Genomic DNA, 576,716 nt, shown 5'->3' on the forward strand with positions numbered 1-576,716 from the left:
CCTCCCAGGCCCGGCAGCAGCGGCGGCGGCGGGACAGGGCTCCGGCCGTGGTGGAGGCGCCCGTGTGGCCCGCGCTGCAGGCGCCCGGCCTGGGGAGCCGGTGGCTCGGCCGAGGTCAGGCAGGGCCTCTGTGCCAGCCCCAGGCGGCTCCCAGCGCCACTCCGGAGGCCTGGGGGGCCGAGGGCGCTTCCGGAGGTGCGAGGTAGGAACGTGGAGCCCCAAGAGTCTCTCACTTACTCCTTCCCTGGGCCCAGGTCCAGGGGCCACTCAAGGCTGTCACCTGAGCCGGCCTCCCCGCGTCCCCCTTCTCCAGCAGTGTCTGCGGCCACGGCTTTGTTGTGTTCAGACCTTCATCCTCTGACGACCTGGTAGAAGTGCGGGCGTCTAATGGACACCTGGACCTTGTCTGAGGAAGAGGCCACACCGGCGGCCTCTGGGCACAAGGAACCCGCCTCGCTGCCACCATCTTTATAATTTTGAGCTGATGCTTCTATAACCAGGATGACCTCTTAGTTTTATTTCAGACCCTTCAAGTTAATTTAAACTTTTATTCCTAATTGTTTTGCACACCATTTCTTACACTCAATGTTAGGCTTTTTCCCGGTGAAGGCTTTTGCGTCTGTTCTGCGTGAGCTGAGTGGTGGCCTTTTTTCCTGTTCCCTAGCCGGTTGTTCCTGCTCGCCAGGAACCCTGCTGAGCCTTGTACGCAAATCTATTAGCCCCATTAGAGTTTCTTGTTAGTTTTATTGGTTTTCCGTGTAGATTCTGTTGGATTTTCTAAACAATTACATCAGTAAAGACAGGTTGTTTTTTTATTCCTTATCATTTAAACTTTCTCATTTCTTTTATCATCTCAGTGTCTCGTTGCTTTCTTGTGGCTTCGCCGGTGTAACGTCTGTTAGCATCGCTGGTAACCAGCGTCCTTGCCTTCTTCGTGGCCTTGCTACAATGCCTCCAAAGTTTTACTGTTACATTTGTTAGATAACCTCTATCCTCGTAAGGGAGTTCCTTTCTGTTCCTGATTTACTAAGAGAGTTTTATAAATAGTGAATAAGGATTCAATTTTATCAAATGCTTCTTTTCTGAATATGCTGTGATGATTTTACTGATTGTTTCCTTTTATTTGATCATCCTTCAATCCATGGGACCTTAACTAGTCAGGACATACTATCTCTTTTTAAAATTTAGTACTAAATTTGATTTTCTAGTTATTATTTTTACATGTTTATAAATGAGATTTCATAACCTTTTTAAAAATTGGCTTTGTCATTTAAAAACAATCCAGATTATATATTTAATAGCTTCAGAGCATTAGAGCACTTACCTTATTTTGTGCATCATTGAATCATCTGGTGTAAGAAAAGAATTAACTGTTCTTTGAAGTTTGGTAAAGCTCACTTGTAAAGCTCATGAAATTGAACTCCTTATTTTCTGGGGGGAGAGATGTTGATTATTGAATCAATTTTAACTATTAAATAAATGATTAGTGCTTTACTCTAATTCTATTTCTCCATTTCTTCTTGAGCTAAATTTGACAATTTATATTTTTATATATGTTTGAAGAACATTTTCCATTCAACTTAAGTGTTCAAATATATCGGTGTATAATTGTTTATAATATTTATTTATGATGACTTATTTTTATTTGTATTTTTTCTTTCTCTTCTAAAAATTTTAGTTAGCCTTGGTAGAGCTTCGTTTATTTTATTTTTTTTCAGAATAAAAATTGGTTTTAGTATTACTCTCTGTGGTTTTGCTTTTCTTTTTATGTATTTTCTCTCTTATATTTATTATGTTTTATCTTTGACTTCCTTTAGGTAGTCTCTGTTCTATTTCTACGTATTCTCTATTTTATCTTGAGTTAAATGTTTAATTTATTTATTTTCAGTCTTTTTGATTAGCGTGTGAACTTAGGACCATAAGATTCTCTTTATTATATCGCTTTCCTTCCATTCTACAAGCTTTGATATTGTTATGGGCTGAATGTTTGTGTCCCCCCCATCCCCCCACCCAAATTCAAATGTTGAAATCCTTTTCCTACCAATGTTAGGGCATTTAGAGGTGGGGCCTTTGGGAGGTGACTAGGATTAGATGAACCCCATCCCACCCTCCTGAATGGGATCAGTGCCTGTAAGCTCCTAGACTTCGTGCTTCTCTTTGCTCCCTCCCATGTGGGGCGCAAGGAATTGGCAGCCTACAGCTGGAAGCGAGCTCTCACCAGAACCGACCATGCTGGGACCCTGATCTCTGCATTCCAGCTTCCAGAATAAGAAATACATTTCTGTTGTTTATAAGCCACCCTTTTGGTGATAGCAGCCTCAGCCAACTAAGACAGATACGTAGCAGTTTTATTACTGATGAGTTTAAAATGTTTGCATTTCATTTTTTTTTTTTTTTTTTTGAGACAGAGTCTCGCTCTGTTGCCCGGGCTAGAGTGAGTGCCGTGGCGTCAGCCTAGCTCACAGCAACCTCAAACTCCTGAGCTCAAGCGATCCTCCTGTCTCAGCCTCCCGAGTAGCTGGGACTACAGGCATGCGCCACCATGTCCGGCTAATTTTTTTTTTTGTATATATATTTTAGTTGTCCATATAATTTCTTTCTATTTTTAGTAGAGACGGGGTCTCGCTCTTGCTCAGGCTGGTCTCGAACTCCTGACCTCAAGCGATCCACCCGCCTCGGCCTCCCAGAGTGCTAGGATTACAGGCGTGAGCCACCGCGCCCGGCCTGCATTTCATTTTTTTAAACTCGTGAATTATTTAGGAGTTTATATTTTCCTACCATAATTTAATAATTATTTTTGGTTATAGTCATTTGTTATTTAATTTAATATTGGTTTAAGAATATGTTAGTTAAGATGGGCTGGGCCATGCTTTGATAGCCCCCAAATTACTGTGGCTTAAAAGAACATTTCTATCTAACCTACACGATGTGACTGTGGACGTTGGCAGGGGTCTGCTTGCTGCAGCTACGCAGAGACCCAGGCTGAGGGAGCAGCCACACTTCAGAGAGTATCAGCTGCCAGTTGCAGTGTCAGGGGTTAAGAGAGAGAAAGCTCTGGAGAATTTCCCCAGGGGCAATTAATTATTTTCTCCGGCCAGCAGTGACACAAACTGCTTTTGGTCTTAACTCATTGGCCAGAACTCATCACACAGAGCCATGCGCCGTGGGGCGGAGGTGGGACAGGCAGTCATACTGTGTGCCTGGGAGGGGGGAGAACTGTGCCGGGTGAGCAGCACGGATCACATCAATTGTTAGCCGTTTCTTGAAAGTTTCTTTTCTTCTTGGCCAAGTTTTATAATTGTTCCATGCATCTTTGTAGAGTTAATATGTTTTCTATTTTGAGAAGGTTGAGATCTATAAATAACTGATGTGAAACTTCTGAGCTGAGTTATTCAACTCTTACTTGTTTTTATTCCTCGATCTGTGAGTTTCTGAGTGGGCTGTATCATAATCTGCCAGCGCGGCTGTGGTTTTGTCAATGTCTCCTTGCAGTTATGTTTCTGTACGTTTGAAGTCGACACGGTTAGGTCCCATGTGTTACTCTATGGGCGTTTGGTCTCTGTCTCTGTCCCTATTGAAAGTCATACAAATATTGATGAAGAGCGTACATAGTTTCTCTACTTGTTTCCATCTTTACTAATCGTCAGGGCTCGATGCTGGTAGTTATTTGTAGCCAGCCATGCACGATCCCGTTTAATCCTTTAACATTATTTATCCTTCAGGGTACGTGAGGCCACTGTGGGCTTGTTATTCCTGACTTACTGTTGAGCACACACGCTCAGGAAGACTGTGCAGCTGCCACAGCCCCAGACCACCAGGAAAGCTGCCTTTTACTTCCCTGTGTAGCCTTAATACCCAGCACGGAGGGGGAGCCAGGCCGCCCCGGGGCTGAGGGGAACGAGAAACACTACCCGTGTCTTGCAGAGGCTTCCCCAGTTTGTAAACTCCCTCCCTCTAATTCCTTCCCTAAAGCATGTGTCCCCTTTTCTGTAGCTCACTTTTATATTCATTTTCACGAGGAGTCCTATAAAGCAGCCCTTGGGTCTGATAATTTATGTTTATACTTCTTCTTGAATCTGTTGGTTCTATTCCCCTTTGGAGTTTCTAGGGGGCTGCTCTCTGCCCCAGACCATGGCTTGGGGAGGTGACTGCTGTCTGCAAGGGCCCTCGTGGCAGCCCCCAGTCTGCCCAGGCTGCAGAGGGCCCGTGCTCAGTGTAGGAAGTGATGCCAGAGGTCTTTTCCCTGTTTTCTGGGGTCCTCCCCTGATTTTCTCTTTCTCTTGTCTTTCTTGCTTGCTTTCTTGCCTGCTTTCTGGGTTTATTGTCCCAAGCACAACACAGAACAGAAACTGCTCATTATTAACCTGCTGTGGGGCTCGGAGCAACATGAACAGTGCGAGATGCGCTCATCTGTGGGGTTCATTACTATTTCCTGCTTTGCGTCCCCGCCACAAGGCAGCACATTCCTCACTTGGCACTGCTGGTTTGTACCCCCTGGGGCCTCGTGAGCCTGTTAGGAGGGCCTGGCCCCAGCAGCTCCCTGCACGTGTGCTGGTGGCCTCAGAGGTCAGACTCTGGTCAGCCCCTCCAGGCTGGGCGGGGAGAATGTGCGGCTTGGAGCAGCCGAGCTGAGCAGTCAGCCGGCCGAGGCTCCCGGAGTTGAGGGAGGCAACCCCACAGCTTCCCACGGCTTCATCTACCTCTGTTTTGCATACAGCCTTCCTACAAGGAGATGAAACAAAAATCATGAAAATAAAAATTTCCCAGAAAAAAAACCTTGCTGTGATTGAGATGGTACCAAAAATATCAAAAGATAAATGAATTATGAAAAATAGCTAGTAGATGAAAACCAGTTTTCTTTAGAAAGATTTTATACCCACGCTTGGGAACATATGTATTTATGACTTGGCTTTGGTTTAGACTTGGTAAAAAGACTTGATGGTCTCTAACTTCTGAGACTACTGCATCCTATGGACAAGTCAGGCCTGGCCCAAGGAGCAGAGCCACCTGCGTGGGTCCTGGCTCTGCGGGCGCCCTGCCAGGCGCTGTGCCTGCCCAGGTGGCTGCGGCATCCCCACTTGCACTTCTTCGTCTTTCTCACTCCTCTGCCTTCCGTGTGTTGAAACTGCCTCCCAGAGATGACCACCTGGCGCATACCTCCAAGGCGACGTGTTGTCTTCCCGGTAGTGTCTGCATTTAGGCACTGTCTCTAGTTAAGGACAGCAAATTTATTTCTTCTTTTCAAAATCCTTTCTGGTATAATGCAGTGGGAGGGAAATGATTTTGCGCGAGGTGTGAGAGATGTCTTAGGTTTCCTGAGTGGGTTCCAAGTAGGTGACTCACTGCCTCCTCCGGCCAGCTCAGAGGCCAGGCCTGGGGCCACCCATGTTGCCTCATTTATTATCATTTATTAATGAGGTCAACCAGACATTTCCAATTATTAGCTACTTGGCTCTAAACCGTCAGCCATCATTTTTTAACGGCTGCAGAAACTCTTTGCTTTTCTCAATAAACTTGACCTAATTTTCCCATTAGGCATTTGATTACACCCGAGAAAGTGTAAATGAGGAAGTGAATGCAAGAGAAGTAGACACGTTACCTTCCATGTCCGGAGCTTCAGCATCTCAGTGTGGTAAAGGTACCCCTCTTTGGGGGTGTTGAGAAGAAGACTTTGGGGTAGGCACGGGGGATGGCCATCTCGGCTGGGAGAGAGGCAGAACCAACCCTTACTGAGCACCTTCCACACGGTAGCATGACACGTTGGATCCAGAAAGATCTAGAAGGACGTGCTAGAGAGCAGTATTGGAGGGGTACCCTCCAACCTGGCTGATGTCAGAATCACCTGCACAGTTTAAATACATATAGATTCTTGGATCCTGACCCCCAAAGCCAGATTCTTGGGGGCACTGGGAAGCCAGCTGGCCTTTGATCCCCCAGCCCTGCAGGGCTCCGGGTAGATTTGGACGCTGTGCAGAGAGGCCAGGAGCCTTCACCGCTCGGTGCCTGACACGCTGCCGGGGCTGGGCCAGCGCGTTGCACTAGCGCACAGTCACAGCGATTGTGGACCGGCTGTTAGTGGTGCAAAGCCCGACTACAGTCAGGCATCTCTGCTGTCTTAGAAAAACGATACCCACTTTGTTTGTTCAGTGACCACATCCAATATGAACCTCAAACTTTCTCATTTTGGAACAATCACACAAAAAAATCAGATTCATTTGAAAGGTTCCTAAAATCTTGACCTACAAATTCTAGAGGTTTTACCCTTTTGATAGGACCGATTCCAGTGCACACAGCCTGTAAGATTTCACAGGTTCTAGTTACTAGACTGTAGACTAGTCGTCTGTGACTAGGCCGTAACTGTAAAGCTTTACGGCTTCTTGCAGGGGTGGTAAAGAGAAAGGCCTACAAATAAAAGCGAAGTGGTCTGGTGGGCACAGAAGGAGCACGTCCAGGCTGTCTGCTGTCTACAGTGACAATGGTCACTGCCATGTCCAAGTTCGTCACCACAGGGTCACATCCTCACACCGATGACTCACTGTCTCCCCCATGGGCCCCTCTGGTGGTGCGAGGCTCCCACACCTGATTGAAGGGCTGTGACTCAGAGGAGCAGCGTTTATGTCACCTCGTGGCTTTATTGATAATAGACGTTTGTCGAAATCATGACACTGTGTTGTCCAGATACCCACAAATTTCAGGTAAATTAATAGTCCCATGTGGACCAATAGCTCCTTTGTTGCAAACATTAAACCTACATGCAAAGACAAATGGGAAAGTAGGAATGGCCGACACAGTAAGGACAAGCATTTTTATTGTGATATTAATGAGTACTTTATTTCACCCCTAAAAAGTCACGTGATTTTGCCTGGTCTGCTGGTTGCTTTGCAGGGTGGTTCCCTGCCACGGGCAGCAAGGGTGGCTCAGCGCTGGCCGCACCCCAGCGGGCGGCACGTAAACTGTCAGTCCAGTTCCTCACACGTAAGATGAGAAAAATAGTACCTGCCCTCGGGTTTGCTGTGAGGCCGTCGTGAGCAGCACTTAGCAAGGGGCCTGCCCCACGGCCACTCCCAGGCATGTGGTTTCTGCAGGAGACACAGGAAGGAGGGGACGGCCAGAGGGCCACACGGCAGGAAGCGCCTCAGCCTCTCTGTCAAACGTTCTTCCCTGGCAACCCCATCACGGTCAGGGACAGAGAGATGACCTCCGTCCTAGAAGGTCACTGGCCCCCTTTTCTCTTTGCCTTCTGGCTGACCCCAGGGGCAGCCCTTCCCCAGAGGAGGCCGACGGTCTCGGTGGCTCGGGAAAGTGCTCCTCCTGCGTGGGGTTGACAGCCACGTGCCCACACCTCAGAGGCCCCCTGGGCTTGGCGTATGCAGGTGAGTGGACTGGCAGGTGTCTTCCCTTGGACAACAGAGGCTTTGCAGCACGTGGCTACTGTGAGAGCAGGTGGAATGGGGCAGCTGGTGAGGCCAAGGGAAGATTTCACCGACTGTCAGTGCCCAAAGATGCCCCCAAATCTCATTTTGATTGTGACAGAAGAAAACATAGAAACTGCATTTATTAAAGCACTGATCTTAATAGTAACATTTTTCCATAGTGCCCATATCTGTAAGCATTGGCCTATTCGTGTGATCTGTTGATGAGATTATCAAGGGATAAGGAAATACCAGGCTGCCAAGCACAAAAATCAGGTTCTCTGGTTGGGTGGAAACCTCAGAGATCCTAACTCTGTGGATGGTTGATCTGGGTGGCACTTAGACCCAGATGCCTCTCACTGTCCACCTGACCCTCTGCTCTGAGAGCCAAGTGTCCGGAGAGAGGGCTGGGTGGGGTGCCGAGGGACAGTCACCTCCATCACCCTGATTGCTTGAGAAATCCAGTGACACCTCATGTGGGAGAGAGCGTGTCTCATCCTCGTGCATTTCCCTGCCAGAAACTTGTTAGCCAGGGCAAGAAATATTGTGGGAGGCACAGAGATTGGCTAGATTAAAAATTGCTCACTGGTATCTAATCCCACACCAAGTACATGAAACAGGCCCTTGGGAATCCTGGTGCTAGGTGTGGTCTGACAAATGGGGGTGCTCACCGACAAGTGGGGGTGCTTCCTGACCAGGGCTCGGCTGGGCAGATGGAGCCAGGAGCCAGCAGGAGGGCTGGGCCCTCGGGGCAGGCAGCAGCTTCCCCAGAAACTGCACCGGGACTTCGGGCACGTCCCTAAACCTCCTTCTGTCTCTGACTTCTCATGCTTTTAGCACAGGGTTTGGCACATAACCATGAGAGCTAGTGCTGACTGAGCATTGTTTATATTATTATTGTCCTAGCAGCTCCCAAACCTGTCTCCAGCCGTCCTTCTCTGGCGCCGTGGAGGGAGGCAGGGTCTGGGTGGGAGAGGCAGGAGCTGTTCTATCTGGCTTTTCCTGAACACCTTGAACAAACTCCATCATGGGCCAGTCCCGGAGCGCTAGGATGGTTTCAGAGGTTCCTCTGTCTCTTTCCCGAACTTCCCTCCAGGACTCTGAGTGAGTACTTCTCACCCTTTTCCTCCCCCTCTGGCCCCTTCTGGTATCTACACTGGCCTGGCTTCTGGACTGCTGTGACCACCCTACCTGCCGAGCCTCTCTGGTATAGGACTTAGTTTTGCATAGAAGAAAACACAGGATCTCAAAAGTCTCACTGCAGGTGCAAACTGTAATGGTTTTAGAAGTATAAATACCACAAACTTAGAAAAGGCAACATCCTAAAGGATAATAAATTTAAAATTTAAGATACTGATATCTTTCCTATTGACATTCAAGATAACCACCGTCTTGTGCTGGCTGGCAGGGGCGGGGAACCTGCGGCTTTCTGATTTCAAGATTATTCTTTTTTAAATACCAAAGGAGGCAAGAAAAGCTTCATCTTTCTCTGCTGCACCCTTTTTAATAAAAGGATTTGTTCTGTAAAATTTGGATTCAGTCAAAAGACTGCAGTCAAGGATCCAGAAGGCCGTGGGCTCCCCACCCCTGCCGGGGGTGTGGTCGATTTTCAAATGCAAAAGCGGAGCAGCAGCGTGAGGAGGGTTGCATGTGAAGGGTCTTCAAAGAACATCCCACCATGAGAGGTCTCCGGTTCTTCAAAGAACATCCCACCGTGAGAGGTCCGACGGAGACTGGCTGGGGAGCGACAAAGCCTCTTTGCTACACCCTCAGGCTGCAGAGGCCGTCCGGACTGTCTCATGCAGAATAAAAACTAGAATGTAACATTCAAAGCCACATAGCTGAATAAGTGTGGAATATTTAAATAACTAAACTTTCAAATGAGGATTTCTATAAGTTTGCAGTATTTATACTTCTGATTTGGGATACCCTGTAGATAGACTCAAATGCCTATATCAGAAAGGAAAAATAATGAGTTACGTACCCAACCCAAGAAGTCAAAAAAAGAATGTAGAAAAACACAAGGAAACCAAAAAGAAAAAGAAAAAAAAAATGAGATATGAACAGAAATTTATAAACTAGAAAGCAAAGAAACAATAGGGAAAATCACCAACCACTCTTTGAAAATACTAACAAAAGAGATAATTAAAGGCCAATTTGATCAATAAACGTAAGTGGGAACATAATCACAGATGACTGTCTTAAAATAACACTTTAATTAATAATAATTTTTTTTCAAAAGTCTCTGACTCAAAGCCATGCAGCCTTTGGGAACCAGGCGTCTGTGCGGCTGACTGTGCGGAGGCAGGTTCGTGCCAAGAAATTAACTTGACCAGGGCAATGGAATCGCTAACCGCGAAATTCCGCGTAGTCTTCCCTCGTTAAATACTGTGTGTAGACTGCGGTTAGAGGCATTCTGTGCAGGTAACAGTGGTGGCCGCCTAGCATCGAGGCTTCCTCAGTCACTCCCTGTTTTCTCTCCCCACTAAAACAGCAACAAAACCCCAGACGAGAACTAGGCCAGCAAGAACAAGCCCCAGGCCCCACGGGATGGCAGGACGCGTGTGGCACGGCCCCCATGACAACAATGACCTCAGAAGGGCTATGTTGGAAGGACGCCAGGAGAATAACGCCACAGATGTGGCAAGGGAGGGTCGCCCACTGACGGGCTAACCGACCTGGGCTGTCGCTCTGCAGCGAGCGGGAAGAACGTGCTGGTGCTCGGGGGATCACTCCCTCCTGGGAGCTTGGAGTCCCGTCTGAGTGACAAAGAGGTGATGCTGCCGCTGCAGCGTGAAGACAGAAAGCCAGGACCTGAGACCCCTCAGGCTGAGGGTCCGGCTTGCCCACCAGGCAGGCTGCTGGGCCGGGCATGGAGGACGGGGGTAGGAGGCGAGTCTCGCATCTGGCTGCGAAGCTGAGATGTCCCAGGAACCCTCCGCACACCCACATGCCCGTGCTCCTGGGCCACGGCTGTGTCCCTCAAAAGCAGTCACCTCCAGCCTGCAGGGACTGTCCTCGTCGAAGCCTCCAGCTTGGCTGGGGCCAGCAGACAGCCACCCAGCTCCGGAGTTCCCGCCACGTAGGTGACGCTCAGTTGTGGCTGCATCTCGGGGCAGCTCCTCCCTTGGCCTGGCCCCGCCTTCCTCACTGACGGGGGAGGGGGGGGCACTCCCAGGGCCACTGCCCCAAAATGTGCGCCTGTGACTCCCCTTCTCAGAGTCGATGGCCAGAGAGCCCAATCTCAGGTAGCAGCAGGCCACTTTAGTTAAGGGAGCATCTACCTGGCTGGGTTGGGCACCCTTTGAGGCTTAGAATGGTCACAGTGGCTGGGCCAGGACCAGAAGCCGGGTTTCCACACTCTCTGTGTGATCTCCTTTCTAGCACACACCTTCCTTGGCCAGCAAGCTGTCCTTCAGTATCTTCCTCTCTTACACACCTGAACTTTTTTTCTTGAACCCTGGAAATTATTTTCTTGAGAATATTTCAGTTCTGGTACCCTTTGACCTTCACTCTTTCTTCTCATGGGCATTTTCCTATGCCTACTCTTTCCTAAATCTGCTTTCTGGAAATTCCTTGTTGATTCTTTTAAAAGAAAGAACTGGCTGGGCATGGTGGCTGACGCCTGTAATGCTAGCATTTTGGGAGGCTGAGGCAGGAGGATCGCTTGGGGCCAAAGGTTCCAGACCAGCCTGAGCAACATAGTGAGACCCCACCTCTACTAAAAATAGAAAAATTAGCCAGGCGTGGTGGCAGCACCTGTAGTCCCAGCTACTCGGGAGGCTGAGGCAGGAGGATCGCTTGAACCCAGGAGTTTGAGGTTGTAGTGAGCTATGATGACACCACTGCCCTCTAGCCAGGGCAACAGAGCAAGACTCTGTCTCAAAAAAAATTAAATAAAATAAAAAAAAAAGAAAAAGAACTCACAACCAAATGTACGCACCGTGATTCTTCCTGTTGTCGAGGAAGAAGCACTAAGTAGTTTGAGTTTATTGTCGCTATGACGGAAGAAGTTTCTCTCGGCAGGGTGGAAGCACGCTGGCTTTCACAGCATGAGAACAAATATGTACTAATTAATTCTCTAGAAGGCACTGAACAGCATTTGAACTCTGCTGTTTTTTTTTAAGCTCCATATTCATTATTGAAGTTTCTTCTTTGGCAATTACTTTGTAACCAGTTGTTTCCTGCTCATATAATTCATATGAGCACTCACATGAGAAAAGAAAACAAAACCAGTAAGAAGTGGACTGTACTGAAAACAGTCACTTTTCCTATTTTTTGCAAAAAGGCAGAATAAGGAGTATTCTTACAATGACTTTGCAAGATGTACTTTATTTTAACTCAGCCCTGAACCCAAACTACACAGGATCAATATTTTTTACATATTCTAGTCCAGTCGATGATTTGTCTCAGAAACTGTATTTTAATATGGAATGAAAACTACATTTCAATCATAAATTTTTCATGCTACATTGTTATTTAATGAAGAGGTTGTATTACTAATGATAATAATTTAAGAAAAGGCCATTTTTATTTCCCCAAGCTCAATATACATATTTCTTCCATAATTATGAACTTAAAAAAACCCGTCTCAAATGTAAAAATGTGAATTGGAATATGTAAACTCTTTGATATACCTGAAAAACAGGAAGGAAAATGTCATATACTGGAAAAACCATTGCCTTAAGTCATGGGAATGGGGGAAAGCACGTTGAAGGACCAGGAAGGCGGAAGAGTGATCCTGACCTCGGTTATTAAAGAGTTACAAAGTCAAAGTGTTCCAAATACAGCTGGGTTGGCCTTTTTTTGAACCTTTCTGTCTCATGTCCGTTTTCACGACAGCAGCCCTCTGAAGCTGGACGGTCGCTCTCACTGAAGCCAGTCACAACCCACCTCAGCAGAGCAGGCGTCCACATAATTTGTTTTGCTGCTTTATTTTTTTCCTGAGAAGTCACTGGTGTTTAATGGAAAGATTTCTTATTAGTCTTCAATTAAGATAAGGCAGTAAGAGTATCACTAATGTTATCTTTTTGCTTAGAATGAGGCTTATCCTTCCACTGGCGTGTCCATGAGTCCTTGGTTCCCTCTCTCTCGTGTCCCCCTCGAGACGCGTGCAGGAGCTGCCAGCCTCCTACTGCCGTTGCATATTTTAAGTGTGCTGAGGGCTCCCCCACCCTCACCACGGCGGCCGCCCCCGCGGCGCAGGAGAGCGTTGCAGCGTCTCCCTAGGAAGGGCGCTGTCCCCACAGAGGAAACACGTGCATCTTTCCTTCCGACTTCTCTTCTGTTTCTCTGAGGGAGGGGACCCAAGAATGATTCCTTCACATAGTCAATCAGAATGCAAGACACTGTTGACCAAAACATAAAGCAAGTAGCCCTGATTTCGGAGAATTGGAATTACAAATAAAGTCTTCAACAGCGCCCTAACTTGCAAGGTAGCTTTCACTGCAAAAGGAAGTCAGCTCCTTTTGGCCACCTGTCAGAAGAGAAACCATTTCCATTGAACTAGAAATGCTTAGCTCTTACGAGAATATTGTGCTTTTTTTAAAAAAAATTCAAATGTTAACTTTATTTGCAGTCTGTGTCCTTAGGCTTCAATTTGTTTTTTCTCTAGTCCACTTGATCATTGTTTCTGGAGAACGGTACAGGAATATTAACTTGGCATAGAGATCTTCTTCTAGTTCCAGCTCCCCTGTCTCTCGAACTAAAAAAATATCTGTGCACAACTTCAAAATCCGATCCACATTTGGAAGCTCTTCAAACATAATGGAGTGAGAAATCCCACTGAAGAATTCACGGACAAATTTCCCAATCACAAGGACAACGGAAGCGTATAATCCCATGATACTGAAAAAATCCAGTAAGTAGAAATTATATATACCAGTTAAATATGGTTAATAAAAAGCAAGTCTAAAAGAAAAAAATAATATCACTTTCCTTCAAACTCCATAGAAGATAGAAGCTCCTGAAAGCTTAAATTTTTTCCTTTGGTGAAAAAAATCTACTTTTTTTTCTGATTAAAAAGGTAAGTCATGTTCTTTGTAAAAGAACATAAGAACTATTTCACTGAAAGATGAAAGTCCTCTAAAATCTCACATTCTGGAAATAACCAATGGTAACAGTTTCACGTATGAACTTTAGACTGTTTACTGCATATATTAAATGCATAAACTATAATATATTATATATTATCTGTATAAACTATATAATATATCTGGTAGAAATGCAGTTATACTATATACACTCTTTTGCAGAAGGCTCTTTTGCCTTTATGAATATTGTCTTTCTCAGAGATTCATTTTCATAATAAAATTCTGAGTGAAAAGTAGTTTCTTACGAGGCTAACTCTGAGAAATTTAACAGTTTATACTTGTGTCGTATAGGAGACGTGTGTGTCTTAGGATTTAAGCATCAGAACATGATGGGATGGTTTGGAAGTATTCAAAACTGTGATGAATAGTGGATCTATAGGTCAGAAGACAATCTAAGCAGAAAAGTAATAACTCTATGCTAGTTTCTAAATGTCAACACTTAATTGCATCAAACCAGGCCATAGCAGGAAGACAGAGAGTAAAGAAGCCATATGCCTGGGTTGTGTGAGTCATGGTTGGCATTTTGATCTCTTTGGAACTCTGATTCCTTATTTTTTTGAAATGAAGTTGTCCCAGATGTGTGAATTTTAATATTGCAGCTATAAAATTGGAAAATTCTAAGAATGATAAAGGTTTACCATCCTCAACTTTATATGATACAGAAGTAGACTCTTAGAACTGTTAATTGTTGAATGAGTCCTTACCCATAGCCAGCCAGGAACCCCAGACTGGGAGGGCTGACTTTGTCATTGAAGACTACCAGTTCCAAGGCCTGAGAATGCTGATTGTATATTCTATTTCCAGTCAGGTTGAGAACCCACCACTCACTGCTAGATTTAGTTGTATTGTCTCTGGACAAAATGATGGTGATATCCATGAAATTATTTTCTAAAAGGGGAGAAAAATGAAATAAGTTACCATGACAATTTTAGGATTTAATGTACACCGACAGTCCTCAGACGGCAAGACTGGTTACTATCTACAATGTACGGCTCAGGGACGTATGCAAGAGTGGGCCCTCTGTGTGTGCGTGATTTTTCTTTCTCAGTTAAAGAGGTCAGTTGCTGGGAACATGGAGCCACAGGTAGACTGTGGAGGACCCACCACCTGAGCAGCTGTGCAGATAATTCCAAACAACCCAGTAGACATTTAAAACCCAAATCACCGACTATTGATTGAATTGACTGATTCACTCATCTGACCAGCATTTCTTGAATGTCTCCTAGGAGAAAGGCACTCAGTTAAGTGCTACGGGGTTTCAAAATCACATGTAACATTGTTCCTTATTTCCATGGGAAAAGAGCATGTACACAAGAGCCCAGTTGGGCATGTGGCAACCCCCGTAGACCAGCATTGGCAAGGTCTGTCAGCCTGGAGAGACCACTTCTGCTTGGAGGGATCCATGCTCGCTCCACGGGGGAGATGACTTTTGAGCTGAGTTTTGCTGAATGAGAACTTCAGTAGTTTGGAGATGGGGTGGGGAGAGGAGATCATTTCATGAAAGGCTGACAGCATGAAGCTCAGAAAAGTTCTGAAACCATAATGTAGGGTCAATGATTGCTTTAGTCGGAGCATGGAGTGAATGCCAAAGAGCAGTAACAGATGGGGCAAAAAAAAGCAAAAAAGCTTGGAGTTACATTGCATGGTCTTTCTAAGAAGGTCCCGCTCCCACCAAGGATAATAATATCCCCTCTGAGAAACACGTGGTGAAATATAAACTCTGGGAGGGTAAGAACCAGGACAGCATTACTTCATGCTAAATCCCTAGATCACAGGAATCCAGGACAGTGCTTGGCAAAAAATGTCTGCTGGATGGATAGATGGATGGAGGAAGAAGGTGAGGAGCGGGAGGATACTGGCTAAGCCAAGGTCCTTATCGAGGAAGAGTGTGAACCACTCGGAACACTTCGGAACAGGAAGAATGTTGGTTCTGAAGCCCCGAGACAGTTATAAGCAGAAAAACTGGGGCCTGGGCCCAGACAGGCTCAGGTTTGGATCCACTTGCTGTAGAGCCTCAGCTGAGTAATTCCTTCCCTGAGCCTCGGTTTCCTCATATGTCAACTGGTGATAACCATCAGCTTATGCCAAATGTACCTTGTGTGCAGGTTAGAGGGGACTAAGAGTGGCTCATCCTATGAGCTGCTGTTCTGGGCAGGATCTCGGAGGAGAAGGCTGCACAGTCTGGGGAAGAGGAACATCATAGGCTTGACCCCGAATCACTCACAGGCAGAGAAGCCGGCGTGGGGAGAGGGGCACAAGGTGTTAGAGAGGGAGGAACTCAATGCTGCTGCAGGAGGGGTGGGACGCAGCACACAGGGAGAGGCTGACCTTGGAAAGGAGGGAAGACACATCTTTCTTTGAGCCCGAAGAGGGGAGGAAGGGACTTGTGAAACTTGGCAGCAGACAAGAGCTTGCAGAGGACTGAATAATGTCCAGGAAGAGCTTGTGCAGGGACAGAATTATTTCATGGGGAATGACTGATTGTGGAGCAATTTGTACTCTCAGGCTGCCCATTTCTAGAACTATTCCTGACTGAAAGGGAAATACCAAACTTCTCAATGTATCTTGCAATTACCTTGCAAGACACCCATTCACTGTGGAAGAAGCAAAGTGTGTGGCTGTGGCGTCTGGCCCTGCGCTCATCCCCCGGGCCCTCCATTGTGCCTCTGCCGGGGCAACCTCCACGTGGCATTCTGGCTGTTTGCTGACATCTGCCTCTTCCCCGCTCAAGGTCAGCAGGAGCTGGCCCATTGCCTGGCTGGTGCACAGGGAAGTGACCCGTGCTGGCGAATGAGTGGATGTGCACTGGATAACGACATTGCATTTATGCCTTTACCAGATGTGTACATCTACTCCTGGGCCAGGTAATAAAGTCAAGCAATGCTTGATAATTAATAGAATTCAGAAACGTCAATTACTACCATCACTGTCATACTGGAAAAATACAATCACTAAAGCACCATTACTGAGACTTACTAACTTATCCTTGGGCTGAATCACGTACATTTCACGCTATCTTTTTACTGTTCTTATTGTCAGGGGGCTCATATTTAACAATGTATGAGAGAATTTTCTGTCAAAGATCTGGGTGCTAAATAGAAACAAGTCAACAGACTGATGAAACAGTACTGTGACTCACTCCCTGTGAATTTAAGTCAATCAGGTTCTACATCAATGAAAAAAAGAAAATGAAGAACGTGGCTCCCAGCTGTGGAGTGATTCCTTTGGGCCAGTGAAGGCAGGCAGGGGTTTTATGTTTCTTGTCATACGAGGAATGATAACTAGAAAGTAGCTTGATAAAGGCTGAAAATGCAAACTGTTGAAATTAATAAAAGTAGGATTTTAAAAAGTTCTAAGAGGATTTTTTTCATGCTTACCAGACAACAGTTGCTTTATAGGTTTTGAGTTAGAATCACTGGGTGCTTTCACATAATATGGATAGATCTTTTCTATTGTCCTGTGTGCATTAAGGAAAAAAAGATGTAATTAAGTTCAAGTTGTTTTACACACTGAAAATAGATTTTCATTGCTATTTTTGACCTCCTATCAAACAAATAATGATGAAAGCTTCATATAGCTGTACAATGAGTATACGTCATAATTTATGGGTTTCTATTATAGTCAGAACCCTCTGAAGTGGAACAGATTGACTGGGTTCCATCCAGGTCTGCACGTAACTTTGCACATAGCTAGGTAACAGCTTACAAACAGCTGCAGGCATTTCCTAGCGTCCGTGGCTTGTTTCTGAAGCCAAGGGCTTCTCCTTCTTGCTAGGATCCTCTAACTCTTATCAGTACTATTGAGCACTCTTCAAATTTTAATTTTTAGGATTTCAAAAATATCTGTAATCAAGCAGACTGTAGGAACTGATCCAGTGGAGGGTGGGGATGGGGAGAGCTGGTGGCCTGGACCTCAAGTGGCTTCTGCCTCTCATGAACCCAGTGACCATGAGCACCTGGGAAGTGACGGGGAGGGTGTGGTGCTCCGCAAGGGCCCTTCCTCTTTAGCCATTCACGACACGCATCTCAGCCAGGGAGCACTTGTAAGGCCTGCAGCGGGTGGTCCTGACATTCAACACATTAAAACAGGGCCCAGGCAGACTGGTGGATAAAACCAGGGGAACTGCTGGTGAACATCTGGACTATTTTATTTAGCAGTTTTGGACCAGTATCATTTTTTTTTTCTTGCTAGTTCTCATATTAGAATCTAAACATCACAGCTTATGTCTGTTTGGAAGGGAGTACGTATGTGGCAAGACAATATTCTGAGAGAGAGTTTTTTCTTCCAAATTTCCTTTTACTCCTTGTCTCCTCCTTGCCCCAGACCCCACCCTCACCCCCACTTTGTAACCAGGGGCAGGAGTAATGGTAGAAAAGGGTCTCAGAGTGTTTTTCCCTGGATTTGGTGATTACGGTCAGGTAAGAGCAGGGTTGGCCACTAGAGCTGAGACCCACACTCCCTGGGCTGGGTGGACAGAGCAGGAGGGGGAGGAGCAGGGCGGGACACTGGTGGCTCCCTGAGAAGGAGCCCCAAGCCCCGCCTCCTTCCCGTGAGGGTGGACGGGTGAAGTGGGCAGCCACGCTCAGGCGGCGGGCACGGCTGACAATAGACTGGAGTCGTTTCAGCGCAGAGTCGTGTCCCACCTCTGAGTAGGGCCCTGAGGCAGAAGGAGCCCAGTGTCCCCAAGGTGCAGGAGAAACGGAGCACCTCTGGCCACATATCACATCTGGACAGGTGGACCCAGGAGAATCTGCCGGAGCTCCCACACCTCCGAATGGCATGAGAATCAGCGCAGTGATTTCTATCTAGCGTGCTCAGGCATGGGACCCGACGGCTGAGGAGAGAGCTGTCCTGCAGCGTGGACTGCAGACTGAGACCTGGAAGAATAATGTCCCTCTCCATGGAAGCCCAGCTGGCCAGCGCTCTCCTACAGACAGACCAGCTCCTGGAGCCTGGCGCCTTACAAGCCGTCGTTGAGAATGTAGACATAACACGGGGAAAGTGGAGAGAAAACCCAAGGGCTAAGATTCCGTTTCTCACCCAGCAAAATGGGGCTCCAAATAGAAATTCACTTTGTGCTACTGAATAATGAAGGAAGTTGCATTTCTTGTACACATGCATTTGCACACAGAGATTTTGTATCAGCTGCATATAACTATTTAAGCTGTATTAACAGGAAAAATAAACTTACACTGGCGTTTTTGAACTTTCTGTGTTGTTGCCAGCTATCATTTTAGCGATACTTTCGCGTGTAATATTTTTAAGAGGAAAAGAAAGCTTATCTGTTGCTATTTCTGATTTTGCACCCAGACTTAAGTTTCTGTAAAGAAAAAAAAAAATAAACTTAATGTCAGTGATTATTCAGAAGTCTGGAAGAGAAATTTAAAAACTCATTTGACTCTTAATTTTATTAATTTCACCAAGTTTTCATCGGGCCCACACCCTTTTGGTCCACCTCACCTCTACAACCAGCTTCCTAGACAACCAAGTTAATAAAACCCAGGGAGGCCACAAACACCTTTAAAACAGAGGCGAAGGTGAGGAGGCGGAGTCTGCTGACCAAAAGAGAAACTATCCTGATAGTCTAATATGAATTTCTGAAACATTCTTATATTAATCTAATGATGTTAGTCTCCATGGTAACTAATAGAATCCATGTTTTAGACTATTTGATCAGAAGTTGATTTTTAATTTTGTTGTTCTTTTTTGGTAGCTCTTCAAAGAAAAGGCTAGGAAGTACATTTTTGGTAATTTGTACAGAATTGGATATGAGGAGTTCGGGACATTTAAAAGAAGAAAATAAGATTAAAGAAGTTCTTTAGATTCTGAACAGCCCCTTTTGAAATATTTCTTCATCATTTCCTTGTGAATTCATTTTAGACTCTAGAGGCTTTCTTCTGTGCCTGTCATTATTCTTAATTCTAACTAAGAAGCTGGTATCCTGGACCAAATGAACCTACTACCTGACTGCCCAAACAAGCTTGCTTCCAGTCCCCAATTATAAGACTGTGATGAAAGAAACTACGCTCATCAGCTAGTGTATTACTCTGAGGTCCCCAAAACTGTGTCATTACACTGTTGGGTTTTGGGATGCAATATTTGGATGTAAGAACTTTTACTAAGACATGCTTTGTCTAAACAAGCAAAGACAAAGCAGTGGCTGTGTGCTGGCCATGGGCTCAGGTTAGGTGGAAAGAGATGTTTGTGTCCTCTTCCTGGGACCGCCAAGCAGCCCTCACACCTCATGCCTGGAGAAAAGATCCGCTGTAACGGGCAGGGCTTCGCAGTGTTGAGGGATGCAGGCGATACTCTGGGCTCACAGAGGCTGCAATTTCTTTATCATTAAGACTGAACTTTAACCTTTCATGGAAATCTTACAATTCACACCCAGACTCTGTTTGATTTTATAAACCATCACTCTCTTTCTTTTTTTTTTTTTTTTCTCTCTCTTGCTCACAGAACTCATCGCCCCTTTTTAAAAGCTGAAGATAGCAAAACAAAAACAAACACACAAAAAAACACACAGGAAAACTAAGACGTTCTTAATTGGGTCAGTGATTCCCGGGCAAGTCATTATTTAATACTATCTTTAGCATTGAAAGAAAGTTCCCAAGGGTGTAATGATAAAGTAAGATGCTAATTAATCTAATGTTTATATCCTTCTATCCTCCCACCCCACCCGCAAGTTCACATTGGGGAAAGGGAGAAATTATGCACGGAAATACAGTAACTACCTCTGAATACTCCATGAAAAAACAACAGAGAAGCTACTATTGGGGTCCATGAGTTCGTGTATCATTTTCTGCTTACTGGGAGGGCTGATGGTCCACAAAGAATTTGAGTTTCCTTCCAGTTCTGCTACTGTTATGTCTTCTTTTTCATAATTTTCCAGAAATTGCATAGCACCCTATATGTGCACAAATACACATGCATAAATAGATTACATACATGATGCCGTACAAAGAAAGCGATTACTCTTCTTTTTAACTGATTGTATAGAGAAGATATTTCCCTGTGTAGGGAGTGTTTTTATGAGGGACAGTCTTGAGTGTCCACTGCACTACTTTGGTTCCCTGCTCATAGCAGTGGACAGTTCTCAGTCACACTGCCCACCCCCTGGGGTGGTGTCACTACCAACATTCCAGCTACATAGTCATTCCAATTAAACAATGAAGGAAAACCAGATAATTTGATGCTGTTTTGCCTCCCCACTAAGAAGGAAATTTATCAACTATGGGAGAACGTCTCTTTCACGAGAGAGACAAACTTTAATCCACCCAGGACATCCCAGCCCTGTCCATCAGTCAAGATTAGTTTTGTTGGTGTGCATTATAGGTGACAATTTTACAGAAGAGAGAAGCATTTCCTTGCCTAATCATTTTCTTAAATAACAAACATTATTTGTAAAATGAGTTGTTGTCATAAGAATCAAGTTTTCATATTACAAAAAGTTTGGAATATAGATAAAAGAATAACACCAGTCCAAACTGCCACCAGAACATTGGCATTGTTTTTTGTGGGAGGGGATATGTTTCTTGTTCTTTATCCTTTAAAAAAATAATAGTCCCCTTTTTCATTTATGTTTTAGCTTGAGAAATTGTCATGTCATTTATAGACTCTGTAATGAGTACTTTTTATTACAAAAGAAGTTGCTTGGAGAATCATCAGACAACATAGCACGTCAATAAAATAAAAAGTGAAAGCCCCTTCTCCCATTCTGACCACGCTAAGGTGACCAGTGCAATCAAATTCATCTAATACATCTGCCATAATTTCCTCAACCAGTCTCTGCTTGTTGAACCTTCAAATTGCTCCAGTTCCTTCTAATACAGAGAACGCACTCACAAGCGAGTGCCTACATACAGCTTTCCCACACTTTGGATGACTTCTTAAGAAAGATTCCCAGAGTGGACCTACTAGTCAAAAGTTCAATATGTACCACAATTTAAAAAGTTAAACAAATTTACAAATGGATCAATATCTGTTGAGCTTACGTTAAAATGTTCTAAATTAAAATTATCTGTATTACCACTTCTGTCCAATAACAGACATAACTTAGATGATCAAAGTAGCCAGTGGCCAGGAGTCTAACGTCTACCACGATAATCTATGAGAAGTCCTCCTCCTCCTCCCACCACTCCAGGCCACAGCAAACATACAATAAAATGACAACCAGTGAGCTCACCTAGGAGAAAGGTCTTCATAGAGATCTACTATAGGCATTTACTTACGGTGTCCCTAGAAAAATTTTTTATAAATGCATTGAACGTGGGCTGGTCCATAACTTTCAACTGGCTTTGCTGAGCACTCATTGTGAAAATAGGCTGGAAAACAAAGACACACAGTGTTGTCAATGTCCCGAGCTCTTCTCTGCACCCTGGCCTGAAAGCAAAACATTTACATAGTGTTTTATCACCCACTGATCACCATGATGGCAACCGGCCTAAGAGATCTCTGTTTGAAGTGATTATTCCTGTGCTCAAGACCACAACAGAATATTCTTCCAGGGTCTTTTGCACCTTATTTCACACATCATGTACAGTCAGGTACAGCTGAACAGTCAGAACGTAGATAGGACAGCTGGATGGGCAACACATAACCAAGCAGCCTCCAGGCGAAAGAGTGCTGCACTGGGCAAGGCTCAGGCAGGCAGGGGAGACCCGGAGGACGTGCCCAGGCATTACCTGGTACCCTCCCAGGGTGATTGTGACAGAGACGTCCAGGGGCTGGTTGATGACCCCAGCCACAGATTTGATCAAGGACATGAAGAGAAGAGGAAACCAGACGATGCAGATGAGCAGGACGATGATCATGCCTCCCATGCCATACTTCACCACCTTCTTCTTCTTCTGGCCCCGGGGCTGAGGGTATCTCTGCAACAGAAAGGTCAGACAGGGCTCAGGCAGCTGTCCCTGCAGGAAGCAGGGTGGGGAGAGGGCGAGAGCTCTTCCCACGGTGTCGGGGAACGTGCATTTAGCCCGGATTCTTTTCTGCTCTGATATGGGGATAGCAACCTTGTCCCAACTGTGGGACGAAGTTAGGTAGTGACGTGAAGCTGTCCTGAGCTCCCTACATGTCCCCACAGTGGTACCATAGGGGACCAACATGAGCTGAGTGACTTTCTCCCTTTCAAAATTGTGGAGTGGGTTTTGCTGGTGATGAACCGACAGATCAAATTTCCTGCTGAATAAACCTCTGGTTTTAAGGAATTGTGCAGGAGAAAGATATTTTACTTTAAATTCCTAAATATTCAAAATCTGTGCCTTTCAACTGACCCTTCCCTGCCTTTGAAGGATGGAAAAACATTATTTTTAGTTTAATTCATGAGATGTGTTGTCAAGGACAGTGTTGTTCAAGTCCTAAGATAAGCTTTGTATGATTAGAGGAGCCACTCTGGGCACCAGTGGGTGTGGGCGCGAGGCTGGGCGCAGGCTGCGTCACAGGGGCCTTGCTCTCCTACAGGAGCCGGCGCACGGGTAAGGCTGGGCTCACTGCTGGGTGCTTTAATACAGGTTTATTAAGGATCCACTATGCACTGTGCTTGGAGGCCACGGGTGGGCGGCGGGGAGGCTTTGCTGTCTGGCATTACACCTGCTTCTGCCCTAGATGTGTGGTCCTTGCTTCAGGGTTGCTCCTTCATGACCTTCTGTCCTTTCAGGGTCTCCCTTGAGGTGAGGCTCCGGGCCTCATCCCTACTCCCCGACCTGGCAGTGTGACTTATCCTTGGGAGGGATCCATTCATTTCAACAGGGGAAGATCAGGAAGAATAATCCACAATCCATCTGTAGGCACCGGCACTAGGCTGCAAACCAGGAGAGAGGCCGGGTTGTCATTCAGGACTCGGCTAAGGTGGCTGTACCAGTCTTCCACTGACGGCCAGAGATGGTCCTGAAGACACGAGAATGGCGCTTGATTGGACGGTGGGGCCGGGCCAGAGTGGGGCTCGCTCCTCACTCGGTGCAGGGGTAACACTGGACATGATTCTGCACTGTGGGGGCTGCATGAAGTTCCCATGGCGGCAGTGTATTGCGATATCTTAGCATTGGAATTTGGTACTGTTGACTATGTTTTCTATATTGAAAAAAAAACTAGAGTCCAATGTTGAAAATTTGAAATATATATATATATATATATTCACATACACACAGGCACAGGCTTCCACACACATATGTGCAAACACAAACACACATGTATAGATTTTCTGTTTCAGTATTTCCTCAATGAGGCAGGTTTTGACAACTGGCCTCTCCTTCTGGCCAACGGCACCCACGTCACAACATCACATCGTGAAGGGTTCTGTGAGTTAAAGAAGATTCCTCTTATCTCCGCCCAGAACAGCGCTGGTCTGTTCTGCCTGAAGGGGGAGCGCGCCAGTTCCTCTCCTGAAGGCCTGGCCCCTTCAGGCTGTTCTGGAAAATTCCTGGAGCCCCTGCTGCCACCCTCCCCTCTCCTCCTGTCTAGCCCTCTGTGCATCTCTGGGCAGAACAGGCCAAAACCTCTTGACCTGTCTCGAATTATGGGCTGCGTTTCCCCTCCCTGTTGCCTTCTTGACCTGGGCTGTCACCCCTTTCCTGGGTCACTCAGTCTGTGTTCCTGTTACACTGCACTTGCAGTCTGCCTCCCCCAGAGTTCTGGGGCACGGCTGCGTGGAAGTCATTGTAAAATCTGAGCAGCAGTGACAGGGCTGCATGGTGTGTGCTCATGCCAACATTTTGCCTGTCAGGCCATTGTTCTTGGTTCACAAAGTGTGTTCATGAAGCCCCTGCAGCACGCGACATCCAGTGTGGCGTGACACCCAAGGAGAGCTGCTTTGGAAGGAACCTACTCTTCTGCTTCACACTAGACAGCGATCGCTGCTGGTAACGTCCCAGACTCTGCTGGGTGGGGTATCAACTCGTGCCAGGTTCATTCTGACCCCCACCCAAATTTCTCAGGAAGTTTTACCATGAGTGATTTAAAAGGCTAATTTTCTGAAAAGGCCATCAGCTTGGCATAAAATAGAAGTATATATTGAAGTAAAGGTGATCCATTAAAATGAGGCTTTTTATTTCTTAAAAATAAAATAGCAAGGCAACTGCAGGTCTTGGTTTGGCAGGAATGCCTGGTGTTGAGGCCAGAGCCTCCTTCCTAGGCAGGCAGAGCAGTAGCTGTGACAGCCTCACTGACAGTGGGAAGAATGTCCCCATCTGGTGGCTCAAAGGCACCGAGAGGTGGACATGAGCCAATGAACGGGCGGCTGCAGCTTCTCATGTGCATCCACGCGGGACATCACACCAGACGGGGCCATTCAGGGGCCCTTTCTGATTCAGAGGCCTCCCTCTTGAGAGCCACCTATTCACCCCAGTGAACCGGCATCTCACAGTCAGGGCGTGGGCCCCGTGGGTAGGCTCTCGTCCTTAAACTGTCACCTCTCCTCATGCTCACAGCAGACAGACGCTCGTTCTCCAGCTGTCCACTAACTGGTCCCCCCGTGCCTCTAATTCCACACTCTCCAGGCCCCCATCTGGACCTTTCTCCCATGCTCCGATACTAGAATTTTTACTTTTCTCTTTTCTCCTGGTCTTTTTCTTACCATCTACAGAGAGGTTCAAATCCTCTCCAATTTGAAATTACCTCTGGGCTTGCCTCTCTCTTGAATTCTCTCTCTCTCCTTCCCTGCCCTTGCCGAGGCTTGGTGCCTTCAGGACGTTGCCTCCCACGCGCTCCTAAGTCCCTGCAATCGGAGTCAGCACCCACCCTCCCTTTGCAACTGCCTGTCAAAGGTCCCCAGCGACCCAGTGAACACAAGATCCATCTATTCCCAGCGTTCATGTATCGCCAACTCTGCATATTTGGCTTCTTGAATTTATTTTCTCTCTCTGGGTCTAAAAAATATGGAAGGAATGAAGGATAGAAGAGCAGGGCAGGAGAGAACCAGCAGCTTTAGCTGCAGAGAGCCAGAGACAGGGCAGGATGGGGGGGCTATGTCAGGTAGCCACGATGGGACAGAGAGGCACTGAGATACGACATACTTTTGTAAATCCCCAGCTGATTTTATTTTGCTGTTGGTGGTGGTATTCAATAAATATTCACTGCGTGCTGGGCTCCGGGTATTAAGTAATACTGACCCCGTATATTGATAAACACCGAGCTTGTCATCACAGAGCTTATGATAGAGAAAAAGAGAGAGACGACTGACTCACAGTGTGGCAAGTACTAAATGGGCTGAATATAGAGGGCTGCTGGGGCCCACAGGAAAGACGGGGCCCAGCCGTAAGGAGCCAGGGAGGCCCATGGAAAAAGAGGTGTCTAGGTTGACACCTGGAGGTTGGGAAGGAGGTGGGCAAGAGGATCTAGACAGTGAGAAGATGTGTCAGGCCTTTTCTGGGGAAGAAAGAGGTAAAACATCCACTGAAGAGTCCCTGTCAGAGCGCAGGAGAAGGGACAAGGATCACGGCAAAGGGCCCAGGAACAAACAGAAATGTGACGTTCCCTGTGCACCAGGTCAACCTACTCTGCCGTTAGCGCTCGGCTCCAGACTCACTCCCTACCTCCCGGGTGCTCTTGGACTACTGTGTGTCTCTCTGGCAAAGCCTTTGTAGTATACTGTGTTTGATAATATTTGTGTGAGTATTTTATCAATCTTTGTGTCTCCCCATGTCTGGTTCACTACTCTATTCTCATGCTTAGCCGAGTGCTGGGCACTTGGGACGTGCTTAGTAAATGTTTATGGTAGATGGCAAATAAAAGACCTCCAATTCTTCTCATTCCTGTATGCATGCCCCTTTGCAACACGCCCTTGCCAATCCCATCAGTTTCTCCATGCCCTTGATCTAGGCTGGCCTTTGAACTTGCTTGGACTCGCAGAAGTAATGGTGCGGGAACTCCCGGCCTCGGCCTCACAGGGCTTTGCAGCCGTCCCTCGCACTCCCCAGAATGTGCTGTCACCAGGGGCAGAAGCCTGGGCTCACCTCCATGAGGATGAGAGAATACACGGGGAGGGGCCCGACAGAGAGCCAGGCCCAATCCGCAGGTGTCTGAGCGACACCGTCAAATAACATCGGCCCCAACTGGGCCACCAGAGGATAGAAGACACAGGACCAACCCCAGGCAGGACTGTCCAGTGGAGCCCAGCCCAAATGGCCGACCTGTGCACAATGAAATGGTTGTTGTTTTTAAACCACTATATTTTGAGACAGTTTGTTAGCAGCAATAAACTGTCGAATGAATGACTCCAGGAGCTGAAGGCAGAGCGGTGCTTTCTAGGCCAGAGGTTTCATGATGTGAACTCTCTGATCCTGTGCGTGGACCTGGACGTTTCTTGGCAATGGAGTAGCTTTGATTTTCAAAAATTTCTTTATAGTCCGTAGAAACTTACTAGAGTTTTGCCTACTTGTCTTACTAATTCTGTTTTTCTTGAGTCTCACAAATTAATTTCAATTTCTCATCTCTTTCTAACATTTCAGATTGTTGAAAAGAGCTATTATTTCTGCACACACACCCCCCACTTTTTTTCTTAGACCAAACAATCCTCGGTTCTTCCAACTTTTCCTCGGGTCTCATGATTTCTAGACCCTATTTGACCCTCCTTGCTGCCCTCAATGTCCCTTTGGTGGAGTGGCTCTCATATTCCGTCATCCTATCCACTCTTCTGCTCCTTAAAAACCAGAACAAGCCAGTATGATTCTAAGCATACAGCCAGGCCCGTCTTCCTCACTCCTACAGCCCCGTAAACATAGAGGCCGCAGCACAGCGGCCCCAAGGCGCTAAAGCTGAAATTCCCAGGGGAAGCTGCAGAACATACTAGAAATTATCTAGAGGAGAATTTTTCAAGGAGGCTCTTTTCTAGATGAGAAAAAAAGACATTTCATACCACCCCAGCTAGTCTTTGTCAGGTATTGTTATTGCTCTTATGCAAGAACCTCTTCTTTCATATGTTAAACTTTTAAAAAATCCAGTCAATAATAGTAACCTATCCACATCTAAATCTTAACATGCAACCCAGCAGATATTTGCACTTCAATTTCCTTTGCACAAAGAGTAAATCAGAGGTGAGCTGGAGTCCAAGCCACTGGCCCCACCTTTCTCTCCCATGCCCCATCCCTCCTCCTCCCAAATGAGCCATTCAAGTTATTGGGATATATTGAGCAGTATGTTATTCCTTTCGTTTAAAAATAACTACAATACAGAGTTGCCAAAAGAAAAAAACATCTGGATGCTATTGCTGACTAAGGCGGCAGTAAGTCTAAAATTCCCAGCTCTAGCAGCTGGAAATCAATGAGACATTCACAGGTCGTGGTGGTTTTTGCTCCCTGCCACAACAGTTGCAGGAGTTCACGTGAATCTTACCACCAGCCTGTATCTAAGAGAAACAAACAGAAATAAGGCACTTTTATTGGCTTCTTACCTTTTCCGACTCCCGCCAGCACTTGAGGATGAATATGTGGGCGTAGATGTCCTCCACACAGATCCAGCTGGAGAGGCTCAAGGTCGTGTCTGTCCACACCCAGTCCATCACTGCCCTCAGCTCAGTCAGGAACGGAACGAGGCGGAAGCTGGCAGGAACCACGTCTTGTCAGAGGGACATTGGTGGGAGGGTCCCCACTCCCCCTAACCCCAGGAGCCCCTTGTAGCTCCTTACTGTGTTAACCCTCGTGACTTAGAAAAATTCTCAAGGTGACCCTTACAGTAAAACCCAACGGGGAATACAACCACTTTTCATTATGAGTGTAAAATATGGATTCATATTTTTCACTCCTTTTCTTTGCCCTGGTGGTCTTAACTAACTGGGAATCCCCCTTTTAGATACGTTTGAAGGTGAGTCAGTTGCTCTCACATCTGTTTGTTCACATTATGAGACTGTTGGCCGTAGGGCTATTGAATCACTGTGGCTTTGCTGCCGGATGAGTTAGTAAAGACAATACACCTGACAAGGAAAAGTTGCGTGCAGATGGGAGCAGGCGGTGTCATGGAGAGCTGGGGCGGGAGCCCCGCTGTGGGCGGACTTCTTGCGGCGCAAAGGCCAGGATCTCAGCTCAGCCTCTGCCGTTCAGCTGCATTTCAGAAGGGATTGGCCTGGGGGGCTCTAGGCTCTGAGGAATGTTCCTACTTCTTGACTAACACAGAGATTCTCCCAGGGTAGGGAACCTCGGCTCCTCCCAGGGCCCTCAAAGCGGTTTGTCACTCCGAAATTCTCCCCTGGGCTGCCCAGCTCTGTTGAGTGAACACTAATCCAAGCCCTGCAAGAAGTATTAGGTTCAGACACAGGCCTAGCACTGAATGATACACTGTTCAACACATGGTGCTTCACAACATCTGGATATACCCAACCCCTCTTCTATCTGGTGCTATCGAGGAGCCGGCAGTGCCACCAACAGCTTCACCTTTTACGCAGAAAGATGCTACCACTGAAATTATCACACAAAAGAACAAACATGCTTTGTTTGAGTAGCTAACTTACTATCAGGAACAAGCAAGTCATAGGGCATTCAGGTTGGTATTAGGTGGAATAAATGCCCTTCTTCAACAGATGAACTTAACTGTACATAAAAAATCCTAAAGGTATTGTGGAATTCCAAAGGTATTTGGAATCATCCAGACTCCAAATATTCTGTGCTGCTGTGCCCAGAAGGACATTAATACTTAGGAATCAGGTATCCCCATTTTTTATCCCCAAATATTATCACAGTAATTATGCAGGATACTAACATAGAAAATTAACCCAAGTGAATGATCTAGACCAACATCCTGGATAGGTGTGTGGCAATCACACACAGAAAGGTGCTCAAAAAGCCATATTTGTTCTTTTGCCAACATTGCCATGTTCTTCCCGGACCCCTTCCTTCCCAGGTGGCAACCAAGATGCCCTTCAATGGCCAGCTTCCCCCCATAAGTGACTGTGACTATACAGAGTGTCCTTACCCTTGAAACAAGAAGAGGTTGACGTAATTGTAGCTCTTCGTGAGGAAATTTCCGAGGACTCGTGTTGGGTAGCCGCAGCGGATTTGGTAGGCAGACAATCCAAAGTAAACACATTTCACAAAATACCAAAGCTGGGCAACTAGGTTCTGGCTGAATTTCCTACAGTGTAAATACACAGAAAGTGAAGGAATGGAATACTCTTCTGAAACAAGAGAACACCAGTTTAGAATCAAGACAACAACAAACCAACCTAATTTTCCTTTTGGCACTTAATTCTAAGGAAGTCTCTATACATACTAGATCACTACAAAGGCAAAAGGTGGGATAAGAAAATATGATAATTAAAAAAATAATAATTCCTGTGAATGGCACCTCCAATGTGTATTATTCCACTATTTAGGCCATAATTAAAATAAATTAAGTGAATTTACTAATAAACATTTTCTTACTGTGTGGATGATGCAGTTACCACAGTAGAAATTAAAGCTCATGAAGGAAAAAAAAACAAAATAAAATTTTTTTGCTTAAAAGGGTCCATTATTTTGAATATGTATGAAAAAGATTTCTGATAAGCAGACCCCCATTTTTTAAAATTATGTATCTACAGAAACATCTAATGGATTCACAAACTCTGGAAACACCTGGATGTGGTTCCAGTTCTGTCTATGTGCTATGGGTTTTGTTCCTCAAGCCATTTCTCAAGGCATCTCAAGTGTTTGTACTTGAAAATCCTTCCCATCTCTGAAAATCTATGACTCCATGAGTTAATCTTCTTTCTTTTAATGATGTCCTCAACAGTAGAGATGGTAGTCTTTTCTCCAGGTGAATGGTTAGTGAAGAGACCCATAGTGTTGTACAGTTCATGACTACCAGTTTGGAAAAATAAATTTAGCGGAATTAAGTTTCACCCTAGAAAAAAATTTAGAATATAATTTCAAAGAATGATGAGCAATTAGACCATTTTTATCTTTAGATAAATGCAGCATCTTGCTAGTGTCTTAAATATGGTCAGTACAAAAAACAAAAACGAATTTTAAAATGGAAATAAAACAAAACTTTTTACTTGGTGAGATCTTAGTATAATCTTCTCTGTCCTTACAATTAAGAGCAATACCTGAAGTCTTTTATACAAGCAGCATATTACTTTTTGTGCTGTATTTTGGATTTTCCTTATTAAATTTTTATTTTGTTATTAGAAGAAGATGTCATTTTTTAACTGAAAATCACTATTCTTTGGTTGAAAGGTCCAAGAGCAAGCCAGAGCAGGGGGGGGCCTGTGTGTCTGGAGAGCCCGGGGATCTTTGGTGGATCTCAGAAATACTCCTTTTGAGTGTCTCCCTGCAGAGAAATCAGCTTTGTCTCTTTTTGTGCATAGAAAATTTCCTAGTTGTTCTATCTTTTATGTTTCCAAGAGCTCTGATAATCCTAAATCCATACAACCTCCAGGTGGGGCCCAAAGGACAGTGGGTTCAGTAGCTTCTTGGTTGTCATTGCAGTTAACTGGCTCCTCTGTCTGCTCGACCCTCTACTTATTTTATTTATTTTCTTTTTGAGAAGATAAGTCCCCAAAGGTTGTGCTTTTATCATCAGTGAATCGTTCTCCCTTCTGTGCTTCCACAATTTAAATGGGCACTCGGAGTACTTGCGGTGCACACAACTACTAAAACTTCCTGACTTCCCTCATTATTGCTAAATTTTAACCGAACTTGGTGATTTTAGGAGAAAAATAGGTGATTATAAAATGTGTATTTCCCAAAACAGTTTGGACACCTGGAAGATACTTTGTTTCACTCCAATTGTCTTGGGGAAAAGACTTTTAAAGACAGAGTGAACCTCTCTTTGATTGAACCATGTCTGGGTAATTAGGGGGAAGCTTATTTCTTAGTTTAATAAAAATTCATGGAGTGCTAAAAAATAGCAAATTAAGAGTGCCCATACTGGTAATATGCCTCTGAGCAACTTATTTATTCTTTTTAGATCTTGTTTCCTCATGCTAAAGGGAGAAAAAAAAATATAGCTAACTTTCTTCTTTAAAATGAAGATGATCATGAAAATTAAATAACACATATAAGTTGCCTAGTATAGTTCCTGACACACTGTGGATGTCATTAACTGTTATTAACTGTCATTTAACTTCCCACAGTTAAATGAAATTCAGAAAAAAAATCACATACAAACTCAGGTTTAAAAAATGGTGAATTCCTTTCTTTTAACAGCTTTATTGAGGTGTAATTGGTATGCCATAAATTATAGGCACAGATTTAAGGTGTATAATTTGATAAGTTCTGACCTATGCACAGACCCATAAAACCAGTGAGATGATCAAGATAATTAATATACTCATCCCCCTCAAGCTTCCTCACCCCTAAATGCTGCCTCATGCCCTCAGTAACCCTCTCTGCCTTCCCTTCCACACACCTCCAATCACTGATCCTCATTCTCTCACTGCAGATCAGCTGGCATTTTCTAAAATTTTATATAAATGCAACCATAGGGGGAAAACACACACACATGCACGCACTCTTTTCTTATCTGGCTTCTTCACTCAGCATACTGTTTTGAGCCTCACCATATAGTTGTGTGTATCAACGACCCTTTCCCTTCTGTTGCTGGGTCACAGTCCATTGTGTGTATCTACTTGCTTAGCTATTCACCTGCTGATGGGCATTTGGCTTGTTTTTAGTGACTGGCTGTTCCACACAAAGCTGCTATGAATGTGTACATTCAAGCCTTTGGATGGTGTGGACATATGCTTACATTTCCACACAAGAAGGGAACTGTTGATCACAAGGTAGGTAAATATTCAACTTTTATGAAAACACCAAACTTTTGGTTTCCCAAAGTGGTTATAACCATTTCACAGCCTTTCCATCAACATGTGAGGGTTCCAGCTAGTCTACACCCTTGCCAACACTCAGTCTTTAATTTCAGCCATTCTAATGAACGTGTACTGGCATCTCATCGTGGTTTTAATTTGCATTTCCCTAATGACTACTAATCTTGAGCATCTTTTCATGTGGTATGGGACATCTGTGTATCTTCTTTGCTGCAGTGTCTGTACAGATATTCTGCCCATTTTTTCCTATTATTGAGTTTTGAGAGTTCTTTATATTATATATTCCTAGATACCTAAAGTTACAAAGATTTTCTCCTATGTTTTCTTCTAGAAAGCATCGTTCTAGCTTTTAGGTTTCAAATTTAGGCATTTGATCCATGTTGAGTTAACTTTTGTATATCATATGAAGTTAGGGATCAACAGTGCTTTTTTCCTCTTCCTCCCCTGCTCCCACTTTTCTTCCTTCCCTCCTTCCTTCCTTCCTTCCTTCCCCTCTCTTTCATGGAAATATCTAATTGTTCCAGTGCCATTTGCATTTGTTGAAAACACTACCCTGTCTTCACTAAATTTCCTTCGAACTTTCTATTTGGGATTGTAAATCTATTTCTGGACTCTCTGTTCTGTTGATCGATCCGTCCAGATCTTGATGCTATACCTTACTACTTGATTATGGTAGCTTTATGATAATTCTAGAGGTCAGATACTGTAAGTGTTCCAACTTTGCTCTTTTTCAAACTTATTTCAGTTCTTCTAGGTCTTTTACATTTCCATATGAATTTTAATCAGCTTGTCAAATTCTACCAAAAAATCTTGCTGGAATTTTGATTTGGATTGCATAGAATCTATAGATCAATTTGGGGAGAAATATCTTAGATATTGAGTATTCTGATGCATGATCTTAGGCCTTCTCCATTTATTTAGGTCTTCTTTGATTTCCCTCAGCCATGCCTTTTTAATTTTCGGTGTACAAGTCTTACACGTTTAATCATATTTACTGCCAAGTTTTTCACATTTTTAATGCCATTGTAAATGGTATATTTTAAAATTCCAAATTTTGAGTGTTTGCTGCTTGCATATAGAAACACAATTGAGTTTTGCATATTGATTTTGTATTCTGCAATCCTCCTAACTTTATTTATAATTTCTGGTAGCTTCTTTGTAGATTCCAGTAAATTTTCTATATACACAATCATATTCTTTGCAAATAAAGATAATTTTACTTCTTCCTTTCTAATCTGGATGCTTTTTATTTTATTTATTTTATTGGCTAGACTCTCCAGTATAATTTTGAATATAAGTGATGGAGAAAACATCTGTGCTTTGTTTTTTATCTTAGGGAGAAAGAATTCAGTCCTTCATCATTAGGAATGAAATTAACAGCATTTTTTCTCAAAGATGCCTTTCATAGAGTTAAGGAAGTACTCTTCTATTCCTAGTTGCTGAGTTTTTATCAATAATGAGTGTTGTATAGTGTTAAAATACTTTTTTGCATCTATTGAGGTGATCATAAGTAGTTGATAGTCATTAAATATTTTTGAATAAATGAATGAATCATAAATTGCATTTGACCCTAAACAATGGCTGCATTTCATGGTTAATTATTGCTGGGGATAAAAAGCATAAAACCTACTCTGGTTGTGTTTCACTTGGAAGCTTTTTTCAGGGTTGAACGGACTACCCTAAAAAATCTAATCCATTATATCAACTCATTCAATGGCTTTGGACTTGTTTTGTGGTCTGTTTATCCCAGGGACCCAAAAGATCTGTAGGAGAAGATCTCTTACTTCATAAGCACAACACACAGTTGGGAAGTTGTTAAAAATGCAGATTCTGGAAGCCAGCCCTTACCCTAGACCCTGCTCAATAGGGTGAAGTAGACTTGTATTCCTATTTTTGACTGGCATTCTAGATTATTCTAGGATATAGAAACAATACTGAAGATCATTTATAATTGAAGTAACATGTTCAAAAATATTTAAGTACTTATTTTTCATGTGTTATGGCCAAAAACATGTGTCATACAAATACCTGTCAAAGTATAAAGAGCTTTAAAGCTTTTTTTTGAAGACCATTTTCCTAATCTTGAAATTTACTGATGCATAACCACTTACAAGGTAACTGAAAGTTATATTTATACATTTTTATAATTTTACTTTTGTGAAAGTGCTTGGCATATATAATGTGCTCAGTAAGTGTCTGCGGAATCTCAATTTATACATTATCACTCATATGTCTTCATGTGTCTTTACTCAATAGAAGCAAATGTTGGTATTTCAGGATCTAATGGGTTAATTTAATTACATTGGACCATGATCCAGCCCTTGACAGATTATCAATACAAATATCAGATACTTTACAGAGTGCCTAGTTAACCATCCATTCCCTTATCCTTTCTAGGAACTGTCTATATTGGGAGAACATTAGGAAAGTACATTCTTTTAGCTTTCCTGGTAAATGTCCTTAGATTTTATAAATAATTCGATGAATGTTGAATGGGAAAGAATTGTATATCTATCAAAATTATAGTCAAAGACACAAAACTGTATTGCCTACTGTCCTTTCTAAAAGTACCAATCATGTTTTACCCATAAAAATATAAAACATAAACATTTTTCTTCTTGCAATCTTTAAGTGTGTCAACCTAGAATATGTAATAGTAATCTATAGTTCCTCAAGTTACCATGTTAAATCTAATTAGTGACATCAAGATTGTCCCGTGCTGGGAGACTTTTTTTTTTTTTTTTTTTTTTTTTTGAGACAGAGTCTCACTCTGTTGCCTGGGCTAGAGTGCTGTAGCTCACAGCAACCTCAAATCCTGGGCTTGAGCAATCCTACTGCCTCAGTCTCTCAAGTAGCTGGGACTATAGGCATGTGCCAACATACCTGGCTAATTTTTTTCCAAATATTTTTAGTTGTCCAGCTAATTTCTTTCTATTTTTTTTTTTAGTAGAGATGGAGTCTCGCTCTTGCTCAGGCTGGTCTCAAACTCCTGAGCTCAAACGATCCACCTGCCTTGGCCTCCGAGAGTGCTAGGATTACAAGCCTGAGCCACAGTGCTCGGCCCAACACTTCTTTGATGGTCTCTGCATATTTTATTTCTAGAGGTTGGGGTCATGCATGCTCATTTCTGTGTCCCCCACAAATCTGTGACACAGTACTGACAAACTGGAGGCAACCACTGAATAGTTATTGACTGAATGATGTGCATATACACAGAAAAGGCCATTTATCAGATTAATTATTCAAGATACTAGAGTTTCTTGATGCTCAATGTTATGACTGGTAACCATAATTTTCTTCTGTCTAGCTTAAAAGATTCCTAATCTATTTCTTCTTTTAATCTTTTCTTATTGTGAAAAGGTTTTGGTCAATTATTACTATTAATAAATGTCTTCTCTTTGCACAATGATGAATTAAATTTTCAGGAACAATATTTGGAGGGGAAAAATAAATTTTGGATGTTAACAAGTAATGGCATCATGGTTTCAAATGACATGAAATTAAATTATCAGTGACATGCTGGCAATGAAGACAGAAAGAGGGCTCACTAATCCTAATATATTTTGCATTAAATATCCAAAAACAAAGATAGGATAACTGCTTGCACTAGAAATGGCCATTTGGTGAGGCTCAAACATGATATTCAAGGAGACAGAAATGATCTCTGTGGCCATGGTTACGGTGTTTACCAGAGGGCCTGGAACCCACCATAGTGCCTGGGGCGCCCAAGGGCAGGGCCTTCAGCAAAGTACAACTGAATAAAATATGCAGGACTGCAAGTCCCAACAGGAGAAACTTCATTCATTCAATCACCAATAAACATTTATCGAGTATCTAATATGAGCTAGGCAAGTGCTTCTCAAACTCTCTGATAAAAGAACAGTTATTTCATTTTATGTTTTAAATTTCTCACCTATGGTGAATCAATACTTTTGTAAAATATATTAAGCATGAATAACTAAAAAACAAAAAAGACAAAGACAAAAAGATACAATCCCATCCCATTTTTAAATTATTCGATTCAACAGAGAAAAATTTGGTCTGTCAAAAATTACTAGCAAGGTTTCTCAACACTTACTCTCTATTTCTGAATGTATCTCATCACACACCAGTTACAAACATCTCACAGACCGCTGCTTGTCTGCAGACCACACTCAGAATAACCCTGTGCCAGACCATGCACTCCGTGCCAGGAATAGACGGATGAAAAATAACGCCTGGTCAGCAGTTGTTCACAGATTATTACAAGAGATAGATAACTAACCTGGCAATTTTAATAGAGTGAATTAAGTTCTCTGACAGAAATGACATACAGAACACCGAGAAAGGACCTCTAACTTAAGACTGTGATGCCAGAGGAGGCTTCCTGAAAGAGGTGGTCTTGAAGGCATGATATAGGAGGCCAATTAGAGTTAGCCACAGAGAGAAGGATAGGGTGTTCCAAGCAAAGCTCAGAGATGCGGAAGAAACAGCTAAATTGGACATAGCAAATAGTTAAAAGAAATAATTCCAGCTTTTAAAAGAGAGTATACAGGTCTGCTTTTTACAGTAAGTTATGAATTTAGCACCTGGTAGACAATGTAGGAATAACTTTTTGGGTTATATAATGAAGGCACTCAATCAATAAAATTAACTGAAGAGTATATGGGGGACTTTTACAGGAGGGACTCACTTTAAAACACTGCCATTATATTATAGCAAACATTCCAGCTATATTTGGTTTGGAAGGTGTTGCTATGTTATTGGTCTCTTCAAAAGCCTGGAAAGAGCAGTGGCGGGGAGAACAATGCCCCGACCCCCAACCAAGATGCACACGTATTAATTCCAGAACCTGTGAGTATGTTACCGTACATGGCAAAGCAGGCTTTACAGATGTGATTAAGGTTAAAGACCTAGAGATGGGGAACTTATCCTGGATTATCTAGGTGGGCTCAGTCTGATCACAAAGAGCTGTTAAAAAGGGAGAATCTTTCCTGGCTGTGGTCAGAGGGAGAAGTGACCACAGAAGAAGAATCAGAAAGATGCAATGTGAAAAGGACTCGACCCATCCCTGCTGACTTTGAAGATGAGGAAGGGGCCACAAGCCAAGGAATGTGGGCAGCTTTTAGAAGATGGAAAAGGGAAAGAACCATCTCCCCTGGAGCTCTGGGGTGGAGCACATCCGGGCCGACTCCTTGATTTTAGCCCAGTGAGACTCACTGCGGACTCCTGACCTATAGAACTATAAGATGATAAATTTGTGTTGCTTTAAGTCACTGAATTTTTGGTAATTGGTACAGCAGCAATAGGAAACTTATACATGCATGAACAACCAAAGCATCTGGTGACTCCAGCCTGCTAAAGTGACCCCCCATAGCTTTGTCTTTGCATATTCTGGAAGCACTGCTGTTGGTGGCCTTCCCTGCCAGGACTTGGCAGACAGCCAGGCTCTGGGAGCCATGTTGTCTTCTGGGATTGGAATAAGCAAGCCCTTTCACACTTCACAATGAACAGCAGGCTGTGTTACTTTAAAAAGTCTGCTTGGAAGCAAGGACACTCTGGGGAGAGAATCCTGTAGAGTAGGTAATGTACCTGCCCAAGGGCCCGGAGGCCTGGGATTGGGAGCTGGTATCACCATTCACTGCCGAATGACTTTGGGGAAATCACTTTTCTTTATGGGATTCACTTATCTGCAAAATTAGATAGTAGGTTTAGAAAGTTTTTTAAAGTCTTTTTCTTCTCTGAAATTAAGAGTTTCTATGAGGGCTAGCAGAGAATGCTTATTTGAAGCTTTAAATATCAGGGAAAACATCTAAATTCATCATTCAGCTACTTTGAGTGTTGAATTTGGTTTATTTTTCTGATTTATAGGGTATAATTAAATATTTGTAGAGAAAATTATATTTATTCTATTTTAAAGACCAAGATATAAGATTCACAACGTTCTCAAGAACAAATCTTAATATTTCTACAGACAACTGCCTTCATCTGGATTATTCTTATAATCTGAGCTATATTTACTCTCCCAACATGTGATGTGGAATGGGGAATTTACTGGGCTATTGGGTGTCTTCTGGGTAACAATCCTTTATTTATTTAGTTCTACTTTAGACTCAGGAAAGAAGTATTCTAATTCTACTTTCTTTTTCAAATACTTGCATTGTCACCATTATTGTTATAAAGCAATAATTCCTATACCAAAATCAAAAGATCAGAGTCTAAACATTCAATCAAAAAGCAGCCATTGGGCCGGGCACGGTGGCTCACGCCTGTAATCCTAGCACTCTGGGAGGCCGAGGTGGGCGGATCGTTTGAGCTCAGGAGTTCGAGACCAGCCTGAGCAAGAGCGAGACCCCATCTCTACTAAAAATAGAAAGAAATTATAGGGACAGCTAAAAATATATATAGAAAAAATTAGCCGGGCATGGTGGTGCATGCCTGTAGTCCCAGCTACTCGGGAGGCTGAGACAGGAGGATCGCTTGAGCTCAGGAGTGTGAGGTTGCTGTGAGCTAGGCTGACGCCACGGCACTCACTTCTAGCCTGGGCAACAGAGTGAGACTCTGTCTCAAAAAAAAAAAAAAAAAAAAAAAAAGCAGCCATTTAGCTCCAGCCACTATTAGAAAAAATTTATATTTTTCTCATGAGACATTACATTTGAATCAGTTTATTTATAAGCCACATAAGTAAAATTCATTTTTCATTACTTTCTATTCACACTTCCCAAAATGGTATTCACCTGCTTGGCTGATACAGTATTAATGAGACTTGGCTGCAAAGGACTCTGAGGTATGATCAAAAGATCAAATTCAGTAGGAAGACTCCTCAGTGCTGCCTGAGGACGTTTGAGATAGTACCCCACAGTCTGGGAAGGCAATTCCAAAGGAAGGATTTCAGGGCCGTAACAATGGCAGCTTCACTGGATGAGCGGTCTGGCTCCCTCAAGCCCATGACAGAGAATTATGGTTTGCTTGTGTACAGAAATTCAGATGAATTTATTAAAAATTCCCATCATATTATGTGGACACTTCCATATTTACCTTCTGTGGGGACCCTTTTCTTTCAGAAGTAACAGAGCTGATACTTCTCATTTACGGCAATCTACTCTGTTTTCTTTATGGATTGACCCATTCATTTGTTCATGCATTATGCACCAACTTGGCGACAAGTGCTGTTTTGGGTGGAGCTGTGGGGTGGGGAGACCACCTAGGAGGAGTGACACCTGGAGCGGGACATGAAGAGTGAGGAGGACGCAGAACGATGGGCTGGAGGCAAGAGAAAGGAGAGCAAGGGAGGGAGCAGAGCTTTGAGACATGAGGGGACCTGGCACACTGGGGTCCTGGGCAACACCCCTAGTGCTTAGAGTTCCAGAAAAGAGAGGGAGAGACAGCAGCCACCTTCAGAGATCTTGCCAGTCCTTTCCCTACTGCTCTTTTTAAATCTCACCTAGCCTGAGCCTCCACTCACTTTAGCCAGCGGTTCTGGCGGTATTACAGCAGCATCTTGGCACGCTGGGTCTGCCCACTCCTCTTATCGTGTGTCCAGACCTTGTCAGGTGCTTCCAACCTGCTACCTCTAACCCCACCACTCACCACTAGCCTGCGTGGCAGATACCTCCATTATCTGCCCCGCCCTTCCTCTATGTTTTCTTCAACCACTTAAACAGCCTCCATCCTGCTCATCCATTTCTCACAGGACAGAGTCTCATGGCCAACCTCCTCTTAAAAATGCTCCTAAGACCATGCTCCTCTTTGTCTGCATGTCTAGTAAGGTGGATAGAGAAACACAACACAAGGACCCTAGGTTTGCTCTGGTCATTAAGGCTGTCACCCTCTTATTCTGAAAATTGGATAAAATCCAATTAATATATTTTTTGAGGAATCCATTCACACTTAGGATTGGCACTGAATTTAATATTGATTCAAACCTTTCACTTTTGCCGCCTGTGATGCTGCTCTGCCACGCCTCTGCCTGTGACTGGCGCCTGAGTGCAAATGCATATCCAGTGACAACCGTATGCAACGTATTTGCATTCCTCCAGCTTCTGAACGCCTTACCTCTCAGTCACACCAGGTAAGATGAAGAACATCCAGAAGTGAATTCCAAACACAAGGATGACCTGGAAAATGACCTTTCCCAATACAGTCTTCCTGAGGTAGAGGGCACGGTCCACCACCATGGTTCCAAACTGAATGAGGACCATCACCAAAAATGGCCCTGGGACCTGGTCCTCTGACAGCGAAGAGGTGATGTCTGCAGCTGCTGAGTGTTTCTGGGGAAGAGACAACAGGTTCAAGCGCAAGTGGCACTTCCCAGGAAGGAGAGCCATCACCCTGTGTCACTGAGTATGCTGTGGCCTTTGTCCCCAACCTACCCCAAAGGCCCAAAAGCCAAAGACAATGATGATGAAGTCCACAGTGTCAGCCAGGAACATGAGCACATACACGTCGGTCACGGCGCTGTACTCCGGGTGGATGAGGTTGTAAAAGAACTGCCTGATGGGCACGTATATTTGCAGAGTCCTGCAAAACAGAGACCCCCACCCGCTTGTTTCAAGAGGAGCAGGATGGCAGAAACCACCAGACACTGCAGTCATGCCACTCCTCTGCACTCCCCTTGCTAGCCAGGCTCTACCTTCCTCTCTTAGTCTCAGGATAGCCTGCTGGGGCAAAGAGTATATACAGTTTATCGCCAAGGTAGGTACTACAACCCTCTCTGCTGGTGACACCTCAAGCCTCTCTTCTTGCTCAAAGTGAATAGAGAGGTATAAAACTCCTGAGATTAGGTGCTGGGTTTGTAGCCTGATTCAATTGCTCACTACCTGTGGGACCTTGAGCATGCTATGTAACTGTATCTTGGCTTATTCTTCTGTAAAACTGGGGTAATAATAAGACCTGATGCCTGGGCTAAGATGATAATTAAATGAGGGAATATGTGAGGGTGGTCAGACTTGGAACACCTGGTCTGAGCACGCTGGAATGTTAGGTGCCCTCTGCTCCTCAGGTGTAGGGTCCTGAGCCCACTCTGGCTTCAAGTACTGCCCTGGGTTTTCACCTCCACCTTGCTCTGTGCTTTGTCACAGCGTCCTGCTGGCTGTGGCTTATCTGTCTACCCTCTGACCCGTCTTCGCTGCATTCTGGGATCTGCCTTCAATTCAAGGCCATGTTCAGGTATGGCCAGCTCTCCTGGGCTCAGAGCCTTATTCAGCTACCCCAGCCTGCTGCACCGCATCCATCCCCAGCAGGTGGGAGGGACCTGTGCAGTCTGCTGGGGACCAGGTGTATGACACTGGACAAACCGTTTCCCCATCATGCACCTCTATCCCCCTCAGGATGAGAGTGCATCTCCACAGCCCTTCCAGCTGTGACGTCACGTTCCTCTCTGTTTGGCTGGACTCTATCATGATAATGCCTAGAAATAGAAACCTTGAGCCCTTGAAATGACTCATTTATTTGGTTCAAATAGGAAGAAAATGTGTGTATAAATGCAATGGATATAAAAATGAATCATGCTTATTGAAAAATGATTTTAAAAAATAATACAAGGAGCCAATTTACCCGCCTTATACAGATGTCGTTTATGATATAGGAAGTGACTTCTCTGCTCCTCCCCTGGTTTATAGGAAATAATGGATACCAGTTCCCCAGCCCTCAAATAAACAGATGACCCAAATGTTTTCATGGACTCACTTCTTGATGGTAAAAGCTTTTGCTTTGATTAAATGTTCTTGAAGCTTTTCCATATAAAATTCCCTTTTGCTTTTTTGCTTAATGCTCAGAACACTGCTTCCTTTTTGACTGCTGTTTCGAGTGCTTGTGCTGCCTAGAAAGGAAAATAAATCGTATGATGTATGGAAAAGAATGGGGTTTATTAGCATGTATATCTCAGAAGCCCCCAGAGCCCACACAGCAGAGGGATGGCTTGAAACTGGTCTCAGAGCCTTTATTCAGGTGTTGAGAGTATGCCTCAGAGGATGAGGATGAGCTGGAGGATGAGTATGCACAGATGCCTTTAAGAATGATTACTCAGCAGTTTGGGATCTGTCCTCTCAACTCTGCTTCTACAGTAAGATAGATCTGGGGAGTGTCACACCCAGTGGTGGCTCTTTCCTGGATTGTTTTATAATCTTTGTCCCAGGAAGAAATAAACTGGAATAGCAGTTTTTACAGAGCTAAATAGGGTCTTAGGTTACAGATTTTCTAGATGATATCCACGACCCATGTCTGTTTTCATATCCTAATTTATCTAACTGTAAAACGGATATGACATGATCTTTTGAGGCCAGTGTCTGCCTCAAAAGCAGGTTCTGAAGTTGAATATACACAGGTGTTTGGAAGCTTTAGCCATGAGCACTGTAAGTACAAACGCCCAATTTACTCCAAGAATGACAACTGTAAGGCATATCTACTTTCTGATTGTACCTGCTGGTTAGTAAGACATTAATAACTAGCTTAGAAAGTAAGTAGATAGTTTGGGTAAAAGTTCCTATCAATTAAATCTAAATACATTATCAAAATAAACTGTGATTTATAGCACTCTGGTAATGCACAACAGAATTTTTGCATACAATTTAAAGTTATCCTGAGCCTGACACTTGCCAGGTGCCAGGCAATGTGCTGGCCACTTTTCCCAACTATCTCAAGTCCCTGTCTTGGAGGGAATCAGATGCTTTGAGCGATGAGGTCACACAGCTGAGGCAGGAATTGAACTCGAGTCTGTCTGATTTCAAAGCATTTTCTTTTCACATCACATTATCTGTTTCTTGATAGAACCCAATAAACTCCCCTGCCCTAGACCCACAGGCACCAGAAAAACTAGACAATTGGGGGCTTATTCCAGGCTAGAGATACCGTGTTGAAAGATACCTCTTTTGGATCTATTTGAAGAAAAGCTGGATCTCGGGGACATCTGGGAGCTGCTGCCGGAGCGTTTCCTGTGCACGGCTGTGTGCTGCTCGGGGAAGGTCACGTGCACTGACTCCACGGACGTGGCCAGGTTAATGGACTTGAGGGAGTCGGAGGAGTCTCTTCTGCCGCGGGCGAGGGAGAGCTCATCATCAGAGTCTTCCTTGTCTGAGCCACTCTCAACAATGTCATCTTCATCCCACAAGCCGTGGCACTGGAAACCAGGGAAAGGGACAACTGAGCCAGTGTTTCAGGTGGGACCATTGGCGTCCTGTCCTACAAAATCTAATCCAACAAACTGTCCCATAAGATTAGAAAAACAAGAGAAGAAAGCGTATTATCTAGAACTTTATGAGCATCCCGGTACAGTGGAAATGGTGGATGTAGATGATTGGAGTTTGGCTGATCACCTGAGATGGAGACAGATAATGTTTGGCAGATGGATAAAGAGGAGATTATAATCACTTGACTTGTTCCTTGAGTGAAACCATTTTTCAGAGCAGGTCTTTGTGCTCACAACCAGCATTTGAAGTATCAGCTGATGAGTCAGGCCCCACCACCCGTGCTCACCAAATGCATTCAATTGAAGAATGCTACAGTTCCTCCCCAGCCTGCAGAACAAGATCTGAATCCTCCATTCGCCCAGGGATGACTTAAAAACAAAGCCGAAGTGTTCTACTCAAAACATGTTGGCCTACATGTTAGGCAAAGATTGTGATGCCTTCTGCAGAGTCTGTTTTTTTCTTCAAGGAAACAGAATGAAAGGGCAGGCAAACAGAGAAGGAATGAGTACAGAGAAGGAGGCTGGGAAACCAGAGGTCTTGCCAGAGCAAGATGCTGCCTGGACTGCAAGTCATCCTTAGGACGACCTTGCTGCTGTCAGACGGGGCTCTCCAATGCGCTCACTGTCTGCTGAGTGCTCCATGGTCAGGCTGTGCCTTTGCTCCCCAAGACTTTGCCCAGTCCTCCCTCTGACTTCGACTCTAGAGCAGTGGTTCCCCAACCTTTGTGGCACCAGGGCATGGCTTCATGGAAGACAATTTCTCCACAGACCTGGGGGGCCAGGGAAGGTTCCAGGATGATTCAAGGGCATTACATTTACTGTGCAGTCAAACCTCTCTGCCAGTGATAATCTGTATTTGCAGCTGCTCCCCAGCACTAGCATCACCACCTCAGCTCCACCTCAGATTCTCATAAGGAGCCACAACCTAGATCTCTCCCATGTGCAGTTTACGGTAGGGTTCATACTCCTAGAAGAATCTAATGCCACCACTGATCTGACAGGAGGCGGATGTTATGCAGTGATGTGAGCTACAGGGAGCAGCTGTAAATACAGATGAAGCTTTGCTAGTTCGCGTGCCTCTCACCTCCTGCTGTGTTGCCGGTTCTTAAGAGGCCACAGACTGGTACTGGTCCATGGCCCGGGGGTTGGGGACCCCAGCGCTAGAGAATAAGAGCTCCAGGCTAATTTGTCAAAAATCAGTCGGTTAAAAACCAACGCAGAGGATGATCAATTATCAAATAAATATTTAAGAATAATTTGTCAGTTGGCAAAGTCATTCAATTGACAGTGTTCTTAAATATTTATTTATAAATATATTATTTTTTAAACATTCAATGAATGTATTCTTACACATTATAAACATAACAAACATTTCAGCTTTCTATAACGGGATTTTTCCATTTATATGGATTTCTTTCAATTTATTTTAAAAGTTGTTTTTTTTTTCAACATTAACATATTTAGATTGTTTCACAACTTTCTCAGTAGCATATTTGTATTAATGTAACTATTTATAAAATTTACAGCAAGCAATTCATACTGTATAGGATAATTTGAAGCACTTTTGAAATTTCTACATAGTTTTAATTTGATATTTATGGCAACATTGTATAAAAGCTATGGGGTAGTTTTGTCTTCTTATGAAAGATTTATCATTTCAAAAAGTATTTTTCACATTATTAGTTAAAATTTCAGCATACCATTACCTCAAATTTCATATACACTCATCATATATATGAAATTTTCATGTGTAAGTACACCAATAAGAAACACCGAAATTTTGTTTACTGTATGCTTTAAATATAAAATTACAGCTGTTAAGCCATTTGAAAATTGATGAAAAGATTGTAAAAATGCCTAAAGGCTTATAAAAAATTTTAAATGATACGCAAAAGGATGCAAAAATTGCAAAAGAATTCTGAAGTGGTCAAAATTATACCATCATGCATTAAATGCTGAAATTTAAAAATTTAATTTTCTAGAACTAAAAAAATTAGCACATTTATTAATATGTTCCTAGCAAGAATCAGTATACTGGATAAATTCACATAGTTAACATATTTATCAGAAATTTGCAAAATTTAGGCAAATTCAATTTTGGCTAATTGGTTTCCTTAGGTGACACACCTTTCATAAACCTGCCATGCCCCAGTGACCCAGGAAAGGCTCCCGCAGGATGGAAGGCTAGGGGCTTGGGCACTTTGCAAGATAGAGTGAGAATTTTGACCAGCGTATATGCAGATGAAACCTAGTTTGAAATAGCTCACTGAGCTAGGATAGAAGTTAAACACACTGATACATACCTATGTGTGCAGGTATGTGTATGCATGTGTGTACATTAACAATGCCAAGCCTCGTTCTAAAAAGGGACCAAGAAAGATACTACTTGATGTTCTGCCTTAAACTAGGGGTAGAATTTAGTGCATCAGGCATTAAGGTACTGCACATCATTCAAGCATGTAATAATCCACAAATGTGTATTAATTATGTGTTCAACCTGGGATAGAAATATGGGGAAATCTTCTCCCAGACTTATTGTAAGTTCCATTTTTGAGCACCACAAGTGTTGAAAAAAAAATGTCCACTAAATGAACATAACCTTTTTCTTAATAAAAAAAAAAAAAGCCCATAAAAGTAGACACCACCCACTTGCCCCCTGGCCCTAAGGCCAACCCTAGTGTTCCGGCTCTCCAGGAGCAGGACAGGGCTGCAGTCATCCGTGCCAGGTGGTTAGCTGTTAGCGTGCACTACCTTCAGAATCGACCGGTGGAAGAAGAGAGCCAGGAGCTGAATGAGGTCGTAGAGAACATAACCTTCCTTCTTTTCCACTCCTATGATATTTGGGGCGTGGTAAGGTTTATCTTTGTATAATTCCACGTGCTTATTCCAGGGAAAGAATCCAAATTGGAAGAAATACTTGACTACAATTGCCACCTACACACAGATGGTAGAAATTGAAAAAAAAAAAAATTACTCCTTGTCTTAGAAATAGATTTACCTGTATAAGAGAAACAGTGATATAAAAATTAAGAAAAGAATGCTCACTTCACAGTTTTGATGGTAGGAATGCACACAATGATGTGGAATAGCAACGTGAGCATCCTCACAGACTGCTGACTTACAGCCAGAGCAAAGCTCACTGTGGGAAGTGTCTTCGACTGCACGTCTAGAAAGGCCAGATTCCTCATGGTGCCACAGGATTGGTCACTTCCCCTACTTGGCATTTATGCTAATTTAGTTATGTATTTGTATAATTATTCAGCTGCTAAAATATGGTAGTTAGGACAAACCTGAATAGAAACATATTTATATCTTTATATTTTATTTCTTTAATTTGTAATCTTTAGGAGCATATGATGTGGTTTGGATGTATACAGTTTTCACTTTCCTCCCTCATATCTGTGTGCTACATCAGTCTGTCAGCGACTAAAAAACAGAAACATCTATTTTATTTTCTACTTATCTTTGTATTCTTGTGCATGGTTCTCAGCTTTTGGCACACAGTACAAATTGTAGAGTGAATTAACATCAACTTAATTTCCCATTTACTTCACTCCTTAACGTGAGAGAAAATGGAGAGCCCCAACTTAACCAGGAACATTTTATTTTTGAGGTGAAAACTCTACGAGTAGCTCTTGGTCCCCTTTCCGCATTCTTGGTTCCTCCTTTTACCTCACTCCTAGGTAAGACAAGGGATCTGACAGCCGTGCGCACACAGCCGTGTGACACACTGGTGCCATTCCCTAAACCCAGCAGTCATTTGTGTCCCGGAGTGATCTAATCGAAGTAATGCTTAGGAACAATTATTTTGGACAGGACAGTTAAAGTAATAGATATATATTTGGCTTTATAGCTTTTATTTTCATTATGGAAATACGATACATGCTGTCCATACTTTGAATACTTTTGATATGATTTGCCGTATAACTTTGTTTTAATTTTACTGTCGAATTACTTATAAACCTACAAAACTTCTAAGCTCTAAATGTACATCTGTCACCAGCAGTGTCACTGAAGAGGCAATTACAGTGCTGTAGAAAGTGAAAACCTTTCTGTGTGAGTCAAGGCAGAAAACCGCCATCTTCGCAAACCTAAGAACAGAAAGAGCCGTGGCAGTCCCGGGCTCGAAGCCCACCGAGCTTCTTTTACTCCAGTGGTTTCCATGGGAATTTGTGACTTCTCTCTGTTTACTAGGGCTGCACATGAAAGCAGGTCCATGTCACTGGGCAAGCTGCACATGTTCCCCTCACTTATGATGAAAACAGGCTGCTGAGCCACACTTTGTGTTGTGATTTTAAGCAGGTGCTTGTAGCATTTTGTATTGTGATGTATGAAAACTGACTTTTAGGTTTAAAAAGGGCAAATACGTATGCTGCATCACACTGTATTCAAAGTGCTTTACTGTATCCCTGAACTCAGTGGCCATTCACTGGACATCCCGTGGTGCCAGGCACTAGGCTCAGCTCTGCATGAATAAGACTGTTCTTGTCTTGGTGGTTAATATTCTAGGTCAGGCAACCGGGCTTCCAGAGCCATCCTACCACTTGCCAGTTGGGTGGGTAACTTTGGGTCAATTACTTAATCTCACTGAAGATGTTTCCTTATGTGTTAAATGGGAATGGTACTAGCACCTACCTGGTGTGAGGTGTGAAATGTGCAAAGATACATGAAATTGTGAGGGCCAGAAAACTGTCAGTGCTGATCATTGGTACATCTAAGAATGTCTGTGGGACTGAGTGTTCCGTGTGAAATCGTCTGGGGGTCAGGGCAGGGCCATCTGGAGAGAAGGCACAGGGGTGGGAGGTGCGCTTTCTGCACGGCGCCTAGAGTCATTCACGAGGGGGTTGTGCCCGAGGCCTACCTCAGTGTAGACAATGGCCATCATCCAGAAACGGCGGCTGGGCCTGGGCACAGACAGCATGGCCCAGAGGAAGATGAGGATGGGGAGCAGGAGGGTGATCATGGAGGCCGAGACCATGTGGTTGAGGATGATCACGAAGTAGCACACCATCTCTGAGCGGGCCACGAGAGTGTTGTACATGGCATAGAAGAGCAGCAAGAACCGGGGCTGTCCCACGTAGAATTTCTCTGATTCTTCAAGCTCATCGTCGTGAAACATTCTGTTCAAATAAACAGCACGGCAAACATACGTTTGTCTTTAATTTCTCCAAATGACTGATTTTAACTTAGCATGATCCCTCTTGCTGCACCCCCACCCCGCTTCTTATGTGCCTGTATTTCTTCTGGAGACAACCTAATATCAGACTTTATTATAGGAAGCGATGTCAACACAAGGGTCTATTGGCAGTTTCTGCTGGTTCCATAATTCAGCCATGGGAGGACTGAAGTTAGTTTTGTACTTTCAGTGCAAGAGGTCCTCAAATTGCATGTTTGCTCTACATGTCTAGGTGAACTTTTTTAAAACTACATGAATTTTTCTCCATATAAAACTAGAGTGTACACGTAAGTGGTGACCTCTGGGTAAAGCGCAGGGTCCCTGCCCGACTCTCCTTACTTGTTCAGCAGCAGTTCGCTGGCTGTCAGCTCGTGCGTCAGCGGAGGTAAGATGCTGGACTCCAGCTTGTCCGTGCGGCTGTCGTCGGGGCTGACCACCATGTGGTTCTTGCCTGTGGAGTCGTCCTGTGAGCCGAAGGACAGGTGCTCGAAGCTGACGGCCTTGCTGTAGGAGGGTGGCACCTCCACGTCCCCATCCGCAGTGGAGAACTGCGCCAACTCCTCCTCGGGGGTCAGGCCCGCCTCCTCCGCGCCCGGGGCTCCCGCCTCGTACTCGGCCTGGTACTCGGCCTCAGACTCGGCGTCGGCCTCCGCGGGCTCAGGAACCGGGCCCCTCGCCTCCTCCTCCTGCTCAGCCTCGACTTCCTCAATGGTCTCAGTGGTCCCCTGGCGCGAGTACAGCATGGTGCACTGAGTGGGCTCGCTGTGGGGAGAGGGGGAGGGCGCGGAGCCCGCGTCTCAGCATCCACAAGCCTGGGAACCTGTCTAGATTCTCAGGAGACCCCATCAGAGCTCCCAAGTGAAAATATCAAGGCACAAGAGCAAATGAAATACCCCATTTTCTCCTGCATTCCATTTATTCTCTCCCTTCAGGATATGGACAAACAGCAGCCTCTCCCATGCAAACGTCGAGGGAGCGCGTGCGCTCAGTTTAGAACCAGAGCGGTCCCGTGGCTCTCAAGGAGCACAACCCGCCTGTGCACAGAGGCTTTTAAAGTAGTGTCAGGATTCACAGCCATGGGTTCCAGTGTTTACTTCTAAATCAACACATACTTAGCATTGCACACCTGCCACTCTGTCTGCTTTAAAGAAGAGCACATCTGTAGGTTTGACCAAGATGTTTCTACTTTCCTTCCTATGCAATGGACCCACCCAGATCCATGAGGGAATGACTTTTTTCATTGAATATTGGCTAAACAACTGCCTGCTTGACAAAAAATGTCACCCTTCTCTAACGTTTGTTTTTCCATCTTTTGCCTTTTTCTCATTGGTGTGCATCACATCTGAGTCCCCACCGTGGCCCCAGCTCCCAGCCACTGCCCACTTCCCCTTGCCCTGGAATGAACCAGCCTCTGTCTCCGCACCAGCGGGAGCCCTCCCAGGGCCCTTCTCCCTTTCAGCTGCTCGTTCCACCCAGGGTGTAGCCCTGTTCTCTCTGCTCCCAACGACTTCACTGATTTTCTCCTACCCATTCCTCTTCGAATGTCCCTTTTTCAGAAGCTTCTCTAGTCTTACCGTCACTCCCTACTTTTGGCATCCTGTTCTTCTCTTGTGTGCCCTTCCTCTCCTCCTTTTATTCCTTCATCTTCTAAGTTTCCCTATCAGGTCACGCAGAAAGGCTGGACATGAAAACAGCACAGCCACACCAGTGACACTTACAGCCTGCCTTTTGTTATCGTCTGCCCCAGACACGCCCAGCCACCAGAGGGAAGAGGGGCAGAGTTACCTGGGAATTTGAAATCTGGTCAATGTAGGACTATAATTTGTTAGGTTCTGAATCATGTACTATTGTCTGAATGGCATATGTGAACATCTGGGTTCCATAATCACTGAGATTCCCAAATACACAGGATGTACCCACTTTTCTTGTCATGGATGCCAGTGTAGGCGTGTGAATGAATAAATGGGGCTTGGCAGAGCACTTCATGGCATCTCGTGACTGAAGAACCATGTTTGCATGAGTCCTTGATACCCGCTCTGGGGTAGATATTCCGGGGGCTTTGGTCCTGACGGTGTACATCGTGGAATGCCAGGCCAAACCAGATTTTTTTTTTTTTTGTTGAGACAGAGTCTCACTTTGTTTCCCAGGCTAGAGTGAGTGCCGTGGCGTCAGCTTAGCTCACAGCAACCTCAGTCTCCTCGGCTTAAGCGATCCTACTGCCTCAGCCTCCCAAGTAGCTGGGACTACAGGCATGCGCCACTATGCCCGGCTAATTTTTTCTATATAGATTTTTAGTTGTCCATATAATGTCTTTCTATTTTTAGTAGAGACGGGGTCTCGCTCAGGCTGGTCTCGAACTCCTGACCTTGAGCAATCCACCCGCCTCGGCCTCCCAGAGTGCTAGGATTACAGGCGTGAGCCACCACGCCCGGCCCAGATTTTTGTTAAGACTTACCTCAATTACATACGGCCTCCTAGGAAGGTCATGCAACTGACCCACCACCCAGGGATTTTCAGATCACTGTAGCCAACCCCATACCAGGTCTAACTTCCAGTGTGACTGCAACCAATTAGAAGCACACTCCCTATTGTTTAGGATCCCTTCTGGCCCCCAGGAGCAGAGGATACCTTCAAGACTCAGCAGAGAGGACTGGCACAGCAAGCATGAGCCAGCCAGGGCCAATGGCCAAGGCCTTCTCGTCAATGCCAGGCTCCAGTGTACCGCAGCACTGTGTCAAGATATACAGCTGCCGGCAAAAAGAAGATAGCACCCCTCTGATTTGCCACTATGAGTAATCAAAACCTGCTCTGGTTTGGGCCATTTTCATAAGCACAACAGTAGTTGATGCTTCTATGTGTCTACTGACCACTCTAAGGCAATTCAAAAAACGAGTTTTGGATCATATGTCAATAATTTCATTTCCAAATGATTACTGTTTTAGGGTAGGACTTAATGACAGAACTTAAACCAAAGTAATTTTTCCAAACAAAACTAGTTATAAACTACAAAGATGATACATTCTTTTGCATAATAGTATTCTTTTAAAAAAATCAAGGGTATAATATATTCTGACTTTATGTCAATTATGTACATACTATGTGGACAGATTTATTATGTATCAACTAAAAGTGACCACAGGTGGCATCATTTTAGATTTTTTTTCTGCTGCATGTATCTTTGGATGAAATGATGAGAAAAAGTTTTCTACCTTTCCTGATAGATTTCCCCCTTCGAGGACTGCCCACATGAGCTCTAAATTATGGAGAAAACAATTATGTCTTTAAAAATGGAAAGTATAAAATACTTTAAAAATGGAGAACAATTTTTATAACAAGGATTTTAAGAAACTCCTAACCAACAAAAACTAAAGAGTGATTAGTTTAATATGCTGTCTTGAGAACAATTATGTCTCAGAAAGGGAGGTGGTTGTGCTTTTGTTAGTCATGCAGATTGTTAAAATAAAAATGAAATAAAAACATACATCACAAGAACTTATATTTGCAAAGATATAAAGGGGGAAATGGTGATAAAATTATGGAACAAAGCATGCACAAGTTAAGCACCTTGATGCTAAACTGCCACTGTCAGCTGATGAGGAGGACATATCCATGCTGAACATTTTACGGAGCCTAGGCCGAGCACGCTCACTTGTTTTAGGAACAGTTTCTGGTCCATCTAAATCATCAAGGGTAGACTGCCTTGAGAACAGCATGGTTGCTTCAGTGTAGCAGCTAGCAGCGCAAACAGTTACAGAAACAGAGTGTTAAAACACCAGTGGTACATCAGGTTATACACGGATCAATTGACTAACACACTGCCATGCAGCAAACCACACACAACACCAACACCACCAACAAAGACCACCACAGCGGGGCTCCAGGACAGGGAAGGACCTGTTTGGCAGGACAAGGAAACACACGAGTACTAGATTTTTAAAAACATATTGGCTAGTGATAAATTATGAAATGGCATTCTCTGGCTGGGACTGGGAAATAGAATTATGACAAGTCCCAATATTTCTCTCACAAAGCAGAATTTATATAATTGTAACTTTGTAACAGAGTTTTTTTTTTTTTTTTTAATTAAAGAAGATAGGCTTTATTTGGAGCTCGCAATCCTGAGTTCACTGAGAGCATTTATTAATCAAATTGCTTAAGCAGAAATAACTGCTCATGTAAAATTTATATAAAAGATTTCAATCTTGTCTTTTTGGTTTTTTGAACACAGTCTCCAAAATGAGAGAGGGAAACTCAGGAATGACCACAGCAAACTGAATTTTCCACCTCATTTTTTGAGTGATACTCAGTGATACTCAGTTAAGCCAAACTAGATGCTTGCATGTAGTTGAGATGCTGGTTTGATATGCAACTGGATATAAACCAACATCAAAAATAAAATAAAATGCTGTAAAGAAAAAAACAAAAGAACTCCAGCAACGGCAGGGGCATTTTGTCCATTAATTTTTTGTTTTGCCTGATTTTTCTTCTGGATAATGTTTTGGGTCTTGGTGGATGCCACAAGGGAGAGAACCCATTGGGTAAAGTCCTCATCTCCTGGTACCCAACAGAGCAATGACTGGGGAGGGAGCATGGCAGGGCCAGGACTCAGCTGCTGCTGGGTGAAGACACTAATGGGAAGAAGCAAATAGAGCTATGGCACAGGCATGATTTCAGTTCAGACGTGGCTTAACTTCCCCAAGAGGGACAAATGACCCAAAGAGTCTCTGCGGGAGACAACTGGAATCTTCCAACTTGAGTGCGACTGTCCTGGCTGACCCAGGTGCACAGGCCCTGGGAGGTGCAGGCTGGCTGGTGTCCAGGCTGATCTTGTTGGGCTGAGCATGATCATCACGTGAGCTCACTTGGAGCCTCCTGGCTGCCTGGCCTGCAGAGCCACATGCTGTCAGCGGGGGTCCTGAGACCCACATGGAAGCTATTCAGAATGGAACGACCTTTGGGAGTCTAGGGGAGGGAACTGGAGTCATCCACGCAGGGAATCAGTTACAGGGCTTTTCAGGTCCCAGGTGCTGGAGCACAGTCTCACGGCTGCTCCACCGAGGCCGTGCTGCTGTGCAGGTCACAGATATGTGGCCAAGACAGGTGGAGGTGGGCATGAGAGCAGTCACTCTCTGATAAGGACATAGAGGTTGGTTTTTGTTTAGTTTTGTTTTTTATTAAAGGCCCTAACTCCTTTAAATGTCACCAAGTCCTGGACAAAATGAGGAGACGATGACAAGATAAACTGGAAACTCATTGGACAAGCACAGCTAGGATTGGGCTTCAGTCCCCATGTTGATGTTAACTGGCTCTTGGGCATTAGATAAATCAATTCCTCTTTCTGGGGCCCCAGTTTTGTATTTCTGAGAGGAGGGAACTTTGAGTTTCTATATTTCATTTCATATTTGTAGAGATGCAACCCTGTAGCCTTGTGAGAATCTGCAGGCAGAAAGATACTGTACCGGCTCCTGCAGCTCTGCTCATATTTCCTTCGTGGGAACTGATGATTCTAATTCAAAAATCCTGTTTGTCTTGTTAATTCCTGGGTAGAGTTCTGCCGTTACTTCTTCCCACCTTCAGAACATACACGATCCCACACAATTGGGTTCTCTGTGAGGTGACCAACTTGCCATCCAATTCAGGACAGTTGTAAAGTGAGTAGGAAGGGGTCTGCTGTCATCCCCTGCCTGTGGGCCACACACCTCGAGCTCCCGCAGGAGAACACAGCAACCTCTTAGGTGACATATTTCAAATGATAACCGCCCCTTCCTATCTGGGAATGCTCTTCAGACTGTAACTAATGTTTCTTGCAGCAATTTAAACTAAAGCTAATTTATTTTCTGGGAAAGTAGATGTCATCTGATTTCATAAAGCAACCATTAAAAAATAAGTTTGGCATTTTGCACCTGGATTTGAGGAAATCGTGACTATTCCAGAAAGTCAAAGGGAATACAAATTCATTTGTTAGATTCTCACCCAGACCCCATCTACATCTTTGGGCATGTACTGTATGTCCAAAGGTCAAAATTTGTGACACAAATCCTAGAGCAGGAGCCCTAAAGGGGACTGGCTGCTGGGCGATCATGTCCTCGCTGGGAGGTGGCAACTGGTGGCCATCTCAATGACACAGGTGTCTGAGCACTAGCTTCTACAGCACAATCTCCTCTAGGGAATGTTACTACCTTCCCCAGCAATCAGCATGGCTTCCTGGAGACTCTAATGTAGACAAATTATTGCTCTTGGAGATTTAAAAGTTTCCAAAGTCGAGAAACCAGATGTGTGGCTCAGTCAAGAAGGGCACTTATGTAAACTCATTTTCTGGCAACAAAATGGACCCTACTATGCCTTCCGTTTCTTTAGGTTGGAAATAAAAGTAAAAATATCAATTAAAACTTAATTTTTTTGTGTGTGTGTGTTAAGGATTTAATATTCTGTCCAGAATGTTAGCTTTCTTTTTGCCTGTTTCAGTCCTTTTTTTTACTATTATTTATTTCAGCTTATTATGGGGGTAAAAAGTTCAGGTTATATATATGTTGTCCATGTCCCGCCCATCCCCCCGAGTCAGAGCTTCAAAGGTGCTTATTTTCTATTGTACTAGTAATGCATTTATTGATTGACATTTTTATAATTTGGGGCATACTGTGACAGTCTTTGTTAAAAATCAATCAATGAATTTAAATATCTCCTACCTCACAATTTTTGGTCATGGGTATGATTTTATATTTGTAATTTTCGGGCAGTTATTTGATTTTATTTTAACCAGTCTTTCAACTTCTTCTTCCTTTTTCTTCCTTAATTGTAATTTATAATACTTAATTTTTTAATTGGACATATTTTCAATTGTTATTCAGTTTAAAGTCATTAAAAGAGGACTCATATATGTTCATTTTACAAAAACTTTATTTTCAATTCACTTTCAAATATTCTCTTTGATTTTGTTGCTGCAGAGTTTGGTTCTGGAGCCTCTATTCTCAAGCCAGGCTCACGTATGATGTTTAGGAGACCTATAAAACCCTTGAGATTTTATGAAATAATTTTGTATTTATGTGTTTTTCCTCTGTGAGAGAATATATGGCTTTATGAAATTTCAAAAGAGGTTCACTGAAAAATGTTACCATTCACTGTTTGTGTTATCACAAATTAATGGAAAAAGGCTATTGCATTTATTGCCCTTTGCTTGCCAAGTTCAGAATTCTAGGTAACAAAAAAAATCTCTATGTTATGCAATGAGGCAAGAAGGGAGGGAGGTTTAAATAAATGCATTTGAAAAATATTAAAAATCACATGATGGGGCAACATATTTTCTTGAAGAAAGATGCAAAGGTGCAATGGCTAAACTATATACTATATATGTATATAATTGTATTTTTCACTATGTGGGAGGAAATAATTCCAGTTGAATATGAACATGACTTTCAGTAAAGTTCACCAGAGCTATCTGAATCCTTTTATTTTGAAAATCAGAAAAAAATGAAAACATAATTTGAATCAGACTCAGTCCATATTTCATACACGCAGAGTGGCACTCTCTAAAGCTGATGGTAGTGGAACATTTGTAAATGTTGTGCAAAAATAAATATATAAATGAAAGAAAGAAACATCATTTGGAAAATGTATATGTAGAGAATCTCAGCATTTTTTTCATCTTACCATTCCTTTGGTTTTTGAAAAATAGTTGTTTGGTCATGAAAAGTTCCTAAAGTGAACTAATAAACTTTTAGATTTCCCAATTCACCTTCATTCACCCTGCAACTAGGAAGCAGCATTAGTCAGCATCTCCCATGCCCACTATATTCTGACAAATCTTGGCCCCCAACTGCCCTGCCACACACACTTGTATAATTTTGCACACCTGCCCATGCAGTCTCCATATATTATTGAGGAAAGAGCTACATGAGATAAGCTGGAATGCATGAGGCTTAGGTAGAAGGGGGTAAAAATGTATTTTAAGTTTTAGCACTAAAATGAATTAAAGAGAGAACAGTTCAGTTTAAATACATTGATCTATATATATATGGAGAGAACTGTTACGAGAAGAACAAATTTATGAAGGTTAGCAGGTTCTAAATAGGACAGTTCTTATGGTTTTCAAAAAATAAAAATAAAATACAAAATAAATAATGACTTTTGTTTTAATGATGTCTGTCAAAGGAAAAGACAGAAGCTTCTCTTTCAAAATGTAGATTATGGGATGTTTTCAGGAAGACATACAATGAGGCTCTGTTAACATTCACCAATCAAAGGATATGATATTAAATTTTCTCTTTGTAAGTTTTCATATTACTAATGGTTTCAGAAATTAATGATTGAAAAATGTACATGTGCTTGGGTAGAAAAATACTGAAAAAGAAAGTTTTATTACCATGACACATTTTTCTAATAACCAATTATTTTATTCTAGGAATTAAAAACATATTAAACAGAATCTCAATTGGAAAATAAATGTTTGACCTTGAAATCATGAAAGGTTTCTGTCCTAAATGTTTCTTCTTCTCATAAAAATATATAATAGCTGAAACGTCTGTGTTTTGGGAACTTATAAATAAACTTATAAATAAGCAAAGATTATTGTCAAATTAAAGGAAAAATATAATCTCCTTATTTTTCTCAAAGGACTTTAAAAGAATCAGTACCTATTTTGGAGAGATAGAAAGGGATGTATCAATGCACAGTTTTATCTGTACAAATACTACATTTAAATTGATATATGTATGAATACATTTATTTTTTAAAAATAAAATGAGGCTTTGGCATAGATACTATTTTAAGACTTGAGATTTTACTAAATGTGTATATATTTACTATATATATATTGAAAATATCTTTCCATACCAATAAATATGGATCTGAATCAATAATTACTATTGGGTACTGAAAGATGGGCACAGTTAGAGAAGCCCGAATACGGCAATTCAGCGACAGTTAAATAGCACTTCAAGGTAAAACATTTTTTTCCCCACCTCTCCCTCTCAGGTTGCAATTTCAATTTCAGTTGTCTATATTGGGTTTGGTGTTGATAAAATGGCCTCAGCACCCTCCCCTATTTCATCTGGAAATACATTCCATATTTGTGAAGGACAAACAGTTCTTCAGGCTGTGAGTGCCTTGCTCAGTCTATGAGCTGTGACTCTAAAGCCACCAGGGACTTTCTACACCAGCAGTCAGTGACGGCCAATCTCTACCGTCTTCCCCATGGCAGGTGTTTTGGGAGGGAACGGCTTTATCTCAGAGATTCCTCCCAGGCTCAGACCACTTAGGGGACTACTCTTTACGTGTCTGTCCCCAAATTAGGCCTGGGGCCTAGCACAGAATAGATGCTTTTTAACATGTTTAATGAAAAAAATAAATACATGAATATTCTCCTTGATACAATTCTTTACCTATGAAGATGGCTACAGGTATAATTCATTCAGTCTAGTTAATCACCCTAGGCAAGGTAATTTTTCCTCCTAAGACAGGGAGGGACTTCTGATTTAACTCAGAAGTTAGCTCTGTATAATTGACAGCAGCTATCTAGAACACCATGATGCAAAGAATTCTCAGGTATTTGTGGCACAGGCAGTACATTGGCCCGTGGTACGGGAAGAGGCAGTGAGAGAGCCTTCCCCTGTAGTTGAGGGCTTGGGTTCTGAGCTGAATCACATGATTTTGGATCCTGGATCTGCTTTTTTATACTTCCTAGCTGTGCAACTTTGGATATGTTCTTAATCTCTCTGTAACTAATTTTGTCTTTGCAATATAGGGATAATAACAGCATGCATCTCATAGGGTCTTAAAGGATAAGATGAGGTAACCCATGTACAGCGCTTAGTGCTGGCCCATGGCTAATGCTCAATGCATGACCACTATTAGCATTGCGTCACCTGCCAATCCTGCTGTGAAACAATGCATAGGATCATAAAACTCAGAGAACATGGAAGGTACAAGAATCTTTCTGGAATTTTTATTATGAACCTTAAAAAGTAACAGTTCTGAAAGGAAAATATCAAGGATAGCAACAGGAGGTAGACTTTGTGGATCAGCTATTTCAAAAGGCACTACAGGTGCAACCCTTGACACAAATAGTAATTTTGGGGTCAGAAGGGATCATTCTTACTTGCCTCCAGCTTGAAATCTCTAGATTGTGCCTATGAACCATATATGTATTTCTAACGGTTTATTGTTGATACCTGCTTTTATCTGGCTCAGGCTAGGTGAGGACAGCGTTCTTAGGCTTTACTGTACAGAAGGGGGTAGCCCAAAGAGGGTGGGGACCCAGGCAAGTTTCTGATTAACTTTCACCTCATATATTCCTTTCTCATATTTGATGACGTCCACCTCATTTACCTTTGTCAAAAGCAAACCCATTGTTTAGAAAGTGAAATACCTGGAGATACTGTCATGTGAATCTAAACTATCCATCCTGTGGGCTGTCTGTGCACCGGAAGCAGCTCCAGGACGCTCGTCAATTGTGTCCAGTCCTGACTCTCTGGAAAGGTTCATGATGTGGTTCTGATAGTACATGTGGATGCTCTCCCGAGTCGGAACATTGCCCTGCGGAGAAGGAGACATTGCCACAGTTCTTATGGAGGCACTTGGCATTTCTCAACACAGACAACTCTCTGCGCTCACGCATGCCTGGAAGAGGGATTAAAACCAGGCTAGTCAAGTTGGAGATTGATGTTGACTCATCTAACAAATGGTTCCCAATATTAGTAGGTAATTCTAAATAAGAAATCTCTTCTTACGTAGATAATGTTGCTAAATCATGGTGACTTTTCCAGAAATGAACTATTATTTTTAAATACAACCATAACCATATATGGCTATCTTTGGCTGCTCTGCATACATCCTAATTTTTCTTATGAGAGGTTTCAGATCAAACTTCCAAACTACAACTATAATCCTTTACAGGACAGTGCCAAGTCTGTATACCTGCAACTGCTGAGGGGAGGGGACAGAATGCACAAAATAGCCATTATCCCAGGACCATGTGTGTGTGTATAGTGTAATAGTGTTTGATTATTTTAATTCTGAGTGTGTAATAGATTTAATAGATAGAAAGCGAAAGGGTTATGCAATGACTGCCTGGAAAGAAAGGATTTTGTCCGATCCTACTTGGAGTTTTAGATAGTGATTCTTAAAGTCTTTTTTTAATGGAGGAGGAAGCAAAAAGAATTATACCAACAGTGTTACCTTCTTAATTTCTCTGGTCAGCATGCATCTTTCAATTCTCAGAACTGTAGAGATATCAATATGCTCCCTTGAAATGGAGTTAAGCCAAGTGGTGAAACTGTCCACTGTTGCCAGAAAAAGGACCCAGGTAAATTTCAAAATATTAAATATCCTCTTGATGATATTATCTAGGAGGAAGAAAAGCAACAAGATTTCAAAGGAACAAAATGCCATTAATTCTGCTGTCCTGTAGTGCAGTGAGGTTTTACCAAAGCCAGGCCTGGCCTTTGCCCTGTGTGCCTACGGAGGAGTAGGGTGCCTGACTCAGCAAGCCATGGCGGAAGCTCTCTGCAGGGCTGTGCACACGGGCGCGGGCAGAACCCAGACCAAGCCAGGAGGGAATTTGTAATCTTTGGCCAAAATGTAAATCAGAAAGGGTCCACATACAGCTGACCCTTGAACAAAACAGGTTTGAGCAATGTGGCTCCACTTATATGCGGCTTTTTTTCAATAAAAGTTACCCTGAGTGTGCCTGCCTCTCCTGCCTCCCCTTCCACTTCCTCTACTTCTTCCGCCTCTGCCACCCCCGAGACAGCAAGATCAGCCCTCCTCTTCCTCCTCCTCCTCAGCCTCCTGAGCATGAAGATGACAAGGATAAAGACCTTTATGACGATCCACTTCCCCTTAGTAAATAGTAAATACATTCTTTCTTCCTTATGATTTTCTTGATAACATTTGCTTTTCTCCAGCTTTATTATGAGAATGCAGTATACAATACATATAATGCACACAATATATGTTGATGTTGAGTGACCGTTTATGTTATCAGTAAGGCTTCCAGTCAATAATAGGCTATTAGTAGTTAAGATTTTGCGAGTCAAAAGTTATATGTGGATTTTCAATTGTGTGTCAGAGGTGTCAGCACCCCCAACCCCCCAATGTTGTTTAGGGGTCAGCTGTAATAAGTTTGACGAAAAGTAGAGATTGCATTCAGAGTACGTCTGTTATTGACACAGGGATAGAAACTGTCAATATCTAGCCAACTGGATCCTTTAATAACTTTCTGCTGGTTTCTTTTTTTCTGAAGTAAGAATTGTTGGAAACAATTTGGTTGATTCAGTCAGACTTTGATGCTTCCCACTGCATTTGCATTTCAACTAAATCACCTGAAAGCTATTTTGTTAAGAGCTCAATGCACAGACTGAGTATGTCTCCCTACACCAGTGTCTTCATCACACCTATTATACTGAGCTGTGCTAACTACAGCATTCTGGGGATCACTCCTACCCAGTCAGCACAAGCCCTAAAGGTCCTGATGGATTTGGGTTCTCTTCCTTCACTGTGGCTGTGACTCAGCGAACCTGGGAGAGTGGTGGCGTGGAGCTCAGCTCTGATCACCATCATGTACATAGTGTGGACCCAATGCAGCCCACACTTCTCTCTAGCACCCTCCAAGATTTAAACATGAGCTCCCAATCCCTGAGAAAGGACTGAGGACTTTCCACAGCTGTGCCCTCACTTTCTAAAATACTATTTAGCCTTGAAAAAAAAGGAAATCTTGTTATTGCAACATAATGAACATAGAGAATATTATGTTAAATGAATAAACCAGGCACAGAGACAAATATTGCATGATCTCACTTATATGTGGGCTCTAAAATAGTCAAACTCATAGAAGTAGAGAGTAGAATGGTGGTTACCAGGGCTGGGGGTGGGGGCAGAGGGGAAAGAAATGGGGAGAAGTTTAGGTCCAAGGTACAAACTTGCAGTTATGTGGGGATAAATAACTCTAGAAATCTAATATGCAGCATGAGGACTATAGCCAATAATATAGTATGATATACTGGAAATTTGCTGGGAGAGTAGACTTCGCTCTAACCACACACACAAAAAGGGAAGGTGATGGATAGGTTAATTTGCTTGAGTGTATTAGTCATTTCACTATGTGTATATATATCAAAACAGCATATCGTATACCTTAAATATAGGCAATTAAAAAAAGAATCAAAATAAAAGGGATGATACCACAGTAACTGTCCTATACATTTGTGTAAGCCAATGGTTTCTCAGCCGGTATACAAGGAACACTTCAAGACATCACACCAAATTTCGATCAATGTAAAGTTTTCTTTATCTATCATTTAAAAAATTTAGTTTTATTAACTATTTCAAACACTGACTGCAATAAAGTGAATACTTAGTGAACACGATAATGACTTAAAAACTGCCTTACTGTTTATTAAAAAAAATCCACCAATACCAACATGAAAGACAATTCATATTCTTTCCCCTTCCCCCGCCTCAAAAAAAGAAAAAGAAAAAGAAAGAAAAAGAAAACCAGATTCAAATGTCATAGCGAAATCTTAGTAAATTTTTAATTAATGATTATTGGTTGGAATTGTTAGTTTAAAATCATTAATATAGCACATAGAAAAGGGGACAATTTGGTAGCTAAGCCTTTATGATCTTGTGCAGGGGACAACAGACTTTTTCCGCACAGGCCCGACAGTAAACATTTTTGGCTTTGCAGGCCGTACTGTCTCTGCGGTAATTAATTGACTCTGCTGTTGCAGGGTGAAAGCGCCACAGACAGTGAATGAATTGTCTCTGAATGGTCAGAGCCAGATTTCCAATAAAACTTTATTTATGGACACTGAAATTTGAATTTCATAATTTTCATATGCCATGAAATACTCTTCTTCTTTTGATTTTTTCAATCATTAAAAAAAATCATCCATAGCTAACAAGTCATATAAAAACAGGTGGCAGGTCAGACTTGGCCCATGGGCTGTAGTTTGCTGACCCCTAATCTAAGGTAATCAGATGTGACCTCTGAATGACTCATTCTTGCTCTCCACTAATCCTCTCTCTCTCCACTTTATACCAGTGTGAAGAAGAGTTTGGTTTTGTAATAGCAAAAAAAAAAAAAAAAAAAAAAGTTATTTTTGAACTGGGTGGCCTAGGAGGAAGGCAGAACTTCTTTCAGGAGAAGGTTGCTTTTTTTTTTTTTTTTAAGAGACAGGGTCTCACACTGTTGCCCAGGTTGGAGTGCAGTGGTGTGGTTGTAGCTCACTGCAGCCTTGAACTCCTGGGCTCAAGTGATCCTCCTGCCTCAGCCTCTGGAGTAGCTGGGACTACAAGTGCACTATCATGCTGGCTAATCTCTTTTCAAAAGGAAAAGCATCAGAGGGAAGTTTAGCTACAGAGTCCAGATGGGCCTGGTAGAGACAAAGAAGAGTTAAATGGCTCTACCTAGTAAAGTATCAGGAATCCTGGAGATTAGCTGGTGTCTGGGGAGGGAAGTGGGTAATCTAGAAAAGGAGATGGGAGAATGATCTGGTGAGAGGGGCCTTGAGCCGCCTGGTGGCCAATCAGGCCCCTAGGAATAGCAGAGGCCAGAAGAGTGACGTCTGATGTTCTGCGTGAAGGTGTTTCCTGCCTACGCTGTCATTATCCCTGCCAGCCCCCGGACCTCTGTAGAACTGTGTCACTCCTAACGGTCTTAACATGATGTGTGTTTGGGAAGTAAGGAAAAGAGAGTATCCTTGGTTGAGCAAAGAAGCACAAGAAGAGAACAGCTGCTGCTTGAAGATGCATGAAGTGAGGTGCTGTCAACTCCATAGAAGAGCAGCTCTGAGCAAGAGATGCCATGGTCACCTAAACCTCTCTCTCCATCCCTGCTCTCTTCATAAAAATCTTGAGCAAGGTACGTATTTCTCCAACTAGTCTGGATAGAACCTCTAGCTGTTTTGTGTCGACGTAAGTGGGAAGCTTGAACCCTGGAGGCTGAAGGACTTGGGGTTACACCCATTAATACACTTCAGCAGCTCCTTATATTTTTGACAACTTATTTTTTCTCACATTCACAATTATTTTCTCAGAAGTGGTGAAGGTAAACACCATTTTTCATAGTTTTGCTATGGTAGAGTGATAATGAAGCTGAAATTGCTGCATTGGGGACAGGAACAGCATGCACTTTATTAACTTGGATGATCACAAATTAATATGGAAAATTAGGATTTGAGTTTTGACTTTATGCAACCATAGGGGTAGAAGGGCACACTGGTTAGGACACAGGCTTTGGATTCAGACTCCTTGGTTTCAAATCACAACTCTTAGTGGGTGTATAGACTTGGAAAACTTAGTTAATATCTCCTGCCTCAGTTCCCTTATCTGATAAATGGGAAAGAGGGTTTTTGAAGGGGTTAAACAAGTGAATATGCCTAACGCTCTTGGAAAAGTGCCTGGCAAACAAGACGTGTGAGCTGAAGTGTTGGCTACTGTCATTGTTTGAAGCTTTGCAGCAAGAGTAGAATATGCAGCTCCACATATATGTGTGTCTCGTTATCTGGAAATGGAAATCCGGTTTGAGCACTGGTCCTGCAGAGGGCCTTCAGTAAGTCTCATTTTGTGCCAGAAGATGGCATTCTTGGGAGCATTTGTGTCCTGAGTCAAAGAGGCCCAGTGCCCAAGACTTCCAAAGCAGGAGATGGAGGAAAATGGCACGTTTATAGAGTTACAAAGCCACTGAGTTCATTTCACAGGGAGGCTTTTGTTTTGCCTTTTTTTCTTCTTGTATGGAGAAACCTTTCTCCAAATCACATACTATAAGAAGCCAAAATAGCACCAGGACTGGGCCAGGAGGTAGAAGACAAATGTTCCATTTCTGGCTCTGTCACTTAGTAGCTGTGGAATCCTGGGCAAGTCACAAACTCACTGTGACTTGGTTTCCCCTTCCTAAAATGAGGAGGTTGGCCCCAACATTCTAGGGTACCTCTCATTTCCCCAGTTCTACTTACCTCCCATTTAACTCCTTATGTCTGTGTTCTTTAAAATTAATTGCCAGTATTTTTTGTGCTTTCATTCTGAGGGCTTCTATCGGACATTAGAATTTGCTCCCTAAAACCCTCTTTCATAGGTACTTGCAGAAAGGAATCTACAAACCAATACTAATCCAGCATTTCATCAAACATAAAGGCCAGATCTGCTTTTTGGACCACTTTGCAATTTCAGTAGAGATGAGATTTGAAGGGACCCTGACATTCAGCCATAGTCCATACTTTGATTCATTACTTTTCAGGCAGGCTTCCATTATGTACCATCTGGGCAGGCATCACTTTCATAGTTCCCACGGCTCATATTTGCCTGTATTTCGTTACCTGGTCCATCAGATTTCTTTTTGACGCGTTCCTCCTCTCGGTCGTCCCATTCCACGGCCCCTGCCAAAGGTGTGCAATAAACATGAGTTACATTCCTTTTAGGTAAATTAAATGCCACTATTACTCTTCCAGATTAAAATGGATTTTAAAATTAAATCTAGGACATTCTACCTATTGTAAGAGTTCCTGGAGAAAAGGTGTAAGAACTTGTAGCTTTTAGATTCTCTTTACTACACTCCAGACTCAGAGGAGCCAAGGGTGGGTCAACCATCCCCCACAGGCCAGGTCCGGCCTCCTGACTGTTATCAGATGGCCTGTGAGTTCAGAATGGTTCTGTATCTTTAGAGGCTGAAAACAATGTAAAGGAGAATAATATTTTGTACATGTGACAAGTATATGAAATTCAAATTTTAATGGAACGGAGCTGCGCCCATTTGTCTGCGTATTGTCCGCGGCTGCTTTGGCTCTGCAAGGGCAGATCTGAGTTGTATCCAAGACTTCATGGAAGGCACAACTGAAAATATTTACGGCCAGGCCCTTTATAGGAGTCGGCAAACCTTGGGATGATGTTACAAATTTCAGTTTGTCATATGTTAAAATAGCATCATAGGATTTCATTGTAGTTTTTATTCTCTTATTAGTTTTTTATCCTCTTATTGGTTTTTATCATCTTAGCCTGACAATCAAGGCTAAGATTGTCAGATTTAGGAAATAAAAATACAGGACACCCAATTCAATTTGAATTTAAGGTAAACAAAAATTTTTTTTTAGTATAAGTGTGTTCCATGACATATGTCCAAATTATACTTAACCTAAACATTATTTGTTGTTTATCTGAAAGATTCTAATTTAACTCGGCTTCTTATACTTTATCTGGTAACCCTATCTAAAGCATTCATGATCTGACTCCAGCACATTTTCTCAAGCTTATTTTCTACTAGACTCTTTTCTGCTGCTGTTCCACCTCTTGTCTTTACCAGCTATGCTGAACTGCTCCTTACTTGTTGTACATGGCCTTGCTTTCTTCTACAAGATTGCCCACAAAGCATTCCCTGGCACACTTGGCTGTTGTCAATCCTCCCTCCCTCTGGACCCGCACTGTTAATCTATACTTGTTTTTTTTTTATGGAACTTTGCACTTTCTATGTCATTAGGATTTTTTTCTCCTTCTATACTTATCTTTCCCACTGTTTATGATAGGAATTCCAGTGGCTCACGCCTGTAATTCTAGCATTCTGGGAGGCCGAGGCGGGAGGATTGCTTGAGGTCAGGAGTTCGAGACCAGCCTGAGCAAGAGTGAGACCCCGTCTCTACTAAAAACAGAAATTAGCCGGACAACTAAAAATATATAGAAAATATTAGACAGGCATGGTGGCACATGCCTGTAGTCCCAGCTACCTGGGAGGCTGAGGCAGGAGGATCACTTGAGCCCAGGAGTTTTAGGTTGCCGTGAGCTAGGCTGACGCCATGGCACTCACTCTAGCCTGGGCAACAAAGCAAGATTTTGTCTCAAAAAAAAAATAAATAAATAAAACAATAAAAAATAAATAAATAAAACAACAGGAATTCCAGACCCACTACTCATTGGCTGTGTGACCTCAGGCAAGTTGCTTCACTCCCTGGGACCTTATTTCCTCATCTGTACAGCAAGCATAATAAAATGCCCCTGGGCTGTTGTAAGGCTCGAATGAGCTACTAGGGTACACACAAAGCATTTGCAACGGCACCTGTTACTTCAGAAGGATGGATTCTAAGTGCTTCCTCAGGAAGAAACCTAGAAGAAATGATGCCTTGTACTAAGAAGGTGCTGAATAACTATTTATCAAAAGAATATCTTTAAGTTATTTCTGTCTTTGATTTGTAGGTAAACAGTGGTACATCTGCACATGAAATAATCGTCATGCCATAGACCAAAGGACAACTTCTTATAACTGGTCAAAAAATTTTTGAAGAACAAATGTCTGAGGACGGCAAAAATAATATTGGAAAAAAAAAAGTAGTGAGGGAAGTTTAGCTCACTAAATACTGAAACTAACTCTATGGCAACTGGACTCAAATGGTATGTGGCAGTGACCCAGAGCGTGACAATAGGGGAGCAGACCAGAATACAGTCAGAAAACATACCTGACAACAGATGGGAGCCTAATATTGACAAAAGAAATACTAAAATCCAACAGAAAAAGGAGGAATCATTTAATAAACAGGGACAGCATGATTGTCTATTCATCTAAAAGTAAACAAATTAGAACTCTACTTTATAGAATGATAAAAAATTCAAGATGTGAACAAAATTAGTAGGAAATATAAGAAAACATTTGCATAATATTTGGGAGGAGAGACTTTCTTAAGCAAGATGGAAACCTAGAAACTGCAGGGAGAAATTTAGACCCATTTGACGTGAGAAATAATAAAAAATTTCTTAGATAACATGTACCATAAATGAAATCAAAAGATAGCATTGGACTGGAAAAAATATTTGTGACACATGAAAAAAGGATAATAAGCCTAACATGTAAACAGCTCCAATTAATAAGAAAAAAACAGGCCGGGCTCGGTGGCTCACGCCTGTAATCCTAGCACTCTGGGAGGCCGAGGTGGGTGGATCGCTTGAGGTCAGGAGTTCGAGACCAGCCTGAGCAAGAGTGAGACCCCATCTCTACTAAAAATAGAAAGAAATGATTTGGACAGCTAAAAATATATATACATAAAAAAAATTAGCCGGGCATAGTGGCACATGCCTGTAGTCCCAGCTACTCGGGAGGCTGAGGCAGAAGGATTGCTTAAGCCCAGGAATCTGAGGTTGCTGTGAGCTAGGCTAACGCCATGGCACTCTAGCCAGGGCAAAAGAGCAAGACTCTGTCTCAAAAAAAAAAAAAAAAAAAAAGAAAAGAAAAAAGAAAGAAAAAAAACAAATAACTCAACAGAATGATGTAGAAAAATGATAAAAGTGTTTCAATCTTAGCCTTAGAAGTACAAATTACCAACAAAATGTGAGAGAAAAAATGTTTAGTTTTATTAGTTAGGAATTCAACCACATTCAAATGAAAATAAAAGCCATTTGTCATCCTGCAGAAAGATAAATGATAAAAAGATCAGTAGTATCCTGTGGGTTTTTTTTTTTTTTTTTTTTGAGGTTAAAGGAAAATGAACGATCCTGTACCTTACACATAGGAGTGTAAATTACTAAAACCTTTTGGAAAAATGTTTATTAAAATAAAAAGGGGCACACCCTTTAACTTCAGCAATCCCACTTCCGAGAATTTTTCTCTGGAAAGTGCACATTCTTCCTAACCTTTGTTATGCTATTTATTTATTTATTTATTAAATAAAAATAGTCAAGTGAAGCAGTGGGCATGGAGAAAGAACAAAGAAATCCGTAAGTGGTTGTGATCAATTAGTTGTAAACACCATTGCACTGGGACCAGCCTGCTGCTATGCATTTAAATACACACATGAATACTACATACAAATTCTGTGCAAGGCTACTACAGCGTGGTTCATTATGGCAAATCTGGAAGCAATCTTCATGTCCATTAAGGATAAGAATAGTTGAATAAATTATGCATCTCTGTACTATGGAATATTTTACAGTTATTAAGAAAGAATGATATGGTTTTATAAATTAGAGAAATCTTCATGATATATTAATGAAAATATAAGAGTACTTTGTAGAGCATGAATTTATTTTTGAAAACAAAAACAAAGGTGCATATGTGTGCGCCTACATGTATGTAAACACATAAAAAAAGGAGTGAAAGTAAATACAACATATGTTAGGGTTTGTAACCTTAAGAGGACAGGTTTTGAAGGGACTGGGTTGAGGCAGAACTCTTTACTGCTTGACTCCTTTCAGTAGGTGTGTATTAATTTTATGTTTTTAAAGTTGTAAACTAAAAATAAAATCCTAACCCTCCACCCCCCAACTGAATGGACCACCTCTTGGCCAAGGGGACCTCAAGAAAAACCCTAGACTGAGTTCCTGGCCATGACAGAAGGGGAGGTCAGACACACCTTGTTACACCCCCTCCCTTTTGAAGTTTAGACACAACATACGACAAACATTAACGTTAAAATAGAGATCATAAGACTGACCAAACAGACTCTTTGTGGCAATAAGATATCAAATTATAAATGAGACCTAAGGCCATGCGAAGCAACAGTTAAGTCATACCTTGCAAGCCATAAAATCTAGTTAAACAAGTTTTCTTTTGCTGGCATGGTGTATCTCATGACAGATAACAGACACCACTTAACTTAAGCATTTCTTCCTACTGACTCCAAATTTTTAAACAAAGATTAGTTCTCTCAATTACTAATTAAAGAATCTCTAAACCCACCTATGACTCAGAATGTCCTGCCTTTACTGGCCGAACCAATTTTTACCTGCCGTGTATTGCTTTGTGATTTTACCTGCAATTCCTGTCTCCCTAAAATGTATAAAACCAAACTGTAACCTGGCTGCCTCGGGCACACTTTCTCAGTAACTCTTGAGATTTTGTCTCCCAGGCTGTGGTCCCTCACATTTGGGTCAGAATAAAACTCTTTAAATTATTTTACAGAGTTTGGTTTTTCCATTAACAAAGTAATAAAGTAAAACAAAGTTAAAGTTACCAGGAGGTATAAAGAAAGAAAGGTCAAAAAGAAGAAAGATTGTGGAGTTAGAGTTCCATTAGAAATTATGTTTTCCATTTGTTTTCTGAATGCCTATTTAATTTCACAAGGAATTTATGAATACATTTTCTTCGTAAAGAATCGGAATACAATAGATAAGCCTAAAGTTTTCTTCAATTATACCACTTAATCTCCATTCTTTCAAAAAGCAACCACTGTTATTAATAAGCGAAGTATTCTTCCTGATCTTTCTCTTGCCTTTATAAACTATTATATGAACCCATTAAAAATGCAAAATATTGTCTTGAGGTACTTAGGTTTTCTTTGTCTCATGAGTGGTTTCATAATGTACGTGCCATTTTGCAATGTGTTGTTTTTCACTTAATATGTCAGAAATTGTTCTCTATGACAGTTCAAAGCTACCCATCTTGTTTTTAAATTACTGAATAATATTTCATAATATAATGGTAACATAATTTATTTGACTCTTCTTTACACAGACATTTAGGATGTTTCCAAATTTTTGTTATTAACAAATACTGTGCACATGTGAAAGTATTGCTTCGGGTTAAGCCACACACCTAGAAGTGGGATTGATCTGTACTATGATATGTACATTTAAAGTTTTAACAGATATTTACACATGGCTCTTCAAAGTGCATCTACTACAACATCCGTACTTTACAACACCACTCACGGTATGTGCAAGTATTTATCTTACCCCCAGCTCTCAAACAGTAATATTATCAAATGCATAGGTTATTGCCAGTCCAATAGCTAAAAAATACAGTATGTAAAAATATTTAGTTTATATTTCTTGTATCACTAGTGCGGCTGAGCACCTTTAGGCCACTTTTGTTTACCGGTCTGTGAACTGTTTTTCATATCCTTTCATTTGCTGGGTTGAACTTTTCTTTTATTGATTTTTAGGAGTTCTGAACATATCCAGAATACTAATCTTTAGTCTTATATATAGATATAGATAAAATATATTTAAAAACATTATTCCTGAGTGTACCAATTGCACTTCAACTTTGTGTTTGGTGTTTTTTTGTTGTAGTTTAGAATATTTTTTCCCCTTAGAAATGCATTTATATCATCTGTTTCCAAATATATTGGTATAATGTTGAATATAGTGTTGGTAGTTCCATTTCCATTTTTTGTTTGTTTCTAGGTATTGTTTCAGCATGCTTTCCCTTTATTCCTTGATCAAATTGCCAGTTTCACCTTTCTGATAAGCTTTTTCCAAGAACAGCTTTTAACTTAATGATCAGGTCTTGTCTTGTATTTCTTTTTTATTACTTAGTATCTGCCTTAAAGGCTTTTCCTTCTGTTTTTTTTTGGGGGGGGTTAGTTTGCATCTCTCTCCTTTTCCCACTTTAAAATACATATCTTAACTTAAATTCATGCTTTAATTTGTTCCACTTATAAGATAGGAGCAATTAAGGACAAATAAAACTCCTTGCGCTCTTTAGAATTTAAAATTTTATCCCTCTGAAGCTTCTGTCCTCCCTCCCATGGCAAAACTCACCCTCCTCAGATCCTTTTCGCTTTCGTTTCTGCTCTTCTCTTGCAGATCTTTTTTTCTCTTTGCGTCTCTGTCGGAGTGCTGTTTTAGGATCAGTAATCCAGGCTTGATAAACAAACTAAAGGGAGAAATTTCAATTTATTTTCTGGCCTTTTAATAATTTGAAATTAAAAGAACAGGGACCTACACCAAGCTTTTCTGACTTTTGGAAATATTTCTTTCTCCCAACACAAGCCAAATATCCCTGTGCTATTTTCATTACCATGAGATAAAATATGAAAACAGATGTTGTAGGAATATATTTCAGTTGGTATCACAGATATCATCAGATAAACTTTGGGTTTACTATACAAACCATGTTTCTCCCAAATTCTGAAATACTTCCACCATTTGTGATATTTAGTTACTGATTCTTTTGCACTACACACAAGAGGAATGAGCTGGAAGCCTCACTAACTATAATCAGAGTAGTTTCTCCCACCACAAATAAACTTTGAGTCAAATGCAAAACAACATCTTTAATAGTCTTATTTACTTTGGGAAAATAGTTTTGCGCATTCAATACTCTCCCTTCTGAGTAACAGCTATTACCAGCAACTTGAGGAAGGGATTTGTAGACTGATTAGTATTTTGAGAGAAAAAATAACGTGATATTAAGGTTAAAGGCATTATTCCAGAATAGTATGGAAAGAAGACTGTGGTGCTTTTTGTCATTTTCATTCAAGAGCTGAAAATAGTTGCATTAATATTTTACAACTGATAAACAGGAGAGAGTAATTTTGAACAGCCCACCTACCAAAAGTCACCCAAATCATGCAGAAAGAACAAAAAGAAAACCTCAGTACACAAAGTCAGCCATCCAGAGTCACAAAGCCGAGCAGGCATGCTCCTCATGCACCGCAGACACACCTGGGTCTCAGGGAAGCTGGGTTTTCCATTATGATGATTAAGTGAAATAAATGTTTTCTGGGGGCTCTTGTAAACCCAGATATTTTCACTTTATTCTGTATTATTTTCAGATTTCTGAAATCTTTGGAGAACATAGCATAAGCAAACCGGTGGCATTGTGATATCAGTAAAAATAAAGAGGGTTCAATTTTTCCTTATGTGGAAATGTAAGGGTCACAGGTTTCTAAGAAAAAAACATTTTGTTTTCTTTCTCACTGGCAGAAATCTGAGTTTTATGGGCAATTAACACAAATGCAACATCTGTATATCTCTGAATAACAAATCCAGGAGGTAAAAAAAATTATTCTATTTTATGCCAAAAACTTATTTTAAACAATGAGAAGATGAACTGGAATTTGAAGGAGAAGGACTGAATACAAGAATTTATGGTAGATGTTTATTGAGCATGTTAATTGGGAATTTTATCAAGAATATCTCTGAGGTTTAGTACATTAATATGAAAACTTGTTTCAGCACAATACTAGTTTAAAGGAATCTGAACTAAGAAATGTAAGAAATTTTCAGGTTTCAGAGCAACATATGGTGACACATTCCGTTTTTAAAAGGTGTCATTACAATATTGCTTTAGGTAATGCAAGAATTCCCAAAATAGAAAAATAAAAAAGTAATTCAGAATTTGCGAATGTAACAGGCGCACAAGTTGGAGGAATTCTTTCGCTCTGAAGAAAAAGGAAACTGGGAGGAATAAGGAGAGAGGAAAGGGGGTGTTAAGGGTGGAACTGAAGATGTCTTGTGGAAAGGGTGGGCACCCTTCACTTTCTCACGTGTTAAAGGGGATCTCCTGGTTCTACAGCATCCCCATGTGAGGAGGCCTATGGGCACCATCTCACTGAGATGAGAATCTAGATAATGCACATAAGGGGACACCAGGGTGGGGAGGGAGCCATCCGGTAATTCCTTATTTTGTAGGTAAATATCTTAACACTGATGTCTTGAAACACAAGCATTTTATAGTTCTGGGAACATTTGTTTGATAGAGGGTCAGTTTTGCTGGATCTGACTATTTTTAAAAAATGTTGATAACGAAAGAGAAGGAGGAATTGTCCCAATCCCTATTGAGTCAAAAAATGGAAGATTCTTACTGAACTTCTTACTTTGTAGCTGTAACTATCATCCCTTTGATGTGTCTCTCTGGGGAATCAGATACCGGCACCACTGACCATAAGTAAAAAAATACATAGCAAGGTACACAAAAGACCTTTGGGTTCTCCAAATGGACGACTGCTGCTAGCATGTGTTCCTGACTTTATCTTCAATCTTATCAGATATATTAGGGGAAAATGGGATTCAGTTTACTAAAAGATTATTATGCAAAAATGCATTTAATCTTTAAAACAGGGAGAGCTTTTTTGAAGTGGAGACCTTTAACTGAAATTGGTGACGTTTCATAATCTGTCCTTTAATTCAGGTGATCCAGCACCTTCTTTATATTGTCTGTAACAAGATGATTTTTTTTTAAAACAGTAAGATGGGGAATGGTTACATTGTAATCTTTCATTTAAATAAATTCTTAAATGTGAATTGAGAGGGTCGTATGGTATTCGCATAAGAGAAAAAAAAGAATCTTAGGGAATCAGCAACGGTAAATATGAAACTAAAACCCAGGATCCTGGCATTTTAATAATGAAAGGAACCTGGAGGTCTGGACTTTCCTAAGCAAGGTAGACTAGCAGCTGTGCTTCCCCCGGGAGCCTGAGGGAATTGCAGAGTTTCAGGTGGCAAAGGACCTGCTAAATCAGAGTCTGCATGTAAATAACATCCCCAGGTGAAATTCAAGAAGCACTGGTCTCTGTCACTATCCAAACTATTTGCTTAATACCTGAGGGACATAAAGACCAAAAAGTTTTAAGGGCCTGCCCCTGGCTGAGTTCAGGAGAAAGAGCTTTCTATAAAATACAAGAATAGTAATTAGTTATTTCTGGGTTTCCATAATTAAGGGACTGTAGCACAGGTAGCTGAATAACTGCGATTGTGCATTAGGTTAATCAAGAAATAATTTTTTAACACTTTACTCAAAAGCACCATTGTGTATCCTGTGGGAGTGAGAGGCTACCAGACTGTGCCTGGCAGCGCAGCCTGCAGAGGAGGCAGCTGTACTGAATTCAGAAACTGGAAGGCAGAGACTAACAGGGACCCAAAAAGGAGAGGGAGCAAAGGAGTCTTGTCTTTGCTTATCCAGAATTTGACCAGCTTTCTGAGAGAAATGATCATACTTTTACTCATTATAACTGATGCATGCAACCAGATGTGACCCTTTTGAAATGAGATGTGACTTAGGCAAAACTATGAGGACAGAAAATATATACATATCTGCATTTTCTCTTTCTATTTTTCGATAGTCTCTGCTGTCAGCTTAAAAACAAGAGTCAAATAATAAGAAATTTGGCTTGCAAGAACTCTTTTTGGAAAACTTGTCATAATATCTTACATTTGTATGATCCCTTCATGGTACAATCTATAGAACCGAGAAAATGCAGAGAAAGGGCAACAGGGGATATGTTTGTCTAAAGTTCTACGGAGAAGAGAGTCACACACTACACATCAGTAAAACATCAAATACCTTTGCAGCTCTGATTAAATACTGAAGAATAGTTTTGGGAAGTTTAATGACAGACTTTGGCAAGGCTAAAATGGCTGACGCAAACTTCCCAATAGCTCTCTACAAAGAAGGACAAAGCAAGAGTAATTAGTAGAAAAAAACCAAAAACTAGTAATTTCATACATGACGTCGGTATGAGTGTCTCTCTACAATTACATCAACTATGTTAAAACGTGCCAGTCACTGAAGCTAGAATAAAATGTACTCTGCCTGTAAGTTAGGAATAAAGAAAATAGTCAATCATTGCGTGTAATCCACCCAACATGGTGAAGACGGTCATGTTCTCTCCTTTGCTGGATGATGAGTGGTAGTTAGAATAAAACTCATTAGAATAAAAATAAACAAGTTAAGTCATTAGTATTTGACAAGCCAGCTGCACACATGCACACAAACACAGTCATCAAGAGACATACACGGAGAGCAACTGGGGCCAGTAAGAAAGCATCAGACCAAGGTATCTCCATGAATAATTTCGTTCTTCAGTGTCACTGGAAAGACAGGGGTGGATGGAACCTGTCCTCTTGAGAAGGCTTGGCCAGCTAACCGACAATGGCCTTATCACGGCACATGCTGTGCCCTGATGGATGTCATTCTACATGCCCGTAGGATAACAAGGGAAAATAACTGTCCCAGTATGTGATTCACTGGTACAAGAAGTATATGCCAAGTTTTCATCCCATGTGTAACATCCCATGTGCCTCATCTTTAACAAGCATTGATTACATATTTGCTGGATATACTAGATTAGGCTGGTGAGCTACGGCTGAGAATGAGATAGCAGGTTCTGAAACAGAAAGGTAGTGAAGCTGAAAAAAATCAGAACTGTGCCAGATATTTTAATTATTACTTCAATATATTCTCAAATCTTTAGCAATACAAATGAACTGATTTTGAAAATTTGGGGCAACATTTAAATGATCATTTGCTTCAAAACTAAGCAAGTATTTTATTTTCATAATCAACTATTTCACATATCAAAATAGAAGTGTACTCACTCAAGCAAACCAAAGCAATGCCAGAGAAATCTTTTTTACCTCCTACTTGCAACTAAAAAATGAAGTTCACCAAATGAAGCTTTAGTTTTTGTTTATAGCACCTGTGAACTAAGATAAAATCTTAAGCCCCCTAGCTCAGTGAATGGATCTCCTCTTGGCCAAGGGGACCCCAGAAAAACTCAAAGCTGAGTTGCTGGCATGAGGAGAAAGGAGATCAGACACACCTCATCATGCCCTTTCCCTTTTAGAGTTACTCTTTTTAACAATAAGATATTAAATCATTAACAGGACCTAAGGCCATGCAAGGTAAAGCTTAAACCACACCTTCAGGCCATCAATTTACTTATCGGATCAATGGAGTTTCAGCAAATGTCCTGTGGCTTGTCTCTGATTAACAGATATCCTTAACTTAAAATAGTCCAAGTCTTTAGACAAAGCTTCATTTCTTTAACCAATTACAAATCAAAGAATCTTTAAACCCACCTCCTCCCCCTCCTGCCTTTTTGGGCCAAACCAATATATACCTTCCATGTATTGATTTATGATTTCACGTGCAATTCCTGTCTCCATCAATGTATAAAACCAAGCAGTAACTCGGCCTCCTTGGGCACATTTTCTCAGGACCTCTTGAGGCCATGTGGTCCAGACCGTGGTCACACACATTCGGCTCAAAATAAACTTTAAATTATCTTACAGAGTTTGTTTTTTTTCTGTTAACACATCAGAAAATGTTGGCATTGCTGACAGCGAGCAGCATTACAGTTTAATTAGCAATAAACAATCTCAGATGTAAATCAAAAGCTTCTGGGAGCTCTGACATAGGAATATGGCAGGAGTCTAGGCTTGCAATCAAGGTCTATCAATAAGAAGAGTTCTTTCAACTAGCAAAGGACATGACATTCTCCAATCCCATAATTACCTGGAAAGCTGACCTTCGTGGGGGTTCTTCATCTTCCTTCTTTAATTCTTCCTCTTCCTCCTCTTCACTATCCGTTTCAAACAAATAATAATCGCCACTCCTGACCACTAAGCAAAACAAAATATTTACTTATTGCTTGAAAGAGATATGAGATAATTGGGAGCTTATTAATGAAATGCCCCCTAAAGATATACAAATTGTCCATAAAAGGACCACAGCAAGAGATGTTGGCAGGTAGGAAAAGACGAGAGATGAACAGAACTCATCTTAGGCTGATGCTACGTTGTGTTGGCATGATTGGGTCCACAGAGTATGAGGCCTTGTCTGTGCTGTATAAGGGAATTGGCCATTACAGGGTTGACCTGTATTTTCTCCCTTCTTTATTGTAAATTTTACATAGATGAATCAGATCAACTCTGCAGCAACCAGTTTTGTTACCAAGATGACCAAAATAACTGAAAACTATGATTTCACAATTCAGCAATTTTGGTTCTTTAGACAAGGCTAAAGTGAAGTGCAGGGTCTGGCACTGTCTGAACAGGCCCAAACCATTGCAGATAAGCCAATCAGAGTATTCAGGACCAAGGTCAGTGTCACCAACCTTCCACTTCACTTTATACTGTGCAGACCTGGCTTCTCCACATGTAACACGAGGGACAAAACATACATGGCAAGACATTTGAAAGAGTTTGAAACACACACACACACATTGCCATAAGGAGGAAATGGGCAGGTAACATTAAAAACAAAACAATACAAAACAAAACACAACAACAACGCTCTGGCTGCTTCTACATGTAGTAGCCCTGGGACAGACTGAGAACGGCAGACACAGTCCATATGGTTTGGCACTATTAGGCTTCTGGTCAACAAAGAACTCCCCTATAGCTTACTGAAATTTGAGGAGAACTATACTGACCACAAGACACCAAGTACAAACAGTATGGATTGTCTTGGCTTTGTCTGATACTTTCCCTGAAAGAACATAATACCTGTGTCAAGAAGTGGGAGCAGAGAAACTAAAACGTCCAGAGATTTGGAGACATTTAAGACATTAAATCTTTATCAGTTTGATAATTATTTTAAGTCTACTAGAGAAAAGAGACCCAGCATCTACATTTCTGATGCTACATGAAATGCACCATCATTGCAGGAAAACATATTCATATTTGCAAATTACATTCAGGTTTTCAAATGCTGAGGCATCTTTTGGATGACATATCTTGATGTCTTAAGTTATCTTTTGGACTTATATATTGTAAGGTAATGGAAAACCTTGGCTTGTTTAAAACTAGTTGCTTGAATGTCACAAAACATGGTCAAAACTTAAGTAATTTTGCCCGTGATTTCAGACGAATCTGAAGCCTCCATTCATGAAGATACAGAGTGAATGAATTGGGCCTTATATCCTTGAACAGAAGCACTATAATTTGTTGTTCTTATTTTGAAGAAAGAACCAGGCCCAGAGTCCTGGGTCCAGGCCTGAGGAAATAAATGCAATATAACATAAGGTAAGAATAAGCAAGAACAAACCAAAGTTACAGCATTACATTTGATAGTGAGGAAGACCATTAAAGTAATGCCTTCACATAAGCTGAGAGATTTGCGGGAAAGTTACATGGACTCTATGTCACATGGCCACTTGGGTAAAACACAGAGTATTGTAAAATTGAACATTTTACCCTCATTATAGGTACTAAAATCAACCATAGCTTAAATTGTATTCAATCATACCTTCTATAACTTTTATTCATATGGATGAGCCCAAACTCTTTTCATATCAAGCAGTTATGACATTGATTTTATCATTAGAAACTTCATTAATTTTTATGTGACCAAGTGAAATTAACACAACAAAAAAAAGAAAATGTAAAAAAAAAGACTCTCATTTTTTAAATGAAATGTTATTGAAACAAAACTAGGAAAACAGAGAATACTTTCTTTAATGCTATCTGGTAATAATTAGAAAAGCTCTTACACATGTTTGTTAGCTCAGATGGAGATCCTGCCTCCAGCCTGTGTGCACATACATATCATGGATGTTGATGCTATTGTTGAGTTACTGAGTACAAAATAAACTTTTAAAATCCCATCACTTGTACCTAAGAACTTAGCCCTTTATTTCAGATATTTATCAATAAACTGAGACTTGGTATTATTGATTTAGGCAGTATAGAATTGGTATCGAGACTTACAACACTGGAATGGAAGGTATCATTGAACGGCAATAATGCAATCCCATGTGTGTACATAGGTATGGAAGTAGAAGATTTGTCACCCCGTAGACCATGCGATCTTCACTGCTTACCAATCATAGCGATACCATTACAACATTTTTATACTTTGAATAGATTTACACAGGGTATTCCAACTACACTTACCCTCATATTCAGCATCTCTAAGAAATATCTATTCGAAAGCCCAATAACTTAAGAGATCAAAATAAGGGCTTTTAATAAAGCACTTCCAGATCTAAAGATAACTTCTGGAACTCATCATAGACTAAAGAATAAAACATACATTCTTTCTCTTTCGTTCTTCATGAGTTTGTAAAAAGAAATATGTTTTGCAGAAAAAAATTAACACCACAGTCAGAATATGATTCCAAACTATGAATTACACACATTCCTGCATTATTGCATCACAAGGTATTTAACAAGGCACATTTAGTTTAATACCCATCTTCCAAAACTTGATATAATGAGGGTGAAATGAATCAGAAAATCTAAAGTCAAAAACCTTCATAGAAAGTTCTTTAAATTATTACCAACTTGTAAAATGATTATCAAAGACCATATCCAATTCCTTCAAAAATGCAATGTTTAGATGAGAAAAGGAAAGACCACCACATTGATTGCAATGGGAATTTACCCCAGGTGAAGTGACAAAACATTCAATATGACACCATTTTGAAATGGATAGGTCTCTCTAAACTAGCAAAGGCCCTTTAGAAACAGAAAGATAGGCACAGTTTTCTTGTGACTTGATAGAAATAGGCATCTAGTGTACTGCATTATCAGATTGTTAGCACAACTAACATGCCCAGGGCAGTAAATAGAAGAGCCACACTGGATTTCAACCAGAATCTTTGTTTTCTGAACTGGGCAGAACATTAAATAACATTCTTTATAACTCATGGTTTTTTTTTTTTTTTTTCATTTTTGCCATAATCCTGAAATTCAATACTTGGGATTAAATTTAATTACATCCAGATATACTGAGAAAATTTCAAATGTTGCTTTATTAAACTAGCTTGCTGATATTAAGAAATTATTTTTTGGGGTGAGAGAGGCCAATACCAGATATACATAAAACTAAGAATTCAGTATGGGAAAAAATTCTGATTTATTTGATTTTCTATTTATGTGATTTTAAATATCGTCCTAGTAGAGTCCCTCCTATCACTGCATGACATTATGCACCTTAGGGATATTCCTTGTCTGATTGAGTTCACTATTGGTATGGAAACACAGTATAAGATAAAAAAAAACTAAAGACATTACAGGTAATTTGCAAAATAATAATTATTCAATATTCTAACAAATTTAAAGATGACTAGATTGAAACGGGTCCTTCTATTACAATGCCATTGGCCCATCGTGACATTTCCTTTGCTAAGAAGAACAAATACAGCCACTGAGTTCCATAATTCCTCATTCATTTTTATGATCAGGAGGGAAATATACTACATTCTATGTGGCTATCAATATCTGCTTTTCAAAAACGTCTGATTTTTGCTGTTAATTGGTATCTCTGAGCAACAGGTGGCTCTGAGGCTGTGTCACCTGCAGGGCATTGGAATCTGGAGTGCAGTTTTAGGGCCTTTTTGAAATGGGGGAGGAGACAAAGAGAGAAAGTAAATGCATTTTAAGTTATCCCTCATCTTTATATTTAATGTTGCCAAAAAACCATAAATGCAAATAAAATCAAAGCTATGGGAATGAGGGGAAGGGAGGCTCAGTGGCATCCACGCCCAGGGCCTTACAAAGAGGGTCACCAACACTGTGAACATAACAATCACTCTTAAATCTGTGTCCAACGGGGAGCCCCAACTCATTTTTAAAAAGGGTTTTTAGCCATAAAGCAAATAAATATCAGCAGAGCTCTAATTTTCAGAATTGGGTAATACAATAATCAATTCTTCTTCCCTTTCTGAGCCCACAAATTGTGCTCAGGAGTTTGTGAGCCACGTGTTTGGCTTTCTTCAGCCAGCACAGTAATCAGAGGATGTCTCTGAAGAACCAGTCCTCAGCTCAGAGACCCACTGACATCACAATTAATCTACACTCCGACCCCCTATCAAGTCACAAGGATCCAACCATGCATGGGACACATGGGTCATGGGAACGCCTGAATTCTGGTCAAGGATATAAGGGTTAGAGTCGATGAGGTTGTAAGAGGATCAAGAAAACCTACTGGAAGCATGATCAACCCAAGGCCGCCACCACTGCTTTTTTTTGCCCTTGGCTTTCTGTTTGTCTGCTTCTCCTAAAATAAAATATGTCCAAATATTAATTCTTATAAAGTGAGAAAACAAATTTTGAAAACCACGCTTTAACAACTCAATTGTCAAATCTAGATAAATTGCAAAAGTACATCAGAGGTCAGGAAAAGGAACTATACCGAAAAATATACATGTAGTAACAGTCAATTCCACAACATAAATACTAATTGTTCTTTTAACAGAATGCTACATTTTCACTTTCTTCTTAGTAACTGAGGGCTTATAAAGAAATATAAAAAAGGGATTATCTGTCAAAAATGCATCTCACAAAACTGAATTAACAGAAAGGAAGCATCAATTAAATTTTATAGAAACGTCTAGTGGCAAATAACTTGTTAAAAACATATAAATTGCAATAACTAGAATTTTTTCTCATTATTATTTTAATGCATGGTTGGAAAATATAAATTTACTATTAATAGTAATGAATAGTACTATGTTCTGGAAAAACATCATGCATTATCTCTCCATTACCTTCAAATAAAGAAGCATGCAAGCCTCTATAAAAAGATCTTTTAAACTTCAATTGGATATAATAAATCTATAATTAGATATCATAAACATATATTTCATGTTATGTTTCATTGGAACAAGTAATAATTGAATGATATTTTAACTACTAATATTCAGATATTTAACTACTAATATTCAGATATTTAACTACTAAAATATGCACACATATTTCATTTTATATAAAATTTACAGACATCAAAGACAACAGTAGAATGCATATCTGAAATATATTCTCTAAAAGAATTAGTTAAGCAAAATTATGCCAATTTTCTTTAGAAACAGGTGTTTGTGAAACAAAAGCTAAACTATATGTTTATTAAAGCTATCTTGCTCAAGAGTAGATACTCATAAAGTCATTGCTTCATCAAATACGCACTTAGTAAACAAATGAACTTATCCCATTCAAAATGGGAAAATAAAACTTGCTGAGTTAGAAAAATACATTGATAATACTAGCAGAATGAAAAGTAACATTATTTTACATCCCTACCCAATATCATGCTATTATCCAATGTAAAGGTACTTGAATGAAAGGAAAATGTCTTGACATACTTTCATCATCCTCTTCAGAGAGTTTTCGGGTGTCCTGGCCTTCCCCTGGCTCCTGGGTCAAGCTCAGCATCCTCTCCTTACCCTTTTTGTATTTCTGCTGCCTGGCCTTGATGCGATCCATCCTGGAAAGTAAGATAGCATTAGTCGTGCTAAGAATACATTCATGGTTATCATGCGGTCAGTACTTTGGACTTACACTGTTACTTATACAGCTAAAATCATGGACAAAGTAGTCATTTACTTTGGGAAACTTGGGAATTGTAAAATGGTTGCTTATCAGCAACAAGTCTCCTTGCTTTTACATACATCCTGGTGCATGTGTGTGTACATATCCACTTTATTTTGCACTGCATAGATACTAGTCTTAATAATATAATCCGTAATAATTATGCTAGGGCTAAGTAAGCCATACATCATGTCCCCTCACATCTTGTATCATAGCCAATTTTGAACATAGCATATTACGAATACAAGTCCTTTATTCTCCCAAGTTTTGCATTCTTAAACAAATGAAAAATTCAGCAAAGTGAATTACAGTAATAGGCCTAATTTCCTAACAGGGAAATTAGGAACACATTCTAAAGTGTGGGTCCAAGTTTGTTATTCCTCTAGACCTGACGTAGACATCTAGAAACAACACTTGTACCATATTGCATTTTGCTTTATATTTTTATATATAACATGTCTTTGTGAAAATAACCATGTTAAGAAAACAACCATGTTTCCTAATTTATACATGGAAATATTTCTGCTTGGGGAAAAAAGCTGGAAAATGAGGTCAGAATGGAATGAAGCTGCCCTAGGAAACTCACGGAACTTTCCTGGTGGGCTGCAATTGTCTCCATTTTCTTGGGGACAGTGTTCAGGTTTTGAATTCTATGACTATCACCTTTTAAACATTATCCCCAAATTATGAAGTGCTACCAGTCTTTAGAGGTTCCATTCACTGCTGGAAATTTTCCTCAAAGAAAGTTCTTTTCAATAGAATATTCAAATCTCCTGAGTGGAGTCAGTCTATCCCTTAACCATCCAGGAGGGTACGGTGGGAAAGCTCTGAGCTGGGTACAGGGAAATATGGGTTATGTTTCTAGTGCTGCCTCTACGTCGTGTGGACTATAGGTCATCTAATATCAGGGGCTGTCGTCAGTTTCTTCCTGAAGAGATTGGATTATATTACCGTAAAAGATGCTTCCAGAGCTGATTCCTCATTTATTCCCTTAACCCAAAGATGTAATGAACACTTACTTAAAGTTCTTGGCACTGGGCAAGACCCTGCCTCATTCATTAACTAGTTTGATCTTTATAAAAAATCCTCGAAAGTAGAATTGAGTGAATTCTACCTTGGGTGAATTAGGTGAGCCATAATTTAAAAACAGAAATCTGCAATTCAGAGAACTTAAATGACCTGCTCAAGGTTCTAAAGTAAGTAACTGAAGCAGGACTTGATTGACGATCCTTTCCATGAGAGCTCTGCTTTCTGCCACACTGGAGCTAGTTTCAGTGTCACAAGCATAAGCGATTGTCCTGACACTAGAGTTAATACCTGGGAAGTGGGAAAGTTGATGCAAATATTTTTTTCAGGGGTTTGAGGCTCCCCAAGAGAATAAGGTGATGCAATCAGAAAATACAAGGTAAGGAGAATGAGTGTAAACAAAGCATCCTTACTGTCGCTTCAGCTGATCCATGGACTTTTTCTCTTCCTCAATTCTTGCCTTTACAGCTTTCACAATTGTGGCCTGGAAAAGTTCAGCCCCTCTAAAGAAAAATTGGAAACACAGAACAAATTAGTATTCTTATCATTGTCGTTCACCTTCTCCTAAAAACGATTAGCAAGGGTGAGAAAACACAACATCCCTTTCTGGAAGCCAGTTCAAGTTTCCTGGCTGGGAGTGGGAGTCAGCAAGGCCCCTTCTAGAAGTCTTTTCCCAGTAGATGAACAAGACATGGCCTTCCATCCAGGAGGGAGGGGCTGCTTACAGCCCTAGCTGGTCAGCGAGGAGAAAGCAGTCTGTGTTGTCCAAGATATTAAAGGCCCTGAGCCTCTTCAAACCTGCTCCACCAAACGTTAGACTTCAGTAAAGTGTTACTCACCTGACCTTGTTATAGTTGTACCATGAGGGAGGAATTTGCAAGGAGTGAGTTCCAGAGCAGTTTTCCACTCAATGAGCAGAAAAGGGAGTGAAACTGGGGCTTCCTTCTGGGAATATAGTAATAGGAAGGTGAGTTCCTGCCCCAGCAGCGGGACTCGCAGTCTCTTGCCTCTTTGATTCTCTTCTCCTGTCCTTCCACTCCCTTCTGCTCTTTCTCACTTCTCAGGCCATCTTAAGCACCCCAATAAATATTCTTAACCCTCTCAACATCCTCAACTCTGTCCCATAGTCATGTACTTGGCAAATCCCAAATCCACGGGAACCCCATGGTGTGCCTGCCACTGTTAGCCATGGAGCACCACACTCCTCGGAAATTCTTCTGCTCCTCTACTGGCTGTTACAAACTCCTGTTACACTTTTCTCAAATCTCGAATTCTGTCCAGTAGCTTTTCACTCCTAGTAAATGACCTAGCTTTCTACTTCCCAAAGAGAACGTAAATCAGAAGATGATAAGCTTCCTGTGCCTGGCCTTCCCAGAGATGTCCTCCCTTGCGGTGACAGTGGGACAGGTGCCACCCTCCCACCATCAGCCTGCCCTGTGCTCCCGGTACCTTCCCACCACTGCCTGAGGGACGACACCATCTCCCGATTATTCCTCTCTCCCCGCATTTGCCACCTGCCATCACTGCTGGATTCTGCTCCTAAGCATGCAAACATGCTCAAGTCTTGCTAACCTTGAAAGATGAAAAAGAACCCACGTGCACCCGACATGTTCCTATGTAGACTTAGACCACTGACCCTCACTGTCAAATGCCTTGCAGCCACTGTCTCCAAGCCTTTACAACTTCAACCTCTGCTCCTTGCTGTTTGGCTTTGGCCGGTCAAGGTCACTGATTTCAATGTTCCATTGTCAGGCTTATCCTTACGTGACCTATCTGATGAACTTCCACTTGGAAACGATCTTCCTCAGGCTCCTAAGGCTACGTACTCTTCTAGTTTCCCTTTTTCCTCTGTTTGTCAGGCTTCTTGTTCCTCTTTGCAACCTCTCAGATATGAATGTTCCAGGGTCTTCTCATTCTTCATACTCTCTCTAGACAGCCCCAACTCCCTGCTCCAACACCTCTGTCCAGTGACGGCACTCAGTCTGCTCACATCTGCAGACCTGGGACCACTCAGCGGCCTGCTGGACCTCCCAACTGGTTGAGTTTCACGTGCCTGAGAGACCTAAAACTCCACACCATGGTCAGTCTTCTCTCCTGGTACAGCTTTTCAGGTCTTCTGCATTTGGGATCAGCACCGTCACTGTGCAAGCCAGAATCCTGGGCACATCGGACTCCTCTCTCTTTGCCATCTCCCTTCCTGCCACGTCACTTTCCAGTTGTGCCAATTTTACCTAATATATATCTTTCCAATTTGTCCCATCTTGGTCCCAGCTATTTTTATTTACTTTTCTTTTTATTTGTTTTTTATTTTTATACATTTTATAGATTTTATAGTGCAGTTTTGTTACATGGATATAGAGCATAGTGGTGAAGTCTGGGCTTTTAATGTAACTATCACCTGAATTGTGTGCATTGTACCCAGTAAGTAATTTTTCTTTTTTTTCCCCTTAACTACTGAGTTTTTACCCAAAGCATTAAGTAATTTTTCACCCTGTCTCTACCCTGGATCATCACAGCAGCTGCCACTTCACTGTCCCTCCGCCTACAGAGCTGTTTCTACTCTGTCTTTTCTGCACACCAGGAGCACAGTGAGCTTTCTGAAATGCAAACACTGTCGTGTCACTTCCTCAGCCTTTCTATGTCTGTGGGAGTTTTCCAAAGCCATACACATGGCTACAGTCCCCGCTGGCCGGGCTCCCCTGGCCGTGCCAGCTTGGTCCTCACCGCTCACCATCCTCCCCTTCAAACTTCAGTGCTTCAGCCACTCTGAGCTTCTTATGGCTGCTCAATGAGAGCTTCCCTCCATCACTTCCTCGGGCCGCTTCCCCTGCCTTCCTCCACCTTCCTCCTCTGACACCCCTTACCGCCCTTCAGACTGAAGCTGGGAAGGGAAGGCCACCCTGGTCCACGCCCCTGCAGTCGGCTACACTCCCTTGAAATGACCTCCCAGCTCCCTGGGTATCTCCCTCCAACACACTTGCTCAGGTCTGAATGTTTGTGTCCTCCCCAAATTCATATGCTGAAATCCTAACTCCCAAGGTGGCGGTATTAGGAGATGGGGCCTTTGGATCATGAGGGCAGAGAAAAATTACTTAATGGGTACAATGCACACAGCTCAGGTTGAATTACTGCCCTTATAAAAGAGGCCCAAGGGAGATCTCTTGCCCCTTCCACTATGACAGGAGACAGTGAGAAGTTGGCCATCTATGAGGAAATGGGCCCTCAGCAGACACAGAATCTGCCAGCACCTTGATCTTGGACTTCTCAGCCTAGAAATAAATTTATGTTGTTAAAAACCACCAGAATGAGACAATACTAGTTACACTGTATTGTGATTGACTGTGTATGTGCTCTCTTCCTGCTAGTCTGTAAGCTCTGGAGCAAGCATCCACCTCTTTGTATTAAATAACAGAGTAGGCAGTGAACAAAGGAAGTAATAAATGAATGTGTATTCTTTGCAAATGCTATTATAGTTCGTTTACTAAGTCATGGCTTTTCTTTGATAAGTGTGAGCTGTCCTCTGAACCAAAGCCATCACTCTTACTATAACATGAAGGACATGCTTTCTAAATAATTGTGACAACTTTGGAAAAAAGACACTGGCTTCTTATTATGTCCTGGACTTGTAAGGACCGAATGTTTTGGGAAAGGCAAAAACAAATACATTTACCTACAGAAACACCAGCTGCTACGTACAAGTAAATAAGGTTACTATTGGGATGACAGATTATACTCTGCTGTGAACATGATGCCCTGGGTATTAGAAAATGATTATAATGGTGAATTCCAGGGCCAACACTGTCCACCAAATGAAGTCACTGTTCATCTCCATAATGAGCACAAGGGTGCCGCAAGGCTCCTGGGACGAACTGCAGATCCCCTACTGCGGCCTCTTTCTGTTTGGCTCCCAGTCAGCTCACAAAGGCTGGCAACTGCCCTCGTATAAACGCACTTTTGAAATAAACATTTTGTGTATCCTGGCAGGGAATGAGAATAGGCTCTAGGGAAACTCATGGCATAAACACTGATGTATGAGTTTAAACCTTAAGTCAAATGATAGATATTGGTAATTTCATGTAACACAATCTGTTTATTGGATTATTAGCCCCAAGGATCTGATGGACATAGGCAAGGCCTGAGTCTCTAAGACAAGCACAGCACCCTGGGGCTGCACAGATGGCCATGAATACCTGCCCCACATCAAGGGGATTCCCTTTCTTACCTCTTCCCAGTCTTTTCCCCTAAACCTACAAGATCAGGGGCAAAAACAGGAAGAAGGATCAAGTCTAAGGGAGGAAAAGGCAGTAAATTGTGCTGGTGGCCCAGAGAAGAAATCAGGTGAATGGGGGAAGGAGACTAAAGAGAAGGGGAGGGTAAGGAGGGACACATCGGAGGGGTCAGAAGGGCTGCAGGAGCACACCACTTCTCCATTGAGGATCTGCAAAATGGTAGAGAATAGTGTTTCTTCCCCATTTTCAGGAGTTTCCTCTTAAAATAGAGGCAGGGAGGGTGAAGATGGACTAAACTCTAGACCAGCACAGCCTACGTTACTCTTTTGACTGAGGCCTAATGGAGCTACTTCTAGTGAGCTGGTTTGCACTGAGAGGGTCACACCGACCAGCATGTCTCTGACCTTCCGTAGCATCCCGGCTCCCTGCAGAGCATGACTTGGCTCTGTAGACAATTCTATTTCCTGTAACAATTCTATTTTAAGGGCCTTGTGCTAAATTCTTCCTGAACTGATTCTGCTGGAAGGAATTTCTTAATTTCTCGTGGGCTTTATAAGCAAGATTGGACAGAAAGCACAGTGCAGTGTGACTTTCAGGCAAGGTTCCTAAGAGAAACCAATGATGCCCTGGCCTGACCCACCTCGATGCCAGGATTTGTGAAGCTTTTATATCTGCCACAACATGTAGGAAATAATAGCTCATGAAAACTCTTCTTTGCAGCAGGAGGAAGGCAAAACATATGCTGTCCCAAATAATTCCTGCCTCACCACTGGGTAGTTTACAGGGTGAATCATCATCAGCTGTGGAAACAAAGTAGAAAAAAGAAAGCAAATTAAAATTAACATGTATTTCCATTGTTATTTTATAAAATCTAGGATACGATCAGGCTTGGGAAATCACAGGGAAAGAAGCAGCATTCTGATGCATAGACTTGCTTATGAGTTAATTTATTTACAAGGAGGCCACACACTTGAAATCCAATATCAACAGCAATTCCTAAGGTTGGCCACCCAGTGAACTCTTGATTCTGTGAGGGCCCCTTTGACCTGGAGGCCTCCTGAGTATTCCTCTCTCTTAGGGAAAAGGGGATCTCCAAAAAAGCCGTGGAGAAATAATGTCCAAATGCCAGAGGAAATGCTCTGATACAAAAGAAAACACTCACCAATGGACTCTACCCAGGGGCAACCAGCATAACAATGAACACCAAGTGGTCTATTATAACAGAAGTATCAAGAGCACTTCTTATCCTAAGTAAAAAACAAATTCCCAGTAATGCTTCATCCTTAGGAAAGTGTAGCCTGAATTAGAATCCACCATGGGGAGGGCACTGTGTCCAAGCAACTCCTATTGTGGGCCACTGGGGGATCATGTGTCATGTTGTCCTGGGTTCCCGTGCAAGAGGCAGGGTGGTGGCAATGGCACTTTTGCCTGTGCCCTAGCAGGAGTCAAATTCCAGAAACCCTGGGGCTTCTCCCATCTGTTTTCCTGGGTTTGATATTCCTTAAGCTTCCCAAGCACAGAAGGGCCTGGAAGTTACCTTGATGACTCAAGTTTCTGATGGGAGCAACAGCAGGTTTCAGTGGGCTTCTGGAATCCTTACTAATCGCAACTCAAAAAAGTCCGGGGAGTTACTACAGCACTGTACCCAACCCCCAGCCCCCAATTCCAAATCCTTAAGGTTTGGGAAGTTTCTAGAAGGTGATCAAAGATGCCCAGCGTAGTGACACCTCATGTTATGGACAACAGATTCACAATGCAGTACAGTTCTATGGCTTCCATCTACAGACAGAATTGACCTCTACTTTTATCTCTGTTCCTTATGTGCTTTGGCCCAAGTTTTAAATGAGAACAGCACAACTGTCCTTCCATTTCTGTCCTCTACTACCCAGATTCGCTCTTCATACTTACGCATTTTGTAGCCTTTGACTGTGCAGGCCAGGCTGAAAGCTTGGATCAACCAGCAGCTGTTTTTAACCAGTGTTGCAATGTATCCACACGCTCCTATCTGAAAAACAAAAGCGAGGGCAAATTCTAAAACTCTGCACCCAGAAAATAGTTTGATATCTTGTGATCCCAACATGTGCAAGAATTCACAAGGTCTCAGTGTTAATGATTACAGGAGGTACCTAAAAATTCAGTCACGTGTAGGAGTGCATTACTTTAGGAGCAATGTAAATTCATGGGGAAAATTAATCCCAATGAAAAAGGTAGAGTCTTTATTGGAATGCTTTCTGCACTTGGAAGCACCCCTCTCTTTTCAAAGAGGAAATCTTGTACTGTCATAGGGATAAGCCCCAATTCTGTGACAACATATGGCTGAGCATTGAACCCTAGGACTCTAATTTTGGTAGAGTTATTTTCTCAGAGGCCAGACAAATTAAACCTATGCTGTTCCCCAGGACCGCATCCCAGACATGGCTGCAGGCATAAGTCTTAGAATAGAAACAGAGTATGTGTTCTGAGGCTTGCCTGGCCAATTCTCTGGGTAAGGGAATCATCTCTGTTGATTGGCACGTGGTTGTTTCATAACAATGAATTTCTTGTTATAGTTACATTAACTTTAAATCCTGAGGGGGACAAAGTTTAAACACACATGAAACACTGCACACCAACCCATAAAGGACGGCTGCATTGTGTATATTTCCTGGAACAGGCGAGGTAGGAGAAAATCATTAGGGTTTGCTCCCACAGCAGTGGTTACTCAGCATGGGCTCCCTAGACCTGGGAGCACGCTTCCCAAACCAATATTCCAATCCTACACCACCATGCTTTTGTTCCACTTCTCTAGGCTGGGAATTCCCTCCCCTTTTTTCTCCCTGGAAACCCTTCAATCTATTTATGACTCTGATGTGTTCAAATGGCATCGCCTCCAAGAAGGCTCTTCCCAAATTATGTAGGCCAGATATTAGGCATTCTTTTCTTCTTTTGTTTTGCTACCCTAAAATGTTGAAATAATTATCATGAACAAATTGTATTATAATTCTTTATATAATAAGAAGATTTATCTTCCCTTTTAGAACATGAGTTCCTTGAGGTTAAAACCTGAGTACTATTTATCTCTAATTCTTCAAGATATAAAATGCCTTAGCAAAGAATAGCTCTACAGTATAGGTTTACAGAATGAATGAATGAACTTTGTACCCACACATTTTCCAGGAATGGTGGTGAGGTCAGCCTTCAGCAGCGGGTCCCTTACCATTAGACTGGTTTCAGAATGAACTGGTGTTCTGTCATCCTGTCTCTTACTCTCAACAACTCTCAGTACTACTCCAAATATGAGTTAACATCAGTGAGGTGAAAGTGCAGCATTAAAGTCACTTTCACTATCAACTAGAAAATTAACCTTTCAATGGGCAGACAAAATAGATTCTCCAAATACCTATTCAAGGCTACATAGACTTGGCTTTCCAAGACTTTTAAACACAGCGATGCACACGCAAAAAAAATAATAAATAAAAAATAAATAAAATAAATAAATAAATAAATAAATAAATCAAAAAAAATAAATAAATAAATAATAAAATAAAAGCGCTTTCACAGCTGAAACACCTGGTGAGCTCTCATCCTTAAGAGCTAGGAAGGGAAGCAGCAGGGAATCATTACATCTTACCTCGCTGCCCTTCCAGCCCACTATCATTCACACCTGTGAGAAGAAGGCACAGGGATGAACTTTAATTTGGGGCCAACTAGAGCCCTGTTAACTCCTCCAGCTACTGTTTAATTTCCTGCAGCACTAAATAACTGAAATGGTGTCCCTGTGGCCTGATTGATCTGACTCTGGACTCACTGGGGGGCAGTTTGAGTTACCTGTCATGTCAGGGGTAGAGCCCTGCCCTGGAATGTTGCTGTTTAGTAGCAGGGCAGCCAGACATGGTAGGAGAGGGAGGGGTGTGTTCCCTCAGCCCTACGTTGTCCCAGCTGTGTCCTGATCTGGACGTCCACGTTCAGAGGCAACCAGGAAGCTACCTTTTCTCTCATATCTACCCACATCTTAGGGGTACATAAAACATTCTTGCCTGCAGTAGCCTGTTTCACCTCCTTTCCCCATTCCCCGCAGTGTTAAAAATAAACTATGCTCATTTTATTTTCCATTTCTACAATTTTTCTCTAGGTAAGAGAGCTGCTTTTGGCCAACATAGTATGACTTTTGAAAAGATTCAATGATTTTAGTTTGGCTCATAACAAGGCCACTTCATAACACACACCAGGAGTGATGACAAATTGTTCCTTAGAAGAGGTGGAATTTTAATTAATAAAACGCATTTTAGAATTTGTTCTTATAAATGCATATCCTTTAGTCATGGTACCTTGAAATGGTGGAAATGAGCAAAAAGGATCTTGTTTAACACGGCAAAACAAACAGTAACAAATGGTCATTCAAATTCTGAATTTTGCAGCATCTTATTTGGGGCTTTGAAGAGAGCAACATGGCAGGCTCTGGGCTTTTAATAACCACCGAGTGGATTGTTTACTCTTACATTGAAACCACAAATGTGTTACATAGTGGGAGCCACTTACCGACAGGATATTTTTCATCGTAATCACAAAAACGTTGTATGCAATCAGCCAGTCCCAATAGCGCAGGATGCTCTTGATGGGTTTTAATAGCAAATCGCCTCCAAATAGCAGGAAATAGAAACAGGCCACCAAGTAACCCATGCAAAATATGCTGATCCTGGTTGTCCCAGTGATGAAGATGATGGTGAGAACAAACCAGAAAAGGTAGCTGAAGATGATCACTTTGGACATGTCCAAGTAAGATCTGGAAAACAAAGCCGAGCAATCAAAGGACAACAACAAAATAAACAAAAAGACAAAATCGGGAGATTTTACTTTAATAAGGGAAAAGTTCATACTCTGCATTCGACTGTGTGTGAAAGCCGTACCGTGAGCGCTTACTCATCTTTCATTTAAAACTGCCTGGTACAGAGGGAGCCTCACATAAACAGTCGTGAACGAATAGGGAAGTCGTGGGAACACTGAGTGTGCTTGTCATCGTCTCCTCCAGGCCACAGGCTCACAAACAGCAACGGTTCCTGCCCACTCGGTACTCAAAACTCCTCTTTATCTTCCTACAGGAGGCATGAGTGCATGTAGGGCAAAAGAAACTCTGAGATACAGATGCCTCCGGGCTAGCGAGAGAAAAGTTAAGAGTGGGTTCCTTTTGATGAATTATAAGTTAATAGATTAAAACAAATCCACACCACATACAAAGGTTTTATTAGCGATGAAGATCTCCCCTTGCAGGTGGGAAGCAATTCTGACGAGGCAGACACAGCCACTGAGGGGCTTTTGGGCTCTTTCCAGTACTCTGTTTTTGGCTGTCCCTGGGCCGAGTCAGGATCCCTTTTGGGGCCCATCCTCCCCTGCAGCCTTCTTGATGGAAGGTGAGGCTGGTGTTCGGGTCTCAGTTGTCTTCAATAAACAGAGCTCCAGAGTGTGATCACTGTCATCTGACAGAAGATACACTACAGGCCAACTCCCCTCTGTGTTTGATGGATTATAGCTTCTCTGTTTTGGGGGTTTTGCTTTGGTTGTTTCTCTTGCCATGTTGGGGAGAAACATAGGAGAACCAATTCTGGATTAGTTCTTTCATTAATGGGTTATTTTGTAGGATGTTAATGAGTTATCTCAATAAAATTTGCACTGCGCTTGACCTATCCAGCATTATCAGGCAATGAGTCTGAGTTGTGCCTTAATGGTACATTTTTCAGACACATGAACTCTTGACCTTTACTCTTGATGTTAGGTTTTTTGTGAGTGTATTATAAAATACTTATAGTTTCCCTTTGCAATAGGGAAAAGGATGAGCTGGACTGATTTTTTTCTTAGCCTCACAGGGGAGAGGTAAAAAAGGGGAGTCCTACCTTAGATTAGCGTTTAGCAGGATACTTGATTTACAAATAGAATCTTTACGTCTATACAGCATATCAGTTTTTTTGCAAGTTAACTTGTCGATTGTACATATTGAAGCATTAAAGTGCTTCAGCATTCAGACTCAGGAGCTAGTTTGATTGGGTTCAAATCCTTGTTCTGCTGTTGCCAACGTCTGATCTGTTTGCTGCAGTTTCGTCATCTACTGAGTGGGGATAATAATACTACCTACTCACAGGTGGTCATTGGGGTGACATGGTTCAACGCACATAAAGCCTGGAGCAGAGCCTGGCGCACGGTGAGCACGCAGCAACCGCCGTCACGTGCACTGTGGGCCAACAACTGTACGGGTAGGGAAGGGGGACAGGTATAGAAAATCAGTTAGAAGTGGTCTTTGGCTAAGGTGCTTTCACCTTAGAGGCGGGGATAAGAGAGGTTCTCAAAATAACAACTTCAGGCGGAGGGTGAGCCCACCACGTGGACAGGAATCTCCAGCGGGTCAGAAGCTGGCGAGCAGCTTCCGCAGGGGAGAGGCAGCTGGCCTGTGCGCCAACTGTGATCTCTCCCCATGTCGGGTGCACAGGCTGGGCCTGTGCGTGAGCCTGTTCCCACATCCTCGTGACAGCACGGGATGGTGACACGAGTCAGCGAGGAGCAGAGGTTAGGTTACCAGTCCCTAGTCACACAGAGAGTAAAGTGGCCATGAAAATTTACTGCAGCCTCCTCAGGCTACCACAGTGGTGGCTGAGTGGAGTCTCCAAGGACGGGAAGAGCCGAAGGCTGAGGAGGGTGAGCATGCCCTCCACGAAGCCGGTGTCCAGGGATAAAAGCTCAGTGTGAAAGCCCAGAGAATGCAGAGGGAAGGAATGCACGGTGAGAGATCGAGCATGGTTTAAACCCAAACACCACGAAAGGGACAACCAGGCCACCCAGATCAGCTGTCAGAGGCGGGAGGACAGCAGAGTGATGAAAAGGTACCAGGCAGGGAGCTGTTGCAGGGCCACAGAGGGAACACTGCTAACGGGGAGCACAAGCAAGGGTGGCTAGGGACCACCTCCCCAGCCCTCTGTGAATACAGGAAATGAGGATGAGGGACAGGGGATGGGGAGGAGGGATGAGGGATAAGGAGGAGGGATACAGGATGATGAGGAGGGACAGAGGATGAAGAGGAGAGATGAGGGATAAGGAGGAGGGATGGTGGGTAAGGGGCAGGGAATGAGGAGGAGGGATGAGGATGAGGATGAAGGACAGAGGATGAAGAGGAGAGATGAGGGATAAGGAGGAGGGATGGTGGATAGGGGGCAGGGAGTGAGGAGGAGGGATGAGGATGAGCATGAGGGATGGAAGGTGAGGATGAGGAGGAGGGATGGGGAGTGAGGAGGAGGGCTGTCTGCTGGAGAGCTTCTAACTGGTATTGGCACAAGTCAGTTTCTGTATGAAGAACAGACGGGAAACTGAGGCCATGAAAAGATGGTTCACACTGACAAAAGCAGAGGCACGGCTACAATTCAGAGGCCCAGCCTCCAGGCCACTGAGCCACACTGCCCGCATTTATTAGCTCCACTGTGTACAGCACAGCTGATCCATTTCCCAAGTATAGCAGAGAGAGAATTTCTGCAGTGGAGCGATCGAAGTGCACACAGTAAAGTGGCTTTTAACAAATGTGAAGCTCTTGTTACCTGCAGTGAATAAAGTCTGGTACAGGGTTATGTTGGCTGAACGAGGCCGCGTCAAGGTTCATGCAGATCTCGACATTGTCCCCTGCCATTATGCGCACCGCAGCTTTGTTCTCATCCTCAAAAATCTGCCGTTGTAGTGAGGCACACAGGAGCAGCATGAAGTCATCTGGCAAGACAAAGGTGAGGTCATCGGGCCACTCCTCCTCTCCTGGCTTACACAGTGCAGCGCTTCCTCACACAAGTGCTCCCCAGCCCTCAGCGAGTCATGTTCCCGTGGTTCATAGTAACATCCATCCTGGGTTCCAACGTTGAGACCAAGTCACACCTTCCCCACCTTGGGGGACACAGTGACCATGGACATTCCAGGGGCTCATAGTGGGGGAGTCTCTGGATTTCATTTGCGTGTTGGTGAGTCAAAATATTAAGTGCTAATTACTAGTCTTCATGAGTCTCTGATGGGACAATGTTTATTTGCATTTATCTCCTGCCAGTTTTGAGGTGATCATTTGAGCAATTTCCCCATCTTTATTTTTTACATGTGGCAGGTGCAGGCATTTCTGTTTTCCTTATTCTCTCCATCTCCATTTGCATTTGTAACCAAAGGCTATTCCTGAGTTAAGCCGCACTGCAAGCATGGTGAGAGCAGGCGGATGTGTGGACCAGCTTGTGGGAGCACAGAGAGCAGCCTGAGAGAGCTGTCTGCCACCTCCCCTGCCCAGAAAGGCCTCAGGCCAAGCCTGCTTGGCAGCCTGCAGCACAAGTTGCTTCCTTTTTAAAAAAATTAAACCTAAATATGTTTAGGCAGGACAGCCACTCTTGAGTTCTCTGTAGCACCCAGCACTCGCCTATGGTCTTGGGAGACTGCTCTGACCTTTGGATCACCAGCTGCCCTGGGCAAGTCAGCTCTAGAGCAACTAAAATTTGGGCAGCATCCTCCTAGCTCCCACAGTCCTAGCTTTAGGTTTGGTCTGTCTGCAGTGGCAGCCAGAAAACACCGAGGTGCAACACACAGGCCTCCCTCTGTGGTCTGCCTTTTAAAAAGTGGGTGTGTAGGTGTGTGTGTGTGGGGGGGGCAGGCAGGGAGCGCTGCTGGGAGGTGCAATTATGCAAGTGAATATGGTATTTCCAATGTTGACTTATTAATTTTGCAAATGTAATAGGGCAAGTAGAAGCCATTAATGATGTGTGATATTAATGCATAAAGACAAGCCTTTACATGACCATAAAGTCTGGCACTAATGCACAACACGTGAAGAGTGATTAGCAATAAACCCGAATTCCAATGCTCTGTGGCCCTGTGGCTGAAACACTTACAGACGAGAAACACGGGGTTGGGCCGCACAATGAAATCTGGGAAGTACAGCCACTTTATGATGTTGTCGTTGAAGCTGGCACCCTTGAATCTCCATGGGTAATCTGCAGGGAGGGAAGTGGTGAACAGCACAATCAATACTCTTCTCCCATTGGTCCACGTGGTAATGGGTGCTTCTGAAAGCAGCCGGCTCCAGGGAAGGGCACGCTCACCTCGGCAAGGAGCCGGCGGGATGCCAATGCAGATGAAATACTGGAAGGTGATGATGCATGCCAGGAAGCAGCAGTACTTGGGCCAGACCTCCGCAATGGCTTTTCTTCTGCGTCGATATAAGACAGCGATTAGCCAGCAGGCATGAATCATGGCATAGAAATCCATTCGCTGGCCGATCACATTCACTGACATTAGGAAACAGGTCTGTGTAAGGATGAGAAGAAGCAAAAAATTGGGGTTACAGGGAAGAAGACTGGTGCCAGATGTCAGGCCTGTGCAGGCAGCAGAGACCTGCATTCCTCAGGGCAGGTCTGTCTGCACAGGAGCCCAAGGCTTGCTCTTCTGAGTGTCTTTTAGCATGAAGACAGAAATGCTGCTCAGATTACTTCTAAGGGAAAAACTGACTAAGGGAAAAATGTCACTGTTGTGATAGCCACTTCAAACAATAAAGAGAACAGCTATGATCTCTTCATGAAACACTGTTCCAAATTCATTCCACTGAGAAATAAACCACAACCATTTCAGACCAAAACGGTCCATTCTGGCTGCAGGTTACACTTTCAGGATGCACAAAAAGAAAGAAAGTTAATAATATTTTATTCTTAATAAGTTAACATGACAACTGGCGTCCATGTGTTTAAATGGCTCTTGAGATCCAGAGAGGCGAAGCGCACTGCTGCGGGAGGTGGGGGAGGGTTGGCACCTGCTCCTGGAAAACTTTCAGCCAAGCCCGGTCAATCCATCAGTGGAAACACCCTCTGTCAATGCTGAAGAGGCAGTAACCATGGCCAGGAGACGTATAACAAAGCTCCCGTGGCCAAATGGCTAAAGGTAGTTATTTGAATTTTCATGGAAAGAAGAAATATAACACGTCAGCATGGAAACTCACCTCCAGACCAAATTTGTAGAAGAAGTAATTTATGAAGTATTTGGCACAATTAATAAGTCCATCATCTAGATGTAGTCTTGTAATGTCATGAAAGATAGTTTTAGACACAGGCGCTGTAAGGTTATTTCGGCCTCGATAGTATTCCTGATGGCGGTAAATTGTGACTTCAAAGGCCAGAATAGCCAGCATCAAGAGATTATTCTGCAGAGCAAGAAACACAGCTGTGTACACCTAATACTTTATGATTCAGTAATTTCAAGCAATCCCCAAAAATAAATCATCGTATTTAATTCTTGATGTCTAAAATGATAATGTTTTATAAAATCCCAGCTCTATTAAATATAATTTAGAGCTCAGTGTTCATTTTCCTTATCGTATTTATTGTGGAGTTACCTCCACTACGTAAGTGGCTAATTTCTATGGCACTAGGATCTAGACATAAGACTGCTGCTTCCCATTCCTATTCCTCAAAAAGTACACACCACACACCACACACCACAAAGGAAGCAGTTTCCCATTATCTGAGGAGAGTGGTCCAAACTGTTTGCAGCTAGAAGTGGGAAACAGTACAGAAACATGCTGGAGACACACCAAGCTGGAGAGTGGGAAGCTAGTTAGGGGGAAATTTTTGGACACCCTGAAATCTGGCTAGAGAGAGCAGTAAATTGAGAAGCATGCTGATGACAGTAAAATAATAACAGTGATTCCAGTAGTGGTAATAAAAATGGTTAGTATTCATGGAACCATAGGTGCCTGATGCTATTCTAATCACTCTTTTCAAATATCATTTTGTTTTATACTTATAATAGCTATTTATGGCAGATACCATGACAAAAGATTCTACCACATGAGGAAAAACTAAGAACTGCCCAAAGAAAGTGGGATGTTTATACATTTCAAAATCCCAGCTGCTGAGTATAAACGTTTTTTTTATTGCTAAGTGCATTGTCAGTGTAATACAGTTAGGACTGCTCAGCTTATCCATCAAAGTAAATGTGAAAAATCTGAAGTATATTGTTTTCATTATGATTGTATGACTATTTGCAATCAAAGTTTCTTTTGCTGAGATATGGTTTATTACTTCTGAATGTAATATATGTTCTTCATTAAAAATTATTGAGAAACAGAATTTAGATCCAAAAATTTCTTGTAATGCTATCTCCAGTTCTCAGAAATCATCACTATTGACCATTTGGTATATGTTACCAATATTTTTCTTTGTGTCTAGAAGAGATCATACTATGCACTGTGTTTTGAGATCTGCTTTTCTTTTCTTAACTGAACAGTATATTTTAGACATATTTTAATTCTAATGCACCCATTGATCTCCATCTTGTAATGGTTACAAAATGTTCCAGTAAAGGTTTTTGTCATATTTTATTCAACTAATCTCAGACAGCATGGACATTTTGTCCCCAGCACAATGCAGGACTGATTTTAACATTTAGAATTTGTTGCAAAGGTGATTCCAAATGCCACATGAGAAGATGACGTTACTATCAGATGTGATATTAAGAGTCTCAAGGAAAAGGATTCCAAACTATGACCACGTGGAAGCTCAAAATAAGCATAGTACAGCCATTACCCTCAGGTAGACGAGCAAAGGAGAAGACTTCCTCAGGCCAACCCACTCTGTCGGGTCAATGGAAGCATTGTAGAGTAGAGACTTGTTCAGGTCCTGAAGGGGTATGTTCGTTTGATTTTCATTTGGCTGAAAAGAAGAGAAAATGGAGTAACAAATAGCTCCACAGATTAGGAGAATTCGGATCATTCTCCTTCAGCTTTGAGCAAAGGGACATTGGTGGGATTGGGGAAGGAAAGGCCCATTTCAAGGGGGAAATCCCAGTATGAGAGGAGATTAGGTACACCACTCGGGGCTGGAATATATGCAACCTGGATGAAGTGACTCACAAGCTAGACAGAATGTGCTTGGAGATGCAGGTTCCCCACATATCTGCCTTAGTTCCCTAAAGGGCAGTCAGGAATATTCCCCCATCATTGAGGCTCACCAAGGTACAGTTAACAGAAAAGTTCTCAGGCTTAATGGTTTGGAGCTGGTACAACATTTTGCAGACGATGATCACACACGTCCAGACAGTGCAGACGCTTGAAGCCAGACGGCGTAGCTTTGCATACGGCAGAGCAAAAGCCCAAGAAATCAAAAACACATAGTTGAACAGAGACACCTGGAAACATAAAATCAGAAATGGGGACAAAAATATATAACATGGCATAACACCCACAAAACAGGACGGCTTGATTTACTCAGTTCAGCAAAGGTTGACTGAGTTCCTAAGGCATTGCCCTAGGTGCTGGGGGTACTAAGATAAGTGATTTATGGTCTCACCCTTTCAGGACATTATGGCTTGTATGGCAGACAGACATCTAACTAGGTAGTCAATACAATGTAGCAATGGCTAAGCTGCAGCTGTGGGCAGGCCCCCGTGAGAGCACCCAGAATGGTCCTTAGTCTAATGCAGATGTTCAGGAAATATTTTCAGGAAGAGATGGTGCCTAAGATGAGCCAGGCCAAGCAAGAAAGATGGGAAGTGCATTCTAGGTAAAGGACACCTGAACAAAGGCAGGAAAGCACGAGAGAGCATGGTGGGGACAAGTGACTACAAACACCTGGAAGTGCGAAGTGCAGCAGGAAGTGAGGCTGGGCATTTTCACACCATGCGGCACAGGAACCCATTCTTCAGAAAACAGAGAGCCACGGAGGGCATTGCACTGGGGGGTGTGAAGGTAAGGTTTGCATCTGACTGAGACAAATGTAACTGAGGAACGGAGGGCTGCACTGTGCGGATTAGACGCGCTGTCAGGAAACCAGGGGACGTGTTGCTGCAGTAGCCCAGGAGAGAGTGAGAGGAAGCCGGCATTTGAGAGGGGAAGTGAAATTAGCTGGACTGATGATTGATTGGTTTGGTGGTAGTGGGGAGGGGTTTAAGGGAGAAAGCACAAGGAGTGACTCCCAGGTTTCTGCGTGAGGGCTCAGTGGCTGATAGTGCCGTTACTGAGACAGGCAATGCTGAGAGAGCAGCTGGATCGAGGAGGGTGGGCAATGACTTCAGCTTGAACATGTTGGCTTTGGGTTACGTGTGAGTTTACTGATCAGACAAGATGTCTCCCCATTTCTAGCAATTCTCTACAGGTAATAGTTCTTTGAACAGTACAAAAGCACTGCCATCTTATTCAGATGTTGAAATACTCATTTATTCTGAATATTGTTAAAATGATATCCCAGGGACAGTTAATATTACCAGGTGGAAATAACAGCATGCACTCAATTGACAAAACTGAACATGTACCAAGTGCTAAGCACTGTGGTCTCTAAGAGGTGTGGTTACCTATTTGGCTTATAAAACTATAAAAAAAGAATATGTGGAGATTTCATGACAGTATTTAATTCTATTTGTTACCTGCTACTCTTCTATTCAACTACTTGTCATTGTCCAAGGCAAGGGACCTCTCTGAGAATTAAGTGCTGAAGTATTATGTAGGAAGAGCTGCCTTACAGAATTAATTGAGGATGAAAGAAATACTGTGTGTGGAGGTGCTCTGTAAACTATAAGCACTCACAAACATAATCAATGTTATATTAAATATATTTTGAGTAGCTAATTGACTCTTCTTCCTTATCCATCAGCAAGTGTCATGTCATTTTGGACATTAAAAAGCCAATCCTATTAAAGATACTGTGAAATTAAATCTCTCTGTTATTTCTTTTATGTATTTAAAGGCATTGAGTATAAAAACAGTACAATTAATTCATGTAGTATTTTTAATTTTTGAGCAATGGGGAAAGAGAGGAAAAGATAATAAGTTCATTAAGTTCTAACTAGGTCCAAAGTAACACATCCCATGAGGATTTCCTGCCCTCTGGAAGCACACAGGACAACGCAATGAGAAGTACATGATTTGTCCACAACAACACAATGGCACGAATAAGTTGTCAAGTGAGTGCATAGCTGAGTCATCTAGCCTCGGGGTAGGGAAGACTGCCCAGAGGAGGTCAGATTCAAACTGGGACCTAAAGACTAAATAGGAGACAGAAAGGCAGAAGGAATTGCAGGTCCTAGGCCTTTCAGGCAAGGGGGAGCACAGGGTTGGACATCCGTGGAGAAGTGAGTGGTTTAATGTGAGAGAAGTGTGACCTGAAACCTCACACAGGACTTTAAAGTCCACCAGGTGTCCTAGGTCTAGGGACAGCAATGGTGAAGTGGTCCAGGTCAGGTCATAAGGGTCTTACCCGTCACCATGAGGACCAGAGAGAGCTGTTGCAAGGTTTCCAGCAGAAGATTAACGTGATCACAGTCACACTCTGGGAAGATCATCCTGGCTGCATTATGATTCCACACATTAGAAGAGAAAAGATTAAGGGAAAAGTTGGGAATCTGTAAGAATAATCTAAAGAGGAAACTGATGTAGAGGCAGGGATAATTAGTTGAAGGTGCTTTTGGGACACACAAGAAGTGGGGTCATGTCCAGTTGTCACTTGGACGTAGGGTCTGGAGTTCAAAGAGAGCACTGAGGTGAAGACACAGATTGAGGACTCATGGCATGTAGAGGGCAACTGAACCAGAGAGCTTGGGACCTCCCCTCGCAGAGTCTAGACAGGTGAGAGCAGGCTGTGGACAGAGCCTGAGCAGCACTCCCAAGGCTGGCGGGACGAGAAGGAGGAGGCTGTGGATGAGACGGAAAGAAGCGGCCAAAGCAGTGGGCAGAGTCCAGCAGAAAGCAAGCCTGTGATGGCGGGGACAAGAGACGGGAGCGTGTCAAGGACAAGGCAAGCCTCTCCAGTACCCAAGATCCTAGGGGAGCTGCATAAAATAAGGACTGAAGAGCCTCTGTGAGGTGGATATTTTTATTTTTATCATTTTACAAATAGAAAAACTGTTGCTCAGAGACTTTGTTCTATGCAGGCAGCAAGCCAGGGGCAGCCTCAGTCTGGTTCCAAAAAGTGCTCTAGCACAGTGTCATCATCTAAAAAGACCACGGTTTCATCATTTCCCTGGTGATAATCTCATGGAAAGTTCATTTAAAAAAAAAAAAAAGAAGAAAAATACCTGGGCCCCACGCAATACCGAAGAATTAGAATTTCTAGGGAAATAGGTGCTGATCCATGTATATAACAAGTGTCCAGGTGATTCTTATTATCAGGGAATTTTTAGAAACAATTTTATGTTACTATACCTTCCTAACAAAGCGCTTTTACACAAATTATCATCTTATCTGAACATAAACTTGTGAGGCTGAGGGCACTTCCTCGAGAGAAAGGTCCTCCGAGAACAGAGGGTCTCCCTGGCCTGCCTCTCTCAGGGAACCCACAGTGTAATTGTCACCTGCAGGGTGTGACCCCCTGCAGGACATACCCCTCCCTGTGGAGCAAGAGCTCCCTGTGGGCACCTCTAACCAGCAGTTAACGCCACTGTGGGTTTTATTTACCAGCTATTCGCATCAGGCAGTGTGAGCTGAGCTAAGAAGTGCGTCTTTCAAGCTTTTGCCCCAGCGTCCAGCACCGCGTGAGCATTCAGTCTACTGTGAGTGCGGAATAAAGGCTAAATGAACACTCAGTGGCAGTGAAAATAATAATAATAATAAAGCCAACTGACATCTGGGAGAAATCTCAAATTTGAAAAGTTCTTTTATTTGCTTCCTTTATTTAGTCAGGAAACGTGGACCTTCTCCAGTTGGCCAGGCCCCTGGAGGAGCTGAGGGCAACAACAGAAATAAAGTATGGCCTCTTTCCTCAAGGAGTAACTCCATCTCACAGAGCTCTCCAGCAACCTTTTGAAATTATAGAAGTATTTGTGTATTAAAAAAAGGAGAAGACAATGTGTTTTATATATATACTCATATATATATTTATATCTAGGTTATTTCAATGTGGTGTCACTCCTCAGTAAGAGATGTTGATGTAAAATAAAGGTTTCTCTGACAATTTCTTTCCCAGTGGCTTGTTCTTCCTCAGATACCCCATGATGATAACTTTGAAAAGATTTAATATTAATATTTGTGGGAGAGATGACTCCAAAGTTCATGAAAACAAGCACCATTCCTAAGGCCTTGGATAAGGATGTCTGAATCCAAACTGTGTTGCCACAACTCCTGAAGAGTCTCTCTGTGGGGAGGGGCTGCCGTCTGCCTGACCCCGTGCCAAGACCACAGGGTGGGTGGGGAGTCTCAGAGGAGAATGTCTTTCCCTCAAAGCCCCAGTGAGGAGCTGCAAGGGGCCCACTTGCAGGTGCCCTGTGTGCTGTGGGGCTTGGGCACAGAGTGTGGGCACTGATGTCCAGCTTTCACCCAGAGAATCCTCGGGGCCAGAAGAGATGGGGGCCCTGGTGGCAGGGCCCAGGGACTTGCTTTGCTGGGCTCCGTGTGCACCAGCAGGGCAGGGCCTGTGTGAGAGTGGCCCTGGGGCCTGATGTGGGGGGGACGGAGAGCCTGGGCTGCCCTGAGACAGTTCAGGAGGGCTGCCTGGAAGGGTGACAGGACTCCTCGGCAGAGCCCACAAGGAGCAGATACCAGACCACCAGGGGCTGGGTGCTGGTGACGGCCTGTGGCTGCTGGGCACCCGCAGAGGAGACTCCGTGAGAGCAGGGGAAGGTTTACCCACTGCCAGCACAGAGCACGAGGCCACTGTGGGATAGCACAGGCCACGTGAGAATGTCCCCAGCCTTCTGGCCCTGAGTCTGTGAGTCTGTGCTCCAGCGGGAGGGTCCTGGAGAAGTCAGCAATTAGAGGGGACAAGATGCGGGTGAGAAAGGAAGAAGATTCTACCTGGGAAGAGACCCGAGTTGTGCTGGTTCTCTGTGGCTGCACAATTTTAATTAATGAAGTGAGGTCTTGCTTGCTATACAAAGTCCCTGTAGGACTTTGTGTTACCTGGGAATGATCAGAAAGTGTGCTGCGTTCCCGGCACAGAAAAAAGTTTCCCTGCAGGATGCATTTTAAGGGGACAATGAAGGTCTGAAGTTGTTTTTATGATTAGGCTCCCCTGTGCGCCTGTTCCATCAGAAAGAGCCAGCTACGCATGTGCTGACCAGAGCCCAGAGCCCACAGCAAGTGTGGAGAGGGGGAGACGTGAGCAGAGATGGCTTCAAAGATTGTGCAGTTGCTCACCCTCACGTCAGTGAGATGACGTCCCTTGCAACACAGGTGGTTAAAAACGATCTTACAGAAACGGGATTTGGTAGATGTTAGCAGCAGCAGAAGCAGCATGTCTCTGCTTCATGAGTCCCTGACATGTTTGTAAGTCAGAGGTGAGAGAGGTAGAATTAGGAACGGAAATCTCAATGTCTGTGCAAGGTGTGCATCACAGAGAAGGAACTGGTTGTATTTTATGAAACGCCCTTTTTCTACTGGGGTAACAAGGTAACTAGATCACAATCCTTTATTTATGTTCTAGTCTATTCATGAGACTACATTCTCGAGACTCATTTAGGATGATTGAAAGAGTTATATTTGCCTTTTGTTTAGGATCTGTAAGAAAGTATGTCATTTAACTCTGTTTTTGAACTCTCTAGAATGGATTTCAGATAGTGAATTTTCTTGCCTGACTCTAATTTCTCTTTTATCTAATGCCCTTTCCCATCATTAAATTGTTTCAATATGCCTTCACAAATCTGCCATCATTACATGACTTCTCAGGTAATCAGAAGTTATCTGTACATTATATTTGGTTAATTCAGAAATGGTCTTTGCTCATTTTTTTGCCAAATGGCTTCTCTTGTTGTTTTCAATTTCTCTTTAATATTCTGACCCTCAAATTTCATCTGAATTGGTCGATTCACCTATGTAGTTAAAATGCTTAAACATTTTTGCTCTCAATGTACATAGTAGGCTAGATTTTGGCTCTTATTAATATATAGGCTTAGTTACTTAACAATGAAGCATATGTCACATTCTACCACGAATTTCACAGTGTGGTTTCCTTTTTTGTTTCCACCTGGAAAGGGTCACCTCTCCATTTCACATAGTTTGTATGAAATGGGAGAAGGTTCTAGTTTAGACTATAGAGCTCAAATTAAGGCTTATCCTTTAGTTACCTATTTATGAATCATTTATGTTTGTAGTATTGTAGTTGTAATATTTTCCTATTATTTAACTTTTTAAAGATTATAAGCAGTAGTTTCCTGACTGTGAGACTCTCTGAATTATAACCAACTCAAAAATAGTCCAGGGAAATTAGAAGCATGCAAATTTTTTGGTTGAATAAATTAAAAGAAAGCTAAATTTCTCCACAATAAGTATTAAATAATTATTGGCTGGATGATGACTCTTTTTTTATAGACAAGGAAATAGAAGTGCAACACAGTACACTGTTAAAGACTCTGTATCTTGTCTCAAAAATCCAACAATAAAAACATTTAAAAAATTTGAAAAATCCAATAATAAATAAGATGAGCTTTACTGAACATTTTATTAGATTTTGGAATCTAAGCTTATTGCTTGATAACATAAACTGGAATGGTTACTGCTTTTCTCAAAGAGAATTTAGGGAGATAGATTCCCATATGCAAGCACAGAAAAGCCACTTGCTCTCATACACTTCCACTAAGAACTACATGAAAACAAGTAACCTTTGTGATATCAGTAAGCCAATTAGAAACTCAGCCATGACCCTCTTTCTCTCCTGCCGTCTTTCCTTTTTCTCAGTCCCACTCACTGCCCTTCAGTTTTTCTGTAAGTCAAAGCACATATGCCTGCCTTGGAGCCTTTATACCTCAGTGTAACGGGCATCACATTAAAAAAAAACATCATGGACAGTTGGAAAGGAAAATGATGACCCTCTATGGTTCTATTTGGCCTGATGATGGGACAAATGCTCACTTGCCTCTTTCACAGAAACCCAGATAATATATGATGAAACAATCTTGATGATGTGCAACTCCAAAATCCACCACATGAACACCTGCAGCTTGTGAAAATACTCCAGGAATTTTAAGAATAGCACAGTGAGGCGGTCAATCACCAGATGCCATTTGTTCCTTAAATCTGCAAAATAGCAAGTACACCAAAGAGCATAAAATTTTTTGTATTATTATTTAAAGCATACCTTATAACTTTCAAGTTGGAATGAGAAGCTTCAAAAAATTTACAGTGGATAACAAAATATGGACTAAGGGTGGTCTAAGAAGTCCAAGTCAGGATGACACAGGTATCATAAACTGAGGGATAAGGCTACTTTTATCCACCTTTTAATTAGTGTAAAGAATTTTGGCCTTATTCACTCTTAACATTGAGCTATAGTCCCCTAATTTTCTGAAAATACTAAGTAACCTGAGCTCTCTCCAGATGACATCATTGTTGCCAAAATAGCACTTTAATAAGTGGCCAGTCTCTTTTGACAGAGTTTGACCAGTGAGTGGATAAAGCCCTCCAGTGTTCCTGAAAATGCCAATCAGAACTCTGCACAGGTGGAATAGCCTGCTCCTTGTTGGAATGAAAAAGGGACACCAAGTATCAGAATGACCAAATACACGTTTCATGAAACATGGTCAGATTCATTCTAATCATAATTTTTAATCAAATACGTCACTCTTCTTTCCACCTTGTGCTAGGTGCAGGGGTCATGCTTCTGTCTAGATGAACTGTGCTGGCTGATTTGATTGAAAGTTACAAGAGGGCCATTTTGCATTATCAGCACATCCTCATGTTTGGAGATAAAAGTTCACAAGACTAGGCTGGACCTAAATATCTCCTTAAGTAGCTTCTTAGCCTGGCGTGGGTAGTTGTAGCAGTTACTGTATTTGGTTCTAAATGCTGTTAGGTTCTTCTTCCTACTTTTCTTCCCAGACTTGAAATAATGTTTTACTAGGGCATGATGAGACTTGAACAGTGAAATATGCTGCCGTAGTCCCCCCTATCCAGTTTTGCTTTCCGAGATTTCAGTTACCCACAGTCGACCAACCATAGTTCAAAAATATTAAATGGAAAATTCCAGAAATAAACAAATGAGAAGTTTGAAAATGCACACTGTTCTGAGTAGTGTGATGAAATCTCTGCCCTGCCCCCCTGAGATGTGAATCATCCCTTTGTCCAGCATGACCGTGCTGTCTACACTGCCTGCCCATTAGTCACTTAGTAGTCATCTCGGTAATCAGATCAACTGTTGTGGTATTGCAGTGGTTGTGTTCAAGTTAACTTTATTTTTCTTACTAATGGTCCCAAAGTTAAAGAGTAGTGATGCTGGCAGTTTGGACATGTCAAAGAGAAGCCATAAAGAGCTTCCTTTTAGTGAATAGTAAAGTTCTTGACTATAAGGGAAAAAAAAAAAATGTATCCTGAGGTTGCTAAGATCTGTGGTAAGAACAAATCTTCTATTTGTGAAATTGTGAAGAAGGAAAAAGAAATTCGTGCCTGCTGTATCTGTACTATCCATGGTTTCGGCATCCACTGGGAGTCTTGGAACATATCCCTCTAGGATAAGGTGGGACTACTGTATTTACAAAGTGACTCAGAGAATAGTCAATACAAAGGTTTAGGTAATAAACGAGCGTGATTCAGAGGTGTAGATGGCACAGATGGCACATACATGAGGAGTGAGAGAACAAAGTGCAGTGCAATTTTAGGTGAGATCCTGTTAGTAAAGATGAAAACCCATCTCAAAGCAGTGTAACAAAATCCTAGTCTTAATTACTTGGTCTCATAGAGCTGGGCTTTCCCCTTTACACTGAGGAATGTCCATTGCTCAGACACGCAGAGAGCATTTCTGGTCCTCTCCTGAGATGTACTGAGATGGGCAGGAGAAGGAGACCAGGCTTTGGGGAAGCTTGCCTTTGAAGGGATCTTCTACCTCAGGCTGCTTTTTAAATTTTTTACTTTTGTAACGCACAGAGGACCAACAAAGACAAATGCAGCATCTTAATGTCACAGCCCCAAAACATCACCCCAGAGGTGATGCTCTCTGGTTTCTCCCATACTTTGTGGTAACTGCTAAATAGGCTAAGATCTCTGCCTTTTATATTCCCTGTCACATAACATTTCCTGATCACCGAAAGTATTCAATTCTCATCATGTCCTATTAAAACATTATTTCAAGGCTAGAAAGAAAAGTAGGAAAAAAAGAGCCTAAAGAATAAGGAATGAACAATGATGATAAAAACATCTCTAGGAGTTTGCTTGAAATGATAATTATCCAATTGCTAATTTTCTCCCCCATTGCCCATGTCCTTAAGATTTAGAACAGGACTAGAAATATATTCTTACTGGTTTCCTGGAAAAGCTTCACAATGGCTTCTAGAGAAAGAGTTTGTAAAAGTGATGTCTAGAACTTTCAGAGATTTTGCAGCAAGCACGACTTGTTTCTACTTCTGGTGGGCAACACTCCTGCCAGAGGCTTGCACCTGAGCACATGGTCAGAGCCACATCCCACGAGTGTCCAGACAGAGCCCCACTGGGGGCCAGTTATTGATAACCAGCCGTCTGCTCTCTTCCCCTCAGTCAGAATTGAGAGAAAATTACTGGAGCAATTGGAACAAGAATATTACAACTGTAGCAACCAAAAGAAAAAACTCCAATTTTTATCTCGTGGACTAGGTCTAATACATATCCTTTCGGGGCAAGTCAGTGTTTCCTTCACTCACTCAGCCTGGCAGCCTTCATTTTCTGAGCAACTGCTCATAGTGGGTCGATTACCTGACGTTTCTTCCTCCTCCTCTGACTCCTCCTCTTCCTCTCCGTCTTCTGACTGCTCGCTGTCTTTCCCAAGCTCACCCTTCTCGGCCTTTTCAGAGTATCCCTCAGGCTTCTCCTCCCTGGGCTCAGCCAACTTCCTCACCTCCGGCTTCTCCAGGCTGGCAGTCAGATTTATCATGGTGAGGTCTGGGAGGCTCCCTTCAGGGTGGGCCAGTCTGTTGGCAGAGAGCAGCTGAGTCAGAAGGGGAATGGGTGTCAGGAGAGGTTGGAGTGAGGGGCACGTGAAAGGAGGACAAACAAAAATGAAATCGGTGCATGTACAAAGACCTCATGAGGTGGGGTGTTAGCATCTTGTCATTTTTTTGTTTGTTTTAAGTTCTTTCCTAAAACAAACTGTAAACTCAGTTAGGTTTTGTTAGCTTTTCTAGCTCAAGTTCTAGTAATTAGTTGGTAATGAGAGCTATTGACACCTAAACTTGACATTTTTCCCGGAGGAGAAAATGGTCAAAGTTTAGGATGTAGAAGCATGAAATGGCATCGTGTAGAGTAAGCATTTCATGGCTTCACAGGGGGACTTACTCATTTTGGTGGATTGGTAATTTTTTCTTGATGCTGCTCAAAGTAATTGAAATAGAAAGGAAAAAAAGGAGATGAGAATAGAAGAATTATAAGGAATGTCAGAGATCACATATCATGCTACATATCATCCGCTATCGCATTCCTGTACGCTGGTTGCAGTAATGCCCTAACGCCAAATGCATTCCAGGATGGCATTAATAGCGTGCTTTGCTCTGAACCCTAGGCTTGGCAACTGATTTGAGAGTGGACAGGACTGCAGAATTGTAAATGGGAGAACATACTGAGACTGCCGGGGCAAATTATTAATACATCATGCTTTCTTAGTAACGCAGCAAACCATCTTGCAAGAATCAAGTCATTCACATTTTAAATAAGTTTTCAAAAAACTCTTAAATAATATGTGCTCTCAGTCAACCTTTGCATAGAGTAATCCCACTTTGCCATTATCTAAAGCCTACGCCATGGAAGCTAAATGCTTTCAGGAGTGAGACATCTGCAGCACGTCCCTGCCTGAGAGTTACTGATGGGAACTCTTGACCGGTACCATGAGAGGACTGTGAGATCCTGAGCTAGAGAGAGAACGCAGGAGAGAGAGCTTCTGCTGGGCCCTCCCTGAGGACAGCAGCCTGGGACGTTACAGTTTATTTCATAGTGGACAATAAAAAGTATGATCCTTTTCCTACATTTTTAAAAAAGTCTATCGCCTTATTCATATTCAAATTAATGTTTTAAAGAATATTTGGAGGCAACAAAATGCATATTAGGAAAAAGTCTACTGTAAACACTCATAATCTTTTCCATTTACAGTAGTTAATCCATAAATGTTCAGCATAGTTGTAACAGGACAATTAACATTCTATCTGTATGATTGTGGGCTCTGAGTAAACTAACCTTTCTGACATTTAATTAGTTCTCTATAAAATGATGAAGTTTGACTAGATAAAATGGATAAAATGTGAGCTTACTTTCAACTTGTTGATTTTATACTTGAAAACACGCCTATCATTTTGGGTAACTATTGTAATGAATCTACATTGTCCTTAGACTTTTGGAGAGGTTATTGCTCAAAAGCAATTCCATTTAACAGGGTGTCCCGCAGGTAAATGATAGCATGCCAGAAACAAATCATTAATTTAATGGAGAAAGAGCATCTGAGGATAGTTCAACATTGCTGGGAGGTATTATGCTGACCTATGACTTCCTCATTTTCCTAAGCTAGTAAATTCACCCTCCCGACTTCAGGAAAGTCAACCACTCTTGAAATTGCAAATCCTCTACCCCAGTGCCACACATCAAATCTCAGGGTACATATTTGCTCTTCCTGCTTTGTTAGGACTCTACATATTAAATGTCATTAAATGTGGAAGAGGTCAGGTGATGTAGAACTGTCAATATGCATTTATTCTCTTCAGCACTGCCAGAGGTCTGCGTTTTGTAAATGAGAAGGTACTTTTCATTAGGACAAGGAATTTGGTGTGTTTTCACGTGGAAGTGTGACTATCTCAGAGTGCATTTCAAATGTCTACATCAACACTGCTTAGACTTCACACTGACAAGAAAACAACTTCCCAATAATTTGACTGCTATTTATGGAGAGAAGCTCAAAGAGAGGAGGATGTTTCTGCAGCTGCTTCTGTGGCTACATAGCAAAACATCCTAGAGCAAGGTGCCCTGGGGCAAACTGCTATGCCCCAGGCAAGGTATATCGAGAAGAGATTGTTAAATGAAGGAGTCAAAGGAAGACACTGGAGTGAGTCTCTGGGAGGAAGGTCCAGAAGACCTACTCGTAGAAACTTGTAATGGTACCAGATGGAGCTGAGGATAGAAGGGAAGGGACGCTCTGCTGCTCATTTCCCTCTGACCTGATCCGTATAAGGAAACAGGGCAGGTAACCCCAGATGCCCTCTGGAGCAGTCTAACCTTAGGAGCTTGTAATAGATGACAAAAAAAAAAAAAAAAAAAAAAAAAAAAGAAAACAGGGAAAACATGTACCAGGCTGTCATTTACTGGTCTAGGAGCGTGTTAACTACCTGAGAAATTTCAGTGGGTTGTACCTGGTATTATGGAAATCTGTGTGCATAAAACATGTACAGATGAAAATATTTTAAATGCATGAATGAAGCGTCCTGTTTTAAAAAGACATGTGTGAGTCCTTCCTTTTTTTTTTTTTTCATTTCTATCATAGCCTTTTTAAGAGGTGACAGAGAAGAATGTTAAAAGCATAGGTTTTGGAATTAGAAAGACTTGGGTTCAAGACCCAACCAGGCATTTCCCAGATGGCAAAACGACCTGACTTGCCTGTTAAGACTGAGTTTGCTGCAACCACAGTGCCTACTTCACAGGATGTTGTAAAAATTAAGGTAGTTTCTGTTATGTAATTAATACAGTGCTTATTTACACAGGAAAAATTTGAAAGTAAGAAACCATCCTCTAATGATAGATTTTCATATACTAGGATTTGATAACCTGTATCATAAATTCATTCAAATGAAAATGCAAGGGGCCACACAAAATGGACGATAGGGAAAGTGATCAGCAAATTCTTTAAAAGAACTTGTCTATTTTAAAAAGGCCATTCAGAGGAGAAAGAGCAAACATTTCTTTCTTGGGAATCTGTCTCCCAATATTCAATGTTCTGTTTTCTGTGCATAACCTCTGACCACAGCATTCACTAAGGGCGGGGGAGGGGAGAGCTGAAGAGGTGGATCTGCACAAAAGCAGACTTCAGAGGCAGAACCACCTGCAGTTGCTAGAACAAACAGTTGCATGGGCTCTCGGGAGAGCCTGTGCACTTTCATTCAGTTCCCCTAGCAAAGAAAAAGGACCTTGATTTTCCAAAAAACTAAATTTAAAAACACACATGAGTAAAAATAGTCCCTGAAACTTCAGGCTAAGGAACGTACAATACTTGTAATTGTTTACTGGCCACCACATGCGAATTATCTAATGACCGTATGAAGGATTTTTACTATAGATGTGGTGATGGATGAACTGGTTCTCAGAGAAGGCCCCTCACCCAGTGCCTGACATAGCACCGGTTTTGTATGACTTTCTCTGCTGGGAGCTTATTTTCTTCTCTTTGCATTTTGTTTAAGTTTACCAATAACTTTGTTTCCTTGCTTTTATTATGCTTCAGGCTCTGAGCTCTCATGGACTGTCTATTTCTTAGGCACAATGGCTCTCTCTTTCACGTTCTAACAAAGCAGATGACATCTGTCTATTCATCCGCCCTTTCTCTAGCTTCGCAGCTTTGTGCAGCCTCCACGTGTGCGTTTCTCCATGTGTATCCACATCATTTTATTCTGAGTGTGTGTTCTGGGGACTTTCCTCTTGAAGGCAGCAATGCAGTCTTGGCCTACTCATCTCCCTCACAACATGCAGCATTGTGCATGGGGTACACCATGACTCACTGAATGTTGGGTGAAGAAATTCTATACACTGGAGAGGCATTCTTATTTCAAACAGAAGAAACAAATTGTGTAACATGGAGGGAGCACTGAAGAGGTTTAATTCCTTACTTAGACTTGACTTTGAAAAGCTTCATATGAAGCTAGTTTCCATTAAAGAAAATGGAAATTCTACTATTATAAGACCTCCTTAGTCTAAATGCCATTTATTTTTAACTATTCCAATTTGGAAATGTGGTATTGTAAACTGCACTCACCCCATTATCATTAGAATATTAGAAAAAAGATGCTTTGGAAATTTGTAGTGTTTATAAGTAATATTTAAAGTAGAATATTTTTACTGTTTAAAATAAATTATTTTCTAGAACTTGTAAGCACTTTTAAAAGATTGTATTCACACATAAGCAATTGGTTTGTGAATTTAACAACACATCTTAAATATGCGTGTTAGTAACTCCTCTAAAAAAATTTACTGGGCAGGATTGGATACAATGGTTCCAGTTTCTGCATATGTAGAAAGAAAAAAAATTGCTCTTATTAAAATATTCTAATTTATACTGTTCACTAAATCAGTTGAAACATCCCCACAATTATTGACATTATTAAAATTTTATCACAGTTACCCACCATCCTCAATATACTCCTCTACCTGGTAAGGTAATGTCTAAATTTTAATCAACCTCATAAGTTGAATTATAGATATGCCCCCTCTTTTAGTTCAGAACTAACACTTGTAAACACATTATATTTTTTATGAAACATTGAGCATACAGAAATAAATTATGGGAGAAGGAAAGCTTATTTATTTTATAAAAGGATTCACCCTATCATGCTAATGAATAGTAGGCCCTATTAAAAAGCTTTACAGTCCACATTTCAGAAGCACATGTTGTAAAATGAGAGATTTGTTTGACAATGTTTTTTGTCGGGGGCATAGCTCTGGCCTCTCTTAACATGTTAATATTCATACAAAAATGAGAGATTTCACTGGCAAGAAGATAGTGGTAAAGTTGGAATGTTTCAAGTTGTTAATTATTTTGGGTGACTTTGAAGCTTGATACTTGTAAGAACTCCTGGGTGAATTCGCTGGTCTTGTGATTTGGGGTAACAGGCATAAGCTTCCTTTCATGAGGTGTCTGGAGCTATTGGGATCAAGACTTAATCCAGCTGCTGCTGATGGAGTCCATCAAAATAACTCTTGCCCCCTTGACTGTCTCAGCCAGACCCTCACAAAGCGAATGCTAAATGCTTTAGGAGAAACACACAGAGAGGAGAGTAGTTCCTTATGTTTGGAGGGATGAGATTTAAATAGTTGCTTAAGATTTCTATCTAGAGTCTATATCTTATTTCTCTATTAGCTAAAAACCTGAAGCTGATGTTCCTCACTTAGGCTGTCAAAAACTGGCCCCCACAAGAAATCATCCAGTCCTCGCTCATTTCTCCTCCTTCCACAATCTACCTGCTATCTTTTTCACACTTCGTTCTAGAAGTTCTGCCTCCTAGAATTTGCTATTTGGTTGTCTGCCTCAGGAGTGTACCTAAGGGAAAAATGAATGAAATAGAAAACCAACAAATCTTTCGAAGAGTTATTTCGTTAATTAGATTTATTGCAAGATATATGTTTTCTATTAGCTAAATTACTAAATTATTAGCTAAGTTACTAGTAATGATATGAAGTTATAGGAGTGAATATTTTAAACTACCTACTTAGTAAAGTAAGAATAGTTTTACTAAATTAGATCCAAAAAGATTTTTATCTCTGTTCTCTTTGGGCACTTTGAGAATAACTCTTCTTCACACAACACTTATCAAAGTTTGCCTTTCATTTTGTGTGGATATTGCATGTTTTATCTCCCCACCTAGGTGACATGCATCTTAAAGTAGGTCCATGTCTCAGTGCCATCTTGGTGCCTTTTGTAGTATGTAAACATATGAAATCTGATGATGTAAAACATCCTTAAATAATATGTTGATCTTTCAAGTAGAGATATACTTGAAGAAACTGATGGTTTTTAAAGCACATATTGTTGTGACTACTTTCACGTCATTCAGACATATTTACTGAACATCAACTAATGGTTAAGGCCCGGGAGGAGTCAAGGCCTGGGAGCTTTATTCCTCTAGCAAGGGAGATAAGACAAGCAGGCGGACAGAGGACTGGAAGGCAAGTGTCAAGACAGCGGTAAAGATAAAATGCTACAGGGATTCAGAGGAAGGGCAGATTACTTTTAGCAGGGACGTTGGCATTTCTGGGAGGGTTTATGGAGGAGGTGGTTCTTGAGCTGAGCTCTCAATGATGCGTTCAAGAGGGAGATGAGCTCTCAGGCAACCTTGAATGAATTCTACCAAATAACAAAATGAAGGGGGCATAAGTCTGAACCAAGACCAAAGGCTGAGCACCAGCTGAAGACCCTGGACAACCTCTACATCCACTCGTAGCACCATTCAGTAAAAATACCAAATGGTTCGGTTTGCAAAACACATCCATGAGCATACCTGAAGACCACCGTCCACAATCTGATGACACATTTTTTCATTTATAAAGCAGTTAAGAGTTTAATACATCAATAAATAGTTTTTAAACAAAACAAGAGAGAAAACATTGAAGTACCCACCTATTTATTATTAGATATACGCGGCCATTGACTTTGGCATGACTACGAGGTGACAGATGGGAGCACAAGGATGCAATGAGGAGACAGGGCGGAGAGAGAAAGAGGAGATTGTTAGACAGAGGTGAATGAAGGAGACTCTCTCAAGCTTTCTATCATCAGGTGTATCATCACCCACAGGCTCCATGCCTTGAAAAAGAGTCTAGACAGCAAAATTCAGCAGCAACACGAAAGCAGACATATTCAGAGAAAATACAGGAAGATAACAAGTCACTCCCCATCTCATACACTTTATTAGGAATTTGTCATACTTAAATTTTTCAAGGTACATTTTATCAAAGAAAATATAATTTAAAAGATTAAATTTTGCTCCTTCCTCAGAATTTAAAAAAGAATCCTACTCGATAACCACATTCAGTATGTTATTCTCTAAGGTTTTCTAAAATTGACATTAAAAAAGTCATTTCATTTCTATATGCATAACAATACTTTCTAAGACAAGTCATGTGCAAATGAAAGTGATATAAAAGTAATAGATATTTAAGTGGTTCCTTGTAAATTATTATTAATTATATATTATATAACAAACATATTATAATTATGTTCTAATATTATATATTGTCAATATGTAAGTGAAAGGATATTCCCAAGATTGCCTACTTAGAAATAATAAGTTTCTTCTTACACATATTATAAAACTTTTTCTTAATGCTAACTTTTAAAACTCTGTAAGGCTAAACATAATAAATTCTGCTTCATGCACAAGTGACATGCACCTACACTACAAGTATGTATGCATGCACATATACACACAGAAAAGTGGACAAAACAGGAATAGAACAATTGCATATTTACAGAAAAAATAGTGCATAAATTAGTTTAATGAACACAATGAACTGGTGGGCCACATTTTATATAGCATCTCCTAAGGAAGTGGGAGCAGAGAAGCAAAGCATGACAGTCAATTCTGACTCAGAAAAGATTTCTTTTTCCTCATCATTTTGATTTTAATGTAGTTGTCGTATTAGGACCCCAGGGACAAAAAATACACAAGGTGAAAATTATGAGTAAGGAAAATACGACAATGTGAAAGAGTTGCTAAAATGATGAGATATATGTCTTATGTTCAAAGTTAAAATTTTGGGACTTTTATATCAAACTCTTGCGTGAGATTCCAAAATACCAAATTTTAGTGAGTTCTTCAAATTCCCTAAGGTTCTAGAAAACTTTTTTTCATAGAACTAAATATGAAATCTCATGTGCCTAAACTCTTCAGAGAGCCAATATTACGTATTCTCTCTTCACCCTTTAAATTTTCTTGGAAAAGTCACTGTTAGGGGAGTGCTTAGGCTAATCCACACCTGTGAGGAAGGCAATTCGTGGCCTCGTATTGCTATAGGTCATTTAGATATTTCTTCTTTTGTGGGGCCAAGAGTAAGGGTGTGAAGTAGCAGCTGTGAAAACAGCACACATCTTGACATGGGGTTGTGGTGCCTTCCCAGAACCTGTGCACTTAAACACCGCTAAACGCACTGAGAGGGAACCCTGTGGAACAAATCCCATTTTCACATACACTAGGCCCCAAATCTGTGAGTATTTAGGCTGGTAAATTTTCACTGAGCCAAATTGTCTTCTGCAAAACTATGGTCCTGAAAATTCCTACTTTGCTGGATAAATTGTGACCTATATTGGATTGCATCACAGAAGACTCAGACACACCACAAATAATGACAAGAAAAATGCTCCTGCATACTGGAAGAATTTTTAATGAGAAGACAATGAATACGGAAGAAAATAAAAGGCATTTAGAATAAAAAAATTTAAAAAAGGTATCATTAGCAATTATCAATAATTGCATCTCTTTCACAAACATATAGATCTGCTCTGTTAACTAAAAGGTTTTTCTTAATTATTAAATACTACTTTTGAAAATAATGGTGAGGGTTATAGTTAAATGAAGCACGTTACATGGTCAGAGTTAAGTATCAAATACTAGTTTTATTCAAAGGAATCATAAGCAGTGTCAAAAGAATTATAAAATAATCATTTTTCTAATTATTGACAACTCTCACTGTTTTTTCTTTTTCTTTTTTTTTTTAATTTCACACAGCATTGCTTCTGATAACAACTCTTACTTTTCTATACAGGCGTTGTCTTTGTAAACTTTTAAAATGAGGATGATTTTCCTTACCAGCAAGTTTGTCTATGAATAATACCTCCTAGGGGTCCCCAAACTTCTAATAATTAATTTATTTTTCCTAATATTTGATTACCACTGAAGGAAGTAAGAGTAAGTTTATAGAGAGGATAAGCCACTTCCTCTACCCACACTCTCCTGCCTGCTGGGGCAATGCGGGGAGAGGTTTTAGCTGAGGCTGGTTGTTTATGGTGGCGAGATAGCATAAGGAATAATGAATGGTTGAAACCTTTGGATTCTGTTGGTTGGGAGTCATTGATATACTGACAGTCATCTGCAGTATCAGAATGAAAACTAAATGTAATCTTAGGTTAAACAAAACATAATAAAGAAAACAAATCTGGTCATAAATAAAGTTCATAAAATGTTTTTTATCATGAAATAAATGTGTTTTGGAATTATTCATAATTCTAGTTCCTACTACAGCAGGAAATCAGAAGTTTAATATTTTATGAAATGTGTATGATGAAATTCTACTTCTTCTTCTCTTGATGTACTTATTTTTTCCCTTGAAGTCAAAGAATTAAGAAGAATTTTCACCTGTGGTCTCTGTACTCATTTCAGTACAGACCTTTGCTCCCTTAGTTGCTTAACAAGTATTTTTCCAAGAACTGAATCAGGTTAACTATGAGGCAGAGAGGAAAATCATTGTTTGTATTCATTAGAAGAATGCTTGTAATTTCCCTGTGATGGAACATTTGGAAGAATTTGTGCTAACCCATTGTGGTTTGAACAAACGGGGGGAGAAAAAGTCATACCATCTGTTACTTATAGACAGTTTACATTTGTTGTAAGCTGCTAAAAGAAGCCATTCTCTTCTTAAATATTATTCTAGTGACTAGTCGATTGCAGATTCTGTCCTTTTAGCCAAGTTTCTACATTTCCAAAATGGAAGGGAAAATTCTGCCCATCATCTTTTGATATGCTCTCATAGGACTTCTGTAGTGGTAGCCATGGTAATAAAAAACTCATTCTCTGAATTAGCCAGATTCTGTAAGTGGAAATACATATGACCAACTCTAAAATATTTTAGTCTGTACAGCTACTCTGAATCCACTCATATAACCAGTCATAAGTCACTACCAACTATTTCAGAGAGTGTCATCAAATACTATATATTTTTTCTCTTTTTGTTTTCACTCACAAGTTGATATTTATGGAAAGTTGAAGGTTGAAACTCTACGTTAGATTAATGGGCTTCTTGCAGGGTAGCCAATTAGGTAAGGTTTCAAAGCTGCCTTCCTGGGGTATGTGTTTCTTTTATTCCCTCACCTGTAGATGGTGTTGTCTTCTTTGCTGGGAATCGACTTGAGGTCTGTGAGTTCAAGGAACCGGTCATGGAAATAGTGCAGGTGTAAAATGCACACCAGCAGAAAGGAGGTTGGGATGAATATGCGAGTGAATAGTTCAGCCACAGTAAACTGCTTTAAGCCAAGATCCTCAAGCCTGTAAAACAAAACAAAATTAAAAACAAGGGCCTTTCTTAGGCAATGAAGGCACAGTCTCTTCATTATAAACTATGGCACAGTCTTACACTCCCATGGGCTATATCATTTGTTGCATTCCTCTCTCCTGATTGGAATATTTGGTTTTTGTTCCCACCAAGCCAAATAACCTGCTTTTACAACAGTCAATAACAACCTCGACATTGCCAAATTCTATGACTACTTCTCTAGCTTTATTTAATTCAACCTCAAGCCAGGTCTTGACGCCATCATACTTTCATGGTTTCTTGTTCTGCCACAACCTCTTCCTTTTCTGTTGGACTGCTAGAGGCTGAAATATCCCCAGGACTCAGTTTTGGTCTCTTTTCTACCTGTACTTTCTCCCTAGGTGATCTTGCCTAGTCCTGTGGATTTATACACCAGCTTTACGCCAAGGATGCAAACGTGCACCTACAGCACTGCCTCCTCCCGTGGACTCTCAAACCTTAACTGCACAAGAAATTGGCTGTTTCACAATTATTTCATATTTAGTGTTTTCAAAGCAGTATTCTTGATTTCACTATTTTCCTTAGCAAAGCAGTTCTCCGCCCACCGCACCTCACTCTAGTCTTCCCCAGAGCAATAAATGGTACAACTGTCTACCCTGTGTAAAACTGAGAAATCACATCTCCTTGACTCTTTCCCTTCACGTCTCATTCATCCACATTTCCTGCAGCTTCTTAAGCACCTCTTGAATCTGGCAGCTCCTGCTATCCATCTCTAACACCAACTATTCTAGATGAAGACACCATTGTTTCCCCCAGGACCACTGCTTTTGCTCACTAGCTAGTCTTGTTTCTACTCCCCACACATCACTTTTTCTCAGCTAGTCAAGGGATCTTTAAACATTGAAAAATTCTATCAAGAATAAAATACAAACCATACTATCTGTAAGTCCTGCCTGTCCCAGGTGCCTGCCTGAACTCTCCCACCTCTTCTTTGGCCACTTGTTCCTTTGCTCCCAGCAAGGGAGTCTTCCTTCACGTCCACCTGTGCACTGGGCCAAACTCTGACTTGCCCCAGGGCCTTTGCATGTGCTGGCATGGTCTCTCACACCCCAGCCTCCAACTCAGACACTTTTCCTAATACAAAGTCCTTTTTATCCTTCAGTGGGAGTTTAAGCAATACCTCCTCACTGAAGCCTGTCCTGATCACTCCATTTTTGGATAGTTTCCCCATTATTCAATACTTCAGCCTATTGTTTCCTTTACAGACCTGTCACAATTTGTAATTAACTTATTTTACATTAAGTAGTTTTCTTGTTTGTCTCCTCTATAAGTGCCACAGGGCTTAGATTTTCTGCCTCATTTCGTGTCACATCTCCAGGCACAAAAGAGTGTCAGGCACATGGAAAGCATTCAATCAACATTTGCTGAATAGCCCTGTTAGTTACATTGGTCTAGCTACATGGTGATTCTTTCCTTTTAGACCCTTCTCCCAGTCACTTCAATATATTCAGCTCAATGCCCAAGGCTGGTTGGATTTCTAAACTAGTTTCAGAAGTTTATAGAAGCAAATTAGGAAAGGATAGAGCGCTATCTGTAACGTGCACAAGAAAAACTATCTCATCATCACAAGTCCACTAGCACTTCCAGAAATTTCTTGCTCCATGGCACTCACCACTACTTAGAATCTATGCACCAGCAACATAAATGAGGAAAACTTGCTGCTTTATGTTATGAGTCCATGAACCTCTTATGAACTGGAGAATTCAGCTCCAATTTGGAGAGCAGAAAGTACAACTAAGTACTAAGCAGGAGTGTTTCACGTGCAACTGACATTAGAAAATGTCAATGTCATTTCATTAAGATGGATTTGAAAATTAATTTTCCAGTCAGTATTTCTGGAGTAACTACTATGTTCCAAGCTTAGGACTAGGTAGAGGGAACACAAAGATGACTAAGTTATAAATCCTGTTCTCAAGGAACTTATAGACATTGATGAATTATGTTTTACTAAAATCTTCCTTAAAGATGTTTTGAACAACATGCATTCCAGTCTTTATCCTGTTTGTCATTTTCACAACCCACCGTACACCAAGCTTACTTTTCCTTTTTCAGCCCAGTCATATTTTGCCACAGGCCCGGGAAGTTTTCAAACTGATATGTATATATAAAGATGAGCACCAGCATAGTGTAAATAACCACTGACATCCAAAAATATTTTAGAATTCTCCTCCACCATTCATAGTGCACCTGTGGATCAGACATTGAAAAACAAATGAGAAAAAAAACCCAGTTTTAGGAAAACTCACAAAAATATTTGGCTTATTTAATTAAAGCAAGTGATTACATATACAAATGTTTAAAAATAGAGTCCATTTATTTTTAGTTTTTTATATTTTGTTTCGAATATAGTTGAATGGATCAGGGTTAGAATCCCAGTTCCAGGTGTAAACTATAATAAAATCTTAAGGCTCTCCCTCGACCGGCTGACTGAATGGGCCCACTCTTGGCCAAGGGGATATCCTAAAACTAAATCGTCTGCCATGAGGAGGGAGGTCAGACATGTCTCTTCATGCCCACTCCCTTCCTGGAGACATCCTTTGTAACCCATCAATGGGCCTAAGGCTTTGCAAGACAAACCTGCGGGTCCTCAGTTTACACAACAAATATATGTTCATGGCTTGTCTCTCATTAACAGCTCCTTATCTTAAAACATTCTAAGCCTTTAGACAAAGCTTCATGTCTTTAATCAATTACAAGTCAAAGAATCTTTAAACCCACCTATAACCTATAAGCATCCCCCCCACCTCGAGATGGCCCACCTTTTCAGGCCAAACCAATATATGTCTTCCACATATTGATTTATGACTTTACCTGTAACCCCTGTCTCCTTGAAATGTATAAAACCAAACTGTAACCCAACCACAGTGAGTCCACTTGCTCCAGGCTTCTTGGGCGAGGCTCTTGAGCAAGTAACTGATCAACGCTAATGTGCTCACATGGTGGTAATATTCATTGGGTGTTGGTCAAGTGATGGAGTGGGGGTGGGTAAACTCACAACTAATGGATGCGATGCACACTATGTGGGGGAAAGGCATACCTCTAGCCCTGGCTTGGGCGAGGCAAAGTCATTACTTGTAATCAAAATATTTTACCCCCATAATATCTTGAAAGAAAAATAAAATAAAGCAAAATTATTTTACGGAGTCTGGCTTCTTTTCCACTGACACAGAGGTGGTTGCTGACTGTGTCTTTGGGCAAGTTGCTGGACCTTACTGAGCTCCAGTTTCCTTTTCCATAAGTACCTACTTTGCAGAGTTGTTATGAGGATGAAATAGATAATATTTACAAGGTTCCTAGCATGATATCTGGTCCAGTGAATGGTCGAATAGGTGCTGCTCTCATTGTAGTTACTATTACTGAGAGAAAACTACATCAGTTTTGAAATTCAAAGCAGTATTGTATGAAAGAAAATGTGAAACAATCACAGAGAGAAGACATCTCTCCTTACTATAAGCTGTGGATACACATTAGAGAACATCTATACTGAATTTTAAAGAGTACTAAAAAGTTCACTGATTTCTGTTGAGACTTTTTTTATCTTCATATATAATATACTCTTGTTTATTATACTTGCTTTATTTGTTTTTTTAGCTACTTGCAAGGATATTTTATGGTTGCACATATTTCTATCACTGAGTTACCTTCTATCATTAGTTAAAATTGAATTTGTGGAGAGGTCAACTCATTTTATATAATCTTTTATAACTTTAATTAATGAAATACTGAAGCAGTCAATGCAGTATACATATATATGTATATACACATGCGTACACACATGCATGAACACATACATACACACATATAGTCTTCTAATTCCAAAGCCTGAAATGTAAGTTACCTGAGAATCCTCTATTATTTTAGATTATCCTAAATTACTATTCAAAATTACAATCTAATTTTACTGATTTCTTTTCTTGATCAAGAATTTTTGAAAAACTTACGAACTTTTTTTCTGACTTTTAAAGAATCTAAAATTTTAAAATAGTAAACAAGTTGAAAACAGTCATTTCCCATTTTAGGATTCTTAGGATATAATGTTTGAATCTCACCAATCACTTTACAGGATATGTTCATGGGATTATTAATTTAGAAATTCTGCAAAGGTGGTTCATATATGTTCCCGTGACAGATGTGAGAATTAAAAAATAGGGGACAATTGTCTACCTACCTGATATAAGGCCACACAGAACAGGAACAGCACCATGTAGATGATTTTGTACATGACGATTTTACCCTCAAAGCTGACGAAGAAGAACATGCCTCCACAGACGTAGATCCAGTACTTGATGAACATGGCCACCACCAAGTTGCCCAGCACTTTCATGATGTCCTGGTCATCTTCTTCTTCCTCTTCCTCCTTCTCTTCCTTCTTTCTCTCTTGTTTCTCTTCCTTGGCTTCCTCTTGTTCCTCCTCTCTGGGCTCTCCTTCCACTTGGATGTCTTGAAGTTCCTCATCTTCAAAAGAGAAAATTAAGCCATTATAATGAGCTGGGTACCTGACCAGATCCACCCTTGACATTGTGTGATATATGTGGGACACAGAAACATGAATTTTATGAGTTATTCCATGATTTGAATGAGTTTAGAGTGTTCAAATAAACAAGACACCATTCATCCTGAAATATAGTTTAAGAGAATATAAATTTGGTTATATCTTTATACTGATCTTTCAAAAATATCTTTTTCATTTCCAATATCCAATGATAGCTTTAGCACTGCAGGATCTAGAAAAACAAATAGGCACTGATAGCACAAATCAAAATGATTATATCAATTTCAAATTCTAATTGTTTTCATGGCTTCAGACAATCCAAGTAGCACTTTACTAAATGTCATGAATGCTAACAATCTTAACCAAAAAGCTTGCCTTTAAATAAAAGTGTAAGAGTTAAAGCCAAATATAATTTAATTTAAATTAAGTTTAAAGAGTAATTGTAATTTAAGTTTAAAACAATTTTATGCATTGAAATTAAGACCTTATTTTGTCTTGCTTTAAAAGATGCTAATACATAGGACTCATTTCAGGGTTATGAAGGCTTGTATTTGAATAATTTGAATAATTATTTTAAAATAATTTTTTGAATACTTTTGAATAATTCATTCAAACAACCAGTGGATCCACAGTGAGGGGAATGAACACGAAGTGAGGGGTGAGAACAATTGTTGATCTCAAATTACCATTCTCTGACAAAATTAACTGGTTAATTTAATCAATCTGTTGCACAGAGACATCCAAACTCATATAGGCAAGACTTAAATCTTATAGACAGACTTTTGCTGCTGAAAAATAACTCAACGATCAAGTCTAAGAAACTGTATTTAAAAAAATATCTGTGATCTGTATTGGTTTTCTTACGGTTACCAGTTCAATCTTAAGGTTATCAGCCCAGCTTCTGTGGACACTTATAGTCTCCTTTTTAAAGACAATATTACTTAACCTCACTAACAGTCTCCAATCCATTCTATAAACATTAAACACATTTATTGTTATATCTAGGGAGCTAGTTCTTATTTTACTTACACAGAAGGTCTAAAACTATAGAGATGATAACAACATCATTTTCTTTTTCTTTTTCTTTTTACTTCATGGTATTTTATGTTTAGGGAAGTAGAAGATTTGAATTTAAAAGATTTGCATCAGTTTCTTGGTTCCAATACTCAGTAAAAGCATGACCTTGGAGGAATCATTCAATTTCTCTGAGTCTCTCTTTCTTCTTCCACTGGGAATCACTTTCGTAAGAAATCAAATGGCACATTTTTAAAAGCCCCTTGTGAACTCTCACGTGTATTCTAAAAGTCACATACTATAATAATGTTATTTATTGCTTCAAGTTCATATTCGGCTTCCGGCAAGTCTGAAGCATAGCTGCTTTCTGATGTATTTTCAGGCTCTTTCTCTATAATTTTGCTAAGCATAAAAATCTCCAGTCACACACTGTGCACACTAATTTACCTTTTTCTTCGTTTTCCTGACTGCCAATTTTGACTTCAGATAAAAGAGCTTCTTTTTCTTGAAGAGCTTTTTGCTCTGTGAGGTGCTGCCTCAGAAGCAGCCAAAAAGTAATAGTGAAAAGAATCTGAAATTAGAAAAGTAGCAAAACAAGAATTAAGCAATCATTTGAAGTACAAACACATTTCAACAATATAAGTCTCCTTTACATGTCAGTGGGAGCACAATAAGAGATAGAGTCAGGGTACTCCCTTGATTTCAGCTGAAATTCACTGCTTTTTTTGGGTATAAATTTATGGGGTACAAGTGTAATTTTATTACATGGATATATTGTGTAGTGGTGAAGTCTGGGCTTTTAGGGTACCCATCACCTGAATAATGTATATCATACCCATTAAGTAATTTCTCATCACCCACCTCCCTTTCACCCCCTCACCCTTCCAAGTCTCCACCGTCCACGAGTAGACGTTATTCGGCTCTCACTTATAAGTGAAGAATGTGTGGTATTTCTCTTTCTGTTTCTGAGTTGTTTCACTTAAGGTAACAGCCTCCAATTCTATCCATGTTGCTGAAAAAACAAGATTTCATTCTTTCTCTTTTTTCTTTTTTTGGAGACAGGGTCTTGTTCTGTTGCCCGGGCTAGAGGCTAGAGCAGTGGCATCATCATAGCGCACTGCAACCTCAAACTCCTGGACTCAGGTGACCCTTTTGCCTCAGCCTTCCGAGTAGCTGGCATTACAGGTGTACCACAACACCTGGCTAATTTTTTTTTATTTTGTAGAGATGAGGTCTCCCTATGTTGCCCAGGCTGGTCTCAAACTCCTGGCCTCAAGCTATCCTCTCAAAGTGGTGGGATTACAGGTGTGAGCCATCATTCCGAGCTGATTTCAATCTTTTTATGACTGAATAGTTTTCCATTGTGTATATGTACCATATTTTCTTTATCCAATCATCTGTTGATGAACATTTAGGTTGATTTCATATCTTTGCCATTGTGAATAGTGCTGCAATAAGCATATGAGTGCAGGAATCTTTTTGATATGATGATTTCTTTTCCTTTGGGTAGATATCCAGCAGTGGGATTGCTGGATCAAATAGTAGTTCTATTTTTAGTTCTTTGAGAAATTTCCATACTGTTTTCCAGAGAGGTTCTACTAATTTACATTCCCAGCAACAGTATATAACCATTCCCTTTTGTCTGCATCTTTACCAACATCTGCTATTTTTTGTCTTTTTAATCATAGCCATTCTTACTGGTTTAAGATGATATCTCATTGTGTTTTTAATTTGCATTTCTTTGATGACTAGTGATGTTGAGCATTTTTTCCTGTGCTTGGCCATTTGTATGTCTTCTTTTGAAAAATGTCTATTCATGTCTTTTGCCCACATTTTAATGGAATTGTTTTTGTTGTTATTGTTGAGTTGTTTGAGTTCCTTGTAAATTCTGGATACTAGTACCCTATTGGATGCATAGTTTGCAAATATTTCCTCCCATTCTGCAGATTGTTTGCTTACTTGTTTATTTCATTTGTTGTGTAGAAGCTTTTTAGTTTAATTAAGTCTCATTTGTCTATTTTTATTTTTGTTCCCTGTGCTTTTGAGGTCTTAGTCATGAATTCTTTGCCTAGACCAAAGTTCAGAAAAGTTTTCACTAGGTTTACTTTCAGTATTTTTACAGTTTCAGGTCTTACACTTAAGTCTTTAATCCATCTTGAGTTAACTTTTGTATATGGTGAGAGAGAGAGAGGTTCAGTTTCATGCTGCATGTGGCAATCCAATTATCCCAGCACCATTTATTGAAAAGGTGTCCTTTCCCCAGTGTATGTTTCTGTTGACTTTGTCAAAGATCAGTTGGCTGTAGATATGTGGCTTATTTCTGGGTTATCTATTCTGTTCCATTGATCTATGCGTTTATTTTTATACCAGTACCACACTCTTCTGGTTACTATAGACTTGTAGTATAATTTAAAGTCAGATAATGTGATGCCTCCAGATTTGTTCTTTTTGCTTAGGATTGCTTTGGCTGTTCAGGCTCTTTTTTGGTTCCATATGAATTTTAGGATTGTTTTTTCTGATTATGTGAAAAATGATGTTGGTATTTGAAAGGGATTGCATTGAATTGGTAGATTGCTTTGGGTAGTATAATCATTTTAATGATATTAATTCTTCTAATCCCTGAGCATGGGATGTTTTTCCATTTGTTTGTAATATCTACAGTTTCTTTCAACATTGTTTTGTAGTTTTCCTTGTAGAGATTTTTTGCCTCCTTGGTTAAATATATTCCTAGGTATATTTTTTTGTAGCCATTGTAAGTGGGATTGCCTTCTTGGTTTGATCACTACTGATATATAGAAACATTACTGATTTTTGGACATTGATTTTGTATCTTGAAACTATACTGAATTCATTTATCAAATCTGAGAGTTTTTTTTTGTGGCGTCTTTAGGGTTTTCTGGTATAAGATCATATCACGTAAGTGAACAGGAATAATTTGACTTCCTCTTTTCCAATTTGGACGCCTTTTATTTTTTTCTCTTATCTGATTGCTGTGTTAGGACTTCTAGTATTATGTTAAATAGGAGTGGTGAAAGTGGGCATCCTTGTTTTGTCCCAGTTCTTAGAGAGAATGTTTTCAACTTTTCCCCATTCAGTATGATGTTGACTGTGGCTTTGTTGTATACAGCTTTTATTATTTTGAGGTATTTTCCTTCTACACCTGGTTTGTTGAGGGTTTCTATCCTAAAGGATGCTGAATTTTCTGCATCTATTGAAATGATCATAGGGGTTTTGTCCTTAATTCTGTTTATGGGATGTATCACAGTTATTGGATTTGCATGGGTAAACCATCCTTGTATCTCTGGTATAAAACCCACTTGATCATGGTGTAGTCTCTTTTTTTATGTGCTGTTGGATTCACTCTACTAGTATTTTGTTGAGGATTTTGTGTTTATGTTTGCCAGGGCATTGGTCTATAGTTTTCTTTCTTTGTCTGGGTTTTGTATCAGTGTGATACTGGCCTCGTAAATGAGTTAGGGAGGATTCCCTACTTCTCAATTTTTTGGAACAGTTTCAGGAGGATTCTTTGTAGCTTTGGTAGAATTCGACTATGAATCCCTCTGGTCCTGGGCATTTTTTTTTTTTTTCATTTTCTTTCTTTCTTTCTTTCTTTTTCTTTTTTTTTTTTGGAGGCAGGGTCTTGCTATTTTGCCCAGGCTGGAGTGCAGTGGCTATTCACAGGCGTGATCCTACTACTGATCAGCATGGGAGTTTTGACCTGCTCCATTTCCGACCTGGGCTGGTTCACCCCTCCTTAGGCAACCTGGTGGTCCCCTGCTCCCGGGAGGTCACCATATTGATGCCGAACTTAGTGTGGACACCTGATTGGCATAGCGCACTACATAGAACTCCTGGACTCAAGTGATCCTCCTGCTCAGCCTCTCGAGTAGCTGGGACTACAGGCGCGTGCCACTGCATCCGGCCTGGGCATTGTTTTGGTGGGAAACTATTACTGTTTCAATCTTTCTACTCATATCGGTCTGTTCAGGAGTTCTATTTCTTCTTGGTTCAATCTTGGGGGGTTGTATATTTTCAGGAATTTATCCATTTCCTCTAGGTTTTCTAGTTTGTGAGTATATAGTTGATAATAAACTTTGGTGATCTTTTGTATTTCTGTGGTATCAGTTGTAATGTCTCCTTTTTCATTTCTGATTTTGTTTATTTGGTTCTGCTCTCTCCTTTTCTTAGCCAGTCTAGCTAGCAATTTATCAATTATATTTATATATTATATTGTTCTTCTTTTGAAGAACAATATAATATATATTCTTCTGAATATATTCTTCTTCTGAATATATATTATATTGTTCTTCTTTTGAAGAACAAACTTTTCACTTCATTGATCCTTTGTGTTTTTTTTATCTCTATTTCATTAGTTTTTTGATCTTTTTTATTGCTTTTCTTCTGCTAACTTTGGGTTTGGTTTGTTCTTGTTTTTCTAGTTCCCTGTGGTATGATGTTAGGTTCTTAATTTGTGATCTTTCTAATTGTTTGATGTAGGTATTTATAATGCTATAAATTTATCTCTTGGCACTGCTTTTTTTCTATATCCCAGAGATTTTGGTATGTTGTGTTTCCATTTTTATTCATTTCAAAATTTTTTTAAATTTCCATTTTTAATTTTTTTATTGACCCAGTGATCTTTCAGATGCATGTTGTTTAATTTCCATGTATTTGTATAGTTTCCTAAGTTCCTGTTGGTATCAGTTTCTAGTTTTATTCCACTGTGGTCTGACAAATACTTGATATAATTTTGATTTTTTAAAAATTTGTAGTGACTTGTTTTGTGGCCTAACATATGGTCTACCTTGGAGAATGTTCCATGTGTTGATGAGCAGAATGTATATTCTGAGTTGTTGGGTACAATGTTCTATAAATTCTATTAAGTCTGTTAAGTACATTCAGTCTAAAGTCCAATTTAAGTCCGATGTTTCTTTCCTGATTTTCTGTCTCAATAATCTGTCTAGTGCTGTGAGTGGGGTGTTTAAGTCCTCCACAATTATTGCATTGCTGTCCATATTTTTTTTTTTGTCTAGGAATATTTATGAATCTGGGTGCTCTGGTGCATATTTAGAATTACTATATACTCTTAATGAATTGATCTCTTTATCGTTATTTAATACAATGATCTTCTTTGTCTTTTTATATTGTTTTTGATTTAAAGTCTATTTTATCTAATATAAGTGTAGCTACTCCTGATTGCTTTTGGTTTCCATTTGTGTGGAATATCTTTTTCTACCTATTTACTTTCAGTCTGTGTATGTATTTACATGTAAGGTGAATTTCTTATAAGCAGCATAGGTGGATTATATATATTTATCCATTCCACGAATCTATATCTTTTAAGTGGAACATTTAATATATTAACACCCAAGGTTGATATTAATATGTATTGTTCCTGTCATATTGTTAATTGCTATTAGCTGTTTTATAAATTCTTTGTTTCTATCTTTTTCTCTGTTTATCTTTGTGATTTGGTGGAACTCTGTTGTGTTGCCATTTGATTTCTTTCTCTCCCTTTGTGCAATTGTTTTATATGACCTATGAGTTTTATACTTTCATTTGTTTTTATGATGGCAAATATCGACCTTTCATTTCCATTTTTAGGGCATCTTTAAGCATTTCTTGTAGGGCTGATCTAAAGGTGATAAATTCACTCAGTGTTTGCTTGTGCGGGAAAAACTTTATTTCTCCTTCATTTATGAAGTTCAATCTAGGTGAATATAAAGTTCTTTATTGGCAATTTTTTTCTCTCAGGACTTTGAAAATCCCATTCTCATCCCATTCTCATCCCAAATCTCATCCCATTCTCTTCTGGCTTGTAAGGTTTCTGCTGAGAAGTCTCCTGTTATTCTGATAGGTTTCCTTTACAAATGAATAAACACTCTTCTCTTGCTGATTTTAAAATCCTCTTCTTCATGCTGACTTCAGACAGTTTGATGACCATATGGAGTGATGAAGTTCATTTGTAATGTGTTTGCCTGGGGATAGTTGGGCCTCTTGTATCTTCATATCTAAATCTCTTGCTAGACTTGGGACACTGTTGATAATCATTTCCTTAAACAGGTTTTCTAAACTTTTTAATTTTTCTTCCCTCTCAGCAATACCAATAATTTATAAGTTCAGTTGCTTTATGTAGTCCTATATGTCTTAAAGGCCTTGTTCCTTCTTTTTTTATTCTTTTTTTTTCATTTTTTTTTTCTGACTGGATTAATTCAAAAGATCTGTCTTCAAGTTCAGAGACTCTTTCTTCTTCTTGGTCTAGGCTATCATTGAATCTTTCAAATGTATTTTATAATTCCTTTAATGAATTTTTCACTTCCAGAATCTCTGTTAGGGTTTTTCTAAGTTATCTATCTCCTTGGCAAATTTCTTGTTTATATTCTGATTTGATTTTCTGATTTCTTTGTATTGATTTTCATATTTCTCTTTCATCTCATTGAGCTTCTTTAAAATCAATATTTTCACTTTATATGGCATTTTGAGGATTTTTGGGGGGGTTGGGATCTACTGCTAGAGAATTATTGTGTTTCTTTCAAGGTGACATAATACCTTGCTTTTTAATACTTTCTATATCTTTACACTGATTTCTGTGCATCTGGAGAAGCAGTTGCTTCTTTCTCATTTTTAAATTTACTTTCACTGGAGGACACCTTTTTTCTTGAAGATGTGACTATGGTGTATGTTGGGCAGGGCCATTTGGCATTTCTTCTGGGTGTGTTCAGTGACAAAGACTCTGTATGATTTCCTTTGTTATAAATAGTCTCAGTGTGGTGGCTCTCTCAAATGCCAGTTGCAGTGGTTGTGTACAAAGTGGGTGAGTAGGCTCATGACCTCCTGAGTAGCCAGGGTAGCATGGGTGATGGTGGTAAAAGAGTTTGTAAGAAGATTCTCTCGTTCCTGAGCACTGTGCAGTTGTGTTGGCAGATGTTGTAATGGGCTGTACAGGTTGACCTCCAGTCTGGTAGGTAGCACTTGCAGGTAAGAGCCAGCTCAGTGGTAGCAGAAGGGTTTATGCCCAACTTCTGTTAATTGGCAGAAGTACTTGAGTGTCTCAGATGGTGGGTTGGGCCATGGAATGCCCAGGGGCCTGGGTCTTGTGTTCTGTCTAGTGCGGGTGAGGGTGAAGCTGAGCAGGGCTGGACCAGACAAGCAGACATTTATGCCCCCCAATGGCAGGTGCAAGCACTGGCCCTGATGGGGGCCTTAGGGCAGTCCTCAGGCCCCTGGAGAGGCCCCAGGTGAGGAGCAACCACTGCTGTGCTGAGGTTTCAGCACCGGGTCGTCCCAGTGCCACAGCCTAGCAAGCAAGAGTGGGACCTGCTTCTCTCTCACACCCCAGATCTGGTGAGGCTCACTCCCACATCCTGACTGTGGCAGTCAGTCAGGATATTTATCCACTGCAGTTTGATTCCTGTTTGCACTGCTGCCCTGGGACATGGGAGTCACTACCTGGATCAATATCACTCCCCACTGGCAACTCTCCTCCTGCTCTAGTCCCAGTGGGTGGGTGGGGGGGAGGGGGGGTGAAGGGATGTGGGTTCCAGCACCAGTATCTGCACTTGTTTTTCAGTTCTGGCTGCAGGATCCCCTCCCCCACTCAAGCCCCAAATCTCCAAGCCCCAGCCTAAGTCTCTCTACTGCCAGCAGCTGCTGCCACTGCTAGCTCCCTGGACCTGTGCAGCTTGCTATGAGCTGGGATCGAGAACGGCATCCTTCTACAGGTGTGCACGTCTGAGGGAGTGTGTAGGACATTTTTCAGAGCAGTTCCTTCTCACAGTCTCCTGGCCACTCCCTAAGTTAGCACCAGGGCTCAGGAGGGTCCTGAGGACTGGACTGCATGATTCTCCAGTGGGAAAGAGGGTCACAGAGAGACACTTGCTCATCCTCTCCAGTATTGGCGATTCACTCCTGGTTTTCAACCAGTCCCGGCCACACAGGCTGTCTGCCCTCCCTCTCCTTCCCAGATTCTGGAGTTTCCTCCTGGTTTTCTGTTGAACTCCCATGTTCCTTCTTGGATAAATGTTTGCAGTGTGATTGCCTGCAGGCTATTTTGGTGCTGGTAAGTGGATGAAGCATGCTGGAACAGTCTCTGGTCTGCTACCTTCTGAAATTCATTGCTTTTAAATCTCCTTCCTGAGGATGTCTGCATACCTGTGTCCGGTGCCAGGAGCACATTCAGGACTGTGCAAGGCCCTGAGGAAGATGCACCAGACTGTCCAACTACTTCCATCTGGGCAGGAAATCAACTCCAGCAAGTGGCCTCCCTCAAGATGTTCATCCTTGGTTGATTTCCATCTGACTGGGATGTCATTACAATTGCAAAAGAAGATATACTCCTTGTATAATACTCCATTGACTCTGCAATGTTTCTTATTTTGAAGGACTCCACAGATGAGAAAGAGAAAATTTCATCCCAGAAAACAGAACCCCTTACTATTTCTATTAATATCTTCGAAGCTTAAGGAAGAATAGTTCTACGTGCCCGTACTTTTACATTAGCACTTTCTCGAGGACTAGGAAAAAACTTATGATTTGGCGGAGCTCCATTCTTTAGGAATATAGTACCTAGCACATAGTATTTCCTAAAAATATATTTATGGAAATATAATTCACATACCATACAATTCACCCATTTAAAGTGCACAAGTCAGTGGTTTCTAGCATACTCACACAGTTGTGCAATTACTGCAATCAATTTTAAAACATTTTCATCACCCCAAAAAGAAGCCCCATAGAAGTTCCTCCTTTTCTCCCCATCTCAGTCCTAGTCAATCGCTAATTTAACTTTTTGTCTCTATAGATTTGCCTAATCTGGTACTTCATGTAAACGGATTTATATAATATGTATTCTTCTGAAAGTAGATTCTTTTACTTAGCATAATGTTTTCAAGGTTTATCCACTTTGTAGCATGTACAGTGCCTTATGCTTTTTAATTACTAACTAATATTCCATTGTATGGCCATACAACATGTTATTTACCCATATTTATCAGTTGATGGGCATTTAGGTTGTTTCTGTATTTTCAGCTGTGATGGATCATGCTCCTGTGAGCATTCATGTGCAAGTTTTCATGTGCACATATGTTTTCAATTCTCTTGGGTACATATAAAGCTAGGACTGGAATTGCTGGTTTTATGATAATTCTATGTTTAACATTTTGAGGAACTGACACACTATTTTCCAAAGTTGCTATACCATCTTACATTCCCACCAGCAGTGCGTGATAGTTCCAATTTTTCTACATTCTCAGTAACATTTGTTATTACTTATCTTTTTAAATTACAGCCATACTAGTGGATATGAAGTGGTATCTCATTGTGGTTCATAGTTTTAATAGGATTTTTGTAAATATTTGGCAAAGAAATGAAAAGAATTAATAGGCAAATGAATGGGTCATTTTCACTTTGAATTGCTCCCTTAACTATCCATAAATGTCCACTTATCATTTATTTTCAACATGAACCAGTGCCAATAAGTCCTGGTAGATGTGCCCAGGACCTAATGAAATCAAGAACCAGAGTGCCTACATTTCTGAAAATCTGGCATTAAAATTCCAGAAGTCACTATGAATCAAACTATAGCTGCAAATTGGGAAAGAAATCTGTTTCTCTAATGTATTTGTTTATTCAGAGAGGCCAGGAGTAATTGGGGGCAGGTGGGATATCATTCCTAGGCAAGGCAAGTCAAAAGCCAGGTTTGAAGGCAGCAGTTGATATAGTTTGATGAAGCCTGGAATGAGACACACTTAGGAATGCTGCAAAGTCGTACAGTCTGGCTCCACTGGAGGTGTTCAGACCCTCAAGTACTGAGGCTGGTTTCTTTTCTCTTATTTTTTAACACTCTGACTCATCTGGTACTCTGTAAACAGTGTGTGTTTAATAATATGTTTTGATAAATCTTATTGTGATAGAGATTGTATGAACCTGGAGTTGTATTGTTATTGTCTGTGATAAAATCTTGCCTTTTTCTTGTTTTTGGACTCCTGGATACTTTAAAATGTAAGTGCATAATTTCCAAGAATCACTTTTTTTTTTACAAGTAACAAATTTATTTCCCTAGTAATGTTTTCCTCCCTAAGAACTGTTAATTTTAGATTTATGGGAGAGTATTCAACTAATTAGTTGGCATTTTTAGAAGTCTCATTGTTATTCTGAGTCAGGTTGTAATGGATTTACACAATCAAAAGAATAAGATTTTGAATTTCTCTTATAGAAAAAAAGTGACTTACCAGTTGTGTGTGAGTGTGTGTGTGTCTCTGTGTGTGTGTCTGTGTTAAAGGGGAAAGAGAGGGAGGGAGGTAAAAGAAAGGACTATTAAATAAAGGTGACTTGTCCGTGGGAGTATTAAGAAAGATTTTGAGCATGGAGTATGATTTAGAAGAAAAGTGTGGGTGGGTAGGCATGGGAGTTTGGGATGAATGAATAAATGAATGAATAAACTTTCCGTGGTCCACGAACACAAGGGATTATGGTATCACCTTTAACTGTCATTAGCATTCACTTGTTAGAATTTTTTTCCTTTACTCTAATAGCCCTTCACCAAAAAAAAATCTGTTATGAGGACTGACACCTCATTTACACCTGACTGGCTTGGATATGGGGCGTCTGGTAACCCTGAAAGCAGGTGGTTGCTCCCAGGAAAAGTGAATTTCGGGTGATGTAAATGTCTCCTTCAGAGATATTAATTTTCAAAGCTCATTCAATATATTCACATTTGTTCCTACTGTCTTAATGAAGTCACCAACACAAAGGGAATGTGTGTTTAGTCTGCTACTTTGTTAACAAAAGAAACAGTAAGCTGCACCTAATCTTCTGAAATAAAAACTATTAAATAGCTCATGAAAATAAATGAGTAATGAAAAGATTATGAACTTTCTAACTCAGATGAAGGCACATCATATAATCAGTAGAAGAAAAAAATACAAGTGTCATTCTTAATTTTTGCTACTAAAAATATTTTATGCAGCGGTCCCCAACCTTCTGGCACCAGGGAACAGTTTCATGGAAGACAATTTCTCCGTGGACCAGGGGCGGGGGAGGATGGTGAGCGATGGGGAGTGGCTATAAATACAGATGAAGCTTCTCTCCCTCCCTGGCTCTCTTAGCTGCCACTCACTTCCTGCTGTGTGGCTGGGTTACTAACAGGCTAAAGACTGGTATCAGTCTGTGGCCCAGGGGTTGGGGACCACAGTTTTATAGGACATAATTGGAGAAAAAAATGTTGCGATTAATAAGCAATACTTATTTATAACAGCAATGTGCTAAGCATGTTTTACAAATTGATAATCTATCAAAGAAAGTCCTCTAACCCCATGATATATTTTACATGGTATTTTCCCATTTCCACATCTAATTTCTACTAGAGTACAATTTATACTAAAAAATAATTTATATTATAATTTTTCTTTGAGTGGAAAGTATAGTCATTTTTAAGTAAAAGCTAAAATCATGGTGTAATACAAGTTAATGTTTAAATTATAGAGACCTCTAAGCACTGTAAATTATCTCTTACCATCACATGTATCTGTTCACTTTTGCAAAGCAGTGACTATTTGGAGACTGTTTTTGTTAGGTTTCTCTTAGATATGATTATTATAATGTTTGTGGTTTTGTGCCATTGTTTTTTTTTTGTTTTGTTTTTTGTTTTTCTATTCATTTACCTTTGAAGCAAGTTCTCCTGGATCTTTTTTTTCTAAAAATCCTGGGACCTTTTTAATTTCAGGAAGCTCAAAACTCCATATATACTGTAATATCAACAGTAGATTTCCATAAACCACCATGAAAGGAGAGCTGATCATGGCATATTTTCTTCTGTTGCGAATCATCCAAAGAGTGCACGACCAGATCAATAGCACAAATGTCAACCAGCTATGATAGGTGATGCTCCAGGCCTGGAGGGAGGAAAGACAAGACAATAATGGTCAATACGATATACGGTCCCCCCATGCTGGTAAGTTAAAATTTATCTAAAAAGAAAAGGGAAATAATATTCAAAGGAGGGAGAGGAGAGTTGTGGTGCAGTAATGGAGAGAGACCCCAACCTCTGACACAGGAAAGGAAGAAAACAGAAATACTGATTGCACTGAGAATGACATTGCTTTTGAACATCTAGGGAATAGAGTCAAAGGCAAAAGGCGTCTTCATTCAATAAGTCCATTTCCCTTGAGCACCAAATCTCTTGTTCTTTACCTTATTTTACGGTATTAAAAATAACCATGTTTTCTCCTCGCCACCCCCCCCAAATAGTCTAGAGTCAGCAGTTATTTGCAAGTGATGAGCGAGTGTGGGCCATTGTTGAGGCTCAAAAATAGAAGCTTTGAGAATCATTAGGTTAACAATAAAAGTTGGGCTTCAGGGATCACTTCTTGGTAGATGACCCAAGAAGATATACATGATGGAAATTAGAAAATTTATACGAGGAAGTTGCATGTTAGGCTTCCACACACCCAAGACAATACAGCCAAGTTAATAAAGGCCAGCTTCAGCTTCTGTCCTGTAAGAGTTGGGACTAAAAAACAATCAGACAATCTTCCATTCACATTAAACTTTCAAAGAATCAGAAATGTATCTCAAATGGAAGCTATCAGGACAATCTGTATAGCAGGCTCACAAATACTATTAACTTCAGGAAACCTGTTATCATTTATAATAATCTGACACCATATTTTTTTGGTGAAAAGACCTTTAAAAAAACATTTTCTAGATATGTTTGAGCTAATTGAAATCAATCGCATTCCTGAATATCATAAATACCAAGAGTTAGTTTTAAGGTTCAAATATTTTACAAATCTACTTTGCTTCTGGAAATTAGATAGGTATTAAGATAGATAAAGTCTGCATGGAATAAACAAATATTTCCTCTCAGCAATTTGCAAATCTGTCCTAAAGCACCACTAGCTTTTTTAAAGTGATAATTTAAATTGTTGGTTAAATATATATAATCATAAATAGGAAATTTAAATTCCTTTTATCAAAATTAAGTTAGTGAAGACAACTAGTACCAAGTCTGAATTATTTTCATGAAATTATTATTTCTTAGAAATAGAATTTATCAAAGGTTAGGTAATATTTAATGTATTTGTTAAGTAACATATTTAATAACTATATTTATTCCAGTATGAAATGCAGATGTAACTCTGCCATTTTTTGTGTGACCCAGGAAAATAATTTTCAGGGATATTATAATTCCAGCAGATCCTCCCTCCCCAGCCCCTTCATTATTCTTGTTTGGGAGGATGAGGGAGAAAAAGAAATTACGAACATTAAAAAAACTGTCTCTTCTTTTTAATGCCAAGTCACATGTACTTTCCAGTTGTGGTATTTGGGAAGTAAAATCTTCTTTGTGCTGTTTCTTATGTTCAGTTTCAGAATTGTTTAGACAGTATATTTGTACATTGTATTTTTTAAATAAATGCTAATATCATTTTAATGGACTTGACTCCTCAGGACTTCTGTTTCTGTGTGATTAAGAAGTCTGTAATAGGGAGCTTCCATGTAAGGCAGGCACTTTTAAAACATTAATATGATGGCTCCATTAATACAATGGTACCAGACAAGCACACATCTTTAATGGATTGTGTTGTTTTACAATAGATTTTTTTTCTATTAAGTAACAAAATGTGTATTCAAAGATTTTTTTAAGCTCTATTTCTTTAAAGAAAAAACCAAACTTACCTGGCTTAGGGAGAAAAAAAACGACTATATACTTTATTGAGTTCAGAATCAGAATTATACACTGCATTTACAATATGTTTGATATTTAACAGTCAGAGATGTGCTGTAATTTGAAGTAGAGGCTGATAGAAAATGTCAAAAGGTAACCAAAGAGCAGAGAATTAATTTCATGTAAAGAATAGAACTGGCAATCCCCAAGAGCACCTTCAATTTCAAGGAGCTTTCTTTCTCCTGGCCTTCCCGCACGTGTGGCTGTGTTCCTCACTAGAAACTAAAGCTGAGTTACGTATGGGTTCATCTGGGAATCATCTTGACTATGTACCTGGAGAAACTGTGTCTAGGTATGTTTTCCCCCTAGAGTTATAGAATATTTTTATTTTTTATCTTCAAAAGTGTCCATGGGATCTCATCATTGACCACAGATTTTGGAAGAGTTGCATTTTAAACAAGAATATTAGGTTTCTCAAAAATAAATCAGCTTCCTCAAGAAAATTAGGAAAGGGAGACATTAGAGGTTCTATTATCTTCTATCTATAGGCCACGGGATTATTTTCGAAGCTATGATGTTAGATATGGGGAATGTATCTAGAGGTGACAGAAACACGCATAAACTGAGAGCTCACAACTGGAACAAGCTTTTGAGAACCGTGGTTGCTTGATGCTCATATTGGTAAAAAGTTAATACAGCTAAGATGGAATAGTCTCCCCCAAATCTAAGACAAGATGTGAATATAACTCTCAATATCTGACAGAAATAAAAGCAGCCTCTATTAACCTCAAATACCTTCAATACCTTTTAGAAAAACTACCCAATATGTCCTTTGAAGTTGGGAAAACAGGGAAGAGCCTGACTTGATAAACTAATTTGAGAGAAATGTATTAATATTTAAAGGGAGGATAAGTAGGGTTGACAAGGATATGATTTTGAAACCTATAGTATAAAAATCCCATGAAAAATTAACATAGCAGACCATTCTCTGCCAAGGGATTGGGAAGATTACTGTACTTATGTTGGCCCTGAGAAGATGGCGGAGCTTAGAGCCTGCAGGGCTGTGGACACCACTTCTCCAACACCCTGCCACTGTCACTCGTACATACCATCATAGCAATGAGGGCACAGATATAACTTTGTTTCATAATGAATTGGAACACGGAGACCATAGCGTGAACTTTGATGCTTCTTTTCTCCTCATGGCTTTGTTCTTCTTCAAATTCTTCTTTCTCTTCCTCCTCTTCCTCTTTCTTTTCTAGATGGAAAAATATCTTATGTGACTATTTATGCAAACATGAAATTTGTATAAATGTTCCAAGCAGTAAAGCAAATGTATGATTTTGACATAGCCTTTTATTTAAGACTTCAGAAATTATTTCCAATTAATAAAGCCCTTAGAAGTCAAACAGAATCAGTACGTTCTGCCTGGTCAGTGTAATGGGACCCTGCCCTCAGAAATTGTGGGAAGAAAATTTGCATTTGAGAGGGTGTAGAAAATTTCCATTTCCTGGCATTCATGCCCTTGTGTGAATCCTTCCCTGTGAGTGTGGGTAGCACCTGGGACAGGCTTCTAACAAACAGAACACTTCAGAAGGGATGGCGTGTCACTTCCAAGATTCAGTTTCAAAAGACTGTGGCTTTCACCTTGGGCACCTTCTCTCATTCTCTCACTCACTTGTTCTGAGAGAAGGCAGCTGTCATGTTGTAAACTGCCCTGTGCTGTGGCTCAGGTGGTGAGAACTGATGTCTCTTTTGGCTAGCAGCAGCAAGAGCCCGAGGTCAGCTGGCCAACAGTGGGTGTGGAAACAGATTCTCCCCCAATCAAGCCATCAGAAGAGATGGCAGCCCTAGCCAGCAGCTTGACTGCAACCTCATGAGCGACCCTAAGCTGTAAGCACCAACCTAGTCACACCCAGATTCCTGACCCAGAGAAACTGTATCACACTAAATGTTGTTTTAAGCTGCTAAATAAAGTGTCCTGTCTTTCTTGTTTTGGTTAAATGGGCTGTACACAAGTTGGTTAGAGAACCGAGTTTCCTAGCACCATGAAGAGGAAGGATAAACTACTGAAAAATCAGTGACCACGCATGCTACCACATACAGGCTCCAAAATCAGTAGCAGAAACCTATCTGCTTTCATTCCTTCAGCAGGAGGACTGGATAACCCTAAGAGTTATAAGAGAGAGCCTGAAAATCATAGACAGTGATGAAAACACTGAATGTGACGAATTTTAGAGTTACTTGCATACTACCTTTCTGGTTGTGACATATTTTGTGTGCATAGATTCAATTAAAAATAAAAAAAACACTTCCCCGCTTTTGTTTCACTTTTGAAAGCTCAATGTATGATTTGAGTATTTTTCTATTGTCCTTGTCAGCAGTCAAAAGTCTGTTTATTTGTTCTCATATGAATAATGTGTAAATAGATGGACATCTAGGCTGTGACCTGAACATCTCAAACATTAGAAGTCACAAATGCCAATTCTTGGTCCCTGCCCTTTGTGACTCTGGTGCCAATGCTCTGAAGACCACACTTTGTAAAACACTGAATTTCCTTAAGCTTTTCAGTTTAAACCTGAGTTGCAAACAACAACACCTGCATGTAGGAAGCAGAAAAGGGTAACAAACAGATAGAGTCTGATGCTGTGGAGCTCACAGGTGCCATCTGGGGTTGGGGAGTGCATGTGGCAGAGCCGGTGGGGGAGGGTGACTGACCTTGATTTAACCTTACTAAGGAATGTCCAATAATGTGACTAACCAGTTGTACAGTTAAGTAGGTGCACTGTCAAGGGCAACAGCAGGAAGTACAGATAAAGAATTATGAAGAACAGAACACTGGAATAAGCCTGATAAAGAATTATGCAAAAAGGCCCTCAAAGTAAGCATAATGTATCATTGGTGCAAACTGGACAGCTGCTGGCTGTTCACTGAAGGAGGATAATGTCTAACAACACTAGTGTTAATCACATAAAAATAGAGATATAAATCAATTATAATTTTGTAGCCACTTAGCTGCTACCTGCATGCTTCATGTATTGTACTTTTTTTTTTTTTCCTCAGTACTAAAGTTAGGTAATTCTGTCTTTATGGACTAATAATTGGCAGTTGGTTCCCAGTAGGGGCCATGATAACAGAAGTCTAGCTAACCTTGTAGAGAGAGAGGTAGGGACTAGCGTTGCCAGATGTTCACATTTTACAAGGGATTCCAGAAATTTCCATTTCTAGGTCAGAGCTACAGTTTTTAAAATGATGGTTACTATTTAAATTAAAAAAAAAATATTTCACCTGAGGGTGAAATCTCAGCCCCAGGCCACCAACTTGTCATCTCTAGTAATAGTTTGCTTTCTCCTTCAACATAATATACTGAGAGAAAAGGCAGAAAAATCCCTGTACAAGTTCTGATGTTCCCTTTTTTTAACAAACAAAAAGGACTCTTTTTAAAAACACTCATGCATTAGCCAGAAAACTATTGACCCTAATTACAACATCAACTAAAAGAAAGACTAACATACATATGTACACATGTAGGTTTAATGCTATACATAAATTGACATGTTTAAAATGGTTTTTACCTTTTTTTCAAAGTTTGCCCCAACTATGTTATCTATTTTGTATACCAGGATAGAATACAAATAGCAATATGCTAGGACAAAATATAGGCAGAACTTAAAGAAATGAGCTTAATTATACTGACCATGGAAGATAATACCTCTGTTTTGAAAAAGAGGAACCAAATCCAATAAACAAGAAACAAAAGTAAGCGAGAGGCCAAGCTTATGAAAGAGAGAGAAATACACCCCTGTGCACAACACGTGCCTTCCCGGGGCTGGCTCCTCACCTGAGGATTCGTCGGAGGGTTCCCATCGGTACTGGGGGGTTGAGTACAGGTCGGCTTTGCCGGGGCCGTTCTCCATGGGCAGGCTGGGGTGGATGGTGTGGTAGTCCACGGGGTTGCCATTCACAGTCACAAGCAGGCCCTGCAGGGGTGCAGGGAAAATGACACCTGTCACAGCAGCTCTGGGTTTCCAATGTCAATATACCCCCTCCTCCCTTCCTCTGCCCTCCCTTCCTCACCTGGCAGTGAGGAACTGACTGCAAGCTGAACAATTTAGTCAACTATCCAAATATCTTAGCAAGATGTATCTTGTACATTCCCTCTCCAAATCCAGCCTCCACAGAGTGATCGCAGTAAAAGGTGTATCCGATCTGATCTCACTTCTGTTGCAAACTGTGTGATGCACCCTCTGTGCTCAGTATAAAGTGCAAACACTCTTAAAAGGCTGTCTGAGGCCTTCAGCATTTGTGCTAATCTCTTGGCTTCTTTAGCATTTGCCACCGTCTACCCCTTAGCCATCCCTCCAGCTGCTTGGGACTCCAGACCTTTTCTGGACCTGGACCCAACTCTGCCCTGTCCCACACCCCATGTAGCTCTGCACAGGATGAATGCAAATGTCCTTCAGGCCTCAGCTGAGACAGCACCCTCTGGGGTCTCTGCCTGACTGCAAGGTTGCAATTCCCTCACTGCCCCGCTAACTGCAACTGCCTGTTCCCCCCTCCGCCCCGCCCCCCTCGTCTCTTTGCCTTTACAATTTTTGAGACAAACATACAAATATACACATGCACAATGGGCATGCAAGACTTCCTATTTAAAATATGTAATAGGTGTATCTACAGAACAAAATGCTTTTAAAAACATCCCACAAAAAAGGCTTTTCAAAAGTTTAAATACTTTATATATGATTATGCTCAATCTCATATCATATCAGTTACTGTTTTTTAACAACAATCAACTAGATATAATTTCTGCAAAAAAAATTGAAAAGCTTGTGGAAATTTTACAGATCACTAAAATATTCTCAAAAGAGCTAATTCCATTTCTGTCAGTCACTTTCACATCACTTACATAAGAGTACATGATAATTCTAAGGGTATACTAACATCAGATGGCTTGTAGTCATCCTGGGTCATGGATAGAAGCTGCAAAGAGCAAAGCAGGACAGCATGTTAGTAAGAAGCTGAAAGCATTTTAATGCTTCACTATACAAATACCCATTCTCTTTAACTCAATGATCACTAGTATGTTAAAACTGCCATGCGAAATATAAAGGGACAAATAATTGAATTGGATGCTGCTGTTTATTATAACTATTTTCCAGCTTCTGAGGTTAAGTTTTAATTATAACAGCAAATAAGCAACAATAAGCTGCATGACTATAAAAGTTATTATGTTTTTCAATTATTTTGTTCTGATAGAATAAGCAGCTTAGTTTTATACTCCTGGAACCCTTTAAGAAACCTGCAGAATTTTGAAAGTATTTACTTTTCAGGAAGTAGAAGTTTCATAATAAAAAAATTGATTTGTAGTACAGTTTGAGCTTAAGACTTGCATACTGTCTACAACAAAATAATTATTACGTGACTGTGCTTTCTAACCATATCAGTGCCAAGTGGTTTGGGCTTCCCCCAAATAATCATTGGCACAGAAAATGGTTCTGTGACATTTTTCAGTCAGGACTCATTTACATTCTTAAAAATCACTGAGCAACCCAAAGAGCTTTTATTTTTGTGAGTTCTATCTATCAATGTCTATCATATCAGAAATTTTAATGGGCATTTAAAATATTTATTTATTAATTCATTAAAAGTTTTAAAAAACTACTATACGTTAACATAAATAAATAATTCAAATAGCTATATTTAGAAAACAAATAGTAAAAAGAGTTTCATTATTTTACACTTTTGCATAGCTTTTTAAAGTCTGGCTTTTTAATAAGAGACAACTGGACTTCCATATCTGTTTCTGTGTCAAATCTGGTGTGATATGCTGTTTTGGTTGAAGTATATGAAGGAAATCTGGTTTCTCAGAGGTATGCAATTGGAAAAGGAAGGAGTATTTTAATAGTCTAACCAGATAATTGCAGATAGTCATTGCTACTACATCAAACTCAACCCGTGGTAGTTTCTTGAAGGTTAGTTGCGCTGTGGAATCTGAGACTATATTACTGACCTTTTCATACTCTGTAACATTAAAACCCATCAATGTATCTTGCACCTCAGGCATTGATGATTTTGAGGCTGTTGTTTTGGTGAGTTATACAGCTCTATCAAGTATTGACACATTTGATTATGTGATATTTGAGAAGCACATTTGTTAACATCACGCCGATCTCATCAAAAAAGCCCTTAAATATTAAAAGTTTTCAAGCTCTCAGTGGTGGATACAAGTTTTCCAAAATTCTAAATTTTACTCGAGCAGTGAAATTTTATCATCGCAACAAATGCTATCAGCTGTTTGCCCCTAAGTGTCAGGCTCCATTTTTTTCAAGAAATTGTCTGCCATGTACCCAAATCTGAATTTGGGTACTGTATTTGTCCATAGCTGTTCTTTCAGGTAAAAGTGGTTGCTATGGAAACACAGCGAGTTCAGCTCACAATGCCTTCCCTGGGTCATGTACTTTTTATCATAACAGTTGTCGTACTTTGTATGGGGCACATTATGCAGACTTTCCATTTTGTCACACAGAAAATAAAAAGACATGCATACCAAGGTTGAGATTTAAGAAAATTAACAACTCTTTTTGGCTAATCGAGGATTTTCTTAAGCAAAACCAGCCTTTTTGTTCTGTTTTCTGTGTGAACTTGGCAATGAACAGCTTGATCTATAATCACCACTCTCTGCGCTTTGGGGCCTCCACCTTGGTTTGGTCTCCAGCGCCGGCAGTTTTACCTACTGTTACTTTTGTACCATCAAGGCAAAGATCTTATGTATTAGTATGGAAACAGTTTGGGGCTTGAGGACCCCTGCAAGGGTCTCAGGATCCCCAGAGGGCCACAGGCCTCACTTTGAAAACAGCTGGGCTATCGTCTGTTGATATCTGTCCTTTACTGAAATGCACGAGATCATCTGAAACTTGGTGAGGTGAGAGAGACGAAACAGCCCTTGAAAGTCCCCAGATGTCTTAGGGCCCCATCTCTGCTCCACAGTGCTGTCACCCCCTAAGGCAGCTCACTCATTGTCCTACCCTGTCTCAGCAGGGGGTTAGCAGCACTGAAAGTACGACCTTGTGTCTTAGGGAAACTCACTTGCCACCAAAGGAATCAGAGAATCCACTCCTCAATTCTCAGACATGCTGGGAGGCATGCTGACTCCATCCAAGAATTATGAGTATTTGTCTTTACAACATTGCAAACAGGCCATTTTGACAAGTCAATAAAGCACTGACTCAATTGAGTTCAAAATGGTTAGTAAGTGATTAAAAGGTCATATGAATTATTTATTATATATAAAATACATGAGTTGTCTGAATTATCCAATTGTAACTCACTTTTCCTTGTCAAGACACACGGTTGCCTCAGTGTATTGAGAGATCCTCCAGCATATTCATACAGACTGTTTGGGTCTTCTCTAAGTGGTTATTGAGCTACTATTGTGGCCAGTTACCCCATAGAGTGAAATTATTTTTTGCAATGTATTTCAACTTTGAAACTTTCATTCCCCCAGTGCTAACAAATTGCTTTGTTATTTTTTGTTGGTTTTAAAAACAAAATTATTTTCTAAAAAATTAACAACATTCTTTTTAGGATTAAGAGACTTCAGTAGGAAGCACCGAAATATAAAATGATATTCTTGTAGGGTCTGATGGGACTGTGATATTTCCTCTAGAAACCTTATGCTTCCTCTCTGAGTGGAGCTCTCTGGTACTAAGCCTCCTAAATCAAACTATTTCTATAAACTGTGAACAACTTGAATTTACATATGATATTTTTATATAACAATAAAATACAGAAATAGAAAAATAAATTAGAGAATGGATGTTCCTTTCTTCACGGCTTACCTTTCTCTCATCTGTGGGGTAATGGGTTGCATACCACAGGCTCCTCCTCCTCTCTGCAGTTATTTGGATGGGGCTACAAGCCAGGGCTCTGTCCTCTTCCCTGGGCCTCTCTTCCTGCACCTGAAACACAGAATAAAAGGAACAGCTCTGCTTCCTGCAGCAGTTCCCTAAGCAGCCTGGGTGGCCAAGAGGGAGCTTTTCATCTTTGCCTCAGTATGACGATTTTTCAAAGTGAATGTTTACAATATACGGGATTCAATCTAGGTACTTTTAAAAATGACAAAAATGCTGTCCTGTAATTGATAAATACATCAATATTAAATGTTCCATGATTTCTACTAAGCCCCATACATTACAGAATATGCTCTAATGTTAAATATCCACAGCTTTTCCACGTGTATTCTAAACTGCACTAGAAAGAAGCTATGCAAATGTTCCTAGAGTGCAGTTAACCTTATAAGCCTAAGCCAGCCATTGGCAATTTTTAATTAACACAGTAACAAAAAGGGGAAATAAAAGCAAACTGAAGTTTTCTGTCACTGAAAGGGAAAAGAGAGAAGCCACACAGGCTTCGGTCCTCCTCTCAGTGCTGCGTCCTTGTTAATATTCCCAAAGGGAATAAAGTAGTCCTCATTTGTGCAGGAAGGGAATATCCTAATCCCCATCTTTCCACAAGGGGATGCCCAGGAGGCTACAGGGACCGCGGAGAGCTAGGCTATCACTCTAACATCCTCAGAGGCTAAGAGGGCTGGAGGAGATTTGGGGAACTTCAATCACCATGTCAAACAGGGGTGTGTGCTCTCTAAGATCCGAGCTTTGTTGACAAACATGGGTTTGAATCTGATTTGTACCGTTCAGTAAATGTGTGATTTCCGAAAAATTTACCTCTTTAACCTCATTTTCCTCATCTGTAAGAGATGTATAATACCTACTCTTCAGAATTATTTAGTGGATTAAATGGGATAATTTATGTGAACAGCCAAGCATATTGTTGGGCACTTAGTAAGTTCTCAGTAAAAATGAGTCTTCCATTCTCCTCACCACTTGTCATTCTTAGCAGCACACCATGATATCAGCAAAGGGAAGCTAGTCTTCTTTCTGACAGTATTTATATTCACTTAATGCTCTTTGCAGAATTAAAATACTACAACCATAATTCTAGAGTTATATTGGAATATAGTACTGATTTATCAGTAGGTGGTAGGAATGAATCATTTCACATGGAGATTCCAGGTTGCTTTGTAGACAAGATCATGAAAACCTTTTTATTCTTACTAGGGGTTCTTGTAGCCAGATGCGAATCAGAGTGGCCAGAGTATAGTACATCACCAGCAAGAGGATGGGGTTGGCGTGGTGATACCATGACAGCTCCGGGTTTACTATGATCTTCCAAGTACTGGAACAGTCTGTTTGAATTACTGATTTGATACCAAATAACCTGTTAAAAAACAAGGAAAAATGCTTTAGGAATGCAATAAGCTATATGTACCCAACATAGCATAAAAATATCTTGTTTTTAATATTCATAAGCTATTCCTAGCCTAATCCATCCTATTGTAGATGTTTTAATATTTCAACTACCCTTCTGTACATATAACTATATCTTTAAATAATATATGTAGACATATATAATATACATGTAATATATACATCCTAAAATCATATGTGATTGCATGTATAAAATTGATGCCAACACTAACCAGAATATACCAAATGTTCTACCAGTTCAAACATCTAGCTAATACTAAATCCTTTCACATCTATTAGAAACTTATGTTTTAATCGTCAATCAGCCCTAGTAAAACCCTGAATTATTAAAATGCCAAGTATGTGGTAACATGTTGCTAAGTCTAGCTAAATGAATAAGTATTTTGTTTTTGACTAAATTTAGCATTAGTTACTTAGCTAGTATTGATATTATTGGGCAAATATTGAAATTGGAGATAGTTGTATAGTTCAGCCATAAAAGTCACATATTATATAGTGAATTTCTGTAAGATATATATTTCTGTCAAATTTCATTTATGGGAAATATGATCTTTTCAAAGCTTTGTAATTAATCATTTACTTTGAAATGACTTTATGAGATTTGTTAAATTTTGAAATGGTTTAATTCTTACGCTGATTTCTACTACATAACAGAATGTATCTGATTATATCAAAGAGAAAATGCTCAAAGCACAATTGATTTAGAAATGTATTTTGATGTGTAATTTTCCTAAGAAAATACTACTAAATGCATAAAACTTTTACATGTTAAATGTTTCATACCTTTCTTTTGTTTGCACCTTTTATATGTGAACTTCCTTTCATTTTTATCTTACATTATTCATTCAGTTATAATATCTGCAATGACTATATGTCCTTCAGTTGTAAACTTGTCAGTACAATTACTGTTTTCTATCTCAATGCAAGTCCAAGATTAGTGTATTTATGGATGCATATTTTAAAGTAAGCTTAATAAAAATTAAACTTTCTCCAATTTTATCAGAAAAAAAAGTTATACTAAAACTTGCTGTTGGTATAGGTCTTTTTTTCCCTTAAGTCCAGGCAGACTTTTTTATAGTTAGCATTTGAAAGAAATATTTCCTAAGTGAAAAAGGGTTATATCCCACTTAGAATGGTAGAACTTTCTGAAAATGTTTTAGCAGCCTTAGATTTAAAAAGTAAATTTCTGGTCTAAAGTATACAGAACTGAAAGCTTTTTAGATGTAAAATCAGAGCAGCTGGATAGTCTTTTGGGTTAGGTTCCAGCTACCAAGTCCTCCTCCTTCTTGGCCTACACCTGGCACATAAGCTAGAAATAACTACATCAATACTCAGTTTAAAAATACCTGCTTTGCCCAATCAGAAATTTAATTGTAATTTCTGCAGCTGTTTGTAAATGGAACCATGCACCTTCTAAAAGACTTCATATCCCATTGACACTTCATACCTCACCACTGATATCATAACTGAATCTAAACTGATTTTGCACATTTCTACATGAATACTGAAGAATCACGTTTAACATTTTGTATTGCCAGTGTGTGGACCTAACAGAAATGAGTAGAGGCTATAAATGGCAGCTTGTTGTCCCATATAAGAAATATTTTTCTAATAGAGCTATGCAAATACTATAAGATCTAAGATTTCTAATTTTTTAAGAGACTAGACACTGAAGAAAAAATTCATAAACAGAACGTGAAATTTGTATTTGAAGTTCCCATTCTTTCTGGAGCTGCAATTCTGGGACACTATGCAGTATCCAACTATTATTTACTTTACTTAAACTTTTATTTTCCATGATTGCGTCTTGATAGTGACAATGCAAGGAAAAGTGACACCACAGCACTTGCCCTCCAGGAGCTATTCTGTCTACAATCATATGATCATGCAATGTGTTAGCTTGGTCAGAGCAAGATTTCATGGAAATCCTTTCTGTCTCTGGGTGTTGGGGATGGGTGCTGGGAAAAGTAGCTAGGAAGAAGAAAGAAGGGTATTGGCGCAGTTAGTCCAAAAAGGCTAGATGAGTGGATGAGAGAGAAGAGAAATCTCAAAGAACTGGTGAGATGTTGGCAGGTGGTGGGCTCGGGCTGGGGCTAGAGAGTCAGATTGGGCACAGTGAAAGCAAAGACTCTGTTTCACCAATGACGCATCACTGGATGTTTACTAACTTCATTCTATCTTGATGATACCCATATAATTTCTAGTGCTTTCACAGTGGTCCTGGTCTAGCATTCAAACAGATTAAATAAAAATATTAATATTTTAAAAATGTATTCGTCACTAAAAGCACTTAAAATGACTATCTTAAATCCCTCCATAGAAATATCTCCTTGCCTGAGAAGTATATGATGACACGCTATGAAACAGTGCATTCCAATTTATTGGTTATTTGGAAACAGAAAGATAAAGCATTTCTTTCCCACACATTTAGAATATTCCTATTTTTCTTTGATCCCACGCCCAGTTCTATTGGTAATGTATACGGATGTATTTGGTAAGTGACTCACCAGCTCTGAGCTTTCACTTCCTAATGAAATCTAATAGAGTTGGGGGGCGGGTGAGGATATAAGTATGTGGAAAACAAAGGAAATTTTGGAGAAGATCTTATGGTAAATACTTAAGATCCCACAAACTCTTCTATTTCCCAAAGGATGGCTGAAGATGGTTCCAAGTGATGTCCAGTTCCCAGTAGAGACACATTAGATCCTTGGGGCACATACTCCTGCTTTGGTACCTGGTCTGTCTGCTTTGCTATTTCATGGCCAACATTTCTGTCCACAGAACAGATTTTGCTTCTCTTCTTGGACAATTAAAATGCCAAGGGTGCTCTTCCTGTCTCCAGTTTCTCTCCCTACCACACTGTGACCACTGCCAGAGTTGCCTTCAGAAAGCTCGGGTTTAGCATGCCACCTTCCTCTTCCTGTTTCCTATCCCCAGATTGCCTGGAGAATGACCCCAGGTCGCAGCAAAGTATTCCTGAGGTCTTCAGCAACCTGTTTTCCTCTTCTTTCTCCCAGGCATGTAAACTTGAGCTGTACTGGACTGTTTGGGGTTTACCATAAAATCTCAGTCCCTTTGGTCTTGCTATTCTTTGTCTTTTCAGTAGTTGTGACTTTCATGGGCTCACCAAATCAAGAATTAGGGGTGCATATACCAGCTGAGCTTTACCCACCCCTTGGCAATGAAGATCCAAGGACTAGGCCAGGCATGGCTTCATAGACTCTTTGTCATCTCTCAGGGTAACTTCAGCTCCCAATCCCACTGCATCCTGTAATATGTACAATATGTATTTCTACTAGGTATGCTCAGTCATCCCAAAATATTGCAGGGGTCACCCAGAACACCAGCTGTCTAGGATGCATAATTATATTATTGCCATGGCCTCATCTGAACCTTTATGTTAATTTACCACAATTGGTCTTTGCTGTAAGCATTGGTTCTTCTTCATTCTTCCTTTCCATCCAGATATTCTCTATAGTTAGTATAAACCAGTACCCAAAAACCAATATCCAAAACACTTCATTCAGGTTTCTTCTTCTTCTCCATTTTTTGCTGCTGGTTGTTAACAGCCTTGACATCACCAAGGTCTAGCTCCACAGGCACTATCTCTAAGAAACTTCCATGATTTCCCCTCATTGGAATCAATTTGTCTTATACCTCCACAACAACTGTATTTGTAGTTATAATTTGAATTTTCACTATTGGTAGTTTATGAGTTTGTTGCATTGCCCATTTTGATTCTAATTCCTTTAAAAAAGGGTGGATGTCTTTTTTTGTCATATGCTGCTGTCTTTATGGCAGTGCTTAGTGTTTATTAATACAAGGCTTTAAACATAAGCTTATTTGATTGAATTAAATACACTGAGAATAAGTTATACCATTAAGTTATAGTAGGTGATTATGGTTATGATAAGAGTAGAGACTAAGGGATGGCAAAGTTCCTGCTTTTAAAAAATAAAGAGAGAAAGAAGAGAATGGTAAGAAACTGTAGATACACAAGCACATTTTACAGTTTTTAGAGAAACACTGCTGTTGCTCAAACCCCAACATCCGTGATTTTAGTGTCTCAATTTGGGAAATAAGAACACAGAATAAGTGTGTAACAAAGGCAACAACAACAACAACAAAAAAAAAACCTAGTTTAACTTCTCTAAAGTATATCTTGGGTCATATATAGCAGATGACTATTTCTCTTCTCTACTGGTTGTGAACAACAATCTTGAACTTTATCTTCTGAACCAATAAATAAATGTAGTTACTTAAGAAATAACACTAGCTTGTTTTCAAAACTGAGAATCCAGACTTATAATTAAGAAATAATAAGAGATTTAAATATCCAATAAGAAAAAAATATGAAGGAGTCTGGATGATTCCTTCAAGATCCTACAGCTGCACTCTACTCAGGTTACTGTGCATAAACATTCTTTCCATGTTTTGTGGTGACAGAGGGCATCACAGCCACAGGAAGTGTCCCTCATCACATCACTTTGATTATCCTCCCACAGTAGGGCCAAGTGTCCAGCTGATTTTGTCAGCTTGGCTGGCCCTCTCTGGACTCATTACAGATGTCTCTCCTCTTGCCCCATGGAGCACTTACTTTGCACTTTTTTCTCTCCCTCTGAAGCACTCATAACATCTGACAACATATGGTGAGTAGGGATTGGCAGGGCATTTGTTTCTACTTGCACATGTTGGCAGATTTATAAACCCTCCACCTGTTTTCAGGTTCACTCCAGACCACATCTGCCCGGTCTCTAGTAATACAGAAACCCAACCATTTGCAAGAAACATGTAATACTGACAATAACAGCACACTTTTAAAACACTTTTAATTGTGGCAAAATACACATAACCATAAAATTGACCATTTTAACAATTTTTAAGTGTACGATTCAGTGGTATGAACTACATTCACATTCACACAGAGCATTTCATCTCACAAAACTGAAACTCTATACCCATTAAACAACAATGCCCTATTCCTTTCTCCTCCTGGCCCCTGGAAACCACCATTCTACTTTCTGTCTTTAAGAATTCAACTACTAGGTAGCTCATATAATTGGAATCACACAGTTATTTGTGTTATTTAGTTATTTAATGACTGTCCTATTTCACCTAGTATGATGGCCTCAAGGTTCATTCATGTTGTAGCATGTATCAGAATTACCTTCCATTTTATGGCTGAATAATATGCCATTATATATACATATACACCACATATATGTCATTATATATAATACATATTCTATATGCATATAGTACATTTTGTTTATCCGTTCATCGTAGATTGGCATTTATACCTTTTGACTATTATGAATAATACTACTATGAACACGGGTGTACAAATATCTCTTCAAGACCCTGTTTTCTTATAAAATGACTTCTTTGCCTTTGGGTACACTGATAGCCTTGACTTCAGTATGACACAATTCATCCATGTAACAAAAAACAATTGTACTCCCTAATTTTTTTGAATCAAAAGAAAGAGTCCCTGTTTTCAATTATTTTAGGTATATAACCAGAAATGGTTATATGGTAATTCTATTTTCAATAGAGGAACCACCTCTATTGTTTGGGGAACCACCATACTCTTTTCCATAGCGTTTACACCATTTTATATTCCCACCAGCAGTGCGCTAGTGTTCCATTTTCTCCATACTCATGCCAATTCTTGTTATTTTATGTCTTTTGAGAGTAGCTATCCTAATAGATATAAGATGGGACACCGTACCTTTTTTTTTTTTTTTTTTTTTTGAGACAGAAGCTTGCTTTGTTGCCCAGGTTAGAGTACAGTGGCATCATTATAGCTCACTGCAACCTCAAACTCCTGGGCTAAGGAGATTCTCCTGCCTCAGCCTCCCAAGTAGCTGGGACTACAGGCGTGTGCCACCATACCTAGCTAATATTTCTATTTTTGGTAGAAACGGAGTCTTGCCATATTGCTCAGGTTGGTCTTCAGCTCCTGGCCTCAATCAATCTTCCCACCTCAGCCTCCCAAATTGCTAGGATTATAAGCATGAGCCACTGTGCCTAGTTTCATGCTTTTAATTTAGGCTTTTTTCCTCAAGAGCTCAGAGTTCTAAATCTAAAGCAAGTTTTAAATTGTTTTTAGGAAGCCAGGAAATATATTCATTTCAACTAGCATAAAATGATTATTTGGGGGCAAATAATCCTCTAGAGAAAACATCTTTTAATACTCTTCTCATTTTTAACCTCACATCCTTTAATTGAAATAAATGGGGCACTGAATGGAGGAAGTAATGGTAAAGAAAAATCATGCAGAAGACACAGATGTTTCTCAGGAAGTCGGAGAATTTGAGTATAAAATACAGGCACGAGGTCAGAAACCAGACTCAAAAGAGAGGAGGCTTGTTGAAGCTTGGCTTAGAAGTTCAGGCCTTGTCAGACCCCCAGGGTGATCAGTCAATGCTATTTTTATACCATTTTCCCTGGAAAGGGGTTTGGTGGCAGACCCCAAGCATCCCAAGGCTCCCTATGGGGAATTCCCATGCAGAGGATTTAGAAACTTCATGACACAAAAGAAGCTAAGTGAATTGGTGGCTGTTATCAGTCGCCAGTGAGACACATTCATTTCTCTCGGCTGAGTGTCTGGGAATAAGTAGCAAGCAGCCTTGGAAGAGGGAGGAAACATCATTTCCATAAGGAAGTCCTGGTTCAGAGGAAAGTATGCAACTTTTAGTATTAATTGTGTTTGAAGGTGTAAAGCTAGTAATAACTGCAGCTACCCATAGATGGTCCTTGGGGATTCAAATCTTTAAGCAAACATGGGTACCCTGCAGAAGCTTGTAGAATGAATTGTGGGGCAAAATGGCCAGGCACTAAAAATTACCAGCTTTTCTTTTTCTTCCATCCCCTGCCCCTCCTTTCCCCACCCTAATAGCCATAAGTCTAATAGCAACAAAACATGGGTTTTATATTTAATGGTTAAAAAATATGAAAATTCAGATGGCACATGTTCTACTTAATATTAATATATTGATTTTAAAACACATCTCTGGAATTAAATTGCCTTAGCATGAACTCACAATAAACTTGCAAAAAATCAGAGGCTATAGGGCTGAATGGAAAGAAGAGGAATATAGACACAGATTCAAATCCTGCCTGTATTATTACCTATGTGACCTTGAGTATGACATTTAACCACTTTAAGCCTCAATTTCTTCATTTGGAAAATGAAGCTAGTAAATAGTGTATCTTGAAGAGGAATTGTGAGGATTAGAAATGATAGGCACAAAACTTTTGAAATATGTCTCACGTCAGTTCAACTTTGAATTGTTGAAATGGGTGAGGCCTTTTGGCTGGAGCCGCCATCTTCCAGTAATTCACCAAAATGACCAACACAAAGGGAAAGAGGAGATACCTGTTCTCTAGGCCTTTTAGAGAACATGGAGTTGTTCCTTTGGCCATACACATGGGAATCTATTAATACAAGAAAGATGATACTGTAGACATCAAGGGAATGGGAACTGTTCAAAAAGGCATGCCCCACAGATGTCACCATGGCAACACTGGAAGAGTCTACACTGTTACTGAGCATGCTGTTGGCATTATTGTAAATAAACAAACAAGTTAAGGGCAGGATTCTTGCCAGGAGAATTAATGTGCATATTGAGCATATTAAGCACTTTAAGAACTGAGATAGCTTCCTGAAACATGTGAAGAAAAAGAAGGAAGCCAAAGAGAAAGATACCTGGGCTCAACTGAAGCGCCAGCCTGTTCCACCCAGAGAAGCACATTCTGTGAGAATCAACGGAGTCTGAACTGCTGAAACCTATTCTCTGTGAATTCATGGCATACTAGGGGTAGCACTCTTTGTGAGAAGCAGGGTAAAGGAGGCTGAGGTGCTAGAACCTACTCCCTGTGAATTCATGGGAAATAAAATACCCCTGGACTGTATATATAAAAAAAGAATTGTTGAAACGGCATTTGGAAATGTCCTATTCAAAATTGTTTTGGATTGCAAGCTAGAGGTTCACTAGATTTCTTATGTGATAGCTATTAATTTCTCCTTTGTATAAAACTATAGATGTATATAGTTCAAAAGTTAAATATATATGTGTATATATATAAATGATATATCTTTTGTTTGGACAGCAATGTGCCTAGATAATATTTGCGGGTGCTCTTATTGGGGAACAAATGGAGAACAATCTCTTCTTACTGTACTTTAAAGTTAAAATCTAAATATTTATGTGTACTTTCTTCTCCAAGAAAAACAATTCCAAAATTCTGCCCAGTTATACAACTCACTGGTTGGATTCCTGGGTGGTGCTTGGTCGGTTCTTACAGTTCAGGATTAGCTCCTCACAGGCCCACACAATTGCATCCAATATGCTGCAATGGCATAGTAACATCTTAAGTTCTCTCAAGACTCCCATTTGGAAATAGGGGCACATACCACAGGCACTAGGCTGCAGTTATGATCAAATCTCACTAGACAGGAACTGGGAAGACTTCCTGCCTGATGCTGGCCCTTGCACCAGCTCTCATGACCCACTGCTTTGATCTCTGCCTGTTTGAATCCTGTCCATTTCCAGATGCACCTTGTATGCTGTGTGTGGTTGACATTTTGGTGTCCCACAATAGTGTTATATGCATGGCCCATGCTCAGAGTTATGACAGCGGCAGCCCTAGGAGTAGCTTTACTAAAAATTGTGCACTAAATAATTGGAATTATCAATCAAGAATTAAAGATTTTAGATTTCAGTTTTGTGATCATTGCAAAAAAACAATGCAGAGGACATAAGTGTTGCAAATGTATTCCAAAGAGACCGATGTGAAGAACTTGAAACTGGCTCTTTGATCAGATTTTAACATTGCTCTATCAATGTTTAACATGCCACTTAACAAAAAGTCCAAAGATCCAGATTGGGTGACTCCATGCACAATCCCTCAGGTGGTTTTCTCTTTTCCCTTCTGTTGTTCTCAGTGTACTGTTGGCATCCACCTTCGTGGATTTTTCTCTCATGGTCACAAGAAAATGCTGCAGTTTCTCACATAAAATCTTCACAAAACTTCGTTGAGAAATGGAGAAAAGGTGAATCTCATATCAAGAGCTTTTTATCTAAGTTTCTACCTGGAATCATTTACCTTTAGTCTGAAGAACATCCTTTAACAGTTTGTGTAGTGCAGGGCTGCTGGTGCCGAATTCTCTCAGTTTTTATAGTCTAAGAATATCTGTATTTGATCTTCATTTTTGTCCACCTACATCTTTAGATTTGCAATTATAAGTTTATAGTTTTATTTTTTTTCTTTCAAAAGCAATTTTAATAATATTGTCCTATTGCTTTTTGACTGGCATTGTTTCTGGTTAGAAGAGTGTGATAATTCTCACCATTGCTCCCTTGCACATAATGTGTCTTTTTATTTGGCCGTTTTTAGTGTTTTTCTGTATCACTGGTATCCCAAAATTTAATTATATTGTGCTTTGGTGGAACTCCATTTTTTTTTTTTTTTTTTTTTTAGATTGCGGTCTGTTGAACTTCTTGGATCTGAGGATTTATATTTTCCATAATATTTGGAAAACTTTCGGCCACTATTTATTAAAATATATTTTTCTGTGCTCACATTTTTCTGAGACTCCAATTACATCTGTGTTAAACCTTTGAAATTGTCTTATAGGTTATTGTGGCTCTGTTTTTGTTGTTGTTGTTGTTTTGTTTTGTTTTCTCAATTTCTTTTCTCTCTGTGCTTTGATTTGGGTAGTTCTTATCACCCTATGTTCAAGTTCATCAATCTTTTCTTCTGAGGTGTCTAATTTTGCTCTTAAGCCCATTGAGTGGTTTTTTAAATATTAGCTGTGGTGTTTTCTTAAGCTCTCTTAGTTCCATTTGTTCTTTTTGTTTATCAGTTATTTTTTATAGATTCCTTTTCTGTCTTCATTATGTTCATGTACTTTAGTCTTGAAAATATTTAAAAGAGCTGTTTTTAAAGAGTTTGCTATTTCTAGGTCCGTTTTCATTGATTGAGTTATCATTTTTTAAATTTTAATTTATTTATTTTATTTTTTTTTTTTTATTTATTTTTTTTTTTGTTGAGACAGAGTCTCACTTTGTTGCCCAGGCTAGAGTGAGTGCCGTGGCGTCAGCCTAGCTCACAGCAACCTCAAACTCCTGGGCTCAAGCGATCCTCCTGCCTCAGCCTCCCGAGTAGCTGGGACTACAGGCATGCGCCACCATGCCCGGCTAATTTTTTCTATATAGATTTTTAGTTGTCCATATAATGTCTTTCTATTTTTAGTAGAGACGGGGTCTCGCTCAGGCTGGTCTCGAACTCCTGACCTTGAGCGATCCACCCGCCTCGGCCTCCCAGAGTGCTAGGATTACAGGCGTGAGCCACCGCGCCCGGCCCTAATTTATTTTTTTTATTTCAGGATATTATGAGGGTACAAATGTTTTGGTTACATTTTATGTCTTTGCCTCACCCAAGTGAGGTTTAGAGGCATGCCCTTCCCCTCTACAATGCTCACCACGTCCATTAGTTGTGAGTTTACCCCCCCCACCCCGCAATCCCCTAATCCCTGGAGAATATTACTACCGTGTGAGCACCATAGTGTTGATCAGCTAGTGCCAATTTGAAGGCGAGTATATGTGGAGACTATTCCTCCGATCTTGTGATACCTCACTGCTTATAATGGGCTCAAGCTCAATCCAGGAAAATATAAGAGGTGCTAGATCACTGTCATTTCTTATAATTGATTAATTGATTGAGTTATTTCTTGCTCTTTCACAAGTCTAAAAATTTTCAGCTGGTTGCTGCACATTATTATTTTTACCTTATTCAGTGTCTAGATTTTGTTTTCCTTCTTTAAGGAGTGTTGAATTTTGTTTTGGCAGGAAGTTAAGTTACTTGCATATCAGCTTTTGATGTGGTAGGTCTGGAATAGCCTTTATGGTATGACTAGCTTAGCCCTAGTAGAGCAAAAGTTCTCTTCATTGTGGCCAGAATTATGTTTTCTCAGCCCTATATGAGCTCTGAGAGTTACTGTGTTTACAATTCCTCAGTATTTTTTCTGTTCCCAGCAGTTTAGCTTTGCCTGACTTCATGGAGTCTCACTCTATGCATGCACAGTTTAGCATTCAGCTAAAGGATTGGGTGACCCCATGCAGGTGTCCAGAGCTCTTTCTCTGCCTAACTTCCTCCTCTCCATGACCCTGTGCCACAAATTTTAGCCCCCTCAGCCTTTCCAAATTCTGATCTCCATTTCTTCAGCTCATCAAGACTGCCATGCTTGTCTTGGATTCCCTTTCCCATATCATGTGCAATAAATGCTACCAGGTAGAAAGCTGGAATAATTATAGAGCTTATCCTGCATGTTTCCTTTCCCTCAGGCATCATAATCCTATACTTCTAATTGCTCAATGTCTGAAAACAGTTGTTTGATGTATGATGTCTAGTTTTCTCTTTGATTATGGGGAGGAAGGCTAGTGTAGTACACTTCACATATCTTAACACTTGCCTACTAATATGCATACATACTTGCATAATCATTATCTACCTACCTACCTACCTACCTACCACCTAGACGTAGAATGTTCTGGTTAACAGAAAATTTTTATCATAGGTTTACTCTATATAAATACAATCTAAATAATAAATGTGTGATTTGTGAACAGCCCGTACATGAAAATGAATGATTGTATCTTAACTCATTTTCTCTCTTCTTATCTCATTTCAGATACAATCCAGAAGTTTTCCAGGTTTCTGGCATGAGGAAATATGAATCCTACATCCCCACTGCCACCTTCTCCATCTACTGTCAGCAGATGGATTCTACTAACGTCACAGACCTTCTCCTTTTCTGTCTCTGAGCCTTTATGATGTGATGTACACCCACGTGAACACACATCCTCTTTCAACTTCCAAACTTCCATCTTTCTTGAATTCTCACCAAAGAATCTCAGAAAAATTCCTTCTTATCTTTTTATTCTCTTTCTATATTATTTGGAAATCCAGAAGTGATTATAAATGCAATAGTGCTAGTATAAGTATAAAAAGTATAAATAAAACTAGCAATAGTGCTAGTATAAGTATAAAAATCAAAGTTACACATTTTTTTTAATGAAAATAGACTTAATAACAAGTTCTATCACCTTCTAATGTTTCTCAAGTTATTTTTCAGGCCCATTTGTAAATATAATAAAAATAATTAGTAGAAAAATGATTGTGTGCTTGGATGTCACTGCAATGTCACACTGCTATGTAAGTTTTAAATGCTTTCTCTCAATTTTAGCATTTAAATTGTTGAAAACCTGTTTCAAACAATTCAGGAGCCAGCACTGATCTGCCACATGGGACAGAAATGACTTAGAATATCCAGAAGCCCCTGTCGGAATACAGTCAATTGGCTATAACTAATGGTGTCCCCACCCCCCTAATTAACCTTTTTATGTGGCTGCCTCATTGAAAATAAACAGCTAAAACTGCCCCCCCCCAATAAAACTGGTGTTTGTAAAATTACCAATATAATCCACAATGACAATTTAAATTCCCTTTTCAAAAGGAGGAGATGCTTAAAAATATCTTTGAGTAAACACTAAAACAAATTTCCTAGTATGCCCTAAGGGTGCATCACAGCTAGCTGTGGAAGCTCCCTGTAAGCAATGCTGGCACACCAAAGCACTGGTTCCTTCCTCCTAAGTTGCAGACCTGGAAACTACAGAAGGAGCCAGGCCGGGGTATGCTGGCCTGTAATCAGCCTAGTGGAATTGGCTCTCACAGGTCAGGAAGCAGGGAACCTGCTGACTACAGAACACGAGCGCAGAAGCCAGTCCACCACACTTCCTGTTGGATGTTATTAACAGTTCTCTTTTCAATTTTGTATTTAGTGAGTATGGGTTGGGGGGTTGGGGCATACTAAGCTGCTAATGAGCATCTACAACTCAAGTTTCTAGAAGGGAGAACAAGCCAAGAGACAGCCAAAAAAACAGAACTTTGGATTAAACTAGACTTTGTAAATTAAACTTGGAAACCAGCATTTATATCTAACCCTGATCAATCAATCAGTGGCTCAATAAACTTTTGGAGCTCTAGACTGAAATCTGTGGAACTTCTTAGATGTTATATAAGCCACCATTTTAAAATAAGTAGAATATATCTTAATATTAAGATATTATTAATATTAAGAGCTGAATACTATATAACTTTTTCATGATTCAGAAAGTACTTAGGATATTTTATGACCTTGTAACTATTACTAGGAACACCAATTTCATCATAAGGTACCATGTAGGTAGAAGTATAGAGGTTATAAGAATACGTACTGGCCCTCTGAAATGTCTCTTTTTATATAGAAAAAAATCCTATTAAGTTATGTCTTAACATTTTTGGCATTCTAGTTTTTTATTAAAAATAATTAATATGATTTTGATTGTTTAATTTTGAGAAGGTAGAAATTTTTCTTTTGTATATGCAACTTTGAATTACGTCCTTATTTCATGTTTTGGAAATTACTTCTAACAAAAACTACCTGCAGTTTTTCTTTTACTCCCTTCATAATTATGATTAATTTTTAAATTGTCTATTCAACAATGAGAGTATTTGAGAGAAACACTACATATAGCCCTGAGTTTTCTCCCTCACACACTGTTAATAGCCCTAAAGTACCGTCTATTATTTAGGAAGTACAGAAAATAAAAGGCAGGATCAGCTGTGTATTTTTTTGGCGAATGCTTGAAATAATTTTTTTCCTAGAGTCAGTTTTCATCCTCTTATATGGTCTTGCTTAAATTGAAATAACCCAATTCCAGAAGAACAAAGTAAGTAGAGGAAACAAAAGAGTGGGAGGAGATAAATTTAAGTGCAATTAACAGGTGAAGATACAAGACAAAACCAATCTTTGAAGTATCAGAGGCAAAAAGAATCCCACAATAATTTGCCAACAATGCAAGACACTGAACTGAATCACACAGTATGATGATTTTAAATTTCTTAAATTGGATGTAATGATAGGACTTATAAAACATGGACACCCATTGCTCAGATGAAATAGATATTAGCATTCTGCTGTATTTGATTCTGTCTGTACACTAAAGAAAAAGAAATAGGAACTTAGTGGCCAAGCTGAAGCCTTGCCCGTTACTCTTCCTCCTGATTCTTCCTCCTCAAACGTTATCTTGAGACTAGTGCGTATCATTCCCATGGATATTGAACTCACTTTTGCTACATATGAATGCATCCACAAATAATGAATTTAACCTTATGTATACGTTTTTATACACAAATATAATATAGTTCATTTTAATTTCTGGGTAGTATTTCATTGCATAAACAAACCACAGACTACTCTAGGAATCTAGAACCAGGGAATAATTTATAATAGTAAAAAGATACAAGTTTCAGTAATTTGTGGGGAAAAATGTATTTAAAATAAAGGCAGCATAAAGGTGACATGAAGGCTTTCAAGACCTCAACATTGTCAGAGCCTTGGCTTCCCTTCTACAGCTTTCTCTCCTGGAGCTTTCCAAAACTTCTTGCTGCTTAATGTTTTATTCAGACAGAGACAAATTATTATATATATGCATACATGTATAGTTAAGGATATTTATTAGTAATGGATAGTAATAGTGCAAAGCTGATGACATTTGAAATGACCACGATAGAGAAATGTGTAGATAATTACGGTATATCCATGTAGAGTATGGAAAACTATGCAGCCATTAAAATAATAAAGAATATCTATCTATCTATCTCTATATTTGACATAGAACAATTTTGAAGATGTATTTTAAATATTTTTAAAATTTTAGAATAATTTTAAATTTACAGTAAAGTGAAATTTATAGTACAGAGAATTCCCTGTACCCATTTTCCTCTATTGTTAACATCTTACATTAATATAGTATATTTGTCACAACTAACAAACTGATACTAACACATTTTTAACTAATGTCCATACTTTATTAAGATTTTCTTAGTTTTTACCTAATGTCCCTTACCTATTCTAGCATCTCATCCAGAATATTACACTACATTTAATCATAATGTCCCCATAGGCTCCTCTAGGCTGTGACATCACCTTAGACTTTGCTTGTTTTTGATAACCTTGACAGTTTGGAGTACTGATCAGGTATTCTGTAAAATGACCCTTAATTTTGGTTGGTTTGTTTTCTCTGCTTAGACAGTGGTTAAGGATTTGGGAGAGGAAAACCACAGGGGTAAAGCCCCACTTTCATCACATCACATCAAGGATACATGCTGTCAACACGACATCACTAATGATGTTATGCTTGATCACCTGGCAGAGATGGTGTTTTCAGGTTTCTCCATTGTAAAGTCACTCTTTCTTCCCCCTTTCCATACTGTATACATTGGAAGGAAGTCTATGTACAGCTCATAATCAAGAGGTGGGAAATTATGAATTATTTGGAATTCTTCCATCTGGGACAGAATTATCTCTTATCCCCACATTTATTTATTTATTCAATCATTTACTTATATCAATATGGACTCATGGGTATACATTTGATACCTTGGATTTTACTCCTATACTGATTTATTTTGTTGCTCAAATTGTTCCAGCTTTGACCATTAGCATTTGGAGCTTTTTCAGTTTGCTGTTGTGTTCCTTTGATAAGCCTCCTTGTTTGGTTATTTTCTGGCACTATAAAATGCTCCAGGCTCATTTCATATATCCCCTGACCAAGCCCCAGAGTCAGCCATTTCTCCAAAGAGCACTGGTTCCGTTTATTGGAGAATGGTATTTAGAAACCAAAATCTGGGCACTAGGTGTGCTTCTTGCTACTGGGTATCATTGCTTCTAGGCCCTCTCTGCTGAAAGAGCAAGGAAATATGTGTGCATGTACACATATCTGTAAATATTCCTATATGTCACTATCTGTATTCATATTAAGATAAACACGAGTTCATACTTATGACTCCAATTCTAATCTGTTATCACATTGTTCTAGCCTTTACTTCTTGCTTATCTGTAACCTCCCTCTCAGACAGTGAGAACGTGCTGCCTTATCTTCCATCCATTTGCTCATTTGTTTAATCTCTCTATACATGTATGGTGGTTTCAGAATTGTTATCTGTACCTCTATGGGAAATGACTTTATCACCTAAAGCAGTGGTCCAACCTTTTTTAGCACCAAGGACCAATTTCATGGAAGACAATTTTTCCACAGGCTGTGTGGGGTGGGGTGCCACGGGTAGGGAGGAGGTGGTGGGGAGCTCTCTGGTGGTGCTACACAGCCCATTTCCTAACAGCCCACGGACCAGTACTGGGCTGCGGCCTGGGGTTCGGGACCGCAGAACTCACGCACAGTGCTTAGGTGCAGTTCCTCTTGTCTTTAGTCATGCAATCACCACTCATTTCCAGTTACCTAAGTCAGCACCTTTCTCCTTACCCTCCTTCAGTGAGATAATATCACACATTTTTAATACAGTTAGATTCTTTTGTTATAGTCTACATTCCACCCTGAGATCTTCCAATCTCCTAATTTTAATTTATATACATTAAGGTTTACTTTCTATGCTGTAAAGTTCAATGGGTTGTGACAAATGTACAGTGTCATGTGTTTACTATTACACTATTATACAGAATAATTTCACCACCCTAAAAAATTTTCTGTGCTTCAACTAGTCAACCTTCCACGACTTATCCCCCCAAACTTCTGGCAACCACAGATCTGTCTACCATCTCTTTGGTTTTGCCTTTTCCAGAGTGTCATACAAATGGATGTCATACAAATGATATAGCATGTAGCCTTTATAGATTGGATTTTTCACTTAGCAATATGCATTTAAGATTTATCCTCCCAATCTCACTCTGACTAATGCATATATTCTCATGTGTGTATAAATATATAGAAAAAAATGTTTGGAAGTATACCTATTATTGGCCTCAGCTATCTCTTATGGAAAAAAATTGAATTATGTATAAGAACAAGTTAAAGAAAGGAAGCTTTCAATTTTATCCTTTTATTTTTTTTTCTGAATGATATAAACTTTTTCCAATGAGTATGCATTACCACTGTAATTTTAAAGATTATTTTTTAAAAATATGTAATTTTCTGCCACCTTCATTTTACTTCTTTGTTCACATCCTTGTACATTTCTTAGATTTTCATTTCTACAGTTGGTACAAAGATTTTTGATTAAAAGCATTTATAACACACAGAACAGAGCTAGTACTTCTTTTATCATGCATTTTGCCCATGTTTAAATGTTTAAAAAAAATCAAAACCAGCCCATTTTTCCTGATTAGACCAACTTTTGCCTCCTTTCCCTTCTTTTTTCTCTCTCTGTCCCTGCAGATATTCTCTTTTGTATCATCTCCTCCCTTGAAGCTTAACTGGCATTAGACAGTGAACAGGCAACACACAAGGCTTACAAGACAGCTTCCAAAAGAACTTCTCTGAGAACTGCCAGGTGGGATTGCCTCAACCATCTGGAGAAAATGGCACGAAAAACTGGCATCGTCTCCAAAACATTTCAACCACAGATTTTGCAGCAGTTATAGATAAAGACAACTACAACCTTGGACAAGACCACAGTTGTGCACCTCTCTCTTCTCTCTTCCCTATAAAAACTCCAATCCTACTTCAGCTTAGGGAGTTAGCTAATGCTAAGGGGTTTCTTGATGTATATCAAGCCTTTAACTTCTATTTTAATAATCTTTTTCTTTGACAATGTCCAATGGAAAACTAATTTCTGGTAAGAATATGTCCTATGCAAAACAAAAATAATTAAATCTCATGGGCAAAAGTCACCCCTAAGTTACTAGATTAACAGAGATTTTTATAAGCAAAAGATAGAATAAAAATATAAAATATTGCTACCCACGGCAAGCTTAGCACTGAATAAACCCATACAAACTTCTAAGTAGTGTGATGGCTTCTAATTATAGTAAAACCAATCTTGTAGATAGCTTCAAAGTTCAACTGTTTGTGAAAGGCTGTTGAAATATTATTTGATACAAACTTTTCCCCACCTTCTTAAAAGCTTGCTAATAATGGAAAATTTCCCCAAGCCTTTACAATTGAAAGTTGTAAGAGTTTGAATGCCCACTAATTAACTTGGGCTTTGGACAAGAAAAGTTTTCAAAATGAGACACTGAGCAGCTGCCCTGTAGGAATTCCTATTTTAGCAAAATGTTTGGGAATTTTGGTGCATTTTAACTGCTGTCTTCAACAGAGGGATTCACATTTTCTTTCCATTGTTTCCTAAATGATCCTGGAAGAACTGTGAATCAAAGGCAAAATATACACAGAGAAGAGGAGTTCTAGGTGGATCACAGAATTATTGCAAAGTGTGTGAGATACTGGTCCCAGAGAGGGGCCTGGACCTCCTTGTGGTGAACTGTAAACACTGGTTTGTCTCACATGGGATCCTTATGCCAATATTGCCACCGTGTAGGTGACAATATTGGTCATATATTTAGAAAGGCTACATGATCTGGAGTCTGAGCATCCATAAAGGCATCAGCACATTCCCCTGCCTTAGTCTCTAAGGCCAGAGTTTCATCTCATCCCCTGAGTACCAAAGTGTTGTGTCCTCAGTGTCTGGTGGATGCTTCTTGATGCTTCAATGAGTTCAACGTATGCTGAGATCAGCAAGAGAGAGGCAAGAACGCACCGGGGGACTTGTTTTCATGAACAAGAATGGGTGTGCCTTCTCTGTCTGGCCTTCAGGGGTCCAGCCCCACCCTCCTCCTCTGTGCTCCCCCAAATGAAGTGTCATCACGTCCCCAAGACCTCTCATTCAGAGCCATCTCATAGCAGTTTCTTAGATCTTTCCTTCCCACTTGCTTGAACAAGCTCCCTAACAAGCTTTGCTGCAGGTTCATGCTGCTGGCTCCTCCAGGAAGCCCTCCTACAGTGAGTCGTGTCCTCACTGGGCTCTCTCCTCTCAACCTTTTACCTTTCTTACCTCAGGTGATGGGAACTCCCTTACATTGTTATGGTCATTTGTGATTGTGAATGTAAGTTCCTTCACATGCCTTTGCTTATGCGATTTGATATTAATTTAATACTTCTAGCCAGGCGAGGTGGCTCAAGCCTATAATGTTAGCACTCTGGGAGGCTGTTGTGGGAGGATCACTTGAGCTCAGGAGTTCAAGACCAGCCTGAGCAAGAGCGAGACCCTGTCTCTACTAGAAAGAGAAAAAATTAGCCAGGCATGGTGGTGCACACCTGTAGTCCCAGCAACTCAGGGAGGCTGAGGCAAGAGGATCCCTTGAGCCCAGGAGTTTGAAGTTGCTGTGAGCTAGAATGATGCCACTGCACTCTAGCAGGGGCGAAAGAACAAGACTCCTTCTCAAAATAAATAAATAAATAAATAATACTTCCATGTGTACAGAACTCATCTTCACAAAGATCCCTGAACTTCTCTTAAAAAGTTATAATTTATTCTTCTTTGCATCACACAGAGCATTTAAATCTGTTTCTCAAAGTGGGATGTTTTTAGATCACGTGGAGAAGCTGTTACAATGCTGGTTCCCAGATCCCAGCTCTAGGTATTCTGTGCCTCTAAGTCTGGGTAGGGCCCAGGGGTAAGCTTTTTTCAAACTACCCCTCTGGCCCCCAATGCCCGTGATTCTCATGCTAACAAAGTTTCAAAAGCACTGATTAGCTCACTGTTAGTCGTAAAACAATGCTGAACACATATAAATTAAACAGAGTTGGAAATATTCTCATCAGACCTGGGACATTTCTAATTTCTCATTAGAATTGGGGGGAAGGGAGGGTTCACGTGAAGGGCAGGGGACCATATGCTCACAAGTTACAATGCGGGTATTCTAGTTATTTTACGGAGGCTCAGATAAACTCTATGATCCACATGAGTAAGGTGGATATGAATTTGAGAGACAAGAATGCTTATGTGCAGAGAGGTCGAGTAATTTACTCAAAGCCCACAGCACCTAGTGAGTAGCTGAGCAACATTTGAACAGAGACACAATCGTCCCCTGGCGATGGGAGCAGTATGTTGTTTACTTCAGTAAGAACAGAGAGAGTAGGTGCTTAATAATAGTATTTATTTAATGATGGAACAAGAGCAGGAAGGAACTACCTGGGCAGCTTAAAGTTCTGTAATTCCATCAATTCCCTCAGTAGGAGACAAATGGGGGCTCCACCTGCCCAGGGTAATGTGCTATGCATGCTGCAGCCTGTGGCTTATGTACACCTGAAAAATGTGTTAACATGCCAATTTTCAGGCCCCGGCCCTGGAAATTCTGGATTCCCAAGTCAGGAGGATGTTGCTATCATCCCAAAAGTGGCATGTGGTGAATGCCTGAGGGCTCGGAGAACGTGGCCCAGGGTAACAGGTGCCCAAGTATGTCAGTGGCCTCACAAAGATGAAAGACAGCGCTGAGGCTCAGGGATTCACTTATTTTTCGTATGTTCTCTTCTCCTTGGGTACCTCCCAACCCACTGTGACACCTGCAGCCTCGCCCTCTCCAGTTAGACTCACCTGGGGATTTTCTAAAGCCCCACTGTCGGGGCCCTGCCCCAGACCCACCTGAATCTCCTGGGGTTAGGGCTGAAGGTGATAGAACACATACAAAGCTCCCCAGTGAGTTCTTATTTAATATTTTGATCAGAGTTGAGAATAACCATCTGTGACTATGGTTAGTACAAGGGTGAGCTACAATACAAATTGTACATGAATGAGGAAAGTTGTGAAGACATCACCTCACAGAGGCTCCAAGAGCCAGTGTTACTGTTTCAGTCTATGTGTACCCTCAGGCTTAACGCATGCCCTTGAAGCTTCTCAGATCTCTGCAGAGACAGTTTCTTCTTTCTCCTTAGCTTCTGGTCAAATATGCTTTCTTTCCTAATTTGGAGCCTCAGGCCTTTGCTTACAAAAATGCATGGGCAAGTCCTTTGTTTGGAAAACTCATTAGTTTGCTCTTTCCCTAAAGCCAAGGTTTCTTTTGTCAACACATTCCCGGTCCTGGATTACATTCTTCCTAATCTTTGTCTTTTCTGCTTTTCTGCAGAGCTCAGAACCTTTCGTCTCAGTAGGAAAGCAGGATAGAGGAGTGGTTCAGAATATGGGCTTTAGAGTTAGATTTCAGTTCAAACTCTGGCTTTGCCACTTCTATCATGTGACTTGGGGTAAATAACTTATCTATACCTCGATTTTCTTATCTTTACAATGGGCATAATAAAATAGACCCTACTTTATAGAGTTGTTGGGAGGATTAAGTGAATGAACTAGCTAGCACCTGACAATACTAAGTGCCCACTAAGCCTCACCTGTCATAACTGTTACCCAGCTGCGCCCCACCAAGACCTGCTTTCCCTTCATCTTTCTTCACGGAGTGCCAGAGCCCTCCTGGGAGAATGCAACAGAACCTGACTGAATCCCTGCCATGTGTCAGGCCCTTTACATCCACCTGTTGTAACACTGCACTGATTTCATGAGGCAGGTGTTATTCAACCAACTGCAGGACGAGGAAGCCAAAGTTCCAAGAGCTTGGATCAATGAGGAAACCCAAGCTTGTGTGAGCTCCAACGAGCTTGCCTTTCTGTGAGGCCAGGATGCCTACACAAGGCAGAGTCCCTGGAACATTGGTGTGGGAAAGACTCTTCCTTCGAGTTTCTTCCCTGCTTGCTTGAGCAAAAAACCCCCAGTACCTTTTCCCACCCTCACTTCCATCACTTTCACAAGCACATTATCATAGGCTCTTCTTATGGACTGAATGTTTGTCCCCCAAAATTCGTATGTTGAAGCCTAATCCCCAGTGTGAGGGTATTAAGAGGTGGGGCCTTGGGTCATGAGGATGGAGCCCTCATGAAAGGGATTAGTGCCCTTATAAAAGAGGCCAAGAGAGCTCTCATTCCTTCTACCATGTGAGGACATAGAGAAGGCATTGTCTATGAACCAGGAAGCGGCCCTCATCAGACACCGGGTCTGCTGGCACCTTGATCTTGGACTTCCAGCCTCCAGAGCTGTGAGGCTTAAACATGTGTTCATTGTTTAAGCCACCGAGTCTATGGTATTTCATTATAGAAGTACAAATGGTCTATGCAGCTCTCCTAGGTTAAAGGCTGCTCAAATGACCTCTGTGTTTTTAGTAAAGAGGTGGAAGACACAGGATGAGAGAGAGACATTCCAAATTTAGAATATTGAGCAAAAAGCCACTAGAGAGTGTTTGTTGTCAAATATAAAACAGATCTTTCTATAAAGACAGAGAAACTTTCCAGATATATTTCCTCTATTTTTCCAGCATTCTTTACATCATCATTTCATTAAATATGTACACAATGTTATATTGGCAAAATGCCTGTGACCAAACTTAGCTACACAATAAAACTCCTAACCAAGTTCTTACACTGATTATTTACACTGCTAGTAATTTTCACTGAAACCTAATTCTGACTAGCAGTATCTTAGCAAATGCTCAATTTCAAAGATCCAATGAAAGCTTTTATATGAATGTCCTTTGTGAAAAACATTTGCTCACATAGAGAGTAATGTCAGTGTCAAAAACTGATGTAAATGATTCCATATAAGCCAATGTCACTTATGCTTTGATTTTCTTCCTGCTTATAATATAAAAGGAAACTACTGATTTCATAGTTTGTGATGATTTTCCCTGTTACTGGATAGTATTAACAAATTACCACAACATGGGGTAAAATAACTCTCAGCCAGACTTAATTACTCTCTGGAATCACTCACCTCATTTCCAAATTATTTGTTTATTTTTTTGCCTTAGAAAGTCTTCTGGATCATTTCCAAATTTAAGAGCCCTGAGTTATACTAACTTTCCTTCCCCTGACTGATTATTACTGCAATTTATAATGCTAAATCTTAATAGTGAGTAGTAAGTAACACTGCTCCTGTCTAAGCAAACAATCCCATCCCAAGCTTATTGCCTTACTTATTTTAAAGCTTGTGGATCTATTTCAAATCGTAACTATTTTTGAGATGAAAACAATCTTCATAATCACTCATCTCTTCCTCTCTATTCCTATTTCCACCCAATACCTTCTCTTTCCTTTTTTGAGCGCAGACATACTTGCTCAAGCTCACTTACTACACATTGAAGAAAGGCTAAAACTGGAAATCAGACCTCTTGAAAACTGTTTACTGTCAAACCATTGTTAATTCCATTGTTGCTTTGTTGCTAACTACTAGATTAAGGTAATGAGCTGCATAATGCCATGCATATAAAGGAATACCACATAACATGTCATACAATAGCTATTCAAGAAATTTTTGTCTGCTACTACTATACTATTAGTGTTAAGGTATAACATAAACTTGGCTTATGCCCGATTCACAGCTTAATACCATATTGAAGGCATTGGAAAATGAGGTACATAGTGTCTGTTTTAAGACAGAACAGAACCACAAATCCCTCTCAGGGTGAACTGGGTTGCTTAAGGGGTGGTAACATTTGGCACAGATTGGAAGGGTTTGAGGAAGTGATTGGGAGGATGTACAGAATTTATAACATTATATTATGTTCCACTACTAATATCAGGCTCTTGACCAAGAAAAATATATTTCTTTCATCTTGGTAATGTGCTCAAAGAAAGGGAAAAAGGGCCGCTGAGAATACTCACAATCATGGATTGGTGTCAGCAAAACATCTGCTCTTCTGTTACGGGGTTTGCACACTCTCACACACTCACAATCTGTATGTTAAGTTTCTTATATTAAGTGAAGAAGTACTCTTTGCACAGAGGTGACTTACAATTACTTTCCATGCCAAGAAGAATGTGACCAGGAGGGGGTGATGTGCAGTCTCATTGTGGACAGTGACAGACCATGGGAATGGATTCTTTGGGGAGGCTTGGTTTGAACATTTTTCACCAATTTTGTTTTTATAATTTTCCAAGTCCAGAATAGGGAAAGTCTTTGGATTCACTGATTCTTGGGGGAGAAAAGACGTTCCCTCTAAGGGGAAAACAGAACCTCCTGAAGATACTTTTGCCTGCCCTCGCCTTCTGCCCATCATGCTGGTCCACTTCCCTGTACAGTGCTCCATCACCCTGACTTACTGCACTGGGCATGAGGGAGTGGGCAGCGAGGGAGGACTAGCCATCATCACCACCAGGCACGGGCCTGTCCTTTAGTGGTGAGGGTCAGCAAGGAAGCTTGAGAACTACTGGTAGATGATACTAGAATCTCCTCTCAATCCAAAATTCTATGGTGCAATCAATATAAGTCAAGTCCTAAAATTTAACTGCTGGTGTGGGGAACAGAATTAATTTTTATGCATGAATGAAAGCAAGGACATAATGTCAAAAGGTATGGCTAGTCAGATATCCACAGAAAGCAATATTTGTGTTTGCAACCAATTTATGAAATTTCTTCAATGTTAGAAAAATGTCTCCACAGGAACAATACTGCAGCTATCTTTAAAGTATCTTTCCAGCAAGATTCTCTCTATTTCTTAAGGCATCCCATCCAAATGAGTCTAATACTGTCTTTCACACATGAGTTTTTGCTACTTCGGCTTCCAATTCCTTTTCCCACCCTACCCCCTGCATTGCATCATATGGAAAACACACCCAACGTTTAACCATCCTTTTTTTTTTTTTATTAGTTTCTTACGTTTTAAACATGTTTCCATGCCAAACCCACAGACGCTTTAATTTGTGTGTGAGAAAACTGTAATCTGACAGATTTCACACTACATTGTTTTTTCAAGCTTGGAAAAACTTCGGCATTGAGTCCTCTGGGCTCTGTATCATGCCTTTGAAGTTTCGTGGGGCATGTATGTGTCTTAACTATTTGCCAAGTTGCTGTAATTGGGATTTATGCTATATTTGTAGGATACTCCCTTATAATAAAAGCATTCTTCCCAACAAAGTACAATTTAGAACTGGGTAGAAGGTGTGCTGTATTCAGAACTGTGATTTTTGGTGGACAAATTGAGGCCATTTGGAAGTGTCTTCCATTTAACTATTATAGGCATTTTTTTCTCTGATGTCACTCGTAGGGTTCACGAGAGAATGTTTTATATTCTATGAGTGTTGTAAATTTATGGTCTTTTCCCTTTGCCTGGACACATTTTTACCTCTGAGAGAAATGTGAGAAATGAGCCAGGACCAGGACTCCCAGGACCAGCTAGTCCTCCAGGCTCCTGGGATGCTTCTTATGACAAGACCAGGCTCAACACATAAGCCGCAAGATCTTCCCTATCAAGAAGTCCACGATGAGCGGTAGTAAATGTAGGCGCTTCTATTACATGCAAATATAATTTTCCCTAACTAGCTATAATGTAAATGGGTTTAAATACCTCATTTTAATGTCCTACATAGTTGATAACAAATAAAGTTACAAAGTGGAAGAGAAGGAGAGCAATAGCAACTGACCAGTTCCCCGATGAGTCAGGTACTGTCTAAATGTCTTCCGACAGCTCTGCAAGGCGTCTGCTACTGTTTCCAGAACACATGGAGATTTGAGGTGCAAATGACTGGTAAAGTAGGAAGTGGTGAGGCTCACCAGCACAGGTATGCTGCCTTCAAATTATCACACTGCCCAATGTCTCACATGAAATAACTGGTGATATTTTTCAAAGGATCAGAAAACCCTAAGGAAAGGGCATTAGTCACGGGGTAGTTCCATTACAGGAACTAATTCATTTATCAATTTGTCCTTTTATTCAGCAAGTATTTGCTGAGTCCTGACTCTGTGTTGGGTACCATTGTCAGTGGTAAGGGTACCCAAATAAATAAGATACTAACTACCCCTGCCATCTAAGGGCACCACAGTCTAGAGAGAATATTACTCAAATATGGTAGAATGCTTTTAGGAAATTGGCTCTGGTCTGTTCAGTCCTTATGGAGATGGTTGTCAAGCATTTCCTCCCATAGAATTTCTTTGCCAGACCACTTCATGCCCTGGTGAACAACAGGTGCAAGGAGGAGAGAATGCCTCACCCAATGTCTGCTTTGGCCGTAGAGCAGCAGAACTCAGGCCTGAAGGGCTCTGTGGTGGCTCATTGATACCACAGTGAGAATCTCACACCCCAGGACAGTAGCTGGCATGTATGCTCTTGCATTTTAATCTATAGAAAGAGCACTAAAGACAAGCCTGTAAATTATTAACCAAGGAGTTTTATTTTTTACCAGAAAGGTCAGAAAAATCTAAGGAAAAAGACTAGATAATCCATTTTATGGAGGCATGCTGTAACAGGGGAGAGCAATAAATCTTCTATAAGGAAAGTTGTATCTAAATTTAAGATGCTCAAGGAAGAAACAAGCATATCTAGAAAAGGAAACAATTAGCAGTACAGGTAAAATGTTTCTATTGGGGGCAGGGTAAAATCTTAAGCTCTTAAATACATGTAATGGAAAATAGATATAACTTTCCATAAAATGTCTTTATAGTGTTATCTGACAAATAATACAAGGCAAATGGACATTCTTTAGAATTATCTTTTTTGGAAATACGTAACATATTTTAATATGCAACATATATCATGGAAATATGGCTCAAAGCAATTTTAGAGAAAGACAATGGTTATCTTTATGAAAAAATTAATGTCTAATAAGTAACTTACTGATTAATCCTATAATATTTTTTAAAATTTATTTGGTGTCATAGAGATAAAACTAACATATGATTTACTCTTTTATCCAGATGCATGTTTTTGTCATGCATGTTAGTATCAGAATGGGATTAAAAGGTTTAGAAGGGTAAAATATTGGATCAGTGGCCACATTAACCAGTTCTAAACCCAGTAAATCATGAGAAAGAATGTTAGAGCTTTTTATTTTTTATTCTTGGTAGCAGTAGCCAGGAAGGTGACCACAACATTTTTCCATCAACATTAACCTCAGGTATGATTCCACTACAATTTTATTTATTTATTTATTTATTTATTTATTTTTTTGAGACAGAGTCTCACTTTGTTGCCCAGGCTAGAGTGAGTGCCGTGGCGTCAGCCTAGCTCACAGCAACCTCAAACTCCTGGGCTCAAGCAATCCTCCTGTCTCAGCCTCCCGAGTAGCTGGGACTACAGGCATGCACCACCATGCCCGGCTAATTTTTTCTATATATATTTTTAGCTGTCCATATAATTTCTTTCTATTTTTAGTAGAGATGGGGTCTCGCTCTTGCTCAGGCTGGTCTCGAACTCCTGAGCTCAAACGATCCGCCCACCTCGGCCTCCCAGAGTGCTAGGATTACAGGCGTGAGCCACCGCGCCCGGCCGATTCCACTACAATTTTAAGTGAAACCTGTCCCTTTAGTAATAGGTGAGAAAAATCTAGCTCAATACAAGTAATCTATTTATAGTTTGTAAACAAGTAGCCAAAGCATCTAATTTTGACAGTAAAAGGATAATTTTAGCCCACCTCTCAGAAAATATATGATCAAACAATACTGGAATTGAATCCACTAAGTCACTTTAAAAGGCATTCAACGTAAACAGATTAGGTCTCTTCTCTGAACTAGGCTCATAGCTGCCACTGTTGTCAGATTCTTCCTGACAGCTACATTTGGGGGCTGGAGACAAGATCCTCCAGAGCAGCAAGAAAAAATGTTAGAACACATGCATTCTTCTTGCCTAGTGAATTTTAATTAGGTGTTTAGATTATTACCCAACTCCTTCCCTTCTGTAAGGGTACAGATACACTAGTTGGATACAGGTTATAAGGAGAGAAGAATGTGGCTGTGGATAGAGAAAAGGTTCCTTAATGTGTTTGCCAGCATCAGGATCTGGGATGACTTATAGGAGAAGGAATAAACAAATTCTGAACTGTCATTAGCACCAGTAATTCCATAGAACTTTATTTCTGGTCAAGGTAAGTCAAAGTGATTAGATTTACCTTCCTGCTTGGAACAACTAAAATTACGTGAAACAGTGATTTGGTAGACACGGCACATCAGGCAGTGAGGACAATAATCTCTGAGGGATGAGAGAAAAACAAGATAATCCCTAAAATTGCCCAAGCTTACTGCATTAAGAAAGTTTTCAGCACTAAATTCTTCCCCTGGTGCTGGGATAGAAACCCAGGAAGAGTCTGGCAAGTTCTTGGAGTTGAAAATTTGTAGCTTATAGTTGAGGAGTGTTTGGGAAGATCAAGGCAGCTAAATTTTGGATGTAGCAAGAAAGAAGTTACTCATCATATACGAGGGATCTTCAATAAGATTATTGGTTCATTTCTCATCAGAGAATTTTCAGGCCAGAGGCAGCGGGTTGATATATTTAAAGTGGTGAAAGAAAAAAAAAAAAAAAACAAAACTGTCAACCAAGAATTCTATATTTGGCAAAACTGACCTTCAAAATTAAGGGAGCAGTTAAGACATTCCAAGATAAACAAAAGCTGAGGAAGTCTTGTCCTGCAAAAAATGCTAAAGGGAGTCCTTCAGGTTGAAATGAAAGGACAGTAACTTGAAGCTGTGTGAAGAAATAAAGATCTCCACTAAAGGTAAATACATGGATAATTATAAAAGCTGGTAGTAGTAGAATTTTGGTTTGTAACTCCACTGATTTATTTTTTATGAGATTTAGTTTGGATGCTTGTGCCCTCTAAATTTCATGTTGAAATTTGATCCCCAATGTTGAAGGTGGGGCCTACTGGGGAGTGCTTGGGTCATGGGGGTGGATCTCACATAAACAGATTAATGTGCTCCGGTGGGGTGGTGGTGAGTGAGTTCTCCCTCTGTTAGTTCCCTCAGAGCTGGTTGTTAAAAAGAGCCTAGCAACTTCCCTCTCTCGCGCTTCCTCTCTTGACATGTGATCTCTGCACATGTCAGATCCCCTTCCCCTTCCACCATGAGTGGAAGCAGCCTGAGGCCCCCACCAGAAGCAGATGCTGGTGCCATGCTTCTTGTATAGCCTACAAAAACTTGAGCCAAGTAAACCTCTTTTCTTTATAAATTACAGTCTCAGATATTCTTTTATAGCAACACAAAATGGACTAAGACATTATCTTGATTGTGGTGATAGTTTTGTGGATGTGTTTATGTCAAAACTTACTTAACTGTATACTTTAGGTATGTGCAGTTAACTATATATCAATTATACCTCCAGAAAGCTGTTAATAAAAATAATACACTAATTATACCAATAAATGAGTAACTATCAAGTTTATAAAAGTTGTCAAATTTTCTTAGCAGAAAGCTTCTTTAGAGAAACTCTGAAGAGAAAAACAAAGCATCTTGGTTCACATTTTCAGAGCTATCTCTAACCCCTGAGTCATGGTTACTTGGAACTAAAAAGCAGATACAATAGCAGAAGTTACTGTATAAGCAACATTTTGAACTTTAAGAATCCAAGCAGTTATGAGGCAATATATTTCAGTATATTTATTCTCAAAATACTTCATGAGGCAGCCAAATTGGCTTATCTACAATTGAACTGAAAAATTAATGAGGTGTTGCTGCGATCAACTGAACTCCAGAATCTAGATGAGGATTGTAACTCCAACAAACAAGATGATTATATTTTGCAATAAAATGTCTGACTGAATACTTTTTTTGTTCTAAAATGACTTTTCTCAAAAAAATCTCTTTATATCTTATTTTTCATACACTGTTAACTTGAACAGTCAATCTTTCTACCACAAGAAATTCTACTGTCACTAATTTGCTATTAATTTTTAAACCTGAAAGAACCTAAATGTATCATCCAGGCATGGTTTGTGCACAAATAACAATCATTTGGAGAAAATTAAAAAAAAAAAAAAAGCATAATTGTGAACTATGCCTAATCTTTATTCCCCTTCTTATTTTAAAAGATTAAAAATGTAAAAAGTGTCATTTTTTTCACTTAGCAAGCTGCCACTGGATCCCAGAGAGTGCTGGACATGGTAGCAGATACTGAGGGAACACAAAGATAAATGAAATGCAGTTCTTGATGTTGAGTTGCCAGGAGAAGCCTCTGGCAGTTCTCCTTGCCAAGATCTGAATGCTATGAATCCAAAAGGACTAGCTCAGTCCACACCGATTAGGTCCAGACCAATCGGCTGCTCCTGACATTATGCCTACAGATGTCTCTCATACGGCTCAGATTGCTGAGCTCCTGGACCTCTATGTGAGAAAGGGCAAAGGCTGGTTTGCCACAAAATTGTTATGCAACTGAGTAGAAGGAAGGGATTGTTCATAAATATTCTAGGAAGGCAGAGGAAACATATACTACATGGACCTACTATTTTATGAAGGTGATTCTACTCATTTTGCTCATAAAGGCACAAATTACGGGTCATACAGAATTGAGCTCAAATCCTGGTTCTGTCATTTAATAGACATGTGGCTTTGACATGTTATTTAACCTCTGTAAGCTTCAGTTTTGTTTTTTAAAAAATGGACATAAAAATAACAGTCCCTGCCTCATTTGGTTATTATGAGAATTAAATAAGAAATACAGTACACTAAGCACAGTGACTCATACAAAGTAACTGACCAAAAAATGATGGCAATTTCTAAGGCAGGCCACAGCATCTTAAATTATATTGCCTAAAACCAAAATTTGTGTTTGAACTTAAAGTTTAAAAATAGGATATGTGACAAACTATATTAATATGTTATCAAAGTTCTAATGAAATGCTGAATAACTAATTAACTATTAAGACAAATTTATTTAACACACCCCCCTTCACAGTTCTCAATATATGCCAGGTATTGTTTTAAGAATATTAATTCATTTCATATTCATAAAAAGCCTATGGGGAAGGTACTAGTATAATTATACTTATCCCCATTGCATGTGTGTATATTTAAATTGTACACGTTAGGCCAGGGTCAGTGGCTCACACCTGTAATCCTAGAACTCTGGGAGGACAAGCCTGGAGGATCGCTTGAGGTCAGGAGTTTGAGACCAGCCTGAGCAGGAGCGAGACCTCATTGCTACAAGAAAACAGAAAAATTATCTGGGTGTGGTTGTGCACATCTTTCGTCCCAGCTACTCCAGAGGCTGATGCAGGAGGATTGCTTGAGGCCAGGAGTTTGAGGTCGCAGTGAGCTATGATGACACCACTGCACTCTAGCACTCTAGCCTGGGTGACAGAGCAAGACCCTGTCTCAAAATAAATAAATAAATAGTACACTTTAAATATGTACAATTTACTGTATATCAATTACACCTCAGTAAAGCTGTTAAGAAAAACAGTATACTAATTATGCCAATAATGAGTAACTAGCAGGTTTTGAAAACATTTGTCAAATTTTCTTAGTAGAAAGCTTCTTTAGAGAAAACTTGGAAGAGGAAAACAAAGCATCTTGGTTCACATTTTCAAAGCTAATCTCTTATCTTCATTGCCAGCTCATTGGTCTGGAGGCGCACGCACACATACACACTCACATAACTTTCACTTAGCTTTGTTTAGGAATATATTTTGTTTCATAGGGAGAATACTAAGAAACAGAATTAAACAGTACTAGATTCTTTCAGAGACAGGACTATTTTTTTCTATCAGTAATACAATGATGTTGCTGAGACTTTTAAGAGAAGACAAAAGAAGAGTTATTTTGTTTGATTGAGTTTTACTGAACTACTACATGCTACATAAATTGGAAATCAGTAGATACAGAAAAACATCCTGACTTAACCCTCACGTATAACAGTTTATATAACAAAAAAAAAAAATCACACTGTGTGTGCTTTCTACACAAAAAACTACAAAAAGAAGATGGAACTAACATTTCTTGACTGACTCCTAATTACCAGGCACTGTCAGCCCATTGTGCACATTATCTCACTAATACTCACCACTCCACACCACTCTGGGGCAGCTATATTAGTTCCATTTTCAAGACTAAGACCCCCAAATTAAGAAACATTACCCAAAGTCTCTCGACAATAGAAAGCAAACCTGGTCTCTGAAAAACATATTAAATATGAACTGAAATCTCTAAAGTCTTCAAAAGTAAAAGCTACTTACTACTCTACCCATATTTATTTTAGCCATCAGGGATAAAGCTATTTTTGAGTTTCCTAAATACATAAATTCAAAACCACCATTTTCCTAAAGCAAAAACTAAATATTTGCCAACACTACACTTAAGGAACCATGGCTACATACCTTGCTTAGTTTTCTAAGCTGAGCTTGACGGTCAATAATCAATGGACAGGGACCACAGATGAGGGCAGTGGAAGGGCAGTGGGTGTATAAAAATTGACAGTGACCTTTGTGAAAAATAATTTGTGCATTCATCTTATAGTCAATAGCCACATCTGGGGCTTAGACTTTAGGAGAAGCAAGCGTTACATTATTCTGATACACAAGGAGATAAAATACAAGGGTTTTAGGAAACCGCGTGAGAAAACAAGCTTGAGCTGGGAGTTCCTGAGAACCCAATGTGTAATCAGTGGTGTTAGATCCTGAGAGTACCGAAGCCAAAAGGGGCCAATCATAGCCCTCAAGAACCACGACCTAGTGGGGCAGACACATGCATCAACAGATTACTATGTTCCACTACAGCAGGTGCTAGGAAACAAGTTTGCATAGGGTAACTGTCAAGGAGACAATTCTTGTTCCTCACAGAAGGAACATGGAAGGTTCCTGAAAGAGGTGCTCGAGGTAGAATTTGAGGAGCCAGTGAGATCAGTAAGCAGATAAGGACATTTCCAGGGAAGGAAACAGTACAAGGGGTGGAATAGGTTCATGAGCTCAGGGAACTAAAAGTATTCCCTGAGATGAGGCTAGAACTGTTAGAAATGGGGAAGTGAGTTTGAGTAATAAAAATGTTGATGGCTACAATAATAAAAAACAGTGCCTGTTTTATAAGCACCCGCCACATTGCCAAGCACTTGGTATACATTCTTCCATATGATACAATGCTCCCACTGTGAGCCAGGTATTAACTATTTTCACCCCAATTTTACAGCTAAGGAAACAGAGGCATAGAGAGTTTAAACAAGGATTTGCCCAGGTGCTCTGCCTAGAAAGTAGCAGGGTCAAGACTCAATCCTGATTCCTGGACTCCAGACAATGAGCTCATGAGCGTTAGTGTAATCCTCTTAAGATCATATTATTAAGAGAATGGAGCCATTTGACCCCTGATGGCCAGGATGAGAGCGGCTGGGCAGAGTGGCCCTGATCTGTGGGCAGGTGTCTGCAGGTGAGCAGCTCTCCTAGCTATGGGCCCTCTGGAATGAGTTGCAGAATTTGGTCAACTGAGGGGCATTCTAGGTGCCCACAGAGAATAAGGCATCTTCTCTATGAAAACTGAAGGGAGACTCTTCCTGGGAAATGCCCTCAATAGGCAAAAGGACAGAAATCTGGTCTACAACATGTGATACGGGCTGAAATTCCGAAAGGGGTGGACAGACGACCTGGGCAAAGATGGGCTGGCTTGGTCAGAAGCTGCAACTGCTTCAGTACACAATGAGCACAAAATTTCAAGTGTGGCGGCTGGGCAGGACACCCCATTGCCCTGGGATCCTGGGTCCACATCACACCCACGTATGCCCCCAAGTGATCACAAGGTCCAAATGGACTCAAGGTTCAAGTATTTAAGTTCTACCAATTTTCCATTTATTGAAATGTGGAAAGCCAATTAATTTCTCTTTTGGCTCCTATTTTTCACCTTTCAGATAAGCACAAGTGAACTCTGAATGAGACCTATAGAAAAAGTCACTTAATCACTAAGAATCTTTTCAAAATGAAACCAACAGTTGGCTTGTCATTATTAACACCCACCACCTTTAATTAAACTACAGTAGAGATTACTGCCAGTACCATCTTTTAACCAAAAGGTGAAGGGAAAGTGTTAACTTGGTTGAGTTAATTTACATTCCTTAGCATTAAAATTACATGCTTTACATTTATTTTTCTCCACACACTGGACTGTTTTCAGATGAAGTTCTTGCCAACTGGTCTCCATTAAAAACGATTTAGTCTTTCTGTGCTGTTTCTGTTTATTAAAACTCAGATCACTCTAAAGCAAGACAGGCACACCCTAGCAATCCTGGGCTAGGCAGCAAAAGTGCATTTGTTTAAATAACCTGGATTATGTTGCAAAGCAGACTGCCCAAGACCTAACAGAAGAGCTGATTGGTTTCTTTAATTTTCTAAAGGCCCCACTGGTTTCTCTAAACAAGAAGAAAAAGAGATACAGCATGGAGGCCTTTATTTTTCCTTACATATAATTGTTATTTTATGACTGTTATAAAAATAGTATAAATATAATAAGTGATATTATACTTTTGGTGTTTTTTTTAACATTTTTCTTATTTGTCATAGACTAAACTCACTCTGCTGGAGTTTCAGATTTTTCTATTTCTTTTTTTACATTGTTTTAACACTGAAATAGGCCGGGTGCGGTGGCTCACGCCTGTAATCCTAGCACTCTGGGAGGCCGAGGCGGGTGGATCGCTCAAGGTCAGGAGTTCGAGACAAGCCTGAGCAAGAGTGAGACCCCGTCTCTACTAAAATAGAAAGAAATTATATGGACAACTAAAAATATATATAGAAAAATTAGCTGGGCATAGTGGCACATGCCTGTAGTCCCAGCTACTCGGGAGGCTGAGGCAGGAGGATTGCTTGAGCCCAGGAGTTTGAGGTTGCTGTGAGCTAGGCTGACGCTACGGCACTCACTCTAGCCTGGGCAACAAAGTGAGACTCTGTCTCAAAAAAAAAAAAAAAAAGAAAACAAACAAACAAACAAACAAAAAAAAAACACTGAAATAAACGTGAACTTTTCCTTCATTAAACATAATTCATTTTCTAATCATCATGATTTATTGAAATAAGAGATAAAAAAGGTCACAGGACAAATCATTGTATACGTATTTAAAAGACAATGTTATTTTCACAGAGAATGGCCCGAGAATCTGTCCCATTCCTTCTCATACTTTCATTTTCAAAAATCACAATTTAAGGTAAAGAAAGCAGCAAAACAATTGAACTTGATCAACAAGTCCCACACTGCAGTGATTCTTGTGAATAATCTAGAGAAAGTTTAGGGGTTGGAATGACAGCCAAAGATTGGCAGAGACAACTGAAAGAATTATTCAAAGTCACATACTCATTTCAGTGCTTAGCATGTGCAAAATGCTCAACAGGATTGAGAAATTAATGTATGGGTTCCAAGTGTCTAATTATACTACTATTTCATCTCAGCCTCCTGCCATGCACCACCCGTACCTACTTCAGAACTTTTGCCTGAATTATCCAGACGACTCAAGATAAAAAACAAACAAAAGAAAAGCCCACTTTTTGTAGAGGATTGTTTTTAGATGAATTCACCTCAGAATTACATTAGGTAACATCTTCACCAGGAAACAGTCAGTAGTCTGTGGCCAAATTATTGAAATTGGCTCTTGATAGAAGTCACCAATGAGTGGAGAAAAATAAATTTATCACATCCAAGTGTGTGCTAAAGCCTCTTAGGGACACACAGAGGTGAAGCACAGGTTGGGTCCTCCCACTGTTGTCCCTGTCCTCTGCTCAGAGCACTGTCAGTGCTTTCAGCGCAGGAAGCCCACAGCACAGAAGTTGTCCCACACTCCCAGATCCATAAACTCGGCCAGCCTACAGGTAGGAAACAGGTGAAGACATGCACACATAGAACTGGGGGAATCTGAACATCAACACCCAGACTTTAATTCTTCCATTCTTGTTTCCTGTCTTTCAAAATTTAAGGTGTTTTCTGTCTACAGAAATTCCCTGTGAAAAACACAAGACCTTTAGACGGGAGACTACCTACACTTTGCATTAGCTAAGGCAAACTTTGTTTGGTTCACCATTTTTCTTAGGGAGACATGCCAGAATAACCAGTTGTAATGGGGCTCTGTTCTCTTAAACAGACTATTTTGAATAGTATATTATTGGTCTTACATTTAGTTGTATGGATTAGTTTTGAAGCTTTACTTTGCTGGATCAACTTCTGAAATGTCAATTTTTTATGGTTATAATAGACTATAGCATTTCAAATTTGGGAAGAATAATCTTAAGTTCAGATATAGTGTCTTAACCTTTCCATAAATACACTCATAACTATTAAATAATGCGTCTTGAATTTTGTTTCAGAAAATATGGTCAAGCCATGCCTGTATGCAAAAGGGAAGGGAATCCCTAATTCCTACCCTCTCCTAGATAAAAGTAATGGAAAAATTCTACCACAGGTCTGGCTGAAGCTGGAAGGAAGCAGATAATCTCTTGTGGCCATTGGGTTAAAGAAAATAATGAAACCCCAATCTGTGTGCACATAGGCATGGGATTTCAGTTTACAACCTCTGCATAGTGAGGGCATCGAGCCCCAGTAAATTAACATAATGTTGGCCTGGGACCTCGAAACCTCTGCATACTCCAGCAGAAGCCAGCACTTCACAGCCCTGCAGAGGGTCTTTCACAATCAAGAGAACATGGGGTTGCAACTTGCTCAGCATGAGTTTTGTTTAGATTTAGAAGTACTGTGAGTACACATCACAGCATTATTCACGAGAACAAAAATGAGAAACAATCGACAGGGTCAAAATTCAGGGACTGACTAAGTCATAACACAGCTACACAAAGAAACACTTTACAGCCTATGAAATCACATTTTAAAAGAACATTTTATAACAGGAAAATGCATAGCTTCAGTGAGTAAAGCATGTTGTAAAACAGTATGTGCAATATGATTTAAAATTTGTTTTAAAAAACACAGATATGCATATGAAAGATACTGGAAAAATATAGGCCAAAAAGCAATAGTATATATTTCTGGGAGTTAGGATTACATTTTTAAAAAGTGTTTTCCCCCCATTCTTTATTTTTTTCCCAAATAATCACCAACAAACATGTATAATACTAATGACCAAAAAAAAAAAAAAATCAATTCAGTGTTTCTAAAAATAAGGTTAAATCTCACCAGAGAGCCCATTTGAAAGCTTACAAGAAGATAAAAATTGTTTGCACTATTTTAAGGGCAGCTTTATCCAGAAGCTGGATATAAGGGCTGGAGTCTCTGTGGTTATGAATTTTTGACAAACATCTCCACAAGATTTTTTTTTTTTTTTGCTAGTCTCCAGTTTGTTTTCTTCCAATTGAGAGTTTGGAGTTAATAACAATACATTGAAATTAAGCCTTAGGAAAATGCTATTGTTTTAAAGATGTTAATTTCTAAGTTTTAAGGAATAAAATACAATGATATCCTGTTATCACCAAGTTAATGGGGAAAAAATCTACAACAAGAAAGTTTATATATTGCTTTGTTTAGCTCAAAGTTTCTATACTCTGACACTCTGATAAGCAATTTAACTTCCTTTTACATTTTTGAGACAGTGGTCTAGGCTGGAGTGCAGTGGCCTGATCACAGGTCACTGCAGCCTTGAACTCCTGGGCTCAAGTGATCCTCCTGCCTCAGCCTCCTGAGTAGCTGGGACTACAGGAGTGCACCTCCATATCCAGCTGATTTTTCTTATTTTTTTGTAGAGATAGGGTTTTGTGATGTTGCCCAGGCTGGTCTCAAACTCCTGGCCTCAAGCAATCCCACTACCTAAGCCTTCCAAAATGATGGGTTTACAGATATAAGCCACCTTTCTTGGCCACTACCTAACTTCTAATATCTATGAGATTGCAGTAACAGATCTTTTAAACTATAAAAGGGATTATCTATAAAATGTCTGTAATAAATTATAATAATTTTAAATTTGTGACAATTCAAATGAAAAACAGATATGATAAGTTATCATAATATTAGAACTGTTAATCTCCATACCATAGGATGGCAAACTATGGCCTGTGGGCCAAGTCTAGTCCAATGCCTGTTTTGGTACAGCTTATGAACTAATAATGGTTTTTACATTTTTAAATGTTTGTAAAAAATTAAAAGAAAAATGACAGCTCACATAATGTAAAAAGAATATGAAATTCAAATTTTAGTGTTCATAAGCATAGTTTTACTGGAATGCAGCCATGTTTATTTTTTTACACTTTGTCCTAACTGCTTTGGCAACTATGATGACTTCTTGAAAGAACTGCAACGGAGACCATATGGTCTGCAAAGCCTAAAGTATTTACTAACTGATTCTTTACAGAGAAAGTTTGCCTGATCTATACCAGTGTTGTCAAAGTGACTGAATGGTCTTTGTAGTTTGCATTGTCAGCCTCTAGATGGCAGAAAAGATCCTTAAACTAGTAAGGAGGAAACAAACTCCAAAACAAAAAACTACTGCCCTACTACAGGGATATTTACATTTCCAATTAAGTCAGCCTTTTAAAGTCAGCCTTTTCAACAGTACAAAACATTTTTTTTCAATATGTGTTCAATAAACCAAAAAGTGAATGTCTAAAAGAAACCAAGAAAGGATTCATTTAGTTGTCTGTACTGAAATTAACATTTATTCACTTTTGCCTAAAATAAATATTATGTGAATATGCACCATTAAAAAGGCTCCCAGTTTTAATGTGTCTGTATAAAATTCTTCTCTTATTCAACTGAATTACACTTCTTGAGTTTCCAGGTTAATATTAATACAATCAGTTGAGCCAACTGGATTTAGAATTAGGGTGAAGAGGGAGGTGTGTGTGTGTGTGTGTGTTGGACACCAACTTTATTTTAATTGAATTTAAGTGGTTTTAGAATTTGACTGACCAGTTTTTTTTAAGCACTGTGTAGACATAACTGTAACTAGCTTTTTGGCCAAATTTTATACATGAACCAATCAAAGCAAGGCCACAGGGCCCATACACACATTCCATCTTCATACTTCCTATCACATAAAATCCACACAGGATCTCTTGAAAGAATGATCTGGTGTGATACTATTATTCATGCTCTTTTAAGTTTCAGGCTCCTCATTTCTCAACAAGAAGACAAATACTACTATACCACTTCCTGGAGGCACAGCAGAGAGGAGAATTCTGGCACCGTCTTCAGCTCACATTTGCATCCTCTCCTACCATTTATGTTCCCTGTCTTTTTTCTGTAACTTTAGATTATGAACCTTTCCTTAGACACAGAAAAGTTCAAATAGGACAACAGATAACCCCACACTGATCACCTAGTTTAAATAATTTTATTTATCTTCTGTTTCTCTCTGTGTACCTATCAGTAGTATATACATATGTATGTATGTATCTATCGTGTTTGTTGCTAAACCATTTGACAGTTGCAAGTATCATGGCACTTTATCCCTAAATAATCCACCATTTATCTCCTAATGTAATGACATTTTTCTGTGTACCCACAATACCATCATACACCTAAGAAATTAGCAATAATTCTATACTCTGAGCTGATATCCAAAGAATATTGAAATTTTCCCCACTTAACCCGAAACTGCGTTTTAGAGATTTGTTGTTGAACCAGAAGCTAATCTAGAGCCATGCTTCACATGTGTGCCAGGTATCTTAGTTCTCCTCTAAACCAGACAGGCTGTGCCTCCACTCTTTCTACACGTACCTATTTTTTCCTGATGCTGATCTGTGAAGAGAGCAGATCATTTGCCTTGTAGAATCCACATTCTGGATTTTTCTGATAGTTTTTCTGGTGGAGCCACTTAAATTATTTCCTATCCTTTATATTTTCTGTAAACTAAAGGTTAGGTCAAAAGCCTTAACAACGTGATGCTGTATATCTCGTATATTGCATCACATTGACAGGTGTGAAATGTTGAGCTATCCCATTTTGGGTAACGTTAATTTTGGTCAATTGGTTAAGGTGTTGACCACCTTCAAAAACTATGATTTTTCCTTTGCAATTAGAAAACAATCAGTGAGGTTATACTTTGTCATTGTGCAAACATCACAACAACCTTTCAAAGGAATGATTTTAGGTGGTAGCCATAATCAAACACTTCATTAAGGACTGACGAATGTTAATTTTCTAATTCTATTATTCCTTTCCCATTCATTGGCTGACATTATCCTGTAAAGAGGAGTTTTCCCTCATTCCCTGAGAAAGGTCTAGAGTCCTTTTTCTAAAAAGTCCAAGGAAATGTTGGATTATTTATTTTAATTTCCCATTTTCACAGCAAGGAGTTGGTGTAATAGACATCTCCAAATGAAGCAAATTATTAGATTTCTCTCTCTCTCTCTCTCTCTCATTCTCTCTCTCTCCATGGACTTGTGTATTTTTATTTTTAAATTTTTAAAACCAATTAGTTATTATTTTTGAAGCTCAATTTGTGGTCATACATTGGGCCCATGAGAGCTCTTTCTAGCTGGATGCTTGTGGCATATCTTTATTATTCCTTGGTGTAAAATGTTCTTCCTGGATCTCTTTCTCCAGCCAAGATCCTGTGTCTGTTCTGCTCACTACAAACACCAGCTCCCCTCCTTCCGCATCCCAGCAACACCTCCATCTGAGGAGACCCTCTTCAGATTCCTTCTAGACTGTGTCACCCAATAAAATTAAAGTGCTAGACTGCCTCACCCACCCCTACCAAATCTTTGCTTAATACATCAGTTGCCTGCAATCAAGAATAACCCCTGCAAATTCACAGTGCCAAACAAGGCCCTGAAGGGGTGGGAGGGAACATCCTCTCCTTGAAATGTCTTAAAGATTTCTCTTACCTTGCATAGTAGTCGTTGGGTGGAACTGCTTCTTGAAAGAATTGGAACTGGTATAAATAAAGTCCAATCAAGTGTCCAGCAGTGAAAATAGCTAGCAGAACACAGAGACAGCTGAACAGCAATGGATCGAATGTCCGGCACCAGGACCACCAGGTACACAGACCCAAAAACACAAAGAAATACACAGATGAGGTCAAAGATGGCAACATCATACCTAAGGAAGAAGAAATATGATCATCAAAAATGGGATAGAACTAGAAATTCACTTACTACTCAGTAAATGTAGCTAACAGAAATTACGTGTGCTGTACTTGTGCTTGGGATGGTTTTTAAAAAAAAAGAAATAAAGAGAGAGAAATTATGTGAATTTCCCTCATATGTTTTTAGGTATTGATCAGGTTTTTGAAATACTAATCAGATTTTATTTATATAATAAGAATTAATGCTACATTTATTGAGAAAAAAAAGTCACACATGAAGTGATAATTTTGTAGATACAGGGAAATACCAGATGATAAAGAAATTCACCTGTGGTATTTGAGCTGAGGGAACTTCTACTAATACCAGTAGCATCCGCATATTTACTTGACTGTTTCCATCTTTCTACTTCTCCCCCAAATTTTCAGGAATACAGGTACCTGTATGTCCATTCCAACTTTCCCTCACAAGGTTTTCTTTATAATGATTTACTTTTGTTTTGTAGTTAACTGAGAATAGTACATCCTGTGGCAGTTAAAGTCTCACTAAAACTTTGTCTTACCTAACAAAATTTGGTAATTTATCATCAAAAGGAGAGATGCAAAGTGAGATAACTCCTTTATAGGTATTTTTAAACATTTTTTTGGGCATTTTGAAATGACTCCTCATTAAAATATCAGGTTTGATTTCTTGAGATACTCTATTTTCTTTTCCTCTTTTTTTCCTTATTAAAAAACAGTTAAATTGTTTCATCTTTGCAGTTTGGGTGAGTGAATTCTAATAAGCTTTCCCACAGGAGCAGCAGTGAGCAGTGGAATGGAAGGAGAAAAAATATTGAGATAACATTATTATGGAATAAGCATTCTGTGGCCAAAATTTAAAGGAAGTGAGTGTCTGTTCTGGAAGATTACAATCTAACTTAGGAAGAAAAATAGTATATCCTGGAGAGTTAAATTAAGATTATTACTGACTGAATGTAAACAGACAAGCCTTCAGAATGCTCCAGTATGGTTTGGGATGGGTACACTCAAATTATTAATTGTAGCCGATCACCATTCCAAGACTCTAAGGAAGAGGGATAGTTGTTATTCTAATCTAAACATAGAAAATGAGTTCACTTAACAGATACGGAAAAAGATTATTTTATAGAGGTTAACAGAAACCATCTAAAAACATCAAAACTAAAACTGAATAGGAAAAATTATTTTTTTGTGTGGTTTACACATGTGGCCAGTCTTACAAGATCTAGTGTTATTAATTTGGTGTCATGGAATAGACTGCTTCCTTCTTTATTTTCTCTGCAGCCACTTGTTTCATTATTCACCAAAGTGCTACTTGTGCCTTTTTACCAAGAGCAGGCCAGTACTGGAAACACTCACCTGAGGAACCCAGTAAAATGGTAACAACAACTTTTCCAGCAGTGGTTATCATGTTGCCGATGAACTCCTTAAGCTTGGAAGCTACAGAGGCAAGCCTACGGAATATTTTTAATTTGGTGCTTTCTTCCAACTCGCCTTCACCACCATCTCCTCCGTCTAAATCCTCTTCATAGATTAGTGCCTCTTCTGAGTCTATTTTTTCTCCTCCAGTCTAAATAAATGAAAAACAGAAAACATTATAGTCCACAACTCTGCCTACCCACCTAGAAGATTATACGGTTTCTAATGTATGGTTCAGTCAATGAGGTGAATTTCATATATCAAGAAAAAAAAAACATAGCAACCACTTCAATCCCTCCAGGTCTCTTACAGTCCCTGCATGAGCCCAAGTAACTTTCATCTTGCCTGAAAAAGTGAACAGGAAACATCACTAATCATAGAGTCCCTAATAACATGTCATTTTACCTATGTGTGCTCATTTTTGTTTTACAGGCAAAGAAGAAACTGTCTGAAATATCTATTAATAAATTTAGCTTAATCAATCTGGGTTTGGTTCTTCAAATTTACAGTGTTTGCTTCCTCGGTGATAGCAGGTTTGATAAAACTATCTATGGCTTTAAATGAAAGTGTGGGTTCGATCAGTGCTTAGGAAATCCCTTTTCTTTCTGAAGTTTATCTTCGTTTGCTATTTCTGTATTTCCTGAGTGTGGGAGGATGAGCAGTCTGAGCTTCTTGGCTAAATATACAGTTGCTTCCCATCTTATCCTTTTAGAGGATGATATATCGGTTCAATCCTGGGCAACTCAGCACCTCAGTACTATTGTTAAGAGATTTGGGGAAGAAACACATGTACCAGAACACAGACATATTTCCATGTATTATTTTAAACTGAGTAAGCTGAGATTTTTTTGCTTGTTTGTTTGTTTTGCTTTTAAAGAAAAAATAGGAAGAACTTTTTTGGTTAATCAAAATCTTTCCCTAAAAGGGTTAGGTGGACTTTTTAAACCATCATCTTAAGACAAAAGAAGTCTGTTTGAGATACATGAAACTTTGTTGGCATTTGCCACCTGGGCTGACACACTTCACATCTTCAGCCCAATGAAACAGAGAAGGATCTAATATATAATTTAGGCCCCATTCAGACATCTAGTTAAGATGTAAAGAGTATAGTCTGGTCTCTCTATTTTCCCATTTTAAAGGTTCTTCTTTGATACATTTAGTTCAGATATTTATATAACACTCACTGATGGTGTGTGGTCTCTTACTATGACCAAGTTCACTGGAGGAAGGCAGGCACAGGAGAGGCTGGTGCCAGTTCAAGTTAAGTGCTGAACGGCCTTGAGGACAGAGACCTTCTGTGTGTCAAGGAGGGTACAGACCATAGGTGACTTGAGTTGGCTATTGTTGGCCCAGGCTACAGGATGCATCCCCTCGAACCCCCACCCAACTAGACACACACACACACACACACACACACACACACAGAGGGATTTAATCCTGAGTTCATTCAATTTGGATTCTACTGTATTCTATCATGACATATTTGAATTTTTTTTCCTAAAGCAAAAGAAATATCTCATACTTACTCATTAAGATTTTTCTATTCATACAGGGCCTAGTGTGTCCTAGTATCTCTAGCAAGAGATACAGCAATAACCATACAAACAAGTAAAAAATTAACAAGCTAAATATCTTGCAGTGATAAATGCTATTCAGAGAAGTCAAATAGGAAGAGATAGGATTGTGACTGACTGGGTGGTTATTTTAGATTTGGAGGTCAGGGAGAGCCTCTGAGGAGGTGACAGCTAAGCTCTGCATGTCACCAAGCTTCCAGCCATATAAAAGTCCTAACAGAGCATCCCAGGTGAGGGAAGAGCTGGTCCAAGACTCTATGGTATGTGCAGAAGAGGGCAAGTATCCCCAGGTCCATGGCCATTTCCACTCCCCTAGAGAACAAGTCCCACCTCCTCCTCCTCCTCATTCTCAGAGGACGGCCTTGCTTTCTTCTTCCCAGGGAGGGCAACAACAGACTCTAGCTAGTACATCAGACCACCTCCCTGCAGCCTGCCTGTGATGCACACACTGCCTTCCTCCTGCAACTGTGGGGAGCTGCACTGCTCCAGCCACGGTTACCAGATCCCATCTGCTCAGGACACCAGGGAGAGAGCTGCACAGCCATTCTCCCCTCTCTGCTGCATTACGATGTGCCCCCTTTCTCCAGGATCACCCTCATCAACAAATAAACATATCTGGCTATCTCACCTTAGAAAAGTACACACTTTCAACCACATTTGCCTCCCTCTGAAAGAGAAACTCTCAGAAAGAGTTGGCCAGATACACCGCTCCATTTAAAGTCAAATGGTTCCAAACCTAACTTCTTTTGAACCTACTCTAATCAGACTTTGATCTCCAACCACTCCTTCTAATGAAGGGTAGACATGATCTGCTTTACAGATAATTCTAGTTGCTGCCTCGGGCAGAGGAGAGGGGCGGCAACAGTAGGGAGGTGATGGGTGTGCTCTAGGAGAGTGGGAGGAGTGGGGCTGAAGTGAAGCTAGTGTCTTTGGAGTATGTTTTGGAGTCAGCAGGATCAGATGACAGATTTGATATAGGAGGAGGAGGGACAGAGGAGAATCAAAAGTAGTTCCTGTATTTTTGTCTTTATTGATGTGACAGAGACAGCCAGGAGGAAAGCAGGTTGGGGACTGAGAGCCAACATTTCTGTTTTGAAACTTCAGTTCTGACATGCCTTGCAGGCATTCTTGCTGGAGGTTTCAAGTAGGCAGCAAGTACTGGAGAGGTCTACTTAGCATTTGTTGCATATGATGGCTTTGAGGTCAGGGGTCTGATGAGATTGCCTGGAGAGGATACACAGCTGACTCCCCTCTCAGGCGCTGCCACCCCTGGGACCACTCTGCCTTTCCAGGCTTCTCGTCTTCTCTTTGCCTATCAGCACCCATGCAGGAAACGACCTGGAGAACCCAGACTCCACAGTCTCTTAGCCTCGCTGCCGTGGAACATGCTGTTCCCACCCCATGGGATGTCTTCTCTGCTCCTAAGGCCCAACTCCCGAGGCAGCTCTTCCATTCATTCAGCCTACTCCATCTCCCTACAAGCAGAATCACTGTCGGAATCCGCCCAGCAGAGCCATAGCAGGGACACCCACACTGTCATCCACACACAGATGACCTGCTCGTCGTTGCTTCTATCTCTCTCACAACAGGTGAACAACACCTTAAAAAATCTCCCTCTAGGAAGGAAGTTTGGCCAAAACTTTTAGTCACTGCACTTGAAAAAGAAGGAAAGGAAAGAACATAGCTAGGGCTGCCTGGGTCACAGTCAGAAACATACTTGTAACTTTCATAACAAATGCCTTCAATTCAATTATGGAATTGCTACGGATGTAGATTAAATCAAATGGAAATCTCTGGTCAAGATGCCTTTGTGAGGTTATACCAATGCATTTTCCTGAACTCTCTTAGGCAGGACTGGGGCCCCTGTGATTTTCATAAACATAACATTGTACTTCAGGTTTTTCAACATTTTTCTACTGAAACCCCGGGGGCTTTCAGTTGGAACCGCTTTTTAAACCTTCCAAGCTGAGAACCAAGAGTGAGACTGCTTAGATCCTGAGTCCCTACTGCTCTGGCAGGCCGGGGCCAGAACTGCCATTAGGCATGTCAGACTGGCTTAGTAACAGACAGGCTTTTTCCCCCTGAATGATTCGTCTGCTGAAGTATAAACACTGATACTCTGGAAGAGCACGGACTCACTCTCGCTTGTTTACTAACAAGCAGCCTTGCTTGCTGGAGTTGTAATCTGTTCCTGCATTGGAACGCAACTTGAATCTGGCCTTGAAGCTAAGAAGAAAGAGCTATAAATAAAGATTTAATTCTCACTCCTGGTCCCTGAACAGTCTTAGAAAATAATGACAAAATAATCCCTTTATAGTTTAAAAAGTCAAATAAATTATTACACAGAATTATTGATCACGTCCAAATCTAAAACTTAAAGACTTTAAGTCCTTTATCTAGCCTCTTTAAAAGTTCCTGATTTTAACAGGAAATCCTGCCATTTGCAGCAACATGGATGAACCTAGAAGAGATTATGCTAATCAAAATGAGCCAGGCACAGAAAGACAAATGCTGCATGATCTCATTTATGTGTGGACTCTGAAGAAATTGAACTCATAGAATTAGAGAGTAGAACGGTGGTTACCAGGGGCTGGGGAGGAGGGAGAGGACAGGGACAGAAGAGACATTGATCAAAGGGTACAATGTTTCAGTCAGACAGGAAGAATAATTTCAGAAGATCTGTTGCACAGCATGATGACTATAGTTAATAACAATGTATTGAATATTTCAAAATAGCTAAAAGAAATGATTTTAGATGTTCTCAACACAAATAAATGGTAAGTATTTGAGGTGATAGATATGTTGATTAGCTTGATTGGATCATTCCACAATGTATACATGTATCAAAACAACACACTGTACTCCATAAATATATAATCATTACATGTCAATTAAAAACACAAATAATTAAATACTGAAAAACAAATAAATGAAAGCTACTGATTTCAAAACTTGATAACATGTGCTAGAGTAGCATCTCTCATTTCCTGTGACGTCTAAGTGCTATGGAATCAGCTTTGTACAAGACAGCCTATTCTCTGTTAGTCCCCTGGATCAGGTAAGGGCCTAAACACAAAGCAGCCTCTGCATCTCAGCTGACAATGGCCTCTCACTTAACAGCAGCCTTGGTCTCATTAAGCCATGGTGTTAGCTGTCATTTCCATTCAACTTTGGATACAGAAGACACAATAAATTACTTCAGGTAGGATCCCAACATCCATGTTTTCTTACCCTCAAGCACTGTAAGATTCAGCTGGGTTGGAATCAATCCTAAGGATCACCAGGGGAGTGTTAAGAGGACAGATTATCAGGCTCAACCTCAAACTTACTAAATCAGAAATTATGGGAGTGAATTCCAGGAATATGTACTATTAAAGAGTTCGTCTATGAGATTCTGAAACAGCCACTCTAGAATCCATGCACTGACATTTGCAGCCACTGATAAACGAATTATCCATAGGGGTTCAACTGAACAGGAACGATTTGCAAATATTTTGTTTGAATCTTATTCTAGCAGACTTTCTTATTTGAAAATAATTATTTGAAGTAATTTATCTCTGGAACCTCCTTTAGGTTTCAGTAAAGCTTTAGATCTCAGAACAGAGCTTTTCATGCAGCTGAATCCATTCTTTTCTTCTTCATAGTTAAAACCAAGCTTTTAAAAACATTTCTAGGGGAATGTATCAAAGTCACATATAATAAGCCAGAAGATCTGGGAGGCAAAGGGAACATTTTTCTAAAGTGTCGCCAGTTGTTTATTCATTGTTTATAATTAAAAGTTAACAATTTATCTTAACAGAATGGGTTCATCTCAACAGAAGAGCCCAAGGAAGGAAAAGGCAAGTGTTGTGACACTACAGAAGATGAATTTCATCCCCAGTGTTCCCTGTGAAAGTAAGAAGAGAAAGGAAGATAGACTTGTTGAATGCTATCATGTATGGTACGCAAGCCTAACGTTATAGCATTTGACAGGTAAAGCAAATATTTCATTCTGATGACAGACTTATTTTGGGAAGATTATTTTTCCAAACTTTTAAGAGCCATTTAAGCAGTCTCCTATTTCATTTGGAAAAGTGACTATGTAGATGTATGCATTCAGCTACCATCTACAGAGCAATGAGAATTTGATAAAAGGCGGGTAAGGACCAATTGAATTAGCTGACAGCAACCAGTTAGGCCACTGCCTGCAGGATCTGCCTGGAGCTTTAAAAAAAAAAAATGGTCCTATTCCCACCACATATACTCCCCTGCCTCCAAGATTCTGATTTAATAGGTCTGGGATGTTTCATGGCCCTGCATGAGAACTTTTTGAAAACTTCTTAGGTTAGATAACCAAGTTAGAAATGGCAACAGTCTTTAAGAATCATCTGAACATATTTGAAAAAGAAAAGAACAACAGTGGAGGCCAGCCAAATCGGATTGACCATTTATTTTAAAGGTTTTTTTTCTTTAAGATTTAAAAAAAAAAAAATCACTTAATGGAAAACCATAAAACCAAATCAGCATTCACACACACACACACACACACACACACACACACAGACAGCCTATATATCATCTACTCAGTTTGTCTTTGGTTCCAGAGATTATTACTGACCCTGCAATACCCATTTTTTGCTTACAGGAACCATCTAAGTTTAGCTCTTCTAAATGACACATCCTGGTGCTCTCTCTAGAAATAAAGAATTCAGAGAATGATGACAAAAGCAGCATTTTGAGAGCTCGTAAGTTCTTCCTGGTGCTCAAAAGCTTTCTAAAGGATTCATCACCCATATAATTACTTGTGATGGACTAAGATGCAAACAAAACTCACATCTGTGATATGAAGGTGTCAAAAGGTTGAGCACACCTGGAGCTGCTTTGGAATCAACAGCATTCCTTCCTTTCCCATCCATCCATTCCTCCCTCCACTTGGCATTTTTTTTTTTTTTTCCAAGACTGGGCTCTGCTCCAAGCATGTTGCTAGGTCCAGGGTGGGATAAAAATGAGAATTCACATGGGACCCCAGTGATTTTGTAGTAAAATAGGGGGAATGTAACTTCTTATAAATTGAGAATATAAGATCCTAAGGACATTGAGAGAATAAAGGATTACATCTGATTAAAAGGATTTGGAATGACCTATTCCAGTTATTCCCAAGGTAAAGGTGATTTTTTTTTTTTTTTAAATAAGGGCTAAAGTCTTGACAAGCAAACCAAGACAACAAAAAATAATCTTTGTTAGATATTAATTTTTTACCATCCTGGCACATAGTGGGCCCTCAGTAAAGACATACTAAAGAAATAAATATGCTCATAGATAAATAAGCATCCTTCTCTGCAGCTGTAGCAAGGAGCAGTAAACCAAGAGAGACCGACCTACATATAAGTTTGTCCTGACAGATCCCCAGACAGACAAGAGAAGGAAGAACATCTGCACAAGAGTGAACCGTGTAGCAGAGTCCCAGAAGGACAAGAGTGGGGAGAAGACATCCACATGAGAGTGAAGTGCATGGCAGAGCCCCAGCAGGAAAAGAGTTTGCCCCATCTAGGCACAAAGAGAAGGGCAGGGTGGCTATGGCACAGTGGGGGAGTAGGGAAAGAGCATGGTGTGGGACAGCAAGGCAGAATGTGGCTAGACTATGTAGAGCCATGGGCATCACGGTCAGGGAACTGAATCTTATTCTAGTTTAAGAGCAAACCAAAGAAGTGTTTTATCTGAAGAAGTGGCATAATTTGATTTATCAATGGGATGGGGTAAGAATGGAAGCTAGAAGTGGGAAGATCCATTCAGAAGTTATTTCCACGTCTAGTTGAGAAGTGGTTGTTGCTTGCTGAGGATTGTGGCAGTGGATAGAGAATTAGCAGACTGATTTCAGACAGTATTTGAAGGTTGAATCCAGCGGACTTGTTGATGGCAATAGATAAGGGGTCCAAAAAATCCAGTGTTACACCAGGGTTTCTGGCTTGAGCAACTGGGTGCTTAGAGTTGATATTACATATTAACCTTGACAGGGAAGTCAGTGGGAAGAATGAGTGGAGGTAGAGATGGGAGATGTATCATCTGCTCCCAGACACATGATCAATATTTGGAAAGCAATACGGGGAAGTAATTTACATTAAGTTGGTGACAATTCCATTTCAGGGGTATTTACAATTTAAAGGAGGAGAAAAGGCACAAAGAAGTGAATGGAATTCTTTGAGTGAGTCAACTTCTCTGGAGTTGGGGCAGATGGCAGAGGTGGGTGGGACACTCTGGTTCCTCTCATCTCAGCCCTAACTATCTGCTCTACCCCCCCAAAAGGGACACAAGGACTCTGTAATTTCCTCATACAAGTTTCCTATGTGGGTGTTTTGTGGTTATTTGCAATTCAAATGCATGAAATCACCTATCAAATATTCTACAGACAGAACAGACAGAAATTCTTGAGAATTTCCAAAAATATTGATCTAAAAATATTGTTAAAGGTAAAAGGCTCTTTTGGAGCTTTGATTCCTTAAAAATGGCAGAGGACAGGTACATGCTGCAGTTTGAAGTACGTAAGACAGGAAGTTGTGCCTAGTTTCTGAGAGTGACCTTGAGGAGCAGCGGGGAGTCACCTATTCACCTATACCTCACCTAGAGCAGCAGTGACAGGGCCTCTGCACCAACCACAGAGGGTTCCATTCACCACAGTCATGAACTGTGAGGTTGCAGGGTGACCAGGCAGCTGTCCAGCTTCTTAACCATTCTGAATGGTTCCACGTTTCAAATGATCACGTCTGTGTGCTTGAAGAAATAGGCTCTAGGAAATTTAAAACAGGCCACTTTGGACTAAATCTCAGGTTAGAACCGAGCCAATGCTGAAAGACTAATTAGGAGGTGACAATAAAAAGATTGATTTCTCCCATTCTCTGTCTCTTGTTCTTTAAAAAAAATAATCCATTCAGGCATTTCATGTGCCATAATTCAGATGCTGTGATATCCTAATGGACATTAGGTACTAGAAAGCAGGGTACAATCTTTGAGGTTCAGAATAAATTTCCAAATAACATTAGCAGGACTTAATGTTGCAGCCCGGAATTTTTAGCAGATAGGGGATGACTTATATTGGAATATTTTTTTTATTCTGCATATTTGATTTGTCTGAGTATTAGGAAAGTGCCTCTTTACACAGACCCAGTCATGACTGCAATTTCTATTTGAATAAACTTTAAATTTACCACAAATTTGGCTTAAGAATACATTAAAATACTCTTTCTTTAAAAAAAAAAAGGCCTCAAATCTCATGAAATAGCTAAAAAGAGTTATAAGCATCACATTACACAGGATAATATCAGTTTGGTGAAATTATATATTGTTTTATTATACAGATAACCCTTTTTTACACAATTTAATTTTCATAATAAAATTCTTTTTTTAAAATATTTCAGAATAGGAATTGTGAACTAAAATAAAATCTTAACTTTCCCAGCTGACTGAATGGACTCCCTCTTTGCCAAGGGGACCCCAGAAATACCCTAAATCTGAGTTGCTGGCTCTGAGAAGGGAGGTCAGACACGCAAGGCACGCCCCTTCCCTTCTTGGAGATACCCTCTATAGCTCATTAACAGGCCTAAGACTACACAAGACAAAGCTTAAACCACACCTGCAGGCCATTAATTTACTCAACAGACCACTTGAGTTTTGGTAAACGTCCGGTGGCTTGTCTCTGATTAACAGACATCCTTATCTTAAGTTAAAACATTCCAACCCTTTAGACAGAGCTTCATTTATTTAATCAATTACAAATCAAAGAATCTTTAAACCCATCTATAACCTGTAAATCCCTGCTTTGAGATATCCCGACTTTTTGGGCCAAACCAATGTACACCCTCCACATAATGACTTAGCTGTAATTCCTGTCTCCATGAATGCATGAAACCAAACTGTAACCCAGCTACTGCAGGCACATTTCCTCAGGACCTCTTAAGGCCATGCGCTCCAGGCTGGTCACACACATTTGGCTCAGAATAAACCTCTCTAAATTATTTTATAGAGTTTGGGTCTTTTTCCATTGATAGACTCTTTCTCCTAACTATGATTTGTAGATCTGCTTCTGAATTAAAATGAACAAATAAACAAGATCTGCTTTTGAATTAAAATAAATAAACAAGACTACAGACATGTTCTTCAGATTTGGTTTCCTTTCTGAGGTCAGCTGTCTGTAAAATATAAGAGGGAGGCAAGGGCTCCCAATGTATAACCATTGCCACTTCCCCTGCGGGTCTTTAAGGGGATTCCTTGGATTTGTGAACACCTTTAAAACAGAAAATTTGAGCTTCATTATCAAATCAGTGAAGATTATGGAAAACCCTTGCGTCTTCTTCAGGGATTAGTTGTTACTTTAAAACAATGCTGCATTTGAAAAGGAATTCTCCCAGGCACCAGTGGATTAATCTTGCCATTTCTTCACTGAGAAAAATGAAAGAAGAAACAATGCCAGCAAACACTATTCTTTCAGTATCCTCAAAACCCAAACATTCCAGAGTGCAAAAGCCAAGATTTATAAGCAGCAGGAAGTATGCGGGGGGTCAAAAATAAAATAAATCCTCTGCTTATTTTGGCCATGTATTTATATTCCTTTCAGACTCAAGTCAAGATTGTCACTTGGAAGAAATATTTCCTCGTGGATTAATCTCAGAAGATTCACCCACCTGCTCCCTTACCTCCACACCATTCCTCCTGGGCTACCTGATGGGCTGGAATCCGATAAGAGAATGAAAATGAATATCTAAAATAGTCCCAAACAAACTTAACTGAGAAGGAAAACAGTGTCATCAAAATGGCATTTAGTATTTTCAAAGCCCCAAATAAAGAATGTTTAGAGTATCTATCCATCTTATTATTACCTTTAAATAATGTAATTAATAATACATAACGCTTACATATTTAAACAAATTTCAAATGACGAGAGGTACCATAAATCTATCTCTGAAAATGAAGTGAAATTGGGAAAGAAACATGATTTTAGAATTAATATGTGTGATTGTGTTGTTTCTTTCTTCACCATATGTATGACACCTAATCATGACCAAATAGCCATTCTTTTTTGTTGATCAATGTAGGTTTTCTTAGTCCTATGGAAAAGAGCATTTGTCCTTGGTGACATAACTTCTTTTTATATGAAGCTTTGCAATTCATTCATGGTTATCTGTTATGAATGATATAGAAAGATTCTTTTACTGAGTGGGTTGCCCTCAAACCACCGTCCAACTTAAGTTTCTATAATTCTATGAGGACTATTGAATTTAAAATTGCTCTACTACCTCTCAAGCTGGAGAACAAAATGAGCAGAGCAAGTAAACATTTATTAAGCAACCAAAATGAGCAGGTACTATGGTAGGTGCTTTTTAGTAGATATTACATTTAGTATTCACAACAACAATGTGAAGTATTAGTGAAGTGTGTAGCAGTATTATCTTCCTTTCACAGAAGAACGAGAATAAGCAACTGTCCCAACACCACACAGCCACTAGGCATTTAGCCTCCATGTCCGATTTCTAAGTCCACTCAAATTCCAATGATTACCCTTTACCCTTCATCTATATTATGAGGATAACTGAAGACAATCTTGCCTTTATAAATAACAAAAATAAAAATTCCTAAGTCTGTAGAACTTGAGATAATGCATTTCCTTTCACCAAACTTAGACAATTTTTGGTAATGATTAGTTAAGCAAAATCATTTTCAAACCTGTAAATACTATAAAATAAAATTCAAACGTAAAAACAGATCTTCAAAATTTAAATTCTCCGTCTTCAAATTGTAAAGGCAAGAAGAAGAAAAAGCATTTTAATCATTGTATACATTTTAGGACAATCACACATGTCATATGGTTTGTAGACATAAATGCAAGATGTGGTTAATAGCTACTTCACTATAATTACTTTTTACACCAAGTACCTTTTTAATGTTTGCCTTAAAAGTGGTAACATATTGATATGCAATGTGATTGCATATCTTTTAACCAGGTATTTTAGGCTATAATATCATTTCTAGCTTGCATAGGTTTATTGAATTATATCCTCTTTATTATTTTGCTTTTTAATAAGACTACAGGCAATCATCTGCTTATTTATGAAGCATATAAATCATTTGTTATAATTGAGAGTTTTCCTCCCTTGATGACTTAGTGGTTAACATTCTCAATATAAGTAATTACAACGACTTCAGTTTTACAAGTTTAATTTCTTGCCAAAGCTTACAACTGAAAACATTTGGTAATTGCAAATGTCTTGCATCAAATATCCAAATCAAGTCTTTTTTAGTCAATTTTTCTTTGTCAATTTCATCTTTACATTACTAAATCAATTACTTTTTAAACTGATGTCACCTAACCTTGCACAAGAAAGCGGAATTATTAAAAACAGTGTCCTGAGGCAGATCAGGGGACGGTATGACAGCAGTCTGACATGCTCCCATCCCAAGGAGGAAAATCCAGCAAGCACTCAACCCAGCACTCCTGAAACCTTCTCACTGGCTAAAACACACACATACACATTTCACTCATTATTTTTACTGTTTTTGAATTCTCACACTTTTTCAAATAAATATGTTTTTTTTCCCTCTGGAGTGCTTTAAAAATAACTTGATTAAAGCTTGCTGAGTCAACACAACTACACTCTGAACGGCAAGATGCACAGATTGGAAAGCTTCCCTTCAAGAAGGAATTATTTTCTCCTAAAACTACCAGATGTTACTTCTTTAAATATTTTGCAATAACTAAGGTATCCAGACCAATTGGACCATAATACTATGATGACTTTACAAAGTTAGCCTCCAAGATAATATGAGGTGATAGTTTGGGTTAGTGGGTCAGGTCCTGGCCCTTACCTGATGGGCACCCCTGAACCTGTGCCCTTATCGCTAAGGTGTGGATGAGAGTGTCTGCCCACTGAGGCCGAGTAAGGTTATTGTGCAAAGTGACTGTTAACGTTTATGCCTAGCACTGTAAATCATAAAGTCCTCTGTATATTTAGCTATTACTATCATAGTTCCACAATCCATTAAGGGTCACGGTCCTCAGAAATCAAAGAAGGAAGAGGCATGTAGTCAGATTTACCAATTCTTCATTTTCAAACTCCGGGTTATATTGTGCAGCTTCTTCTATCATGGGCTTCTGGACAATGTTTCTACAAACGAGCCAGATGGTCAGACTAGCGATGAACATCCCAATATCAGGTACGAACACTCTGATCCCGTTGCCAGCATCAGCTCCCTTTAAGCTTTAAAGGAAAAAAAGGGGGGAGAAATTTAGTTTTTCTTATATTTCCATGGTTAAACTGTTTCATGGTATGTTTCACTCTTCTTAATGATTTAAAATAAAAGATGCTCAGTTTCTGCCTAAGAAGGTACCAGAAAGCTTTTCATTGACCTCAGAGTCGTACAAAATCTACCAAGATTCAGGAAAGTTCCAGTGTTTCACTGGAGTTTCAGAAATATTATAAAGAACTCTTAAACCAACTCTCACTACAGAAACATGCTAACAGACTATATTGTTAAATAAACTACAGGTCCAGTACAAATGCAGTTTTTTTGCAATCTAGCTGACACAGTTAAAAACTAGACATACAGTAGCAGCTAGAAGATATTTACCTTAGATGTGAATCAAAGCTAAAAGGAAAGTAGAGAAAATGTGAAAGCAATCTTTGAATCTAGAACCTGTTCATTATTTTGTATATGTCATTGATTTTGTCTTTTACACTGTTTTAAGAAAGGTGAATCTAGCATGTGCCTTCTTTTAATGTTAGAGAAGTAACATCGAACTTAGAAGATTTGGGTGAAGTCTAAGTCTGCAACTTAGCAGCTAGAATCCACTGGAGGACTTCTCACAGTCATCCTTCCTCTGTGCCAAAGAGATAGTACTATTTGTCTTCTGAATCTTATTCAAGTAACATGAGATAATAGGTCATGACTTTAGAAAAAAGATGAATACATATGTATGAAACAACGTACACAGAGGTTCTTTGTAAAGTATGAAACACATATTTCCACTCAAGCTTACATTTTGAGAACAGCAGCATCAACTGACATTTAGATAATTTTCACACTGACACGACATTTGTTGTTAAAACTGAGACTGTGAAACAAATATGATATAGCAGGCGGCAAAGGCCAGAGAGTGAGGTGGAGAGGAGAAAGGTCTCCAACTGGGGGAGGAGGAGGGACCTGTTTGGGAAGGTAATATAGACACCATCTGTGATTTTGGGAGACATCCAAGGAAAATGAATATGGGAATAAGAGGCAGTATATTGAGTTGCCAGCATGGTTGGCCAGCACAAATCACCTCAGCTGAAATGTGTTCTGGCTAAGCTCACTCTGCTGTGAGTGTAGACAACAGAGCTTCACAGCCACTGCAGACTTCTCGCACCAGTCAGCACATGACACAGGCCAGCCATGTCCCTCACTGCAGTGCAAGACAACTGTCCCGTGTGCTGCTGCAGTCCTGAGCAACTGGGCTCCTAGCACTGTGTGGAAGTGTGGTGCCATAGCTGCAGTACTTACTGCTGGTATTAAAAGCCACATGAAGAGTGACTCCTGGAATGTTCTTTGCTTGCCTATATAATAAGGAATAAACTCGGGCAAGAAAATCCAATGAAATGACTGAGTGATATGAAGACTTAGGTTTACAAAATGAGTTCAGAGTGGGGAAGATACTGGCAGAGGAGTCAAGGGCCTGTGCTTGTCCTGAAACTTTTAGAGGAGATGAGATGACCAGTGGGAAAATTAAGAAAAGTACTTCAAAAGAGGTTTAAGCCTTTTCAAAAATGTTTGTCAGAGATAAAACTTGTTTAGGGACAGGAAGTAAAAGATAGGGATATAGAGCATGTAAAATACACACACACACATATATATTCATATACGCTTTACATGATTACACACTGTATTCATTTATATTATATACTATATATTATATATTTTGATAACAATATTTTAAAATAATAAATAGGAAGACCCCCATCATCTGGAAATAACATTTTGGTAAATAAAAACATTTTGGTAATAATATCTATCTCTTACTGATGTGCCAAGAGCCTTGCACATATTATTTAATTCAACCAACCACCATATAAGGTTAGGCATTAATATCCTCCTTTTACATATGAAAAAACTAAGGGTTCAAAGGGCAATCTAACTTCCCAAAGGCCATATAGGTGGAGAATAGAATTATACTCCACTCCCTTTAAGTCCAAATTTATGTTCTCAACCACTATTCTCATGTATGTACCCACATGGCCTTCCCTTATAATCTTCCTTCTCTATGTAGACATGCATAATTATAGTTAACAAAACTAAACTCGTATTTTCCCTATTGTTTTGAAAATGATTTGTTCATTTAATGTGTCACTAACGTTTTCACAATTCATTGATGACTTCATACATCATCATGCTCATGGGCAGAGACTATTTGTTTAACTAGTCAACTACTATTATACATGGAATGTTTCCATTTATTTCTTATCACTATAATATACATGAAAGTTAAAAATTAAATAAAGAGTCTTCTAATCTAAGATCTTCTAGGAATCAATCCTTAGTCCAATCTAATTTGCATTGCAAAAATTGTTCTGGTCTGAAACTATGAAACTACTTTTATAGAAGAAAACACTGGGGAAATGCTTTAGGAAATTTGTCTGGGCAAAGATATTTTGGGTAAGATCTCAAAAGCACAGGCAACAAAAGCAAAAATAGACCAACGGGATCACATCAGGCTAAAAGGCTTCTGTGCAACAAAGGAGACAATCGACAGAGTGAAGAGACAACCTACAGAATGGGAGAAAATATCTGCAAACTATTCATTTGAAAAGGGATTAATAGTTAGACTGTATAAAGAACTCAAACAATTTAATAGCAAAAAAACAAATAACCTGATTAGAAAATGGGCAAATGTGTATTTAGGTGATGATCAGGGAAACCAATTTTCTGGTGAGTACATGTGATGCTTGTTTTTCCATTCTTGGGATACTTCACTTAATATAATGTGTTCCAACTCTCTCCAGGAGAACCACAGAGATGTCGTATCTTCATTATTTCTTATAGCTGAGTAATATTCCATGGTATACATATACCACAGCTTACTAATCCAATCATGTATTGATGGGCATTTGGGTTGTTTCCACATCTTTGCTATTGTGAATTGTGCTGCTATAAACATTCGGGTACATGTGTCTTTGTTACAGAATGACCTTTTTTCCTTTGGGTATATGCCCAATAATGGGATTGCTGGATCAAATGGCAGGTCTACTTGAATCTGTTTAAGATACCTCCATAATGCTTTCCACAGGGGTTGCACTAGTTTGCAGTCCCACCAGCAGTGTATGAGTGTTCCTGTCTCTCCACATCCACGCCAACATGTGTTGTTTTGGGATTTTTTGATAAAGGCCATTCTCACTGGGGTTAAGTGATATTTCATTGTGGTTTTGATTTGCATTTCTCTGATGATTAGGGATGTTGAGCATTTTTTCATATGTTTGTTAGCCATTCTTATATCTTCTTTTGAGAAATTTCTATTCATGTCATTTGCCCACTTTTTGATAGGGTTGTTTGATTTTTTCTTGCTGATTTTCCTGAGTTCTAAATAGATTCTTGTTATCAGTCCTTTATCTGATGTGTACACATCTGGGAACGACACCAATCAGATATCAGACTGAGGTGAGGGGTGGGGGGAGGGGATGGGTGTATGCCTACATAATGAGTGCATTGCGCACTGTCTGGGGAACAGACACGCCTGGAGCTTTGACTTGGGGGGAAAGGCGGTACATGGGCAATGTATGTAACCTGCAATTCTGTATCCCCCATAACAATAAGATGAAATAAAAAAAAAATGGGCAAATGAGCTGAATGGACATTTCTCAAAAGAAGACATACAAATGGCCAACAGGTATATGAAAAAATGCTCAACATCATTAGTCATCAGAGAAACGCAAATCAAAACAGCAATGAGATCTCACCCTAGATGGACTGGCTATTATTGAAAAGACAAAAAATAACAGATGCTGGCAAGGGAGCAGATGGAGAAAGGGGAATCCTCATACACTGTTGGTGGGAATGTAAATTGGTATAGCTACTATAGAAAATAACATGGAGTTTCCTCAGAAAACTAAAAATAGATCTACCAAATGATCCAGCAATCTCACTGGAGGATATATATCCAAAAAAAAGGAAATCAGTATATCAAAGAGATATCTGCACTCCCATGTTTATTGCAGCACTATTCACAATTGCCAAGATATAATAACCTAAGTGACTATCAAATGGATAAAGAAAATGTGGCATATATACACAATGGAATATTATTTAGCCACAAAAGAAGAATTAAATCCTGTCATTTGCAGCAACATGGATGGAACTTAACATTATGTTAAGTGAAACAAGCCAGGCACAGAAAGACAAATATTACATGTGTTCACTCATATGTCTGAGCTAAAAAAGTTGATTTCATGGATATAGAGAATAGAATAGGGTTACCAGAGGCTGGGAAGTGGGAGGAGACATGAAAATAAGTTGGTTAAGGGGTATGAAAATACAGTTAGACAGAATGAATAAGTTCTAGGGTTCTCTAGCACAGTAGGATGACTATAGTTAACAATAGTTTATTGCATATTTCCAAATAGCTAGAAGAGAAGATTTGGAATTTTCCCAGCACAAAAAAAGATAAATGTTTGAGGTGATGGATATCCTAAATGCACTGATTTGATCATTATACATTGTATTCATATATCAAATATCACATGTACCCCATAAATATGTATAATTATTACATATCAATAGAAAAAATGGTCTGAAAGGGATACTTCCCTGTAAAAGCTTCATTTTTACAGATGGCTCTAAATTCTTACCCCATAAAAAAAAAAACAAACACAGTTGTTTCTGAGGTTTTAAAAAGTAGCAAATTCCTTTCATTTGGGACAACAGTAAGAAAATTCAATCAAGAGAGCTTCATCCAAACTACATTTATAATAATGAAATATGACAATTGATTTTATCATAGGAAAAATGCAGAAATTTGTAGTATGCTTTTAAAATATGCCTAATGTGATGTAAGAGAGTAAACTAGAACTAATATTAGAATGAGAAAAAAAGGGGGGTAGGCAGTGGAGGAAAGAGACCAAAGAACAAAGGCCAGGCTTGAGTGGTTGTTCCTGTGTGGGGTGGAGGTCAGGGGAGCAGGCTAGTACTACTCAGGTGGATTTTTGGCAATAGATTATCATAGCTCTTTCATGGAAAACAAATTGACTGTGGCATTTTATGAAAAGCACCAACCAAGCGGAATTGCAGGGAAAAGAGTTTTTAAGGAAAGGTAACAAGAGCTCCAGCTGCGGCTTCAGCGTCTTATTGCACCACAAGAGAAAGAGTTAAGCCAAAGCCTTATACCTTTCCCACCTGTGGATTGCATTAAGCTTCCAATTTGCAAACAGTCACTCTGAAGCAACAGTCTCAGCTTTGTGCTTCTTGGTCCCAAAAGAGACATTTTATAGCACACATATATTAAGGATATAAATGAATGTCGTTTGCAAAAGCAATCACTCCACCCACTGTGATGGAATTCAGCTACTGAATCCAGGATTGGGCTGTGATCCCTACTTAGAATGGAATCATTCAGCCATGTAGGTGCTAAACTATTAACTTCTGCTCTTGGCTTGCTGAGTTAACAAAGCAGGGCATTCATAATAACTGCTACTGCAGGAACAATGATGCTTTTGAAAAATATAATGAAGCGTATGTAAAACAAACAGGTCTGACTGACATGTCATTTGGAGACCGTCTTATCAATAAAGTTTCCTTCTTCATTATTTAGACCAGTGTTTTACTAAAGTATATCCATCATAATGCTAGTCCTCAGAAATGTTATGTGTCAAGACAAAAGAAAAAAAAACAGTCATTGGTAAAGTGTTAGAAATACACAATGCATATTATTGCACCAAAAGGCTTGAGAAGTTCTGTTGTAGAACAACTAAATTGATTTGACCACAAAACAATTTCCTAAAAATTTCATCTAACACCTATTAATATTACATTCTACAGAGCTAGTGTTCACGGAACAGGTTTTGGGAAATGCTGGGCTAGAGAATGCTCACTGGTCTGGTTTTGACTGAAATGAATGAATAATTTGGAAACTATATTAACATGTGTAGTTATACACATATATTCTCTATATGTTTAGTTGTTAATAAACCTCTAATAATTTTAGAAATCAATGACATGTCATTTCATTCCCTCATCCAATCACTCAGTTATCCATCCATTCACAGTAGTCAGTCATTGAAATTACAGAGTTAGAAGAGAATTGGAAATAGTCTAGTCCCTTTCCTTATCCTACAGATTGTGGAAACTGACCAGTTTTAAATGACTGGCTCAACACAGTCAGGACCAGAGCCTGGCAGCAGACTCAGACCTGTTATCATCTCACTTTCTCTTTGGAGCCGTCTTCTGAGTACAACCAACACTCACTGCACCATGTCCTCACCTCACCCATCTTCTACCTAATGCAACAGGCCTCGTTGCCCACGACTGCACTGAAAATGCCCTCTCAGGGGCTATCCGAGCTCTCTCAACCACAAGGCCCAAGTGATCCATTCCAATTCTCATCCCACTCTACCTCTGTGCTGCATTTGACAAGCAAGATAAACTTCTGCTCTTGAATCCTCTCTCCCTCGGTTTTCTTACATCTCTTTTCTAATTCTCTGCCTACTTCTGAATATCCTTAAAAACTCATGTTGCTGGGAAATCTCACTAAGAAGTTTTGAGTTGGGTTGTGCCTTCCATACTCCTCTTTTCTACTTCCTCCTTAAAAGGTTGATAAGTCCACAAGGTTCTGTAGTTCTTCATTTATTTTTCTTCTAACTCTACCTGGTCAACCTGGAGGACACATCCATCCCCAAGGCTCCAATCTGCATCTACATGATGACTTACACATCTACACACCCAGTGCAACCTGCCCCCTGAGAAACATTAGCAGATATTCATTTTCCTACTAGGTATCTCCACTTCAGTATTCCATAGCTTTTCAAAACTAAACCTTATCTCTATGCCAAAATCGACTCTTCCTCCTATATTCCTAACTTTGAAAAACAGTGCTGTCATCTAGCTAGTAACCAAGAGAGAACCTGGAAGCTCCCATTCTCTCACCGAAAACCCAGAGGAGCTTTTGCCTTCGTATCATTTCTCTTACCTCTACTCCTCCTTATATCCACAGTCTGTCTGGCCTCTGGATTACTGCAACAGCATTCTGATTATTTTGTTTCAGGTTGTTTTCTCTGCCAATCAGGCCTCCACATTACTACGAGAGTTTAGTTTTCAGAAGCATAAAGCTGATCATGTTAACTCCACAGCCTACAGGAAACATCCATATGACAGGAGGCCCTCCCCGTTCCAGGTCCTGTTTATCTTATCTCTTGCTTTGATTTTCTTCTACCCCAAATTCCAGTCATAGTGAATGCACATACCCGGAATATGCAAGTGTTTTCCCCCTGAGCTAGTGTGCAGTCTTCTCCCTTGGCCAACAGTGCCCTTCTCCCAGAATGCTTTAGATTCTCCTCGTCTCTCCAGACTCACTTGCCCTCTCCACTGGGAAGCCCTTCCTACCTTTCCCCTCCACATGCATTCCATAATAGAATTGAGCATTTCCTCCTTTAGATGCCTGCCATCCCGCACATATGAGCCGGCACAGAATGTTTATCACTTTATGTTGCTCACTGCTTACCAATCTGCCTGACAACAGCCCCTGCCTATTTCATCTCTGCATCCCTGGCACCAGCGTGGTAGGTGGTGCAGCATGGAGGACCAGTGAAGGCTGGCTGGATGCATGCTAGCTCTAGGAATATCCTTGCCTCTTCAAATATTTACTCTTTAATTCCTGTGACAGGAGTTTGTGCAAAGCACTATTGAAGAATTAGATGAGATGCCTACCTCAAAGAGCTCTGTAATTTAGTTCAGGGAAGATAAAACACAAAAACTTAGAAGAGAGAACATTACTGTTGCCTGGGAATGGCATGGAGATCTGAGAGAGTTCATGAACAAAGTCTCAGTTATTTGCATGTGCAGATTTCACTGTCAAAATTGGAAATTATAAATCATTAAAACACATATTCACTTTTATTAAATAAATAACGTTGGAGAAAACATTTCAAAACAAGAGATATGAAGCATATCTGATGAACATTAAATGGCTCAATTTGGTAGAATTTTTTATTCACTTATTCAAAAAAGCTTATTAAACATTTACTTTGTGCCAGGCACTGTCTGTAAGCATAGAGTGTAAATTATAAAGATATATCAAAGACACAAAGTCAGAAAGATAAGTTAAGGTCAGGCCAAACTAAGCTCAGATTTTTTTGTGAAAAATTCATATAACCAGAACTACAGAAGGGTTTGGAACAAAAGAGGAACATGAGCACCAAGGAAGCTGAGGCCATATGAGGAATAGTGATTTGGTTGCCGGTATTGCAGGTGGTATTTTCATGGTGAATGGGAGGTGTGGTTAGGACTCTCAGATGCAGAGGCAATAGTTCTAATTGGAACCACATGGAATTTGTGCCTGGGAGAGAAGTTGCAGCTGAAGGGTTAGATTTGATATTTCTCCTCTCGCATGTTTGCCAAAGTCAAGAGAGTAAATTAGATTATCCAGGGACAGTGCACAGCATTGAGTAAATATATGTGTAAGGCTCTCTAAACTAATTAAAGTATACATTACAGGTCATTTAACAATAAATTAAATTTTATTCAAGTAAATTTTGCATTTGGAATCAAGCTAACCAGGTTTTGCATAGAAGTCCTGTTTTAATAAATCAATGAGATCAATGTGTACATTTCCCCATAAAATGTTAACTTAAATTGCACTGTTTTCCAGGCATACGACAATGACATTTTCATACATAAAAGCATATATTAAACCACTTCAAACATCATGTTCCCTTAAACAGGCAAACATTTCCTTTTCAATCTTGTTACAGCTGTACTGATCTTATTTGTTCAGACAGTGATTATAGCTCTTGAAAGGGACTCAAGGAAACTGGAACTTAGGAATAATCTACATAACCATAAAGAGGAGAATAAAAAGATTAAATTATGGCCTATCCATTAAATAAAATACTATAAAGTAATAAATGAGTGTAAATGCATGTGTGATCTAGGTCTACATCTACGAATATGAATGTATTTCACACACATGATGGTGGGCAAAAAAAAAAGTAGAAAGCATGCAAAATATAGATTGTTTAGGAATTCATACATGAAGAACTACACAAACATGATCAACATCTATTTCAAGTCAGGGGAGAGGTACACAATCAACTGAATATATTGGTGATGCCAAGTTTTTAAGCTTATTGAAGGCTGGTTGGTGGACACAAAAGTGTTATCTTTAATACTTCATATTATTTTTAAAAGTCAGAATAGTCATACTGCTTAGAATTTCTTGTGTAAAACATATCTGAAAGACAGTACATCAATTACCTTGACTGGGAAAGATAATGACCAATTGATACACTATTGGCTGTGATTTATTTGGTCTGATTGACTCATTAACCAAATTCAATTACCATTTTCCTGTCAAAGTCCACAGAAGAAGGTAGACAGGTGGGTATTCATGGGCAAAACACTTTATTTTTCCGAGCTTCAGTTTCTCCCCTTACAAAATGACTTCTCAAGTTCTTTCCAACTGTAAAATTTTATTTTGACCACAAGTATCAAAAATAAGGAAGCAGTAAAATTTAGATGGGACCAGGAAAGGAGAAAAATGTTGTACTTTCAAGTACTACTGAGAAGCATATAGGTAAGAATACCATCACAGTAATCTTCAGAAGTTCATAAAGAAGAACTCCATTCATGCAACTCTTTTTTGGGGGAAAATCCTTTGGTTCAGAGTTGGTAAAAAGGTCAATTTCAATTGGATTACAATAAAATTATTAATATATCAACTGATCATTTTTTAAATGAATAAGAACTATTAAAATGGTTTTTGAAGTTCACACAGAGAGTCTACTTTTGTTTTTCTGGATTTGTATGATTACTTTAAAGCTAATACACTGCTTGGATATTTTCATCCACTTAAATCATTGTGAGAGTTGCAAATTTTCATTTGGAACACACAACACTTTATTCTTCTATCAATGTATTTCTGGGTTTTCACTTGTGCTATTTATGAAGCAGTGGATCCATTAAGAGTCCTAAAGCCCTGGCACTGATGGAGAGCATTCACAGAATTGACAGTAGGATGCAGGGCCAAAGGGAGCATCACATGTTTTCCTCATATACTCTGCTCCTCAGGAGTGCCTTGGGGCTGCCTGGTACTGGCTCTCCCTAACTCTGTGCTCAGGGATGATATGTTACTAGCTCAGAATCAACCATCATGGGAGCATTACATTGTGGAAATTGGCAAATGCTGCAAATCAGGCATTTTTTCCCCTAGAGAGCTGGCTGTTAAACATATACCTGTGCACCACTGCTGCTATTGAACTACTAAAACAAACAAGTGAACCAAAAACAAAACAAAACACAGAAACAGTAACAATAAAACTCACCCCTTTTGCCTTGTGACTCTCTTAGTAAGGTCCCAAAAAATGCCCAAACCCTAAAGCTTCATATCCAAAGTCCTCTACCCAATGCCCAGCCCCACATGGCACTCTTTCCTGCCACCCTCAACCTCACTCCTTGCTGCCTCTGAACTGGCACTCCTTCAGGACTCCTCACTACCCTAGACAGTGACAGTTGTTTCAACTTCTGGATCTCCACGGGTACATGGAGATTTTCACCATCCTCTTCTACACTTATCCCAATCAAACTAATGTGTGCTTTTCCAAACTTGTTGATAGTAATATTTATGTAAAGGACAAGGTCATAGACTGTATCCATTGGTCTCTCATCTTGTCACCCTTTCCATGTGCCTGAGAGTTTCCACTGTGTTTATATGTGCTGATTTTGTGACCATGACAAGACTATCGCCAAGGGAAGGACATAGCAGCTTCTCTTTATTCTGAAATCCCAGAAATACTTTCTTATTGCTTATCAAAAATAATGATAAAAGTGCAGTGACCCAAGGACTTCCCTCAGTTGTCCTCCACCCAGCTCTGGGGAGCTGTTCTGCCTCTTCGTGCATTTGTCTTTTTTGGGGGGGAGGGAGGGCAAGCTTTTAAATCTCATCAACTAGTAATATTTCAAAAACAATGTTTGGGAATTGATAAATTGTTTTTATTAAGGACATTAAAATATCTAATATATTACCTTCATATTACAAATAAAATGACATTTAAATATGTAAAATGTAGACAGCATATACTATCAGAAAAAGTTCATTTTATTTATTTTTTAATTGGCAAATAAACATTGTATATATTTATGGTATATATACAACATGATACTTTGATATATGTATACATTGTGGAATGACTCAATCAAGCTATTCAACACATGCATACCTCACATAGTTATCATTTATCTGTGGTGAGAATACTTAAAATATCTCTTAGTAATTTTCAAATATATGGTACATTGTTATCAACTATAAGTCACCATGCTGTACAACAGATCTCTGGAACTTATTCCTCCTAACTGAGGCTTTGTACTCTTTGACCATCATCTCCCCATTCCTCTCACAACCCCCCCCCCGCCCCCCCCTCCGGCCTCTGTGACCACCATTCTACTATCTTCTTCCTTGAGTTTGACTGTTTCAGATTCTACACATAAGTAAGAACACGTGGTATTTGTCTTTCTGAACCTGGCTTGCTTCACTTAGCAGAATGTGCTCCAATTCCATCCATTTTGGTACAAACAACATAATTTCTTTTTTTTTTTTTTTAAGTCTGAATAGTACTGCATTGAAATTTTCTTTATCCATTCATCTACTAATGGACACAGGTTGATTCTGTATCTTGGCTATTCTGAATAGTGCCAAAATGCATTTATTTTTTTCTTACTTTCTCTGAGTTTGCAAAGGATATTCCATCTTCCCTCAACCATACCCATTCCTATTGATTGTTGTTTGGAGTCCCCAAATCCTTTATGCATAATAGGAGAAAACTCCACCATAACATTCGCAAAAACAGAGCCACACCATGTGAATCGAAGAAAGTGTTTCACCTTCCAAATGAAAAGCAAAGCACTGTCTCACAGTCCAGCTGGTGAGTCACCAGGCTCATTGGAGGTAGGGCTACAAGGACAACACAAAAGACAATCAGAAATCTCCACCCTTCAACCACACTGGCAATAAACATGATGCATCATATCAGATGTTCCCTTCTCCTTGAATTAGTGTATTGAATAGCTTGAGAAAAATGAACTAAAATTCATTTTGCTAAAAAGAAAATAAGATACACAGTGGAGGGCTGTGACAGAGTAGCAGATTCATCCTCTTTATACATACTGGATAAGGAGAAAAGCAAGCTCTGTATGTCACTATTGGAAGATAACAAAGAATAAAGAAAACAGCATGAACTTTGGACTTAAAGACCTCAAATTGAACCCATTCCTGCTAATTTAATTCAACAAATATGTGTGAGCATCTATCATATCACGTACATTTTGCCAGGCCCTAGGCTGACAGTGCTGAGAATGACACTGTGTATAGCAGGAAAGGCTGACAAGGGAGCAAATAAATTCCTGAAGGACAGATGAAAGCAAAATTACATGCATGTGGAAGGCTTAGCAAAAAAAGAGGGAATGATTAACTCTACTGTCAAAGAGCCAAATGGGAAAGTTCCCTCAGTTGGTGAAATCTGAGGTGGGTTATGAAGAATGTCTGAAGCAGCTTGGTGTGTCCAGGGAATCACAAGCAAACTGATTTTGTTGTGATATAAAAGATGAGAATGAATGGTAGGAGGTAGATGTGAAAGGTACCAAGGCCCAGGTCAGGCATTGGAAGAGGTATTGGGGAACATTTATAAGCCACTTTCTTGTTATGTGAACATAGGGCATGTTTCTCAGTTTCCTAAATTATAAATTGAAGAATATATTGCATCCTTCTTAAGGGTGTGAGAGTAAACTGAGACACTGGCTGTGCCCCTACCTGTCTTGCCAGGAGAATTTTGGGTGAGTGGCAGAAGCTGGATTTGGGAGTGGCAGGACTGTGAGCTGGGCTTAAATATGATCCAGTGTTTGTTCCTATTCAAATCAAGCATATGAGTTTAAAAGTAGTGAGAAAACAAAATGTCAAGTCCAAAGAATCCAGAGGAAAATTAATCCAGGATCTGAAGAAAACCTCAGGCAAGAGAGAATGTGTAAACAGAATGAGCACTTTGGGAGATTGATAAAAAGATCACACACACACACACACACACAAACACACACACAATGTGGTAAATCAAGCACGTAGGAGCTCAGTCCATATACAGTGTGTGCTGATGGTGTTTCGTGCATTTGTGTAAGATGAGTCAAGACAAACTATCTCCATTTTGTGTGCATTTTTGTCACCCCTTATCCTCAGGGGATACATTCCAAGACCACCAGTGGATGCCTGAAACTGCAGATGCTACCAAACCCTATATATACTATTTTTTTCCTATCCGTACATGGCTATGATAAAGTTTAATTTATAAAGTAGGCACAGCAAGAGATTAACAACAATAACTAATAATAAAACAGAACAGTTATAACACTATACCATAATTAAAGTTACATGAATGTGATCTCTCACAAAATATCTTATCGTACTGAACTCACTTATTATCAGACCACTATTGACCACAGGTAACTGAAATTGCTGGAAGCGAAACTGCAAATAAGGGAAGACTATAGTACTTACCCCAAATAAAAACCCTCTCCTACGTTAACACCATACAACCTTCTCAATCAGGAAATCAATACTGATACAACATTGCCACCCAACATAGCACTGCCACCCAACACAGCACTGCCACCCAACACAACCCTGCCACCCAACACAGCACTGCCATGCAACACTGCACTGCCACCCAGCACTACATTGCCATCCAACACCGCACTGCCATCTGGTATACAGACTCCATTCATATTTCACCAAATATGCCTCAATGTCTTGTACTCTTCCTATCCAGGAGTATGTGTTGCATTCAGCTTTTGTGTTTCATCAGTCTCCTTTGGTCCAGGAAAACTCCTCAGTCTTTCTTTGCCTTTCACTCCCTTGACAATCGGAATGAGTACAGACTTTCCTTGTATAGAATAACCTTCAACCTGGTTCATACACTCTTGCAAAAAAAGTACACAGAAGTGGTGCTGTGCACCTCCCAGTGCTACACACCAGGAGGCACATGATTCCGATCCATTCCACCTTGATCTCTTGGTCAAGGTGCTGTGTGCCTGCATCCCTGCTGAAGTCACTATTTTTACATTTGTATCTGATTTGAATTTTGTGGGGAGATTTTCTAAAATTACATCAATATCGTATTCCTTATCAAATGTCCACCCACCAACCTTAGCAGTCATTAATAACTCCTGTCTGTATCAACTACCATTACAAGGGCTGCCAAATGGTGATTAACTGTATTCATCATTATGAATGCAAGTAAGCACTTCCACTTATTTCCAATTAATTAATAACTTAGCTTATTAACATCAGTGTGGATTCATGAATTCTTATTTTATTAGATGGGTTGTATTTTGCAACTATTATTATCTATTTTGATGCTCAAATAGCCCCTGAGTTGTGAGAGCCCCTCGAGTTGGCTATTTCATGTTGTCCCTGTCATTCATGGAACACTGTCCTACTTTCTGACATAGTAAGATCTTTAGCCTCATCTACTTTCTCTGTTCCCAGACCTTCTAGTCTCTGGGTCCCATTTCTCCAAAAAGCCCTGTTTTCTTTTAGTGGAGCATGGTGTTCAGAGCTGGGAACTCGAAGTGAGCATTGTCACTGGTGTGTCATTGCTTCTGGACCCTAGACAGAGATAGGAAACAGATATTTATGTATATTCCGATACACAAAAATGTATCTTTATAACTATTTCCATATATGCATGTATGTATTTTTTATTTTATTTCAGCATATTATGGGAGTACAAAAGTTTAGGTTACGTACATTGTCCTTGCCCCCCCACCCCCCGGAGTCAGAGCTTCAAGCTTGTCCATCCCCTAGACTGGTAGCATCGCACTCATTGTGTATGTATACACCTATCCCCTCCTCCCTGCTCCCATCTGCCTGACATGAAATTAATGTTATTCCTATATGTGCACTTAGGTATTGATCAGTGAAACCAATTTGATGGTAAGTACATGTGGTGCTTATTTTTCCATTTTTGGGATACTTCACTTAGTAGAATGGGTTCCAGCTCTATCCAGGAAAATATAAGAGGTGCTATATCACCATTGTTTCTTATAGCTGAGTAGTGTACATATGTATTTTAAAAACCCATGTGTTTACCTTGATACATTCAATTTCAATTTAATACTTTGGGATTCTTTCTAGCCTTTGTCTTATAAACCTTTGCTCTGATAGTTAGAAACCTGGCTCCCATTATCCTTAACATATTTAGTTACTTGCCCAATCAATGATTTGCTTCATGTAACTAATTTCCAAATCACTGCAGCTATCTCATTCAGCTGTGCATTCTCCAACCTGCCAACCTTGCCATTCAGCAAGCGAATGAAAGGCAAATGAGCCACTTTCTCATGCTGGGTGCACTTTCACCAACATCTCTGTGAGACCCCTCTCCCCCCAAAACCCAGCTTCCTCAGGGGCCTGGCATGCTACCACAGTCAACAATTCAAGGGGCCACTCTGTCCCCCTAATGTACACACTTTGAGGACACCAATATCTCAGTAGTTGTTAAGAGAAAGAAAAAAACTGAAAGGCAAGGAAAGATGGGGAAGCACCTCACTGCTTCTTGGCAACAAGAAGACTGAAAGGGAGGAGATGGAGAAGAGAACACATGGAGCTTAGCCCAGGTGTGCACAGGTGATTCTGTCACCTGCAATGTTCTAGGTTCCAAATTCAGCCTTTGGAACAAGTTCTATCTATTCTGTAATTTGTCCATTGAATAAAGTACCACTGAACAAATGTTCAAAGATAAGGAAAACAGCAGGAAATTAATCTGAACCACTGCCTATTTAATAGAAGAGTATTTTGATGAGGTTACATTGAGAAATCTTTTGATTTTCATAATGAATTATTTTGAGGCTTTGGACCAAATATTTGACCCCTTTAAACTATTATATAAACTGTGACAATAATTTCTTTCTTTGCAGATTTGAGAAATTAATCATGAGTGTTTACACTGTGTCTTTGGAAGATGATGGCTAAAGGTACTTAGAATGATGATTTACATTTTAGAGTAACCTCATAGGTGCTGTGCTATATTAAATTGGTCACATGCGGGCTGCTCCCAGAATCCAGGCCCTGCGTGGTTCTGATTTAGAAATGGCCAAAGAGATACCTGTGTGTGATGTGGAAGGTACAAGTGAAGTAGGCCCATTGTTTCTGGAGATCTTTGCATAGTGAGTGTAGTGACAGATTAAGAGGTGTCAGCGAGGTCCCCTGTCCTCATTCTCATCCCTGAGAGCAGCCCAGGGGACCACAGCAGTCCCAGGCCCTCCCTCAGATGCTTGGCGCTTGTCTGCCAACCTGCAGAAGTGGCAACCACACAGAGGAAAGAGCTTCCTGAGGACTTTTCCATGAACTCCAGGCCCATTGGCTCCCACCTCAACTGCTGGATATGCCTGACTTCTCAGACTGACTCTACTTTCCTCTTGGACGTTCACTCCTCCACCCGCAGTTGTGCACAGCCTGATTCCTGGAATAAATTCTTTATCCCATAACAGAGCAACTTTGCTCCCCCAGCAAACCCTGACTAACAAACTCCTATTGTGATTCTTTAATTGGCTTCCAAAGCTCTTGTAAATTATTGCAAAATGAGAAGCCAGTAAAATCTTCTTTGTCTACACTACAGCCTACCACTGTGGAGGTCAGTGATTTCTCCAGTGTAGCGGGGACCACAGTCTTGGGGTCCCCATATGCTTGGTCTGAAGTGTGAGGATTATGAAGCTAATCCACAGCACACATTTTTGAGGCAGAGCAGTTCTCATTTGTTAATGTGGCTGAGTCTGCAAATGCCATGAAATATCAGCATTTTTTATTTTTGTAAGGAATGGCTTATAGTAAGCAGCTAAAACAGGAAAACACTTTGAGTTTGCTTTCTAGCTCACTGTGCCTCTCACTGGGCACCACCCTCCAGTTCAGCATCTTCCCAAATGCAGGTCATGACTAATTACTTTATTATAAAATCAATTTAGTGGGCACTGATGAATATTTTCTTTTTTCTGAAATATAATAGAACAAAATGGAACAAAAAATATCAGAGTGTATTGCATGTGGTAAGAGTAACTTTTTTTTTTTGAAACTTTGAAACTATGTTTATGTTGTACTGGATCATGACATAAAGTGTATTTCTTAATGTGGTCACGGTACAAAAAGTTTGAAAACTATTTTCTAGCAAAATTCTGTTATGCCAAACAGGCAGGGCAGTTGTGTAGGGCAGCGGTCCCCAATCTTTTTGGCATCAGCAACTTCTTTCATGGAAAACAATTTTTCCATGAATGGTGGACTGGGGGGAGGGTAGACTGGGGGGGACATGGCAGGGTGGAGTTCAGGAGGTGATGTGAGCAATGGGGTGCAGCTGTAAATATGATGAAGCCTCGTTGGCCTCCTGCTGTGCTAACGGGCCAAGGACTGGTACCAGTCTGTGGCCCGGGGTTGGGGACCACAGGTGTAGGGCACAGATAAAAGGTATATTCTTCCAAATCTCTTGGAACCAAATGCACTTCAAAATCCACTTTCCAGATTTCAGAAAAGCACATACTACCTGCATGATGTAACACTTGCAGCAGGCCCTAGGGCACTGGCCCTGTGCAAAAGCAGACAGGACAACTCACACTAACTGGAACACGCTCCTCTCTGTTACCAGGTGAGTTCAGGTCAGGTAAGGTTTTGCCACCAAAAAATTAGGCTTGAACTTTAAGTATGCAGAACATTTTGATTTTGAGATTGCAGGTAAGCAATCTCAAAGTCTGTACTCAATTCTATTATAACAAACTGGAAGTACTAAGCTATAACAAATAAAAATTATTCCAGAAATAAAATATTGATCAAGTGAGTAAGAAAACTCTGGATTTTTTAACTGTCAACAGGTACGCTCTATGTTACACAAATCCAAGAAATTACATAAATTTGTAAAGCACAAATTATAGCATGATGGCGTAATACAAATAGAATTGCCAAAGAACATCTTTTTTTTTTTTTGTACATTTTTACATGCATTATTTTATTTATCATTCCAAGCCTGTGAGGTGGTATTTTTTCCTGTTTTATGGTAGAAGACACTGAGTTAAAGAGGTTTTGGTTACTTGCCTTGAGCTAACTGCTTCACATGCTATTGTGATACAGGACAAAAAACTAGGTCTTTTGACTATAAGCTATTTTGACTATAAGCCATGGCAAGTATACTGCACATAGACAGTTTTGGTCCATATAAGGAGAAACTGAATTTTCTTTTTTTTTTTTTTTTCAGCTCATTATGGGGGTACAAAAGTTCAGGTTATATATATTGCCCATGCTTCCCCATCCCCCCCGAGTCTGAGCTTCAAGCGTGTCCATTCCCTAGACAGTGCACATCGCACTCATCAAGTAGGTATACACCCATCCCCTCCCCTCACTCCCCACCTCTGTCCAATACCCAGTTGGTATTATTTCCAAATGTGCACTCAGGGAAACCAGTTTGCTGGTGAGTACATGTGGTGCTTATTTTTCCATTCTTGGGATACTTCACTTAATAGAATGGGTTCCAACTCTCTCCAGGAGAACCAAAGAGATGCCATATCGCCATTATTTCTAATAGCTGAGTAATATTCCATAGTATACATATACCACATTTTGCTAATCCATTCATGAATTGATGGATATTTGGGTTGTTTCCACATCTTTGCAATTGTGAGTTGTGCTGCTATAAACATTCGGGTGCAGGTGTCTTTTTTATAGAATGACTTTTGTTCTTCTGGGTAGATGCCCAATAATGGGATTGCTGGATCGAATGGTAGGTCTACTTGAATCTGTTTAAGGTGTCTCCACATTGCTTTCCACAGGGGTTACCCATGCAATTAAAATGTGATTCAGTTTTCAGAAGTGTGTTCAGTACATATTTAAGGTAATGCAGGATTTATTGGCAGCCACACTGAAGGTGCAATGGCCAAGTAAGAGACTGGAGTAAGAGGAACAAATATATACATCCACACAAAGATCTGTATGCAAATATTTATGGCAGCTTTATTCATAATCACCCAAAGCAACAAACAACCCAGTTATTGATCAACTGACCAATAGATAAATACGGCATATCTATATAATGGAATATTGTTAGTAATAAAAAAGAATCATGACACTGTACCCCATAAATATGTACAATTATTATGTGTCAATTGTAAATAAAAATTAATTAATTTTTAAAAAGGAATCAAGTATGGATACTTGTGACTCCATGGATAAATCTAAAAGCATTATGCTATGTGAAAGATGCCAGACACAAAAGGCCATAGACTCTATGGTCCCAATCACACAACAATCTGGAGCAAGTAAAACCATAGAAAAATCAGATCAGTGATTGCCACGGGTCGGGGAAAGAGGGAAGGTATTGACTACAAGGGGATAATGGAAATTCGGGTGGGATAATAAAAATATTATATATCTTGATTATGATGGTGCTTACATGACTGTGTGTGTTTGTCAAACTCACAGAACTACCTACCTAAAAAGGGTAGAGTTTTAGTGAATGTAAATTACACCTCAATAAATGAGAGAGACAGAGAAAGAGGAGAAGGTGAGGGGGAGAGGGAAGAACAGAAGTAATTTAGCATGAAATGATAAAGACCACAAGTGTGATGAATAGGAATAGAGAGGAAAAGCAAAATCTGAGAAAATGCAAAAATATAAATGAAGAAACAACCACCACCAAAACCTAAGAAGCACTTGACACAAATGTAATGTTTTAAACAAGCCACATCTGTAAAGATGTAACTGTTGAAAGTAACACAGAAATTGTACTAAATGGTAGAAACTGTTCTACAACACCTCAACATTCAAAAAGAAATATACTCAATAAAGGTCCTTGAGCACTTCACTGTGGTATTTCAACAGAAGCTGCTTCATTGGCTTCTTTTCCCTGGGGATTTCTCCAACAGAAAATTTATGGCAAGGATAAAATTAACAATGCTGGGTTCAGAGGAAACTGTTTCTTTTGCAAATCCCTTTGCTTGAAATTCTGGGAAATCATGTTTTAATAGCTCAGGACCTATTACAAAATCACTGATTTATGGGATTATAGCTAGGTTTTTGAGGGACTTCCTCCTAAACAAAGATTTGTCATTTTCATAAATAAAAAAATAAACACTCCTAGAGTGAGCCATGGCCATGGAGATCTCTATGTGTACACATGTGTACAGTGTATATTTCTATCCGATTTGCAAGATTTAAGCCTCCTGCTCCAGCCGGGCCAGATTTCTCAGCAACACTCACATAGGTCACACCTACCCTGTCTTCATTCCTGTCCCTGCCCTTTGCAGACTCTCTCCTCCCCTGTACAAATACTAACCCCTCTTTGTTTCACCAAGATGAATCCAGCTTCCCACAGTAGATCTCTCCCTTCTAGTCCAGACTCGGGGGCTCTCCACATGGGATTCCTGATAATTCAAGCAAATATTCTCCATATTGACAGTGAGCTCTTGGGTGTCTATTTGAGATGGATGAGCAGTTCAGAATGAGACCATTTCTTATGCTTCTTCCCTACTCTCCTCATGACAGTCTTGATGCTGGGTACAAGACACTTCTTTAACGAATATCTCTTAATTAAATTATAAAAGAAACCATCATTTATTATAGTTGATAAATTTGGTGGGGCTGAATGTTCAGCAACAGCTAATTATGCTGTAATGAATTTCTCATTTTAGCATGTAGCTTTATAAGCAATTCTATTAAATATTTTAAATATTCCTTGGATGCCTACTAAATGCTAGGCACTGTGATGGCCCTGCCTCTTCCTCCTGACACATGGGTGTTTTAATGTTAGATGTCGCAGACTCCACAACCTTCCTCTCCTTACTGAGAAGAGATTCTGTAATAGCGAAGAGTTCACACCTGCTTCTGCAGAGTAATTCCTCCCCCTGAAGCCTCAGTGGGCTGTCCTTTACCTAGAGGGAACACGTGTCCTCCAGGCACTTACATGCCTCCAGCTCTGGACTCCTTCTGACTTATTCAGTGGATAAAGTCAAAGGCCATGTGAGGCTGCCTAGTAACCACACCAGGGCCACCACCAAGAACAGGGTGCTGGGGGATGGCACCATCTGGGGGGTACATGTACAGCAGCATCAGTGCAGTGTTGGGATGGTGATTGTGGGGGGCCTCTCTCAGAGGATTAGGGTCAGGAAAAACCTCAGTGTCACTCACCGGGAATAAGTACACTCCCTTTGACCCACAGGTCTTATCCTAACCCTAACCCTAACCCTAACCTCTAACCCTAACTCTAACCCTATGCCAGCAACAGATGAAGTCAGTGTTGTTGATATTGTTGTTTTCTTTCCTTCCCTAAAAGTAGCTTGGGGCAAAGTATAGATGGCTCGGAACACATGATAGCATTTCTGGGGGGTTGGGGAGGAAATGCTAACCATTCAGACTATGGATTCTAGTCATAATGAATGAGTCAAAGAGAGCCACATTGATATTACCTACCACCATTTTTCTTCAAGAAGTTGAACACCTGTTTTCTGGAAAGTTTTGGTGACCATCCAACAATTGGAGGCAAAGCCTGAGCATTGGGTTTCAGATTCCTAAGGACAGGGTCTCCCTTTCCTCACCGCACTGCGGTCTATATCCATTAGTGTTCTAATACAAAACCACTAGCAAATTCACTGAAATTATACTCAGTCCAATATGGAATTCGATTATCTGTGTGGATTTCTAAATAAATATATTTAACTGGTCAGAGCAGAGTGCAGAGAAGTTTTCAAACCCAAACATTTCTCATGATGACCAAGTGAAAACAATTTTCTCTCTGTTTATGGCAAGCAGGTCAATAAACATCATCTGGGACCAGCCATTTGAAGCTACATCTGAGGCTTCCCTGACTTCCTAACTTAATGTTTATGCTTCCTGCGCTATTGACTTGTTAATTGATCAGTGTTTTCCATTTGCTCTCTGAGTGACATCCTCTCTGGTTTTTATTGTTCACAAGTTACAAGATGTTAGTTAACTACTCTGCTGTGTGTGCTGTCTGTGGCCACCTGTCTTCATCTCATATTCGAGGTGCAGGTTACTGTTGGTTTGGTTCCACTCACCCCCTCCTGTGCCAAAAAAGAGTTGAGGGGTGTGATGTGGTGTGGTGTGGTGTGCAGAATTTTGCTTCTCTGGCATGGCTTTCCACATAATCTCTGTCAAAAAATCTTTCTCAACCTCTCAGGATAAGGCAAGTCACTCCTAATTCACCGCAGCAACTGAATGATGTAGTATTGATCTTCAAATCCTAAGATCTCTGGGTGAAGAAATAACAATGCTAAACATCACTGCCTACTCCTATAGCCACTACTGCAGATATGTTTGCTACTAGAATAATATGCATGTGTGATTTTTTTTAGTTTTTAATGACTTTAAACACATTTTTATAATGCACAAGGGTAACTTCTGAAATTATACTGTTAAGGTGAAATGAAAATACAAGCTGCATTACCAACAGATCATAAGTATTTTCCATGACCCTCTGACATAAGAACAACTCTTTTATATAACACAATAATCTAAATGTTTCTAAACTCTTCCCTAAGGAGTGATTACACAGTAAAATATTTTGTCTTGAAAGACTTTCTCTGCTATAGAATGATATTCAGGTAGGCTGATGTAAACTTATAAGTCTTTCTTATGTATACAGATGAAAAATTTTTGACATAAAATCCTAGCTTATAAACTGTCTATAGAATTTGGTGTAATAAATGTTTATTTTATACCTGTTTCACACTAGGGCATTGTGCTAAGCACATGAGGATGAATATAACATGCCACCCTTGCATGGGTGCTATCTGAGAGGTAAAACTTTCGCCTAAGAGAAACTAAGAGAGAAGGACAGAAAGTTTTAGTAAAAATAATTTGTATATATGAAATCAGGACAGAAAGGTGTCAGACTTCAGAAGTGAGGTGATATAAAGGAGATGTCTGCAAGATGGCAAGATTTTGACAATAAGGCATAAAACAAAGAATATTCTAGATGGAAATAGGAGCTGGAAAATGTGAGGTGAGTTCAGACTCCATCCATCAGGAGACTTAAAATGTGTGCAGAAGGAAGTAGGGAGAGACATTTTGACTGGAAACGCAAGTGGGGGAGGTCTTGTATATTAAGTTGGGGACTTAGGAATTAATTCAGTCGGCAGGTGAAAAACTGGATTATAGCTGTGTTTTAGTAAAAATCAGTTGGCTTTCCTGGCCAGAAGGAATGGAATAAGGAAAAAATTGCAATAAGGCAGTAGGATCAGGGGAAAGGCCCACCATTCCCAGAGAAGACAAGATGGGCCCAGGCTTAAGTGCAGGAGCAGGAGGGAGTGGACAGCAGAGTCTTTCAGACACAGGAGGAGCCTCTCTCTAGATGCCCTCAGCACTGTAGACCACCAATGCTGGGGCTGGGGGTAAGCAATGCCAAGAGCGGGGTTGAAAGAAAAGGATTACGAAGACCAATTAAGGCTGGGAGTCCTGCCTGACCAAAGCTTCCCTGGATCCCCAAAGCTAGAAGAGATTCAGGAAACCGAGGCAAAGAGAGGGAGGAGGCAGAGAACACAACGTGGTATTTAGCTATTTAGGCAGCACCACCATTCTGGTAACAAGACTGCACCTGCGCCTGACATATTATGATAAGACCCTCACGGGGTCTGCAAAGATTATCAAAGGGAAGGAACACAAGCTTTACAGTCACAGAGACCTAACTGCCACTCACTGAGGAGTAGCAGAGGAGTTACTTAACCTCTCTGAATCTCCATTTACACCTTACCTGTGGGAATGAGACTACTAGGCTACAGAAGTAGCACAGCACTGGGAGAACACTGTAATTGTTTGCTGCTTCAAATATTTTGTGTAAATTTAGGAAAGTGTGTGTGTGCATGTGTGTGTTGAGGTAGATCAGGAAAAAGAAGAGCCAGAAGGAACAGTTTTCACTTTATCTAGGATGATTTCCCAGGATCCTGATGGAAAACTCAAACGGTTCCTATAAAATCTGCCCAATAGAAGCTGTTGCTTTATCTGGGCAATGTCTTTGTTCCCAGCAAAGGTGTTTCACTGGATGAGCTACAAAAAAGGTATTTTATGGAGGCTAGAGCTGTGAAAGAGGTAATTTTAGACTTGCAAGTAGGATGCAGAACAATTAAGAAACATGGACCCTGTGCTTGGATCTGCTTATTAGCACAATTCTCCAAAACATTCCATTTTATAGACTCAACATCCAAGTTTCACCTCCATATCAAACAGCATGAATTTCCTGCCCACAATCCACCAAGCTGTCTACACCACGACTTGAAATCTCTAAGTGATACATTATACAGTTCATCTGTTCATGCCACAAATATAATCTAAAATGTTCGTGCTGATTCCTCTAATTTTGCATAGACCAAGGTGCCAAGGTAATCACCTGAGAATTCAGTTTTTTAGTTCAAGAATGCACTGTTCTCTGTAGGGTCTCATCATTGTCATTCATTAACTCGAAGACTGTTTATATTAGTCATAATGACCCAATTTAGCAAAGGTGGAGATTACGAATCAGAGAATCTTTTCTTTCAGCTATGTTTTGAAAGAAAGAGAAGAAGTTTTAATGAAGGATTACATATTTTTTTCTAGAAGAAAAATAGATATCTTCACCAAATACTTATTAAATGATGTCATTCTACTTGAATAAAGGAAGGTTAAGCTTATTACTTTCCATGTTAGAAACCAAAGTCCTAGGTAAAGCTGTCAACAGTCTAAAAATACAAATCACTTACTTTTTTTTTACACACATGCATGCACATATATCCACACATACATATGTACATATATTAATAATCTGTGGCTTTTAGTCTGTGTTTCAAGTATATATAAGATATCTTGATGGATCAGGGCAAACATTACATTGGATCAATTATATAAGAAAAGTTTAATGACAGTAATTATATAGCATACATATATGTAAAAGTCTCTATCATAAGATCTAACTTTTTTCCTCATATGGGAATTACAGGTACTTAACAAGTGCCTATAGCAGGAATGAAGGAGATCTCTATCTACTGTCTTATGGTGCAGTGTGGCTATCTGATGACAATAGGTTTGAACAAAATCTAAGTCAGAATTCTGTCAAGTTGAAGGGATGTTTCAGCAGGCAGTACTTTACCTAGACTACAGATAAACCATTCAGTTGATCTTTGTCATAGCACCTCAGTTTTCTCCACTAGCTCCTGAAGTGACCGCTAGTCACCATGTCCTTGCAAATCCTTGATGTTCACATTTCCCAAACATTGACTACACACTAGGCTGGGCTGGGATGTCAGGATGATCAGTCTGGCAAAGCTCAGGGTCTCATCAGGAACGGAAAACAGGGACAGATATGCTTCCACCTCTGCCTCTGCACCTGGGCAGCGTCCTCCTACCTGGCTACAGCCTTAATTTTTGCCCAAAATCCTTTTAGTCAAGTGCTCCAGTCAGTCACTGGCAAGGAATCAGCATTCCCTGGACCTGTGCTTATCACAAGAAACAATATTAGTACTTAGCACTGTGCTTGATTCCTTAACAGTAAGTGTTTCAAAGTAAAGAAGGGAGAGGAAAAAAGATTTTTCAAAAACAAATTTCACTAGTGCCAAAGAATATTTTAGTATGTACACACCACTCTTATCTGAAAAAAAACTGAATTCTGTGACTTTAATAAAAGCTCAGCAAATGCCAAAGGATGGTGGTGAGCCGAGGAAGAACCCATCCCATCTGATTCTTGGGGGGTTCCCAAGCTTGCCTCAGTGGATTTAGGCGAAGGACTCTAAGTGCTTGTCCTATTTTATAAGAGGAACATAGCAATAGAATTGCTGCAAATATCTCCACCAGGAGGGATGCTTCTTGAGCCTCAGGGCTCTCTGTTCAGACTTTTTAACATGTGCTAAGCAAGGATTCTGGTTTTTTTTTTTTCTTTTCTTTCTTTCTTTAGGTTTCTTTCTTAAAGGAGGTGAAGATAAGCAAAGATTCTGATGTGAAGCAGGAACTGTAAATCACCTACTTCTGTTAACACACACACATACACACACACACACACACACATACACACACACACACACACACACACACACACGGAGCAGATGGCACCAGGAACAAAGAGTTATTTCTGACAACAGCCACTGTGACCTAAAGCAAGAAAGCAGGTTGGATGGTGGTGTTCAGAGTTCAAATCAACTGGTCACTGTGTGGGGTGCTCTGAGCCCTGGTCTCTCTGTCCATAAACTGGTGTGGTACTTCAGCCACTTCAGAGTTTGTGAAGTTTAAGAAAGAAGATGAATATGTAATATGACCCATAGTGCTTGGCTGAATGTTATTACTGTTATTATTGATATCATTATTATTAAATGGTGGCAAAACAAGTTCATTAGCAATACAATTCCACCTCATTGAATTTATTAAATACAAAGTCAGATTTGGATTTTGACCATATCTCATTTAAAAAATCACATTTCTAGCTCTTTTGCTTTTCTGTGCCTCGGTGTAATCACATGCAGAAGAAGGGAGTAGCTCTCTAGGATCTCTGGAGCTCTTGAATTTCAGGATGCTGTGACCCAAGTTTAGCTCATAACCCATCTGCTCCCAGGTAATTGATGGGGGAGAGGGGATGAACATTTTTAGGCTTTATCATTTTAGAAATTGATATCTGCATCTGAAGCAAGGCTTTAAATTGAGATTGATGGACAGTGCTGAGGTTCTTCGAATGCCCTGAAACTGTAAAATTTTCTGTTTATGTGCCTATGTGCACTTTTTTAGAAAGCGAGTCTATTGTTTTTGTCAGAATCCCTAAGGATCTGTGACATGACATCCCACCCTTCAAGAATTTATGAACCAAGGATTTATAAATGTTCATAATTGGTAATTAGAATAATAATAGTATAAATAATAATATCTTAATAAAATAAATCCATGCCAAAGATAAAATTGGAATGTAAGATTTTTAGTTTCACATCAGTTAAGATAGTTTAGCACTGATATCATAGTTCATGACCTCTGAAGTGCAGACCCTGAGAGGAGCGCTTGGGTGCAGGTTTATTTGGGAAAACCTGAAAGTGAGGGGTGGGGAAGAGAGAAGAGCATAAAGAGTGCATTGCTGGTGGTCCCTGCTGTAAAGCATTCGTAGGAAGTTTTGAAGAAACCTAGGGAATGTACCTCGGATTGACCAAGGGATTGCATGGGGAGCGAAAGCATTTATCCACTTACTTCTGCTGCTCACTGCTGAGCAACAGGGCTTTCATACCTGGCCTTTCTAGGCTGCTCTGCATGTGAATGGAGCAAGATTCCACAGGGCTGGAGAAAGCCCTCAGGTAGAGAGGCAGAGACGTGCAGGCACCAGGTGGGGAGACAGCAGCAATAGGGTGGCATCAACCAATGAGCTGTGCCCACCCCAGAATCCATCCTCCCCCATACATACAATTACTCACCAAATTATAACTTCAAATTTTACTCACCTAGAACACATTTGGTGTACATTTGTCTGTCATATTCACGCTGTCACTGCCTTGGTTCAGACGTTCATAATCATTCTCATGCACAATGGCAACAGCTTTCTTGCTGAACTCCTCACTCATCTGGCCCTTCCTCTGGTTGTATTGCTGCCCGAGTGGCATTTCTAGAAGCATATCTAAGCTTATCTTCCCTGGGGTTTACACCCTTCAATGGCTCCCCCAATACTATCGAGATAAGATCCAAACCTTTTGGCATTGCCTATAAAGTACTTCCTAACATGGTTGTCATTCCTTACTAGGTTGTCATTTCTTATCATGTGTGGGCTCACGCTTCATCCCTAGTGGTTCTATGGATGAACTGCAAGGAAGTCATCCTTCAAAACCCTGCCCAGGCATCCCTGAAGCTGAGCTTTCACAGACAATTCCCCTGTGCCTCGACTGTGCAGGCAGGCCTCACCTCAGCCCCCCACACTGACTAATCCTCTATTCCTTCGGCTTTGTAACACATATATCATTGTAATGGTACCTGGCACATCATAGCTGCTCAAAAATCATTTTCAAATGATTGAGCTAAATGGTAGCATGGAACTCACTTTATTACATTTTATGTTTACACATATAGAAGATACTATACATATATATCTTCTATAAGACCAAGACCTTCTCTTCCCACCATCCCCAGCATCCAGCATAGCTGTCATAATGTGCACTCAACAAACCCTTATTGATATCAAGTATTGAGGCTGGTATGGTGGATTATGAACTAATAAACAGTAGAGTCATATGAAACTGAGTCACATCTTATCTTTGATATTCACTGGTTGTGTGATCGTGAGGAAAATACTTAACTTCTATGATTTTAATTCACTTGTTTGTAAAATTGGAAAGTCTACTGCATAGGTTACGTTAGCACTTTAACTAGACACTCTCCTTTCCTGTGACAATATTATACATGCCCACTCATTCTCATGTGGCTTACAGTGGACCCCTGTGGGAGAAGCATGCTTCTCTGCCCATAGACTTGGCCACATGACCTGTATAAGCACTTGCAAGTAAGCAGAAGTGGCACACTTCACATTGAACACATGTGTCCTGAGCCATTGGTTGGCCTGGCCATAGCATTTTTTCCTCAGCCACAAGAACTTTATTTTAGCCTGGATCTCGTGATGAAGAAGGCACCTGGGGAACAGCCACTATCAATCCACAGCCTCTGAAGCTGACATTTAATGGGAGCAAGAAATAAACCTCTGGTCTTGTAAGTCACTGAGATATGGGGGTTTTAGCTCAGCATAACTCAGAAGAATCTAACTCTAGAATGTTGTGAGAATTTAATAAATTTTATAAGCAAAGTATTAACAGAGAGGATAGCATAAAATAGGTATTTAATAAATCTAAGTTCCTTCCCCGGGTATGTTCATCGGAAAACCCCAAATATAGCCCAGGAGTGGGGAGGAAATGGAGTTTTAAAAATGTCCAAATACATGAATAAATTAATATGTTGGGCCTCTTTTTAAGCACCAGAATGCAGAAACATCCTTTTTTTCTAGTCATTTCCTGAGTGTAAACTACTTTGACAAAATTTTATAACTTCAAAATAAGTTGCTAAACTTTTGAGGAATATTTATACACAGTCTGAAAAAAATTAAAGCATTTAGAAGCCCATCTTTCAGAAAGCCAACATAAGAACAGGGTTAATCAATGAATTCAGAAAGGTGTTCTGTGTACCTCCATATGCATGGCCCTGTTGGTTTATTAAGCTACCAGGTTGCCAACACTTCTTCCTCCCTCTGCTCTCCAAAGTGAGCTGAGAGCTCCAGCTGCAGGCTGCCCGCTCATCCTACAAGCCGCTGCAATGTCATGATAGAAAGATGTTGTGTCCTTTCCCTATTGGCTTTTGCATAAGCCCACTCTTTCATAAGCACCCGGCAACTTCCCTATTAAGAACTCATTAATTCATTCCACAAATATCTGATTAGCTAGGATATGTTAGGCAGGGCCCTGGACACCAAGATATTAAGACAGTCTCATCCTCACATTCAAGTACATAGAGATCTAAAAGAGGAGAAACACAGGAAAAAATAATTTTCAGTAGAATATTTCCAGTACCATATAATACGATAATGCAAAAAGTATTATGAGAAGAGGTCTTTGTTCTGGGAGTAAGCCATTAAGGCAGGTTTCACTGAGCAGTAAAGTTCAAAAGCTTGCAAGCTGGTAGAAATTTCTCCATGAAATATATGCAGGGGAAGTGGCCTGCCAACAGAGAGCTATGGAGGGCTTCGATCTCCCTAAAGACAAAGCCATGCCTTTTGAATTAAGTCTACATTGGCCGGGTGGGGCTGGGGGGTGGGGGGAAACTCTAGGAATATTTGTGTTTATTATACCATGCTATTTTCAGGGTGACTTATATTTTAAAATGTTTTTTGAGGGGCAAGATATTTCATTCCACAATCCAAGTAGAGCAGCAAATAAAATCATATACAATAATGTTGATAATAATGTAATCTGAAGTACTGTGCTGATTACACAGATTCATCGAGAATAACTTGTTTGCTTTTTAAGCAAAAATGAGCAAGAGATACGTGAAATATTGTAATTTTTTAATAGGTAGCAATAAGATCTCCCAAACAGCAGGAACTTTTATGTCTGCTGCCAAGTTATGATGCCCAAGCCTATTTACTTGCCGAAATATTTTTTCTCCGATGAAAAGTGCAGCTTTGGAAAGAGAAAATCATGTTCAGAGCTCACTCAGAGCTTATTGTGATATTAGGTTGGTGCAAAAGTAATTGTGGTTTTAGTGTAGGTAAAATTTGCTGTTTGATACGGGAATACATTCTTAAATAAATGTGGTTATGTTATACATCATTTTAATGCATATTTATCCCTTTATGATTTTTTGCTAATGACTTATTACTTGCTGTTTACTTTATATTTATTTTAGAGTATGGAAATGATGTTAAACAAAAAGCAAATTCAAGCCATTTTCTTATTCAAGTTCAAAACGGCTCGTAAAGCAGCAGAGACAACTAGAACATCAGCAACACATTTGGCCCAGGGACTGCTAACGAACGTACAGTGCAGTGGTGGTTGAAGAAGTTTTGCAAAGGAGATGAGAGCCTTGAAGATGAGGAGTGCAGTGGCCGGCCATCGGAAGTTGACAACAACCAATTGAGAGCAATCATTGAAGCTGATCCTCTTACAACTACATGAGCAGTTGCTGAAGAATTCAGTGTCGACCTTCTACAGTTGTTCAGCATTTGAAGCAAACTGGAAAGGTGAAAAAGCTAGATAAGTGGGTGTCTTATGAGCTGACCAAAAATCAAAAAAAAATCTTCATTTTGAAGCGTTGTCTTCTCTTCTTGTATGCAAAAACAATGAACCATTTCTCGATTGGATCGTGATGTGCGATGAAAAGTGGATTTTATACAACAACTGGCTTTGACCAGCTCAGTGGCTGGACTGAGAAGAAGCTCCAAAGCACTTCTCCAAGCCAAACTTGCACCAAGAAAAGATCATGGTCACTGTTTGGTGGTCTGTTGCCGGTCTGATCCACTAGCTTTCTGAATCCTGGTGAAACCATTACAAATAGATGAGATGCACCAAAAACTGCAATGCGTACAGCCGGCATTGGTCAACAGAAAGGACCCGATTCTTCTCCACGACAATACCCGACTGCACATCACACAACCAACGCTTCCAAAGTTGAACGAATTGGGGTATGAAGTTTTGCCTCATCTGCCGTATTCACCTGACCTCTCACCAACCCACTGCCACTTCTTCAAGCATCTTGACAACTTTTTGCAGGGAAAACGCTTCCACAACCAGCAGGATGCAGAAAATGCTTTCCAAGAGTTTGTGGAATCCCAAGGCACAGATTTTTATGCCTAGGAATAAACAAACTTATTTCTCATTGGTAAAAATGTGTTGATTGTAATGGTTTCTATTTTGATTAATAAAGATGTGTTTGAGCCTAGTTATAATGATTTAAAATTCAAGGTCCAAAACCACAGTTACTTTTGCACCAACGTGGGCTTTCTAATATTTCTGCCTTTTGTCCCTTTCCTGGATACATGGCAGCATGGCACCTATGAACTGTGAGCTGCAGTGACAAATGACACTTCCAGGTGGAAATGTTTAAGATCCAGTGTGCAGTTGCCCAAGCTCTCTCCCATGCTTGAGTAAACTCGGAAGCATCACGTTGAGACAAAAGTGCCACAAGTAGTACTTGTGATACACCAGTGACATACCATGTAGGGGCGTAGAGGCAGGCTGCTCTACGGAGTTGTCTGGTCTCCTCATCAGATTTTGCATGTGAGAAAGAAATATTTGCTGAAAGAAATATAAGCCACTGAGAATTTGGGCCATTTTGGCTCCAAACCTTTTTGGTTCCAAAGCCACCCTCGCTGATAATACATGTTTACAAACAGGCAGAGTGTCGATGAATTTACAAAGCCATGCCCACCTGGCATCACCTTGACCTAGACTAATAAATGACCGTGATTTGGAAATATTTATAATCATAAGCTTAGAAAATCTGCACAGAAAGGTGAGCTTTCTGACTGAAACCAAAATATGTTGGGCACAGATTTTTTTTTTTTTTTTGGAATAAAAGAAAAACTGAGCCTTCTTTTGTTGTGTAGATATCCATATTGTAGTACCAGAAGTGGGAAGGGCATGCTGGAGGTGACTCAGAAGATACACGAACCTACAATACATTTCCTTCCTATGTTACAACACATTCCTGTAATGAAGACCTAAAATAAACTCCTGATATTCCCACAGAGGGAAAATGTGATTGTTTGCAAGGTGCACATAACACATTATCACAAATTCTGCCACATGAACTGTGACAATGTGTATTTATTCTGAGGGGATGCATATAATCACATGGTTTCCAGAAAGGAAATGGCTGAATACCATATCACGGGAAGATTCACCACTATCCCAGCAAGTGCTACTGCAAGGAGGGCATGCCGAGCAGGTCACACAGGGTACAAAAGAGGGAATCTTTGCTTTCTTATTCTTGGAGAAAGCTTTGAAGCTTTAGCTGACTAAGTTACCTTTTTCCTTTAGATGTGATCACTTTAAAATAATCTGCTGGCAAGCATATTGATGAACAAACTTCAAAGAAGGACATAGCCATGAAAGGATCAATATCTCTTACAATTACTTAAAAGAACCAGATAGCTTTATTTAAGATATAATTGGAATTCCCTTTAAGAGAAACAACAGGTTAAACTTCAGGAAAAAAAGCCAAATCCTAGTTAACAGCACTGCTGACACTTAGTCTTTGCAACTGAAAATGCACAAGAACCCCAAAGATCAATATCATCAATATCTATTCTATATTTTAAGACACTTGATGCAATGCACAGAATACTGTCTGCCCTTAAATGAGAAGACATGAGATGGTTGGGAAAAACAGAATGACATGTTAAGAAAACATCTAAAAATCAGAATGATCACTAAATACCCTCAGTGGACCCATAGTATAAGTACTGGAAAGTAACATACCACTTGATATATGCCTTACTAACATTTTTATTTATACCTCTATCTAGAAACATAAACACTTAAGGGAGGCATTGTAATATGGACTTTATACTATCTGGCCTTATTCAAAATAGTCATGAAATAAGAATAGTTATTCCCTTGTTGAATTGTACCCTTCACCAGTATATAGTGACCATCTTTGTCTTTCATTACTTTTGTTGATTTAAAAACTAAGTTATCGGAGATTAAAACTGCCACGCCAGCTTTCTTTTGGCTTCCATTTGCTTGAAATATCGATTTCCACCCTGTTATTTTCGGTCTAAATGCATCCTTGCAGGCTACATGAGTTTCCTGAAGACAGCAGATACTTGGCTTGTATTTTTTTATCCATTGGGCCAGTCTATGCCTCTTGAGTGGGGAATTCAAGCCATTCACATTTAATAAGAGAACTGATAAGTGAGAAAGATTTTTGTTCATCTTGTTGGGTGGAACTTCATTGTTATGTTTTCTCTCTTGAGCCATTGTGATAACTGGGTTTTGATCTTTATCTCTTGAGTAGTTTTACATTCGTGGGTCTTTCTTGTGCTGGTCCGTGTGTAACTCTGTTTTGAGTACTAACACCAATTGGGTATTAGACAGAGGTGGGGGGTGGGGGGAGGGGATGGGTGTATACCTACATGAGGAGGGAGATGTGCACTGTCTGAGGAATGGACATGCTTGAAGCTCAGACTTGGGGGAATGGGGGGAGCATGGGCAATATATATAACCTGAACTTTTGTACCCCCATAATAAGCAGAAATAAAAAAAAAAGAAGGGGAAAAAAAAAAGAAATACCAACAGAAAAAAGACACAAGTCCATCACCTAGAGATGACCACAGCTAACATTTACTACGCTTGCTTCCAATATTTTCCTATGCATATACATGAAGAAAATGTGAAAAACATAAATATTTGCATACTTGAAATCGTATTTCAATTTTGTATTCTGATTTTTCATTTAGCTGTTGATAAGGACATACAAAATTATATCCTTAATTTAATTATTGCTGAATATTTAAAGTGTTTCATAAAGTCGTCATTTATAAAAAAAAAAAAAAAAAGAATAGTTAATAATACGTGCAGCTTAAAATTATGTCCCCAGATCTATAGGGAAAGAAAAATAAAACACAAAACAAAAGAGATGTATAATTCAAGAATTCCACGTGGTGTGGTGTAAAAAGCTTAGTCTTTGGAAACAAGCAAACTTGGAACTGAATGCAAGTCAATACAAGTGTCTACGACTGTATGGGTAGCCTACTTGGTTTCTTTGGTTTATTTTTTCTTTTTTTTAACCTCTGAGATGGTGACCACAGTCCACGGTGTGGGATGGTCAACAAATGATGGGCAGCTGCCAAATCTTGCCAGTGCCTGTCTTTGTAAATAAAGTTTCATTGGCATACAGCCACACCCACTGTCTATGGCTGCTTTATGCTTTCACAGCAAAATTGAAAAGCTGCAACAGAAACTGTATGGCCTGCAAAGGCTAAATGTTTATTATTTGTACCTTTACAGTAAAATTTGCCAATTCCTGGTCTATGGGGTTATTATATGAAATAGAAATGATTTAACACAGTGTTTGTCACATGGTGGCTGTTTGCATTAAATCATTATTTAGGTAAGAAAAAGGTTAAGGTCCTGTAAGCTAGGAATAAAATGTAGTTTCAATTGCCAGACCTTGTTGATCAATGATTTCTTAACTATCTTAGAAGCTCTTACCCAGACTGCTTCATTTAAGCAACAACAAAGGATCTCAATCCGTTCTTTATGGAAAAAATGAACCAAGATAAATTCAAATTAAAAGGACACTGAGATACCATTTCTTACCTACCAGACTGCCAAAAATCCTGAATTTGACAGCATACTCTGGGGCTTTAGGAAAACAGTTACTTTCATGCTCTGCTGTTAGAAGTGAAAATTGTTGTAACTCTATGGAGAAAAATTTGGCAAAATTCTATATGAACTTATTCTTTGATTTTACTTGGGAATCTATCCCTAAGATATTTGGCAAAAATACAAGTGTGTGCAAGGTTATTTGTTACAACCTTTCTTTGTTTTGTTTTGTGAGTAAAAGACTGAAACAGGCTCAGTGTCCACCTATTGGGTGCTGGCTGAGTGGACTGTATTGCACCAACCAGAGAAGGAGGTGTTAAAACAAGTGGCCTGTCATCCATTTTACCTCTGGTTACTAAGGAGGCACTGGGGGCAGAGAAGGTAGGGGACCTGGTTTAGAACGTTGTAAACATATTAACCAGATCCCAGGGCAAACAAGTTAATGACTTTTTACTATGAAGAGTCTTCATCAGTGGAATGCTTCAAGCAGGACATCTTGATTTAAGATTTCTACAGTAAAACAAATCTCCAATCCACTGACTGATAAGGCATGACTCCCTGGGGAATGTCACAGGAGCTATTTACATTTCCTGGATATAACACTGGGAATGTTACACAGTTAAATGCTCTCTGCTATGTGAGAGATCCCCAGACCTCATTAGAAATCTCATCTATCCACCCTCTATCACTGTCACTATCCAGACAGCCTGGATATGCTGTGACAATGAAGGAGCTGGGATCCACATGGGATATGCTGGATCTCTCCATGTATTACCTACCCCTGGATCACTTGTATCCTTGAAATTATTAGTAAAGCCTGATACTGGATAAGATCCCTGACTTGTATGAGTCTGAGTTGACCCTTCTCACCCTTTGTGTTAGCTCAGTCAACCAAAGGGATGCCACGCACAGGTTAATGGAGTGAAGAACATCTACAGATGTGGAATGATTCCCAGGATATACATCCTCTCAGTGGAAAATTCAAAGTGCAGAAGAAGGTGTATAATACTCCACTCTTCACGAAAGAACAGAGCAAGGCTACAGATAGACGTATTAGCTTACATATGCAAGAATAAGCATCAGGAGGTTAAACCAAAAGCTAATAAACATGATTACTGTAGAAGAAAGGAAGGACAGGACACAAGAGAAGGGGACAAAACTAACATTTCCCTGAAAAAAATGTTGGTCACGTGACTTGAACTTAAAATCATATAAATGTATGTTCAAAAATAAAGTTAAATGAAAAGATAAAATCTGTTAAAATTAAGATTCTGAAACAAATCAAATGATATATAAAACTTGGGATATGAGCACACAGAGAGAAAAAAACTTTTAAACACTTTCATTTTTAGTTTTTTGATTATACCTCCTTCATGGAATATTGCAAATCAAAACCACAATGAGATATCACTTAACTCCAGTGAGAATGGCCTTTATCAAAAAGTCCCAAAACAATACATGTTGGTGTGGATGCGGAGAGACAGGAACACTCATACACTGCTGGTGGGACTGCAAACTAGTGCAACCCCTGTGGAAAGCATTATGGAGATACCTTAAACAGATTCAAGTAGACCTACCATTCGATCCAGCAATCCCATTATTGGGCATCTACCCAAAAGAACAAAGTCATTCTATAAAAAAGACACCTGTACCCGAATGTTTATAGCAGCACAATTCACAATTGCAAAGATGTGGAAACAACCCCAATGCCCATCAATTTATGAGTGGATTAGTAAAATGTGGTATATGTATACCATGGAATATTACTCAGCTATAAGAAATAATGGTGATATAGAATCCCTTTTGTTCTCCTGGAGAGAGCTGGAACCCATTCTATTAAGTGAAGTATCTCAAGAATGGAAAAATAAGCACCACATGTACTCACCAACAAATTGGTTTCCCTGATCATCACCTAAGTACACATTTGGGAATAACACTAATTGGGTTTTGGACTGAAGTGGGGGGTGGGGGGAGGGGATGGGTGTATACCTACATGATGAGTGCATTGTGCACTGTCTGGGGAATGGACACGTTTGAAGCTCTGACTCAGGGGGATGGGCAGGACATGGGCAATATATATAACCTGAACTTTTATACCCCCATAATAAGCTGAAATAAAAAATAAATAAATAAAATAGGATGAGTACAAATTGTAAAAATTTCATCCAGTCATCTTATTATTGGGGATAATATTATTATAGAATTACCTTGAAAATATTATATATATTAAAATGAAAAAAATATTTTGATAATAGCCAAGATTTTCAGTGAACAAGAGATACAAATATAAGAGAAGTTAAAAGCTTCTGAATTAGAATTATTATATGAATTCAGGATTTAAAAAAAAAAAATGTTTCCTAACTCTATCTATTGAAAAGGCCCAGAATTGATGAGCATACTTCGTGTTTAGATTGTGGTTTAAAACATTCTTCACAAAAGAAAGCAGAGCTCCTTGCTGGACAGGCTGACCCAGGCTGGATTCTAGATGAGCCTGGTATGTCCGGTTGTGCCAGAAACATGGAAACTGTAAAGACCTGTGGGTCTATGTCAAAAGGATGAGCAGTCCACAAGATGTTCTTCCTAAAGGCTGAAAGTGGAATCATTTGAATTTACATGAAATAGAGGGCTAGAATAACAAGTTATACCACACAAAGAGACAAATCCAAAATGTGAGACATTCTACAAGACAAGTGACCTGGTTTCTTCAGAAGTCAATGATGTGAAGAAAAACAAAATGAAACCAGAGGGGTTTGGGGCACTGATCTAAATAAAGAAGCTTAAGAGATGTAATAATGGGATGGAATGTGTGGGCTTTAGTAACATGCTGATTCAAACAGATAAAAAATGACATTTCTTAGATGACTGGGAAATTTAAATATTGACTGGGTATTAAATGATGCTAAGGACTTATTGTTATTTGTTTTAGGTATGATTATGGTTCTGGAAGAAAATGCCCATTTTTTTCAGAGATCCATGCTGACCTATGTAGAGACAAAATGACATGATGTCTGAGATTTTCTTTAAAATATTTCTTCAAAAAAATAGATAAAACAAGTATGGCAAAGTCTTATTGAATCTGGGTAGTAGATACATCACATTCATTTTGCTATTCTCTCTACTTTTGTATATGCTTGAAATGTTTCATAGTATGAAAGAAGACTCAAGAGAAAGATTCTTTGGGAAAAGATTTCCCACTGGAATGAAGCTTCACATGACTTTCCATTCTTTGTTTTAAGTTGGCCTGTGGGATCTGACCAACCCAAGCCAACCTCCCCATTACTCTAAGAATTATGAGCCCTTACTGTGTGATCAAAAGTGGTGGTGCTGATGTGAGTAGACGTGTAGGTAGAGAAATAGATAAATCTCTGAATCAATTAACACATGGCAAAGGAAGTGCTACCACAGTGATCTGGTGATACATTATTCTGTATTGCCACTGGAGAAACAGTGCATTTTAAACTGGTTTATCATTTCTTTTATATGCTCTAAGTGCTCTGTCAGCTTGATCGATACACAGAAAAAACACATTTTCAATGTGATGAAAGAAACTGGTCAAATCTAATCTGAGAATAAAACAAAATTAAAATTACTTTTTCCCCTTTCAATAGCTGAAAGTTCAGTATCAGATGCTAAATGCCAATAGTAGAGAGCCGCCTGAAATGCTGCCATTCAATTCCAAGGGCAAGTGAGTAGCAACTGTATTGACCCCACCTGCACATTTTCTGATATTATAATGTGTCCTTTTTTTTTTTTTTCCTGTTGGGGAGATGCTGGTGTAGAAATGCTTTTAGCTAAGAATGCTATGATCTCAGCATTTTACATAAGGCTAAAAAGATCTAACAATTTTAATAATTGGGAAGATCAATATAAATATAAATTTCACTGTACTTTAGCATTGAATATGACATATGAAGTGATGATTCTCTAATTACATAACTTACCTTTTATTCTGTTTCACTGGTCAAGAAGCATTGTTTACACACATTGCCCATTGCATCTTTATTTCCACTCTGTGCAGGCAAGGCTTTATAAAGCTCTACTTTACAAAGAAATTGAGGCTCAGAGGGGTGAGATGATGACTTGCTCAAGATCACACAGTTATTGAAGGAGTGGTGGCAAGACTATTGATCTATAATCAATAAATTACTCAGAATAAACTGGGACAATAGTAGCTAAAATGGAGATGTGCAAAGTCCTACTTACCTTTCAAAGCCGATCTGCCGAAATGTCTTTTCCCATGTTGAGCCTGCAATAGAAGGGAGAAACATGGTCAGTGCACATCCAGGTCTCAGATAGTTTCGTTTTGCTTTTGCACACACATGCTAGACATTTGGCTTTGCATTTAAGTGGGATGACTTGTAAATGCATTACTCCCCACCTCCAGTCTCCAAATGGCCTTTTTAGAGAACAGAGAATTAAAATTCCATATTTACAAAAGTTGAGTCCACATAAGGATTTAAGTGCATATACCCTGCAATGTGACAAAGCTCTCTACCCCCAATTCCCTCTGGTAAAGCAGTAGGTCACTCCATTCATGCTCTAAAAATGTGTGTCCAGTTCAGAATGTTATGAATAAAAGTCTCCTGTTAAAAGTACTGAAACAGCATATTGTAAGTTGTACACTCTGAAGTTCAACTTTTATTAATAATTTCACAGAGCAATTTTGAAAATAGATGACACTGAAGTTCCAACTCATTATACACCATGCCTTTATCTCACCAGTGTTGAAGCACAGAATTAACATTTTTTTAAAGAAGAATTGCAAACATTCTATTCCAAGTAACACAAAGAATAGTATATCCAAATCCATAAGTGAAGAACAACTGGATATAAAAAAGATTTTCTACAATTGTTTCATGTAATAATTCTTCCCTACATTATAGACATAATAGTTTTCTTAGCACTTCATATAAGGAAAAGCACTAATTTTTATCAAAGAGCATTTTAATAAAAATTCTGCATTTACCAAAGTTAAGGGATTGTGCTAACCCACAGTTCTTTAACATTTTCCTGATGCTTAGTCAGTGGCAAAAATATTTTGATCTTAGTAACTATTGCAAGTAAATACCCACGTAGCCCTAAATTCATAAGTTGTGGTGTGCACTACTTGCTTGATATCATAGCAGATAGTTGCTCATAATTACTGCCTTTCTGTAAAAGTTAATTCTGCAAACAGGAAGTGGTACATACAGCACTGAGTTTCCAGAGGCGGCTAGAAGGCTTCTTTTCCTAAAGTCAAAATAAACTCAGAGATGCTAAGATTTCTTTCTTGAGAACTCCACCTCAAATGCTTTATTTTCAGGTGGCAAGTATCAGGCATTAGATAGACTTCCTGGAAAGGTAGGAGGTTACACAGGAGTGGGAGGCCCCAGGGCCAAATCTCTGGCCCTCTCAGAGGACTGAACTAGCCCCAAGAGAACATGAACGTGGTGCTTCACCAGGAGATTTGGGTTCATATTAGTTAATCACAATGGATTTTTTTAAATAATTTTTATAAATAACAAAGGGCCACATTTCAGATACAGATTATACATACACACACACACACACACACACACGCACACGCACACATTTAAAGCAGATTCAGGCTTATCTTTTGAAGGAAGTCACTCTTATCCCGTTGAATTCCAATAAGCTTTGCTGAGTAGGAGTAAAAAAACATGGACTTTTAGCTAACCAGTCCAGGAATTTCTCTTGGCCCCTGGCCCAGGGGAGTGGGTCCCATGTGGACGTATTCTGTCCTATGAGTCACATGCAAAACAGTTAAAAATCCCTGTCTCAGGGATTCTTTTTTAAAAAAAATTATTATTATTTTTAACTGACACATAATAATTACACATCTCTATGGGGCACATATGCAATGTGTAATTCTTTGAAGACAATTATCCTACCTCTGAAATCCTGGCAGTTAAGACGCTGGCAAAGAAAATATAACCTGTCAGGTAGAAGCCAAGGCTGCTAGCCACTGCCTGGCCCAAACTGAGAAGAGAGAGAGATTAAGAGTCTCCTGCTGAAGTGAGAACCAGATGGTCAGACACAGACCAAGTGGGAGGGTCCTCGGGGGATAAGGGAAGGGCTGGGTGGGGAGTGGCTGAGATGTTACTCTGCTTGACTTCTCTTGTTTCCAGTGAGCAAAGCACCTTTTAAATGTTTCTACATTTCCACTGTTTCCCAGATCTTCTCAGTATTTTCCTTTTTTTAAATTATTTTTAAGAACATTCTTTTCTTAATAGATTCAATTTACTATCAAGGTAAAATTTTAAAAATAAACGATTTTGCTATACTATACTATCTGGATTTTTGAACAGAGAGCTTTAATTAAGATATAGGCCCCATCTTCCTATTTCTGAGAAATGTAAACTTATTCAAACAGGCAGAACAAATTAAAAGTTTTCGGTGTAAGACTTTCAGCATTCCTTAAAATAAACAATATTAATCCACTCAGCCAAGCACAACAGCAGTAGTAGAACAACTTCTTTCTATCTACTAGAAACCAACTTCACTAATAATTTGAGTATCTTACATACTACAGGCTCATCATTTTTTTGCTGTTTATACTTTCCTAATCATCTTAATATGCTATGTATAGAACTGTATATATTAAAATATCGTTTCTGCCCTCAAATTCCACATACCCTAGAGGTTTGGATTTTTATTTCTTTTGTGAGCACTTAGTCATGATGAAACAAGAAACACACAATAAATGGAACAGACATATTCAGATCCTTTGGCACCGAGAATATTTTTGGCAGCCCATTAGTCAGTTGCTGGGGAATTCTTTTAAAGCCATTAACCATGCTTTACATGGTAAGGTAATATTATTCTCCTTTGCCAAAGCAGTCTAACCTGGAGAAAAAAGTAGAGAAAACAAAAGTAGTTGGCAGACTTCCTTGATTCCACACTTTTAAAATGAGATTTATAATATAGAGAAGTCTAAAACATTTTTACATTTTTCAGGAAAAACCAAACAATAGCAAAAATAACAAAAAGGAAAGTCTATAGCATAAAGAGATGGATGGACAGTTGTCCCTCGGCACCTGTGGGGCATTGGTTCCAGGACCCCAAATCTGCAGATACTCAAGCCCCTTATATAAAATGGTGTATTATTTGCATATAACTTACACACATTCTCTCATATAATTTAAATCATCTTATAATAGCTAATATAATGTAAATGTCATGTAAATAACTGCTATTCTGTATTTTATTATTCTTTTTAAAATTGTTATATTGTTATTTTTTTCAAATACTTTCAGTCTGAGGTTAGTTGAATACGAGGGTATAGAACCTGCAGATATGGAGGGCCAATTGTCATTCATGAGAGGGATTTTTTTCCTTTCTAAATTTAGAGGAAGCAGTTAGAAATACTTTTAAAAACTATCCTTTATAGCACCAGTATCTGGTCAACATAGTTGAAATGCAGAGTGGAAGATGGCAGAGCAGTAACAAACCCTGGACTGAATGTCTTTCAGGCTGCCAAGCATACTGCAGTGTCTAGTCGTGTGTGTCCAGGGTGATCAAACAACCTTTAAGAGTCTTCAGCTCTGACACTCCAATGACTCCAAGAGGGACCTAGCATATGACATTTTCTCCCTGAATAAATAAATGCAATCGCTCCTTTACAAATGAATAAAAGCTCTACTTATCCATTCTGTTCTTCCTCCCTCTTCCACCCTATCTATCTATCTATCTATCTATCAGCTTCTGTTGGTTCCATTTTCTTCTTTTGATATCTCTGACTTTCTTTCTTTGAGCTCTGTCTTCAGGGCAATGAATTGCTTCTGGTGGGTCTCCCAATCGCTTTACCTCTGCCTCCCTGAACACAGAAGTAGGGAGATCTGGCCAGACATCTCATCCCAGCACCCAGTGGTCCTGGCCACAGTGGACCAGGATGTACACAACAGTCAGCTGCATCAGGCCAAAATGGAATATTTGTCTATCTTCTCTATCAAACTGGTGAGAAGTTCTCTCTCCTCAGCTGTCGGAGAATCAGGAGCAGTGATCCCGGGCCTGCCCAGGGTCATGTCATGTTAGCAGCCACATGCAGAAAGCCTGTGTGTGTGAAGAGGGAAGCAGGGGCCGAGAAAGGCGAGGATGACTCCCTGTGTTGTCCCTGTCGTGCCCAGCCATTCCTAACTTGTACAGACTGAACTCCTGCTGTGCATACTGAGTGTTAAACAAAATTAACATGGAACAATTCATAGGTCCTCCATGAAAGGTCATGTGCAAGGAGGTTAGATGACTTCTATTATAGGTGCCCACATGCTTGTAAGATTAATAATCAGATACGTAAAACACTGTGGAATGAAAAAGATTTTTGAACTCCATATTATAACCAGATGGCAGCTTTCTTGCCATCCCTTAGGAGAACAAAAATCACCTGTGTTGCCTCCATAGTGGAGGCTCTGACACTTGTGTGTCAAAGAGCACTCAACATGAACAATGAAAATAAGAACAATGCCTTTAGCATCCAAATTTTTGGTGGTAATGAAAGTATTTGTAATAATTTCTAGCCATTTTTAACCACATTTTAAATCAACAGAGTGGATGTTTTCTCTGAAATTAACATAGCAATAAAAACAGCTCACATTTACTAATCCCTTTCCAGGTGCTAACTTCATATATATTAGCTAACTTAATCTTCCCAAATACTCTATGAAATCAGTATTAATATTATATTTCCTTTTCAGGTGAGAAAACTTGAGGGCTGAGAATTAGGGACTTCAGGGATAATGTTCCTAACCTATTTACTCCTTGCTTGGTCATACATACGAGTTTGTATTCTTACCTTTCCTTTCTTCTTCATTTTCCTTTTCTTATTCTCCTTCGTATCATCTGTCTCCCACCTTCTGCCATCTGGTTATAATATGGAGTTCAAAAATCTTTTTCATTCCACAGTGTTTTACGTATCTGATTATTAATCTTACAAGCATGTGGGCACCTATAATAGAAGTCATCTAACCTCTTTGCACATGACCTTTCATGGAGGACCTATGAATTGCTCCATGTTAATTTTGTTTAACACTCAGTATGCACAGCAGGAGTTCAGTCTGTACAAATACTCATAGACAAAAGGTAATATAACCATATGTTCCCTATAGATCATGGAACAAGGGGTGATTATTTTTTATTTCTTCTAATTTTTCTGTTGATACTGGTTTAAAACCACAGAGCTTTGCTTGTTACTTGAAACCAGACATCTAAATTCTAGTAACAACTCTGCCTCTGCTTGTCTATATTTCCTTAGACAAGTTACTCTTGGGTCTTTCTCTTTCCTTAATGTGACATGAAGGGGTTTTTAACAGGCTCCTTTCAGACTGCAATTCTATTTTTTTTCATAAACGTTGTCATTGGAAAAGCAAAAATCTCTGTCTTCATACTGTAAGTTATTAATAGTTACTTCATCATTGTTTTCTCATTGAATACTTTTATCAATCATTCTTTCAATTCATTGCTCAATTTCTACTACAGGAAAACAAATTTAATTTTTCCCATAAGTTTCACAATGTTACGGTAAAACTGGTGCTCAAATGAGGCATAGATGTTCATTTCATTGAACAGTTTTTCACCAAGTTTGTCGCAGCCACCGAGAGCCACTTGAACTTAGACCTGCTCCTCTCCTTTTTCAAAATAAGGACGAATAATTCATGGAAGTGGTGGGTTTTTGCCAGTATGTTTCTATAAACATGGAAGTGTTTTCATATACAGTAGGAGCTGCCAGGCAGCTGAACATGTGGCCTGGCACAAAAATTGGTGACCAAACACTAAAATATCAGGAAATTATACCACTCACAACTTTTTTTTGCCAGAAGCTTCATTTACATTGTTTTTAACTCTTGAAAGGAAAAAATTTTCATACCCAATCAAAGAAGCCAAGATTTTACCATGCATTGAGCACTGAACATTCTAAAAATTAAGAGAAAAAGAGATTTTTTTTCTTAATTGATCAGTAGTGACATTTTACTTTGCAAATATCAACATGATCTTGTGGTGAATTTTAGCTGAAATCTGTTAAACCTCAGAAATGGCTGCTACAATTAATGATATGTATCCAAGTAATACAGTTTTCCCAACTAATGAGCAATTTCAGCACTTTGGGTTAAATGATGAGATCTGCAAAATTTTCAAGTCCTACTTCCGAGATGAGATTTGTCATTAACAAATCGCAAGGAAGTATAAATGACAGAGATAAGAAAAAAAATTCTCATTGTGGTTTTGATTTGCATTTCCCTGATGATTAGAGATGTTGAGCATTGTTCCATATGTTTCTTGGCCATTAGTCTACCTTCTTTGGAAAAGTTTCTGTTCATGTCCTTTGCCCACTTTTTGATGAGGTTGTTTGATTTTTTTCTTCCTGATTTTCTTGAGTTCTATATAGACTCTAGTTATCAGCCCTTTATTGGATGTATAGCATGCAAATATTTTCTCCCATTCTGTAGGTTGTCTATTCACTGTAGTGATACTTTCTTTGGCTGTGCAGAAGATTTTTAATTTGATCAGGTCCAATTTATTCATTGTTGTTGATGCTATGATTGCTTTGGGGGTCTTATTCATAAATTCTTTGTCTAGGCCAATGTTTATAAGAGTTTTTCCAACATTTTCTTCTAGAATTCTTATGGTTTCATGCCTTAGGTTTAAGTCTGTTATCCATCATAAGTTGATTTTTGTGACAGGTGAAAGGTGTGGATCCTGTTTCAGTCTTCTACATGTGGCTATCCAATTTTCCCAGCACCATTTATTGAATAAGGATTCTTTTCCCCAGTGTATGTTTTTGTCTGTTTTGTCAAAGATCAGATGGCTATGATAGTATGGTTTTATATGTGGGCTCTCAGTCCTGTTCCATTGGTCTATGTCTCTGTTCTTGTGCCAGTACCATACTGTTTTGGTTACTGTAGCCTTGCAGTATAGTTTGAAGTCTGGTAAATTGATGCCTCCCAATTTGTTCTTTTTGCTTAAGATTGCTTTAGCTATACAGGGTCTTCTCTGGTTCCACAGAAAACATAGAATTATTTTTCTAGATCTGTGAAAAATGATGTTGCATTTTAATAGGGATTGTATTGAATCTGTAAATCACTTTGGGTAGTATAGACATTTTAACAATGTTGATTCTGCCAACACATGAGCATGGTATGGTTTTCCATCTGTTTATGTCCTCTGCTATTTCCTTCCTCAGCATTTCATAGTTATCCCTATAGAGGTCTTTTACCTCCTTAGTTAAATATATTCCTAGGTATTTTATTTTCTTTGTTGCTACTGTGAAAGTTTTGAATCTTTGATTTGGTTCTTAGTTTGACTATTGTTGGTATATATGAATGCTACTGATTTGTGTACATTGATTTTGTAACCTGAGACTTTGCTGAATTTATTTATCAATTCCAGTAGTCTCTTGGCAGAATCTTTGGGATTTTCTAGATATAAGATCATATCATCAGCAAAGAATGATAGTTTGACATCTTTGGATGCCCTTGATTTCCTTCTCTTGTCAGATCACTCTGGCTAGGACTTTGAGCACCATGTTGAATAGAAGTGGTGATAGAGGGCAACCTTGTCTAGTTCCAGTTCTAAGTGGGAATGCTCTATGGAAAGTAGTATGGAGATACCTCAAAGAACTAAAAGTAGAACTACCATTTGCTCCAGCAATCCCACTACTGGGTATCTACCCAAAGGAAAGAAAGACATTCTATAAAAAAGACATCTGGACTAGAATGTTTATAGCAGAACAATTCACAATTACAAAGATGTGGAAACAACCCAAGTGCCCATCAATACAGGAGTGGATTAACAAAATGTGGTATATGTATACCATGGAGTACTACTCAGCCATAAAAAATGATGAACTACCTACTGTATTATCCTGGATGGAACTGGAGCCCATTATTCTAAGTGAAATATCACAAGAATGGAAAAACAAACATCACATGTACTTACCATTAAGTTGGTACTAATTAATCAACACTAATGTGCACATATGGGAAGTAACATTCATAGGCTGTTGGGCAGGTGGGAGGGGAAGGAGGGGATGTGTAAATCAGCACCCAACAGATGCAGTGCTTGCTGTATGGGGAATGGGCATGCTTATCAGGCAGTGCAAAGGCAATTTATGTAACCAAAGTGTTTGTACCCCTGTAATACTCTGAAATTAAAAACAAAATAAAATAAATTTTTAAAAAGAAAGAAAAAAATATTCTTTACCCCTTAGTTAATAGTTTTCATATTAGATGACCCATGTTATTTTTTAAAATATCATTTTCACTTTTACCTAGTACTCTTGTTTTGCAATGTCTATTTTCCCCTGGTCTGATCATGAATATCTAGATGGCACTCCTTTATGTATAAGATATTTGTTCATTCTTTGGTTTTCATCACACTTATCCTTTTTCAGTTCTTTTCATAACATGTCTTAATTTTTCTTCATTTTATGTAAGGGTGGGTGACCATTTCACAAAAGACAAGTATCACAATTCATTAGTCTCACTATCAACATGGCAGAATATATAGAACATATATTCAACAGTGTGCTTTTCAAAATGAACAGCTTTATGTTTTCCTCTATTTGTAAAATAACATAGATTATTATAAGACATGACAATACTAAAAGTCTTTTATTTTTGCATAGACATACACACTAAGATACCCACACCCATACCTGCACATATAAAATAGGGGTCATTCTATTTTGAATCTTGCTTTAATTACTTAATAAGACAACTCTTTCCATGTCTATAAATATAGCCATGTAATCACTTTAATGATCATAAAGTGTCCCACAATTTAACAAAATTAAATTCCTAACTAATGTATAAATTATAATATATCTACATTTTTGCTATTATACACAACAATGTGATGAACAACTTTACTTACATCTTTGAATATTTGTTCAATTATTGTTTTGAGATAAATTCCTAGCAGTAGAATTATGTGTCATGATATACGCATACATAAAATTATCAAAATTTTATCCCTCAAATTTGCTTGATTGAATTGAGTTTAATGAACCTTTTTTATCTTTTTCACAGCATTTCATTTTAACTTGTACTTTTATAATCTGTAATAAAGTTAAAAAAATTTTCTTAGGTTTGTCATCAATTTTAGCATTTTCTTTTATGAAGTGCCTGTTCATGCTCATTGTCCATTTGTCTATTAGGTGTTTATCCTATTGATTTATAAGAATGCTTTATATAATAGGCTTACTAATCCCAAAAATGGACTATCTGCAGCAAATGCATTTTCCCTTTAGGCTCAAAATTTCAATACCTAATTATTTTATTTTCTCTACTAGAACTGATGAATGTTTATATTACTAATTAATTTCTTCTATTTTAGGTTTTCAGTTTTATAATGTAATGTTTGTTGCCTCAATAAGTGGGGGAAAAATATTATATTTGTTTCTTTGATCCTCATGAATCTTTTAATATCCAAACATCTCAACTCTAGGAGGGCTTGAATGAGAACAGTGCATGTTTTATGCAAGCATTCTGAGTTGGCTAGTCGGTCCAAAAAGACCTGATTACATTATTCACTCTTTGTAGAGACCAGGGCAAGTCTATTTACAAATGTGCATATTTCAACACTTCCATCTATGGATGGAGGATGCTACAACATCTTAAAAGATTTTTTTTTCAAAAATTACCTTCAAATTACTCTAAAATGAAACATATGTCCTGAATAATTAATTCCCTCATCAAATAATTTATTTATAAAGATAATCCTTGACTATAACATTTCTGGGGTAGATTGGATCTGACTGGCAGTCTATTATGCTTCCTCTACCAACTTCCCACTAAAGTAGCTCTAGACACACTGGAAAAGAGAAACACACACACACACACACACACACACACATACGAGTAAATCCATTTTCAAGAATCTTAGAGGAATTTTCACTAGATCAATTTAACTGAATTGTGAAACTCAAATTGTAGTGTTTTATCTCCCATGGAAACCAAGCAAACCAGTCGGTCTTAAAGAAGATAAAAGTATATCTCATGCTTTTTTTCACAGTATTCCCACTAATTCAGAAACACAAGATCCACACTATACAGAAACTGGACAATTGTGCCTTCCCGTACAGATGTCTCTTTCTGAGGAAATCAGACTTCTATTCCTATCTTTCTCATCACAAGCACCCTACCTGCCCCTTCCTCCCTACCCTCTATATCTTCCCACATCCAGTGCCACTCTCATAAATGATTGGGCAACTGGGCAATAAGAGTGTGTATGTGTCTCTCTCTCTGTGTGTGTATGTGTGTGTATGTGTATAGGTGTGTATGTGTGTGTATGTTTGTGGGTGTATATGTGGGGGGTGGCTAGGAGGTGAAGGACCAAGGGAATCATGGCCCAGTATCTTTCGAGAGACATGGTCCTTGTCAGTAAAAGGTTATAGGAGCTGTCAGGGACTGAAAATTCCTGGCAATCACCCAACATGAACACTGGAAACAGCCTAAATATGCTATAATTATAAAATGTTTAGATATACTGTTTAAATATAGTAGATAGTACGTGACATTAAAATTAGATTTTTGATAAAAAGAGATGAGAAAACAGACTCAGAGCCTTCATGCAACTTAGCTGAAATCAGAGTTGACATAGTGTCACACTCATTCTAACCCAGGTTCCCCTGACTTCAAGTTTTATATTCTTTTTGCTGCTATGGCAGCAAGAGTGTTTAGAGGCATGAGATGGTCAACCGCAGAATCTGGGGAAAACTAATAATATTTAAATAGCAGATCAAGAAAGAGTATCCAGTTAAGACAAAAAGCAGGTATAAGAATGTGAAGGCAGGGGCTTTAACAATGAGGGAAGCAAATACAGTAGAGAGTCCCACTTTGGTAAGAGGGAATCTGTGTATTTTAGACCTTCTGGAGAGATTGGTGACATGTGTCAGAAAGGTCTCAGTGGAATTACAGAAAAGATCGTGAGAAAGAGCAGTGAGTTAGGAGCTAAATGGAAGGTCAGGAAGTGGAGACAGTAAGGATAGGCTTCTCTTAAAAAGCCAGGCCAAACGGAGAGGGAGAGGAGTAAGAAAGCAGATGGGAGTTGAGAGAGACAGCAGGAGAGGGGATGAGGCCAGAAGGCCATGTGGACTTTAGGGAAAGACACATGGGAGTCCTTGTACACCAAAGGGAAGAAAGCTGGGGCTGGGCATAGGGCAAAGATTCAAAGAAGGACATCCCAAGATTCCTCAGAAGCTGAGAGGGGAGCAGACCCTGAACTTGGGTGGAGGAGCTTGGTGTGGACAGACAGAGACACTGAGAGCAGAGGAACAGATTAGGAAGAATGTCATGGGGCCCGATGTGTAGCAGGGAGCTGGAGGAGTTTATGCAGGACTCATGAACTGTGGGTGCTAGCAGAGGCATGCTGGCTGATTGCATACTTGCATAAATACAGTTATTATACAATCCATACATAGATTATGCTTTTCAAGGAACTATAAAATATAAAATGCCAAAATTATCCAAAAAAATCATCTGTTTTAGACATTTATAAAATACTTAAGTATATTGCCATGTTCTTCATTCTGAAGAATAAATCTTTATTGTATAGGACTGGAACACTGGGATAACTCTGGATTGGCCCCATGATATGCTATGAAAGCTACTTTAAAAAATAAACCTCTGATATCCATTTGTTTACTTGTCTTCTGTCTCTTTCTCATAAAAGTTAACTATAGAAGGCATTTCCAGCAAACGTAATTTCAGTTGTTTCAAAGCCAGATGAATTAGGAGAGTCCTGCAGTCTCATAAGCATTACATTTGCCCAGAACATTGCTTAAACTTGACTTCAGACTTCTATCATACTTGACATTCTAAGATGCTTGCATAAGATTCCATCCTGCTTGTTCTTCCATGGACTTCAGGATATGATGAGATAAAAATGTAATGAGATAAAAATCTATAGGCAAATTACTTAATACAGAGTAAGTCACTAGAAAGTGAGAATTGTTACAATCCCCATTCTGTGCTCCACCTCCGGTGATGTGCTTTTGGGAATACAAGTGGGACTCAAGGTTCTGATAATCCATGAACAGCCGTGACTGTGGTCCAGCCCATCAGAGGAACAGCCTGAATCTGAGCAGGAGACCAATTCAGAGAACCTCCCAAACGAGGGCATCAGGAACCCAGCAATCTGACCCTTACATGCCACAACATCTTTATAAGTTAATATTTAATTCACATGCACTTATTCCTAGGCCTCAAATACAAAATTTTTCAGTGAGCATCAGTGAGTCACAACTTTTATCCTTCCTTAGACTAGTTTCCTTCCTTAGACTAGTTTTTCAGTGAGCATCAGTGATTCACAACTTTTATCCTTCCTTAGACTGTTGCATACACTGGGAGTAAACTGCACCTGTGATGCCAATCTCCCTGTTTCAGGGTGTCAGTTTTCTCTCAAACCTGTAAATGAAGTATACATACCTGCAATTTTAGCAGGACAGATGGCAATGATTCAGCTCTTGCAGCAAAATAAATGTGGCCTTGAATCCACGCTCCACAACTTGTGATAGGTCAGATATGTTGGGACACTTGCTGTGGGCTTATGGTTCAGTCAAGGCATCTCTTCACACAACTACACTGAAGATATGTGATCAAAGCATCTGTGCAGCATCTTGCGAAAAGTAGGCAGTAGATAAATGGTAGCCACCATGAATATGAGGTTCTCAATCAGCATTTTAAATGAACAATGCTGCCATATAGGTAATGCTCAGGAGCCTGAGGTCATTAATTGTTCAAAATAACCACAGTGCAATTCCCCCTCTCCATCCCTCGTTCCAACACACACAAGTGCGTGCTCTCTCTCTCTCTCCCTTTCTCCCTCTTAAGAAAAGACATGTATTCAAATGGATAGAAATATGCTTTAGCATTGCTTCCCTTTTTAATTTAGCACATCATTATGTTTTGTGGTTTCTTTTAGTGAATCCACGTTGCATTATATACTTTTCTTTTTAGTGTGTGTTTGCCAAAACTCTCCTAAAATTATCTTAGGGGAAAAGCATAGAATGTATATTAAGGTCAAATCCATAAATAACTCATTCATTCAAACTTAAGTCCTTCATAAAGATCTTACCAAGCTTATAAAAGTATTCAGATTGGTGTTTATGAGGTTGTCCCTTAAAAATACACATGAGAACATAAATCTAATGTTGAGGATCCCATCATTTCTGCAGAAGCCAAAAGAGATCCTAGGTAGCAGCCCTATGTATATGCTGAGGACACAAAAGAAGTGAGAAAATGAGCACACGCAAAGTCAACCAATAATGTATTTTAAAAAACAATTGCATTTTTCCCAATAAAAATGTACTTATAGTCTTTTGAGAGAAAGAAGAAGAAAATAGGGTAATTTCATTTGTCTTAATTGCCAGTATTTATAGAATATTGGCAAGTGTTTCAACGGAGGAATCTTATTTCCATGGGGGGTTCCCTTTTATGTTCCTAGGGGCATCTTTTATGGCATTACAATTACTTAGTATGGTTTGTGGCTTTCCTTACACTAGCTATAAACTCCACATTGCCAGAAGTATGTGCCAAACAGTAATGTTCACTTGTAAAAATTAAGTAGAGAAACATAGTAGACACTTTGATAGCTAGAAATTTTATGAAAAGGAAAAATCATGAAGCACATTTAGTTTAAAATTGCAATAGCAGCAATTTTTTCTTATTCTCCCTGAACATGGGTCAAATATTAATATAAAGTTCAGATAAAAGACTGAAAGGCTTATTTATCATATGGAGGCCATGGTGTTTGTAGTTCTTCATTTTTAATACAACTGATAAAAATACTATGATATATAAAAAATATATGATATATAATAAAATATTAAATATACATAGAAAAATTTCATCTTCTAATCTGTTGCACATTTAAAAATGTTGGTTTTAAGATAACTTATTCCTGAGAACCCTGCCTAATTGTACTTGATTAATTCTGTAATTATTTTAACTTGCTTTGTTCTTAAATGTCAGGTATTATCTTTAGATTAAAATGCTGGAAATAAAATGGACTCATAACTTAATAATATCCACAAGGCTGGGCATGGTGGCTCACACTTGTAGTCCCAGCACTTTAGGAGGCTGAGGCAGGAGGATAGCTTGAGCCCAGAGTTTGAGGCTGCAGTGAACCATGATTGTACCACTGCACTCTAGCCTGGGCAACAGAGTGAGATCTATCTCAATAGCAATAATAATGATAAAAATTTTTAAAAATCCTTGAAACAGATTAAAAGTAAAGCACTCATTCAATTTATTCCATAAATACTCATTGAGCTAGGGCAGTGGGAATACATCAGTGAACACCAATCTCTAAGTTTACTGGGGGAGGTAATAAAAATAATCAGGCTGCATACATACATACTATGGAGAAAATAAAGAGGATGGAAGTTAGGGAAATAAAAGTCAAAATTCAGGTGAAACTTTTATAGATAAGCAGTTTTCTTTCTTGGAGTCACATTCAAGATGGGTGATGACCTGCAATCTAAAGTTTGACATTTATGGTGTCCTTTCACTCATTCTAAGTTAGACACACCCCTCTCCAACTGGCTGCCTTTACTCAGAGAACTATTAATTTCTTCATTTCAGATCTCAGGCAGGGCCTCCCCAGACTTTCCTCTCTGGCTCAGTTTGCACTCCAGGGAAGAGACCTACAGAAAACTAGTGCCTGCACACGTCAACTTGAGTCAGGGTGCCGGAGGTCCTAGATCCTTCAGAGTTTGGCCCTTGGTGGCATTTCTGGGTGACTACCACCAGGGGATGGGGTGTGCTGGAGGCAGTGGCAGCTGCTCAGGATCTCTGCCTGACTCCACCATCAATGGCATCACGTTCACAGCTTGAAGTCACCTGTGGTTGGAGTATTTATGCCATGGCTGTTGGTAAATATACTACAAACCAGATCTTTCCCCTTGACTATCTGGTTGCTACAAATGTGAAATGTACCAGTGGCTGGGACATATTTCTGGTGACTATCTTAGCAGCTGGAAGGCTCAGTTCAATCAAGCAGGTGAAACAGGCTTGAAATAGGAGGCTAAGAAAATCTGGGCTAATGAATCAACTATAGAGATAAGCAGTTTTCAATGAACCCAACTAGGTAGAAGCTGCAATAATCAGACTTCCATCTTATGCTATGTTGTGAATTTTCTCCCTCTAGTACTCTGCTTTTAGGAAAAAGGTATAATTGAAAACAAAACAAACTGAAAGCAAGATTTGATGAGGGAGATTGTGTCTAGGCCATTTTCTGAACATTCAGCAAACACCCCATTCTCTCTACAGGGTCAGCCTGCAGAGACGTTGAGTCCCTAAGATGTTCTTGTTGGAGCAGGAAGACAGGGACATATGACAGAGATTTTCAACACCAGGGGCTTAAAAGCTGTCAGTTGACTGGAAAACACAATTAAACTGAACACCTTATTGAATGGTCCTTATTTTTCCTGAGATTTTATTGTACATAACTAAGTAACTACGCAGTCCAACAGTTAAACGGACAGTTTGCCACACAAACCTCCTCCAATCTGCTTTTATGAAAGAAAGAATACAAATGCTTTACTCATGGCAAGGTTTCACTTGGTGGCAACAAAGAACAGGAGGAAGCATGCATGTGTGATCCGAGTCACCCACAGGAGCAGGAGGCAAGCTGCCCACTTCCTGGATGTCTTTCCTTTGCATCCTCTGTTCTCTTGGGAGACCAGTGGCCACTTTTGCAAATATTGTTATCTGCTTTGTCTTTCAAATTTCTCAGCAATCAGGATTTTTCTTTTCTTTTCTCTATTTTTTTTTAATGGAAACCCCTTTGGAAGCTCTAGTTCTTGGGTCAAAAAAGCACCCACAGGGGACTCTGATTTACACACAGAAACTTGAAATAGGTTAGATGGGGTAATCCATGGGGGGCAGTTTCCAGGTCTATTTAAAGGAGACAGGCTGCAGAGCAGGCCATAAACATAGGAGGACGCCTTGGCTCCCCAGGTCATTGGAGAGGGGCTGATGTAACACAGTTCTGTGACAGCCAAGTCTTTTCTTCAGAATCATGCTTTTTACTGATAAATATTGTGAACATTACAGTCACACATAAGAATGTCTGACTAATCTCTTGGCACAGAGTGGAATCCTTGGGTTTTAAATTTGAACCAGTTGAAAAGCAATCAATACACATTTAAAGAACGCAGCAAGTATCAGACTTTTAAAAAGTCTATATATACAGTATTTTCAAATATGAGATACTTAGATCTAAAATGAAAGGTAAAGTGTTCTTGGACAAACTACAGAATTTTTCTCTCTCTTTGTGGTTTTCTAGTAGTCCAGCTCAAATCAAGCCAGACTAGCACTGTCTACAGCTCATACACTTTTCTGGGGCTGATTAACTACAGCAGGCTCCCTTTATTTTATTTTATACTCAATATGCTTTAGGTTAAATTGTAGATATAAAAACTGCATTTTTAGGGGGATAAAATGTGTATGAAGAGGGCAGGAGACCAAACCCCAAAGAACTTAGACATGGATTAATATATTTAGTCTAGGGAAGAGGCAAAATTTCATAAGCATGCACTTCCTTAATAACAATACCATACACTGGTATGGCGATGCTCCATTCACAAAGCAGCCCTTCAGATGTGATCTCACATGGAAGCAATACGTGGAAGCTCACACACACACCATTTGGAAAGAGAGGAAGAAGATTCTGGCTTTGAAATGAATATCAGTGTTTCCATATGACAGAGAAAACCAGAAGTCTTCAAAGCAAGGAAGATCCGTGGATTCTGATTCTGGGGTGCAGTATAATATAAGAAAGCTTTTCAACAAGCTTGTCAAACAGACAGCAGCCTTACCAAAAGAGAAACAGAGGCACAGCACTTCCAAGCAGAGAGAGGCTGCTGGATACTCACTGCACCCATTTCCCAGTTAAGGTCTCTGTGCAATGATGTAAGAAACGTGCATGCTCGACCAGTTGTATTGGGTTTCTCTGTTCCACCAAATGCTCTTCACTTCCCTTTTGAAGGGAGAAAGCCAGAGTTTTATTTTATTATTTTAATTTCCAGGTCTTAAACAGTGTCTGGCACATAAGTATTATAAATAAAATAAATGAAAAAGATTTGTTATAAATGAATAGATGCCATAAATATGGAACAAATGATATAGCCATTCAAGTACTGGGTCTTAATGCCATGACATCCTATTCCACAGGTACATATTACATCCAGGAGATTTTTCTGGATCCAACATTATAATGGCCAAAAGTTCCCCTTATTTATTAGTGATCTGAAGAGATTTGTGGCCACCTTCCTTAAAACATCCATTTCTCCCCTGTTACTGGCCAAAATGTCTCTTCCTAGGCTGTAATTCAAAGCAGAGGAACATTTGGAACTGGCCTATGAAGGATATGGGATGAAAGGTGCAAAGTAATACAAGTCTAGTCACGGTGTCTAAAGTTAAACATTCCCCTGTCCTATTTGTGCAAAACTTTTATAGCACTTCACCTTCATCCCTGTTTAATGGTTTAATTCGGATGCATTAACGGGAAAAGAGGGGAAAAAAAAGATTCTTGGTTTGTCTCAGTGCTGACTCTAAAAGATTTACGGTACTTTGCTGAGGTTTTGGCTGACTGCAGTCTCCCAGCTGCTGTTGAAAAGGTATCCATGCATCAGTCTTTATGTAAACACTCACAGCATTAACCACAGCTGTAACATAAATCAGAGCCACAGAAAACACTCTTGTTTATGTGATGAGCTGGAGCATCTCAACTCACTACCCTTCTGAGATGGACAACTTGATAAAAGAAACTAGAATAAATGTGTGGGCAAGCTGCAAGTACTCACAGGTAATACCAAGACATTATGGTACTACCTGCATGAGGACACCCCACATTATGCTGTCATGACTGAAGCAATTCAGAATGATGCAGATTTCAGCCTAGCACAAATGAATTATTTTGACCAGATTCCAATACCTTGTCCCATATCTTCAAGTAAGATTGGAATATTTGAACAACAGAAATAACATCTCTTACCAATTGCTTCCTATAAACAATAATTTTGCATGTTGGGGCCATTTCAAATAAGGCAACAAGCAGGGGCTTCCAAGAAGAACATCATTAGCAAGATTGTGAGAGAATGCCTCTGCCACCTTCTTGGGCCCCATTTACTGCTAGCACTTAGGACAGATCTTGCTCTACCATAATTTTTTAAAAACTCTTCTATAGTGTTTAATGGAATTTGACACTATAGGCAGTTGGATGGAATGTTAGTGTGTATATGCTTAACCTGAGAGAGTTTACACTAGTAGGAGAGATTTCTTAGCTGGGGAGAGGCAGGTGGCACTACTATTTGACCCCTCTTTATGTCACCATAGGTGATGAAACATACATTATCTGGTCACAGTTGCTTTATGAGGTTCTCTCTATACTTTGAAGAGAACTCTAAAGTATTTTATAAAAGTAACTCTAAAGTATTTTATAAAAAAAAAAAAAATATGTAGGGAGCTATAAAAAGCAAGATTTTAAAAAAATTCTGTTTTAAAGGACTAATGTGTCTTAAATTTAGAGAAAGAGGTCATGATTTCTCCAAAGGTAAAGTCCTACTCTTTGTCTAAAAGCACCACAATATGATATAGGAATGTGTCCTTTAATTTTCTCAGCCCTTTTATTAAAATAAATAAAGCCCTTTATTTAAAATAAATAAAGAATAACTTATTTTAAATAGTAGAATTTTATGTTTACTACACTAAACTGCAATAACAAAATTAGGAACTCTGATATATAACTGTATTGAGTACAAGTTGCTCATGATTTAGCAGGGTCTGAGGTAGAGATCTCAATAAAATTATAGTTCTTTCTCTTCTCTCTTTGTCATCTAGCTACCTAAATATTTACCTATCTATCTATAATCTTAATAGACTCTAGAATTTAATACTTTCAAGGGATTTTTCCTTTTTACACAATTAATGTATATTCATTTAAATCATGAGTAATTTGTTGGCATATATCCTTCTAGACATCTTTTTGTTCTCTCTCTCTTTCTGTGTGTGTATGTGTGTGTGTGCATGTGCGTGAGAGAGAGAGACAGAGAGAGAGAAAGGACACAAACACTGTTGTGTAACAGACTTCTCTCAACTTCATGTGGTAAAATGTGTCAGGTCCACCTATATTCTTAAAAGGCACAATGTTTGATGATCACCAATCATTTCAATTCATGAGTATATCTTAATTTAATTAGCTAGTTCCTCTGGGTCAGGCACTTAGTCTCTTTCCATCTTTTCTTAAGTTTTAATGAAGCGGGGTAGTGAGGAGGGGGTTCAATTTCCTTTTTTTTTTTTTTTTTTGTGAGACAGAGTCTTACTCTGCTGCCCTGGGTAGAGTGTGGTAGCCTCATCGTAGCTCACTGCAGCCTCAAACTCCTAGGCTCAAGTGATCCTCCTGCCTCAGCTTCCCGAGTAGGTAGGACTCTCGAACTACAGGTGTGTGCCCAGCTAATATTTCTATTTTTAGTAGAGATGGGGTCTCACTGTTGCTCAGGCTGGTCTCAAACTCCTGAGCTGAAGCAATCCTCCTGCCTCCGCCTCCCAGAGTGCTAGGATTATAGGTGTGAGTCACTTCACCTGGGCTTTTTTTTTGTAATCATGAATAACACTATGAGTGCAGCTTCCCGTTTGCACATCCTTAGATATGGATATATTCCTAGACCAAGACATAGTGAGAGTATGGATAGGTTTATGACTTGTAATACTTACTTATAACTTAAAATGTCCTCTGAAAATTGCACTCATTTATAAGTTGAATCTCATGAAATTGGTGATATTGACCATTTTTGCCTACAAAAACAATTTCATATGACTCAACATACATTTTATACACATTTTATTGAGTCTTAATAACTGCACGTCATCACCACATCATCCCATAGCCATTAGTTCATTCACCTGTTAGGGAAATATGTATTGAGCAGCTCCCATAAGCTACACATATTAGATACTGTGTTACTTAGGTGAACAAACCTTCCACAGTCCTGCTTTTTTGCAGTTTACTGTCTGGAGCAGAGGAGATATAATAAAGATAAGCAATTGTATGATTAAAAATTGAAGAAAGAGAAAAGGGGAGAGTACTCTAAATCAGGGAGGGTTTCAGGGAAGGGGCATTTAAACACAACAGACAGAGTGGAGGAAAGACACTTCAGGCCCAAGAAACAGGAAGGTGAATACCCTGCAGGCAAAGAAGCCTCTTAGCACATTCAAGAAGCCCGAAAAAAATGTCAGAGTGGCTATAACATTGTAATCAAGGGACAAGACAACAAGGCTAGAGATTGGAGCAGTGCAATTAATTTCTACATATTTGCCAATTTCATAGATTAAAAAATGATATCTACTTTTTCCTTTAACTTTTATCATAGTAGTAATTGAACTGAACTTTTTTTAACATTACACTGGCCACTTAAAATTCTTTTTAACTTCCTATTTTTGTCTTTTCTCCCGTTTTCTATTGGAGTAATATTTTCCTTGTTCATTTCCAAGATTACATATAAATAATATTAATAATTTTTATTTGTTTTTGCAATATTTTTCTCAACTTGTTACTGGTTACTGCCTTAGACAGTCAATTGTGCATTCCTTGTGAGAGTTATTGTATTGCATGCTACAAGGATCCCTACTACCATGGGAATAAATTACATCAGACATGTCACTTTTCCTTTATTTGAGATGATGGGACTGTATCTAGTACACTTGTTGGAGGAATTTAAGGACTCTGCCTACAACCACTGCTTTTCATGCAGGCATGTCATAGAAAGAAACCTTTCGTGGATTTTAAAAAAGGGGCGGTAACTCAGGTGAACTGATGGCATAATGTAACTATAATATTTTTCTACGTTTGGAACAACTTCAGCCTATTAAAATCATTCATGATTTCATTAGCTGTTATATGTCACCATCAAGTTTCCATTAAAGTGTTTTCATAAGAAAAATTGAGTGCTCATTTAAAACTTGTCATGTTCTCAGTACTACAGCAGCATTTGCTACTGTAATTTCCCAGTAGGTGAGTCAGGGAGGGCAGGCATTGTCACGCCCCCACTTGGGGAGTCAGAGTAAGTCTCTCCTGGAGCCAGGGGTCCTCCTGGGAGCAGACCCAGGTTAAGGCTTGGGCTCAAGCACTGCAGCTCCCAGGGGAACTCACACTCCAAGTGGCTCTCATGGGAATGTATTTCAGCGGAAAGGTGTGAAAGCGGGCTTTTGTGATTCTACTCCCACCCCAAGTCAGGCAGAAAATCCATTTTATTAATAATTTCCACTTTTAAATTATAGAGAGCTTTTATTGATAAGCTAAGGAATTCTGCCTGATTTCAGTGAGTAACCTGAGTCTTATGCAAAGAATTAGAAATGAGGAGTGTTAGGAATTGTCAGTATTGTGTGTGTGTGTGTATGTGTGTGTGTGTATTGGTAGGGGGCATTTCAGGCATAGCAAAGAGCACCTAAACCTAAACACGCAGAGCAAATGGTTTCATTTAATGTCCAGCTCTTTGCTTCTCTTGAGACCTCATCCAACAGGACAATATCACTCCCTCTGTCTTATGGGCCCATTCTTTAACTTTTCCCAGTTAACTTTTAAAAAAATAGAAAGTCTATCGTCTTAAATGACTTCCTTCCTTCCTTTATTCATTTATTTTTATTTTTATTAAGTAGTTATGTAGCACTTACCACGCAGTAGGCACCATTCTAAGGCTTTACAAATACTAACTCATTTTATTTAATCCTCATGCCTACTCTATAAAATAAGGATAAAATATCATTATATCCCTTTCTCAGATGTGGGATTGGAGGCCACAGAGAGGTTAACCAACTTGCTCAGGGTCACCCAGCCACTAAGTGAAAGAGCCAGGATTCCAGTGCAGGCCATTTGGCTCTGAAGTCTGTGCTCTAATCACCATGGTACAAGGCCACTTTCCTTATCAAACTTTTTATGTTTTAGTCCTTACCCAATGCCAATAAACCATGTAAATAGCTGTTACAATGGAAAAGTCATTTTTTTTTTTTTTTATTTGAGGAGAATATCATGGTAGAATGCCTGGTTTTCTTCTTGGGGACAGCCTGCTGTTGGGGAAATCAGGCTTGTTCTCTGCCATGTCACATGTGCTTAGGAATAGAAATATTTGCTTTCTGGAAGAATCCTGAATTGTTTTGCTTATAATGGACAAAGGGGAGGAAAAGCATGATAACTGCTTTCAAATATGCTAATGCTGTTATCCAGAAGAGAGGTTAGGTTGCTTAATGTTAACCACAGAGCAGAATTAGGAGTCATGGATGAAAAGAACAACAGAGGTAGATCTGGTTTCCTTTGAAGAAGAGCTATCTAACAAATACAACAGAATTGGAGACAACTCAGGATTATTTGAGAAATGATTCTCTTACTGGCAATGTAGGTACAATTCAGTGTAGAGTGGGAAGCAATGATGCACGAGTATTCTTTCCAGCCTCAAGAACTTAAGATTTTATGAAAAAAAGATTTTAATGCACATAAAAATAGAACCATGAATAAATCAAACTTTATTCCCAAAGAGTGACTAGGGTCGCCACTTGAGGGCCGGGGAAGCTGCCCCACTATTGCAGGAGCTGCCCCTCACCTCCAGCACAGCTGTGGCCACTGTACCCAGCCTTGGCAGTGGCCACGCCCCACTGCCAGCAGTCTGGAGTGACAGTTGTCTTTCTCGTGTGCAGTTTTCTCAAACCCACTTTTACGTAGAAGGAGACTCTCGACCCTCAGTACTCTCATTTTTCCTGTGACTTTTGAGGAAAGACTTGGCAGTAAGTCATAATGGGAAGTAATTCATTTACAATGGTATTCTTAAAACTCTCTCTTGTACACATGGTCTCTGGTTGCCATCTCTGAAGACATCCTGGGGAGTCTTTGCATAGGAACCAAATTTCCAATTACTTTTCAAAGCAAGAGAAGCAGTGTTCTGTTGAGGCAACTGCTAATGTGGTGTGCTTGCATCTGTCTTCTCAGAAGTTTCTACAGCTAAAAATGATGCTTTCTTTTTCAAAGCATGAATGCCTCTCCTTGGGGCCTTGCCTTACTTTCTGTCAGAATAGTTTTATTATCTGAGTTCTGAAATTGCAATGTCTCAATCCTTTTTTTTCCTTTTTAAAGTAATGCAAACTTTACAGCTCATAAACCTTCATTGGATTTATAAAGGTGGAGCTTGCTTTGGATGGTCTCCTGGAGTCTGGATTCATTGAGGTTTCTTTTTAACATACTCTTCAAAAAATTCTTAAAAAAGAAAGAAAAAGGAAGTGTCAAGAAACCATAAAAGGGAGGTTTCATAAGCAAACAGGCTGAAGCAAGCCCTTGGTACAGTGCTGCTGATATGGAAATCTTGCCCACTCCCTTCCCTTCCTTTCTGCTGATACGCTGGCTAATTCTGTGGTCAGGGGAAGTTAAAGGACTAGAAGCTAAGTTGTAAGAATTTTGCCAAAACTAAAAGACCTGGGGCTAGAATTCCAGTGCTTGGATGTAGGAAGGAAACAGTCCGATGTCATCACCACAGGGCACACAATCAAAAACATAGCTCAATGGAATACATCTTTGTTAGAGATAAGAAAAACAAATACTGCAAGCTATATTTTTTTGGGTTCTGCTTTGGAGACAAAATTGCAGGACTGTGCGGGCACAAACCAACAAACGCCTTTACCAGTGTGCAGCAGGTCTGGCAGGAATCCTGTAATGAACCACGTCTCTATAGCTTGAAGCAACAATGCTAGAGCCACTGATCTACTGGCTCCTCCCTTGGGAAACCCCCATTCCTTTTCCCTTTACAGCCCTGGAAATCTGGGGAGTTTCTAAACTTGTTTAGAATTTTTATTTTAGTCTACTATGGTTTCTCTACAGTGACAATTCCTAAAATAGACAATATAGTTTACTGTCATCAAGAGAAATGAATATTTAGTTTATGAAGAGTAAACTATTTACTAAAAAATTACATGTAATGACCAGGAGATGGCACAAAATTAAACAGAGCTCCTTGAAATAGCTCAATGGAGCCAATAATTCCAGGAACTACTATGTGAATGAATGAAAAGTGCCCTCCCACTGGTTTAGTACTTTACGGATTTTAGCATTCTTTCATAGCAAACATAAGAAGGTTTAATGACAAGGTGAAGGGATGGAAAAAAATATTCCATGCAAATGGAAAGCAAAAGAAAACAGGTGTAGCCATTCTCATATCAGATAACATAGACTTCAAATCAATAATAGTAAAGAAAGACAAAGATGGTTATTATATAATGATAAAGGGAGCAATTCGTCAAGAAGACATAGAAATCCTAAATATTTATGCACCTAACACAGGTGCACACAGATTCATAAAGCAACCCCTACTAGAGCTAAACAAAATGATAAACAGCAGGATCATAATAGCCAGGGACTTCAACACCCCACTGAGAGAACTGGACGGATCCTCCAAGCAGAAAATGAATACAGAAACACCAGGGCCGGGCGCTGGGGCTCATGCCTGTAATCCTAGCACTCTGGGAGGCCAAGGCCGGTGGATCGCTCGAGGTCAGGAGTTCGAGACCAGCCTGAGCAAGAGCGAGACCCCATCTCTACCAAAAATAGAAAGAAATTATCTGGCCAACTAAAATATATACAGAAAAAAAAATTAGCCGGGCATGGTGGCGCATACCTGTAGTCCCAGCTACTCGGGAGGCTGAGGCAGTAGGATCACCTAAGCCCAGGAGTTTGAGGTTGCCGTGAGCTAGGCTGATGCCACGGCACTCACTCTAGCCCAGGCAACAAAGCAAGACTCTGTCTCAAAAAAAAAAAAAAAAAGGAATCACCGGACTTACATGGAACTCTAGAGAAAATGGGCCTAACAGACATTTACAGAACATTCTACCCAAAAACTACCGATTATACATTCTTCTTATCAGCACAATGAACATTCTCTAACATTGATCACATCCTAGGCCACAAAATATGTCTCATTAAATTAAAAAAAAATAGAAATTATACCATGTATCTTCTCAGACCATAGTGGAATAAAATTATCAATTAACTCCAACAGAAACAGTCAATTCTACACAAAGTCATAGAAATTAACCTACTGCCAAACAATTTTGGTCAAGTAGGAAATTTAGGTGGAAATCAAAAGATTCTTCGAACTAAATGACAAAGAGGACACAAGTTATCAAAATCAGTGGGATTTAGCAAAAGTAGTCCTAAAAGGAAAATCCATAGCCTTACATGCCTACATGAAAAAGACAGGAAAATCACAAATCAACAATCTAATGTATCATCTCAAGGAACCAGAAAAGGAAGAGCAAACCAAAACCAAACCCAGCAGAAGAAAAGAAATAACTAGGGTCAGAGTAGCACTAAATGAAATCAAAAACAACAACAACAACAAAAAATACAGAAGAGTAATGAAACAAAAAGTTGATTCTTTGAAAAGCTAAACAAAATTGATAGACCTCTTGCTAGATTAACCAGAAATAGAAACAAAAGGACCCAAATAAGCTCAATCAGAAATGACAAAGGAGTTATTACGACTGATACCACATAAATACAAAATATAATCCATGAATACTATGAAAATCTCTATGCACATAAACTCAAAAATGTTGAGGAAGTAGACAAATTCTTGGAAACACACAGCCTCCCAAGTCTCAATCAGGAAAAATAGAACTCCTGAACAACCAATTATGAGCAATGAAATTGAAGCAGCAATAAAAAAATTTTCCAACAAAAAAAAGTCCTGGACCAGATGGTTCCACAGCCGAATTTTATCAGACCTACAAAGAAGAGGTGGTACCCATACTATAGAATTTATTTCATAACATTGAGAAGGAATGAATCCTCCCCAAGTTATTCTCATTCTACAAAACCAGTATCACCTTAATACCAAAGCCAGGAAAGGACACAACAAAAAAGAAAACTATGTACCAATATCCCTTATGAATATGATGTAAAAATATTCAATAAAATTCTAGCAAACCGAATTCAGCAGCACATCCAAAATTAATCTACCACGACCAAGTGGGCTTCATCCCAGTAATGCAAGGATGGTTCAACATATATAAATGCAAAAATGTGATTCACCACATAAACAGAAGCAAAAACAAAGATCATACGATCATCTCAATAGATGTAGAAAAAGCATTGAACAGAACTCAACTCAACAAATTGATAAAATTTGTTGTTAAAAACTCAACAAAATAGGCACAGATGGAACATATCTCAAAGTTATAAAGGCCATATATGAGGAACCCACAGCCAACATCATAATGAATGGGGAAAAGTTGAAAGCATCCCCACTTAGAAATGGAACAAGACAAGGATGCCCACTGTCATCACTTCTATCCAACACTGTGCTAGAAGTCCTAGCCAGAGAAATCAGGCAAGAGAAGGAAATTAAGGGTACCCAAATGGGAAAAGAGAAAGTCAAACTATCGCTCTTTGCTGATGACACCCAAAGATTCCGCCAAGAGACTCCTGAAATTGATAAATAAATTCAGCAAAGTCTCAGACTACAAAATCAATATACACAAATCAGTATCATTTCTATACACCAACAACAGTCAAGCTGAGAATCAAATCAAAGCCTCAATACCTTTCACAATAGCTACAAAGAAAGTAAAATACCTAGGAATATATTTAACCAAGGAGGTAAAAGATCTATACAAAGAGATTTATGAATCACTTAGGAAGGAAATTGCAGGTGACATAAACAAATAGAAAAACATATCATGCTCATACATCGGCAGAATCGACATTGTTAAAATGTCTGTACTACCCATAGTGATTTACAGATTCAACACAATCCCCATCAAAACACCAACATAATTTTTCACAAATCTAGAAAAAATAATTCTACACTTCATTTGGAACTAGAAAAGAGCCTGGATAGCCAAAGCAACCTTAAGCAAAAGGAACAAATCTGGAGGCATCACTTACCAGACTTCAAGCTATACTACAAGGCTATAGTAACCAAAATAGCACGGCACTGGCACAAAAAAAGAGACACAGACCAATGGAACAGAACAGAGAGCCCATATATAAAACCATCCACATATTTCCATCTGATCTTTGACAAAGTAGATAGCAACATATACTGGGGAAAAGAATCCTTATTCAATAAATGGTGCTGGGAAAATTGGATAGCCACATGTAGGAGACTGAAACAGGATCCATATCTCTCACCACTCAAAAAAATTAATTCAGTATGGATAACGGACTTAAATCTAAAACATGAAACAATAAGAATTCTAGAAGAAAATGTTGGAAAAACTCTTCTAGACATTGGCCTGGACAAGGAATTAATGAAGAAGACCCCAAGGGCAATCACAGCAACAACAAAAATAAATAAACAGGGCTTGGTTAAATTAAAAAGCTTCTGCACAGCAAACGAAACAACAGAGCAAATAGACAACCTACAGAATGGGAGAAAATAGCCACATGCCATACATCCAATTAAGGGCTAGTAACCAGAATCTACAAGGAACACAAGCAAATCAGCAGGAAAAAATCAAATGACCCCATTAAAAAGTAGGCAAAGACATGAACAGAAGCTTCTCAAAAGAAGATAGACGTTAGGCCCACAAACATGAAAAAACGCTCAACGTCACTAATCATCAAATAAATGCAAATCAAAACCACAATGAGATACCAGCTAACCCCAGTGAGAATGCTTTTTATCAAAAAGTCTCAAAATAGATTCTGGCATAGATGTGGAGAGAAAGGAACCCTTATATACTGTTGGTGGGACTGCAAACTAGTGAAACCTCTACAGAAAATAATATGGAGATTCTTCAAAGAACTAAAAGTAAACCTAATATTTGATCCAGCAATCCCACTACTGGGTATTTGCCCAAAGGAAAAAAAGTCATTTTATCAAAAAGACACTTGCACTAGAATGTTTATTGAAGCACAATTCACAATTGCAAAGATGTGGACTCAACCCAAGTGCCCATCAATTCATGAATGGATTAATAACATGTATATGTATACCATGGAGTACTACTCTGCCATAAAAATGAATTAATACTTTTTGCAAGAATCTGAATGGAACTGGAGACAATTCTCCTAAGTGAAGCATTGCAAGAATGGAAAAACAAACACCAAATGTACTTACTATTAAATTGGAACTAACTAATCAGAACTCACGTACACAGATGGAAGTAAAACTCAACAGAAATCATGTAGGTGGGAGGGGGAGGAGGGCATGGGTGAAATCATACCTATGATGATGTACACTATGTGGGTACAATGTACACTATGTGGGTGATGGGCACACTTATAACTTTGATTCAAGTAGTACGAGAATAATCTATTAGCCAAAATATTTGTACCGCTGTAATATTCTGAAATTAAAAAAAAGAAGGTTGAATGAAATCTTTACTGATTTTGAGTTTGGCATTTTAACTAGGGTATCCTAAACCCTTTGGAGATATGTTCTCTGGAGCAGCTTGTGCACGTGACATCTGCACATGTTCTGAGCCTTTAATACTGGTGGTGAGTTTCACATGGGCAGGATGTGGTCAGTGCTCATCCACCTGTGGCTAGCATTTGACAGATTATTGGAAATTCTGACAGATTTACCTAAACTTCTATATGCTATTTCCCCTGTGTACAGAGCTAGCTCATTATAATGTTGTCTTTGTGTTCCATGTGACAAATGGGAGCAATTTAAAAACAGCCCTGAATTAAAGAATCAAGCTGAATTTCCAAAACGTTAGATTTTTTTCTTCAATTCTCTCATTTTCCTAGTGTTCTGTCTCCAAAATTTTAGGGACTTGCTTCCAAGTACCTAATCCTTCAGTGCCACTTCTAGTCTCTTCTGAGCAATTCAGGATGTTCTAGGCCTTCCTCTGTTCATTTTCTTCCCTGACATTTTGCTGAGTTACGCTCCACATTCTCAAAGACTTTGCCTGGGCTTGTAGTTATCTAGGAAAATGATATATTGTCACATTAAAGTGTTCTTTTAAAAAAGTGCTTTAATTCAATAGGTTGTGACACAAATAGGAGGTTTCAGGAAGAAAAGTAGAGATGAGAGAAATGCCTTTCGGCAAGAAATTATGCAGGTGACTTTCATATAATGCAAGTCTTATACAAGTATAAGGTACGTTTTCCTTCTAATGTGCAAAAACTTTAGCATCTGAAATGGCATGTAAAGATCTCATTTATATTCAATTCCACTTTATAATTCACGAAAACGGAAGTAAGGCATTGTGGAATAACAGATGGCACATCAAATCTGGGATCAGAAGACCTGTAGAAATATTAACTAAACTCACAGACTTATTGTGACCAAGGTATTGGCCTCCGAGTTCCCATCTCTATGATGATGGGGTTACTAAGACTGGTTTCCTGTGGTTCTTTGCACAAATTGAAATAATTGTGTGAAGAGTACTTTGCAAAGAGCAAAGTGCTACAAAAATGTAAAATACTAAATAAAAGTTAATATATTAGGCATCTACTAGGTAGGTATTAATAGCAGCAAGGTCTAACCACAAGCAAATACCTATTTTAAGCACTGACTTCTGCCAAAAATCCAGGGCTAGACGGAGGAAGGAAAGGCTCATAAATCAAACAGTCTCTGTAAGAAGCCTCCTTAGGAAGTCAGCAAAGATTTAATAAATTTAGTGTTTAGTTTTAATTAGCTTTGAAAAATTCCTGAAAAATACTAAATATTTATTATTTAGTTTTTACCTAAAATGACTTTACTACATTGTTCTAATAGATGACAACAAAGATACTGAAAGATTTTTCATGACTAGATAAAAGGAAAATAATCAATGAATTTTAGAAATTAATTTATTTTCAACAATGAAGATGATTTTTCAAAAAGGAAATTTCCAAAACATGAAAGAGATAACTAAGTAATGATTATTCCTATTTCAAAAATGAGTTTACATTCTTAATGTGGTTTTAAGAGAAGACTCTCTAAAAAGTGGGAACTTTACTAAATCTTATAGCTTTTACCAAAAAATCAATTCTGAGACACCATTTAGCTGATGGATATATGCCAATAAAACAGTTATAACTGACAATAATGATGCAAAAAGAATTTATATTACATACTACAAAAGTCATACCAGCATAATAAAAATTGTATACTTGTAAGAAGTCTGTAGTTACCTTAAAAATACTTCAGCAGAGTCAATGTGAGATACGAGTAGGTTAGTTGATTTTTATCTATACTACAGGGATAGTCAGTGTCCTTCATTAGAAACACAAATTCCTTCATCAGAAACACAAACTCCGGGAGATGATTAGCCACCCTTTCCTACAAAGTGCCACACTCCAGAGGAGGCTACTAGTGCTTTGGTCATCTTTATCTCTGATTAACACAGAGATTTGTTGTTTATTAGAATAAACGTTAAAGTGAGTGTTCATTGGTGAAACTGGTAGTGTTCAAGATAAGTGGATTAGCAAGTGCATGACAGAACCCTGGCATGAGTAGGTAATAAAAATCTATTAAGCTCTTCCTCCTTCACTCTAATGTACTGGTACATTTTCAGCTAGATGAAATGATTCTACAATGGTGTTGAGTCTAGTTACTGATTTCACAGGATGTGCTATACTGATTCCAACCACAAATATAACTGAATCCTACCTATAAAATATTTCAGTGTTTTCTAGTGAACATTTCATGCAAGGTATCCTTGAAGTTCCTTCTAGCATTAGGAACAGAACTTTATGAAAAATATAGGACAGGACACATTATTGCTTTTGTGCCTGTGGATAAAAGAATTCAGTCTGAGATGTGCTTTCATGGTTACGCAGTACTGTCGCAAGGTTGCAGAAAGAATACATATGGTTCTAAATTTCTTCTAACTATCAAGGAATTTTGGTATTTACTAAAAATAACTTAATAATTGTGCATGACCAAATTTATGTGGTCCATTTACAACATTACAAATTTTATTTGAAAATATCAGTTGTCTCAAACTATAAATATGTGAATATAAGGGACTTCTATTTTTGGCAGTATGGCCACCTAGAAACCCTTAACAATTATCCCAATTGAAAAAACTTTTTAATGAAAAAAATAGACATTCAAATGTATCACTGACCTGAGAAAAAGTAAAGAATTCTTAGAGGCCAAAATAAAATAAGTGAAAAGCAGGTTTGCACTCTAGAACTGTCTGCCCTGCCCTTTCATAATAGATAATCATACAGAACACTGTGATATGGTTATCAATCCCAGGTCCCACCCTAAGTAGAAATAAAAATGGAGACACATAAATAAAATTAGGACCCTAAATGGTTACTCCCCTAGTATAAATTTTAACTGAAAATGAATCCAGCACAAATTCATACAACCTATATTGTCTGAAAAGCTTCCATCTGAGAATTTATTCTAAGGTGGTACCAAGTATGCAGAACCTCCTAGTTGCCTGGTAGAAGCAAATACATTATCTTGGAAAGGGACACAATTTTATTCCAAGCCTCTACATATTTCTCCAAGACAAATTTCCCAGGAATAAGAGATGAATAGTAAAACACTCAAAAATCCAGAGCAATACAACAGTAAAACAAAAGTAACTACTGAGAGTTATTGGAATTACCAGATGCAGAACACAAAATGAATTGGCTTAACATATTTAAGTAAACAAAAGTGAAGTTTGAAAATATAAATAGGAAACAAAAGACTAAAACGACAAACCAGAGGATTTTAAAAGAACAATGACCAAAAAAAAATAGAATGGAAATGAAAACATAAATATTTAAAGCAAATAGTCAGTAGATAAGACAATCATCAGTTTGGGCACAAGTGAATAGGGGATTAGGAAATGAAAGATCAAAAGAAATTATCCAAAATACAACATGAAGGAGAGAGTTCCACCCTCATCAGAGTTCCAAAAGGAAAGAATAAAAAGAACAAGAAAGAAAAATAATATTCAAAGCGAAAAGGTATACATTTTTCAGAATCACTAAAGATATTAATTCTAGAATTGTATTATGACAGTCCAATGAAACACAAACAAAGTATATATGGAAGTAAAGAACACTGAAGACAAAGAAAACATCTTAAAATCAGCCTGAGAGCTATAAGAAATAATGGTGATATAGAATCTCTTATGTTCTCCTGGATAAAGTTGAAACCCATTCTACTAAGTGAAGTATCCCAAGAATGGAAAAATAAGCACCACATGTACTCACCATCAGATTGGTTTCCCTGATCATCACCTAAGTGCACATTTGGGAATAACACTAATCGGGTGTCGGGCAAATGTGGGGGGGGAGGAGATGGGTGTATACCTACATAATGAGTGCGATGCACACTGTCTGGGGAATGGACACAATTGAAGCTCTGACTCGGGGGGGTGGGGGGTCAAGGGCAATATACATAACCTAAACTTTTGTATCCCCATAATATGCTGATATAAAATAAAAATAAATAAATAAATCAGCCTGAGGAAAAAAGCAGATTACCAATAAAGGAGGAAAAATGAGCCTGAACACAACATTATAGACAAGAGTGTGTAGAATAATATCTTTAAAATTGATGAGAGAGTTTTCACTTCCAGACAAGATGGAGTTATGGAATTCAGATTTACTCTCTCACCTGAGACAACAAAAAAACAAAACAAACAAAAAATATTTCAAAGAAACATATATGAAACAAGAATTTTCAAGACACTAAATCTTACTCAACAAAGGACAGTGGTCCCTGAAGAAAAGGAAGCAAAGGAAGCAAAGCCAACAACTGCTCCCAGATTCCTGCCAACAGAGAATGTCCATGTGCAGTGCAAGGAGGAAAGAGGAAGCCAGGCAGAGCTCAGGGGACTTGTTCAGTTGAGGAGGCAGAACGGAGAACCCAGGGAGATCAAGAATGCTGCAGTTCACAGAGAAGAGATCCAGAAATTATAGAGCAGCAGAGAAAAAGGGCCCCAGAGATCTGTGTATTCAGCTGAGTAGTGGTCAGCACATGTCTGTGAGGAAACTACCTGAAAAAATTAGAAGGAAAAGTACTCACATTCATCACACAGTCAGAAATACCAGCCAGCATTAAGTAGAGTAATCAAAGGGGTCTCACCTCAGTAATGGGGAAAAATGGGCCAAGACTGAATGTTGCCCTGGTCCTGCCTACCAAATATTAAAAACAAGACCCCAAAGCATCAAAATGTTTTCAAATAACTGCATTCTAGAACAGAGCTTAAGAATATGTATAGGAATACAAAAAAATATCCAGTACTGAACAAGATAAAATTCACAAGTTAAGCATCTAATAAAAAAATTACCAAGCATATAAAGCAGAAAATATGACTCATAAGTAACAGAAAAAATCAATCAAAATCTTTCCAGTACTCCCACAAGTGTTTAAATTAGCAGACAAGAAAATCAAAAGTTGTTATAATTTCACTCCATATGTTCAAAAAGTTAAGTATATACTTAGAAGATATAAAAAGACAAAAATTGAACTTCTTGAGATTGAAACTATAACATTTGACATGAAAAATACACTGAATGGGAATAACATTAGACATTGCAGAAGAAAAGGTTAGTGAATGTGAGGATATAGCATCAGAGACCAACCAAAATGAAAAGAAAAGCCAATAAAAATGAAAAGCATCATTGAGGTATGGGCAACTTCAAGTGGCAAAGGATACATGTAATTAGACCCTGAAATAATGGCTAAATATTCTCCACATTTGATGAAAACAAAAAACTGATAGATTCAAGCAGCTCAATGAACTCCAGGAATAAGAAAGATAAAAAAAAAAAAAAAAATCCTATAACATATCATAGTTTAAATGCTCAAAATCAATAAAAAATATAAAATCTTAAAAACAGCCCCCCAAAAGGTCATGTTACACACAGAGAAACAAAGATAAGAATGACAGCAGATTTTTTTTTTTTTTTAGAAGCAATGAAGTCAGGGGACAGTGGAGCAACATTTTTAAAGTACTGGAGAAAAATTTAAATAACCTGTCAACTTGTAATTTTATATCATACAAGAAAATCTTTAAAAAATGAAAAGGATGACCACCAAAGAACTGTGATTCCACCCCCACCCTGCAGCAACAAAGCAGTGTGAGTTAGGCCTTTACTTCTTTCTACCCTCCCTGGTGTTACCAGAGTTCAGCAAGTAGCTGAGCTTACACCCCCTAGCAGCAATGAGATGGTGCCCTACATTCACTAAGACAGTGTCAGTCAGCAGGTTCCTCAATAGGAAAACTGCTTGGTTTAAAAAAAAAAAGATTAAATGTATCCAGAATCTCATAATATGACATCCAAAATATCCGTGACACAATTAAAAATCACTCATCTTAAGTAGAAAAAGGAAAACTATACCTTGAAAAAGAAAAGGGCTCTAATAGGCATCAACATTAAGATGAATTAGATGTTGGAATTATCTGCCAAGGATTTGAAAGTAACAATCATAAATATGCTTCAACAAGCAATTATGAAATATCTTGAAACAAATAAAAAAAGATAAAAATCTCAATCAATAAATAGAAGTTATAAAAAAAGAACTAAATTAAATTTATGAAACCAAAAATTACAAACCCCAAATTTTAAAAACATGTTATATGGGCTCAATAGTAGAATAGAGAGAATAGAGGATAGAGTCAATATGAACTTGAGAAGGAAAAAAAATCTGTAGAATCTACCTATTCTGAAAAGCAGAGAGAAAATAAACTGAAAAAAAAAAAATCAGATCTCAGGACAAATAAACTTTGGAGCAAAGGGAAAGCTCTGAAAGCAGCCAGAGAAAAATGATGCATTACTTACAAGGGAACACCTCTTCAATTTAGAATGAATATCTCATCTGAAATCACATAGTCCTGAAGGAAGCAGTATAACATTTTTCAAGTACAGAACTAAAATAAAAGTGTTATAAATTGTGAATTCTGTGTCTTATAAAAATATTTTTCAGAAATAAAGGAGAAATAAAAAGATTGAAAGTAAAAAGATGGAGAAAGATGTACCATGAAAACAATAATCAAAAATGAAGATAAAAAACAACTTTAGACAGAAAAAAGTTAACATAATTCACCAGCAGACCCTCATGAAAGAATTACTAAAGAAAGTCCTGCAGATGAAAGGAACTATAACAATAACTAAATGAAAATGTAGGGGTATAAAAAGGCATGAAGAGCACTAGAAATGGTGACTACATAGGTAAACAGATAAGATATTTTGTGTATTTATAAATCTCTTTGAAAGATGACTGTTCAAATAAACATGATAACATATTAAGGGCTTTATAACATATATGAGTAAATAACACTAATAAAATAAAATAAAACCAAATAAGGGACAAATGCTAGTACACTATTGCAAGGTTCTTAGTAAGAGGTTTAATGTCACGTGAAGGCAGTAATGTCACAATTAAAGGTGAATAGTATAACTCCAAAGAACACCATTAGAATAATGAAACGAAGAGTTTTAGCTGATAAGTCAAGAAATAGGATAAAAATAAATTTCAAAAATTACTCATTACAAAAGAAAGAAAAGGAAAAAAGGGAGGGAAAAGAACAGACAGTACAAATAGAAAAAAATAGTGGATGACAAACACCACAAGTTCAAACATACCAATTAACACATTAAATGTAAATGTTCTCAATACTGTTGAGGAGCACACCAAGATTTCTAAGATATAGGTAGTGTTTTAATTTTATTGTTAATTTATATATCTTAAACATTATTTCAATATATATTAGTAATACAAATTAAAATATACATGGATGTGTCAATACAATCTGATACTAAAATTTTATAACTATATTCATGCTTATATTATTGAACTATTTTTATATTCTGATCAATAACTCTTTATCAAAGCTTCTTTATGAAATATAATTAATTTTGTTAAATTCGAAGCCCTGCTATAAGAGATACATTCTCAAAAAAAAAATCCTATGATGCATTTTTTTTGGATTAATGCAATCTTTGATCACCAGAAAATACCAAAAATTTCTAATGAAATCTGTCTTGGTTCTTAATTTGTTGCATTGATGTTGTTTTAAGATTGTACATTTTGTTTTGTTGTTTCTTGATTAGAATAGGTGCTGAGAGCCGGCAAAGGTATTCACTAGTGTGGGTGAGAAATGACAGGAATCTGTTTGGAACAGAGCAAAAATGCTTGCTGAAGTGCTGTGGGGTACCATGTGTAGATTTAAGCTCCCAAAGGGGAAAATATCTGGAAGTACCTACAAAAGCACAATTGATTCTTTTTCCAAACTGCCATATCATTTCATAATAATTCACAAAAATATGATCTTCTCTGTCAACTCATGCTTATTGAGAATTTGACCTTAGATTGATTTTATAGCAGGTGTTACAGAAATATTTGTATATGCAAATAAATTAAACAGTGTGATTTGTATAGACATATATAAATGCATTCATTCGCTTTCATAAAAATACATGTGAGGGTATTCAGCCTGTTTGTAAAAGCAAGCCTTTCATGAACAGGTTGCTTTTACAAAAGCACTTTCTGCAGAAAACAGATGAAATGCATCCACATCAATGCAAGGCCAAAAGTCCTTTAAAGAGGGTTGATTATTAGAACTCTGAATATTCACACAAAGATAGTCATTTATTGGCTAGTAGAAACAGTAGTTATATCTATTTTAAGATAAAATTTCTCAGAAAGTAATTATACATATTTTGAATATTTTAATTGGCTTATGACTGAGAAATAGGAAATATCGTTTTTCTCGCTTCCTGCCAGTTTATAGCAGTCTAAATCAATACTAATGCAGGATATGAGTGATGAATCTGTGTACATTTGACCTTCACACAGGCAATGCAACAAGCCCTACAAGAACAAGAAAAATCAAACAAATTACATTAATACTAACCTGAACATGCTCAAATAATACTTAGAGAAAAGATATTGGGCAAAACATATTCCACTTCTATTCAGCACTCTTCCTAGGGGTCTCCCAAGGAGATCTGAGAATCCAGATGCCCACTCTCCTTAGTCCAAGAGCAAAGGGTGAGTTAGGAGAGAAGGGTCAGCCATTCTGGCCTGGGGGCCTATGCTGCACCAAACCTTCCTATTCCATCTGGATAAATAATCTCAGGAAAACTATGAATCGGGTTGTGACACCAGCCACAGTTGGCAAGAAAATTATATTCACACTGCCAACAAGGCCAGCTTAAGCAGAATATCTGAGGGGTACACAGAGAGGGGCCTTTTTCTTCCCAGAGTGTGAAAGATGGCATTATCACCTATTTCAAACAGGAAGGGAAAATCATTCAGGTAACTGACAGACTGATGCGGTCAAAGTGATGCCTCTTCTGTTCCTCAAATTACATTCTCTAAAATGTCTGTCATTGATAATGAAACCAGTAAACAGAAGGAGGCAGCTTCCTCTGGACCAGAATGTTTTCTAACAGTGCCCTTGAAAGACAGCAATATATTTTCAAAGATTTCACAAAATCATATTGGATGAATAAGATTAAAGTCGTAGGGATGGTTTTTCTTAAATCTTATGAAAACAAAGGAAAACAATTTTTTTTGAGACACAGTCTCATTGTGTTGCCCAGGCTACAGTGCAGTGGTGTCCTCATAGCTCACTGCAACCTCAAACTCCCAGTCTCAAGCGATCCTCCTGCCTCAGTCTCCCAAGTAGCTGGGACTACAGGCACACCACCATGCCTAGCTAATTTTTCTATTTTTTGTAGAGGTGGGGTCTCGCTATGTTGCTCAGGCTGGTTACTTTTTTAAAAATAAATAAATGATGGATTGAACTTGATTTACATTTGTTAATGGTTGCTAAAAATGTTGGCTTCACCCTATATATTTCAATGAGGGTTAATATGGAAAATAAATGATGACTTATAGCTTAACTCCAGCCAGGGGGTTAGCACTACATAATTTCTATTGTAAATTAGCATTCTTCATATAAAGAGATAGGTATAACAGTATAACAGTCACCTCACCACTTAAAAAATTTGAATGTCTGCCATGTGCCAGGCACCACATTTACTACTGAAGGTAAGAAAGAATCGAGCTTTTCTAAGGGAGTTCACAATTTGCAGAAGAGGCAGGCACAGAAACACATAAAACACATACTTGAAGGACAGAATGGAACACAAGGCTTGAAAAAGATATGCACTGGCAAAAAAATAAAATTAAATTAAATTAAAAAAAAAATGCATGCTACTTTGTCCTTTCACCTGAGATCTCAAATCACCAAGTGAATATTGCTTATGTCTTTAGCTATTTCTTTCAACTAGAAATCTAAGCTACCATAATGTAAGCTACTATAAATGTGGCCTTATCTGTTTCTAACACCCTGATACCATCTACCTCTCCTCTGTGTCTCTAAGAAGATGTCTTTTCTGAAGCACAGATCCATTCATAATGATCTAGGGCTGCAGTCCCCAACCCCTGGGCTGCAGACAGGTATCAGTCCGTGGCCTGTTAGGAACCAGGCTGCACAGGAGGAGGTAAGCAGCAGTGAGTGAGCAAAGTTTATCTGTACTTACAGCCACTCCCCATTGCTCACATCACCACCTGAGTTCCACCTCCTGTCAGACCAGTGGCAGCAGCGGCGTTAGATTCTCATAGGAGCGAGAACCCTACTGTAAAGTAGGCATGCAAGAGATCTAGGGTGTGCACTCTTTAGAAGAATCTAATGCCTGATGATCTGAGGTGGAGCTGAGGCAGTGACGCCAGCACTGGGGAGTAGCTGCAAATACAGATTATCATTAGCAGACAGGTTAACAATGCAGTAATAATAGAAATAAAGTGCACAATAAATGTAATGCACTTGGATCATGCTGAAACCATCCACCACCGCTCACATCCCATCTGTGGAAAAATTGTCTTCCTTGAAACTGGTTCCTGGTGCCAAAAGGGTTGGGGACCACTGAAGTGGACATTTCCACCTACAGCCCTACAGACAAATAATCTCAGGATTTCAAACACTAAACTGACGGGCATATTCCCTTCCCTGTTCCCTTGTTACCTCTTCTATACCAAATCTGAGCTTCCTCGTCTGATCCTTATACTGTTTAAGTAGTACCTCCATCCACTGAGTCAGCCTCTCTTTCCCTTTCCTCCACATGGAATTAGTAAGTCTTTTGATTTTACTTCCAAAATGCTTGAAGCAGTCTCCTTTACTAAAAGCCCTCTGCAATTGCCTTAGTGTGAGTTCTCATCACTTTTCACCCAACAGTCTGTGAAAGCTGATCATATGAATTGGGTCATTCTTGTCATACCAAACTAAAACAGTTGAGAAGTCAGGGAGATAAAAGCACTTGGGGCACACAACATTGCTCTAAAAATATAATTCTTTCAAGTACCACTAGTGAAACTGCCTGCTATAACCCAAAACCAGTTTTATCTAATATTTGCTGAAACAACCTGCTGCAACTCTATGACTCATTTTACCCACCACCACTGCTCACCAATCGAAGCTTACCAGCTAATACCAATAAACTTACTTCAAACACACGTTACCTCTATCTTTTTTTATAAAACTCCCAACCTCTTCTTTCATCTTCAAACACTGAAGACCACTAGCCTACGCATACGTTCAGAATTGCTTTTTTTTTTTTTTTTTTTTTTGAGACAGAGTCTTGCTCTGTTGCCCGGGCTAGAGTGAGTGCCGTGGCGTCATCCTAGCTCATAGCAACCTCAAACTTCCTGGGCTTAAGCGATCCTACTGCCTCAGCCTCCCGAGTAGCTGGGACGACAGGCATGCGCCACCATGCCCGGCTAATTTTTTCTATACATATTTTTAGTTGGCCAGATCATTTCTTTCTATTTTTTTTTTTTTTAGTAGAGATGGGGTCTCGCTCTTGCTCAGGCTGGTCTCGAACTCCTGACCTCAAGCGATCCACCCACCTCGGCCTCCCAGAGTGCTAGGATTACAGGCATGAGCCACCGTGCCCGGCCTTGAATTGCAATTCTTGTATTCCAAATAAAACGTTAAGTTTAGAGATTCATCTCTATACATTTTATTTGACTTTGTCAAGTCCCTGACTGTATTTCTTTCTTTCTTTTTTTTTTTTTTTGGATTGTACATTATTTTTATTTTTATTTTTTTATTTCAGGATATTATGAGGGTACAAACATTTTGGTTACATTTTATGTTTCTGCCTCATCCAAGCGAGGATTAGAGGCATGCCCTTCCCCTCTACAATGCTCATTGCATCCATTAGTTGTGAGTTTACCCACCCCCTCAACCCCCTAATCCCTGGAGAATATTACTACCGTGTGAGCACCATAGTGTTGATCGGTCAGTGCCAATTTGATGGTGATACCTCACTTCATATAATGGGCTCAAGCTCTATCTAGGAAAATATAAGAGGTGCTAGATCACTGTTGTTTCTTATTATTAATAGTCCATTATATACATATACCAAATTTTAATAATCCACTCATGAATTGACGGGCACTTGGGTTGTTTCCACATCCTTGCAATAGTGAATTGTGCTGCCATAAACATTCGGGTGCAGATGTCATTATTATAGAATGTCTTTTGCTCTTTTGGGTAGATGCCGAAAAGTGCTATTGATGGATTGAATGGTATTTCTATTTTTAGCTCTTTGAGGTATCTCCAAATTCTTTTCCACAGAGGTTGCACTAATTTGCAGTCCCAACACCAGTGTAAGAGTGTTCCTGTCTCTCCACATCCTCGCCAGCATTTGTTGTTTTGGGATTTTTTGATAGAGGCCAATGTCACTGGGGTTAGGTGATATCTCATTTGTGGTTTTGATTTGCATTTCTCTAATAATTAGAGATGTTGAGAATTTTTTTTGTGTTTGCTGGCCATTATTCTGTCTTCTTTTGAAAAGTTTCTGTTCATTTCCTTCGCCCATTTATTGATGGGGTTGTTTGCTTTTCTCTTGTTGATTTTTTTAAGTTCTAGATAGATTTTTATTATCAGCCCTTTATCGGATGTGTAGAGAGCAAACATTTTCTCCCATTCTGTAGGCCGTCTATTCACTCTAATGATAGTTTCCTTGGCTGTGCAAAAGATTTTTAATTTGATCAGATCCCATTTATTTCTTTTTGTTGCTGCTGTGATTGCTTTGAGGATCTTCTTCAAAAATTCTTTGCTTAGGCCGATGTCTGAAAGGGTCTTCCCAACATCTTCTTCTAAAATTCTTAAGATTTCATGCTTAGGTTTAAGTCTCTTATGCATCTTGAGTTGATTTTTGTGAGAGGTGAGAAGTGGAGATCCAGTTTCAATCTTCTGCATGTAGCTATCCAGTTTTTCCAGCACCATTTACTGAAAAGAGATTCTTTTCCTCAGTGTATATTTTTGTCTGCTTTGTCAAAGATTGGATTACCATATGCAGATGGTTCCATCTCTGGATTCTCAGTCCCGTTCCAAAGTCTATGTCTCTGTTCTTGTGCCAATACCATGCTGTTTTAGTTACTATACCCTTGTAGTACAGCTTGAAGTCTGGTAGACTGATACCTCCTAGTTTGTTCTTTTTACTTAAGATTGCTTTGGCTAAACGAAGTCTTCTCTGGTTCCATGCAAAGCATAGAATTTTTTTTTTCTAGATCTATAAAGAATGATGATAGTACTTTGATAGGGATTGTGTTAATTCTGTAGATCACTTTAGGTAGTATGGACATTTTATCAATGTTGGTTCGGCCAATTCATGAGCAAGGTAGATTTTTCCATCTGTTTATAACTTCGACAATTTCTTTTTTTTAGTGTTTCGTAGTTCTCCCTGTATATGTCTCTCACATCTTTCATTAAATATATTCCTAGATATTTAATTTTCTTTGAGGCTATTGTAAAAGGTATTGGGTTTTTGATTTGAATTTCGGCTTGACTGCTATTGGCATATATGAATGCCTCTGATTTGTGTCCTGACTAGTATTTCTGCTTCCATTGTCAAATCCCTTATCACACACATACATACCCACACCACATATGCATGTGGATAAACATTCACACTGTTGCCATATGATTTTTCTAAAACAGTATTTGTGTTTTTACCACTGCTTAAAACCCTCAGCAGCTTCTACCACCTATAGGCTAAATTCTAAACTCCTATAAATGATATTCAAGGCCTTTCAAGTTCCTGGATTACTTTCCATGGCCTCACTGCTGAGTTTTTCAATCATTCTTTTGGGAACCACTTCACTTAACCTTACATTTATCGCCTTAACAGCTTCATCATTGTTACTGCAGGGATTTGTTTTTCTGTTTACCTCTAACTGTAGATGCTAAACTCTCCAAGGGAAGCAGACTACAGCTTACTTATCTGTGACTCTCTGAGGCTAGCACACTTCCTGGAACATATTATGCCCAAATATTCAATAAATATTTATTGAATAAATGAATGTATATTTATATGAAACAGAAGGTGTTATTAAGAATTCTATCACTGCCAAACATTATAAATAATTCTAACTATTTTTTTGTCAAGTATAGAGCTTCTTATACTTGTGAAACTGTCTCAAAAACATTACCTAATTTGGACTTCACAATACTTCTTGAGGAAAGTCATCATGATCTTGAGAACCTATGATTGGTTAGTGACAGAGCCAGACCAGAATCCACTGTTGTGATCCCTCCACTCCAAAACAAATAGTGAGTGAAAAATTCCAATTTGTTCTACTTACAATCACTAGCTTTAAAAAACAAAACAAAACAAACAAAAAAAAAAAACCAGCATATTTTCTTATTAGGTTACAATTTACAGAGAGTAAAATTAACTTTTTTTGGGATATATGTTTTCAAGATCTGACAAATTCATACAGGCACTTCACCACCACTACTGTCAAGATAATAGAGCAGTTCCATCATCCCCCAAAGTTCCCCATGGTCTTTGAGGTCAGCCACTACCCTGATCCTCTGGCCACTGGTGACTACTGGTATATTTTCTGTCCTTGGAGTCTGACCTGTTCCAGAATACTGCAAATGTAATTATATAATATGTAGCATTCTGATGCTGTCTTCTTTCACTTAGCATAATACATTTGAGATGTTCTTGTGGGTATAGTTTGTTACTTTTTATTATTGACTAATATTCCAACCAGGGACAAAGTTTATTTATTCAGTCAACAGCTGAAAGACATTTGTATTGTTCCCAGTTTGAGACAATTACAAATAAATCTGTTGTAAACACTTGCTTAGAAATTTTTGTGTGAACATAAATTTTCATTTCACTTGGTAAATATCCAACAGTGGAATTACTGGGTTGAATAGTAAGTATACGGTTAACTTTATAACATATTGACAGTTTTTCAAAGTGGCTATACAATTTTGCATTCTCACCAGCAATGAATTTTAATTCCACTTGTTCTGCATCTCCAAATCTTCCTCAGCAGTTAGAATTCCTCCTTCCCTCCCTCCCTTCCAACTACCTACCTACCTTCCTTCCTTCCATTTTTTCCCATTCTAAGAGATGTATAGTGGTAAATCCCTGTTTTTAATTTGCACTTACCTAAAGACTAATAATGTTAAGCATCTTTTCATGTGTTTATTTGCCATCTGTATATCTTCTCTGGTGACTTGTCTATTCAAATCTTCTGCCCACTTTTTTTTTTAAATTGAGATGTATGTTTTCTCAGTATTGAATTTTGAGAGTTTTTCATAAATTCTGGATACAAGTCCTTTATCAGATATGATTTATAAATATTTTCTTCCAATTTTTGGCTTTTGTTTTTATTGTCTTGGTGGATTTTGAGGAGCCAAAGTTCTTAATTTTGATGAAGTCTAATTTATCAAATTTTTCTCTTATGAATCATATTTTTGGTGTTGTATTTAAGAAATACTTGCCTTTGCCTAACACAATATCACAAAAATGTTCTCCTATATTTTTATAAGAGTTTTATGGTTTTAACTTTTACATTTAGGTCCATGATCCATTTTGAGTTAATTTTTGTATGTGGAGCAAGGTAAAGATTTAAAGTTTTTTTTTTTTTATATATATGAATGCCCAGTTGTTCCCACACCATATGTTGAAAAGTTTTTTCTTTTTCCACAAAATTGCATTTGCATCTCTGTTACAATCAACTGATCATGCCTGTATGTATACATCTATTTCTGGACTCTTATTCTTTCACCAATAACAAATGGACTTGATTACTGTAGCTTAATAGTGTTCTGATGCTCCAGGATGAGGCAGAGCAACTGCACTATACTGTTTCTGCCTGGGCTCTCCAAAGGCTGGAACGTGATCTCAAGATGCAAGGGGAAGGAAGAAGGAAGTGAAGCTGGGAAACAGGGAAGCCATGCCAGGATGTGTTATCAACTGGCCACCATCTGGTGCCACTCATTGCTTGATCTCACAGGACGGTCTTCCAAGAGCCCAAACAGGTAACTGACAATCCATCTTGGGAGAAGGAAAGACAAATCTGTCCTCCAGCTCCCAACTCCCACTGATGGAAGGCCCACCCCACGGGTATCAATCCCCTTGGTAGGTGTGGTATGCTCCATCTCCCAGAGGCTTCCCAGCATCTCACACCTGGACATCGACAGAGAAACCTTGAGACAGGCAAAGTTAACCATAGTCCACTCAGGACTGGTGATGGCTGTGGTGAAGACGAGTGCCCAGAGATCCCAAGGGCAGGTGAGAGAAAAGGATCTGAAGCAACACATATGAAATGTTTGGTGCTACAGCAACCCAGAGTGCTGTGCTGTCTTCCCTTCCTTCTCTCCACTGTCATCTTCCCTGAAGAGTACAAACTTCATGAGGTTGAATATATTTGCTAGGGTCTAAAATTAGTCTGGTGCTTTCGATAATACATCAAACATTGCCACTATAAGTAGCAGAGAAGAAAAGAAAGAGAAGAGTGAAATGGGAAAAGGAGGAAAGAACAGAATAAAAGAGGAGAAGGAAGAGGGAGCAACCGGGAGGGCAGTGGGATGGGAACAGCTCCAGGAGAACAAATGTTTCCTGTCCTTGTATGTTGTGGTGGAATTGACATAGCAGATTTAACAGAAGAGTTTCTAGAAACTGGGCGAAATTACATTCAGATCATGACCAGTCTTAATCCCCACTGCTAAAAAGGCCTTGGGGAAGAAATATCTAGGTTGGGCTCTGGTAAAACGAAAAATAAATAAATAAATAAATAATAATAATGATGGAAGAGCAAGGGAGCTCCGAGACAGGCACCCCTACCATTGCCTGGGGGCTTTACCTGGGATGCCTGAGGGAAGTCTTTAGTCTGGACATTTCCTCTCTCAGTTACCTATTATCTGGAGATCCTGAGGTGACAGAGATGTGAACTAGAAGTCACTAGAATGGAAATGTTTGTATTTTAGTATTTTTCTTCAAACTGCTTATCATTTCAGTTCTGTGTAAACAACTTTACAGAGTTCCTATTTTAGGAAGTAAACTAACTCCAAAATAGAGGCACCCTATATGAGGAAGATCCCTGCTAAACAGGAACCCTATGTATGAGAAAGAGATCAGCTAAAGCAGGAGTATCATGTATGAAGATCTTTGTATATTTTTCATGCTTCTATTTCTGTTTTTTCATGGGCTATGTAAAATTTCAAGCATAGCTGACTTCCGTATTTCATATTTACCTTTTTGGATTAATTCTTTTTTTAGTAAATATTACCATTAGAATATTATAATGCTTATTTTGTCTTCCACATTATAGAATATTAGCTCCTTGAGAGCAAGGATTTACATTTTTGTTGTTATTTTTTATTTTAATCTACCACATCCCCAGCATCTAGAAAAGTACCTAAAACATAGTGGGTGACCAATAAATATTTGTTAGATGATAATGAATGAATAAATTTGAGCTGTGCTTTTCATAATTCTTTGACATCCTTTGAGGGAGGAGAGAATAATCCTCTTTCTGTTTAAATACAGTTTCCATTATTATTTCATGGAATTCGTATATCAGGCTTTGACTGACTTGGTTAACTGGAAGTAAGTTTTTATCAGATGAGTCTTATCTTGATCCAGTTCCGTGATTCTCAGCAAATACCAACAGCCTAATAATAATACCTTTTAGTTGCAGGTTAGAAAATCACCACACAAAAAATGGGTTATGTTTCTATGTACTAATAACAAACTGTCCAAGAAAGCAAATTAAGAAAACAATCCCATTTACAATAGCATCAAAAATAATACTTAAGAGTAAATTTAACCAAGGAAAAGAAAGATCTGTGCACTGAAAACTACAAAACATGGATGAAAAAAATTGAACAAGACACAAGTAAATAGAAAAATATCCCATGTTCGTGGATTGGAAGAATTAATATTGTTAAAATGTCCACTTTACACAAAGCAACCTATAGATTCTATGCAATCCCTATCAAAATTTCATTGTCATCCTTCACAGAAATAGAAAAAACAATCCTAAAATCCATGTGGAGCCACAAAAGACCCCAAATAGCTAAAACAATCTTGAGCAAAAAGAACAAAGCTAGAAGCATCACAGTCCCTGATTTCAAAATACATTATAAAGCTATTGTAATCAAAATAGTATGGTACTGGCATAAAAACAGACACATTATCTAATGGAATAGGATAGAAAGCCTAGAAATAAACCCAAGTATTTACAGTCAGTTGATTTTCAACAAAGGTACCAAGAGCACATTATGGGGAAAGGGCAGTCTCTTCAACAAATGGTGCTGGGAAAACTGGATTTCTACCTGCAGAATAATAAAATTAGAATCTTATCCTATACCATATGCAAAAATCAACTTAAATGGATAAAAGACTTAAATGTAAGACCTGAAACTGTAAAGCTACTGTAAAGAAAATATAGGGGAAAAGCTCCACAGCATTATTGATTTCTTAGATAAGACTCCAAAAACACAGGCAACAAAAGCAAAGTTAGACAAGTAGGATTGCAGCAAACTAAAAAGTTTCTGCACAGCAAAGGAAACAACAAACAGAGTAAAGAGCCAATCCATGGACTGAGACAAAATATTTACGAACCATGCATCTGTTCAGGGGCTCATATCCAAAATATATAAGGAACTCAAACAACTCAATAGCAAGCAAATGAATAACCAAATTAAAAAATAGGCAAAGGATCTGAACAGACATTTTTCAGAAGAAGAGCTACAAATAGCCAACAGATATAGTAAAAAATGCTCAATATCTCTAATCATCAATAAAATGCAAAGTAAAACCACAATGATATATCACTTCATACCTGTAAGAATGGCTATTATTAAAAATCAAAGGAAAGTGTCAGCAAGGATGTGGAAAAAAGGAAACCCCTGTACGCTGTTGGTGAGAATGTAAGTTAGTACAGCCATTTTGGAAACTAGCATGGAGGTTCCTCAAAAAACTAAAAATGAAAATGCCATGTGCTCCAGCAATCCCACTTCTGGGTATATATCCAGAGGAATTGAAATCAGTATGTTGAAGAGATATCTGTATTCCCATCTTCATTTCAGCATTATTCACAATAACCAAGATATGGAAGCAATCTAAGTGTTCATGGATAAAGAAAATGTGGTATAAACATATATACACAATGAAATATTGCACAGCCTTAAAAATAAGGAAATTTTGCCTTTGACACAACATGGATTGAACTTGAGGACATTGCGATAGGCAAAATAAACCAGGCACAGAAAGACAAATACTGTGTGATATTACCTATATGTAGAATTTAAAAAAAATCTATCTTATAGAAACAGAGAGCAGAAAGGTGATTATAAGAGGCTGGGGAAAGGGAAGAAATGGATGGGACAGGAAAGGGGAAATGTTCAAAGGGTATGAAGTTTCAGTTAGACTAGAGGAATAAGTGTTCCTAATCTATTGCACTGCATGGTGACCATAGGTGGTGATAATGTATTATTCATTTCAAATTTGCTAAAAGAATAGATTTTTAATGTTTTCATCACAAAAAATTAAGTTCGTGAGAAGGTTGTATTAATTAGCTTTACTGAATCTTTCTACAATGTATACATATATCAAAACATCACCTTGTACCCCATAACTGTACTCAATTACTATTTACTTATTGAAAACAAATAAATAAATATAATAATGCCTTTTAGTTTTACCCTAAAAGAAACAAAAAACTTCCTTTTCCCAGAAGTGTATTCATGTACTTTAGGCAGCCTATCATTTAAAATAAGTGTTTAAACCATAAATATGTAGACATATTCTAGGGTATAAATTTGGCCACACTGACTTTAAAATATAAAAAAGTACCAGCTCTATGAGAATTACATATTATTGAGCATAAAGTTTTCTGGTACAGTTACTAAAGCATTATAAATTTTAAAATTACACCATTATTGAGAATGTTTACTACTGTGACTCAAAGCCAATAATAAATAATAATTCCAAAAGTAAACTAAAGACTAGTTACTGTTGACAATGTCTACCTATAACTGTAGCACTGAGAGAAGACATTAAATATATTTTGGCAATAAAAATATATGTTAATGATTCAATCTTAGTAAGATGTCTTATTAGTGAGATGTATTTCACTAGCATATTAACTGAAATTTCAGAGTATGAACTAGTGACTCAAAGAGCTGTTTTAAATGGAAAATGTATTTGTCTTGTTTTGTTTTCAAAGTCTTTACAGTAAAAAGGTATGCTCACTTGCATCTGAGTTAATGAAAAAGGGTAAGGGATTTTATAGAGATTTGATCAAAAACTTTACATTTTGCCTTTACTTTAAGCTTACAGTTGTCTAAAGGCAGGCCCTTAAATAATAACTTAAATTTTGGATTCTATAGTTATTTAGATTGAGAGAAATGTCATATGTCCAAGTTCATTAATATTAATAATATGACAAAGGATCACATATAGATAATCCACTGCAAGAAAGCTTGACATGGATGCCTTATAACACACCCAACAAGATATAGAGAATTATTTTTTAAAATTTGTTATGAAGACTGCATCTTACTTTGTCAATTTCTTGATCCAACTTGTGCATGTGTTGATAACACCTGCTATGAAACATCTAATCAATTCATATGCTCCTGCTACCTATGCTTTATTTTTTGAAATCACAAAGTCCCACTGCGGAATAGTGACTTGTCCAAGTGAAGAAAGAAGGAAGATTTTCAGACTTAGACAAGAACATCTGAAATAAATTAAGACTCTAACATGACAAACATTACATTTCTTTTAAGTAAAATATTTATTTAACTCATCTATAATAAAGTTAAATAAATAACAAACTTTAATCCCACCAAAATATATTAGTACATCTTTATTACACTCTAGATATTTCGAAACACCTATGATAAAGAAATTAAGAGATGGTGTGCACATATGGGAAGTAACATTCACAGGGTGTTGGGAAAGTGGGAGGGTGGAGGAGGGGATGGGTAAATCCACATCTAATGGATGCGGTGCATGCTATCTGGGGGATGGGTATGCTTGTCCAGGAGTGCAAAGGCAATTTATGTAACCAAAGCATTTGTAACTCTGCAGTACTCTGAAATAAAAAATTTTAAAATAGGAAGCTGTGGAGGAGAACTGGAAGGAGAAAGGCCCCCCAGAGGCTTGGAGACCAGCAACAAGGGTAGGTGGAGCAGCTACATTTCCCCTCCCTTGCGTTTTGGACTGTGGGTGGGCTCCTGAGCGGAGAGACCTGCCCACTCCAGCCCAGAGACGAGCCGTGAGCCTCTTGGGGACAAGGCACCAGGTTCCCATCTACCTCGGAGCACCTCCTGGTCCACAGACCCCAGCCGATCGGCAGCTGCCATATTGTTTCACTCTCCCCTCCCCCTTTGCCTACCGGCACTGCCCAGAGAGATAATTTTGCCACCACCCAGAGGCATGTGCAGGGAGCGGGACCTCTCCTTTTGGGGACCTACGGCAGACTGAGGGGTACTCAGATTGCGAGTTCCCTACCCACCCAGCCTCCCAGGTGCTGCTTGCCTGGTGACTCCAGGACAGCGGGGCAAATCCTGAGGTGGAGAGACACCAATCCAGCCTGGGCACCCCGTGGGTGACTTGAGACCAGCACTCCTCTCTCTGGAAGGGTCATGGACTGATCTCCAGGGCCCAGGGGACAGGCCTGCAGACCAGATCCCTGACACCCAGCCCTCAATCGCATTGCCCTGGGGCACAGAAGGGTTATTGGTGAACGACCCTATTGAGTGTATGTGCCTTTAGGGGCAGATCAGTGTGCCTGAGGGGCAACCCTCCTCTCACAGGAAGGCTGTGCGCCCAGCCTGGTCTATGATCCTGGGCAAGGAACCTCCAGGCCTGCATGATAGCCAGGGTAGATCCACTGGCTTGAGGTCCTGCCTGCTGACAGAGGCCCCAGAAAAAATGCGGAATAGGGGAGGGTGGAAAGGAGCAAGGCCTGCTCTAGACTGTAGGTCTCAGACAGCCCCACCCCCCACACACAGACTTTCCTGCTGAGACTGGCTATTCCAGCTCCTCCCTAGCAGCTTTGCTCAGAGGCAAAGAACAGACCTTTGACCCCTGCTAACAGCATTTGTGCAGCTTGAGGGCAGGCTCACCCAAGGCAGCTCTGCCCAGACTCACTCCCTGACCTGCCCCCACTGAGGTGCAGAATAAGCACACCCCTGGAAGTCCCAGGGCCCCAGCCACCACGTGAGGCACTAGAGTCTCTCTCCATAGGAACAAGAGCTGGTTACAGGACCCCAAAACAACACTGCAGCCTGCTCCTCCCGGCAAGCGCCACCTACTGACCGGGAGGTCATTCTGCACCCCCTTTTAATGCATATACTGACTCATCCTATAGGGTGTGGTCAAATCTCACCCACAAACACCACCTAGTGGCTCAGAGACTAAACAGGGTATGTCATCATCCAAACGAAAATCTAAAGGCAAGAAGCAGCAGCTGTTCCAGATGGGAAGGAATCAGCGAAAGAACTCCCGAAGTATGAAGAACCAAAAGGAAAGCACACCCCCAAAGAGAAACATCAGCTCTCTAGCAATGGACATTAACCAAACTCAGAACACCAAAATGACAGAAGAATTTCAAACATGGATCATCGGAAAACTGAACGATATGCAAGAAAAAATGGATAACCAACACAAAGAAACCACAAAAAAAATCCAGGACTTGGAAGAAAAATTCACTAAAGAAATTGAAATATTAAGGAAAAATCAAATTGAACTCCTGGAAAGGAAGAATTTATTCAGGGAACTACAAAACACAGTGGAAAGCCTCAAGAGCAGGGTAGATCAAACAGAAGAAAGAATCTCAGAGATCGAAGATAACACCTTCCAATTAAATAAGTCAGTCACAGAGATAGAACAAAGAAATAAGAGAAAAGACCAGAATCTTCAAGAAATGTGGGATTATGTGAAGAAGCCTAATGTGAGAGTTATGGGTATTCCTGAGGGTGAAGAAGAAAATATACAAGGGGTGGGTAAGCTATTTGAAGACATAATTGAGGAAAATTTCCCAGGCCTTGCTAAAACTCTAGATATACAGGTACAAGAAGCCCAAAGGACCCCTGGGAGATTCATTGCAAATAGGAAGACACCACATCATGCAGTCATCAGACTGACCAAAATATCCACTAAAGAGGCGCTTCTTCGAGCTGTAAGGCAAAAGAAACAAGTTAACATAAAAAGGAAAGCCCATCCGAATGACATCAGATTTCTCAACTGAAACTTTACAAGCAAGAAGAGACTGGGGCCCCATCCTCACTCTTCTGAAACAGAATAATGCCCAGCCTAGAATCTTGTACCCAGCTAAGCTAAGTTTTCTATACGAAGGAGAAATTAAGACATTCTCAGATAAACAAAGACTAAGGGAATTCACCAAGACAAGACCAGCCCTCCAAGAAGTACTCAAAACAGAGTTGCACATGGACCAGCAAAAGAAATACACACAAATATAAAACTACTCAAAAGCTAAAGATCAAAGGCCAGATACCACAATGGCCCAAGAGAGAAAACATAGCAATGGAGTTCTACCCAACAGAATGAACACCAATCTGCCCCACCTATCAGTTCTCTCAATAAATGTGAATGGCTTGAACTCCCCACTCACGAGATATAGGCTGGCCCAATGGATAAAAAAATACAAGCCAAGTATCTGCTGTCTCCAGGAAACTCGTCTAACTTGCAAAGATGCATCTAGACTGACAATAAAGGATGGAAATTGATATTTGAAGCAAACAGAAGCCAAAAGAAGGCTGCTGTGGTGGTTCTCATTTCAGATAACTTAGTTTTTAAATCAACAAAAGTAATGAGAGACAAAGATGGTCACTATATAATGGTGAAGGGTACAGTTCAACAAGAAGACATAACTATACTTAATATGTATGCACCCAACTTAGGTGCGTCCAGATTCATAAACCAAACCCTACTTGAACTAAACCAAATGATAAACAGCAACACCATAATAGCTGGAGACTTCAACACCCCACTGACAGCACAGGACAGATCCTCCAAACAGAAAATAAACAAAGAAATAATGGACTTAAACAGAATGCTAGAACAAATGGGCCTGACTGACATTTACAGGACATTCTAACCAAACTCCATTAAATATACATTCTTCTCATCAGCTCATGGGACATTCTCTAAGATTGACCATATCCTAGGACACAAAGCATATCTTAAAAAATTAAGAAAATATAAAAATTATACCATGCATCTTCTCAGATCACAGTGGAATAAAAGTAGAAATCAACCCTAACAGAAATTCTCATTTCTCCTCAAAGTCGTGGAAGCTAAACAACCTTTTCCTGAATGATCATTTCATAAATGAGGAAATTGAGATGGAAATCAAAAGATTCTTTGAACTAAATGACAAAGGAGACACAAGTTATCAAAATCTGTGGGACACAGCTAAAGCAGTACTGAGAGGAAAGTTTATTTCCATAAATGCCTATATCAAAAAGACAGAAAATTTACAAATAGACAACCTAATGAATAGATTCAAAGAGCTGGAGAAAGAAGAACAGACTGACCCCAAACCCTGCAGAAGGAGTGAAATTAATAAGACCAAATCAGAACTAAATGAAGTGGACAACAGGAAAACTATTTGGGAGATTAATAAAACAAAAAGTTGGTTCTTTGAAAAGAAAATTGACATGCCTTTGGCTAAACTAATGAAGAACAGGAATTGACAGTAGGAAAATGTGTGCTCTCTTTGATTCTAACTGATGCTATTCGCTTCTGTGACTGTGCTTGCTTTTAGTTGTTTGATAAATATAGTTAATCAGAATGAAAAACAGGGATAAGAGCAAAGGTAATTCCATGATAGGCTAGGAGGCTTCCTGGATGTGAGAAGCTAACAGCCTAGTTCTGCTTCTGTATATATGGCTTGCTGGCTTGGTGCTTAGCGTAAGTGGAGCCAGGGAAGGCTTCACTAAAGTAAAGGAAAACAAAGCCCCGGGGAGGTAACCACAAGTTACTTCCTGATAAAGGGCTGGAGAGTCCAGGGGCCCTCCAACCAACTAGGTAGATAAGAAGAGCAAGACATGATCAGCGCATGAACGGCTTGTGCAGGACGTGTGTTCCCAGTATTGCTTGTAACCAAAAACTAGAAGGTATGCAAGAACAGCTCCCCCCTTGCCCGTCGGAGACCCTCCTCTTCCCCTAAATGACGTTAACTACAACTGGCGCCAGCGCGAAAAGCCCGAAGCTTAGAGTCAACCAATCAGGAGCCAACGCGATCAGCCACTTCTAAAAGAACAAATAAACTAAAGGGAGATGGAGTGCAGACTAGTGTGTCATGTGCAGACTAGTATGTCGTGTGCAGACTAGTGTGTCGTGTGCAGACTAGTATGTTGTGTGTAGACTAACATGTCGTGTGCAGACTAACGTGTCATGTGAAAACTAGCATACAGAAAAGTATAAAAGCTTAACCTTTACCCCAGGGCGGGGTCCTGGTTCGTGGAGAGGCCACTGCATTGGCGCTCTGGGACTTGGATCCTAGCTCGAACTAGCCAATAAACTCCTTTGTCTTTTGCAGCCTCGGTGACTCTGCCTCTCTGTTCCTGGGGCCGAGGGGAACCGGCTCTAACACTAAGACCAGAAAAGAAAAGTCTCTACTAACCTCCATCAGTAACATGAAAGGACCAATTACAACTGATGCCAAAGAGATACAAGATATCATCTATGAATTCTACAAAAACCTTTATGCACACAAATTGGAAAATGTGGAGGAAATGGACAAATTTTTAGAAACACACAACCTCCCTAGGCTCAACCAGGAAGAAACAGAATTCCTGAACAGACCAATATCAAGAACTGAAATCGAAACAGAAATAAAAAACCTCCCCCAAAGGAAAGCCCAGGACCAGATGGCTTCACACCCGAATTTTACCACACCTACAAAGAAGAACTGGTGCCTATCCTGCAAAAGTTATTTCACAACATTGAGAAATACAGAATCCTCCCCCACACATTTTATGAAGCCAACATAACCCTAATACCAAAACCAGGAAAGGACACAACAAAAATAGAAAACTACAGAGCAATATCCTTCATGAATATACATGCAAAAATTCTCAGTAAAATCCTAGCAAATTGAATCCAGGTGCTTAACAAGAAAATAATCCATCATGACCAAGTGGGCTTCATCCCAGAGATGCAGGGATGGTTCAACATACGCAAATCTATAAATGTAATACACCACATAAATAGAAGCAAAAAGAAAGACTATACGATCCTCAATAGATGCAGAAAAAGCATTTGACACAATTCAACACCCTTTTATGATAAGAACGCTTAACAAAATAGGCATAGACGGGGCCTACCTAAAAATGATACAAGCCATATATGACAAGCCCACAGCCAACATCATACTGAATGGGGAAAAATTGAGAGCCTTCCCACTTAGAACTGGAACCAGACAAGGTTGCCCACTGTCCCCACTGCTATTCAACATAGTGCTGGAAGTCCTTGCAAGAGCAATCAGGCAAGAGAGCAGAATCAAGGGTGTCCAAATGGGCACAGAAGAGATCAAACTCTCACTCTTTGCTGATTATATAATATTATATCTAGAAAACCCCAAGGATTCAACCAAGAGACTCCTGGAACTGATAAATGAATGCAGTAGAGTCTCAGGACACAAAATCAATACACATAAATCAGAGGCATTCATACATGCCAGTAACAGTCAAACTGAGAACCAAATCAAACACTCAATACCCTTCATCATAGCAACAAAGAAAATAAAGTACCTAGGAATACATTTAACTAAGGAGGTAAAAGACCTCTACAGGGAGAACTATGAAACACTGAGGAAGGAAATTGCAGGGCACGTAAACAGGTGGAAAACCATATCATGCTCATGGATTGGAAGAATCAACATTGTTAAAATGTCTATACTACCCAAAGTGATCTACAGATTCAATGCAATCCCTATTAAATTACCAACATCATTTTTCACAGATATAGAAAAAATAATTTTACACTTTGTATGGAACCAGAGAAGACCCCATTTAGCAAAAGCAATTTTAAGCAATAAGAACAAAATGGGAGGTATTAATTTACCAGACTTCAAACTATATTACAAGGCTTTGGTTATTAATCAGCTTGGTATTGGCACAAGAACAGGGACACAGACCAGTGGAACAGAATCGAAAATCCAGATATAAAACCATCCTCATATAGCCATCTAATCTTTGACAAAGCAGACAAAAACATACTCTGGGGAAAAGAATCCTTATTCATTAAATGGTGCTGGGGAAACTTGATAGCCACATGTAGGAGACTGAAACAGGACCCACACCTTTCACCTCTCACAAAAATCAAATCATGGTGGATAACATACTTAAACCTTAGGAGTGAAACTATTAGAATTCCAGAAGAAAATGTGGGAAAGACTCTTATAGACATTGGCCTAGGCAAAGAATTTACGATGAAGATTCCCAAGGCAATCACAGCAACAACAAAAATAAATAAATGGGACCTGATTAAATTAAAAAGCTTCTGCACAGCCAAAGAAACTGTTACGACAGTAAATAGACAACCTACAGAATGGGAAAAAATTTTTGCATGCTACACATCCGATAAAGGACTGATAAGTAGAATCTATTTAGAACTCAGGAAAATCAGCAAGAAAAAATCAAACAACCCTACCAAAAAGTGCGCAAAGGACATGAACAGAAATTTTTCAAAAGAAGGCAAAAGAATGGCCAACGAACATATGAAAAAATGCTCAACATCTCTAATCATCAGGGAAATGCAAATCAAAACCACAATGAGACATCACTTAACTCCAGTGAGAATGGCCTTTATCAAAAAGTCCCATAACAACACATGTTGGCGTAGATGCGGAGAGACAGGAACACTCATACACTGCTGGGGGGACTGCAAACTAGTGCAACCTCTGTGGAAAGCAATATGGAAATACCTTAAACAGATACAAGTAGACCTACCATTTGATCCAGCAATCCCATTATTGGGCATCTACCCAAAAGAACAAAAGACATTCTATGACAAAGATACCTGAACCCGAATGTTTATAGCAGCACAATTCACAATTGCGAAGATGTGGAAACAACCTAAGTGTCCATCAATACGTGAGTGAATTAATAAAATATGGTATATGTATACCATGGAGTACTATTCAGCTATAAGAAAGAATGGTGATATAGCACCTCTTGTATTTTCCTGGAAAGAGCTGGAACCCATTCTACTAAATGAAGTATCCCAAGAATGGAAAAATAAGCACCACATGTACTCACCATCAAATTGGTTTCACTGATCATCACCTAAGAGCACATTTAGGAATAACATTGATCGGGTGTTGGGCAGATGTGGGTGTTGGAAGGGATGGGTGTGTATATACATAATGAGTGCTATGCGCACTGTCTAGGGGATGGACATATTTGAAGCTCTGACTCAGGGGGGTGGAGGGAGGCAAGGGCAATATACGTAACTTAAACTTTTGTACTCCCACAATATGCTGAAATAAGAATAAAAAAAAAAAAGAAAAAGAATTTAAAAAGAAAAAAAAGAAAGAAAGAAAGAAAGAAAGAAAAGACTACACTGCTGTGATCATACATTTTTTTTTTTTCTAAATTTTTACCTGATTGATTTTTATAGATCAGTTCTGTGTTTGGGGTTTTTCCCTGAGTTGATTACTCAGACTAGAAAAACTCCCCCCTAACTTAAAATTATACTCTAAATTTTCTCAAAAATATTTAAAAATGCGTATTGGCTAGATATCCTCATGAAATCTTTACAATGTGCTCTTTCAATGATCTTTGGAAAATCACACAGCTACTGTGTGTCTGTTTGGTTATTTCTGTGAAAAGACTAAATAATCTGTAAAGTTATATTTGGTAGGAGAGTCCATTATTCTTACAATATAGAAATTTTGAAAAGAGTCAGCTTATATATAATGTAACAAGATTCTCAATGATAATGCTGTTAATACTTCCAGGTATCATCTTAAATTAACAATGAATAAAAGCTCTTTTGCACTCTTTACTTATACTCCTGGGGATCCAACACCACAAAGAGAATTTGAGTTCCATAACAAAGGATATTTTTCACTTGTGATATAGACTGTACTTCTCCAACCTTAAATGTAAAAGTCAGTATAGCTAGATACTTCTTATAATTAAGAAGAAACAAATTTAAACAAATAACAAAGAAATAGACACAAGGACTTTCCCTAGAGATCCACTAATGAAAACACCTCACAACCAAACGCCAGCATGGAAGTGCTGTTCCCTGGAAGGCGTGTGTACAAATGCAGGGGAACGACTTCACTCCTCAGGCTATGCAGAAAGCCATCCAGAAATGCACCCTTGATTCTCACAACATTCACATTTTTGTGTTTTTGTTTTTTGTCTAAGAACCTAGTAGCAAAGATTATAATCAACTATATTGGTAAGACAACAAATTCTTTATGAGATTATACTGATCCCTCAAATTGCCACAGAATTAAAATTATCTCCAGATGCTCTATTCCATGAAAGAGTCTCAAAAATAATGTGAAAGGATGACGATCCCAGGCTATGCTGGCAGTAGGATGGCACGCAATCACTGCCCTTCCTCCCATCCATTCAGCATCTCTCCTCTGCTTGCCTGCATCTTTTCCTGGGTGGTCACTACCCTCTCTCACCTCCCCATAGCCTCATACTGACAACTGGCATTTTTCTCCCACACTTTCTCAATTGTCCCGCCGCACTCCTCTCAGTGAATAACTGCAAAGCCTGGGTAAAATCACTTTGGGTAATGTTATTTCATATTGATCTGAGCCAGAAATGTTTGCTTCATTCAGTCGTGCGACATTTCCCTTCTGTCTTCTGCTTTTCCTCTTACCAAATACAATTTACTTTCTCCATAAACAAACCTTCAGCAGTCACCCTGAGATGCAGTATCATCTCAATTTTTGGATTTGTAATCCCATCCCCAAGATACAACAGTCATTTAACCTCTTTAAATGGAAGGGTCATGGTTGCTAAGACCCTTTCCAGCAATCACATTCTATGAGTCCATGTTAGCAATGTAAGAGATTACGTTTCCCACTGAGGTACAGACTGATAGCTATTTGTTGTAAGAACCATGCAAGTTCCATTCTGTCATAAAATGCATACACCTCTATCATCTTACCAACTCTAATAAAAGACTAGAATTGGCTTTGGGGCGATACACATACTCAGAAGTATTCTGCTAGTCAAGATTAAATAGAAATATCCTTAAAAAGAATCAGTTTACTGTGTGATACTGAATAGCTCCTAAGAGAGTGGCATTTATTCTTTGGACTAAAAACAACATTTCTGTATCCCTGCCTAGGTGCAATTGAAAACGTTCACCAAATACGTATCAAATTCAAAGTTAAGGTATTGACCAGAAGCATAACATATGGAAAAAGGAAAAAAATGGTTTTCTACATTCTTTGGTTATACTAGATAAAAATAAGATGAAAACTTAATCCCTTTTCTGTATTTATCTTCTGTATCCCCCAAATAGATGGCAGTACTTATTCACATTGACTTAATTCATGGCAGAATGAGAGATAAAGAGCACCTATACATTAACGGTAAATCAAGTCTTAAAATATATGGTATAATATTACTGTAACAGAAGCTACTTATCAATTTTTTTGGTTGCTATTGAGACATATACATGGTTTATTCCTTACTTTGAAATGACGATGACTGAGCGTATCAGGAGATGTTAATTTAGACTGTTATCATTGGCATTTTTAAGCCCTCCAAGACCTATTCTACTTGAATTTTGTTTTTTCAGACTTATTCAGAATCTTCTCCACATAGAACCTCCAGTTTCACAACAGAAAGAAAAGTGGGAGGGAGGAGTAGAGAGCAGGAGAAAGAGAACGAGAAGGACAAAGGATGTATTAGAAAGATAATCTCTACATAGTATACAAGAAACAAACTTTCTGCCAGACCTCAGAGAAGGTTGCCTTGTGAATGAGTGATGCTCATCTATGGGTATCAAAGGAAGAATTATTTCATCAATGGTGATGGCAAAACTTAACATCCATTTTGGAGGAAAAATATCTACTTTTCAAAGTCTCTATGCCAAATAATCTCCAGATGAATTAAAGTGTTGTATATATTTTAAATTATAAACACAAGCAAAACATAGAGTCCAAAACATATCAGCTCTAAAATTTTATAGCACTGAAGCAATAAGAAAAAATAGGAACAATGGATTATAATAATTTTTAAAACTCAATGTAAAGTAACAAAAATAAATTCTTAAAAATCAATCTTGTGAAAGGTATTTACAGAGAATGATATGTACAATAACATGAGCAAATATTCCACAAAAATAAATACAAATAGTAAACACATGGAAAAATATTGGTCTCCACTAACATTTTTAAAAGAAGCATTTGGTTATTTAAAATCTACTAAATTAGTAAAAATGCTTTACTCAAATGCTAATGGGATTTCAGTTGAATACAGTATAGTATACTCCCCCCGCCTTTGTTGAGGTGAAAGTCACATGCCGTGCAAGTAACCATTTGAACATCAAGAATTCTGTGGTATTTTCCCAAATAGATGACAGTACTCGTTCACCACGCTGTCCAACCATCATTTCTATCCAGTTTCAAAACATCTCCATCACTCCAGAAAAACACTCCATATCCATCAAGTAATCCTTCCCCATTCCACACCACCCACAGCCCTTGGCAAGCACAAATCTGCTTTCTGCCTCTATGGATTTGTGTATTCTGGATATTTCATCTAAATGGAATCATACAATATGTAATCTCTTGTGTCTGGCTTCTTCTACTTAGAATAATATTTTAAAGGTTCATCCATGTTATAGCATCTACTAATACTTTATTTTTATGGCTGAATAATATTTCATTTTATGTATATACCACATTTTGTTTATCCATTCATCCTTTCGTGGATATTTGAATTGGTCCCACCTTTTGACTAGTGTGAGTAGTGCTGCCATAGACATTCATGAACAAGTAACTATGTGAACACCTGTTTTCAATTCTTTTGCATATATACCTAGGAGTAGAATTGCTAGATCATATGGAAGTTTTATGTTTAATTTTTTGAAGAACCACTGAACTGTTTTCCACAGTGGGTGGACCATTTTCATTCCCACCAGCTGATGGCTCCAGTTTCTCCACCTGCTTACCAACACTTGTTATTGTCTAGGTTTTTTGTTTGTTTGTTTTTTATTAAAGGCATCTTAGTGGATGTGAAGTTGTAACTCATTGTGGCTTTGATTTGTACATTCATAATGAATAATGATTTGGGGCATTTTTGTGTGTTTGTTGGCCATTTGTATATTGGAGTGAGGCTGTCAGTAAGGATTTCCCTGAGGTTCAAGGGGCCCCAAGGCTTCAAATATTATGATACACTTTTTAAAAACATTCTCTCTCTCTCTCAGAATGTTGGTGGCATCCTAAGAGGTACAAGCATGTTGATGAACAATATAGTACAATGTAGAAACAGTGAAAATAATAATTCAAATTCTTTGATCTCAGAAATCCACTCTTGGAAATTTATCCTAAGGAAATAAACAATAGATTTATTTGTGAAAGTGCTCACAGCATTGAATGGCAAAAATCAAAACCATCCAAGGAAAGATTTAAAACATTCTTATCAGTCAACATGAGGAAAGACTATGCCAGAAATGAAGTATTTATAAAGACTATGTATTCATAGAATTGTGGAAACATGTCACATAGCAGTTAAGAGTTTTCACTCTGGCAACCCTGGTTTGATGACAGAGGAACACAAAATTAGGGAAATATAAGGTCCATGACGGGAAAGATCATTGATTTGTTCACTAAATTATCCAAAATCTAAAACACAGTCTGGCATAGTACAGGTTCTCAATAATTGTTTCCTAAATGGATAAAGAAATTGATGCAATAACAAACACAGGATGCAAATCAAAATGTACATATCTGAAAAATGTATATGCAAAAATGAAAGTATCTAACCAGGCCTCAGTGACACCTGGAATTCAACCCAAACCCTTCTGTGTCACACTGGAATTTATTATCTCCTATTTCAAGAAGGCATTGATCTTGACCAGCTCATCAAACCAGAAACCTGGGCATCACTTTAGATCTTTCCCTCTTCCTGACACTCCACTCCTAAGCCATTCATTCTCCAAACAGTTGACTCTTCCTTCTTAATATCTCTCCACTGTCTTCATTTCTCTGCTACAACATCACTGCCCTAGCTAAAGGCACCCATTCCCTCTTCACAGATTACTGCCACAGCCTACAAAACACTCTCCAGCTTCCAATCTTCTCTCAATCCCTTCTCCACACAGATGGCCAGAGTGTACTGTTCTAACACACAAATCTTAACATTCCTCTCTCCTGCATAAAAGTTGCCAGAGTATTCCCATCGCCTATAAGATAAACCTTATTTATTGATATAATTTACATTAGGAGCCCTCAATATTGAGTGTAGATTAAATCAACAGGGTGACATTTAAAAATACTAGTTCCCATGCTCTATCTCAGAGATTCAGTTTCAACTGACACGGGGTGAAGCCCAGGCATGGGTATTTTAAAATGCAGTCTTGCTTGTGACTCTACTGTGCAACCAGGGTAAAAACCTATAGGTTTGTATGGACCTCTGTACTCTGGCACCTATTTAACTCTCCCTTCATCTCTGGCCACTCCCAACCTTGCATTTCTTGAACCAGCCATCCTGGATTTCTCCTCGCAGTAACTCAACTGTGCTGTGTCTCTCTTGCTTTGCCTTCAGTGGTAAATGGTCTTCTTACTCTTTGGTGAGATAACATATGATCATCCTTCAGGTTTTTGCTTCAACATCAATTCTGCCAGGAAGTCCTCCCACCTTGGACTAAAGTAGGCACTTATCATGTATGTCTTTAGTTCGTTGTACATCCTTTTTTATTTTTATTTATTTATTTATTTTTTTTTTTTTTAATTTTACAGAATCAAAGAGTCTAACAGTATATCTTGTAAGATACAGTATGTCCTCATAATGTATACATTATTTCTTGTACAATGATATGAAATAATATGGGAAATATTCATGATAAATTATTAAGTGAACAGTGCAAGTTAAAAACAATAGTTTCATATTTTTTTCCCCACCCCCCTTTCCCGAGTCAGCACCTTTAAGTGTTACCACTCCCCAAACGGTGCGCAATGCACTCATTGTGTAGGTGCTTCGCATACATTGACCAACAGACATTACAGGCCTTGCCCTCACATACACTATAGCCCACTGGGAGAGGGTGGAAGGTGTTCAAATAAATGAACAACAAAAATAGAGTTTGCTATAGTGCTGTTATTAAGGATGTACTCGTTGTACACCTACTTTTTGTAAAAACATTCTCAAAATTAACAATGAAAATTGCAATTATCATTGTTATAATTTAAATAGAACACTCTTTGAAATTTCTTAATGAAGAAAATAAAGAAAAATAATATTTTTTAAGGAGTACCTATAAAAATAAACATGGATTTGCAAGGAAAATATCTTATTCTTGGTTCATAAAACTAAAAACTGAAGAAAATCTGTGTGTACTCTATTTTGGTTAATGTGGTTTATGTCACAGATGCTTTGGTTTTTATTACAATCCATTGGCAGCTGGGAAGATGCAAACACCACATGAGAATTGCTGGACCGACTTACTATGTTACTCCACTACTTTGTTTCTGAAAAAAGTATTTGGCTCTTTAAGAATGATGCCCATTTAAAAATTAGGGATTATATACCACATAACAATGCAAGGGTAGAAAAAAAATTATTTAAAATAATAATCCTGATATATGGTCCATGTGTGCAAAGCAAATACGTTTCTTTTTCAGAAAATAAATGGTAAGTTAATATGCAAAACGTGTCTAAAGTATATCATAATACTTTTATAGTAATATCTTTAATGTTAATATTCTATATATGCAATATTCTGCAATAGGAATCACTAGGAAATGTTTAAATGTCTCTCAAAATGAGATAAGGCATGAATTATATTAGCATCTGTCTTGCCAATCTTCTAGATCCCTAAAATATATTCTTACTACTCAAAATCAAGACTTGTCAAAATCCAAACTTCTAATTACAGGAAAAAAATGTTTTCTATTTATAAATCCATATATCTAAACCCTAAAATATAAACCTAAAATTTTACACATTGAAGCTGAAGAATTTGTAAGTCTGAAGAATGTCTAAACTTGTGATATACCATTAATACTTTCTGGAATGTCATGACTATACTTAGCCCAACTGTGCTGCTTCCATTATGTCCTTGAAATGTCCTTCCATTATACCATAAATTTGAAAACATACAGTTATAGCTTTATGTTGTCCATCTATAATTTTGAGGTTGAGTTTACTCCCATACCACACAAACTTGCCTTGGTGCTTTTATTGTGAATAATTTACACTAGAAATGCTGCATCATGATACTGAGGTTAAAGAAATTGTTATTTAAGCAAAAAAAATCAATCCCAAATCATTTCAGACTTCCTGCTCTGTGATTTATCTTACAGACTGGGGCGCGTGGGGTGGGGAACAGATGAGTGTGTGGATCCTGGCACGACTGTTACTCATTTGGGGGCTCCTCTTCCTTCCCTTATGATAATATTAACAAGACCCCCTTGCTAAAGCACATTCAGCCCTCATGACTCCCTCTCTTTGCAGTCCCTCCTTCCTACTTCTAACTCCAGCTTTCTTTTTTATATTTTTCTCTCCTGATTTCCCTAAATCCAAATTTCCTTTTGTAAAGAAAATAAATAGCAAGTAACTTTATTTGATAAGTAATCTTTAAAGAGAAATAAAACATGTCATGCTCATATTTCCTCATGAGCTGAAAAGAGGAGAAATAGGAAAAACTATCAGCGTAAGATTTTCCATATGCACCCAGAGGGCAAGAATAAGGGGATGAGCTCTGGCTGAGAGAGGACACTGATACACTGAGCTGTTTGCATCAATGGCTCAGACACAGGCCACAGAAGTGAGGGTACCACCAAGAATCAGTCACAAAACAAAGCAAGAGAGTTCTCAAATATCATCATCGCTACACCTTCATTTCGTTTTTAGCTGCTACTAATTCATTTGTTCATCCTTCAGACAATTGCTGGGCAGTATACTATGTATCAGCCACTGTGGTCAGTGCTCAGGTTACAAAAATAAATACAACTTGACAGTTTTGACCCTCAATTTGATCCTATTTTAATGGGCGAGCATATAAAATCAGTGATTATAACGTAACATACAAAATTAAATGCACGATGCTTAGGGTATTTGGAGAGCTCAAAGGCCCCTGACCCCATCCACCTGGGGAGATTAGCTTGGGTTTCCTGGAAGAAGTGGTCAGTACTAAGGACAGGCCTAACAGAGAAATGAAGGACAGGTGGTGTGGGTAAGAACATTCTCCCAGGGTAATAACATGAGCAAAGGTGTGGCCAGGAAATAGGGAGCCTGGTGTGATTGGTAGTGGGAAGCAGGAGACAATAACCACGGAGTGGGAGAAGTATGGCTTCTCTGCAGCTCTTTGCCCTGTCTAGACAAGCCCACTGCCCTGCGTGCTCCTGGCTAGGCAGGGCCTGATACCCTCCCTGGATGATCCTGTGTGCTGTCATCACATCTCCCTAGCACCTTTTCTTTTTTTATCTAATCACAACTTAACTCTCTGTTGTTGCTAAGTCTCTTTATCTGCAAATGAGTAAACTATCAAGGACTTTGCAGGACTTGATGCAGCATTAAGATATTATAAATAAAATATGCCTAGAATACAATGGGCTATTATACATTGAAGCTGTTTTCATTGCTGATTTAGAGCAAAACTTAGAACCAAAAAGCTATTTAAAACATAGACATACACACACACACACACACACACACACACACACACGAGGCTGGGTGTGAGAGGGTGAGGCAGAGCAAGAGCAAAGAAAACTAAGCCTTACTGGAGTGCTTGATCCCTGCCAGGAACTCTAGAGATTTTACCCTATTTAGAGCTGAGATGAAGAGAGGTGAGGTCCGGAAAGAGTCTCTGTGCATAGGCAGAATCAAAATCCCAAATTAAAGATGGGGGCATATCTGCTTTCAGAGAAATACAAATAAGATTTCACAAGAAATAGATTTGATGTTTCAGGTCAAAAGAGATCTGCATGAATCAACAGTCTGACCATTTCAGCTGATGGGAAGAAGGACAGTTACCAGAACAAGGAAAGTCACAGCCCCTCCATGTTCAGCATTAATTGGGCCCCGGCTACTACACCTGACAACACACTGAGGCTGTCTTACAGGTCAGCCACGAGGGACACTGACCGAGCTGGGCAGATAGCAGAGGGTGAGGGACTCGAGACGTATCAGTAAAAATACCCAGATGCTACATCACAGCTGTCTTCAAATATTTGAAAAATTGCTGTGTAGAGAAAGGATTAGATTATATATGTGCAGTTTTGGAAACAGTCTCTGGATCTCAGGGAAGTAGATTTCTGCATACCACAAGGCATCCAGTACATTCTTGCTGATTTATCGACTGATACACATCTTCAGAAAAACATCTCCAATTTTCTCAGCCATTAAAAAAATACAGATTAAAACCCATCGCAGACCATAAGACCTTGGTTATTAGCAAGCTGGCACAGGGCTAAGGCAGTACCCACCTGAAGGAGGTGGCAGGAAAGTGGGCTCAAGGAAAGCTGGGAATATGGTCCCTGACAGTAAATATGCATGTGACTCCTCAGGCACGTCGTCCCCCATGTAATGACCCCATGAATCTAACAGGTGAAAATATTCTTAAAGGCCAATATCATTTACCAAGTAAAGCATATTAAGTCACTTCCAGCCATTAATACTTCAACTAGAGTAAGTATATCTGATTAAATATCTTTTCACCCAGCACAACCTCCAAAATTTATGTATCTTATTTTTACCTATTCCTAAAAATCTGAATAACCAAAGCCCAATTCCCCGTAAAATTTTCCCTAGCACACTTACGAGGTAGCAGAGTGTACTGGAAAGAATATGGACTACGGAATCCAGGAGACATGAATTTGAGTTCTGGTTCTGCCGCTAACTAATGTGTGACCTAAGACAAGAGAGTTTCTGCCTCTGGGCAGAAACTTTCCCCATCAGTAATACAGTCATGAAAGCCACCAATGTTTAAGAGCTATAGCAAGGAGTAAATGACACAATAAGGGCAGAGTGTTAGTTTACTTTATGTAACAATGTTAGTTTCTTCCTTTCCTAACTCTTCTAGCCTTTTCCTCTTTCTTCTATAATTCTACAATATAGAAGGGGTGACACAAAGTAAATAATATCTTTATCATCTATTCCTCTGAGTTGGAAAGCATAGGGTGGATGACAAGCTTTCAGGAAGACTAGAGAATGAGGAAAGGGTCATAAACAATATATATTTATACTATATCTATACAGCCAAATGCTGTAGCCACAGAGCAGGTGGAGTGAGAGGTCCCAGTGGGGACCTGCTGAGAAGAGTAGAAAGTCCTTGGAAGGAGGACACAGGGACACTGAAGATACACATCACTGATGCCACCTTCCAAATAAGGCCACTTAGCACTGTTATTTGGGATTCCAACCACATAGTGCAGAATACATATAAACCCAAATATAACAGCATTAGTAAGAAACTGAGATAAAGACTGTCATAGAGAATTATTTGGTACCATGTAAGTTTCATAATTCCCAAGGTTCATCTATGTATGTATAATTTGGATAAAGGATTTGGTTCTGAGTTGTATCCACTACCTTGTAGCTGTGTATGACTTTGAGCAAGAAATATGACTTCTCTAATAATAGCAACGGACACTAGCTTATACTAATTGAGCACTTACTATGTATGGGCCAGGCACAATTCTAAGGGATATTGCCTGACTAACACTTGCAACAACCTATGAGATGGCCACTGTTACCTTCATTTCACAGTTGAGGAAACTGAGGCACAGAGATGAGTAACTAGGCCATAGTCCCCTAAGATCCTAAATTTACCCATATATTAAATAGTATAAAAAATTCTTATGAAAAATACCTTTACAATAAAATGAGATATTATATTTGAAAAATGCTGTATAATCTGAACATCACAACATGACTATTACTCTAAGGTAAATCAAGATATGGACATGGCATTGGTCTGAAAGTTTTTCATCCTATTAGGTGTTTCCTCTCACTGTACACTGCTGCCTGTGTCTAGCTTTTGGCATTAAAAACTACTTGTTTTCATTATTCCAAGAATATTGACTCCATCAGATATCAGGTAAAAAGAGTTCTCTTTCAACAGTGCTTCCATTCAGAGTCTACTGATCATAGCTGTGTCTTCAACTGGAATAGCGTTGCCCTCTCTGCGGAACCTCAGACTACATCCCACTTGGCATGTGCCTAAGTGAGTCAACGGACAGAAAAAGCAATCTGCCTCAATTGCCAGAGGTTCAAGGAAAAAGCATTAAGGCAAATTTCTCTTATTATATGTATGATTAGAAGGTGTATATATGATCCATATACTTTTAGACTACCTTAGTTAAAAGAAAATTAGACTATGGTGTCCTAATCCCTCCTTGCACAGGTGGCCAAAGGGAGAATTACTTGGACTAATTTTTCAAAAACTGTTTTATTGAGGGGCAGTACCTGCTTTCAGGAAACCAGCCCAAGGAGAGAAAAGGGACTGTCCGTGGTGCCTAAATAAGTCTGGAAGTGAAAAGAGCAGGGAAGGGGGAGAAGAAGAGAACAAAGTGAAGAGGCAAGACTCTCCCAGATGCTGCTTCTCTCATTAGCTTGCACGAGAAAGCAAGTGGCAGAAGGTGATTTCAGGAAATCACTGTTAAAGCAAGAAGGGTATGAGTTTCCTTTTACATATTTTGTCTCCCATTTCATACATATTAACTCTTTTCTGTACAGTACTGCCTCAAATATGAAAAATTAAAATAAAGAATTCCCTTAGGCTATGGAATTATTTTTATGAAGATGGATCCACCAGGTGGCTGTGCAAATCTAGGGGTTCATCTCCAATTAACACAATTATCACATCAAAGTGTGGCTGAATTTACAGCTACATTTGCCAGGTGACAATGCAACAGTGGCTCACTCTGTGTCCACCCCTCAGTCATGGGGATGGGGTGATGAACTGCCAGCCCATGTCTGTCCCTCAGTCTTCTTGTCACATGTGGATACCTGATATAATGGTTCTCAGCATTGGGAGCCTCGTATGTTTTGAGGATAGAAGTGAATCAGGAAAAAACACAATTAAGGCCTATCATCACTTCTGGGTCAGTGAACTTCTGGGCCAAGCTTCGTGTGCTCTTAGAATGAGAAAAGATGGGCCGGGCGCGGTGGCTCACGCCTGTAATCCTAGCACTCTGGGAGGCCGAGGCAGGTGGATCGCTCAAGGTCAGGAGTTTCAGACCAGCCTGAGCAAGAGTGAGACCCCGTCTCTACTAAAAATAGAAAGAAATTATATGGACAACTAAAATATGTATAGAAAAAATTAGCCGGGCATGGTGGCGCGTGCCTATAGTCCCAGCTACTCGGGAGGCTGAGGCAGTAGGATCGCTTGAGCCCAGGAGTTTGAGGTTGCTGTGAGCTAGGCTGACGCCATGGCACTCACTCTAGCCCCGGCAACAAAGTGAGACTCTGTCTCAAAAAAAAAAAAAAAAAAAAAAAGAATGAGAAAAGATGGAACTCAGATGCCTGTCCACTCACAGGAGGAAAAAGCAACTCGTCTGAGGGGGCTAACCTTTAGGGGAAATCAAATCCAACTGTGAATGCTGCAACTGAATGAAGCAAAAAAATAATAATAATAATTAATTATAATTACAAATACCCAAACAAGGGAAAACCATGGACTAAATACCAGAAACTCTTATATAAGCCTTTGAAACTAGACTTATCCAAAGTCCTAGGAAGTACACTGGAGGAAACAATTTTAAAGATATGATAAATTAGGAGGTACAAAGGGAGGAGAAGAGAGTGGAAGGCCAGGCAGAGCCACGCTCAGACTTCCGCTGAGATGTGCGGTGGCAGGAAGGGGGCTTCATGCAACTCACTTTCCCTCTCAGAGCCTATTTCTTCATCATTATAATCCTTACCTCAATGCTACCTGCACACTGGGTTCTGCATTTATAAAAGAAAAAGGCGCCTCCTTGGAGAAAAGAGACTACACAAAGGCACAGCCCTACAGGGATAAGGCTTGGTCAGCAGAACAGCCTCTTTATGTAAATAAAATGATTCTGCTGTCTCCAGCTGGCTCCAGCCTAGTGATGGAGGCTCCCACACACCCCCTCCTCCGGCCAGTGCCTGCATGCAGAGCACAGCTGTCCAGCTGCACAGCCCTGCCCACCCTGAAGACTTGTGTAGAAAATGAAATAAGACAATGTATTAATACACGGATGCATAGGGTGCCCTTCTTTAAGAATAGTGGAGCCAATCTGTAATAAGAAAAAGGAGTCATTAATTGGAAAAGAAGTATAATGACCCCTGGAGTCTTACAGTTAGTAGATGCTCTATAAAAAGTAGTTATCATCAGAAATTTTTCCTACATAGTTTTAAACCCAAAAGTTTCTTTCAATCAATAGCATGCTTTAGCACAGCCCAAAAATCCAGACTGGCCTTGAAATTTAACTAACATTGCCACACATCTAACACAGAGTCAAACAAACTACTCCTATGTAATCTGTAATGACATAATTGAAACCGGGTTTACATTTATTTAAGTAGCATAGTTTTGATGGAATGAAAATATTTTAGTAAGCGGCACAACATATGTTTGAGCAAAATTTACAGAGGTCTCCCCTTCCTTATGGATTCCTCACTTACCTATAAGAACTCCATTTTGGAAAAGAAAAAAAAAAAAAAAAAAGCAGCAGCAGGAGGTGGTGTTAAGTTTCAGTTCTGCACAATGGCACCTTTAACAAACCTTCCAACTAGTCAAAAACTAAATAGGGTGGTTTGAAAAAAATCTTTATTACTGCCAGTTAATATTCACAGGACTCTGGGGGAACAAGAACTTTCAATGACTCAATATTTATAAATGCTACTGTTGTCCCCCAAAACATGTCTTAGACTCCTAAGAGATGCTGGGATATTTTGCTATAATGAGGGTGAGGGTATAAGTTTTAAATAGGGGAAAGAAGTAGTGAGGAAAATAAAATTAAACACATATAAATGAGCACTTGGTGGTCTTGAATTTGAATCACTTGAAAATGATTGGGAACCTAATTTGTCTGGGTTTTAATTTTAATTTACCAATGTCTTCAACATAGAGAAAACATTCAAAATGTACCACATTGATGGCCAAGACAATTTGTGTCTTTCTATTTGATATTTTGTCACTTTATAGATGAAGATGCCAAAAAGGGCTAAACTTCAAATTTGGGATATCAAGATAACTGAGTTTGTGTTTACAACTCTGATGGTGTAATCATAACTCCAAATGCTTGAGAAACAATAACATTAGTGAAGTGAAGTCAAGTCTAAATTAAAAGTCAGTGTTTCCATTACCCACCCTAACAGTATTTTCAGTTTATATAACTTGATCATTAAAAAATGCTCTAGGCTGAAAACCTGGTCTGTGTCAATCTTGGACTAAACTAGCTTGCAAAGCTCTGAAGTTTGTTTGTTCTTCTCTTTTATCCTTTTTCAAGAATGTATTAATTTTAAATGTTACACATAAAACTGAACTAAAAAGAATTCTGCAACACCTGATGAGCCAATGCTATTACATGCATCACTGGTTTTTCAGAAGAAATTTATGATTTCTATAAACTCACCTTTAAGGTGCCTGTGGCTGGAAGTAAAAAACTCAAATTTCTTTCTTAATTCAATCTTTAACATATCCCTTCTCTAGTGGTTACTTCATCAAAAATATAGGAACTTCAAATTGGAACTTTAACTTTTTATAGAAATAAACTTCAAATTGGAATTTAACTCTGTAGAAATAAAGTTTACTACTATAACTTCCATTAAAATTGGATCTTTGTGGAATAGAGCTTTCATATGGGGACATCAAGAAAAGGAAAAGGAAGATGTCATATTAGATTCTGACATGTTGAAGTTATATTACAGTAAAGAATAATAGAGGACATTTGGGCATAAATGAAAATATTGTTTTTTGGTTTTGTTTTTTGAGACAGAGTCTTGCTCTGTCACCCAGGCTAGAGTGCAGTGGCATCATCATAGCTCACTGCAACCTCTAACTCCTGGGCTCAAGCGGTCTACTCCTGAGCCTCCCTAGTAGCTCATATGCCTACAGTCACATGCCACCATGCCCAGCTAGTTTTTCTTAGTTTTTGCAGAGATGGCGTCTCCCTATGTTGCTCAGGCTGAATGAAAATATTTTTGACACAGACATGGAAATACCATGGTATCAAGAAGCCCAAATATTTAGGAAATGAGGTTAGGAAAGGCAGACCTAGCTCCTCAAGATTGAGGAGGAATCCTTAGGAAGAGGCATGTCAAGAGGCTGTCTCTGACTATACCTGAAATGGCCTTCTCCCTTCACCACTGGGAAATGTAGACTTCTGTATAATATTAGGTTAAGTATGGAATGTCTGATTTCCTTAAGTACAAGTTTGACAGTTGATATCTCTGGTATTTCACTTTGACACTTCTTTTTTTTTTATTGTGAAGGTACATCCTCATTGTGTCAAATGCACATTTTGGCTTGTGATTATCTTTGAGATTTTTTTTAGAGCAATTTTTGTGAAATCATGGATAAGTCAAAAATTCATCTTATTTTTTAATATGACTTCCCTCATGGAACAAATGTAGTGCAGACAGCTTGAAATATCAACAAAGTGTTTGGGAAAGATGTGGTTAATGAACATACAACACATCAATGGTTTGGTAAGTTCCATTCTGGTGATTTTAATCTTGAAAATGAGCCATGTGGGTGACCTGAGACCAAGGTGGATAATGATGAGCTGAAGCTGTAGTGGAAACGAATCCATCCCAACCTATGCATGAATTAGCAGCAAGGTTTAATGTTACCATTCCAACAATATTGGACCATTTGAAACACATGGGCAAGGTAAACAAGATGGATAGATGGGTACCACATAAATTATTTTCTTTTTCAAAAAAATTTTTTAATATTTTTTTTCAGGATATTACATGGGTACTAATGTTTAGGTTACATATATTGTCTTTGTCCCACCCAAGTCAGAGCTTCAAGTGTGTCCATCCCCCAGACATTGCGCACTGCACCCATTAGATGTATATATACCCATGCCCTCCTCGCCCCCAGCACCTGCCTGACACCCAATGAACGTTACTACTATATGTGCACCTAAGTGTTGATCAGTTAATATCAATTTGATGGTGAGTACATGTGATGCTTGTTTTTCTATTCTTGTGATACTTCACTTAGTATAATGGGCTCCAGCTATATCCAGGATAATACAAGAGGTACTAGATCACCATTGTCTTTTGTGGTTGAGCAGAACTCCATGGTACACATGAATTTGACATCTTATTCTAATACCCTCCAGTGCAGTCCTTCCTATATCACTCAGCAACCTAAAATTATTTGCAGAAATGAGTAACATATATTTATAAACTCAAATTTGTAAAGTCTGATAAGTTGTAATGTATCCTATAATGAAATACTACTAATTATGAAGAACTCATTATTTTTTTAAAAAATCTTTTATTTGGACAAAGCCTATGGTTATAAAATTCTTCCTTATGGTCCTGGGAGTGCCTCATTAAGAGATACCCAAAGGATTTCTGGTTAAGAAGCACTATAAAATATTGTTGCTAACATTTCTACTAAGTCCAAAAATATGTGAACATGGCCAAATATAATAAATCTTCTTTATCACTATAACATAACCAAAATGCCATTATTTAAACATTATGCTTTATCAATATTTTAATAATGGAATGAGGTTGGTTTGTATCAAACCTTAAAACTACATCTTAACAATTGAATATTATTCAGCCATGAAAAGAGATAAGGTATTGATACATGCTGCAACACGAAGGAACCTTGAAAATATTATGCTAAAAAAGTAGGCAGCACAAAGCCTACTGATTGTATAATTTTATTTATATAAAATATCTAGAATAGTCAAACCTATTATAATACAGACAGAAAGTAAATTAGTGTTTGCCTAAGGATGGTTGGGAAGGGAATGGAGAATAACTATTCATAGGTACAAGGTTTCTTTTGGAGGTGATGACTGTTTTGGAATTAGCAGTGATGGTTGCACAATCTTTGGAATACACTAAAAACCACTGAACTGTATAATTTAAATGAGTGAATTTCAGAGGTAAAAATGATTTGTAGACAAAGGAAGAATGCCATTGGTAAGCAAAGGAGCATCCAAAGCTACATGAAGCCAGGAGAGAGGCTTCTCTGGAACTGAGTTTCCCTCAGAATTCTCAGAAGAAACCAACTGCAACATTTTGATTTCAGACTTACTTCTGGCTTCCAAAACTATGAGACAATAAATTTCTGTTGTTTAAGCCAAAAAAAAAATGGGTGGATTTTATGGTATGTAAATTATATATCAATTTTAAAAACAACCATACTTTAAATAATAGATCTTGAATTAAAAATGCCTATCTTTTGATAGGCATTATTTTCAAAAGAACTCTGAACGTAATATTAAGTGGCCAAAATAAACACTAACTTTAGCTGTGTATATATCTAAAAGTTATGCAGTGAGGGATAATGGATTATTTATGAATATGAATTCTACTACAGAATCCCTTACTATATTTAAGTTACACTCTTTGATCAGTGAAGAATTTTGATCTTTTTATTTTACAAGGAAGGGTAGGTTTACTTCATGTTACTTGTACTTGCACTTATGAAAGTTCAGGAAATTTCAAACCCACAAATGGGTTCTTCAAAGAAAAACTGACAAGTTAAAATTGTTATTACAGTCTATTTCAAATATCCTAGGGTTTCTAAAGAAACCTTAACCTAAAACATATGGACTGCATTCCCTCCACTTGAAGTGCTCTGTTTTTTCAAGTGACAATCACACATCCTAACTGAAGCATGATTTATTCAATGGCAGGTAAGTTTTGGAAAGATACTATCCAGATAAAACCTATATATGTTTTATATACTTTTTATATACTTTTTCAGATAATAACTTCAAAATATAAGATGCATTATTTCCCTATAAATATCAATAAAGAATTTCTAATTTGAAAAAGAAACTGTATGTGTCATTTCATTTTTCCTATAAAATCATCAGAAATTTTACGTTATACTTTATATTAATAATAGGATTTATGTCACTGTCATATAACCATATAAAGTTATTCAACTTTTGTACTCTTATGTATCATGTTAGAAAATTATACATGTCTTTTTTTACTAGCTGTATCATAAGCTGCAAAAACGGTACGTAAATCTTGATTTTTAGGTTAAGCCCAATGATTATGTCCTACATACAGATAGGGACCTGACATTTAACACATGTTGAAGATTCATGAATAAACTTAATCTCATGACCCAGTTTTCCACGGCAAAGCTTCTTCATATGTACCTATACTACACTGGATTTCCAAATGACCAAAAATTTCCATGAGTGTGTTGACATGTAGCTTTATTATGCACATACATAATATGAAAAAGAAAACACCATAATACTTACAGTTGTAACCAGGTGCAATACGGTGTTGAGCTTCAAGGCTAGCCAATGTGATGTGGAAAATGATGTGCAGCAACAGGAAGGAAAGACTGGTGAAGCACAGAGACTTTAGTAACCGTCCCGTATGTCCTAGGAGATGAAAAGCACAGAGATTCTATAAGAGAACTTAAGATCAAACACACTCATTCTGTCTCTTGTATAGTTCCACATAGAACATGTTTCTGTACAACCTATTATGTAGACTGACTCAAAATATACGTAGTGTAATAATTATTCCTTTAATTATTAGTCTATACCTAAAAACTACCTTATTCCTTTGTAACATTATATAATTGGCTTTACATTTATTAAAAATTCACTGTAAACTAAAGATGCTTTTCTATTTATTACATGACATATTGCAGTGGAACCACAAAAAGGCCCTGACCCAGAAAATTTTATAAAGAAGTGATGCCAATTTTGAAGGAAGATAACCCCTATCTGATAAAAATAGTTCCAGAAAGTAGAAAAAGAAGGAAAACTGTCTAAAACATTTTATGAAGTTAGAATAACTTTAATTTCAAAATTAAGTAAGTCTAGAAAAGTATAAACCCATTTTACTTATGAACATTGACAAAAATTACAAAAAAAGGATAAACAACTGAAATAGCATAGTAAAAATATAATGCATCATAATGCATCAGCAAGGGTTTATTGCAGAAAAACAAATATGGTTAACATTAACAAAGCCATAAGTGTAATTTACACATTAGCATCCTGATATCATGACTTTCTCAATGGATACAGAAGAAACAATTCATAAAGTTCAAAACCTATTTATAATTTTAAAAACACTAAGAAAACTAGGAATAGAAGGAAACATTCTTAAATGATTTATAACATAACTAAAGCAAACATCCTGTTTACGGTAGAATTTTAGACATAGTCCTTCCACTGTTAGAGAATAATCAAAGACATATCATTGCCACCAATTAACATATTACTGGGTGAACTGGCCAATGCCATAAGATAAAAAGAATAAAGAGTCTTAATAACTAGAGTTATTTGCAGATAATATGACAAAAGGAACTATTAATATTTTCAGATGATATCATCATCACTATTGAATGCCAAACTGAATCCACAGATCAACTATTAGAGCCAATACAAAAATTTAGAAAATGATTTAGAAAAATCAATTTATCTCTTCTATATTAGCAATAATCAAATAGAAAATAAGAGACAACTTTGTTAGCAATCAAAATTGTACTGTAATGGTGTTGTCAATGCGTCAAGTATGCTACAGGATAGGCTATAAGCCACAGTTATTGAACCAACATTAATCTGGGTGTTGCCAGGAGTTTACAGATGTCATTAAAGGCCAGAATCAACTGACATTAATGAAGGGAGACTATCCTCCATAATCTGCGAGGGCCTGATTCAATCAGCTGGAAGGCCTGAAAACCAGGCTGAGGTGTGTTTGGGGGGGGGTGTGTGTGTGTGTGTGTGTGACAGAAAAGAAACTCTGTTACCTGTGGAGAATAACTTTAGCCTGTGCCATGAATTTTGGGTTCCCATGATTTTCCCTTTCTGATAGCCTATCCTATTGATTGTGAACTGCTTTAGCCAGCTCACATAATCAATTGTGTAAGTAAAATTGCTTGTAATAAATCATACATGGAAAAACATATATTGTAAATCCTATGGGTACTGGTATTCTAGCTGAAACTTGACTGATAAGAGTATTTAAGAATTAACCTACAAAAGAGTTCACAAGACCTTATGGACAAAATTGTAAAAAATAGAAAAACAAATAGGAGATATAAATAAATAAAAATATCTGTTACAGTCCTGATGACATGACTTTATATGATAAAATGTCAATTTCCCTCAAATTTAGTAAAAAATTCAATACAATTTCAAATATAATCCCAACAAAAACTTTTACACCTTCAACAACATATTTCAAAGTATATAAAAGGCCAAGTGTGTGTGGTGGCTCATGCCTGAGATCCTAGCACTTTGGGAGGCTGAGGTGAGCGATTCACTTGAGGACAGGAGTTTGAGACCAGCCTGATCAACATAGCGAGACCCTGTCTCTACAAAAAATAGAAAAATTAGCTGGGCATGGTGGCACACTAGGAGGCTGAGGCAGGAGGATCACTTGAGCCCAGGAATTTGAAGTTGCAGTGAGCTATGATGATACCACTGCACTCTAGCCCAGGCAAAAGAATGAGACACTCCCTCTCTCTTTCTCTCTCTCTCTCTATATATATATTTATGAAAATATTCTTTGAAAATTTCAATAAACATTTTAAAATATATTTGGAATAATGAAACCCTATGAATTTCCATGTCAATTTTGAAATTTTTAGAAATAAGATTAAAGTAGGTGAGGTTGCTGTCCTAACAGACATTAAGTATGCTACAAATCCCTAAGTTAAAACAAACAAAACAAACACCTTAAGATTCCTATGGAGGGAAAAAGTCGTCAAATGGAATACCATATATTGCTCAGAAACATACAAATTTATTTACATTAACTTGATAAATATCAAAGTCAACCCTACAAATTAACAGGAAAACAATAAGAATGACATCAGCAAGATGGAAGAATAGGAGGTTCTAGCTCTCATTTCCCCACAGAAACATCAATTTTGGCAACTATCCATGGACAAGAATACTTTTGTGGGAGCCCCAGAGACTGTTCAAGTTTTGAGCACCACCAAGGAACAAAAAAAAAAATCCAAGAGTGAACATACTGAAGAGGGTAAGAAAAGTTGATTCATTTAATCCATGTCACGTTTCTCCCAAGGTGGCACAGCTTGGTGCCAAGAGAGGCCTGGTTGGCCTTCAGTTTCTCACATTGGAGAAAGCAAGAGTAATGTGAGCACCCAGTTTTCCCACTCTTACAGGATACTACCCAGGAGGCCCATTCTGTTTTGCCTCACCCAGAACACTGAAGGGATAAGCCTAGGAGCTGGAAGAAAAGACGAGAGTGAATAGTAACTGGTACACAATTCTCAACAGCCACCCACAAACCCTAATAACCAGCTGATGGACTCCGCCACAAGACCCAACACTGAACCCCATAAGATGACTTGCCAGAGGACCCCCATGATCAACTGATGCACCCCTTCAGCACCCTGTGCCCCGCATTCTGTGGACGGCACTTTGTCCATCTGCAGGCATGGCCTACACAAGCTCCTTCAGGTAACACACAAATATCAACATCAGGTAGAGATCTTCACATCTGGATTGACTCTTCTGGTAAGGGAGAAAATGCACAACGTTGAGCATGTCAGGGCCTTGCCCTAGGGAAAATAAACTGGAGGCTGTTAGTACCAGGCCTGGTTTTGAGAGAGAAAAGGCACAAGATCTTAGTACTTCCCCCATAAAAAGGAAGAAGAAAAGCAGAGCAGGGGCACCCATAGACAAAGTCTGAGAGACCCCTGGAATATCTAACCAGGCTCATTAGTGAAGATCCTTCTAGCCCGAAGCCAGTCAGTAAAGACTCGAGATGGTGACTACTTCTTCAAATGTTAAAACATCAGTGCAAGTCTTCAAAGAACATGAAGAATCAAGAAACTATGACACCACCGAAGGAAGAAACATAAAGTTCCAGCGTCTGACTTCAAAGAAATGGAGATCAACAAATTGCCTGAGAAATAATTGAAAATAATCATCTTGAAGTTCAGTGAGCGAGAACACAGATAAACAATTAAACAAATTTTTTTTTAAAAAAAATGAACACACTGAGACTTTTTTTTTTTTTTTGGAGACAGAGTCTCACTTTGTTGCCCAGGCTAGAGTGAGTGCCGTGGCGTCAGCCTAGCTCACAGCAACCTCAAACTCCTGGGCTCAAGCGATCCTCCTGCCTCAGCCTCCCGAGTAGCTGGGACAACAAGCATGCGCCACTATGCCCGGCTAATTTTTCTATATATATTTTTTTAGTTGTCCATATAATTTCTTTCTATTTTTAGTAGAGACGGGGTCTCGCTCTTGCTCAGGCTGGTCTCGAACTCCTGACCTTGAGCGATCCACCCGCCTCGGCCTCCCAGAGTGCTAGGATTACAGGCGTGAGCCACTGCGCCCGGCCCACACTGAGACTTTCAATAAAGAGATAGAAACCATAAGAACAAACCAAATAAAAATCCTGGCGCTGAAGAATACAATGTCTTAACTGAAAAACTGAATAAAGAGTTTCAACAACAGACTTTATCAAGCAAAATAACACCAGCAAACTCAAAGATAAACCATTTGAAATTATCCAGTAGAGGAACAAGAAGAAGATAAGAGAATGAAAGAGAGTTAAAAAAACAAAAGTCCCTATGAGATACGGGACATCATCAAAGTGAACTTATATACACCTTGTGCTGTCCAAGAAGGAGTAGAGAAAGACAATGAGGAAAAAAGCTTATTTAAGAAATAATGGAAGAAAATTTCCCAAATCTGGAGAGTGGAATGAACATACAGGTCCAGGAGGCCCCAAGAATTCTACATAGGTTGAGTATAAAGAGATCTTCACAGAGAAGCATTATAATTAAACTGTCAAAAGTCAAAACCCATTCTATTAAGTGAAGTATCCCAAGAATGGAAAAATAAGCACCACATGTACTCACCAGCAAATTGGTTTCCCTGATCATCACCTAAGTGAACATTTGGGAATAACACCAATTGGGTATCGGACAGAGGTGGAGGCTGGGGGGAGGGGATGGGTGTATACCTACTTGATGTGTGCGATGCGCACTGTCTGGGGAATGGATACGCTTGAAGTTCTGACTGAGGGGGATGGGGTGGGGGGAGGGGATGGGTGCATACCTACATGATGAGTGTGATGTGCACTGTCTAGGGAATGGACACGCTTGAAGCTCAGACTCAGGGGGATGGGGGAGCATAGGCAATATATATAACCTGAACTTTTGTACCCCCATAATAAGCTGAAAAAAAAAAGTCAAAATCAAAGAGCTTTGAAAGCAGTTAGAGAAAAGCAACTTGTCATGTACAAGGGTACCACCTGCAGACTATCGGTGTATTTCTCATCAGAAACCTTGTAAGCCAGGGAGAGTGGGGCAATATATTCAAAGTACTGAAGGAAAAATAAAATTCTAACCAAAAATAATATACCCACTAAAGATGTCATTGAGAAATAAACAGAGATATTTTCACAGACAAGCAAAAGCTAAGATAATTTATCATCACTAGACATGCCTTATGAGAAATGCTAAAAGGAGCTCTTCAAAATGAAATGAAAGAACAAAAGTCATTCTGTAATAAAGACATCTGCACTCAAATGTTTATGGCAGCACAATTCACTATTGCAAGGATGTGGAAACAACCAAAGTGCCTATCAATACATGACTAGATTGATAAAATGTGGTGTATGTATACCATGGAGTTCTACTCAGCCACAAAAAACGATGGTGATCTAGCACCTCTTATATTTTCCTGGATAGAGCTTGAGCCCATCCTCCGAAGTGAGGTATCACAAGAATGGAAGAATAGGCACCACATGTACTCACCATCAAATTAGCACTGACTGATCAACACTAAGGTGCTCACACAGTAATAATATTCTTTGGGGGTAGGGGGCTTGGGGGTGGGTAAACTCACTACCAATGGATGCGCTGAGCGTTGTAGGGGGGAAAAGGGCATGCCTCAAATCATGGTTTGGATGTGGCAAAGTAATAACATGTAACCAAAATGTTTGTACCCCCATAATATCCTGAAATAAAAAAAAAAAAGAAAAGGAAAGAACACTGATCAGCAACATGAAAACATATGAAGATATAAAACTATTTGGTAATTTTATACTCAAATTCAGAATACTCTAATACTATTATGGCTATATGTAAAACATATAGAACTCTAATATAAAAGTTAAATACAAAAGTACTAAAAATAACTATAGTTATTATACAATAATTTATTGATGGATACAAACAAAAAAGATGTGAATTGTGACATCAACAAATAAAATGGGGGAGTAAATCAATAACATAAAATGGGATAAGTAAAAGTGTTGTTTTTGTAAGTGATTGAAGCTAAGCTATTATAAACTTAAAATATCTATAAGATATTTTATGTAAGACTCATAATCACACACAAAAACTGTACTATTAATAGATACACATAAGATAAAGAGAAAGGAATTAAAGCATATCAATATAAAAAAATCATCAAATTACAGAGGAAAATAGCAAGAGAGGAAGAAAGGAGCAAAGAAACTACAGAACAGTCAGTAAATAGTTACCAAAATGTCAATAATAGGTCCTTACATATGAATATTTACTTTAAATGTAAAGGGATTAAATTCTCCCACTAAGAGATATAATGTGGCTGAATGGATAAAAATAACAAGATACAACTATACATTGCCTATAAGAGACTCACTTTAGCTTTAAAGACACACATAGGCTGAAAATGAAGGGATGGAAAATGATATTCCACGCAACAGAAAGAAATGCGGATGGCTATTTCTGTATTAGACAAAATACACTTTAAGTCAAAAACTCTCACAAGAGATAAAGATAAAGCAATCAATTTGTCAAGAAGATATAATAATTGTGCATATATATGCATACATCAGAACACCTAAATATATAAAGCAATTAATAACAGAAATGAAGGGAGAAATAGACTGCTATGCAATAGCTGGGGACTTGAATATCCCACTTTCAACAATGGATAGATCATATAAATAGAAAATAAATAAAGAAAAAATGGATTAGAACAACACTATATACTAACTGGACCTAACAGACATATACAGAACATTCCAACCAACAGCAACAGAATATATATTCTTCTCAAGCACATATGGAACATTCTTTGGGACAGAGCATATATTGGGCCACAAAACAAGTCTGAACAAGTCTAATAAGACTGAAACCATATCAATCTTTTCTGACCACAGTGGTATGGAACTAGAAATTAATAATAGAAGGAAAATTCAAAAATTCACAAATATGGGGAAATTAAGTGACATTCCTAAAACCACCAATGGATCAAAGAAGAAATCAAGAAGGAAATACAAAACATGTGAAGACAAATGAAAATGGAAGCACAACAACTACAATATGCTTAGAGGAAGCAGCAAAAGCAGTACTAAGGGAGAAGTTTATAGCAAGAAAAGACTATATTTAAAAAATACCTGAATATCTCAAATAAACAACCTAACTTTACAACTCAAGGTACTAGAAAAAGGAGAAAACACTAAGCCCAAAGTTAGCAGAAGGAAGGATAAAATAAAGTTTAGAGCAGAAATAAATGAATTAGAGAAGAGAAAAACAATATGAAAGATCATTGAAATAAGAATTGTTTTTTTGAAAAGGTAAATAAAATTGACAAACCTTTGTGAAGACTAACTACCAAAAAAAGAGAGAAGACTCAAATAAATAAAGTTATAAATAAAAAAGGAGACATTATAACTGATACCACAGAAATACAAAGGGTCATAAGAGACTACTATGACCACTAGACTACTATTCACCAACAAATTGGATAACTACAAGAAATGGACAAAATTCTAAAAACATACAAACTACTAGGACTGAATCATGAAGAAATAGAAAATCTGAATAGATCATTAATGAGGAAGGAGATCCAAACAGTACTCAAAACTCCCCTAACAAAGAAAACACAGAACCAGATAGCTTCACTGGTGAACTCTACCAAATATTTAAAGAAAAGCTAATACCAATCCTTATCAAACTCTTCCACAAAATTAAAGTGAAGGGGACATTTCCAAACTCATTCTATAAGGCCAACATTACCCTTATGCCCGCCAGAAAAAGGACACTACTAGAAAAGAAAATTACAGGCCAACATCCCTGATGAATATAGATGCAACAGTTTTCAAAAACATATTAGCAAACTGAAGTCAACAGCACATTAAAAGGACCATATGCCAAAATCAAGTGGCATTCATCTCTGGATTGCAAGTATGGTTCAATATACATAAATCTATAACTGTTAAACACCACATTAAAAGAATTAAGATTAGAAACTTAATAGATGCAGAAAAAGCATTTAGCACAATTCAATATCTTTTCATGATAAATCTTTCAAAAATTAGGTATAGTGGAAGTATACCTCGACACAATAAAAACCATATGTTATAATATTACAGCTGATCTCATACTCAATGGTGAAAAGCTAGAAATTTTTCCACTATGATGAGAAATAAGACAAGGATTCATGCCCTTGCCACTTCTATTCAACACAGTACTGGAAGTCCTAGCCAGAGCAATTAGGCAAGAGAAAGAAATAAAAGGCACTCCTGTTGGAAAGGAAGAAGTTAAGTTGTCCCTGTTTGCAGATTATATAACCTTATGTATTGAAAACCTTAATGACTACCAAAAAAAAAAAAAAAAAACAAAAAACAAATCAGAACTAACAAACAAGTTCAGTAAAGTTGCAGGATATAAAATCAAATTATAAAAATCAGCTGTGTTTTGTAAGAAAGCAAATATACAAATTTATTGTATAAATTTACAATAGCATCAAAAAGAATAAAATACTTAGATATAAATTTACAAAGGAGGTGACAGATCTGCACACTGAAAACTATAAAACATGAAAGAAATTAAAGTAGGTACACATAAATAGAAATATATCATATGTTCATGGATTGGAATAACTAATATTATTAAAATATCCATACTACCCAAAGTGATCTAGAGATTCAATGAAATCCCTATCAAAATTCCAATAGCATTTTTCACAGAAATAGAGAAAACTATCCTAAAATTTGTATGAAACCACAAAAGACCCTAAATAGGCAAACCAATCTTAAGGAGAACAAAGCTGGAGATAACACACTTCCTGATTTCAAATTTTAGTACAGAGCTATAGCAATTTGGTTCTGGCATAAAAACAGGCACATAGATGACTGGAATAGAAGAGAGGCCCAGAAACAACCCCACAAAATATACAGTCAATTAAGATCTCCAAGAATACACAATCAGGAGAGTCTCTTCCATATAAAGTACTGGGAAAGCTGGATATAGTATAGATCTACTATATGGCATAGTGCTGATAGCTGGCAATATTGTATTGCATGCTTAAAATTGCTAAGGGGATATAGATCTTATGCTAACTTTTCTTACCTCCCAAAAAATCAAACAACAAAAAACACTAAAAATAATAAAGGGGCAGCCAGGTGAGGTGGCTCACACCTGCAATCCTAGCACTTTGGGAGGCCAAGGTGGGAGGATCGCTTGAGGTCATGAGTTAGAGACGAGCCTGGGCGAGACCGCGTCTCTACTAAAAATAGAAAGAAATTAGCTGGACAACTAAAAATATATAGAAAAAGTTAGTTGGGCATGGTGGCGCATGCCTGTAGTCCCAGTTACTTGGGAGGCTAAGGCAGAAGGATAGCTTAAGCCCAGGAGTTTGAGGTTGCTGTGAGCTAGGCTGACACATGGCACTCTAGCCCAGGCAACAGAGCAAGACTCTGTCTCCAAATAAATACATAAATAAATAAAAATAAAAAAAATAAAGGGGGAGGGATGAAACCTTGGGGGATGATGGATGTTTATGGCTTTCATGGTGGTGATGGTTTCATGTGTGTGTACTTATCCCCAAAACTCATAGAGACATATACATTAAGCATGTACAGCTTTTTCTATGTAAATCTTACCTCAATAAAGTAGTTGAAATAATAAAAAGAAAAGAATAGGCTATCTAGAAGACAAAAATTAGCTCAATAAATAGAGAAAAAAAATAATGCTGGATAACACAAAGGTAGTCTCCAGATGAATAAAGACCTAAATGTGAAAGATAAAACTCTAGAGTTAATCAATGAAAAGAGAAAATAACTTTGTGACTTTGGAGTGAGGATTATCTTCTAAAACAATATCCAAGAACATAAGCTATAAGGCAAAAATAACAATAATAAAGATGGATTTGACTGCATTAAATTTGGAGATTCAACAAATGCCAACATAAATAATATTAACAGATGACATCTAAAATGTACGCAAGATTAATATTTAGAATAGATAAGGAGCTCCTGTATATCAAAAACAAGACAGGTCAACCAACAGAGAAGTGGGTAAAACATCTAAGTAAGCATCCTACAAAGGAAAACCTGATCAGGCAATATGTTTATACAGAGAAGCTAAAAGCCATTATGGACAAATTATAACTAAAACATATATGAGCTGACATTCTACACCCATTAGATTAGCAAAAATTTGAAAAAATCATAATATTGAGTTGTTGGGTGAGGAAACAACATTTTGCTAGTAGGGTGAAATTGGTACAGCCTTTCTGCAGGTCATTACTTAGAATTATACTGTCTAAGTTATTGATTTGAGATCATTCTTTTTTAATGGAATTGTTTACAACTATAAATTTCCCTCTGAGCACTACTTTCACTGCATACAATAAGTTTTGGTATGTTGTGTTTTTATTTCCATTTGTCTACAGGCATTCTCTAGTTTCCCTTGTGATTATCTCTTTGATCCATTGGTTGTATAAGAATGGGTTGTTTAGTGTTCTTTGAGCTTCTTGTACCTGGATATCTAGATTTGTAGCACAGCCTGGTATATTATCCTCACAGTGGATAATAGACTTAAACTAAGACAGGAGACTATAAGAACTCTAAGAAGAAAATGTTGGAAAAACTCTTATAGACATGGCTTAGGGAAAGAATTTATGAAGACGACGCCAAAGGCAATCACAGCAACCACAAAAATAAATAAATGGGACCTGATCAAATTAAAAAGCTTCTGCACAGCCAAGGAAACTTTCACAAGCGCAAACAGACAACCCACAGAATGGGAGAAAATATTCGCATGCTACACATCTGATAAAGGGCTGATAACTAGAATCTACATAGAACTCAGGAAAATCAGCAAGAAAAAAATCAAACAACCCTAACACAAAGTGGGTAAAGGACATGAACAGAAACTTTTCAAAAAAAGATAGACTAATAGCCAACAAACATATGAAAAACTGCTCAACATCTCTAATCATCAAGGAAATGCAAATCAAAACCACAGTGAGATATCACTTATCTCCAGTGAGAATGACCTTTATCAAAAAGTCCCAAATCAATAAATGTTGGCATGGATGTGGAGAGATAGGAACACTCATACACTGCTGGTGGGACTGCAAACTAGTACAACCTCTGTGGAAAGTAATACAGAGATACCTCAAGGAGGTACAAGTAGAACTACCATTTTATCCAGCAATCCCATTACTGGGCATCTACCCAAAAGAACAAAAGATATTCTACAAAAAAGACTTCTGCACTAGAATGTTTATAGAAGCACAATTCACAATTGCAAAGATGTGGAAACAACCCAAGTGCCCATCAATACATGACTAGATCAATAAAATGTGGTATATGTATACCATGAAGTTCTACTCAGCCACAAAAAAACAATGGTGTTATAGTACCTCTTGTATTATTCTGGATAGAGCTGGAACCCATTCTACTAAGTGAAGTATATCCCAAGAATGGAAAAACAAGCACCACATGTATTCACCATCAAATTGGTTTTAACTGATCAATGCTTAAGTGTACATATAGTAATAACATTCATCAGGTGTTGGGAAGGTGGGAGAGAGGAGGAGGGGATGGGTGTATATAAACACCTAATGGGTGCAGTGCACACTATCTGGGGGATGGACATGCTTGAAGCTCTGACTCGGGTGGGGCAAAGGCAATAAATGTAACCTAAACATTTGTAACCCTATAATATGCTGAAATTAAAAAAAAATAATAATTCTTTGGAAATAAGGTCTGCTCTGCTCTCTCTGCAAGCAGAGGCCAGAGTCCTACACTGGGAATACAAGCTGCAACCTTAAAGATCTCAAACACTCTGTGGATGGGCATGGATCAAAGACAAATGCAAATGTCAAAACACTTTCCTGCCATTTTAAAGTTTTCTTTCTCTTTGTTCATCATTCTCTTGGTTGCTGTAAATCTTTGATCAATTTAAAAAGTTCTGAAAAAGTTGACTCTGATGGTTTTGCTTGATTTCTTTCTGTGGAAGGACAACACTTGGAGCTATCCAGGAATTTTCACTCATGTTCTCTCTTCTAATTTTAAAACATTTTTTATTCCAATTTCTGTTTTTCTTTTATTTTGTGGATATATATTGTGTGAATATCTATTCTTTCAAGTGAATTAAGTAGAAGATAACTATGCATTTGGGTAAAGGAAATGGAGCAATAACTAAATCTAACTTAGGTAATAACACCACAATAACTAATAATAACTAAATCTAACTTAGGTAGTAATACTGTAGGCCATTAGTAATGTCTTGCTCTATTCCAATATCCCCCTGATAACTAAAAATAAAGACTAGAACAATTGATTGGAGTGGATAACAATCAAATTATATCCACTTTCAAAATCTTTTTTTTAATCTCCTTTTTTCTTGACCCTAGCCCAAAGCTAGTTCCAGTTGCAAAGCTGCACTGCTTCTGCTGACTTGAAGACATATAACTCCCCCATCTCAAATTTGTCTCTGACCAAAGGAACTGGAGAAAGGGGCCCCAGAAACTAAAGATTAAAATGGAAATACTGGCAAGAAAGTAGCAAGAAGCAGGATCCTCTAATTCTGTTATAAATCAGAAGAGTCCTAGTATCACTCCAAATTGTATATCCATGGAACAGCCTCAAATGAGCTTTGAAAACTGAACTATGATATTAAAATTGCCCAAGTCCCAAACTGATCCCAAGTAATGTATGTGCAGGGCAGACCCAAATATTATGGCAAAGGTTTTACGAACTCAACTGACATTGGAACCACCAACCACAGAAAGTGAGACAAAGCTTGTGGTCTAAAACCAACTGATTGACTACCTCCTAAAACAAAGAAACAAAGAAAAAACAACATTCTCCAGAGGATTTTAATATGACTCAATGTCTTATAACATAATATTCAAAGTGTCCAGGATACAATCCAAAATTATTTGATATACAAAGAACCAAGAAAATCTGACCAATTCTCAAAAGAAAAGACAATCAATAGATGCCAACCCTGAAATTGCCCAGATGTTGGAATTATTGAAAATTATTTTAAAATATCCATTATAATCAGGCTCCATAATGTAAAAGTAAACAAAGTTGAAATAAATGGAAAGATCAAGTTGCCAGTAAAGAAATAGAAACTACAAAAATGTAAACAAAAAACATCATTTTAGAACTGGAAAAAATACAATATTGTATCCGAAATAAAAAATTCACTTGGGCTCAATAGCAGAATGGAGATGACGGAATTACTGAATAATCATGAAGAGATTAATAGAAATTATCCAATCTGAAAAACACAGAGCAAAAGACTGAAAAATTTATAGAACTCAGAGCCCTAAGGGACAATATCAAAAGGTCTACCACTTGTGTCATTTGAGTTATTAAAGCAGGGAAGAAAGAGATTGGCACAAAAAAAATTTAGATAATACAGTATGTAAAAATTCAAGAAATTTGATGAAGACATAATTTACACATTCAATAATCTCAACAAACCCTAAATAGGATGAACTCCAAGAAACATCCTCAGATAAATAATAATTAAACTCTTGAAAACCTAAAATAAAGAGTCTTAAAGGTAGAGAAAAATGTCACATTACATATAGGGAGGAAACTCTTTAAAGACCACATATTTTTCATCACAAACCATGAAGACTGGAATACAGTGGAACAACATCTTTAAAGTTATGAAAGAGAAGAATTATGAACCCAGAATTCTATATCCTGTGAAAATTTCCTTCAGGAATGAAGGCAAAAAGAAGAGATTCTCCAAGAGAAGAAAACTATGGCCTGCTCACAAAGAAATGCTAAAGGAAGTTCTTCAGCCTTAAAGGAAATGGTACCAAAGGAAAACTTGGAACTTCAGGAAGGAAGAAGAGCAACAGAAATAGGAGAAAAGATGTTTGTTTTCACACACACACACACACACACACACACACACCCCACCCCTAATTACAGCCTTGCTCCAATTAATTCACGGTATTTCTAGAAATGATCTGTTTTCTGGTATGAGAATATTCTGTGTGTACTGAAATAATTGAACATATTATGTTGCCCATGTATTTAAGTAGGCACTCTTATTTATATAAGAAATACAAATATATTCAAAATCTGAATTATCCAAAGATATGTTACCTAATAAATACTCATAATTAGAAATATAAGGAAATAGAGCATATATTAAAAAGGATACAAATATACATGCTAACTTCAAGATAATTTCCAAAAAGTAACCCAAACAGATTTGGAAAAATAAGTATCTATGGCTGAAATGACATAGTACCAAACTATACACTTGTATACTATTTTTCTTCTATTATTAAAAATGCCAAAGCATAAGAAATTTAATATTAACTGAAAGAATATGTAACAAAGAGAGGAATAGAGGTTTTCAATACATTTTAACTTGTGTTTTATTCATACATTTTGTTTATTTGTAATATATTCCCTCAAATAGAGCAAAAAAAAAAATAGTCATTTTGTACATTATAGTCAGGAACTGGGATTTAAACATAAATATAAAACCAATTCCTCATTTATTCTACATCTGAAAGCAATTCAGTGGCTATACCCTTAGCCAACATTTCCAATTCTCTAGCTCTCAAGGGATTTAAATGTGACATGCAAATATTGAGGATCCATGGTTCTTAGGATTGTGGCAATTTTTGTAACCTAATTTTCAAATTTTCTACTTAAAAAACAATTTCTGCCAAAATTCCAGAAATAAAGGAAAACTCTGCACCTGTGGTAATTTGCTTTCTGGTGAAAATGAAATAGCAAAGAAAATTCACTGATATGTGTTTATAGGTAAGTTAATGAATAGAATGCAAATTCTCCATAAAGATACAGCTTGAAGAGTTCTATATGTATTTCAAGGTCTTCTTCAGTTTACCCCCAAGATGATATTTTTATTTTTACAGTTTAATTAGAAAGATCTAGTAGAAGTGCAGTCGACCCTCTGTATCTGTGGGCACATCCAGTATATTCAAACAACCATGGATCAAAAATATTATTTAAAAAGTATGGTTTCATCTGCACTGAACATGCACAATTTTTTTTCTTGTCATTATTCCCTAAATAATACAGTATAATAACGATTTATATAGTATTTGGTATTTTTAGTAATCTAGAGATGATTTAAAGTATATAGGAAGATATGCATAGGTTATATGCAAATACTAAACCAATTTATATCAGAGACTTGAGCATCACAGATTTTAATATCCTAGGGGCTCCTGGAAGCAATCCTCCACAGATACTGAGGGACCACTGTACTGTGTAGTGCATGCGTTTACAAAAATGTCTTCCATTTAGAAAAAAATAGCTTAGAAAGCAAGCATTTATATTTTTAAAATTTTTAAATCTCCACATTTTTATGCTCCAGGTGGAACAAATAGAAAGCAAATTGATACATGAAATTGAGAGTTTTCTTTCAAATTCAAAATCAGTTCAAATACAGATATACCTACTAGCTAGGAAGAGTGGGCTGGGACTTCAAAATATACCAAGAAGTCAAGCTTTTAGGTTGAGTTACATGAAATTGTTAGTACTTAATCATTTTGACTTATAAAAATGGCCATTTCATTAGTATCAAACTAATACAAATGGAGAGAAACAATGCAGGTTTACTTTATATTCCACTTGAAATGTCATTCAGGGCATCATTCCAGCACTCTGTGAAACCCATTTTTCCTAAAAGGAGTGAATCACAGAGAAGCATTCTGCGAGCACTGAAAAAGCAAATGGAAGAAAGAATGACACCATCATTTCCCCTAGATTTCTTCCCACCTTCAGAAATTGTACTGAAACTTTCTACCACATGCCTTCAAGTAGGGACATGGAATTCCCTACTGTGCCTCACCTCTAAGTCCTTCCTTGCAAAAGCTCAATTTTCTATTTCCAATGTTTTTATTAGCATATTATTGGAGTCAAAACAAAGTAGGTTTTTCCTCTTCCCTCCCATTTGGATCTACCATTTATTACCCGGGACTTATGTCCTATGATTTAATAGCTGTAAAAGTGTTGTAGATTCTTTGAAAACGTGCCTCACAATGGAACTGATATCATCAGAGAGAAAAATAAAATCTGGGAGTACAGGGGAATGACAGTTAAGGGACAAGGGAATTGGATGTGGAGCTGCCAACATCACAAGTCTCCAGACCTTCCCTCCTAAATGTGTCATTCATGAGCAGGGCTCATTTCTTCTACAGCATCATCCTCACAACTTTGACTCAAAGGGACCTCTTTCTGACTCCTCCACTGCATACTGTCTGTACCTGACATCTGTGGATATGTATCTCATAATGTCAGTTGCTGTCCTCAGTTACATTACTGGGAAGCCAATTCTGAGATGGAGATTGAGTGCAGCAAGTAACTAGGGAGGCTCTCAGCTAGGACACCTGCAGGGGAGTGAGGGGAGCAACTGGGCCAAAGGAGAAGCTGAACGTGAGGCAGGGCAGCAGAGCCTTCAGCCAATCCTGTGGGGAGCTGTGGAGCCAGAGGGGCCCTTCAGAGTTGTCTAGAATTGAGGTGAGGCTGTTGAGGTCAGTGAGCCTCAACACTGACCAGGCATCAAGTGTGGGCTGTCCCCAGACATGAGTATCCCTTGGGTAAGGCAGCTTCCTATGGCTAAAGATAATTATTGAAGAGGAACTCAGCTGTTAGCAGTCATGAGTCAACCACTCCTAGAACCTGGAGGAAAAAGTGCCTTGGTCATGGAGAGGTGAGGAGGCAGCAAGCCACAGAGACACTGTGGTCATCTTGGTCTGGACACTGATTGTTCTCAGATAGAGCACAAGCATCCTGAAGCATATGGTCTCAACATCATCAAGGGTCAAAGCTCTGAACCACTACGATATGACCTAATTCTTCACTGGGGTTCCATGGATGCCACAGTGTGGGGGCGACTGCAAAACCAGTAAGAGGAGGGATGAGTATGTGGGTAAGGAGAGAGAGAGAGAGAGAGAGAGAGAGAGCTGGAATGAGAGCAAGAGAGAAGGAGTGAGAGATTGAGACAAAGAAGAATTTATTATTCAATATGAACAGAACATAATTCAAAAATACATGAAGAAACATAAAGCTAGAAAAGACAATTGGGACACAAACTCACTGAAGTTAAAATGAAAAATTATGAAACATACTGAAAATTACTTTAAACTAAGTTTCTTAGGATCCTCAAAAAGGTAAATTACACCCTGAAATGTGAACAAAACAGAAATGAAATAAGAGATATTAAAAAGACGCAACTCTAAGTTATAGAAATTAAAATTATATTCATTTAATTATCAATATTTAAGTAGATCAGTAAATAAGCTGAACCCTAGATTGGATAGATACAGAGAGAAATTTAGTGAATCAGATAACAGTACTGAGGTGTTCACCAAAAACCTAGCACACAGTAACAATAAAGACATACAATAGCAGTTAAGAGATATGCAGGGATTTGTTAAAAGATAGCAAACTACAGCTAGATAGGAGGAATAAATTCTAGTGTTCTATAACACTGTAGGATGACTACATTTAACAATAATATATTATATAGCTCCAAACAGCTAGAAGGAAGATGTTGAATGTTCCCAACACAAAGAAATGATAAATGTTTGAGATGATGGATATGCTAATTACCCTGATCTAATCACTAAACATATGTTTCAAAATATCACTAAGCACCTCATAAATATGTATAATTATTGTTAATTTAAAATTTTTTAATTTCTTTTTTTAATTGAAAAATTTAAAAAAGAAAAGAGAGACATAGAGGTTAGATTAATAGAATTCCAATATGTCATTAGGAATTCCAGAAGGATGGCATGAATCATGGGAGAAATATTTGATAAATCATCTTCTATTCATTTATCTGATAATTTATTCATGAAACAATTGTTTCCCAACTGCTATGTGACAGACATCTTCTTAAAGACTTCCTAGTCTCTTGTATAGACTAAAAACATACAGTCTGTTCTGCAGAAGAATGTACTCAGAAAAAAATAAAAAATAAATTAAAAAAGAACATATAGTCTATACCCTTGAGGCCATACACGCTATTAAGAAGCATAGAAAATACTCGATTCATCATAAAGATAGTAAAAATTAGAAAGAAATTCAAAGTGACATTTTATTTAAATTAATTAAAAACAATACGTGTAAAAATATACATCCACATGAGCATAGGCTGGCAGGAGCCAAGGCTTTCAGCAGAGTTGGAAATTCTAAGTCCTCTAGCTCTGAGGGCCAGATGGTAAATATTTCAGGCTTTGTGGGACACGTGATCTCTGTTATAACTACTTAACTCTGCCACTGTAGCACAGTAAGTCATAGCAAATACATGGACAAATTAGTAATGGCTGTGGTCCAATAAAACTTTAGGTATGGACACTGAAATTTAAATTTCAGATAATTTTCATATGCCCCAAAGTAATATTTTTCTCTTGTTTTTTTTCAACTATTTAAATTAGCTCATAGGTCGTACAAAAAAACTATGGTGGGGAAAGGAAGATTTGGCCTCTAGGCTGCAGTTTGCTGACACTCTAGCTGAAGAAAGCATACTTCAACGCAAAATGTTCACAAGTACGAAGAAACAAAAAGGATTGTGCTTTGATATTCAAGAAACTTCCTAGTCCGCTTTCCACTGATACAAGGATATCTGAGAGTCATTCCCCACTTACAGGGAACAAACAAGCTTGGTGTTGACTCCTCCAGAGCAGGTCATAAACACCTGCACTCACTGTTTGCATTCCCAGGGCTCAGCTCTCTGGAGAAGACCCCACACACACTTTCACCTTCTCTAATTTCACCATTTTCAGAAGGAAATCAAGCCAAAAATCAGAACTCAATTTGTAAAGATATGCCTAATTCTTAATATTAGGAGTTGTTTTGTTGGAATGTTTTATTAGAGGAAGAAACAAAGACATTCATGTAGAAATGTATAAATACACACAGAACCTTGTGTAAATATAAAATTTCCTGCTAAAGTATGAAAAGCTGAACTATGGAAAGCAGGCCAAATTGGATAATCCAATTTCAAGCACCCCAATAAAGTGGCTTTCCTTGCACTTTCTCCATGGGCAGGTTTAGCAGAAAACAGGCCAATACAAATATCCAAGGTGGATGTGAAGAATTTTCTTTAGTAGGATCAATTGATGAGCCAGTCCCATTCAAACAGAGGGAGTGAGGCAAACAGCATCCCTGCTACCTGAAGCTTCCTCCTTGAATGGTCAATGCCTTCTGCATGAGGTCAAGGGCAGGCTTGAGCAAACTGACATTCAAAGCTGGGAGACACCCAGGAATGTGCCCTTGCCCTGTCCTCCTGGGTCTTCCTCTGGCAGGCAGATGGCACTTGTAGTCTGGGTGATGCAGGAGGTCCGAGCATGTGTGTGATATTAAATAGAGCAGTGAGGAAAGGGAAACCTCTGATTTAGGGTGTTCTGCCAATTCACTAAAGAAACTATAGAAAGCCCTCACTTCATGTGGTCAATTGGTTCTTGGAAACTATGACATATACGCAAAATGACGTATAACAGAACCAATTTGATCGTAGACTCATTGATATAATTAACAAGAGTTAAGTTTCTATGGGATATTTCTGGTAGCAAAAACTTCTAAATAAAGATCCAGATAATTCCACTATTAAACATTGAAATAAATATGAGCTACATATACATTTAAAAAAGAATAATTAAAAACAAATCAGATAATGATTTACCCGCTTATAATTCCAGTTTAGGATCTCAGGTGGCCAAGCCTTTTTTGGCAGCTCAGGGTGCAAGGTGGACCACCAGCCCTGGACAGAATGCCATCCCATCACAGGGCACACTCACACACCCCCCACCACACTCACTACTGGGATATGTAGACATGTCAACTCCCCTGATGGGCACAGCTTTGGGATGTGGAAGGAAACCAGAGCACCCAGAGAAAGTCTGTGGGAACATGAGGAGAATGTGCAAACTCCACACAGACAGTAGCCCCAGCCAGGAATCAACTGTTTTTCCTCATCAATGTTATAAGAAAACGATGAACAAAACCACATTATTCAAGAACCCCGCTGTACAGGACTGAGGGAAGAGAGTTAACAGTACTATTTTTTGTTGCTTTACTTTTTTCCTAAACCATGTTATGACTTCTGCAACTTTGACCCTAAACAATTCATGGTTTCCATGTTTTTCTGCAAAGGCCGAAGAAGGGCAGGGCACAGGTGTGGGCCTGTCTGCAGAAACTCCCTGACTGCAGACATTTCCTGCTGCAGGAATTTTCTGTCCTGTACCCCTGTAAGTTCCCAGGGATCTACGTGTAGCATGTGGATCTGGAGGTGTTAACAGTGACACCCCCTCGTTGAGTGGGGGGCCAGCCCTACTATTCCCTGATCACCCCTGGGTAGAAATCAGACAGACTTCAGAGAGGAACAAAAAGAAAGAGAGGAATTAACCTAGAAGTTTAGCAAACACAGCTTCAAAATTTCCAGATTGAAACCCTGGCCCTACTCCACCTCTGATTCTGGGATTTCATAACTTCTTAGACTGAGGTGACCCCCCAACTCCCCGTTTTTCCTCAAAGGACTACATAGCAACTGATCTATCTCAGGGAGCAGCCATTTGGGAAAAGGCTTAGTCATTTTTTTGATGATTCAGAACATGAAAAGTATGGTTTAATATTCACTAATTTACTTTCAGCCTACTTGCCTTAGAGAGGTTAGAGAGGATAAGGAGGGGAAAAAATACAAAATAAACCAATAATACACAACAAAAAGCTTCTCTCTTGATTAAGCTGTCAAAATCAAAAGCAAGAATCTTTTGTGAAGAAATTTTGAGGTTAATGGGTCTCAGTGCTGAGAATTTCAGTTATCTTAGAATAGTAATCCATCATTCAAAGGAAGAATAAAGCACCCTTCTAAAATTTGTATTTCCTAAAGTGAACTCCCACCACATTCTACAAAATGCAGTTTCGTCAGAAAAGTCCTTTCCGTATTGTTTCAGATAATTGATGCGTGTATTTCCTAATGTGACCAGACTGTAAGCTTCTTGAGAACAAGAGCCAAGTGAAATGTCTCTCCGGACACTCCTGAGTGTCTAGCACTGTACTTTGCACATAAGAGATCCCATTAAATGTTTGCACAAAGTCCATAATAATAAATGAAAATCTCACTAATGAGAAAAGGTGATCCCCGTGTGCTGATTTCAATATATGTTGGCAAGAACATTTCACATCAAGCCAACAAGAAGTCTTCATACTTCTTGTTTTATTAAGCCAGTTTGCCAAATTTTGCACCAAGGGACCTACAAATGGTAATGAATGAGAGAAAAACAATCAGGCTGCTGAGTCCAGTCCTCCCCCACCCCCATAGCAGGCATATTCCCTGTGGAGCCTTCTTCCAGCAATTAACTAGAGATGTCTCCTGCACAGAGCTATCCTGCAAGTCTTTTAGGAAAACAATGAATTTGACTCTGAAAAAAACTTTCCACTATATTACACTTCATTCTCTTATGCCCAATGTAACTTTACCTTTGTTTCTTCCCCCTTCACTTATCTTTTCAAGAAGTCTAATTTAGTTCAACATGTATTGAGTGTCAGGCATGCATAGTTACAGAAAGAAGGAATTAGTGTCTTCAGTTTCACACTGATCAAGGTAAAGAGCCTTGAACAAAGAACTGCATTAAAGGGTGCTGAGAGGTGTCATCACACACGAGAGTGGCACTCATCAGGGCAGGTATAGACTAGTGACTGCTAACGGGCTTCAGGTTGCTTACCATTTTCATCAAGTTTTTTCACATATGCAAAATGCATATATTGGCATGAGATAGATACCCAGCTTCGTGGACCAGGAGGAGGTACTTTTTGTGCTATCTTCTTGTTTTTCCCACAGGGAGCACACACCAGGTTACTATGACTAATTGCCTTGTGACTTGCTGTGTTTATTCTCTCTAACCCTGAGCCTTCCTTTCATGCTGGGGAAGCCAGGCCGGGGCAGCTGTTGGCCAGCATGGCCTTCTGGCTGCTGTTTGTATTCATAAGCCACGGAACAGTGATTCATCTGCAAAGGGAGCTTCCAGCAGGAGGCACATATTATCCTCAACCTCTCCATCACATTTTAGGAAATGAATCTTTTTATTAATTTGTCTTCATCGCTATAATGGTATTTTCTTTATTTATCTAGGAAACTAGCAAGAAGACAATACAACTTCTTTCTTTAGATTTTACAAGCCTATCTCTCTTTTGTTTTGCTCAGGCCTGAGATTAAATGTTGACCTCTCAGAAAGAACTCCCTGGTCATCCAAGCTAACACAGACACCATCTCCTCAGTTCTCCTTATCACAATACCCTGTTTTGCATATCTCACAACTTGTAATTATCTATTTTTTTTTTAAAATGGCATGCTCTCTCTCTCAAATGTAAGCTTAACAAGTATTAAGGATCTTGTTTGTCTTGCTTGGTTACCACTGAGTGTTTAGAAAAGTGCTTAGCAGACAGCACACAATAAATAAATATTGGTTGAATGAATGAAAAAATGAATCAAGTGAACCTCTTAAATTATATATTAATTAGCATAGCCTTGTAGATTAGGATCTTATGGACACAATGTAATATTTTTAACCTTCATCAGTTCAAAAGATTGAGGGAAGCACAACATTAGTATATGGCAGGGAATGGAACAGGTAGTCCTTGCCTTCTCAGAGTTAAATTCATGGAGCTCAAAATTTTACCTAGTAAATTTAGCTTTGCATTTACACTCCTAGCCTATTAACCTTCCATTTACACTCTTACATCTTCTATGAAACAAAGCATCCCGAGTTCACAAATCCCTCCTTTCTATCATCTTCAAGTTCATTCTTTCCTTTCTTTCCTATCCCGCACCCCCTTTCTTCCTTCCCTTGGTACATGAATCTTAAGATGCCTCTATTTTTCATCTGTCTTATATATCATTTAACTATCAAGTATATTCTTAGTATGGAAATCCTTCCCAAATGCTCTAAAAATGATCTTAAATGACCTTTTCTATTATGTTAGCTATGTTTTTTATTTTTATTTTTTATTGGTACAGAATAGTTGGAATAATATATATTTGTGGGGTACACGTGATGTTTTGATACAACATGGAATGGGTAATGATTAAATCAGGGTAATGGGGTTTCCATCACTCAAACATTTATCATTTCTTTGTGTTGGGAACATTCCAAATCTACTCCTCTAGTTACTTTGAAATATACAATAAATTATTGCTAACAATGGTTGCCCTATAGTGCAATGTTAGATCTTATTTCTACTATTTAATTGTATTTTTGTACCAGGACTTCTATCATTTAGAAGATAAAAATATGTGCAGAGATTTAAAAAGCAAACTTGAAAACAAATGGTAAATTGAATTCCCAGATTTAGTCTTAGCAAACTCATTTTAAAAAAGTTAATACATATAGCTCCCATAACGTTACATTTTTTAACATAAATACTTTAAGTCTCTTTCTAGGGTAAAATACAGGCTAAAGTGGAATGCATAGATCTTAAGTATACAATTCAACGTGTTTTGGCAAATGTATGCATTTGGGAAATCATGAGAATAAGGCCTGGAACACTAATATCACCCAGAACATCCTCAGACCCTTTTCACTCAGTTCTCACCTTTTCCAGAGATTTAAGAATCTCATTGAACCCCAAGCGTAGTAAGCACAAATAAAATCACTCTCAGATACATCATAGTCAAACTACTGAAAGTTTAAGATGAAAAGAAAATTTTTAAAGGAGCCAGAGAAAAATAACACATTATATAAAGGAGAATGATGACAAGATTAATAGATGACATCATCAAAAACTATGGAATCCAGAAGATACTAGAACAACATATTAGAGTGCTGGAGTGGGAGGGAAAAAAATTCAACCAAAAATACTATATCTAGTGAAGCTATCCTTCAAAAATTAAGGCAAACATAAACGTATTTTCAGACAAAAACTGAGAGGATTCACAACCAAGAGATCTGCACTATAAAGAATGCTAAAAGAAATTCTTCAGGAAGGAAAATCACTCTACATGGTAACTCCAATCTACAGGAAGGAATGAAGAGTACTGAGATGGTAAGTGTGTGCATAAATAGAAAACATGCACCCCACCAGTTTAAGTCAGGCAGAGTCCCACTGGCTCCTGGCTGCCCTGAGAGGGCACATCTTCCTCTTCACTTGACAGGTAGTCTGTGTATTTGACAAAGGGACAACATATAATATACGTAGGAACATACAAATCTGGGACTCCTTTAACCAACAGTTTTTCCCATCAATCACTTGATGGTTGGCAAACTCCTTGAATTTAGAAATGTCTCCTTAAAAACGAATCTTTTTGCCAGATCCGCTACCTTTGCCTTCTGAGCCTACAGTATGTGTTCCAGCCACAACAGTGACCTGTGCTAATCATCCAAGATGCTTGTCTCTGCATTGAAAACAGGCCAACCATACCTGTCTCTGCCCAACCAAGGAATATCAAAGAGAATCCCAAACACACACCCTTATCTTAATTAGTTCACACTGTCAGCAGCTAGTTAACTCTTGTGACAGCCTAACTTCCTGGACACTTGCACATTTCATGGCCCAGTGACAACTTTCCCAGTTCCTGAACTACTTGTCCATGTAGGTCTGTCTTTGTCCATCCACTGGGCCCACTTGTCAATTTAGTCCACAGCTTCAAAAACACATCCCGGCTTTTGGTCCTTGGTAACTGATGCCCCTGGATCTTGCCCTAACCATGTAGATTCTAAATTGCTTCTGTGGTCCAAAGTTCCAACCTTTGCATATTTCTTAATCATTTCCTAATCCATTCTAACATTTGCTGATTACATAGTATATGCCAGAATTATGTTGGGCGCTATGGTGACAAAGGTACACAATACTCAGTCCCTGCCCAGGAAATGTTCATGTTTCAGAGGGGGTTATGGGCCAACTAGTTGATTTAGGAGTAGGTGGGTGTTCTAAAGACTTAAGGCTCAAAAATTTACCCATTGCTCTACAGCAGTAATTAAAAATTATAAATATTCTGGAATCCTCCTGCCATCGATAATAATAAATCTTTCGGCTCATTAATTCAGTAGGGAAACAGGCATTTAAACTTTTTCATCCAATAATAATTGTTTTTACTAACTTCTTATACTATCCCTTGTGGTGTGTTGAAGATTGAATTCTGCTACTTAACTACTTATGTGATTTTATTCAAGTCCTTCAGAATCTCTTACTATACAAGATTGGAGATTGTCTCAGAGCAGAAATCATGGTAGGGTGTGCTTGAGCTGTAGTTGTTACTTCACCAGACAGTATGTTCCAAGGGTACTTGTTCAATAGTTTTTGACTAATTGCCGAGCCTGTGAAGAGTGCAGGGCTTCACAAACCTTGCTGTGCATTAAAGCCACTAGGGAACCTTTAAAAACAGATGTCCAGACTTCATCCCCAGAAGTTCTGATTGCATTTCTCCGGTGGCTCGTATCATGAGTATGTTGTAAAAGCTCCCCAGGTAATTCCATAGAGAGTGGAGGCTAAGAGTCACTGTGCTGCAGGCTCCAGTTGGTGGAAGACTGGGCCTGGCTCAACATCTGTAAGAATAGTAGTGCCGTTCCTCTCATTAAACAGTTAAATTGGCCTCACTTTTAAAAAAATCTTTAAACTTCTTTGGTATTCATACAGAGTAATAATGTATGTGGGACACTATAAAAATAAACATCATGTTATAGGCTGAATTGTGTCCCCACAAAACTCATATGTTAAAGCCCAGAACCCCAGAATGTGACTATATTTGAAGACAGGGCCTTTAAAGTGGTGATTAAGATAACATGAAGTCATACGGGTGGTCCCTAACCCAGTATGACAGGTGTCCTTATAACAGGAGGAGATTAGGACATGGACATGCACAGAAGAAAGACCATATGAGGAAACAGGGAGAATGTGGTTATCTGCAAGCCAAGGAGAGAGGCCTCAGGAGAAACTAAACCTGTAGACACCTTGATGTCAGACATATATCCTCCGTAGCTGTATGGCATTTTGTTATAGCAGCCAGAGCAAAGGAATGTACGGGCATTGCACGAAAGGAAAGGAAGGACTATGAATGAACTTCTGAATACTCAAGATTTTCTTAATCAATAGATTCCTAATCAAAGACAGACAGATATCAATGTGCTGTGTATCTTTAGTTCAATAACCATATAACAACGCCTACTAGATTCCAGTATTGTCCTAGATGCTATGGATAGCACCTGTCTTTGAGTAACACATAAACCAGAGGGAAATTAAGGCCCTTAAAACATAGTCACTCTAGGATTTGGTTTCCAAAGTTGTAAAATTGAGTCATGCAAAATGCTGCCTGTCTGCTTCACAGGGAACTTGTGAGGAAATGATTTAATGTACATAAAATATTCTGAGAAGTGTAACGCACTGCACAAAACCTGGGAATGACAGACATCTAATCACACAATCCTCTGAAAGCCAAATCAGACTCCACACACTTCATACCTGTCCACAATGCCTCTGGGAATAGAAATCAAGCAACAAAACACATCTGTACTGGAAGTACACCTGAACCGAGTCCCTTATTCAAAGAGCATTTACTGGTAAAGCCCTTTATTCATTCTATAGCCCTATTTTCTCTGGAAAACTCACCAACTTGCAATGGGTGGCTCTTAGAAAATGGGGATAGGCAAAAATATTCATGGACATCTGAGAGTCATTATAACATAAGAATCAGAGCGTATCAACCATTGCTTTGCCCTTCTTGGCAATGGCCTTGAGAATGGGGCCCATGTCTATTTTTAACATATTTATATATTTAGTCCAAAGAAGTACGTGGCCCAAAGAGGAAGCCCAATCAGTATTTGTTAAAAGAATAATTGTATCAGTGTATGAACGCCTTCCTAGTGAATCAACTTTCTTTCAGCTTCCTAGCTAAAAGATTAGTTTTTAAATGCATTAAATTTATGTGTTCATTCAACCTCTATTCATTGTATATTTTCAACATACAGAGCATCATGCTATGCAGCAAGAAAACAGAGGTCATGGCCCTTAACTACTGTATATGTTGCTATAATCCAGTCCTTTTGTCAACACACAAGGAGCCTCCTCATGACTGCAACAGGACCTAGGAACTGTTTTTGTCTCTCTCATATTTTAATTTTCAGATTAAATCTTTTTTTCCTCATTCATTCATCTATTAGACAAGGATTTATTTACACTTAAGTCTTTGTGTCCTATAATTGTACTTTAAAAAGGGTCTTAATTAAATTATATTGCCAGCAATTTTAAAATGTAATGGGGTTGAGGTTGTAAATATCAGTATCAAACTTATTTCTCCTGGCAAGTGAAATCTACTACACCAGTGCTTGACTTTTATTTCTCGTGTAAATTGGAGCATAAATGAATGCTAATCCTTTTCCTTTGGTAATATATTTAAATTTAGAAACATTTAATCTTTTCCTTCCCACAACTAATAAAATCCTTATTATTACATGCATCTGGGCAATGTTTATATTTTAAATATGTTTGATAATTTCACTTTTATGTTCTCAAATAGAATAGAATTAGAATACTATTTTAAATAGGATATAATACTTTACAATGCTCACTCATATATCTTTTTCTATCACATTCATTTTCTATCACTCAACTACTATAATTTTGTAAGAAATGCTCACAGCCTGGAGAGTCCATTCCATCACCTTAGGGGAAACAGCCACCAAGAAAACAGGGAGCTGCTCTTTGGCCTTCAGTTCCCAAGGAAAATTAATATTTTCTACAATCCTTAATATATGTATGTTCCACCAAAAAAATAAAATATAAACATCTATATAACTGAAGACAAGTATACTACCAATGGTGTTTACTGGCTTATCCCCTTGCAAAAGGAAAAAAAAAAATGTTTTAGGGAAGGTTGGCAAGTTGTGGCCTATCCTTGAAAGCAAAATATTTTCAAGGGTATATAAACATGCATGATTGTTACTTATAGCTTTCAAAAATCGTTTTTAGCACCCTCTTTAAGTTCCTTAAGTGCTCCATTATGACATCTAAATCTCAGCTAAAGCATTTACCCACAACATCTAATAGGCAGTTTTTTTCTGAAGAACAACACTTCCATAAACTAAAGGAATAAATTTAAAATAAGAAACAGGGATAGTCTATATTCCAAGCACGTAAGACACTTATAGTAGTTCAATTCTTATTGCTCATTTATCTAATCTCCACAAAGATAATGTGAAAAGCCCATTATAGTTCTCTGGATTCTAATAACTTTTAATTAAATTTAATTTCAATTTAATAATTCAATAGATGTAAATACTTCTGTGGGAAATTTAAATGTAAATGTCTGGTTTTCATTATACACTCTTGAACACCAGCTCAGGTGGTGATTTAAATTCATTTTTTATACCCCTCATTATATGAGAATATGCAAATGAAAACGTCTTTTAAGCCAGAAAATAGGAAGCCATCCTTTTCTATCCCTTAGTGTGTAAAACAGTGTAATATTTCATTGGACTTTATATTGACACGGATAATCAAGGCATTTTTTTAGGACATTAAGCTATTCATATATTCTAAAATTTTCAGACTAAATCTTTTATTTCTTCATTTATATAATACCCAGAACTGGCTGGGCATGGTGGCTCACGCCTGTAGTCCTAGCTCTCTGGGAGGCCAAGGTGGGCAGATCATTTGAGCTCAGGAGTTCGAGACCAGCCTGAGCAAGAGTGAGACCCCCGTCTCTACTAAAAAAATAGAAAGAAATTAGCTGGACAACTAAAAATATATAGAAAAAATTAGCCGGGCATGGTGGCGCATGCCTGTAGTCCCAGCTAATCGGGAGGCTGAGGCAGGAGGATTGCTTGAGCCCAGGAGTTTGAGGTTGCTGTGAGCTAGGCTGATGCCACGGCACTCTAGCCCGGGCAACAGAGTGAGACTCTGTCTCAAAAAAAAAAAAAAAAAAAATACCCAGAACCTACGGATATGTTACCTTACAAGGCAAAAAGGACTTTGTGAATGTGATAAAGTTAATCATCTTGAGATGGGGGGAGATGATCCTGTATTATCCAAGGGGGCCCAATGAAATCTTAAAGGTACTTAGAAAGAAGAAGGCAGGAGAGAGAAAGCCTCATGAGGAAGACTAGACCAATCACTGTTGGCTTTGAAGACAGAAGGGGCCAGGAGCTAAGGAGTACAGGCAGCCTCTGGAAGCTGGAAATGGTAAGAAAATAGATTTCCTTCCAAGCCTTCAGTAAGAAGCCCTTGACTTTAGCCCATTTCAGACTTCTGACCTACAGAACTGTGAGACAATATATTCGTGTTGTTTTAAGCCACTAAGTTGGTGGTAATTTGTTACAACAGCAATAGGAAGTTGATACAGTAAGGGTCCATCAAGGATTCATAAGGATTTAATTTTGATTTCACCATTCCAATAACTTTAGTGACAAAGTCAAGGTCATCCACACATCACAAAAATATGCATTTTTAAACAATTTGGGAGGTTGTGAGTAGAGCAAATGGGCCAACAGCTGTCCTTACCAATTTTCCAGGGCTCAGCCGCTAACGGTGAAAAATGAGATGCTACATTCTAATTCATTAGGAACAATTAGATTCCACCTGGTGGTCTGATGTGGGACCTAATCAGAAATTAAATGATCCTTTTACATGGTGACATGGGAAACTCACACTAGAGGCTTTTAATGAGCTGGAGTGGTGCCCAAAGACTGTGTACTGTTTCAATTCTCAAATGTGTCATTCCTCCTAAAATAGAGGTCACTCAAAAACACAAAATTCCAAAATTCTCAAAGCTTTATAGAAGTGATACAAGAGAGCTAATGTGACTTTAGGACATTGTAAATGTGCTTAAGAAACTGAGAAGAAGGAAAAGGTAAAATGATGGTTTACTGTGTCATGAGTGCAGAGACCATCCACCCAGTCCTTGGCGAACCCTGCAGCACCTGCTGAGCACTGCAGTACTGAGGGCACCATCACCTGCTACAGGCACTAGGGTGAGGCCAAGTGACAGCAATCTGGGGTCCTCCCCTGTACCTCAGAGGCCAGGCATGTCATCGTGGCTGGCTCTGCCTGCTGTCTTCCTCCTGCATATGCATCACAAACCTCCCTGATTTCATGGAGAAATCAAAAGAGAACATTCTCTGGCAATAAAGATGGAAGGTTAATGATAATTTAATCACAATTTCAAAGTCCTTTTTGCCCTGTAAGGTAACATAGTCATAAATTCTGGAGATTAGATAAATGAAGAATACAAGACTCAACCTGAAAATTTTATAATATATAAATACCATAATGTTTTAAAAGAATGCCTTGACAATCAGTGTCAATGTAAGGTCAAATCCAAAGTGTAAGCCCATTTCCTAACACGTTCACTCAGTTAGTTGACCATAAAGGGAAGGGGCCACAATCCCTATGTACTTGAAGCTGCAGGCCAGGAAAGACTCTTGTATCCCTGGTATTTACACTTAAGTTCTGTTTATTTGCATGGTGCTCTACAGTAGACTTGAATTTCTTGTGGCAAATAATAAATGCAAGCACATAATACAAAATACCCTTAAGGGTAACAGTTTATATCAGAACTGATCACATGCACCCACATGTTCAACTTCATATTTTAAGTGTTATTTTGAAAATGGAAACTTTCCAAGTATTTCTGTAACGTTTCTTCATTTCAATCACAATTTCAGTAACTGAAAATCAACTTCACGTTAGTAAGAAATAGCTCGGGCGTTCTATTTACATTTCTCCTCTTCCCTCCCTTTCGACCCTTGTTCCTTCGGCTATATTTTTCCTCTTTCCCCATCATCCTTGTAGATCAAAACCAACAACAACAGAAACTTTTCATTAACCTCTGTTTATGCCTTAATTTAGCAAATTTAATCAGTGTCATGGGTATGAAGGAAGGAAATGAGCCTTTGATTACTATTTCAGAAGCTGTAATCTCACAGAGAAAGAAATGGTGGCAAAAAGTAGCTGAAATAGGTGAGACAAAATGGCAATGACTATGAGCATAACAAGAGGAAAGGCCTGAAATGTGCAGGTATAGAAGGTAGGAGCAAAAAACCAGGCACAGACAGAATAAGGCGGTAAGGAAGGCTGCAATGAGGGCACAGGGTGAGATCCAGAGGCAGAAAGTAGTCTGGAGGACATGTAAAAGACAAACAAAGAAACAGAAACCCAGACATTTCAAGGACCTCAGAGAGAAAGTAAACTGTTGGAAAATCCCTGCATGGGTCTTAGGAGAACCCGAGAAATGCAATTATAAATAGTTAATCGACAGAAAAAAAGATGGCGGAGTGGTGGTGACGGCCTGAATCTGAGCTCCCGGGGAGGAAGGCATCGATCCGGACCTGCCACAACGCTAGAGGACCGCTCCCACACAGGAACAGCGGTGTGAATCCACGGAGAATCAGCGTGGGACAAACAGAGCGAGTGAGGTCTGAGGTGAACGAAAATTGGGAACGCGGGACAGACACTAGCCAGCGGAGCGCGGGTCGGATACACCCGCCCCCAGCCGGGGTGGGTGCAGCCTCTCGGGAAAGCGGCTTGCCCTCCGCTCCCAATTGAACAGAGCCCTGACCCAGGCCAGCGCAGAATCACTGAGGGATACATGGCGCATTGGAGACAGGCTTTTTTGCGAAATTACCTTAGAACCTGGGGGATCTCAGCTGAGACAGCGCTTGGCGAGGAGGGACGGATCTGCCCCAGGGCGGAAAAACACAAAAGACTCCCGGACAGCAAATAGCGTTGTACCCCGTGCTGCCTTTTTCGGCAGTTCTCCAGCCGGTCACCCCCGGTGCGCGTCCTTGCTGACCAGCCCCTGGGCAGTGGCGGTCTCTGCCTGCCGGGGAGCCGGTCCCCTCCAGCCCCGGAGCTCAGCAGGCGCCATCTTGAAAGCGAGGGCGAAACGGCTCGGGAGCCAAAAAGTGCCGAGCGGCTCTTTCTGCCCGTGCTGCCTTTTTTGGCGGTTCTCCAGCCGGTCACCCCCGGTGCGCGTCCTTGCTCGCCAGCCCCCGGGCAGTGGCGGTCTCTGCCTGCCGGGGAGCCGGTCCCCTCCAGCCCCGGAGCTCTGCAGGCGCGATCTTGAAAGCGAGGGCGAAACCGCTCGGGAGCTATAAAGTGCCCAGCGGCTCTCTCTGCCCGGCGCCCTCCGCTGGTCTCTGAACCAACGCCAGGAGTGCGGGATATGCCGGGGCCGCGCTCGGGGTGAAGGGGCAGAGCTGCGCTAAGAAAAAAAAAAAAAAAAAACAAGAAGAATAGGCTCGCCGAACTGTATATTTTATTCTTGGTAAATTTCTTCTGAGTTTTGTTTGTTTGTATTTGTTTTTGGTTTTTTTCTTTTCTCTTCTCTTTCTCTTTCTCTCTCTCTCTCTCTCTCTTTCTCTCTCTCTTTTTCTTTCCTTTTTCTTTTTCTTTTTCTTTTTCTTTTTCTTTTTTTTTCCGGCGGCTCACGAGCCGGACAGCCTCGGCGGGCACCTTTGCCCTCTGAGCCTCTGGCTGCCGCGCCTTTTTGAGCACGGAGGTTGGATCCCCACCACCCTCGGAGCTGTGCGGGCGCGCAGACGCCATCTTGAAATCCACTGCGAAACCGCCCGGGCCCCAGCCGGGCAGGCGTGAAGGGGCGGAGCTGCGCTAAGGCGTAGAAACAAAAACATCTAATGGCCGCTCCGGACCCAGCCGAGCGGAAGTGAAGGGGCGGAGCTGTGCTAAGGCGTAAAACAAACAAACAAACAAAAAAACATCGAGTCGCTGAATTATATACTTCAGATTTGTGTATCTTTCTGCCTTGCGGTGTGGTGAGGTGCTACGTAGTCTGTTTTTGTTCATTTTTGTTGGAGTTTTTAGTGTTTTTTGGTTTGGCTTTTTGCGTTTTTCTTTTTTTTTCTTTTTTTTTCTTTCTTTTTCTTCTCTCTTTCGTTTTCTCCTCTTTCTTTTCTTTCTTTCCTTTTCTTTTTTCTTTTTTCTTTTTTTTTTTTTCTCCTCTCTTTTCGCCTTCTAACTGGGGACCCACGGTGAGCTTCGGAACGGGCCAGGTCCCTGGCTCTGGTACATACCGGATCCTCAGCAGTCACCCCCAGGGCCGGCGATCTGCGGGCACGCAATCGCCATTCTAGGGCCCACAGCCAAGTCACTGCGGAGCAATAGGGTGCCAAGAGGCTCCCTGGACGGCCCTCTCCCCTGGTCCACGGACCTTATATAGGGTCCCCGCCCAAGTGTAAACACTGAATACTTCTCCAGAAGCGAGAGTGTGGAACCTGATCCCTGGGGACATTGGGCCAAGACAGACTTTTGCCCGTGGGAGCTACAGCAACTGGGGCGCTGAGCAAGCGAGGTCACCGTCCTCTCCCCATAGCTAGTATCTTGCCTGCAGATAGAGACAGAAACCTCCCCTATAGAGGAAGAACCAAAGGGAAACAAACAAACAAACAAACAAAGAGAACTTCGGTCTACTATTAATGTGGACCCTGCCTGCCTTCTGAAAGACCACAACACAGTGTCCTAACTCGCCAAAGCGGTCTTGGATCACTCCAATCCTCTAGGATTGGACCCATCAGAAGCAGTCCCCCAACGGAAACAGAAAAATCTCTAAACAATACACAACAGTCTCCCCCTCTTGCCAAAAGAAGCAACATACCTAGACAGTTTCACAGCCTAAGAATAGAGCACAAAGAGTCCTGTTAACCAGACTAAATCTATAAGTAAAGATCCAACGATAAATCTAGATGGGAAGGGCCCAGCGAAAAAACACGGAGAGCACAAAGAATCAAATGGAAAGCTCATCCCCAAAGAGAAATACCAGCTCCCAACCATTTGACACAAAGACTCAAAACACCAACATGTCACAGGAAGAATTCCAATTATGGATTATAAACAAGCTGAATAATATACAAGAATCAATGGATAAACAACACAAGGAAAACACAAAAAAAATACAGGATTTGGAGGAAAAATTCACTAAAGAAATTGAAATATTGAAGAAAAACCAAACTGAACTCCTAGAAGTGAAGAATTCACTCAGAGAGCTACAAAACACTGTGGAAAGTCTCAAGAGCAGGGTAGATCAAACAGAGGAAAGAATCTCAGAAATTGAAGATAACTCCTTCCAACTAAATAAGTCAGTCACAGAGATAGATCGAAAAAGTAAGAGAAATGATCTGAGTCTTCAAGAAATGTGGGATTATGTAAAGAAACCTAATTTGAGAGTTATTGGCATTCCTGAGGGTGAAGAAGATAATAAGCAAGGGTTGGACAAGCTATTTGAAGACATAATTGAGGAAAATTTTCCAGGCCTTGCCAATACTCTAGACATACAGATTCAAGAAGCTCAAAGGACCCCTGGGAGATTCATAGCAAATAGGAAAACACCACGCTACGTAGTCATCAGGCTGACCAAAATATCCACTAAAGAGTCACTTCTCCGAGCTGTAAGGAGAAAGAAACAAGTAACTTACAAAGGAAAACCCATCAGAATTACGCCAGATTTCTCAGCTGAAACCTTACAAGCAAGAAGAGGTTGGGGCCCCATTTTCACGCTTCTGAAACAGAATAATGCCCAGCCTAGAATCTTGTACCCAGCTAAGCTAAGTTTTCTATACGAAGGAGAAATCAAGACATTCTCAGATAAACAAAGGTTGAGGGAATTCACCAAGACCAGACCAGCCCTCCAAGAAGTACTCCAAAGAGAATTACACACGGATCAGCACAAGAAAGATCCACGAATGTAAAACTACTCAAGAGCTAAAGATCAAATGCCAGATACCACAATGGCCCAGGAGAGAAAACATCACAATGAAGTTCTACCCAACAAGCTAAACAAAAAACTGTCTCACTTGTCAGTTTTCTCAATAAATGTGAATGGCTTGAACTCCCCGCTCAAGAGACATAGACTGGCCCAATGGATAAAAAAACACAATCCAAGTATCTGCTGTCTTCAAGAAACTCACCTAACCTGCAAAGATGCATTTAGACTGAAAATAAAAGGATGGAAATCGGTATTTCAAGCAAAGGGAAACCAAAAGAAAGCTGGTGTGGCAATCTTAATTTCCAATAACTTAGCTTTCAAACCAACAAAAATAATAAAAGACAAAGATGGCTACTACACACTGATTAAAGGCACAATTCATCAAGAAGCCATGACTATACTCAATATATATGCACCCAACCTAGGTGCACCTAGATTCATAAAGCAAACCCTACTAGATCTGAACCAAATGATAGATAACAATACTGTAATAGCTGGAGACTTTAACACCCCACTGACAGTACAGGACAGATCCTCTAAACAGAAAATAAACAAAGACATAATGGACCTAAATAGAATGCTAGAACAAATGGGCATGGCTGACATCTATAGGACATTCTACCCAAAGTCCACAGAATATACATTCTTCTCATCAGCTCACAGGACATTCTCTAAGATTGACCATGTCCTAAGACATAAATCATGTCTTAAAAAATTCAAAAAAATAGAAATTATACCATGCATCTTCTCAGATCACAGCGGAATAAAAGTAACAATGATCACAAACAGAAACCCTCACTCTTACTCAAAGTCATGGAAGCTAAATAACTTTCTCCTGAATAATTATTCTATAAAAGAAGAAATCAAGATGGAAATCAAAAATTTCTTTGAATTAAATGACAATGGAGATACAACTTATCAAAATCTATGGGATGCAGCTAAAGCAGTCCTGAGAGGAAAATTCATATCCATAAATGCCTATATCAAAAAGACAGAAAACATGCAAATAGACAACCTAACGAATAGACTCAAAGAGCTGGAGAAAGAAGAACAGAACGATCCCAAACCCAGCAGGAGGCGAGAAATTACTAAGATCAAATCAGAACTAAATGAAAAGGACAACAAAGAAACTATAAGGGAAATTAATAAAACAAAAAGTTGGTTCTTTGAAAAGATAAACAAAATAGACACACCCCTGGCTAGACTAACCAAGAGCACAAAACTAAAATCTCTAATAACCTCCATTAGGAACATGAAAGGAGAAATCACAACCGACGCTACAGAGATACAAGATATCATCTATGAATTCTACAAAAATCTTTATGCACACAAACTGGAGAATGTGGAGGAAATGGACAAATTTGTAGAAACACATAGTCTTCCCAGGCTCAACCAGGAAGAAATAGAGTACCTGAACAGACCAATATCAAGAACTGAAATCGAAACAGCAATAAAAAACCTTCCCAAAAAGAAAAGCCCTGGTCCAGATGGGTTCACACCTGAATTTTACCATACATACAAAGAAGAACTGGTGCCCATCCTACATAAACTATTCTCCAATATTGAGAGGGATGGAATTCTCCCCAACACGTTCTACCAAGCCAATATAACATTGATACCAAAACCTGGAAAGGACACAACAAAAATAGAGAACTACAGACCAATTTCCCTCATGAATATAGATGCAAAAATTTTCAATAAAATACTAGCAAATCGAATCCAAGTACTTATCAAAAAAGTAATCCACCACGACCAAGTGGGCTTCATCCCCGAGATGCAGGGGTGGTTCAACATACGTAAATCTATAAATGTAATTCACCACATAAATAGAAGCAAAAACAAAAACCATATGATACTCTCATTAGATGCAGAAAAAGCATTTGACAAAATTCAACACCCTTTTATGATAAAAACGCTTAACAAAATAGGCATTGATGGAACCTACCTAAAAATGATACAAGCCATATATGACAAACCCACAGCCAACATCATACTGAATGGGGAAAAACTGAAAGCACTCCCACTTAGAACTGGAACCAGACAGGGCTGCCCATTGTCTCCATTACTTTTAAACATAGTATTGGAAGTCCTTGCGAGAGCTATCAGGCAAGAGAGCAGAATCAAGGGAGTCCAAATAGGGAAGGAAGAGATCAAACTCTCACTTTTTGCTGATGATATGATGTTATATCTGGTAAACCCCCAGGATTCAACCATGAGACTCCTGAAATTGATTAACGAATACAGCAAAGTCTCAGGCTACAAAATTAATATACACAAATCAGAGGCATTTATATATGCCAATAACAGTCAATCGGAAAACCAAATTAAAGACTCAATACCCTTCAAAATAGCAACAAAGAAAATAAAATATCTAGGTATATATCTAACTAAAGAGGTAAAGGACCTCTATAAGGAAAACTATGAAACACTGAGAAAAGAAATAGCAGAACTTGCAAATAGATGGAAAAATATACCATGCTCGTGGATCGGAAGAATCAACATTGTTAAAATGTCTATACTACCCAAAGTGATCTACAGATTCAATGCAATCCCTATTAAATTACCAACATCATTCTTTACAGACATAGAGAAAATAATTATACACTTTGTATGGAATCAAAGAAGACCCCGTATAGCAAAAGCAATTTTAAGCAACAAAAACAAAATGGGAGGTATTAATTTGCCAGACCTCAAACAATATTACAAGGCCGTGGTTCTTAAAACAGCCTGGTATTGGCACAAGTGCAGGGACACAGACCAGTGGAACACAACAGAAAATCCAAATATAGAACCATCCTCATATAGTCACCTAATTTTTGACAAAGCGGGAAAGAATATACTCTGGGGACAAGAATCCCTATTCAATAAATGGTGCTGGGAGAATTGGTTAGCCACTTGTAGAAGACTGAAACAGGACCCACAGCTTTCACCTCTCACAAAAATCAAATCACGGTGGATAACGGACTTAAACCTTAGGCGTGATACAATCAGAATTCTAGAAGAAAATGTAGGAAAGACTCTTACAGACATTGGCCTAGGCAAAGAATTTATGAAGAAGACCCCCAAGGCAATCACAGCAGCAACAAAAATAAATGAATGGGACATGATTAAATTAAAAAGCTTCTGCACAGCCAAAGAAACAGTCCAGAGAATAAACAGACCACCTACAGAATGGGAAAAAATTTTTGCATACTACACATCAGATAAAGGACTGATAACAAGAATCTATTTAGAACTCAGGAAAATCAGCAAGAAAAAATCAAGCAACCCTATCAAAAAGTGGGCAAAGGACATGAATAGAAATTTTTCAAAAGAAGATATAAAAATGGCTAACAAACATATGAAAAAGTGTTCAACATCTCTAATCATCAGGGAAATGCAAATCAAAACCACAATGAGATATCACTTAACCCCAGTGAGAATGGCCTTTATCAAAAAAACCCAAAAGAACACATGTTGGCGTGGGTGTGGAGAGACAGGAACACTCATACACTGCTGGTGGGACTGCAAACTAGTGCAACCCCTGTGGAAAGCATTATGGAGGTATCTTAAACAGATTCAAGTAGACCTGCCATTTGACCCAGCAATCCCATTACTGGGCATATACCCAAAGGAAAAAAGGTCATTCTTTAACAAAGACACATGTACCCGAATGTTTATAGCAGCACAATTCACAATAGCAAAGATGTGGAAACAACCCAAATGCCCATCAATACATGATTGGATTAGTAAACTGTGGTATATGTATACCATGGAATATTACTCAGCTATAAGGAATGATGAAGATACGACATCTCTATGGTTCTCCTGGAGAGAGTTGGAACCCATTATATTAAGTGAAGTATCCCAAGAATGGAAAAACAAGCATCACATGTACTCACCAGAAAATTGGTTTCCCTGATCATCACCTAAATACAAATCTGGGAACTACACCAATTGGACATCAGACTGAGGTGGGGGGTGGGGGAGGGGATGGGGGTATGCCTACACAATGAGTGCATTGCGCACCGTTTGGGGAGTGGTAACACTTGAAGGTGCTGACTCGGGAAAGGGGGGGTGGGGAAAAAAAAATGAAACTGTTGTTTTTAACTTGCATTGTTCACTTAATAATTTATCATGAATATTTCCCATATTATTTCATATCATTGTACAAGAAATAATGTATACATTAAAAAAAATAGTTAATCGAAAATAGGTAACAAATTAATTAAACAAGTGATAACTCAAGATGAAGAGAAAAGAAAAACAAAAGCTGTGATTATGAATCCAGCCCTGGAAAAGGCAAAAACAAAAATGTATAAGAACACAGTATTGAAGAAATAATTTTAATGATAAAAACTACCTCAAAGGATATAATGTATTTTCACTGTAGGCAGATTCCTTTCCAGTTTTTGTCCATATGTATGTGAATTTCATATATTTATTTGGTTCCTTTTTTTTTTTTTTTTTTTTGAGACAAAGTCTTGCTCTGTCACCTGGGCTAGAGTGCAGTGGTGTCATCATAGCTCACTGCAACCTCAAACTCCTGGGCTCAAGAAATCTTCCTGCCTCAGCCTCCCGAGTAGCTGGGATTACAGGCACATGCCACCACGCCCAGCTAATTATTTCTATTTTTAGTAGAGATGGAGATTCGCTCTTGCTCAGGCTGGTCTAGAACTCCTGAGCTGAAGTGATCCTCCCGCCTCGGCCTCCCAGAGTGCTAGGGTTACAGGTGTGAGCTGTCACACCCAGCCAGCTTCTTCTTCTTAATGCTCTCATTGGAAGAACTTCATCTTTTCATTCTCAACACTTTTTGGTTATTTCCTTCTCCCCTCATTATTGCTCTTTGCAACTATTTATTGTATTATTTACTTTGTCCTGCTGATGCTTAAACACAGAGTTGAGGGAGACCCTGACAAGCTGAGGGATGGTCAGATGAGACCAAAGGGTTGATTGGTCAGGATTAGAAACAATCTCAGATGGAAGAACCATGTACACTAAGCCTGGAGAAAATTCTCACAAGAAAATGGCTGGGTCATTCAAACATCTGAATGGCTTTCCAAGTGATGAGGGATGAGATTTAACTTTGAGATTTTTCAAATAACATAACTCAGACAAGTTAATGAAGTCACCAAAAGATGTGTTTTTGTCCTCTAAGGTCAAAATTTCTGAATGTCAAGTGAATGGGCTGGCCTAGAAGTCAATGTGCTCCTTATACCACTGGATGGGTTTAAGCAGAAACTGAATGTCCTTCCATTAATGGTAATGTAGGAAACGTAAGCATTAAGAAGAGAATTCTCTAAGAGATAAGCTCTAATGTCCCTGGAAATTCAGGATATCTATGATATTTTTAATACCCTGAATAAGTGCAAATGACTCTCACCCTAACACATTTCATGGCAAGTAAACACAGTTATTATAAAAGTGTGAATGCTTTTTTACTGGGTATGTATAATATAATTTATAACATAATATGTGCAGGCAATATCTATTTCAATTATCCCAGGGATAGAAATCAAACTATAAAATTTCATATCCATTTATTAAATCAGTGTTTATGGTAGTTGTATTGCAGAAGAAGTTTATACTTCTTAAATATAAACATGATTGCAGGCTACAAACAGGCGTGGCTCTTTCCTCTGCCTGAACATTCTTCTTCAGGGCCTTTCCATTGACAGATTCTTTTCACCTCAGATTGAGACCTTTTTCTCTGAGCTCACACTCTTACAACAATTCACCTGCTTAGGCATTGTACTAGTTTCTTGTGGCTGCTGTAACAATGTACTAGAAACTGGGTGGCATAAAACAACACAAGGCTGGGCACCGTGGCTCACGTCTATAGTCCCAGCTACTCAGAAGGCTGAGGCAGGAGGATCTCTTGAGTCCAGGAGTTTGCGGTTACAGTGAGCTATGATGACACCACTGCACTCTAGCCCAGGAGACACAGCAAGACCCTATCTCAGGGAAAAAAAAAACAACACAAAAACAAAAACAGAACTGTATTGCCTCATTGTTCTAGAGGTTGAAAGTCTGCAATTAAGGTGTCAACAGGACCATCCTCCCTCTGAAGGCTTTAGTGTAGAATTTTTCCCTGCCTCTTCCAGCTTCTGGTGGTAGCCAGTAATCCTTGATGCTCTTGAGCTTGCAGTTACACCACTCCAATCTCTTCTGCTTCAGTCATCACATGGTGTGTTTGTGTGTGTGTGTGTGTGTGTGTATGTTGTGTGTGTGTGTGTGTGTGTGAGCATGTGTGTTTTCTCTCTTTGTATAACGACACTGGTTATATTGGATTAACAGCCCACCCTACTCCAGTATAACTTTATAACTTGATTACATCTGCAAAGACCTTATTTCCAAATAAGGTCACATTCTGAGGCACTGACAGTTAGGACTTCAACATATCTTTTTGAGGGACACAATTCAGCCCATAACAGGTATCTCAACCATAACATGTTTAAAATGAATCTCCGAATTCTATCCCAAAACACTTCCTCACCTGTTTCTCTCCATTTCAGTAAATGTCACCATGATCCATCCAGTTGATTAACCCAAAAATTCAAGAAGGATCCTTGATTTTTCTGTGTCCTCCCTGGTCCACATCCAGTGCAACAGCAAACCCTGCTGTCTTTTACTTACACGATATAAATTACATCTAACCCTTCCCTTTCTCCACTGATAGCAGGTCCAAGCCTCCTCCTTCTCTGCCCTGGACCACAGAAGGGCTTCTAAGGATACCCCTGTTACCACTTTTCCTTCGTGATCATGTGCTTTCCATAAGGGAACCAGAGAGATCTTCTATGGACATATGTCTTTGCCATATAATTCCCTAGTTAAAACCCATTAGGGTTTTTCCTCTCACCGAAAATCAAATTCCTTTCTATCTGTCCTACAGAAAGGTCCTGCCTACCTTTCCATCTCGATCTCAATTTAGTCCCATTCACACTGGCATCCTTCAGGATCGTTGGAACAGAGAAGCCTATTCTACCCCCTGAGAGCTTCTGTACCTCATTTGTGGTAAACTCATCACTCAATTCTCTCCATAACTGGCTATTTTTACCTCCTCTGAGTTTCAGTTTAAATGTCTCCTACTCAGAGAGGCCTTCCAAGACCATGCATGGAAAACGGTTTCCTGGTTTCTCTGGTGGTCTATCAAATGGCACCATTCTGGGATCCCTTGTGGCAACATTTCATATCGATACCCTGGCCATGCCTCATGCTGGGCAGAGTGCATTCACTCCCCTGCCTCCAGACACACAAGTGAGCAATAAATGCTGATTTTGTATGCTACTGTGATTGTTTGTTACACAGCAAAAGGTGACTAATACTGTCTATCTCATCAGGCTGTTTCACTAATTGCACTTTGTAATGGAATTATTAATTTGATCGTTTCCTCATTAGTTTTCCCTAGAGAGTAATTCCACAGAAACAGGAGGTATATCAGCACCGTGTCTCCAGCACCAAACACTGTGTCTAGCATGGATACAGTAAGTGCTTGTGCAATGAATGTGTGACCTCTCCTTGGGGCTGATTTTATCTACTCCTCCTCTGACCCTGCAAGTATTCTCTTCTATGAAACAAATTGGAAACTTCTTCAACTTTGATTTCCCAATTTTCAAAGTGTGGGATTTGAGGACTGGTTTACAAAACACACAATTCTTTCCTCAGCAAGAAAAGGCAACATAGATGAGATCATTTTTAAAAATATGAGATTGCGACTTTCAATTATGTTTTGTGCAATTCATAGTTTTTAATACTTGACCTCAGCCCTTCTCTGTTGGATGGGATCCCTTAACATCTGACAATCACTATCACAGCTCAAGGCTCCAGTGCACTTGCTGATTCCACAGTCTTCACCAAATGACTTCCTGCAATAACATTTCTGCTTGGCTTAAACTGAATTGCCAGTTGGGGCACAATTATTTCCCATTAGTAGTTCAAGTCAAAATGCAAAATTAGGTATTTATGATTTGCTTATTTGCAGACTAGTTGTTTTCCTGTTTATGCTTGGCACTGATGAATTACTATATTTTTCTAGGAAATTAAACTCACAGTTCTTGAGTTTGTGGACAAGATCCTAGTAGCCAACTGTTGTCTAAACTACCTAGTAATTATAGAGTAGTGTTTTGTAAATATTAAAATTACATGTTTCTAGCTGTTTGCTAACAACTAAATAGAAGTGAAGTCGAAGGGACAGGCAACATAACATTTATATTTCCCAAAGTGAGCTTTCTTTTTAAAACAATTAACTGGTCTCACTAATACAAACCTTTGTTGGAACCTGAGGTCTCACAGGCAGCTTTCAGAATACTTGAAATTCATCTTTTTTATAAGAGTGCTACTATCTTGCTACTGTTCTCTTCATATTACATTTATTTTTTGTTATATTTCAAACTGAAAAACTAAAGAAACAAACATAAACCCAAAATAAAATCAAAGACATACAGGAGGTGAAAGGTAAAGAAAGCAGACATGGGTTAAAAATCATCTCATTACCTGAAGTGGGCAGCCTCCCTCAGCAGAAAAGCACCAACATTTGTGGGGCCACCATAGGACATGGCTTGTCTAGAGCTAGGAAGACAAATTCAAATTCTAGGGATCTCACAAGGCCAGATCATTATTATCTTCCAGTACATAATGAAAGAAACTCTAATCATCTCCACCTGTTCCCCAAACCACAATATCTCAACCAGCTCAGTCACAGTCAACCCAGCAGTGCTGGTCACAGGTATCGAGGGGCTGGCTAAGTCCCCCAGAAAAGTCTCCCAAACTGGTTTTCCATGGATCCAGTGTTAGTGTGATGTTCTCACTTCCTATTTCCTGGTCTTCTCTAGTCTGGAGAAAACACTTTCATTTTCCTTCAACAAAAGCATCGTACATCTTGTAGTCCATGCAACCTGGGTGCCTGTGGAAGAATGTTTCTTTCTCTCTTCCTCCCCCCAGAAGGGCTCCACACAAGTGCTTTGTCGATGGTGCTGGTAGGAATGTGAGCTGAGCTTTCGAGCAGACCCTAACATTTCAGCCTCCAGTAGCTCTTAGTCTCTATCATGTGTTGGCATAATTACTGTCATGAGTGAAAACCACCAAGTGGGGCTCCCGGGGGCTTCGCTTCTCACAGACCCCATGATCCAGCACGTGGCTCATGCTGAAGCTGCATGGATGGAATAAAGGAGAAACCCACGTGCCCCCCATCCATACCTTCACACATCCATCCTGTTCAACACGTGGATCTGGACACCTGCAGTGTGCTGGGAATCACCTGGACTCTGGGGACTACAGATGTAAGTCAGGAAAATGCCCAGCTCTGATGTAGTCCCATCCTTCTAAATGTTGACACAAGAGTCCAATGCTGCCTTTTTTTGATAACATCCTTTGGGCATCCGTTTCCTAATAGATCCTCAATCCCTGTGTCCCTCAGCAGGGCCCCCAACTGTGAAGAGGATTTGCAGGGGGGCTCACTCATAAACATAAGACATCAGCAATTGTGTCTGCAATTTCCTACAGCAGCCAGGCCTGCAGGCCTCATGGTCTGTCTCTGACAGTGCTCACTCAAACAAACGGGTGTTGCATGAAAGGGCTGAGGTGGGAGACGCTGCCAATGCCCCAGCCAGCATGCCATGGTCCCTACACCCTCTCATGCACACCCAGCCACAGCGGCACAGTGCCATCACTGTTCAGGCCTGGCCATTCGGAGAGGGTATGGTAGTAGCAGCATCTGTAAGGAAACTGTTCAGCTCTTGTTCTGAGAAAAAAATGAACTCTTGAAAAAACTCACACTTGGAGCAAAGTCAGTAAAGATCAAGGAAGCTCATGAGGAAGGTTCCCACTGTATCAATCTGCTGGGGCTGCAAAACAAAGTGCTGCAGACTGGGCGGCTCCAGCAGCAGACATTGATTGTTTCGCTGTCCTGGAGGCTGGAAGTCCACGATCAAGGTGCCGGCAGGGCTGGTTTCTCCTGAGGCCTTGTCCTTGCCTTGCAGACGGCTGCCTTCTCATTGTGTCCTCACGTGGTCTTTCCAGTGTGTGCACACATCCCTGGTGTCTTCCTCCTCTCACAGGACACCAGTCCTATTGGATTAGGGCCCTACCCTTATAGCCTCAAATAAGTTTAATGACTTCTTTAAGGGTCCTGCCTCCAAATATGGTCACATAAGGGGTTAGAATATCAACATATGAATTTAGGGGGGATAAAATTCAGTACATAACAACTATAGAATATTACAGCCTTAAGAACTCCAGATTTTCATAGTGTAAAGTACTATTTAATTACATGAATGTAAATATCTGTACTTTGATGAAAAAGAAAAAGAAAAAAGAAAGGAAGGAAAAGGAAGAAGGGAAGAAAAAAGATTTAAGGTATATTAAGGTTTTATTTTTTAAGTAATATTTCTAATATGTGATTTTGCCTCACAAGTTGAATATAGAACACACCCACTACATAAAATGGAGCTGCATTTTACGTCAAAACATTTCTGTAGGTACCATCTCCCTTGAGGGGCAGAATGCAGTGATTAGGGATGTAGGCTCTTAAGCCAAACTGCCGGCATTCATCTCTCAACTCCTTTGCTTCAGAGCGTGAGACCTAACACACTATCTGCCCAGCTTCTCATGTGTGAAATAGGCAGGATAATCCTAATATCCGCCTCATCTGGGGGTTACATCTAAACTATATAGCACTCTTGAAACAGTGCCTTCTAAATAGTAAGCCATCAATATATGTTTCTTATTATTTTTGATCCTCACAAATCCAAGGCTAGGTAAATAAGGCAGGTATTGATTTGTTTGTTTTATAGGAAATGTTTAGGGTTTAACTGAATTGCCTAGGGATGCAAGGCAAGTTCCTGGTGGGGCTGGGCCAGAACTCAGGCAGCATGTACTCTGAACAGGAGGTGGACTGCAGAGGGCCACAGGGTGCTGGCAACCCCTTTTCATTGTCCCAGTGACTTTGTCCTGGCAAGAGAACTCAGAGAACTCAGCTCCTCCCTCAGTCTCAGGACGGATGTGCTTTGTGCCTTTCTGGAATCAAAAGAGTCTCTCTTCTTTCTACACCAACATTTTCTGAATGTCCAGTATGATGAGTAAGGCCTCAAGGACACAGATACAGAACAAGGCCCTGTCCCTTACATTGCTCAGAGCCTACAGTGACAAATGCCCAGAAAGAGAGCACCCCACGTCATTCCTCTTCCCAGTGAGGAGGCTGGGGAAGGCCTTGCTTGGCCTGCTGTGAGCACTGCATGACTCTGGCTGAGTCAGTGGGTGCAGAAGAGTGAGCTCAGCTCAACCTCACACACTTGTTAGCACTGGGTTCCTCTCCGAGCAGCAGGACCGAGCCTTAGGAAGCACCTAATCCTCAGGATTAGCCTCCTAGTCCCCAGAGGTCTTTTCTGAAGCCCCCTTTTTAAAGCTGCTCAGCACAGTCACAAGTAGGAAGTGATGTCCAACCCAATTCTTGTGAACTAGCAGTAAGATCAAGAGAACATGTCACTTTGGCAGAAGCAAGGACTCGTCTACTCGGGATGGCTCAGGATGATGCCTCCATGAACATGCACTTGTGTCACACCAGAAGCTGCTGTTAATATTCAAGGCCAGCAAAAAAGTGAGGAGGTAGTCAGTTAGGAGTTCTGGGTGACTGTCTTCTCATTTTCCCATACATGATTCTTATTTTTATTCACATATTGAAACTGTGGCTACATTTAGAGTATGTTCCACAATTAAACAAATACAAAGTGTGTCAGGATGGAACAGGATGTTTCTCCTCATTTCCTTGCCTCCTGCCCTGCCTCAGTCTAGTCCACAAACAGAAGGTTAGCCATTCTGCACCCTTGCTTAAACCCTGCCATGGCTTCCCAATGCCCCAGGAGCTCCAAGCTCCTCAACCCAATCTATACCCCACCCTCATCCACATCTCAAACATCTAGAACTCCTTGCCTACATCTACTGGGAAGCAATAAAAGGTAGCTAAGGACCAGGCACTGGTGCACATGCCTTGTGCTCCCAGAGCTATTGGCCTGCGCACCATATGGACCGAGCTACACATACCAGACTATCACAAAGCCCTGCTGCACTGCTCCCTTGGCCCAGAAAGCCCTTCTGCAGCCCCTTCCACCACCACCTGCTGAGCCTTACTCATCCTTCCCTTGAATCTCCAAGGGCCCAAATGCCCAACTTCTGTTTCCCCAGCACCCTTCTCAAAATTCTATTGCTTTACTTATGTATTATGTACTAATATGTCTGTCTCCCAAACTAACCTCCAAGTGGCTTAGAACATAGACCAGATCACATTCATCTCTGTATTTTCGGCTCCCAGATAGGAAGAGGGAATAAGAGGTATGTGCATGGGACTGAACCACACAGAAGGACAGAGGAGAAAAAGAAATGAACCCCCAACCTATGGCAGCACTTGAACTGCTGTGAGCTCCCTCCCAAGTTCTGCTCAGGGTTTATGTGTACTGGACAAGGCTCTGCCCAAGCATATTTTATAAACCAATCCATGTGAAACATCACAGAGCAGTCAATTGCTAAACTATGTAAGAATGAGTGTACACTCAGCTGCACTTAAATGACAGAAAGTGATTTGGACAAACTAAAGTGGGTGCCAGAGTCCAAGGAGGTTAGAGATGAAATGTGAACAGACCCCTGAGTGCAGGTAAAACTTGGAATAAGAAAAGCAAATAGCATTTGGGATGAAGGAACAGAATGAACAAACTTTGAACCCTGAGCTTTGAGCTCCAGTCTAGGTATGACTAGGCTCTGCCGAGTGTGTATGTGAATAAAGGGAGTACTGCATCTGTAAATCAACCAGCGCAATAATGGAGGGACTGCCTGGTCAGAGCAAAGGGTGCATGCTGGAGAGCTCTGGGAATAGGGTGCAGGAAGTTAAAAAAAAAGGAATCAAATTGACAATGAAACAGGAAATATTAATATAATCATTTAAAATTTAATTTTCAAGTTAATATAGGCTTTGCATGGGAGATATACCTAAAAGTCATCTGGAATAATCTTTAACTTCACATTTTGTTTGTATGGTTTTCTATTTTTTTTTTTCAACTGGAGAAAATTTAATTTAAATAACTGTCTTAGGTAATTGGTTGATGGACAAATGGGAGTTCAGGGGGGTTTAAGTTCCATCTGGGGTCTTCTTTCACAATTATGCTGTACAAATAAATGTAAAAATCATTAGCATTAACTGAAAATAGCCATTCACTGTAACTGCAGGACTCACAATGATCTTGATATATCATTTAGAGTTTCAGTTCAATACTGAATTTTCAGTTTATGACTTGGTAAGTGGTTTTTCCATTTGAGAATTTTTTGTTTTGTTTTTTAATAGCAGAGTAGACTTAAAAAAAATCACTGTTAAGTATAGTAAAAGAGTTTTAGTACAGTATTCTTCCAAAACTATTTCTGAGAATGATCCCACAGAACAGGAAGACTTGCTATTCATAATCAGTGCAGGGTAACCTGCTAGGTGTCCCTATAGTTAGACCAAGTGCTGTCACAGAACAACAAGCAGTAGCTACTTACGTTGACAGATCGAGACGCTCACCTAAAGATTTACATGTCGTGGCACCACTAGCTGCAAGTTTTAGACACTGTAATTAGTATTCTGCTTCCAGGATCAAAGGCCAGTAAAGAAACAAAGCTTTTTCGCATGTGGCCATCTTCTATGGTGGAAAGGAGCATCATGTTCTTTCCAATGGTGTGTCAGTCATGGATGGTCATTGAAACTGTCCTTGAGCTTTACTTGAACATTCGTGTGACAATGTGTGACTAAGTGGAGTTGGATATGTGCTTCTTTGGATGGATCCTCACATATTCTTGTGGGAGGATAAACTGACAGCCTAATCAGTTCTAAATAATATGTGGCCACCCAGAGTTGGTTATGGAGCTGAGCAGTTCATTAGCTTTGGTCTTTCTTGTGCTTGGGACTCTGCCAAAATACCTATTAGTTCATTTCTTCAGCAAATATTCATCAAGTGCCCCTGTGCCAAAGAATACATTTGGTATCTTAGGAAACAGAGTTGAAAAAAATTTTAGATAGATTGGCACATAACATATTACCTTGCATCTAAAGCAGCATCAATTACTTAAATAAAAACTGGGGAACATCATGTTAGCTGTACACTTTCTGTTAACTTGTAATCGCATCAAATTAATTGGGAATTTCATTAATTTTTCACAATCACAGTTAAAATTTGGTCTAGGCCTCCTTCTTTATATTCAGTTTAAGAAGGTATCTGAATTTGGCTCACACAACAGCCCCATCTGGCAGGCTCCCTGCCAACCCCAGCAGACCCCATCCCACAGGCAGCTCTGGATTCTCCTCCACCAACCCTGCTCCAGGCCCAACTCCCTCATTTCAGTAAGATCTCACCACCACCCAGCTGCTGCTAAGACTTAAAACCACTGACTTTGCCTTAATTCCTCCTAATCCCTCTCCACTATATTCCATATCAAATCCATCTGCAAGTCTTGTTGGGTTTTCCTCCAAAACAAATGCTGAATGCATGCCCTTTTCTCTACCTCTGCTATCCCTGTACTGGCCCTATTCTGGACCCCACCCCTGCAGCCTCCCAGCCTGACTCCCTCCTACCACTCAGGCTCAGATGGATCTTTTAAATAAGCAAATCAGATCATGCCATTCTCCTGCTTAAGGCCTTTTAATGGTTCTCCATTGCACTTAGAGTAAAGGCTAAACTCCGCCCCTATCTATAAGGTGCCACCTCCCTCTCAGACCTTATCTCTGGCCTCTCTCCTCTGTCTGCTCAGGCCTATTCTGCTCTCTTTCATGCACAACCTTTTTCATGCCTCAGGGCCTTTACAATTATTGATCTCTCTGCCTTGAGGCTCACTGCTCTTCTTCCTTCTTTACTCAGAGAGGCCTTGCTGACCCCTCAGAAGGTAGACCCCTCCTGCGACCTCGCGTGTTCTCTACACAGCTCCCATCATTGTCTTCACAGCACCTAACCTAACTTGTAATTCTATCATGGCCATTTTCCTTATTCAACGTCTGTCTTCCCCACTAGGCTTCAAGCTCTATAAATTGATCTGAACAACCTTAACTAGCCTAAAAATATTTTTTACTACTCTAAAATATTTGGCAATTTTTACTTCTTTTAAGTAATACAAGGCGATGTTCATACACATCTTTTAATGTCAATGCTTCTCATTTTGTGGTCTTTCTGAGGAATTTTAAATGACAAACTGCCACCCACATTCCAGCCAAGAAATCAACCCCTTGTAGTGCTACTAACATAAATAAACTCAACTAAGGTGTCAGGTGTCTGAATGAGTACTTACTCCTCATGGCCACATTCACAAGTTGGATGGAAATGACTACTACAGTGCAATTTTCTCCTCAATTATAAGCTGTTTTATAATATAATTTCAAAAGTGCCAAAAATGGGGTGGGAATCCAGAAATAAAAAAAATACAGTATTCCTTTTTCTTATTCTTTATGAAACTTCCTTTGATTTTGGGACCACGTTTTATGTGTTATCTACTACCTGCTAAGTCCAACCCCCTCACTTTTGTGATGAGAAAACAAAAGTCCAAAGGAGTAAATTGCCCCAGGTCAGACAGTTATGGTTATTTGGAGACCAGATAGGAAGCGCTACCATGGATTCACCTGATTATCTCTGTCTAGTGTTACTCCTCTGCTGGTTTCTGAAAGCCAAACATGTCAGCTGGGCTCCTTCTTCAGTGAAAGGCTAGAAACCCTGCTCCCTCAAGGTAGGAGGTGACAAGAACCCAGACCTCCAGACAGGGACAGTGCTGCCCACTCCTGGATTTCTGGCAAGGCCTAGTCCAGGGCTAGGCACATTGAAAAAGACTCATGGATTGGGATGGTAAAGTATATCCATAAAAACAAGCATCTAGAAAAAAAGTATTTCACTTAATAAACACATTTTTTACTAACTTGGGTTAAGCTTTAGTAACTCTGCAAAATGCATTCTCAAGTAGACCACTTAACTGCAATGAAATCTTGCTTTTGTAATTTCTTTTCATAGGCCCGTCAGGACCTTGTGTAAGCTTATGTTTTTTCCTACAAGAAAATGCATTTCCTACATCATGTCTTTTAAAATTATACTCCATTCTTAATTCTTACATTTTACATCAAATAAAAACAATTGGTGAATACTGCTAGAGTGATTTTAGTTTGGCCCAGTAATTTCTAAAAATAGATGAATTTTATAACACTAGAACTTACACTATTTAGATATTTTAATAATCTTCACAGAGGGGATATTAAAATTATACTGTTTTTATATTTTTATAATTTACCCAGGAGTGATATTCAAGATATTTAACCACCAGTCTGACACAGACACCCACTACTCAGAACTAATGCTAGTTGCATCCCAGGGCAGTGTTTTGTAGGCTTCCAGCCAAGTCAGCTGTAACCCTTCAGTTGCCATATTGTAAGCTGATTCCATGGTCCTGGGGGGAGAAGTTGAGAACTGGGACATCAGCGTGTGGGGTGTTGGCAAGGTCAGGGCAATGCTGTTTAATAATCTATTGGGTGTATTTTAATATTTTGTATTTTATTTGGCTGCACAGGGGCAGGCCAGCTGAGTATCAGCCCAACTCTTTATTCTCACCATCACATTTCCAAGATATAAGACAAAACTCACGTTCTCTCTCTGTTTCTCTCTCTCTCTCTCTCTCTCTCACACAGATATTTACAGCAGAGTCCAATGACAATGGCAATAACAGTGATGATAATGAGAGCTAACATTGTTGAGGACCAGCCATGTGCCAAAGTCTGTGCTACATAGTTGGCCCCAATTATGTTATTTAAATTGAGCAACAAACCTATGAAGTGAAATACTTCTGTGAATGGGAGGAATTTAAACCCAATTGAGCACAGCAGCAGAGAGCCTTATGTCCCAACTTCAATTCTCAGGTCTCCAGTGTGGTCTATAGGACATAGGACCACATTTGGAACAAATAAAGCTCAGTGGTCTCTTAACTAGGCTACTGAGATTTCTGCATAGGAATAAGTGACATTTATACCACTCCTGGCCATTCATTTCCGTGTCTGCAGACAGAAGGTAATAGCATCACTCCATTATATCCTTACCTCACCTGGGAATAAAGACTTGCTGAATTTCAGCTCTGGCTCTCTTAGAATGTGGAGCTATTCTTGGGCTGGTCTCAAGTGAGCATAAATACTTCAGCCACTCTGGCTGACTATGGACTAGGGGAGGGAATACTAACTACCCTGGTCTTCAGAGCACAAGGAGCAAACATGAATATCTCTGGGATGATTTTAAAATATAAAGGATGGGTTTGTATCATTCAAAAAGGTAGTATGCTCTAAGCAATAAGGCAAATGTCTTTCGATTTTAAAATGTTACTGCTCTATGCACTTATGTGTGTGTGAACATGTACACAGACATACAGATCTAGAGCTATCCAAAGTAGCTTCCAAACTACTCTCCCTAAATTTGGAGCTTTTGAAGTCAGATACATGAGAACTCTTTTGGAACTTGCCTCTTTAAGTAATCGACCTTAAGTACATACTAGGCCTGAGGAATGGAGTATTTGGGTAATTCAGAGGACAAAGAGGAGAACATTGGCTGAGGCTCTGCTAGCCAAGGATAGCACTAAACTCACAGTTAAGGAAGATGAATGAGTGGGGTTGGCTTACGCCACTCTCTCTTCCAGATCAAGCCTACAGGGACGAGAGTTCAAGGATCCTCTGGTATTCAGCTATTCCTTTTCCAACTGGTCCTATATGGACAAGTGGAGGGAAATTATAGCAACTAACCTCTTTTGAGCATTCACTCTGGACACATTGTCATTGAATCCTCTCTATAACTAGATGTGGGCATTATTCTTCCCTTCATTTTACAAATGAGGAAACTAAAGTTTAGAGGCATAAAGTGACTTACCAAGAGCCCTAAGGCCAGTCAGTGGAGGAGGCAGGATTTGATTCTAAGTTCACATGATTCCTGAGTCTAGACACTAGACCACCAGCATTTAGGACAGGACTCTGGCTAGTGGTACAAGGCCTCACTCTGGTGTGGAAGGTTTCTCCTGCCCATCTGAGGCAGAAATGACCCTGGGTCTGTGTGAGTGTTCTGTAATATCTGTCACATATTTGGATTTACACTATGATTAATGTCAAAGTTCGCATAACGTTGACTTAGAGAAAGTGACATTTTGCCATGATTTTTTGACAGCACTGCCTATAAGACACACTTAAGGAACACATTCCATGACAAATGTTTGACTCCTGGAAACAGTCTCTGATGCCTAATGTCAAAATAACTGCCTTTCATTGAAAAAAGTCAGTCTCAAAACGTAAACCATATAACAAGAGTCAGACATACATAGCACATGCCAGAAATCAAGCACTTTTCAGCTATGTGAACCAGCCATACCAAGAGCATAAACCCTGCTCTCAAAACAGTTGCTCTCTGAGGAAGTTGAAATTTGATTTAAAATTGGCATAGGACTGAACAAGTTTGGGATGCTCAACATAATTAAGTGTAATCACTGACTGCTAAGAATGCACAAAGCTGACAAAGTAATGTTTTTTCCCCCTAACATCCTACCAAAAATACATATTATCTGCAGACTTTACCAGGTTGGGTTATAACTCAACACTTGAAAAACTCAAGTTAACATTGTGCTAAGTTGAAACTGAAAGGAGAAAAAAACTCATATTTTTTGACAGTTTTTAGAAGTCCAAAAGCTTTGACTGGATTTTGTTTGTCAGTGACCTCTTCTCACCCAGTGCTGTGTGTGCAAACTCCCGAGGGAACCTGGTGCTGGTACCTGTCTCTGCACATGTCTCCAACCGATTCATATTGTGCTACTCTCCCTGAAATAGTTGAGTTAAAAGTTTTACTTTACTCCATTCTAACTCAAACAGGGACAACATTATTTTCTCTGTTGGTAAATGGGTGAGGAGGAGCGAAGTCTATTTATTAAATTAAATGTACCACTTTTTTTTAGAATTGTCTCCACTGAGGCTTACTGATCCTCTTACCACTCCCCATTAGCGGGACTAAAACAAACACATAGGTTTCTGTGTGCTAAAAAAAAAAAAAAAAAAAAGGGAAAGAAAAAAAAGCTCCTACTATCAAGTATCCAGCACTCATAATCATTTTAAAATTGTGTATCATGTGTTCGCCAGACTTTGACTTCCTGACTGCGAGGCAGGCAGATTTCTTTTCCACCAACACTAGAAATGAATCAGGAGGTAACTCAAGACCATCTTACCCTGTGGAGCAAAGCAGAAGCAACTGCAGTTCTCAACTGCATGGCAAGCCAATTCATTTTAGAAAACAATTTTTAGCTGGGCATGGTGGTGTGCACCTGTAGTCCCAGCTACTCAGGGAGCTGAGGTGGGGGGGGATCGCTTCGGGCCAGGAGTTCAAGGCTGTAGTGAGCTTTGATTGCACCACTGCACTCCAGCCTGAGCAACAGAGTGAGACCCTATCTCTAAAAATAAAATTTTAAAAAATTAAAAAAAAAAGAAAACAATTTATCATGGAGGGTATAGAAGGGTATGAAGCTGAGGACTGCTTAGGACACCTTTTGCTTCAGCAGCATACTTCACAGCTATCAGAGAAGGGGGTGTTACAGGCTACTTAGGAAATAGAAAAAAAAAATCCAAAACCACTAGTATGACTAGGAAGTCACTTTTACTCCTGAAAAATGTCCACTAAGGGTTGTAAAGTAAGATTATGAAGATGAAATTATTATTCCACAAAACTAATCACCTCTGGAAAGATGCATTAAGCAGGTTCAGTATGTATTTATAAATAAGCTAACTCCTAAAATAATATGAAACTCTTAACTCTAAAGCCCATGGGTTTCTCCCCTAATGAGTGGCAAATAATATCTGTACTCCAAATATTTGTGAGAAGGCAAAAACTCAAAATCTCTATCACTTCCTACTTATGCCTGGTAGCAAAGAAGTCCATGTATAGAGGACACCTGAAAGCAGAGGTGCTCAGCCTGGGTGCACTTTGGAGTCACCTGGAATCTCTTAGAATAAGCAGGGGCTCCACCTCCCATCCAGAGAGTTTGATCTAATTAGAAGCCCAGGTAAAAGTTCAAAGGTGATTCTAATGTGCCAGCAGCATTGAGAACCTTGGCCTAAAGCAAATGAAGCTCTTTGTTCCCCTGGAGTTTCTACATTTTCCCTTATGCCCAAGGTAAGCAAGGAAATAGCCTTGGTTATTTTATTTACTGAAACGGTTGTGAGAATGTTGTTTCACAATGTCTCACTGTGTCCTCTTCCTGGGAATGAATAAGCAGAATTGATTCCAAGCCATAGCATTAAGAATTGCTACACTACTGAGAAACCTACTGATTTTCATCTTAGGGACTCTGAATTCTGTGCATAACTATTTCTCTCTTTGACTTGGCTGCTAAAATGCTTGGAGTTTTCTGTGAACCCACCTCTGGTAAATATACAGGACTCTTGGTATTAATTTCATCCCTGGATGTATCTTTATTCCTATGCTATAGATTATGCTATATGTTATGCTATATGTAATTTTATAAGTCATTTTACCTCCTATTTGGAATAAAGATATAAATACATAAAGTATTTATATTTGACATAAAATATATAAATATTTTATTTTACATAAAACTCTAACAGACTTGCAGGCATTTTTTTTTAATTTCAAAATATTAAGGGGGGTACAATGTTTTAGGTTACATGGATCATTTTTGTTATGCTTAAATCCTGGCTATAGGTATGCCCATCGCCCAAATAGTGTTCATTGTACCCATTAGGTAAGTTTTGCCCCTCCCCTTTCCCCCCTCCCCCCTGGATGATTTCCACTGAGTTTTACTTCCCTCTGTGCACATGTGTGCTCATCGGTTAGTTCCAATTTAATAGTGAGTACATGTGGTGTTTGTCCATTCTTGAGATACTTCACTTAGAAGAATGGCCTCCAGTTCCATCCAGATTGTTGCAAAAGGTATTAATTCACCTTTTTTTATGACTAAGACCCCAATGGCATCATGGCAACAACAAAAATTAATAAATGGGATTTGATTAAACTAAAAAGCTTCTGCATAGCTAAGGAAACAATCAACAGAGCAAACAGACAATCTACAGGATGGGAGAAAATATTTGCAAGCTACGCATGCAATAAAGGACTAATACCCAGAATTTACAAAGAACTCAAGTCAATCAGCAAGAAAAAAACAAACAACCATATTAAAAAGTGGGCAAAAGACATGAACAGAAATTTCTCAAAAGAAGACAGACAAATGACCAATAAACATATTAAAAATGCTCAATGTTATTAATCATCAGGGAAATGCAAATTAAAACCACAATGAGATATCACCCAGTTAGAATGGCTTTTATTAAAAAGTCCAAAAACAACAGATGCTGGCGTGGATGCAGAGAGAAAAGAATGCTTGTACACTGTTGGGGACACTGAATTATTGAAGGTTGGTTTTACCAGTGTAACCAATATGGCCCTGGTAAGTTTGTCTTATGTGATAAATTAGGAGAAAGTATCAATAAAATCATAATAAAATTGAATTACTTTGATATCTCCTTGATACTGAGTTATTCTGATAGTGGATAAATATCTGTAGACCAAACCAGGTCACTGTACTGACCACTGTTATGTCCCATCATGGAGAATGCTGGGTCAAAATTCTGTTATCACATTGTAACAGATATAAACTCTACTTGAGTCCAGGCACTTCACACTTGCAGTTGGAACTTTTTAAAACATCCCTGGCCTCAAATTATACATAAAAAAGTATAATATGAAATTTATTTTGTAATACTTGTCACAGAGAAGTTACATATTTATCACAATTCATTTCAAATTAAATAATGTATCCTAGAAAACATGTGACAAACAAGAAGAGATAGGAAAGAGAAATGAAAAGTTTTATTGATAATTTATTGATCAGTTTGCAAAAAGCTAAACTAAAAAATTATTACTGAGCTCTTACTTTATATCCTATGAAAGAGGTTAGAATAAAAGGAAAATACAATCTAGTTACACACAATCTATACTTATTACAAAAATTCTGAGCAATCAGAGACATATTATGAGCCCTAAACTGTGAAGTACCTACTCTATGTCCTAGAAGGGTTCAGAAGAGAGAACTTATTATGGATTGTAATGAGAGGAGATTTCTCAAAAGAAGATATCCTTTCTGCTCTTTCGGAAAGGACCCTCTGTATCCAACCCTCCTTCCAGAAGACCTCTTTGCTCACAAATGCATGTGAAATAACAGGCCAGTGACACCAGCAGTCTGTTTGATTTGGTGCCTACCTGAAGAAAAACAAAGAAAAGCCTGCGGACCTTTGTGGATTTCTTCCAGAATTATGATTCTGTATTAAAGTATCAGAGGCTCTGGGAATAACTGTATAGGCGGCAACTTCTTGTATACTATATGATACGCAAAGTTTCCTGACATTTCCATCCAAATAAGCTTGTAAAACATTCAAATAATTTTTGCTAATTTTCTTTCCAAATTTGACTTTCTTCAAATCAAAAATGCTCTTGATCTGAATAAGAATCTGAATAAGTATCTGAATGTCCCCTTACCACACATAGGCATACATTCACATATACCTTGATTTCTAGGTTAAATAACACTACATGAGATGTAAGACAAAATGGACGACGACATCACACTTGTTTTTCAGTGGCTCAAAAGATTGTAAATTATGCTCAGCATGCTTTAAGAGTACTTTAGTAAAATCAGAGTCTTTATAACTTTTCTCATTATTTCTAGGTCCCAGTGACCAGAACCACTATAAAATAACATAGCCATAAAAATCATACCACCTATTCACATATAATTTATCATTTTCTATTTGGATAAGGTAAATTGCTTGCAAGAAAAAGCCACAAGCCTTCAAACTGCTGAGCTGAGCAATATCATTTCTAAGTTGTATTTTCCTTCCTTAATTTTTAACTCAAACTTACTCAATGACAGGAAATTAAAAGGTAGCCATTTCCATGCCAAGTGTAAGTCTAAAGGTCTTATTTCAAAATCTCCATCCATTCCAAAAGTTTCAGGTCCAATGCTATTTCTTCTGCTAGCTCATGGTTTTCCAGCCCCTATGGAGATATGGTAGGTATTACTCCCTATGTACACTTCCCAGTTAAAGGCTGGATGCATCTGAGGCATACAGGCACTCACATAGCATAGCTGGGAAGCAGCACGGTAGTGAGGAAAGAGTATTCAGAGCTCAAAACTGTGGGTTCCTGTACTGGCTCTACCACCTGCTCACTATGTGACCTTGGATAAATTATGAAACTTCTCCACATTTCAATCTCTTCCTTGGTAAAATGTAAATACACACACACACACACACACACACATATGCACACATACAAATCAAATTAGCTCCATACAACCTATTAGTTGTGAGAGACAAATCAGATAGCTTATAGGACTTTTTAAAACATTATAAAGGATAATGCTTAATTTTCTCAATTTCTTCAAGTTTTCTAATTTCTTTAAGATAGAAAGCAGTGAGAATCATGACTTCAAAACCACTGTAGCTTTGACTAGACATAGGTGGATAGATGTTAGATGTGTCCTTAAACAAAATAACTGAGCAAGGGATATTGTTTATGGAATGTCTAACTTACAGAAGTTAGTCTTCACAACCAAACTCACACTATCTGAGATTCAATACTGAAAATGAAACAAAAGAGAAGGAAAATAAAGGAAGGGAAGGGGAGTGAGTACACATACACTACACTATGGCTTAAAGTCATAAATAGAAGTTCATTGGCATGGTCTGCATGCATACAAAGCCACGCACAGTGCTATACTCAACAAGTGATTAGGTCACAGCTCACTCTCTGCAGAACATAACACACAAGCACTGACTTTACCTTTTGCAGACAAATGGAACATTCTATGGGAAGAAAAGGAAAAAAAAAATGTTCCAACCTCCAGGATATTAGAGACATCATTTTAACAGATTTCCTCTAAAACTAGTCTGCTTTGGGGGAGGTTTTTTTATGCTCCACTTTCTGGCTTTATGTCACAGAACATACTTCTCTTTCTTCAAACATTCAAGTAAATGTTCTGAATCTTCCCAACTTTCTCACTCTCCCCTAACTTTCTCATCCACTTGACCTATAAAACCCCACTTCTTAAGTTGGATCTATTTTAAATAGACATGTGTACACACACACACACACACACACACGCACACACACACACTTTCTTCCCCTTCCCGCCACCACCCTCAGAAGTAAAAACTAGCAAAAATAAGCTAAAATACTTGATATGTTAAGATCCCCAAGGATTTACCTTCCTGATGCATTATTATGAAAAGGAAATACAACTGCATTAACCCCTCCAACCCTTCCTGCCCTCAACAGACACACAAATAAATAGACTACTTTTTAACCAAGAGCTATACAAGTTGGAATAGCCTTTAGATAAAGTGTAGGCCAGAAAGTTAAATAATACACCTCTGTACAGATGACATGGACCTGCTTTAACTTTTCAGAAGCCTCAAAAACCACATAGAATTTTTGTTGGCCAAACATTGAAGAAATGGCTCATTAATTATGCCAAACTAAAATCAGAATTTTCAAAAATGCTCTTCAACATCCAGAATAAATCCATCCTCTTTAGTTTTAGAAGAATAAATTTTAGCTATTTGTGCTATTATTATTGCCACATATTACACTTATTCCTTTAACATTACTTTCAAGTAAAATCTCAGAATTAGATCATAAACTCCTTGAGTTTAGAGACATTGTTTTGTTTATATTTCTTTATATCCTAAATTCTAACTTACAAAATCTCCAATAAAAGTTTAGGAGGTAATTAGTATATTGATGAAAAGATGATTAGGATATAACTGTCATCTTCACTGTTGATAAAGTATTTCTGTGGCATAATTAAATGAGCTACATAAGTAGATGTTTTGCTGCTATTCTTGATTGACAGCGCAAAAGGATTTGGCTTGGAATGCTATGTAATTTTCAGGATTATATCATTCATATAGAAAATACACAATCTAATATTGTCTATGTGCCTACATGCTAGGTGCATTTATCCTTAGAGTAGTGACTTTCCTTTCTGAAATATCTTCTCCTACCCTGTGGTCCTCACCCCCACAATTATCTTTAATGTGAGGGAAAAAACTGTATTTTGGTTTCACCATTAAGTCAGTTCTTGTACTGACACCACTTTTCTTTCCAATAAGTTTGATTTTCTTGAATTTGGATTTCATTAGTCTCCTTTCCAAAAAACATTCTTGTTTTTTTACAGTGCAAATCTCAAACAACAATATCAATAAAGGATCAATTAAATTATCTTTTTTTTTCTATAAATTATAAATGAGGCCAATTAAATGGGGTTAGTGGGAATGATCTGAAAGGCTCGAAATGCCACAGTTGGTGAACTGTTTTGGAAAAAACAGCTCCCTCTGGTGGAAACAGAACCCTTTCTCTAGGCCAGACCAGGTACACAGCCCAGAACCTTAAGGATAGCCTTAATGGATAGCCTGAGGCAGGTGGAAAACAGAAACATTCTAAAACTTGAAACATTAAATGGTTTGTCTTCAAATTAAACTGCTCTAATCACTGCCCAAAACTTTCTAGAGCCCCCTGGCAGGGGACCCTAAACAGTGGTGTGCAAGCAAAAATATACAAAATTCAGAGTTCAGAGAAGTTGCCCTCCAGCCACTAAGTAGATTGTACAACATGACTCACAAGTTCCCCAGATTTGATCACAAGGCCCTAAGGATAAAGAGAAGGAACAATTAAACACTAAGCTCAGAACCTGTGAAAGTCTGTGCAGACAGAAGGAGAGCGTGACCTCAGCCGTTTGGCCCCAAGTTCATGAATAGACAAAGACGTGATTTCAAAGCAAAAACAGCCCTATAGAATCCATCCTGTATTCCAGACAGCTGCTTTCATTGTTTCTCAAAGGTCAGTGGGTTTTTAAACTAAATAGTTGGAACTGGAGGAAATCATGATGTTAGTCATTATTTATTTTACCATGTTATCTCCCCACATCTGTGGTCTTCTCTGTGTAGACTAAATTTGTTCACATCATTTTCCTGCTATGTCAATTGTATGGGCCTTCTTAATGTGAAAAAATTACAAATTATTGTTGCTTTAAGACAACTTACACAAAATGTAAATGTTATCCTAATTTGGAAAGTTGCATAAAAAATTCTACAAAGAACTAATCTACTTGCTACTTTTTCATCTAATTTTCCAATAGGCTAACATCCATTCACACAATGTCTATATTGCCACTTAGTGTAAAATGCAGCTACATCAAAAATTATACCTAGAACTGAGCAGAAAGAGTGATAGCGTCTCTTCACCAACGACAACTGTGCCCCAGATATCTTTGTCTAGATGGCCATCTTCTCTGAGCTCCTGGTTGGCTGGATCTTCTATCCATCACTTCCATTTCACACACTTGCTAAAGGCCAAATCGTCTCTCCAGGAAAGACACTGCCCAGTGTTTGGGGGAAGACAATATAGGGCACCTTCTAATCGCCTCCCCTCAGGGTTATAAAATGTGTTTTTATAACTCTTTTATTCTGGCCAACCAAGGAAACACCTGCTTCTGCCAATGAGAGAGGCTAAGAAATCTGCCTATAGAGACAGCTTCCCAGCCCCAGCCTCCCTCCAGTCTCGGGAGGAGGTCTGCTGTGGGGAGCCAGCTCAATCACACAGGACCAGCACCACACACATGCAAGCCCACTGACTGAGGACCAGCCATGTGCACTTTGTATACACAGTCCCCTGACCCTTTTGTGGCCACTTTTCAGATGGCCAGTGTGGGAAGAGGAAGTTTTCTTGCTTTACCAATAAAAGCATTCTAAGACACCAGAGTGAATAAATTATCATCAGTGATGGGTCCGTTTCTTGTCCGCAGGACAATGATGTCCTGAGATCATGCTGCTTATGATAGACTGGGGTGGGAGGCAAGGGGAAGGCTGCAGTCAAAGGGCAGGGGACCTGCATCCAGAAGATGTGGACTCTCTTTACATAGTACTTGCTATTGCATCTGAGCGCCTGAGAGGAGGCTGTCCATTACAAAAGCAATTGTCACTGTCACTAGATGGGCATGCCTGATAAAGGATTCACTCAGATGTTGTCACACACTTGGGGGAGGCAGGAAAGGAATGTCAGAAATAAATCCACAGTACATTAGGTATATTGTAAAATGTCAATAGATACTGTGAGCTGATAAAAGGATTTGGGGATCCTAACCAACCTTCCAAGTTGAATTGAATTTATGGTTAAATGAGATACAGAAAATACTTCTTTAAAGAAGAATCTTTTGATAACTTTTAGTTTTATCAGGTAAGCTACCTCTAACCCCCAAAACATTTTATCCAAAAAAGTGTTTTGGCATAGAAACAGGGATACTCTAGATATAAGTTTAATCAGCTAACTCTAATCCCAGTCTGTTCAAATTTCCAATACATTATGTTGTTAACATACAATGTCTGTATACATAAACAATTGGTAGAGTTTGTCAACCTTTTGCATTATACTGAAGAGTAGAGTTTACAAATGCGTATCTTATGGAGTCCAAACTGAACTGAGCAAGTGGTGATTTGAAAAAGGAGGGAATAGCTTCTCCCTTTAAACACACACACACATACACACAGACCATATATGTATGACTATTAGGGTGGCCAGATTTCACAAATGCAAATACAAGATTTGCATTTAAGTTTGAATTTCAAATAAGAAATGAATAACGAACAATTTTAGTATAAATGTGTCTCATGCAATTTGGAACATAGTTATACCAAAAATTATTTATTATGTGTTTGAAATTAAAATTTAACTGGCCATACTGCATTTTATCTGGCAATCATAATTATTACATATACATATATATGCATAGACTATATATCATTTTTATGTTAGTTTTGGAGATTTTGTCTGTGTGTGTAGGAGGGAGAGAAAACAAATCTATAAGTTCAAAAAGAACTGAGTATAAAAAAATCATGAAATTTACTTTTAAAAAGTATCCATATTCTCCCTAAGCATATATACTTCCTGAAATAAACTTATTGATTTTTTTTAAAAAATAACACTATTGTAAGAGAAAATGGTCTCACCAATATGTTAGTACTGACATTCTCCAAGATTCCTGCCAACATTCTTTTCATACATTTCCATAATTAGGATACTTCAGAATCCGAAACTGGGATACAAAAATTTAAGAGAAAATTGTGTGAGTGTGTGTGTGTGTGTGTGTGTGTGTATTTATTTATTTATGAATGAAAACTCCACTTGCAAGCTGTAACAACATCTAACAAATTAGCCTGAGCCTATTCCTCACTTGTAAGGTGGGAAAATAATAATATCTACTTCTTAAGATATTGTATAATAAGATATAATGAAAACAAGTTCTTTGTTAAATGTGAAAACAAATATCATTATTAAATTAATAACAACTTAAGCATTGAAAATAAAAATACAAGTGCAAGATTCTTTCACATCCCTTCTCTACACCACACCTGTAAGGGTAATACACACTTAACATAGTATGGCGCCTCCACATCCAGACCTGGGTCTTAAGTTTAAGATTCCAGGCTTTCTGAAAAACATTTCTGAAAGACACTGCTAATTGCCAATTGAATATAGAGAACATTTCACTAAAGAGGAAATTGTAAGTATTTTATAGAGGCTCTCTGAGGCCATACTATTTTCCAAGATATTACTATATAAACCACTTTAAAGAAACCTCATGCAAACAATATGATGGTCATATTTTCCTTCATGCCTCTGTGTCACTACAAACCTAACCCTCACATTCCAGTTTGAAATATATACAATTGATTCTTGTTATCTTCTATAATGTTGCTATGAACACAGAATTAGTGAACACTGAACATTGCTCCTACCAGAAATACAGGGTTAGGTTCCTGCAAGCCTCTGGTTACAATATTTTTGCCAACCAATCAATACATAACCTTGTTTCACTTGTGTTGCTGTGTCAGGACATCTTATTTAATACATGTTGTTGATTCATCAACATTGAACTCACAGCGAACAGCACTATTATTCAGGCCTGAAAAGTGGTTTATGAACACATGTATTTTCTCCATGAGGCACATCCATCATAGCCTTCTTGTGCTGAGAAACACTGGACAGCAATTCAGCACCATTCATGCAGGCCATTTTAAACTGTGAAATCACCAAAAAAGGCACAAAAATGTGAAAAACATGGCACTAAATAGTCTGTAAAAAGCACACCTGTTTATGGTATGAGAGCCAAAAGAAGGCAGTGCATTTGCCTTGTGCCACCTCAGCTGGGAACCTATGCATCAGGCAACTCGAATTTTCTGCAGTCTGTGCATGTCTACAAACGACCCTTAAAGCATTTTGAGTATCAATTTGGGGGTTACAAATAAATTTTAGCCAGGGAGGCAAATTCACAAATATAGAATCTATGAATAATGAGAATTAACTCTATTCAGACTTTAGAAGGTATCCTACAAAATTTAACTTGTACTTTAGGATCAACAACTAGACAGTAAATTTCTGGATCATAGGGGCTACGTCTATTTAATATTTTGGCTTACTGTTGTATTATCAGTTCCTAAGGCAGCGTTTGGAAAATGTAGATGCTACAGAAATATTTGTCAAATGAATGAATCAATCAATCAATCAACACTCCATCCAGTCCACCACTCAGTGTAGTTCTATCTTCCCGTGATGGGGTGTCCCATGACCAAATGTACAGGACTTGTTCATTCAGACTCTGTTAGAGTATTACACACGAGGGCAAAAGTCAGCAAAACTCTGGATCACAAATATATTTAAATTTCCCAGGTAACCATTTCCTAATCTCCTCCCTTGTTCCAACCTGCTGGTCCCACATTTCCAAGCACAAAGCCTAGCCCAGCTTTCAGAAGCCTGTCTTCTTATTCCCTGCTGCACACACACGGGCCTACAAAAAGCCTTTGTGCAAACTCTAGCTGCTGAATATTTGATGAGCAACATATGGCTAAATGATAGACTCGGTTACTGCTATTAAAAGACAGATGCAGCCCAGTCAGCACCTTGTCACTGTTTTCAGCTCATTTGTATGGGATAAGTGTTGACTAAACCTTGTTTTTATGAAAAAGTGGCCAGCATGGTCTGCATCCTCCATCATGCATTTCTAATAACCTGGCTGTTGAATGAGCCTGATGATAGATAAGTCACCAATCCTTACCTATTGCACAGACAGCCAGCAAGTAATTGTGGAAGCAAGAAAGAGTGCAAGGCCTTAAGGCAGTGTGTGACAGGTGGTGCCTTTGCTGCAGCTCCACAGAGTCTGCTCAGGCCTTGCTTTATACGAGCCACTTCCTCTCCTTCCTCCATCTCTGGCACTTTTCATGGCCTGACCACTTTCTAACTCTCAGTACAAGATGAAGCAGTATGGACCTAACTCTCAATACAGGATAAAGAAGTATGGATCATTTCAACCATTTAGTTCTGCACAGAAAGGTCATACCAAGGAGGCGGAGGCAGGCCAGGCCTCTCACAGACAGTGGCCTAACCTGCCTTGCTCTAGGAGCCGGGCTGTAGAACTGTAAGAGAAGGCTGAGGAAGGTGGAAGAGGGAATGCATGGGGCATCCATGGGAGGGCTCTTCCTCAGGAAAATAGTGTGTTGCTCTAAAACTTGTCTTTGCGGTGCTCTCTCTTACTGTTTTCTGCAGGGCCACTGCTAGCCCACAGGTCTCCTTAATATTCCAGTCCATTCAATTCTGAACTAGAATATTAAGTCTTGGTAGCAAAACAGGGGCCAGATTTCAGCCTTCAGTCACCCTCTTGCCCTCAGGACCTGCCCAGCCACACTCAGCAGCCTCATGTCCCTGCAGGTGCTTTCCAGGGGCCCCTTTACTCGTGGCACCTCTCACCAATGTCATCCTTGGTCTCAGAGGGTGTACACAAATTTGGCAGAGCTGTTGGACAGCCAGCTTAGGTCACAAAAACAGACCCTGAGATGGAGATTTGCAAGTGGGTGCTTTATAGGGAGAGCATCAGGAACAGCAGCAGGAGGGAGGGAGAGAGCAAGAATGGAGAGAGGGAGGAGGCAGGGAGCTGTGCAGTCCAGCAGAGGTGCCGCCCATCCCAAGGAACGCTCTGGAGCTGAGACATCCCTGGAGAGTTGTCCCAGAACAAGGCAAGGAGACTGGGTCCTTGAAGCCCGCAGTGACTGCTCATGGAAATGGGAGCCACACCAGCAGGAGGGGCGAACCTTGGGTAAAGCAAGATCTTTTTAGCTGAGAACAGTTCCCAGAGACAGACGCAGATATGAGCCTTCAGCCACCAACGCTCCAGGCAATAGGGGTCCTAGGAAGGTATGGGGTGGTTAATCTGGGTAGGGCACCATAACAGCCACTACAGGGGAGTTAGGGGATGCATCCCAATAACAGCTAGGGGACTACTGTGCCAGGTTTCCTTGCATTTTAAAAGAGCAGTTTTCATCTGCAGAAGCCATTGCACCCCAAGAACAGTGATAGATTGGTGAAGACATTGGTATTTGAGGATGACATTCCTTTGTCCCTAATTGTGAGTGATCCTGTTACACTGGTAATGGCCTGCCGGCTACAGGGGAGGAGGACAAAGAGGCATCTTGAAGACTCAAAACCCACATGCTATCCCAAGCACATACACGCTTACATACTCTAGGCCTTCCTCCTTCAAAGGTGCAGCTTTGGGAAGGGGCTCCAGGCCACCCTACCTGGTGTAACCTGCTGGGGCTGAGTGTGGACATAAAGAGCATGGCAGCCACCATGGTGCCCAGCGCATGTGCTGCCTCTCCCAGCCTGACAGCCCCAGGTTTTAAGCATCCGAGAAGATTGCAGGTGCCGTTCCCTGAATGTCTCTTAAGTGTACACAGCACTGGCAAGCTGAAACGCAGAAAATAAACTTAGGCAAAATTAACTTTAAAAAAATATGGAGAAAGGGGCCGGGCGCGGTGGCTCACGCCTGTAATCCTAGCACTCTGGGAGGCCGAGGTGGGCGGATCGTTTGAGCTCAGGAGTTCGAGACCAGCCTGAGCAAAAGCGAGACCCCATCTCTACTAAAAATAGAAAGAAATTATACAGACAGCTAAATATATATATAGAAAAAATTAGCCGGGCATGGTGGCACATGCCTGTAGTCCCAGCTACTCGGGAGGCTGAGACAGGAGGATTCCTTGAGCTCAGGAGTTTGAGGTTGCTGTGAGCTAGGCTGACGCCACGGCACTCACTCTAGCCTGGGCAAAAGAGTGAGACTCTGTCTCAAAAAAAAAAAAAAAAAAAATATGGAGAAAGGGAAGAAGAGAAGGAAGGACTAAATGCTGACCTGTAAGACTGAATGGACCAGCTTATGGTTACTTGTGGCTCTGGAGCCAAGTCGATTGCCTGGCCCATTTCAGACACTCAATAATGCTTATTCAGAAACCAAAGAAAATTAATGCATATTTTGTACCAGTAACCGCAGTATGGTTATTTGTCTTTCCTGCTTAATGCTGAAAAAATATACTAAAAAGTAGCTTAAGGTGCAATAATTCTTTACTTAAATATTGCAAGGCAAGTGGACAGTGTACATGATCTCTACATTTATTTTCAGTCTATTAATTTCATAGTAAGATACTACTGCAGAATGAGGGAAATGCTTATGTAGATAACTGAATTATTTATATTAGAAACTTTCACTCATTGAATCAATTTTTAACACTGTTAGTTTCAGGAATTATTCAGTATCCTCTTTGCATTTCCCAGTTTTCTTATCTGTAAATTATAAATAATACTAATACCTGTCTCATAGGGGTGTGTAAAGACTAAGTGAATTATTATTTAGAAAGCTTGGAGTAGTTTCCTGGAATATATGAAGCACTATATAGGTTTCCTGATTATTCTTCTTGTAACTACTAATTAGCGCTATTTGAAAATTAAATGTAAGTTTTCATCTCAAAAGGTTATTTCATATGAATCTGTACAAATACAAGGGAGTCTGTTTAGGAGAAACAGTTACACACAAATTAAAGCCCAGACACTCTAACAAACGATTCCATCAGAAATTAGTCTTGTCCAGCCAAAACTGAAATAAATTGACTCAAAATAATATGCAAGCAAATCAACTATAATTGAACACTTTTAAAGGGAAGATAAATTTTAGAAGTCAGAGAGCAGCTATGTTTTCCTCCGCTAGAGCATTTCATCCATGTATTCAGCACAGATCACAGGCCTGACCAGTGACCCATGAGTGTACACTGCCAATCTCTCAGTGTTCCTCCAGCATCAGTGCCCAGGAGTCCACGTTCGAGGAAACCAGGAATCTGAGAATTCAAGGAACTTGCCCAAAGCCACGCAGTTAATAGATGGCAGAGTTGGATTCATATCCTGAGGACAGAAGGCTTGTCCTATGTACCTTTGAAGCTCAATTGCCTAGGACAAGGCCTGACAGTAGAGGCACCAGGAAATGTTTGTGAAATGAATAAACAAAAGAACCATCACTTGAAGAGATGATCAACAAACCTGTATCAATTCAAGTTGAAATAACTCACTGTAATGACAGGACAGCATTTAAATAGAAGGTGAAGTCATATTTTAGATAAAGCTTATCATAGCCAAATAAAGCAAAACATTTACGCTTCTAAAATCTTTTCTTTAGTCATATAACACAATGACCCAGTGTTTCCTAAGCTGAGAATTATATGTTGCCTGAAACTCTCTCTCCCTGATTAAATAGCATATGCCAAATTTAAAGAAACAATAACTATTACATCTGTACCATCCCAAAAAAGAACAGAGAAAATAATCTCAAAGACCTATAATTAATTTATTCAAAAATTCAAGAAACAGGCAGCTAATTTTTTAGCATCCCTTTTGTTGTTGAGCTGATATTGATAATAAAACACTTACCTAATAATTTACTCAATTAAATATTTCCTGTGTTTTACTTTATTATGACATAGTAATAATAAGCCTAATGGTATAAAGACTGTTTTTAACAAAAACCAGATGCAAGCAGTTTTAAATATCTGCTACTATTTCCTTTCTGATGTCTAAACATGTCTTTACAAGTTACAGATCTCTTTGCCTCTTCATGTAGTAAATTGAACATCATTTTTCTTCTCTCAGGATGCCATTAGTGATTCTAGTAAAGTGTATCCTGGGTCAGAACTTCAGGATAAGGCACTTTTGATGTTTATTTCACCCACACGCACACATACTGTGATTACTTTTAAAGTTTGCATAACTTCCTTTTAAAGCAGGACTCTTGTTCAAAGCTGGGTAGAATAAAATACGCTTTTTCTATCATCTCAGGACAACTTTTGCAACAGTTTACAAAAGTTAACTTGGCCTGCTAAAACTTTCACTTGCTTACAATTGTCACCAAAGCACAGTAAGCCCCTCCTTTCCTACCTCTTTTTAATTCTTTCTCCCCAAATGTTGGAAAAGATCACAATAAACAGAAAAAATATATATATATATAATATATGTAAAATAATATATAACTTTTGAGTACAAATGAAAAAATACACGTTAGGGGAATTGCTACCTTGCTCAAAACAACAATGCAAAGTTTATTAGAAAACAAAAACCAAAAAGATATTTCAGAAACCTACACCTTTTAAAACAAGGAGATAAATCTTGTCCACAAAACCACACATTGAGAAACATTTTGAGGACAAGGCCTGAAAGAGCTGGTAGCGTGCAGTTCTGTTGCTATTCCTCTGGCAATTGTACTGGCCTCAGCAAAGAACTGGGCCTACTATCTTTGTTTTACTTACTCCTGGGGGAGCTCACCATCATAACTAAATAGAGAAGACTTAAGACCCACAGAGGCACCAGAAATCCTTCTCTTTCATCTACCACTAGGAATTTTGTTCTCATCTATTACAGTGTTGTCCAATCTTAGAGAACATTCAGAACAAAGGCTCTCAGAATGAGTATGCATTCTTGGACAAGAAGATAACTTTGTCCTTATTAATTATCACATACTTTGGATAGCAGCCATCACTGTGCCCCTTAGCATTTGTGTATGTGTGTGCAACATAAATGTTTCATATGAACTGATTAGATGATGCTTTAAAGATATTCTGGATACAGGGCAATGGCTAGTGTTACCCAGGAAGTGTTGTAGTCTTGTAATTTGGAGTGTATCTCTTTTCAACTACTCCCTAATAAGTAAATGAAACTCCCCAAAAAGGAAAGGATAGACCTGTCTATCCACTCCAGCCTGCAAGGCATAAATGAACAAGGAAGGATAACTTGCTGACAGGACTGAGCAAGCAGACAGAAGCAATTTCCAGCAAGTAGCCAATATCACACTATAACTGAATGTGCATATCTCCCATCCCAGACTGTGGGCACTTTACTGATAATATTAGAACTATCAATTATTGTGAGTAAATGGAAGGATGTTTCTGTTGAAACCAACCGAAAAAGGCTCTGGACTGAACATTTACAGAATCACAAACTAAGAACGTATGATCTAGTGCACGAAATGAGGAAGAGTCTATCCCAGCTATGGGGGAAGGGGCTCCATGGACACATGGAAAGCCTTGGTGAAGTGGGAGGACAAAAGGAAAACAGGAATTTAGACTAGTCAAAATATGCCTCTCACTGAGGCAGTTTCAACTCCTTGATAGGAGTAACAAGCATTAATATAGTACCTCCTTATGTAGGATTCCTAGTTTGTTAAGTGGATTTTTACTCCAGTTAACTTCATAATATTAACAATTTTTTCATTTCAGGATTAAAGTTATGCCTTTGCAATAAATACTCTTTCTGTTCTCTAATAAAATGAGTTAGCACATGAAGAGTGCACAGAACAGTACCTGGCTTATAGGAAATGTGACATAAAAGCTGACTACTTTTGTTATTATTAACATCCTCAGTACCTCGGTTAAAGCACCTCTCTAGATTAATATTAGAGTCTCTGGGCTGGAACAAATGGGCACTGACTGACTTTTATAGTCAAGATCCTAGGATAGATATAGGGAATGACTACTTCCTCAGGATGCTACCTTCTCACTGGGATATTTCATAATCACATTCAACATCATGCATAGCCATTATGGAAAGATACATATCTATTCCACGTATATCAGTCATGCTGTTCTCATTCCAATAAAACTCAAACCTCCTCATTCATAATGAGGAGTGACCTTCAGATCCTTTGTTTTATACTAAATATTCTGGTTTTTTTAATTCTAAAATTGACACGTCTATTTTGATCACCAGTTTTCCCCCATCAAGCTTGTATAGCATTCCCCCAAATGCTATACAATTCAAACACTGAGCCTATTCAAGGCAAACTCTTGAGACAACAGGAAAGGAGATCAGTTTAGAGACATAACAGTATCACTGGAGTAAGTCATCGGCTTCCAAAGGTAACTACTGTGTTGAAAGAGCTACCACTCAATAAGATACATAAATCCAATGTGTTTGAGAGGCTACTCTAGTGAAGGGTCATGTTTTCTTCACCTTCTCATCCTTCACAAATCCAAACATAGTGTTTTGTGAAGGACAGGCTTTCAATTAATATTTGCTGAAAGAAATAACCAGTCACACTTAATAAGATGTATTTTCTATATAACATACACACATGCTATCACTCTGCACCAATCTAAATTAAAATATCTCCCTTAAATATACTCATGTTATCTCTCCAGACCCTTATGCCCAGAGCCTGGTAATCTATCAGCCAGCAAGTTTTTATTAGGTGACTAGGTTTCACTCTTCCCTTGCAAATCCCCAGAGGATTTAGCTCTTATCCAGGGCATGAGTCAGAACAACACAGTGGCTAAGAGTGTGGTCCTCCAGCACCTGCGTGTCCCGAGGCTAGCTATGAACCCATCTGGAACTCATTCTTCATCTGTAATATGAGGATTTTTGATAATAGTTTTTAATAATAATAACAGCTCCCTCAGAAGTTTGTTGTGAGAATTAAATTAATTAATATGAACTTAGTACATAGTGCTACAACTGGCTCTCTATTAATAGGTTAATTAACCCAAATATTATTTAACAAAAATAAATCAGAAATATAAGCTGTATTTAAGAGCAATACACTGAAAAACTTTGGAAATCACATAATTCCTTGCTAATATTTAGAGAACATTAATAAAGTCCTCTGGTAAAGACTGACTACAGTCACACAAATGAGAATGAGATTTCTAAGTTCAGCTCACTCTGACATTCAAAATAATAATATTGTGCTTCAAAATAATGATAATATTATTAGCCAGTATTTATTGAGCACTTACTGTAGCATTCTTCCATACTGCATTATGTTTTAATACTTATATTCCATCCAAACAACGTACAGACTCTTCCACCATACTGATCAATACATTATATTCACTATATCATAAAATATAAGAAATCTATTATGTATCTGGTTAAATAACTTAATAATTCATTTATTTTCAGTTCTTAGGCCACCTAAAGTTAATTATGTATTAGTTAAGAAATTTAATGGAGGGCAGTCTCAATCCTAATGCAAAGCAGACTGTGAACAATAAGAAAATGTTCATGTCCTTTCCTACAGTATTACATGCTTAAATAAAATGCCCATACTTGTAAGTGAAAGCATAAACCATTTTTTAAAAGTCTTGGTTTCTCAATTACTCATGATCCTCTGATCCTAATTAAATCTGAGACAGCCAAATCCCATGGACTATGATACCCCAAGCTTCTGTCTCCAGAGGACTGCTGTATGCAATAAACTATTCTATGATGTTTACTACTATGAAGATTGAGGTAAGCATAGGACTACAGCCGTGTTCGTAAATGCTTCCAGAACTCCAGACTCTGGAAATAAATTCATCCATTCAATACCTAAATATTTACTGTACACCTACAATACATCAGGCACTGTTTCAGGTCCTAGAAATACAACAGTAAACAAAACAACATATCCTGGCCATCTTGATGTTTCCATACTAGAAGGGGGTGACACACTAAATAAATGTATTAAAATGGGACTTTGACTTGGTTTCAGGTGAGACCCTGAAAGGCTGAGGGATCAAGCCTTCATGCCAAACACTCCCTCATTCCCCAGTGAATACACGACCAGGAGCATTACTTCAACCTGTGGCTCCCCACCCTGTGGAAAATAAGAAATAATCAGTGTTGGAGAAGCTGAGAGTTGACTACACTCGGAAGAATTCCAAACTAGAAAGACGAGACTCAACGAGAGGACCCTGTGAGCTAAGGGACATGTTGGTCTCAGAAATCCAAGAGCAAGAAGAGAGGTTGGTTGAGATGGCTGTGAGCGCAGAGGTGAGGGTTTGCTGAGGGAAGTAACTACACAGTGACTGACGGTAGACCAAGGGGGCTGCTCCCTGTGCCGTGTGTGTGTGTGTGTGTGTGTGTGTGTGTGTCACAGGAGAGAGAGGGAGAGAAAGGGGGAGGGAGAAAGAGAGAGAGAGGATCAGCCCTTCTGGAGCTGACTTAAAGTCACTTAGCCCAAGAGGTACAATAGGAAAGGTGGTCAGCATTGGGCCAGGGAGATCAACCTGTAGCGGCAGAACATCACCTGTCAGGGCCCCTGCTGGCCTGGCAAGGGCTCCACACTGTCACCTACCACCTGCCACACCAAGCAAGACTTGGCCCAGCTTAAGGCAAAAGCAGCCTGGGTGGAAGAGGGGCAGAGACACGAGGGGGTCAGAGAGGAGCCCCCAGCCCCGTCCCCTCTCCAGGCTTCCACAGGCAGTGACACACATTGGGAAGAAGCTTTAGCTTTAAATAACGTCTTATAGTTCTAATGGTTGCACTGGCCTGGGGATATGCATTACTGATCAGAGACAGACAGGGGCACTAAAGTGACCAGAAGACATTTTATTATCTAAGAGTTAGCAGATGAGCACTGTGGACTGCTTAGAATTTTACCCAGTCACAGAGGAACAGCTATATGGCCGGGGTCCTCAAGTTCAGCTCTTGCTATGGATTGGCTGCACAAATAGTTCAGATAGCTATAAATACTGAGAAAAACAAAACTGCATCACAGCATGAAAAATGAAAGTTGGAATGGGGTAGGGAAGCTTTAGCTGGGGAGGTAAGGGAAGGTGGTTCTAAGGAGGGCCATGTGAGATAAATCTGAATTATGGAAAGAGGGCACCCACTGGAAAGAGCACCCCAGGCAGAGAGAACTGGGAAGGTACACATGTGTCCAATCAAGTCTGTGTAAATTCTACAACTAATCATAACTACTATTTGTGTAATAATTTTACTTTTTGTTTAAAATTATATCTGCTCATTTGATCCCCACAAAGCCTAATAACCCTGAAGAATACAGATCTCTATTTGCAAAAGGGGAAAACCTGACCCAAAGAAGTCCAGATCAAGGTAGGGACTCAGAGCCACACCGGGCCTTGGCTGCAGCACCCAGCAGGGTATTTGTGCCCTTGTACATGAGCGCTGAGGCTGTTTCTGTCTCAAGGTCTCCCCCCAACTCATGCTGACTGCTCTGCCTGCTGAGCTCCATGAGACAGTGGTCCCTGCTTCAGGGATGCTTGCAGGTCTGGTTCCCCAGAATAGAGGCTGAGGTGGATTCACACGGCAGGAGGATCACTGGGCAGAGATACCTGTCAGGGAGTGAGGAATGCAGGACACCCCAGAGGGAAAGACTAAATTGTGATGCTCTCGCAGTGGGGGCCTCAGCTGACAGGATGCTCTGGAGCTGTCACAGCCCTTCAAAGGCTCCCCAACCTTGAGGCCATTGCAGCCTGTGTTGAATAATCATTGGGTCTAAGCGTCCCCTGGTCTGGGGAGGAGAAGCTCATGGAAGGTAGCTCCCTTCAGCCACCGCCAACTCCCAGGCAGGGCTTCTGCTGTGAGTGGTCACAGAAACGCTTCCTGGCAGCTGGGAATAATGCCTCAGTCCTGAAAGGGGATTCCCAACTTACACCACAGCAGCCACTGCACACAACCCATTAGAAGAGATTCTGACAGAGAGAAGAGCCTCAAGAGGAAGTCAGTCTGGATGGAACAGTCCAGAAATCCCACCCTTGAGTAATGTGAAATATCCTGCCCAGTGAAAAAAAACTTAAGGGAGAGATGATCATCACCATCATGCATTGGAGCGGCCATAGCTGGTGGCCACAGCTGACAGTGAAGAGGCCCAGGCAAGGCCTGTTTGCACACACATCTGTTTCCTGACCTTCTCCTGCTGATGCCGCCTTCCTGGCTCCCCCAAGCCTTCCTGCCTTGCTGGTATTTCAGATGTTTCAACATTGCTTTTAGCTTCTCGGCTTTTTCATCACCTTTAGTAATCAATCCCCTTTATTAAATGTTCTCTTTGTAAAATACCTAGAGTGATTCCTGATTTCTGGTTGGGCCCTGACTGATATAATCCTACTGAGATAATTGCACATTTGAATATCTGAAATAGAAAATCAAGAATTCTAAAAATCCAAGATTCATAAAAGACTTAGGAAGTTTAGTCAAATCCCCATCTTTTAATGAATCTCTTCACAATCATATTGTAAAGTGATCTTCTGGTTATCTGTTAACTCTCTCTTTGTTGCTATAGGTTGGAAACAATGGGTTGGATTTTCACAGAGGGGGATTTCAGGTTGATTCAAGAAAGAACTATCTGAAGATATTATAGACTTCCCAGGGCAACAGATAGCTCCCTGGCACCACTAGTATATGAGAAGAAACCATGCGGCCAGCTGGCCTGGCTGTTGCAGAAGAGATTCCACTACTGGTTGCTGTCTAATAACTCCTAAAACTCTTCCAGCTCTAGAATTCAGTGATTCTGTAAGTTGCAGCCCTCAATAATCAGATAACACCCACAAGTTAAGCAGACTGAGACTCTAAGCATTTTTCATCACTCCAATTTTTACAAACAAAATTTGCTAACATTTCATAAGATAACTAATTGATTATCTTCTTCTATAAGACAGTAGGATAAGGCCTGATAACAAATGTTCTGTTTAATCATAAGCATGAGGAAAACATCAGAAATACTCAGATAATCTTTGTCCTGCTTACAGCACTGAGATTAAAATAAGTGAACATCCCTGGCCTAAACAACAACAGTTGAGAGACTGGAATTTTATATTTAAGACTACCCAAAGAACTACACTCAAGAACCACTCTCTAATTTATGACACTAATAATCTCCATATTCTGGGATATACTTATAGGAAAAATGGTCACACAGACACACACACACACACACACACACACTCACAAAACCTCATCAGACCAAACAGAGGACAGAGGGTCGTGAAGCAATTTTTATACGTCTGCATCTCACTTCCAGTTCAGGTGGGGTCTGTATCAGCACAGGGTCCCAGCAAGGCACAGTGGCCTGATAGGCTCCTGAGGCTGATTCAAACTCACTCACTGTTTCAGGCACAGACTGTCTGGGAGCAGGGAGTGCAGGGCTAGCTGATAGCCCTTTCAATCTGCCAATGCACTTTCCTACCAATTCATGAGACATGTGTACGAACACAAACTCCAAAGTCTGAGTATGTTTAAACCTCTGTCTCCCTGAAAAGCTACACTGCATTCACTGTTCCATGTCCATCACTTGCATATGTTGATCTTGCACCACTAGAAATCTCTAACCCAGGATGTCTCGAAACACATATTTTAGAAATGCATGCGTTGTGAGTCCTAGGTATTCAGAAAAAATGTGTGACATCCTTTCTTAGAGTCCCTCTGCAATCACATAAGCAAACAAATAAATAAAGTTATGCTGAATATCAGTCATGGTTCTTTATACTAAAATGCAAGAAGAGAAAAATAAATCCACACAATGCTGCTCTTAGATGCCACCTGGAAAGATGTATGAGGGCTTCCCTTTCCAACCCATTCTTACCCTCTCTCCTACTATGACAAGCACCAGCAGATGTCTATGCACTCACTTATGCTTTGTTTGTGCATTGACCTCATAACATTTTGTTAATTTGGGATATTTCTAAATATAGAAAGGATTTATTTTTTCCTTTTGATTTTATGTTTCATCTACAATCTTTCTGAGAGTGTCAGTTTCTGTTGCACCTGAGCATAAACCAGTGCACCTGGGCACAAACGAATGGGCATTTCTGACATTGTTGCACATTGAGGGCTGGTTAGCTAGGGAAAAAGGAAAAGTCAGGGGGTATCATAGATGTTTAAAGGAGGAAATCCAAGTCACCTGATTTCCAAATAAAATAACAAAGGGCCACCTTGATATAAAAGTGATAGATCATTTAATATATAAAGATACTCATTTTCAAAGCACTTTATTGTGAATGAACACAAAACCTTCTTTCTTAGAAAAATGAGCTCCAAACCATGAAATAGGAGTTGCCTGTATTTTATAATCTTGTTTCTGAGGACAGAAACTATTCTGTTTATGCTGAACCCTTTAGGAATGAGACTGTGGTGGGTGGGGCCCCATAAACCATGCATTTTGGGTTTGATAAGGATTTGCATAAACTCACATTTCTCTACAATTTCTTAACTTTATGTATTAAGGATTTAAGTGACATAGAAGCACTATTATTTAGATTCTTCTAGAGACAGAAAAATCAACATGGCATATCTACAGTCATAACTATTAGGATGAATGGTCATGATGTGCTTTATGAATTTTATAGTAAATGGAGAGAATGGGAAAGATTGAGTCATTACTCCTTGTTTTGTGTACACCATGGTCTTTACTTCTTTTTCTAAAGAGATCATCATTAACAAGGAAATCACCATCAATGACCTTTCCCACGCCACTCTGTAGGTGGGGTCAAATACAACTTCCTTTTCCTTTCATGTAAACATACGGCCATTACACTTACCTAAGACATTTGGCACAGTCTTTATTTCTTATAATAGCAGTGTTTTAAAAAACAATTTATTAAATTAACTCAGTGTGATTCATTTTTATACTTGTGAAAGAATTTCAAATAAAAAAATTCACAAATCAGACCATGCTTCCTAACTAGACCCTCAAAAAATATAGTCACTATGCTTTTCTATACCTTCAGGTTCTTGTAAAGCAACCAGAAAGGGATCTAAAGCTTTGCAGGAAAAAGCTTCAGGAACTATATCTCCACACAAATTACTCTCTTTCATTATGTTATTGAGGCATATTTAAGAAATCTCAACTGATGCATGAACAAGTTATGACTAAGACCAGGCTTCCTACACCATTCTCCTGCCTAGTGGCTGAAAACTGTTAGACATAGCTCTGCCTCTTCCAATTGCCACCACATTCTCCCCAGCAAATCAATATACAAATGCATGTACCAATGTTGTCATGCCATCTTCCTTATTTAACTAGTGAAAACATTCCAGTTATACTGCCAAGTCTACTTATAAAGACCTAATAGGGAACTTATTAGTTGTGTAAGTGACAAAAACATGTTGAATCACAAACAACTCCTATACAGCCCGACTTGATGTAGCTGTTATAATGTTTGACACCCACTCTGTGCTGCACCAGTCCTGCTGCACAGATAACATCTCTGCCATTGGATAAAGACGATTCCCAGGAGCCCAGCAAAATACATTCAGATTGTATAACTCTGTGGTATGGAATAGTAAAAATCTCTTACCTTGCATCGTCACTTTTGTTGGTTCTGAGAACAGAGGAATGAGCAAGAGGTAGATAAGGTAGACAAAGGACAGCCCATTGTATCGGAATGCACATGCTGTGGGTGGGGAGAGAGAAGAGAGGGAGAAGGTCATTAACATCGGCAAGCTGGTAGAACCAGGGGTGCACAAAAATAGTGTGGGTGATGGTACTGGATATCACTGGATCAAACGGTATCACTTCTGAAAGAGATATGTCCATTACAAAGGAATAAACTGAATATTTAATCCATGTCCACCACCAGGTTGAGCATAATGAGAAACAGAGAATTAAAATACATGGTCCCTGCTCTTAAAATCTAACCAGGAAGTATGAAGGTTAAACAACAAAACTATTAAAAATAATAACAGCCACAATAATTTGTTAAGGGATGCACAATATAAACAGACATAAACTGTAAATCATAAAATGTTCAGGGGTGGATGATAAACGTGCAGACTTTTTATATCAGCTTAAAATAGCCAGTTATAACCATAAAATGTCTTATATAACCCTCATAGTAACCACAAAGCAAAAACCTATAGTACGTAAACAAAAGATAAAAGTAAGAAATCAAAGCATATATCTAGAAAAAAATCACCAAGTCACAAAGGAAGACAGTAAGAGAGGAAGAAAGGAACAAAGAAACTCCAAAACAATCAGAAGACAATTAAATGGCAATAGTAAGTCGTTAGCTATCAATAATTACCTTGAATGTAAATGGATTAGTAGCCAATCAAAAGACATAGAGTAGCTGAATAAATAAGAAAACAGGACCCAACCACATGCTGCCCACAAGAAACCCACTTCACATTTACAAACACATATAGACTGAAGTTGAGATGATAGAAAAAGATATTACATGCAAATAGAAACCAAAAGACAATAGGAATAGCTATACTTAGATAAAATACACATTAAGCCAAGAACTGTAAAATGAGACAAAGAGAGTAATTATATAGTGATAAAGGGATAAACTCATCAAGAAGCTATAACAGTTATAAATACATATGTATCCAGCATTGGAGCACTTAAATATATAAAGCAGATATTAAGAGATATGAAGGAAGAGATAGGTGGTAATATATAATAATAATAGTAGGGAACTTCAATATTCCATTTTCAGCAATGAACAGAACATCCAGATAGAAAATCAATATGAAAACATCAGATTTAAACTACATTTTAGATTAAATGAACCTAACAGACATATATAAAACATTCCATCCAGTAGCAGGAGAATATATATACTTCTCAAGCACTCATGCAATATTCTCCACAATAGAACATAAGCTACACTACAAAACAAGTCTCAACAAATTTAAAAAGACTGAAATCCTATGAAATATCTTTTACCACCACAATGGTATGAAACTAGAAATCAACAACAGGAGGAATTTCAGAAAATTCACAAATACATGGAAATTAAACAACATGCTCCTGAGCAACCAATGAGTCAAAAAAGAAATTAAAAGGGAAATTAAAAATACCTTGAGACTAATGAAATCAGACACACAGCATACCAAAACTCATTGAATGCAGCAAAAGCAGTCCTAAGAGGGAGGTTTATAGCAATAAACACTAACCTAAAAAAAGAAGAAATATCTCAAATAATCAACCTAACATTACATCTCAGGGAATTAAAAAAAGAAAAACAAACTAAGCTCAAAGGTAGTAAAAGAAGGAAATAATAAAGGTCAGGGAAGAAATAAAAAAAATAGAGACTAGAAAAACAATAGAATAGAAAAGATCAATAAAATTCAGGGTTGGTTTTTTGAAAAGGAACAAAATCAACAAACCTTTAACTAGACTAAGAGAAAAGGAGAGAAAACTCAAACAATAAAATCAGAAATGAAAGAGGAGACATTACCACTGATATAAATACCACCAATAAAACAAAAGAGACTACTACAAACAATTATACACCAACAAATTGAATAACCTAGAAAAAATAGATTCCTAGACACATACAATCTACTAAGATGGAATTATGAAAAAATAGAAAATCTGAATAGGCCAGTAACAAGTAGGAAGATTGAATCAGTGATAAAATTCTCCCATTAAAGAAAATCTCAGGACCTGATGAATTCTACCAAACATTTAAAGAGAACTAATATCAATTCTTCCCAAATTCTTCCAAAAAATTGAAGAAAAGGGAATACTTTCAAACTCATTCCATGAGGTCAGCATTGCCCTAATACCAAACCAGACAAGGGTAACACAAGAAAAGATAATCTCAAGCCAATATCTCTGATGAATATAGATGCAAAAATCCTCAGCAAAATAGTAGAAAGTCCAATTCAACAGAACATTAAAAGAATCATTTACTGTGATCAAGTGTGCTTTATCCCAGGGATTCAATAATGTTTCAAAATACATAAATCAGTGTAATACAGGACATTAACAGAATGAAGGACAAAAACCATATGATCATCTCAACAGATGCATAAAAACTATTTCACAAAATCCAGCATCTTTTCATGATGAAAACTCTCCACAAATTAGGTATAGAAGAAATGTACCTCAACATAATAAAGGCCATATATGATAAACCCACAACTAATGTCATACTCAACAGTGAAAATTAAAAGCTTTTCCTCTAAGATCAGAAACAAGACAAGATGTCTACTCTTGCCACTTCTATTCAACACAGTAGTGGAAGTCTTAGCCAGAGCAATTCGGCAAAAAACAGAAATAAAAGGCATCCAAAAGGAAAAAGTAAAATTGTCTCTGTTTGCAGATGACATGATCTTATACAAAGAAAACCACAGCCAGGTACAGTGGCTTGTGCCTGTAGTCCCAGCTACTCGGGAGGCTGAGAAGGGAGGATTGCTGGAAGCCAGGAGTTTGAGACCAGTCTGGGCAACATAGCAGGCCGGACCCTGTCTCCATGGTGGTGCATCCCTGTAGTCCCAGCTACTTGGGAGGCTACAGCAGGAAGATCACTTCAGCCCAGTAGTTCAAGGCTCCAATGAGTTATGATCACACCACTGCACTCCAGCCTGGATTATAGAGCAGGACCCTATCTCTAAACAAACAAAAAAAAGAAAGAAAGAAAGAAAGAAAGAGAAAACTCTAACAACTCTACCAAAAAATTGTTAGAACTAACAAACAAATTCAGTAAACTTTCAAGAAACAAAATCAACATACAAAAATTAGCAGCATTTTCAAGGAAGTAGCAGTAAACTATCTGATATAGAAATCAAGAAAACAAGTCCATTCTCAATAGCTACAAGAAAGTACTTAGGAATAAATTTAACCAAGGATGTGAAAGACCTCTGCACTGAATACTATAAAACTTTGATAACAGAAATCAAAGAAGACACAAATACAGTCACATGTCTCCTAACAATGATGATACAGACTGAGAAAAGCATTGTTAGACAATTTCATCCTTGTGTGAACATCATAGAGTGTATTTACATAAATATAGATGATATTGCCTACTACACACCTAGGCTATTGGGATAGTCTATTATTCCTAGGCTACAAACCCGTACAACATGTTGCTGTACTAAATACTGTAGGCAATTGTGACACAATGGTTAAATATTTGTGTATCTAAACACATCTAAACATGAAAAGATACAGTAAAAACAAACATGATATCTATTATAATAAAATCTTATGGGATCACTGTTGTATATGTAGCCTGTCATTGACCAAAATATTGTTGTGTAGCACATGACTGGAAATGGAAAGATATTCCAGGTTCATGGATTGGAAGAATTAATATTGTTAAAATATCCATACTACCAAAGTGATCTACAGATTCAATGCAATCCCTAGCAAAACTCCAATGATATTTTTTAACAGAAATTGAAGAAAAGTCTAAAATTTGTATGGAACCACCAAAACGCCCAAATAGCCAAAGCAATCTCGAGCAAAAAGAACAAAGCTGAAGACATCACATTACCTGACTTCAAAATATACTACAAAGCTGTAGTAACCAAAACAGTGCTGACATAAAAAAAAGACACATCAACCATTGAAACAGAATAGAGAGTCCAGAAATAAATCCACATATTTATAGTCAGTTGATTTTAGACAAAGGCGCCAAGAATGCACAATAGGGAAAGGATGGTCTTTTCGATACATGATGTTGATAAAACTGGATAGCCACATGCAGAAGAATGAAAGTGGCCCTTATCTCACACCACATACAAAAATCAACTCATGGATTTAAGATGTAAAAATAAAATGTGAAAGTGTAAAACTACTAGAAGAAAACATAGGATTAAAGCTTTATGGCATTGGTATGGGCAATGATTTTTTGGATATGAGCCTAAAAGCACAGTCAACAAAAGGAAAAATAGATACACAGGATTACATCAAACTAAAAAGCTTCTTCACAGCTAGGAAAACAATCAACAGAGTGAAGAGACAAACTAAGGAATGGGAGAAAATATTTGCAAACCCGATAAGGGGTTAATATCTAAAAGATAAGAAACTCAGACAACTCAATAGCAAGGAAACAAATAACTCTATTTAAAAATGGGAAAAGTACTTGAAAAGATGTTTCTCAAAGGAAGATATACAAATGCCCAACTGATATATGGCAAATGCTCAAAATCACTAATCATGAGAGAAATGCAAATTAAAACCACAATATCACCTCAGACATGTTAAAATGGCCATTAAAAAAGATAACAAGACAAAAGATAACAAGTGTTTCAAGGATGTGGAAAAAAGGGAAACCTTGCACCCTATTGGTGTGAATGTAAATTAGTAAAGCCACTATTATGGAAAACAATATGGAGTTTTCTCAAAAAATTAAAAATAGAACTACTATATGGTATATAAATCCCACTATCAAGTAAATATCTAAAGGAAATGAAATCAGTATGTAGAAGAGATATCTACACTCTCATGTATATTGCAGCATTATTCATAATAGCCAAGGTATGGAATCAACCTTCATGTCCATCAATGGATGCATGGATAAAGAAAATGTGGTACATATACACAATGGAGTATGATTCGGGCTTAAAAAATAAATTCTGTCATTTGCAACAACATGAATGAAACTGGATGACATTATGTTAAGTGAAACAAGCCAGGCACAGAAAGACAAATACCACTTCATCTTACTTATTATGTGGAATCTTAAAAAAAGTAGAACTCATAGAAGTAGAGAGTAGGATGGTGGTTACCAGGGGTTTGGTGGCAGTGGTAAGTGGTTGGGGAGATGTTGGTCAAGGGATACAAAGTTTCAGTTAGATATAAGGAGTTCAAAAGATCAATTGTACAGCATGGTGACTATAGTTGATCACAATGTATTGCATTCTTGGAAACCACTAAGAGAGTAGTTTTGTGTGTGTTTGTTTTTTTTTTTGTTTTTTTTGTTTTTTGTTTTTCCCTGTTAGGTCCACTTTATTGGTTTAGAATCACTAGCTTCTGTTCATTTTGCTAAGCTCCACTTTTGATAGTTTGTATTTAAAAAATAATAGGCTTTCCCTTTTGTTTTCCAAATATGACACATAATAACATTAAATGTTCTTTTTAAAAGTATAATACATATCTTCCCTCCTCCCAAATCAAGGCTCACTGAGCCAAGCAGGTCTAAACCACAGTGGACTAAAATCTTTATCATTGAATTATACCAACACTGCAAAGTGGTGAATAGGAACTTAGGCCCGACCTTCAAAGGCAGATGAGATGGAATGGTTTTCAAGAAGCCAAGCTGGATTTAACCCAATTTATATAAGGATTTTTACACAAAACATTGAGAGCTAGAATTGCACTTAATAATATACTAAGGCCATTGTTTAAAGCCTAGACTTAGGCCCTCATCCTTACTGTAGACCTCTTGCAAGGGTTTTCATCTCCCACAGCTTTACACTCAGTCCCAGTGAATAAACACCACAGCAACTACAATCTCACAGCCAACCCACTCCCCACGTCCAGTGACTCAGGGTAAAGACAGCCTTACTCCTGCAGCTCTGACCAAGTGATGAACAACCGCTTTGCATGAATTAGAAATTTAAAAAATATAAAACACCTTCAGCCAGCTATGCGTAGGGAACCTAGTCTCCACCATGAACAGCAAGCCTCCTGTCCTTCAGTAGTCCTGTCCACTCTAAACCCTCAAGGTTTCTCCCAGCCTCAAGCAGCCTTGTTTCAAGGACTTGTGGGGCCTGTTTTAAGCACTGCAAGTTAAACAGAAGCATGGGCCACACTCAGGGCTCTCAAGCTCTGAGTCACTCTATTTCTGCCAGGCGATGAGTTGCACAGTTAGCAATGGAGCCGGCTGGTAAAGGGATGATCAGGTTATAGGCACACTGTCCCAAGGATAAACCCGGCCCTAGTAGCATCAGGTTGTAATCACTATGGATTAGAATTACTGATAATAAAGTGTGACAGACCTCAAGGAACCAAATGATTTACTTCCCTGCTGTCATACCCACAGAGCAACGCCTCCAAGGTCATACATTAGATGAATATGGGCACAGGAACTCATTCTTTATGCTTGATGACCTTGTTTTCCCACTCCCACATGCCACCAACAAAAGGTGGAGTGCAGTGCGGGGCTGCCCATAGAGGGAGGAACGGCAGACTTGCCACAGACCACATTCTCACCCTGGATCGGGTCCCACCTGCCACCTGGGGAACTCACAGAAAGACAAGTTTCCTACAATGCCAGACTTTTTCTTTTGCCAGCCAACAATTGATCACATTGCTTATGTCAAGGTTACACGGGAGCCCCATGGTACAAATGTGGGCCAGGAGCAGATAAATCTCCCTCGGGGCTTTCCAGAAATTGACACCATCAGGAAGGCCACCTCTGGAAGCAGGCACCCAAGGGACTCCAGAAAACCCTTCACGCCTGGGACTCTTGGGGCCTCTTTCTTAGGCATCGAAAAGCCTCCTCCATTTCTGGACCGAAAGAGAAGCATGCTCAGGTCACAGCTGGCAGGCGACAGAGGGCAGTTCCTTCGGACCCCAGCAGAGGTGGACTAAGGCAGGCCAAGGGTTCAGAAGACAGGAAAGGCCGTTTTGGGGGGGCTGGCTGGGGCACCTCCCCTTGCTCCTCTCTCCAATTAAATACAAAAGGCAACGATGATGATTGTGAGGAGAAAGAAAATTTAAGTCGTGGCTCGGACCTCGTGCCACTGGACGCCTTTCCTGGCCGGGTCCTGCTACTGCCGGCCGAGCGCCCTTCGCGTTCCAGCTGTTCTCCGGGCGCGGGCGGAAGACGTCGAAGTCGCACATGGCGTGGTCGCGCCCGAGCGGCGGCCGGCGGGGTACGGGGAGGGCTGGCGTCCTCTGTGGGCGTCTTGGAGGGCTGGGCGCTGGGCCCGCGCAAGGCCGCACCGCTGAGCAGGCCGCGGTCACACTTGCGACGGAGGGTGGCGCTGCGCGGCACCGCGCAGGCCCGTGAGATGCGCGGGAAGCTCTCACGAGCTGCGGGCCGGGCGGCAGAGGAGGCGCTGCTGGCGCCGCCGCCGGGATCTGCGCCTGCGCGGCCGTGGCGGGTACACCGAGCGGCTCACGGCGCTCGCAGGGCTGGGCGACCCGGGGGTGCGACCTGCTCCCGCCCGGCCCCAAGCCGCCTTCTGTGGAGAGTCTGGGCGGCCACGGCCTCCGCAGTGACAGCCGCGACCACCTCCGGCCTCGGTGAAAGTCCAGAGTAGATGTTACATGTGTTCTCACCACACACAAAATAAGTATGTGAGGTAATGCACATGTGAATTAGCTTAACTGAGCTATTCCACCGTGTTATACATATTTTAAAACATAACGTTTTATACAGTAAACATACACTTTTGTCAATTAAAAATTAAATTAAATGAAATTGAAATCTAACCAGGAATCCAGAACCGATATACCTCAACGAAGACAGGGGCTATAATTAAGCTCCATATTACCCTGGGCATATTAAAATCCCCCTGAAATACAGAGGACAGTGGGAATGGTGGGGGCTTGAAACAGTCAGGAAGGGCTGGCCATGAAAGAGAGGAGGAAACTGGGGAGAAATGAAAGAGAAGAAAAATATTTCTTAAACCCTATCTGTTGGGGCTTTGTACAGATTGCCTCATGTAATCTTCGCTTTGTAATAAGGACACTCAGGCCCAGAGAGATTCGGTCTCACCTGAATTCTCCCTGCCAGGATTTGACCAAGTTAGAATCTGAATTCAGGTTCACCCAGTTCCCAAACCTATGCCCACTCCAGTGTCACGAACCCTCGAGTAGCCAGAACCTCAGAGATGTGCGGGGTGGGCACCCTGCCTCTGCAAGTTCCCACTTCCTCATCTGTAAAATGGGCATATTGTCTCTAACTCATAGACTCACTATGAGGAATAAGTGTAGTAATACACTTAAAATACTTGGTTCCTGGTCTTATCCATAGGAGGCCCTCAAAAATACTAGCAGTTATAATTATCCTTAATAATCAGTAGGGAGAACATGGCGTTGAGCATGTTATGTGGAAAGAAGATGAGCATACTATAGCAGTTCAATAAAGAACCTTATTAGATTAATACAGAATGACAACAGGTAGGAAGGAGTACGTATAAGTCTGTGGGATGAGGAGACTAGTTTAACAGATATCACAGGAGGAGAAATGTTCAAAGAAAAGTGGTTGGGGAGAATAAGGAGGCAAGGAATAGGGAGTCGGTATGTTAAACAATAATGTGCCTCTGACAGCTTTTGATCAGGAGAAAACATTTCAGAAGGACTGACCTGGTGATTGTACCTGAGTGGGATCGATAGGATGCAAAACTTAACAGTTGCAGTAATTGGGGTAAAAATGCAAACTTGGGGTGGGGTGGTGATGCTGCTAACTTGAACCATCAGCAGGTAGAGCACAAAAGCATTTTGTCAAATAAATATGGGGAGGTATAAAGAGCAATTATGTACAGAAAAGTAACTACAAGGCTTGCAACCCAGGTAAGAATGAGAACTATTGCTATAAAAAATGCAAAGTTTAAGAAGAAGGGGATAAATTTACCTTTCCACACATTCATGGAATAAAATCTTATGGAAATGCTCAACACATGTCATGGACAACATTGCTGCTTAGTGGCTACCAACAGAAATAAAAGCTAGCCCAGAACAGAGAGGTTAGTCGAAACGATAAGAAAGGATGAACTCTCCGAAGGCAAGAGCAATAAAGAGAAACAAAAAGGACGAAGGTGCTTGCCTTGGGTATTGCCTATCTGTGGGGTGAGGGGGGCATGAAAACTGGCAGGTATGAAAGAAAAAAGCAGCAGAAAACTTTAAGAAAAGATATGAGCAAATCCAGGAAAGTCCAGCTTCACAAAAGGAAAGGTTTTCAAGAAAGAAGTTCAGTGCAACAGGAAGACTAATTGGTCATGATTGTCAGTAAGGATGTCCTTGCAGCCTCTGCAGAAAGGCTTCAGCCCTCAAGGAAGGCAGGAAGTCAAAGTATAGAAGCACAATAAACAGAGCCAGGAAGCAAGAAGTGGAGCCCCAAGAGCCAAAAAAAAGAGGGAAAGGGCTGAGCAGAGGAAGCCGGGAGTGGACATGGCCTTGGTGCACCTGGTTACAGAGGTGCTGAGCATTTGGGACTGGGGCACAGTGGAGAGTGGGGGGCATGCCAGGGTTTAAGTGACAGGGTCCCCGGACCAGATCAAGAAGTGCTCACCTGAGCCACAATTTGACAACAGGAGCACGGTGCACACCAGCCAAGGACCTGCTTCTGGTGGCTTACTCTGGAAGTCAGCAAGGAAAGAAGTGAAGTGGGGCAACGTGAGGAGCTGTGTGGTGGGGAAGAGTGGAGAAGTCCTTTTTCATCCCAAAGGAGCCACACACAGGTATCTGTAGCTTTCTATACCACCGTCTACATCCCAACCTCCTTTCTTAAAGATGCAAAGCAGAAAGAAGCGTCCGCACCATAGATGAAAGTGACAGGCAAATGCCTAAATGAGGCAATATACAAGAACAAGAACACACACCTGAATTGTCTTTCTAACTGTGTTTTCCCTTCTGCCTCCATTGGAAGGGAAGTGCTAAGTCAACAGCAAATGCAGGGGAGCAGGGAAACCAAAGGCGCAGGGGTGGAGGCAGCTGCGGCCTTCAGCAGGAGCAACGAGTGGCCTCAGGAGGGTGAGATTCAAGGGTAGAGGTGAGCCGTCCCTGTGGGGCCCTGTGGGAGAGACTGCCAGGCAAAGTGGAAGCAAGCCTGGGTGGCCTGACCTGCTGAAGACAGTCCCATGGAGAGCCAGGTGTCCAAGCAGAGTCCTGGAGCAGGTCAGATTGTGCAGGGCCTGCCTGGCAAGGGATCCGAGGACTTTGGTTCTTACCTGAGTTTGAGGTTGCCTGGCCCCTGCTGTGCTTGCAGCCCCATTTCCACCACTTCCCGTCCTGTGCTCTGCACTGATGTCCTTACTATGTATTTCTCCCCGATTGACTGTCCAGGGCTCAGCGAGGCCAGGCCCCCTGCTGCAGGCTCCCTTTCCTTGAGCATGACGGCAAATGCTCTGTATGTATTTTGTTGTTTCTATGTTTTATAACCCCATTAAGTAAGGCTTTCTATTAATACTATTCATGATGGAAATATGTCTAGTAATTTCCTATGATTAGCTTTGAAAGTGGGAGAAGAGTATCTTCTCTTGGTTTCCCACATCATGACCTTAGTTACCATTATTTATAGCAAAATCCAAAGAGCTTGCAAAAAGGACAAGCTAGGCCCAGGGTGGTGGGCAGCCTCTAAAACAGTTCCCAGCAATCCCTACCTCCTGGTATTCCACCTGTGTGTGTGATCCCCTCCTCTTTAGTGCAGTCTGGACCTACTGACTTGCTTCTAATGAACAGAATACAGTAAAATTATTGAGGTACCACTTCCAAGGTTGAGTTATGAAAGGACTGAGGCTTGTCCCCCTCTCCCTTGCTCTCTCTAAGAGAGCCAGCTGCCATGTTGTCAGTTGTCCAGTGGAGAGGCCCACGTGGCAAGGAACTGAGGCTTCCAGCCATTAGCCAGCCCTCAGCAGTCAATAGCTACATGAGTTAGCTTGGAAGCAGGTCCTCCTATGACTGTGCCCTAACCTGGGTGCACCCAGATTGTGGCCTGCACAAGACTCTGAGCCAGAGGACGCAGCTAAGCCACACCAGGAGTCCTGACCTGTTTGAGTCAGTGTTTGTTGTTTTAAACTACTAAATATCTGCCTAATTTGTATGAAGTAATAGATAACCAATATCCAAACTAAAAAAGTTAAATACAAAATAAGCCACCTCCAAAAATGACTTCATTTACTTTTTGTCTGAAATAATCCCATTTGACTAATGACGGTAGCCAGATTGCTGGATTCTCTGCTCTACTTTATATGTGTAAAGATGCTACCCAGGAGTTATCCAAACTTGTGAGGGCTTTAAATGTCATATCTAAGTGAGTTATCTCCATCTAGGGCAAAACATGCCTTTGAACTTGGCAATACGGCACATTCAAGCTAGAAAAGCCTTAGAAGGCAAATAGTGACTGCTCCTTTATCAAGTGTGATGTTGCCTTTGCTGGGGACCTGGAGACACTTAAAGCACTGTCATTACTTTTCACAATGGGCTGTCATATTCTGGCTGCTCAGCAGTCCCTGACACCCCCCCGCCCTGCAGGGGACCATCAAGTCAGCTTCCCTCCATCCCCTACCTCAAGAATTTACTGTTGACAGATCCATGTGTTCAAAGGAAAAAAATTACTGCTTTAGCTAAGAATGCACTGTAGTTTCCACTGTTCCTACTTGGCTTTAACCATTCAAAATTATACATAAATTCCCCCAGAAGGATGACAACGGTTGCCAGTAATTTCCCAAACAAAAGATCTTGTCAGGCCTCAAGAGCTCACACTTTAAAAAAGTGAGATAACAAGTTATCAAGCAAGTGCTTCATAAATATCAATACTGCCATTTGAATCCTAAACACTTGGACTGGCCTGATTAATGAATTTCATTTTCTAAAGGTGAAAGATGGTGTACAATTTTGGAAAAACTCTACAAGTAGGAAAAATGATAGATTTGACTTTGACAACTTGAAGTTTATCAGTATAAATAGGGGGAAATTATCAAATATAAAATGGTTAAGATATCCACATAACATTTGTAAAAATACTTGTGTTGCAATGCATGTATAATAATTTCCCCATTACTACAGTAAAATCACAGAGAGGCTTAGGCACACTTTAATTTACCATTTTGTATTTTGTATTAGTTTTAGATTATGTTATTAAAGGTCTCAGAGCCGAATTTTTAGCAAGATGTGCCCTCCCAGTTCCTTCATCCCTTAGCAAGGCCAAACAATGTCTCACTATTAATGGCCTGGGAAACAGTGCCTTAAATGTTTAGAATCTCCATTTCAACTAAGTGCATTCTGAATGCTCTTCATTGCCTCAAGGAGCTTTGTTTACGTTAACACTTGCTGGAGCAGTAGATAGAAACACATTATTCTAAATAAGCAACTTCAATACCAAGTGACAAAAAAGTTCATTAAATTCAGTGATTCTAGAGACTTTTTGTTTGTTTATATTTTTAATATTTTTCCTTCTGTACTCGGAAGCAATCAATTCCTTTTAAAAGTATATTCTCTCAAAATTCTGGTTATTTTATAAATAGAAAAGAAAAGAACAGCTGCAAAGTATTTACAATGGAGCAGGAAAAAAATTAAACAATTGTAGATTTTCCCTAAGGAAGCAAAACTATCAAAGAAATGAGAGACAGGAAAAAGGCTGTTATGTCCCCTGACTCATTGTCTATTTGTGTAGAATTCCTTCCCCCATTATATACCCTGTGTTTTACATCCGGTTAAAATTTTAAGTGTCTCAAATAGTGATGCTTTAGAACAGCACACAGTTGGGACAAGAGTGCTGTCTTCCTCCCCCTCCAGCTCTGACTCCACACCCACAGGAGGTCTTGTTCCAAGTGCTTTCTTCAGAAAGTTACAAAAATTGTTTTTTTCAAGGAAGATGATGCCAGATGGTCTCTTCCTACTACTGTTTAGAAAGGCAAGGCATGTGCTTATGTGCATATTCTTACATGTAGCATCTGCATTAGATTCTTTAAGTATACCAAAATAATGTTCAAATATTTATGACACAAAAGGCTAACAGAGTTATTTTTCAAATAAGAAAATATACTCTCACATTTAGAGGTAGTGCCTATGTTTTAAAATTACATTTGTAACCAGGGAGATATGAAAGCTGACATAGTTGAAACAAGTATGTCAGTACATTGAACTGATCAATCATTTATTTCTCACACTTCAAGAAATAGAACCATTATATTGTATATTAATTTCATTAAAGAAATTAAATGAATGTAATTTTAGGATAAAGCCTCAAGGAAAACAAGGCTGGCACAGGGTAATAGATTATATATAGAGAGAGAGGTAGAGTCAAATTGTATTAGAAAATCATAACCACTGTTCAATTTACTAAAATTTCTAAGCCAATCTAAGGGAAAATCTGGTGAAAGCATCTTATTTGTAAAGGAAAAAGGACTTTGGTATGAATTTTCTACTTTTTCCAAACAACTTGAGATTCTACCTGTAAAATATGAGTTGGAACAGATGATCACTAAGATCTCAGTTTGATTTTTTTAGCAATGAGTTTAAAGACATTCTATAAAAAAGACATCTGCCCTCGAATGTTTATAGCAGCACAATTCACAATGGCAAAGATGTGGAAACAACCCAAGTGCCCATCAATACATGAGTGGATTAATAAAATGTGGTATATGTATACCATGGAGGATTACTCAGCTATAAGAAATAATGGTAATATAGCACCTCTTGTATTTTCCTGGATAGAGCTGGAACCCATTCTACTAAGTGAACTACCCCAAGAATGGAAAAATAAGCACCATATGTACTCACCATCAAATTGGTTTCACTGATCATCACTTAAGAGCACATTTAGGAATAACATTAATTGGGTGTCGGGCAGATGTGGTGGGGGAGGGGATGGGTGTACACATACACATACATAATAAGTGCGGTGCGCACCGTCTAGGGGATGGATACTCTTGAAGCTCTGATTCGGGGAGGGGGGGCAAGGGCAATATACATAACCTAAACTTTTGTACCCCCATAATATGCTGAAATAAAAAAAGAAAAGAAAAAAAACCCACAATGACATACCACTGTACACCTACTACAATGTCTAAAATTAAAAAGACTGACCACACAGAGTGTTGACTAGGATGTGGGAGGGATTAGAACCCTCATACACTGCTGGTGTCAAATGTAAAATGGCACAATGCTTTCGAAAACAGTTTGGCACTTTCCTAAAAAGTTAAGCGTACGTAACATCTACCCTATGGCCCAGCCAATCCACTTCTAGGTACAGTATTTGCCCAAGAGAAATTGATGCATTTGTCCTCACAAAGACTTGTACACAAAAAGCCAGAAACTGGAAACAACCCAAATGATGATCAACAGATGGATGGGTAAGCAGATTGTGGAGCATCCATACAATGGAATACAACTCAGCAATAAAAAGGAATGATAGACTCAATGACTTAGATGACTCTCAACATAAATCATGCAAAGCGAAAGAAGCCAAACAAAAAAAAAAATACATATCATATAATTCTACAGATGATCCCTGACTTAAAATTGTTTGACTTAAATATTTCTTGACTTTATGATGGTGCAAAATTGATATGTATTCAGTAGAAACCATACCTTGAATTTTGAATTTTGCTATTTTCCTGGGCTAGTGATACGCGGTAGGACACTCTCGCAATGTTGGGCCGCAGAAGTGAGCCGCAGCTCCCAGTCAGCCACGTGATCACAAGAGTAAATAACCAATACTTTACAGTGTATTCTGTTGCCAGATTATTTCGCCCAACTTTAGGCTAATGTAAGTGTTCCGAGCACATTTAAGGTAGGCTAGGCTAAGCTATGATATTCAGTAGGCTAGGTGTGTTAAATGCATTTTGACTTACAACATTGTCAACTTATAATGGGTTTATTGGAACATGATCCCGTGGTAAGTCAAGGAGCATCTGCATTTCTATAAAATTCTAGAAAATGTAAACTAATCTATAGTGACAGAAAGCACATCAATGGTTTTACAGAGAGGAAGGGATTGCTTAGCTTAGGGCAGAAGGAAACTTTTGGGGGTGATGACAGTGTTCTTTAACTTGATTATGGTGATTGTTTCACAGGAAAATGCATGTGTATACTTACCAAATTATTTACAATAAATATGTGCAATTTATTGTATATCAATTATACTTTAATAAATCTATTAAAATGTCATTAAAAAATTCATTGCCTTTTAAAATAATTAGTATAAAAAGGTAGTATTCTGTTTTCTATTTTAACATATGTAAATATATATCAGATCAAATATTAATAACAGTATTAAACAGTATATATCTCATATCAAATATTAGTAACAATATTAAACAGTATATATCTCATATCGAATATTAGTAACAGTATTAAAAATTTCACTGAGTTTTCTAAATTCATACTGATTGTCCACAGTTTGTATAATTTTAAAGAAAGAATAATAGTGCTAGCTTTTTCCTTTAAAATTTCTTTTAATATGTTATTCACCGTTTTACACATGCTCCCATATAAAGTTGTATTTATTAATAAAACCTAAATCATAATGCCCAAGCTCAACCATGTTCATGCTGCATAATTATCTCTGATCTGGGAGAATAATACCATGGATTGTCTCTCATGATTGCAAATGAGGATATAAAACTTTATGCTCATATTATTTCTTAAACTATTGGAAAAATTATATTAGAGATTACATCTATTTCATTATGAGTATAAAGAGTCCTGCATTTAAATCCACAGTTCTTGAAACTATATATCATGATTATTTTTATATTAACTTTTAAATTCCAGTTTTCCATTTTTTATTTTTAATTAACTGTTTTTATTAACTTTATCTTATTTTTAATTACCTCTATCTACTCTTCTGTACTTCTACCAAAGGTTAACTTCTCTTCTTAATATATGTCATTTCTATTATGCTACAAATTCACTATCGCTTGATTTTTCCATCATCAGTTCTCTGAAAAACCTGGGAGAAGTGCTTAGGACCCTATAACAAAGCAAAGTCCCTTGCTGGGTTTCTGCTTCAGCAAATTTGTTAATGTCATAGTCTGTTTCAGAAATTTATCTTTATAGACTCACAGAGATAACAAGTTTGGAATGTTACACCTCCATTTTCATGAATATCAGTATCTCTAACTATTAGATTGAACCACTGACCTTGATAGTTTTATATGTCAAAAACAGTTAAATATTAGCAAGTTTATAGGTTCAAGCTAAAATAAATTGGGACTGGCTTACTGGGATGTGTTACGAAGTGAAGAACAAATGTCATTTTCATTTTCAGAAACAAGAGAAATAAGTTTCAATCCTATTCAGTCCACTGACATTCAAATGCCACATGCTCATCCCTAAGCAATTTGAGACAGTGATGGAAAAGGGGTGACAGGCAGGGCCAGAAAATACACACACACAGATGCTTATATGGGCTTTATGTAAATGGCAGTGGTTTTTTATAACAGGATTAATTTACTGCCTGCCATAGTTTCCTTCTTTCAAGAACTTTGGTAAAAATAGATTTTTTTGGTAAGCTTTTACTGTAGACTTTAGAATATTCTATATTATTCTTGGCAGCATGGTCCTTGGACTGAGGTGTGCATTAGCATGAAAAGAAATCAATTCAACTAACTATAATGAAGTCATATTTCTTCCATCTTCAGCGCACACTGCTGTCCGACATTGTATCATGTTTAACAGCTAATATGTCTGTAAATTGTTTAAAAATTACTGTTTTCATCTTGATACATTTACTTTGACCTTTTGACTGCTTCTTCCTGGGAACACCCTCTTCCCTGACATATATAGAACCATGGCTACTGCTTTCAAATATTTCTGTTGCTGGAGAAGTAGACACACCTTTTATGGCATGAATTCAGCCTTTGACTATGTCTGGGGTTTATGCTTATGATATCACACTAATGAGACACATGTGGCCTCTGACCACAGTGTGAAAGTCTTGCTCCCGGAACAACATCCAAACAGCAATGAATTTGAACTAATGCCTCAAAATTAGCTTCTTCTGCCAGAACTCTTTGATCACTGTCTACCTCCTCAGCGTCTTTGACCTTGCATTAATCGAAGCACACACAGCCTGTGTTATTGAGAGTGGACGGGTGAAGAGTCCTTGCTGTGAACAATCTGAAGAGACATGTCCCTCCAGGCTGCCTCAGCCCTCTGCTCTCTCCAGTACCTTTCTTTCCGATGTACACCACATCCTCCTACGTTAGAAAGTTAAGGTAGTTAAAAAATTGCTGGTGGGATGCTTTATTTATTAGCCTACAATCCAGTAACATTTCTGAGCTCACTATAAGTGTTTCCCCTGGTCAGGGATGACTTGAGATCATTTGATTCTTTAATCACTAGGTAAAGAAATCTTAGATCTCCTAAATTTCCAGGCATAGATGTTGTTTCACTTTTCATAGTCCATTGTTATTCCATGCCCTGTATTTACTAAATGATCCATAATATTTCAGAACTTTCCCTCTGTGCCCCCAAAGTGAGGCTGTTTTGGTATGGTATTGGCATCCACCTCCCGAAAGTAGGTATGACTGTGGAGGCCACCATGAGACTAAGCCGCATGGTTTATATCCAAATTCTGTAGATGCTGGGTTGCCTTCACAAATGTCTTTGCTCAGTCACTTGGCAAATTTTTACTGAGGGACAGGGAGGTTACAGAACCAGCCACTCTTGGCCTCTCATTGTTCAAACAGTGAACTTCCTTAAATGGACCTCCAATCCCAGCCAAATCACCTGTTAGCCATTCCTCAGACTTGTATATCCAGGCTCTAGCCCACTTTGGATGGGGACTGTTTCCTGTTCATTACTCTCTTTCCACTTCTATTCTGTTCCTGAACATTGTAAGCATTCAATAAATACTTACTGAAAGAATAAATAAATTTCTGCCTCTTTCTTTGCCAAACTGAATGCCCTCTGCCCAAGAGTGAACCACAAATTCATAAGCATCCTTCAAACTAGCTCAAATGTTCGTCTCCTCCCTAAGAATGCCCTCATAATCTCAATAAAAAAGTAATATTTTCTGAATTAAAAGAACTGTCTAAAAATAAGGGAATAATTCCATAAGAATTGCCACACAGTGGAATTCTGTGCAACGATCACAAAGAATGATGGTTGCATATGTGAATGAAAAAGTTAAAAAAAATAGGTTGTAAAACTCTTATAGAATCACAGGTCTATGAGGCAGATACTATCAATATCCCCCATTTAGAACAAACTAAGGCTCAGAGGGACACGTAAGTTGTCCAATGTCAAGGTGCAACTAGAGTAGATCCCAGTCAACCACTACTAACAGTGGTTTGAGGGATTAAAAAAGGAAAAACTGTGGCTTTTTATCTTTATCGTGTTAAAGTTTCTCATGACATCTATGTTTATATTTTGTATATAAAAAATAAAAGTAAACCAGCCTGGCACGGTGGCTCACGCCTGTAACCACAGCACTCTGGGAAGCCGAGGCGAGTGGATCCCTTGAGCTCGGGAGTTTGAGACCAGCCTGAGCAAGAGTGAGACCCTGTGTCTACTAAAAATAGAAAGAAATTAGCTGGCAACTAAAAATATATAGAAAAAATTAGCCAGGCATGGTGGCGCATGCCTGTAGTCCCAGCTACTCGGGAGGCTGAGGCAGGAGGATGGCTTGAGCCCAGGAGTTTGAGGTTGCTGTGAGCTAGGCTGATGCCACGGCACTCACTCTAGCCTGGGCAACAGAGACTCTGTATCAAAAAATAAATAAATAAATAAAAGTAAACATAAGGAAAAGTCATCTCTTCCATCCCTGAATACCCACAGCATTTTGGTTTTATCACTCTTAGGACATGCTTACATATGGCCGTGAAGTACTTCACCATGTAGGCATGCTGTTTTCTTGATTAGACTGAGCCCCTTAAAGGTAGGGCTTTGTCATTATGTCTTCAGAGAACCTAGTGCAGTGCCTCGTGGATAAGAAACATCAGATGATGGTGCAGAATGGCTAAAGGAATAAAGGGGTGAACTTCCTCTGCCCTCAAAAAAGAGGAGTCAAAAAAAAGCTATCATACCCGAACAAACAATGGTGTCAATGTCCAATAGCTTTCACAAAATAGGTTATTCTGCAATATTCAATCTGGCTAACATAACAGCATGGCTACAACAACAATTTAAAAAGGCAGTTAGATTAAAGTGTTGGAAAGATAAAATATTTGGGTAATAATTCCCACTTAGGCACCCAAAAAGAGTCAAGAAACAAGACAGCTTCCTGAGTCATGAACTTCTTTCTGTGACTAGAAGTTAAGCCCCAGGGAGCTTCTTCTGGAGTTAAAAGGTGTGTGAAGCTAAACTCGAAGCCTTAACCATAGTTTGCTTACAAATGGATTCAATGCAAATTCTGTGTAACCACAGGGGACTTTATGGTGTTTGGTCAGCTTTCAGGGGGCAAAAAGACAATTACTAACCATACATATTATGAAAATAAAGAGGAAAAATATACTTTACAATGTCCATCTGTAGCAAACACTGAGCCTCATAGCATGAGTCCTAATTGGCAGCCCCCGGAAGAGAAAATCAAAATTTTAGTCCCAGTAGAGTTGCGTTAAGTAAGTCCATTAACATCCCAAGCCTCAAAGCAACTTAACAAAAAAGGAATTATGTCATGTATCATTTTTCTTTAATGTTATTAGAGCCTAGTTCAATCAGAAGTGCTTAACTAACACATGGGATGTGCTGCCATTTCACTGACCTCCTAAGCTGTCCTGGGGCCACTTCTCAGCCAGAGGGGCCAGGTTCCCTGCTCAGACAGCACTCCCCTGGCATGGCCTGTGAACAGGGCTTCCATGTGTATCTGGGGGGCTGGAAATAAACTGCTCTGCGCAGAGCAAGCAAGGAAGCTCCTGGACTGAGAGCAAGAGGTTTCCCGCTGGCCATTGTAAAGCGAACACACCCTTCTCAACCGCCAGCTTTTTCTTTCTCCTTCAGTTAAGAACGGGGAGGAAACTTTCAAAACTGAACTTAAGACTATGTGGGGTAAATCACATCCGGCCACTTTGTCAGTAAGAACCGACACAGTAAATCTTATTAAGATTTCCTGTGAACAACTTAATAAGGTGGGCAGGGGAAGGGAAATGGATATTACAAATCCTAATTATCTTCTACCTGAACATAATACACCATTTTGAGGGTGTTTTGTATTTTTTTAAAACATGCTTATCCTTTTCTTGGAACACATGAATCCTCAAAAGCAAATAATTCTTATTTTTTTCTCAGAAAAAGAATTAGAGTGTTTGTTTGTTTTCGCAGCTATCATCTGGAACATGGGGTTTTTTGTTGTTGTGGTTTCTTTTTTTTTTTTTTTTTTCTTCAGCTTGTCTAGAATTAGAACCTGGAAACTAAAAGAAAGCAAACTCTAGCCTTCTTGGTTTTCTTTAGAAATATACACTCGGGCTCGAAAATGCCCCTCTCAAACCCCCTTCCAGACTGTAAAAATGGGAGACATTTGAAAGGAAAAGACCACAATTTGCATCTATCAAATTATATTAAACACATAAGATGTGGGAACGCCAGACACACTTGACTGATACCATTAGCCACATCCTGTGAATCAGAGGTGACACTGTGTTTCATGGAAGTAGACTTAGTGGACATGGCATCCTTTATTCTGCAGAGCTCACTCGAGTTGGGCAGCAGCTCACGGACCTGGCCCAGCTCATATCATCCTTTCCTGCCTTTTCATGCCTCACCAGCAGCTGGTGCGGGACAGTCTTCTCTTGGGCAAATGTGAATGTGTTGACTTTACAGATGAAGACTATAAGCAAAATGACTTACATGGGTTTTTTTTTTTTTTTTTTGGTTTTTTGTTTTTATTTTGAGACAGAGTCTCACTCTGTTGCCTGGGCTAGAGTGCCATGGCACCAGCCTAGCTCACAGCAACCTCAAACTCCTGGGCTCAAATGATCCTCCTGCCTCAGCCTCCCTCCCAAGTAGCTGGGACTACAGGCAAGCACCACCATGCCCGGCTAATTTTTTCTATATATTTTTAGTTGTCTGGCTAATTTCCTTCTGTTTTTAGTAGAGATGGGGTCTTGCTTTTGCTCAGGCTGGTCTCTAACTTCTGAGCTCAAATGATCCTCCTGCCTCGGCCTCCCAGAGTGCTAGATTTAACATGTTTTAACTGTATTTCATGTCCAGCTACTCTGAAAAGTTGCATTATTGTTCTATTACAAAATGGAAATATTTTTATTCATTTAGTAGCCAGGGCCATAAATTCTCCTAGAAAAAGAACTACATTTGTCTGGATGTTTACCTTGATAACTTCTTGGGGTAGAATGAGAGATCCCGAGGAGTCCAGGTAATGGCAGAAATGCTCTGCTCGAGGGGCTGATGCTGTCCTTGGTTTCAGAAGTGGAAGGGAACAGAGAGAGGGGAGAAGCCTGAGCATAGAGGAGAAGCCGCTCGGGGATGGTGCCAGCCCTGCGGGACATGGCCTGGACCCTTCCTGTGACCAGGAGAACTTCAAGGTCAATGATTACAGGTTTGCTGCAAGTGTCTGAAGACACTGAGCTTTTTCTTCCATCTGATGTGAGGAGGAACAAAAGCAGGACACTTGTAGGAAACCCTCAGCAGGGAAGCTTCGGGCATTTACAGAAACCATCCTGAGAGCTCTGGGCTCTCCCAGACTGTGCAACTGTGCTCAGGGAACAGCTTCATGTGACAGCTAGTTAGCTGTAAGTGTGTTTGATACCAAAAAAGCTCTTCTGTTTAGTCCATTTTAATTAAATAGTCAATTCAATTAAGAGAAAGGATAGATAAGAAAGGGATCCTAGTTATTTGATATCTGGTAGAATTAAATTTTCTCTTTATAATCCTTTGTTGAATCAATCAAATTTATAGAGCATGAGCAAGGTGCCAGGGACAATAACCCATCAGCACTCTTCAGGTTACAGAGCGCTTATTTCATCTGATTCTCAGTAGAGTCCTGCTGTGTAGGAGTTGGCATCATTCTCGCAGAGAAGGAAGCAACAGAAGACAAGAGAGGTCAAGGGACCACATGAGGAGTAGGTTGTCCAGCCAGAACTCAAAGCTCCAGTTTGTGGCACGTTCTGTCCAGCTCCCACCCCTCAGCCATGGAGACCTAACCACAACCGCCCTCTCCCAAGCGCTCTCATTTCTCTCCCCTCTCGCTAGAATGCACGGAGTTGGTTTGGGTTTGGATCCCCAGGTAGTTTGATTTAATTTACCCTTAGCAACTTTGATCCCACTTTTGTTTGCTAGTTTTTCTAACATCGATTCCATTCTAATAATTTGAGGTGGTGGAAACTCAGACATCACGCCACCAGCAAACTTGAGCTTCTCCATTCCAATTTGCAAGAGGTCAGGTTTGAGATGGATTGGAAGGAAGCATTGCTTCCAGAGTCACCTTTCATGAACACAAATGTGGTCAGGCCCCTCCTCTGCCTCAACTAGTTGCTGGAGAACAACGGCAGCAACAATTATTAGCAGTAACCTTATTGTGTCATCTATCAGCTGTCCTTATGTCAGATGCTTTGCACTGTTGGGCTCTTTGGTTGGTCGGCCTCACCCCGCTTCACCTAGAACCTGGCTGCCACATAGCAACACTCAAGAAACAGCTGCTAAGTAGATGAGTGGATGATAGAATGAATTAGCACGTGGATATACTTTTTCATCTTCACAAAGCCCCACGAGGTATTGTCATTTTTATTTCAAAGATGAACATTAGGAGACTGTGGGCAGCTGGGAGATAACAGTCCAAGGACCCACAGTGAATCCACCCAGCTCTCCATGTCAGATCCGTCTGTTTCCTCCCAATGAGTCTCCCCCACAGCACCCAGACCCTTCCAAATCTGGACAACGCATCTCAGCAGCTTCAGACCTCCTCACACCACAAACTCCCAACCGTCACCTGCTTGTTATTCCTAAAACACACCAAATTTTTCATTCCTTCTTTGCTTTTGATGTGCCCTCTAATTTCCTGGAACACCCTTCCCCTTTCTTCCTCTTCCAATGCGTGGGGGAAAAATCGAGCCCCAAGCCCATCTGCTAACTAAGCTTCTTTCCCCCAGCCCCCCATATCCTGCCCACACTCAGGGGCTTCTTAGAATACACAGGTTTTAGTGTTTGTTGTTTAAAATGTTTATTGGTAATAAACTAAGAGCCAGTACTGCTGTCTTGATAAATTATGAAATGAATCTCAAACCTTCCTTCCTCCTGAGTCCCCTGCCCCCTTCTCTGTCACTGCTGTGATTTCCTAGGCATTAACTGGAAGCTAAATATGGAACAGCAGATAGCACTGTGAAAATATAGAAAAATTAAATATAAAAAAAGCTTAGTTGGACTGAATGCTTACTGAAACACAAAAAAATTCTACTTTGGGAATGAAGGAAGGAAAGAAAAAAAAGGAGAAAGGATGGGAGGAGGGTAAGGATTACGGGAAGGAGGGAGCATGTTCCTCCCATAACGGAAACCCTAACAGTACTTGTGTTAATCTGAAGCCTGGGTACTGCCCGGGACAGAGATTGTAAATTCATCCTCTTAGCATCAGCAGCAAGCACGATGTTCTGACACAGAGTGAGTGATCAATAAATATACATGGTATTGAATAGCCATGAATTACAGAAAAATAATATTTGTGATGATATATATGGATTTGGGAAAATGTATAATATGTCAACAATGAGAAATATTAAAATCATTGGTGTCATAAAAATTAATGTGAAGCTGACTTTTTAAAACATTATCTTGCTTATTCTAGTGCTATGAAAATTCACCGTCCTAATAACAGGCTAATGAGATTGATAAGTAAGTGGAAAAATATACAGGAGAAAAATTTGGTATTGTTATGTAATGTCCATACAACAAAAACAAATTTACAAATTTTCCAAGGAAATGAGGACATGAAAAGTACCCTTATGTTGTGGTAATGGATCCCTGCTTCTCCAGCCAAACTTTCTTATAATAAAAAAAAAAATGAGGCAAATAAATAATTTAGTTGTTTTTTTTTTTTTTTAATTGGGAAGAGGTGAAAAAGCTGAAGATGTCATGTTTAAGGGAAACAGGATTTTTTTTTTTTTTTTTTTTTTTTGAGACAGAGTCTCGCTCTGTTGCCCAGGCTAGAGTGAGTGCCGTGGCGTCAGCCTAGCTCACAGCAACCTCAAACTCCTGGGCTTAAGCGATCCTACTGCCTCAGCCTCCCGAGTGGCTGGGACTACAGGCATGCGCCACTATGCCCGGCTAATTTTTTGTATATATATATTTTAGTTGTCCATATAATTTCTTTCTATTTTTAGTAGAGACGGGGTCTCACTCTTGCTCAGGCTAGTCTCGAACTCCTGACCTCGAGCGATCCACCCGCCTCGGCCTCCCAGAGTGCTAGGATGACAGGCGTGAGCCACCGCGCCCGGCCGGGAAACAGGATTTTTAATTCAAAACTGCTCTTCAATCTCCAAGGTTTCTTTTCAGGGAATAAAGTCAGTCTTGTGTGTTTTAGATAAAAATATGTGGCAAATCCTGTCCTAGCATGGCAGGAAATGGACCAAATCGACCAATCCCACCTGCTACAGTTTGAATGTTTGTGTCTCCCCAAAGTTCATCTGCTGAATCCTAATCCCCAACATGATGGCATTAGGTGGGGCTTCGGGGGGTGATTCCGTCATGTAAGTGGAACCCCCACGAATGGGATTAGTGCCCTTATAGGAGGCCCTGGAGGGCTCCCCTTTCCTACCATATGAGGACACAGCAGGAAGGGGACACTTCTGAACCAGGAAATGGGCTCTCACCAGTCACTGAATCTGCTGGTGTCTTGACCTTGGACTTCCCAACCAGAATTGTGAGAAATAAATGCCTGCTGCTTATAAGCTACTCAGTCTACGAAATTTTGTTACAGCCACACGGATAGACTATGATACCACATTCCGTGTCATTTTCAGCCCTGAGTGCTGTCAGAGTTTGTGTTATGCTAACTCAGGGGCAAGCTGCCTTCTCTGCAGGCAGCATCCTATGTAACACAAGCATCTCTCTCTCCCAGGCAGTGCACTTAGTTTTTCTTCATTTTAATCCACCTATACTTATCTGAGCGTAGATAATAAAAGTGCTTTTCTTCAGCAAATGAAGAAGAATATGGTCTGGTTCTTAAGGAGTGTGTAACCTCAGTGTACAGTCGAAGGCCAGCTTTAAGCTCTGGTGTTTTCTGTGAACATTGATCCTATTATTTCCCACCTTGTTTAGGTGTCTCTTATTAATAACGTCGTGCAATGACCCTGCGCTCTCCTTCCCTTCCTCATTCTGTCTGCAGCGTTTCATCAAGGGCACACAGAACCCCTGTTTCAAGCCCCTGGAGCTTCTGTCTGCCTGCAAAAAGTTTTCATCTTTCTCCAAGAGCATTTCAGTCGAGGTGTGGCAATTAAGGGGGCTCATTGTGCACTGCGGAGACCATGCTCCGGTGCCTGCCTCTCCACCCACCTTCCGACACACACAGCTTCAGGCACCGCCGTGCCTGCTGGCCATCCCCTCTGCTTTGGCTTCATTCCTGTTTCTTTCTTGGCCTTCATGTTAAGGCATACGTCCCATGTCTCTTTCATTATTCCACGCCAATGTTTCCTCCAGGAATTCAGATGCTGAGTGAGGCACTTCCCCGTCTGTGTCACCCCAGGCCTTAGGCAGACCTCTGCGTGCACTTACAGCACTTGAACTCTTGGTCACAAGTCCTTTACCCAAGTGTATGCCCCTGAAGGCAGAGACTGCCTTCTATTCATCCCTGTGTCCCGAGGGACTGAGTGCAGAGAAGGTCCTGAAATAGATAAAGTAGATGCCAAGTGAATAAGCATAATGAGAAGCTCCCGTTTTTATGTCCTTCTAAAAGCTGCTTTATTTAGTAAACGCAGATGAAATGAAGCGCCACAGCACATTTCCCTAAATGAGAAATTCAGAAAATTCTCTGTGACTTTCTATTCATTGGATTACTTCATTAACCAACACTTCACCTCTGCATTGCAGAGATAAGGGACGATCACAAGAGAACCCCTTACGGTCCTGACATGCTCTGATTGAATTATATTGATTAGTTTTCTTATGTTCTAATTTTCTGATTCTTTGATCTGTAGCACAATCGATTTATCAATTGCTTTCTATATCAAATGTACCAGTTGTCACATCCTAGCAGAGCACAGAGGGTGCACTCAGATTGGGTGACCGAAGACAGTGTGTGAAGGGACTGTAGTGACCAGTTTAGGAAAAGCTGCAAAGGAGAGTAGAGAAGCGCAGGGCTGTCAAGGGTGGGGCCATCTGTACCCACCTCCCTTTGCCTCCTGTTGGCCAAACAGGCGCCCGAGGGTGGAAGAGACCCTCACTGGGGTGCACTCGGGTCAGCCTCCTGCCCCACACAAGTGGCCAGTGGTCTAGAGCAGGAAATGGAAAACATCTGACACAGGGACTAGGACGAGACAGAGACCAGGAAGCGTAAAGAAACGGACTACCCATAGGCTTTAGCCCAGTAGCCACACGCATAGCATTTAGATTTATTTAATCATAGGAGCCATGATCCTAGTAAACTGCTTATCTGTCATTTATAGCAATTATTAGTCTGTGTAGTATTAATATGTGCAAGTGTGCAAACATTTTACTGGTTGATGGTCCTCACAACTGGCCACAGGTCAGAAACTTCCAGGCAGTTCCATTCACACCTACTGAGCCCCAATCTCCAAAAGTAGTTCCTCAACAACTATATTTTTCCAAAATATTCTAGGCAATTTAGACTTGTATAATGATAATCACCCCTGCAAGCTGTCAGTGCTGAATTCCTGTTAATTTGTCGTGACAGAATGCCTAGCAGGGCACAGTGAGTACCTACCTAGTAAGACTAAACACCTGAAAAGAGCTGAAACAGGTGAAAGCAATGTACCATCAAGCATTTTCAACAGAAAAGACATAACTGAGCTCAGTAACTGAGTTCAAGAAATCTTTGACTTCACCAAAAGATGAGAATCCAAAGACTGGTGACTCTGTACTGAAATATTAATACCAATGGCCTCCACAACCCCCCAAGATGCCTTCCCACCCAAGGACTGTGAGAATAATGAGAAAAAGATGTAAGTACAGTAATTTGACTGCGGAGACTCTTGAAATTTGTTTTAAGAGATAAGCTTGTGGAAATGAGTTTCAGGTTAAGAGGCAGGGAGGACACCCATTTCTCTAGGGAATAAAACCCCCAAATGGCATTTCTGAACACTGTGTGTTAGGTGCATGTTAAATCCTCATAAACGCCAGCATGGAACTTTCTAATGGAGCACACAGCTCATTCAGCTGACAGCGCCAGAATGTTGACAGACAGAGGGTGCATCTCCTCCAACGTCCTGCTGATCACGGACGCTTCCCAGAGGGCCTCAGGAGGGGGAAAAGGACACTTCCCTCCAGCCTAGCACCACCTGAGACGGTGAGTCGTGTTTCAAATATGAATCTCTCCCAGCTCCGTCTGAAGAGCATCTCCTGTCCTGACCCCTCGCTGCAGCAGTGACCTAGGCTCTGATAAAAATCCAGACCATTCTGGGTCCTACCAAAAGGACCTATGGATCTCGTGAGCTATGGTCTTAAAAGGGATGATAAAATCAAGACAAAAGATGTCAGAATTTTCCTGATTCCTCTTCTCATTACAGAGAAGGGAAATGCACAAGAGTTTAATTTGAAATTCTAAAATGGGCCTTAAGGAATTGACCAGCCGGGCAGAGCTGCTGTGAGGGGAGCAGGGTGGGAAGGGGAAGAAGGCAGCTGGCAGTCCCGACGCTGGGCTCCTGCTGGTGCGCCCCTCGCTCAGCTCGGCTCACCAGGGTCCTTCTCTTCTATTGACTCTTCACCACAGCGTTGGCAACGTGCCCTTGCCTGGAACAGAAAGCAGGAGTCCCCTCTGACCTTCGATACCTAGCTGCCAAGTCTGTTCTACCAGATTAAGTGACAAGGAAGAAATGAGAAAGAGAGAGAGAGAGAGATGAGGGAGGTAGAGGGGAGAAGGGAGGAGAGAGGGAAGGAGGGAGAGAAGGAGAGAAGAACATGAACAGTTGTACAAAAAAAAAAAAAAAAGTGAAAAATAAGTATTTATATTTGGATTTAAGCTTGGAAATATAATAGAAATGAATGACAGACCACTCAACGCAGGAGGCACCAAATTTGACACAGTCTATTGGCATTGCAATACCCACCAACCACAGTGACCAAAAGCCGTGGAAACTCATTTCCAACCTGAAGGGTGGGGAGTCAGGGGAGAGGGAAAGGGCACAGGAAGTCAATTACTTCTCGGCAAACTGCCCAATAAGTTTAAAGTATAAATACAAGGCAAAAAATAGGCTACAGCCATTTTATCTTTCCAATCAGAGTTGCACAAACACATCCCCCGCTTCCTTTAAGAGTAGGCACAGGGCACATTGCCCTTTAAAAAGCCCCACTGTACATTTGCATAGAGAAGATAAACTTGTAAAGGTAATAAAGTCACAAATACAGGGCTCTGGGGATCACTACAACAGTGCACATGGAATGTCACCTCTCTAACCTCTGTTTGAAATTAAATAAGAAATATGCTCTACTAAATGTGTAGGTATAATGGAGAAAAACTGCAAGAATGGTAGCTCTTTAGTACTAATAAGGGACTTTTATGTTGGAAAAATTATTCCAAGACAGAAATTACTTAACAAACAGTTGATTTAGCAACAACTCATTTGGCATGAACCTTTCTGGTTCTGTTATCTCATCTACAAATAAGGATAAGAAGACTAACTATTTCATGGGTGGTGGGAGGTGGCAGTTAAATAAGGTAGCATGAAATGCCTAGCAACAGGCTGGTCCACCATGAGAACTCCACAAGGTTTGTTCTTGGTCATAATGCCATTGTTGTTATTAGAAATCTCTTCCCTGGGATAAAGGCTTGCTAATTGCCAGCCCTTGACTCATATCTCTGAATCAGGGATTAGTAACTGCACCTCAGCTCCCAATGGCAGCAGCCCCAACTCAAGGCCACAAAGCAAGTCTCACTTCTCAGCATCTCCACTCGGACACAATACAAGGGAAGAGCTGCTTCCGCTTCAGCAGCCTCCTAAAGCAGAGTGTTTCCTGCCACACAGGGCAGTGAAAGGAAGGCCAGTGGTTTCCCTGTGCTATTAGTGAAACAGCCAGTATCCCGATCAAATACTCTTTGGAGGGTGTGGCAAATGTGGTCTTTGATGCAAGGCTTAATTTCACTCAGAGAGGTGGCTAAAAAGGTATCTCTCAAAAGGCTGTCTGGTACCACGAGTATAGAAAGAGATTTGAGGATGAAGATTAACGGAGCATATTTCTGGTCCAAGATCAAGAACTCATCATCACAAGCATTGTTTACAAACACAACAAACTGGAAATAACAATAGGGAAATGGTTAAAGATATCAAGAAAAGTCCATATTATGAAATACTGTTCATCCACTTGAAATCAGGCTGATGAAGAATATTTACCAAGAGATTGTTAAATAACAACAAATAAAGTATAGCATATTATTCAATTTTATTAAGATATGATAAGAATTGATATCTAAATAGTCATTTGACAAAAGTTACAGTAAGAAGACATAAGAAATGGTAGCAATAATCACCACTCCATAGTATAAAAACAATTGATTTGTATTCTGTATTTACAGATTTTAGTCTATTTTTATATTCTCTACAATTAACATAATTACTTTTGCAACCAGGAAAAGAAAGTATTAATGCTAAAACTCTTTTTGCTAATTCTCATGAAAAAACCTAGACATAATTTTATGCAACCAAAAATAAACTTAACTGGGCAGGGCAATCTGAGCCAAACTTTGGATCTTGAAGAAATTAACAAAAGGAGCTTTGTAAGACCAGAAAAGAGGTTCACAAATGAGGCTCAGTCTTTGCCCTTCAGTAATTTAGCCTGTGTGATTAGGGTTGGAACTGAGAAAACGATGGTGGGTGGAGCTTCTTCTCTATCCCCACTTTCCCTCCAGAGCCACGTACCTGCTGGTGACAAGGGACAGGTCTCACATCTTCTCTTGTCCTTTCCTCTCAAAACCTGTTCTCAGAAAAGTTGCTTAACATATGTCAAAGGTGTTCTTTTAAATCAAACCATTCTCACTTGCCCTTAAAGCCTAACAAGCCCAAGAACTTACAATATGGAATGTGTTTGAGGTCAAGGCCATTTGGCTTTCAGATTTTCAAACCAGAGAATTTTCTGGAAACATTGTAGCATTAGCAGCCTTGCTTACTAGTGATACATTGAAAAAATAATATAAAGTAGATTATTAGGTAGCTTAACAGAAAACAATATCTTTTCTCTCTCAATTATAAAGCAATCTGCCATTTCCAAAAACACTGTACATCCTGGATAGTATCTCCAACCAGCACTCTCTAGGGAAACCCTGTATATCTAATAGGAATTTCCTGAAATAGTTCTAAAAATCACTTCATTTTAATGTTTACAGTTTAAAGAACAAACAATAACTGAATATGATTTTTTTTCATCTCTTTCAGACGTCATATAAATTCAGCATGAAGAAAACAGGTTTGTTCTGTTGATGTGATCAGATGATGACAAATGACTTCAGTTGGGGACTCCAGCTACTCTTTTCTGCAAGATTCTTCCTTTACAGATGTCTAAAGACGAATTTTTCTTTGGTATCCAATCCATTTACTAGACATCTTAAACTATCTTAAAAGGAACTTAAAATGTTTCAACTCTTTAGCATCATTGGGCTAAATTAAAGGTTTCTCTTCAGACTGCAAGTGCCAGGAAGGTAAGTGATGTATCTTGTCTGTTCCCCTCGTCCCCTCAGCACCTGGCACAGAGGCTGGTGCACTGTAGGCATTCACTGCTCAGGCACTAAGTGACTGAACATTAAATGGACAGCAGTATAAGTCTGGTGACAGCTAACAGTATTCAAGGTTTCAACTGTAATAATTTGATTCACTCTTTTGTGTTCCAGCTTTCACAGATATATAGTAGTTCACCCTCCCAAACCATTGGAGTCACCATTTATCACTGAAATTTTACAATTGAGGAAGTGGAGGGTAAGTGAGTTTCACAACGTGGCAGAGAGAATGTAGCTTTAATTAGGACTCAAACTCATGGCTCTGACTTCAAGTTAATGACTTTTCCACTATCTTACAGCTGCCTTCATGGGAAAAGCCACTTGCTTCTCTTACAGACAGTGCCAAAGTACAGGAGGCTCTGACAGTGGTAGGTGCCTGAGTGACAGCAGCATGCCAGCAACTCCCCCAAACAGTCACTAACTAACGACTGCAAGAGCTCAGAGGCCCTGCTGTCCCTCTCTGAAGACAGACTCCAACAGCCACCGCCTGCACCCCGACCTTTCCTACCTAACTCCAGCTGCTCTTTTGCTTTTCCTAAGAGAGTGAAGAAATTTCTTTTGAACTTTTCTGAATAGATTCTAAGCAGGAAAAATAAACAGGAGCTGGGTAAGGAGCTGATTATTCTACATAAATTATAAAATATCTTTAAACCTTGCTTGAGATCATTTACCAGTTCTCATAAAAATGTCTCTCCTTTGTAAACATTAGTCTGCAAATTTAGAAGCACTTAATAAAATGTCCAGTGAAACACCACAGGGATGGCCTGACTGGAGCCATCTAAGGAGCTCTGTCCCCTCTTCCTGCAGATCTGAAAACCACCCCCTGGAAGGGGAGCCCCAGGGCCATTTTTAGCAAGTCACCGAGACTGTGCCACCATGTGCATAGTGGTGGAGAGAGCCTGTCATGGACCCCGCCCACTGCCAAGTTCACCCCCCACCCAGGAACTGCTCATTCATGCCAGGGAGATACTGGTTATGTCCCACTGAATGGTAGCAAGATTCCAAAGTTTGCTCCGTGGAGTAAGTTAAAATGGCCATTAACTGCTGAGACGCATGGAAGAGGGCACCACTCATCATGCCTTTGTAGGTCACAAGTTAGAGTGTAAACCTTATCTGCACTTCGGGTTGGAGTCTAGACATTGCTTCCTTCTCCTTGCTCTTGGAGTCCAGTGAGAAACAAAGGGCACCCCCCTTCCTTGCCGTGCCAAGAGACATGAGCTACTTACAAAGAAAAATGCCGTAACTCAGTGTTTTGGAATCGTGGCATGGTTGACCTAGGGGAGGCCTTGGGCTCTGCCCAGGCTCAGCTTTCATTTAAAACTGAGGAAGTTGACGCCCTGCAACGTGAAGTGTCAGAACCAGGTCAGTGTTGGCTCTGCCTCCCCCGATCCCATACCTTGCCCCCACCTCCCATTTTTAGAGTTAATTCAGTGTGTGGCCAAAGATATTTCTGAATGGTACATGAAATGTAACAACTCATCTAACAGTAGTGAAAATTATTTTATTCATACCAAGCAGACTCAAAAGGGAGTGGGGAAGAAATGGCATATTGTGTTTTGTGGTTTATAAAAGTTAATAATCTCAACATGACCCCCACCATTCAGATTCCTGGATCCTGACTCAGGACATCAGCCAGTTTGGAAGCTTCTGTCTAAATAGCCGCGAAATCTCCCGCCGCAGATGAGTGAAGAGATAGAAGGAATCTGTCTCCCCTTCCCCTTGCTGGTGCCCATGCCTTCCAAAAATAATACTCCAGCCCAGCTGTCCAGTTAGGCCTTCAGTTTATTTGTAGTTAGTTGAAGTGAAGACTATAAATTAAATTCAGATGCCGTGAGGGAGCAATGTCACTTCTTCCAAATTCAACACTGAAAAACCTTTCTTGTGTTTGTGCCCAATGGAAGACGATGGGAACGGGGCAGTTGGACCCAGGACTCCATGGACTGGAAAGAGCTAGAAACAAGTGGAGCCGTCTGCAAATGGCTCCTCTCAGCCAACCAGGGGGGCCCCTTGTTCTAGTCACCGAGGTGGCTGTGGTGCGTGGCCTCTCCACAGAGCCCTGTAGCGAAGAAGCCATGGGAGCACGGCCACCTGCCCTTTGTCAGAGAAAACCTGTCCACCCAGCGGACCCTGCTGCCCAGCCACTAGGGGCCATGTCCTGCTACCAAACACCACGTTACTGGCTTCTGCGCTGTTTGCTTGGCTTTGAGCGCTGCACCCTGTGCAAAGGCAGCATGGTTAGCAAGCGGGAGGTCCAGAGCAGGAATCTGGGGACCTGGTCCTGGGTGCCCCGGGCCCAGTGCTGCCCCCCTCCCCAGTGCTGCCCCCCTTTCCCAGCTCAAGAGGACAAACAACTCCCTGTTCCTGAGCTTCAGTTTCCTCACTGATAAAATTAAGAAGCTTTACTAAACAACCTCTGTGGCCATTCCCAGTTCTTTTCTGCAGAGATTTCCAAGAGCAACAGGAAGTGGTCGACCTTTAAATTTCTCAAATTTATGGTTTGCTTCCTGCCCTTCACCCTCATCCCCCCACCCCAAAACACACACACGTCCCTCTTGTCATTTAAGGAGACACATCTGAGAACTAGGGAAGAAGATGGCGTTAGGAGAGAAGACAGGACAGTGAGTCGCCGTGCAGCTCAAGATGTTCCAACGCCATAAAAGGCACTCGCTCCTCTGCACGTGCTCCTGCCCATCGCCAGCAAAGCGGAAAAGCGCGACTGCGGGGCGGGGGCACCAGAGCTGCAGGGACACCTTGGAAGAAGGTGGCCGCAGGGGATTTTCACTTATTTTTCTGGGAAAGAAATATCAGAAGCCAACAAGGTCTTTCCTCTAGGACACTGTCAGATAAAAATAGCCAATGAGTTAGGTCTGTCCCCAGTGCAGGATCATCTTTTGTATATGAGGCAATTCCATCATCAACTTGGGAATTGTTCCCGCGCCACGTTCTGCAAACTACAGCCTGGGGCCCAAATCCCACCCCGCCAGCTAAGAATGGTTCTTACATTTTAAATGATTGAAAACAAAAGTCAAAAGAAGACTATTTCATGAAACGTGAAAATGATAGGAAAATCAAATTTCAGTGTCCATCAGTGAAGTTTTATTGGAGCACAGCCAGGATCATTGTTTTAAGTAGTTTCTTCAGACGCGTGCGCGTTACAGCGGCAGAACAGCACGCCTGCAACGCCTGGCACATTGGCTGCTCCGTCGCTCCCAGAAAAGGTTTGCTGGTCCCAGATGCAGAGGGATCAAGTCCAAAATTCACTACAGAGCTACACTGAACTGCGCGGAGCCCTCTGGTAAGAAAATGCAGGTCTGGGCCACAAGTGGGTCACAGTTTGAGGGGAGCAGAGGCTATTTAAGAGGAACGCAGCTCTCCCACCACTACTGGAATAAGCCCTCCTCGCCTGACTGCTCCTCTCTGCACATTAGTTTCAAGTCCCCTTCAGTCAATTTCAACACGACTAGATTATCTGTGTGTTGACTGTATGAACACTTTTGCTAACCCATTAGAAAGATTACTTTGTAATGAAATGTGTGGAAACACTGTGGTATGGTAGATGAATATTCCTAAGTTAGAAAGTCTACTACTTAGCTGTTTTCTGAAGACTTCTGAGGACTTCTATGTTTTGTCCTTAGCAAAGCATTTAAAATGCTACATATTGGCAATAAAGGAAAAATGGGATACTTTTATTTTAAACCTCATAGTCTTCTATACGATGATTTTAAGACTAAAATATATTAATTATATTATAAAAATGAACTAGTAATAAAACCTAATGCTCATAGACTTTAATCCAGTTAACCCACTCTGAGGAATTTATTTTAAGGAAATAACCAGAGATGGAGGCAAAGATTTATGTATCAGGATGTTAATCTCAACATTATTCGTAATACTTAAAAATGAGAAATAAGCTAATACCCAACAATGTTGAATAGTTAAATTAATTATGACACTGCTCAGTGATGGAATATCAAAAAGCCACTATGAAACATGTTTTTCCAAAGATGTTAATATGGGGAAAATTCAGAAACAAGATACACACACATATGTGAAAATATACCTATGTAAAAGTGGTATCCCAAAGTGTTAATGATTATATCTAGGTGGTAGAATTATGAGTGCACTTTAATATTCAAAATCCATTTGCCAATTTTCTAATTTTTCCTTACAAAATAGAAACACTCATCATAAAATTTTCTAAAATTAAAAAAGTCATTAAATCAAAAGAAAGTCCTCCCACTTCCTAACTTGAATTTCATTCTCCACAAGTATTTCTTATTAACTTTTACTGTGTGCTATGGTTTAAATGTGTCCCCTGAAGTTCATGTGTTGGAAACTCGATCCCCAATGCTGCAATGTTGGGATGGGGGCCTAGTAGGAGGTGTTTAGGTCATGAGGGCTCTACATGTATGAATGCTGTTACCCCAAGAGTGGGTTTGTCATAAAAGTAATTCTGGCCCCTTCTTGCCCTCTCCTGTGGGCTCTCTCGCCATGTGACGCCTTCCACCATGTTATGACGCAGCAGCAAAGCCCTCGCCAGGTGCAGCCCCTCACCCTTGGACTTCCCAGCCTCCAGAACCGACACCCAAACAAACTTCTATTGCTTATAAATGACCCAATCTGTGCTTTTCTGTTATAACAGCACACACACACACACACACACACACACGCGCACGCGCGCAAAATAAACGAGGATAGTGTGTCTTATTTCAAACCAGTTTCTTTTTAAAAAAGTAAGATCATATTATAGACAATGTTTGACAACTTGGCCTTTTAACTAAACAATCTATTTACTATGTCAGTGTATTCATATGTCTCACAGTTCTTTTTTAAACAGTTCATAGTTTATATAGGTACCATGATTTATTAAACAAAATCCCCTGACTGGACTGAGGTTTCACCAGTTTTACAGTCCTGCAATCACCAGTCTTATACACAAATCTCTGTACAATTGTGTCATTATTTTAGGTTAACATCCTATTGGATCATAAAATAGGCATCATATTTTAAATTCTTATACATAATACCAAACTTTCCTCCAAAAACAAAGCTGAAAAACATAGGATCACATAAATGTTCCATGTTAAATGCACCCTTACCACTACTAAATAGGTCCATTTATTTCTGTCATTTGTTTTTCAACAGGCAAGATGTGGGATCTTGTTATCAATTTACATCCTTATTATTAATAACATTGATTTTCTTTTTATCTGACTTATTGGTAATTTATATTTATTCTTTTGTAAGTTGTTGATACATATTATTTTTTAGTTTTCTTGTACACTATTTCCCTTTTATTATAACCTCTTATATATCATAGAGACTAAGCCTGTTAGTTATATAATTACACATGTTCTCTTAGTATATCATATGCCTTTAGTTTATTTATAAAGTATTTCACCATAAAAAACTTTTAATTAATATTTTTATTAAGAAAATTAAGGGATTTTAAAATGCATCAACATAAAGCTGTCAATAATTATGGATAAATGGATAGTTGAGGCTTCCATATATTGACCATTTTTTTCTCACTGAACAGTTGTGTAGTGCTCTGTAGAGCAGATTTAAAAGTTTAGACTTGGAGGGAGTTTTCCATAATTATTCAAAGAATGAGGTTTTTAATTGAATACGTTCATTGCCTTGAATCCACAATCATTTGATTCTCTTGCTAAAATAATTGATGTTTCAACAGACTGCTCCATTTGATTTTTCCTTTCATTCAAATGCTTTTTAAAAGGCAATGGAATTAATTATCACAAAATTATTCATGTAATAGAGTCAAAAGTCATTGAAAGCAAAGTGATGATTGAGAAGATCCAGCTGGCTGGAACGTAGCCAGCTCCACAATAAATGCCAAGGACAACCACATGTTAAAAGCCAGCCTGCCCATTAAGAATTTCAACTCGCACCGTGTCAAAAGATATTTCCTTATATTGCATGATGCTCCTTTGACTCATTCCAGGGTTGGACTCACCACATTTTCACTTCCATAATGCTTCAACAAGTGCCTTTGGAACCCTGGGTTCATACAGAGATGGGTAGAGAAGACCAACTTAACTTCAGAAGGCCATAGTTAACTCAAGAAATTCACTGGGTGGGATGGCTTTCCCACCGGAGATGCAGCTTTGAAGAGTAAATTAATGGGCAGGTCATTCCCAGGGGACTTAGAAGTCCAGTATGGCCAGAGCTTAGTTCAGACCCTTCACAAGCCTTCCCAAGGCTAAGTGAAGTCCTAAGTCAGGTTCATCCCCCTCAAGCCCATTTTGGGTTCCTTCCAACTGAGCCAGCCCAATCCCTTTCCTGACCCTCCCTGACCCTTAAGAACATTCCTAAAGATTCCCAAATCCCCTCTAGTGTCCTGGGACTCAGCAGCGAGTGAATGCAGAGGCCCTTGGGAGCAGCTGCCTCTGCGTCCCCATGCTCCCCTCACTGGTCCCACACAGCACTCTCAGAAATGGAAATGGTTCTGCTAACATTGTAGGATAATGTAAAAATGTCTGTTTTCAGCGATCTCTTCTTTCATGTACCATTTTATACAAGAGATCATCGATTGTAAAACACATTATTTTTTTGTATCAGTGAGAAAAAGAAGCCTGCCAACAAATTTAACATATCAATAATTCTAAAAGTACATTTCGACTTAGAATTTTTGGTATTTTTCAGTTGATAAAAGCACACTTCCCTGTTGAAATTCCATTTCTCACCTGTCAATCTGGAGAAAAAAATATTATGTTCAGTATCCATATCCTTACAAGGAATTTCCTAAAATATTTAAGATAAGTTGAGATGGTCATTTTTCTGTTAGGTTACTGTTTTTTAAAAAAATGCCAGATTGATAAAGCCCTGAGGAGCCGTCCTACAGACATTCTCCGGGCAGGAGGCCGTCGGTGCTAAGTTTCTGAGGCTCACAAACTCTCATACTTAGCATCCTAATTATAAGCTAGCAAATGTAAAACCATACACTAATTTGCAATATGAATATGCAAACATTTCTGGATGTTTTAGTTTTTGAAGCGTAACTCTGTCCATGTTGATGGAGCAGAAACCTGAAAGGTGAGTGTGCTCCCAGAGATGTTGGGCAAAGAAGCTTACTGGTTAGCACAGATATCCAGAATCACTGGAAATAGACTTCACAGCACCTGGCATGCATTATAAAAATTCTCCTTTCTAGCCTTTCAAAGTACTAAGTTAGTACTCATGGGGTTTAATAATTAAGCTGTGCCATGAATCCAAGACAAAATTTCTCAGTATAGAAGGGTCCCTGAAAGGCATCTGGCTGAACTTCCCAGACTGTTCCTGAGCCCCTTCCACCCACCAGACTCCCCGAGGAAGACGAACTATGGCCCTTCCAAGGTAACATTCTATCTAGCAATAGCTTTAAATGGTAAGACGGTCCTCCTCTTATTGAACCCAAATCTCTTTGTCTCTCTTCCCTATGCCCTGGTCCTGATCCCACCCCCAGGTCTTCATGACACACCTACTCACTCGTGGTCCCTGGAGGCAGTGGGCACAGTCCTTTCTGCAGCTAGCTCTCCATTCCCGTAACTGTTCCTTACCTACCAAGACTCCAGGTACCCTCGCCCTCCATTGCCCCCACCCTCCCCTTGGTCTGCCCTCACCCCCTTGCAGGGTGGGCCCCAAGCTGGCTGTGGTGGGGAGCCCATTGCGGCAAGGCCCGCTGTGCACCTGCCAGCCAGCCTCTCAGACATTCAGGTACTTTACCTGCCACTTGGTTGTTTACACTCACAGCTGCAGCCCCCAGTGGGCCCCCACAGTGCAGGAGGATCACATGTCCCCACGCCCTGACACCAGGCTCGGCCTTGTGCCTGGCTTGGCCAACCGTCTGAGAGCAGCACCACTTTTGAGTGGAAGCTTTAAGGGCTGCCACGTGGTCGGCCGCCTTCTCTTCTCTCTCCGTGCAGAGGCAGGCAGTGCCCGGTGACCGGCTGCTCTGCCAGCCCATCGCAGCAAGGGGGCTCCAGGGCAGGGCTGAAGCTGAGCTGCCATGGCCTTCACTGCAGCAGACCACTGGGGTGCTGGGGTGGTGAGTGACCACAGCATAACTGACCTCCTCTTGGGGACCGCCCTCTTCCATCACAGGTCGTGTGGCTCAGCAGTAGCTGGACTCACCCTCCAGTCCTAGGTTGGACCTGGTGTGGCTAAGGAGGCCCCTCCCCAGGCACAATGTTTGGCCCTGGGATCCCAGCAGGGCCAAACCGTGGGCTCTCTGGAACTACTGTTGGAGCTAAAGGAAAAGAGACATTTGTGGGAATCACGAGTTCTATTAGCCCAGAACTGCCCCTTACTATCCTTTGGCAAGAAGCAGCTTGACTCTGCATGACCCAACACAGAAAAAAACAGGACCAAGAAACGGAGAAGGGGAATGAGGTCTGAACCCCGGGCCTTGGCATGATTGAAGAGGTGCCAATAAATTGCCCACTTTCTTTTATCAAGATTTGGTTTTGTTTCTAAAACTCGCAACCAAAAATAGTTATGAGCCAAAACACTGCAAACCAAAGTTAACTCACATCCCGTTTGACAGTCAGTGTCTGGGCTGGAAGGGAACTGGAAAATCAGACTTACTCCTCTAGCCTGCAGACCACACAGCAACTAAACTACACCAAACGGATAAGAATAAGCCCCATGTGTAACGTGTGTCTGTGGACATGCAGCATCTCTCAGAGACCCATCCCAGCACACAACACCTTCACCATCACAACCCACTTCTACACCCAGAACCATCACTGGGCCAGCTTCCCTAGCAACGTTTATCTCATACTCTTCTGTCTGCTATAAGCTCAGAAAGCTTTAGGTGTGAGGTTTCCACAAAATGGACCTACTCATCCCTTATCCGAACAACCATAATCATCTGCACAGCGCTGGAGTCTGACCCGTGTGATCCCACGGAAACCTGGAAGCAGCTACAAAACAGTGTCACATCGCATGTCCCATGACGCCTGAACTGGGGAGTGTTCCCATTCCATCGAATGCCAGCGCTTCTTGGATTTGTCTATAAAGTTTCATAACCATACAAGAGTTAAATTATAAAATACAAGCTCATTTGTTGGCCGACAGCCAGCAGCACATTGAGATGGATCTTCTCTCCTGGAAAGATTCACTGGAAATGTCAGTGTCCCACTGAACCACATTTATTCCCAAACGGTCCAGTGTCCCTTCTGTGGGGTTACCTGCTGCTTTAGATCATCCCAAGGCTTTCTCAAAAGCTTGAAAACCTGTTTATTTGAAAAGCTCAAGCTTCACTTTTTGGCACATGGGAGGAAGAGTAACTCATGAATAAATTTTTAAAATTTCCTTTGGTCGTTGTGTGTAAATATATCTGAAAATGCTACATTAGGTCCAAACTTACATGGCAGCCACTTTTATCCACAGGCCGTCTGCTCGTGACCAAAGGTGTGCAAAGTGTAAGGAAGGGGCACACAGTGAATGCCTTCACAAACCAAGATCTCGTCCCAAAGACAGACCACAGCGCTTCTCTCCCTGAGATGTCCTTGGGAAGGAGCGGCTACTGGGTCAGCCACTATGAACAGGCGCCACTGCCCAGGGCTACCGCGGTCCCCAGGATTGGAAAGAGCTGATGCGGTTCAGCCCAGAACAAGCCATCTCAGGGAAGGTCTTCAGCCCCGAGAAGACAGATCACTGTGCAGAGTTCCTGACCAGAAATCAGGCAAAGTTTCAGTTTGACAAAAAATCATTTTTGGTTGAGCTCCCAGTGTGCTCCTTCATCTGAACTCAATTATGACAACTTTTCACACCCTCTTTGGTAGGGGCAGTGTGGGGGATGGATTACAAAGCTATGTGAATTCTTTTAAAGATAGAACACGTTTCTAAGAGAGAAGAGGGGCATATTCCTAGGGCTGTGGTGAGGATTAACTGTATGCAAATAACTTAGGTTAGGACAGTGCACAGCACACCATGAACACAATAAAAGCTTTGCTCTTATTATTATTGTACTTTTAAATATCAAATATCGTATAAGCTTCCCTTGTTCTTAGAGTATGAGCAAATATGCTAGAGGATATTATTAAATTACCAACAATCAGGAATTCTGGGGGAAAACAAACTGAAAATAGATAAAATTTAAGTATTTGAATAAAATAATATGTAACAATTTAGTGCATCAGAGAATGTTTTCCTGCTTCTCCAAAGCAAAGCATTAAAAAACTCAGTTGTATCTGTTTTTACAAGAGAAATCTCTAAAACTTATGTTTAGTGTTATGTGGTTTACTGGGCAGCAGTTCATAGATTCCTTTCATAGACATCCGTCTGCGTGACGGCCTTACAGAGTACTCAAAACCACCGAGACTCAAGTTTAATGTTAGTAGTTCAAAACATTGCCCTGCCTGAACTTTTTAATAAATTTTAGGAAAGTCACTAAGGATCTCTGTAATTTTACCTTGTATTTTAATAAGTCATAAGGTGATTTTACATAGGATGAGAGGGTCAGAAGTATGACTTAATAGGAAGTTAATACTGAAGCCTGCAGCAAAGGGAAGCAAATCCTCCTCCTCAGCGTTTCTGCAAAACGGTGGGAATTCACACTATGCATTTGTAGTTTGATGATGGCTTCAAGTATACAAAATACATTACTAAACTTACATCTTTTACATTAACTTGCTCTAATTTAACCTACAATTAAAGTGGAGTTGGGAAAAAATCAAAGTCAACTAAGTTTCACTAAAGCAAAGAATCCATAGGAATTCACATTCACTAGTATTTATATTATCATATTATTATGCTAACGTAAGAAAGGACTTAGAGCCACTTCTATGCCACTGAAACTCTATATCCAGTGATTAGTATCCGTGTGCACTGCATTTGTTCAAAGAAAAATGTAGAACAAAGAAAATGTGCCTCAAATAAAAATCACGATATTTTAATTCTAAAACATAGCCAGATTCTACCTGCAGAATTTCAGAAGGAAAAACATCACAACTCAATCAGTTGACTAGGAAAAGCTGTTACACAAAAAGAGTAAGAGTAACAATGGACATTTTATTTTACAGTTTATGGCATATTTTCATATGCTTTATCTAATTTTATTCCCACAGCCACTCTGTGGCAGGTCCTGTTTGTCCCAACACAGGTTGAGGTACCAGGGACAGTGCCCATGTCACAGATGGTTAGTGGCAGAGCTCAGGGCCAGCAAGGTGCAGGCCAGAGTCCTTTCCCCTTGTCACCCCTCCAGCACATCAGGAAAGTGTGTAAGTAACACCAAAGGAAGTGAGTGTTAAAGAGTCGTGTGCATTTCGTCCTGCAGAGGAACTCTTTGCAAGAGATTTTCAGCAGAACAAGGGACTTTTCCCTTGGACAGGACTCGTCCCCTGTCTGCACCAAGGTGTGGGCAAGGCCTGCCCCACAGCTGCAGCTGCAGGGGCACCTCCCTCTCCAGCACCCTGGGCAGAGGGTGACGCTTCAAACATCCCTCTCCTCAGGACACCAAGCAAACACTGCACACATGGAGCACTTCTCCACAACTGCACCGTGCCCATAACCTCACGGAAGTGCAGCTGGAGATTTTATTAGTACTTTATGGTCCACATAATCATCTCAGGAGGGAAAAAAGCTTCTCCGGTCAAAGGTATTGCTGAATTAAAACCGCTTAGCAAATCTCTGCGACACGAAAATCACTATTACTCAGCATGTATTTTAATGACCCTGGTCTTTGAGCTATTTCCTCAGTTGTGAGGAGAGGGATCTGTTTCAGTGTGGAACTAGAAACAGGGACTTTAACCCCAAGAAGCAAAATGTTGTGTGTATTTGTCAATTCTGGATATAAGTGAGATGCTGACCTTTCTTTCTTGCATTTTTTTAACTAAAATTCCTAGTTAGATGTGACTTTACAGACATCTAAAGTGGAACAAAGGAATTTCTTTTTTAATACGAAGTCAGAAAGAAAGGTAGAGGGCTGGACTGAGGCAAAGTTGTCATTTTTACAGTATAAGTCCAGACACGATGCCCCTCCCCCTTCCATCTGTGTCGTGGGGGACAAAGGTGGGTTCAGGAATAAGTGGGGAGCCCTTCATTTTCCCAAAGGTATGGGAAAGTTCAGCCTCGCTTCTCTGGTTTTCTAACAAACATACACATAAAATGTTTTGAAAGGTAAATCTCAATTCTCTTCCTCCTTCTACAAAAATATCCTTTTATTTAAGAACAAAATAGATTGTCACGCTGTGCTAAGAGCTGACCCCACCAGATTCTAGCTGACCAAGGGCTCCCAGACCTTAACTACACAAATCCCGGGGTCCTCCGTCATCTCAGGCCACTCATTCACCCACGTAGGTGTTCAGGCGTGTCCTCAAGTAACACAGAAATCACAGTGGGGGGGGGGGGGGGGGAAGGCGGGTTGCTCCACTGATTCTCAGAGACAGCAGGGAGGGGAGCAAATGGATTCAACAAGCCACTGCCGGCCTGGCCGTGACGTCAGCCACGTGTGACTGAGGGCTTGCTGTCCTTCCTGAGCCTCCTGCTGCCCGGCCCAGCACTTCCTGCCATTCCTCCGTCCAGCTGACCACGGGCAGCTCTGGCCACGCGTGCGTTTTCCTAGGAACATGAGTGTTGGCCAGAACAGCGTTTGAAATGTGAATCAGTTGACAAAACACAAAAGTCCAGGAGTGGCTGGGTTGCCCATGGTGCGATCAGTCTAAGGGCTTCTCTGCACATGAGGTGAGGCCAGGACTGCTGCTTGGCCGCGTCCGAGTCCCCGAGAGAGGCACCGCGGGATTCGGAAGGGAGGGGCAGCTGCAAACACACAGGAGCAGACAGGGCAGAGGACAGACAGAAAGGTCTCAGTAGCCTCCCCGCGTGCCCAGGAGTCGCCCACTTCAGTGCTGTGGGCACCAAGACAGCGACAGCCACTTCTTCAGCCTCAGGAGCTTTGCAGTGGCCACCCGAGAGCCGGCCAAAGAGTCAAGAGGGTTCTGAGCCAGCCAAGGATGCCAGCTGCTCCTTCATCCTACAGATGGGGGTCTCTGGGGTCTGTGAGAACTTCCTTGGCCTTTGTCCCCCTCTGCAATCCCCTACCCCCTTTATACCTGGATTACATAAAGTGGTTTCTGTTTTCCTGACCAAATCCTAAACTGAAATGAGATTTCTTATAAAAACTTAGATTTCCAATTTCTGTTTTAAAAAGTATACCATCTGGCAAAACTAGGCTCACATGCCACATGGCAACAGTTGGCTATCCCTTTTGGAGGAGCATATAAATTCCAGTGGCCAGTGTCCCCAAGTATGTGATGTTCAGGCCACTCTCTGTACCACTGTCACCTGCCCTGCCTGGGGGACCCTGTAGGCACTTGAACTTCAGAGTCGTGATCCAGTTCTTTTCCTGCCCTCCACTTCCTCTCTCTTCTTCTCACATGACATCTAACCCCCACTTAATTGAAGTTGACAAGGCTTCTTGGGCTGAAATCGTCACACCCTCCAGGAATTCACAGCCAGGCACCAGTGTGCACTCAGACCACAGCCCGAGTGTGGCTTCTTCCTGAGGCTTCTTGTATGTGAAATTTTTTTTGATGAGAGGCAACTTAAAATATTATTTTTAGATCAAAACAACCATGAAAGGATTATACAGTAGAATTTAAATGTGTCTTTTTAAAGGTAAAACACAGGATCTCCATGAAAAGCTTCTCCTAGGCTGGCCGCTTCAGAGGTCTTCGTGAGTGTCGCGCTCTGTGGTTCTTGCTGAAGAGCGAGAGCACCTGACAGGCTGTTGCGCTCCGACAGCATTTATAGTAACAAGAAACTCCTCACCACTGTCAGGATCTCATGACGCTTAAAAATTGATTAAACTTTAAAGATAGGATTTCTGGGATTATGATGAATTCCTGGGAACATAAAATACCCAGATACTCATATTCACGTATATATTTCTAATTTAAGTAACCTTTTAGATATCTAGTACTACAAGATCAGGTATCTGTGTATTTGTAGAGATAAAGATGACTTTTTAAACCCTGAATACACTGAGGTGGTTTTTTTTTTTTTTTTTTTTTTTTTTGAGACAGAGTCTCGCTTTGTTGCCCGGGCTAGAGTGAGTGCCATGGCGTCAGCCTAGCTCACAGCAACTTCAAACTCCTGGACTTAAGCGATCCTACTGCCTCAGCCTCCCGAGTAGCTGGGACTACAGGCATGCGCCACCATGCCCGGCTAATTTTTTGTATATATATATATATTTTAGTTGTCCATATAATTTCTTTCTATTTTTAGTAGAGACGGGGTCTCACTCTTGCTCAGGCTGGTCTCGAACTCCTGACCTCGAGCGATCCACCCGCCTCGGCCTCCCAGAGTGCTAGGATTACAGGCGTGAGCCACCGCGCCCGGCCGAGGTGGTTTTTTGTTCCTGTGTTTGGTATCAGGAAAATCGTTTGAGTTTAAAATCAATTAAAACAGTCACCCGAGATATTCTGATTCATCCTTTCAACTAAAGTGCTAGCACAGTCCTTCTGAGAGCAGCCTTTCCATACTTTAATCAAAGAGGCCTACAGCGTCGAAATCTAAGTACCATGACCAAAATACATACTCCGGCTCCATCATTTGCTTATATGGTACTACTGAGATTCGAGTCTCCAAACTTTACGCTGATTGATTCCTGCACTGCACGTCAACAAAGCCATCACAGGTTGGCCCTGTGGCAGCTACTGAAACCACGTGAATATTTCATATCAGGGTCCCACCAGGGTTGTATAGAAGAGTTAAACTTGGTCGTAAGTCAACATTGGTCAAATTAGGTACAAAACAAACCTGTGTAACTTCCTGAAAACTGTGCAAAGGACACATGGTGTTCAACTGTCTGTTGAGAAATGCATAATGTCCCTGGATTTGACTGGCAATGTGAGCCCTGTCTCTTCTGGGGAGAGTTCACAGACAAGAAGCAGGGGCCCCATGGAGAAGAAGGAACAAGGGAAGTGGCCCAGAATTCAAACGTCTCGATCCCCGGGGTGCTCAAAATACAGTCTCTGAGTCCCTCACATCTATAACTGCCTCCCAGGGTTTCTCAGAGTCAATGTGACCTCTAGTGCAGCCTAGAGGATGAAGGTCATGGTTTGTTTAACATTCTGTACCTAACTCAGTGCCCAGCATGGAGTAGGCATTCAAGAACTGTTGGCTTGAACTGGCTGATTCACGAAATGCCAGCAATTTGCCTTTGGTATAAAGGGACAATGCTGAACTTCACCTGAGCTGTATGCTCCTGGAAAACAGCAACAGGTAAGAACCTCCCCCTCCCCCAGCCCCACAACCCCTCTGTCTTCCAGGAAACCGCTGACTGCGTAGAACACGCTTCCCCCGTGACTTAGATGAGACTCACAGATGCACCTCATGAACCTATGACAAGGCCAGACACAGGCCCTCCAAATTCTCAGTCTTTGTCTCATAAATTATTAGCCAAACTGCTTGTAGCCATCCACCAACCTGGACCAAAAGCACACTAGTTTCTTGACCAAACCTAAATCAGGATTCACTCTCCCACAGGCCCTGATCTTGACTCACCCTCAAGCAAGCAACATGGATTTCCCCTCCTCAAGGGGCCTCTGAAGGCTGCACTGACCTCAAGGAGGAACATCCTGACTGGCGAGGGACTGTCCCGTCCTGCCGCCTGCGTGGCCCACTCCTCCCCTGTGACCATTTCTTCCAGACCTTTGAGACCCTGGCAGGTCTCATGGTCAGAGCCCCTAAGACTCTCCTTACCCAAGTCTGAATACATTTTTTTTTTTATTTGACAGAAGGAACTACTTGAAGATCAGCAAACAGGCCAGCCCCTGAGCACTCTCTCTGTGACAGTGCAGGCCCTCTCGGCCCCGCGCCCCAACCTGCTCCCCAGGCCTGACAGTGAGGATGGCCAGCAGCAGAGGATGCCCATGTTTGTGCCCCAGCTTTCTTGGTGTGTTCCCAACAACATAAGTCGTTCAGACATAACTTTTTAGCATTGTCCTATTTAATATTTATGACTCCGCTACCCTGACTGTGATGAAATATTCATGTGGTTTCAATGGCTCCAGCAAAGCCAAGTCTGTGACAACTCTGTTGATGTGCAGGGAGCTCACCACATTAATGCAATGGATGCACTAAGGGATCAAATGTGATTCCAGGCTGATAATCTTCAAAACCTATATGCTTGTTTTAATAGTCATTACACTAGTCTGGTTGCATTACATGGCCTTAAAATAAACACATTAAAATGTTGTGGTTAAGGGAGTCGCTATCACTAGTGTAATGCTTCCTCTTTGCACAAACTCCCAATTCTTTAGCCTGGCATTCAAGAGCTTCAGAAACCTCCTCTCAAATGACTTTTCAAGCTTATCTACCTAGGACACTGGCTGTACTGCAATAGGGCTCTTTACCATGCCAAGGAAGAGGCATGTGCCATTATCTTCACTAATAAGGGATTTTCTTAAAGAGATCAGAGAAAATGAGATCATAAGAGAATCACCTTCTTGGCCACAGACACTCAATCCCAAGTCCAGCTGTCCTCATGAGAAACCCAGAACGCAGCTCACTATCCCTCAGAATGCCCTCTGCTCTTAGGTAAGCCTCCTGTTTGTGCACCTCGAATTCAGAGAGCCTACAGAGAGAATCTCTTCGGGTCAGTTTGTCACCAACCTGCATGAATTTCTAGTAGCCTGGTTCTGCACGAAGCTCCTTTAGCGTCATTGCACTCTACTGCAGCTGGCCTGGGTGTGGCTGTCCTTGGCTCAGCAAGGAGTCGTGATCTGATTCATCATATAGGGCTGTGGGATTGGTTGCACTCAAAAGAAGTGGCATGAGCCTCAGGCGATTTGTGCAGAAAAAAATCCCAGTGGTTGTTCCTGAGAAGCAACTCAGGGATTCATTTCCAGGATGAAGGTCCTCTCCTCCCTGCCTTCCTTTCTACCATTCGATCCCACCCACAGCAGAAGCAAGCACAAGTCACCCCTTGCAGCACCCATCTCTGGTTCCTCAAGCCCAAGGTGCTGCTTCCCTTAAACCCCTACCCCACACTGTGGACAGCTCTGCTGCCGTTTTGTTATTTATTTTATTTTATTTATTTATTATTTATTTATTTATTTTTGAGACAGTATCTGGCTCTGTCCCCCCAGGCAAAGTGCAGTGTCTATCATCATAACTCACTGCAACCTCAAACTCCTGGGCTCGAGCAATCCTCCTGCCTCAGCCTCCTGAGTAGCTGGAACTACAGGCATGCACCATGACACCTGGCTAATTTTTCTATTTTTAGTAGAGACAGGGCCTTACTCTTACTCAGGCTGGTCTCAAACTCTTGAGCTCACCTTGTTGAGAGCCCTTCAGTTATAGATCTCTCTTATCTTACCAACCATCTTTTTCATTGTTTGGGGGTCTGTTTGTGTACTTTCCCTTCTTCCTGAAAGGATTCAAGGGAGCCTAGATAAGAACACATTTGCAACACCATAAACAAGAATGGCTGGGAAACAAAGAGAAAAGACTGCAGGTGGCTACAAGTTTATTAATCATTTTAGTATAATTAGTGCAAAGTATAGGCTGTTGGGGTAGAAAGCACATAAGAAAAGGAATATTTTGTACTGCTGCAGTATTTTGGAATTGAGAAAAATGTGCCTATAACAATACTCTAAAAAGCAAAGAGCATTTTAATAAATCTGCAGTTACCAACCAATACAATATGAAATACTATCAAACTATGGCTTCATGTCTTGGATGCTCAATTTCAGATTAAAGCATTTAAATATTCTTTTTTTTTTTTTTTTTTGAGACAGAGTCTCATTCTGTTGCCAGGGCTAGAGTGAGTGCCGTGGCGTCAGCCTAGCTCACAGCAACCTCAGACTCCTGGGCTCAAGCGATCCTCCTGCCTCAGCCTCCCGAGTAGCTGGGACCGCAGGCATACCTGGCTAATTCTTTCTATATATTTTTAGTTGTCCATATAATTTCTTTCTATTATTTTAGTAGAGACGGGGTCTCGCTCTTGCTCAGGCTGATCTCGAACTCCTGAGCTCAAATGGTCTACCCGTCTCGGCCTCCCAGAGTGCTAGGATTATAGGCGTGAGCCACCGTGCCTGGCCTAAATATTCTTAGTAAATTCCATGAGAAAGAATGAAATGATGGAATGGCATATTGATATCAAAAGAATTAAGATCAATTAGGAATAAGATGGCTTTATTCTAAAATTCACTATTAAAATTAATATAAGAGCCACAGGAAGATAACATATAGTTGAAATGTACTTCAGAGAACTTAGTATTTCTAAATACATGGCACAATACCTGAGAATACCATTTCAAATTAATTAATACAAATATTACTGAACAAGTTAAAAAACAGAAATCTTTTGCTTATAAAGTTGGGCAAATAAACCTGCCGAGTGATTTATGGCAGCTCCAACTCTTCAGCGTCTTCCCGTCAAACTGAATCCATGTCATGTTTTAGACCTAAAAATTTTCTAAGTGGTATAAAGATGTTTTAAAATCGAACATTTGTAGCTGTATGTAAGAAGTTTACCAAAGTTTTATGTGGTCTCAGGAGATTATTTAATTTCTAAAGAATTTTACAAAAACCGGAGTAAATGTTCACATTTGGGAAAAATGCACGTGGTTTATCTAGAAAACCATGTTACGCAGTGACAACGAAGAAAGATTCCTTCTAATAATTAATACAGTATTTGTAATTTCTTGAAATTTGACCTAACATAAACTATGGACTTTGGGTGATAATGATGTGTCAATGTGGGTTGATGGATTTTAACACTTGTCCACTGTGATGGGGAATGTTGATAGTCGTGGGGGAGGAGGCCGTGTGGGGGGATAACGGGTATATGGAAACTCTGTACTCTCGTCTGAATTTTGCTGTTCTAAAAAATAACAGAAAGATTCTGTTGGTTACAATGAGTACAATGGGTACAATATCAATCATGGCAGATGGGGTGGTTTTTTTGAGAGAGCTGGTGCCAACAGCTAGGCCATACTTGACAGGACTGAACACAGAAAATTTTCAAAGATTATCAGAAATTATCAACATGAGTAAGATAAGGCTGGTGGGCTTCAAAACCATCAAAGAAGCTCACAGACCATGTCTGAATCTGTCAATATTTCTATTGACTTAGCTCTTTAATCATATATAATAACTTAAAACAGAGGAGCAATTAGTCTGTTTTTGAACTAAATAGTTCAGGAGGGCTGGTATCAGCTAAATCTAGTTATAAATAAGGGCAAACAAAAATTCTCAACTACAAAGATCTTTTTCTTTTATTTTTCTGTTTCTCCTTAAAGATAATGTTTTACAGGTTAATCAATTGCTTTCTGCATATTTAAGAGCTTTTCAACATATTTAAGATGTTTTTGGTACATTCAAATCTGATTATTGAGGATTTATGGTTTGGTCATGGACAGTTAAATGAGTATTCATGGAATTCAGAGCACGGTGGCTCACGTCTATAATCCTAGCACTCTGAGAGGCCAGGGTGGGAGGATCGCTTGAGGTCCTGAGTTCCATACCAGCCTGAGCAAGAGTGAGACCCTGTCTCTACCAAAAATAGCAACCCCTTCCATTCTCTACTAAAAATAGGAAAAATTAGCCAGGTATGATGACACACTCCCAGCTACTTGGGAGGCTGAGGCAGGAGGACCACTTGAGCCCAGGAGTTTGAGGTTGCAGTGAGCTATTATGATGCCACTGTACTCTAGCTGGAGTGACAGAGCAAGACTCTGTCTCAAAATAAAATAAAATAAAATAAATGGAATTAAGAAATAAATGCTCATATTTTAAGTATGTGAGATAAAAATAAATATGTTCATTTGCTACATACTTGCTAATTGAAAATTAAGTTCTATAAATGATTATGAAACTTAAAATAGCCTATGAGAAAATTACATTAAGGAAATGTTACAGAAGTACAAAAATCCTTGTTTATCCGTCTCTATCCGTACTACACTTTCTAAATCCCTTTGAGGTCAACAAAGATAAGTTTTAAATTACTACTCTAAGTGAAAATATTTGAGACATCCTAAATGTCCAAAATAGGGAAATGTTAGAGAAGCATGATATTTAACTCATGCTGATTGTATATAGCCATACAAATAACTATGAAGACTATGTAGTGAGATAGCAATATTCTTATGATAGAACACTAACAAGAGAAGAATGCAAAACCAGACATATGTGTAAAGTCATGATTATGCCCAAAATACATAAATATAGAGAACACTGTATCTGTAACCCTTAGTGTCCAAAATACTTCAAGGAACATAATATACTAAAAAAAATACATATTTATCTGAAATTCAAATTTAACAGAGAATCTTGTATTTTATCTGGCCACTATAATATTAGGTGAAAAGCTTGCATTATAATAGAAACTATAAGATGAAGTATTTTGAGTGCTATATTTAATTAAACAAATTTGTGTCCCAATAGAGAAGGTAAGTGTAAGGATAAACATCACAGCCTATGAAAGAAGCCTTATTCCTGAAAATGACAAAATACATATGGACATTTTGAAAAGAAAATTTAAATATTAACAGATATTTTCAGTTTTTTATAGATTTGAGATGAACTTAGACCTATTTTAGGAGGAAACAGTAGTAGTTGAAAGGAAAAGTATTTTCACAGTGTTTAGAGTTGAGTAATAAACATAATACAGTAGAAAGCTTGAGAAAGTACCCTATAAAATAGAGCAGCTGTAATACTTGCTATTTTCCAACACTCACTGTGAAAGATTTTAAAAGACTTGAAAAGTAAAAACATAACCAGTGTTCAGAGTACGCACAATGCCTTCAGTATCCAGCCTTGCATTTCCTATTTAGTGTTTGACTGGAAATTTCTAAGTGTGTGTGGTTCCCGTGAAGGGCAGAGTTTCGCTGAGCCTCAGAGACACAAATAGAAGATGTTCACTCATTGACACCCTGAGGAGGCAGCCTCCAGGCAGTGTGAAAATGCACCTCCATGATGCTTGGTTGGTTTGTTTCTTGGGTGTGAATGACTAAAATTTACAAACTTCCTTTTCTACCCAGTGGTGTGGAGTTGAAAGTTATTTCTGTATGGGAGCAAAGCATGATACCCTAAGAAAGCTCTGGTTAAAGCTTGAGGAGATCTTTAAACTTGAAAATCTTCAGAATTCAAGCTTCTGTGAAGCTAACTTGACTGAAATAATCAACATGGCTAAAGTTATGAGTCACAATTTTATTGAACACATATGGAAAACATTACCATCCCATGACACTATAAAAAATTCCATTTATGTAATTGTATATTAGATAGCACAGTAGGATGACTATAGTTAATAATAATTTATTATGTATTTCAAAATAGCTAGGAGATATTTGAAATGTTACCAATAGAAAGAAATAATAAATTTTTGAGGTGATGGATATCCCAAATATCTTGATTTGATCACTACACATTGTATGCATGTATCACATGTACCCTATAAATATACAATTGATACAATTATGTATCAATTAAAGATAAATTAATTCTTAAAAAAGAAGTATTCCAGTATACAGATTTCACAATGTCATCTATAAATAACCAACACTAAGGGTTTGTCTGACTGGTTGATGAGCACAGATTCTAGTCTTGGAAACCATCAACTTGATATAATAGCTCCAAAAGTATTTACAAACTAGTCATGGCATTCCTGAGTAAGACACAAATAGTGGCATTAATTACAAATTTTCTCTATGAATGAGGAGATACAGATCCTGTGCTGATTTATATAAATTCAATGTAATACAAGTTTGTTTAGAATGTTTACCCATAATTTTACTCATCACCTACATCTCTAAGTCTTAAAATTTCCAAAGCCTAGGAATTTAAATATTTCTAGTTGAGACAGACAGAATATTTGCCTTTAGATGTTTGTACATGGGATAAAAATGTGGCATCTATCTGAAAGACCCAACTAACCTTTAAAAAATGTTGGGATGGGGGAGTCTGTGAAATCAATGGGTTTCTTCTTTAGGTGTTAATCTTCACCAGGAGCATCACCAGTCCAACAGAGGGGTATGAAGTCAGTGCCTTCTGCTTCCAACAGACTGAATTCCTCAAGGCTATCCGTGCTCAAATATAGCAGCTTGAAAGCCAAAGGATACAGTGGCTGCATTCAAAGACGGTCCTAAGATCAACATCTCGGCTTCTATTCCTTTGACTAAGAATACTAAATTTTCTGTTTATTTACTAGTTGGATGGCTAAAAGTTTATGTTGTCAGCACACATGTAACAATTTTTATATTTCCTTCTATCCCCATAAACTTCTTGACACATTCCACAGAGCTGACATTTATTTTCACCTCTGTTAAGTTCATCATCTATTCATTCTACTCATGTAAATGATTTCTAGAGGTACTGATGTGCCTACAAATGGGCACATCTGAAGCAGAGCTTAAGCAAACTGCCCACGATCCACACCCTGGATGTGAATCCAAACCATATTGTTCCACAGTGTGTGACCCTGACTGCTATGCAATCTGCCTCTCTAATTAACGCTGCGCCCGTGAGGGGTCCTGGGAATACAGGTGTTGTCCCAGGCAGGTCCTTCTTCCACACCTGCTTCCTTTTTATTCCACTGCACAATTGACTGAGATGCCTACAGTGACAACTCCAAGATGTGTTAGCATCTCGCCTGTCCTTTGGCCTAAGATGAGAACAAAGCATTCCGAGCAGCATCAGAACATTAGACGAAATAGTAAAGCACGATCGATTGCACCTAACCTTTGGATCTCATCCAAATGCCAACCAATGCCAGAATGTTTCATAACAGAAATAATGTAAAAAGAAAAAGTACCATGAAGAAGTGGACTGAAAAGTATGAGAAACTTCTCACATGCCCTGATTTTACTGTAAAATAATATTCTTAGGATAAATCACTTATACAAATTCTGATTGGACATATTGTTTCACAGTGAGTTTTTAACTTAATTAATACATTAGTCAAATAAAAATCACCCATCTGTCAGATCAGGTTAAATACACCAAAAAGAGACTTAAGCATCTGACTCTGTAGGAAAAATTTGTAGTTCAAACAAATATCTTAGATGTGGTTGTCAACGGAGTTAGACCCAGGGCAAGAAATACAAACACTAATCTACAGGATTCTTAGTTCTTCACCTTGAGACAACTAGAGCACAGAAAATCCATCCTCAGGGATACTTGTGTCTTGTCTTGTAGTGACGTAATTCCTGCATCACCTGGAGGAACCTCCAGAAGGATACAAGTTGGTTGGGAGGAGGAAGCTAAGAGACTTGAATCTATATTCTCACTGATTTATGATAACACTAAAAAGATAAAAAGAGTAGTTCTTTGGGTGAATGTTGGGGGGGAAGCAATAGAACAAACATTTACGTTTGATCATTTGATTACAAATAAAACCAAGCTATTATGGCTCAATCAAAAAACCATCAACTGATAACTGTCTTTGCCTAATTATGCTTTAAAACTGCAGTCCCCAACCCCCAGGCCACATACCAGTAACAGTCTGTGGCCTGTTAGGGACCGGGCCACAGAGCTTTGCTGCCCCCCACAACTTCTGTGGAAAAATTGTCTTCTATGAAACTTAGGAACTGGGGGCCACACAGCAGGAGGCCAGCAGCAGGGGCAGGAGCAAGGGAGCAAAGTTTCATCTACATAGCCACTCCCCATTGCTCTGCCTCCTTCCCCACCCCCCACCCCTGGCCATGAAAAAATTGTCTTCCATGAAACTGGTTTCTGGTGCCAAAAAGGATGGGGACCGCTGCTTTAAATGACCTGTGTTTGTGACTTTCCTTGCTAAAAGCTAACTTGGCTCTATGAACTATATTAATACGGTGAAATGTTATGAAGATATTAGGGGTTGCAGAGTGGGGAGAGGCAACAAAACTTGGTTCTCAAGGATAAATGCAACATTTGAACCACCTGCATACAGCTGAGTCTAGCCCCTGGTTACAGACACATCTAAACACTGCCTCTGGGCATGGCCAGCACTGACCACACCAAGGGAATAGATGTGGGAGGCGACTCTTTCAAAATAACCTCCCTTTCTGTGGCTTAAAATGTACTAAACTATTAGTCTCAGAGTTTTTTTATGGTAAATAAGCAATAGTATAAATACGAAAGCAATGAAAAATCAACCACAACCTGGAATTACTGACTAGTTGATACTTCATAAAATTGGCTTTTGTACCCAAACTTTAGAGGTCAGTTTACTTCCATGTTATAATTTGGAATAGTTGTAAGATAATTAGGATAATCAGATTATGTCCAACAGAACCGGTCAGAATTGCACAGGGCACTAAGTCCCTCTAACAATGTGGTCATGTTGCAATCATATTGCCAACCAGCTTTCCAGACCGATCTATTGTTAAAATGACCACCAGCCAGTTACCAGTAGCCCAGAATTCATCACATGACACTTGATTAATAAATCACCCAGTCTTCTTCTAAACTTCACATCTGTTACAAAGCACCAGCAAGATCATATCACCATGACCCAAGTGCGAGTTCAGTGTCATATTTGTAATGAAAAATATTCACTAAAAAATGGGTTTTTCTCAAAAAGATATGTTTTGTTGATTTACGTTGCTAAATTGTCTTTGGTGCATTTTTCACATTCTCAGGAAAGTTAGGCACTTCAGCATTTAAACAGAACAAAGCATACCTGCTTCCTCCCATTTGGGAAATCGGCAGAAAGAAAACAATGCAATCAATAGGAACTACTGAGCACCTGCTATGTACCAAGCATCTTGCTGGGTGTTCAGGGGGTCAGAGAAGGGAGGGAAGGTTTGCCTTAGGAAAACAAACAACTGGTTCCACCCACCATCAAATCAAAAGACTACTAAGCAGCCTCTGATCCAAGAACTACAAAAAGAATAAAATTTCAAAAAGAAAGTTTTAAAGAAGTTATCAATTTGTGGAAATTCTAGTTATCCAAATCAAATCTAAATCTAATGACATATCTTTATAATCTTGGGCTCTGAGGATACTCATGTAAAGGAGACGCCAATACCTAACTATGCAAGGGCCTGTCACTGTTTCTACTGTGTCTATAGTTTTGGGACCTGTGGTCAGAGAGGGAATGTATTTTTCCTGTTCCTAAATTTACTTGTAAATTTGTAAAAATCACAAATATATACAGATTAAATCACATTTTGATTTGAGCAACTCACTTATTAAAAAATACAAAATTATATTAAAAATACAAAATTCAGCAAAACATGTCAATTCTTTTTCCATTAATCAATAAAGTATTATTGATTATTATTTTATTCCCACATATCTGAGGGATTCAGGTTCCCTAATTGCTGGGCTCCCCAACATTCTCAAATAGCTGTTGGCAAGGCTTTCATTTGAATTCCAAAAGATTTTACAGTCTGAAAGGTCAAAGTCTTCTCTGACACCAAAGCAGTTAAGCAGTGAAAATGATCTGTTATAGTACTAAATCCAGCAATGAGAGGACAGGTTTGTATATATTCCCATGACCAAAATATAGGTATATTCAACCTCTCCTTGGTCTGTAAATTCTCCTTGTTCGGTTCAATTAGCCATTTCCAGTATAATGTGAATTGAGCTCATAAACTTCATTAAAAAGACCGTGCACCAAATGAGAAGACTTCTTTCAACTTTCCAGGACCATTGATAGACATTATAAAGATTTACTTTCCAAAAGTCTCATTTTAAATAAAACAAGGAAAAATTGTTTTGTAAAACCTCTTCAACAGTTGCAAATGGCAATTAATCTTAATGAATCATTAATAATTTTATTTCATAAATCTTATCTGAAAAATAAAATTTTAATTTTCCTTCCTCTAAATTCTAGCTTCCATGTGATATAGTCATCCCTTTTATTTCAATTCTACCATTCTGAGAACTAGTAGCAATATTGCATAGGAAACAAACCAAAGTTCTGAAATAAATTTTTCAAAATAATTATTCACAAGTAGATATTTCTATTAATAAAAAATGAGATGAAATTCATTAGTGAGAAGGGATGGTCTCAGAGATCTTGTCCTTGAATACAGCAAGAGTTGTCTACAAAACACTTGGATAAAGTTTCTTTCTCCAGGACAGCCAGAACAGCCATTCTAATATCAGAGTGTCAAAGTAAACAAGATAGTAAGTCTTAATCATTTAATTCCCCCAAAATTAAATTATATATATATATATAAAATGTGGAGTTTTCTTGATGTATTGGAATACACATATTGTAATCCACTAAAATATCCTAAGAAAATGTTGCTTGCCATACCTAACATCTCTAAAATAACTCTGGGTCCTAAGGAACTCAAAGTAGTGAAAGATAAAAAGTTCCACCAAATCAGAAATGCTTCCTAAGGGTTGTGCATAGGAGAGGTTTTGTATAGATTTAGACCAAACAGAATATTAGTCTTTCTAGACATTCATAATTACACTTTGTTTTCACATCCAATAAAGTGCTAATTTAAAACAGGGCAGGTGAAGTAGATGCTTCAATTACTAATGCTTTCCAATAAAATGAAGACTTGCTAATTCCAGCAGAGAAAAATCTGGCATACACTTTTTAATGTTTACACAAGGAAACCTTACTACATCAAATTAACTAGTAGAGACCACTCTGTTTTAGTGTGAAGGGCAACCACAGAATACTTGGGAATGATTCCATGACTCCTTTCCTTTTCAAGAACATAAACTCATTTAAATTAATCTCTATATGACACAAAGATCTTCAGTCTTGTTTACTATAAAGATAAACTAAGACTGCTAAAAGAGTATATTTTAAGCGTTCTCACCACAAAACAAAGATGTATGAGGTAATTCATATGTTAAACAGCTTGATTTGGCCATTCAACAATGCATATTTATGTTAAAACAATATGCAGTACACACACCGTAACTATATACAATTTTTACTTGTCAATTAAAAATAAGTAGATAGATACAGAAAGCTAAACTAATCAGAGCTTAGGTAAGTATATGTAGTGCTGTCCCTGGCAGACAATAGGACTCCACACATACTCATTGAATAAAATGAAAGAGTGACACTCCAACAAGGGACATTTCAGGCTAACCCGCAGTTGAAAACGTGAGAGTTCCGCTACGTTTGCCTGGAAAACGTGAGAGTTCCACGATGTTTGCCTGGTAGACTGGGCCCCCTGAGATCAGATCCCTGGGCTACTTTCTATTCCTCCAGGGTCACAATGGCTACTATATAAAAGCCCAAAAGGAATGAAGACAATGAATTCATGAATCTAATTCTGTGTTTCTCCCAACATTTGTTGTGTTAAGTAATTATTTATTATCTCAGACCATAGAAATACACCAACATTATGCAATAGAAAAAAGAATACAAAAATGCTAGTTGAAAATAGCTACACAGAATGCATTGGTGCATACATCTCCTCTAAAGAAATGTGCAGAATGCTCCACACCTAAAACCTTCAGAGTTAAAGCCAAAAGTTTCCGAAAGTAGGCAGTTTGGGGAGGAGGAGTACTGACCCAACATCACCTGCCCCTCTAGACGTTGTCAGGTGCCTCGTTGCCCAGCAGAAGCACTGGGCAGGGGTCAAGTCCCAGGATGAGGCCCTGGGAGAGATGACACAATGGTCCTTCCTGTTGGGAGAGTCAGGAAAAATCCAGTAGTGACTCCTGGTCCCTTTTCCTGCCCCTCAGAATAAACAAAACACTTTCATCTAAACACTAATGCTCCATTTTAATCATTGGACTGTACATGGTCAGATTTTTAACTTTCAAAGATCACTGGCAGAAATGGAGAAAATAGATTGAAAGAGCAAGATTAGAAGCATTATAAGAACTGGTATATGTTGAGAATAAATGTTTTTGTAGTTGGCAGTATACTAGACTAAAATTTTAAAAATATCTGAGGTCCAGATCCAGGTCTACCTTCTTGATATTTGACCACCAAAAAGAAAATTACTTAATTTTTCTGAGTTTCCATTTTCTCGTGTAAAATCTTCTTCCCCCTTCCATTTTCTCATGTGTAAATTGAAGAGAGTAATACCTATTTCAGAGCATTTGCAAGTATTAAAGGAGAGAAAGAACACACACACACACACACACACACACACACACACGATGTACCTGCCCTCTATCTGCCAGGCGTCCAGAGCAGGGATGGGATACTGCAGTTAACTAGAAAACCACAGTCCCAGCCCTGCTTGAGACTACAATCCAAAAAGTATGTGAATATGATTTATAAACTGAAATGTATCTGACAATTTAAAGACCCTTCTCTTAAGTCATCAGCATATTTACAGCACTTACGACGCTGAATGTGGTATTTCAACAATTTATAAATCCAACTTTGCCATTATCTCAAGATACTTGAGGCAGGAAATAAGCCATGCCTATCACACATACAACCAGACCCCTCTGTTTAGCTGACAAAATGCATGTTTAGTGCGTGCTGAAAGACCAGCACACTTCATCAAGAGGTTGAATTGTTTCCTCAGTAGATCTGAGGAAACCAAGGCACACTCCATTCTAAATAAAGGATCACCCTTCAGGGAAGAGCGTTCTGGTTTTATAAAGTCCTCTTGTAACCATAACGAAAGAGAAAAAGAAACTTCAAAGCCAGGATTAAGTAGCTGTCTGCCAGAAAAAGAGACGCCAGCCCAGGGCAGGACAGCATTCTGACCCTGCTGACAGTAGCTTCGCGTCCTTTCTTTGAGCACTGCCAATTTTTCCAGTGTTTAGAGGTCTCCTCCAGCATTGGCTTTCATCGACTTGATTGCGTGAAGTGGCTAGGCATGTCCGAGATAAGATAAGCCAAGAGAAATACAGGAGAGCCATTCACATCTACTAACTCCTGGCTCCAGTGCCGTGCACAGCTGCAGAGGAAGCCTCCAGCCCACGGGAAGATGGACAGACAAGCAGCACGTGACTGTGGTTTTATCCCCAGAGCTGTCAAAGCATGTGTAGTGGCTCTAGTTTTTCCCCCAATACGTTGACTTCCAGTCTGTACCTACCCCCTGGTCCCTCTTACGAGCAGGACTGCTGGGCAGTGTGTGTTTGAGCCGCCCCCTTCTGTCCCCCCAGCCCTCCAGGGGCCTACAGCACAGGGAGGTGGCTGACCCACACGGCCCCATGCACGGAGCTCGGCTGCTTCGGTTTAAAGTCTCTGTGCCCCTGTTTAAAAGTAAATATTCCCAGAAGTGTCAACACAAAGTTTTTTTCAGTCATGGCTGCTATCAAATCATTCATTTTCTGAAAGTGGGTTTTGGAGGTGAGGGCTGTTCTGTTGTCCGCCCAGCACGGCTTCCGTCGGCCCTCCCTGCTCACTTGCTTGGGCTCCTGTCACTGCAGGACATCAGCTGAGCTCCCTGCTCACCACGGTGACTCGTTCAGCTTCGTGCCACCAGGGCCCAGTGAAGGGCCCTGTTCACACGCTCCTCTGCCCACCTCAGCGCCAGCCTCTGGGCCCTCCCGCCACCGCTCCAACTGCTGCAGGGCACGCAGGACCTGGTGGACACCACTGGCAATTTGTTTATTCTGAGAACTACACAATAGCCTCTGGGCTACCTGAGGTCTAACGAGAATCTCAAGGGCAGGAGCCAGGCCTTGCACGCCTTTGGTCCTCCCAGAATCTAGCGGTGCTGGTTGACCAATAAATGTGGAAGGAATCAATGAAAGATCGACATCACAATAATTATTTATGTTTATTAATATTAAATGCTGACTACATGCCAAATACTGTGTTAACCGCACTTTAAATACATTAATTTTCTTAATTCTCTGGTCACCCTATGAGGCAGGTACTATTATTGCTACTTCCACTCTACAGATGAGATTGAGACCCAAACGAGTGCAGGAGGGAATGAATGTGGGGATGCCGCTTCCATCGCCACGGCACACACACACACTTCGGACGCTGTGCTCCGCGGCTGTGTGTCGCTGCAGGCCAGCCCCTCCCTGAGGTGCGGCGGGTACTGCAGGGAGGAAGACTGAGACTGGGTTCTTGTCTTCCTGGGATGAATGCTTTAGTCTTTAGTCGGAGGAAACTAATAACCAAAGAGGCAAGACAAGAGAAAGTGCTGTGGTGTGACAGTGAGTGACGGGGCAGGGATGTAGGTGGAGCAGAAACAGGTCCCTGAGTAGGTGACATATGAGCCAAGACCCAGAGGAAATTGCCCATCAGAGCAGAAAGCAAGTACAAAGGCCTTAACTCACAAACGGCTGAACCTGAGTAGTAAAAACAACGCAAGCGTGGTTAGAGGGCGTAGGAGCCATGGGCTTTACAGTGTTTGCTGAGTGTTTGCTTTTTAAGTGCTGGAGGGTTTAAAGCAGAGGAATGACATCTGACCTCACTGTTAAAAGACCCAGGTGGCTGGCAGTGGAGAGTGGACAACACAGAAGCATCTAGAGCAGGAGGACCCTCAGGAGGCAGCCGTCCAGTCGAGAGGAGGTGAGGATGGTGCAGGAAGCTGTTTGACTTGTTTCAAATCCTTTGTTGGTTTTTCACTATTTTGCTGTTAGACCTGAAAATGTGTGTAGCCTGGTTATTTTCAGGTATTCTATAGCCATTGGATTATCTAGTTTCTAAGACTGTTTCTCTACTTTGGGTCACCTTGTGGTTTTTTTTTTTTTTTTTTTTTTACAATAAATAGTATAAATGTAAGTCAGTGAGCATATATAGAAAAGGACAATCACATCTGTTCTTTTGCACTGATGGGCCTGACAGGGACCACCCATCAGGGTTGGCTTCATGCACACACCTAGAAAGAGAGATTTGGGGTTTTCTGAAAGTCCCCCTTATCTCAGAATAAACTCCTTCATTGGTTAGTACAAAATTCCAAGAGTCCAAAAGTCCAGAATTTTCCAATGTGTCTTCCCAGACCATCAGTGCCAAGGGTAACAAATAGGGGTTCTGTGGCCAAATAGGTTTGGGAAACATTATCTATTATACGAAATTCTTAGAAAGTCACAATTTGCAGTAGATGCTACGTTCTGAACAGTCTTGCCATGCAGAACATTTAATTTAGTTAGCCCAGCATTTCTCAAAAATATCTAATCATAAACTCTTAACTCACTGTCATAAATTATTGAAAGAAGATATTGAACATCTATGTAAAATAAAAATGTTTCCCAACAGGAATTATATCACAAAATTCAAAGAACCCCTTGAAGAGAAAGAAAGAACAATAGATGACTTGGTGACAGAAAAATCAGGCTGGAGGGGTGTTGACACTAAACTGCAGACACCACAGACCACCTCTGAACCTCTTTTATATTTGTCCCCCTGTGTTGTTTAATGTTAAAGGAGAACAAAGAAATTAGGCCAGCAAAAAAATCTTTTCTTATGTTTTTCTATTAAGAAATGAGATAGAGACCAAGTGTCCACAATTGAACCAGGAATACACGGATGGGAAAGTATAAATGGTAATATTTAGAGACTTTCAAAATAACATTTTAAAAAACTGTCAAACTCCTTTTGGGCAATAGCCAAAAAAGAAACCTAGAAAGCAGTAATGTCAAAAGTGATAAAAAGATATTAATCAACAAAAAATCAGACAGGAGTTTTCTTTGACACTGAAGTAAACAAAAGCCAGTGCTATTTAAGACAGGAAAGGCTGGGCACATGAACATCTTGGGATACTGTATGATTTTGGCGAGTGCTGGAAAATGTATATAGCTCTCATGGAGTGAGGGGGGGACAGGAAAAATTGGTCCAAATCAGAGGATGATTTTTTAGAAAGTGACTGAAAGAAACGAAATCACCAGGGGACTATTAAAACCCTACTTCAAATGTTCTTTTTAAGAAAATGTCTTATATGCATGCTCAAATTTATAAAACATGATGATAGTATTGGTTACATTACAAAGGTATTCTCAACAAGGGTTGTTTGACCAGCATACTTCTCCCTCCCTGCAAGGCCAGTGCTATGTTTAACATGTACCTTCCATTTATTTATTTTTGTTGTTGCTGTGATTGCCTTAGGGGTCTTCTTCATAAATTCTTTGCCTGGGCCAATGTCTATAAGGGTCTTTCCTACATTTTCTTCCAGAATTCTAATAGTTTCACACCTAAGGTTTAAGTCTGTTATCCACCGTGATTTGATTTTTGTAAGAGGTGAAAGCTGTGGGTCCTGTTTCAGTCTTCTACATGTGGTTATCCAGTTTTCCCAGCACCATTTATTGAATAGGGATTCTTGTCCCCAGAGTATGTTTTTGTCTGCTTTGTCAAAGATTAGATGGCTATATGAGGATGGTTTTATACCTGGATTTTCTGTTCTGTTACACTGATCTGTGTCCCTGCACTTGTGCCAATACCATGCAGTTTTAATAACCACAGCCTTGTAGTATAGTTTGAATCTGGTAAATTAATACCTCCCATTTTGTTTTTATTGCTTAAAATTGCTTTTGCTAAACGGGGTCTTCTCTGGTTCCGTACAAAGCGTAAAATTATTTTTTCTATATCTGTGAAAAATGGTGTTGGTAATTTAATAGGGATTGCATTGAATAAATAAATGGGGCCTGATTAAATTAAAAAGCTTCTGCACAGCTAAAGAAACAGTCACGAGAGCAAACAGACAACCTACAGAATGGGAAAAAATTTTCGAGTGCTACACATCGATAATGGACTGATAACAAGAATCTATTTAGAACTCAGGAAAATCAGCAAGAAAAAATCAAACAACCCTATCAAAAAGTGGGCAAACGACATGAATAGAAATTTTTCAAAAGAAGATAGAAGAATGGCTAACAAATATATGAAAAAAATGCTCAACATATCTAATCATCAGGGAAATGCAAATCAAAAGCACAATGAGATATCACTTAACTCTAGTGAGAATGGGCTTTATCAAAAAGTCCCAAAACAGTACATGTTGGCATGGATGCGGAGAGACAGGAACACTCATACACTGCTGGTGGGACTGCAAACTAGTGCAACCCCTGTGGAAAGCAATATCGAGATACCTTAAACAGATACAAGTAGACCTTCCATTTGATCCAGCAATCCCATTATTGGGCATCTACCCAAAAGAACAAAAGACATTCTATTACAAAGATATCTGCACCCGAATGTTTATAGCAGCACAATTCACAATTGCAAAGATGTGGAAACAACCCAAATGCCCATCAATACATGAGTGGATTAGTAAAATGTGGTATATGTATACCATGGAGTATTATTCAGCTATAAGAAATAACGGTGATATAGAATCTCTTTTGTTCTCCTGGAGAGAGTTGGAACCCATTCTACTAAGTGAGGTATCCCAAGAATGGAAAAATAAGCACCACATGTACTCACCAACAAATTGGTTTCCCTGATCATCACCTAAGTGCACATTTGGGAATAACACCAATTGGGTGTCGGACAGATGTGGGGGGTGGGGGGAGGGGATGGGTGTATACCTACATGATGAGTGCGGGAATGGACACGCTTGAAGCTCTGACTCGGGGGGGCAGAAATGCAATGTGGCTCTAAAGCAAGGCAACAGCAAACGTGATGATGCTTTGAAAATTATTGCTAAAGAGGTTTGCCGTTGTTAATGAAAAATTCTAGGGAGCTGGAGAAGTCCTGAAAATACAGGCTCACAAGATACAAGGCCCATTTTATGACTATCTTGCTTCCCATAGCCTTGTAATCTGACCTTTAATCCTCTCTCCTGAGTGAAGATGGGGTGCCAGAGGCTGAGTGCTGGAGCAACTCTGTCTAGCTTGCAGGTGGCAGGCCTGGCTCTAACTAAGAAAGCGTCACTGCTTACCAGCTAAACTGACTCTGGGTGCCGAGGTCAGCAAGGGTCAGGAGTAGCCAGGCATGAGCAAGGTCTAATATTTAACTTGAAAAAGGAAGGGGGAGGAGTGGAAATGCAGGGAGCCCACACCTGCATAGCTAGTGCTGAGGCCACAACAGCAACACCTGCATGGGGAGCCCTCCCCTGTGACTCTCTTACCTACACAAACCTGATGTCTTTGCTCAGCCTCCCTTTGCCTTTTATGGATAATAGAATTATCTAGCTAAGATCCCATAAGATCTACAATGTCACTACAATGGTATACTAATTACATTCAGTATTTTACTCAAAATATCTTTTTCTGATCCAAGTCTTATTTATACAGTTCTACGTTCCCATAAAATTGTTTTCCCTTAATTAGTAACTATAATGTAGTTTGATTTTCTTTATAGCCATGTCTGATCACAAACTATGGGTGGTAAAATTCCTTTATTTCTGCATATACACAAAGGCAATTCAAAACTAAAGGTGATCACGCATCTTGTTCTTGTTATTACGACTGCGGGCGATGCTGGGTCGGTGTGGTTCCGTGCCAGCAGCAAGTGAGGGGGGATGGGCAAGACTCCAGGATTGCCAGGCCCACACTAGAATGTCTCTCCCTCACAACCAACTGTTCTGTAAAATCCTGAATCAAATTATCTAACACGATAAAAAACTATTTTCCTTAGTAGTGCCTAACCTTTTAGTGAGAGCACATTCTAAGTAATGTATTTATGATGGTTATTAAGAGGCCAGAACAATTTAAATATGAAACTTCTGGTGTGTAGGTAAAAAGTGGTGATTTGTAGCCATGCCTTTTAATATTAAAAAAGGATGTGCAGAAATATTACTCTAAGAATCATGAAAATATGTCTTAGCCTTGAACACCTCATTCTAGAGACGATGTAATTCTGTGACTTGGCAAAGTCACAAGCCTCGTTATGAACAGGACCCAGACTTGTTCATCAGACCTTCAGACCAGGGCCCTGTCCACACCGTGCACTGCCTGGGTGGATTCTCTGGGGGCCGAGTTCCTGCTGCAGCGCCCAAGCCCATGCTGCGGGCAGCCAGGGACAGTCCCGGGAAAGCAGAAAGGGGGAGGATGTGGCAGGGCCAAGGATGGCTCATTGCTGACATCCTTCCATGGTGGGTCAACATTACCAGCTTGTTAAGGGTGTACATTCTCCCTCCTTTTCTGTACCTGTGGCCAAAACTGCTGACCTAGAGGATGTGACCACAAGAGAAAACAGATCGATTTGTGTGGTTCCAGTAGAGCCGAAAACATTTTAAAAAATAATATGCACTTCAAAGAGGGTACTCGAAGATTTACCATCATCAAATGGGTTTTTCCTTTTCTATTCACTACAAAGCAAGTAAAAGGTGTTAAATGCCATACTGATAAAATTCACATTTATGAGAGTCACAGATAGTATAAATTAGACTGCTATAAATTTTATATTCAAAGACTTCAAAACCAATGGCGATAGAAAGCTAGACCTAACTCTATTTTCAGACTTCTGAGAATGTTTTAATTAGCCAGTTGGCAAATATTTCTTCAGTGCTCACTGTGTATTACAGCCCTTGCTGGAGAGCTGAAGGGTAATGATCAGACACAATCTTTACAGTTTGAAAAGCCTACAATTCAAGAAATCTTTTTTGAAATGGCTGCCATCTATATGTTAAGCAGTACATTCAGTGCTGGGGGTATCAGCAAGGATTATACAGTGTCCTTGAACTTGCAGACACACAGAAGAGAAGAGAGATCATACAGTTAAGCACAAAACTCTGTGCTGAGTATTAACAAAGGAGGGGGTGAACGCAGAGGAAATAATTCATTCTGCCTGGGAAGGAGCATCAAAGAAAGAGAAAGATGTCACAGTTGTCATATTGTTTCAAAGGTAACAATGAACACAGGCACAGAGGCCACCAGCATATCTGATTGGGGGATGGTGCGAGGACAAGGCCACCCACCTTTGACAGGTCATGTTCCAAGGCTTCCTGTACGCTGATTGGAGCTCAAGTTATCTGCCCAAGGAAACTGTGTTTCTCTTGATGAGCAGGAACTCAAACTAGCCAACGCATTTTACTCAACTAATAGCAATGCCTAACTTCTGAGTCTGGAACTGTCTATGTAAGAGCTGCTATTTATTTATGTCTGGCACTGCTCAAAACACTTTATAAGCATTTTCATCCAAACTGTGCAACAATCCTCTCAGTTAAGTACTATTACTATCAACTCATGTTACAGATGAAATATCTCAAAACCAGAGAGGTAAAACAACCTGATCAAGGTTATACAGCTGCATGACGAAGCCAAGATCTGTGCCCAAACAATCCAGCTTTACAGCTGGGCTTCTCAATCAGGATGGCACAGTTCCCCTTAAATGTCAGAAACCATATAATGCAAAAAGAAAAAGAAAAGAAAAAGAAAAAAAAGAAGGAGGAGGAGGAGGAAGAGAAAGATTTTTATGTCCTGTTTTCTCATATAGAGCTGACCCTGAGAAAGATGTGCTACTGTCTGTGTTGAAACTCTTCTTGATAAGTTCTTAAATGTCCAGTGAAACTATGATCCCCTAAAAAAAAACCCTGGGCATCTGGATTATACCCATATCCACCATTTAAAAACTCTTTCTCCCATTCATTTAAAATGTCCATCCAATCCCAACTGGAAGGTAGGATGAAAATAAGCTATTTGAACCAACTTATATTAATATGCGGGTAACAAATAGCCATTTAATCTTCCCACAGATACTTGCACTTTAAGTGAAGAGACTTGTTACTCAAGGAAATGGGATGGGAAAAGTAAAATGAAAATGTTATTGGCAGTGTAACAGGGTCCTTCCTCAAGGGGACCTGGCTTCCCCTTCACTTAAGGGGTTCTGCACTTTCTGTAAACTGCTCAAGTCTGGGAATTGCTTGAGGGGCCGTGACTCTCTGATTCAAGCTAGACTTTTGTGCATTTGACCTAGAGCTCTTCTGCTTAATGCAAATCAAGTCACAATTCAGAAAATGGCCCATCTAATTTCACTTCTAGAAACAGTAGCCAAGGCCAATGGTCTGCAAGTCAGGCCATTCTCATTGCTGCTATGCCCCACCATCCATGATGGTACCACGCCCACCTGCTCTTTGGTGATCAAGGGCTGCCATGTGGCCTGTCCCACCCAGATCCAACTATCCACACTGCATTTAAGGATCCCCAGTGAGTGGCAGCAGCTCCCACTGTGATTTCTGACCGGCAGAGGAGAGCGACCACAGAGTTCCTCACAAATATCTCACAGTCATGGTAGAAGGTGTGTCCTTTGGACCCTCCCGAGGTGGCTGAGCAGAACTTTTATTTTAAACCCACTTAACACCCCAGTCTCACTAAGCCTTTGGAGACCTTCCTCCACAGTGTACCAAGGGAACTCATTTTTACTTCATTTAGTGTAGGCCACCTTTTGGTCCACATTTCAGCTAACCAAGCAGACAAACTGTAAGCGCCCTTTCTAACCCCTGGAGGTAGAATTTTGAATTCACAAGCTCTGCTTGGTGGGCCCATATCGATAAATTATGTCCAGTCCAACTTTATGTTCCTTCCTTGATTACTCCACTCCCTAATACACACTCCCACACATGTTCCCCAGATTTCCCTCTATATAAATTGGGAAAATTAGGTAGTTCTTTTGGAGTAGGGCACATCTCCTCATGGGTCACACTTTGCACCTCACCGTTAGGGGCCTGCAGGGATTAGTCTAGCTGCAGGTCTAGAAGCAAAGAAAGTGGTGAAGTAGTTCTCAGAGATCAGCAGGGTCTGCAAGGCACATTGACTGCTTTCATCTGCAGGAGTCAGAGACTGGTGTTGCTATCAGCATGCTAACATCTATTGTCTCGCTGTCACCTCGACAGACCCACCTTTCTCACCTTAACACCAAAATGAAGAAGACATTCCCCAGCTTCCTTGGCAGTTAGGTTGGTGGCTAAGATTGTGAAATTCAGGCTCAGCATGCGAGCAAAAGTGATTCACACAGCTTCCCGGCTGTGCCCTTAGCGCATGAAGAGGGAGTGTCTCTCCTGCATGTGCTGCCTCTGACCTCCAGCCTGATGTGGACACAGTAACAGGCTGTCTTGAGCCACAGGGATGAGAACAACCCCCATGGGACTGCAGAGCAGCGGCTGAGTCCCGGGAAGCCTCATGGAGCAGAGCCGGCACACCCACTCCACTGCATCTTGAGGACTGTGGGAGAGAAATAAAGTTTGTCTTATCTAAGTCTCCTTACCCTGAGAAATCTAAAGGAAAAGAGGACTCACAAAAAGCAAATTGTCTTTGCTTGGAACTGGCTGAAAGGGCCGCCCATCAACATACTTGTCACCAGGACAGGAATAGGAGCCTACGGGCCCAAACCAGGTGGTGCACTGGCAACTATGTTGCCCGATTTGGCCAGGTTAAAGCTGGAATATAACTGACCACTTAGAAAGTCCCCAAATACCCTTCTCTGAAGAACAGAGTCTGCAGGGCTGTGAGCAGGGGAAGGCACATCCGGCCCCGCACCAGGAAAAGACAGAAAGAGGCCACGAGGCCATCGTGGAGGCTTGAGGTTCTCTAGGATGCAGGACACACAGGACACGAAGCCAGGCAACACATGTGTGGACCAAGATGAAAAAGAGAGGCCAAATCTAGAGCAACATCTACAAACGAGGTACTTGGTGTGGACAGCACTTGCACCTAAGGGACAGTGGCACCAACAGTCTCATCACAAATGTGCAGGTTAAGCAGTGGAGGGACAGCTTGTTCACCTGACCTAGAACTTTTCTGAGCACATCAGAGAAGGCTGCAGGGGAAGATAGATGCTTGGTGTTGATCAAGTAGAATCTAAAGCAGGGTGGAGAGTTTGGAGTTGGAAAAACTGCTGCAGGGACAGTCATCTGATTTGGGTCATTATTTATTCTAATAACTTCTGAAGAGAGTAAAGTCTCATCAAAAGCTTCATCCCCAGGTGATGAGTGAAATTGCCACAAAAAGCCCAAGTAGGTCCTGGCAGAACTAACCTCCAGATAGAACAAATCCATTCCTATTTTATAAAATGTACTTCAAATTTGCAAATTCATATATAAAGAAAGTTTAAATATGTCCATTTATAATATCCTGACTTAATACAGAATTGTGTCCAACCAGTACAGCACAAGAAGAATTCAAAAACAGCAAGTAATAATCAAGAAGACCAGAAAACGTCACCATCCTATATGATATAGCAAGGCAAACAGAAATTGTATGTATATTACTCAGGAGCCATGAAAAACATTTTTTAAAACGGTAACTATTATACAGCTTTTTTAAAAAACCCACCAATAGATAGAAAAATGCAAAATTATGCTACCTCTCTTAAATTTCAAAAATAATTTAGCTAAATGCCAATTACATAATTATTGGACAGTACAAAGATGAGGAAGTTGCTGAACACTGTATGTCTGATGGGCTCTGCACGGATGCTCAGCATGTGCTCCAGGGCTCCTCGCTGTTCTGGTCTTGCTGTGTCCTGGGTGGGTCTGAAAGCACAAGTGGAGGCTCTGAGGAATGTGGCAAACCTGATACTGACAGCCAAATGTTTTTTAAATGTTTTCCAAATACAGCTTTGTGATTAGCCTCAATTCAATGGGATATTTTATTTATCTTGTTTGCTTTATTCCATGTTCTCAAAACTACTTAAAACTACAAATCTTACAAAATCTAATGTTGTACATTACATACCTAGTATCATCCTATTATTCTTAATTGTTCTTTGATATCCAGGTGGGCTTATACCATTCTAAATTCTCCTGAATATTTACACAAAAAATTATAATATTATACACATTGTTACTATGTAACTTCATATACAACTATTAGTAGCACAAGGATCCAAAAGGAAAATGCCTTGTTAAAAATAAAATCAAATCATATTAAATAAAGATTAAAATGATACCCTAGTATTAGAAAGACAAAAGTAAACACTATTAATATTGTTCTAAGGAGAACATATTATTTAATCGAAGGAATGCAGCTGCAGATACACGGAATATTGAGTAAAGCTAGTGAGATAGATCCTGATGATTAAAAATCCTCCCCGCCACACACACACCAAATTTCCCATAATTTGGCTCTAGGAAGGCACTAAGTTGCCTTCCTATGAATCCCACGTACTCGGATCAGCCTCCTCCTGGTCCATGCTACGACCTGTTAGTCTGTTAATTTCGACTGAGACATTCCCCAAGCATCCCTGCTCTCTGCTCATCTTCATACGGTAATGCAGCACCTGCAGTGTGTCAGCATTGTACAAGGTGTGCTGTGCACACTATCTCACAACCACTCAAAGACGGAGATATGAATGTCTCCATTTTACAGAAAGGAAAATGAAGCAAACAAACAAAACAACTCTACAATTACATAGTGAAGGGCAGAGCCAGGATGTGGACAGGAGTCTCTTAAATTGCCACATGGCAACACCGTCCTCCCCTAAAGATGACCTTCAAAGTGACCTGCTTATCTCTGACTATGAACAAAGGCACACTGCCTGAAAGCAACACACCTGTTTACAGAACGACAGCATGGACACGCAGCTGCAGCCCCCACGGCTCAGCAAAGTGCTCGTGCCCATCCGCATTGACAAAATACTTTATTTTAGAATGAAACTATACTTTTCTACTACTTTTTTCATCTCTGAAAGTGAAGAATAGTATCTACCTATATAAGGCTGAGAAGGTGTGACAGAAAAGAAAGTTACTTTATTACATGCTTTCCGTGAATCCTTTAGCAGCTGAAACCGCCTACCACCGAGAGCTACAGACACAGCAACAGGGGACACTAACACTGATCTGAGAAAAATCAGCTTCATTCATTCGTCATTCTTGGACTGTGTGTAAGTGTGATTTCAAAAGGATGTAGAATATGTAGAGAAAAATATATTATGGTGTAAAAAGAAAATTACTATTAGATAACGTACCTATATCTATTTCAAAAGTGATCCCATATTTTTACTCAGACTATAATCCAACTATCTCTAAAGGGAATTTTAGAGATTCTTTCTGGATTTTCAATGTTTTTTCTCAGAGCACCAGTTGTGGAAGAATCAGTCCTCTTTTCTGCTCTGCTCTTTCCTAAGCTCTGGTCACTTTATTTAGGGGAAGCACCAGCCATGGCATCTGGCTGTCCCGTTCTCCCTCTGTTCTGCCCCAGCCAGGCTTCCTCTTCCCTCCCCCTGAAAATTGGTAAGTGGGTCTTCTAGGCAAGACTAGGCGAGATGGAATGAATGGGTCAGGAGGGTGAATAAAAACACACCAGTCCATTCCTGACCCTGGAATAAACTCAAATAATATACCTAGACATGGGTGTTACAGTAGCATCATGTTAAAAGAAGATAAATGTAAAAATATTTGTAAAATGTTCAAAAATTATCAGATACTATTATAATTATTAAAGATTCTATAATATGGCCAGGCATGGTGGCTCGTATCTGTAATCCTAGCACTTTGGGAGGCCAAGGCGGGAGGATCACTTAAGGCGAGGAGTTCAAGATCAGCCTGAACAACATAGTGAGACCCTGTCACTACAAAAAATACAAAAATTAGCTGGGCATAATGGCACATGGCTGTAGTCCGAGCTACTTGCGAAGCTGAGGCAGGAGGATCCCTTGAGCCCAGGTGCTGGCAGTTTCAGGAACTATGAAGATGCCACTGTACCCTACCTGGGGTGACAGAGTAAGATCCTATCTCAAAAAAAAAAAGAAAGGATTCCAAAATATTATGGAAAGTTTTCGCCTGTTTTTTTCCCCTCATATATTATGTGTAAGAAAAAACTCAGATGGCTACCAAGTAGTCACAGATATTTTTGGAGATACTTAAAATTTTCAGTCACTATGGATGTGGGCATATCTGCCACTGATGTTCATTTTAAATGGTAAACAACATATTCTATGCTGGCTTTGTTTTGCTTTTAATACTCAAGAATCACACAACACCTACATCGAAGAGTACTGATTTCACTTATCACTTCCCTTTCAATTTCTTTCACAGGGGGGAAATAAAACCCTAAACAACAGATTAAACACAATGGAAGTTATTTTTTAATATCCATCCATTAGGTGAAAAGACTAGGGCATCTCTGTGAAGGAAAATTTCAACATCAGTGTTAGAGAAATGGGTTTAAAGGAGAAAATATATAAGCTTCTGCAAAGGCTTGGCTTTGAAGGCTGCCTTTTCCAAATATAAAAATAGATAGCTAAAATGTAAAATCAATTCTAATAGCAAGCAGATCATTGCACTCTCCATGCTCAGGATATTAGGGAAACCTGAATATCTGATTTAGTAGCACCTTGGGAGGAAGGAGACCTGAAAACCCTCCAATAACCTTGAAAATCTCCACTTCCTGTAGAAGAGAAGCAAATGCTCAAATAAGGCGACATCTACCCAGTGCTCTTTGGTACCTATAAGTATAGCAATTAGAAGGCATCATTAATCTTCCAGGATGTGGGTTATTTTTCCTAAGCAGCAACATGTGAGGGGCTCAGTCTGTGTCCAGTCCAGCTCTGGCTCTCCCCCAGCTGGGGGGCCGTCCATCTCCTCTGCTTGCCCCAGGCCAGGTTTCCGAGAGGCTGGGAACACAGCAGGCTCTAGGCTGAGTTGGGGGACCACAGCCTTCTACCCGCTACACTCACACTCATAACACCCTCTCATACATGCACACGCCATTCACACTCACATACGTGCACTCTTACACACTCACACACGCTCACACAGACACTCACACATATACACTCTCATACACCCAGGTCAGCCTCCCTGTGCCCAGAGAGGTGTGGGAGTCCCGAGGAGAGAGTTGGTCAAGGAAAACAGCCCAAGAATCCTCCCAGCGCTCAGGTGTCCTGGAAGCAGCAGAGGAGCAGGTGAGGGGTCCCAGGGCTACTATCTTGGTGTCCCTGGAAGCCCAGCTCCTCCCAACCTCCCAAGCCCAAACCTACAGGAGGTGAACACCGCTGGGGTCACTGCCAAGTGCAGTGGAAGAAGCTGGGTCCAGATAGGGGTGGAGGAGCCAGGCCTGGACCTCAGCCTCTGGGCAGTCACCCCTGCTCTGCCCCAGGCCACTGGAGCCCCTTTGGCACCTTACGCCTTCTGCGCCCCCCACACCACCCCCTTTAGGCCCCCCTCACCCTCTGGAACTGTGGCCTGGCCAGTTCCTCTCTGGAGGGCACAGCACTACAGTCCCACTGAAGGGCTTTGCCAGAGGTGAAACACCAAGGCTGGCAGCAATCAATGCCATAGTGCCAATCCCAGTGGCTGTAGGGCATGGGACATGGGGTCAGGTGAACTGAGTCCTACAGGAGCCCAAGCTCAGGGTAGGTGGTGCAGTCAGCGGGTTATCCCTGCTGTCATTTCACTTGGCTCATGGTGCAAGTCAGAGTGGACCCAGCTGGCTGCAGGGGACCACTGCCCAGTTCTTCCAACAATCGCAGGGAGGGGCTGGCCGGGGAGAGGGCAGAGAGGGAAGAGGGGAGATGGCGAACTAGAGGGACTGTGGGGGAAGTGAGGGGGGATGGAGGGGCTGCGGAGGAAGAAGAGTGGCTTCTGACCTAATACCACTTCCCAGGTCCCCTCCCCTGTCAACATCCACCACTACAAATCGCCTCTCATGCTAAAAGCCTCTTGTTAACTCTAGCACTAGCTACCAATGGGCAAACAGTAGACGTGCCTGGCACAGTGCCAGGCGCTTCAGCTACAGAGACGATCCCAGAACAGTGGCACCACTTGTGTGTAACGCACCCAAAAAAATCTTTCCCCAAATCGCTTTCCGAACTGCGGATGAAAAGGTCCATATTCGCTGTGTGGAGCTGCGCTCCTCATCTACCCAGGTGCTTGTTAAGGACAAAGACTCCTGCGAAACGGTCCTGCCTGGAAATTCGAACTGCAAGTAGAGGGCAAGGGCGGCGTGCACACGCGGGCCCCTCGCGTGGCCACGGCTTGCTTCCGCTTGGAGAGCCCTGCCGGGTTTTCCGCGGAGGTTCCTTGAGTTGACACCTCCTGGACGCTTCACTCACTAAGCGTGTCACAAAAATCCTCCCGGTAGCCGGCATGGACCCGCACGCACCAAGTGCGCTAGAGCCCCCTTTCAATTACTTGCGCAAATAATGCAGCACAGGTGTGATCTCGAGTCATCGACCTCTGGCGACATGCAGAAAGTTGGCCATTTCTGCGACGGCAACGCCCTCTCTGTAAATGCAATTGCTACGTGGTTAAAAGTGTTCTGTTTTCTAGGTCTGGAGGGCGGGGAAAGAGGGAAGGAAGGGCGCATTCTTCGGTCGCCCTTAGGCTTAGGCGTCAATGTCACAGCACTGTCTATTTGAGGAGAAACTCAGAAAGTCCCCCACTCCAAGAACGCTGCACCCGGTTGCTTTTCACGCCCTGCCAGCCCTGTGGAAACGGCGCGACGCTCTGTCTGGGCGTCAGGGAGGCTTCCTTGGGGCCCTCCCGGAAGCCTCGCCAGTCCCAGGGAGTTCCAACCCCGCTTTCTAACCCTTTAAATATCTGGAGAGGGCGGCGCTGGGAGGGCGGGACTACGTCTTGTGGGTCAGTAGCCTCAGCATCCAGCACTTTTGCAGTAGGGGCTTTTGTGTTGCTAAATGAAAGTAAGAAACTTCAAAGCGTGTTTCCCAGTACCTTGCCCCTCCTTTTCTTTTTAGAACTCCAGGAGTCGTTCTCTTCTTCCTTCACAGCTGCTGGGATGTGGGGTAGGGAGAGATGGCCTCCATACCGTCTGGATGTCCTGTGCGCTGTGCGTCTGGGGACTCTGGGGCGGTGGACTCTAGTGGGATCCTGTGCTCTACCTACCATCGGGGTACGACAGCCTTCCGGCCAGACAGGCATCCTTTGTGCACAAGTCAGTACTCCACGAAAGAAAATCCACGTGCGACTAAATTTAACACAGTTTCCAGCACACACCGAATCCGGTCACCCGGACTCTGCAGCTGGGAGGTTAAGAGAGACCCCGATCGTGCGCCCCAGAGCGGGAAATGAGAGAGCCGGGCTGTGGCACCGGGACAGCGCGCGGCTGACGCTGCTGGCACCCGGGCCTCGGCTCGGGCCTCCCGAAACGAATTCCAGAGTACTAGAGCCCTTACCTTTGCTAGGAGGCCCCCCACCCAGCTAGCTGCCCCCTCACTCTCCCCAAGTAACCCCGCTGAGCGGACCAGACTCACCTACTGCCAAGCAGATGGGGAGCAGCAGCCTGAAGATGAGCCCGCACACCACTTCCGAGGCCATCGCGTTGGTCGTGCGAGTCCGAGCGGAGGGGCGAGGCTCGAGGGTCCCTAGGGCTGCTGGGACGCCAGGCCCATGCCCGCTTAGGGCCTCCTGCCGCCGGCGGCTCGCAGCCGCCCAGGCATTGCCTGGGCGCCGGCCGCCGCGCTCTACGCCCCGAGGGCGCGCTCACGGGGCTCTCAGCCGCCTCTCGCCCCCGGGCTCTGGGCAGCCCCTCACCAGGCCCTTGGCAGCCACCTAGCCAGGCGCCCGCGCCCCTGCGGCCGGCCCATGAAGTGTGGGATCCAGAATCCGGCGCCGGCTTCTTCTGGGGCAGCAGGGGCTGGGGCCCTGGAGAGGGACCCTTTGGCAGGTCCTGGGAGGCGGCGCTGCGAGGAAAGGGAGAGAAGGGCGAGCAGCCCTCACTCCCGGCTCCCGGGGCGTAGTTCAGGGGCCGCCCGGGAGTTTTCTGCGCGGAGCCCGCTCTGCAGCCAACGTGTCTCGGCTGCCCGGCCTTGGCCCCTCTGCCCACGCAGGCTGCCGCGCGCCGCCCCTGGCCCCGAGGCTTGCCCTACAGCCTCCAGCGCCCGGGCGGCCCACGGTGGGTCCCCGAGCAGCGGCGCGGCTCAGCCTCTGCGCCCCCCAGATTCCGGCTGGAGAGACTCGGGCGGGAGCTGCCGGGAGCGCAGAACCATCCCCGACACCGCGGGGCCCGTGTCGGTCCGCTGGTGGCGCTGCCAGTCCCTCCCTCACTAGAAGGAATCGTGAGCGCGTGGGCAGAAATGGAGACGACAGCGCACAGCGCGTGGGTCAGGCTCCAACGCCCTCCCCCACCGCCTCAATTGACAAAAGAAACGAAAAACCCAACGCAGTCCCAGTGCCCAGCGCGCCCCCGGCCCGCCGCCGTGCAGCCTCGCCCTAGCGCGGCAGCGGGGGCTCCCGGCGAGCACGCACTTCTCCACCTTCAATGAAACTTTCGAAGCCCTCACTGGCGACTGGCGTGTCCCCGCGCCAATGGGACGGCGAGCGCGGAGCCCGCCCCTTGGCGGCTGGGAAGCAGGCGCCGTGCACGGGCGCGGGGGGCGAGCCTGCATCCGCGCAGGGAGAGGGGCCCGGGAGAGGTGGGTTGCTCGCCTCCGCTCGCCCCTCCCGCTGCTCGCTCCCGCACCCACGCGGCTCTGCGCGCTCCTGTCATTCCGGTTGCGTGTCCCCGCATCCTGTCCTCCCGGCATGGCCCTGAGCTTGCCCAAACCCAGGGAATTGTTTAGGGCCCCAGGGCAAATGCGCAGGCCCTGCAAGAGAGTAGCCAGGGGCTTGACCAGGTTTCTGGGACTGTCGCTTCTGCTGAGTCCACAGGTACTCAATGGCATTGATTAAGAAGAACAGAACCGAAATTAATCCGGATCATTGACCCTGTCCATATTTAACTTCACCAAGAAGTTTCCATTCTGAATGGGCTCTGGGAATCCCGGGTTTTTCCCAGAATGAGCACCGAAATTACATGTTGAGATTCACTTTGTACATTTGGAGGGAACTTTTGTTGTTGACTCAGGTTTGTTCCTTGCTTGTCGTGGCTCTGGGGAAAAAGTATATTGGTACTGAGAATATTCTTCCTTTCTCCTGATACCCTCCCTTTTGCTTGTTTTCTAGACAAGATTTAGAGAAATCTGGTTCTACCTGGGAGACTCCAGTGTGCCTGGGTCTCTCATTTAACCACTCTTCAAGAGCAGGGGAGATTTGCTAGAGCATGGTCTTGCTCTGCCAGGACAAGGAGAAAGAGGATCTTTTTATACTATCTGTAGAGAGAGGACAGTTCGGAACTGGTTTTTGCATCAAGAGGACGCAGTGGGAAGGATCTGACTTCCATTCCACACCTGCGTTCCTGGCTGGCATTGGTTGAAAAGGATGGAGTGGTCAGCTGATGTAACTATGCAAACCTTGGTTCTCTGTGTTAATCCCTGGTTTCCTTAGTCTTTTAAATGTTTTTGTGGACATTCCTTTTTTTCTTTCTTTCTTTCTCTTTCTTTCTTTCTTTCTTTTTTCTTTCTTTTTTTTCTTTCTTTTTTTTTCTTTCTTTCTTTTTTTTTTTATGGTAAGTTTATGGTTTGAGCTCAGGGACCTTCACAAATTCCCTGAAAATTACAGAGAAACTGTGAACTATTACTTTTTAAATGAAGACTCAAGCGAATCAAGATAGTTGAAATCTTGTGAAGACACCCTGAGACTTAGACTGTCTATGGGCTCTGCCACCCTCAAGAAGCTTAGATAGTATCTGAGTCCCAACTGTAGTCATGTGCCCAACAGCAGAGCTAGAGGAGGGGACAGAACTTAAATTAGCATCTAATCATTGACCGCTACCAAGAAGTGGTTTGTGTTTTGTAGATGCCTGATGTAAATCTACCGCTAATTTTGATGTTCATAGATATCTTTCTCTCTCTGTCTCTGTCTTTCTCTCTGTCTAGAACAACTCATTCTTGGGATCCGACTAAGAGGTAAAGAAGCACTCTTGAATTTTAAATCATATTTGAGTCTTCACATGAATCCTGTTTTCTCTGAGTATTTTCTCATATTCTTGATAGGCTTCCCATACCAATAACTGTATTTATTTATTCAAAGTAACTATCTTGGTCTGGTGAGTTAGGACCCACAAGAATCTCAGCAGATAGGTGGTCCTACCAAATATACTTTTTGTTTTTTCTGCCACATTGTATACCAGTTTGGCTGTTCAGTTTTTAGAGATTTTAACAGCTACATCCCAGTTCTGAGACTTCCAAGGTATGCACTCAAGGGGAAATTTTAATGGTCTAGACTACATCTGATAGGGTTCTTGATCCTGGCCACATGTTGCAGTCACCTGGGGAGCTTTTTAAAAATGCTCCGTCTCCACACTTCCAGAAATCTTGATTTTATTGGTCTGGGATGGAGCCACCACACCTGTATTTTTTTTTTTTTAAAGCTCTCAAGTGATTCTCAGGTATGCAGCCAGGGCAGAGAACCATTGTCCTTGTTCGTATATCAGAACTCAGAAAACATTCCATTGGTTTTCAAAACCAGCATCTCCAAACCAAAATCACCTTGGTGGAGCTGTATTTTCACACTGGAGTTGACTTGGGCACACATATCAACAGCAGTGGCATTGTCTATCCCAGGGCCGATTACCATAAACTTTCCCTGCTCTCTGAGGAGCCGTAGGTAGCGTCTAGACAGGCTAGTTTTAAGGACTCACCAGCCCACATGAGCATTAAGCACAGTGATCAGGGGCCCTGCTTGTCTAGCAAATTTTATCCCCAATCTGAGGTTGACCTTGCCTGAAATCTGAAAGAGTGCATGAGTTAGATAATTCTTTGGGGAGAAAATCAACCACACAAAATGCATATGGGCGGATTATTTTGATATTTGATGAGTACCTCATGCATTTGAACACAAGTTTAGCACAGGTAATGGATTAACACCAGTCACTCATGCCTCTCTGCATCCACACTGACAAACATTGGCTTCTTTTGATCATTATTAAGACTTTTAGTAACAAAACCTACCTGATGTGGAGTCTTACACAGATAGAGACAATTTATAGAGTGCTTAGAGAAATGCCTGATGCATAGTAATCGCTCAGTGAATATTGGCTGCTGTTGTTGCTGTTATTAACAATGTTGTTGTCATTGGAAAACAAGGACTGGTCCTACATTTATGAAACAGTCATGCTGAAACACTGTTCTGATGCTCAGAAACATACACTGGCTTCTAGCAATATGTTTAAGAACTGATAAACATTTTCCTATGTGTTTGAGTTTTTAGCTATAAAGAATGTGTCACTTTGTGCCTTGTGTGTATTTCATCTCACCTGTTTAGGTTTTACCTTTTCTGAGCTAGGTTTAATGCTGCACGGACTGACAAAATCATTCAGAAAGACCGTCTTTGTCCCAAATGTGAATGTTCTCTACCATCCTCATGAGGTAAACACAGATGATAACAGTTTCACTCCTGTGTCATGCTTAGCCCTAGGTCAGTTATCCTCTTGGATACTTTGTTAGCTTCCTTTGAAAGATCTTAGAGTTGGATATTGTCCCAAATGGTAACTTTACAAAACAGCATCTCCCACAGGGAATATAAAGGTTGTCAACCTGGCATTTTCTTCCTCCAGTGAAATCTGCCAAAACCCATCGGCGCCATCCAGCCTGTGGAGGATGTGGTACCTCTCGCCAACTTAATTAAGGAGGATGCCTTCTGGCACTGGTAACATTTTTTTCCTTACATACGTTCTAATAAAATATTTTAGATATCTACATGTCTGTGTTTTCATTTATAATTCTCTTTGTGTTATAAGGCACAATATTTACTCCGAAGTTTGTGGGTTTTTTTGTTAGGGGCAACATAGTTCTGGCTTTTATTCTTAGGAAAACTTGGAAGTTGAATGGCTTTCATCTTTTTACTAATACATGCTGTGGTTGCAAATTTTTTAAAGCTATCAATTTAATGTTTACAGCAGAAGTATTTTCAAGATCCCCAAATTCCAAAGACCTAGACAACTTCTAATAATTTGTAGGAGACATAACCTGGTTATATTTCTGCTAAAGAAGTTAGTCTCCCATCTTCACTAGAGCAATGAACAGTGAAATTCACTGTCTCTGACAGCTGGCTCTTACACGGAATCTTCCTGCTGAGCCTACATAACGTTTATACCACAGCCTCAGCTGCAGTGTGTGAGTTGTAATATGGATCATGAATCTGAAACACACTGCTGATTTCTTGTCTGTTATTCAAGAACCTTGAAAAACCTTGAACCTGTATATGGGCCTTATCTTCTCAATTAGGTTGTAAGCTGTGAGGGCATGGATAAAATTTCATGTATAAAGTAGACTACAAACCCATATATTGTTTCCAAATGAATTGTATTCTGTTAATACTTACATGTTACACACAAACACACACACACACACACACACACACACATGCACAGGCACGCACCCATAACTAGATAAGAAAAATCTCATATGGAAATGGAAGAACACGCAAAATTTTATTTGTTTTTTGTGAGGTAAACACATAAAGGAAGAGATTATGAATTTGTGAGGAGGGTGCTATGTACATTAAAGTTGGTGACTTGCCTTGGGCACCACAAGCACCCAGGTGGCTGATATTAAAATGTGGAAACCACCATTCATTATTTACAGCCCACATCACAAGCAGATTTTTATCTTGGGGCTTGTCTAGCTGCTCTCTGTGCATTTGCTCCTGAAGCCTTTGAAGAGGCTGCTGGTTTTAATGCCATTTTCTCCAGACAGGCTTTTCCTAGTCTGGGAAGAGTTTTAGGGAAGGGAACTGGAATTTGCGGAATAATTTTGTAGTGAAATAGAGTAATTCAAAGCAAGTTACTAAACAAAAAATATTACAAGTGTTTTTCTTTACCTGTAACCACTGAAATAAGAAAAGTAAACTTGTCTATGTCCTAGTAGATATTTATTAGTTAATAAACCCAAACATAGTTGTGTGTGTTTGTAAGTCCAACTGGACCTTAGAAATGTTAATATTCTCAGTAAGCTTACATGATTTTCATTCAGTGGTCTTCTTAAGAGATTTAAAATGTGTATATGGACGGAAGTGTACAGAAATTTTGGAATTAGCTCTTTTCAGTTATTAACACTAGCCTATAACTAGAGCTAGTGGATTGGATTCAGGACTGTGCAATCAGCTGTTTTGAAGCTTTGTTCACTTATTCTCCTGCAGTGCCACCTTTTGGCTAAAAGTATATTGAAAAATGTAAGACTTAGCAGTCAAGAGCATGCAATTAGACACGATCAACAGACATCTGTTGCAGCCCGTATTGCAGGCTGACAGGCTCAGAAATATAGAAGTGGGCAGAACCAACACAAACTGTTGTCTTTGTAAAGTGACCACACAGTAAGGAAAGACTGACGTTAATCAAATAAGTATAAATAATTAAGTAAGTAACACGTGCAAAGGACTATAAGGAAGCCTTAGGCATTATGGAAGAGTACACACGGTGAGCCTAACTTCCTCCAGGGGAGCTACCAGAAGACAGACCCCTTGAGAAGGTGGTGTGTTTTGCATCGTGAAGGGTGAGTGTGGATTCAGCAGAATGTAAACTCCAGGAGAGCAAGAACTTTGTTCGTTGCTGCATCCTCAGGATGTAAAACAGACGGAGCCCATAGTACGCAATAGATAGTATTTGTTGAATGAATAAAGGAGTTACCTAGGTGAGCAGTGAAGGACTAAGCTACCGGGCAGAAAGGACAGACAACACCCTGGAGGCCACAGAGAGGGTCTTATGTTAAAGGATTTAAGAACAATTCACAATAAATTTCCATATTCTGTCACCTGGGGGGCCCAAACAGTTCAAACAACTTGCCAGATCATATGGTTTCCAATTTGTAGCCTACTTTCTTTTTTTTTTTTTTTATATTGTTTATTCAGGATATTAACCGGGTACAAACATTTTGGTTGCATGTAATGCGTTTGCACCGCCCAAGCCAGGGCTACAAGCGTGTCCCTCCCCATACAGTGCGCTCTGCTTCCTACCTTCTTTTCTGTTAAACTGGAACAGCAATAAACACCTTTCAAACACAAGCGGAATAACTGACACCAGCAGGCGTGTCACGGGAGTAAGGACAGACACAACCGGAAACCTGACCTCCACCATCGCTGTTCTGTCTTTGAGCTGCTGCTGTCCACTGCGGACGCGTGGACGCGCGACTCGAAGTTCCTGACAGGTCATTTCAGCTCTGGTGATCTCTTGCTGAAATGATGCTAAATAAGTCGCCTGGCCTTTCTGGGTTTTGCGGGGTTTCCCACTTCGGGGTTTGTGTGTGCTTGATCTATTTTCTTTCAAATCTCGGTACCGACCGCGCGCGCCTTGTGTGTCCTCTGGGCCTGGAGCGGCTCCTGCCCTGCGCTCCTCGGCCGCCGCGGTACCAGCTGATGCGGAGCGACACTCGCCCACAGGCACCGCAGACATCAGGGGTGACTGTCCCGACTCTGAAGTTTCTACACGGGCCTGTGTGATACTGTCTCTGTCTTGCCCAATGATGAGATAGACATCACGGTTTTTCCAAGATTCTTTGGGTCCCTAAAACAAGTGTTTTGCTTATATGTATTGGGATATGAGGACGCGGCCCCTCCCACTGAAATACACAGAAGACACCAGCCTCCTTCCCCCCAAGTCTGAAGCAAGGGCTCCAGAAGGAGAATCCCTCAGGGCGGCGGGGTCCATGTGTCCCCCTGGCCTGAATTATCACTGCCACACGGCTCGCCACGGGTTCTGTCACTCTCCCTCCCTTTCTAATAGGGGAAAATGCTTTTTCTTGTTTTGTTTTTTTTTTTTTAACACAGCTGAGAAAAGCACGCATTTTATAAACAAAACTTGCTACTAAGTTAAAGGTAAATGAACCCCAATGATCTAAAATATCTTTCCCAAAAGATATTTTTGGGAAAGTAATATAGTAATTATATGGTGACACTGAGTCATAATTAAGCATAAGCAAGCTCAGTTTAACAACCAGGATTGGTGTAAAAATAAAACAAGAAACATATATTTAATCTACAAGCTATGAAATACAAATCAACGTAATGTCGTTATCATCGTTACTATAATTATTAATATTTTCATTTTTAAGCAATCATCTTTGAGGAGAATTCCCCAACAAAAGTTTCTGATGTTATACCTCTCAAAACAGTGGCTAATTGGAGACGCCCTAAGATAAAAGCTCTCCCACCTCAGATGAGTCCAGGGCCAGCTGCACAATTTGTGGGCCCCAGTGAAAAATGAGAATGTGGACTCCTTCAAAAAGCAGGAAAAAAGTGACACTAAGAGTCCTCATATATAAAACTTTCCCTTTCTTCCACAGTCTTTCTCCCAAATTGCCATAGCACTTATTTGGCATTTAATGTTGTTCTAATTAAAGTTCAAATTACTTAAATTATTAGCATGAATTTAACCATAAACATTTGTATTTTGCAATGCCAGTTTTAAATGAAAATATGAGTGTTCAACTTATATGCAGAATCATTGAAATCACAGAATTTGGCTGTCGTAGCTTGTACATGCACATGTGTTTTTTTCTTAGCAAAACAGCTGACATACTGCATGAAACTAACTCAACTGTTTTCATTTCACTTCTTGATGCACTCACATTCTACCAACATTCTCTGCCTCTGGCTTACTGAGAAGTAAGAAAAGGCTGAAAGGAAAGGAACTATGGGCTGTCCTTTATCCCCCTTTCTTTCCATGTCATCATTTTCAGAGTAAGTTTCTGGCTAATATAAGGAAGCAACACCAGTAAGAAAGGGTAGTGGTTCTTTGGTTGCTAGTGATTCTTAGAATGCCGTTGGCTTCTTTCCAAATTTGAAGAGATTCTTGTTCAAAAGGAAAGTGTAGCATCTGGGGCTTCCACTGCCCCCTCCCTCATTCTGTCATAGGTAACATGCTTACCCTGAACCCTCACGTATGAGGGGTCCACTGGAGTTCTGTGCTAACCCGCACCCAGAAGGCCACTTGTGGAGGGAGCTGCAAGAATACTGGACATGCATATTGCATACATCCCCCTGCGCCTGTGCATGTTCCACTGTCCTGTGGACTTGACTTACAAAGCACAAGTTCAAAGATAAAATTATTAAAATTTTTAAGACAGGAAGAGCAGAGCAGTAAAGCAAGCATAGGGCCCTCTGAGCCTGGTCCTATGTGACCTGCTAAGTGACACACCATGAAGCCAGCTTGGGATGAGTGGGTGTCCTTCCCCAGTCACCCTTGAAGCCTCTTCTACTCCAGCCATATGTTGAGCAGGATCCTTGGTGCAGGCTCACTTGCATACCTAGCCACATTCCAAGAAAAATTCCAACCACTCATATAATTAAAACTTAGCATAGTCCAACTCCCTGCATCCCTTGGAATCCAACTCTGCAGTACCTGGTTCTGCTCTTTAACATGCCAAGATTAAAATGTATGTTGCAGGTTTTCCCTGATGCCATGCCTGGGCCCCAGGAAATTGTCTCCTCCTGGTACCTGTTAATGACTCTCACCCCAAGAACTCCCCAGTCTATCCCTCATTCCCCACCATATACACTTATAAGAAGCTAGATTTGCACAAACCATTCAGAAAGTTTTTCAATAACCTTATATTTTAAATATTTTATAACATAAGTAAACATAGAAGAATTAGCGTCATAATTATACAAACTAAAGTTCAAAAGGAAGCAACAGATTGAGGAGACTATTCACAACTTTTGTTGCAGTTGCTATCTATATTGTTTAAATAATACATTCAATTTACCTAGGAGAAAAATAAACTAACACAGGAGAAGATAACTTCACTAAAAACTAAAATTAGAAAAATTAAAACCAAAATTAAGTGTAATTTTTCATCCATGAAATAAATTATTAGTGAATTTAAAATATAATAACCAATGTTGGCAAAATTAGGATAAAATGGAAACATTCATTTCTTGTTTGATTCAATGTATGTTTGAAGACTCCTCTTATAAAAGGCATTTGGGAAAATATGTCCCACTTGAATTCTAGAAATTTATCCAAAAAGATTAATCCGAAGTAGGGAAGAAATTTTAGTCATAAAGCATTGATAACAGTGTAAAACCTAGAAATTACCTGATTATTTATAAATAGAAAATGAGTAATAAATTTCATTTATACTCTTCTCATAGAGTAGTATTCACCTATTTTAATTATGACAAATCAGTAGCAAGATGTTTCTGGTAAGGTTAAAAAATTCTATCTAAGCTAAGATTACATTATATAAAATGAAGTGTGTTGAACAACTGAACAAATTAATATAGTTTGAGTCCCTGAATGATAGATTGTAACATTTTCATCTGTTTTCTTGGTTTGTAGCAACATTTATATAGCATTTCTTGGGCAATCACAATTTTTTGTGTGATTAAGTTCATATACCACTGAATTTTCTCATAGTAATTATATGGTGACACTGATTCATAATTAAATAATTAAGCATAAGCAAGCTCAATTTAACAAACAGGATTGGTGTAAAAATAAAACAAGAAACATATTTAATATATTTAATCTACAAGCTATGAAATGCAAACCAATGTAATATCATTATCATTATTACTATAATTATTAATGTTTTAATTTTTAAGCTATCATCTTTGAGGAGAATTCTCCAACAAATAACATGTATAATGCATATTTTGTCCTGTAAGCCTTTATTCCAATTGTTTTATGCACTAGAAAGGAAAACTCTGTTCGATTTGACAGTTTTGTAGAACCTTAGATGCAGGGAAAGTAGCCTTTTGGACATTCCTGTTCTCTGTGGAGTGAGCAACGTGTTGCATAAGATAGTTTCTAAGACATGTCAGCATTAATCTGATTTCAGGAAGAAGTTTCAATTCAGAATGGAAAAGAAGCACAACTGAGAAGACAGGATGTGAGCAGGGAAATCAGAAAGTGTGGGAGGGTGGCTGCCTCCGTGGCTTCCTTGCTAGGGAACAAAGAGACTTTCTGAACTATGGTTTTGCAGCTATACATACTAAGCATTAATATTAACCCTTATTTCTCGGAGTTGTTATGGAGAGCATATGTACTATCTGCTATAAGGCTTTGTATAACTGTCACCGTAGAGCTTAGACACTATGAAAAATGGTCTCCACGCTCTTTGGATCACACATACTTATAAGAAAAAGTTTTTGTGCATATGCTCCAACATATGAGTAACAGTACACTTAAAAGTTATATATATATATATATATATATAGGATTATATATGTTATCTATATTTGGTAATAGTTATATGTATATTATGTTTGTATATTAGATATCACTGTCATTGCCTAATAAATTAAGGCACACTACACACTTAGGTCAAGGATCATCATTAATGAGACATATTTCAAACATTTCTTGATAGTGTTAACTTTTTTGTCTAATTCTTGTTAGATCTGATGAAATGATCATTGCATTTATGGAAATCCAACTACCACAGGGGCTTAACCAAAGAAGAATTAATTTTCCTCACGTGCCAAATGTCCAGAGCACCCGAACGCCTCCAGCTCAAGCTGCGCTGGTCCTGTCTTCCTGGCATCCCGAGCCGCAGATTTTCCTCCTCACAGCGACTTTCACATATGCGAATGGCACCTGCACCTCTAGTCCCAAGTCTGCTCTTCAAGCTGGAAGGAAACAGTGACAGGGGCGCTGAATACTGTCTGAGTACTTAGAATGTTCCAGGCGGCGTCCTGAGGAAGAAACCTTAGGTTAAGAAGTTGTCTCCCTTCCCCTTTTGCCTCCCAACTACATTCTGCCTCAGTCCCAGCTAACATGGCACCTCAGCTGCAGGGAGCCTGTGACTCGCTCCAGATCTCACGGCAAGCATGGGGTAGAGTTAGGACCAGCAGCTAGATGGGCAGACTGCAGACTGGGGTCCTGTCCCCTACCCACAGCACCTCCAGGACAGCAGACCCAGCTGGGACTGACCCTTGCCATCCTCCACAACACACATCTAAGTATCACTGTATCACGTGGTTCTTGAATGCAGGGCTCTAAAGGAACCAAAAAAATCATTGAGAATGACTGAACCCGCCCTGCAAGATGGGTGCTCAATACCCAACCCCTCACCACAAGGTGAGCTCACCCGCCAAGGCTGGAATCCCTGCACAATGTCTCTCAACCTCGTTACCCTCCTTCCAGCTTCTCTTCGCAATGGAATCAGGTCAGGGAAGCGAGTGTTGTGCTCCGCAGAAGGATGTGAGTGTGGGGGCCTGTGGGGAGGCGTTTGGGGTTATATGTTCAGATCCTAGTTTGTGCACTCAGAAGCTATACTGCCTGAGAGGGTTTACTTAAAATTTTGGTTTTTGTTTTCCTTGAAATAAAGAAGAGGAGGCGTGAGTAGAGAGAACAGTAAACTTGCAACTGTATAGAGAGCAAAGATCTGGCCACTTGGGTAAAGGACTTCAGGAAAGGAAGAAGCTGCTTAATCATTTTCCCATAAATGTAAGCGTTAAGCAGAATGTAGTGACTATAATGATGATACCTTGCATTTATCTGGTTCCTTTCTCCTAAGAGCTCAGAGTGCTTCTCAGACATTATCTCATTAATTTGCAAATCATTCCTAGGAGATAGGTAGGAATGTAGCCAGACAAGTTTCTAGCTTACCACTTTACTAAGAGCCGTAGATTGAGGTATCTACTCCATGCAAGCCAGCACACTTCTGTGCAAACATATACTACTGGATTACTCAGGTCACGTGCACGGAAGATGAATTTGCAGATTCATGTTATCTTTAAAATAACACGGACCTTTCAGAAAGTAAGCTATTGAAAGAAGTCTTCTTCCTTGCCTTCTTGACCAATGAAAGTGTTCATGGAGTTTCACTGCCAAAAGGAAATGGGCAACCAGTGAAATTCAGACCTATTCATGTATTTAGTAGAATTTTTATAATGTGAGCCTTCTCCCTAAGCTTGTGGCAATGATTGCAGTATGACTGCACTTTGAGAACTAAGCTATAAAATCAACATGAAGCCGATGAGGTCAGTATACAAAATCACCTTAAATACAGGAAATAAGGCACCAACCAACGTGATCTGACTATCCCAACTGAAGATATGAACAGATCTAAAGAAAGAATAGGACAATTCAAAAGAAAAGTACAGAGAGTGGGGAATTATTTACCAGTGACCAAACTCCATGCAACAGAAAAGGAGACTTGGTCAATACATTGCCAGTGTTAGGTCCCATTAGCAAGGCAGTTCCTACAGAAAACATTCCCTTTGACAATTGTCCCTAGGCACGAGGATAAGGTGGTAAAAACATGAGGTCCCCAGACTGGTAGAATCTGGGAAATGGACCTCCTACAGGGGAGTCAGGTCAGGCAGAAAGAAAAGTGATGTCAAGACCTGTGAACACCAGCTGCTTTAGGTCTGGTTCCCTAGAAGCAGGGCCCAAGGGGGACTCTGGCACAGTGGTTGATAGAGGGAGGCTCTCAGGAGGAGAGGGGTGAGGGAAGCAGGTGGGAGGGGAGAAAAGCCAGGTAAGGGTAGGGAGTCCGACAGAGATTAGCTTCAGCCTGGCAGCAAGGAGCACTGGGAAATGCAAATGACATCACAGAGACACCCCACTTTGAGAAAGGGGGTGGCTGTTGTGCCCCTTTCTCAGCCAGTCATGGGCCATGAGCTGCCCAGGGTGTGTGGGAGAGTCCTAACCTTCCGGCAGAGAACCCCCTGCAGCCAGCCGCTGAGCTCTGAGAAGGGCAGCTGCACCCACCAGCCGCCAGCGCTCGCTGCACGCCTGGCCAGGGGTGAAGGCGAGGTCCCAGGGACATCCACCATGCTGGCTCTGCGCAGTGACCAGACGGCGTAAACACCAGAGGTCTCTCCCAGAACATACATTTTGGGGAGTCTTTTCCTCACCCAAACACGTTGCCTTCTCTGTCAATAAACCCATATACAGGCTACCAATAAACAAACTAATAAAACAAAATAATGAGTCAGCCAATCATGTAAAACAAGGTTTTCCATAAAAGCTGTGAAATTCGCTTTATTCTCAAAGTACAATGGCTGAACTCCTCCTCCTCCTCCTTCTGTCCACCAGCCTAAACCTTACCCTTCAGTTTAGGCAACAATTCTTGTGAGCATTTACTAATATGTATACCAATATATTAAATATATGAATATATTTCAGGCACCGTCCTGGGCTCTGGGCATACAGTGGTGAATAATGAAACGGGCACCCTATGCCCTGTCCAGGCTGGTGTAGGACCTCTAAGAACTCATCCCCACCCAGCAGAGCATTCCAGGCCCCACGCAGGAAGTGCTGGGTCAGCAAGCCAGAACTTTCTCTTGTTTGCATCTCCTGCGACCCTGTGTGTTGAATTTCCCTTGCCCCACACAGGCAAGGTGGTGCACCGGGGCTGCGTGCAACTCTTGAAAGATCCACACAGATGAAAGGGGTGGGGCCATTCTGGTTGAATGTGCTGCAGCCAGTCCTGTTCTACAGGGTGGCCCAAATGTGGTCTGACAACCCCTCCTTACAAAGTAGTCATGAATCCAGGCCAAAAACAGCAGGCATTTATTTCTAATATGGTTTCTATATTAAAAAGGATTAGATGTGGGCATTGATATTGGATGAATGCCTTGGACATATAGCTAAGCAGACGGTTCTGATTTCACTCCACATGAATCCAACCCCTCTTCCTCCTGCTGTTCTTCGTCTTCTTTCTCCTCCTCCACGTCCTCCTCCTCCTCCTTTCTCCTCCTCCTCTTCCTCTTCCTCCTCCCTCTCCTTCCCTCCTGTCTTCTCATTCTTGGGTCTCCCCGTCTGGTCGCCTCCTGAGAGAATCCTTCCCTTCCCACCCACTTGGAGCTTTCATTCCTTCTCCGTCACGCCCCTGTTATCCTATTTCTCAGTGTCCTTTTCTTTCTCTCCGTAGCACTTAGTACTGTTTTAAACTTTGTGTGTGGGTATGTATGCACGTGTGTGCTCATTCGTGTCTGTTGATCACAGTAGATTGAAAGCCCCGCGAGGGCTGGGAACGTGGGTTTTGATCGTCATTCACATCCAGTTCCCAGCAGAGAGCCTGACACAGAAAACGTACTTGCTTGCTGTCCAGGAGGCAGTGTGGGCAGGGTGAGGAGTGGGGGCCTGGCCTTAGTCAGCCGGGGCTTGGACCGCGGCCATTGTTAGCTAGGTGGCCTTCCATCTCTCTAAGCCTCAGTTTCCTCATCAATAAAATGTGGATGTTACGAGTACTGTATTTTTGTGTCATCCTGACATTTAAATGGCCTTCTTCATGTAAAGTGCTTAGATGATGGCTGGCACATGGTACGGATTAATAAATGTAAGCCATTTTTGTTTCTAGTGTGGATCAAAAGGTAAAATGTGCAGAGATCTGTGAAGTCCTGTGATAGGAATAGCGGCATTCACACGAAGCAACTGAGTCAGAAGGATGAGCACTGCTCAGACTCACTCATTATTTATATTTTTTTAAAGTTGTTAAAATCGACACACAATAACTACATATTATGAGACACATAGTGATGTGGTGATACATATAATGTATAGTGATCAGATCAGGGTAATTAGCACATCCAATATCTCAAACATTTATCCTTTTTTTGTGCTGGTAATAATCAATAGCAAATGTTCATATTTTTTTCCTGAAGCTTTCCAAGTTGTTTCAGTTTGTTTGCATTTCAATTATCCATCACCATCCTGGAGAGAAATGAGAATGTGAACTCTTGGGCTTCCCAGGTGCGCCCCCTGTTGGCCGCCCTGCAGGGGGCAGCGAGGCAGAGGCAGGAAGGCGGCGTGGCCCCACTGAGCAGGTGCGTGTGGCGCCCAGCACCAAACAGGCTGATCATCACTGAAGCAGGTGCAGGGACACCACCCTGAAGGACTGAGCACTCCGTGGACGAGGACAGCCACTGCTGCTCACCATAAATGCTAACTTTCGGACAGAACCCTCCTAAGCACAGACACAAAGGAAATGATTCTTTGCAAACAGAGAAAGAAAAGATTAAAGGGAGATGAATTTATTATCATCCACAAAGAAGAAATCATATTTATTGGAATCACAAAGGAAAATATTCCTGCCCACAGACATTTATCATCCAGGAAATCAAACTAGGCTCAAGTTAGGCAGCTGTCTGCCAAAAGACAAAACAAAATGTGAGAATTTGCCCACACTAAAAATCATTAAAAGCGATTGATTAGATGGACTATTTTGTATTTATGAAGGGTGTTCTCATACTTCAGTATGGGTACAGTTTAGATTCTTGATTTGAAAGGCAGTATTTGTGAATTTTAAAAATGAGTGAAATTTAAACAAAGTTCCTTGGATGAGAGGTTACTTACTCTTCTTAACTGCTCTGATAAACACATGTGTCTGAGCCTCACATATCACCAGCATTCACAGAGGAGAATCTTCAAGGTAGGGTGAACAGGGAACACTCACAGATGTGGGTCAGGAAGAAGGAGAGGGTACATGTAGAGATGGTCCTCTCTTGTCGTTGCTTAATTCCATTCCATCATTCTCCCTGCACGGAGATGCTAAAGCTAAGAGGCTAACCCTTTTAGCTTGAGCTGAGGAAACAGGGCCAAACTAGGTGAGCTGTGGGCACCTTAGAGCAGAGAGTGCTTCCAGCACACAGGTCCAAAAAATAAACTTGGGGAAACCACAAGGTTGGCCTTGTCCCTGTCCAACCTCTGACCCCCAAACCCCTCTGCCTCCTCTCCCCATCCCACATACTTGTTTATTGTCTGGAAGGCCCTGTTCCACATTACCTTGTACACTCCTTTTAAAAGTTTTCACCTTTATTAAAAAATAAGAAAAAGCCATGTCTTCAAGTCAGAATCAGAAAATTACATCCCATGGGCCAAATCTAGACTGCTGCCTGTTTTTATCAATAAAATTTTATTGGGACACAGCCACACTCATTTGTTGACATGTTGTCTATAGCTGCTTTTTGGCTACCAATAGCAGAGCTGAGTGGTTATTGCAACAGAGACTGTGTGGCTTGCAAAGCCCAACACATCCATCTGGCCCTTTACAGAAAATGTTTGCCAGTCTTCCTCTCGATCTTCTGCTCTCCCCTGTGTTTGATGGATGATGTTAATCGTAGTGCAGTTTTCTGAGTTTCTCTGCAGTGAGAACATTCAAAAGCCTCTCTTATAGCTATTTTGTATTATGCAATACCTTAATGTAACCATCATCATCCTACTATGCAATAGAACAGCAGTCCCCAACCTTTTTGGCACCAGGGACCGGTTTCATGGAAGACAATTTTTCCACAGAATGGGAGCGGGTATTGGGGGATGGAGCTCAGGCAATGATGTGAGTGGTGGGGAGCGGCTGTAAATCCATAAATACAGATGAATCTTCGCTCACTGGCCCACAGCTCACCTCCTACTCAATGCCCACACTTCCTAAGTTCCATGGAAGACAATTTGTTCACGGATGGGGCGGTGGGGCGGTGGACCACAGAGCTCTGCAGCTGGTCCCTAACAGGCCATGAACTGGTATCTGGGAGTTGGGGACCGACCACAGCAATAGAACACCAGAACTTATTCCTCCTGTCTAATTGTAACTTTGTTCCTGTTGACCAACCTCTCTTCATCCTCCTCTCTCCCATCCCCTTCCCAATCTCTTGTAACCACTGTTCTATTCTCTGTTTCTATGATACCTAGATATGGACTTTAAAATAACTAATTAAGCATACTGTTTTTTAACCAAAAGATGTAATCAAGTGAATCAGTAATAAAAAAAAACCTTCCAACAGCACTTTGGGAAGCTGAGGTGTGAGGATCACTTGAGGCAAGAAGTTTGAGACCAACCTGACCAACATAGTGAGATACCATCCTTATAGAAGTAAAAATATTAGCTAGATGTAGTGGCACACCTGTAGCCCCAGAAACTTAGGAGGTTGAGGTGGGAGGATCACTTGAGCCCAGGAGTTTAAGGCAACAGTGAACTATGATCATGCCACTGTACTCCAGCCTGGGCAACAGAGCAAGACCCTGTCTCAAAACAACAACAACAAAAACCTGCTAACAAAGAAAAATCCAGGTCCAGATGGCTTCACTGGTGAACTCTACCAAATAAAGAAGAATTAACACCAATCCTTTCTAAAAACTCTTCCAAAAAACTGAAGAAGAGGGAACACTCCCTAATTTGTTATATGATGCCAATATTAACCTGACACAAAAGCCAGCCAAAGACACCACACACACACACACATACACATACACACAAACACAAACTATAGGCCAATATCCCTAATGAATATAAATGCAAAAATCCTCAACATAATTCCAACAAACTGAATCCAAGAGCATACTAAAAGGATTATACAACATGACCAAGTGGGATTTAGCCCATGAATGCAAGGTTGGTTCAACATACAAAAATCAATCTGTATAATACACAATCTATATAATGTTAATTAAATAAAGGACAAATATTCTATCATATTAATTGACACAGAGAAACCATTTGACAAAATCCAATAATCTATTATAATAAAGATACTCCAAAAACAGTAATATAAAAGAACTTCCTCAACTTGATGAGGTGTTCTATGAAAATTCCACACTTGCTCCAGTTGCACAATCTTTTAGCACTTGGTACTTATGAAAATCCCACTCTTAACATCATACTTAGTGGTGAAATACTGAATACTCTCCTCCCACTCCAGGTTAGAAAAAGTACACGGATGTTGGGTCTTACCACTTCTATTCAACATTCAAATCTAGCCAAGGCAATTGGAAAAGGAAAAGATATAAAAGACGTTCAGACTGGAAAGGAAAAAGTAAAACTATCTTTATTGCAGATGGCATGATCTTGCATACAGAAAAATCCTAAGGAATGCATTAAAAACATGACTATATCAAGGTGTCACAAGTTCAATATATATAAAAAATTGTATTTTATACAGTATTCATGAAGAAAATGAAAATGATACTAAGAAAACAATGTCATTTATCATTTATCATAGTATCTAAAAGAATGAAATACTTAGGAAAAAATTAACAAAAGAAGTATAAAACTTATTATACTCCCAAAACTGCACATCACTGAAAGAAATTAAAGAAGACCTAAATAAATGGAAAGTCATCTAGCATTCATGGATTAGAAGACTTAATATTATTGAGATGGCAATATTCCCCAAATTTATTTACACATTCAATAAATCCCTATTACTAATCCAGTTGTCTTTGTTATGTAAACTGACAAGCTGATTCTAAAATTGAAATGGAAATTCAAAGGACCCAGAGTAGTTAAAACAATCTTGTAAAAGAAGAGCAAAGTTGGAGGACTCACATTTACCAAAATGAAAACTTAGGGTAAATCCACAGTAATCAATAAAGTATGGTACTGGCATTAGGATAGCATATTAGGAATAGAATTGAAAGTCCTAAAGTAACCTTTACATTTACGGTCAATTGATTATGATTATTGACAATGGTGTCAAAGCCATTCAATAGGGAAAAACAGTCTTTTCAAGAAATGGTGCTGAGGCAATTGGATGTTCACATGCAAAAAAAGAAGGTGGATATTTACCTTATACCATATACAAAAATTAACTGAAAATAAATCACAACCTGAAATAAAAGAGCTAAAACTCCTTGAAGAAACATGGGAGTAGATATTTGTGATCTTGAATGAGACAACAGTTTCTCAGATAGGAAATTAAAAGTAAAAGCTACAAAAAATAGATGTTAGGCTTCCTAAAAATTAAAAAATTCATACTTAAAAGAATATGCTCAAGAAAGTAAAAAGACAACCCATAATAGGAGACAAAATAATTTCAAATAATATATCTTGTATACAGAATATATAAAGAATTCTTAGAACTCAGTAATAAAAATGAAATATAACCAAATTGAAAAATGGCAACATATCTGAATAAACATGTTTTCAAAGAAGATATGGCCAATAAGCACATGAGAAACTGATCAACATTTTTAGCCATTTGGAAAATGTAAATCAAAACTACAATGAGATACCTCATCACACCCTTTAGAATGACTATATTAAAAAAGATGAATAATAACAAATGTTGAGGTGCTGTGAAGAAATATGAGCTCTTACACATTACTGGTGAGAAAGGTACAGCTGTTTTGGAATACAGTTTGGCATCTCCTCAAATGTCAAGAATAGAGTTACCATAAAACCCAGCAATTTCACTGCTAGGTATGTGTCCAAGAGAGTTGAAAACCTATCTCCACAAAAAACTCATACATGAATGTTCATAGCAGCATTACTCATAATATCCCAAATGTCTATCATTTTGTTGGAAACAACCCATATGTCTATCATTCATAAATGGAGAAATAAAATGGTATCATACAATGGAATATTATCCAGCTATAAAAGAACAAAGTATTGATACATGCTTCATCATGGATGAATCTTGAAAACAGTAGGCTAAGAAAAAGAAGTCAGGCTCAGAAGGCCACATATTGTATGATTCTGTTTTCCTGAAATGCTCACAATAGGCAAATTCATAGTCAGAATGTAGATTAGTGGTTTCCAGGGGCTGTGGGGGGTCATTGCTAATATGTATGGGGTTTCTTCTGAGATAATGAAATGTACTGAAATTAGACAGTGTTGGTGGTTGCACAATTTTGTAAATATAATAAAAACCACTGAATTGTATACTTTAAAAGGGCAAGTTTTATGATATGTGAATCATATCTCAATTTTTAAAAAGTTAATTGACTCTGTAAAGCAAAAACAATGTATTTTGGGTTATGCAACATATATAAACTTAAATTATGACATAATATGAATAATGGAAGGAAAATGGAAATATACTGTTGTAAGTTTCTTTTATTATACATAAATAGTATAATATTATTTTAAATTAGATTTTGATAAGTTAAAGTTACATATTATAACCCCTAGTGCTCTAATAAAAAAATAAAACATAAAGGTATAGCTAATATGCCAATAGTGGATATAAAATAGAATCCTAAAAATTAATCACATTATTAAAAATAGTCAAGAAAAAAGAAAAGCAGAACAAAGAACTGACAGCAAAAAAACTGAGAATTTAAACCCAATCACAATGATAATTACATTAAAGGTAAATGGCCCAAAAATTCCTACTAAAAAGCATATATCGTCAGACTGAACAAGAAATGAGACCTAACCATCTGCTATTTACAGGAAATCCATTTTAAACAAGATCTACATAACCTAAAAGTCAAAGGATGTAAAACATATACCATGAAAACAGTAATCAGAAGAAAATATTAGGCAAATTAGATATTGGAATAAGAAATATTACCAATGATAAAGAGGTATGTTTACTAATGATAAAAAGATTAATACATCAAGAACACACAAAAAATCAGAGTATGTATGCTTCCATTACAGAGTGTCAAAATGCATAAACCAAAATGAAGGGAGAAACAGGCAAATCCACAATTATTAAAGATTTTAACATTCTCTCTCAGTAATTAATAGAATAAATTTTCTAAAAATCAGTAAGGATATGGAAGACTTGGAAAACACTATAGACCAATTGGACCTTATTAACATTTATGGAAGACTCTAACCAACAATTACAGAATTCATGTTTTTTTCAAGTTCACTTGAAATAATCATAGATTATATTATGAAACATAAAACAGGACTTGATAAATTTAAACACACTGAAATCATTCAGAGTATGTTTTCTGATCTTAATGAATTAAATTAAAAATCATAACAGAAAGATATTTTGAAAACTCCCCAAATATCTGAGAAGTAAACAACACACTACTAAATAGTCCATGGAGCAAAGAAGGTCTCACAATAGAAATTAGAAAATATTTGAAATTAAATCAAAATAAAGATACAACATAACAAAATTTATGGAATGCAACTAAAGTATAGCTTAGAAGGAACTATATAGCTTGAAATGTATACTAGGAAAATAGATCTGGAATCAATGATCTAAGCTTCCACTTTAAGAAGCTGGAAATAAAAAGAGCAACATAACTCAACGTTGGTAGGGGAGAAGGAAATATCAGCATAAGAGCAAAATCAATTAAGTAGAAAAAATAATCATTAAATCAGTGCTGTTTCCATGAAAGTATTTTTAAAAACTTGATAAACTTCTAATTAGGCTGATAAGAGAAAAGAGAAAGAGAGAGAGAGGGGGTGGGGAGAGAGAGAAGACACAAATTATAAACGAAGGAAAAAAGAGAAAGCATCTCTACAAATAATATGGAAATTAAAAGGATATTAAGAGAATGTAATAAGCAATTTTATGCCAAAAATTAGAAAACTTAGGAAAACATGGACAAATTCCTTGAAAGTTCCAAATTGTTCAAACTGACTCAGGAGGAAATAAAAAACCTGAATTGTTCTATTGTGTTCATAATTAAATTAAATTAAAGAAATTGTGTTTGTAGTTTAAAACCTGCCCTCCAAGAATATTCCAGTTCCAGACATTATTATTGGTAATTCTCTAAAACATTTAAGAAAGAAATAATATCAATTCTACATAATCGCTTTCAAAAAAATAGAGGAGGGGGCACTTTTCGAGTCATTCTGTGATTTCAACATTATCCTGACACCAAAATCAAAGACATTCCAAGGAAAGAAAACTATAGGTCAACATTCCCAAGAACCATAGATTAGAAATTCTTAGCAAAATACTAAATCAAATCCAGCAATATATAAAGAGAATAATATCTCATAACCACAGAGTGTTTATTTCCAGATTTCAGGATGCTTTCAAATTGGAAAATCTACTAGTGTAATTTACCATGGAATAAACAAGATTATTCCAACATATGCGGAAAAGTATTTGACAAAGTTTAACACACAGGTGGGGCAGGCAGCTCTGGAGGCTAAGTTGTGTTGCTGAGGTGTCCCCTCTTGAGGCAAAGGGTCTCTGGATGATTCATGTTAGGAAAAGCAAAGGGCAATTTCTGGAGCAGGTGGCTTCAGTGAGGAGACCAGGTGGCTGATGGGGGCCCCAACCCCACGAAGAACATCTGTAGAGAGTGAACGGCATCTTCTGTACGTTATCAATCAATGCCATCATCAATAGATTAAGGATATTTTGGGATGTTTCACACTCAATGTACACAAAGTGTACAAGGGTTTGTGTAAGAAAAAAGAGATTCAAATATAAAATAAAATGATTTAAGTAAAGCAGTAATGCTAAATTTGAATTGGAAGCATCAATATTAGCTCATGATTCTTAAAAATACATATTTACAGCTCTCCTCTGATAGAGTCCAGAAGCAAGGACGCCCCAGTAGCAATTAGCATACATAGTGCCATTTCTGACTTTCTAAGGATCTTTTCCCACTAGAAAGAATCCACACCCAGAGGGACAAGGACAACAAAAGTACAAGGTAAGCTTCTGGTATCTTGTGCCAGAAAGAAATGGCTTGGAGGATGAGGGGACATGCTGAAATGACCCAAGAGACAGTTTGAAGGGACCTGCCCTGGCCAGCTCTGGGTTTGAACACTAATAAGAATAATCACTATAGTGGATTTTAACTGACAGAATAAATAAATAACATGAATCCATAGTAATATTCAAAAATAGAAAAAAAAGAAGGGCTATGGAGAACATTTTTGCATATATAATAGTATGTAAGTAATAATAAATATAAAAGAAATAATGGAATTTGAAAATCGTCATTTTGCATACACACACACACACACACACACACACAAGTTGTTGGAGAACAGGATATTTGCAAATTGCTAAAGTATCACCTGGCTGATTATTTACTAATTGCAAAAGGAGAAATATACCTTTCCAATGGAGTGATCTGGCAGTCATCACTGTAACCAAGTCGCCAAACTGAATCTCACTATTAGTAGGATAACCTGACGTTGCAGCCTCCTGACATGAAGGACCCGGCGTCGGCTCCCCAGCATTTAAAGGAATGTAGTCAAGCCTCTAGACTTAACTACCAGCTTAAAGGAAATCAGGGAACAGAGAAGAGTTAAATGATACCACGAGGAGCCGATCAGACAAATCTAGAACCTGAATGGCATTTTATGAGACAAAAGGACTGGATTCTAGTCTGAAGGCAAAACAGTGAGTGTGGTGTGGGGGAAAGAGTGAGATTGATTCGAAGAAACTAAAATATCGTAACACCTAAATGCAACACATGAACCTGGATCAGATCCTGGGTCAAAAAAAGAAAAAACCTATAAAAGCGATTCTTGGGGCTTCGGGGAAGACTTAAATATGGATTGAATATTAGATAACATTTTAAGTTAAAGGTTTTTAAATGAGATGTAATAATGGTATTATAAGAGAAGGGCCTTATTCTTAGAAGAGGCCTGCTGGACTCTGTGGGGTGAAATTTCATGTCTGTAATTTATTTTCAAATGCTTAATAACAATAAAAATTATATGTACACACATATATATTATATGTAATACATAATTTTATAGTTGTACACATACATAGAGAGACAGAGGGAGAGGAAAAATCTACAAATGTAAAATAAATGTTAAAAATTTTTGGATATACACAGAGGATATATATTTATTGTATTATTCTTTAAACTTTTTTGTATGTATACAATTTTGAAAAGATGGTAAAAAATTGAAGTCTCTCCTTTGTTAAATAATCTTGAAACAATATAAAAATCCGATGCTTTTTCATCAAACAGGTAGAAGATGCTCAATAAATCTTCATTGACTTTAGGATGTGTTCTTTCAATTTATGTGCAAGTGACGAACTGCTAATAGGATTAGATTTTCTGAGAAAATTATGCCCCATAAATACTTAGACCTTAGAAAGCAGTGAAAGCAAAAAGACTTCTCCTTTTTAAACAGATTATGTATCTTCGTTTATGCATATTTTTAAATGACTTTCACATTTTTAAGATTTTTCATATGTCAAGGGAAAGCTTCTGACTTTCAGCATTTTAAAAATTGAAAAGATTATCTTAAGAGGTTTTTATGAAGTTTGGGAGAACTGTGCTGCAATTTTGGGACTGCATAGCTTGGTATGCACCTGGTATTTTGGTTTGGTAATTACAGAGCTGTGGTATTTAACATCATATTTTTACAGTTTTGTAATTGTATTATGTTATTCTGCAGCCAAGAAGAAAAATAACAAACCATTTTTCATCTCCCCCTTTTCCCTAAGAAAAGGAAGCAGTGAAGCCATTATATTAAATTAACATGAATCTATATATTCAAATACATACAAAAAGTAAGTCTTCCTGGCTTTGAAGGCCCCTTGCTATAAAATATTCACATAATTCTCCATCACACTTTTCCTTTCATCTCCTTTGCTCTCTCCTGTCCCCTTCCCAAGTCACAGCTCTCAGTATTTCCTTCACATTCAGTTTCTCTGGAGCAAATGTTCAAAACCGGAAATGAGACAGACAAAAGTGACTGAGATTGTCCCATGAAAAAAGATTGTAGGAAGAAATATTTCTGGGTGATCAAAGATGAATAAGGCTCCGGAGACACAGACCTCAGCAAGCACAAGTTTATTTGCCACTTTATCTGCGGCCACGTAGACCACCTTCCACTTCTTAGAGAGCAGCTTTTTGTTCCACTCACTCACCTCCGGCTTCTCTGTCCCCAGCTCTCCTTTTCCTCCCTTTTCTTTCCCTCCTCCGCCACCCCACTGTCACTTTCAGTTCAACATGTAGTACCACCGAGCCCACCAACAGCCCCGTGTGCAAAATATAACATCACTGACACCAGAACCTCAGGTCCGTGACTCCTGTGACGCTCCTCTCATCCCCAAGGCCCTAGTCGTACTCGGAGGCCATGGTGAGTGACCAGCCGAAGGAAGATAGGCTCGCAGAAAAATCTTTGAAACTAAAATGCGTTGAAAACTTCCCTCAGGGTGTCCTATGTGCTATGTATAGAAAGGATTAAAGTTATTTGCAAAGTAAAGGGAACAACATAATTATCTTTGTTACTGTTCTTGTCCTTAAAATTATGTAGTATATCAAATGCAAAGGAAAAATCACACCATGGTCAAGTTAGCCACAAAGGGCAGATTCCGAGCTCCAAAACAATTATGAGGTTCCTGCCAGCCAGAGCTTTGGAAATCTTTGAGTGTAACTGTCAGCACACAGATGGTCTTTTCCTAATATCCTACACCTGTAATAGCAGCTTCTGATTTATAACCTGGGCCCCAGACATATCTTGGCAAGTATCTCCTCATCCAGAATAGCTAACATTAAATGTCTCTTGGAATGTTTGTATTTCTCAGGCTATGCCACTTGGTAAATTTCATGATGATTTGGCAAAGTCTGTTCCCCCTCCCCCTGCAAGACTCTCAGGCTTGCCAGCTGAAGTGATTCCTCGTGACTCAGACCGTCCCTGGCCACACATCTCCCACAGAACACATCAGAAGGCAGTGCAGAGTCGAATAAAGCTCAAGAGAACCATCAGGTGGTAATACATTTTCCTTGGAACACTAGTCCTGAAATAACCTCTTGAGTGTCCGGGTCAGGCAATTCCCCCTGGAAGCATCAAACAGGCGTTATAGCTTGGAAAATACAAACACTGGACCACCCCCAAGAAGGAACTGAAAAGGTACCAAGTTAGCAATACTACAAACCACAAGCAGCCTGCCTCCTTCCCCCTGTCCTGATCTTTTAATTAAAGCATCAGTAATATGTACAGCATTCAGAAAACATTACATTGTGAACCGTACCAGGGAACTTACACACGGAATGCTAACTGCCTTGTCCTTTGCTGTCCTGTACAACTCAATCCCATGATCCTTGATGCTAAAGGGCTGTGTCTTACTCAACACTGGGTACCCAGAACACAGTGGGGTGCTCAGCACATAGTAGGTACTTGATAAATAGCTGTTGAATGCTAAATGGAGGACTTGTCAGGACATTAAAAAAATCACTTTGAGCACTTGCTGTGTTGCAGGCGTGCTCAGAAATGTGTTTGTTAACACATTGTTTCCTTCAACCCTAACAATAACTCCGCAAGGCAGGTGCCCTCATCCCTTGTGGACAGGGGAGGTTATTCAAAGGGAAAGAGATACATGGTCAGGGTCACGCACAGAGAACAGCAGAACCCTGGCATACCTCGCCTATCCTACGCTCAAGGAGCTGGACGATTACCAGAGAGAAGGCATGTGACCAAATGGCACAGTGTGACCCGTTTCATTCCGATTTCTGCATGGCTGTCGTGGAGCAAAGTGCTGATACGAGGACGGAGGGAGAGAAAGATAAGAAAGGTTTAACGTGAGTTGTGCAGGGTGAAGGGAGTGGGAGAATGTGGACACGTCCACTATCCGCAAAGACGGGAAAGAACCTGCTGGGGGCACAGAAGTGGCCCTGGCGCTGGTATCAGGCTGCCCCACCCCTGCCCCAGCTGGGCCGGGTCAAAAGCCCAGCAGTCAAGGGGGGAGCCTGGCTCCTCTGTTGGTGAAGGTGCCGTGAAGAAGGGGACAGAGGATGAAGGTAGCTCCACCTGATTTGCCATTCAGAGAGCTTGTCCCAGCAGCAGCGTGGGGTGGGATTGATCCTGGAGACAGAATATGGAAAAGATTCCAGTTAAAACTGGGAAGAAAAAATGCATGAATATGCAGTGAAGGGCAAAGAAGGAGGTGACCACATTTCAGTGAAGAGTGGAGAGGTTATTTGTAGAGGACTTAACAAAGCTTGGTGAGTAAATAAAGTAACATATGTGATCAGACACAGGTTTTGAAAAACTAACATACGTGTTGTAATTTTACTCGGTGACTTTTCTCATTAAGGGGGTTGTTAGCAGCCCCGGGGCCCCTCACGTTCATTGCTGCAGAAAATCCATGATGACGTGGTGGCCCAGCAGTTTCTGCACCCAGGTCCTTTGATTATGTCATCCCTTGTCACTTCATAACAGCTCAGGCTCAAATCAACCAAGAGAATAAGTCAAACAGTAGGAGTAGCCGACAGTGGCTTCTGCCTGGCATGGAGCATTCCGCATGCAGGTGGCCAGATCTGGGTTCAGTGCAGGGCGGGGGGTGGTTGGCTAGCCGTCCTGTGGCACAACAGCAAGGTCACTGGCTGAATGTGACTCGGTGGTGAGGCTTTTAATTTAAGGGGCATCATAGAATGCTTATTTAGGATTTTGGAATGTGAGAAACAGAAAAAGTTTTGGCTTAACTGACCCTCAGCAGAGGTAAGAAAATACAAACTTGGTCAAGCACAGTCTTTTCTGTGTCTCTGGGCCTGGTCCCCTTTCAGAACCAACTGGGTACCCCCAGGACACGGTCCTGCTCAGGACAGCAAGGCCACGCAAGAAGATCCTGTCCAGCTCATGGGAAGCCCAGGATGCCTCTCAGCCACCATTTGGAGTCTTGTTTGGCTTCAGCGGCAGCACAATGCCCACAGTTAGGCAGCGGCTGAAGTGAGGGATGTGGCTTTACAGTGGTTCCCACGGATATCGGGGTGGGCACTTCTCCAGCACACCAGCCCTGCTGGGTACAGACGGATGCCATGTGCAGCTCTAACCTGGGACTGGCGTCGAGACAGATGACTGCAACAAGGGCATGGAACGCGGCACCGTGGCGTGCTGCCCAGCGGCTGGTCCATGCCGCCATGCATGGGGCCTCACCTGTGGCAGGGCCTAAGGGATACCTGGTAGAGCTTTGTGGATTAAAAACATATAAAGAAAAGGACACTCCTTTGCAGAAATTGGCCATTCTGCATTGCCTTTTCCTTCCTTTTTTTTTTCTACTTTTCTAACAAATTTCTTAAGTGCTTTTTTTATTATTTCAGGAAATTATGGGAGTACAAACATTTTGGTTACAGGTTATGACTTTGCCACATCCAAACCATGATTTGAAATGTGCCCTCTCCCCCCCACAACACTCTCTGCATCCATTAGTAGTGAGTTTACCCACCCCAAACCCCCTACCCCCAAAGAATATTACTACTGTGTGAGCACCTTAGTGTTGATCCGTCAGTGCCAGTTTGATGGTGAGTACACGTGGAGCCTATTCCTCCATTCTTGTGATACCTCACTTCAGAGGATGGGCTCAAGCTCTATGCAGGATAGTACAAGAGGTGCTAGATCACCATTGTTTTTTGTGGCTGAGTAGAACTTCATATCCCCTTTGAATCTATTATTTAAAATAGTATTTCTACAGCAAATGACTTCAGGTTCCAGCTTAGGATATTAGGGGAAAAATCTAATCCATGCATTCCTCAGCTCATTGCGCAGTGACTGAGCCTGCGTGACAGATGTGAGCAAGGTGCTGGGCCTTCCGAAGGCTCCCTCAGTGACGGCTTCTCTTGCCCTGTGGGGCCTCCAGCCGGGAAGACCAGTGACTAACCTGGGGACTTCATGGGGTGGGCTGGAACAGGACAGGAAGCAACAGGACAGGGGTGCTAAGAAGCAGAGGCATCTCTGTCTCCCCAGGCCCGCCTCATTCTCCTCCTGGCAGGAGCCTGATGCAGCTTAGTGAAACATTGATTCGCAGACGGGAAGTGAAGGTGCTTTTCCCTCACTGTACTAAGTAGTCATTTATCCGATGCCTCTTGTTCCCATTAGACTTGCAGCTCCAGGATGGGGGGACTCTATCTGCCTTGTTCTCTGCTGGCCGTCAGCACAGACCCTTGCCCATACCACACATGTGGATCAATAAAATGTATGAAAATAAATGAATGATTTCATGGGTATAATTGATGATAATAGAGGCCCAGGGGGAATCTGTTGATTTTCTTCTGGCAATTGAAAACTAGCCTCGGAGCCTAAGTCATGTTATATGTGAAGAATAACAAAGGCTTATAATACTTCATAAATAAGATTCCCACATATATCTCAGGGAGCCCTGAAGCAGTTCTTTGCATAACACTGGTGACACCCAGAGGCCTGGGCATTCAAAAAATATGCTTAAGATCCCAAATATCAAGACATCTTTCAATTTTAGGAATATCTCCTCCTATCAGACTGCACTGTTTTATAGGAACGCCCTCCTTCCATCCAGCTTAAGGACAACCTTCCTTGAATATGTCTGTGTAGGGAACATTGCAGTTCTTGGAAGTCGAAACCTCACAGAGGACCTCGTCATACTCACCGTTTACCAGATCTTGACTTTTTATTGATGTAGCTAATTCCTTGTTAGAAAAGATTGGGCTTTCATTAAGCCTGTTGCACTAACCATATTCATGCATTCTTAAAAATACAGTCCGCATTGGAGGCCAACTGCATCCAATCAAAGGGAGTGGCAGGTGGGGTCTTCCTCCTCTGATCCAGCTGGGGGAGACCTGCAGTCTGGAGAGCTGGGGCCCTGCAGAGAAGGAGCCTAAGGGAGACTCATGGTGCCGGGGGAGGATTTCCATTTCCTTGTCCCCAGCACACCAACAACCGCCCATTCCTGAACAATTCTGCAGGAGTGAAAAGTCTTCTTAATTTATATTCTGGGGGTGGTATCACCTGGGGCAGACTGTTCAAAAAATAACAACAACTCTACAAGCCTAAGTGGAGCTCAGATATGTGTATTTTGAAAGAGATCTTGGGCCAATTTTGAAATGGTTGGGAAGCTCTTTTCTAGAGTGATCACCTTCAAGCCTTTCAAACCACAACTTGCCATAAGAAATGCATTTTACTTCTAGGCCACACACACATGCACACCAAACCAGAAACAAAATTTTGCTAAATGATGTTTATCCTTACTATATATGATGTAGTCTATTTGCTATTCTTTTCTATTTTGTTAAAAATTTTTTGGTTGTGACCCATTAATGGCTTGAGACCTACAGCTCAAAAGATAATACAACCTGTTTCTAATGCCATCTTCAGAAAGTTTATTATAATGAGCAGAATTCTTCCATCTTGATTCCATCATTGTGTGTTGTAACCATCACTATTACTCCTTTCCCTGTGGCATTTAACCCCACTGAGCATTAATGGAAATTATTCATCCAATTTTTCTGCTTAACTACTATTCAAGCCAATATTGTGGTCTGTGACTCAGTGCACCCAGGCAAGGGTTTAGTTTTTCATTATTTTCTGATAGCGCTGCACAGAAATGGAAATGATTTGTAAGTTTCAGTTTCCAGCACACTCTATACCATGGATCAAATGTATAAAATAGAAGAGAATTGAGTCAGGTTATTTGGAAGAGTATCCAGATATAGCATGTACCTCAGCTACTTATATTTCTAAGATCTCTGAGTCTTAGAATATTTAAAAGGACAAAAAGATGGAACTGTGTAGGGGTGATAGGAAAATATATTAAAACAATGAAGTGATTTCTCATATAAATCATATTTCTCAGATAAATTACTGAATGTTAAACTTAGAAGGAATCCTGAAAATGATCTACTCCAAGGTAATCATGTTTATTTCCCTTTCAAGCAGTATACTAAAATAGAACAGCACATTCATGTTCACTTCTTTTGATTATCCTTTATAAAATTATATGTTTCAAATTTATAAGGAATGGCTGTGACATTTTTGCAAGGACAAGGGTGTTTAATAATTTCTTAAGCAATGCCTGGTAGACCTTTTTAGGTTCAGATAATGTAAAAACCTGAAATAAATGAGACTTAAGAAATCACTTTGGACCAGTCTCTGATACTAATCTTTGACTCAAATACCTAATTTAGCTTCTTGCTATATGTTGGTCTCTGCCAAATAATCTTTGTATAGCAAATGTTTACAGACAGATATACAAATGTCTACTAATTAACTTACTAGATTCATTTTAACCTTTCTAATTAAGAGGGATACAGATAGTAATAAATCTCATGGGTCTTTGCAGCTTTTAGGATTAGGCAACAAAATAGCCAACTAAAAAGGGCTCTTGACTGTAAATAGATACAGGATCCTATGCATAATTCCTTAACACCAAGAAAACTAAGAACAGAGTCAGTATTTAAAAACCAATAATTACTTGATAACTCCTGAAGATTTTGTTGCAGAGATTTTGGTTTTAAAAATGACTGTAAAAGAAATACGGATAAAAAGAGAGGATATTATTGAAGTGGTTTTCACTAAAAATTACCCAAAACTAAAACATTTCAGCAGTGCAGTTATTCAATGACCATGCTGGAACTTTCCAGAAATATTCTGAATGGAAAGTAGAAAGACTATATTGCTATATCAAAGTCACTAAACTAGGAAGTCTTTTGACCACATATACACAAAAATTTTCCATTGTTTTCATAAGGAAATACTTTTAGAAATGCCATATTATCAGAAACTTAATCAATAATGGAATGTGACACATTTAATTAATTTTGGTGGAAATTGCTATAGTATAAAAAAAAACCCAGTTTCATCAGCTAGAAAAATAACAAATTCAGTAGGAAAATCCCACAATTTCCAAACAAACCTGTAATAGGTCAGAATGACCTATGAAATAAAAAGAAAATAATAGAACTAAAACATAAAATCAGTACTTTTTATTACCAACATAATTCATGATTGAGTATAGAGGAAATATTGACTCACAGCACAGTTTCAACAATGCTTAATAATCTGATGAGAGTGTGTATAAAATTTTATACATTGTCAAAGGGACAAAAAGAAAAATTATACACCAATATAATTTGAACGACTTATACAGGCTTTTCAAATAAAAACACCTATTTTGGAAATTACCTCTCCATGACTTTATCTAGAATGAGATTTAATAAAGCTAATTAATAAATCAATCACCTCACCTACTTATCATATATCAAAACATCACCTTGTGCTCCATAAATATATACAATTATTTTTCAATTAAAAATAAAACTTAAAAATAAATACAATGGCAGATTTAAACATTCATTGCCTTCCTAAGCAAACAGTTAAAGTACAATTTATCTTTTATCTAACTTAATTATTACAATTATAATTGTAAATAGGGTCTGCTTTCCCAAAAGTCTTCATCCAACTTTTAGATTATGATTCTAAGCATTTGGAAAACCATTCATTTTCATTACTCCTCTAAAAGGTTTCAAGAGCTCCAATGAGCTGGGTCAGCAGTTGGGAAGTCACACAGTAAAAGAAAAGTTAACCACAAAATGCAAACTTGCTCTTAAGTTCACAGGGCAGTTTATAAAGGTTACTCTCATACTTACAGCAAATTGAATCACACAAAAAGTCAATACATAAAAATATATTGCCTTTGTTCAATAAGGATGTTTTCTTAGTCCATGCCAATTTTTTACACAGACCTCTGCAATGTCAGCAAATCAACAAGGAAATTCAGATCTATGGAGCCTTTAATTCACTTTTGGAGGTAGGAGTGAAGGGAACTATAACAGTAATGTGGCAACCTTAATGGTCAGTAATCTAAGAAATTTTTTGTTTATTTAGCAGAAAGCATAGAGAGGGATGCATTATAAGAAACCTTTTAGGCAGGTAGTTTTCATTTGTGTGCTTCTTTGTTTTCTTTTCTAATGAAAACAATTTTGTTTGTACCACATTGCAGAACACAGTATTAAAATATTTATAGGAAAATATGTGCTGATATATGATATTAATATAATACTGTAGTCTACACTGAGACATTTATAAGAAATCTTGAGTGAAACAGTCTAAGAATTGTGTGCTTTATCAAAGGAGAGTAATTTGCAGTGACAAAGGTAAAAATGAGCACATTCAAGTATGTGAAGCTGTTCTTTCTTCCTCCTGTCATCCTTTAGAAGCTCACGTATTTCATGAAGCACCTACAATCTTGACTGCTTGTCTTTGGACCAAATGTGCTGGGCTATAATTAAGTGGTACTTTGTGGATTACTGCTTTTAATAGCTGCAAGACCATGAACATGTGGCGTGGCCTGGGCCTTAGAGAGTGTGTATGTGACGACATCTTCTAAGACAGTTTTCTTATGCAGATGATTTACGAGGACGCAGCCATATTGCAGGAACAGATGGACAGGAAGGCCAGAGCTGAGCCTACCATAGTCTTTCAAATGTCTCTAGCATTGTTTTGTCGGAAGCCAGAACTGATTAGTCGGCTGTAGTATACCTGTAGTCCCAGCTACGTGGGAGGCTGAGGCAGGAGGATCAATTGAGACCAGGAGTTTGAGGCTGCAGTGAGGTAAGATGATGCCACTGGGCTCCAGCCCAGGCAATAGAGTGAGACCCTGTTTTTAAAAAAAAAAAAGCGACAACTGGCAAAAACCATCTTCCTGTATTCTCTTTCTAGTACTGGCTGGATTTGGAACTTTTGTTCCATTACTAGTCAACATGGATGTGCTGTATTTACCTGTAGGCTACAGTTGTACACAGTGTTTACAAATGATTGCTGTTATGCAGGTATTTAATGTGAAAATGGTGCTGTTGAGAAATCATTAGACTTGGAGTCAGAACACTTGACCCTTAAATCCTGATTGTCAGCAGAATCATTATTAGTTAATGGGGCCCCCAAGCTTGTCCACATCCTAATTCCCAGATCATGTGAATATGTCAGGTTAAATGGGAAAGAGAAAATCAAGGTTGCAAATCTTAAAATAGAGGGATGATTATAAATTATCTAGGTGGGCCCAGTGTAATCATGAGGGTTAAAAGTGGACGAGGGAGGCTGAAGGAGAGAGTCGGAGAGAGAAGTCACGGCAGAAACGGGCAGAGAGACGCCCTGCGGCCAGCTCTGCAGGTGGAGGAGGGGCCGGCAGCCAAGGAACGCAGGAGGCTTCCAGAGGCTAGAACAGGCAAGCAGCCGGATTCTCCCCCAGAGCCTCCAGAAAGGAACACGACCCTACTGACACCTTGATTTTAGCTCAGGGAGATCCTCGTTAGCCTTCTGAACTACAGAACTGTGAGCTAATATACTTTTCTTGTCTCAAGCTTCTAAGTAATTTGTTACAAATTACAAATGGTAATTATAAGTGGCAATTTGTTACACCATCAATAAAAACTAATTCAAGTAGTACGTCTGCTTTCTAGTGGCAAAAGTCACAGAATCTCTTTGAAATCCAATTCTATTATCTGTCAATTACACAGGTTACATTGGGCCCTTTACACATTGCAAATAGCAAATATTATGACATATTAAACCTTTTTAGTTAGTGGGACCAAAGAGGTAACAGAAAAGCCACATGTGCTGCTGTTTCCAGTGAGCCCAGAGAGAATGGGGTGTTTCACAGACCAGATGGGAGAGACGGTGGTAAGGTAACTGCACCACGTCAGGGTCATGTCCAGCATGCTGGAATGCTGTACTCGGTGCTGTGGTCTGAACGTTTGTGTCCCTCCCAAATCTATAGGTTGAAATTCTAACCCCCAAGGTGATGGCATTAAAAGATGGGAGAGATTAAATCATGGGAGCAAAGCCCTTATGGATAGGATTAGTGCCCTTATAAAAGAGACCCCAGAGAGCTAGCTAGTCCCTCCCACCAAGTGAAGACAGTGAGACGGCATCGTCTATGAACCAGGAAGTGAGCCCTCACCAAACACTGAATTGATGGCACCTTGATCTTGGACTTTCCAGCCTTCCGTACAGCAGGAAATAAATTTCTATTGTTTATAAGCCACCCAGTCTTATGGTATTTGGTTATAGCAGCCCAAACAGGTCATGATATTGACCTTTACTGAGTGTTTACTATGCATTGGATACTACGCAGTAGCCATCCCATATATTTTATCAATTTTCACAATAACCTTATAAGGTAAATAGAGATATTATTCCCATTTTATCTGTATGAAAACCTATGCTCATTGGTAGCCTTTGGTCCCAGGTCATACACCTACTAAGTGGCTGAGCTGCAATGTGAACCCTGACACCTGATACTGAGCCTGAGTTCTCAGCCTCTCCATGATTCTGCTTGGCCAGCAGTTTATGCATTCACCAGATATTTCATCAACCAGCAAATACTTATTGAGCACCTGCTATGTGCCAGATGCTATTTTGGATAACAGGGATGTAGCAATAATTACAAAAAGATAATGCCCAAGCTCTCAAAGAGACTACAATTAGTTGCAATTGATATATCAACAAATAGTTATCAAGTGATGACAATTATGCCAGGGAACTTCCTGAATATTGGAGCCTACAAAATCTAGTATGTATGTCCCAACATAGACCAAGATGGCATCTTGGGGTCATCTCATATAAGTCTTTTTCTGATGCATGAAGTCCCTTTGCACATGGATGAGTTGTTCACTGCTTGCCATATGGAGCGACTCTGTTTTTAAAAAACAGCAAACAGTAAATCTGGCAACTGTTGAACTTCATCTAAGCCTTAAAGACATGACTTTATTGCTACTTGGAAATGAGGAGGAAAATAGAGTCATAAAAAAGAGATTTTTATATGCATTAGAGAGATCAAGTTTACTTAGCTTTGCAATGTTCAAAATATAGTACAGATACTAGAGTTAGAATACTCTCCAGTTTCTAACCAGAAAGGACATATTTAGTGAAAGAAAAGCCACATATATCATGGCAAATGTTAAAGTGGCAAAATCACTAACTTTGCTCTTCTACAAGCTTTAGCAATGATGACAAAGAATTTTGGCTTGTCAAATATCTGCCTTTCATCATAGTTCACATGAGAAAAAAGGTTTCAAGCTTAAAATGTCACAGTATCATAATATTTATTTATATCAAGTTTTATCCCAAAATAATTTGTGGTAACTCACTGTCATAGTTTTAAGGATTTAATGAGTAAATCCACTAAGCATAATTTTAGCAGAGTCTCTGAAAGAGCTTAATCTTTTTTCCTAAAGCACCACAAATCTTCACAAGGGATTATCTTCTAAGAATGCATTTAGAATTCTCGTTCTGCACACCCATGAATCACATCAGAATACCAGAATACCACAGTGAAACTTTGTTTTCACTAAGCTTTTTTATTTTTAAAAAACTCATATTTTAATACATTAATATTAGATTAGTGAAGTTGATTTTGGCAAGAGGAAGAGTATATTTCTAATTAGTAAATTACTAAAACAAAATAGATGTCTCTATCTGAAGCCAGGAATGAGAGAATGTCATGGATATGGTTCTTGTCCCCTGAAATGGTGATCTCCTAATCAACGTTTTGTAGAGAATACAACCTTACGAATTTTAAATGAGAAAAAAAATCTCTGTTATACAGGGACAGTTTCTACCAACAAATTTAGAGCTTCCCCCAAAAATAAATATTAGAGATTATTCTTGGAGGTTATACCACGTTTCCAGCAGGATGGCTATTTATATATATTTATACATATATCTCTCTCTATATTTATATCTATCTATATCTATCTATCTATATATTTGATAGTTACCTTTCTCCCTTGGAAGTTAACCTATAAAGTGAGTTATGCTATACATGTACACACACACACACACACACACCCCCTATAATTGTTCTACATACCAAAAAAAGTCAAGTAAGAGAGGGAGGAAAAAGTCCCTGACTTCAAATTTACCTTTGGGGAAAAAATACCATACATTAATGAGAAAGGGCCGAACTGCTGGCAGAATTAAGGAGAAAAAGGAAATTAACTTGTGTTGCCTGCCTGCCCACGTGCAAATCCCCCTGGCAGGTGGGTGGGTGGGGCAGGGACTGAGCCTGGGGTCTGACAGACCCCAGAGCTCTCACTACAGGCTGCTGAGGCACCTCAGCTCAAGAGGGCTGCGTGGTTGAAAGGAAGAAAACACCCCAGAGAGGACCATTGTCCTTGAGCCTGAAATGCAGGCACGATGGAAAGTTCCAAGGTATTTAGGAAAATGGTCAGAGACGTGCTTCCTATGCAACGTTTACGTCCCAAATGTTTGCATTGAAAAGATGATTATAGAAGGAACTCACTGCTTACCTCACCTTCTTTGGAAAGAAAGAGTATTATAGTATAAGATAAGGAAAATACAGAAAGAAGATTTTAGTCTTGGAACTCTCAAATTCAATTTCAGTAACTCTAGAAGGTCAGAAGGATAAAAAAGCCAAACAGGAGCCTTGTCAGCCAGCACGAATGCTCTGCGTGAGGCTAAAGAAAATGCATCGCAGCTGTTGCCAACTGTTTAATGACGATTCCACGGCGACTTTAGAAACCCCAAGCCTTGACAGTACCTGGCTTATCTGAAACGTTTGTCTCTAAACGCCTATGGACTGCTCGTGCAAGTGTTGTAAAAGATCTGCACCCCTTACGTCTGGAATGCCACAGATAAAGTTTCATTGTTAGTTTAGTTTTCAGGCACATATGATTGATTTGACAGCTCCACACTGAATATATGCATGGAAACATGTCTATATAGAGATTACTTTTAAATAGATTTCTATAATTACTGCATGTGTATAATGATTTTTGATGGGTAAAATAATATTTGAATCTTATTCAAATATTTTGCCAAAGCTTATTCTGTATCCCAATTTAGTTCAGTAGCAACTTCATAAATACAAACACTGCTAATGGGGAGCGTATCCTTGATTTAGGTATCCTTGGTTTAGGAAGATTCCATCTTGGTACATAATGGAAGATCATGGCAGTTGTCATTTATGGGAACTTCCTATGTGTGGAGGGACATTCGAGAGGCAGCCACACTGATACACCTTAGCCCCTTATTCATCGGGGCCTTGGTCTTTAGGTGGCCCCAACACCAGGAAGCAATCGCCCTACTCTGGCCACAGGGACCCTTTGTAAGTTCCATGGCATCCCTTAGCCTTCTTGTAACACAAGCCAGAAACAGCCTGAGACCCCGAGTCATTTCTGTCCCCAAGGAAACCTGCTGAGTTGTCAACTCTAATTCTACTTGGTGTTTTCCCATGGGTAATACAGCATTTTCTCTGGCTTCTTTTAAGACATTTTTTAGTCTTTAGTTTTCAGAAGTTTAATTATGATAAATTTGGCATGGGATTTCTTTGGGTTTATCCTATTTTGGTTTCTTTCATCTTCTTGAATCTGTAGGTTATCTATAGTTACAGCTTTTGCCTAATTTAGGAAGTTTCCAGCCATTATTTATTTGAATACTTTTTCAGCCTCATACTCTTTCTCTCCCCCTTCTGGAAAGACCATGTGACCTGAGTTGGATCTTTTGTGATTATATCCACAGCTACCTGAAAATCTTTTTTTGTCTATTTTCTCTCTGAGTAAATTCAGTATTGGTTTCTCCTCAAGTTCACTAACTTATCTTCTGTCATCTCTAGTTTACTTTTGAGCTCATCCAGTGAAGTTTGTTTTTTTTTTAATTTTGATTATTTCCACTTTTCACTTCTTTAATTTCCATTCTATTTTTTTAAAATAACTTCTATTTCTCTACTGATATTTTGTATTTTTTAAATGCTTGTGGAAACATTTTTATAAATGCTGCTTTAAAATCTTTGTCAGAAAATCCCAACACCTGATTGATTGTAGTATTGTGATTTTAAAAAAACTAATAGGTTTTATTTTGTAGAGCAATTGATATTTTCTTTATTCTTATTAAGATAAATAAATTTTTAATTGTATCCTGAACCTTTTTGGATTCTATTTTAGGAGAGTCTAGATCCTATTTAATTCTATTTTAGTATTCATTGTGCTTAGATTTAGCATGTAGGTTCTGGCTTACTTTGGGGCTGTGATTCCAGTGATAAAGTAGCTTTTACAGCTGTTGCCATTCCATTCTGGACAGCTTCATTCACCTGCCTTGACTGTGGCTCCCTTCCAATTCCTGCTGGTTCCCTCTGCAGGGGCAGAATGTACCCCCTTGCCTGTCACTGCGGGGTGGGAAATGTAGGATGCAGGTGGAGAGAACGTCTCTGCCCTCAGGCTCCTGCTCAATCCCTGCTGGTGCCGCCCCAGAGGGTGAAGAAGCTTCCTGGTCTGTCTAATGCTTCCAGGTAGCAATGAGGGTCTCTGGGTCCCCTCTCCAGGTGACTTGGTTCCAGGGCAATCCCAGCTTAATCTCTGGAAGCGCTGCTGGGGGAGGAGAACATTTATCTGAGCCACTTTCTGCTCCTGGGGGCAGGTGGGGTGTGTTGGGAAAGTCAGAATTCGGTCTCTCTATGCCACTGGCATCACAGGAGGTCCCAGGCCTGAGTGTCCTTCTTCTGCTGGGTGAAGGACCAGGTGGGGACATCTTGGCTGGGCTGTCCTTTTATCCTTTCCCCAGTCCTTTGGCCCAGACTCCAGACTTCACCTGGGAGTTTTGTTTGTTTGTTTGTTTATGCCTGTTGGTAATTCCAAGTAGGAAGTCTCTCCAGCACCTAGTCAGAGATATTTATTTGGGAGATAAAAAGAAAACCTGGGAACTCACTGCCATGTTCTTCAAGCTTTCCACTCTGGCTGGTGGAAATAGGAGCTATTCCTGGCCCTCTGCGAACTGAATTATACTGTTTGGATTGTGCTATTCATGGATTGTTCATTTGGATTTTCCTAGTTCAGTCAAGAGAAGTTTCTTTTCATGCATGCATTAATTATACTCAGCTGAGGACTGGAAAGGCCCTTATGTAGACCTCCAGAACTCCAACAGAGATCTGTGACATGTCACTAAAAGACAATCAAAATTATCAATGCATTCATCAATAGAATAATGTAAACAAATTCTAGCAATTTATAATTTCTCTATTTATACTATCCAGTCATTGCTGAAACATTAAACATACACATACCATATGACTCAGAAATTTTGCTCCTCAGTATTCACCCAAGGAAAATAACAATGTATATACACACAAATCTCTGCCTAACCTAGTGTCACAAAGACTTCGTCCTTTGCTTCTAGAAGCTTTAGTTTCAGACTTTATATTTAGGTCTATCATTCATTTTGAGTTATTATTTGTATGAGGTGTAAGGTTTGGGTTACACAGATACCCAGTTATCCAAGCACCATTTATTAAATAAGTTATCTTTCTCTACCAAATTACCTTTGTGTCTTTGATAAAAATGAACTGACTATATATGTGTGGGTCAATTTCAAGACTATTCTTCATTAATCTATTTATCTGTCTTTATGCCAATAGCATACTGAATTGATTACGATAGCTGTATAAGATTTTAAGTCAGGGGATATAAGTGCTGAATTAAGTACCTCTTTAAAACTAATACAAAGTTGTTTGGTTATCCTAAGTCTTTTGCCTTTCCATATGAATTTTAGAATCAACCTTTTTATTTCTACAAAAAGTATCCTGGGATTGTGACCAGATTGCATTTATAGGTCAGTATGGGAAGAATGTACATCTTAATCATATTGAATTTTGATCTGCAAACTCATAGATCTCTCCATATATTCATGTCTTTAGTTTTTCTCAGTAATGTTTTGTAGTTTTTAGTGTGTAAGTTTTGCACATATTTTTCAGATTAATCCAGGGGTATCTCATTTTTTATGCTTTGCACTATCATTTTTTATATGATTGAATTCTATTTGCTAAGATTTTATTAGGCTTTTTGCATTTATGTTTATGAGGGATATTTATCTGTAGCTTTTATTTGTTTCAATAACTTTGTCTGATTTTGGTGTCAGAATAATGCTGGCCTCATAGAATGAGTTGGGAAATTAACTTTCAAATTTCTGGAAGAATTTGTCTATAATTGCTAGTATTTCTTCTTTAAGTGCTTGGTAGAATTAGCCAATGAAGACATTTGAGGCTGGAGTTTTCTTTTTAACTGCATTAATGAATACAGTGGTATTTAGTTTCTCAGTGTCTTCTTGGGTAAGCTTTGTTGGGTTGTCTCCTTCAAGGAATGGTCCATTTCATCTTCATTATTGATTTTGTTTTGTCATAAAGTTGTTCATAAATTTCTCTTATTATTCTCAGTATCTGTATAGTCTATTGTGATGTCACTTCAGATATTGGTAAATTTTGCACACTCTTTTTTTTCCTTATAAGTCTGAATGGATGATTGTTAATTTCATTTTTATTCACTTCAAACTACATTCTAATTTTCCCTTTTTCTCTTTTTTCCATGAGCTATTTAGTGTGCCACTCATTTCCAAATATTTGGGGATTTTCCAGAAATTTTTCTGTTATTGACCATTAAATTATTTTCATTTTGGGCAAAGAGCATACTTTGTATGACTTGGATCCTTTTAAGTGTGGAGGATTTGTTCCATGGCTCAAAGTATGGTCAGTCTTGGTAAGTGTTCCATGTGGACTTCTGAGTGCGCTTCCCGATGCCCCGTGAATTATGAGGTGTTCCACTGGCTACTGGGAACAGGAAATATTCCCACCTAGCGTGAGCTCCAGCTTCATTTCCTCTTTTCCTTTTGGGTGGTTCTTTCCTGAGCATTGAGCAATTCCTTTACATGCATGCAGTGGCCAGTGTTCAGCTGAAGACTCAAGGGCAAAGACCTCCAGAGCTCGCTCTCTGTGCGAAGCTTTTCTCTGGGTGTTCCCTCTCTGTGAAGTTTAGCTGCTTTGCTCTCCCCGGAGTCTTAGCCTTACCCCTTCCCTCAGCAAGAACATCAGGCTCTCCTTGGGTCTGCCCTCTCTGTGCAGCCACCCAACTTAATAAACACGAGCTGGAGTCTCATATCTGTGTCCACATTCAATATGTTGCAATATGTTGTTTACAGTGAAGTATATGAAGAAAACCCAGCCTCACAGAGATATATTTGGAAAATGAAAAGATTATTTTAATAGTTTTTGCAGATTTTTACAGGCATTTTTCATTGACAGTACACCAAAACTGAACACATGGTAATTTCTTAAAGCTTAACTACAAGGAGGAGTCTTTCCACCATATCAATGAAATATTTTTGTTACATCAAAATTCATTGGTCTATCTTTCACTTGGAATGAGTCAGGTATCTATGCATGATGGTGTTACACAGTGCATTCATCATTTGGAAAATATTTGTTCAAAGCTTTATGCTGATTTTATTTTATTTTATTTTTTAAGAGGCAAGGTCTTGTTCTGTCACCCAGGCTGGAGTACAGTGGTACACTCATAGCTCATTGCAGCCTCAAAATTCTGGGCTCAAGTGATCCTCCTGCCTCAGCCTCCTGAGTAGCTGGGACTCGAGGTATACAGCCACCATGCCTGGCTAATTTTTTAAATTGTTTGTAGAATCGGGGTCTCGCTATGTTGCTCAGGCTGGTCTTGAACTCCTGGCCTCCCAAAGTGCTGGGACTACAGTCATGAGTCCCCTGCCCAGTTATGATTCTATAAATGTTGATATGTTTTGTTACACAATATAAAAAAATCAAAATTGTTATTTTCACTACTAATCTCATCATACATTCTTTAAAAGTGAAGAATTGTCAGACTCACTGCGGCTATCCTAAGTTTTCAATAATTCTCACATTCACTTGAAACTTTTATCATTGGCAACAAATACCACCCATTGTTTTCTTTAAAATGATAGACATTTTATTTCGTGAGACAATTTTTGGCCGGAACCCAAGTCTGAATAACTGAAGTTTGTCAGTGGCCCCTTCAGCAACGATGGCATTGGCTGCGGCTGAAGCTGCCCCGGGGGGCGCAGGCCGCTTCCCGCCGCCCCACACGGGGGGGGGGGGGGGGGGGGGGGGCGGGGGGGGGGGGGCGGGGGGGGGGGGCGAGGCCTGGACTCAGGGTCAACAGCTAGTACATTTCATTATGGGTATGAGTATTGTTTTATCAATGGCATTAAGTGGAAGTGACTGTTTTTAAACTGCGAGTGGGCGGCAGTACAGTGTTGGGATCGCCTTGGTGCTCCGCGCTCAGGTGCCAGCCAACGTGCCAGCCAATGTCAACGTCAGGTGCCAGCCAATGTCAACGTGGTGAAAAGGCAAATCATAGTTTCTCTGTATGACGTAAGTAGTTTTGACCTCCTGAATCTTTGACAAATTCATAGAAACCCGAGTCCATACTTGGAAACCCCACCTTGGGGATCACGGGCTTGGGAAACCGGGTGCGGTCACACCCGAGACGGTTCGCGGAGCCGGCTCCGCTGGGAGCAGCACAGACCCGCCACCTTCTCCCGCAGCCGGTCCCGCGTGTCCCCCGGCCTCGGGTGGCCTGCCCGGTGCAGTCCCGAGTGCGCTGGCTGGAAGACGCGCAGTCTTTCCGTGCAGTCGCAGCTTTCATGTCATTGTACATTCCATTAGGTCAGAGTCCTAAGAACTGAAATAATTTTTTTTCGGAGTGGGAGACTGTATTGCCAAAAGCCAGTTAAGCAACTCTCAGGCAGAGTTTGTTTCTTTTCATCCTGAGGCAAAAGAAACAAAAATGTCTAAACAAAAGGCACGCAGAACAAGGGGCTCACTGCTGCTGCCGCGATTCTAAGGCTCAGACGTGCCACCTTGCCAGAAGTGGGACTGCCAGCCTCCAGCTCTTACTAGTATGTCACTTGTCAGTCCGGTTGGACGGAGAGGGAGGGATACGCATTTTAATGGAAAAGTATGTATCTTCTTTGAAATTATTTTAAATTATAGTTTTTGACTCATACTAAGTTCAATTAAGAAAACATTTGCATGAATATCTAATTTACTTAATCATTTCAAATCAGACGTAGAAGATAAATAATTTGAAGGTGAACATTTTCATTGCCTTTTTTTTTTGGTCCCAGCATCCCTTGTTTATGACCTGCTGGAAATTCCTGGCTGTCCCACCCAGAACTCGTTGTGCCTTGCAGCTCTCACCCTTTCCAAGTGGTCTGTATCTGATTGAGAAAAGGAATTGGGCCAAGTAAAAGGGCTGGCTCAATACATAGGCATCTTTCTATTGAAAGTATGTTGAGGGCTCCATACTGGTCCTTGAGATCTTTATTAGGATTATTATTTTGGATTAAGATACTGGTGTTCCATGAAACAATATGCTTATGTTACTTGGGAGAGGTAACGAATTATCAGGGAATTACTCTAAACACCCAAGATGGAGTCCACCAATTGTTAGCAAGTCAGCTAGGAAGTCTTCAAATGTAGGGCACAGGTAAAGATAATGAATAGGAAGGAGGAGAGGGAGCTCCTTGGGAAATCTTGGTATCTTGTTCTTAAAGTCATTCAGAAAACTTTAAGTGTGTGGTAAAAAGCAATGCTTAGTGTGAGTCTCTGACAAACTGAAAATATCTTTTATTAACATTGAGTTGAGTCAACATGTAAACAATTGTGAAGAAACTATAATACATATATCTGTTTTTTAAAAATTGTTTATTTAACAAGGGTATAAAATAATTTTTTAAATTCTTTATTTTTAGAGCATTTTTAGGCTCCCTACAAAATTCAGAGGAAGGTACCAAAATTTCCCACATAACTCCTGGCCTCCCACATCTACAGCCCCCCCCCCCCCCATAATCAACATCCCCCACAGAGCAGTACATTGTTACAACTGATGAACTTACATTGACACATCATTATCACCCAGATGGCCCACAGTTCCCATTAGGGTTCACTCTTGGTGTTGTATATTCTGCGGGTTATGGTATCATACACAACAGCTTCCCTGCCCTAAAAATCCTCTGTGCTCTGCCTACTCATCCGTTTCCCCTTCCCCCAGCCCCTGGTAACCACTGAACTTTTTACTGTCTCCATACTTTTGCCTTTGCAGAATGTCATATAGTTGAAATCATACAGTATGTGGCCTTTTCTGATTGGAATCTTGCACTTAATAATATGCATTTAAATTTCTCCCATGTCCTTTCATGAATTAATAGTTCATTTCCTTTTAGCACTGAATAGTATTCTATGGTCTGGACATGCCACAGTTTATTTATCCATTCACCTACTAAAGGACATCTGCACTGCTTAAAAGTTTTGGCAATTATAAATATAGTTGCTATAAATATCTATATGCAAGTTCTTGTACAGACATAAGTTTTCAACTTTTTTGGGTAAATACTAAAGTAATATTTTTAGGAAAAAAGTTCTGCTTTACTTAAGAATTAGATGGAAGTTTACCAAGAACTGGAAGCCTGTAGAAAACAAGTGATGATAGCAACTTCTATGAATTGTAGCTTAAATATCAATCACCAAAATGAGTAGAAGAGGCAAACCTACTACAGGAAAATCTCCTAATTAGAAGAAAAATATCATGATGTTTAACACACTTAATTTGACCATTCTTTTTCTACTCTCTCTGACCAGAGGGAAACAGAGGCAAAGCGCTAACAGAAAGAAAAGAGAGAGGCAATACAATGGCTCTTGGACTCTTCTTAACAGTAAAATATAAAATTATTCTTTTCCAGAGCTGTTAGAACAATCAGCAGTGTGCTAACAAGCTGCCTAAAAGCCTGCAAACACAGACTTTCACAAGCCGTGAAGGGGCAGAGTGGAAAATATATCTTGAAAGCAAATAAAAGAAATAAAAAGAATAGGAAAAACAGAAGATAATTATACGAGAAATAATTTCATTTTTATTTTTGCTTAAATTACACCATTTAATACTGAATATTTGGAGAGCTCTTTTTGAAATTGCAGGTCGTACTAGAAGCCTGGCGGTCTGGACGACGAAGGTGTCATCACTACCTCACTTCTCAAGCAGTGCCAGCTGCCCGTATTGTTCATCTACACCAGGGAACAAATAAGTGGCTTCTTATGTGCTAACAATCTCACCCCAACGCAGGAACAGTAGCTTCTATGCTTTTTAGGCCAGTCTCGGCAAGAGCAAAGGGTCATATTGTTCTTTATAAAATACACTCCATTGGCTGTTTTCTTTTTCTCCAGATCCAAATGTTCAGGATGAAACTTCTTCCATTCTGTAGCACACCAAAGGCACCATGGAGATGGCTATGTTATTAAGTTAGAGAACAGCTGTCATGTTTTGAGGCTTCTCGGTATTCTTTGAACAACCATGCAACAGTTGAACAATTTCTTACTGTGTAAGTTCCACATCCTCAAGATAGAGCCAGAGACTCCCCTTCCCACCTCCCTTCCAGATCAGGGCCAGAGAGTGGAGTGGGCTCCTCTGTCAAAAGCACTAGTGAGGGACTTTGAAGCAGAAGATGGGTCACGAGGAAGCCTGTGGTATCCATTTCTGACGACGGTGGTGGCAGAGGCGGCTGGAGTTCAGGGGGCTTTCGTAGTCGAGTTCCTGGCTTTATTGCTCAACTGCAGTTCTGCATCAGGAGATGGGATGGAGGAGGAAAGTAGTATTTGCCTGCCTGGCACTTCTACTTACTACCATGTTTCTAACCACTGATTATGGCAACTGCAAAATGGATGGAAACCAGAAACACAGAGTGGGGTGTCAGCTCTTCTAATACCCCTTTATTACACTTGAATTCTTTGGCTGGCTCTGTTTTTCCCACATAAAGTGAGTTCCATGCTTTTGTACAGCTGAGGTCCCCATTTCTCTGCTGGCCATTGACCGGAGCTCATTCCCAGCCACCTATTCCCTGGCTCAGATCTCTTCTTTCATCTTCAAAGCCAGCAACAGTGGGTTGAGTTCTCATTTTTCGAACTTCTCTTATCTCTCCCTGCTACATCTCTCTAGCAGATTCTTCTGCTGTCCTCTTCTGCTTTAAAGGACTCATGTGATTACAATCAGCCCACCTAGATAGCTGAGCATACTCTTCTTGTCTTAAAGTCAAAGCTGTGTTCTGTAACCTAACCTGCATCTGCAAAATCTCTCCACAGTGGTATGAGATTAGTGTTTGATGGAATAAATGTGGAGGGGGGCAGGAATCTTGAGGGGACACCTTCAGAATTCTGTCACCCACTCATGGGCATGACTCCAACTTATAAACCAAGTGGCATTTGACTAAGCCAGTAAATCCAATCAGCCTTGAGTTCTCTTTGTTGTAAAATGGAATTAATTGAGCTATGTTTCACAAAATTACCATAAAGAATAAATGAGACTATTTACGTAGAGTGCTTAGCGCTTAGTGCAGTGCCTAGGCAAATGGTGAGATCAATAAATCATACCATTACTAGTAAGATGAGTAGTAACAATAGTAGAACTCCTGTGCCTGGAACAGAGTAGGTGCTCAATAAATGCTGCTTTTCTTCCTATATACACTGGGGATTTGTGATAAAAGCACTAAGGGTTCATATCTCAGGTGTTCTTTTGGGGGAGAGATCATACCTTGGAGTCCTGAAGGTAAGGTGTCTGTCCCTTTGAAGTTCCTCTCTCTGCTTCCACGCAGCTAACGCCCTTGCCAGCACACTGACTGTCGTAACTGTGTGAAAGAGTAGCCATGTGGTGGAACGTTGAAAGTTATGAGGAACGAGGCAAAGGGGTCTGTTTTATATCAAATATTGAATTAAAACCAAAAGACCAATTCATCAAGAGAACATAACACTCCTAAATGTTTATATACGTAATAGCAGAGCTTCAAAATACCAGAAGCAATAACTCAGATCTTCAAGGAGAAACAGATAAATTCACAATTATAAGTGGTGATATCTATACCCCTCTCTCAATAACTGATGGAAAAATAGGAAATCAGTTTGCATATAGAAGATATAAACAATGCTATCAAGCACCCTGACATAATTGACATTTCTAGAACACTCCATTAAACAACAGCTGAATACACATTCTTTTCAAGTGCACAAGAACATTGAAAGATTTACCAAGATAAATAATTTTTTTGTCTCAATAAATTAAAATCAACAGATACAAGTCATACAAAGTATACTCTGTGACCATAATGAAACTGAATTAAAAATCAATAACAGAAAGATTTCTGGAAAATCTCCAAATATTTGGAAACTAAGTAACACACTTCTAAATAAGTCATGGGTTAAAGGAGAAATCAAAAGAATAATTGTAAAATTATTTCGAACTCTACAAAAAGGAAAATACAGGGTATCAAAATGTGTGGGATGTGTTAAAGTAGTACATACAGACAGGGAAATTTATAGTGCTGTTTTGGAAAGAATAAATGTCTTGAATCAATGGTTTCCAATTTTTCTTTAAGAAAATAGAAAACAAAAATCAAATTAAATCCAAAGTGAGAACAGAAAAGGAAATGATAATGTGATAGGCAGAATTTAAGATGCTCCAGGATCCTTGCCCCTTGGCACACATGCCCTGCGTAAAACTCTCCTCTTGCATGCGGGCGGGATCTGTGAGTAGGATTGGATATCATTTTCAGGATTATGATACTTTATATAGAAAAGGAATTTTGCATATGTTATCAGGTCACAAGTCAACTGACAATGTGTTAATCAATAGTAAGATCATCCTGGGTGGCCCTAACCTGATCAGGTGAGCTTTTAAAAGAAGGTGAAGCATCAGAGAGGTGTTTTTGCTGTCCTGGAAGAAGATAGCAAAAGCCATGTTGTGAACTGCTGAATACAGGTGTCATGTAGGAGCTGACTGACCCTAGGCCAACAGCCAGCAAGAATGAATGAGCTTGGACCCCAGCCTCAGATGAGATCACAGCCCAGCTGACACCTCAATTTCAGCCTAGTGAGACTGTGAGCAGAGGATACAGTTAATCCAGGCCAAGACTTCTGATCCATGGAAACTCTTAAATAATAAATTTGTGTTATTTTAAGCTGATAAGTTTGTGGTAATTTGACTTGCAGCATTAGAAAACTAATACAGATAAAGAGCAAAGCAGAAATAAATAAAATAAAAACAAAAAAAGAGAAACTTAATAAAATCAAAAGCTGATGTGGTGAGAAGATTTAAAAAATTGATAAATCTCCAGCTGATTTCAAATTCCAGTTGAAATTTCTGATTTTAACTAATCAGAAATAAAGGAAGGAGATGCAAACTCCCAATATCTGGAACTAGAGAGATGTCATCACTACAGATTCTACAGATATTAAAAGAATAATAAAAAAAAATGAAAAATTTATGCCAATATACTTGAAAAATTATATGAAATGGACGGATTCCTTGGAATCTTCTGAAAGCTCATTCAAACAAATAGATAATGTAAATATCCATATATGTGTGTGTGTGTGTATATAAAATTTGGGCTGAAAACACTCTCATGATGAAATGTATAGGAACAGATATATTCACTAATAAATTCACCAACTATTTAAAAAATTAATAATTCAATTCTTTTTTTTAATTTCAGCTTATTATGGGGGTACAAAAGTTCAGGTTATATATATTGCCCATGTCCCGTCCATCCCCCCGAGTCAGAGCTTCAAGCGTGTCCATTCCCCAGACAGTGCACATCGCATTCATCATGTAGTTATACCCCCATCCCCTCCCCCCACCCCCACCTCAGTCAGATACCCAATTGGTGTTATTACCAAATGTGCACGTAAGTGATGATCAGGGAAACCAATTTGCTGGTGAGTACATGTGGTGCTTATTTTTCCATTCTTGAGATATTTCACTTAATAGAATGGGTTCCAACCCTCTCCAGGAGAACAAAAGGGATTCTATATCACCGTTATTTCTTATAGCTGAGTAATACTCCATGGTATACATATACCACATTTGACTAATCCATTCATGAATTGATGGGCATTTGGGTTGTTTCCGCATCTTTGCAATTGTGAATTGTGCTGCTATAAACATTCGGGTACAGGTGTCTTTTTCATAGAATGACTTTTGTTCTTTTGGGTAGATGCCCAATAATGGGATTGCTGGATCGAATGGTAGGTCTACTTGTATCTGTTTAAGGTATCTCCATAATGCTTTCCACAAGGGTTGCACTAGTTTGCAGTCCCACCAGCAGAGTAAATTGAAAATGAAGAAATATTTCCAAGCTCATTATATAAAACCAGGATTCCTCTCTGAAATCAAAACCAAAGAAATACATTAGAAAAAAGTAAAATACAGACTAATGGCCCTCAGAAACATAGATGTAAAAATTCTAAGCAAAATGCCAGCAAATCAAATCCAATCTATACCAAATGATAATACAATACAAGCAGATAAGGTTTATTCCAGATTCCAGAGTTATTCAAACATTGTAAAATCAGGTAATGTAATTCCCCATATTAACAAACCAAAAAAGATAACCCACAGTATTCACTGAATATATACAGAAAAAGCATTTGAAAAAATCTAGGATCCATTCCTGATAGAAACTGTGAGCAAACTAAAAATGAAAGGAACTGCCTCAACCCAATAAAAGGAATCTAGGAACAACTTACAGTTGATGTCCTACACAACAGTAAAAGGGGGAGGGGAGGAAAGATGGCTGACAAGAGATCAGTTGCCGGATCGTCCTGGAGGGAAGGAAGAGTTTCAGATAAAGGAGAGGGGGAAATGGGCATAGCTCAGGTGTAGTTTGGAGGGGGGAGATGTGTCAGAGCCTGCTCGAGATCTCACAGAAATAAACTGAAAGGCAGAATAGGAAGAAAAAAGATATCAGCAGAGATCAACCCCGGAGAAGCTCAGAGTCCGGTGAAGAGGGTATGCGGGGGTTTCCTTTCTCCTGCCCTCACTCCTCCGGTTGTCAGTGGGCTGCTGAGCTGCTTGGGAGCTTTTCCACCTCTCAGGAGCACAAGGGCTGCTGCAACTACTGAACTGGGACCTTTGTGAAAATAAAGCATCAGGCTTCCAGCCCCCTTGAGGTCATTCCCCACAGACAGGGCCCAGGGCCAAGATGCACATGCCCTACTGCCACTCCACACATAGTGTCCCTTTGTCCACCCCAAGGAGCTCCAGCCCTTCAGGTTTCCCTGTTGTCACAGAGACAGTTCCCAACTCCTGCCCAGACTTCAGGGGGCTCCAGAAAATTTGTGTGATCCCAGAGCTTGGACATCCTGTGTGGGCTTCCTTCCAGGGAGAGGGGCCAGAAGAGCTGGAGTGCTGGCTTTTCTCCATTCAAACTCTCTTCCTCCCCACCCCTCCCCCATCCACTGCAGCCAAGAATGTTGACTGAGCCGGGACTTTCAAAAGTGGCTTCCTCCCTCTGCTGGCACACCCACCAGGCTGAGGTTTCCACAGAGTGGGGCCCACACCTCGCACCTTTGAGGACTTGCAGTGGACCTAGAGGTGCTCAGTCTGGGAGTTCCCTGCCTACCGGCACTCCCTGGAGATACCCACTGGAGGGTCAGACATGCAGGCCAGATCCCCTATCGCCAGGACTCAATTAGGTTGCTTGGGGGCACAGGAGGGAGATTTGAGAGGCAAGGGAACTCATGTGGGCAAAACTGATGGGAGAGTGCAGTGTGGGCCAAGCTGCAGCAAACTGGTAGAGCACCCCTCCCCACCTAGGAAAGCTGTGCTTTCAGACTGGGGTGGAAGTTGCTGGTGAGCTCAGAGAGTTTGGGTGCCTGTTTGCAACCAGACATTGGAAGGAGACTCATGGGACAGGAAAGGAGGGAGAAAAGTGAAACTCACTTCTGATAGCCATTCAGCGAATTACAGATGGCCTCTTCCCCAAGAGCAGATTTTCCAATGTGGTGAGGCCACTTCAGCCCCCTTCCCACTGGCTTTCCCCAGTGGCCTGGGAGGTGACCTGAGATTCCTGATGAGACAGTTCTAGGACCTACCTCTGCAGAGCCTGAAGGCAGGATGGCCCAACCTAGCCCCACCCAACCTCCCTCTTCCACCCACCTCTGCTACTGTGGTGAATAAGCAAGCCCCTGCAAGCTCCAAGTCCCCTCCCACTGCCTGGGGCATTCAAGTGCTTCTCCTGAGGGGCTAGAACTGATTATAGGCACCAAAGAAGAATACTGCAGTTGCTTCGTCAAGAACCAACTAGTAACAGGGAGAATAGCCTGTACAGCCCATTAGAGCATCAGCTAACTCAGTCAAACAGGGTGTACCCAATTCTTGCTCATAAACACCACCACCATTTTGGAGATTAAGCTGGGGGTCCCAGTGCAATTCACACTGCTGAGGGGAGGGGAAGACAGCAGAATAGCAGCAGCAAGCAGGGGTGACACTTTTTAAGGAGACAGAACAAAAGTTGCAAGTGGCTCAAGCTGTGAGGGATCTCCCTCCTCCATTGCAGACTGCTGGGCAAATCAGGGAGCTGCTCAGAGTCTATGCAGAGACATTTCACTGAAGAGCAGGCACACCAGAAATCTGGAGGCTGCTGATCCCAGGTTTCTGCTGCCAATGCCATCCTGATGGCTCTGGTCCATGGCATCAGGTCTGTTTGGGACTCAGCTTTCCAGCAGTAGCCTTTGCATCACCCTCGCCTGGCTGTGGAGGTTACAGACAGAACAGATGCTCTCCTGTGCTGTGGCCTGTGACTTGAAGCCTAGCACCCCCACACCTGATTGGGATCTGAGCAGAGGAGGAGCATAAGACACCACAGGCACCAGCTGGGAAGACTTGGGCAACTGTCTTAGTGGGACCTAGGCAGTGAGGGGGAGAACCTTGGCCAACCAATAGCCCTAGCCTGCCTCCACAGTCCCTGGGCTGCTGAGACAAATTTCCAGTTACAAGGAAATTGCCAAAATGACAGAAATGGAATTCAGAACATGGATGGCAAATAAGATGAACGGAACTGAAGAGAAAGTTGAAAACCAACAAAAAGAAACCAAAAAAGTTTCAGAAAATCAATGAACAAGTCACTAAAGAGCTGCACAACATGAGAAAGGATATACTAGAATTTAAAGATATGAAACAGTCATTTAGGCAAGTAAAAAACACAGCAGAAACCTTCACTAGCAGACTAAACCAAGGAGAAGAAAGAATCTCAGAGCTTCAAGACAAAGCTCTCGAGCTAACCCAGTCATTCAAAGAGGAAAAGAAGAGAATAAAAAGATCTGAGCAATCACTGAGAGAGATATGGGACTATGAAAAGTGGACTAGCATATGAATTATAGGTGTCCCCGAGGGAGAAGAAAAAAGAGGTAAAAGCATGGAAAGCCTATTTGAGGGACTTATTGAGAAAAACTTCCCCACTATGGCCAGAGATTCAGACATCCAATTACAAGACGGTCATAGGACACTGGGAGTATTCATTGCCAACAGAACATCTCTAAGACACATAATAATCAAACTGGCCAAAGTCAAAATGAAGGAGAAAATTCTGCAAGCAGCAAGATGAAAGCAACAACTAATCTACAAGGGAAAATTCATTAGGCTAACTACATACTTCTCAGTGGAAACCTTACAAGTGAGATGGGATTGGGGCCCCGTCTTCAATCCTGTCAAACAGAACAAGGATAAGCCTAGAATTTTGTATCCTACAAAACTAACTTTCACAATTAATGGAGAAATTAAGTCTTTTCCAGACAAACAAACGCTAAGGGAAATTCTCATAAGCAGACCTGCCCTTCTCAGAACAGTGTTATACATGAATCAGAACAATAGATATCCACCAGTGTAAAATCACCCCCCTACGAAAAACTCCTAAAACTCACAACTCTCATAAAACAATAGCATAAGAGGGAAAACAAAGCACTACTCAACATGATGAACACATCAGCATCCCACATATCAATTCAATCATGCAACGCTAATAGTCTTAACGCTCCACTCAAAAGACATAGGGTGGCTGAATGGATGAAAAAACACAACCCAAGTATCTGCTGTCTCTAGGAAGCACATCTATAATACAAGGACACATACAGACTCAATGTGAAAGGATGAAAAAAACATTCCATGCAAATGGAAACCAAAGAAGAGCAAATGTAGCCATTCTCATATCAGATAAAATTGACTTTAAATAAAAAAATAAAGATCAAAAGGGTCATTACATAATGGTAAAGGGTGCAATTCAACAAGAAAAAACAATTCTAAATTTATATGCACCTAACACAGGAGCTCACAGATACATAAAGCAAATCTTATAAGAGCTAAGCAAATAAATAAATAGAAGCATAATAATTGCCAGGGACTTCAACAACCCACTGTTAGAGCTGAACAAATAATCAAAGCACAAAAGAAATAAACACTGAACTCAAACCAAACTCTAAACCAAATGGACCTAACAGATAGTTATAGAATATTCTACCCCAAAACTACTGAATATACATTCATCTCAGCAGAACATGGGACATTCTCCAAGACTGATTATATCTTAGGCCACAAAACAGATCTCAACAAATTAAATAAAAATGAAATCATACCATGTATCTTTACAGACCACAGTGGAATAAAACTAGAAATCAATCACAAGAGAAACAATCAAACCTACACAAAGTCATAGAAATTAAACAACCTGCTGCTGAATGATTATTGGGTCAAGAATGCAATTAAGATGGAAATCAAAAGATTATTTGAACATAACCACAAAGGGAACACAAGATATCCAAACCTATGGGACTCAGCAAAAGCATTTCCCAGCAGAAAATTTATAGCGTTAAGTGCCCACATCAAAAAGACAGAAAGATCACAAATTAACAACATCATGTCACATCTCAAGGAACTTAGAAAAGGAAAAGCAAACCAAACCTGAAGCAAGCAGAAGAAAATAAATAACAAAGGTCAGATCAGAACTAAATGAAATGGAAAATAACCAAAAATATACAAAAGATCAATGAAACAAAAAGTTGGTTCTTTGAAAAGGTAAATAAAGTCAACAGACCTCTTGCTAGATTAAACAGGAATAGGAGAGAAAGGACCCAAATAAGCTTAATCAGAAATGAAAAAGGAGCCATTAAAATGGATTCCACAGAAATACAAAACATCATCCGTGAATACTGTGAAAATCTCTATGCACATAAACTAGAAAACATGGAGGAAATGGACAAATTCCTGGAAACACACAACTTCCCAAGACTCACTCAGGAAGAAATGGAACTCCTGAACAGACCAATGACAAGCAGTGAGATCAAAGCAGAAATAAAAAATCTTCTAGCAACAACAACAAAAAAAGCCCCACACCAGAGGGATTCACAGATGAATGCTTCTAGACCAACAAAGAAGAGCTGGTACCCATACTACAGAAATTATTCCATAATATAAAGAAAGAGGGAATTATTCTCAATTCATTCTATGAAGTCAGTATCACCTTGATGCCAAAGCCAGGAAAGAGTACAACAAAAAAAGAAAACTACAGACCAATATCCCTTATGAATATACATGCAAAAATCCTCAATAAAATATGAGCAAACTGAAGTCAATAGCACATCAAAAAAAATAATCCACCATGACCAAGTGCGTGTCATTCCAGTGATGAGAGGATGATTCAACGTATGTAAATCAATAAATATGACTCACCACATAAACAGAAGCAAAAACAAAGACAATATGATCATCTTAACAAATGCAGAAGAGCATTTGACAAAATCCAGACCCTTTCATGAGAAAAACCCTCAACAAATTAGCCATATAAGGAACATATCTCAAAATTATAAAAGCCATATATGACAAACACACAGCCAACAACATGGTAAATGGGAAAAATTGAAAACTTTCCCCCTAAGAACTGGACCAAGACAAGGGTGCCCACTGTCACCACTTCTATTCAACATAGTGCTGGAAGTCCTAGCCAAAGCAATCAGACAAGAGAAAGAAATAAAGGGTATCTAAATTGGGAAACAGGAGGTCAAACTATCGCTTTTTACTGAAGTTATGATTTTGTATATAGAAAACCCCAAAGACTCTGCCAAAAGACTCCTGGAATTGATAAATAAATACAGCAAAGTCTCAGGTTACAAAATCAATGTACACAAATCAGTAGCATTTCTATATACCAATAGCAGTCAAGCTGAGAGTCAAATCAAAGACTCAATACCATTCACAATGGTTACAAAGAAAATAAAATACCTAGGAATATACTTAACCAAGGAGGTAAAAGATTTCTACAAGGAGAACTAGGAAATAATGAGAAAATAAATCACAGATGACACAAACAAATGGAAAAACATACCACACTCATGGATCAGTAAAATTAACATTGTTAAAATGTCCATACTACCCAAAGTGACTTACAGATTCAACACTTCATTTGAATCCAGAAAAGAGCCCAAATAGCCAAAGCAATCTTAAGCAAAAGAACAAAGCTGGAAGCATCACATTACCAGACTTCAAACTATACTACAAGGCTATAGTAACCAAGAAAGCATAATATTGGTACAATAGAGACATAGATCAATGGAACGTAACAGAGAATCTGGATATAAAACCATCTACCTACAGCCAACGGATCTTTCACAAAGCAGACGACAAAGCACACTGGGGGAAAGAAGCCCTATTCAATCAATGGTGCAGGGAAAATTGTATAGCCACATGCAGAAGAATGAAACAGGACACTATCTGTCACCATTCACAAAAATTAATTCAAGATGGATAAAAGACTTAAATGTAAGGCATGAAACCATAAGAATTTTAGAAGAAAATATAGGTAAAACTCTTCTAGATACCAACCTAGGCAAAAAAATTATGACCAGGAACCCAATGGCAATTTCAGCAACAATAAAAATAAATAAATGTGACTGGATTTTTAATACATTAAAAAGCTTCTGCACAGCTAAGGAAATAATCAACAGAGAAAATAAAAAACCTACAAATATTCATAAACTATACATCCAATAAAGGGTAATATCCAGAATCTACAAAGAACTCAAACAAATAAGCAATAAAAAACCCAACAACTACATTAAAAAGTAGGCAGACATGAGCAAAAGCTTTTCAAAAGAAGATAGACAAATGGCCAATAAACATATGATAAAAATGCTCAACATCACTAATCATTAAGGAAATGAAAATTAAAAGCACAATGAGATATCACCTTACCCCTGTTAGAGTGGCTTTTATTAAGAAGCCCAAAAATGATAGGAGCTGGCATGGTTGCAGAGAGAAAGGAATGCTTATACACTGTTGGTGGGACTGCCAATCAGTACAACCACTATGGAAAGCAGTATGGAGAGTCCTCAAAGAACTAAAAGTAAACGTACCATCTGATGAAGCAATTCCACTACTGAGTATCTACCCAAAGGAAAATAAGTCATTTTATCAAAAAGTTGCCTGTACTTTAATGTTTATTGCAGTGTAATTCACAATTGCAAAGATGTGGAATCAACGTAAGTGCCTAGCAATCCATGAGTGGATTAATAAAATATGTATATCATGGAGAGCTACTAATCCATAAAAAATGATGAATTAATGCTTTTTTCAACAATTTGGATAAAACTGGTGACCATTATCCAATGTGAAGTATCTCAATAATGGAAAAACAAACACCACATGTACTCACTATTAAATTGGAATTAACTGATGGGCACACATGTGTACAGAAGGAAGTAAAACTCATTGGAAATCAAGTAGGAAGCAGAGAGGAGGAGGAGAAGGGCAAAAACCTACCTAATGGGTACAACGAACACTCTCTGGGTGATGGGCACACTTGTAGCTGTGACTCAAGCATTGCAAAAGTGATCCATGTCACAAAAACATTTGTACACCCTTACTATTCTGAAATAAAAAATGAAATGAAAAGATGGTAAAAGGCTGAATGCTTTCCCTCTAAGGATGTCTGCTCTCAACCCTTTTATTCAACATTGTACTGGAGATTCTAGTCAGTGCAAACAAGCAAGGAAAAGAAATAAATGACATCAAGTTTAGGATGCAAAAAGTAAAACTCGTTATTCTTTGATACTATGAATATTTGTTTAGAAAATCTGATGAAATATAAAAAAATCTGGAATTAATATTTGTGTTTATTAACATGGCAGAATATAAGATCGATATACAAAAATCAATTTTATTTCTATACTTTATAAATAAAAACAATTAGAAATTGAATTTGATAAACCTTAAGAATAAATCTTACAAAAGACATACAAGACCTGTGTACTCTACATTACTGACCATTGCTGATAGAAATTATAGGAGACCTAAGTAAATGGATCAATGGGGAGATATATCATGTTAATGGGACAGGAGACTGAATAAATATTATTAAGATGTCACTTCTCCCCAAATTGATCTATAGATTCAATGCAATCCCAGTCAAAGTCTTAGCAAGCATTTTTTAAAAAAATTTAAAAGCTAATTTCCAAATTCATATAGAATTGCAAGGTACCTAGAATAGCTAAAATAATATTAAAGTAGAAAAAGATTAGAGTCACCACACTACCTGATTTCAACTTGTTGTAAAGTTATAATACTCAAGACAGCAAGGTGTTATTGTCCCAACAGACAATTTGAATATTTGAAGCAAGCAGAAAGTCCAGAAATAGACCCACTTATTTATAGACAATAGATTTTTGACAAAGGTAGAAGACAATTCAATAGGGAAAGGATAGTATTTTAAAATAAATAGTGCTAAAATAGCTGGATATACATAGGCAAAAAATGTGAAGTTCAATTCATGTCTCATACCATTTACCAAAGTTAATTCAAAATGGATCTAAGACCTAAATGCAAAACCTAAACTTATAAAACCTTTAGAAGAAAACAGGAAGAAAACACGCCTTTGGTTTAGCCAAAGATTTCTTAGACACGACACCAAAACACAGTACTAAAAAAATGATTAATTTAACTTTATCAAAATAAAAACATTATCTGCCAAGCCACAACCTGAGAGAGAATATTTTAAATCTTATATATGATAAAAAACTTGATCCAGAATTATAAGCTACTCTAAAAGTTAATATTAAGGAAACAATGCCCCCCCCCAAATGGGTAAAATATTCAAACAAACTTTACCAAAGAAGATATCAAGTAAGCATGTAAAAACCTCAATATTATTAGTTATGATGAAAATATGAATTAAAATCACAATGAGATACCACCTCATACTTATAGAATGGCTCTAATTATGAAAATTGATCATACCGTGTTGAGGAGGATGTGAACAAACACTGTTGGTGGGAATTTAAAGTGCTAGAAATAGTTTTTGAAAATAAACTGGCAGTTTCTTAAATATAAACCTATACTTTCCATATATCTAGCAAGCTCAATTCTAGATGTTTACTCAAGAGAAATAAAAGCATAGTCCACACAAAGAATGTTCATAGCAGCTTTATTTGGAATAGTCAAAAACTGGAACCAATCTTTATATCCATTAACAAATGAATAGATAAACATATTGTGGTATCTCCATACAGCACTAAAAAAAGCAGATCATTGATACACACAACAGCATGGATGAATCTCAAAAAATTATGCTGAGTAAAGCCAGAAAAACAGTCTTACTATAGATGCTCCTCAACTTACAATGGGGTTATAGCCATCTAAGTCAAAACTTTACATCAAAAGTACCTTTTTGACTTAAGACATTTTGAATTTATGATGTGTTTAGGCAGACATAACCCCATCCTACATTGAGGAGCATACTGAATGCATACCACTTTTGCAAAATTGTAAGTTGAACCATTGTAACTCTGGGACTATCTGCATATGATTCAATTTATATAAAATTATTAAAAATGTGAGTTATTCTAGAGTGACAGTGGTTGTCCCTTGAAAGCGAAGGGAAAGGTAGTAGGACTTCAAAGGAGCCTGAGGAAATTTAGGGGAATGAGGAATGTGTTTACCCAACTCATGAGGGTGGTTTTGACCATACAGACACTTGGTGATGACCCATGGTCACATGCTCCGTTTCTACCATAGTGTGATAAGAATTTCTTTTCAGTAGGTGCATAATTCTCTTTGGTAGATAGCATGGTCTTGCTGCAGAGCCCTAGGGGACAGCACTGTGACCCTCCTACTGGGGCTTGTCAGAGACTCCATAGGCACCTTCTCGTAATACAGATATTTCTGTGGTACTGTGGGATCTGCCAGTTCATATGGGCCAAGTGACAGGGCTATTTGTATCACAGCATGGCCTGCTGCAGAACCTTCTCTTACAGATGCTACTTAAAACTGGCAGCTTTTCATGTCACTTGGTCTATGAATTGGAGCAAAATTCCAAAGTGTGATATATGCTGGCTCCAAAATTCAGAAAGGCTTTCCAAGCACTATGATTCCCTCTTAGTGGAAGAAAATGCAAGGTGCAATAATTTGTTCTCCCCCTTGAAAGGAATATCCCTACATTTCTCAGACCACAGACTTCATTGATGTGACAGTTGCCTAAAATTTTGTAGTATTTATCTCCAGACCCGCATGTGTCTCTCCAGTGTATTCTGAGTACAAGGCGATAAACATGATGTCATCAATATGGTGAACCAATGTGATGATCTGTGAAACACCCAGATGACAAATTGTGATAGAGAGCAAGAACTTTAACATAGCCTTGGGGCAAGACTGGGAACGTGTCCGGCTATTGCTATCTGTTCAGGGGAGCAATTCTCTTTTTAGATTAGGATGAAAGAGAACTTACTCATCAGCTCAGTATCCTCACACCACATTGATCTGTTCTCCTGCCATCTGTGGCACGGCAGCTGGCATTGGGATTGTGGCTACTACTTGATTAAGTTTGCAGTGGTTCACTGTCATCTGTCATTTTCTTTCTTTCTTTTTTTTTTTTTTTTTCCAGTTGAAGCCCCTGAAATCACCCCCACCTGCAGCAAGGTAGTAAATTACAAACAACACCATATCCCATGTGGAATGGGAGAGAAAGATTATTGTGGCCATTAAGGAGTAAAAAATATGCAAGGGGTGTGCTCATCAATACATCTACGTTAAACTCACCAGTCTGATAGCAAGACAGAAGCATTAGCTGGGCGTGGTGGCAGGAACCTGTAGTCCTAGCTATTCAGGAGCTAAGGTGGGAGGATCCATTGAGGTAAGGAGAGCTATGATTGTGCCACTGCACTCCAGCCTGGACAACAGAGCAAGACCCTGTCTCTAAAAACAAACAAACAGAAAATAGAAGCATTAACTTATCTCATAGGTCATAATCCAATAATGCTCTAAATAAAAAGTCATATAATTGTTCACATAATTATAAGAAATCCCTGGATATAATCATGAATTTGTGAGGCATTCTGTAGTGAAAATTACACCCTGAATTCAGATAGGCACTAGAGGGAAAAGGACAAATAGTAATGTGGATTTTATACTTAAAAATTTATTTTTAGACTGACAAGAACCTTTGGAATTATACCAACCAGAAGTTTCATATCCTTGTGCATATTCCTTTTTTTTACCTACTAGTGATAGACTCTTTAAAAGTTGCAAAGATCAGCACAATTGTATCTCATAATCACTACCCTGATGAAATTCAACATTTAATAAAGAAAATAGCAACAACAACAGAACTAGACCTGAAGGGATTACCAAGTGCTCTAAGAAACATACAAGTGTCTATTGTAGTTCAATGAATTTGGGGGAGAATCATATATCCATTCTTCCACCCATGCATCAGAATCACCCGTGGAGCTTTGAAAAATATAGACAACTAGGTAAACCTTCACAGATTATGATTTGAGAGTCTGGGCTAAGGCTTAGCCATCTGTACTTTTAAGAACATCCCTGAGACATGCTGCTAAAACTGCAGGTTCGGTTAATGTTGAGAAACAACACTGGAAACCAACTTGGGGCCAGTAAACACTCAGTATAAAATCTGTATAGTTTTCTAGGTAACAAAATTTTGGAGAATATAGAACAGAGCTTGTAAAAACTGTTGGGGTTGAGTTTGCTATATTTCAAGTTGAAGTATGAACTGGTGGTAATGGTATTATTTCAAACATTCAAATTGTATTGGTTATAAAAGTATGCATTTGAGTTATTGGTGCTATTGGTACTCATCTCAGCAATGGGAAGTTATCGTCTGTGCACAGCTGTGAGTTTCTCACAGTCCTCCCTAGAAAGCTCATAAAAGGAGATCATTAACACAAGCAGTATGGAACAGTCAGCTTGAGAAGATCCATGAAAGTGAGTTCTAGGTCTCTCTCTGGAAAGGAATCCAGCTTCTACCCTGCATACCTTATAGACCCAGTGAATGCCCCAAACCTAATTTTAGGGGTATACATATACCCCTTTTTCATACACAGTGTTTTCAGCAGGTGACAAAGAATCAGTTTCATCTGTTGTTATTCACAAACTAGAGAGTCCAGAGGCAAGTTGGACTTCAGGATTGGGAGATGTACTAGTTCAATGATGACACTGGGGACCCAGGAGATTTCCATCCCTCTGCTCTGCCAACTATGCCTCAACATCATCCTCAATCTCTCCTCTTTTATGGTCATAAAATTACCAAATTGGTTCTTCATGATTCCTCATGCATGAATAGCCTCCGGTGGGGGGTGGGATGAGATGAGTCTAGAAGTCTGACTTGTGCCTATAAAGATCTTTCACAGAAGCTTCCATCAAACCACTCTCATCATTGATCCATGTTGGGAATTATGATTATTCCCAAGTAATCATTGGTGAAGGGAACAGGAATACCACAGGTTCACCCCTTGAGTTTAAGCCACTTACTCAAACTACATTACTGAAACTCAGTAAGAAAAGGAATGGTCAGATATCGGACAGCAACCACAATGTTCACGCAACACTGAAAATCAAGTGCTCACCTTCATCTTCCCATTTCTCTTCTTTTGAGGAACTACAGTAGAAATATAGGGTTGATGACAATAAAACAACGTAAAGTATTTTAGCTTTCAAACTCAGTATTGTTTACTTGACTAGATCCTTTTCTTTTCCAGAACACTTGCTCCCCACCCCCCACCCAGTTTGGAAGCTATAAGACCAAAGTAAGGACATGGTCTTAGAAGAAAGAGGGCCAAAGGGGGCGCCCAGACTGCTTTTAGGTTAGGCCAGAGATGGTCACTAATCACTAATTACAAAAACAAGTCTAGTTCTGGCCTCATCTTCCTAATTTCCTAGATCTGTGGTGACCCAGGGATCTGGATTTCAGCCTGCACTCTCAGTAATGCTTTTTTTTTTTTTAATTTCAGAATATTATGGGGGCCAAATTGGTACTGACTGACCAACACTCTAAGTAATTCTGATGTGCACAGTCCACACGCCACGTTGTTCCCAGGGCTGCTTCAGGCCTTAAGGAAGAGCTCACCAAAGACCCATTCATGGCATAAGATTAAAAATTTTCTATAGGATTTGAGGCTAAAACCTTAGTCAGTAATAAGCAGAGTAGTCTCCTTACAAATCTTTCCCATGAACTAGGAGATGGCTTGTGGAAAATCTGAGAATTTCAGACTCATGAATGCATGTCTTTCTTTTTCTAGATGTTTTTATCTTCAAGATCTAGAAACTGCCCCTGACTGTGATGAGCCTGCCTAGACCCTCCCTGAACCAGTCACTGCTAGGATTCCAGGGCGATGTGATGCAGTAAGGGCTTCCTGAACAACAGTTCGTGCTTTCCCTGAGCTAGAGCTGGGAACTGTGCTCTCCAAAGTCCCAGCACAATAGGGTCACCTTCAGATGCTGCTTCTGGATAGGAAACCTGAGGCTCATAGACTCAAATAGCTGCTAAGTGTTAGAGCCATGATACGGATCCTGTATCTGTCCAAGGTATAAAATGGTGGTGGGAGGCAGGGACCACACTAGGATTTGTGAGAGTTATAGAAAGACTGGTGGAACTAGAGTACAGCATATGAAATTTAGCTAGTTACCTATGTAGATAGATGTGTGCAACTTAAAAAAAATAAAGAAAAGGAAAAAAGGCAAAATATTAAGAAAATATTAATAGTATTTAGTTCATCTGTGAATCTCTTACCCATCTATTTCCCAAAACTATTTTGGTGTCCTCTGTAAGTACAGTTATACAGCACATAAGGACATTTCAGATAACAACAGACTGCTTATACAATGATGACCCAATGAGATTACGATAGCATAATTTTACTGTACCTTTTCTATGTTGAGATATGTTTAGATACACAAATACTTACCAGTGTGTTACAATTGCCTACAGTATTCAGTACGGTAATATGCTGTACAAGTTTGTAGCCTAGGAGCAATAGGCCATATCACATAGCCTAGGTGTGCCGTAGGCTACACCATCTAGGTTTGTGTTAGTACACTGTGATTTGCACAAGGACAAAATTGCCTAAAGTATCCCTACCACTAAACAACATGTGACTGTGTTTTCATTTCATTTTCATTTTCTTCTTCCCAAATTCAATAACAACCTTAACTATCTTTAAGATAACTCTCTTACAAAACATTGACGCAAAAATCCTCAACAAAATATTAGCAAAGCAAATTCAGCAATGTATTTAAAAAGGTGCATAACATAACCAAGTAAGATTTATTCTAAGTATGCAAGACTGGTTCAATATTTAAAAATCGATTAATGCAAATTATATCAGCAAGCTAATTGATGCAGGAAAAGAGGATATGACAAAACCCAAGATCCCTTAATGATAAAAACCCCCAGAAAACTAGGAGTAGAGAGGAACTCCCTCAACTTGATAAAAAACATCTACAAAAATCCTATAGCTAAAATCACACTAATGTTGAGAAACTGTATGATTTCCTACGAAGATCAGGAGCTAAGCAATGATGTCCCCTTCACCACTCATATCTAACATCATATTAGAAGTCTTAACTAGTGTAATATGACAAGAAAAGGAAATTAAAAGTAGGTATATTGGGAAGGAAGAAATAAAACTGTCTTTGTTCAAAGATGGCATGATTATCTATATAGAAAATCACAAACAGTTGACCAAAAAAGCTCCTCCTGGGATTAATAAGTAATTATAGCAAGGTCACATAGTTCAAAGTTAATATACAAAAGTCAATTTTTATCTATATACCTGCAATGAACAATTGCAATTTGAAGTTAAAGCATAATACCAGTTACAAAAAATGGAATTCTTAAGTGTATATCTAATAAGATATGCATAGCATTTGTATGCAGTAAAATACAAATATCTGATGAAAGAAATCTAAGAAGATCAGAATAAATGGAGATATAGTCCACGTTCATGGGTTTAAAGACTCAATAATGTTGGTAGGTGAAGTCTAACCCAGTGTAACTGTGGATTCAATGCAATGCAGTCAGACTCCCAGCAAACTACTTTGTGGATATCGACAAAATAAATTTAAAGTTTATATGGAAAGGTAAAAGCACAAGAATAGCCAACATAATACTGAAATAGAATGATGTCAGAGCAGTGACACTCCCTGACTTCAGGACTTACAAAGCTACAGTGCTCAAGACAATAGAACAGTACTAGCAAAAGAATGCACGCATAGATCAGTGGAACAGAATATAGTCAGGAAATAGACCCACAGAAATGTAGTCTACTGATCTTTGACAAAGGAACAAAGCCAACAGAATGGAGCCTTGCTTATAAAAGTGAAAACTCCATAGATGATAGAAATCTCTGAGAAGGGGTTGATTTTTTAAAAAAAAAAATTGTATTTATAACTGGAATTATGTACCTCTCCATAGAAAAAGGACTAGGCAATATTGTTCGAGGAAAGGTTGTTTCACAAAATGTTATGTACAGAATCATGCCATTTATGTAGAAATATATTAATAATATATAGATTCACAGGAAAAAAACTTGAATCAACATATATCAAACTATGAGTAGTAATCACCTGTGAATGTAGGATTATAGTGGATTTTTACTTTCTTCTTTATATATTTCTAATTTATTTTCATTTTCAAAAACAGGCCAATATTCATTTTTAAAAGAAAATAAACATATTTGAGACATTCAATCTTATTTAAATGAAGATAAAATCAAGAAGTAGAAAGATTAGGGCAATGCCAACTGCAGCAAATAGTTCCCAAATGTCATCCTTGGACAGAGAACCTGGGCTTTCTGATGTTAGCACTAGCTGTTAGTTTATGTACTCGCCATCAAGGTTCTCTGGGCCAGCATGTCTTCCTCCACCGCACAGTTTAAAATTGATGGTAGTAGCGGTACAGATGGCAAGTTTTCAGCTGTATTGCAGCAGGGCTAGGAAGTCCAATATTTAGAATAAAAATATCCCCTACTTCCAGGAAGCATGAAAAGAGCAACACCTACCCTGTGGAAGAAAGGAAGATGATCTGAAATTCGAGCCCCAGCTGCCCCAGCCTCTGCCCTGCCACCTTTCACCGGGTGCTCCTAGGGGAACAAGAGCTCCAGAGTAAGAAATGAATGGTCCGAAATCCTCATCCGTTGCACTAACAATGGAATTAAAGAGTGAAGATGTTTCATGCTCAACAATGGTAGCTTGTTTTATACAAATAATATAAGGTAGGAGTTAGATCTTCTTTTATCCAGGATTAATTCTTTAATAATAATTTGTAATTAATTTTATGATAAAATTATGAAGGTATTGTAAGAACTTAAAAAATTCAAAACGTTAAGCTGAATCACAGCAGGGGATATATAGTAGGCGTGGTGCAGTTGAGTAAAAGGGGTGGAGTGGAGTTCACCCTGGAACTCTTCCCACTGCCAAAGCTGAATGGTAAGTCAAGTTCAAGCTCGGAGCACACAGTGAACATCCCGGCATAAGGGGTGGGAGGTGACACACCAGGACGGACCTTCCCGCGGTGGCAGACGGTAAGGCTAGGACAGGGAGCCGAGGGGTAGGCAATGCTGGTGAGTCCAGACAAGCAGGCAGCAGGTTAGAGAGGTCAGACAGAAAGGAGGAGGCCCTGGACTTGTGTGGGAGGGGGTGGGACGTTCAGAAGAGAACCCCACTCCTACAGAACCTGTGTTAATAGATGGACAAAATATAGGTTCAGCCACCTCTAAGACAAAGCCTAATTGTAAAACCGTGTCCCAAGACCATGGCAGAACTCATAGCCCAAGTGACCTGATTCTGTCCCAGGCTGCTTCAGTGCTCCCTGTTCAGGTCCTCACTGGTCCTGAGTATTTCATGTGGGAGCCGGGAAAGTGAGAATGTTGAGACTGCAGCTGAGGGCCAAGGAGTCCCAGCTTTCGGGAGGAAGCAGATGACAGTTTGAGTGTATTTTGAACTAAAGGAGAAAAAGTTATTTATGATGTATGCATAAAAAAGTAGGAACGTAGAGAACTGGCTAAAGAAAAGATGACATCATAAAAATAAAAGCCCTTCAATAAAACAGGGTCCTTAAATCAAAACACTTTGTAGCAAGATCATGGAAGTCTCTCTGTCCATCTCGGTTGCTTCTGCAGCCAGCTACCGGCCATGCATGTGGCAGTCTGACCAGAACATTCTGCATTTCTAGACCTCTTCCAACTGCACTGGGCTGAAATATGCGCCAGATGAAGGGCTGGCCAAATACCACTGCTGGAGCCACAAAGGAATGGTTCTACTGTGAGGCGTGAAGGCTGGCCTGGAGTGCCAACATTCCCATCTGGGGGCCATTTGCAGAAGTGCACACAAGCCATGTTTTTACTTTCTGAAAAGGTGTGCACTTTGAGTGCGCACTGACATAGACAGAACTGCACACCTATGCTCATAAATGCAAAGCTGTTATTTATTCTGAAACGCTCCACTTTGTTGCTTACTCTTCTCAGCCTGAGCCTAAATTACATATTAGCATTTCTTTAAAAGGCTACTTCTCTGAGTGCAGGAGTGGGTTGATCCTCTCGTAGATACACTCATCAGCATCTCCATGGAAGATTTTTTTGGAAAAAGCGCATTCAATTTTTTCTAATTTTGTATTGGGAAAAATTGTAAAGCCTCTTGTCATCACACAAACGGCAGAAAATATAAGTTAACATAACTTTTTTGACAGGAAAATTTTGGTAGGGTGGGCCAAGTTTGACTTTCTTTGTGATGTCATTTGCTTGGCTAGCAGTATTCTCCAGCCCACCACCCCTGCAAGATTGTGAGTCCCTTGAGGACAAGGCTAACAGCAAAAATACTTTCTGCACTTTCATAGGCCTTTACAAAGTATTGAAAAGCTTTGACTGCTAAACGCAGCACGATGAAATGGGAAGCTGCATAAGAACTGGAGACAGACTGCCTGGGTTCCAGTCCTAGCTCCACCAGGACAAAACCGCATGACCTTGGGTAAGTATTCTCACCTAAAACACGGTGACAGTACTATTTCATCCTCATAGGGCTACTGTGAAGATTAATGAGTTTTGTCAAAAAAAAAAAAAAAAAAAACACACTTAGCATAGTTTTGAGCCCATAGTAAGTGAGATGGAAATATTGGCAGTTGTCATGTAACATGTGATATATGACATACATGTGTACTGACATGATCCTCGTAACAATCCTGTGACGTAGTCATGGGTGTTAGCTCCATTTGCACAGATGAGAAACTGGGTCTCGGGAGGTCTTGCCTAAAGCCTCGTAGCTCCCGAGAGGTGGAGCCAACGACAGGTCCCAATTCTTAAGCAGCTGCTCTGTGCAGGACCTTTTGTTTTAATTCATGTCAAGGAATCAATTACAAAATCTTGCTATTAAATTTAGTCTTTTTCCAGCCACATCAATCTAAGAGTAAATAAGAATCATAATAACACTAATTAAACAGCATTTCTCTGACCCACCCTCACCAGCAATTTGGAAAATTCCAGCCCCACTAAAATTTATTTGAGCAGGTCTGGGAGTCTCGGGAATGTATGATATGTTCTCACACACAATTCTTCTTAGCTATCACTTCATGAGTGACTTTCTCGTCATTGACTTCATCTGCTAGAGATGGCTGTCACGGGGACACCTGTGACTTAGCCAAGGCTGCCCCCATAGCACCTTTCTCCACTTGTTCACATCTGCACAGCCTGAGCCCAGGCCGAGCGGGCTTGCTGCTCAAGCTGCTGGGCTGTCTCGCCGGTCCCCTGCCCAGGGCGGGATATGACCCAAACCTAGGCTCAGGCTGTAGCCCACTACTAATGTAGGTAATCAGGAATTTAAACTCTTCTTGATCAATATATTATATTTATCCTTTGTTAGTCATAAAATGTTAAAGTATAATTTCCAAAGATGTAAAATCATGACTCTCAGGCAAATACAAAATGAGCGCATGTCAAAGATTTTTATTTCACTCATTAATTAAAGAGGGAGCCAGTAAGATGTTATGACGAGTTCAAAAGGCATTTTAGAAGCCACGGCATTTAAAGGAGGATGAGATTTGCTGGCTTAGACACAAAATTAGTTAATGCCCAATAGGACTGTAAACAAAGCAAACATTATTCTAGTGAAATATAGAATCTTACCTATCTAGCCAGTCATAGAAAAGGTAAAAAAAAAAAAAAAAGTAACCTTTTCTTTCCCCCTGTTAAGAGTTCCAAGATAAATTGATCATCTAAGCAGAGAGAAAGCCACATTCAAGTTTTAATAACACAATACTTAGCAGTAAAAGTTGCACAATTTTTTTCACTACTTGTGAATAAATCCATCAAAAAATGATCCAACTTTGGCAAAATTTTAATGCATTTTATTGCCTCTCTTAGACTCACTATTATAAATCAAAGCAAATAAAAATTCTTTTTCTGCAAGCTTTCTACAACCTTCTATATTCATTCAGATTTTGTTTTTCACTATCTTCACTCGCAATCTGGAACAACCTCGACACATAAGTCCTCTACTCTCCGGTTAACTTGATAAACAGGAACACATCACACAAGAGCATCTCCCTTTCTTGCACAGTTAGATTTCTCTCTTAATGTTGCTCATAGTAGAGTCTCAGGTACCCATACTATTACTCTTATAAAATTAACTTTTTTTCAAGAAAAAACTGGGAGGAAGAAAATTGAGAACTGTCTGTTTCGTACAAGTATTTCAGCAGATTCTTATGCAAATACACAATTATATTCCACAGCCACGCACACCCCTTTTATTCCCTTTCAAAGGGGCAACATAAACAGCTTAATTAATATGACATTATATCATATGAAAATAAGAAGCAAAAATACGTAATTTTAACTTATGCTTAGAAAGGCCTCGGTATTCAATTTTACTTAGACATTATCTAGACACGCAGAAGTTACTTATTAATCAAATGTTTAAATAATCTAAGGATCTTGGACTATTTAAAAGGTGACATACTGTAAAACATAATTTCTATTGAGATAAAAATTTTGGTAGAATAATCATTCAATTTACTTGAACACAAATTTGTCTTTTCTATAATTTCAAACATGATATAATAGCAGTATTTAGCTTCTGATCAGTAAATCAATATAAAAATTTTGGGAAATTCAAGATAAGACAAACTTAAATATTATGAAAAACAGACACTTGTACTTTATTTAACATAAATCAAAGACTTATAGCTTTTTATTTTTCTTAAGCCAAAAGTATGAAGCCAGTCTGCTTTTTCCAAAGATTCATCTTAATTACATAAACCTGGAGGTCTTAAAATATTTTTAAACTAGAAGTTTTAGTAAGAAGTATATATGTTCCAAAAAGCATATTGCATAAAAAATATTAGAAGTTTAGTTTCTTTATTTTCTCTGATATTTGAAGATATCATATTTATGTAAGTGTTTATCTATATAAACCAATCAGACCAGAACTCCTTAAACTTAGGATACATATTAATACCATCTGGTGGTAGGAAAATATTTCACATTCACATTATGATTGATACAGCCCTTCCAATTACAGACACACAGACACATAAGCTTATAGTTTTAATTCTGCAACTTCAGCCACAGGTCAAAAGTAAATACAGAAACACAAAATTTACCAGGCTAGGTCTCAAAGAGCTGGCTTGTCTTTCCTGGGGGCACAAAATTCTTAATCAATTTGAGTTCACAAATAGACAAACAGACACACAAAGATAAAAGACTAACAAATAGCATTCTTTATCGGCCATCACCTAACAGAGGATATATCTACATCATCTATCCAAATGATTATCTATCCATTAAATTGTCAAATCACAGAACTGAATTCCCAAACATTGCTGCTACCAATAGGAATAAATTATCAGCCACATGTGAAGCAGAAACAGAAACAGAAACAAAACAAAATTATTAGACAGGAAAAAACAAACCTAGATAAAGTGAATAGGTGAAGTTGAAGTTTTATTGACACTTGGGATTCACTCAAGAAATCAAGAAAAGATATAGCTAGTCTTAAACAATCCCTGAGGTTCACATCACAGCCCGAGTCTAAGTCTGAGGCAGGGTCTACTTGGCTCAGCAGATGAATCAGCCTGGAAGTCTCGGTGAACCTTCAAAACCTTAAAGTAAAGTTTCAAAAGAGTAGAATCATAATCTTTGTGCAAATATAAAAGGAATATATATCAATGAATTTATTTAACTCACTAAATAATGAAGAAATCTATAAGATGTGATGACTCATTAAAATAACATTTTAGGAGCTAGGATGTTTATAGAAGGATAAGAATTCTTAGTTAGATATAACATTGGTTAATTTCCACAGGGCCATAAAACTTTGGAGTTATCTGTTCTATTGGAGAAAAACTACTTGTATATTTCTCAAAAATTCTCCATGTTAACATGAAACTTGACTAAGCCTAGGAAATTTAATCAATTGTAAACAATCAGTTGCACTATGAACATTACTGGAGAAAAGTTTTGACAAGTCTTCACACCACACAGCATTGAAAGTTCATGCCAACCATCTTTTTAATGTTATTTTTGCCTTTTGAATAATTTCTCTTATTTACACCACAGAAATGAAAGAAGAAAGAACTGTGGTTTAGTTGGAATTCAATTTAACTTTATGAACGAAGAGTGAGACCCTAGAATTTTGTAAAATCATACTCAAGAGTTTACTGTTCACAAATCCAGCCATTGTGAAATATTAAAATTTTTCTTTACCATCTCTCCTTCCTTTCTTGTATTCTTCCTGTATCCCTTTCTTGGCATAATTATCTCTTTCTCTACTACCATCCCTATACTAAACGCATCTTCCGGGAAACCAGAATTGATAGTGTTCTCTCTCTCTCTCTCTCTCTCTCTCTCTTTCTCTGTATGCACACTCACACACATACCATTCTTCCTTGCACTGTGCACCAAATTCAAATTATCCTTCCTTTTCTGAACTCTATTTTCCTCAGTTCACTGCTATTAAACAAATGTGTTAATGGCTGAAAGAGTTAATGGATTACTTACACTAAATGAAAGGTAGCTAGCATCGTAGGTAACTATAATAGGTGAATTGGGCTGGCTTCTCAGTTATCAGCAAACATAACACAAAGGTGAAAAGCAATGTACGTTGTTTACAGATGACATGATTGCCTATGTAGAAAATCCCAAAGAATCAGCAAAAATGCTCCCTGGAACTAATAAGTGATTATATCAATGTCACAGGATACCAGGTTAATATACAAAAGTTAACTACTTGCCCCTCTACCAGCAATGACCAATTAGAATTTGAAACTAAAATGCAACATCTACATTAGCACCAGTAAAATGAAATACTTAGGTATAAATCTAGCAAAATATGTATAAAATATATATGAGGAAAACTACAAAAATTCTGATGGAAGAAATCAAAGATCTAACTATTTGATTGCAAATGTGTGGCACTCTGGAAAAGACAAAACTATAGGGACAGCAAAAATATCAGTGGATTCCAGCAGTTTGGGGGGATGAAGGGAGGAATGAATAGATGGAATATAGATTTTTGGGGTGGTGAAGCAAATCTGTGTGATACTGTAAGGGTGGATACAGGACCATATACATTCATTAAAACCCATAGAACTGTGTAACACAAAATGTACACTAATGTAAACTGTGGACTTTAGTTAGTGACCATGTATCAATACTGGTTTATAAATTGTAACAAATGTACCATACTAATGCAAGACATTAACAATAGGGAAAACTGCAGGAGGAATAGAGAGGAGGAAGAGGAACTATATGGGAACTCTGTACTGTTCTGTAAACCTAAAATCTGTTGTAATAAATATTTTTAAGTGAGTTACACAATTTGAAAAATGAACTAGCTTATATCAGCTTTTCTCCTGTGAATCCAAAATGGGATAGAATATCCACTGATAATCATATAATTTTGACTCTAACACAGAGGGAAACCAACAATGCATTGTTTTTGGAATGTCAACATGTTTGATCTCAGTTGTGCATGGGTTCAGGTCATAATGGAATTTGTTCTTTGTGAAACAGGCTTGGAAGGTGGGAGCAAAGGGGAGCTTTTCTAGCATCTAGGAGTAGCCATGGGACCTTGCATGCCAACCTGAGGACTCCCCCTCCTCTGTTTTCCCAACATCAGCACATAGTAGAACTTTTTGCCATGAAAGAAGAGTTACCGGGCAATGAAGTGAGGTTGGTATTGGAAGGTTAAAACTGAGTTTATATATGTGGGATATGTCTTGCCTAGAAAACAAGTAGTGGTTGTTGGTGGTGGTGGTGGGATGTGTGTGTGTGCATGCATGCATTTTAATGGTCCTCTTGCCAATTATAATTGGAAATTTATTTGAATTTCTTCTCTGAAGGTATGATTTTTCAGTTCCAGATATTGTATGATTGTGTTCACTATCTCTATTAGTATATGAAGACAAAACAAGGTGGTATAAATAAAATTTTAGCGGAGCATATTGTTTTAGCAAATTACACTCAGGGATGATATATTAACACATTATATTGGCTAAAAATTAGAAGAAAAAGTAATGATGGGTCAAGTAGAAATAAAAAGAATTAAAATACAGGAAAAAATATGAACAGGTAAAGGAAATATTGAGTAATGCATAGTTCAGAAAAACTGATGAAGAGAAGATGACCAACACACTGAGATGCACCTATTTATGTTCAAACATAATTTATCATAGTTTCCCTGGTTAAGATGATTTCATTGTACATATGGACTGGTGTGATAATTAATTTCATGTGTCAATTTGACTGAGCCATGGGGTGCCCAGGTGTTTGAGAAAACATTCTGTGTGTGTCTGTGAGGTTGTTTCTGGATGAGACTGACATTTGAATCAGGGGACTGGGCAAAGCATATTGTCCTCCCCAATATGTGTGGGACTTACCCAATCCCTTGAAGGCCTGAATGGAAAAAAAAAAGGCTGAGCAAGAGAGAATTTATTTTCTCCATCTGAGGATCTTCAAGCCGGGACATTGGTCTTCTTTTGCCTTCAGGCTCAGACTAGAACTTACAGCATTGGATCCCCTGCTCCTCAGGCCTCCAGTCACACGGCTGGGAACCCTGTCTCCATGCCCGTGTGAGCTGATGCTTTCTCGCGCATGTGTCTCCTGTGTTCTGTCTCTGGAGAGCCCTGACTGACGCAGCTGTACATAGAACCACACCAAAAAGCTTACTTGTAACCCCAAGAATTTGAACATATAAAGACACACAAAAAAAGAATTTCCTCAAAATTATGAAGAAAGGAAGAATAACCACAGACACACCTTCATAGACGTGCAAAATCACACACTTCGGACAATTACCCTTCAGGCTCCCCACAGCCCTTAGTGTGTTCTCCTTTCACAGAATGGATCACTTGTGCTATGGTTGGTTCTGTAGTGTCTGTCTCTTGTCTCCTCTGTGCTGACCTATTATTTTAGCCTATAGGGCTGGGAGCCACGTTTCTACATTAGACATAATACCTGTCCATGGAAGGCACTTTACTTATAAAGGATATTTTTGTGCAATTCATAGATAGATGGAAAATGAATAAATGGAATTTTTTCAAAGTCAATATAAATAAAACACAATGGGCAAAATTCAATTGAGGTTTTTCATAGTGAAATCAAATATTGTATGGGCAAAAACAAAACATTAATTATAGGCTTCAAAATGACAGGAAAACATTAAAAATGGCAGACTATAACCCAATTTGAAGTTATATAAAAAATCCTCCTGTTTAGAATTTTAATGTTATTTCTCATTTGAAAACTTCAATTTATGTTCTTTTGCCTTTCAAATCAAGTGTAGTAGGCATATAAAATTAAATAAGTTGTCCAATAAATGGATTTTACTGTTGAAATACAAAGTAAAAATTGTGTGAGTCTTAAACTAAAAAAGTATTTTTATACTGCGTGTGGTTTTGTTTTGTTTCAGTTTTCTGAAAGAAAATTGGCAGCAGCTGGAGACAAGTTAAAAACTAAAATGTGGAGATTCTGATATAAATTTTTTCACATACTTCATAAATATAAAGTTTTATTTTTAGAATATTAATAAAAATGTTCTGTCCTACCCTTTAAAAACAGGCATAGACTATACTTTCAGATTAAATGAGAAAGAAATCAGAAAGCAATGTCTAGAAAAAAATATGGAAAATTTAAAGTAATAAAATAGACTATGACTGCATATCCAACCATCAAGGATGCAGGAGATGCGTGTTACTCTTATGTGTATCTTGTGGGCTTTCTAAAGGCAGGAAAAATGGTGTTCATCCTATTTGATGCACCATAAAACGTTAAGTTACCTATAATCAATGAAATTTAACAGAAGTTAAATACCCAAGAACCTGGCAGCTTGATGCAAATATATTAATATTTAAAACTGATTTTACTGTCAGAAATGATTAGTATGACCTCAGGATCTTTAATTTCTCTGTCTTTCTAAGCAAAAGCTACATTCTTAAGTCTCTTACTGAGTGGAAACTAACCCTACTATGACTTATGCAACCTAATCCTGATGCAAAAATCTTAATGCACAATTAGAACAATTCTACACTGAAAAAAATGTCCTGCATAATCACCTCAACAAAGGGAAAGTAGTAAAGCAGAAAACAAGTGTAATTTTTTAAATGCCCCTTGATTTTGAAAACAATAGAAATGAAACTGAAATCTCTACAATTGCTTTTATTAATTCTACCATAACATTTTAATATATTTTAACTTAGAAAAATATTGGCTTTTTAATAAATGATGCAAAACAAGATACAACAGCATAAAATATTCCATTCTATCTCATGTACTCGGTAGGTTTTTCCTATTTATATTATTTACTTATTTTTAATTGACAAATAAAAAATTGTATATATTTATGGACTGCAATGAAATGTTTTGGTAATGTTTATGTTGTAAATGACTAAATCAAGCTAATTAACATATCTATCATTTCACGTCCTTGTCATTTTTGTGGTGAGAACATTTAAAACCTACTCTCCCAGTAAGTTGTCACCATGCTGTATAATAGATCTCTAGAACTTATTCCTTCAACCTAATTGAAACTTTTATACATATATATAAAATAATATAGGATGGAGACAACAGAATGTACAGAAAGCCACTGGCAGGAGGCCCAGCCTTGCCCAGCCACTGGCAGGAGGGCAGGAATCTCTGGCTGTTGCTCAGGGTGACCACGCACCAGTTGGCCATGACAGTCCTGGTTGGTGTCTGCCATAGTGGCATAATTAAAACTTTTGCACCTTTCCACTCTCAGACCTGTCTCACTTTGGACTATAAATGAGATGGCCAGCCCTGATCTGCCACTGGGTGTCTTTCTTCTCCAGGAAAAAGGCAAACTCCTCAAGGGCCTACATCATGTTGTATACGTCTTTGTATTTATTCCTGGCAGCCTTTTGTGCAGCTTTGGGGCTGGGATAAGCCATGCATGCTTAGACAAGGAAACAATAATTAATGCTATGCCTGCTATGTGCCAGGTAACGGCACACATGCCACTGCTACATCTACGACGTAAAGCATCACCCCTGCTTGCAGCTGGGGGAGAGGTCAAGTCCTTGCTTGAGTTCAGCCAGGTGGTACCTGGCCCAGCAGGACCCATCTTGGACATTTCTCACTGCCCATCATGTCCAGTCCCACCACGGCAGTGCTGCAGCCCCTGCCTTTGTCAGAGGTTCCCTGTGCGGCGAGTCACCTCGTGTGTAGCTTTGGACAGAGCGAGGCCCTGGAAGTCCTGAGGGGCCGTTGTCTTGCCTGCCCACATCACTGGGCTCCCCCCAGGCCCTGCTCCTCCGGATAGTGTGTCCTCATCCTGCCTCGTGGTCAGGGACTGGAAACTCCCTTGGACTAACATCAAGTTCAATGCCAAATTCCTGGGAAAAAGCCCAGGAAACCATGAGCATCTCCCAAGTTCCCGAGACCAGACAGAGTGACTCACAGGGATACCGCCCCCCACATTTGCCCTCCCCACTGCCCCAGGGCTCCCTTGCACTCCCTTGCACCAGGAGTTATTTCCATCTGGCCTCCTCAAGCCAAGGGCTGCTCTGACTCTGGTGCTGCCACTGGCTTTCACCTGTCCTGCCATGATTTACACTGTTTTCTTCCAAATGTGAGTTAGGTTCAGAGTTATTTTGCAAGTTATAAAATAATTTACTACTTGTGGCTTTATGGCACCAAATAAATTTTTTTAAAGTAAAAATCATTTTGGACTCCTTATTACCAAGTAGAATATTGTCTAAGTTTATCACAGTGCTAGCTAATTCCACAATCTAATAATGGAAAAAACATAATAAAATATTCTTGTGAATTCTAAAGCACACCAGTCACAGTAAATTCCAATTGTTTGTGTGCTCGTTATTTAAAATATGCACATTTCATCAGAAATATGTTTACATAATATGTGTGCATTACATGATATTGTAATATTAGCTACAATTATTTCCTTCAATGAGTTTCTAAAACAAAAATGCTGGTCTCAGCACAAATAAAGAAGTAATTTGGTGAGTTTTGAGGAATAACATTGATCGGGTGTCAGGCAGATGTCTGTGGGGGAGGGGATGGGTGTATACATACATGATGAGTGCGATACGTGCTGTCTAGGGGATGGACACGTTTCAAGCTCTGACTTGGGGGGGAGGCAAAGGCAATATATGTAACCTAAACTTTTGTACCCCCACAATATGCTGAAATAAGAATAATACAAAAAAGTAAAAAAAAAAAAAAGTAATTTGACACAATATACTATTAAGTGTTACTGAGGACATCTCTTGAAGTGTCAAGAAACTAGTTTTGGGAAAAGATGAAATATGCATTGATGCCCTACAGAAGACCAGAATTTAGACAATCTTCAAAGGGGACAGAGGTAGCCCAGGGAGCAGGATATGGAAAAAGAGGCACAGAGACAGGAAAAAGCATAACGACAAAACTGATGCACAAACAGGAAACAGTGAAGGATTTTGAGACGTATTAGACATGTTACAATCTCCATGCACCAATGTTAGAAGACAATCACCACTTCTGCCCTGCCTGGAGTCCATTTGCTTTGGATAACAGCAGGCTTCTTCACAGCAGACAGCGGCGGCTGCCTGGTAGGGAATGCTGGGGCGGGGCTCCATACGTGTTGAGGAGGAGCACATCTGAGAGAGGATTGGAATAGATAAGCTATTTTCTACTTTACCTTGGACCCAACCACCTTGACTGTATGTTAGACAGTCTTGCTTTCCTCAATGGGTCTTGAATGTGTTGGAAAAAAAAACAAATACCATATAGTTAACATGAGGCTTTCTGTTCATGGTCTTCCTCTAACTAAGCCTTTAATTTTACTCATAGATATTATCCAACTGAAACACATGAAACATGATCTTAAACAACTGTATATGAAATATTTGTGTAATGAATACTATTGAATAGGAAAGACGTGTTTCTAAAGACATAAGTTCAGGTTGACCATAAATAAGAATGGAAATTTTCAATTGAAACAAAGGCACAAAGAAATATTTCACCCTAGTTAATAAGTACACAATAGCTTTTTATTTCTCTATACAAGTCCTTATGGTAAAAGTTAATTAAATGACAATCACTTTAGTCATGACTATTTTAGTCACCCTGTTGGATACATCAATGTTTTAAGGCAGCATTTTTCAAAGTAAGTTCCTTAAACACTAATCCACAAAATGTTCATCTTCGAAAAATATGCCATGACAGATGGAAATAAAACTCAATGGAAACCATGCAGGTGGGAGGGGGAAGACGGCATGGATGAAATCATACCTAACAGGTACAATGTACACTATCTGGGTGATGGGCACACTTATGACTTTGACTCAAGCAGTACAAAAGTAATCCATTTAACCAAAACATTTGTACCCCCATAGTACTCTGAATTTTTTTTAAATGCCATGCCTAAATAGGTTTAAGGATCACCACATATGCCATCCCCCTTTTGAAATTATGTTGGCACTAGCATATTAAAGTTTCTAAGAAGTTCTGTTGTAAATAAACCTATTTAGCATTGCTTATCAATTTCAAGAGATGACTTGACACCTTTGAGCCTTACAGGGCCCCAAAGGCCTAACCAAATGTTCTCTGTTCTCACCAGCTATGCCCGACACCCAGCAGGAACGCCCCCCACCCCCATCTAGTTCCCTATCAGTTGGACCAACTACACATGACTGGTCCCCAATCTAATGGCTTCATTTCGCTGCCAGCCACAAAATTGTTTAAATAAGCCAATCATACCCTCCCACGGGAACAGGGGTCACCCCTCACCCTCCCGATTCTACATAGCCCACTTCCCACAGCCCCTCGGGTTCACTCAGCTCCCAAGTGCGACTCTCATGTGTCCCTGCATGGTGAGCAATGTCCTCCTCCCCTGGCTGTGAGTATATGTGGCCAATAAACCAATGTTCGTCTCGTCTGTCCAGCATCGAGTGTTATGTGTTTGGCCACCTTGTACTACATAAGATGGGGAATCCCTCCATCATCTATGGGGCAAATAGGAGGAGATCAGAACACACAGTTTCCTGACACTTTTTAAAGACAGAACTCTTTTGTGTTCTCCATTGGAATTAGCCTCTCATGTACCCATTTGGAAAAATGTTATATTGTGTTATCGAGTAAAGACTCTGTGGTTAAAGAATTATCTAGGTTTTATTTTTTGGAGATCAGTCATCAAATCAATAGAAAAGAGCAAAAAGAACAAAACTTTTCACTGAGGACCTACTATGTGCAGTGGACTCTGTCCTCAGAATACTAAGAGGTACAAGAAGGCATCTAAGGATTGTGAAATCTGGTTTGGAAATTTCATTTTGGTTTAAAATATTAAAATTTTTATTGAGCAGTAGTCATGAATGGTCAAAGAGATTGAGAAGGAAGATGAGATATTAACTAGTCTCTGGAAGAATGCTGGGATGCAGGCAAGGGGAGACAAAGGCGAAGGGCAAGCAGAGTGTCAGTGCGTGTAAGAGCTAAGGCACTGTCTGGGGAAAAGGCAGCCTGTTGTGTTTGGAGAACTGAGAATGGAGAGGGACATATTACAGAGTAGAGGTTTTTGTAGGAAAGAATATGAAATAATTTGGACATGGGTAGATGTACAGTCATGCATCACATAACATTTCAGTAAATAATGGACCACAAATATGATGATGGTCCAATAAGATTATAATACCACATTATACTGTGCTTTTTTATATGTAGCTATGTTTAAATATACAAATACTTACCACTGTGCTACAATTGCCTACAGTATTCAGTATGTTGTACAGGGTTGTAGCCTAGGAGCAACAGCTATACCATATAGCCTAGGTGTGTAGTGGGCTATACCACCTAGGTTTGTGTAAGCACACTCTATGATTGTTCACACAATGATGAAATCACCTAAAAATGCATTTCTCAGAATTTAACCCTGTCATTAAGTAATGCATGATTGTAGGACACTTTGGAAGGAATCAAATGACTAGTAAAGGCACTAAACTTTATCTGGGTGGCAATAAAATCATTAATGCTGGCTGAGGTCAGAAATGATGTTCAAAAAGAATGAAAGATTCTCATTTCTAACTGAATAGCTTACATTAAAAAGGGATGTAACATAACCACTAAAATTCTGAACAAAGTTGAATTTCCCACAGTGTCTTTGTTCTGAATTTCAGCAGTTATGTTAAAATTCCATGAACTTTAACAAAGTAAAAACTGAAAATCTCCAAATACTTGGAAATTCACAGCACCCTTTAAACAAAATCATGGGTCAAAGAGAAAGTCTCAAAGGAAATTAAAAAATATTTGAGCTGAATAAAATGAAAATATATCAAAACTTGTGTGATATAGATATCACACAAGATAATACAGTGCTTATAGGGAAATTTATAGCATTCAATCCTTTCATTAAGAAAGAAGAAAAATTTCAAATCAAAATTTTAAGTTTCTACATTAAGAAATCAGAAAAATTAGAGGAAAGTAAACCCAAAACACACAGAAAAATGGGAATAATATAAATAATATAGCAATATAAATAAGAGCAGAAATAAATGGAATTGAAAATACAGAAAATCAATGATTTTTTAAGATTAATAAAATTGATAAACCTCTAGCTAGACTTACAAATATTAATGAAAAGGAGAGGTGACACAAATTACTAATATCAAGAATGAAAGACAGCACATTACTACAAACTCACAGATATTATAAAAATAATAATAGAATAGTACTAGCAACTGTCTTCATATGAATTTAATAAGTTAGAAAAAAATGAACCATTTCTTTGAAAGTGGTAACAAAGTAAAATTCACCCAAGATGAAATAGATAACCTGAATAGTCCTATATCTGTAAAAGAAATTATATTTGCAGTTAAAAAACCTTATTAAAAAGAAAACTCTATTTAGAGATCATTTCATGAATACTACCAAACATTTAAAGAATTAAACAATTAAAGAATAACACCAGTTCTAACCCAATCCCTTTAAGAAATAAAAAGAAAGGAACATTTTATTCATATTAAGTGTTTTCTAATTTCCCTTGAGATTTTCTCTTTGACTCATAGTCTTTTTTTTAAAAGAATGTTGTTTAATTTCCAAGTATTTGGAGATTTTCCAGTTTTCATTGTGTTAGAGTTCATACAATTTTAACATGACTACTGAAATTCTGAACACAGATACTGTGAGAAGGGTGTTTACATGCATATCTTTTAATATTTGGCATTTATATATTTAAAAAATCAGAATTCTTTATACTGTATATATTTTATGGATCTGAAATTACCAGGATACAAAAATTAGACAAAGACATTCCAAGTAAAGAACACTACAAATACCCTTCATGAACACAGATAATTTCTCAAAAAATATTAACCAATCAAATACATCAATATAGAACAAAAATAATACACCATGGTCAAGTAGGATTTTTCCTTAGCAATGCAAGGCTGTTTCAATATTCAAAATCAATCAAGAGTAACCCATCAAATTAATAGTCTAAAAAAGATAAAACCATAATATTATATCAAATGAAATAGAAAGAGCATTTTTAAAAGTTCAACATTCATTCATAATAAACATTCTCAGTAAAGTAGTAATGGAAAAAAACTTTCTTAACCTGATTTTTAAAACTGGCATCTAGAAAAAAATCACATCTAACATCACACCTAGCAGTGAGATACTGAGTGCCTTCCCCCTCCCCTGCCCCAAGACTGAAGAAGGCAAGTATATTTAATCTCTCCACTCATATTAGACGTTGCACTTAAAGTCCCACGCAGTGCAATGAGACAAGAAAAAGCAATATTGTATAGATTATTAAGAAAAATTAAAAACTGTCATTATTCAGAGAATACATGGTTGTCTATGTGGAAAATATCAAGGAATCTACAAAAAAGAAATGGAACTAATAAGCTTAGCAAGCCCACAGGTACAAGAACATCTTTCAGAAGTTAATTGTGTTTCTATATAACAGTTAAAAATAATTAGAAACCAATATTTAAAAAACAATATCATGTGCAATAGTTCTCAAAAAATATTTTAGTATACATACAAAACATGTTCGGGATCTATATACTAGAAACTATGCAAAGCTGATGAAAGAAATCAACAACCGAAATAAATCAATGGATTGGAAGACTAAATATAATTAAGATGTCAATTTTTCCCAGATTGATCCAGAGATTGAATGTAATTCCAATCAAAATCCCAATAGAAGTTTTTATAAATGTAAACATATTCTAAATCTGTATGTAAAGAAAAAGGAATTAGAATAACCGAATGATTTCAGAAAAGAACAATAAAGTAGGAAAACTTACACTACCCATTTTAAGACAAAACAAAGTCACACCAATCAAGGCAGCGTGGTATTTGAGAAGGCAGAGACACAATGGGATAGAATAGGGAGTTCAAAACTAGACCCATCCAAATAATCTCCAGTTGGTTTTACACAAAAATGCAAGGGCAATTAAATTCAGTAAGAATAGTCTTTTCAACAAATAGTGTTAGAACAATTGGACAACCATATGCAAAAACATGAACTTCTACCTAAACTTTACACTTTATTCAAAAATTAACTCAAGGTGATTCATAAATATAAATATAAGACATAAAACTACACAACCTTTAGAATAAAACTAGAGAAAATCTATGTGACCTTGAGTTTTTAGATTCAACACCAAAAGAATAATCCATTAAAAACGTGACAAATTGGACTATCAAAATGAAAAATGTTCTTCAAAAGACAATAAGAGAACAAAAAGAGATGCTATAGACAGGGTGAAAATACTTGCAAATCATATGTCTGACAGAGGACTTATGTCCAGAATAGATTTAAAATTTCTAAGAAATGAATAAAAAATCCAGTAAAATTTGGCAAAAGGTTTCAACAGATGCCAAAGGTGGCAAAAAAGCACATAAAAAGATGTTCAACATCATTAGCCGCAAAGGAAACAGAAATTAAAATCACTGTAAAATAGCATCACCCACTTTATTAGAATAGCTATTTCTTACACAGTACCAAGTGCTGCTGAGAATAGGAAGCAGCTGAACCCTCACACAGTGCCCGTGGGAGCGTGAAGGGCACAGCTCCTCTGGAAAGCCAGCGGGCAGCGTCTCACAGAGTTGAATGCACACTCACCATGTGACCCAGCCATCCCATTTACGGGTATTTACCCTGGAGAAGTTAAAACTTACTTTCTTACAAAAATCTATACACAACTGTATGCATTAGTAGCAGATTTATTAATAATTGTTGAAAACTGGAATAAAAACCTCAAATATCCTTCAATAGGCAAGTGTGTAAATAAACTGTGGTGCACTTATACAGCGGGATGCAACTCAACAGTAAACAAGAACAGGAGATTCAGACACAAAGAATATGCCCAAATCTCAAAAATATTGTGCTGGGTTCCAAAAAAAAAAAAAGTCATCTCAAAAGATTACATACTCTATGGTTCCATTCATGGGACATTCTGGAAAATGCAAAACTGTAGAGAAGGAGCTTGGGAATTGCCAAGGGCTTGGGTTGGAGGGAAGATTTGATGTTGTAGGGACACCCACCATGGGAGAGTTTTTTGGAGTGATATAAATATTCGGTATTGTGACAGTGGTGTTGGTTATTAGAATCTACGTGTGTTAAAATTCACAATTGTACACCAATAAAGAGTACATTTTATTCTATGTGATTTGTGTTTAAATGATGATTTCTAAAATACCAGAAATTATAAAACCCTGCCAGTTGTCTTAAATGGGTAAATAAATAAGAAGCTTATTGTTTAGGAGAAAAGGCATTGTTTTTATGGGTAGACTGGACAGGAACATAGCTGGAATGAGCAATAAAACAACTTTTGTTATAGCACACACACCCACACACCATGTGAATTGAGACAGGGGACAGGGAACAAAGAAATGACCAGCACCCTGTCCCACCCGGTCCTGAATGGAAAGGGCAGCAGTGCTGTGGTTTGGCGGTAGCCCCAGGAATCATGCATTTAATAAATATTTATGGAGAACCTGCCATTTGCCAGACTGTGATCTAGGCTCTAAGAATACAGCAGGGAATAAAATAAAGTCCCTGGTCTCAGGGGCTCACAGTCCAATTTGTGACAGGTGGTGGAAGGTGCTGCCAAGACCACAGCAGAGCAAGAGGAACAGAGATGATGGCAGGTGGTATGGTGGCCACGGCAGAGTGACCCCAGGCAGTGATCCCTGCTCTGGATGTGTCACTCTGATAAGGGGATACTGGGAAGGGGCCTAAGTGAAGCCCATAGGAGGGGCAAGGGCACATCTGGTGTTGAGATTTTCAATCTGAGGATAGCATGAGCTCCCCAAGTCCTAGGAGCAGCAAGGAGGCCGTGAGGCTGGAGCAGGGCAGGTGGACTGGGAAGGGTGAAGTCAGAGCAGCAGGAGGTGTCACGTCAAGGAGGGCCTTGGAGGGCCATGCGCAGACTTTGGACTCTCCCCTCAGTGCAATGGTAAACCACTGAGGGTTGTGAGCAGAGGAGGGATGGGATCTGAGCTATGTTTCTAAAGAATCATTCTGGGTAATTTGTGGGCTCTAGTGCCCAGGAGAAAGTGAGCGATGAGTTAGGAGGTGGCTTCAGGAGCCTCCTTAGAGTCGCAGCGGCTGGACCACATGGAAGCAGTGGGGGTCCTGGGAGGGGCGACACGTGGATGTGCTTCAAAGTCAGATGCAGGAGAATTGCTGTGGCCTGGGATGTGGCATGTGTGGCGGTGGGAGGATTTCAAGGTTTGGCACTTGAGCAACTGGGTGCCAGAGGGAGCCATTTAATGAGATGGGAAGTGGCTTGAGAGGGGCAGGTTTGGAAAGGTCCAGAGTTCGATTCTGACCACAGTAAGTATGAGATGACGACTAGATAATCCTTGTGGAAATGCCACGCAGGCAGCTGGATTTGTGAGTCTAGGGTTTAGGGTAGAAATCAAGGGAAATCAAGGTTTGAGATGAAAATTGGTAACTGGATCATTTCAGATGGAAACTTGATAACAATAACAGTGTGTCTGAAGAATTAGTTTGCTATCTCATGAAAGCAGATTGGAGAGAACCTGAAGGTAAAGACCCATAAGGAAACCGCTGCCGCTGTCCCCGCGTTGGAGGGATGAGGCCTGGGGTGCTTCAGCACCAACGGCGAGGACAGGCGGCAAGGCACACGGCACACAGCCTGTCAGGAGAGTGAGCCAACTGTACTCCAAGTGTGAGCCTGAACGACAGAACAATTATCTCAAATATGACAGAAACGAGGGCAGAGAGAGGAATTTATGCAAAACAGATGGCTTACTTTTTAGATAACCTGAGGTGATAGAGTATTCATGTTTAGCATCCAGTTAGAGATGTGGGCCTAACACTAAGTAGAGGATATAAGAACATGAGCAAAACTGTGTATCAATAAAGAGTATATTTTATTCTATGTGACTTTTCTGCTACTTTGGCATAAGGATTATTTTGAGCTGGGCACGTTTGAGGTTCAACAAATGCAGAAAGAGTCCTTGCTGGACCTTTCCTTAACCAACTAAAAGCAGAGACTACTGAGAGATAAGGACACCATTCAACAACAACAACAATGGTTTTTAAAAATGGTAGCACTTCCTTTAAGCTCATCCTTTAATTAAAAAAAAAAACTTTCTTAATAATTTATAAAGTTGATTTTAAATCCTCTCAATGTGGGGTCTGAAAAGTAGGACCATTAAATCTGAAATAGGTTTAGAGGCTGCTGACTGACAACTGACCGTGCAGTCACGGCCGGAGCCCTGAGATGAAATCCCTCTGGTGAAGAACCAGCCCACTAAGAAATCTTCATTTTGCATCAAGCTTATTCCAGCATATTTGAAAACATCATGGCATTCCTACTGGATCTCAATAAAAAAATCAAACACTACTTATTAACATGAAAGAGAATCCTTTTAACAGAATTGGGGGCTGAACTGGAAAGAAAAAAATAAATTCTAAAGGAAGAGAAATTGCCATTCAGAAGCAGGAGAGCCACAGTTGGTCAGAGGAAAGCCCAGTGCTCCCACGGCAAGAAAAACATGAAGTCGGCCTTTGAAGGGCATCGGAATGTGCTAGCCCCAAATCTCCTATTTGGGCATCAGTATCATTTTGAGCTGAAAACATTTAGGATTCAACAAATGCAGAAAGAATCTTTTCTGGAGCTTCTCTTATCTGACTAAAAGCAGAAACTCCTGAGAAATAAGGACACTGTAAATCCCCTCTCCCGGGGAAGTTTTATGCTCATGAAGAAGATGGAAATTCAGCACCAAGACGGACCTGTCCAAACAAACCTTGCTAAGATAGCCCCTGCCTGCCATTAGTTTTCCCCATATGTTTACCTTCCCACAGTTTGCCACCCTTGGAAGCCCAAAACTCTTTTCCTTTGTCCTGTCCTGTCTCCACAATTTATTACTCTTTGCTAAAAATATCATATAAGCTTTCAGATCTGTCTACTCTTTTAGGTCTTCTCTCCTTTTCTAGGAAGACCCCCGGGTCATGTAAAAATTAACATTAAATAAAAATGTGTATGCTTTTCTCCTGTTAATCTGTCTTTTGTTGGTCTAAATTGCAGGGCCCCAGGAAAGCAACCTAAGAAGGTAGAGAAAAAAATTTTTTCTATCCCTACACTTGCTAATTGGATTGAATTGAATTCACATTTCTAGATAATTCTTCAGTGTAAAACTAGGAAAGGTATTGTCTTAGTAAGAGCTATAACATTATACCTGAGACTGGGTAATTTATAAAGAACAGAATGTGTTGGTTCACAGTCCTTAATGCGAAGAAGTCCAGCATCAAGGTGCCGGCATCAGGTAAGGGCCTTCTTGCTGCATCCACACGTGGCTGAAGAGCAGAAGGGCAAAGGGGCAGGGGAGAGAAAGGCTGAACTCGTCCCCCTTATAGCAGCATTAATTCCAGCCATTAGGACAGAACTTCTTGGTCTAATCACCCCTTAAATGTCCTATCTCTTAATACTGTTCAACTCGTGTTGAAATTTAATACAATACAATACATGATACAAAAGCTAAGAGAGCAGAGTTTACAGCAGGGATGTCATTAATAAGATTAATTCAGTTTGTCAGAGCAGTGCAGTGCATTTGTCCCCCACACAGGTAACTTTGCACAGAGAAGACTGACCCTACAAAGAGACCAAGTGAGCATGGGCTAATAGATACCAACATAAGCACGTTGGTAAGAGTAGAAATTCATCTCCACTCCCAGAAAAGCAAAAGTAATTCCAACTGAGGTCAGTGGGTCAACAGCATACGTGTGTGGCAGATTAACCATTCAGACACAAAATAGTCTTAGAAATTGCTCTAAATAGAAGGAGATCCTTGTGTAAAAACAATATTCCTGAAGTTGTTCATTGAACCAAAGCAGAATACCTCAAACACACTTGTCTGTAGCATTAAATGAAGGGAAACTCTGTCTGTGTTGAAAGTAGTCAACATCAAGAGGTAGAACTTTCAAAAGCCCATTCAAGGATTTGATAAGCATCCCGGCTCAGCAGGGGGCTGGCTGGTGCTGTCTCTTCTGTGAGAAAAGGTGCACCAAGTCATTTGACCAATGCAGTTCCTTCTCTACCAAAGCTAAGGACAGATGTAAATGACTACTGCAGACTTCTTGATATAAAAGTCACTAAAATGTGCTTGAGCAAAGGATACTGAAATTACTATTTTTGTATTCTTGACACATAATTGAATGGAATAATTGAATAAAAAGTAACTGTTGAAATTAAGAAAGACTTATTTTTTATGGTAGGGGCACACTAGACAAAAGACCAACAAAAAAAAAATTTCGAATTTCTACTAAGGATGCAGAAAGCCAATCTTAATTAGCCAAGAAATTACAATCTCTTAGCTCTTTCTCCCAACATCCCTCAAGAAAAAGGACGTGAAATCTGCCTTGGTCCATTCCTGTTGCTATAACAAAATACCTTAGCCTGGGTAATTTATAAATAATAGGAAATTATTTTTATGATTCTGTAGGCTTAGAAGTTCAAGATCAAGGTGCTGGCAGATTTGGTGTCTGTTGAAGGCCCATCGTCATTCATGGCACCTTCTTGCTGAATCCTCACATGGCGGAAGGGCAAAAGGGACTAACGTGTCTTCATGTGGCAGAAGGGATGGAAAGACCAGGCAGCTCTCTGAAGCCTCTTTTATAAGAGCATCAATCCCATTCATGAGAGTGGGATTTAATCACTTCCCCAAAGACCCCACCTCTTAATACTATTACATTAGGGATTAAGTTTTGACATAAATTTTGGAGGGACACAAACATTCAAACCATTCAAGCCATAGAAAAAACATATATACACAAGTATTGTCCCCATAATTATGTGATAATTGCATCAAAAATGTGAAATATTTAGTAGAACAGAACTGTATAGCAAGAAATTTATAACTACAGACTTAAGGACTACTTAATACTTTTCCTCAATATTTGTATAAACACAGCCTGAATATCTGGGGCAATACTTTATTCCCAGATAAACTAAGAGGGAAAAAATAGTAGTTTAGAATAATATCCCTGCCAGTAATCTAAAAAATCTAATGGCAGAAAAAACAATTACAGAAGAGTACTTCTAATTATCCTTCTGAAACATAAACTCTTATTTGTTAGGCCCTCAACTTTCCCGTGGTTATTGGTATAATCTTGTTTAATAGACCTGTCCCCTACATGTGGAAATGAAGATAAAATTCCCTCCCGCAAAGATGGAGGAAAGATCTAAATATATGCAAATAATGTTCATTCAACTGATTGAAAATTAAAGAATTTCTTTCCCTTTCTGGAAAAAATCTAAATAAAAACCTTAATATTTAGCTTACTTAGTGGGTCATCTCACTACTGGTTTTACTATGACAATTATAACTGGAGATTCCAGGTTCCTTGTGATAATCACATGTCACTTCTTCCCAGGCAGGTTCTGGCCTCTGGAAGTGCTGCTTCACTCCCATCCTTGAAGTCAGTTCTGGCAAATCCAACTGCCTGTATTCCACAACTAATAAATCCTGCACAGTTCATGGAAATACCATCTACAAAGTGTCTCATCTCGAAAGCTGGGCTGCAGACCATTTTTTATTTGCAATTAATTATCTCCAGCTGTTGGAAAGCAAGGAAAGAACATTCTAACCTAAAGCATCAGACAGATATTCTTCATACCCTGGGGGTGCAAAGTGCATTTTGCTCATTTGAACTCCACAGCATTGGAAGGGAAATTAAACAACATTTAAGCCAACATTCCTGGCTTCACAGGAAAAAAGTGAGGCTCAGAGACAATGAGTCATATGCCCAAGGTCAAACTTTTCATTAGTGATTGATCCACAATATATTGAGTCTAGGGGTTTTGTATGGTATGTTATATTAATAGTATGTTCTTCTCAAATATTTTTCTATTTTCTTATTCAGGAATGCTAGATAACTTCAACCTACCCTCAGTTGTACATTGCCAAGGAGTGAGTGAGTGTGTGTGTGCACACGTGGCAGGTGGGCATGGAGAAAAGTAGGTGATGGCGGGAGGAAGAGTATGGAAGGAGCAACACGAGTAAAGGTGTCCATGTCCTCTCAGATAGTTTCTGATGGCCACTAAAGAAGAGAGGCCATTTGGAGTTGAGTTTTCTGCCTGCTCTCAGCACACCTCCTATGGGAGTGATGTAATGCGATGACTTGGACAAAGGGTGAGCAGTTGGAGAGGGAAATAAGAAAGAGAAAGAAATTGGAATCCATAAAGTACAGCCCCTCAATTACTGAGTATTGGCTGCAAAATTACATTTGGAGAGTACTGAAATGTCATCAGACCTTTAGGCAATAGAGTCAAGAATTAATAATGAAAGCATTTTGCTCAGTATCCTAATCATAAGGTAATAAGTAACAACTAACTGTCTCAAAAAGCCATTTTAGGTACTGAGGCACACCCTCTCACTACGACTCACAAGTCCCCTTGGAGATGCACATCGATGACCATCAAGCCATTGAAGTTCATTTGGTACACAGTGCACAGCACTGTGTCTTCCATTTATAGCATCCTCTCTTTCTTCCAGCAACTTGGCAGCAGCGCAGCTGAGAGATGAGATTACTTGGGGGGAATCAAAGGCAAGTCAGCGTTCCACCCTGCAGCCCTGCACCTCCATGAAATAGGGTAAATTACGTCTCACCTTTCCGTGTTTCCCCAAGTTCTCACCTATAAAATGTTAACAGCCATCTGTGAAATGCAAACCATGCATTCTCTCGTGTTCTTAGAGCATGCTGAGAAGGATTCATGAGATCACGGCTACCAAAATGCCCGCAGTCATTGTAGTGCCTCTAGTGGGGATCGACCATCCCCCTCCACTGTCCTTGCTGAGGGAGGTGGCTTTACGGCCCGTGTATCAGGTCAGCTACGACCTGGATAGCACTTTCTTTCTGTCACGTCTCACCTACACACACTCTCACACACACATGCACGCACATTCACACACACATACCACACATATACACATTCACACACACCACACACGCATCACATAGGCACCACACTCTCACACACACCACATATACCACACACACACTTTTCCATGCACAGCACATTCTATACCACATACACTCTCACACACCACACACCACACACACCTCATGCCACACACACACCACACACCATACACACACCACACACACCTCACACTGTTCACACACCATGCAGGCCTCACACTATACACACACCATACACACCACATAGACCTCACACCATACACACACCACACACCATGCACACGCCACAGACACCTCACACTGTACACACACCACACATCACACACACCACACAGACCTCACACTATACACACACCACACACCCCCCTCACGCTACCCACGTTGTGCCTGTGCCACTGCTGAAATAGGCTGGGCCCCTGAGGCTCTGTGTATGCTGCTCCCTTTGCCTGTGAGGCCCTCTCCCCGCCCAGCCCCTGGAAGCTGCCTGTCATCCTTGAGAATTCCTACAGTTAGATCCCACAGTCTCCACCCAGCCTCCTCTGTTCCGTCCAAGGCATCACGGGTGCCTTTCCTACTGCCTTCCATAGAATCCTCTGCACCTGTCTGCAAGAGCCCTTAAGTTGCAATATGGGAATCGTGTTGACCCGAGATATTCTGCCTTGATCAGAAAACTCACAGAAGGATCATCTGAACAATTTGCCCATCGTCCCGCGAAAACAGCAAGCTTCAGTGAACTCAACACTTCCACGCCCCTGCCAGTGTGAACCCCACACACATTCCACTTCCTGGGAAGCTCTGTGGTTATCAGCAATGTCTTTGCTCTTGGACGCACACCCGCATACCACAACACAACCCCTCTGTGAAGCACATAACACACAGAGGGACGTAAACAGCAGCACGAACAGGCGGCTCTCAGCTCGCACCCCCGGCAGCCCCGCTTCTGTGCTGAAATCTAGTTGTGGCACCTGTCGCTCTTTGCATTGGGGATGGTTTTCTTCATTCCCACATCTCTTACTCAGCTTTCTTGCCAAGAATTTGCCTTTTGTTTGGGAGCCTTTCATTGGAGTTCTTAAGTGAAGGGTTTTTTAATGTTCCTTTCTTGGCAAATATGCTCATTTTGCAAAATTCTTACTTATCAAGTCCAAGAAACCTTTAGCCAAGAATCATAAATTTTCAGTGTTCTTGGGCTCTGCCTTCTCGTTCCACTATCAGAGCATTTGCTTCCCTCATACATTAACCCTTCCCCCCTCGCCGTTCTCCACGCAGGAGGCCTGCCTCCCACTCCTGCTCTGTACCTGCTTCTGGCAATTTTAAATTGCGAATTTTCTTGCATGTGAGAACATTTAGGAATCCTCCGCTTTTTTCAGTGTGATCATTTAGTACAAATGGCAGGCCACACAGGAAACACCTGTAAACTGCAACAGTCAAAAGGAGATGACTTGGTCCCTTCGTGTCCCCATAGGAGTGCACATCGCCCATGGCTGCCCTGGCCCCACCAGGTCTAAAAACATCTGTAAAATCAAGATCATAGTATTTTATTTGTTAAATACATGCATCAGTTAGGACTTTGGTTTTCAAATAATACAGACTCACCTCAAACTCTACAAAGCAAAGTTTATGATGCAGATATTGGGATGCCAGACACCAAGGGCAGGGTTGTAGTTGGGCCTCGGGCTCACCTGGGACCAGAGACAATTGATGTCAGGATTTTCTCTGCTTCTCCCCAGTCAGAGGAACCTGGATTCTTCATCCTCTGGACAGTCAGTTCCTCCTGCTTGTTGGTGTGTGTGTCCATCCCCCACTCCTGACCGTCATATCATATGGTGACAGCACTCAGAAGAAACTCTCGCTTTTCTTCCTTCTAATACTCCCAAGGGAGAGATTTTTATTAACACACACTGGTTTTATGCCCACCCCTGGACAAATAACTGATAACCTCGAGGGAGTTACCGTGCTACTATGGGAGCTCCCACAACCGTCATATGAACAGAGACCGGGGAGGGCAATTGTTAGAAAGGGAAGCTTTTATGGGAAACAGCAAATCATAGCAGCTCTTGATGCATCTAAGACAAAATAGTGTCTACCTCTGTGTGGCACAGAGATGACCAAGGTGTATTGTTAGTTATATTTTATCTTCCTCCCTCGACCCAGCTGCTACCAACTGCCTACTTCCCCTAACACACACACACACACACACACACACACACACACACACACGATGAGCAAAGAGTCCATTCCCACATGCAGGCTACAGTGCATGTCTTGGAAATTATTGGCTTGTATCACTAGTGAATTAACATATGTTATCAAATAAAAATTTTTTTCTTAAAATTCTAAGCAAATGAAGCTCATTGGGAAATGCTAACCCTTGATCTCTAGACTCACTGGATATTTTGTCTAAAACTTCATTAAACTCTTTTTATCTTACCCAAAAAGCTGACTTCATGGTATCTTTTGCAAAGTGAGCCTAAAAGCCAATAGAGATGAGAGTCTGTAATTTCTGGAATAGCTGTTTCTTCTCTTTCCCATTTTTCAGTTGCTGAAACAGTTTCCATCAAATCTTCCCTGTACACAGTTTGCCCATCCAAGGTCAGAGGGAGGTGAGGCAGAATTTTTGCACCGCAGAACCATGGGTGAATAAAGTGTATGTTAAGAGTGGGCTTAATTTGGAGATATATTCCATTATTTTTGAATAGATCATTTGTGAATACAGGAATATCATTTTTATTATACTTAGGGTCATCTCATAAGATCAGTAGTTCACATGGTAAAGCACAGAGGATATACAGAGTTGGAGGGAACTATGTTGAACTAAACAATACCCATTCAGCCAGGACAGGGAGAGATGTAGGTCTAAGGGGACATTTACAGTTATTTTTCCTGCTGTCCCAGTTTTGGCTAAGGCCCTAAAGTCCAAGATCTTTACAATGAGTGCCAAGTTCTAACACATGATAAGAGAAGCCACTAGACCACCTCTTGCTAAGAGATTATACGAGGCGTTCTTACAGCATCGGCCCCCTCATCCACCTCCAGACTGTGTAAGAGACAGTAAATTATTCACTACGCAGCTGGAGGAGAACAACAATTGGTTCCTTTGAGAGTCAGTGTTTCTGTGTTTGTGTTTTCCTATCCCATAGGCAGGGGGATGTGCTCCAAGTGAAGGTGGCTTTCAGAGAACCCCCACTTGGCACTCGCTCATTTGTCGGGAACACATGCTCATTTTATTTTCGAGGTTACATTGGTGAGAGGTAGCCAAATAGTTGTTCTGTTTTTACTGACATTATTTGCCTCCCTAAAACCTACAGCAAACTTATGAGAACAGACACAGGAAAAATCATCAGATGTCGTGTTTTACACGGATTCACCGAGGCCAGGCCTTGCAGCTGGTCCCAGAGCAGCACCTGTGCACAGTAACGGGACCCGCTGCATGGGAGTCCTAGGTGACCTTACATAAGTGAATACTTAGCGCCTGGCACGTGGCGAGTGCTCAATAAACGTTTCTCTATTATCATTCTTTTACCAGAATGATTGCTTCCCTCAGAATGTATTTTCTCCTGGAGAGTTTCTCTTTCCCCAGCAAGTCAGCTTCCTCACTGACCTGTCAGGTGTGGTTGGTGCATGTTCCTCCTCTTCCCTGCCCAGGCCCAGAACGGACACTTGACACACTAAACCAAGAAGGAGATGGATGGAGATCGGAACATCTCCTTTATTACTGATACAGCCTAAGCTGGGAGCCACAGGCAATATGAGAAGAGAACGGACCGGCGCAGTACAGAGTGCAAAGCTCCCAAGATGATGCAAAGGGTTGATGATGACAATGACAACACTGGTGTTGGTGATGATGGCACCTAATTTCTGACACTACTTCACAAAACATGTGGGCATCCACTTAAAATGCTCCCAAATATAAGTTCTTCATGGGAGATAAAAACCTATGGATAAGATATCACTCCTCCTTTCAAAAAGCTTGGAATATAGTAGGAGGACACAGAGGTAAACAAATCACTGTATTGCAGGGTGAATGACACCAAGTTCTAGAGTAACAGGGGAGCTAAAATGTTAAAATCCAGAGGAAGGAGCACGTTCTTCTTACCCAGAGTGTTGGCAAAGGCTTCATTGAGGGGACAGAATTTTAGATGAGCCTTAAAGTGTGGGTGACACTTGGGCATTGAAAGGGGGAAGGTGCATCCAGAGGAGGGAAGTGTAGGTGCCAAATAATGGGGAAAGTCACCCAGAGTGGAGTCCCAGGCACACATACCCAGTCTGACTGGAGGAGCCGCACGAGGTGAGGCGCAGCCGTGTGGAGGTGTCGCCAGCCACCCTTCATCTGGGGTGCGGGCTGTGTGCTGCCCCCACCACTCATGCTGACCTGGAACCGCACTATAAGGGCCTTTTACTGAGGTCTACACTAAAAGTCTACACGTCAAGAGCATGTATTTTAATCAACTGGGCAATTTGGAAAGGAAACAATGAACTAAAACAAGTCCTGCAACTATATCGCCCCCATCTGAAATGGAACCAGACAATTCCACTACAATCTCAAGACCAATGAGAAAAGTCCCAGGTTTGGAGTCTGCTCAAGAGAATGTTCTAATGACAGATATTATTATGAGAAACCCTGGTTTCAGACACCATATTAAGTCATCATGTATTTCAGGGCCAGCAGTGTTAACTATATTGTAGATGTTTCACACTAAATATGAATATTACATTTAACTAGATTTAATCATCTCAAGCTATAAATCATTGAAAATCCCTAGGATTTCTAAGAATCCTAAAACAGTTACCCCAGATATCTATACACTTCTTTGAAGCCATTTAATAATTTTTACTTCTAACTTTTTAAAAATTAATACACATTCAAGATCCACAGCAACTATTCAACAATTTTTCTAGAATAACACACTTCAGATGGTGACTACCTTGGAATAGACAGTATGTTTCACCAAATCTAAGACACTTCATGGTTTCAGAGAAAAATGTATTTTATAGTCAATGAAATCTGATATATCTTTTCTATGTGTGAGACTGAAAATCAAATATTTTTCATGAGGATCTATATCTTGATAGTATCATTTCTTTTTCTTTCTTTTTTTTTTTTTTTTTTTGTCTGTTTTGTTTTGTTTTGTTTGTTTGTTTGAGACAGAGCCTCTCTCTGTCACCCAGGCTAGAATGCAGTGGCATGATCATGGCTCACTGCAGCCTTGAACTCCTAGGCTCAAGTGATCCTCCTACCTTAGCCTCCTGAGTAGCTGGAAGTACAGGTGTGCATCACCATGTCAGCTAAGTTTTGAATTTTTTTGTAGAACGAGGTCTTGCTATGTTGCTCAGGCTGGTCTTGAACTCCTGGTGACCAATGGTGTCTGGAGCACGTCCCCAGTGCATATGCCTCTGGGAGAGCCAGCAAAGAGGCCCAGCAGATACCCAGTGAGGGTTTGGGTAAGACCTGGAGGCCACCACGTTGCTGCCCTCTCTTCCGACAGTCCAGAGCAGGCAGCCCAGGCTTCTCGGCTTCTTCCAGTGTCCCGCCCTGAGTTGCTCAGTCGTGCCTGACACGCCTTTCTTCTGCTCTCTCATAACAGTCTGGTCCATCCCTCTCATACCCACTCATATTGACATATCAGATATTTTACCTGCAATAGCGTCCCTTACGCAATATACAAATACATATAACTCCCAATCTACCTTCCCCTTAAAACTTTCAGAAATGAAATATAAGTAAATATAATTCTCTGCAATGATATAAAGTCACAGATATGTGCTATACCAGGGAACTTGGTGAAAAAAAGTAACATGTATTGAAATGATGCAGGTGAGTAATTGCAGATAGAATCTGATGAATAAAGAAACCAAAACTGGTAGCCATTTCAATTGCAATTAGATGGGAAATTTTATTTTTACAAAGTAGAAAGAAAACAAGAAACAGAGCAAGACATCATCAGAGAGATGAAATCTCCCAGAGAGGAAATCTAGCTTAGATGGCTGGTTTCCATTTAGGATTAACTGGCTAGGACTCTTGAGAAAGCCTAACACTAATTAGAAGCAGAGCACACGCTGGAAGATTTTTCATTTTGTTCTTTTAGTTTGAGACACATCAAAATTCCAGTTTGCAAAAGGCTGCTTCTGTTAGTATTTCTTCATGCCATGAGTCCCTTCCAAGTTTCCAACTGCCACTTCTCCAAGCTCTCACTTCAATCCTTCTGCACATTCATTTTAATATTTCATTGTTCTCTTGAAAGAGGGAGGGGAAGTATCTGTTTGTGCCTGTTCCTTTTTAATCGATTTGTCACGGCAATTATTATTATTATTATTATTATTGCTCCAGATGATGCTAAAGAGACTGCTGCTTCCCTGAAAGGGGTGTTTTAGGAGTCTGTGCAATGCAGCTATCTCCCCCACTCACCACTCCTGGAGCATCCTGAGAGATTTCCTTGCATGTGTGAAAAGCGAGGGTCCTGTTAGCCTTGGGCTTGATTTCCAAGATTGGTTTTAAGACAAACTCTCGCTCTAGCAGACTGGCGGTCAGGCCCACTCCCTGGTGACGAAACGGCAGCCTAGAAAAGAGAGGCTCAGGCCTCACACTCCTTTAAGGGAAAGTTCTGAGATGAGTCTGCTTTCCGTGAGCACGTCTGGAGGCTTCCACCCAGCCCCACCAAAACCCGTGCGTGGAGCCCCAGCTCCCCATCCCTACACTGTGAACAGCCAATGAGCCGTTGGTCACAGTATCTTTATCATTTTCTTGAAAGCTAGGCTTCAAGATTTGAGAATGATTGTTGAAGGTAACACGGACCTATTTTGTTACATTCTGGAAATTCATAAATCCAATGTGGAAACAACATGCAAAACAGAAACCTTTGATTCACTGAAAAATATCAGCTAGCCAAATTGAACAACCAAGCAAACTTTCTTTCTTCTTTTCTTTTTCTCTCTTTTGGATTCAACTAATCAAAATTATTCATTCATTCATAAACATTTATTGAGCCTATATTATGTTCTGGGCACTGCTTGGGCATTAGGGATAAAACATGAAGCGGAACAGATTGGGAACAAGGCAACAGTCTACACTCATGTCTGGGGAAGAGAATTCCAGGCAGAGGAAAGAGCAAAAGCAAAGGCTCCAGGAGATGAGTGTGGGCCTGGCGTTTACAAGGAACCGTGAAGAGGCCCTTGGTGGAGGGACCAAGGTCAGAGAGGCCGCTGGAAGGACTTGGGTTTCCATTAAGCAGAAGAGTGATGTCATATATACTGGGTTTTAACAGGGTCACTGAGGCTGCTGTGTGAAGAACAGTAGAGAGACTACTCCTGTTGCATTTTGTAACCATCTCATTTTTTAAACTTTTAGTACATTGCCTGTGTTGAATCACATAGTTATATTCTGTGAACAGTATCTGCAGTGGAACAACGTACAGCCAGGCTGAAGGAATAGGTGACTAAAACCAAGACTATGAATTCTCTCTAAAAACAAAACAGCTGCTTTTTTTTTTTTTTTTACATTGTTTTTTGCAAAGTAGAGCAAAGACTTGATTAGCCCTGGGGAATGAAGTGTGCTGATTAATTCAGTTTTCTGATTAACTGATGCGTTAATCTGATGGGAAAGAAAATTATAAATGTTCATGCCTTTAGTAAGCAAATTATAAAAAGCACAAGGAAGGTTATTCTGACGATAGAATCTTCCTCACACTTCAAGTCATTGTTAGAAATACACAAAAGGGCAGATGGTGCTTGGGCTGGGAGGATGAAAAGATGGGCTTGGGGAACTTGAGAAATTTCCTCCTGCAGAATTCACTCCTTTAACTGCACTAAGTCAATGCAGCTCTGGGCCTCATCAAAACGAGGGGAGACCCTCCCAGAAAGAAGTGTCGAGACATGATCCTCAGCCAGCACCCCTGGGTAAGTGGGGCTGGGGGAGCCCACTACTCCTCGCTGTTCTTGCAGACCCCATAGTCTTTAAACTGGCTCCGTGTTGGCCAGTGCTATTTTACCTGTGCTGACTCACACCATTTATCTCCCTTAGATTTCTGTTCCCCGGGAACACTCACAAAATAAACTTGTTCTCAGTGAAATTTTTAGACCAGAGCCAAATCACCCTGCAAACACAGGTTGATCTTTCCCAGAACTCCTGTTATTTTAATAATGTAACTCTCAACAGAGAGTTCTGTCTGACACTGAAAGCATTCTAAGTGTTTTGTCTTTTCCCAAGCGATTGAGTTGCTCTTTGTGCTCTGCCATCACCCAGCAGGGAAGGCTGCTGGGCGCCCGGATTGAGACCCTGGAATTACGTTCCTAAACTGAGGAGTAGGGCACTCCCACTAAGAGCCACAGACAACTTCTCCCTCCAGCCTCTCAGAAGCAAGAGGTGCAGTTGCATGAACTGAGACTTGTACAGTTCATTACATGTAAGTGAATGTGATACTCGATGACAACCTAGAAATGCGTTCACACATTGTGCAGTCATAAGCTAACGCTTCTCAGTGTCAGTTTGAGATATCCGGGCAGTTGAGCTGGATGTATACTTGCTAAAACAGGCCTCGATGGGAGGCAAAAGTATCACTATAGCATTCACAGCCCTCTCCTTCCATTGCTGACAGTGCCGTCGCTGGCCTGCAGAGCCGTGGCCTCGCTGAGCACAACGATCCACAACCCGCACGCCTCTGCCACACCCCCCCACCCCCACGAACCCCGATCTGGGCCAGAATGCTGAGAAGCAAACACTCGTTCAAGATTAGCTCATATGATTTTTCTTACTTTAGGGTTTTGGAATTTTTAGCTGGAAAGGAAGGAGTAGAGGACCTTGAGCTTTCTGGAGACCTACTGGGGACACTTTATGGATTGCCTTGGTCCCTGACAAATGGAAGATGCAATTCACAGTCTGCGTCATTGTCCTGGTATATTTCAGCTGTTCTGTCAACGCCTTCGTTTATTTTCTTTTGAACTTCCCTTGCTCAACTTCTCGACCATGAAAATTAACTATTACTTTAGAGTCAAATAGTGAGGGAGGAAAATTAATGACAAGAATGGAATATGTAAATAGTGAGCGGAGCCTGACATTACCATTTACTGACTTTATCCTGCCGTTCTAACAGCGCGGAAAGGACTCGGTGGGCCTCTCCCGGGTTGCCTAGGCTCCGAAACCAAACTCGGGGCCTTAGCTGTCACTGCCTATTCCTCCCCAGGAGAATGTCAGCACAGAGAAGGTAAGGACACTTACCTGTTTTTATTCTTTGCTATGTTCCCAACCCTGAAAACAAAAGCCTCGGCGAAGAGTCAGTGCACAGTAAATGCCTGTTGCATGATTAAAGCACTGCAGGCGTGTGCGCCATGAAAGGCACATACCCCAAATCTCATTAGCAAACCTGCAAATCCCTGAGAACCACAAAGCCTCTTGGGTTAGAATAAGAGCTCTTGGGTTCCCAAGAGTGAATTACTGTCTCTGTGACCCAAAACATGGTACTTAATGTCTCTAAGCCTTGGTGTTGGCATCTTTCAAATGAGTGGAATAATATCTACCCTCTAAAATATAAAGCATCATTTTTAGGATAAAATAAAATAACATTTTTAATAAAATAGTTGTGAAGATACTCTGATAAAAATAAGTAACTGCACAAATACAAGATATTATTGTTTATAACAACTCTTTTTGTTATTGTTATAGTTATAAAATCAGCTATTCCCTCCATATTAACCATTTCCTGGGCTACCCTAGACAAATCTCACTGTCCTGACTTCTCCTTTGCTAATTATTTGACTTCTTACTTCACTTCAGGTTTCTTTTGCATTGATACACGTACTTTTGTATTTGCACCACGAGCCGTTCATTCAGATCTTCACCAAACAGGTATGAGTTCCTGCTGGCTGACAAGGTGACAGGACAGGGACGGGTTGCAGAGCTCCCTGAGGGCACCACGGGAGAGCACTGCAGGCTGCCACCGGGGAGAGGCCCACCCTGACTCACAGGCTTTTCTTCCCAACAACTGGACTCAGGGACTTAAACTGGGTCCGATTTCAAAATTAGCTGAGAGGATATTTTGACATCTGTTCTCATTTCCTTCGTTTACCCTGTGGATCTTCTGCCCCAAATAATATTATTTTTGTTTCCAAACATTAAAGAGGCTTTACCAAGCTCTTGCTGAACAAGTGTCTTCATGTCTGAAAGATTCATGCGGATAACGAACCATAGGCTTAGTGCAATCGTACTACTCGCAACTGTTTATTAAATACCTTCCACATAGTAAGGGCTGTGGAAGTGTCTCTATATACAGTCGAGTTGTCCCTCAGTATCCCCAGGGAAGTGGTTCCAGAACCCCACAGATATCCAGATCTGAGGATGCTCAGTCCCTTATATAAAATGGCATGGTGTTTGCATATAATCTACGCATGTCCTCCTGTATACTTTAAATCATCTGCACATTACTTATAATAATTAATAAGATGTAAATTCTAGGTAAATAGTTGTTATACTACATTGTTTTTATTTGTATTATTTTTACTATTGTATTTTTTTTATTTTTCCCCCTCACCCAATATCTTTGATCTGCAGTTGGTGGAGTCCCTGGATGCCTGAGAGGATACTGAGGCCAACTGTACTGTGTGTGGTAACAAAGCCAGGAGAATACTGTAGCTCACTGCATAGGCCTCAGAACAAATGTCGGCTCTGGCACTTACTAGCTGTATGACTTAATCTCACCATGCCCCAGTTTCCTCATTTTTAAATTGGAGATTATAATAAAACACCTACCTTAAGGGATTTTTTTGAAGATTAAATTAATGAACATATATGTCGAGCAGTTAAGTGCATGAGACACATCAAAAATCCAGGATAAGCATAAGAATTGTATAAGGTTAGCTGTCATTATCAACAATCTTCACAAGAAATGTGTATTGTTGTCAGGTTTTGCAGATAAAGAAGCTGAAGCCAGAGCTGTAGTTACACAGTGGGTAACAGCATGAATTCAACTCAAGACTAACTGATTTAATATCTCAGAGTCATTTAACTATTAGTGTCTACATACCCCCAAAACAAATCCTTCAACTACAAATTGTATTCACACTACTAAACCCAATTCAACAGATATTTTCTAGCATGTGCAACACAGAAGTTCTGTATGGTTGCAAAGCTATTTCCTCTAAACTTACCTTGTTAGGTCTAAGGATAGGAGGACAAGACGGTGTTAGGAAGGAGGCTAGAGGAAGACTGTGGGCCCTAGAAGTCTGGAAAATAGAGGTGAATATTCTGATGCTGTAGTCACAGTATTCCCTGAGTTGAATTTGTTGAATTTAAAAGGTTGATGAAGATGTGATTCTAATCCAATGACAGTGTGACGAGTAGAATAAAGATACAAATACAAACAATGCCATTGGCTATGGCTGGCTGGAGGAGACCTGCAGCATTTCCTGTGGCTGTGATGGGGAGGGTTGGAGAATGAACCTGGGTGTCTGTTGAGAAGGTCACAGCTACTGGCTCATGCAGACTGACGTGATGTCCCAGGACCCATAGGCTGAGATAAAAAGTGCAAACAGAACAGCAGTTTGGGTGGAGGCCGAGAAGCTGAGAGGTAAAGTATACACTCAGGAAGGTTGTTTTCCGAGGTGCAGAAGAGCTCTGGCCTCTAGAGGAGTGAAGTGTAATAGAAAATGAGGCATGAAAGTTAGTTTGGCACAGTATTAAGGCAGGCCTTGGCTACGAGGCGGAGTTTAGATTAATTCTGGGTGGCTTTAAGGGCTGATGAGAAGAGAGTGGTATGTTTGGACTTACGCCTGGAAAAAAAGCTCTGTTGCCTCCATGAAGACCAACACAGGCTGGTGAGAGGCAAGAGCGTGAGGTGGGTGGTGACACTACTGAGAGTCACCAGGTGAGAAGCACAGAAGGGCTTCCCCAGAGCTGCCCGGCGAGGAGAAACCACAGGGATGCGCCATACAGTCCAGAGTTGGTATAACCATGATCTAGCAATTGGATAACGGGTGTGGGGTCGAAGCATGAAATAAAGTTCTCAGCAAATCCATATTACTGGAGATTCGCTGAAGATCACTGACATGAGGCAGATTGAATAATAGGAGAAAAGACATACCAATTTATTTAATGTGCATACACGGGAGCCTTCAGGATGAAGACCCAAAGAGACAGGGGAAATTGTCCATTTTTGTGCTTGGGTTCAACAGAGTATGGGCAGCCATGTAGAATACGACTGGACAAAAAGGGTGTGATCTGATGCTAACAGACAGACAGAGTGGGGAGATCCAGCAAGGCCTGTCTGTCTGGATTCTTCTTGGCCTCTCTGAGCAGCACCCTTCCTTCTGGGTGTGGGCAGGACCCTCTCTGGAATGGGGCCTTGCGACCTACAGCCAAACAAGATAGGTCAGATAATTTCTTCATGGCCACTTTTTACACAGAATAGTTTTGGGTTTTATGGTTGGCTTTTGGGAAAAGGGATTCTGGCTTTTATGACCCGCTTTAGGGAAGAGGGATTCTAGTTTCTACGGCCAGCCTCAGGGGAGAATGGGCTGAGAGGCAGGAAGGCAGAAAACTTTTGCTTCTGAGGCCTTCATTTTGGGGGATGTTTTCTGAGCCACAACATGGGAATGAAGTGGAAAAAGGACTAAAAAGTGAGTAGACTTCTTGGTTGAGCAACCAGGAGAAGGCTGGTGCATCTTACTGAGGAAAGAGTCATAAGAAAGCAAGAGCCTCTTTCTGCTAGACTTTAGTAAAGACAGAAGTAGAGCCAGAGGTGGTCACAAGAGCCATCTTGGATACCCTGAGCCGAGATCCTATAATGGCATCTGAGCAGAGATGCCAACAGGCAGCTGGAACTGGGCTGGGCTCGAGCAGCCAGGCCCTAAGCCAGAGTCTGGGAGTCGCTCTTGAGAGGAGCAGTCACCAGCGTGGAGCAGACGAGCTTCCGTGGGAGAGGATTTAGAACCACTGAAGACAGAACCTTGGATTTCAGTGTGGAGTTGAAGTAAACAGCAAAGGAACTCCAGAGGGAACTGTCCCAGAGATGCCATCAGGGAAAAGCATCCCAGAAACCAATGGATGAGAGTTGAGAACAAAGAAAACAGAATTGGGGACAGGTTAAAGGAGCATGAATTCGACTCAAGACTGTCTGACTTCATAGCCCAGATTCATTTAACTGTCTACATATCCAAAAAACATATCCTTTAACAATAAATTGCATTCATACTATTAAAGTCAGTTCAGCAGACTTTGGGGAGAGTAAGATGGGCTGAACTGATCACTACAAAGAGGTAGAGGAATAGGAAGACTGAAGAGGAACCTCTAGGATAGGTAAGTAGAACACTGCGAGAAAGTTGAGTTTTAAGAATTTCTCCTTTTGCATTAACTTAAGAGGAAAATAGCCCATCAAAAGAACTTCAGAAGTATGCTTTAATTGCAAATGAATGCTTTTCAGGGAGATTTAAATAGTTTTGAATACCATACTGCTTAATTCAAACAAATAATGGCATAAAATATTTAAAATTAATAAGTTCAAATGTACTGGTCAAATCATTTTGCTTTTCTATTTACTTCTCTTGCCCCGTAAAAGCAGATCAATTTCTGCGCTGGTTGTCTGTTTACAGTTTAGTAACATTGTATGTTTTCACTAATCTACAGGTACCCATTGTTAAAACACTCGAGGAATTGTCCTTGATTTACATTTCTTGTTTATTCTTTGGGAATTGATTGTTTATCTCTTTGAATTTTGAATAAATTGAAAGAGTCAAAAAGTTAACAATTTGTCTGAAATAAGAGTGTGCTTTAAAAAAAGAAAAGGTTCCCCAGAGAGCATTTTAATACTACTGAGTATTTAATAAGAAAAACATTCAAAAATAACCAGTATCAGTGGAACTGTGGAGCTTGCAAATCTGTCACTAAATTCCAAAGGAAGAGCGTGCTAAATCCACTAGACGACACATGGCTTCATCTGCCTTCCCAATCGGCTTCAGTGTTTAAAAATACAGACACGTTATTATGAATTGCTGCTGATAGTCAAGTGTTCACAGCACAGAGTTTGTTCTTAACTATTTTTCTACTGCCAAGTAGTGCTCAAAGGCAGCACTTTAAATTATGGCTCCGTGATGAAATTGGATGTACTGCTTTTTAGGTTTTCGTCCAGCTAAGATCATGTCTGGGGAGAAGCCAGTTGTAGATACAGTTTTCTGCCTATGAGTTGGAAACTCCGAGCTAACTAAAGTTCAGGAAGTTCAGCAAGACAGATTCCCGAGGAGGACAGACTCGCCTGTGCGGTGGCTCAGGATGTTCACAGGACACTGTCACCCCAGCTGGCTCGGGCCGGCGGCAGGATGATTAGGCACGATTTCCACTCCCAGCAGCCCAGCTCGTTTCCTTTCTCACAGAAGACCCTCAATAAATACATGTTAATTTGGTTTTGTCTTTTTAAGATAGTCTGCGTTTTGGTTCCAGAAATCTTTATTCAATGAAAATAGTTCTAAATAGCACTTTGGCTTTCCCCAAAACAATGTCTTTTTTGTATTTTTAGCTCACTCTCGCTGCATTACAGAAACAACTTCACAAGGCCGGCCAGGCTTCCCAACTCCAGTAAACATACCAGAATCCCAAGAACAAAGCATTCTGATACCGTGACGGCGGCCACACAGCCAAATTAGCTGACGCTGGGACTGCAGTCCAGACCTGCTGGCCCGGGATTGCGCTCTCTGTCCCATTGCATGCCTGCCCTGCACGAAGTATCTGCACAACTTGGAATCCAGATTTTAAAACGGAAAGAAACTCAGAAAGGGACTGACCGAGAGTTTGAGCTAGGGATCGGGACCAGGCACTCGAGCGAGTTCTAAGACGCCTGGTCCAGGTGCCCAGTCGCAGGTACCCGGCCCGAGATGCACTGGGAGCGGCACGTGTGAAGCTCCATCCCTGGCGCTGCCAACCCGTCACCCAGCCCAGGGAGAACCCTGGCCGGGGGCTGCCCCTGGCACTGGGCCTACCTTTGCTGCCTGCCTGCTGGGGCCGAGCCTGGGGGCAAACGCTGACCCCTCCCGCCAATGGAAACACGGTTATTACGCCCCCTGGCTCCGGCTCCAATGGGGCCCTGTCTCAGGAAGCCGGCGTTGTGGTCCTCTCCATCTGCGCGGTTGGCACTCCTGGTGCTGAAACTTCGTGAGAAGTGGCAGACGGAGGAGGGCACCTACCGGCCTGCAGCGAGGAGCGGTTCTCCCACGCAGCTGAGGCCCGTGTCCCCCAGGACTCCAAGGAGCCGGTGCGGGGCTGCCTGCCCGCCTAGGTCCCCTCCTCTCTCCATCCACCCCGCACTTCCTTGCCCTGTGACCTTGGGGGAAGGAAGGCAGAGCCCTCTCTGGGCCATCAGACCCACCCGATGATGCTTAAGAATAGAAGGGAAGAAGGTGCTTCAGTTCTAGGCTTTGCCCCTGAGGGGAAGGGAGGGGTGGGGCTGCTCACTTTTTATATATTTATATAAAATTGGTAGTGAGATATAATAAAAGCTTTTTTTGAAAGAAAAAAAAACTCAGAAAGTAAAATATAGTATCTACAAGCCTAGAAACAGTGATGAAAAAATCTCAAATATAAACTCCAGATCAAAAAAGAAAAGACATTAACTTCAAAAATTAAGAGTCCCAGGTGGTGAGGGAACGTTTTCCCACACATGTGCCCAGGATGAATGGGTGGGAGT

At 39.8% G+C, this 576,716-nt stretch overlaps 1 protein-coding gene and 1 pseudogene across 3 annotated transcripts; one reads left to right on the forward strand and one right to left on the reverse strand.

Moving 5' to 3' along the window:
- Positions 1–11,724: 11,724 nt before the first annotated feature.
- Positions 11,725–471,305, reverse strand: PIEZO2 (piezo type mechanosensitive ion channel component 2). Of its 3 annotated transcripts, XM_069468279.1 has the most exons (56): positions 470,297–471,305; positions 394,552–394,647; positions 316,378–316,503; positions 241,764–241,806; positions 202,603–202,765; positions 189,907–190,117; positions 188,330–188,543; positions 147,738–147,900; positions 146,463–146,582; positions 143,566–143,604; positions 142,466–142,604; positions 139,734–139,882; positions 136,622–136,852; positions 125,409–125,532; positions 123,624–123,910; positions 121,494–121,642; positions 119,236–119,409; positions 115,770–115,811; positions 109,748–109,780; positions 109,169–109,383; positions 106,365–106,525; positions 99,538–99,714; positions 99,114–99,239; positions 97,529–97,729; positions 96,639–96,843; positions 96,429–96,530; positions 95,115–95,280; positions 92,080–92,323; positions 89,470–89,566; positions 88,202–88,361; positions 83,746–83,835; positions 82,081–82,202; positions 80,928–80,999; positions 76,512–76,618; positions 74,559–74,657; positions 71,033–71,147; positions 64,891–64,950; positions 59,753–59,919; positions 58,944–59,110; positions 52,145–52,312; positions 48,920–49,342; positions 48,266–48,524; positions 46,156–46,338; positions 43,083–43,335; positions 41,907–42,039; positions 40,592–40,739; positions 40,275–40,489; positions 29,405–29,563; positions 27,891–28,038; positions 22,189–22,377; positions 21,736–21,828; positions 20,239–20,411; positions 18,696–18,824; positions 16,882–16,961; positions 14,209–14,392; positions 11,725–13,259 (listed from the first exon to the last, which is right to left on the reverse strand). In XM_069468279.1, the coding sequence occupies exons 1-56, from the start codon at positions 470,358–470,360 to the stop codon at positions 13,007–13,009; spliced, it is 8,610 nt and encodes a 2,869-aa protein (XP_069324380.1). In that variant the 5' UTR covers positions 470,361–471,305; the 3' UTR covers positions 11,725–13,006. The 3 variants fall into 3 exon arrangements, with proteins under 3 accessions (XP_069324380.1, XP_069324381.1, XP_069324382.1); XM_069468280.1 differs by lacking the exons at positions 52,145–52,312; positions 74,559–74,657; XM_069468281.1 differs by lacking the exons at positions 52,145–52,312; positions 74,559–74,657; positions 109,748–109,780; positions 115,770–115,811.
- A 96,780-nt stretch (positions 471,306–568,085) lies between these two features.
- LOC138383189 (protein crumbs homolog 3-like) lies at positions 568,086–576,308 on the forward strand (annotated as a pseudogene).
- The last annotated feature ends 408 nt before the right edge of the window (positions 576,309–576,716 follow it).

This window comes from Eulemur rufifrons, chromosome 5, assembly GCF_041146395.1.
Source record: "Eulemur rufifrons isolate Redbay chromosome 5, OSU_ERuf_1, whole genome shotgun sequence".
NCBI classification, from domain to species: domain Eukaryota; kingdom Metazoa; phylum Chordata; class Mammalia; order Primates; family Lemuridae; genus Eulemur; species Eulemur rufifrons.

What these genes read in the sequence shown, in the direction of transcription:
- PIEZO2 (XM_069468279.1), bottom strand. Translation starts at nt 470,360, where the DNA reads ATGGCCTCGGAAGTGGTGTGCGGGCTCATCTTCAGGCTGCTGCTCCCC. An exon ending in CCCCATCTGCTTGGCAGTAG is followed by an intron (nt 394,648 to 470,296) that starts GTGAGTCTGGTC and finishes CCCCACCCACAG; the next exon opens with CATGTGCATTCCGATACAAT. An exon ending in TCAGGAAAACGAAGAAAAAG is followed by an intron (nt 123,911 to 125,408) that starts GTAAATTAGTGT and finishes TCTCTTTTGAAG; the next exon opens with ATGAGGAACTTCAAGACATC.